The 576716-nt window shown below is 38.7% G+C and overlaps 1 protein-coding gene, 1 long non-coding RNA gene and 3 pseudogenes across 2 annotated transcripts; 4 read left to right on the top strand and 1 right to left on the bottom strand.

Moving 5' to 3' along the window:
• Nucleotides 1–39969: 39969 nt before the first annotated feature.
• Nucleotides 39970–40295, top strand: LOC150011549 (large ribosomal subunit protein eL36 pseudogene; annotated as a pseudogene).
• A 74723-nt stretch (nt 40296–115018) lies between these two features.
• LOC150011548 (putative inactive 1-aminocyclopropane-1-carboxylate synthase-like protein 2 pseudogene) lies at nt 115019–119831 on the top strand (annotated as a pseudogene).
• Nucleotides 119832–213784: 93953 nt separating this feature from the next.
• LOC150011547 (keratin, type I cytoskeletal 18 pseudogene) lies at nt 213785–215102 on the top strand (annotated as a pseudogene).
• Nucleotides 215103–288924: 73822 nt separating this feature from the next.
• Nucleotides 288925–340233, bottom strand: LOC150011546 (uncharacterized). The gene is made up of 5 exons (XR_016510445.1): nt 339741–340233; nt 337866–337956; nt 336865–337016; nt 292963–293098; nt 288925–289260 (listed from the first exon to the last, which is right to left on the bottom strand). It is a non-coding gene; the product is annotated as an uncharacterized LOC150011546 (long non-coding RNA).
• TMTC1 (transmembrane O-mannosyltransferase targeting cadherins 1) lies at nt 339284–576110 on the top strand. Its single transcript, XM_090272969.1, has 20 exons — nt 339284–339746; nt 365762–365939; nt 375516–375589; nt 378005–378181; nt 382341–382547; nt 462919–463000; nt 464585–464688; nt 469232–469421; nt 492600–492721; nt 508182–508349; nt 514071–514184; nt 531368–531511; nt 549091–549199; nt 563849–563951; nt 566114–566249; nt 566976–567120; nt 567986–568123; nt 569492–569614; nt 572066–572143; nt 575700–576110. Exons 1-20 carry the CDS (start codon nt 339445–339447, stop codon nt 575838–575840), a joined length of 2835 nt encoding a protein of 944 aa, XP_090129095.1. The 5' UTR covers nt 339284–339444; the 3' UTR covers nt 575841–576110.
• Nucleotides 576111–576716: the final 606 nt, after the last annotated feature.

The raw sequence follows: 576716 nt of genomic DNA, 5'->3' as shown, positions 1-576716 counted from the left end.
TTGTTGACTTTTGCATTTCTTTTCTTTTTAAAATAATATTTTATTTTTCAGTTACCGTTGACATACAATTTTATGCTTGTTTCAGGAGTACATCCCAGTGATTAGACATTATATAACTTACAAAATGGTCATCTTAATAACTCTTGTACCCACCTGACACCATACCTAGTTTTTAGAATATTATTGACTATATTCCCTGTGCTGTACTTTACCTCCCCATGACTATTCTCTAGCTATCAATTTGTACTTCTTAATCCTTTCACCTTTTTCACTTATTCCCCCAATCCCCCTCCCATGTGGCAACCGTCAAAATTGTTCTCTGTATCTGTGATTCTGTTTATGTTCTGCTTGTTCACTTGTTTTTTTCTTTTAGATTCAGTGTATTGATAGATATGTATTTACTGCCATGTTATTGCTCATATTTTTTTTTTATCTTTTTCTTCTTTTTAAAGAAGATCCTTTAACATTTCATATAATACTGGTTTTGTGGTGATGAACTCCTTTAACTTTTTCTTGTCTGGAAAACTCTTTATCTGTCCTTTGATTCTAAATGATAGCTTTGCTGGGTAGAGTGATCTTGGTTATAGGTCCTTGCTTTTCATCACTGAATATTTCTTGCCAAGTTTCTGTTGAGAAATCAGTTGACAGTCTTATGGGAGCTTCTTTGTAGGTAACATGTCCTTTTTTATGCTGTTAAAGTTCTCACTAAGTTCATCTATTCTTCCCTTAAGTTCATTGAGCATCCTTTTAACCAGTGCTTTAGAATCTGCATCTAGACTTCCAGCCAAGATGGAGGCCTACACTGACACACTCCATCTCCCTCCACAACTAAGAAGGAATACAACTACTGCAAAATCAGAAATAAACAGAAGTTCAAGAAAATAAATGGAAGTCCAATGTATGAAGTTATAAAGAAATGGTGCTCGTCTGGACAGGTAGGAGGGGGCAGAGCTGGTGAGGACAGTTCAAGCTGTTCTGTCTGCAGCAGCAACAGCGATGGAGGTAGGACAGTGGTAAGCACAGACACCTGCATTTAGAGGGAGGCAAGAAGCTCTTGGGGAACACACTGGCTACAGACCAGACCCATCAGCTTGCGACTTCAAAGCCAGGGAAGGCAGACCCCCATTGCCTTGAACTGTGAGGCCCGAAGGGGGTGGGGATGGAGGAGGAGGCTCCCAGTCTCTCAGCGGAGAGTGAACAGCAAGAATCGATCTTGGACCCCCACCCCCGCAGAAAACACCACAGTGTGGTGAGATGGGTCGCCCATTTGTGACAAGTGCATGGAGCTCCGCCCCCTATAGCACAGGAGGCGTGACAGCCCTGCCCAGGAAGCAAAGGTAAACACAAAATGGTCAGGATGGCAGAGATCATGATAGAGATCCCAGTGACGCAGCTGACCAGACAGCAAATATCTAATCTAACGAAGCAGCAGATAGGAAATATTTCTTAGGCTCAGTTCAGAGCTTTGGTTATAAAAGTGCTTACAGACCTAACAGCAGATCTTAAACAAGACAGGGAAGGAATGAAGCTTAGTCCTGCTGAAACGAACAAAAACACATATGAAACAAATGGTGAGGGAGAGAAAACCAGGGATAAAATCAATAAATTGGAACATGGGGAAGGAACAAACAGTCAACCACTGCAGAAAGAGGAAACAAGAAGTGAGGAAAATGAGGAGAGGCTCAGAAACTTATAAGATAGCTATAAGCGGGCCAACATCCGAATCACAGGGCTGCCAGAAGGTGAAGAAAAAGAACTAGAAATTGAAAAATTAGGTGAAAAATAATGAAGCAGAACTTCCCTAACTTGGAGAAGGAAATAGACTTACAGATCCAGAAGGCACAGAGAGTTCCAAAACAACTGGACCCAGGGAGAAACACACCAAGACACATTATAATCAAAATGTCAAAAATTAAGAATAAAGAGAGAATCTTAAAAGCAGCAGAGAGAAGAAGAGAATTATGTACAAAGGGGTCCCAATAAGACTGTCAGCCTATTTCTCAAAAGAAACTATGCAGGCAAGAAGGGATTGGCAAGAAATATTCAAAGGAATGCAAAGCAAAAATGTACAACCATGATTACTCTATCAAGTAAAGCTGTCATTCAGAATAGAAGGTCAGAGAAAGTGCTTCCAGGACAAAGTAAAACTGAAGGAGTTCATCAGCTCCAAACCCTTTATATGAAATATTAAAGGGACTTGTTTAGAAGGAGGATCTAAACTATGAACATTAAAATGAAGACTGCATCACAACAACCAACAACAGAAGCTAGGACATTGAAACAAATGCAGACTAAGTAGGCAACGAGAGTATGAAAAGAATTATAGGTATGGGGAACATTTTGAGGGGAGGTCAGTGGGGGAGGGGAAGGGAGGAAGATGGTACAGGAATTAAGAAGCATAGTAAGAGGGAGTGGAGTAGACAGGAAGATGTTGAGAAGAACTATATGCATGACCAATGGGCATGGACTAAGGGGGTGGGACAACTGGAGGGAGGGGGGCCTCTGGGTGGAGGGGAACAAAGGGAAAAGAAGTTGGGACAACTGTAAGAGCATAAACAATAAAGCATATTAAAAAAAAAAAGAATCTGCATCAAGTAGATTGCTTGTCTCCATTTTGTTTAGTTCTTTTTCTGGAGTTTTGTTCTGTTCTTTCACTTGGGACCTGTTTCTTTATCTCCTCATTTTGGCAGTTCCCTGCATTTGTTTCTATATATATTAGGTAGAGCTGCTATGTCTCCCAGGCTTTGTAGAGTGGCCTAATGTAGTAGGTGTCATATAGGGTCCAGTAGCACAACCTCTCTGATTATCCAAGCTTGGCACTCAAGGTGTGCCCCCTTGTGTGGGCTGTGTATACTCTCTTGTAGTTGAGCCTTAATTGCTGTTACATAGATGGGATGTATTTACCCTAAGGCTGATCAGCTGCAAGGACTGGTTGGTACCACCATTGAAAATCAGCTGTTCAGGAGCCCAGCCCACAGAGCAGAACTTACTTCAGCAGGGCTCTGGTGTCCACTGAGTCTGTCCCTTAAGTGTGTCACTTGTGGATGTGGTTGGGTTGTGCTTCGACATTGTCTGAAATTGTCAAAAGTCAGCCTCTGCTTGTGCTCTGCCTAGTGCTATCTGGCATGAGCTACAAAGCAATCTGCAGATGGCTGCTATTTGTGTTGGGCTTCGAGTTGTGCAGGAGAGGCCAAGTTGTGAACCAAGGCCAGATACCACTAGTGCCAGACCTGGGTCCACTTAGTGAGTGGTACAGGGCATGCCAAGTCCAGATGCTGCTTGAGAGATTTTAGGAATGTCTAAAGCATGAGCCAAGATATGTCATTTGTATGGAAGGGTTATTGAAAACAGCTTGGGTGGGCCCACAAGTAGGGCAATCTAGGGTCTCAGGGAATCACCAAGGCAAGGTAGACAGTAACAGCCAGGTTAATGGAGACTCAGCTATGCCATCTCTGTGTGGGGGGAAGGCTCAGAAAAGAAACAATGACCTCTGCCAACACTTTTTCTGTTAGAAAGCTGCCCCTTCAGCCTTTGCCCTGATACAAAACAATTCAGTTTCTCCCTGTATGTCCCTGGTACCTTTGAGCTGCTGTTCCAGTGCTGGAACTCAGAAGGAGTGAGCCCAAGTAAATCTGTGTGTGGGCCATTTACGAGGAAGGCCTGGGACTCCAGAGCCCTCTGTCTCTTTCAGCCACATTCCCACTGACTTTTATAGCCAGAAATCATGGGGAATTATCTTCCTGGCACTTTAACCCTGAACTGGAGGTCTGGTGTGTGGATGGGACACCCTCACTCCTCAGAGGGGAACCTCCACAACCAAGATATCCACATATGGGTATGTTCTGTCTCTCTGCCCATCCTACCAGTCTAAATGTCTTCTTTATATCCTTAGTTGTAGGCCTTCCCTTCACCTAGATTTCAGATGGTTCTGAATAATGGTTGTCCTGTATTTTAGTTGTAATTTTGATGTGGTTGTGGGAGGGTGTGCATGTCTCATTTACCTACATTGCCATCTTGACCAGTAGAGGGCTTAAACAAAATAATAATTCTGCTATAATTTCAGAAGCTCAATAATCTGTTGAAAATATGCTTTTCCTTTCCTCTGCCTGTCTCTCTCTTTAAAACAATAGCAAAACCAAAATGAATTATTTACCAATTTTCTTCTATGAATTCTACTAATGGGAAGAAATATCTTGCTAACAAGATAAAATAGATAGCACTTAAAATCAGAAATCAATCTTAAATGGTATACTTCTATATTTTCATTGTATAGCTGAGTAAGAGTGAAGAGACTTCTTAATAGAAAAAGAAGAGGGAAAATAAGATCATAGGAGAATTGGCATCCACCAACTGGCACTTAATGAAATTGTGTGTCTTTATAAATTGAGGTGCTTATTTTTATTATGAGAATTAAAAATAATTCAGAATTTTTGATCTTCAAAATGATACCCATGCTCTCTTTTCACCTAAAAATACCAGAAAGTTAAAATATTTCCTTGTTTTAGAAATATGCCTCTGATAGTCCATATGAAAACTAATGTTTTGCAAACAGCAACATTAGCAGCACTTGCTTATTTTATATGACAATGTTATTGCTCAGAGCTAATGGATCTTCATGTTTCTTTCATTTACAAAACCCTTTCCTTGTATATAGATATGGCAGGTTGGGTCTGTTATATAACTTGCACCCTTGTTGGGGAGAAGCATGTATATCGCACAGAGGTTTGCACCATTTGACATAATTACACTGTCAATAATAGGGTACTAAAGGATAAGAGGTTATATTCAGAATATATAAAAACTCATGCAACTCAACAGTAAGAAATTCTGATTAAAAAGTGGGCATAGGAACTGAATAAACACTTTTTTTCCAAAGAAGACATACAAATGGCCAATTGATACATAGAAGAGTGCTCAACATCACTAATCATCAGGGAAATGCAAATTGAAACCACACTGAGGTATCACTTGTTAGAATAACTATTATCAAAAAGACAAGAAATAACAAGTGTTAGTGAGAAAAGAGAACCCTTTTAAAATGCTGGTGGGAATGTAAATTGGTATAGCCACCATGAAAAATGGTATGGAGGTTCTCAAAAAATTAAGAATAGAACTACCAATATGATCCAGCAACTCTGCTTCTGGGTATATATTTCAAGGAAATGAAGTCCCTATCTTGAAAAGATAGCAGCTCCCCTATGTTCATTGTAGCATTATTCACAATAACCAAGACATGTTAACAGTCTACATTTCCATAGATGAATGCATGAAGAAAACATATGTACCCTAGAATATTATTCAGCCATAAAAAGAAAGAAATCCTGCAACTTGCAACAATATAGATGGACTGTGAGGGCATTACTAAGTAAAATAAGTCAGATGAGAAAGGCAAATACTGTATGATTTCACTTATATGTGAAAATTAAAAAACAAACCTGAACTCCTACAAAGAGAGAACAGATTGGTCGTTACCAGGGATGGGAGGTGGGTGAATTGGATGAAGGTGGTCAAAGGGCACAAATTTCCTGTTTTAAAATAAATAATTTCTGGGGACTTAATGCATAATGTGATAACTATAGCCAATAATACTGTCTTGTATATTTGAAAGTTGCTAAAAGAACAAATTTTAAAAGTTCACAACAAATGAAAACACATTGTAATTATGTGAGGTGATGGATATTAATTAAATTGATTACAGTAATCATTTTGCAATATATAAGTATATCACATTATGTTGTAAACCATAAACTAATATATATCAATTTTATTTCAGTAAAATTGGGGGCAAAATCCCAAGTGCGAGGAGGCCCTTTTGTAGGCAGATACCTATCAACCTGGCCCTGTTCTCACAACTGTTGCTCTTTTTATGTAGGTGTTAGGTGATTAGTTAGGAATATCCTGGGTTCCATGTTGATTTTAGAATTATTCTTTAGGAACTCTTGTCTGGTGCATCTTGCTTAGCCCTGCTTCTGCACCAGATCGTCCTCATTTTGGTTCTTCTAAAGTCTCAGAAGCATGGATACAGTGACCGACAGATGCTCTGTGTCCCATCTAGTAGAAGGTTTGCTTAGCAATTAGTTTGCAATTCCTTTTAGCATTCTGCCCTTGGCCCCACACAAGTCTGCTTCTCCTGTGCTCTTCAACCCCTGTACATCTTGTGCTTGAAGGCTATGTTTCAGAGGGCTGTTATGGATCTCAGAGCTGCTTTTTCCCTTTTTCAAAACCCTCTATTCATCATATATCTTGGCTGTGTGGATCTGTCTTGTTCTAGAGCCAAGATACATTCAATGTCCCTCTGGTACTGGCCCCAGAGCTGGACTTTCTTCCCCTCAGCCCCTGACATTAGGCAAAGCAGTTGTTTTTGCTTCTCTAGGAGACTGACAGGGGAGACAGGGCTGCAGCTGTGAAAATTCCACAGACTTTTATGTTATCCTTGGATTGATCTCTGCATCATGTGCTCGCTCTTCTTTGTCTTTCTTGCTGATTCTATTCTTTAGCTGACCTTGACATGTTCTTTTCCCATTTCCTTCTCCCCACAAGTTTTTCCCCAAGTCCAGTGTCCACTGAGAACCTTCCTTTCCTGCTGCCCACTCTTTCTTCCCTTTCTCTTTATCTCTCAAAATACTTAATTGAGTGGTTACAAGAATGATTTTCCCTCTTCCTATACTGAGGATGGAGATCATGATGTATTTCTCTTTCTATCCTGCCTGCACCTAGAAATAAACTGAGACCTCAAATCTATGGTGTTTATATGTTCAAAACTACAGAGTGTGATGCTGTTACAGTGGGAAAGTACAGGACGCTATAGCGATGTATTATTGTACATAAAGTGACCTGGCTTAGTATGAGAGGATGTGGTCTTGCTTTGTTTGGTATAGTACCCAGCAAAGTGGGAATTTTTAAAAAATTGATAAAAATGAAGACTTAAACTACAAGAAAGAATGCACTTTTAAACTAAATACATGCATATTAAATGGACAGAAAAAATTAGTAAGGAATGAAGAAAGTTAAAGAAGCATATAATTTTGTTAGAAATGACTTTAGAGATCCTCCCAGTAATAGCTCATAATCTTGTAGGAACCCTTCTACAATTCTAATACACAAATGTTGTAGACAACTGAAGTGGGACCCGCTAAAGACCATGGACCCCAAAATCAATGGTCTCTAATCCCCTAATGCTTGCTTAGAATTAGAACTGCAATGGAATTTTCCAAACAGAGCTCCAGCTTCCCAAGTATGTCAGTCTTTGAGATACTTAGTTGTGTCCAATAAATTCCAAAGACAAGATACATCCAATGTGAAAAAAATTCAAAAGTCAAACAAAATCAGAATATACTCTCTTGAGCCTTAGACTAGTATGTTTTCCAGGAGATGCATAATAGGCGAAATTGTCTCTAAAGCCAGACAGATCCAAGATGTTTGGATATTTTCAAATCACATTGGCATGGTAAATCAGCAGTAACAATCCAACAAAAGTTTATCTCGATTTTCCCCTGAGTAATGAGCTAAGATTCTTCTTATTGTAAACAGAAACATGAGAATAAGCCCCAAATGGCTGTTTCTGCCAAAAGCATGTTTTTCAGTCTAGTTCTGCAACTGAGATAGAAACTAATTAGAAAGCATACAGAATAAGTGTTGAAACACAGAAGGAAAAGATTTTAAAATTAGCATTTATTTCTTTTTTTTACTATGTAACAGAATAAAATTTTCTACACCATCTATAACAAGTACAAATTGCGGGAATAAAGGAGGAAAGTAAGTTTTAACATTTGCAGAAAAGTTTCAGAATTAGTAGGTCAATTTAAGATTATGGATTTTGGGGTGATTTACTTCACCCTCTGTGACTGTGTGCATTTGGCACTGGAGTTCTTAAAACCTCAGTTTTGTCTTCTGTAAAACTGATATAATAATACTTATTTGATAGGGGTATGTATAGATTAAATAAAAGAATCATTGTAAAGTGCTTAGTACTATATGTGGCACATTAAGAACGAATTGAGCAAGAGAATGCAAAGAAAAAAGAAAAATGTTTTCTCATTAGAAGCAGATAAGAAAGAATAGGACAATACATTTCCATGTACAAGTAAAATGAAGTACATAGGGACAAAAAGTTTTGAGGGAAAATTTCACATATTTCCAAAAGAAAGAGAAAAATGAAACCTAGTAAAGAGAGCAGAGAAGTTCACCACTTGCCTGAGTCTGTTTATTTTTTCTCTTTCCTTTTTTTAGAGAATTTCAAATGTCAGATGATAATGGAGCCAGTCACAAGTAGATGACACTTTTGTAGCTATTTGTCTGCTTTCCAAAATGTGCTGAAATTTAAAAACCCTTTAACATCTTTTTAGAACAGCAATTAAAATGTTACTATTAAACACTTTTAATAATTGAACTTTAACTCTTTACTGTATACCCTTCTGTAAGATAGGTTAATTATGGTTGCTATGATATCCTAATGTAAAATGCTTGACCATCATTATGAATATAAATAAATGATATTAAGAAAGCTAGATAATCCACAGCATGAGGGCAAGTCCCCTTTTGTAGATGTGAGATTAAGCTGCTACAAGAAGGGTCAATAGTAGGATATAAGAGCCAAAGGGAGGTAATTTTGATACTTTTGCACCAAATGGGAAAGACCTCCTACTGGTACAGTGGTCAATGATATTCTTTTCCCCTCTTCAGAGAAGCGAGTAGAATTTAATTGATTTTTGTTTTCCTCATTTGTTTACTTCCTTTCTACTGAACAATGTTTGTTCTTTAATCAAGCAGCTGCCACACTGCTAAGTGGCTTCCAGACGGAGCTACTCCAAACACAGCTGCATCACCTTGCCGGGAGTCCCCGGAAAATCATCAGACTTGTGAGGACCCAGCGGATCCCTTGTAAGTCATTTGGCTGCTCTGCTCCCCGCCGCGTGCCAACGACCCTGAGGGCGGCTCTTTCTCTGCAGCCTCTGGAACCCACGCTCATTTCAGGGATGTCTCAGAACACGTGACTGAGAAACCAAGTGACACGGATGTCCAGTGTGTGCCACCAGCCTGGACTTCCAATGTGCTTAAACCTAAAAGTTTACATTTTTACAAGGTAGGAAGGGAAAGTATTTACACAGCAACGAGGTTTTCCTGATGATGTGGAAAGGGAGGACGTCAGGATCTTAAACATAAAATGGGTTTCCGTGCGCTCAGAACGTGCAGGAGCCCTGTGTTTTCCTGCCCCTCAGATATGTGGGTACGGTCTACATGATCCTCCGTCTAACACAAAAAGTTAGGGACATTGGCTAGGATCCAGAGTCGCTGGTTTAGCGCAGGCTGTAACGGCGAGGGGCACCGCATTTCTGACGTTGCCGGAATGCAGTGGGGAGGACCCAAGGGCCGCAGCGGCCGCGGGGCATCAGCGACGTGGGTCTGAAAGCGCTGCTGGAGCTCTGCCTGCGCTCGGCCGGACGCTGTCGGTCACTTTCCAGAGCAGCCCTGCTGCAGCCGGCTTGTGTCCGGAAGACCACCACTCTCCAACAGGACAGGGACTTCCCCTCGGACCGATCCTGCGTGGAAGGGAATCCCCCAATGGCCCAGCCTGCTCACTTCAACCATCCGTCTTACATCAGGTGGGGCCACCGCAACACCGTTGCGGGGTGTGCACTCCACTCTTATGTAGAGATACTCAGAGTGAACACCCAGTTACTCAAACAGATGACCATCTCAAGGAGAAGTATAACCCCCAGCATGGGCTCAGCTTTAATGAGACTTACTCTCTTTCTCACTGCATTTGCTCCGTTAATTAATGGATCCCCGCCAAGCCCCCATGGCTCAGTGAGGACCAGAACCATAACTCATGCTGGCAGATGCTGAGCAGGATGTTTTCTTGATCCAGCCAGAGAAAAACGAGGACCCCTGGACATGTTCCTCCCCCTGAGTAGCATGCGCAGTGCTGCCATCCAGGTGTCATTCTGGCTCTTCCCACCCCTCCCCCCACTTGCCCACATCTCCCACTTTATAAAGAAAGGCACACTTCTCCCATACCCTGAATTGAACAAGGACCTGCTACCCTGGAGGGTAAAATCCTCCCAGAGTGTCATGCGAACATACAAAATATTGGTGCTGACTGGTCCAAGTGGAGTTACAGGGACCATATTTGTCTTACACCTGAAAACACTACCTCCCCCAGTCCCCCCAAGACAAAATGCATGAAACAACAGTTTTCAAGACCCTGGACCTCAGGTAATGAAGGTCAGTGATCTCTGAGGGGTGGGAAACAAACAAAAATTGCTAGGTTGTGGCGGAGGGAGGGGAAACTGAGGAAGAGTCCCTGAGCTGGGGGGCAGGAGCTGAGAGGCCAGGGACACTAAGGCTTCTGGAGTTTAGAGGACAGGGTACCAGAGAGCGGAGAGCTGCACACAGAGAGATCCTCGGAAATCTATAGCGCACCCTGCTCAGGTGTCCAGCATATGAGTGAGGAAACTACTGAAGATTCAGTAGACTTGGGACAGAACCATCAAAAGAATTAGAAGGCATAGTGACTGGTCCACATGTAGGACTGGGAACAATGCCTGTTTTCACCAGCCAGCCTGGAAAAACTCATAATTCACGGGGCCTTGGTTAAAGTACTGAGGAAGGTCTTGCCTTGGTACAGAGAAATAATTAGCTCAGACCTGCTTAACAAATCATAAAATTAAAACTTAGAGGGAGAAAACCATTTCGAGTAAATTAACTGCTTAGCAGAATAAAATTCAAGAAAAGCAATAGGAATACGAAAATTTCCATCACCCAACAAGGTAATACTCATCATGTCTGGCCTGCCACCAAGATTACCATGTATACAAAGAGGCAGGAAAACACAACCCACAATGGGAAGACTATTCAGTCAATGGAAACCAACCCAGGACATACCCACATGTTGGAATCAGCAGAGGAGGATATTAAAACACTTGTTATTTATCAAACGCTTGTACAAGAATGTTCCTAGCAACTTTATTCATAATAGCTAAAGCTGGAATCAGGGCAGATGTCTATTAATAGGACTATGAATAAACTGACTACTTAGTAATAAAAAAAGAATGATTCTCTAAGAGATGCAACAACATTAATAAATCTCAAAAACATTTTGTTGAGTGAAAAAGCCAAACATAAAAAAAGTATGTATCATATAATGATTCCACTTATTCAAAATTCTCAAATAGATAAAACCAATCTATGATGATAAAAATCAGATTAGGGGTTGCTTCTGAGATGGGGAGATCACTGAGAAAGAAGACAGGAAAATTCTATGGTGATAAAATATTTTTTATATTAATACTGGTATAGTTATAGTGGAGTATGCATTGTAAAAATGAATCAAACTGTACAAATAGTGCATTTCATGAAATAAAAATTCTTGTTAAATGTTTAACAATTCAAGAGAAAAGTATGCAGTTCATGTTTAAAAAGAATCAAATAGCCATTGACAAACATATGGAAGTATGCTTATTGTTATTAGCATTCAAGAAAAAAACAAAACAACAAACAAACCTCAGTGATGTACTTACCACTTTGTACCAACCAAACTGGTATATTTTAAAGTTTGACAGTATTTGTTGCCATTAGATCACAGCTATGCTGATTCAATATAGATTGGTATAACTACTTTGGGAAACATTTTGGCCTCCTAGTAATGTTGAAGAAATGTACTTTTTGTACTCTGAAATGCCACTCCTGGAATAGTAATATTTCTGAAAAAATTCTTGTGCATCAGAGACCTGTAAATCTTACTTGTGATAGCATTGCCTGTGATCACAAAAAACATGGAGACCTGAATGTTTAGTTATATGATTATAAATAAATACAGGTATAGTCATACATTTGTTGAATACCTTTGTATTAAAGTAGAATTTAATGAATTTCAGTTACATGAATAACACAAATGAATCACAGGAGTATAATGTTGAGTAAGATAAGCAAGTCTCCAAGAATACCTACAGTATGATTCAATTTATATATTTTTCAAAAACATACAAAACTAAACTACATGTTGTTTAGAGTCACAAACACATGGTAATACAATAAAAACAAGAAAGAATAATTAACTCAATTCCAAATCATGGAGCTTGAGAACAGAATAGAATTGGGGAAGAACACACAGTTAAAGGTGTTCATTGTATTGTCATTCTTTATACTTCATATACATTCCACTAAAATTCTTTCTTGTCCACTTTAACACACAACTTAGTAAGACAGTGAATAAAAAAGAATAGAGAAGAGTAAACCAAAGAAATGAGGTAAATTTTTAAATGTTATTTTTTATTATCAAATGACAACCTAAAGATCTTTATAGAGCTTAATTGTAAATCTGCCAAGTTCTTCATGTGGAAATTTCTCATTTAGAATTATAAGATCACCATGTAATAAAGGCAGAACTGAAAGACTGTGAGTGAATAATGTTGTTTTTAAAACAATGACCCAGAAAAATGTCAAGCTATTATAAAAAAGTATTATTTATTCCCAGCTCATAATTAATTGAATGTCCTGTGGAGGCAAGGTGCATTAGTATAAAGGCTTTTTGTTATTTCTATAAAGATATTCATTTGGTCTGCTATTTCACAATAGCCAATTACATACCAGCAGAATTCATCTTTGCATAATGTTTCAAAGTCATCAGTGGTATCTAGGAAATGACTTTCAGAATTGGGGGTGGTGGTGTGAAAATAGCATATAAGGTCCCCCATTATTATAGACAATTTTAGAGCAGTTTTAAGTCTACAGCAAAATTGAGTAGAAGGTACAAACATTTCTCATATACCCCCTGTCCCCACACATGCACAGCCTCCCCAGTTATGAACATCTCCCACTAGAGTAGTACACTTGTTACAATTGATGAACCTACATTGACACATCAGTATGACTCAGAGTCCATATTTTACAAAGTCCCACTTAAAAAAAAAACTAATATGTGAGCTCAAAATGTTATCCTGTTCCCTCTTAATACTAATGATCCTCAGTGCAAGCATGTGTAAAAGTGATGTTGGAAGAAAGTGCATCTGAATCAGAGTAACAGGTTGCCCTTGGAGGGAAAGGAAGTCTATTCTAACCTCTAACTTTTTACAAGGTCAAAGAAGTCTCCATAGGCAGACCTACCTAGACCCATGGTGTCAGGATTTCATGGCCTGACTGAGTTACCAAGTACAGTATGCACACGCCCCTGCAAAAAAAAAAAGAAAAGAAAAATTACAGGTCTAATGGACCACACATGAGAAAGGAAAGCACTTAACATCCACTGACAGAAATTCACATGGAGGAATGAAGCTCCCTAAACACCAGTTCCCAATCAACAGTAAGCAAAATGGTCCAGGGACATCAGCACCTAAGGATTACTAACTGCTCTCCATAAATTAAAATGAAAATCTTGCTTCCTTTCCATGCAGTTTATTTGGAAGAAGCTTTTAGTGCTAAGTTCTGAAAGATGCCAAGAAGCACTTGAGAGTAATGATCCATTTTAGCATTGAGCCCAGTCCAAGCACCAAAGCGGTTTTCAGTAAGCTTTGAGATGAACTCACCAGGGTAATTCCTCTTCTACCACATACTCTGGGGTCTGGCTCAGAAAGAATAACAACATTCTCCACTAATGGTTAGGAAATACTAATAATGATTTTAAAAAACAAAAACTTCTAAGGGGATAATTTTCTGGTAGTCTCTATATTTCTATGAGGCCACTATAAAGGAAATTGAGACTCCATCTCAGAAAAATAAATTAATTTAAAGAATATTAAAGTCGGGAGAGCCCTGTAGGACAAAACTCTGTTCTGCCATGGCACTCCTCCAAGGAACATAGACCATAATTAAGGAAACTAACAACACCAGACTAATACAAACAGTTTTAAAAAAAGTTTTACAACAGTCTCCACTATTTTTGTCTCTCCTATTACACATAAGGCCATCTGGCTACTCTTCCCAGAAAAATATTTTCTTTACTCACCTCTGTCTGCAGTGCCTAATTTCACTAAGTGTGCCTGCACTCCAGTAACACCCAAGAGTACTAAGTGTTAGCAGAAGCTATTTTTATTTCACTATATTTTAGAAATGTATATTTTGTAAATCATCTAAGAGCTTTACATGCATGTGGACTTAAAAATCAGAAAAAGGTATGAAGAAATTGGAAGTGTTTCCAGTATATGATCATTAGTGTAAACAAAAATAAAATTGTTTTAATAATAAAGTGGTTTTACAATAATTATGATTGTTGGTTTAGTATCAGATATTGCTTGGAAGTTTCTGTTCCTCATGTTCCAGCATCATCACTTTCCTGAGTTCATTGAGTCAAGTTGCAATGGTTTTATTGTAGCCATCATCAATAGAAGACCACAGTGTTTCTACCACCCAAGAAGAGGAAAAATTCCATAACAATATAAGACCTAGCACATCGCTAAACAAAGAAAATTCATGTGAGAAAGAAGTGAAAGAAGTGTAGGGAAAAGAAGAGGAACTCATAAAAATTGGAAATAATCGTTAAAATCAAATGTTAAGTTACATTCATTTTCATAAAGTGCGTATGAGTTAAGAAAACTCATCTATTAATATTTAAATAATTTACATCTATTCATTCATTAGGTTTTTGTTTTTTTAAAGTAATTTTATTGATTATGTCGTTACACTTGTCCCATTTTTTTCCTTTTGTCCCCCTCTGCCCATACCCCCTTTCCTCCAGCAGTCCCTCCCCCCTTTGTTCATGCCCATGGGTCATGCATATAAGCTCTTTGGCTTCACCCTTTTCAATACTACTCTTAACATTCCCCTGTTTATTTTGTTCCTACCAATTATGCTTCTTGATCCCCGCAACATTTCCCCCTTTCCCCACCTTCACTCTCCTAGCTGATAACCCTTCAAATGATCCCCATACTTATGATTCTGTCCTATTCTGGTTGATTGCTTAGTTTGTTTTTGTTTTTATTTTTATTTTTTAGATTCAGTTGTTGATAGTTATGAGTTTGTTGTCATTTTAATGTTCATAGTCTTGATCTTCTTTTTCTTTCTTAACTAAGTCCCTTTAACATTTCATATAGTAATGGCTTGGTGATGAACTCCTTTAGCTTTACCTTGTCTGGGAAGCACTTTATCTGCCCTTCCATTCTAAATGATAGTTTTGCTGGATAGAATAATCTTGGTTGTAGATCCTTGCTTTTCATCACTTTGAATACTTCTTGCCAGTCCCTTCTTGCCTGCAAAATTTCTTTTGAGAAATCAGCTTATAGTCTTATGGGAATTCCTTTGTAGGTAACTCTCTACCTTTCTCCTGCTGCTTTTAAGACTTTTCTCTTTAACCTTTAGCATTTTAATTATGATGTGTCTTGGTGTGATCCTCTTTGGGTTCTACTTGTTTGGGACTCTGTGTGTTTCCTGGACTTCTATGTCTACTTCCTTCACCAAATTAGGGAGTTTTCTTTCATTAGTTTTTCAAATAAGTTTTCAATTTCTTGTTCTTCCTCTTCTTCTTCTGGCACTCCTATGATTCAGATGTTGGTATGTTTCAAGTTGTCCCAGAGGTTCTTAATCCTTTTCTCTTATTCTTCAGTTCTTGTTTCTTCTTTCTGTTCTGGGTGAATGTTTATTTCTTCCTTTTGTTCCAAATCACTTAGTTGAATCCTGGCTTCCTTCCCATCACTGTTGGTTCCCTGTATATTTTTCCTTATTTCACTTTGTATGACCTTCACTTCTTTCTTTCTTTTGCGGCCGTAGTCAGTCATTTCTCTGAACATCCTGATCACCAGTGTTTTGAACTCTGCATCTTATAGATTGGTTATTTCCATTTCACTTAGCTTTTTTTTTTTTCCTCATTTGGGCCAGATTTCTTTGCCTCCTCAATTTGGCAGACTCCTTCTGTTTGTTTCTGTGTATTAAGTAGAGCTGCTTTGACTCTGTGTCTTGAGAGTATCTCCTAATACAGTAGGCATCCTGTAGGGTCCATTGGCACAGCTTCCCCTATAACCCAAGATGGGTACTCAAGGTGTGCCCTTCATGTAGGCTTAGCACACATTCCTCTTGTAGTTGGGGCTTGGTTGTTGTCAGCAGATCAATGGGAGGGATTTACACAGTCCAGTCAGCTACAAGGACTGGCTGTGACCTCTGACCACTAACCTCTGCTCTCAGTGGAGGGTCAGTTGTGCAGGGCCTGGGTGGTGGTGCTCTGACGTGGTCTATAGCTGTCCTCTGGGTGCACTGGCCCTGGGGTTTCCCAGCTGGTGCAGACCAAGGTTAGCCCCCATTTCTGTTTTGCCTGTGGCCACCCTGCCTGAGCTATGAAACATTGTGAGATGACTGCTACTTGTGCTGGGCTTGAAGATCTCGGGCAAAGCCAAGCTGTGAATCTAAGCTGTCTGCTGGTAGTGCCGGGCCTAGAGCTCACTGAGGCCAGCTGTTGCTTGTTTGATAAGATTTAGGAAGTTGTGAAGCATGAGGCAAGACCAGCCATTCATATGGAAAATTAGCTTGGGTGGGCCTGTTAATTGGGTTGGGTGGAGTCTCTGGAGATCTCCAAGGAGGGCCAAACAGTGTTAGCCAGGTTGATGGAGCCTCAGATGTGGCACCAGCATACTGGCTCTGTGTGTATTGGGGAAGGTTTAGAAGAGAGACAATGGCTTCTACTGGCTTTGATGCCAGACACTTCAGTTTCTCCCTGTATGCCACTTGTGTCTTTCAAGCTGCTACCCCGTTGCTGGAGCTCAGAGGAAATGAATCTGAGTAGGTGAGTCTATGTGTGGGTTCTTTCAGATAAACTTCTTGGGGCTCCAGAAGTTTCTTCCACTGACTCAATCCCCACTGGTTTTTGCAGCCAGAAGTTGTGGGGACTTATCTTCCTGGCACTGGAACACTGGGCTGGGGGGCCTGATGTGGGCCCCCTTGCTCCTGAGATATCCCTCCCAAACTTTTGTCCAGCACACATGGGTGAGAGACTAGCCAGTCCCTTGTCTGCACCCCTCCTACCTGTCTCAATAGATATGGTTTCTATAATTCCGTACTTGTCAGAATTCCATTCAACTTGATTTCTGATGGTTCTGGCTGATGGTTGTTCTATATTTTAGTTGTAATTTTGATGTGGTTTTGTGAAGAGGTGAGCTGTGTGCCTATGCCACCATCTTGACCAGATCCCTCTGTTCATTAGTTTTTAAATTTTCCTCAGGACATTTAAAATGATGGGGTGTGGAGGTTTTAAAACATGGCTGTAAATTTTTCAATGCATCTTCCATTGAGAGGTGAGGTGTATGTCTCCTTTCTTGAACCTCAGTGAATTGCTGGCTGCTTCAGCCAATGTAGTGGCGTTGAGGTGATGCTATGGGGCTTCTGAGGTTGCAGCTTCCACTTTGTTCACTGGGAACATTTGCTCTTGGTGTCTTGAGCCTCCATGAGAGAAGTACAGCTATCCTAAAATGCAATGTTGGAGAGACCACATGTCAGCTCCCCAAGCCAGTTGAGCCTGTTCTTCAGGATTATAGACCCATTGCTGACCATGAGAATGTCAAAGTCCACTTGGAAGTGGATCCTCCAGCCCCAGTCTCCCAGGTCATCTCTAGCCATACAAGTCACAGCAGCTGAGGCTCCAACAGACAATGGAGTAGAGAGGAGCCTTCCCTATGGTGCCCTTTCTGAATTCCTAATCCATAGAACCCATGAGCATGATCAAATGATTGTTGCTTTACACCATTAAGTTCAGGGATAGCTTGTTATATAGCGCTAGATAACTGAAATGGGGGTATGGGTATCTATTACACAAATATGAACCCACAAACTTCGCTTGTAACTGATGGCTCCACTTTCCCCACATCTGATTCATCTGGTTACTTCATCAAAGGCAGCAGCCTACTGAAGTTGAGAATTGCTAGAGATCAATCAGTGAGAACGGTGTAAAAACTCAAAACTGATTTGCTGTTGGTTAGGATGATATGGCCTATATGTGTGCAATGCGAAACTCTGAAGTCCATCTTTGGATGTAGCAAGACTGGCGAATGTTTGCAGTGATTGTTACTTTGTGAGATGAGAGTGCAATGCAAGGTCTGTGAAAATGAAACGTTACAATGACACTTAAAAGACTGGTTAACCATTCCGATAGTGAAGTTCATAATATTATATGCTCTCTCATGTCCCCTGAGTTTTAAATACCTCGTGGTTTTAATTTAGTGCCTAACATGAACCTTTTCTCTACTTCTAAATCTATCTTACTTATTTGATTTATTTGCCTATGTAAAGGTGAGTACGAGAAAGACTTTTAAGATCCACTGAAAACCTAAGCCGTGTCTTATCCACAAAAGGTAGATTATTTTGAGCAAAAATATCATAGTCACAGCTAAGTTCCATGAGAACAGGGTTTTGTTTTGTGGTCTGCTGTACCCCTCAGCACCTAGAATAGTGCTTAGCATATGGTAGGTGTTCAATAAATATTACTGAATAAATGATTAAACATGACAAACCCTGTGGACTGGACTGCTGCAGAAAAGAATAAGAGAAAAAAAAATGCCCATGAATTTTCTGTGTCAAAAACTGTTCTCAATGCATATTTTGGTCACTATTAAATAAAAGTGAAATCAATCAAGGGACTATCTATTTAGATATATATACTAAACATAACATATAATGTTCATGTTATGTTATATATCTACTATATCAAATATAAATTTATAATGTAATATAAATCATGTTATAATTATATATTATACATGAATGCACTGTATTTATTATATATATTTATATATTATACTTATATAAAATATGCATATTTATACATATTAAATATACTTATATATAAAATGAAGATAAGATTTCTTATAGAATTTACTGAGCTTTCTAATGTGAAAGGAAAAACTGCGGGCATGAATTTGTGTTTGGGGTAGGACGTTTGGGGTAGGAAGGAGTGTATAACGTGAAGTAATACAGTGAAAATGAAAAAGCAACTTCAATTTTACCTGATTGCAGGATGGATCTGTATATCCTTAGTCCAGTGTTTCCATAACATATTAAGAGTCTTCTCATTTAACACAGTCACTAAGTGGCAGATAAATCCAGGCAACTAAAGAAGTGGTTATTTAGTAGGAAAAAATTTTTTTGTTTTCCTTATGTTTGGTGATTTGTATCAGATTTGTTGGCAATTTGTTTCAGCCTTGTAACAATTTCTCCACTACAAATTCATGTGAAGTTAATTGTCAGGACAGTTCTCAAAGTTAAACGACAACAAAATTTCCACCTAGCCTCCTTCCTAGCTTATAAAATGTGGTTCCACCATTATTTACAATGCCCAATATCAAATATGTGGCAGAGCCAAACTAAGGTTCAAATTCCGGTCCCTCTGACTGTAATCAGAGTTCTTAAGTCATAGACTATGTCATTATATCTTAAAAGTTTTATTAAGCTTATGTAATTCATGTTCTACTCCCAAAGTACAAGCTAGTCCCCCAAAGAATTTCAATATTAAGTACATTTTTACATTAAAAAATCAATAGCTTCCTTTTCAGAAGAAGGAAAGCATCCCTCAATACTCATTTGGTAAAGGTCTAGTCCACTTTAGCAGGGCTGTGGCGTGCCGTCCAGTCAGGCTCACTCTCCAGATTAGTCCAGTGCATGAAGATTAAAAAGAAAAAGTAACCTACTGATGTTTGCCATTCATTTCAATGTATTAGCAAAGATGTCTCACCTAAAAGTCTAAAGAATCATTTAGCAAATGGAATTTTCAGTGGACACAAACATGATCCTAAGATGCTTCCTGGGCTTAAGAGTTTAACAGGAAATCAATCACATATGCAGGTTGGAAAAGGGCTGGTGCCCTGAGCTGCATCCTTGCTGTCCCCTGACTCAGGTCCTCAAGGCATACGGTGGAGCCTCAGAGTCTTGAGAGTCTGCATTTCTAACCAGCTGCTAAATGGCTGTAACAATGCAGGCAGGCTGAGTTTCTCTCTTTCTCAACACAGCTTTTCCTCCCTTGGGGGGAAGCGGTGCACATGGGTTAGTGACATTGTCTTTAAAGTCACACAGCGTTGGGTCCAAACCCTGGCTACATGTCTGATTAGTTGTTTTGCTTTGGGCTGGTTATTCTTTAAGTTTCAGTTTCCTCCTCTGTAAAATGAAAATAGTAATAGCTCTTATTTTGTAGGGTTGTGTGAAGCTTGAGTGATAGGTGGTTAACACTCAAGAAACGGTCGCTGTTATTGGCCAATTTTCCTGTTATACACATTCGTGGCACTTTGAACTTTCTGTTTGTAGCACTTACCACAATCCCAATCAGTTTTACTGTAGCTAGCCTTCCCCATCAGACCATAGCTCTTTGAGGGCAAAAAACATACCTGTCTTGTGTTTGGCTTTACTCCTAGTGTCCAGCTGAGTGCCAGACACATTGAATGAATGAATGCTTTCATGTATGCAGAGTTGCTGGATGAGTTAAATGTGTTGGAAAGCATAGAATTTGAAATTATGAGTCATGAGCCTTCTAAGCTACATATCAGTGGTATTATTCCTTTCATAGAACTTCTGCTAGTTTATTATGCAGAAGATCAAGTAGGATTTTAGTGGAACAAAAGAGGCCATTATTCCCTTTGACAAAGACCTGGCTCAACAGTGACAGGATGAAAGAAGAGAAAGGAATGTAGGTAACAGTGGGCTGGAGAGTCCTGAGACCAGAGGAGACAAGACTTCAATGGGGACATTCAAAGAGCTCTGGACTGGACCAAATGAGAGAACATATCTGTAGGCAGTTGTCATATGCTGTTGTGGTCATTGAGGCAAACCTGAAAGAAGTTAGGAGGCAGAGGCAAGTGGAGGCAGGAAAAAAGTGGGAAGCAAGAGGGTTTATAAGGTTACTCCCTAAAAAGTAAGGCGGCAGTGAAATGACTTCCATCAGCAGAGAGGAAAAGCATTCTTCATGTAAGCCAAGGGGAGGTGCTCTGAATCCCGGCTTTCAGGGTACATTCGGTCTTTGTAGTAAAATGCACACTTGACATGAGCTTTGGTCACAGTGATAACAGGGCTCCTTGACTCTCTTTCACATGCTGGGACTATAGTATGCCAGGTTATTAAACAGTCTCCAAAGATCATATGCCCAGAATGGAAGGTGATCAGAATGTAATGACTCATCCCAGCTTTTAGCCACCCACTAGCCCCTCTGTCAACTTCCTGTCAAGGAGAATTAAAGACATAGGACATTTTAAAAAATCAGATAATTCAGATAAAATTCTTCATCTGGAAAGGCAGGAGACTAAATCAACTGCAAAAAAAATTTCAAAGAGATAACTCCTTATAATTACTGCTATTAAAGAAAAGTCTGTGTGTCAAATGGCTGCTATTTATGGATTTAATAGAGGGAGAAAGTCACTGTGTGTGCTTAAATGTCTAATATGCCTTAGCCATTCTTATCATCAGTAACCTACAGGTAGAAAAGAATATGCTTAATTTTTAAAAATGAAAATAGACTACTAAATAAAGCTCTCATTTGAATATAATACATGACTAAGAAGCATCAACTGATCTTCCTGTGTGGTTTGTAGGATTCAAATAAGCTTAATTACTGGTGTTATGAGTTCTAACAGGCTTAATGACTGGTGTCTTTGATATTAGCAACAATGTGCCTCATTGCCTTCTAGTCACACCACAAGCACTTGCCCAGGGCTCCATACTGGGAAGGAGCTGGAGGGGCTAAGGAGCTGTGAGATGGGGCACAGGTCTGGGAATGAGGAAAACGTGCTTAGGGCCAAGGATGTGTGGCTTCTTCTCATTGGTATATCTTCAGTTATAAAATGTATCCATGCACTTATGGCAGATGACAAACATAAGAGCTTTCCTTCAGTGACCACTTGCCTGAAGCCAAATAAGGATACAAGATGGATCTTTGAAAGACATGGCTACAACTATTCCACATGCTGAATTACCACAAAAACAGGTCTTGGGCAAGAAACCACCTGCTGGGAGCCAGTCTCATGAGTCTGGGTAGACCTGGGCATCATGCTTGCCCTCCCAAATGACCCCAGATCACTGTTCCCATCAATAGGACTGGCTCAGGATTCTTTTCCTGCTGCCTCTTTCTTTTCTCCTCTCTACTTATGCCTTGTGCAACCCAGCTGTTAGCATCTCTGGGCCCAGGCAAGCTCACTGCAGCTAGCAGTGTTTAGGGTGCTCAGACAGGGGGCCCCAGAGGCCCTGAATAGGCCACCATGAATGATCAACTAACAAGTGGCAGGATTAACTTGTAGGAGCCATAAGAGGTATAATGAATCCAGAGCTCAAAGCGTAATGACAGAAATCCATTCCTACTTGGCCACTGTCTAATTCAAGGCCCTTAAATGCAATGAACCTCTGTATCTTTATGTAAACTGCAAATGAAACCATGTAGAGCTCTGGCTCTATGTTTTTGTAACTCAGGCCTGTCCATGTCAGTGCATGAAAATTTGTGCAGGCATGTATACTCCACAACATACTCCTCAGCCTTCCTGGTACCCTTAGACTATAATAACTACCCACAGGGAAAGCATGAAGGACCAAGATTAAACCAAAGAGTGGGGATTGACCCTCTTTTGTAATCAGGGACTCTAAGCGTACTTTAAGATTTCCACAGCACCATTCATATAATTAGGACCATAATGGGTTATCACAAGGTCTAAACTGGTTTCAAACAGTGTTTCTCAAACAGAGACATGGCATCATTTGTGAGAACATCTTGTACAGATGCTGGTCAATAAACCAAGCCAAAGATCAAAGTCCGCCAACTGGAATCAGGCCTCTCCCATAAGCATATCAGCATCCTTTGTTCGCATGTCCCTACCCTGGTCCTCAGGAAGCTCCCTGGGCTTTTCCCTGCAGAGGAGCAGTAATTCTATCTTGCATAGATGCTCATGGTCACAGAGATTTAATAATGACTTTACATAAGGAGGAGTTGGGGAAGGACAGTGCAGTATTTTAATATTTAATTTAATTCTTAACTTCCTTCTATGGAGAGTCAACATGCATTTTCAAAATTTATTCACTTATTTTTTGAGAAGTCATTTTTGAGTAAAGGCTGAATGCAGCCTCTATTCTGGACGCTGGGGTATCAGGGTGATTAAAATGATTAAAAAGAGAAACGTGAATGAATAACCATAATAAACTGCTAAAATTAAGGCACATTTACAGAGACGTTACATAATAGGTGAAAAAAATAATACTGTCAAAAGCAGAGGTGGGGCATGGGTCAGGCAGTGCGACAAAGATGAAGTCATATTTTGAGCTAACTCTTAAACGGTGAACCAGAATTCACTAAGAGAGGGAGCAGGGGTCACACTTAAAGCAGAGGAAAGAGCAGAGTGGGGAATCGAGTACCAATTAGTAGCAGATAATAATTTTCTAGAAATTATATTGGTAATAATCCTCATAATAAACCCACTTTGCATCTATATATGAGAGGAAGTTTAATGAGCACGGGTACTAGAGCTGGATCACCCAAGATCTGAATGCACACTTCTTCACCTGCTAGTTGCCTACCCATGGACAAGTTGCTTCTTAAACTTTCTCAGCCTTAGCATATCATCTTGAAATGAGCAGAACACTTCCGGTCTCCCGCTTCATGTGGCTGCTGTATTTAACGAGAGTAGATGCTCCATAAATCTTGGTTTTCTCCTTTCTACTCCATAGAAAGAGGTGGGACCACAAAACATTGGACCTGCTTCACTGTTTGGGGAATTATTTTATTAATTAAAAACTCACATGAATGTTGCTATGAATTAACTTTATTACATAGCATAATAAAGCTATTATAAATAAAAATAAAAAGGAATTTAATTATATGCATGCACATAGATTGAAACCAACTCACAGTAAAAAAAAAAAAAAGAAATTCTCTACTGACTTTACATCAAAAGTACCATGAATACAGACAAATATTTTCATTTGGAACAGAGAGCTGAAAGCTAGTACCATAGCTCTACCACTGGAACATACTGTCCATTGATCCATGAATCTGAGAGGAAGTAGGAAATCAGGAGGGCTGGCAGGACTTAAAGGAGGCGGGCAAGGGGAGTGCGGTGTCACCATGGTGTCATGACTCTGACACACAGCCTGGAAGGCCATGATTATGAGTGGAGCAGCTGAGAGGCCCAGATCTGCTCCGTGTACACACAGGCTCCTCGAGCACTTAGCTCTGCATCACCTGCAAGGCCTCCTGGAGCTGAAATAGAGAACCAGGCCCACCAGTGAAGAGGTCCTGGAGCAAAGCCTAGAGTGACACCATCACTGTACAAATGAACACATACACAACACATATAACGTGGTGATCTGCAAGTGCTGCAGGGGGTGGCAATGTGGAATGAGATAATCATGAATCAGGAAAGCTTTAACGACGCCCTGAAGACTTGCTTCTCACTCCACAGCCCAGTTAGGAGCTACTGGGAAGCCTCAGCAGCTGCAGAAGAAAGTGCTGGTCAAACGTTTTCCTCTATGAAAACTGTGATATCTCATGTAGCAGAGGCTGAGAGAGGAAAATTGTGTTAGCGCTGCTAGCACTGATGCCAGATTTAAAACCAATTACCTGTCAGTGAACACACTGTGAAGGAGCTGTTCATCTGGCCATACCTGACATTCAGATACAAACACCAAACCTTTAATGAGCATTGACCCTTTGTCCCAGCTGGTGCTGGGAATTATAGGGAAATTAGAGTTCTGACAAATAAGGTGCTTGTAATCAATGAATGTAAGTCTACACCAGGCCTACATTAGTGAGCATCACCATGTTCAGTAATTGTATGTTTTATTTCAGTGAACAAACTTTATCCAAGTTCCTCCTCTTTGTCTGGTATTGAGCCAAATGGGAAGGATACAACCCATCTCAAGGAATTTGTGCTGTGGAGAGGATTCAAAAGAGGGTATTAAATATGATACCAGGAAGCTACGCATGCCATTAAGGGAAGAAATGGTTGTCACAGGAAGAAGAGGTAATGGGAGTGATTTGGACTAGAGGATCTGGGAAGGCTTCATGGAAGAGCTGGCCTGTGAACTGAGAGTTAAGGACAGACAAGGAGGAATTCAGGAAACATTTATTCTAGACCAGAAAGAAAAAGATACATTCCAGGCAAGGGAAAGAAGAGGAGCTAAGGAACAGGAATCTAAAGCAATATGGGACATTTATAGAAGGGGAGGCACAAAGTGACAAGGACATTGAGTAAATGAAAGTGTAAGTGTAGAAGGAAGGTGATAGGAAGCAAAGCTGTAAGAGAAATTGGGGATAGAATTTGGAAAGCCTTGAATGTCACACTAAGGCAGGTGGACTTCATTCTTTTATATTGAAATGCTAAATTGTTGGATACCAAGGAGACAAAAAATCGATCAACTCATGGTCAAAGAGAATTGCATGCAAATAAACAACATATATTTCGCCTTCAGACCTCAGGCTGCCCTGACCTGGGAGGTGGGTTGAGCTGGGCAAACTTCTCATGCCATCAGCACTTTCAGGAGACACCTCCATGCATCACCAGGTCTGATGTGGGGGTGGGGACAGGGTTGCTGATGCACCCAGCAGTCTATGCTGGCACAAAACATGTCCATGAATATGTAAGGAAAGAATGAGTACATGAACGCATTCTCCCTTGTCTACCCAGGTTGGAATCAATTTCTCTCCCTTCTGAGGTTCTTATTTGTATCACAACAATCAGCTAGTTCTTGTAGTTATTTGAGATTCTAAGCAACTCGTGGGTGGGGATCAATCTGTGCCTGTTCACATACTCTCCTGATGCCCAGAGAGTGCCTTGGATCCAGTAGGCACTCACTGGGTCATTGCTGAGGGTTTAATTAATACAGCAGTTGAAATTCTCTAATGAAGTCATATGAATACCAAAAAAGGTGTTTTTAAAAAAAATGTTCCCATCCTTCCTTTTATCAGTTATGGCCTATATTTTATTTCTAATTTAACAAAGGGAAATTATTTCTCTCATTACCCCTTTATTCCTGCATGATTTAAAAATTTTTACTCATGGATATGGACAACGGGTAGGGATATGATTGCGGGAGAGGGGGTGGGCTGGGTGGGGGAGAGAAATGGGGGGAAAATGGGACAGCTGTAATTGAAAAACCAAAAATAAAAAATAATAATAAAAAAACTTTTAAAAAATATAATTTGTCTTTTTGTTTTATACAAAGTGCATCTTTTTCCTTTTTTTCCCTTTCTCCTTAGAAATCTGAACTGAGATCTACTTTTTAAACACGAGTCTCTTGTTTTTCATTTCCCAGTGTAATTTGTCTCCAAACAATTTTCTTGACTTCTTCCTATGCCTCTCCCATCTTGTGAATGCAAATGGCCTTCTCCAACATTCTTTCCTAAATGAATACCTGCTCCCAGGCTTCTTGGCCGCTTTTATCTCATCCCCACAGATTCTTTTCATTTAGTGCCAAAGCCTGCTGAAACTTCAAGAAAGGTCACTTTGCTAATAGGATTTTCCTTTCTCCTTAGAACCCAACCTACACCCCATGAACTTGAGATAACTCTGCCCAAGGTTATCTGCAGTTTCATGAACTCCCTCTCTACAGGTATTATATTAAGATTGTAACCCGTCCTGCTCATTTGTTCCTTCTCCTAATAATTGTCTCAAGGTACTCTAAGCATGATTTTCCACTGGACTAGAAAAAGCACTTGTCCAGAGTATAATGCTGGCACTTAAGCGACATAACATACTGCTAAGGAACCTCTATAGAGTTTATAGCAGAAGCATTTTGCCTCCTGAAATAATTTTTAAAAACTATATATTCTTTCTTGTCTTGTAGATTAATATTTAACTGTGCCCCATAATTTTAAATAGAAAGGATTTTCGGTTCATTGTATATCTGACATTTTAAAAATAAAACCTCAATATCACTGTATTAAATGTACCCAGTGTAATCTACATGCCATAGTGATGTGAAACTCCTTCATCTGTCATATACACAAACATGAAGAAGCTGTTCCTTAACAACTGGGATATTTAACTTCTTTCTTTTTCTCTTGAAAGAAATACTTCTGTTCCATGATTCCCATTTTTTCTTGCTTTAATATGTATTTATGTTGGAAAATCTGTTATTAATTGTTTCATCTCTCATCACAGATACATATATATAAAATTTTAATTTTCTGTAGCTGTAATGCTTTAAATGTTAAAAAGTGTTTAATTTGAATTAAGTTGTGATTACATTTGTTAGTACAGATTTGATCAAACCACACACACACGCATCAAATTTTGATAATGAACTATTAAATATAGAAATGCATTTTTGAGGCTGTTGCTCTTATATATGTAGGTAAATATTACATATTGGTAGAACAAAATGGTGGACAGTACCAATAATTTTCCCCCCATTAAAAATATTTTTTTACAGATTGTCCATGTTTGAGGTCTGTCCACATGGTATCTGGTCATGTAATATGAAACATTGCACACAGGACAATGACATCTCAGTTTCCTTCAAAGTAGGCACCTTGGGACCTCACACAGTTCTCCTAATTTCTATCAGCTGCCCTGTCATATTTTCCTAAATTTCATCGATGGTCTGAAATCTCTTCCTTTTCAAAAGTGATTAGAAAAGCCAGAAGTTGCAGGGTGCCAAATCTGGGTTGTAGCAGAGCTGAGTCACCTGGGTAATTTGATATTTTGCCAAAAAATTGCAGGAGACGTGATGCAGGAGACATGATACATAAGCGGGTGTGTTGTTGTGATAAAGATGCCGATTACCAGTTGCCCATAGCTGTGGCCTTCTGAATCATCCTTCTGCAGAGAAATGTTCAAACTTAATGCAAAATTCAACGCCGATTCGTTGCTCTACTCACCCAGTAATTTTTAATGTGATGGCCACACAGTACACATGCTCACTCAATGGTATCTACTGCCCCCACTGACTAGTACAGTGAAGTCATCATTGTTCACACATGTGCAATCCAGTCCACTCTCCTTGGCTGCCAGGCTACATCGATGTTGTGCTAACCATTCTCATTATACTAACAATGGCAGGACTTTCTCCAGACAGACCTTATATATGAGAATGGGAGGAATTGTATTCATGCAATGACTCAGTTCTTTGAACTTCTTTCAGAGTGCCAAAATTCACATAGTGATTTACATCAAAAATTGTTTTTAATGTTGTAAAAGTTGACAACTCAATTCCTTTGCTGAAAGCAATAAGGGGAACCCACCTGATGCAAAATGATTTGAAAGCATTATTAGAATCATTTATTTGCCGAGTTCCTTGGAAATTGTCAGTAAAGCTTTGCCTTTATCAAAGGAATTTTTACTTATATATAATATCTGTTACTTAGAGACACTTGTATTAATCTAACAAACTAGAATGAGCTATAAAATAATACAAATATTTTAAAATGAATTATTATAATTTGCATACAATACAAATATGCTTTAAATACTGTCATCAAAACATGCAGATTTAACTGATTCAATTTGTGAAAGACATCTACCAGCTTAATTGACAAAGCCAGCTTTGATTATGAAACCAACTGAAAATCAAATGTGCTTTTTAATCACTAAGTCTGGTTTCGTCTTTTTAATTTTAATAAACCTATGATACCCATTTTCATGAGAACTGTTTCCCTTCTGAATTCAGAACATTCCCAACACAGACCCCAAAGCCCTATTTCTAATGTCATGTGCTACCCTTTTGAGAAAGTGACTGGGAGAAAGAGATGAGGTGTGCCTTGGTTTTGTGAGGCCTTAATTCAAGGAGTTTTGTTGACCTGAGCACTTCAAATTGTCCTTTCACTTGTACTTCAGGTTTTTACAGAAGTTGTAAGTGAGGAATTTGTATGATATTGGGTGGGAGCATGATGACTTACGTTTGTAAAGAAGAAAGCTTTCTGTGAATAGGGAAGAGGGCAAAGAGAACCATCATGGTGCCATGACCACGGTCCATTCCCAGGCAGGTCAATGCTAGAAAGCATAGAGGTGGAGGTTAAAGCTCTAGGAACTGATTACCTAAAATGCATCATGCTCATGTGCCCCTGGGGAAGCTTTGTCCCACCTGAGAGGTACAGGTATCTTATCCAGCTGACTTAGAGTAGACTGCCTATGGTTTCTGTGATGGGCACATGGGAGCCAGAGAAGTCCAACCCATTGCATCATCAACAGAGGGTTAGAGACAGAATCTCTGTGCTTTGGAAATCAATAACTTTATTTTTGTTCCCAAGAATAACTGGAGTTCTTATGAAATGACTTGGAATACAATTTCTAGGTCACATAATCTGCCTTACTAACTTTGTTATGGTCCTCTCAGAGCGTTCATAAGTCTGCATCACAAACACTGTGAACAAAAAGGCAGGATGAAGAAAAGGTCAAGTATAAATTTAGACCAAGAATAATAAGTCAGTCTGTTAAGAGGCACCTCAGTGATGTTTGCTGCTTAAAACACCTGGCGGTACCAATTTCCTGCAATATAAGGCTGTGGGCCTTTATTCATATTTCTAGTGGTAATGATGTTTAATAATTTTACATGTTCTGTAGAGGCAATTGTGATCACAAAGGTAAGTTGCAGGCAGATATATGGTATATTATTTATAAAGAAAAAGAAAATGTTTTACTGGCTTTTTTATTCCTGTTCACCAGTTATTATCTGAATTCAAGTAGAGAGAAAAAATCAATTTAGCTTTGTGTTTCATTGGATTCCTCAGTGTAATAGAGTGCAGAGTGAAAAGTAATACATAACAAAAGCAAGTTTACGATTCTTGAAGACAGCTTTGTCACAATTATATATCAGCTTAAGAACCACAAGGCAGTGCAGAATTGTATTTACTGACTATAAATAAGATGAGTTCCTGTTTGTCAAAAATATGTTTAGCTGGGTAAAATACTTCACAATAATGCATCTCTGTTAGCTATAAAGAGATTAAAAATACCATGAGAAAAGTAAACTCAATCACTTATAAACATAAGCTATTTGATTGATTAGTTGAAAATTGTTCCCAGCATCCAGTTATTCTATAAATTTCAGTATGCATTATTTTCTGAATTCCATAATCATGGGAAGATTACTGCAAACAGTAGAATCATAGTTCAAAAAATTTGAGTGTCATGGAAGGAACAGGAAGACAGGTGCTGAGCCAGTTTTTCCCTCTTTGCTCCACTTGTAATGCAACCCAAACCCAAAATACTTCTACTTTCTCACTGCTGGGCTCTTCTTGAGCAAATGACAGTTCAAAAGTGAGTCTTGCAAAGCTGGAAGTGAGAGTCTCAGCCACTAGAGATGATTTCCTTTGCGATCATATCCAGAGTTGGGAAAAACAGGCATAAATATTTTTGTTACCAGGATGCCACCAGGACACAACCTCCCAAACTATGCATCTGGAAGCACTATTACCACCTCACAAGGGATGCTTCAGGGCATCGGAGAGTTTACTGATAGCTGTAGATGAAATAAATAGAATGGGAAAAAATGTAACTTTCAGAATTTTCACTAAAGGTCCTTTTACAGAATTTTAAGATTGCAATAGTCAAACTAGCCCTACACCTTCCCCTTCCCCCACAAAGAAAGAAAGAAGCCTAGTGTTTCAATGTCTTTAAACATTTATTGAGGTAGGGATCCAGAAAAAATAGATTCTGAGGTTTGCCTTAAAATTACTAAGTCATAATGTTCCCAACTGAATCAATGTTGTTATAGGGAAAAAATACACATATAGAGAACATGGTCAGGGAGGGCCATATACTCTAGCAGATACTGTCTGTTAATGTCTACACACCAAAGCATTTCACCAAAACAGTAGTCTAGTAGTCTAGTCTTTATCCTTGTGCCTTCACTTACTTCTGTTATGCAAATACTTCTTTTGGTAAATCACCTCTGAAAGTGGAAGTATAGACTAGCACTGTCCAACAGAAATATGCTGTATGTCATCACATATGTAATTTTTAATGTTTTAGTAGCCATGGTAAAAATAGAAAAAAGTAAAATTAGTTTTAAAATATATTTTAATTAGGCCAATGTGTCTAAAATATACTTACAACTTGTAATCAATATCAAAAAATCATTGAAATATTTTATATTTTTATTTTTGTTCAAAGTATTCAAAATTCAGTATAAGTTTCACACTTACAGCACGTCTCAGTTTGGACTAGCCAGATTTCAAGTGCTTAATAGTCACATGTGATTAGTGGCTGCCATTTTGGTCTAGATGTTACAGAATTCCCAATACCTGATTACTCACATAACTTACAATATCCCCAGCTATATTCTGACAAATCAGTCTGAGTGGAACAGAAAAGAGATCTTGTTGACCATTCCATTTTCATTCCCATTGAAATATTCAGAAATACAGTAGATTTGTAATTTAGTGATTTAAGCTGCTAATTCTAAACACCTAATACATGTATAACTTATAATAAAGATTTTAAATATCCCAGAGTATAATATGACAAATCAATTTAATTGGAATAGAAAAAAGAGTTCATGTTTATTCCTACTACAATAAACAAGGGATCATGTTTCCACCAATAGAAAGATAAAAGTTTGGGTAGGATCTGCTCTGAGGTGAGACTGGACCCAGAGTTGGCCATGGTAGTAACCGAACTTGGTCTATGGCCCAGCCAGTGGAAATAAGGAATGGACAGTGGACTAACTACTGGGAGGAGCAACTAAAATCTCTACATCACCTGTCAGGAGGGTCTATGCATAGTAGGATGACTTCAAAAATCAGGAAGACCCTTGAGAGGACATGACTAAGGTGCCTGTTCTTTGAGAAGAAAATTTAGGCTCAGTTCCCTTAGGGTGGCTAAACTGACATTGTTTTACACTTCTTCAGGCTAAATTTTTCAGACTGCTTTGTACTAAACCATTCAGTTGAAGTCAGGTAATGATGTGAGGAAACAGGGACTCTTAAAGGCTCACGTTAAAAAAGTCAGCATTAAAAAGATGAAAAATGAAAAATAAGAACAAACTCCTAGAGGGCAGGATCTTTCTCATAATTTCTTCTATATTCCCGGTGCCTAACACAGAGTGTGACTCATAGCATACACTCAATAAATATTGGCATGAGTACGTGGGTGGAAGAATGAATGAATGAAATACTGAAGGAATATATTTGTTCTGAGTAACTCCCAAAGGGGACGTTTCCTCATTTTTTAAGACCATTGTCTATTCAGATGTGGCAAATAGGCTGCCTTAGAGCCAGGTCCAGTCTGTGAACTTATTTTGATTAGTTGTTACATGTTTAATATGACAACATGAAAAGTCAAATTTTACATGAAAAAAACAAGATCTTATTTCTGACTTCTCTTGAAATATTACAAGAGTTGGTAACACTGGGCCAGCCTGTGCAGGTTATTTGGGCACTCATTTAATTAGGCAAATGTTTATGAGTTGCAATAGTCCCTTTAAATCCTTATGTGTTCCCAACTGGATGTGGTCATTTATCATTATACCTGCATTATTGTTCTTACAGCAAAGAGAAGAGTGAAATATTTTGGGAGTCTATATTATTATTTAACATGGTAAATCAAAAGAAAGGCTAAAATGGCTGCTTGTCTCAAGAAGAAAAATTGAAGAAAGAATATTTCCCCTGAGAGAGGAAAGTATTTTCATATGTTCAATACGTAAAGCACCCATGAATCAAAAGCATAGAACCCAACACTCAGCTCACTTCCTTCAATTAGTACACCAGCCTGACTTGTTTATACCCCGTAGATTGGTAACCAAGTAGCAATTTCAAATAAGTCCCAGAGAGAATTGATACTTAAAAACCGAAACAGGTGCCTGGATAACCAAAATGTCCAGAGAAAAGCTGATGACAGCCCACCTGAAATACCATTCATGAAGGAAAGCACCTCAAGTTCCACATCACCCTGACCATACTGCCATTGTAGTACCTAACCAATTTTTTGAAACTCCTTAACTGTCTTCTAAAATAGAGCAGGAGTAGTTTATTCATACTCTGTCCTGTTCATCATTGTATCTTCTATATTGAGCACAGAGTAGGTTCTCAATGAAAGTTGAGTGAATGAATGAATAATTATTGTATTAAGTTGGAAACTTGTTTTATCACTTCTGTGAGTCTCTAACTATTTGGTTTAGTCCTCATTTCTCATTTAAGAATAGGCCAGGTTGTTGGACAAAAACAAAAAACCACAAAACACACAAAATACACACACAATTTTTTTTCTTCGAAATCATCTTGACAGCAACCTTTTTTCGGCTGAGAGCCTTCCAGACCGTGGCAAATAGAAAAGAGGACAAGCTTTGCTCCACGTAAACTTTCCTCTGCTTCCTAAGAAAGCAGCTCAGGAAGGGAGGTGCATGGGTAATGAGGTCACTGGAGCCAGAGGGCCCATGCCTGGGAGAGAGGCCACTCCTGGGAAAGGTCTCAGGGGCACCCACCTGGCAAGCAAGGCAAGGGAGGGAACGGAGTGAGACGAGAAAGGGGAGAAGAGACACGTATTCTCAGAAGTGAGCTGCTTTAGATGAAGTACATCTCTCTCTTTTAATGCTCTTTGGAAAATAGCCCAGGTTATAAAACAAAAAAAGACTGTAGCCCTGGAAGAGAGACCAATATCAGAAACATAAAAATAGCCACTTCCGAGGGAATGAGGGAAGAGCAAGATGGTTTCTTACAGACCCCTTTGTGTAATGAAAGCTAAGGACATCCCTAGAAAACTGCACATGTGTCCACACGAACAGCAGTTTGCTTATGTTTTCAAAGAATTCAAAGACTACCTCCCTCCGAGGCCAAACCCTAAAGCCCAAGTTAAGAAGCCCTGCTTGAAGTGCTCTGAATGTCTGCATTTCCACATTGTCTGCATTTCCACATTGTCTGAGGCTCCTAAGGGTAACAGTCTCTGCATCTTAATTACAGTCCTTGAAGGTTTTATAAAAGTCCTACCTCTATGCTTTAGGCAAAATAACAAACCACCAGTGGCCAAAGAGGCTCTCCTCTGTCCCTGCCTTCTCACTTCCCCTGCCCTTACCAAGACTCCCCAGAAACCTTTCTCCTTGTGGGGTTGGAGTTCAACACAGCATCAGTTGAGCCTTCCCCAGGGAGCCTACCCACAATAAATAACATACTTCAGCCACATTGCATCTGACTCACTTCTGTTTATTTAAAATTGTATGGAGACCGTTTCCGAAGGGTCCGTATACTGTAAACACTGCAGGTAGTTACCCTCTGGAACAGGAACTGTGCATATAAACACATGTTCCCCAGGGGCTTCTGGTAAATCCATACTAACACACAGGAATCTCATAACGTGTCCACGTCTCCCTGAGGAATTTCTACTGCTCCTAATCAACAGGGAAGTCTCCTTTCCATCTCCAGGAAGAAGATATAAATAAAACAGAGTTGTGTGGATGATTAGTGAATCTCTGTCCAGGTTGAGGGAGAGAAAAGAGCTCAAGAGGGAAATCAAGAAGGTCCAAACCAGATGCAGGGAAGGCATGTTCCTGGGGACTGAGATACAAGATACCGGGAAAGAAGCGCTGGGGTGGACATTCCAAGTGAGGGTCGAATTGCTCAGTGTTGTGCAGATGCCAGTGCTTCTCAAACTTTTCCAAAAAACAGAAGAGGAGAGAATACTTCCAAACTCATTTTACAAGGTCAGCATTAGTCTGGTGCCAAAACTACAAATGAAGATGTTATCTATAATCACTTCCATTTATTTTTGAAAGAGGATGTTTGCCAACATCTTTAGTAAAATTTATATCTTAATGGGAATAACATTTTCTTTTTAAAAAATTCTTGATTTATTTATTGTTTTTCTATTACAGTTGTCCCATTTTTTACCTCATCGCTTCCTCCCTCCCAGCCCACCCTTCTCCCACAGTCAATCCCCACCTCACTGTCCATGTCCATGGGTTATTTATACTAGTTCCTTGACTAGACCCTTCCCCTTCTTATCCCCCTCCTCTCCCTCATACCCTCCCCGCTTGTCATTGTTAGTCTGCTCCTAGTTTACGTACCTCTGGTTCAATTTTGCTCATTTGTTTGTGTTGTTCATTAGTTTCCTGTATTAGGTGATTTCATATGGTATTTTTCTTTCATTGCCTGGCTTATTTTGCTAAGCATAATTCTAGTTCCATCCATGTTATCGCAAATGGCAGGAGTTCCTTTTTTCTTTCTGCTGCATAGTATTCCATTGTGTAAATATACCACAGGTTTTTGATCTACTCATCTATGGGAATAACATTTTCAAACTACAGATATATTCATTCCCCTACAGTATCCCACTCCCTTAAAAAATTAATGTTGGTAATTGAAATTGGAAAAAATCTTTGAATACCATTTCTATTGTAGCTTTTAGATTTTATCACTTGGTGGTTCTTTATTCCTACCACGTATGTCCCACATATTCTGAAAAATATCTTGGAAATAACTCAAAACCTGAATTTAATAATAATTTATGAATAAAAATAAGTTTTTCTCTCCTTCTGAGTGGAAATAAAAAGTACAAATTTCTTTAGGCCTACAGACAATCTTTTGCAAACTTCCTAAGAAGAGCATGAATGTGTACTTCAAAATCAAACTGAAGGTTTCCTTCTTAGCAATGTATGAAACAATAATTCACTTATTTAATGTAGACAACTTATTTAGGGAAAAAACTACTGTTTAGTCACAATTACAACAGCTGGAGTCAATTCCAAATGTTTGTATGAAATTCTTGTTTCAGATATTTTTCTCACTGTGTACTCAATGGGGCTGCATTCAAGTTTATTGTGCTTGCTGTGGACAGTGAGTCTTATAGGAATAAAACATTTAGGCATATCGTTACAGAATTAGAATAAAAGCAGCAAAAGAAACTATGCCAAGCTGGAAGAACACTGACAAAATAGTTACCACTCAGTCTTTCCCAATTATTTCCTGCCACATTCCTCAATGAAATCCAAAGTATTGACTTACTTGTCAATCATTAGTTTAATTTTTAAATGGCAAGCCAGGGTATTTTAGGACTACTGATGTACCACTTACATCAGACACGGTTCAGGTAAAGTTGGTTGGACTCACCACCTTTGGGATGGTTGATATTAATCAGGGAAATAATTGTAAATTGTAAATATTTGTAAACATGCTGGGCATATTCTAAAATTAGAAGAGAGTTTATCTTTCAGCTAAAATTTAAATATTTTTTCTGGACAACTCATGTTATTCAGGTATATGGAGAAAGAACAGTTATTAAATAATAAGACTCATTTACATAAGTGGAAATATCTGACAACCCATTACTGCAGTTGAAGATTGTAATAATTCTGGGTGGTATATTGCCCACTTTCCAGAGGAAAACAATGGTTCTCTCAGAAAGGTTCATTTCCTATAGAAACCCCCCTTGGCTGTGGCTTGGGTCTCCCCTTCGAGCACAGGATTACATGCACAGGCACATACCCGCTCACACATACTTTTAAAAAAGTTTCCTTCATAACAGTGTTCCATATCATTTTTAGCTGGGGGAAGGTACAGGAAGGAAATGTCCAAGACGTGGTGTTGCTTGGACCCTGTCATTACAATTTTCAACTTGTTGAGTAATTTCCACGTTTCCCACAGGTCTTCATCCTGTGAAAGCTGATGGATGGGCTGACAGAGCCTTCTAGACTTATGTTGGTATAATATGAGCCAAGTGCCTGGAAACAATAAAACAACAATTTTCTAAGAGATTTACCTGCAAGGAAAGCCAGAAACGTAAAAGCCTTTTTCAGTTTCCCACCCCAAGCCTCTTCTCTTCTCTCAGTCCCAGGAGGGGCTGGAGGACTGTATCCTGTCAGATTAACTGAGGGTGACAGGCAGTGTAACCTCCGCAGCAGCGGCTGCCCTGGCTCCGAGGGAAAGACCACTGGGGCAGGAATCAGGAGAGCTGGGCTCTGGTCCTGCCGCAGTGGAGGCTTCCTGTCAGGAACAACAGAAGCCAAGGCTGCAGGGGTTAGGAAACGTCAGGTCTTGTCACATGAAAGCTTGGACAGAGCATGTAGTCATGATTTGACAAGTAATGGCTCTGGTTCCTCCCAGTTAAGTCCAGCAGAGCTGGTCCAGACAGTCTGAAATTCATCTTGGGCTTCGTCCACACACTGTCTTCTCACGGGGCTGTGCTTTGACGCTGGGTCGTTTTATGTTACAAGAAAAGAATGAATGTGCATCCTGGACTCAGTGCCCCAAAGAGAGATTCAGCATAAGCAGGTCTGGACGAAAGTGACATGGGAGCTTCCATGGGGTCCTTGTCCCCCAAGTCAGTTTTGTAACAGTAATCAATTAACCTTCACCTTAACCCTGAAGGAGCCCCTTCAAGTCCATAGCTTGTTGGATACTTTCTGATTGAAAATGTGTAGAACTATATTAATTCTGCTTACCATTGCCCTTTCTTTTTTGGAAAACTAAACTTTTACATGTAGTATTTTACATCCATGTTCATGCAGTTAATCCTTATCTGTTACAAATGTTAAATAACCATAAACTTCAAATAAGCTATCTGAGTGACTTAAGAAAATATGGACAATTTCTTTCAATGGGATTTTGGTATAACAATGGACCAGGTCTTACTCTGAAAGAACACACACACACACACACACACACACACACACACAACACACAAACACACAAACATATATATTTAGGGTTCAAAAATTATAAGCCTTAAACTCAGTGCCAACATATAGGGCCATGTGGCAGGATAACATAAGAAATTCCCTCTGGCAGGATAACATGATGAAGACATTCATGCAACAATGAGAGAGGAGGAACTTTTCCCCCCTTTTCAACTCAAGAGGCTGAGGAGGCTGTTGGTCTAGTGACATGATGAAGTCCCCTTATCTCAGGGCAGTTAGGAACCTTTTCTAAAATGCAAGCTCAAGAAAGCAAATCAGTTATTTTTTCTTTTTTTTCTAATCCTAGGTTTTGACTTATAGACACTTATCTGCCCCAATTCCAGGAAATGCAAATCTTTGATGCTCTGGGCATGAATCCACAGTGCTTCAGCCTTAAAGGTCTCAGGAGGACCAGTGGCCATGCCACATGGTCACAGAAGCAGTGGATGCTATGTATAGCAGGACTGTGAACAGCAATGACACCTACCTTTGAAGCAGGACATGAGCTTGAACATCAAGTGATCCTCTGGGTGGCAATCATGATGAACTCAAGACCAGAGGTGCCCCTTTAATTTTCTTGCATTGAGTATATCCCTCAAACTTCTTGGCAATTAAGATATTAGACATCCTTCCCAATGCACATAGATTTGACTTGATTTGGAAAAATTAAGTGCAATGACTCATGCACCCATGCATTGAGGAGACCATTTATACCTATTAATGAGGAGTGTGTGGTTTCATTTCCAACTTTCCTACCCCATGGCTAAAATGACCATTTCTTAACTAATGAGTAGCAATCACTGCAGGAGCTGAGCAGGAGCGACCACTAATAAAGGAACTAAGGGGAAGAAGGTCAGCAGAAAGCTATAAGGCAAGTGTAAGTCCAAATATAAATTTTATTCAGAATAATTAGGGTTTGCCTAGATGTTGACGGATATAATACCCAGTAGCAAAAAGCAGGTAGTCCATTATCTTTCTACAAATGATGGAATGAAAAGTGGTTTAAGTCTTAGTTGGTTTCAATTTTACCTTAAAAACAACTTGTAATGAGCTAGAAGCCGGAGATGAAGATACAATCCCTAGTTCTACACAGGAATATTCCTAACTTTCAACCCTGGGTCTGGATCTATATCTCTAGATACTGGTCCCAAAGCAACCAAGTGTTGGACACGGTCAGCTTCTCATTATGCAGAGCAATGACAGAGAAGCCCATCTGGAGTCACTGTTTGCAGCCAGAGCTAGAGGTCAGAGGACAGGCTGGCCTCCAGGCAGGAGCAGAGTGGATGTCAGAGACTCTGGGTTGGGGTCAGGAGCTGTGAGAAGCATATGAACCCTGGCTCCCTGTCGTGAGGTGTTTCCACAGAGATGCTCAGATTGTCCTGGCTCGGCTGCTCGTCTCCTGTCTAACCTTCTTCCCAGCTTCACCTCCAGGCCTCTGCTCTCAGCTGTGCTTTCCCAACTGATTGGCCCATTAAATAAGTTTCAAATAGTGATTTCTGTCTAAACAGATGAGTGAGCATTTTCCTTAGTTGCATCTCATTTTACTAACATCACTAATTTCTCTGCTTTCTTGCATCCAATCAATCATTCCACTTCAACTGCGCATTTTATTAATGAACCATGCACTCCCCTTTCCAGATTGTTAGTGAAGATGTCAAATTCTGACTGGACCTAACACCAATTCTCATGACTCAACAACGCTGGCCTCCCCAAGAACACCCAGGAGAAGCATTCATCACTCTCGTACTCATGCCTTCATCGTCCCAAGCTGGCTTTAACAATTTTTGCTAATTCATTTTTAAACACTTTTGGGGACATAGATATTAATGTTTACCAAGAAGCTCTTATTTGGGGGATGAAGGGACAGAAGGCCACATGATGCATAGCACAACATACATACACATGAAAGTGTAGCCTCAACCAAGTGCACAGTGCAGGCTCATTTATTCCTTCACTTTTGTCTGAAGAACAGAAGGATTACACCCTTCAGCAATAAATCCTGTTTTTTAGGCTGTTCAAGCCCTCCCACTTGTCTGTTGTTGTGCCTTTTCTACAGACAGAAGCTTCTGATTTCAGGATATATTCTTGGCTAGTTCTCAGGATATCTTGTGAATATTAGCAGGTTGTTACATGGCTGTGAATTTCACAAAGATGGCTAACATGCAACATTGGGCAAGCCACAGGTTTCATGGTCAGAAGAACAAGAATTATTTCCTGGGCTTTACTTGCTTGTTTTCATTCACTCTTTTGTGTAAATATGGTTCAAAATTTATGGCTTAAATCCAAGGAAATGAACCATTAGGTGAGGTTGATTTTATTTTCTTTGCATTTTGAGGTTGCTAGATACTGAAAGTATTCAAGTTCCAGCCATACCTCATCACCAGCCTTTTCATCTTTGATATGACCCTTGAAGCAACTTTCTTCTTTCTGTTAAAATACTTTAAAATGTCAGCCCTTGCACGTGGCAGCCACTGAGGAGCAGCAGCTGTGGCTCTGTACTACCCCATGGCCATGGGCCTCAACAAGGGCCACAAGGTGACTAAGAATGACAGCAAGCCGAGGCATAGTTGCTACCGCGGGCGCCTCACCAAGTTCGCCAAGTTCATGCAGGACGTGATCTGAGAGGTGTGTGTGGTTCTGCCCTTTACGACAACCCTAAAATTCATCAGGAAAAGGGTGGGGACACATCTATGTCAGAGAAGAGAGAGGAGCTGAGCAATATTTTTGCAGCCATGAGGAAGGCAGCAGCCAAGAAGGATAGAGCCCCATCCCTTCTGTTTAATAAAACTTGTTCAGAAAAAAAAAAAACCAACCTGTAAAAAAATAAAGCTTGGTGTAATAAAAGCTGAATATAAAATTATATCTGTGTCATCATTTTAACATATAAAATATTAATTTGAGCACAAGCTGTAAGAAAAAAAAGAAAAGCTTTATTTTTCAAGGTTGTATAATTCTGGGTAAATTATTTTTTATTTTAGAATAATTTTATTTAACATTATAAAAAGAGTTATTTATGCAGTATGCTCTATGTATTCCAAGTTAGGATAAGTTCTTTCAAAACTATGAAAATTAATGGTGTTTACAACTTTTTCAGAGAAAGATTTTCCTTCCAAATCTTTCAGTTTGGAGCCCAAAGTGAAAATGGATCTCCCATTAGCTAAGTGCTGTGGCATTTCCTGAGCAAAATCATTGAACATTTCACCAGGTAATAGCATCTCTGAAGCAGCTTTACTATTTTATTTTAGGTATCATTTGGACTAGTCCATGTGATCAGTAAACTATTTCGAAATGTTAGTTATCTCTTCCATGTATGCATGTTCCAGCTTCAATGATGCTTATTTAAACTAAATTGTTAAATTACCTTCTGCTAAATAGTATAGCATAGTATAATGTATTATAGTATTCATATAATTTATATGAATATATACCCACGTATTACCTGTATGGATAATATACTGTGGTATATTATATTATATTTTAGAGTGGCATATTACGCTATAGTATAACATAGTGTGATATGATATAGTATAGTTTGGCATAGTTTAGCCTAGCATAGAGTCATATAATATGTATAGAGTGGTATGGTATAGAGTAGAACAATACAGAGTGGTTGGTATATTCTAGAGTAGTCCAGTATAGTACAGAGCTGCATAGTAGTTAGAACAATACAGTAGTCCCTCTCTATATTGCTCGCAGTTTACTTATCATGGCCTCACTGTATTGCGGGATTTAAAAAATATTATATTTAATTACTTCTTGTGGATTTTTCGCTATATCGCAGCATTTTGTGGTACTGTATATGTATGTTGTTAAAGTTACGTAGGTTTAAGAGTGTAGAATATGTTTAAGAACATACGTAGTGTTTATAAAAGTGTGGAAAAGGTTAATAAGGGAGTGGGAAAGGTTAATAAGGGACTGGGAATGGTTTATAAGTGTGTGGGAAGGGTTTATAAAGCCTTAGAATATATATAAATACTAAAATAAATGTAAGGCTCCTACATTGCAGGTTTTCACCTATCGTGGGGTGGTCTAGAATGTAATACCTGCGATAAGTGAGGAAATACTGTAACTTTGAAATCACAGGTTTAATTTCCAAATTGTTGTGCTGTCATATGTTAGGTGTATGATCTTGAGCCTATTACTTAATGTTTCCAAGCCCCAGTTTCATCATCTGAAAAATGAAGATGAAAATACTTAGCATGCATTGTGAGGATTAGGTTGTGAGGATCACGAAGGCGATGTACAGAGGTGTGAGCATGGCCAGTTCATAAGCCCTCAATAAACACTCTCATTTCATGTATCTCACTGGCAGTGGGGTGAGTGATGACAGACCTGGCTTTAAGAAAAGTGCCTTGTTAAAAGCATCTAATAAGGCTTGGCAAGCACATGATTGAAGGGTGGTTCGGTATTTCATATTTACTTCTTAATACTAGCGTGCTAAGTGAACCTCCCAATCACTTACAATATTTCACGGAGATAGGAAATGACTGTGGAAGGATATGGAGCTGTTGGATCTTGGCATTACTGATGGGCATAGGAGAGAAGGGATTTTAGAATGATTCATAAATGATAAGCAGCTGTGGTCCTTTGTAGCTTGGGAAATGCAAAGCTAACGTCATAAACAAGTGGTGTATTTTATTTTGTGCTTTTCTCTTCCAAACATGGAGAAAGAAAAGACTCAGATGTGCTAAAAGATTTACTCTCCAGAATAGTGAAAGTAAGGAATGGGAAGAACCAGAATCAAAATGAAAACCCAGTGAAAAATACTGCAGGAATCAAGTGTTTAAGACATTAAAGTATACACAAATAAATTTGCCACAAACTTCTTTCCAGTGTGACTACTCACAATGACCTTACCCCTGGCTGGCTCTGACATATTTTGATTTAGAAGTGCTTGGCAAAGATCTTTGTACCCTTATACACAAGAACCTCTGTGCTTCCACTCAAAAGAAAATCATTGCCAAAGAAATACACAGGGGTCAAGAATTCGTAGTCAATGGGAGTAAATGAGAAATGTAGGTGTTATATATATATAGGATCAATTTTACTTTTAAAAATGAGATGTAATGAAAAGTACATTGACATGAGATTAGGAGACTGAATTCAATGCCTACTTTGACATTTCTTAGTGTTGTGACTTTGGGAAATTTTGCTAAGCCACTGTTCCACACCTGAGAAGAGATCATTGCCCTTCCCTATTATCTAGAGGAGCTGTGATTATCAAATGAGACCATGTATATGAGACTACTTTGAAAAGTGAAAATACTGTAGGTTGGCCTCATTATCCTTATTAAAAGAGGAGGAGAGAGGCAAGGGGAGAAAGTGGAAAGAGTGAAGGCTTTGGAAACAGATAGTCTTGGGTTTCAGAGCAACTTTGACCTTCCTCTTAGTACCTTTGTGGCCATAGGAGAAAGTCACTTAACTTTTTTTAGCCTTAGTTTCCTTATATTTAAACTGGATTTAATAATCACTATCTCATAGTTGTTTCAGGCACTAAGAGATAGAATGTATATAAAATCATGGATATTTTTGTTTGCTGTTTTTAAGTCATGTCTCATGCCCCTGAATATCTGAATATGTCAGGCCTATTTCTTAACCATAAAAGCATTTAAATTTGGAGAGGCCAAGTGGCTGGCTCAGGTTTACTGAGCCATACACCAGCAGATGCAGAATGCCTACTAAATTTCTTTTGATCAGGTTATTTAAAAAATTGTTTTGGAAATTGGAAGAATCCAAGACCTTGAAAAATACCTGTTTTGACTCAAAGTATGATTATAACTTTCATGAAAACAACAAAATACATCTTACAATTTAACACAAAAAATCAATATGAAAGCTTAGAGTATTTTAGAGGCTTTTTCTCTTACGTTGAATAATTTTCCTGCAGCTACGTTTCAACTAAGCTTCAAATGCCCTCTTTCTTCTCTTTTTGATCCAGTTTTCTAGCGTTAAAAAAGTGGGGGAGGAGGGGAAAGAGGTTAGTGAGATTCAGATAGTTTTAGATTTCCTAAGCAAACCAGATATATAAGTAAGAGCACCCTGAAGGTTTGTGTCTCTTCGAGAGCCTGGAACTAAGTCACCAAAGTAACCCATCTGCTTTCTTCTGAGACTATTATTACAGTTATTATTGGGTTCTCCAGTTTGCGCCAGGAACCACGGGAGTAGGCTTTGAATGAGGCACTGGAGGGGTCACATCCCTCTGGACATATCTCAGTTACAGCAAAGCCAGACTATGTATAACTGTTACCTGTTATAACCTCTTAGTCATTAATTCCAGTGGAAACTATATAAATAGGAAAACATTACACCTGATTTTTTTTTCATATGGAGCTAAAGAGAATTTCTGTCTTGAAATGGTTCTCTCAATTGAACCTGGACTTTCTTACTCCTTTTTAATCATCTGTTTCAACTACCCTTGAGGAGAAGTGATGAGGAAGACTGATGTCACTGAGAATCCAGCATACATTGTGCCACAATCCACTTCACTCTTGTTGAGCAGACAGGTTGGGACAGCTACAGGGTGTGGTCTCAGAGAAGGGTTTGGGTCTTATAAGCTTGGAAACAGTTCCCAACTTTTTTGGAGGTATTACTATATTTTCTATGTACCGTATACTAGATGTATTTTTTATGTGTTATACAGGGAAGACAATATGGAGAGTCGCCTATGCCTACAGGATTCGAGCTCCTGTAAGTTTCTATGATCTACATACAAGACAGGACCTGGGCTTCATAAGGAGAGCAACTTCCACTCACACATTGTGTAACTGGGCATTCAGACATCAAAAGTTAAGGGAGTACAGAACAGTGGCTAACACTGTGACCTCACAGCCACATTGCCCTAGCTGAGTTAATATATTTTTAATTACTAATAAGAGGCAGGGTGTTTTGCAGTTCAGGAATAACAGCAAACTGAAACATATACATGCACACATACATACACTTACACACACACAGGAAACTTTCTACAGTAATTAGTTGAAACATTTAAAAGAAACAAGTTAGTACTACCTCTATGTTTCTAAAAACACAAGTGGTAGTATCTTTCTAATTCTTTCAGCACCATTTTCTTTTGTAAATACAATTAAAAATTTTCTGTTTTGTGATTTACATATGATCAAACGTATCTCTTTAAATATACAATTCAGTAAGTCTTGACAAAGCATAATCTCATATAAACTCCACTCCAATGAAGGTGTAGAACGTATGCATAACCCCAAAATGTTCTCTCGTGCTTGTTTACATTCTGCCCCACTCTCCTCGTCGCATTAACCACCAGTCAGCTTTCTGTCACCATCGATTAGCTCTGTCTTATCTGGAAATTCATACAAACAGAATTATGTATCATGTACTCCATATGTTTTTTCACTTTGCATAATGCTTTTGAGCTTCATCCATACCATTATGTTTGTTAGCAGTTGGTTCCACTTTATTGCTGTTAATAATCTGTGTTTCCCCATGCTGAAAATCCTCTTTCCTATCTACATTGATGTAGTTAACTTACAAGGCAGGGCAAATGTAGGCTTGCAGTTGTTTGTATGAAAAATAATTCAATAGTTAATAAATAATAAAAGAATAAACTGTGTTTCACATATTCACAACTATAAACCTACTTTGCTCCATTCAGTATCTGTTTTATCCTGTGAAACACCAGTTATTTCAGAATTATCTTTAATTCAGTAACCTTATTTTGATCATATTTCTTACTATTTTTAACTTAAAGGTGGATATGTATATTAAGTTATGCTCTTTAAAATGTTCTTAAAGGGCAACTGGGGCTGCAAAAGTTGGATCAAATGAATACCATGGCAACTGGGCTTGACTTTGATGATTTTCTAGGGATGTGGCCACTCCATTCTCCCTAAGCTGGGGTACTTTAAAGTGACCTTTGGTTCCAATGGCTTTATAGATTTGCCATTAAATTAACATTTTGGCACCAAACATGTAAACTGCTATGATAAAAATAGGTTTTAGTTAATAAACCCTTATGATATGTGATTATGCAAATTAGACCTTATCTCATTTAATCCTTAAAATAGTCCTGCAAATCAAGTCTTATTGAATGTCTAATGACTATCAGCTCTTAAGGAGCTTACAGTCTAACATAGAAAACAAACATTTATGAAAGTATGATCCTTGTGATGCTAAGACTAGGAGCTATGAGAACACATAGCAGGGGAGCCAAATCTAGTCTAAGGGGCAACTAAGACCTAGCTGAAGAAGTGACCTTTAGGCAGGGACTTGAGAGACTCGTAGCATTAGCCCAGCCAGAAAAGAGACTAAGAGTGTTCCAATGTGAACAACATGTTTGCAGACCCAGGAGTGAGAAAGGCCCTGGAAAGTAGGAGGAATTGGTAGTTTCTGTGTATTTGGAATGCAGAGTTGGAGGCAGAAGGGCCCCAAGCTGTGGCTGAGCTGGGACCAGACCCCTGGGGAAGCCTGCAGTTGGGAATGGGCTTTGAATATTGCTCGTTTCCGAATAGCAGTGATGTTTCACAGGCAACTATATATGAAGATTCAGATAAATGAATTCCAGTGGATTTTTGGTAAGAGAATTCAAAGAGGGGAAAAGTTCAGTGGTTTCTCACATCGGTCATTGGAATAACATGATGCCAATTTCTTTATGACATTCACTTTATAACTTACTTTGTTATTGGAATCCTAATAATATTCCCACCTCCAGGGAAAATAATTCTTGGTGTTTCTGAGATAGAATTCAGAAGACATATGAAGTGGGGGGACAGGTTTCTATCATGATGCTGTCTTAAGCTAAAAAGAGTTTAACTTGCAAATGCTGTTAATCTGATACTCATCACACATAAAATTTTATTTTTAGAAGTTAATGGTTACCACACAAAACACTTCTGTGTGAAAAATTTAAGAAATTAATTAAAAACAGTCAATGATAAATATCTGTATTTTAAGGGTAACATTTACATTAAAAATTGCATCTTGGGTTTACATTTATAGTAAGTGAATAAATCTAGTACTGCAGATTCTCAAAGCAATTGTCAGGAGACCAAGACAAGTTTGGTTATTAAATACATTGTGAAATTAGACACAGCAGAAAAAGAATTGAAGTGAAATTCACTGAACGAAAATAACACATATTGAAAAGTACAGATTGCCTGGTTCAGTATGAGATTCAAGTAATGAGATCAATAATTACAAACACATTATAACTTTCTTCTTGGAATGAACAGGTTAGGAATTAGGGAATATGTTTTATATGTTGATACTATTTTAAAACATAAGATAAAGTTATCATTTGCATTGGTATTACTATAATATTATGGAAGTTAAAATATAGGTGGAGACTGAGAATTGGATGTTTGAGTTAATTCCAACAATTGTTTACTCTAAGAATATGTATAATATGAAAATAAAATGTTGGGTGTGATCTTATATTGAAATAATAAAACATTAGAAATGGATTGAGTTAAGATGTTCATCACCAATGTGCCATCAGTTTGATAAAAACATTTTCTTTAAAGATTTTTTGTTGCTAGAAAGGATTTCTAGTTACGAATTTGGGTTTTAGAAACACTATAAATGTAGAAGAACTTGAAAAATTTGGGGCTATGTTGTCACGACTACTGTCCCACAGCATCTTGTCTAGTCTTCCCTTCTTTTTTTTCAATGTGCTCTACACCCATTGGTAGAACTATTTTCCTCAAATGGCTTTTATCATGTCATTTCCTGGGTTGGGAATCTACAGAGGCTCCCTTTGTTCTTATTATGTCCACCTACGTTCTTCTACCTGCCTTTGGACCATCACTCATTTCTTTTCACCAATAATCAGTTATTTTTTAAAAACATGAATGATCTATACGTTTCATAGATTTATTCAGCAAGTGTTTATTGAAGAAAGGCCACATCAGATTAGTGTTTTGGAAAGATCACTCCGGATTGGAGGCTGGGTGTGCTGAGAGAGCTGTGGAGTGGTCTGTCCCAGCCTGTGCAGGATTCCTGGGGGCAGATGACGACAGCTTGAAGTGGGGTCTTGGCTGTGGAGATGGAATAAAATATATGGTTTTGCAATCTATTTAGGGGGTGTGTATCCCTCACACTTGCCAGAAACACATTGTCCCTAAATTTTCTACCAGTTCTTTTACCTTTAAATCCCACTTGAATGACCACTTCTAGCTATGTGACCCATCACTCTAGCTGTGAATGTCAAAAAGATTTTTATTGATTTATTTTTTCCCATTCCTAAAAAAAATGTGAACAAAAAGGGGGCCACATTCTAAACCTGACAAGGTCAGGGAATGCCTGTATGGAGGGCTTTATAAAGCTAGAGTCCAAAGTAACCACACAGGAGTATACACAGGGTGGTGCAAACATAAGAAGTCCAAACTAAAAGCAGGTCATGGTGAGGAGCCACATCCTAGGCCTGGAGTTTCCTTGACAAAGGTCAGTCTTTACCTTTGAAACTGTCTGTTGTCTTTGAACATCTAAGATAAAAACCTTTGAAATGTCGGAGTAGTTTTTTTCCCAGACCCCTTGAAGGCACATTGGGCACCAGAGCAGGAGACTCCAGAGCCCTGCGTTGTTGTCTTCTTGCCCACATACCATCTCTATGTGCTGGAAGTGATGACTGCTTTGTACCACAAATGTAGAAGAAATATGTATCTCTATGTTTTGCTTTTTATCCATTCTTAGAGATTTTCCTGTTTTGCTTGCTCCCACCTCTTTAATCTACCACCGATGGATTTCATGTACCCCTCCCTTACATCTCCTCCTTTGATTCTAATGTGTAAAGTAAGCTGCAAAACTGCCATTTTCCAAAGCACTTTTTTTCTTGGCAATTGTTATCATTTTGGTTCAAACAAACTCTTATAAAACTTTTTCTTAGGCTGGACATTCTTTCATTGACAACAATATATAATAATGGTACCTGATCTAAGTAGCTGTTTTAAGGCTTACATGGCTCAAAGCTTGTAAAGATTTTTAGTTCAATGCCTGGCTCATAAAAACTCAACAAAAATAGTTGCTGTATTGCTATTACGTCTTTCCTGATTCAGATAGAGTGTTTGATTTACATACAGAACAGAACCATTTAATCTTTGAGCTGAAAGAGATCTTAGAAGCTGTCCCATCATTTTCTCTCATTTACACATTTAGAAATGTAGTCACAGGGGTGGGGGAGGTGAGACTTTCTCAGTGCTTGTTCCAGAAACAGAGCTCGGGTCTCCCATCTCCAAGGCCAATGCAGTTTGCCCTGGACTACAGACCATTTTTTTAAAAAAATTAATTAATTATTTATTTTTTTGGGGGAGGGGACCCCCACTCTGTAACAATTACCCCCTATGTGTGAAGGTCTTGTGCTCCTCTAGCTGCTTCAAGCTGGATATGGTTGTCTGGACCATGGTTGTCTGGACCAGAGACCTTTTTTGTACACCAGTGTGCTTTTTATTTTAGGTAAAATTTAAGCAACTTTAGGGTGTGGCCCTTCTCTGTTGATGGGCCTAGTGTTCAGCCCAAAGCTTTGCACTGAAATGCTTACTGTAAAGTGGAAGAAAATTGGATGCTTTATGTTACAAATTAGGTTAAATATATTTCTGGGGTGAACCATTTTCAGTTCCTGGTCGCCATATAATGGGAGAGATTAAAGCAGTCTAGTGTATTTTCTGAATTATTAGATCTAATATTCCCTAATGATTTAATGCTTGAACTGCTCTGGGAGGAGGTGAGGCACTTCTTGGACTATGACAATTTGGTTGGGATACCTCTGAGTCTACTTATGTGAGCACTTGCAAATATGCTCTTCTAGTTTACTGGGCCCTGAGGGAGAATCCAGGGCAGCACTTAGAAAACACAGACCCCAGGTTTCCATTGCATAGGTGGAGATGCCTATCTAAGCTCTTGCATAGGTTCCTTTATTGAGCCAGCATGTAACAACAAGAGATAGAGAGATATATAGGCAGGTAGGGAGATATTTATTCCTCTGGATTCCTGAATTAAGAAAAAAATCTTACATAATTTGTTATTTGCTTTTTGTAATCATATAAAACTGAGCATTTCTTTTAAGTGGCCTAATTGGCATCAGTAGAGTGTTTACTGTCCCATGGCATAACACAGGCAGATTCAATTTGCCCAACAACTTAGTATTCACTGAGGTGATGATTTTAAGACTTTCCACAGGGAAATAAACTTATTCACAGTTACCACCTTAAGGAACTTTAGTCCTCAGTTTATCATATAAACGATTTTTCATATTACCTGTGTCTCCTTTTTCTTACTCCCCTGATTACATATTATCTTTCTCATTTTCAATGTCTGCATTTTTATTTCCATCTTCTCTTATTTCTTTTCCTCACCTCAGATTTTAAAAATAAACTTTGTTGTTAAAACTTTCCAAGTTATCCCCAAACAATAATAATGATGATAGCAAAGACTATCATATTGTTCCTATAATAGCTACCTCAAAGAATACCAATTTTTATAGAACGGTAAGATTTTAGAATTGGAAATTATGTGAGGGAGTTTGACAGCTCTCTGGATATTCTTGTCAAGACCCTGCTCACAGAGTTTGCCCCTGGAAGTAGGTCAAATTTTGACCCCCAAAGATATCCCTGGAAACTGTTAATGTTATGATTTGGACAAAGGGGTTTTGCAGTATGATTAAGTTAAAGATCTAGGGATGGGGAAATAATTCTAGATTATCTGGGTGAGCTCTCAATGCAATTACATGTGTTCTTGTAAGAGAGAAGCAGTGGAAGGTGCGTAGGACAAACAGTGTTCATTTTTTGCAGTTATTTTTAATGCTGCAGTTGGTACCCACTGTCTTAACTCCTCCATTATCTATTCCAAATTCATCTCACCTTCACCTTTCACTTCTACAGGTCTTGATGGTTTAACCCGTATGATATTGTGACTTATTTTAAGAGCTTCTAAAACCCTTGGAATTCCCTCAGTGTTGAGCTATAAAGGTGAAAAAAGTATCCTTTATTATTCAAAACAAGCCCCTTTCTTTTAAAAAATTTTTACTTTTCAATTACAGTTTACATTCAATATTATTTTGCATTAGTTTCAGTTGTATAGCACAGGGGTCCATCACATACTTTACAAAGCCATCACCCTGATATTTCAAGTACCCACCTGGCACCATACCTAGTTATTACAATATTACTGACTTATTTCCTATGCTGTACTTTACATCCCTGTGACTATTCTGTAACTGCCAATTTGTACTTCCTAATCCCTTCACCTTTTTTACCCAGCCACCAATGTCCCTCCACCTTGCAACCATCAGTCTGTTTTTCTGTAACTATGATTCTTTTTCTATTTTGTTTGTTAGTTTATTTTGTTCTTTAGATTCCATATATAAGTAACCTTCAACCACACTTCATGTTGATAAGGTGAGTTTTGGAAGGCCCCAAAGGATGAGTGGCTGGTTGCCAGGGAAACCAATCATGTGATTAGTGGGCCTGAATTTTCAGCTCCACTCTCTTGACCTTCAGGGAGGCGAGAGGGATTAGAAGGTTGAGTTAATCACTGACTGCCGATAATTTAATCAGTCATATCTGTGCAATGAAACTTCCGTAAAAATCCCTAACTGGGTTCAGAGAGCCTTAGATTGGTGAACACATGGAGGTGCTGGGAACCTGGTGTGCCTGGAGGAGGCATAGAAACCCAACGCTCCTTCCACCATACCTTGCTCTTCTGAGTTGTATCCTTTTATATTAACTCAGTAATCTAGTAAGTAAACTGTTTTCCTGAGTTCTGTGAGCCATGCTAGCAAATTATTGAACCCAATGAAGGGCTTGTGGGAACCTCCCATTTATAGCCAGTCAGTCAGAAGCACAGGTAACAATCTGGACTTGCACTGGCTTCTGAAGTGGGGGCAGTCTTGTGGGACTGAGCCCTTAATTTGTGGGATTTGATGCTGTCTCTAGGTAGATAGTGTCAGGATTGAGTTATATTATAGGATACCCAGCTGGTGTTGAAGAATTGCTTGATGTGGGAAAAACCCACATGCATTTGGTGGTTAAGGTGGTGAGTAGAGTGTGGAAAAAGAAAAGATTTTCATTTACAAAGGGGATATGACTCAAACCCTCTTTTCTGAGATGTGTAAGCCCTTGAAAATAATCTCCTTCTTAGGCCACCATTATTATGAATGTCATTTACAGTTACATTTGGGTGAGGAAATACCAAGAGGTACCTGGTGCATCCCCTGACTTATCCACACATTCCACTCTGCCTCATTATATAAGAACAGCCTTACCTCATCCTCCTGATCTGGGTCAGTTATTCCTGCCAAGATACTGGCTCATTTCTCACCTAACAATCCTTGGTCACAAGAAGTTCAAGGTGCTCTCAACTGTGGTAGGTCAATGTGCTAACGGGAGAAACCTGGTTCTTCTTGCAGATGCAGTAAAGAATTACAGATCAGCAAGTCTATTAGTGTGCAAGCAGGGTTTATTAGTGATATGTTCTGGTGGAAGAGAATGGGGCTTGCCAAGGTGGGGGAGAACGGCAAGAGCAGGGGTGGCAAGAGCCCCAGGTCCTTTGTTCTGAGAACTTAAATAGTTGGGGGGGAAGAAGTCACATATTGATTGATGGGTAAAAGTGGTGCCAGCTTTCCCAGGGGGATGTGACTACCCAAACATAGGTATGTGTGTGGGTCTGTTAGCCCAAATCCTTATCTTGCTCCAGACTCCGTTTGTTCATTTTGTTGTTAAACAGATACATGACAGGAGGCAGGCAATTAAGCGAAGTTGTTTTATGGGCCTTTTCTTTGGGCACTGTGGATCCCCTCCTTATCCCGCTTCCAGGCCTTGGGATGAATACACAGTTTCAAGACTTTCTTTCTCAGATAGTGGAAATGATACATAGAATTTCAAGGACTTCTCTCCTCTCAGGCTAACATAGTGTTTCTTATGACATTGGAACCCTTGGCAATATTATCAGACCAGGCTCAGGACTGCTCAGTTAGTGGGTGAGACATGTTTCCTTCCTCCTCCTGGCTTGGGTTACTATCTATCCCACCTAAGTGCTAAAAGGTGTTGCCTGGCAACCAGGACGCTGAACGCTGGCCAGGAACAGCAGTGCATTCTCAGAGCTGAGTTCTTTCTGTACTATCTTCTGCCTCAGATGGGCACCTTCCTTTAAGCATATAGAGCCCAGGGTTTGGGGGAACAGAAAGAACAGTATTCCCAAGGGGATGGGGAGTCATTGTAAGTAGGTAGGCCAATTCCTGCTTCCAATCTTTGTTTCCTGAATGCAGATATTCTTTCTGTTGGGACACTCTTTGGAGGATAACACTTTGTACTTAAAAGGAATTGTTCCTCATCTGGTGCTTCCATTGTACTTTTCATGGGATAATAGAATCAGATTGGCTACTTCTGGAGACTGTGGCATGTGATACAACCAGTGCACCCCATGACATGGGCCCACTCCCACACCCCTTCACTGTGAAGTGGGACCCCTGACTGGATGCTTTGTTGTATGCAATCAGCATCCTGAAGTTCCTAGATAGTGATACTGGCTAAAGTTTAGTGGGCAGCAAAGGCAAACACACACCTGAAAGAGTTGTCTGTTTCTATGAAAATGAACCAACAGCCCTTCCAGGATAGAAGAGGCCTGATGTAGTAGACTTGCCACCAGTAGCTAGATCAGCTCCCATTAGTTGGAGGGCAAGCCTTTGGGCTCATTTGAAGCCATTCTTGAGTGGCAACGTTATGCTTATACTTGTCTACAAAGCATCTTCAGAATGAACCAAGCTCTGGCTTTCTGCTCTTCTGTCAGATCCTCGGAAGGACTCTCCTGTGTGTCCACAGGTAGAGATGGAGGTGCAGTGCCAGTGCACAGTTGGTGGCTGATGCAGAGTTCTGTGCTTCCTCTAGCCAGTTTAACCACTGGCTCTGAGGAAGAGTATGTGTATACATGTGCCTTAGTCAATTCAAGTAGCTATAATAGAATACCATAGACTGGGTGGTTTATGAACAACAGAGATTTATTTTCACAGTCCCAGAGACTGGGAAGCTCAAGCTCAATGTACCAGTAAATTAGGTGTCTGATTAGGGTCCACTTCCTGGTTCATAGATGGCCATCTTATCACTGTGTCCTTACATGGTAGAGGGGGTGAGAGAGCTCTCTGAGGTGTCTTTTATAAAGGTATTAATCCTATTATGAGGGCTCCACCCTTATTACCTAATCATCTCTTAAAGGTCCCACCTCCAAACACCATCATATTGGAGATTGGGTTTCAACAATATTAAGTTTATAGCAATATACATAAATAAGTTATTATAAATTTTACTGATATGAAGAATGGATAGCACCCAATTTTCAAAAATAATAAAATAAACAATATTTTTTAAATTCCATATGGCCAAATGATTCTTATAGAATGCTTTTGCTGATTTTTGTCAAATTCTTGCATCTATAGCCAACCTATATTAGCAACTGACAAATATGCCTCTGACATGAATGTTGATTAAAATTTTTATTTACTTTAGAATTTGACTCCTTTGTCACTGACTTATTGGTTGAATGGGACAACAGTTTTCTTTTTCTTTCTCTCTCTCTCTCTCTCTTTTTTTTAAGGGAAGTGGAAGGGAGGGAGAAAGAGAGGGAGAGAAACATCAATGTGTGGGTGCCTCTTGCCTCTTTGCTCATTCCCAGCTGGGGACCTGGCCCACAACCCAGGCATGTGCCTTGCCTGGGAACTGAACCAGGGTCCCTTTGGTTCACAGGCTGGTGCTCAATGAATGGGACAACAGTTTTCTAATATAAAAATATTGTTTCCTCATTTTTTGTGTGCTATTCACAATGTAATGATTATAGAAATGAAACACTTTTATACTTAATCGAAATTAAGATTTTTTCCTCTCACATTCTGTGTAAACAATAAAACAATAGATCAAGATCTCATTTGCATGGTGTAAGTTCTTCCAAAGTGGCTGATTTAAAATGATTGACATGGTGTCACTGAATGTGGAGTTGTGAAAAGATGTGCTGTAGCTCACTATTAGAAAGTATTTCCACCATCTAGAGATAAAGGGCACAAATAATGGTATAATATAGTAAATAATTAGGAATTAATAAGGTTTGAGTATTTCTTCCCTTTTTAAAAATATAATTTATTTAATTGTTTTATATAATTTAATTTTTAATAATGGTTTTATTTAATAACTAGCTAGCAAAATTCCTGGAAATTTAAATGTGAGGTAGCACAAGCCAGCTCTGCCACCCCTTGCCTTACTTGTACAAGATGAATTTGTACTTCTATCGTATTCAGAATGTCTTTAGGTTTGCCCAGCTTTATGACTTGTTGGGTCTGGCAGAATCCAGATCACCGTGGCCCATGTCACTTAGTACCCCATGGGTTCATCAATCTATCTCTACCGAACCCAGTAACACACCAGGAGTTGTTTTTCAGTGTACCTCACCACTGCAGATGGCATGGCCTTGTCCCAGGACCCTATGGGTCTGCACTGATTCTCTCCCAGGGACTTGCCAGACACTTCACATAACATCCTTTGTCACCACTATCTCTAACCTAGGGTCTGTCGAGTTGCATGGCCCAAGGCAGAGGCATCTTGAACTACAGTTTGGACTTGCTCTACAGTTCTTTTCTGCTTTAGGGCTCTCTAAGCTGGCAGCCTTTTGGGTTTCAGTGTTTGGGCTGGACTAGTATTCACCTAACTTATCCACATGCTCCACTGTGAGGTATATGCTGCCTCCAGAACCAGCAAAGGCCTACCAAGCATTGTACTTCCTTTTTGAGGGGTGGAAGGTGCATGATGCAGTGATTTGTCTTTTACTTTGGAGGGACTGTCCTGCTACTTGAAACCTAAATGCTTCACTAATAAGACAGATCTAATCTTTGTAGGATTTTCCTCCCACCTTCAGGAGGGCATGTGTCCTACCAAGGGCAAGTCCTTAGAGGTACACAAATGGGCTTGGGAGTGCTCTTGGGATAGAAGTTGGATTGGGCAAAGGGAGAAGTTGGGCCATGATGTGGCATCACTGAAGGCACCTTGGGGAGACCTGAAGCTGAAGTGGCCCCTTGGAGTTGTCCCTAGCTAAGGCAAGAGGGTCAAGCTGGCCTTCAGAACACTAAATCCATCAGTTATTGGATACATGCTACTCCTGGAAGTGGGGGATTAACTTGGTTAAGATGATTATTTTCAGCCAAGGCTATCTGAAGAGAACTAACACCCTTGGGGGGTCTTGCCTGCAGCACTCTCAGGAACTGGGGGGCTAAGTCCTGAAGTTCTGAAGGAGCAAGGAGGGCTCTCCAGAGCCCCACCACTATTCACAGGCAGCAGTGGTCATCTGCAAGGGACCTGAAAGAGTTAACTGACTTTGAAACACAGAGACATATCTAGTGAGCGGCACTCTCCGAGATCTAATTATTGACAGATTATGACTGTGTTTTAAAAAGAAAAACGAACTTTGAAGGAGACAGGGATGATTGGGAGCCAAAGCCAGATGACTTACACATTCTCTGGGTATGGTTAGCAGGAACAGTTCAAACACCTGCAAAGCCCCCCAAAAAATAATCAATCCCAAGTGATCCATTTGGAGAAGGAAGAGGAAGTTACCCGGCATCTCCTAGACTGACTCAAGAGTTTTAAGTAAAAAGTAAGACGGGGACTTAGGTTTCAGAAGCCAATTCGGCGTCCATACCCAAACAAAAAATTGAACCTGGAGCCTCTGGACAAAGGGGGCAGGACAGGCAGGAAGCCCACGACCAGGCATACGCTTTCTCTCGTGGTTTTCAGAAAGGGGATTGGGAAACTCCATTTCCCCACGGTCTCCAGCGTTGGGTGGGGGACAGAAAGGCTCGGGCAGGGGATGCAAAGAGGGCGACTGGAAGTGAGCGGGGGTGCAGGGCGGGGGAGCGTGCCCCAGGCGCTGCCGCCACTGCTGTAATCTGGGGTGCTGCGGCCACTTCCCTTTCTGAGGGAGGGGTTTGGTGTTTCAGGCCTCTCCCCAGCTGAGCCGGCCAGAGGTGCCTGCCAGATGAGGTCCTCTCCAGCTCCGTTAGGGGAATGGAAGAAAAAAAGGGTGTGGTGTGACCATAGCTGGGCAGGGCAGGCCTGCCCATGATGCTCAATAAATGTTAGTGAATTAATGATTACTTTTGGGAATATCTAGGAACCTTTCCAGATAGTAAGGTTCCCTCTTTCTTTTTCTTCCCCCTTTCCCTCCCTCCTAATTAGGGTGTCTCTGGACACATCAGAGGTCCTGGTTACTGGGGAGTGAAGGGGCAGCTCTGATGTCCAGGAGGGTGCATGTGGCTCCCAGCTGGAACCTGCTCTGTCTGGGACTCTCGTGGAGGGCGAGAGCTTTCAGCACTTTCTCTTGGACAGCACATCGAAGCAGGCCTGTTGGTGGGTCCTGCTTTAAAGTTTGTAAATACTACCCTGGGAAATCCAGAACTACAGGGAGTTTTCTTCCTACCCCACTAAGTCAGAACTAAATTCCTGCCGTGTTGGCAACCTGTTTCCCTGGGAAGGGTCATTTTCCTCCTTCTTTCTCTCAATTAACAGGCAGGAATCCATGGAATTTTTTTTTTTTTCCTTTTTGGATTAAATTGAATACAAGGACCTGAAAATAGCTTCTCTTCAACATAATTAACGCGAATCCCTGCTCTGTCAGCATTCTACCAATCACAGACCTTTAAGAGAGGGAAAAACCTTTGCTAAAACCCACCAACCCTGCAACCACTTTTAAAGAGAATTCTTAATATTTTTCTGATGTAATTTGTATTATTTGATGACTTCCTTTTCTGAGGGCTTATTCCCTGCTTTTTTTCTGGGACTTGCCACCTTCTACATGGAGTTAATGATCTTTCTTGTATTTGGTTTCCATACCCCTTCTTTGGTTCAGTTGTTACTGTAAATACTAAAGTGACAATAGTGACAGTAACTGCCCCTGAACTTGGCCGTGAGCATGGGCTCTTCTTGACCAGCTCCCCTTCCCCTTTCCCCATGCTCCCCCATCCCTTTTATTTGAAGCTATGTGAGGAGGTTATGTATTAAACTTGGATCACAACCATAAATTTTGTTTTCACTTCCAAGTGCACTGTATGCTTGCATTGGTGCCTGGGAGTCATATCCGTTGGTAATTCAGGTACATGAAGTGATGATGATTTGTTCATTTGTTCCTGGTACAGATTCCTGGGAGGAATGCAGAAGAGCAATCAAAATGATTAAGGGCCAGAGAGACTCTCCTCAGGGGAGGAACAAGAAGAACCAGATGTTATGTATTGGTTGAATGATCTAAGGAGACTACGGAAATCACTTAAAGCACCTGAGAGCAGGGATGATGGCAAGAGATGGGGAAGAAGAAAGGCCAGCGGCTTTAGAGGCAGACAGGAGAATGTGCTGTGTGTTTAGTATTGGACTGTGGAAACTCACTCCGTAAGTGTTGTAGAAGCCATCATTTCCAACACTGGAAACAGATGATACAGGAGTATATTTATATATTTTTTCTTGCTGGAATTTTAGTTTAAATCATAGTGAATGTGTGCTGACTTACCAGGGAAGCTGGATTTGGCTGGAAAGTGTACTAGTTAACCCTCTCTCTGTACCTTGCTCTTAAGTTTCTAGACCTGTATTTCTTAATGTCTTGGAACTGCCTACTTGGATTTAGATGCTTAGTAAATAGGCAGAGCTCTGGGCCCCCCTCCAGGTATAGTGAATTAGAGTTTGTGGAGTTGGGTTTAGGGAATTTGCAGTTGCAAACTTAAGACCATGGAGTATATGTAGTACTTAGAGTTTGAAGTATTTTACTTGTATTGTATTAGTTTAATGCTCACAGCTACCCTCTGAATTATATTCTACCATTATTTATAGTAAACACATGAGGAGACTGAGGCACAGATGGGTTAAGTGACTTGCCCAACTGACGCAGCTAAGAAGGATCAGAGTCAGGAATGTGCGTCACCTGATAGTCTGGCTCCTAAGTCCATACTCTTAACCACCACACAAAGTGGTCTCCTTGAGGATAGTTAACTTTGAAATCTGGTTGGCCTTATAGGATGGAACAGTAGGGGGAATGGTTTACACTCCCTTTTATCAAAGGTAAATTTATCTTTTTCTGTTTTGTTTTAAAACAGGTGAATGAATAATTCAAGGCCCTCTATGTCTGTGAAATGTGTGTGAGCATGTAGTGAAATCAGCTGTGAATGGAAAACCCTGGATTTGTCATTTACTTTGACAGTGAAAGGTTGAGAGAGCTTTAATTTTGGTGAGTGGCACCTGCAATTGAAACAGGGGGGAGCTTTCGTGAGGGTTTTAATTGCTTTTCTATAAATTAGGTTGAGGTTGCCTTTTTGAAGAAGTATTAATAGTTTAACTCTAAGGCTAACATCCTGGACCTCAAGGAAGCATTTTGTATGTGTCTCTCCAGGTTAGTATCCTTTAAACTATGAATCTTATACTATATCGACTTTGTATTATCTGTCATTCTTTTAATTCTATACATCTTTTAACTTTCATGCTGTATCATAGTATAATAATAATTAATGAGGCAAGATTTTGAAATATATTTTAGATGATGAAAGAGATGAAATTATGTTCTTTACATTTTAATGTTAAAAACTTCATCAGGAATTCAGTAATTTATTAAGTCACAGACATTTAATGAATACTGATTTTGGTGTTGGATATAAACTATTGAGCAAGACAGATGAAGTTCCTGGCCACAGGAACTCAATAGTTGAACTATATAAAATTGCTAATATAAGAATTTTTTAAAATTTCAGATATGGCATTTTCATATAACTAAACTTAATAGCAGGAAGGGGCTAACAGACAAATGTATAAATAAATAAGAAAAATAAAAATGATAAGTGTTTGTGCCAGTTATCAAGCTATTTTCTTTGGCCTAAAAACCTTTCTCTGCTCATGTTTGCATTGCTGAGGATGGGTCTGTGTGAACCACACTTTTGCTTTGCCAGCTGGATCCCTATTTAGATCTGCCAATGCAGAGAGGAGAGAGAGAGAGCTTGCAAAGCTGGGGAGGGGTGAGGAGAAGGGACTTGTTCTTTCTTGTCTGCTTCCTTGCCTTCCTGTCTGCTGATGGTTTCTATGAATATCAATCACCTCAAGTGGGCTTCTTCTTGCTGGAGCAACTGTGCATCTCTGTAGTAGTAGCTGAATCACAGCTGCTTCTCCTGCGATCTTAATCTCAGCTCTGCCAGGTCCCTGTTCTGAGCTTCTTTTCAATAATTCCAACCCCTTTTATTTGTTTCTCCAGCTCTAGGGTTGGAATCTGCTTCCAGTAGTTGATACCTTAGTGTTTTTTCTTTTTCCTTTTATAATAGACTCAGAGGGGAGGATTGTTTGAAAGAGGGTCAATGGACTAGTCAAAGAACATATATGAAGGATCCGTGGACATGGACAACAGTACGGGAATTGACTATGGAAGTGGGGGGAGGGGCGAGCTGGGTGGAGGGGGAGAAGGGGGAAAATTGGGACAACTGGAACAGCATAAACAATAAAAAATAATATTTTATTTCTTAAGTTGGTTATGGGGGCATATAAAGGTTTATAATACCCTTATGATATATTTCCACATAACTTAAAAATAAAACATAAAAAAGGTGGTTTTTATACTTTTGGAATATAGTTAGCTAGTCTCTTTGAACTCCTTTCTTTTCAACTCAGTTTCCCCTACTTAAAAAACTTTTTTTTTCAATAAGAGTTTACATGCAATATTATTTTGTATTAGTTTCAGGTGTATCTCATTTTTTCTTTCCAATTACCTAGTTAACAACTTCATACCTAGTTAACATAATATTAAATTCTCTCTTAAAATACTTAGTTTGGCTTTTGTCTCCTCACTGGGTCTCATCTAATAGAGGCCCATACAGAGAATTAAAAGAGGGTGATGTGAGGATGACTACTTAAAACTGAGTGGTCAGAGAAGGCCTCTGCCAAGGTGATGTTTAAACAGAAAAACAAAAAGTGTGCATTTGTATGGGGGCCATTCAGGGAAAGAGTGCAGCTAGTTCAAAGGCAGTAAGATAGGAGCCGGACAGGGAGATCTGTCACTCCTGATAGGGAGTTTTCATTTGGTTATAGTAAGTTGGAAGATTTTAGGCAGAAAAATGGAGTGATTTAATTTATATTTTAAAAGCTTATTCTGGCTTTTTGTGTATAATGGATTGTAGGGAGTGAGAATCAAAATGTCTACTTTGATTATTGTCTATTTTGTCTAGGAGATGTTTGCTGGCTCTAGGTGAGAGATGGTGGTGGTGTCAACCAGGTGGCAATAGTAGAGATGGTGAGGAGTTGACAAATTAGGGACATACTTTGGAGAAGTTAAAAGAACCCAATGAAGCATTAAAGTATGGGGTAAGGAAAAGAGAAGAAGTGAGGAAAATTTGCAATGTGTGTGTGTGTGTGTGTGTTAGCTCTCCATTAAGCCCATTCACCATCCCCTCATATCCACATACTCACATCCATATACTCACATGCATATATGCACATAACCCATCTAGGAGAAGGAAGAAACTTTCCTCGGCTGTTCTGGCTTCTTCCAGCTGGTCTAATAATTAAATCTATGTGAGGCAACTTAATAAAAGAGAATAACCAAATTTAACTACATATGTATATATGGGAACTCTACATATGTGAGAGAGAGTCAAGGGCCACACATACAGGAGAGATTCAGAGACAGAAAGTGAAAATGAGGTATATATGACATTCTGAGCTCAAGATGAGGTGAGTAAAGTACCTTGGGGCTTCAGAGGGGAGGGAGGTCATTTGCAGGATGATAAGAAGAACAGATGTTCATTAACTGAAAGTTTGCCCTGCCCTATACCTAGGTTATAAAATGTTATTTCTGATGATAACGTATGGGCAAGGCCCCAAGTTAAATTCTTAAAGGGAGAGGTGAATTTTTCTTTTGAGCCTACAAGGTCTCGATTGCCTTTGGCTCAAAATAATGCACATGCCAAAGTGTACATCTTGGGAGGTCTGTTCTGAATCTCTTCACCCATACACTGGATACTTCCATTTAAGATGATGTGGGCCATCAGTTGCTTCTCTTTGCAGATCCTGCCAGTCTACCTTAGTGGCTTTCATCTAGTTCACCTTTTGCCCTCTTATATGCAGGGTCTTAAGAAAGTTGAGTTACACAGAAGCTGCGCTAACATATAATTGGGTCAGTCTCATTGTAGAACACTTGCATTAGATCCTACCCAACATTTAATTTTTCTGGCCCTTGGCGGACACATGATTACTTTATTCAATGGGAATGGAAACAAAGTGGACAACTAAGATTCTCTTTTATTCTCATTAGATTGATTTGCTAAACTGTAATCTGGGATGTTAAAAATTTTCTAAAATAAAAATGAGTTCAACAAAATAGCAGGATGCAAAATTAATATCTAGAAATCATTTGCATTTTATATGTCAATAATGAACTAACAGAAAGAGAAATTAAGAAAATCCCATTCACAATTGCTACAACAAGAATAAAATACCTAGGAATAAACCTAAGCAAGGGTGTAAAAGACCTGTACCCAGAAAATTATAAGACATTGAAGAAAGAAACGGAAGAAGATACAAATAAGTGGAACCACATACCATGTTCATGGATAGGAATAATTAACATCATTAAAATGTATGTACTACCCAAAGCAATCTATGGATTCAATGCAATTTCTATCAAGATACCAGTGACATACTTCACAGAACTAGAACAAATATTTTAAAAATTTATATGGAACCACAAAAGGTCCTGTATAGCAATAGCAATCATGAGAAAGAAAAACAAAGTTGAAGGAATCACACTACCTACCTAATATCAAACTGTACTATAAGGCCTTAGTAATAAAAATAGCCTGGTACTGGCATAAAAACAGACACATAGATCAATGGAACAGAATAGAGAGCCCAGAAATAAATCCATGCCTTTATAAGTAAATTAATATTTGACAGAGGAGAAAAGCACATACAATAGATTAAAGATAGTTTATTCAATAATTAGTGTTGGAAATATTGGACAGATATAAACATAAAAATAAAACTATACCACCTTCTTACACCACAAATGAGAATAAATTCAAAATTGATCAAAGACTTAAATGTTAGACCTGAAACCATAAAAATCATAGAAGAAAACTTAGGCAGTAAAATCTCAGACATTACTCACAGCAATATTTTATTGGTTATATCTCCCAGAAAAAGGAAACAAAAGAAAAAATAAGCAAATGAGACTACATCAAACTAAAAAGGTTTTGCACAACAAAGAAAATCATCAACAAAATTAAAAGACAATTCACAGAATGGGAGAACATATATACCAATATATCTTATAAGGGGTTAGTATCCAAAATTTATAAAGAACTCACAAAACAACACTGAAAAAACAGCCCAATTAAAAAATGGGCAAAGGACTGAATAGACACTTCTCCAAAGAGGACATACAGATGGCCAATAGACATATGAAAAGATGTTCAATGTCATTAGTCATCAGAGACGTGCAAATTAAAACCACAATGAGATATCATCTCACACCTGTCATAATGCTATCATCAATAAATTAACAAACAACAAGTGCTGGTAAGAATGTGGAGAAGGGGAACTCTTTTGCACTTTTGGTGGGAATGCAGATTGGCGCAGTCACTTTGGAAAGCAGTATGGAGATACCTCAAAAAACAAAAATGGATTTGCTTTTTGACTCAGCTATACCACTTCTGGGAATATATCCAAAGGACTCAAAATACTCATTTGAAAGACCATAAGCTCCCCTATATCATTGCAGCCAAGAATCCATCAGTAGATGAATGGCTAGAACAACTATGGGACATTTACACAATGCAATACTACTCAGCCATAAAAAAGAAGAAAATCTCACCCTTTGTAACAGCATGGATGGACCTGCAGACAATTATGCTAAGTGAAATAAACCAGTCAGAGGAAGACAAATATCATATGATTTCACTCATATGTGGAATCTAATGAGCAAACTGAACTAACAAGGGAAGTGGGAACAGACTCATAGATGGAGATCAGGATGAAAGCTAGGGACTGTAGGTAGTTTAGGGGGTGGAAGGATTGAGCAAAAAGGAAAAAAGACTCATGGACATGGACAACAGTGTGGTGACTGCTAGGGGGAGTGGGTATAAGGTGACTAAATGGTAAAGGAAAAAATACAAAAAGATTTTTAAAAATGTATGCCCAAATATAGTAAAAAAAAAATCTGTAGGCTGCAAGTTATCCACAGATTAGGTGTTTAGCATAAGCATATGCCATATGTAAATTCTAGACTTCTCCATTCTCAAATCATTCAGCACAGAGGAATTGTTTGCATAAGAGAGGCATGTCAGGGGTATGAGAATAAAGGCATGTAACTATTGTTTTCGTAAAATGGTTTGGAGTGTGGACAGTACAGACGATTTTAATGAGAGTGTTTATGCTCTCTTCCCTGCCTCCTATCCATTATCCCTCATGATCTGCATGTACATTTCTTAGTTGGGGATTTATAGTCTGTCAAAAAAGTCTAGAACAACCTTTTGAAATTTCTCTGTTCAAAATTTCTATCTCAGGGTTTTGTTTTTTTTAAGAGTGGGAGCAATAGGTTTCTCTTGTTATGTTTTCCTTTATATATTTGTAATCTTAAAATTCAGCTACTCAGGTCAGTAGGTATTTATTTAGTAGCCTTTTAATTAAAATTTCAAGTAGTTAGGGTTTTTCCTGATCTTCTAAATCTCAGCAGCAGCTCCTGACAAGTCTCTTGATGGCCAGAGGATTCCCATGTGGGGTGGTAATTGGATAGTGTATACAGATGTATAATCTGGAAAGTTGATGCCTTGTGGCACCCTATGTGATACATTCATCCCTGGTTTGTCCCTAGTGTAGGTATTTCACAGAAGAACAAGATCAGGGATTTTTGCCTCATCTCTGGTCACTAAGACTCTGGCCCAGAAACACTGCAGGACTTGTCTTTGAAAATTCAGCAGTTTAGGAAGAGCCTGACAGTGTGAGCTCAGGAGTAGGAGGGCTGGGGGTGCATTGTGTGTGGGGTGAGGGAAGGAACTGGGTCAGCATCTGTCGCTTACTGTTTATCTGAAATCAAAGTTTCTTGAAATAGTATTATACTGCACTTGCAAGTATTTCGTACAATTTGGTTTAGGACAAAAAAGTGATATTTATTCAAATATATAGAATAACATGTTGGGAATCATTTTAACTTATTAATTGAATAGCAGTATCTTTATAAATAACAGATTCCCTCTGCTTTCCCTATGGTATTGTTTGGAATTCTTTGAATGCAAGAATCACATATTTTGTTTTTAGCTAACATATTTTTGTGCAACAAATATCACTTTACACTGCCTAGTAACTCTTGTGCTGGTATGCACCTATGATAAAATTGGCTGCAAGAATCGTGGAGTTCTGTTACGGTGTTGCTTGTTGCTATTTACTCTGCTCATTCTGAAGTGATAAGTATAATTGGAATATGGAATAACAGGCCTAAAATACAGTAAAAGCTAAGTTGGTCTTTGTTTTCCCTCTCAAAATCAAATGTTCCATTTGAGTTGAAATAATATGTGATGAGCAGGGAACAAAAACTCCACTAAACTAGCTTTTTTATTAAAAAAAATCATTAGCTGGATCTACTTGACAGCTTCCCTTTATTACCGTTCCAGATTGCCTTTATTGCACTCCCAGGACCAACTGCTTTTCTAATTAACCATCATTATCATTATAAGTAAGAACAAGGGCCATGGTTTTTATTGCAGAGACTTCAAGATCCTTGGAATTTTAAGCAGTAAGCATCCTTTGGGTTGTCTATCATAATGAGTTATTCTGGTTCTTAAATTTATGTATTTTCCTCACTCTTCCTTTATATTTACAGTATTTTTAATGCAGAACTATCAATGCTTTGTCATCACTAAAGAAAATAAACATGACATTCTTCAAAATGAAAGACAGAATTATGTAACCTACTTGTCTAGACAGTACAGCTATTCTAGCTCAGTGACCTTCCTTTGGTCATGCACCAAGATGGTGTTATGAGACTACTTTCTGTCACAGTAATCACAGCTGATCTATACTAACCCAGCTGGGGTACACATATTGTTGAAAGAACATAAAGACTTTACAAGGGACACATGGGATACAGTTGTAAAAGAACATATTTCCAGTGCCTCAAGGTCCATTTTCCTACAATTGCCTGAACATGGACCTGCAATAGTGACATTGGACTAGTTCTTTCTTTTCTCTCTTCCATAGATGCTTTGCTCTCAATTTAAAATATAAGACATGCCCCTACCTAGAGTGGTATTCTGCTGCAAGTGTAGAAACTGTGGTGGCCCCAGAAAAGCACACAATTTGAAATATTGGTGTAAGCACACCTTTCATTAAGCACCAACAACCCAATAAGACCTTTGTGTTTCCTCTGCTGTATTCTTGTTTCTCTAAAGGGTAAAGTATGGCATTAGAAATAGGATCCAGGCATACCTCAAAGACATGGCAGGTTTGCTTCCAGACCACCACAGTGAAGTGAGTCATAATGGTTTTGCTGGTGGAGGATCTTGTCTTTGATTTGTAAAAAATACAGCACCTGTGAATTACGATAAAATGACCCACGTCACTGTTGACGTGAATGAAATTCAGAAGGGAGTTGGTTGTTATAGGGGTTTCTGAAAATACATTTATTTGAATTTAGAAAATAAAGTTGGCTTTCCCTTCTCACAGGAAGAAGTCTTATTTGGCCAATTGATTTAACAATGAAGAATGACTTTGCCTGTTAAACTGTATGGTGAGTATTTTTCATTAATTGCTTAAACTGATCGACAGCTCCAAGGCTTTGATGAAAATATATTCAAAGCTCATTTTTGGGAGACACATATTCCAGCACAATCTGAACCTTCTGAGCAAAGAAAATGTTTGAATAGCAAACAGCCTTGGAAACTAGAGATAGAGTATTCCTCAGGAGAAATTTAGAGAATTCCTCCTGTCTCTGAATATGTTGGTTAAATAAGGTACTTTTATGTAAAAGAATAATAGATGTAAGCAAAAATATTTGTTAAGTATTGGCAAAGCTTTTTAATGTTCTTTCTAGAATCTGAAAAGTGAATGACTCTAAGAACAGGGTAGCAAGTTATTTTGCAATAATTGTGGATTCCAATCATTTGCTTTCAACAAAATGGAATGGGGCTCTATTGAGTTGTTACCTCGTAATTTAACAAATAAATGTTTGGACATAGACCATTATGTAATTTTTGCCATAGAACATGGAAGAATTAAAAGAATTAAGTCATTGCTGTAACACAACTCCTCCTTCCACTTTCACTAATACATGTGAACAGACTATAGAGACAAAAACTAGAAGTAAAGTTGATGCTGTGCACTCTTTCCTTCTAGCAAAAGTAATAGTGATGTCAGAGACAAGAAGTAGCAAACAAAACCAAACCCCAAAACACTCAAACTAGCCACTTGTCATATTAAAAGCTACGTGTTCTATATTTAATACTTATCTATAAAGATTATAATATATTTATGTTATGTTGATTGCGTATCAATAATAACTATAATGATAACTTCATCCAAAATAATAACACTTATAAAGGCTTATGGTCAAAAGGAAAAATTTAAATTTATGTGCATATTTTGTAGACGAGGAGTAGGACAATCAAGAAAAGAATTTCAAGCATGAAAATATGTTACTATAAGAAAAAATGCTGAGAGGGAAATGGAATGAAAATATAAGTTTCAGGAGAAAAAAGAATATAAAATGAGATTATTCACATTTGTGTTAATAGAGGATCACGGGTATCAGTTGTTATGGCATTCAGATACCATGAGGTATGTATAAATTGGTGATATCACTTCTATTATATAATGTCAACACTTAGGATACACTGGAAATAAATCCTTTTAACTAATTAAAATTATGATGAAAAAATTTAGGTGAAAGTGATTTTTCAAGGTGAAATTGAATATATAGTTTAAAATAATTATTTTTAAATTTTACAAGGTGAAATTGAGCATATAGTTTAAAAAATTATTTTAGGAAATATGTGAGAAAAAAGACCAAACACCTGTACTTTAGAAGTTCTATAGAATGTTTTATGACAGCCTATTGGCAGTATCTTCCTTTTTCAAAAGTAGAGCCAAGCCCTGGCAGGTGTGACTCAGTGGATTGAGTGCTGGTCTCTGAACTGAAAGGTTGCTGGTTCGATTCCCTGTCAGGGCATATGCCTGGGTTGTGGGTCAGGTCCCCCATTGGGGCATGTGAGAGGCAATTGTTCAGTTTCTCTTGCATATCAATGGTTTTCTCCCCGTCTTTCTCCCTCTTTTCCCCTCTCTCAATTAAATAAATAAATAAATAAAAAATTTAAATACATAAATAATAAAACTAGAGCCCATAGACAGCACTATTATACCTTTAGGAAGTAATTTGTTTTTAGTCTAGTTAAAAATCTATGCTAATAATAGTGTGAGGATAATTATTGGAAGAAAGAACCAGTGAGTGTGGTGGGCAACTCTCCCAGTTCAAAGCTTGCAGAGAGAGAGTACATTAAACTGTAGGAGACTTGGCAATGTGATTATGAGCTGATAGAATTTAGATTGGAGACTAAGAAAGGCAAATATCTTATTAGTAAAATGACCTTTTAAAAAGGTTTTAACTCTGGCACTAATTGAAAAGAATCCATGGAAACAAGATAGAAAAGCAAAGCAGTTGGAGAGTTGGACATTTATTTAGGGAAAGATGTTGGAGAAGGCCATTTCCATTCACAGAAGATGGGAGGGATGTAGAAAGGAGGTGAAAAAATTTGTTTGAGGAATCAAGTCAAACTAGAAAATGAGAAACAGGAGACTTATTTAAATAGACTCCAGTTCAGGTTTCTAAGGAGGAGAACATTAAATAGGAAAAAAGATGCAATTTGTGGATGACAAAGGGATGGAAAAGTATACACACACACACACACACACACACACACAAAGATCAGAGGAGAAAAGGGAATAATGGGAAGTACTCTTCACTGTTAAGTGTCAAACAAAAAACTAAGATCAGAAATAATACCAGAAATGATGGCAAATTTATTATCTATCTATCTATCTATCTATCTATCTATCTATCTATCTATCTATCTATTATCTATCAATCTATCATTTTTCAAGCTTGATTGATATATTGGCAACATAATGATGTGATATATGTATATATTGTGAAATGATTGTCACAATTTAGTTAATATCTGTCACCTCAGGTAGTTACACATTTTTTTTATGATGAGAACTTTTAAGATCTACTTTTCTAAAGAGTTCTGGCCAAGATAGAGGCCTAGACTGACACACTCCATCTCCCTCCACAACTAGAAAGGAATACAACTACCTCAAAACCAGAAATAACCAGAAGATCCAGAAAATAAAGCTACATGGAAGTCCAACGTATGAAGTTATAAAGAAGTGTTGCTCATCCAGACAGGTAGAAGGGGTGAAGCCAGGGTGGAGAGGTTAAGCTGTGCTGGCAGCAGCAGCTGGGGTGACAGTGGTGGGATGGCAGTAAGCACAGACACCCGTATTTACAAAGAGGCGAGAAACACCTGGGGAGCACCTCCGGATGCAGACAGACTTGTCAGCTTATGATTCCAATGCCGGGAAAGGCAGACCTCCATTGCCTCGGACTATGAGGGTCAGAGTGGGTGGGGATGGAGGAAGAAGCCCCCAGTCTCTCAGCGGAGAGTAAACAGTAAGAATCCATCTTGGACCCCCGCCCCACACAAAACCCACAGTGTGGTGAGAAGGGTTGCCCGATAGTGATGAGTGCATGGGGCTCTACCCCCTATAGCATAGGGGGTGTGACAACCCTTCCCAGGAAGCAAAGGTAAACACAAAACTGTCAGGATGACACAGATCATGACAGAGATCCCGGTGATGCAGCTAACCAGACAGCAAATATCTGATCTAATGAATCAGCAGATAGGAAATCTTTCTGAGGCATAGTAGAGAGCTTTGGTTATAAGAATGCTTACAGACCTGACAGCAGATCTTAAATAAGATGGAGAAGGAATGAAGGCTAGTCCTGCTGAAATGAACAAAAATACACACAAAACAGGTGGTGAGGGAAAGAAAACTAGGGATAAAATCAACAAATTGGAACATAGGGAAGGAACAAACAGTCAATCAGTGCAGAAAGAGGAAATGAGAAGTGAGGAAAATGAGGAGAGGCTCAGAAACTTATCAGACAGCTATAAGCGGGCCAACATCTGAATCACAGGGCTGCCAGAAGGTGAAGAAGAAGAACTAGAAATTGAAAAATTATGTGATAAAATAATGAAGCAGAACTTCCCTAACTTGGGGAAGGAAATAGGCTTACAAGTCCAGGAAGCACAGAGAGTTCCAAAAAAACTGGACCTGGGGAGAACCACACCAAGACACATTATAATCAAAATGTCAAAAATTAAGGATAAAGAGAGAATCTTAAAAGCATCAAGAGAGAAGAAGAGAATTACATACAAAGGAGTCCCAATAAGACTGCCAGCTGATTTCTCAAAAGAAACTCTGCAGGCAAGAAGGGACTGGCAAGAAATATTCAAAGGAATGAAAAGCAAAAACCTATAGCCACAATTACTCTATCCAGAGAAGCTGTCATTCAGAATAGAAAGGCGGAGGAAGTGCTTCCTGGACAAAGTAAAACTGAAGGAGTTCATTAGATCCAAACCACTGTTATATGAAATGTTAAAGGGACTTGTTTAGGAAAAAGAGGATCAAAACTATGAACATTAAAAGGAAAACTGTATCACGACAACCAACAACAGAAGCTAGGGAACTGAAACATAGGCAAACTAAGTAGACAACGAGAGTGGAAAAGAATTATAGGTATGGGGAACATATGGGGGGAGGTCAGTGGGGAGGGGGAAAGAGAGGGAGATGGATGGTACAGGAATTAAGAAGCATAGTAAGAGGAAGTGGAGTAAATAGGAAGATGTTGAGAAGAACTATATGCACGATCAATGGGCATGGACTAAGTGGGGCGACAGCTGGAGGGAGAGGGGGTCACTTGGTGGAGGGGAACAAAGGGAAAAGAAATTAGGACAACTATAACAGCACAATCAATAAAGCATATTAAAAATAAATAAAAAAATTATAAAGCTTAATTTTTAAAGTGAATGATTTTAAGGTAATAAAACTTTCAAAAATTAAAAAAAAATCTACTTTTCTAACAGCTTTCCAATATACATTCCACTATTGATACCTATATTCACCATTCTGTATGTTACATACACAGGAATTAGTTCTCTTATAACGAGAAGTTTGTACCTTTTGACCACCTTCACCAATTTTGCCCATTTTTCATACCCATCTCTGGCAAGCATGAATGTGTTCTTTGTAGCTAAGTTCAGTTTTTTTCAATTCCATATATAAGTGAGATCATACAATATTTGTCTTTCTCTGTCTGACTTATTTCACTTAGCATAATATCCTCAGAGTCCATCCATGTTGTCACAAATGGTTTCATTTTTAAAATAATTTATTTATTTATTTGTTTGTTTATTTTATTTTTAGAGAGAGGGGAAAGGAGGAAGAGAGGGAGAGAAACATCACTGTGTGGTTGCCTCTCACTTGCACCCCCAACTGGGGACCTGATGTGCAACCTAGTCATGTGCCCTGACTTGGAATGAAACCAGCGGCACTTGGCTCGCAGGCCGATGTTCAATCCACTAAGCCACAGCAGCCAGGGCTAGAAATGGTTTCATTTTTTTATGGCTTAACATTTTTCCATTTGTATTTATATCATCGTCATCATCGGCAGCCGTCCGTCTCGAGAGACGATGGCGTAGCTTCCTGAGAGTCTATCTGCACCGCCGAGAATGGCTGTGCAGTCCGACTCGGGAGTGACAATCCCTGCTACACTTGTTACAGGTGAAGGCAGATGGCTGTTGTTGCTGCTGTTGACGCTGCTTCCACCTCGATCTTTTCTGGACCGCCTCCTCGTTGTGCGCAGCCTCTGCGCGTGACGTACCTTGTCTGACCGTGAGCCTCCAGGCTAGGCGGTCGTCTGCTTGAACTTCCCATGTGTTGAGATTGATGGAGCATTGTGTCATATCCTTTTTGCAGATGTGTTTGAACCGTAGTTTTGGGCGCCCTGTCATCCTCTGGCCTTCTGCTAGCTCGCCGTAGAGGAGGTCTTTGGGAATACGGCCTGCATCCATTCTTTTGACATGGCCGAGCCACCTGAGGCGTCTCTCACTAAGAACTGCATGCAAACTGCTCATGTTGGCTCGCTTCAGCACCTCGGTGTTGGGGACCTTATCCTGCCAGGCGACATGCAGGACACGTCGCAGGCACCTCATGTGGAAGCTGTTGAGTTTCCTTTCGTGCCTTGCGTAGGTGGTCCACGTCTCGCTGCCATAGAGGAGAGTGCTGAGTACGCAGGCTTGGTAGATGCACAGTCTGGTTTTCTCAGTGAGGCTGGAATTGTTCCACACTCGCCGGTTCAGTTTGGCCATAACTGTGGCTGCCCTGGCGATTCTCCGGTTGACCTCCAAGTCAACTGACAGAGAGCTCGAGATGGTGGACCCGAGGTAAGTGAAGTCGTTGACAACCTCCAGGGTGTATCCGTCGATGGTGATGCATGGGGGAGTCCCCATGCCTTGAGCCATAACGTTCGTCTTCGTCAGGCTGATGGCTAGTCCGAACTCCTTGCATGCATGGGAAAGGCAAGTGACTAGCTGCTGGAGTCCCTCTTCGGAGTGTGATGTCAAGGCTGCGTCGTCGGCGAAGAGCATCTCACGGATGAGCACCTCTTTGACTTTGGTCTTGGCTCGTAGACGGGCCAGGTTGTAGAGCTTGCCATCGGATCTGGTGTGAATGAAGACACCCTCGCTGCAGTCCTTAAAGGCGTATTGGAGGAGCATGGAGAAGAAGATTCAGAACAGCGTAGGCGCGAGGACGCAGCCCTGCTTTACTCCGCTGCTGACTGGGAAGGCCTCAGAGGTTGCACCGTTGTAGGACACCATGCTGTGCATGTTGTCGTGAAAGGACATGACCACAGCAAGCAGATGTGGTGGACAGCCAATCTTCCGTAGCAAGCTGAAGAGTCCGCTTCGACTGACCAGATCAAACGCCTTCGTGAGGTCGATAAAGGCGAGGTAGAGTGGTTTATGCTGCTCATGACACTTCTCCTGCAGCTGGCGTAGGGAGAAGATCATGTCCACTGTTGAACGGCCAGCTCTGAAGCCACACTGGGACTCTGGGTAGACGCGGGAAGCAAGGGTCTGCAGGCGGGCAAGAGCGACCCGGGTGAATACTTTGCCGATGACGCTGAGGAGAGAGATGCCCCGGTCGTTGTTGCAGTCGCTGCAGTCTCCTTTGTTCTTGTACATGGTGATAATGTTGGCGTCTCTCATATCCTGGGGGATGTAACCCTCCTTCCAGCAGAGACAGAGTAGATGGTGGAGCGGCTGTAGCAGGACTGGTTTCCCACTCTTTAGGATTTCTGGAGGGATTCCGTCGCTTCCTGGTGCTTTCCCGCAAGCGAGGCGGTCGATGGCTTTGCCAAGCTCTGCCGCAGTAGGTGGGGTGTCTAGCTCCTCCATGACTGGTAGGTCTGGTATGGCGTTAAGAGCAGTGTCTGTTACGGTGTTCCTCGTCGCGTACAGCTTGAGGTAGTGCTCGGTCCACCGCCGCATTTGCTGTTCCTGGTCAGTGATGACCTCACCTGTCTTGGACTTAAGGGGGGCGATCTTGGAGGGGATTGGGCCTGTTGCCTTCTTGATACCCTCATACATTCCTCGTGCGTTGCCTATATCGGCGGCTTCCTGGATGGTTCTGCACAGGTTTAGCCAATAGGTGTTGGCACAGTGGCGGGCGGTCTTCTGGACTTTGTTCCTGGCAGCCCGTAGAGCTTGAAGTGTACTGGGAGTGGGCGTGGCCTTGTAAGCCAGTAGGGCCTTCCTCTTAGCCTCGATCACGGGTTCCATTTCTTCCCAGTGAGCCTCGTACCAGTCAGCGTTCTTCCGCTCTTTCTTCCCGTAAGCAATAATGGCGGAGTTGTATATGGTGTCGCGGAGACGTGGCCAATTGGATTCGATAATGTCATCTGCCGCCGTTCCCTCGCCGAGTGCATCTTCCATCCTGTTGATGAATTGCTGGGTCTTAACTGGGTTGCTGGCACAACTGGTGTTGATGCGTGGGCGACCCTTCATCTTGGAGTGGTGCAACCTCTTCAGCATTATGCGCACCTTGCTTACCACGAGGGCATGGTCCGTGTCGCAGTCTGCACTGTGGTAGCTGCGGGTGAGGAGGGTGCTGCCAATATCCGTTCTTCTGGTGATGACGAGGTCAAGCTGGTGCCAGTGGTGGGAGTGGGGGTGCCTCCATGACACCTGGTGGATCTCTTTGCACTTGAAGAATGTGTTTGTCACGCACAGGCCGTGGTGACACGAAAGCTCAAGCAGTCGCTGACCATTCTCATTGATCTTTCCTCTCCCAAAGTTTCCGAGGCAGGTGGGCCAGGCCATGTGGTCGGCTCCTACTCTTGCGTTGAAGTCTCCAAGGAGATAAAGAGCGTTACTTCTGGGGATCTTGGATAACGCTTCGTCCAGTGCATGGTAGAACTGTTCTTTCTCTTCGATGGTGGCGCAGAGGGTTGGGGCGTACGCGCTAAGAATGCTGACTGGGCCGAAAGTTGTTGACAATCGGAGGGTAAGTAATCTCTCTGTGCCTCCTGTGGGTGGCTCTATGGAGTTAACAAGCGTGTTCTTCACAGCGAACCCAACACCGTGCTGTCTTGGTTGGTCCGGAGACTTCCCTTGCCAGTAGAAGGTGTAGTTGGTTTCTCTGATAGTTCCGTTGTCGGCAAACCGGGTCTCCTGTAGAGCCGCAATGTCGATGTTTAGTCGTGCCAGTTCCCTGTCGATGACGGCGGTTTTCCTGGCACCATTGATCCATGGAAGGTCTGCAGTAAGTCCGGGACACATGGTCCTGATGTTCCAGCTAGCGAGGCGAAGAGCTGGAGGCTTCTTGTTGTTTGCTTGGAATTGCCTGGTGCGAGTGTTTTGTGGCCCACTTTTCAAGAGACGCCTCTCTGATCCCCACGCACCCAGTGGGGCAGGTGAGCCATGGCAAGATGGCACCTAATTGGCTGGGGGCTGCCCAGCTTGAGGCGGGCGGTAGCTGTCCAGTGAGGTGCGATGACCTCTCCCACCGTCAGAGGAGACCCCTGGCGCTCGTTTCCTTCGCCAATCGGATGAGCTTATAACCGGTAACTGTCTCCTCCCGTGTTAAGTCGACATCTTGCGATGACACTGGAGTGTCCTCTCCAGTGAAGCTACAAAGCCTGGGCAGGGTGATATGGAGGGCCAGCTGTTGCCCATGCAGCAGACCCCCCCTCTCTTCGCAGCTGAAGGATCCAAGGGGAAAGACAGAGTCAATACAGCTTGGCTTCAGGTGCGCCGCAGGAGTTGCCGGTGTTGACTACAGCGTCAAACCGCCTTAGGGACTCCGGCTCCGGATTTTCTGTCGGGGTTTACTCCCTTAGCCTTTCCCCTGAGGAGGTATGCCACAAGGCAGCGGAGGTTTGGAGTCAGAGTTTCCCTTCTCCTTAGCCTTTCCCCTGAAGAGGTATGCATTTATATCACATATTCTTTATCCATTCATTCATTGATGGACAGTTAGAATGTCCCCATATCTTTGCTATTGTAAATAATGTTGCAGTGAACACTGGGGTGTAGCTATGTCTTCAATGTAGTGATTTCATTTCCTGTGGATATACCCCTAGAACTGAAGAGCATATTTAAATAGTTTTCTTGTTGGCCTAGATTAACATGTTGATATGATATAATTAGACTATTTTATCTTCCATGTTATTATATACTCAACAAATAATGAGTAACTTCTATTTGCAAGGTACTCTGCTGGGTGTCACAGGGTATGTGAATAGCCACAGCTGGCCCCTGCCCATAAATTGTTCACAATCTCAGAGAAAAACACAGAAGCATGTAATGGCTGCAGGAAGAAGCAATGTGTTGTGGTACAAACAAAATAAACCATTTTAAAATTGGGAGAACAGGGGAAAATTCACTTACTCCTTGTCTTTGCAAGTCTTCCAGACCATACTACATGTCAGCACTGAGAGGAGCTGGGATGCAACAGTGATCATGACGGACCCAGTCCCCACCCTTCCGGTGGTACTGGTGCTGAGAGGGGCATGTGGTGGTAGTAGCTTGCAGATGGAAGTGGAAGTACTTTTTCCCATTTGCATGCATTTTTCTATTATCTTGAGTTGGTCTTTTTGTAATGCTAGCTCCTCACAATTTAGCACTTCCTTTTAATACAATTAATTCCACATGTCTGAGAATGCATTCAAAACTTTTCATAGTGTGGGCCCCCAGCTTCCCTCCCAGCTTTGCCTCTTGTAAGTCTCCCTCACTCCTTTCGTTCAGTTGATTCTGTTGTCACCTTATGCTTCCTCTTTTAGAAACACCTCATGTTGTTGCAGACCCCTGTTCCTTTGTTCCTCTTGCTTACTTTGCTTGGAACTCATCTTTCTCTTTCTGACCTTGTATGCGTATTTCCTTGACTTCTGCTTTTTGAAATTCTCCTCATCTATCCTTACGTCCCAGTTCTCAGGGCAGTTCTTCCATGAAGCCTTCCCAGACCTTCAGTCTAAATTACTCCCTTTCTTCGGTGTCCTCTCATGGCATTTAGTTCTCTTTGTGTGTGTTTGGTTTCCAGGTGTTTTGACTGTCCCTCAGATCTAAACTTCCTTGAACAGTACCTGACAAATAGGTGGTACTGAAAACAATTTTGTTCATTGAATGAAACACCTAGTTGTTGAATTGATGAAGTTGGTTAACTGAGCCACAGTGTGGGCCTCATGTAGATATATGGTGGTTGATTGCTGGCCCCTTGTTTTTCAGAAATTTGACTCCATCCTCCAAGTGGACCCAGAAAAAATGGGCACAAGGTAGGTGTCTGATGTTTAGTGTTTGTATCTGAATGGACAGGTGAACAGCTCTTCTCAGTGTGTCACTCCTGTGATAATTGGTTTCAATCTGCCATCAGCGTTAGCACCTCTGATACTATTTCCTCTCTCAGTCTCTGCTCCAGGAGTGCTACAGTCTTCACAGTGGGGTTCATTGGGCTGTTACATTCTGCTGATGCTGTGGCTTCCTAGTAGTGCCTAACTGGACTACGAGATGACAACATGTGCTTCAGGGTCTCATTAAAGCTCGAGTCACACATGCCCAGTTTGTGATTGCCTCATTCCAATTTGCTACACCCAGGAGCACTTGCAGGTCATGATGTTATCTGTATTTGTATCGCCACATGTGCAGTGATGAGTGTTCATCCGGACCCAGGCACCTGGCTTCGTTCCAGGATTTCATTACTGGTGAGCCTGGCTCTCTGTTTCAGCTTCAGGAGTCCTTGTGGGTGATGCAGAGCTAAGTGCTTGAGGAGCCTGTGTGCATGTGGAGCAGATCTGGGCCTCATAGCTGCTTTGCCTATAATCATGGCCTTCCAGGCTGTGCCTCAGAGTCTTGACACCATGGTGACACCACATTCCCCTTGCCCGCCTCCTTTAAGTCATGCCAGCCCTCCTGATTTCCTACTTCCTTTCAGATTCACGGATCAGTGGACAGTGTGTTCCAGTGGTAGCACTATGGTAATAGCTTTCAGCTCTCTGCTTCCAATGAAAATGTTAAGCTATGTACAGAGTTTTCCTGGTTGTTTCAATGATCTATTGCTGTATTGCAAACAACTTACAACTTAGTGGCTTAAAAATATTTTATTCTGTATCTGTGATTCTATGGGTCAGAAATTCAGAGCTTAGGAAGGATGATTTATCTCTGCTTCATTTTCTTGGGACCTCATCTTCCTTGCTTCAAATAGCTGAGGGCTGGAATAAGTACAGGCAGTAGGGGTGTAGTTGGGCTTCTTAAATGAAGATTCAGAGCTCTAAGAATTAATTTCCAAGATATAGGAAATGAAAGCTCTCAGTTTCTTATATTCTAGGCCTGGAAACTGGCAATAATGCTTTCATCATATTTAATTACTCATAAGCGAATCACAGGGCCAGCTCAGGTTCAGGATTGAATACTGGGCAGAGTTAGCTCACTGAGCTCTCTTTGGAGATAAGCTTTCACGATAGTAATAGTTGGTATAGAATTTCTCTCTAAGTGTGACTTGGTAGCAACATATATGTGTATATACAATGAAGCTAATTTCATATAGAGTTGTAATTAATACATTTATTTATTTAATAAAGACAACCAAGGTTAGCATCCAATTGAATCTTAAATTAATAAGATGATAAATACAAGCTACACAAGAAAACTTATCACAGTGCTTTGTGGCTTCACTTTCTCAATCTGAAAGGGGACAAAGAAGAGAAAGACACTGATATTTATGGAGCACTTCCAATGTAGCCTGTGATTTTTATATGTTATCTCATTTAATGTAACAATTGTATGAGGTCTTTTGTATGTACAGATGAGAACACCAAGTAGGTGGTTGCAAAAATGACCACAAACTCTTCCCTTACTCTAAAGAGGGAGATTATATTTCTACAGCCTTTGAATTTGTGCTGGTGTCATGTCCTGCTTTGTCCCATAGAATGAATGCAGTGGAAGTGACAATGGGGAAGTTCTGAGCTTGGGCCACAAGAGGTGCTATGTACACCTTGTTCTTGCTCTTTGAACTCTGTCACCACCATGCAAAGAAGCCCTGGTCACCTACTGGAGGATAAGAGGAGGAGAGTCCACAGACAGCAAAGATGAACTGTCTTAGCTGTGGCCCCATATGGGAGAGAGGTCAGCCAAAATCAGTAGTGCCAATGCAGCAGTGGACTGCAGATGCACAAGTGAGCTCACAGAGACAGACGAACCACCCAGCTGAACCATCCAAACTGCTGACCAACACAATCCTGGGCTAAATGAAAAATGTTGGAGTGCTTTAATACCCAGTAAAACTCACTGATCCATGAACTCTGGGAGTTTAATGTAAAATTGTATCCATGGGCTTTCAGCTAAAAAGCACCGAAAACTTATAATAATGACAATAACTTATAACCATGGAGAGAGAGTGCCACTAAGCCTGTGTCATATGTATGTGAGCTGAACACTTATGTATAGTTTGCACTTGCTTGTATAGTTTGCTTGTTCCTCAAGCTAATATGGGCAGGGCTGAATTGTGAAGGATTTAGGTAAAATATAGCCTCTAAGAATGATGTATTTCCACAGGGGAAGCATGGGGAATTTTACTGCCTGGCAGCACATGAATTTATAAGTGTCAGTGGTCTCCGTTGGTATATGATACATTTGAGTACCTTTAATGTTTTCTTATTTTTAAATTGAAAATATATTGTTAAACATAAATGGAATATCTGAAGCATATATGAAGACTCTGACGTTTCTATGGAACACAGTTTAAAAACTTGTTACCTAAAATTTTAATATTACTAACCCAAAAGTTATATGTACCTGATTCTAATTTTTCAAGACCAGTCAGTGAGGTAAATTTCAGTGTGCTCTCAGTGTTTAATGCAATTACTGGTCCGATTTCATTAAGTTTCCAGGATTTGAGAAAGGGTCTGGGGTGGGGGTGGCGTGGTCAAAAAATGGAGGCTGGATTCTTTATGTTCAGTAGAAAATTCTTATGTGCCCCTCACTGATTCAGGCACTGTGCTGGGTCCTGTTGAACTAAGTAACATCTTCCCACTGGCTGCTGTTCTCCACTGTAAGGTGCAGATGAGAGTGATGACTGGAGTTTCATCACAGACACCTTTGGCCTGTCTGTCATACAGGGATGGGCAAGTATTGATGAAGAGAGTTGTCTGGGGAGTTTCAATATCAAGTGACCCAGCTGATGGGTAAATTGTATTTGAGTCTCTATTCTGAGCTTATTTTAAACTGCTTCAATTTAGGGAATGTCTATAGCCTCAGGATCTGGCATGAAACAAATACAGTTAAGTCAAATGGGGAGGGTGGGGTGTTGCTGTCTTCATAGATGATCAGTTGGGCCACTGGATCTTTTGAGAGTAGCTAGTTCATCCAGAAAGTTCTCGTCTCATCGACTATCCAGAGTAACTGCCACAGACTATACAGTATCTGCACCCATTTGCAAACCAGTAGGCTATCTTTTTAGACCACTAGTCCACAGTGGGAAAGTGCTAGGCTACTTTACACCCACTTCCTGCCCATGAGTTAATTAATAGAATTGAGCTGGACCGTTTGCTCATCCTAGGGATAAAACAGGTGGTGACCACTCCTGCTTCACTGAGTTCGCACTGATGGCCAAGGACAGTATGACTGAGGCCAATGGTTTTGGGTAATATTTTGTTTTGTTTATTTAAAAAAAACTTGTTAAGATTTTTTCTTTCTGTTGCCATGGCAATGCATAGGCAACATGATAGAAGTCCATAACTTAAAAAAAGAAAATAAAATGCTGGTATTGTTTAGCTTTAAAATTTTATTTTTTTAGATAGCTTTTTAATTTGTGAAGGAAAAATAAGATTTTTTTTTAAATATCCAAAAACTCTTCTCCTTTTCCGGGTAGTAAATCCACCCTTCAGCTAAAACCAGCTGATAATTTTTAAGTTTTAGCATTATCAAAAACTGGATTATATTAGAAAAAAATAGGGAATGGAAGAATTGGGGTTATGATTATTTAGATAATAACAATAGTAATTGCAGCATTGCATTTGTGTAAGGCTTTATGGTTTAAGATATATAGATTATGCCATTTGGTTTTTTTTTCTTATGGAATGAACAGGGCAGGGTTTGCCCCCATTTTAGGGATGAAGACACTGAGGCTAGATGACCATTGCTGGCTGGTTTCTGCAACACTGAGACAGAATTTAGTGTCCAGGATGTTTTTTAAGGCTTGTCCTTAGGATTAACACCTGTGGAAGGGGGTAGGAGGAAGCAAGATCAGGCAAAGGGAATCGCTGATGTGTGATGCAGGTCCAGGGACAGCCTAGGCCACCTCATGGAGAGCTTTCTAGCTGGTTTGTCCTGAGTTTGGTTGAGATGGCCAGGCCATCACTCCATCATTGGATGAGGGTCACTCTCGGAAAGGACCTGACTTTGTGCGAGGAAGCACTCTGTCTTGAAGGCAGTTCCTGCATGGTTTGCTGACCGCACTCTCAGCACCAGGTGTTATTTCCTGGAGGGAGATTTGGGTGGTTTGTGCCTCTTGATGCTTGAATCCAGTTTTGCCTATCCATTCTGGGATTGGCTGTTCCAGGATTCCATGGACCTCTTCTTGGCGGAAACTTGGTAGAGGAAGATGAGTTGGATGAAGCCATAGTGACACTGCTGGAGCTGGTCTCAGGACCACAATTGCTACTCCTGTCCCTTTCTCAGTACCCATTCTAGATTCCACTTACATTCAACTAGCACCTCTGCTCATTTTAATGGTTCACCTGGTGGGAGGACCCAGACCCTTAGCACCATGGTCTTTTAAGGTTCAGTTGCTACACTTGTCTAATTATAATAAAAATTGAGCAGGGAAGTTCCAAAAGGCACCCTGGGGGATTACCTGGGCACCAAAACATATTCCTCCGTCTTTCTATTGTGTAATAGCAACCCTACCTCTTCCCGATGATCAGGGACAATTACTCCTGCTTAGATCGGTGACTCTTGCCTGTTGGTCTTTTGGCACAAGGAACCTGAAGTGCCCATGTGGCAGTTATAGCTAATCAGTGGGATTCTTTGTGCGTCCTTTGGCAGAAGCGGAAAGGAAGAAATTGAGGGTGGGAAAGAAAAAACAAGAGGTACCCTTTTGACTGGAGCAGCAGTCTGGGGCCAACCATCTGGGGTGGGTGAGGATGCTTACCCAAGGACTACCCAGACCGGCTGGTGGTGGCTCGCAGTAGGTAGATGCTGCCCTGAGATCTGTCTCTGTGGTAAGTAGTCATACAGATTAAGTATAATTAGGACTTTCAAGGATCTATCTTGTAGCCTGCATGGTTTAAGCGCACAGGAAAAGCTATGGTTTTTGTCACATGTCATAATCACGCTGATGTAATTTATATCTTAAGATCACCAGTGAACAGTCACATCCTTTGGTTCTGGCTCTTTATGCATGTGTGCATGTCCCTGTTCTTCTCCAGAGTCTGATGTGCATTATCTTTAGGGCTTTCTTAGTGTTGCCTGTACCTTCTTAATGTAGAGACGCAGGCCTCACAGCTTCAGTGTGACTCATGCATCAAGATAGTGATGGCCAACAAAAAATGTGGCTGACCTGGGAGCCTGTTTGCTTTCTCCAGTGATGCTGCTGGAGAAAACTGCCCCACACAGTTGGGGTGTTGCCTAGTATAGTTTTTGCAGATGTTCAGTTTGAACCATAGGGACACACTGTTACTTCATCGTGATGCATCTTATTCACACTACAGCAAAACTTTATTTAGTAGCCCATTGAACTAAAAAAAGTGTAAAATATAGGCATTTGAATATGCGGAGAACTGATAAGAATGTCCTGACTAAGCATATGAGAAGTTGAAGCCTATACTGATCATTTTCCCCCCTATTAAATCCCAAAATAGCAGCCATTTGACATGCAGACTCCAAATCAGTAATTATAAGGCAAAATCACTTTTGATCTTTTTCTTTTCATGGCTGATTTATCCTCCTACCTTGTCAGATGAAGAATTTTACCTTAAAAATGTCACCCCCCCCAACATTTCTCACTTATTTTCCCTGAAAGGAAGATGATAGCAGCTCTATTGAATGTCAACAAGCTGGGATATATCATTAAATTTTAATCACCTTCCTGACTGTGAAGTTGATAATTGGAGATCATTTAGTGGAGCCTGCTGCTCTGTTGGCTCTCTGTAAATCCCAGCCGCTTGAAAAAGGCAAAGAGCCCAGTTCTCATTATAACCCAAGCTTAGCTCGAGTGTGGATTTTGTGCCAAATGCTCCAGTACCCAAATGCCATGAGCCTGAGGACCTCTCTTGGGCTCACATGAGATTTCCTTTCTTTCTTTTTTTCTTTCCCCTTAACTGATGGAACAATTATAATGTAATGTCATGTGGAAATTGGCAAACCAGCTTTACTTAACAGAGACTGAGCTACTGATCTCCTTTGCTTTTCTCTTTTTTCTCAAATACACTCAAAAGATTTCTCCTGTCTTTGTTCTGCTTTGCTCCAGGCAGCAAACGGATGTGACAACTAACTGTACTCTTGCGTCTGGTCCAGTCCAGAGCTGTTTTAATTTTAACTGTGAAATGGTATCCCCTGTGGTCTTGCGACTCTCCAGACAACAGTCACCTAGGCTTCTTACTCTTTTTCATCCCATCTCTATAGAGCCAGGCTTCTTTATTCAAAGGGGACAATTCTCCCTTCTATGAACTATGCTTGACCTTCATCAAAACAAACTATCAAGTCTGTGGAAGGAATTTTACCACTAATGTGTAGTGTAGGATTCTCATAGCTCAGTTTCTAATTCTGTACTTTAAAAGGAACTTTTAGCCCTCACACCCTACATCTCTGCATTAGTGGAGGTACTCACTAATTCTTCCTTCATCTGTCTATTCAACATATACTTATTTTGTGCATGGCACTCTGCTAGCATTAACAGTACAGCTGAGGAAAAACCAAGTACGGTTCTTGTGCTTGAAGAGCTTTTAATTTGGTGGGGAGAGTGACATAACATAAGTATGACATGAACACTTGATTATACTTGTTATAATTGCTATAAAGGGGGTATGAAGAATGTAATAGGTCAACAGACCTGGCAAACAATGGTATTTAACATTTCTCTAGTCCTAGCCATGTACCAGGCACTGTGCTGCACTATTACAAGCATGAAGTCATTAAATTCCTACAATTAGCCTACTATCCTCGTTGTACACAGGGGGAAACAGAGGCACAGAAGGTCACATAGTCAGAATGTAGCTGTCCATACTCAAAGCAACTTTGTGTGAGAATTCCCTTTGTTCTTCCTTCTCACGAATACTTTGTGATATTAGATATTTACTTTTTGACAATCTGATAGGCACAAAGTTATATTCCAGTGAAGTTCAGGAAAGAAAATGTAACTTTAGTACACTGTGAACCGGTGACAAACAATATTTACATGGTCATAATAAGGAAATGTGAGAATTAATTTAACTGAGTACTGTGAGAGAGTAGTCTTTGAAGGATGCAGGGGAAGGGAAGTTTGTGTTTATGTGTGTATACACATGTGCACACGTGTAGGGTGGTGGTTGGTAAAGATAATGTAAGGTGGCCAAACTCTAGTCTCCATAGAAAGTAGTCAATGTGATAATGTCAAAAATTGAAAAATCAGGTACGAGTAATACACTTGTGTTATTTAAAAACATGGAGATAAATACTTAAAAAAAAAAAAAAACAGAAGGAAGGAATGAAAAGATGTGAAAATGTTGGCTTCTAGGGAGCAGGATTTAAGAAAGAAATAGGTGGGCCAGGGGACTGCTGTTTCTTCTTGCAAGCCTTGTCTTTCTGTTGACTTTGTTTTCCCCCAATTCCATGAATCGTCAAGGGTCCTGGGGTCATCCATCGGCACAGCCCACAGCCACTCAGAGCCCCCAGTTCCTCCTCACTGCCCACGCACCCTCTCCAGAAAACCCGAAGCATTGGTTCCCTCACAGAGGGGCTTTGGGTGGCTGCCGCTCCCATTGCCACCAGAACCCAAGAGCTGTGAATTCCCGGTGTATGCTTGAGCTGTGGGGTCTGCGATGAGGTACCGGGCTGGGATCCTCATCTGTGTGAGTTTTAATGTTCCGTGTCACCTATGGAGCATGTGATGACTGGAGAAGTAAAGTGCTAGGTCAGTTCTTTGTGACCTCCCAGTGCTTCCCTCCCTCCGTCCCTTCTCTGTTGCTCACTCTTTCTTCCTTCTTTTCCTACGTTAGATTATAAAACAATTAGTGGAAGGGGAGGAAGAGAAGAAAGCAGAAGCCCAGCCGTCTGCTCTCATTTAGAAACAGGGGAGGTGAGGTGTGGACCTGTGAAACTTCAATTAAGAAGAGCAAACATTTTGCTGCTTCCCTGGTGGAAGAGCTCTGGGCATCAGAGAAGAGGCAACCTTAGTTTTCTGGGGGAAGATAGCGCTCCATCTCCCTCTGCTCTGCCTCTCCCTGGTCTTTGTGTTAGAAAAGAATTTATTACAGTTTAAGTATGGGAGGAAGCCCAGGAGGCTCTGCTTCTAAGAAATGTTTGTAAAGAGGTTAAAAAAGTGCTTTTGGGCACCAGATTTTCTTTGATCTGGCTACGAAGATTGACATATTTATTAGCACAGGTGGTGGCTCAATTAGGCTGCTTCTGAGGACAAGTAAGAATTTTAATAAATACAAAAATTTTCTTTATAGTGTTAGTAATTTACCACTTTAAGTTATGTTTTCTATGCAGTCCCAGAAAATCCCCTCTTTTTAGGGTCTTTGTTCCTAGTTATTCCCTCCTTTGCCTGTTTTCATTCCTTCATTCTTTTATCCTACCAGCCATTCATTCAACAAACATTTTTAAGACATCTACCCTGTGCCTGGGATATTCCAGGTACCAGGGATATCTTGAGGATTAAGGAAAATGAGGCCTGGGCCCATGTGCAGTGTTCCTTCCAGGAGAGGAAGGCAGGCACTAATCATCAATGTTGAACCAACATCGAGGAACGCTGTGAGAACAGGTACCTTGTCTATTTTTGTTCACAGGGTATCCCTAGCTCCTGGCACAGTGCCTGGCAAACACTAGCAGCTCGAACATTTGTGAAGTGGATAAATGAGTGAGTGGGTGGTAAGGCAGTGCTGGGATTGAGTGTACAACACTTTTGGTATGTTTGCTAATGAAGATATGGGGGTGGGTGAAAGTGGGGGAAAGGATTCTAGCTGGAACAATGGCAGGTTTTATATTCATTTTAAATGTAATGGACAAGGGATTCCTGAGGATGGTTCTGGTTATTGGGGTGGGGGGGACCCCTAGGGAGGACTGGCGAAAGGCTGGACCAGGAGGGAAACTGAGAATGAGGTCCTCGAGGAGGGGGTGGGGAGGATGAGCTGAGTGTGGGAGAGTAGGGAACACAGGGACAGGAGGAGAAGCATGTGGTACAGTGTCCCCAGTGCCAGGGTGTATGCTATATGCTCTTAGTTGTATTTCCTCATGTAACCATCACAATAGCCATTTGGGAGAGATATTATAATTCTCAACTTGCATGTGAGGTGACTGAGAGTCTGAGAGGTGAAATCACCAACTGATGTTCCAAAGTGAGTAAGTGGTAGCGATGGTTCTTGTCTGGAACCTGTACTTTTACTGCTAGGCTATGCTGTTGCAGGTTGGAGTTTGGAGTCCTGGCAATAAGTCAGCACAGGTGAGGAGTCAGGTCGTGCGCTTCTGTGGTTATTTTTGTGTTTAAACCCAAACACCAGCAGTTTTAGAGAGTGAGATACCTGTACTGCTATACACAACACCATTGAAACTGGGACAGAGGTTTACAGTTGGTCATGTTTGTGAGTGATGAGGGGAACGTCCTTCTTTTGAAAAGAAATCTGTCATAGTTTTGTGTATATTGTTAACGTATGAAGGTAATTTTTGGAATCTTTATTCTTTCGCACTTGGAGGTAGATTGATTGACTTTAATTAAAAAGTCTGAAGAGGTGATACATCTAGGACTTAAACTCTGACCCTGCAGGCAGGGGGCATTGGTTTCGATCCTGATTCTAGTGCTTCTTGGGCCATTTACTGAATCTGTCTGAGCCTCAGTTTCTTCATGTGTAAAATGACAATGACAATAACACCTTCCTCAGGAGAAGCCAAGGACTAACTGTGACAGTGTATATATCTCAACTACTAATACAGAGGTAACTATTCCCTAATAGAAGTGCAACATTATCTTTGTTTTATTATCACTACTATTATTTTCCTGTAAACATGTCTTAGTCACCTGGGGCAGAATTCCATAGACTAGGTCGTTTAAAAACAGAAATTTATTTCTTACAGTTCGGGAGGCTGGGAAGTGCAAGGTCAAGGTGCTGGTTCATTCATTTCTCCAATGAGGGCTGTAGTCCTGGCTTGTGAATGGCTGCCTTCTCACTGTGTCCTCACATGGCAAAAAGAGGGAGGACAAAGGAAAGGGAGAGGGAGAGGGAGGGGAAGACGGAGAGGGAGAGAAGGCAAGCTTCTTGGTATTTCTTTTTATAAGGGCATTAATTTCATCATGAGCGTCCCATATCCATGATCTCATCTAAGTCTAATTACCTCCCAATGGTCCTACCACCAAATGCCATCACATTAGGTGTTAGGGTGTCAACATATGAATTTTGGGGGAACACAATACAGTGCACAGAAAAGCATGAATGCATTGTAATAAATGGTGGATCGGAGATTCTAAGATATACAGTTTGGGAATGAAGAATGAAGCTGTGCGGGGATTTATTGGTGGTTGTCGCTGCTCTTTAGCTCATTTGTGAATGTTATTTCTGAGTAAAACCCTAAGGTGAAATTATATTGAGCTTATTACTCTGAAACTGACACAAATCTGATTAAATACTTTATCTGGTGAATAAAATATGGGTTACAGATGTCACCAAGCATGGGGGAAATCCTTTCCTTCTCATTTCACTTACTTAGTTGCCTAATTTTATTTTCTTTGTGGTGATTGGCTTAAGAGTGGAATTTATGGTATTGGAGATCCTGGACTGTGGGTATACACAGCTGTGGATCAAAAGAAGTTCATTTATTATTATCTTTTCCCTGAATTGTTACTTGTGAAATGAGAAAATGCTTTGTATTTAAGTACTCTTTCCCCACCTGAACAATATGTTAAATTAATGCACACAATTTTTTCTTTTGACATTAGAAAGCTCAAGGATTTGCATATACAGTCTTATATTTATTTTTCTTGTTCCTGATCATGTGTGTGTGTGTGCTCCAGATTTTGATGACAGTCACCACTATTTACATTGAGACAGTTCTTGGTTTGGTGAACTCATGGGTATTTATTTTCTTCTCTGCAGAAGCCTATGCTGCAGGGTCTCTTGTAACAATACTTACTGAATGTCTGTTACATGTCAGGCAGCTGTTTGGGCGATGTGGCAGTCAGTGAAACAAAATCCTGCCCTCATGGGACTTAACTGGTTGATGACCATGATGATTTGCTTAAAATGGGCTTATTTTCTAACTTTTGTGGATGAAACATTGGTTAGATTTCTATTCAGTGAATTTTAAAACTCTATTTTAATAACCTTGCAAAAAAGCATGTAAATCACCTTACTGAGACAGGATTTGATTTTTCACATTTGGCACCAAAGTAAAATTGAAAGGTATGTAAAATTAGGGGATATAAGGAGGCATATAAATTTTTCAGCTAGTGCTGCTGGAATGAGTAACTGTCTTGGTCTGTTCAGGCTGCTGTAACCAAACACCATAGACTGGGTGGCTTATAAACAACAGGAGTTTATTCCTCACAGTTCTGGAGGCAGGAGGTCCAGGATCAATGTGTTAGCAGATTTGGTGTCTGGTGTGGGCTCACTTCCTTCTTCACAGGGGACCATCTTCTGGCTGTGTGGGAGAGGAAGAAATTCTGGTCTCTTCAACCCCTTGTAAGGAACTAACCCATTCATGAGGGATCCGCTCTCATGACCTAACCACTTCCCGGAGGCCCCGCCTGCAGACATCATCACATTGGGGACTTAGGCTTCAGCATATGAATTTGGGGTGGGAGCACAAAGATTTAGTTCATTGCAGTAACCAAACTCTCATGTGTCACTTTAATATTTAATTTTTATAGACCTTGTGCTTTGTTCTCTTTTCCTCATATTATTTAATATCTCCTTAGGTGGAGTGTTAGTTTTATTCCATACATATGATGCTATGAGAAGCTCAATGCATTTCAGATCATTATTAACAGCATTATACTGTTTGATAGGAACTAAGGGAGGTAGAGCAGTGAGATTTGTAAGTGATAGGAAAAAAATTGTGACTAAATCATGTATTGGTAATAAATAATATTTTATTCTGCAAGAATGTTGTTCATGTTATTTCTTTCTGCATTTTAAACACCTTTCCTTGTTGCCTGAATTCAGATGTGTAGTTCCTGACTTTATTCAGCTGCTCCCTGTCAAAAATGCAATAATGGAATGAACAAGGTGTGAAGTTAGATAATGAGTTTACACAGAGTCCATAGTCACCTGTTAAAGTGATGTTAATGGAATCTTGTTTGCTTCATGGATTCATCTCTCCAATTTAAAGCGTCTTGATGAAAGTTTAAGCCTAATTAATAAGTGAATGTTCTTAATTCAGAGCACAAGTAATGACATAAAGTATAATACAATTTCAAATTTTCTGGAAAAATATATTTTCCCTTCTGAATTTCAGCATGTCACTACTAGTTTATTCCTGCTTGCTTCCATTTATTTTCACATGAGCTACGTTGCTAAAAGATGTCTTAGGACATACATTACTATGAAAGTTTTAATTTTCTTGAGAGAAAAGTATTCCAGTCTTCAATCTTAGACCTTATGATGGCCATTCTCAAGACCACTATCAGTTAACTTGGCAAAGCAGGAAGGTGGTGGGGGCCACTAAGGGAGCAGTAGCTTTGCTGCAGCATTTGTCACTGGTACAAACCAAAGCAACTAACAGAACTGTTGTAATATCATTTACTTCCATATTTAGACTCTGTCATTAATTGTACATGCAGTTAGGATTATTATGGTAATGAATAAACCCCTTCATCATTATGGAATGCCCCTTTTTATCAATATTTGCTCATAAGTTCAAGTAGTCAGACATGAATATAGCTATAGTAGCTTTCTTTGAATGAGTATTTACATGGTATATTTTCCCTATCCTTTAAATCTGTGTTTTTATATTTAAAGTCAATTTTTTAAAGTATATAATCAGGTGTTGCTTTTCTTCATCTGATTGAATGATCTCTGCCTTTAATTGAAGTCTTTATACCATTAATGTAATTGTAGATGTGTTTGTATTTAAACCTGCATCTTTTCTATCTAATTCTAGTTCTTTTCTATGTGTCCTATTTGTTCCTGGTCCCCTTGTTTCTCTTTTATCATCCTCTTTTTGAGTATTTTATCATTCTTTTTATGCCTCCTATCAAGTTATTAGTTATACATCTTCTTAATTGTTTGGGTTGTTTTATAGTTTTTCAATACATATCCTGAACTTTGACAGTTCACTTTCAAATAATATTATAATATTTATTGTATGTGCAAAACTCTTACCATAGTATATTTTATTTTCTCTTTCTTTTCCTTCATGCTACTGTTCTCACACAATTAAGAAAAATGTCTATCATATTTATCCACATCTTCTCTTTTCTCATGTATTTTATTTTTATCTGGTATAAGATTTCTTCTGCTTGAAGAACTTTCTTTAACATTTCTTGATGCACAGGTCTGCTGATGATAAATTCTCTCAGTCTTTGTCTGGAAGGAATCTTCATTTTGCCCTCATTTTTGAAAAGTATTTTTACTGCTTACAGAATTCTGACTTGACCCATTTTTTTCTTTTGGTCCTTTGAAGATGTGACTCCATCATCTTCTGCTTCCCTAATTTCTGACAAGAAATCTGTTTTACTTCCTATCTTTGTGCGTCTGTAGAAATGTTTCTTTTTCTCTGGCTACTGTCAAGATTTTCCCTTTATCTCTTGGTTTCAGCAGTTTGACTATGATGTGCCCAGTGGGATTTTCTTGGTATTTATACTGTTTGGACTCTTTGAACTTCTTGGATCTGTGGTTTGTTGTCCTTTGCTAATTTTGAAAATGTTCTCTTCAAATACTCTTCCTGTCCAATTCTCTTTTATCTTTCTGGTCCTCCAAATACATATATGCTAAATTACGTATTTGATATTGTCCCACATCTCTTGGATGATCTGTTCTTTATTTTTCTCACTCATTTTTCCTTTGTGACTAAGTTTGAATAATTTCTATTGACCTATTTTCAAATTCATGATACTGTTTTGCTCTATTGTGTCCATTAAGCTGATAAACCTGTGCAAGGAATTCTTGTCACGTGTGTGGGGACATTTATATATTCTAGAATATCTATTTGATTCATTTTTATAGTTTCCATCTCTCTGATGAAATTTCCCAGTTGTAAATGCATGTTGTCCACTTTTTCACAAAATCCTTTAAAACACTGATAGAAATTATTTTAACATCCCTGTGTCTGATAGTTCTAACATCTGAACTATTTCTGGGTCTGGTTCTGTTGACTGCCTTATTACTTGATCATGTGTCTTTTATTATTATTATTTTTTGTGTATGTGTCATAAGTTGTCATTGAATACTGAATTTATTTCTAAAGGGCCAAAAAGATGGAGGTAAATATTGTACTACGTACACCTGACATTGGTGCACTGCCTCTTCTGTCAGGCCCTGAGTACCTATGAGTGGTGAACTGGGTTCATTGTTGCTATAGTTACATTCAGTGCACCTGTCTTCAAATTCATCTGAATGGAGGGCTGCTGACACTTGGTGCTTACATGAGGCCTGCATTACCATAGAGCTTTATTCAGGGTTCCTGTTCGGTTCTCAGCTATCAGCAGGTCCTGCATACCTGAGCTACAAATGGCATTTTCCTGTGTTCTTGTTACTCCCAAGCTGCAGAGCTATCATTGCATATTTGGTAAAGGGTCATGGTGAGTACTGGAAGGCTTTCTTGATTCTCTTGGTGTAGCCTCAGTCTTAGGGAGAGCCTTGTTCACCTACATTTTAAGGGTGGAGCTTTCTTATTGTTTCAGATCTCTGTTCTTACTACAACTCGCCCTTCCCCTCCCTTCTGCCCTTCTCCTATCTTCTACCCTGTTACATAGTCATAGTATGACCTGTATCTGTGAGGAGGTTTTGAAGGGTGACTTGTAGCACATGTCCTGTAAGCCTCTGTTTTGTATCGGTTTAGTGACCTGAGCTCAAACAGATGTCCCACTCCTCCCTCAGCTGCAGATCACCTTTGCTGCTAATCCTCCTTCCCCTGAAGTGTACCTTTGTCCGAGAGCAGGGGCAAGGAGGTTTCTTACCTCATGCTTCATATGAGATGGGGTTTAGTACCTGTTCCACTGAGGGGGCTTATCTAGGCACTATCTCTGTCCCATCTTGTGAGTGTCCAATAGAAGGCCCTGAATAAAAGCTGATTAATGAGCACATACTCACCTTAAGTCTGGGGCTCCCAGACAGCTAAACTGATAGGCTAATTTCTACTCACCATTTAAGAATTTTATTAAAATTTCATCTAGGGCCCTGGCTGATGTGGCTTTGTTGGCTGGAACATTGTCCCATACATTGAAAGGTGGTAGGTTCGATTCCTGGTCAGGGCACATACCTAGGTTGTGGGTCGATACCTGGTTAGAGCACGTGTGAGACTCAGTTGATAGATATTTCTCTCTCACGTTGATGTTTCTCTCTCTCTAAAAGCAATGGAAGAAATGTCCTCTGATGAGGATAAGAGTATTCTGCCTATGTTTTTTTTTTAAATTTACTTTGGTTGTTGGTTATCTCTTCCTCCCATACTATGCCAAAAGTGAAACAGTTTGTGTGTCATTTCTTCCTGGAGAAGCTTGTCACCCTTCTGAATCAGTGTATCATGGTTGCTTTAAAATAATTTAGAACTGAACCCTTCACAACATATCTTATTATTTAAATTTAATAATTTTGATTACTCTATGACATTTTCCAATCTAATCTAGTTGCATAAAAAGATTTTATATTGTTTACAAAATATTTTTATTTTAAAATTTAATTAACTGTCCATAGATTTTGTTAATACTGAGGACCCTGAGGTAGAGACATTGTTAGCACATGGTAAGGCATTGGAGAGGTAGCTGGGTGATAATGATGTAGGGAAGGAAATAGTTAACTGGGAACATGTCCAGGTAATCTCGTTTTATCTCAGAAAAAACAAATGATGGCATGATAGGAGCCTTTGGGAAATTTATAAAAGAAACGTCACTAGACTAGTATTGTTAGTTTTCTAAATTATGAGCCATCTTCCTTTGGGGATTATCATTAGGGAAGAGGGTTTTGTTCTAGAGTCCTGCTTCCATTGTTTGTTAGGTTGGTTGACTTACCTAGCTGTATTCTCAAATTCCTTTCTAGTGAAAAGCAGAGAACACATTATATATTATATTACATTATGTTATTCATATTATATGTATGTTCTAATCAAGTCCCCAGAATATGTAGTAAAATACTAATTACATTGATTTTTTTTTTCATTTAGAAGCTTATTGTAAACTCCTGGTACTTAAACCGACTCAACACTAAAATGGTTCATTTCATTATAATGCTCTTGGCTTCATTCAGAAATTAGCACTAAAAGCTTCTTCTACATAAATCGCATGCTAAAGAGACAAAATTTCTTTATCAGTAGCATTTGGTAGAGGTTCTAGCTACTGCTGTTTTTGGTTCATTTTGCTTAATGTTAATTGGGTATTGGTGCATGGCAGTTTTGATCACCCATGTGAATTTTAGTCAGATAAATTCTTTCCTTTCTCAGTTGAAACTAATCAAATCTATGCATTTGCTTCCTAATAAATGCCAAGGATCATATACTGAAAGAGATGCTCGCAGACTATAGGCATTTCCTGGATTACAGGCAGTTCAGTCACTGTCATAACAGTTTCTTGGTAGAGTATCCAGATCTCGCTTTTCCATCAATCACCATCTGGAGTTCTCTATCTTTGGTTTAGAGGCATGATTTCAAGACCATCAAACATCTCTTGATTCTTTTGCAAAATACAAACTAACACGTTTCTTTCTCTTTTTCTCTTTCCCAGTTTTTCTTCATTCTTTCCTTGTTTTTTTAAATAAAGATTTTATTTAGTTTTTTAGGGAGGGGTAGGAAGAGAGAAAGAGAGGGAGAGAAACATCATTGTATGGTTGCTTCTTGCACTCCCCCAACTGGGGACCTGGCCTGCAACCCAAGTGTGTGCCCTGACTGGGAATTGAACTGGAGACCATTTGGTTTGCCGGCCAGAGCTCAATCCACTGAGTCACACCAGCCAGGGTTCCTTCTTCCTTTAATGCAGCTTGCTGAAAGGTTATGATTATAATAAAAACAATCTTAGTTTATATTGCTTTCTTTCTTTTTTTCTTTCTTTCTTTCTCTTTCTTTCTTTCTTTTCTCTCTCTCTCTCTCTCTCTCCCTCTCTCTCTCTCCCCCTCTCTCTCCCTCTCTCCCCCTCTCTCCTTCTCTCTCTCTCTCTTTTTCTTTCTTTCCTTTGAACATAATTGTAGACCAGGCAGCAAATCTTTGCAATCCCAATTTGGTTAAAAACTCTTAATGTTTTTTTCTCTCCCCTGAAAATCATGTCACATAATTTTAAAAATTTAAAAACTTTAAAAAAGATTAAATTTATTGAGGTGATGTTGGTTAATAAGATTATATAGGTTTCAAGTGTAGATTTCTATGATACATGATCTTTATATTGCGTTGTGAGCCCACCACCTTTGGTAGTTCCTCAGAAAATTAAGAATAGAGTTACCATATATGACTCAGCAATCCTTCTTCTGGTTATCTACCTAAAAAACTTGAAAACAGTTATTTGCAAAGATATATGCACCCCTATGTTCACTGCAGCGGTATTCATGGAAGCCAAGACATGGAAACAACCAGGTCATCCTTCCATAGATGATTGGGTAAAGAAGATGGGTACGTACATACTATGACATAAATTTTAAATACTAAGTGATACTATGGATACTATGTTTTGTAGAATGCTTGTGACTGAATGCTAGATGTGTACATTTGAAACAGTAAAAAAAAAAAAAAAAAACAGTTAGAGGCCCAATTTTTTTCAGCAGAAAAAACTGGGATTTTAGATAAAAAATACCTGAGACTATAAAATTTATTTTATAATTCAGTAACACGAATCATGATTCATGATCATGATTATCAACCCAATAGCCTTTATAGTGACTCATAGTTACTCTCAACTGAGTACTTACTAAAGGGTGGGAACTATGCTAATTGTTTTAAATTATGCTAATACATTTAACATTTTCACTATTACAAAAGCATATAAAGTCTGCAGTATACTGAGTGGTTAATAGCATAAATTCAAGAGTGCTTGGGTCTTATTCAGCTCCGCTATTTGTCAGGTATATGACCTTGGGCAAATTTGTTAAACTCTTTGTGCTTCAGGCTTCTAATATGTACGATGGCAAACAATACTGGTATCCATAGGGTTGTTACAAGGAATTATGAGAGAATGCATGAAAAGGCTTAAGACAACCTGCTGTATAGAGGCAGCTAATTAGTAGTGCTAGGATTTCCCTGTGTGTATTTTATGCTAACTCAACATTGAGAAATTATTGTTGAGAACCATATTTTTTTCTACAATGTTCCCTCATTATCTACCAGGTTAACTAGGGAAAATGCCTGGATTTGTCATATTAATGATATAATTTATTTTCTCTTTTAATGAGCTTATAACATTTGAAAGGAAGCAAAACAGAGTGTAAATAAACAGAAAATAAAAAGTACTTCAGGATAATACTGTAAAGTCATCAGTATTTAGGATGCTTACAGAATGCCTGGGTTAACACTTATTCCTAACACAAGAGTGTAGTTATTTAACGAATGAGTGCCATTCTCATTATAAATTGATTGAGAAGAGCTACTTGTGCTTATTATTTATTTTTCTGTGACTAACAGTTAAGAAAAAATACCCTTTTGACATTTTTAGAGTCTCTGTTGAATAAAGTAGCATTAGTTAAATAAATCATTAGGTTGAAATAAAAAACTAAAGACATAATTTACCAATTTTTAGATAAACTTTATTTTCATATAGAAAGCTATGTTTTTTTGTATATAGACTTAAAAAATCTTAATACTGTTTGTATTATGCCAACCATGGTCTTCATTATTAATATATAATCCAGAAAATGCATATTGATTTTGGAATCATTCTAAGCAGTTTCTATGAGACTGATGTTATTTTCCCTTGAGGATTTAACTTCCAATGTATTGGTGAACTATTTAAAGAGAACATAAATCTTTTTTTTTTTTAAAGATTTTATTTATTTTTAGAGAAGGGAAGGGAGGGAGAAAGAGAGGTAGAGAAATGTAATGTGGGAAAGAAACATTGATTGGTTGCCTCTTGCATGCCCCTAACTTGTGACCTGGCCTGCAACCTAGGCATGTGCCCTGACTGAGAATTGAACTGGTGACCTTTTAGTTCACAGGCTGGTGTTCAAGCCACTGAGCCGTACCAGTCAGGGCAAGAACATCTTGGTTTTTAGGAGATGGAGACAATAATTTATCATAATCTGAAAAAGACAGAAAACAAACTTAAATAACCATCTAGATTTGGGTGGGTGAAAGGATAATGCTTGTGTTGAAATTAAGGGCTGGCATCCTTCTACATGAGTGAATAATCAATGAATTTTATTGATTGATTGATAGAGCTGATAGTTGTTTTATCATAGATTTTTCTTTTATACTTTTTATTTAGCTTTAAGTAATTTTTACTTGTGACCAACTGTGAAAGGAATTATAATATATTTCAAATATGAGGGACATATATTCATGGTTAAAATGGTTCCTTATTTAATTTGATAACTGTAGGCTTGATTTTTATGCAAAGAAAATGAGAGCTTGTCTTTTATATCTCCATTAAAATCAGCTCATTTACAGCTGAGATGGAGAGCCCCTCTGGTGCTTCTTGAGTACACCTTTAAGGTGCTTTCATTATGAAGATGAAGAGAACAGAATATCTTAAATACCTGAGCTCTTATTTTTAACTCTCATTGCTACTTGTGAAGACTCCGTAGGATATGAAACCGCTGGTTTTGCTCTTCTAAAAGCTCATGTCACAGTACAGATTTTTCCCTGGTTGGGCTTGAGTCAAGGTAGAAGAAAGCATGTTGGGTAGGAGAGGAAAATGGCCTGTCTGGTAGGAAAACTGGGCTCTTCTGTGAGTCCCACTTTATATGACTTTGGGATAGTTTTGTCACCCGTTTGTGTCTCCTTGTTCTCATCTTTAAAATGGTGGAAATTGGAGGAGGTTAAAGGTTTTGAATACCTTCTAAGGTCCTTCTGTATCAAAAGCCTTGTAAAACTGTACTGCCATTTCTCTTCTTTTTAAAGTCGCTATTCTTTCAATGGTGTGTACAAAATTGGAGGTTCTGATAGGTATTGGCGGCTGAAAGGGGATCCTTTTTCTGACCTAATATAGTAAAAGGCAGTCATGGGTCCATTTAGGTAACAGACAAATATTCAAGACTTACTTTATATAAGTGTCTTAGGGATCATTTGCTTGTTAAAGACAGAAACACTTTCAAAATTGCTTAAGCAAATTTGTTGGAAGGACATGTGAGAATCTCACAGAACCCAGGAAATGGTAAGTCAAACTGATTTGTTTTTTGCCTCTTCGGGGATGTGTGGCTTCCCTCTTGCTTTTTGTCCTTGTTGCCTTCCCTTTCTCCTCTCTTCGAAGACTGGCTTTCCCTAATGTGGAAATTCAGAGTTGCCTCCATCCCAGCTTTGCATAGTCTCTGTCTTGAAAAGAGATGAACTAGATTTACTGTGCTCTGATTTCAGAATAGACTGGTCTAGCATGAGTTAGAGGTCTGCTTACACTCTAGCGGGCAAGTCATATAAATCAAAAGTGTGATGATAGATGCATGCATAAGGTGCTAGGAACCCTAGAATGGAGCATCTTACCCAACTTAGGATACTCAGCTGGCGCTGAGCCCTAATGGCCAGTGAGCTGAGGAAAGGTGGGAAAGTCTCCAGACAGGAAGTGAGGAATGGGCGGCATGAGAGAGGCAGGCAACTGCAAAATGTGTGTGCATGCCAGCAGACAGCTCAGGCCCTGAGGAGGTGAGCAGGAACCTGTCATGGAGGAAGTTGAGGGAGGCACCAAGGGGACTCCTGTTCCTGACAAAAAATCTGGTAGCATGACCGTCTTTTATTTAGGTTTCTGTGTGGAAAAGTGTGATGAAAAGTGAGAAGAAACATAATATTTAAATGTGAAGGTGAAAAATATTCAAGCTGGTTGATATTGTTATTTTTAAACAATTAACTGGCAATGACAGTTAATTGCTGAGAATACAACGCAATAGTTCTAATTTTTACCATAATTAAATCTTGCATATCTATGAAAGCTCACTATTGATTATTTCTTAAATAGGATTTTCTTTGTATCTATTTATAGCTTGAAAGAATTTTAATATTTAAAAAAAACAGTATTAGGAGCCTTTGGGGTATGATTTTATCCCACAGGATGGAGAAACTATGCCATTATTCATGTCTATTAATTGATTTTCCTTCAAATAAAATAAAAACAAATGGGAACTTCTAAATTATTTATTCAATATGCCAAGTTTACAATTTGATTTCTAGATTCTAATTGATTTAATCATTTTTGAACACTTTCAGTTGGGTATAGTTGGGTAAAATGACAGCTGCCTACTGGCCAGTGAGATGTGAGACCTTGATTGGAAGAGGAGAAATATGTACCCACAAAATTGATAATTGGGAATAAAATGAATACATTGGCAGTAATGTCTTGTTATCTGGTTGTTAATTAAGCAGCCATGGCCTAATTTTTAAAGTTTGTTTTATTTTATTTTGATAATTTTATCCTAATAATATGACAGCTAGTTTTATGTTGAATAAGGTACATTTGCATGAATTCCCTGCAAGAGCCAGGGGAAAGAACAGCAAATGTATTTCATTAGTGGTCTGTCAGTGAAAATTAAAATAAAGGCCATTTATTAAACACACTCCCATCTGGGCTATTCTTGTGTACTTGGTGGATATGTAAAGCTCAACTAATTATGTGGTTTGGCTTAAAATTTAACTCATGCTTGTTGCATCCAAGGCAGCTGGTAAACTTCGTGCTAGAGCAGATCATTGCTTATTTATTTGGCAAAGAAAATAAACAGATGTAAGAGAAATATATTTTTCTGGCTTGATCATTAGGAAGCTCTGTAGCTAATGTCGACTGTGTTTTCTTAAGTGATGTAGTAAGTGTAGCTCAGACTTACTACATCGGACTTCAGCTATTAATTGTCAAGAATTCGCTTTGATCAAGATTATATGACAATGTCTGTAGTATCAAAACTCTTAGAATTAGGGCTTGAATAGTAAGAAACAGAGTTTAGTTTAGTTTTTTTTGTTTTTTTTTTTTAAATTTATTGAGAAGGATGGGGGAGAGAGATCAATGTGAAAAACACTGATCAGTTGTTTCACATATGTGTCCCAACCAGGAATGGAACTCCCAACCTTTTGGTGCACTGTACGATGCTCCAACTAATTGAGCCACCCGACCAGGGCCATTAGTAGATTCTTGAATGTTCTCTGACTGAGTATTGAACCTACAACCTTGGTGTATTGGGATGACGCTCTAACCAACTTAGCTACCCAGCCAGAGCCTGAGTTTAGTTTTATATAAGGAGAATTGCATAATGGCTTAAATAGTTGTATGGATGTACTTTTCTGGAATGTCCTGTCTTGTTTATCTTTAACAATGATGGAGTGGCATGGCCTAGTGATTAGGTACATAGCTTGCCCCTGGAGTCAGAAGTAGTGGGTTCAGGTCTCAGTTTTATCAATTAGTAGTAGTATGAATTTAGGTTACTTCTCACTCCCCAAATTGGAATAATGAGAATACAGCTTCAAGAGGTAGGCATGAGATTTAAACAGGAATAAGTACAGGAATTGTTTAGCACGAGACCCAGCACAACTTAAAGCACTCAATAGATATTCATAACTGTTGTGATATTACTGTATTATAATCCTCATGGAATTGACTAGTTTTTATGAAGTTGGGAAAGGGAGGATAGAGTATTATATCAGTTTCCTGTTAAATGCATCTCTGATGCTATTTTTCCATTTCTAGAGGGTTTTGGATTCGTTGTGCATTACCTCTCTGCAATTAGGAAGGAAAAGGGAAGTACCATGGAGTGCCTACTACAAGCCAAGATATGAATACATTAGCTATCACCATGTTCCTGTGAAATAGTTCTTTTTACCACACCTACACATGTGAAAGGCAAAGATCAAGAAATTTTTATCAGTTGCACAGTGTTGCAAAGCTAGAAAGTGGGAGATCCAAGATTTGAGCCCAGATCTGTCTGACTCTACCCTGTCGGCTGCCCCAAATTCTAGACATTGAAGCCCCACAGAGTCTTCTTAGACAGCTGGAAACATTCAAGGACATAGAGGGCACAGTTCTAACCAAGTTTTCTCTTTGTCTCATGAATCCTGAGTGGCTTTCGCCTACATTTACACGTGTTGGGCCTTGATTATTTTTTCTACTGTTACCCATGTCCTCACCACGCTAGAGGTAAGTGGGATTTCACTGTCCAGGGCCCTGAGTTCGGACCTTAGGTACCTTGAAATAAAATATAAAATGAGTCACAATTCCATCTCTAAGCAGCCTTTTAGTACATTTTTGAAGGGCTGTAAAGTGACAGCCAGATTGCTGATAGAATGAAAACCTAGGCTCTCATCATTATATCTGATGGATTTTTTTGTTGGATTGTTCTTTTCCTCAGTGAAATAGCTTTATGTGTAACATTTCTAGGGGATGAACACACACACACACACACACACACACACACACACACGCACACATGATGTTTTTTTGGCAAAGTCATAATTACTTTTATGGGCTTTTGGCCAAAACTTTTCAAAATGAATGCATGTCTGTGCAGGCGTTCACTGAAGACATGCTAAAGCAATGTTTCACTGTAATCGGTCATGGTCGTGCACTAACGAGTCATTAGTTGCTTGAAAAAAAAAAGTGAGGCAGTTAAGTAAGAGGCAAAAGCAAATGTGGTCTAGTATGCCTCCTATTTTACATGAAATGTTCTGTAATTTTTATTTTTATGTTTATGCTTTTCTTTTCAATTCCTTATCTAGATTATACTATTCCTTATTCAAACATATTTTTTAGTAATTCTCTCATAGGTTGCCTTTTTTGGCCTTTTTTTCTGAAAAGTTAAAAACTTAGAAAAAGTATAAGAAAAATAAAACAAGCACCCATATTCCTACTGCCCCAGCAAGAAAACCTTGAACATTTGGAATTCTTCCAGATCCTCCAGGAAATGAAACATTGTAGATACAACTAATATTACCCTTAACTACACTTCAAAAAGTCTCATTCCTTTTCGCCTTCTTAGGGACAACAACTATGGTAAGCTTGGCGTGCAGAGTTCCACTCACAGGCTGCTGTTCTAAGATCTTGCCTATCTTTTCTAAATAATCCAGGAGACTACGTCAACCTTTCGTTAATCAGACCACAAAATCAGTTCCCTATAAACAATGGATTGGAAGTGAAACAAAATACACTTTAGCACTCCCCACGTTTTACATTTTTTTGGTCTCTTAAGTTCTTAAATCTTTAAGGTATTATATGATAAAGGTTTTTTATTTTTTATTTCAAATTACCCAGAAAAATCTATGCTGATATAGCCCTGAGTTCTTAATAATTGGCTTAGAGTAGGAAGCTGTTTTCCAGGTGACACTGAGATTATGAGTCCCAAGTCTCAAACTTGTCCCTAAACTTTTAGCTCCTCTCAGAATCTTACTGCAAGGATAACATGGAAGATATTCCTAACATCTGATCACTAGATGGCCTTCACTCATTCCTGAGCCCTGCCCGGTGCCACGGGGAACTACCAGTGAGAAGAGTTGCTCAGGGGCCCTAGGGCCTCTAGTTAAAAGAGAACGATGGGAATCATTCATGTCATGCATCTCATTTCCTTTTCCCTCCGTTGCTACCAGAAGCCCAGACCTCCCAGGGTGTGTGTCAACACTCATATTCTCACGCTATTTTAGAAATCCCCTAATCTGATCTCTTCATTCCTTCCCAAACACTTGCACTGTGCACCCAAGAACTGTCTTTAACTAGCTCCTTTTTATTTGCCTTCTCTTCACCTATTTTGACTAACGGAAACCTAAATTTCCCCAACAACACTGCAGCCCTCTTGGATAGAGGCTGTATTTTTCCTCTCCCATAACACATTTCAGCGAGTGAATATGGACGAGGCATCACATCTCATCACCCCTCCTCTGTCTTCCTTCAGAAAGAGAAGACCCTGCAATACTTTCTGTTGCTGTTGTTAGCTCACCACCCATCCACTAGTGTCAGAGGGTTAAGAACACGTGCTCCGCAGTTGGACTGCTTGGGTTTGAATTCAGTGCTACTACTTGTTAGCTGCGTGCCTTTGAATGTGCTGTTTAATTTCTGTGCTTTGGTTTCCTTGTCTGTAAATAAAGGTCATTGGGAGGAGAAATTGTAATAAATGAAAGGCTCTTAATAATGTCTGACACATAGTATATGCTTAATAAATGTGAGATACCCTCTTTAAAAATAATTATCCTCATTGCCTTACACTTTTCTCAATCAATGACTGTGGTATTTCCAAAATCTCAGTTTCAAACAACCTAATGTCTAACCACTATCTCATTCCTTTCCAGCTCACTTCCTCTGACACTTCCTCTCTAGCATTTCTTCCACTTTATCAAGGTCTCCGATCCCCAGTCCCACTGCCTGTCAGTCTTAGTCACTTTCTGTGTCATCATTATCTTCCTTACCCATGTCATGCAACATTAATTCTCCTCTCCCTCTCTCTCCTCTTCATGCTCACCTGGAAAAACCACAACTCTACTTAACCCCAGTTTTCTACCTCTTCTGTCAGGATCCAAGCATGGAGAAAAAAGCATAACCTGCAGATTTTTTAAATATAACTTTCAAATGGGGACTCAGTACTGCTCGTCAATGCTACTGAGCTTTCTAGTCTGTCCACTTTTCCATACTCCAGAATGACTGTGTAATGTCTCCCCTCTCTCCAGACTTAGAACTCTTCATCTACTGCCTCGGTTTTCCTGGCTGTCTTCTTAATACACTGCCTTTTCCCCCTTGGTCTCCTTTGCTTATTCCCTTATTCATACCTTTAATAGTTCTGTTTAACAAATCACCTAAGAACTTTCTGGCTTAAAAAAAAAAAAAAAAACCACTGTATTTTCAGAGTGAGCAGGCCTAAACCCTAGTCCCCTGACACATGGCCTGAGAACTGCTCCCCTGAGGGCCAGGGAGCAAAGGGACCTAAGCCGCAGTGGCTCAGGGCCCACTTAAGAGGCAAGGCCCAGCGAGGACCCGGGTACTTGATGTTGTTTTTCCGCACCTGCTGATGAACGAGGAGCCTGCCTCCTCACTTCTTCCCAAACTGAGGCTGTGTTGAGATCCTGACAAAGGGGCTGACAATTCTTAACTGCTGCCTGTTGTTTTTTGTTGTTTTGTTGTTGTTACTATTACAAGAAAATAGAGGACTATGTAGGGAGTGGCTTGTGTATGTGTCCTGGCCAGAGAAATGTCTTGGGCTGGGTCAGTATTAACTTAGGAACTCAGACAGGACACAAGTTCCCCTGGGCAAAGTGCTGGCACTGGCCGAAGGCTCTGCTCACTCACCCTCTCCTGAGAAGCGGGGCTGCTGTCAAGATAATTTGTCTACACCCTACCCACTGCGGCACTCAGCTCCTGCCTTGAAGGCTTTGAAGTCCTGTTGTAAAGCCAAAATAATTGTTGGGAAGTATTTTGCCTAGGAAAAGTCTTGATGAGTTAAAGGATAAATCCATCTGCTGCCCTTACAACTAATGAATCCTGATGACAGATCTGCGTTTTCTTAGAGAATAGGTTAAAGCTGAGATACTGACCTTTAAAAAATATTCTGGTCATCACATGGAGACTTTGAGATTCATAACAACAAAGCCCCAGAGTGAATCCTTAGCCATGTTGACTTAGGACCTTGTGTGGTCACTGTAGAGGAGGTGGCATAAACTACTGGAAGAACCATTGTTCAGTCCTAAAGGTGTGATTATCCAGTAAGTGTTTCTGTCATCTGGCCATGTTGAGAGAGCAAAGCGGTGTGGCTGTTGGCTTGAGTCCAGCGGGCATCTTGGATGTGCATGCAGCTTCTGAAGGGTATGCTACATAGTCACAATTTGGACATTGGTAGAGAATCCTGTGTTTTATGGGAAAGCACTCCGAGGGAAAAAATACCATGGCTTTTAAGATCTAAAGGTGTTCCTATAAGGACTATCAATTAATATAACTTCTTCATACCTTTTAAACTTTCTTTGGATTATGGTTAGTAAAGGACATTGAAAATAACAAGCTCAATATAGAGGTGCTCATTTTAATATCTTTTGTAACTGAGTGTGCACTGGTACTAGCGAAGAACAGAATAATTAAACAGGAATTTAAATCTTAAGTTAGAAAAGGCTTTAAAATCTGAATATACAAGATAAGGAAACCACAACAATCTCTTTCTATCTGAGGTTACGTTACTTGATTTGGATTTGTCTTTTAGGTCTACTGGGCACACTGCTCACCATCTTTGGACAATGTTTCATATACTATAGGCATTTAGTAAATACTTATTCTAAGGCTAAAAATGTGGATAATTTGCTAGATAAGTTGCTCTTTGTCAAGAAAGTAAGAAGATAGTTTGGGTGCTATGACTATAAAATCATATTATAAAATATCATATTGTATTGAGGGAAAATGTTTACAAAATACTTTATTGCAAAACAATTTCTAGAAGTTTTAACTCTGTATCTTCATAGTTGTAGAGCAGGCACTCATTTGTATTCTCGCTGTTAGGCTACCTTTGGCTGTCACCAGTAGCACTGCAGCAAGTGTTTCATGATCAGGTATCTGACTTTAGAGAGCTTATCTCTAATTGTCAAAAAAAAAAGTGATTACTACATAAAAAAAGCAAGTAGTTGCCTATTTTTAAATTTCAATTTTGGCATTGTGACGGGCAAGGTTGGAGGATTTAAAATGCCAGGAAGGAGAACACAGTCAGCAGTGGAGGACATTTTGCTGGTACCTAATACAGAACACTTGGGGCGATAGAGATGTGATAAATTGCCAGCAAATGCTGTTATTTTTCATCTTAGACAGGTACCCAATATGCGAGAGCCGACTACAGAAATCAGGCATAAATGAGATATGACTATTCTCCAAGCTACCTAGGTTTAAAAGAAATAAAGAGTCTTGAATTATTCCTTATTAATTTATCTTCATAGAGAACATACACTCCTAGGGAGCAAAGTATGTTTTTGTATGATTTATGCAACATATGCAACCTTAATGTTCAATAAAAATACAACTGGTTATCGTCTTCTGAACACAAAGCTACTGATACCCATGTGGTAGCTGTCCCCAGTTTATAATTGTGTCAAATTTAAAAGTCATGGGAATGACTTACTTTCTGAAGCTCATAGATAGGATAATATAGTAGTCCTTCTCTATATTGCTGTTCACTTATTGTGGCCTCACTGTATTGCGGGATTTTTAAAAATATTATATTTAATTATTTATCACGGATTTTTCACTATATTGCGGGATTTTGAGGTATGTATATGTATTTTGTTAAAGTTACGTAGGTTTAAGAGTGTAGGATATGTTTAAGAACATAAGTAGTGTTTATAAAAGTGTGGAAAAGGTTAATAAGGGAGTGGGAAAGGTTAATAAGGGACTGGGAACAGTTTCTAAGTGTGTGGGAAGGGTTTATAAAGCCTTAAAATATATATAAATACTAAAATAAATGTAAGGTTCCTACTTCGCGGATTTTCACCTATCGTGGGGGGGGGGGGGAGTCTAGAACGTAATATCCGCCATAAGTGAGGGAAGACTGTATTCTTTTCTTCTTATCTTTCCCCCTCCCTTCTCTGTCCTCAATTATTATTATGTTGTTTTATATGGTAAGATATAAATGAATGCTCTTATTTAAATTACCATGGTTGTCCAAATTTGTAAACTGGGTTTTCTTTTTCATTAGGTAACAGTGGGAAATTCTGTTGTATGTCAAAAATAGAGACACATTTTCGCCACTTACATTTTTTAGAAGGGAAAATAATTCCCACAAGTTAAAATGTAAGCCCCTTGAAGGCAGGGACTTTGTCTTAGTTTCTGTTGTTTCCTGGCACTTGTACCTGGTACATTGATGCTTAATAAATCTTTGCTGAACGGGGAAAAAAACTATATTTTTCTCAGTTCCCCTGGGTCAGGAATTTGGGATTGTTTTGGGGTCTTGTAAGTGTGCTGTCAAATGTGAGCTGAGTCTGGCGTCATCTGAAGGCTTCACTTGGATTGACTCACTCAAATGACTTCTTGGTGGTGAAGTCATTGAGTGTCTTTACAACATGATGACTGGCTTTCCTTTGAGTGAGCAGACAAAGAGAGCTGGGCAGATGCTGCAATTCCTTTTATGACCAAACTTTGAAGTTCATACACCATTATTTCTACTGCATTCTAGTGGTCCCACATGCTAGCCCTGATGCACTATGGGGTGGGGGTAGGGGGTACTACCCAAGGGCATGGATACCAGGATATGAGGATCGTTAGGGGCTTGTTACCGCAGCAGATCAGCCTAACTGCTGAATCCTGGCGTTCCCTGGGTCTCAGAAGAGACGTTTCTTTTCTTCTGTACCCATATTCTGCCCCTTAGTGCCCTCGTCCAGTCGAATGGATTTATACATCCTATGTAAGCTGCTGACACTCAGTTTTACCTCCACCCCTAAATGTTAGGTCCAGACATTCAGGTGCCCATTTGATATTTTCAGTTAGATGTCTAATAGGCGGTTTAAACTTTCTTCTCAAATCTTTTACAATCTTTGTCATTTCAGTAAGTTGTGTCAGCATCTGTCTAGTCACTCAAACAGAAAGCTGAGAGCAATCTTCAATTTTCCCATTTCCTGATGAAATTCTTAACCATGCCTTCAAACCATATCCCAAATGTATCTACTTTACTTCACCTTTGTTGCCACTCTCCTAATTCAAGCTATCATTCTTTCTCATCTCATCTAAATCAAAAGCCCCTAATTGGCCTTTCCATTTTTGTAATTCATTATTCACCCATCAATCACAATGATTTTTAAAGAATATCAGTATTATGTCTTAACCATGCTTAAGTACCTCTATCAGCTTCCCAATCCACTTAGAATGACAGCCCTCTTTCTCAACCCCCTTAAAGGCCTTCCATAAATGCCGTGTGCACACCCACTACTTCTTGCCTTGCTTACAGCATTCCACCCATACTTGCTTGCCTTCTGATCTTGGAACATGGCAAATGCATCCTGATGCAGGACCTTTTGTGCTGGCTTTTGCTCTGAAATGCCCTTCCCTTGGATCTTGGTGTGGTTGGTTCTTTCTTGTCATTCACGTGTCAGCTATATGTCCAGCCTCCTCAGAGAGGCCAGCGCTGATCCTCCAGTCTAAAGCAGCTCCAGGTCTCTCTCAAGCTCATCACCCTGTTTTATTTTCTGCATCACACTTACCACCCCCTGCTGCTCTTTCTGGTTTCTTTATTTGTTTGGTGTTCATACCCCTTAGTAGAATTTAAGTTCCATAAATGCAGAGGCCCCAAATTTCCTGTTCGCTACTGTATTTCCAGCTTTTGAAATAGTGCCTGCCTCATATTAAAGGCTCAAACATGTTTGCTGAGTGAAAAAACAGAGTTGTTAACTGGTCACTCACTACGGTACCCTTCTTAGTATCATTTATATTGAATTACCCTTGAGTATTTTTAAGTTATCAGAACAGAAAAAATTATCTGGGAACTATTTAGTTTGAGGACAATTTTTTGGTGTGTTCTACTCCAGAGAAAATCCAAAAGACATCTTTTTTTCTGTAAGACAGATATTGACTTCTTCACATCAAACATCTGTCCTTCCTTTTATGTGTTCTGTTGTAAGAATTCTCTTTACTGCTGTTGGTATTTAGGCTAATTTGCCTACATTTGAAGAATGTTGCAATTTCCGTTCTAGATAATTATGCCTTTGGGCTGCTACCCGTTTAAGGCATCTTGTGTAACAAAAATGCATGTACCTTTATGCTGTTTGCTAACGCTTTTTTGTTTGCAGAGTTATTCTCTACAGCTCTGCCTCTCAATTTTTTATTGCCAAATTTATTGTTAAATCTGGATCTATATTTTAGAGAAACCATTTAAATGTTTCTTTTTCTGGCAAGCCACCAGAGCTTGTTTTTGTTGTTATCTTCAGAATGATCATCTCCTTTGTTGCAAGTGACCATGTTTTCCCTTTAGAATAATCCTGAGAGTCAGACCTCTTTGAGACCCCTCTCTTAATTCCCCTTAGCTCACACTCTCTTTCCCTTCTCAAGCATGATACATTTCCCTCTCTTTTGTCATTTAAACCCATGCGTATTATTTTTCAATTGTCATGTTAATTAGCGACATTCTGTGATTCTGTTTCTGGTTTGTTTTTCTCTTCTCCTATTGTATTGCCTGAGACATCCGTGCGGCACAGCTGGCACTCAGTCTGGGGGCTGGTGCACACCGATCTCCTGTTCCTGCTGGCCTGGAGACCTGCCCGAGCCAACCGTGGCTCTTAGGGACATACCGCACCTTGTGAGATGGCTACCCAAGCTACATGTGGGTTATCCTTCCTTTATTCTCATCACCTTTGGGGCCAGAACAGTTTATCGAATAGAGTCTTTTCTGTCAGTTTACTTGTACAAACATTTATGCATATTGGTTTAACACCTACAAATCAGTTGCAATTCTGAATTCAATAAAAAAGTACCTCAGGGATTTTAGACACATCCAGAATAATTAATATACTGGCTGTAACAGTCAGAGTTCTACCTAAAAAACAAAACTGGTTGGATGTCTGTATTTGTATCTGTATCTACATATCTATAGCTTTATAATCTAACTTATAGATATACATACAGTTGATCCTCATTTTTGGATTTTATATTTGTGAATTCATCTGCTTGTTAATTTTTTGTTACTCCCAAATTAATATTTGTGGTGATTAATAGTCATTCATGAACATGCACCGAGTAGTGAAAAACTGGCCTTGCCTGATGCACATGTTCCCAGCTGAGCTGAGCATGGCAACACCCTGCCTTCTGGTTTCAGCATTTATACTATAAATAGGAGTCTTTTTCACAGTCTATGTAGTGTCACATTTTTCATATTTTTGTTCTTTCTGTTGGTGATTCACTGTTTAGAGTTGACAAGCCAAGTTGGCACATCAAACTAACCCTCACACCAATATTTATTGAGTCTTTACTATATGTAGGCGCTGTTCACAATGCCTTCATACTTTTTAACCCTCACAGTCCCAGGCAGCTATTATAATTATCATATGAATTGTACGGATGAAAAAAAAACCAAGGCCTAAGCAAGGAGGAGTAACTTGCTCATGACTATGCAGCAAGGGGGCAGTGAGGCTGGGAATCAAAGCTCTGCAGCCTGGCTCCTTAGTCCTGTGCTCAGCCCACTCACTCACTCAGAGTGTGTAAGAAGAAAGTCTGCGATGGCAGGAAATCTCATAACATCACAAGCAGACAGGATTTTTATGTTAAAGGCACTACTGCCTTGCCAACATTGAGGGCATTTTAGGGGCGGGGGTTCCAGCCTTCTGAGTGGGGGTTGCTCCCTCTTCCGTCTTGAGCTTTCAGCTCTGTCCCCCTGACCAGGCTCAGCCTGATTCTGCATTCGATGAGACCACAGTTATGATATAATTGGTTATTTCGGCCATGAAACATTTTTAACCAGCCTAAACAGAAACTAAATATTGTTTAGAAACAAAGTTCACACAAAGACATCACTGATTTATGTTCTGACAATCTTTATACAGAATTGCAATAACCCTGGAGGTCTCAGGTAATCGCTGTAGTCACAGTATGGCTTAAGGTGGTTGTTAACCACTAACTGCCTTGAGGCAGGAGGATCTGTGATTGCTGAAAATATAACTGTTTCAATTGTAAAAAGCAAAACAAGTCAGGATAGAAACACATAATTAACTTCTGAAATTGAAGTAAAATAAAGTTAAATAAAATTGAGCTCCACAAACAATTGATAATGGTGGTCCACCGTGAAAAGCATAGGGAATGTGGCCCATTGAAAAAGATGAATTCCTCAGCTATTTCCATAATTTGATTAAAAATAATTTTGTTTTTATTTTGTTTGGTTTGTAGAACTCTCAAAATAATTTGTGGTCTTGCAGCTTATGGATGCTTACTGATGCAGCCTCAAGAAAAGACTTGGAAACTGTGAGGGGAACCTAAGAAGTACTGATATCCTAGAGCAGCGGTTCTCAACCTGTGGGTCACGACCCCTTTGGGGGTCGAATGACCTTTTCACAGGGGTTGCCTAAGACCATCGGAAAACACATATATAATTACATATTGTTTTTGTGATTAATCACTTTGCTTTAGTCATGTTTAATTTGTAACAATGAAAATACATCCTGCATATCAGATATTTACATTACGATTCATAACAGTAGCAAAATTACAGTTATGAAGTAGCAACGAAAATAATTTTATGGTTCGGGGTCACCACAACATGAGGAACTGTATTAAAGGGTCGCGGCATTAGGAAGGTTGAGAACCACCATCCTAGATAGAGGTTAGTGGTTCATTCATATGAAAATTATGCTGTGTCTCCTGCAGCCCCTTGCAAAATCAGATTAGGCCAGCAAAGGCCTGGGGCCTCACTAGATAGAGGCTTACTCAGATGGGTGTTTGAGAAGAATTATACCATCCCTATGTGCATCACACTTCTCTGTCCCGAAGTAGAAGAGGCATGTGGAATAAAGAACGAAAAGACAGAATGTCAACATATATAAGAAAGGAGTGGATCACAGTTTAAGGAGATAGCCTTCAGCTGGTTGGGAGGCAACAGATGTTTCAACACATTTTAAAATGTGTCATAATTAAGAAAGTAATAGGGAGTGGATACAAAGACTTGAGCCCTATTCTTAGAAGTAAGTTATATTTATTTTTTGCAGTAAAGTGTTGGGTGTAGGTCTTCAAAGAAATGTAAGTGAACAGTTTCAGGTTTATTAAGGTTCTGTGGGAAATGACATTATAAATAATAGGCATTGTGTTGTCAAAGCAAAGAAATGGGAAGCTTCTAAAGATAAACAATAGAGGGAGCAGGGCAATACAGAAGCCAGTGAAGAAAAGCAGGTGGTGTTGAGTAGAGAAAAATTACCATTGGTGAAGAAACTGAGGAGAAGGCTATAAAGAGTGAGGGCTTGAACAAAGAAGCAGCTCAAGAGCTGCAGAGGCCCCCTCCAGGTAGAAAGCCAACCTGATCGTTAATTTTGTCAGGTTGTAGCCAGGAGAGGGAGAAGGTTGACTGTGTTCAGAAGGGAATAACTGTGACCAAAATATGCCACTCTGGAAGGAAAAGAGACATGATGGGTGAACATGTGAGACCTTAGCTGACTCCTGTGGCTTCTCTACCCTTTGATTATGTTTGGCTTTTCTGTTAACCAAAGGCATTGTCATGGGTAAGTCAGTGAGTCTTGGGGAGAAGACATTGGCCCGTGTAATTGCTTTCTTCAGGGTGAGAGGTGAGAAGGAGAGGGTGATTTTGCATTTCTGGGTCAGACTACCTGGTTTCAATGCAACTCTGCACCCACACTGTCTGTGACTTGGCAAGTTACTTAATCTTTCTGAACCTCAGTTTCCCCATATGTAAAATGGGACTAATAAAAACATCACTCTCACAGGATTGTTAGAATGATTAAACCAGATAATGCCCAGTGCTGGGCATGGGGTGGGACTCTGAAAATGTTTACTGGTATTGCCACCTTTATACGGTGTCTGCTGTATGCCGCGTTATCTGTTTGTAAGATGCTTTTTCTTTATTTATCTCACTGAAGACACATAATAATATATGCAAGTTGCTTTTATTATTTCCAATTTTTTACCTGTGAGAAAATCGAGTTCAGAGAAAATAACTTGTCTAAACTAACACTGTAGTCACTATCTGACTCTAGGTTGTTCTTGACCCAAGTCTGTTGACAGTACTCCGATGCTTCGCATATGTAAGAGCAGACATGGAGCATTATTGGGAACCGACAGCCGCATATGGAGGCAAGAGGCATGGTTCTGGAGACCCTTGGTTATAACTGAATGCTTTCTATATCACTCTATACTAACACCCTTCTAATGATGACACAACAAGACTCAGACCCCTCAGTGTGGCTGGTAATAGGAACGCATAGTTTTATGATCCCTTAATATGTGCTACACACTGTGAAGGGAATTTTCCCTCTTAGTACTCACAGGATTTCTCTGGGGTAGGCACCATTATCATCTCCATATCACAGATGAATTAATAAGGGCGGGTAGGTGGCAGACCCAGAATTGGAGAGGACACCTGCCTGCTCTCAGAAACTCTGACATCACACCCTCTGTGCTTTGTCTGCACCTGTAGCTCATTTGGCCTCAGGTCTGCGTTGCTGCCTCATCTCCCACTTTTCTTTTGAAGTACTTTGTCCTCATCAAATCCTTCTCTTCATTGCTGTGAAATTACCTTGTGCTTTCTGATTGCCATGGCTTTCCAGTATTGTCACCCAGATCCATATGTTCTCCCTCGTAATTTATTTAGGGCATAAAGCAATCTATTTGTCACTTTTTTCTTGAAAGCCCTGCTCAGTTCAGTTGTGACTTATCTGAAAACCTGTTAATCTCATGTAGATTTACTTATTCAGAAATTATCATTTGTTAGTTTGTATTCTTAGCTGGACTTTCATTTACCTGTGCTTTTTCGTTTCAAATAGATTACCAGGCCCATGTGGTACCTGTCTTCTTTTTTTAAACACCTAGAAATCCTTACTTTGCATATTGTCAAACTTCATAAATATCAATTAATTCACTAATTTTAGTACAATAATATACTCAAGAGATATTAAAACATGAACAAAAATAAATCTATTATAAAATTATAGCATAACTCATAGCTTATGGATATTAGAATAAAGAGCCTTCACCATCTTGATTATTTTGATGAAAAAAGTAAATAAATTTAGAAAGTCATAGCCAAGGAAGAAAAATAATAAAAAGGCAAAAAAATTTAGATGGAACATACATTGAGTCATGTTGGATGGATCATTTGGAATTTACCTACATGTTGGAGTTTATTTAGAAGACTAATCAGCCACATATCCAAATCCTTGAATGTGTAACAAGATGCAGCAGCTATCAGAAAAAAAATCTACACCATATATAGCTATTAAAGCAGCATTTTATTTCTCTTATGTGTTTTTTATAGCCTTCATATTAAACAAAATTTTTATATTTATGATATTATTTTATTATCTGATTTCATTCATGTAAATGAGAGAAAAATGATTTAGAAATAAAACTATTTGATTTATAACCTTTTAATTTGTCTTCTAGTATTTTATTACACAAGGAACAAGCATTTTTTTGTCATCATGTAGGTGTAAATAGTTCTCTGTTTTAAAATTTTTTCTTTTAAGAACTTAATTTTATTCTTTGTCATTGTGTGGCTTTGTGTTGTGTATACCTGAGTGTGTTTTAAATATATATTTATTTTGCTAGACATTTAGGCTGCTATTCAACCCATTTCTGAGCATGCAGAATTAAATTTTTAGGTAGGAATTATATTTCACTGATTGAATATTATAGAAATTGTATTTCTATGATTAGTTTACTTTAATTCTCACTCCTTTCTCCAAACCTTCTTTAGGAATATGTAGAACCTGTTCCTATTCCATATAGTAACAGATGATATTTGTAAGAGAAGCTGAGAGCTAATATCCCATGACTTTTCTTTTTTTTTTGAATATATTCCCATCTTGCTTTTACATATTTTTAGGAGACAGAATGTAGCTACAGTAGTCCCTCTCTATATGGTGGTTCACTTATTGTGGCCTCACTGTATCACGGGATTTTTAAAAATATTATATTTAATTATTCATCATGGATTTTTCACTATATGGTGGGATTTTGCGGTACTCTATATGCAGGTTGTTAAAGTTACGTAGGTTTAAGAGTGTAGAATATATTTAAGAACATAAGTAGTGTTTATAAAAGCATGGAAAAGGTTAATAACAGAGTGGGAAAGGTTAATAAGGGACTGGGAACAGTTTATAAGTATGTGGGAAGGGTTTATAAACCCTTAAAATATATATGAATACTAAAATAAATGTAAGGTTTCTACTTCATGGCTTTTCCCCTATTGCAGGGGGATCTAGAATGTAATACCCACGATAAGTGAGGGAATACTGTATTTTGTACCATTATTATAATACCTTCCATAAAACAGGGAATTAAAAATACCATTTTCAAAAAGACTTTTGCCCCTCTTTGGACCACTATTAAGTAGAATTTTTCAGTTTGGTTCCTGCCTTATTTATACCCCAAATAATTCTCAGAAAGTTGACTATTAAGATGCAAGAGCATACAAGTCATTATTACACTGTTTACGGGCTCTTGTTAATGTGTGCAATTAATTTTAATGTGGAACAGCTGGAGAACAATCAGGTAAAACCTCTGTTGACATCAAGGAATAATTAAATCATCCTTGTGCTAATACCCACCATCTTCTGTTGCAGTTGGCAATGCTGTCACCCTCCAAAGATCTTTCTCAGAGATGGCTCTGAATGTAGACTGCCTGCTTGTTTGCAGCAAATCTGAGTTTGTCTTAAAGGCTAAGTGAAAGATAGGACATGATAGCATCTCCTCATCTCTAGGTATGGATATTATTATTTTGTTGTAATTGTAGACAGATGTGGAAGATAGTTTTGCAAGGCCCTCAAGCCCAGAACTGTAAGTGGTATATATTACTAATAATATTTTTAGTGTAATCTATCTGCCTCTTATATGAAGAAATGTGGCTGTTTTCTACAAAACACATTTGGAAAAGCTACCTTAGAACTTTGTGTAAGGGATAATTCTTGGGAAGATGGTGGGTTGAATTGCGTGTGATCATTGGATGTGATAGGCAAGCTCCTAAAACTTCCTTTCTGTATTTATATTTAAAAATATTACTCGAGTTTAATATTTTAAGTGCCTTTGGATTTATTAGGTAAGAATAAATGGATTTAAATGAAAATAATTATACTTTTTTTTCACAACTTAATTGCACCTTTCATGGCCCCTGCTTTGACTTCTCTCCTTTCTCTTTGGCCATTGATTCCAGGAATATTACCCTGTAGTATTTTCCATCTTTCCCTGAGTTTTTTTCAAGAGATTCTCCCAAACATAATCAACAGTTTCTTTCCCACCCACCTGGAAAGCACTCTTAATACAGAAAAAAGGGAAAAGTTTAATACAATACAAAGTATAAATATATTCATCCATCCAAATGAGTACCAGGCACTGGGCTAGGTCCAGAATATAAACCCATGAGGTTGGGGTCATATTCTCAGGAATAGATCATATGTGGTATAGAAGTAGATGTGTAACCAGGTAGAAACACATTGTTCAGAGACACAGTAGGAAAGAAGACACACTCAAGCTGGATAATTGGAGGAGAATATGCTTCCAAAGGCTGATACAGGGCCCCACAGGGAATAGTGTGGTGCACCAGACTATTGAGGACAGTTACTTTTATCACTTCAAGACCTGGGGGGATGAAGAAAGAGAACAGTTACTCCAATTCACAAGAGGCACTCCTATAGAAATGTTCCCTTGAGACTTGGAAAAAGTCTTGCATTGAGACAATCTTGCAGGGAGAGGGCACAGGAATATATAATGACCTTCCTTTCTTCCCTTCGTCCCATCTCCTGTTAGGGCTCCTCATTGAAATCCAACTGGAAGACAGAGAACATGGGAACAAATTGTTGACCATGCAGGGCAGGCACCTGGATAGAACAGAGTGAAACAGGATGGAGAAAGGATCTTGTGGGAAACAGGAGATGGGCAGCAAATGCAGATACAATGTCCTGCCAGTAGGTGCTACTGATTTAGGAGGGAGAATGAGGAGTAAACAGACATGTACAGCCTGGCCTGACTCGTGCTCTGAAAGTGGTATGCACAGCAAGCAACTGGAGCCCTGGGGATGGGTACTAACTCAGAGGGAGAGGGGTTGGAAGGATCTGCAGGAGGCATTCCTAGACTTTGAAGGATATAATGCTTCCCTGGCATTTGCAGGTAGACCCAGGTATCCTGTTGCACATAAACAATTTCACAGAACCTCAACATCAGAAAATGTTGATAGATCTGTGCTCAGATGGATCAAGTCAAAAACAAAAGCATTCTGAAATCATGTCTGAACATAGGCAAAAACTTGAATGTTGTCTAAAGCACGAAAATGGCCAGATATTCCACCGTCCTGGAGAATATGAGTGCCTGCTCCTTCTTTACAAATAATAGATTTAGCTTTGTTTTAGTTCTTCCCCCTCACTAATAAGATTTATTGAGAAACTTAATCAGAGACAGCAGCCAATCCTGAGCAAAGCTCTTCCTTCCTACTCATATTCACCTAATGCTAGCCTTAATCCTATAATAGGGTCTTTATAAACTCTTATTGGCATTCCATAGTTCCTCACAGTGTGAGATATTGCTTTCTTCAAAACTCTGACTCCAAAAAACCTCCGCTGCCTTGCGGCATACCTCTTCAGGGGAAAGGCTAAGGGAGTAAACCCCGACAGAAAATCCGGAGCCGGAGTCCCTAAGGCGGTTTGACGTTGTAGTCAACACCGGCAACTCCTGCGGCGCACCTGAAGCCAAGCTGTATTGACTCCGTCTTTCCCTTGGATCCTTCAGCTGCGAAGAGAGGGGAGGTCTGCTGCGTGGGCAACAGCAGACCCTCCATATCACCCTGCCCAGGCTCTGTAGCTTCAGCTTCACTGGAGAGGACACTCCAGCGTCATCGCAAGATGACGATTCAACACGGGAGGAGACAGATGCCGTGTCACTCCCGAGTCGGACTGCACAGCCATTCTCGGCGGTGCAGATAGACTCTTAAGAAGCTACACCATCGTCTCTCGAGACGGACGGCTGCCGACGACGACGACTAAACTCAACTTGTTCCCGGAGGCTTTTAGTGAGAAGGTATTAACACTGGTTAAAACTGAGAGATGACATTTAGGTTAATGGTGCAGCATGTGAAAGTGCATACAGTGGAGGCAATCTGATATACTGGAAAAGTTACAAGTAACTCACAGTGGTTGGAGCTATCTATGTTCATTAAAGCCTATGTCCGTGATCAAAAATAAATCTTTCTCTTTCCTAGCTTGTGTAGTTAGGTGAGGAAAAAAAATAACATGCATAAAAATTGGAGGAAAATTTTATATTTTGGAATAACTCAAAACTTAAACCTGTAGGCAAAACTTAAGAGAGCTTCTTTCTAGATTTTTTTTTTGATTGCAAAATTACAATGGATTCCTATAGCTGCTCTTTTCTAATTTTTTTTTTTTTTGTGGGGAAGGGTAGAAATGTGGCTCACTTTGCGAGTATCCTAAACGTGCTTGGTTGACTTACTACTGGGTTATACAGAACTCAGGGCATGTGGCAAATGGTGATGCTGGCATAGCAACCCTTTTATATTGAGCCTAGAAGTTTCTTTGTTCTTTGGAGACACCAGGGAGTCATGATACTAAGGCTTAAAAGCCTTGCAAATCCACTATTTTAAAGCAGAGGCATCCGTATGCAGAAGGTGATAGTTGATAACTTTTCTGATATTTTTCCTTGTAAAATCATAATAAAAATCATATTAAAATACTAATTGCTAAAACTCATGTATAATTTACTGTATGCTAGGCATCATGCTAAGTACTTTCCATATAGTCATTTGTTTACTCCACACAAGAACCCTATTAGGTAAGTATTGTGATGATTTTGTGGAAGGAATCAAGAGCCAGAGAATTTAAGGAATTTGCTTAGCTTGTAAGTGAAGCAGTTGAGATTGGAGGCCAGATCTGCTTGCTGGGTTGGCAGAGTTAAACAGTGTGGTGCAGAGCTGTGCTTTCACCTTGATGTGCCGGGTATCTTCTGGGGATTTGTTTCAAAATAGCTCCTGGCTCAGCTGGCCTGAGATGGGGCCTGAGCATCTGCATCTCTACCAAATGCTGTTGCTCTGCTTTGTGTAGCGAGGGACTGAGGACCAGGAGTTAGAAAAGTGGAGGCCAAGTCCTCGGGTAGGAGTCTGGGAGCTCAGTCAATTAGTCTCTGCTGTTCCTTTTCCTGATGTGTGAAATGAGCAGGCTGCGTGATTTCTGAGGCCCAGTCAAGCTTGTAAAACCCTGTGCCCCTGGTTTCAGGCGTCAGAGGCTCCTTTGCGCTGTCATTGGCGCAGTTCTCCTGGTCGGGAGTCTAGGAGGCGCTAGAGAGGGAGCTGGTGTGGGCAGCTACCTCCTCCCCAGGGGCCGAGTTCAGATGACAAAGTGGAGCTTCTGGACGGACAGGGGCTGCTCTGTCGTCAGCTGTTTCCTCCCAAATCTGAGAAGTTCCCTGGCATCTGGTGCCACTCCCTTCTGCCTCATGGATTCTCATCCCTGTCACAGCTGGTTAGGGAGCTGGACCTAAAATGGAGCCTAATAGTCAAGGTACCACACTGGGTATTTTTACTGTGCCCTGTAATTTCTCCTCCAAACTAATATTCCTGTGAAGAAACCTCTAGCATCTTAATAAGGCTCCTTCTCCTTTTAAAGGTTTCCCACTATTAGACATGCAGAAGATACTTAACTCTCAGTGTGGCCAGCCAGTGCTGTGCTTAAAACTCAATTTTCAAACTGCTTTTGCTTTTGTAATAGTGTGAGGACCTATGAATAGAATGCGATAAATCCTCTTATAACGTAAGCTTCAAAGAAAGTTTCATTGTTATGGTTCCCTAAGCCTCCAAGCACGGTACCTGTGATTTAGGGCCCCGTTTCACTGTAATCCCAGTTCTGTATTCACTATGCAAATTGCAGATTTGTGTTTCAGATGATCGGTCTGGGTCCAAGACAGCGGGCCTTCCTTCCTTTCTTTCCTTTTACTTTGATCGTGCAGTGCTATAGCACACACTCCATAAATTATGCAAAGAACTTCTCCAGATGCAGAACTTCAGTGACATTATGTGTTATGGTTTCCATGCTGCATTTTGACATTTTGTGAAATTTAATTACATCTGATGATTCTCCCAGCCCAGCCAGGCCAGAGCAGCAGTATTCTCCCCCTGCTGTGCTCCGCCAGGAGTGCCTCCTGGAAGTTAAGAGGGGCACTTGCCGTCCTGTCACTGTGTCTATGAAATTCATTATCTTTTAGCTATACCTGGGTCGGGCTAATTATAAGTCATGAAGGTGTTTAGAGAGAGTAATCTTGTAAAAATACTCTTAATTTCCAAGTAGAAACAAGTCTTTCCATCATTAGAATGATTTCTATATTGGAAGTCTTGAATGCCTTGGCTTCTTAACTTTTCCTGATCTGTGGTTAGGGATTTTTTTTATGTATGTCAATAGTGACGATCCCAGTACTTGACCATGGATGGGATTTTTAGGATTGTTAAAGGGTAAAAGGTATAGAGTACTGCAAATTGGTATAAAGTTGTGATGAGTGTGGTATGAGAGGAATGGTAGTCTGAAAAGACCTTAAAGAAAAACACAAGCTCAGTGAGAGGAGAAGGGTCATGGAGCGATGTCTGAGCTCTAATGGTCAAGGAGGATTTCATCAGGCATAAGGGTTTTAGACCAAAGAAGAGATGAGTGAAAACAGAGACACAGATTCAGGCCAGCTTGCTGAGGCCAAAACAAATAGGACACCCTCCACAAACCCTATGGCCAGATGAAGGGCCTGGGCCGCAGAACCCAGAGGCCCCACACCCAGCTGATGCAGCTGATGCTGCGCTTGCTGCAGACCATAGAGGACTACATCACGTGGCAGGAACTGGTGCCGGAGGAGGAGAGGCACAGTTGGGCCACCAGGGAGCAGGAAGTGTGGAGCTCCAAATGTCTTGCCTTTCCCTGGACTCTAGGGGTGATATCGGAGGCAAGCAGCAGGCCCAATCATCCAGGCAGGCTGCCCAGCTAAGTTACCAACCAGGTAATCTGGAAGCTGCATTTGGCAGCTGTCACCTGTCCAACGGTGGCATTGCAATCTCTGTCTTATATCACTCTAGTTTCCACGACCACATGACCTACCAAAAAGACAAATTCCATGAGGAAAAGAGCACATTGGGCTTCATTAACCTCGGTCTCAGTGAGAACAAGCTCTGCATTGATCTGATGGCTGAAACGTTGGGTCAGAGTGACATGAACATGCAGATGATGCCCTTCTGCAATATTCTGACTGGAGAGGACAAGCACTCCTGCGGGAAGAAGTGGCCCAGTTCCTGACCTACTACTGCAAGGCACTTGTCCAGCTTGACCCCGAAAATGTGGTTGTTCTAAATAGCTGCCTCTCTATGTTCTCTGTGCTGACCATGATTCTGTGTGATCCAGGTGAGGCCTTTCTGACCCTCACCCCCTTATATGCTGGCTTCATTTTACTTCCTGCCTCTGTGCGAAAGTTGAGCTGATTCATGTCCACCTGGTCAGTGAGATCACAGAGGTGAACTTTCATCCATTCCAGCTCACTGTGGACAAGTTGAAGAAAGCCCTGCTTGAGGCTCATCTTAAGGGAAGAAAGGTCCGGGGCCTTGTGCTCATCAACCCTCATAACCCTCTGGTTTGTGCCTCTGTTCAAATGTCTGTCTTGGTTAAATACTGTGTTCTCCCTTGAGTGGGAATAGATGGAAGAGAGCCATACAAATCTAGGAAGCTCTTCTTTAGAATTTTATTAAGCTTGGAAAGATAGTAGAACTCTTGTTATTAATAGAGTAAATACTGTATTTAAGTATCACCATGTCTCGGAAAGCAGCTTTTATGTTAATTGCTTTTGAATTAGAGTGAAAATACTGAAAACATCTATTGAACAGGCAGAAGTTAAGGCAGAAATCTGGGGGTGATTTCACAAGGCAGACTGCTTCTCCCTCCCAGGCCTCACCTCCTATATTCTGTGTTCTGTATTCAATGTTCTATATTCTATATTCTTAGCCTAGCAGCCCCAGAGTGTAGGCAGCAGCTCTCCCAAGCTTGTGGGGTTGGGTGGTGTCCTTGGTACTTTTCTGTGTTTTCTGGAGAAGTGTTAGGTGAATCAGAACACAATTTGTGCTTTTTCTATTCCTTTAGGGCCCATACTTGCAAATCAGTTGGGCCATGAAATCCTGGGTCTAGCTAGTGGCTTTGTATATGAAGCCTTGGGCCATAGTGGAATTTGTCCCACTTAGCCAGATAGCCTGTTTTTTGGATTCAGATTCCCTTCCTTGAAATTGCACTTGCATTTTATACACCTGCTTGAATTTTAAATTTGAATATTTGGATTAAAAAATTGGGTCCCATGTACATTGTTCCCTCCCTTGCCCCAGATCAATGTAGTTTGATGACTTTGGCATCATATATATGAGATATGGAATATGTATTCCCATAATAGGCTATTGTGAAATAGATCAAATGAACATCTCTTTATAAATGACAGAAATTTAATACTGTAACATCTTGTCTTCATAGAACATTCAATTAAGATTTGTGGAGAAATGATAACTTTATTGGCATTTATCTGGATAGAGTGTTTTACAAATAAGGTCATTCACCAATATTCTTTCAATTCTGCTTTTATTGCATGGTAATCTTATGATTTAAATGAGAAATGACAATGCTTAGAACTTTTTAGAAATACAGTTGTAATATATGGATTACACATAGTTTAGGTTTTTCATTTATAATAAAAAGCCAACTATAGTATTTTAATTTCACATCTTTTATGCACTTTTGTGCTCTAATTTTTTTTACTTTAAAATATTTTGAAGCATTAAATATGATCACAAAAATTGTAAAAAAAACTCACAGCAGTCAAAAGATTTAGAATTTTAAATGAATTCTGTAAATGCTTCTATGTTATGTACCCCTTTCCCAACCCATTCTCCTCCAACTGCCAGAAAAATACCATTATCTAGAATTTTATTTTTTTCTGTCTTTTTTTATGGTTTTACCACATGTGTTTGTATCCCTAAAACTATAATATTTAGTTTTTTATGGATTTGAAATTATATAAATCAAATAATTGTTCTGCAGGAATCGTTTTTGAAATTGTTTTTTCTCTCACCTTTATGTTCCTGAGATTTACTTACATTTTCGTTCTTAGCTGTAATTGATTCCTTTCAATGGCGATAAAATATTTATAATATTGTACCATTATGTATCCATAATTTTATTGATAAGTATTTGGTTTTCTACTATGTTGCTACCACAAACAGTCCTGATATGAACAATTTTTGCATGCTTATTGATGTAAATATACAAGACTTTCTCTAGTTAACATTAGTAGGATTGACATCTCTGAATCTTAGGGCATGGACACCATTAAAATTACTGGATGAACCAAATTTTTTTTCCTAAGGTCATTAGACAAATGTACAGTCTTATAAGCCAAGTATATGCAATCCAGTTGACTCATATCTTTGCTAATACTTGATGATATGAGACTTTAAAATTATGGCCAATCTGGTGGGTGAGAAATGCTATGTCATGGTCATTTTTAACTTGTTTTTCTAAGAATGCTAATGAGATTCAGCATATTTTCATACTGTACTATTGGCCATTAGGGTTTCCTTTTCTGTGCAGTGCCCATTTTAATTAAGCCTTTGTCCATTTTTCTATTGGGTTGTTGTTATGGGCTGAACGGTGTCACCCCAAAATTCATATGCTCAAGTCCTAATCACTGGTACTTTAGTGTATGACTGTATTTGGAAATAAGATTTCAGAAGAGGTAGTTAAGTCAACATGGTGTCGTATCCTGACAATAAGAAGAAATTTGGACACAGAGAGATACAGAGGGAGGATGATATGAAGACACAGGGAGGTGGTGGCCATCTGCAATCCAATGGGAGATGCTAACACTCTGATTTGGACTTTTAGTGTCCAGAACTGTGAGAAACTAATTTTTTATTGTTCAAATAACTGAGTCTGTGTACTTTCTTATGGTATTCCAAGCAGATTAATACAGTTACTGATTTTATCAACTTCCTCTGTGGTTTGCCCTTACGGTGTCTTATTCCACATCCATGAAAATATACTCCTATGTTGTGTTTCTAACAGTTTTCAGTTTTGCTTTTTTATATTTGTGTGTTTTTAAAGAACCTGTAATCAACTTTTTTTAGTATGTATAGTGTAGCCTGGGAGTACAGTTCTTTCACTCTATGAAAAACCAATGATTGGATTATGATTAAAAAAAAAAAGTCCTGCTTTTTCCCAATGAAGTTTCTATATGTCTGTGAGTCTGTTTTAACTTTCCCTGTGGTAATACCACATGGTTTTAAATATTATAGCTTCATAATAATTCTTGATGTTTGGTACAATAGTTACTCTCAACTAGTTTTTAAATTTTTTCCACTATGGATTCTTAGCTATTCTTGGATGTTAACTTTTTCAAATTGATAAGATTTTGATTAACATCATTTTGAATTTATAGATCAATTTCAGGAGCCTTGATTTCATTAAGATATTCAGTCTTTCTACAACTCCTGAGACTTGTACTGTTTTAAGTGACAGGAAGTCAATGGCTCTTGTATCAAGCTTGCATATCTTAAGCAAGTCTCATTTTAGTGACTCAATAAGCTGATTGCCTGGAAATAAATTCTAATTATGTACTCTGGCCATTCATAAGGTATTTCAGAATCCCCTTTGTGGTGCTTCTTTTTAAAGCATTCTGTATTTTTGATCTCATTATTCAACACGTAGTTAAAAAGTCATTGTGATGTCAGGATGGCTATGAAATAAAGAGTTAAGTGTCTTTATCACAGTGAAACTTTTAATTTCTGGAATAAGTTAACTTTCCCATTGAGTTTTCATTCATTTTGAACTCCTAAATGTTTTTTTCCTAAAACACCGTGCATCTTTGTTTTCTTAGTCTTTTTTTCCTGGGGGGCAAGGGACTTCTGAAAAACATAGTCCCCATGGAAACATGGTTGCCTTGCCCCCGCACCCCCAGCAGCAGCATCTCATAAACATTCTAAAATCCACCAACTTCTATCAATTAACTCATATTTGTCAAATATAGTCAAATATGTAAAAGCAATAATAGAGCAACATATGGTCTTTAGCATGATGACAAATTATATTACTTGCTATTAAGCCATGGGATTTATATCAACACTGTTATCAGCACTTAACAATGGTGGCTGACATTCATTGACTGCTTATTGCGTGCCAGGGCTGTTCTGCATCTGATGGGTGCTACCTCGTTGATTCTTGCAACCAGCATGTTAGGTACTTCTGGTCATTACCCTATTTTCCTGATGCAGAAATGGAGGTGTGGAGAATTGAGTACTGTACTCAAGGTCACTTAATAATAAAAGGCAGAGACTTTATTTGAACTTTCAAGTCAGTGTTCTTAGCCATTATACTCACTTCTTTTGCAAGATCATCATTTGGGGGAAACTGGTATTATAGAGAATTAAATTAGAATTTTTAGCTATGAAATCACCAAATTTTTCCAGTCAGCTTAGCATACACTCTCAAAAAAGCAACTGATGTAAATAGCTAATAGAATCCAAGATTTCCCCCTGAATCCCACATTCTTTATTCTTTAGTTCACACTGTACTTACTATCTCTATCTTAAAGATTTTTTTCTCTCTCACCGTCTTTAGTTTGTCTTTGGCTTTGTTGACTCAAATTACTTATCTCTTGTTTTCCTTTAATTTGTTTTACTACTCGAAGAACATTGGGTATTTCATTACAGATGTAATAGCTGCGTTAATAAGAAACATGTCTTACATAATATTTAGGTAGAAGATATTTTCCACTGTTCATACTTTTCTTTTTTTTAAATATATTTTATTGATTATACTGTTACAGTTGTCCCAATTTCTCTTCCCTCTGCTCCCCTCCACCCAGTGACCCCCCTCCCTCCAGTTGTCCCCCTCTTTTAGTTCATGTCTATTGGTTGTGCATATAGTTCTTCTCAACCTCTTCCTGTCTACTCCATTCTCTCCTACTATACCTCTTAATTCCTGTACCATCTCTCTCCCTCCTTTTCCCCCTTCCCCCTCCCTGCTGACCTCCCCCCTAATATGTTCCCCGTACCTATAATTTTTTTCCACTCTCGTTGCCTGCTTAGTTTGCCTTTGTTTCGATTCCCTAGCTTCTGTTGTTGGTTGTTGTGATACAGTTTTTATTTTAATGTTCCTAATTTTGATTCTCCTTCTTCTAAACCAGTCCCTTTAACATCTCATATAATAGTGGTTTGGATCTAATAAACTCTTTCAGTTTTATTTTGTCCTGGAAGCAGTTTCTCTGCCTTTCTATTCTGAATGACAGTTTCGCTGGATAGAGTATTTGTGGCTGTAGGGTTTTGATTTTGATTACTTTGAATATTTCTTGCCAGTTTCTTCTTGCCTGCAGGGTCTCTTTTGAGAAATTAGATGATAGTCTAATTGGGACCCATTTGTACATAATTCTTTTCTTCTCTTTTGCTGCTTTTAAGATTCTTTATTTTCAATTTTTGACAATTTGATTATAATGTGTCTTGGAGTGGTTCTCCCTAGGTCCAGTTTTTCTGGAACTCTCTGTGCTTCCTGGAACTGTAAGTCTATTTCCTTTCCTGAGTTCGAGAAGTTCTGCTTCATTATTTTTTCACATAACTTTTCAATTTCTAGTTCTTTTCTTTGCCCTCTGGCAATCCTATAACTTGAATGTTCGTTCGCTTATAGCTGTCCCAGAGGTTTCTGATCCTCTTCTCGTTTTCCTCCCTTTTTGTTTCCTCTTTCTGCATTGGTTGACTGTTTGTTCCTTCCCTATGTTCCGATTTGTTGATTTGATCTCTGGTTTTCATCTCCTCACCGCTTGTCTCATATGTGTTTTCGTTCATCTAGCTTTTATTCCTTCCCCATCTTGTTCCAGATCTTTTGTTAATTCTGTAAGCCACCTTGTGACTATAGCTCTGAACTGAGCCTCAGAAAGGTTTCTTGTTTGCTCATTGGTTAGGTCCCTGATCTGCTGCCTGGTGAGCTGCGTCACCAGGATTTCAATCATGGTCTGCTTCATCCTGACAGTTTTCTGTTTACCTTTGCTTCATGGGCGGGCTGTCGGGGGCGGCGCCCCGTGCACTCGTCACTACCCAGCGACCGGCGACCTTTTTCACCATTCTGTGGCGCTTTGTGTGGGAGCGGAGGTCCAAGATGGATTCCTGCGTTACTCTCTGCTGAGAGACTGGGAGGCTCCTTCCCCACGGCCTCACCGTCCAAGGCAATGGGGGGCTGCCTTCCCCAGCGTTGGAATCGCAAGCTGCCGGGTCTCAACTGCAGCTGGGATTGCTCCCCTGGAGTTTCTCACAGTCCCGCCACTATCCCCACTGCTGCCGCGGACAGCACAGCCCGACCTTTCCCTCCTGATTCCGATTTCGCCCCTCCTCCCCATCCAGACGAGCACCGCTGGTTTATAACTTCGTACGTTGGGCTTCCATGTAGTTTTATTTTCTGGAATTTCTGGTTATCTTTTGTTTTGAGGTAGTTGTAGTCCTACTCAGTTGTGGAGGGTGACAGAGTGTATCAGTCTAAGCCTCCATCTTGGCTAGAAACCCCTGTTCATACTTTTCAATTATTAATTTTTTTGGAGTAGGTAATACATGCACATGGCATTAGAAGTCAAATTCTACATACCAAAAAAGTACTAAGTAATAAATGGGTCCTCTAGCCCCCTGTCCTTCAACTACTATTTTCCTCCATAGAGGGAACCACTGAGACCACGTTATGGACTATATTGCGATGTAAAAAGGAGAAATTCACTACTTTATAAAATACATTTGTCTCTCTTACTTGTTTTTTTCTTTTTTCTTTTTTGCTTGTTTTTAAATTACTACCCTCAACTTGTTTTGATAGTTTTACATATCTCATGCACAAGTAACTACTAGTACAATAATGCTTATTTTGAGAGGCTTAATTCATTGACAGTGTTCTGCAATGTTTTGTAGAGTATTTATTTTTGGTAAGTGCCTGTCATTGCTTTAGCATAAATCTCTTGAAAGCTGAGGAGGCAACTTAACAACTGAAGTACAATTATTGGTCTGTTAGATTACAATTAAATGCATATTTGTAGGAAAGAATTATAAACAGCTAATATGCAATTTTGAGAATTCCAGAGTAATTGCTAAATAATTATTATTCGTCACTTTCTAATTATAAGTGGGTGTTGCATGATATCTATAAGCATAGTTGTACACCTAATATGAAGCATCAAAACTAAAGAGGGCAATCGATAGCCTAATTTTAACCCTTAATATTATTAAATATATTTAGTAATTATTTTGTATGGGGTGAAGCTTCTGTAATAGGACACAGAACAGAGTCATATTTACTAAAACTGAGTCATGATAGGCAAGGTCAGCAGGCTTGATTCAATTCAGACTTGGTATATTTCAAAGTATGTGTTAAGAGTCCTAGGAATTGGATCTTGAAAATTTTCTCTTTTTTAGGACAGGGAGTTTAAACTTTTAATGTTTAGGTTTATGCACCTACTAAATCTTTACAAACTACACATGCCCTCACATATTTTAAGTTGGTATCTTAAAATTTTAATTATATTACAAGTTTACAGTGTCATTTCTCATATACTGTAAATGTTGATGATTTAAAACAAAACTGATTCATCTTGCTTTTAAATATACCCAATAGAATCTAAATACCAAATTGGTTTATTCTCCATCAACATCATTTAAAATATATATGAATAAAAATGATTTCCAGTTATGGTAGAGTAAAGAATTTGGAGAAACCTCTCCACAATAACCAAATGTAAAATCACACAAAATTGTGAAAAACAACCACTTTGGGGTGGTGCAAACTGAAGAGAGACGGGACAAAATATTGAAAAGCATTTATTACTGAAATGCTTCCTGAACTTCAGATAATAACCTCAGGACATCTGCAGCCTTTTTGCCTGGGGCTGTTTCCAGGCACCTTTACAGCTATAGTGTTGCCCTCTTACCAGAGTAGAGATGGATGTGAAACACACAAGCAAGCAACTTTCCTGTTAGGGGGCAACCAATTGGGGGTGGGAAGCAAAATCAGTGGCTTGACAACTAAAACTTACAAACTTGTAGTCAACACCGGCAACTCCTGCGGCACACCTGAAGCCAAGCTGTATTGACTCCGTCTTTCCCTTGGACCCTTCAGCTGCGAAGAGAGGGGGGGTCTGCTGCATGGGCAACAGCAGACCCTCCATATCACCCTGCCCAGGCTCTGTAGCTTCAGCTTCACTGGAGAGGACACTCCAGCGTCATCACAAGATGTCGACTCAACACGGGAGGAGACAGATACCGTGTCACTCCTGAGTTGGACTGCACAGCCATTCTCGGCGGTGCAGATAGACTCTTAAGAAGCTACACCATCGTCTCTCGAGACGGACGGCTGCCGACGACGATGCTCCTATTTGAGGTAAGTGCAGGATCAGCAAGGAAGTCACCAGGGAGATTCTGCAAATGAGTGTCATAGGAGGGTTGAGATCAGCTCTGCACTCATGTCAGGTTAGGCTGGAAAACTCCACACAAGCAAACAGTAAAAGCCAAGGCAGACCTTAGTACTGCCTGTCACTGGGAGTAATTCTGCATGTGGTCCCCAAACCACACTCAGATTAAATCACCACAGATGAAAGGTGTATAGTGCAAGGTGCTTGGGTGATGTCTGCTCAAATGATTAGCTAACTTCTAAGGTATGCAGACCCAGGAGTAACCCCTGATAAATCAAGCTAAAAAATAAAGATAAGAATAAAAACTGAGCAGAGGCATCAGAGGCTACATACCTCAGGGAGACATTCCATAGTTTAAGCCCAGGCAAGTTAAAACAATAACAACACCCTCAGAAAAATAAAATAGAGCCCATAATTTCTACAATATATCATCGGAAATGCCCAATTTTCAACCAAGATATTTAGGAGACATGCAGAAAATACCCCAATAAAGTATGATTCATATTCAGGAAGAAAAAAGAAATAACACTGAGAAGGCGCAAGAGTTGGATTTATTAGACAAAATCTTCAAAGGAGCACTTACATGTATGTTCTAAAAATTAAAGGGAGCCATGTTTCAAGAATTAAGATAAAATATCATGACAATAATTCAATGAATAGGGAATACTATTATAGAAAAAGAAGATACAGAAGGAACCAAAAGGAAATGCTTGAGTTTAAAAATAATAACTAAAACAATATAGTCCCTAGATGGCCTCAATAGCCTATCTGAGATGGGAGAGGAAAGACGCATTCAGTGAACTTGAAGATAAATCAGTAGAGATTGTTCAATCAAAAAATCATGAGGAAAAAAAGATGGAGAAAATACATGTTTTGTGGGAATTACAGAAGGAGAGGAAAGAAAAGGGCACTTACTTTTTTTTTTTTTTTTACAAATAAATGATTGAACGCATCTCAAATTTCACAAAAAGCATTAACCTACAGATCAAATGAATCCCAAAGGGGGAAAAACAAACAAACAAAAGGAGATCCATACCTAGATGCAAATGGTAAAACTGTCCAAAGCCTACCTGATTTGAAAACTTACTAACACTACAGTCATTAACAATATATTAATGGTATAATGACAGTTATATAGATCAAGGAACAAAATGGAGAGTCCAGGAAATAACCCAAATATGCATTTATGATGAATTGATTTGTTCATAGGTGCCAAGTAATTTCAATTGAGAAAGGTGAGATTTTTCAACAAATATTGTGAGATAATTGATAGCCATATCTTTACCCATCCTTTTAAAAGAATTTAGATACTTCTTTATCTTACCCCATGTATAAAATGAACTCACAAATGGATCATTGTGATTTAGAGAAAATCTTTGTGACCGAGTAGACAAAGATTTCTTATATATGATATCAAAAGCATGATACATGGAAGAGAAATTTGATAAATGGACTTCATTAAAATTAAAAACTTTACTTTTTAAATTTAAGAAAATGAAACCATTAACCATTGAGAAATTTAAACACAAGCCAAAAAGTGGGAGAAAATATTTGCACATTATTTATCTGGTAAAGGATATCAGAATATGTAAAGAACTCTTAAAATTCTCTAGAAGAGGTCAGAAAAGTATATTAAAATGGGCCAAAGATTTTATAAACCAAGGAAGCAATATGATTAGTTAATAAGCACTTGAGAAGAGTCCCCCTGGCTGGTTTGGCTCAGTGGATTGAGCGTCGACCTGCGAGCTAAGTGTCGCTGGTTCGATCTTCCAGTCAGGGCACATCAGAGAAGGAAAACTCTGACTCCAAAAAACCTCCGCTGCCTTGCGGCATACCTCTTCAGGGGAAAGGCTAAGGGAGTAAACCCCGACAGAAAATCTGGAGCCGGAGTCCCTAAGGCGGTTTGACGTTGTAGTCAACACCGGCAACTCCTGCGGCGCACCTGAAGCCAAGCTGTATTGACTCCGTCTTTCCCTTGGACCCTTCAGCTGCGAAGAGAGGGGGGGGTCTGCTGCATGGGCAACAGCAGACCCTCCATATCACCCTGCCCAGGCTCTGTAGCTTCAGCTTCACTGGAGAGGACACTCCAGCGTCATCGCAAGATGTCGATTCAACACGGGAGGAGACAGATACCGTGTCACTCCCGAGTCGGACTGCACAACCATTCTCGGCGGTGCAGATAGACTCTTAAGAAGCTACACCATTGTCTCTCGAGACAGACGGCTGCCGATGACGACATGAGAAGAGGCTTAGCATCATTAGTCATTAGGGAAATGCAAAATAAAACCATAATGAGACTACTATGTATTAATAGAATGGCTAAAATTAAAAAGTCTGTCAATACCAAATATTGGAAAGAGAGGATGTTGAGAATCTCTCTAAGGTTGCTGGTAGGAATGTAAATTGCTACAGTAACTTTGTTAAATAGACACACATTTTTTTAAAAAACTAAATACACATTTCTCTTTGTGCCCAGCAATTCTACTCCTATGTATCTACTTAAGAGAAGTGAAACCATATGTCTACATTAGACTGGCATACAAGTGTTCATAGCAGTATTATTCATTGTTCCCAGTCAAAAACTGGAAATAAACCAAATATCCATCAGCTGTTGAAAGGATACAGCAGGGAGTACTACTCAGGAACAAAAAGGAATGAACCACTGAGCATGCAACAACATGGTGAGACTCAAAATCATATGCAAACTGAAAGAAACCAGCCATGAAAGGCATATGATAGATAATTCAAATAGTTATGAAATTTCTAAAAAAGAAAAACTATAAAGATACCAGGTCAGTGGTTGCCAGGGGCTGGGGATGGAATTGGAGATAGATTGTAGACTATGCATGGGAACTTCAAGAGGTAATGAAGTATTTTAAAAGTGGCTTGTCAGAATGGTTGTAGAATTGTTTTACATTTAATAAAACTTCTCATTGTCTATTTAAAATGGGCAAATTTTATGGTATATTAATTATAACTCAATAAAGCTTAAAAACAAGTTGGGAAGATAATATGGATGAATAGCTGGATGGACTTGCGATAAAACAAATATAATAAAATGTGAATGGAGTGCTTATGTGGTGGGTTTATGGATATCCACTATAAAATTCTTTAAAAAATATACACAAACTCATTTCCTTCAAGGATTTAAATTGTATCTTTCTTTTTTTCTCCTTGAAGTTGTATTTTGATTCCACTTTCATTACAATATTTTATCTAACATAATACTTTTAAAAATTATATGGCTTTCATTGACTATTATATTTCACTGCAATAAAAATTTGTCTATTTTCTAATTTTATATTGACTATGCATCTAAGCCTCTAAATATTTAAAACATTTCTGTATTTGGTTATGAATGCCAGCAACCTAAATATATTTATTATAAATGTATTGAGACAACTAGGTTATAGTTAAGAACACAAATTCTGGAGTCAGGCTGCCTAGATTCTAAACCCAGATCTGCCCAGCTGTGCAGCTTTAGGAAAATTTTGTAACTTCTCTGTTCAATCATTGCCTCAACTTTAAAACAGGTAAGAAAAATATCTAGCTCTAAAGGATCTTAAAGGAGTAAATGAGTAAAAAAAAAAATCTGTAGCACTTAGTGTCCATAGTAAGCACCATATATCTGTTTGTTATTTTTATTTGATTCTTGTACAGAGAAGGCAAAATTTTATTGGAAATGTATAATGCATATCAGTTATTGCTCAGCATCAGTGTTATTTTTGTTTTCCATTATATCATCACAGAGAAATATTTTTATATTATTCAGTCGATAGGAATTGAAGAGGGTTTTTTTCTTAATATTTAACAAAATTACTCACCTCAAGTTTCATGCCAAAAACATCACTCACCCTTTCTTTTATCAAATATCTTTAAGTGATCCTTCACTGGATGACCTGGTTCAACTTTACTGAAAGCAAGGATTTGGGGACTATGCGACTTGTGAAAGTTTTTTTCCTGTTTATTTATTTATTTATTTTCTAGTCATTTTCCTTTGTAACCAAACACCTCTGTTTGGTGTCTCAGCAGGATTTTTATCCTCCAGGACAGTGGGCGTTTGTGGTTTTCTGGCAGAGGGAAAGTTTGCCTTTCCTCTATGAAGTGGTGCAAAGTGCTATTGGGAAGGAGCAACAGTGTGATCCTGGCGCTGTTGGTTTTCTCAGGCGAACTAAGGAAACAATGTCTGTGGAAAGACTGTGTGTGGCCTGGGGACAAGGGCTTCAGTTTAAAGAGCTGAAATGAGGGGTCCTCCTCTCTGTCAAGTATTTGAACCAGGAACATATCAAGCCCAGAATCTGCCAACCTGACTTCTCTGTTCTTGTCCTCATTGGGTGTCGGTACTCAGAGTGGTCTGTTAGTAAACAGGAAGAAAGGAAGCTGGGAAGGAATAAAATTGTTACTATGGCTGAGCACATATTGTGGGTTAAATTTTGTCTTCAATGGTGAACCAGTTTGGATATTTTTACATAAAAAGTGGTTTCTTACACAAGATGGTACTATTTTTGTGTGTGTGCATATTCTTTGAACTTTTTAATTTACTGATAGGAACAATATCATATTACAGAAAAAATTAAAACATAGTAAAAAAATGTTAGCGCAACCCCCTTATTGCTTTAAAGGAAAGATTCTGATTTTTCTGTGAAAGTTATAGTCATATAGCAGTTTTCTTTTTTATGGTCTTAATTTTTAAAATTGTAGAATAATTTAGATTTACAGAAGAGTTGCAATGATAGCACAGAATGTGCCCATGAACCTTTCATTCACCTTTCCCTTATGTACTTTCCCCTCCAGCTTTATTCAGGTATAACTGATAAATAAAAATCATATATATTTCAGGTATATACAACCTGATGATTTGACATATGTGTCCATTGTGAAATGATTACGACAATCAAGCTATTAACCCACCCATCACCTCACATAATTACCATTTTCCTTTTCATGGTGAGATCACTTAAGGTCTACTTTCTTAGCAAATTTCAAGTATGCAACACAGTATTCCTGACTGTAGTCATCATGCCACACGCTGGATTCTAAAACTTATTCATCTTACACCTGGAAGCTGGTACCCTTTGACCAACATCTCCACCCCCACCCCACCTCCCATGGCCCCATTCTAATCTCTGTGTGTTTTCTGTCTCTTGTAAAATGAATGGTCTGAAAATGGCATCCATTTTTAGGATTCTTTTACATGTAGTGTTTTTTTTTTTTTTTTTTTTTTTTTTTTAGGGAAGGCTTTAAAACATTTGAGAGTTGGGGAGGCTCATCAAGAGTATCTGAGATTAACCAGTGGATACAGAGAAGCTTTGTAAAGTGGCTTTGGGAGCATTTTTCCAAGTGCTTGCAAGTTGGGAAAACTCAGTTTTTCTTTCCTGCCCTGACTCTGGACCTCATACTCTGAATATGTCCCAAGCATGTTCCAACTACTCCATTAACCCTCTTCACTATAGCTAGGTTAGAAATATACTGTCATTTGCCATTTAAAGCTCAGGTTAAAAACAAAAGGCAACAATCTTTGGTCAATGCATTTAATTTGTTGGTGTTAGAATTTATGGGACAATACGAAACATTGCCATAGGTTTGAGGGCATGGAACAGCAACCTTTTGAACTATAATAAAAAACATAAATCTGTTTACCTTGAATGCTTCTTGTTCTTTGCCCCCCAAACTAGTTTCTACGTGAATACTTGCCCTTCCCACCTTCTAAAATATTTAATTTTCGTATTTCCTACTCTGAAAATGATCTTCTAAGGATTCAGGTAGGTTTTGCCAAGGACATTTGAAGTCCAGGTTGATAACAAATACTGGACATAGCACCGTTTGGTTTCTCAACACATGGTTCCCAAATAGGAGTGGGTTCCAGGGGCTGCAGAGAAAGAGCCGCCCACAGACTCCTTGGCAGGCAGCGGGGAGCAGAGCAGCCAAATGACTTACAAGGGATTGGCTGTGTCCTAACAGGCCTAACGATTTTCTGCAGATCCCTGGCAAGGTGTTCCGGCTGTGTTTGGTGTAGCTCAGTCTGGAAGCCACTTAGCAGTGTGGCAGCTGCTTGATTAAAGAACATTGTTTAGTAGAATCAATGGCAACAGAAGTCAACTAGAAACTCTGCTTGCTTCTAAAAGGAGGGACAGAGGGTGTTCTTGCGCGGCAGACCAGAGAGGGGCCTGTCTTGTTTAGTGATGAGCTGTCAGAAAAACATCCTTTTGGCAGATTCTGTCCTAATGTTGGACCTTCTCTTAACAAATTAACCATTTCATGCTTGTTCAAGTTAACTTGCCTCATGCTGTATGTGCCTATCTTGGTGGGCATAATTTTATTCATATATATATTCAAATGATGCTGAGACATTGGATTAATGTTTTATGTGTGGTTATGTATGATATACACCTTATAGGTCAGCATTGATAGGCATTGGGTTACACTATTAAAATCTCTCTCTTTTTTTAATGGCTATGAAGGCATATTCTTGTTATAAAGCAAAGTTGTTAAAACAGGAGTATTGCTGGAAGAATGTTATCCAGTCATGATTGGCTCCATTACCACCCAGGATTGGATTCTGAAAGAATGGCAGAGAACAGATAAACAGGTTTGACCTTGGGAGTAGGGCTTGTGATAGGGGGTAGGGGAGTGAGGGGTGCTTTTTGATTTCTTTTCTCTGTTTTGCTTTTTTCTTTTGGACATTTGTGAAATTTCCCTCCTTCAAAACTTGTTCCTGACATTATATTTTAAAGATGGTAGTTGTACCTGGAAAAACATTCTGTTTTTACTCAGCTCTAAATGGAAGAATATTCTTTCTTTATTTTTTTTTCCTTTTCCACTTTCTTTCCTGAATTTTTCAATGTGCTAAGTATTGGTCTAAACACTTTACCTGGATTATTTTATTTAATGTTTACACAGCTCTGTGAGGCCATCATCATTACTGCAGTTATTATTATTATCTTCCCACTCCATAACAAAGAAAAACAGTCTCTCAAAAATTAAATGCATAGACTAAGGTCCCTCAGTTCAAAAAGGATTCAGATTCACTTGTACCCAGCAGTCTGGCTCCATAGTCTTTGTTTTTAAAATCACTCTATAAAATGGCATCCCTAAACCCTGTAACTTTTCTCTGAATTTAAAACTTATGATTTTGTTCTATGGTGTAAAAAGAAACAAAAATGATTTCTTCTTTTCCTCATTTTGCTATTACACACTTCTTCCCTATCCTTTCTTGCTCATTTTTCTCTCACTAGAGAGAACTAATCTGGAAGCAGGTCTACTTGGCAGAAACAGCATTTTTTAATTCCCATGTTTATAAGAGAAATAAAATAGCTCACTTTATTTGAAGAAAATTAAGATAACATTTTGTTTTGCCTTTGCTCTTACTTAAGGTATGGGTTTCATTTGCAAAGGTTCCAAACAACTTGGATCTTTTTTATAGAACATTTATCTTTTTTTTTGCATCTCCTGAAAGAAAGATTTAAGAGAATATATTCTAGATTTGTGTTTATACTCTTTTTTTGGGTGGGTTTTTTTTTTTTTTTTTAAGGGAAAGCATCTTTTCTTTGGGATTTATTGAACAAATTAAGTTTTTCAGAAGACTTGCTATTCTGGGTATGCTGTAGCTCTGACTGAAAAGTTATAACATACCCTGAACTGTACATTATGCCATGTATTTGAAAGCATTGCGAGAAGACAGGGGACTGTTAGAATTTTGGTGACTGGGGAGAGGGGTTTCAAAAAGGAAAAGGGCAGCGCTGGGAGGAATAGTGAGGCTCTGAATGACTGCCTCAGAGCACAGGATGCCCCAGGGTGGAGAGCAGAAGAGAGTGAGACTTGGGTTGGAGCACAAGATTAAGATGCTAGAAGAAATGCATAAGAGCAGCTCAACAAGCCCTGTTCTGAAAGGAGACAGGATAGGCCAAGCATTGTCTAAGTGTCTCATGAACCACTTGAGGATGACAATGAGCCTGGCTGGGACAGAAGCCAAGCTGAGGAAGGAGCAGGCGTTGGGGGCTGGGGGACCTGCATATCCAATCTATCCTTGAGTGTGGCTCTGAAACCAACATCTCCCAGGGTAACCCCAAGCATCTGCTTGCGTGGATTTGGGGTCACTCAGCCTCCTGCCCACTAATTGTTTCCCCCTAAGTTCCCCCAAATGTCTGCCTCATAAAACCCAAGACGACCCCCAGGTATTACTGTTTTATCCTCTGAAATACAGGAATTCTGACACCTTTGTCCACCATAACCCCCAGTCACATGCTTTCCACAGATAACAAAGTCCATTTTTCTGTTAGCAGTTTATTTTCTCTCTTCATTGCTCCTTCCCCCAGATCACACATCATAAATAAAGCCCGATCTATAGACTTTATTTTTCTTACTCTGTTTTTGAAGACAATTAAAAAACAAAACAAAACAAAACAATGAGAATAACAAAGAAACCTCCATTTACTTAAAAATAAAGGAGGGGGAGTGTAAAGTGAGAAACCACAGCACAGAAACTAAGTTTACCAAATATACCCTTTGAAAGTGTCATCAATAGTGTCAACAATAAAATCCCAGGAACTAGGAATTGATTCTAGTCATTCATTTTGAACAGAAATAATTATTTTTATGGATGACCATTCCCAAGTGGTTGATGATTCCTGGAGTCAGTGTTCCAGATGAAAGCATCTGTTCTAAACCCTGTTAAAGTACTTCCAGAATCGCTTTTTCGCAACCCCACATTTCAGCAAAGATGCCAAATGTAGCCAGAAGTAATTACTTCAGACTAAGCCAGTGATGCTAATGGTGCTTCCTCATTAGCTTTGTGGCTCAGTGAGGAGCCTGAGTATATTTTTAATGAGTTTACAATGGTGATAAAGTTAAAGTGAATTGGTTGGGCAGAAGGAATATGTAATCCTATTATGCTAATGTTTCAGCATAAAGGGAATAGTGATGGGGATTGTATTACTTTTGCTCTTGTCTTTGCCTTTTATGTTCCCAGCTTGAGCTCTTGCCCTTTGGGAAATGCACATTCCTCTTTCCTTCTGAATCTTCTGCTTCCTGCAAGTGTCAGAGCAGATTCCAGCTTCTCTGTGAAGCTCTGTCTGACCACCAGATGCATCTCTCCCTGAAAGCTGGTGGTGGTGGTGTTTGGGCCACAGTTCTATCTCTGTGGCAGTGCCCCATGCAAAGCAGCCTCAGTGGGTTGATTTTATTTCTAGAAAGCATAGGAAGAACATATATGGGGCCCATGGGCAACATTCAATTTTGTTCAACATTTTTTGAGGACTTATTGTATATAGAGCACTGTGAGAAATGAAACAATTAACCAGGAGCCATTGCTTTTATTAAAAATGTTACTTAAATACACAAATATATCAGACTTCCCAGGAACTCATCCAGAAGTATGTAATCATCATCATAAACATTATATGAATTCTTTCCTATGAGAGCACCTTAAATGCATGAAAGCCTGAAAGACATAAAATCATTCATTCTTGTATCTATTTATTTGTCCATCCACCTATTTAGAAGCATCAGTGTGTTAGGTGTTGGGGCACATAAATAAAAAATGTCATCAGTGGAGTTTCGGCCCTCATGGAGACCCTGTCTTCATAAAGTAAGAGATATAATAGAACTCAGATTATAGAACCAAATCATAAGGGAGTGTGTATGCCATGACAAGGCATTTGAATTTTATTCTGAATTCTTTGGGGAAATGTTGAGAAAGTTAGGCAACGAATTAATGAGAATGATTTATGTCCTAGCTCTTTCTGGCAGCATTATGAGAGATAGGAGGAGACTAGAAATATGGCAGAACAACTTTGGATATAGGGAGATCAGAAAAAGACCATCAGATATACAAGATAATCTCTCCAAACAGAACTCTTTAATAGGTATCTTGATCACCAGTTGAGGAGCTGAAAATATTTCTGGCTGAGTACTTCCATCAGTCTAAAAGCTTTCTGGTCATACACACCAAAGATGATTAAAACAACTAGGAAGTTCTTGGCTTTTTAAAAGAAATAAATTTTGAAAACAAAAATTTGGCCATAGTTATATGCATTTTTGTTAAAGTTACGTGTGATGAGAAGCTATAATGTTTGCATCAGTTGAATTAAGCATGGGACCATTCAAAATAAAGCGGCACTCAAAGGGGGTTGAAAATATTTTGTGGTTTAATAGAAACTTTTTTGTTCTCTCACATAATATTTTATTTTGTTAATAAGACACTAAAATTCAGTTCATTTCCTTTATCTTTCCTATGTTCTCTTCCAAAAGCTGAAGTACTCATTTTCATATAAAAATATATTAAAAAACAATTTCTAAAATTCACTGAAAGTAATAAAATTTTGTCTGGACATATTGAGAGAGGAATTTCATATGAGCAAAAATTATTTGATTGACACACTACAGGAATTCACAGATCTTGCTCTGCACAGCTGTTACCTGCTCTACTGTAATATTTGATTAAAAGAAAATAGTTCCTCCATCTCCTTCCACCCCTACCTTGAAACAAATAGGACATTCCTAAGTTGAGCATCTTGTGGGGTCCATAGTTAAAGATTCTACTTGTGTACATAAACTTAGTTGTCCTCTCCAGTTTCAATGGTAGATTTATAACCCCACCTATCAAAAAGTCAAGATTCTGTTGCCTATTAGTCCTAATAAAGCAGCAGGAGTTTCCTGAAGATAATACTGGCAAGGCTAATTGTTCACAGCTGGAGGCTGTAGGGTTGGTTTCATCCATGAGATTTTTAACCCTCTCTTTCCCCATTTTCCTCTTGACTTTGCAGACAGGAGTGGGCCTGTAAGGATCTGTAATAGAGATATACATATTTTCATTCTAGTGATGATTTGTTTAAACTCTGGAAAGACTGTGATTTTGAGTTGATGATTTAATTAGTTCTATCTACATGTTGGCTGCTTCCCTGAAATGTAGCAATGTGAGGAAGCGATTCTGGAAGCAATTAACCATAAGAAGAACACAATTCGCCCACTGAAAGGGTCAAAATTAGACTCACAATACCAAGTGTGAGGATGTAAGGCAACAGGAACTCTCATACGTTTCTGGTAAAGTGTAAAATAGTACAATTATGTGAAAAATAATTGGTAGTTTTCAATAAAGTTAAACGCACATAGCATAAAACCCAGAAATGCCACTCCTTGGGTATTTACCCAAGAGAAATGAAAACACATGTCCACTAAAAGACTTGTACGTGAATATTTATGGAAGATTTATTCATAATACCCAAAGTGGAGACAACCCAAATGTCCATCAGCAATCGAATGTATAAATAAACTGTGTCATATCCAGACAATAGAAGCTATGAATTACTGATACATACCACAACATGGATTCATCTTAAAAACATAATGCTGAGTGAAAGAAGCCAGACCCAAAAGAGCACATGCTATATGAATTTCTAGAATAGTCAAACCTAACCTGTAGTGACAAAAAGCAGATCCATGATTGCCTCATGTCGGGGGTGGTGGGGAAGGACTGCACAAGGGCACAAGGGAACTTTAGAAGGAGATAAAAATGTGTATATCTGTCAAAATATATCTAAGTGTATGCGTTAAATGTGTGCACTTCCTTCATGTAAATTATACCCAATAAAGTTAATTCAAAAAGTTAAAAAATACCATAAAATATAAACAAATGTTATTATTTTGTTTCGTTTGTTAAAACAGGATTAATGTTAAAGGTTGCACAGTGTCCAGTATAGGAATATATGATATAATTAAAAATTAATGGTAGAACCCTTTTAACCCAAGATTTATGTTACATTTGAGTTCAACTCTTAAAATATGAACCTTCATTATAAGTAACAAAGCTTTTGGATTTACTTAATAAAATTTTTAGAATTCATTAGATTGTACGTACTAGTTTATTCTGAATAATCTTAGAAGTCATTAAACTTGTTCCTCTGATCTCTTCCTTTTCTTCTCGCTATTTTAATAAAATGAAAGTGTAAAATATATGCTGATATATTGGCTGATTTCAATCTGATGAAAGAATTGGTCTGACAGCCAAAAAGTGTGGACAAAAAATTCTTGTTCTTTTATTTTTTAGAGTGAATGAGCTGAAACCAGTTAGTATTTATTTTCCACTGGAGAAACACTTGCTTTTGGTACACTTTTTATAGACCAGGGATGAGTTATGGATTCCAGAGGCATGTGCAGGGCAAGATGAAGTATTGCTTTTTTATTTGCGTTGTTCATTAGGCTTTATTACATTATTCCTTTGCGTTGTGTTCATTTGTTGGAGGATAGCAACTTAGACTCATGAGAAAACCTCTAGAATCTACAACTTGATGGTGGAAGAAATTTAGGGGAGTTTGATTTAGGCATAAGTTCACATTCATGCCAAAAAGTATATTTTTTAAAATGACAATTTTAAATCTGATCATGATACTAGTCAGGTTTTCAACAGATAGGGCATGAATGGAATATTTCTTTCATAAATTCAGTCAAGCAAATTAAATGCTTGCCGTGCAAAGCCCGTGTTGGGATGGCAGGGAAACACGGAGAGTAAGGTGCTCACTCTTCCTACATACCTAGAAAAATTAAATGACCTTCTTGATTTGAACATTAATTTGCACATGGCTTGGTGATTGAACATACAGCAACAGTGTATAGTACATCACTGAGAAAATAAAATTGGCTGCAAATAAAATGGGAACATTAGCTTAAGCAAGTTTATGTGAAGGTTATTAGTAGGATGAAGCTAATACGTATGTGTTAAATAATAGTAGAGTCGTGGCTCATGGCACCGGTGTATGCACTGGGGCATGCACTTTTGGTAAATTAATAAGAAGGCTTTTCTTCCCCAAGACAGATGCAGCCTCTCGCCTGAGTGCATGTATTAGGTTTCTGTCCCTATTTGCCACCTCAGCAGGGCACCCTTGCCCTGTTACACTGTAGTGGTCTGACCTCAGTATCCAAACTGAATGAAAGGGAATGTTTAAAGTCAAATTAAAGTTTTATTTTTTAAGACAATATGGTGGGGCCATCAATATCCAGTAACTAGTATTATTCGCTGCCCAAGTAATATAGTAACCCAAAGACAATGTCTGAATAACAAAAGAAAGGAACACACAGAAACCTATTTTTGGTAAAAACAAAGGAGTTGGGGGATAAGTTTGCTTTGGGGGATAAGCTTCATTTTTGTTTTGGTTATTTTTGTCTATGTGTTTGTATTTTACTGTCCCCCTTCTGGCTGCGTTCCCACACCCAGAACACCTAAGGATCGGGTAGTCGGCTGGGGCCTTGCAGACAAATTTTCTCATTCTTAGGATGCATCGCAGCTATGGATCATTACAAATGGAGTGTTTTTTATTGAGTTCTAATTTTTATATTGGAAATATTAAAAATATTGCATTAAAAGCAAATATGCAAACATATTGCTTAATAGGACAAACCAGAATTGGTAATTTCTTTAGCAACTTTCCAACTTAAACTTTCTTTCCATGTCTTAAATAATAGATTCCCAGGTCGATAGAGAATATCTGAGGTTTAGAAAATTATATAACCAAAATATGTGTGTATTTCATTTTTATATAAATCATGATTATGATGTGTATATTACTTCTACAATAGTGATAGACAAACAAATCAAATTTTAAAATTCTGTCATGAATAATGTCCATATATATGCCTTGAATACTCTGTGCTTGGGTCAATGTGGTTCTTATTTCTACTCCAAAACCTTATTTATGGCTTTCCCCCAAGGAGTTAGCTTTCCATGTGAGAGAAAATTCAAAATAAAAAAATCAAATCAAATACACATCAAATATTCTAGAAGTGAAGCCTTTATAAAAAACCTACAGGCTGTTTTTAACATAACTCAGACCTCTGTCTTCAGGGTAAAAGCAATCTCAGTTCTAACTGAATATCTATGGGGCTCTTTGTCCAGGCAGCTCTCTCTGCTCCATGCCTTTTGATCTCTGGCCACTATGTCCTGGTGGGACTCCCAGCTCAGGTCCAGTCCAGGAGACCTTCACCTACTTTCCTGCCCTGCACTGTGGCCTGGAAACTTTCTTCAGGCTGGGAAGCAGGATAAATTGTTTCTGTCTCTCAGGGGTCACTGGCCTTCATTGCCTGAATTTTTGGTGGATTTTTTTGTTGTTGTTGTAGGAAAAATAAATCTTAAAGATGTTTGGCAAGATTGTGCAGAGAATGACTTATTCTCCACCTTCTAGCCCCATCTACAATGATAGTCAAATCTTCATACCTTAAATATCAATTCACATTGAGAGTGAGAATGGAGGACGTGACTTGTTCTTTGGGTGAATTTTGTCTGAGCTCAGTAAAGATTTCTTTCTCTTGTATCAACATTATTTACATCCTTTAATTGTACTGTGTTTTATGAGGGCCACCTACTCTGCTATAGGTCTTAGACCACAATTGGGAGGTGATCTATTTGAGGACGAGCTGTGGTGTGCGGGAAGCTGAGGCTGCAAAATGTCTTCCTTGGCCTCTAGGTGAACTCAGCTAGTTTAATTTTCTTAAAACCCTTCATTTTGAAATTATTTTAGACTTAGGGACAAACTGAAAAAATCATACTAACTTGGAAATTAACATTGATACATATTATTAACTAGTCTATAAATCTTACTCAGAACTTGTCACTGTTTCTACTAATGTCATTTTTCTGGCCCAAGATCTTATCCAGAATCCTACATAAAAATACACCCATCTTAAGTATACATTACAATGAGCTTTGACAAGTATATGCACCATGTAACCATTGCCAAAATTAATATATAGAATACTTTAACCAATTCCAAAAGAATCACCTGGTTGTGCCCTTTTCTAGTCAATCCCCACCCATTTGCAATCACTGACCTGCTTTCTGTTACTATAGATAAGATCTGTCTTTTCAAGTATTTCAAATAAGATGAATCTCATGACATATACTTTTCTGTGTCTGGCTTTTTGTGTTCATCATAAGTACTTGGAAATTTATCCAGGTTGTTTTATTAGTAGTTCTTTTCTTTTATTACTGAGTTTGGAAATACATTACAATTTGTTCACCTCCTGATGAACATTGTATTGTTTTTGGGTTTGAGGTATTCGGAGAGGAATCATAGGAAGATGTTTGCCCTTCTGATAAAATTCTTGGCTACCAACGGTAAACACAAAGAACAATAGCAGGCTGGACATCAGAACACCTAAATGTCCCTGGGTCAGAACCCTCTGTTCAAAGCTGCATTGGAGAAGTTGGTTTGGGCTTAAGGCTTAAGTGAGGCTTCTTCTCTCTGCCTTAAATCTGAGATGCCTGGCCCAGACTAAATTATCCACCCAATTGAAACAAAAATTGAGATGAAGAGAAGGAGAGCTGGTGTTGAGAGTGTGGGCTCAGGAACCAGTTTGCACAGGTTTAAGTCTCAGTTCTGCTAATTACTGAACAGATAACCCTTGGCAAATTAATTCACCTGTCTCAGTTTTCTCTTCTATAAAATGCAACAACAATAATAATAACAACAATTCCTAAGACATTTGTGGTGATTTAAAAAGTTACTACACATATTTAGAACAGTGCCTGGCTCCCCTATGCAATCAGTAAATATTGGCTATTGTTTTTTAAATATTCAATGTATGCATTTCTTTCAGGCTTGCCTGGAGGTTCCTTGTGGTCAGAGATGCATGGATATGTTTTCTGTCTTTTACATTTCCTCTAATTTTACCACAGGGTTGGGCAGATAGTAGCTGCCCACTATTTGCTTTTTTACATAGAATATCTGTGTCTTATTGTTTATCATTTTCATAGTAATGAAGTTATAACTATTTTTTTGTTGGTTTCACAAATAGAGCAAAGATAGCCTGTTATCCTAAGTTACCATTCTTTCTTACATGTACTATGATGCATCTGTATTTCTGAGAATAGTATTTGAAGTTCAAGCACCCTCCTGGGAGTGCGGAAACAGAGATTTTGCTGATGATAATGTGAGAGTTAGCAGAACATCAGTGATTAAGAACACAGGTTCTGGTTCAGCATGACCTAGGTTTAAATCTGACTCTATTACTAGCTATGGGTTCTTGGGCAAGTTACTGATCCCTCAGAACCTCAGTTTCCCCTCTGTAAATATAGATAATGATACTACCAACATCACTGAGTTATACTGAGGATTGACATATTAATGCAAGTAAAGCATTTGTAAAAGTCCTTTGTGCAATGTAAGCATTCAATACATGCTATTCATTATAACTCTTGTTATTGTAAGATGGTCTAATCCCAATTTTCCAAGACAGTCCCAATGTCAAATATTCTGTTTTGCTAGCTTAATTGTACTCAACTTTATTGGCCCTTGTCTCCAAATTAAAGATTCAGAAAGTATGATTATAGCAGCATTGGATGTTTATCATCATCTTAGTGCCAGGCTTACTTTTATGCACCTGCATGAGCATGTGTGGTAAGTAGCAGTGATTAAATTTCCATGGATTCCTTGGAATCTGTGCTGTGCAGCAAGTGTGGACAGATGGAGACTGAAGAAAAATGCTAAATTACTTACACTTATGATCATGTAGCTAAGAGAACAATGAACGTCAGAAGACTCTAATTCTGGTTTATTGTTCACTGATTCTGGCCACTTTACCTCTGTGAGCCTCATCTGTGATATGGGGATAGTGCCTGCTGCCCTGCCAACTTCATAAGGATATTTAAAGGATTGAATAAGAAAATAGATGAAAAGCCCTATGTAACCTAAGAAATGATCTATAAATACATAATGTGTATGTTTATATGAGTGGTTCAGTTTTGGCCAATTAATTGTTCAGCTAATAGAGTAGTCTCATACATAACAAATTTAGTGACCAATTAGCAGAAAATTAAAATGCATTCAGAAAATATGTAGTACCTAACTCATATTGCTATAACATGCTTTTCTCACTCATTCTTTTCCATGACAAAGGGAGTCTTCACTTTCTACCATTAGTGCTCCTTACTATTTCTAAAAGTTCCTCTGATTCTATCTCAAATAGAATCTCCTAAAGTTCTGTTTCCATCTCTTATTCTGACTCCCATCACTGATGTTGCCTTCTGGTCTTTGGCCTTGCCTTATCCCTCCTTTACCCAACCATTGTGATTCTTTTTGCTATGGACCCCAGAGTGATAATGTACAAACGTTATGTGCTGCAGATATTACTGTGCTCAAAATATGATTGTTTCATTTCTCTGCTTAAAGCCTTTCCCTGACTCTCCACTACCACAGAAAAAAGGTCAAACCCTTAACAGACCTCAAAAGACTGGTTTCTTCTGACCCCTCCCTTTCTCTCCAGCCTCACCTCTCATCACTATGCCAATAGTTGACACTCCAGCCATATTGAATTTCCTTGAGTTCCTCCTTACATGCCTTGCTTTCATTCAGTCCTAAGCGTTTGCATATGCTCTTCCCTCTAAGTTATCTTCAGTTATCTTATGAGTTCTTCATCATCCTTTATAGACACAAATTTGTAATCATGGGGTTCTCAGAAACAACAGTGCAGCCAGCTGGTCTACCACCCACTCTCTTAGCTCTGTGCACACTCTGTCTGTGGCCAGCTGTTTTTCTATAAGGATTTCTGAATCATACTGTCCTGTGCAGGGTCTGCTTTACCTTGAAGTATCCAATGTGTACATTTACCTTTTGAAATATTTTATATATATATATATATATATATTAATATATTTTATATATTTATTTCATTCATTTTTGACAAACATTTATTTTGTATTGTGGGTCAGAGACTGTTCTAACTTAAGGAGACATCAAAGATAGATGAATGAGTTTGTTGTTTTTTTTTTTTACGTAAAAATGAATAGTCATTGTATTATAGGCACGGATATATAACAGTGAATAAAAGATATTATGGTGAAACATGCTGGATAAATGGACTTTCATTTTACCTTTATGAAATATGTATGAGTTGATGGCTTTGGACTTGGGCTCAGGTCCTACCTCTACCATTTACTGACTCTGGGATCTTGGATAAGAACCTCTCTCAGCCTCATCTGCAATATAGGGAAGAGCTCAGACTCAGATGGCAATTATGGGGATTAGATAAAATAAAGCATGTGATGTGCTTTACACAGAGACCAGTACCTATTAAATACATGAAATAGCAAATTTTTAAAATTAAATTCAAATGTCTCTGAGACTGTTAATGACAGAAGTGGCCAATATCACCAAAAATGATTGAAGCTATTAATGACAGAGGAAATAGAAATTATTACTCTAGGATCTTTGACTAAAGTAATGGGAAGTTTTATTGAGAAAAACACTGAAATAAGCATAAAGAGTCTGAACTCCATTTGAACTTTGACACTTTGACATTAAATGACTGTATGACTTCCTGAAAGTCATTTGATATCTCTGACTTTATTATTTTTAAATCTGTAAAAGTACAGGAGCTCATATGGTCCCTTCTAAGTATACTAGAACTTTATGTACTAGAAGTTTGTCATCTCTTTAATGATTTTCAGATTGGTTTAAAGAACTGAAATTATATGCCCACATGTCTCTTTTATTCCCAATTTCTACATTTCCTGGTATAATACTTCTTTTGTAAGTAATATTCTGGGATAAGAGTTTAATGGTTTAGGAGGAAAAATTTATTGTAGTTGCTGAACAGGATATTGAACGTTAATTTGAGCTTTGGTGCAGTGGAAACATTTATGAGTGGCTTCCCAGACTTGTTGGACAGCTTCTTTCCTTCAGAATCTGCCATTGAATATCAAAGGAGACATCAAAGGTTGTTCTGTGCCTCTGTAGAATGCCTTTGGTTATTAAGGTTTAGATGAAGCACTTCATTTGTTCAAGGGAGTGCATTCCAGAGAGAGCCTATAGACACTTAAATTCTCTTTGTTGTTTTTGTTAAACTGAAACCTTTCCTAATGTGAGCCATGCCATTGCTACTTTGGTCAGTTGAGAAATATTTTTCCTACTCTTCAAAAGGAAATAGGATTTTTCAATTTTTATTCTAAAAACTTTTAATTCTAATTCTTATTTGAAGGTATGAGTCTTTCTTCTCTTTTATTGCCTAAAGGAACAAGGAAAATTATATGAGTATGATTAATATTTTATAAAAATTTCATATAAATTCTTTGCAATTTATGTGTTTAATATAAAATAATAACAACTTTTTGCAATGAGATGCTGATCCCCAGAATCAGTATTTAGGCAAAAATTATCAAGATTTTATATATTCTGTGAAGGGCTCGAGACTCTAATATAATATTTTCATTTAAAAGACCAGAAATTAAGATGGAGAACAATACTTTCTACATGGTCCTTCTCCATCCTGCAGTCCCCAATCCAAACTGTGAGCATTCTTACATTTCACCATGGTTTAGCCCTGGATGGTTAGAAAAGAAAAAGGAAGAGCATGAGAATGAGAAAGAGTAAGAGATGTAGCAGGGGTGGGGGAGAAAGTTCTAATTGGAGGAACAATAGAGTTTTTGTAAGTCCATCTCAGCTCAGTAAATATTTGTTGATCATTTTGCTATATGTAAAGTATATGGTAGTCGTTTGGTGGTGCAAATGAGTAAGAGAGCTTATTTATTATCCAGGAGTTCACAGACTTGTGAGAGAGATGGAGAAATGCATTTTTGGCTCTTACCAGGTTGATTCTGGTAAGGACTGTTATATAGACTACAAGAATGAGTGTGCACAGAGTTAAAGAAGTTCCTGAAGAAGACAGACTCTGCTCTTTACATTTTATTAACTTCTGCCAAGGTATTGACTGTTCTAAAGACCTAGTTTATTCATCTGTAAATGGAGATAATAATTTCTACCTATATAGGGCATTGTGAAGATATTGGCAGAGGGGATTATATGCATAGATATTTATGTGTATTGACACAATATCAGACATATAGGAAGAGTTCACAAAATGGTAATTAAGTTATATGGGAATTCAGGAAAGGGGGGAGATTAAGTCCTACTGAGGGACTGCACACCCTCTCAGAGAAGGTGAGATTTAATTTTGGTCTTAAAGAAGGAATAGGTTTCTGATAGGGGTCATGGAAAGGAAAGGTGTTCTGGGCAGAAGGAGCTGTCTATTCAGAGATTGCAAAATGCAGAGAAGGAGGACCCAGAGAGCATTGCGGGGGGCGGGTGTGTGTGTCTATAGTGGGAGAGCATCTAGATTTGCAGCTTGTGGTCAGATTTTGGAGGATGAGAGTTGGGAAAACCAGTGAGAGGGTTCTTTGAGGTAATTAAGGGGAGAGATAATAGGGACTTGAGCTAAGGAACTTCCAGGGCAGGTAAGAAAGGGAGCACAGACTGAAAGGATGAGAGGACTGATTAACTATGAAGGGTGAACTTTAATAAAAAGCTATTTGTGGCTCTGAGGTTTTGAACCTGATCAACTGAGAAGGTGGATGTTAATGTTCAGAGAATTTGAGGTGTTTTTATTGTTGGCTGTTTTTGTAGCAGCAAACCTTGGAGAAGTTGACTGAAATTGCAAAGTAATGACTTTTGAATAGTGCCTTATGTTTACATAGCACATTCCAGATATTTATCTTGTGATTGAATTAAGTAGCCGAGGATATTTGATATAATGCTTAAGTATTACTTCTAGTTCTTTTCATCTATAAAATGGAGATTTTCCCCTGAATTTATATCACAGGAGTTAATATATTTAAATCACTCACAACAGTGTCTGACACATACAAATGGTTTCCCATTATTATTTTTTATTTTGTTGTTTTTAAGTTGTAGGTCTGTAGACCACACATAATGGACTGAAAAGGGAAATCCCCCAGCTCAATTTTCTAATGGTGAGGGGCAGAAAGAAGAGATTTAGAGAACTCAAACACTGGAGTGTTCACTGTTTGAATTTATGAGTTTCAACCTCTGATCTAGAGTGGAGGAAAGGCCTGATCATTTTTGGCTTATCTTCTCTTTTATTATGGGTTGACAGAGAGAAATAGAAACCTTGAAATAAAGGTATGTTTTTAACCACTGCTCATCCCAGTCCTTCATTGCTATGGGAAGCTGACTTCTAATTAACAGTAAATTACTTGGCCCCTTTAGATTCACTTCTTGAGGACATGAAATTTTTCGTGGAGGAAGAAGTGCCAAACAAGGGAGAGCCCCATAAATAAAATTCCTCAAAATAACAACCTCAGCACATTTTCAGGGAATCAGAATATGAACAATTTATTTCAATATGACATTTTAAAAGAAATCCCCAAACCTGAAGTTTGTTGTTACAGAAAAGGCAGTCAGCTCCAGAGGCCATGCTCGTAGCTTTTGGTCACCCACTCTGTTCAAACAAATAAGCAGAAGAAGATGTCGGGGAAGTGAGCCTTCGGGAGCTCAGTTCCATTCATCTCCAACCCTCCTGAGCACCCTGGCCCACATTGTCATTCTCTTTCCCTGTCCCACCACCAATTATTTTGATCCTGGAAAGAAGTCACAGGAGTATCCAGAATTTGTTGTCTTTGTGGTGTTGAGCTGAAAGCAATACCTTAGGGTGCTAGGGCTGAGAGGAGGACTCTTAGCAGGGCTTTTGCAACTTGGGATCACAGATCATGTTGAGATTGAAATCAAAGACAAAATTCTACCTCAGAAAAATGTACTAATGCAAATACGTGAAAAACATTACATAGAAAAGTTCAAGGGTTGCAAACTTTCTAAGCCCATCTTGGGACTGGAAGTGAACCTGTTTTGGGAAAACTGACAGTAGCTCTGGGTTTTCTCCTTGCCAAGCCCATTGTTTGGAGCTGACAAAGGGAGGGAGATAAATAATAAATAAGGTGCTTGGGAGTGAATTCAGTCCAGGGCTTGGTACAAGTGACTCAGTCCAGTATTTTCCAGATTCTTTTTATTTTCCCATTCCTTAAAAACGTGCACAGTCAGTTTTCTATGCATGTGCCACTGCTGCCAGGATTGTAGCTATGGTTACAGGGGACCTGATATTAGGGGAGAGAGGGAGGAAGAATGGGAAAAGAAGACACATTATTTGAGTGAGTTGGTCATTTCCTCTTTCTGCTCTATTTGCATACATTTAACTGTTATAACATATATGAGACCACGTATATTTTCAGAGCATCAAAATAGAAATTTCTTTGGGAATTCCTAATTTACTCTGGTAGGCAGGCCTTACAGTAGGACTTCCCCAGAGAAATCTCATTTCAGTGCAAATTTTTGAGGGAGTTGGGGAGATATTCTCTGAGAAAAATATTGGATTAAAAAAGAGTAAATGGGGAGGCAAAAAGTAAACCTGTGTGGACACTAAAGGTAAGGGAAATGGTTGCAAGACTTCACGATTAGATGCAATTCATTTTGTCTCATCTCTGCCCTTGAATGTGTACTTAATTTGCATGTAGTTTGCCCAAAGTAATAACCTCTGGATATAAGCAAAGAATATATGCAAAATTTGATATTGAATAGAAAGTAAAAAATCACATAATTTAAATTTGGTAATCTCATAGCCTCCCTTTACTTGTCCTTATTCAGTCAGCCAGCCCATGCCTTGAACATGAACCGAGGTCCCCCTCTTTTTGAGCGGGTGCACTATGACTGACTCAGGGCTCATACATGTTTTCTGCCCCTCTATAATGTCATATTTTGGTAGCCAGATAGTAGTAATTACCTCCGAGTATAGCCAAATAATTTATAAATAATTTGACCTTGAAAAGAAAGTAAGTGATGACATAATTTAAAATTGTAGTCCTGGAGATCAGAGAGAAACTAATGACACATGCTAGAAAGCAAATGGCCACTGAGCTTTTTCACTTTGAGACTTTGGGAGATCACATAACCTCATCAAACCATGGTATTCCCCTCTTTTTAGTATAAGAAACAGGTCTGTTTGGGAGATAGTCAATAACATAAAATAGCTTATTTATTCTTCAGAATAGAACCATGAAGTAGGTATCATTATTGTCTCCATTTTATAATTTTGAAGAATACAGAGATGTAGATAGGTTAAAGAACTTGCTCAGGATTACCTAGACAGTAAGCAGCAGTGCTGGGGGTTAAAGTGAAGGTCGTCGGCTTTAGAGGCCATGCTCTTAGTAAACTGGACTCCATACATGAATAACAATGAGAGACCAAAGAAAAAAGGCACACCACTCCAGCTGGGTAGGTAGTAGGTTTAATAAGCAAGGGGATGTACTGATGAGGTTTATCTCAGACCACCACAAGACAAGTAAATCTCCACGCTTGCCTGCAGGAATCTTAAGAGATTATATAAAGGCTTTAACTGGGTTTGGTCACATGCTCAGTGCAGATGGTCTCAACAATACCTCACTCTCCCAAGGCTATATCTTTGGAACAGCTCCCACTGTGGGAATGGTGGGCAGAGTATACATGTCATGAATGAAGGAGGGGCTGAGGAGCCTCTGATGGCTGGGGTCCAGCTCGAGAGCCAACCGGCAGTTGATGACCTCCTCCAACAGTCCTTAACATCTATCTGCAATTAATACAGGTTGAATAGAACATTTTAAAAGACTACTTTAGAAAGAAGAACATTATATATATGCTATATTCCCAGCATGTTGTGGGGGAAATTTTTCCTTCCTGTTTCTGGTATATGGCTAAAAGCAGTGATCGACATTTCTGTTATCATGAGGCCACTAAATTTTTTAAATTTATTGATTGATCTGAGAGAGAGAAGAAGGGAGAGAGAAAGGAAAAGAGGGATGGGGAGAGAGAGAGAAAGAGAGAAAGAGATATGTTGTTTTACTTATTTATGCATCCATCAATTTTTTCTTATATGTGCCCTAACAACCAGAAATTGAACCTGTAACCTTGGCATATTGGGACAACACTCTAACCAACCGAACTATTCGGCCAGAGTCCCATAAGACCATTTTTAAACAGTACTATTTTGATGATGTTATGTAACTACATACATGCTTTTGGAATGTCTGAAAAAGAATGCTTTAACTTGATTCAGAGGTGTGACCTAGGTATTTAATAAACTCTGGAGTCTAACACCATGGTCTAATAATATGTTCTAGTAACAACTGATATTGCCCATGTTGCTGAAATTGAATTCAGCAATTCATGTTGCTGAATCAGTATCTAGTGCCACAAACCTAGTCATTGTCTTGTGTTAATGGAGTCTCCTAATCAGCCAGTTTAGGAGGTCAGCTTGTGTGTTGTTGCTCTTTTTTATAAATTTTCTATCAACAGGTATACATAAAATGCCTGTCTCTTTATAATGTCAACCTCTAATATACTGTGATTGTTTACCCAACATTAAAACATATTTTGGGAAGAAGAGGATTATTCTAAAAATGAAATAAAATGGAGATTTTTAAAAAAGAGGCAGAGACATGTATCTAGGGAATATACTACAACATCTTGCATAGAATTAAGTTGCCACTGCCTGACTTAAAGGTCTTTATTTGTGCTTTTATGTGCATGTTACTATGATGAAAATTCTTCAATTTTAGTCCATCTGTACTTTGAATAATTTGCTTCTTGATTTTTTTCATTCATTATTTTTGTTTCCATTATCAGATTTCTTTTTATACTGTTTTTTGATGAAATCATATTCTTTGAAGATACATTTTCTACCAGTTTAGTAGTTGGCATTGCCACTAAAATGTTTTTGTGAATTTAAATTTAGTCTGAAAATTTGCCAGTTACTTTGATCCACTCTAATGGAAGACATTTTGTAAGTGTGAAATTGAGAAAGTGTTAAATTATTGCATACTTACTACCACAGAGATGAGATACATTATACTGATGCTATCTGCTATTCCAATTTTTAGATTTGAGCCATTTATACAAACAAGTCCATACTATTCACTTTAAAAATCTATCCATGACTACTTCAAAACATAATTCCTTATCTCTTGTTCAAGCAAAGGATGTTCAATGATTTCAACAGGGGCAATGCAATTGGTCCTGACTGAAATAAGAAGAACGCCCAGATTAGGGACAAAGTTCATCACAGCACCATGGCAGCATTGTCACCTTGGCCTCTGAAGTTTTCTTGCCCAAGGTAGTAGCTTCAGTTGCCTCAAAGTGAGATGCAAAAAAGAAAAATCTTTCTTTGCGGTCTGTTGAAATAAACCTTTGCTGGTGTTTTGTCTCAGGACATTCAAGAATTGGCATTGTTCCAACTGTTTTCATGCAAGAAACAACAATATTATGAATCACATTAAAAATAACTCTCAGATGACCTCATGAGCAGAAATGTTAAGAGCTTGGGCTTTGTATTTTTAAAGCCTGGCTCTTGTCATTTACTAGCTGTATGTCCTGAACAGATTACTTAACTTCTCTAAGCCTCAACCTGCCTGTTAAGGGGGAGGTGGGGAGGCAATGATATCTCCATCCTAGAGCGTGATGAAGATAGAACAAACTGTAAAGCATTTCTCCCAGTGACAGAAAGGGCGCAGAAACCCAGCTTTGCCCTTGCCTCATCACCTTCATTAGTTACGCTTCTTTAACTCAGCTACTCCTGCTTTTCTACTCAATTCATCATTAGGATGAAAGGTTCACCACAAGAAGTGTTTGTGGTGTCTTGAGAGTCAAGAAAGGTGTATCACTCTACCCAGTTATTATTTACCCACCTTTTTTGATTGTTCTCTAGAGTGATTGTGTAGGTGCTGTTGCATTTCTGCCTGTAAATAACAGAAGGGTTCATGCTATTCTTTAAGATTGAGAGAATCCAGTTTCATTCTTGAATTACATTTTTGCAAGGGCAGTAGAAATGACATTCTTGAAACCTCATCTATGTATATGTTGGATAAGTTTTAATAATCCTACAATGTTCTATTTTGGTTCTGTACTTTGAGAAAAGAGCAGTCACATTCTATTCAACGTGTGGAAAGGTTAGAGTGACAAATAGAAATGAATAGCTATTTTTTGCAAAGTGATTTTTTTTCTTGTTCTTATCTATTTATTTTTATTTTTGCCAATTTATTTAGGAAAAATTAATGAGATAACCCAGTGTTATAACAGAATATAGAAATGTCTAAAAATGTCTAATTCCAGTATGTCACCACTTGTCCACAATAGTTCTAGAAGTATTAGGACAATGGAGATGTTGATCAATGAGTCTTATTCAATGATAGGCTTTCACAGAAACTGATGGCATTGTTGGTTTGGTTAAGGGGCTATTTAAACGTTCTATTATATAGTATACAGTGTATATACCATACGGTATTTATATGGGAAGTTTTATAAATAATAATATTGCCAATAAGTTAGTTTATAATGGGATGCCTTTTGTCCCTTTACATTTAACCTCACTTTGAGATCTGCCTTTTAAAACTAGGAACTTGAGAATTTTATTTGCAAGGAAGGTTTTTGAAGGATATTTATTGATTGTCACCATGTATCAGCGATGGTTGTAATAATAATTTTGAAAAATGTAGAGTCATTCAATAAACTCTTTTTTATGTTCTTTCAAAACCTCTAAAATCAATTCTGAACAGCATTTGGAGAGCTAGAGGCAGCTATTTGCAAGAGAGACTAAAGCAGAGTTGATTTCATTTGAGAAAGTAAAATATTAATAAATATCAATATCTTAATTTCTATGCCCTTTAAACTGTTTATAGAAATAGTTTCTAATATAAATAATAAAATGTCATGTTTAATAAAATGCTCACACTTCAAATTCTTTCTCTTTTATCTTAAAACCAGGCAGTGGTAATAGCTTCTTTTGATTTTTGTTTTAGCTGCTTTAGGATGATTTAAATGTTTTCTACTCTGTCATCCAAATGTATTTACAAATTAGATCTTTAACAAAAGTCTTCAGCAGTGTTATGCCAACCCTTACTCTATTTGATAGATCAACTTCTATTCCATGTGACTTGGTAGAAACTGAAAGTAATGAGCAGTATAGATGAGGGAGAGTTGGAGGTTCATGAGATAAAAAATGAAAAGTGCTGAGCACTGGAACTGGTCCAGAGTAAGTGTTCTATTTGTAAGAGATTTTTATTGTTGCTTGTTATTATATTGATAATATTTCTTTTCTCCACGGTCTTGATCAATCTCCTCCTTATGACATGCACGCATGCACACACACACACACTCGCAGCAAAGAAATTTGCATTATTTGGATCTTGATTTTCAGGGCTATCCTCTCTGTAATTTTTAAAAAACTTAAGCAGTTCCATTAAAATAATAAGATTTAATGAGCATTAGATTCTATTTCTCCTCAGCATGTATGATCCTTTGATAATACTATATTTCATAGTATTAATGTTAATATGTTTAGTATCAATACTATGAAATATAGATAATTAACAAAATAAAATTTATATATATTCTTTAAATAATACATTATTGTAATCTGGATTTTATACACAACATAGTTATTTAGGGGATAATTTAAAAGTTATTCTGTCTTGTCATTAGATCTTATTATTCCAGAGTTATTTTTATGCCATTTATTATTTGATACAGTTTTTAAAATTGTATTTTTAAGGCTTCCGGCCAAGATGGAGGCCTAGACTGACACACTCTGTCTCCCTCCACAACTAAGAAGGAATACAACTCCCACAAAACCAGAAATAACCAGAAGTTCCAGAAAATAAAGCTACATCGAAGTCCAATGTATGAAGTTATAAAAAAATGGTGCTTGTCTGGACGGGTAGGAGGGACGAAGCTGAGGTGGAGAGGTCAAGCTGTCCTGGCAGCAGCAGCTGCGGTGATGGTGACAGGACAACTGTAAACGCAGACACCCATATTTAAGGGGAGGTGAGAAGTTCCTAGGGAGCACCCCCAGCTGCGACCAAATCTGTCAGCTCACGATTCCAATGCCAGGGAAGGCAGACCCCATTGCCTTAGACTGTGGGGGATGTAGGAGGCGGCTCCTGGTCTCCCAGCGGAGAGTGAACGGCAGCAATCCATCTTGGACTCCCGCCCCCACACAAAGCGCCACAGTGTGGGGAGAAGAGGCACCTGGTAGAGATGAGTGCATGGGGCTCCACCCCCTATAACATAGGAGGTGTGACAGCCCCACCCAGGAAGCAAAGGTAAACACAACACTGTCAGGATGGCACAGATCATGATAGAGATCCCAGCGATGCAGCTGACCAGACAGCAAATATCTAATCTAATGGCTCAGCAGAGAGAAAATCTTCCTAAGGCACAGTTCAGAGCTTTGGTTATATGATTGCTTACAGATCTAACAGCAGATCTTAAATAAGATGGGGAAGGAATGAAGGCTAGTCCTGCTGAAATGAACAAAACCACATATGAAACTAGTGGTGAGGGAAAGAAAACCAGGGATCAAATCAACAAATTGGAACATAGGGAAGGAACAAACAGTCAACCAGTGCAGAAAGAGGAAACAAAAAGTGAGGAAAATGAGGAGAGGCTCAGAAACCTATGGGACATCTACAAGTGGGCCAACATCTGAATCATAGGGTTGCCAGAGGTGAAGAAGAAGAACTAGAAATTGAAAAATTATGTGAAAAAATAATGAAGCAGAACTTCCCTAACTTGGGGAAGGAAATAGACTTACAGATCCAGGAAACACAGAGAGTTCCAAATAAATTGGACTCAGGGAGAACCACACCAAGACACATTATAATCAAAATGTCAAAAATTAAGGATAAAGAGAGAATCTTAAAAGCAGCAAGAGAAAAGAAGAGAATTACATACAAAGGGGTCCCGATAAGACTATCAGCTGATTTCTCAAAAGAAACTCTGAAGGCAAGAAGGGACTGGCAAGAAATACTCAAAATAATGAAAAGCAAAAACCTACAACCATGATTACTCTATCCAGCGAAGCTGTCATTCAGAGTAGAAGGGCAGAGAAAGTGCTTCCAGGACAAAGTAAAACTGAAGGAGTTCATTAGATCCAAACCACTGTTATATGAAATGTTAAAGGGACTTGTTTAGGAGAAAGAGGATCAAAACTATAAACATTAAAATGAAAACTATCACAACAACCAACAACAGAAGCTAGGGAACTGAAACAAAGGCAAACTAAGTAGTTAATGAGAGTGTGAAAAGAATTATAGGTATGGGGAACATTTTGGGGGGAGGTCAGCAGGGAGAGAAAAGGAGGGAAAGGGAGGGAGATGATACAGGGATTAAGAAGCATAGTAGGAGGGTGTGGAGTAGACAGGAAGATGTTCAGAAGAACTGTATGCACAACCAATGGGCATGAACTAAGGTGCGGGAACAACTGGAGTGAGGGGGATCACTGGGTGGAGGGGAACAAAGGGAAAAGAATTTGGGACAACTGTAACAGCATAATCAATAAAAAATATTAAAAATTATATTTTTATTCTTAATTTTCTAATATCTACTAAACTTGGCATTGTAAACAGGTACAATTATATTTTCCATTTTTAATCTATTTTTTTCCAGAATATATTGTTACTACATTGTTTGGGACATATACCTGCAATATTATTAGACATTCCCTTGTTTAATATAACTTTATCTGTAAATGTATTCATTTAATATAATAATAACCTTGTTAATCTATCTTAATTTTTTGTCATAGTAGAAACCTCCATTTTTTTTTGTATTTGCACAGACATGACAAACTTCAAATTATTCCCCAGCTTTTGCCCACTTATATTTTAATTTTAAGTCTGTCTCTGATGGGCCTCAGATTGTTCTATGTTTTTTTTATACCAGTCAGTGACCTATGCTTTATATTGGAGTTTAGTTTATTTGCCTTGTATGTACATTTTAATTGATAACTTCCTATCATTTCCTTTGCCCTGTAAGCTTTTCTCCATTATTACCTCCTTTTATTTCATGTAATTATGATATTTCTATAACTGATTTTAAACTTTTTATTTCTCACTGAAAAGACTATCTACTAATCTGATGATATATATGTATATTTTAACAACATATTTTGATACAGTTGTTATCATTAATTTTAACATACATTTAGTTAAACAAGTTAATCTTGAATACCCTTTCAGGGGTGATATGCTCTTATAGTCTGGTACACTTTATAAAATACTGTTTCTGTTTTATGCTTATCAAAATGTGGTCTAATTAGCTCTTTGATATGGTGTTGCTAACCACTCCTCTTATTAATCTTGCATTCTACCAGTTATCTTTTATTGTTTTTAAAGTTTTGTTTCTCCTTTATGAGATATTTCTAGCTGTGCAAATTCACTGATAATTTTTTCAGGTTTTTGAGATTTTCTATCACTTTAAAAAGCTATCTTTTTATTGTCAAAAATAAAAATTACCTTTGCTAGATTCTGTTCTTTCAGAATGCCTTATTTTTTTCTTAAATGTGGGTATATATGTACCTCTAATCTGAACAGCAGGGCATTCTTACCTTTATAGTAAGATGGGGCCTGTTCCTCAAGGCTGCCAGTCCACAGACGACTAAGGTGCACAGCCAGAAGGGATGGATGGATGAAAACAAGTGTAAGCTGCCTCACCAGCTGTTCTCAACTCATCAAGCGATGATTTCTATCATACGCTCTGTCATTAGAAAGGAAGAGCCTGCCCTATGCGCCTTTGATCCCTGACTTAGGGCTCCCTAATCTGTGCCTTTTTATTATAGCTATCAAAAGGGATGTGTTGTGGTTTATTCACATATGGTGGCCTGGAAAAAAAATTTTCCCTTTCTTTGGTGGATTTCATGACAAAATTCATATACTGGGTATTGCCTTCAACTCCAATAATCCAGATGTATATACATTATAAAAATAATACTATTCCTTAGCAGAGGTCTCTGGTGGAAATTTGACCCACAACTTCTCTGTATGAGTTTGTCTAAGTGTCTTTAATCAGGAGGAGCTGTTGGAGGCGACATAACTTGCCCCTGGGTAAAGGATCAGCAGTTGGAAAGTACTATGCCAGTGTAACATTTGGTGTTTCATTTCTTGGAGGAAACTACATGATCCTACATTTTATATTTAATATTTCCATTAAAATCTTCCATTGTCGAGAAACAGATAAAAGTGGAGGAAATAATCGTTTTTTAAAAATTGGGATATAATGCAAAAAGTAGTTTTCATTATGACAAAAATTTCAGGGTCTAGTGAAGACTGTGTAAAGCTTGTAATTTACAATTCCATTCTGGCTGTGCTGTAACCAAATCTTTTAGCAGTGTAATCATCTATTGGCAGTGCTGTCAGAAGGGATTTTACACTCATGGTAATCAGCCCTGATTTAGTCACATGGAAGTTCCAGTTCACCTGGGCTGCACTGCTGAACAGCTTGAGTCTCAGGCAGGTGTCAAGCAATGTTTGAAAGCAGTATTTGACACAACATATTCTCTTGTACATTCTCCACGTGAATAAAAAAGTGAGAAAGAGAGGCCACGTGATGCAGTAGAGAACTGGATTTGGAACCAGACAAACTATGTCACGTGGCACTCTGTTGTATGCTTGGAGTGACCTTGAGGGAGTTACAATGCCCTTGTTAGGCTGTTTCCTTGACTCTAAGACTGAAGGGGTTTCATTGGTATCAAATGATTCTTACACAAATGTTCTTTGGAAACTAGAAAGCACTGTGCTCACTTATGGCATTGTTAATGTGATTGTTAACTTGCTCATTCATTGATAAACAAGATGCCTGTCTGGACACATGGAAACATGTGCATAGTGCAGAGGATGCAAACTGTACATGTTTGTTGAAGGAAATTGAGAGAAAAAATGAGAGAAAGAAAATACATTGTTTTCAAATAAATATATCCATGCTTTATTTATAGGTAAGAGATGAACCAAGTATATATTTTGCAGAAGGGCTCATTTGCTTTTCTGCAGGTATATGGTTTAGAATTTGTTACTGGCAGTCTTAGGTGCATAAACTTACTTTTAAAAGCCCCCCTATAAATCTGTCTGTGTTAATAAGGTAACTGTATTAATACCATGTAAGACAATATAGAGAATCTTAATGGCATTTCAAGTCCACTTTAAATTTACCCAGGGGAAGAAAAGTCCTCACTTATACTGCGTTATTGTTCAATGCAAAATAAAAAAAAATCTGGTATAAGTTTACTTATTGACATTTCTGTAGCCTGTAAAGGGCACTGCATTTTCATTCATTTCTCACTGGCTGGTTTTACTGGGTCCCCAGGGGTTATACCAGCAATTTTCAACCACCTTCATTTCATGGCACACAGAAACTAATTACAAAAATTCTGTGGCACCCCAAAAATGTATTATATTTTTTGCTGATCTGACAAAAAAGGTTTAATTTTGATTCAATCACACCAGATGGCTATTGTCATTTTTTAAAATTTGACAATCTAAGGGCAAAGAGGTCAGTGCCCCTGACTAAATAGTCAGGTATTGCATGTTTTAAACATTCTTGTGGCACACCAGTGAGCCATGGCACACGGTTGAAAATTGTTGGGTTTTACAAAAGAAACAGATTATCACCTGGATGCCTGAAAAACTGGAAGAATAGCAGGTGCTTTTACAGAGATGCAACAGTATACAAGGTGGTCTCAGCAAGAGCAAAAAGTACAGGCTTGAAGTATTGCCTTATTTGTAAGCATTATTTTAATATGGGGTTGATTTATTAAAACACATGGAATGCATGTGCAGTTATTTAAAGTGCTGTGAGCTAGGGAAATAACTATACACAAGAAATTGTCCCCGTCCCCGAGGAATTTCTGTTTTATTGGGAAGACAGATATTCGAGGACAGTTATGTGGCACTAAGCCTGAGGCTGTGGGAGCTCAGTGGAGGGGCACTGACTGGCCTGGTGAAGGGGCTGTAACAAGGATAGTTTGTCAGAGGAAGTGACACCCACACTGGGACTTGAAGGACCAGGGGGAGTTAAGAGTTCAGCAGCCCGTGTGAATTGATCCCAGAAGGTGAGGTGCATCAATTAGGTGCTGTTTTTGGGACTTTGAAACCCAAGAGAAAGCTGTGAAGGTTGTAGTGACAGTGTGTGAAGACAAGAGAAAAGGAGAGCTAAGGGAAGCCCAGATGGCCATGTTTCAGTCTTGGTACAAATGAGAGTGAGAATCCCATAAACAGAGAGAGTGGGTGGATCAAGCGCACAGAACAAAGCAGAGTGGTGATGGCCCAGAGAGTGCTGCTTTGCTTCTGGGTGGCTGGCTGCCCAGTGCAATTTCCAAGATGCCTAAAGATCTATTATTTCCTGTCCTTGGCTTCTGTGAGATTCCTTTATTCTCAAAGGAACCTCATCTTTACTTGAATTGGTTTGAATGGGTTTTTATGCTTTATGAACCAGATGATCTTGAACTCAATGGGAGGCCCACCAGAAAGTCTACTGGTGTCTCTTAGGAAACAGTCTTGCATTCTCTATTCCCAGGTGCTGCGGCAATGTGCTTTAGGGCTTTGGAGAGTGCAAACCCTGCAGTAGCCTCATGGGAGAGCCACACCTCTTGTCTGGACCTTCTACTTTGCTCCTATGGGTTGTAGAGACTCTTCTGTGCCTCCTGAAGGAATGAGTTACTAAGATGGACCACCCTCTATCTTATTAACTGGGAATTGCTTGTGCTTTCCTATTGTCAGGCCAGGGACCCAGGGCTTCAGCCTTGTTCCAAACCAGTCCAACCTTGGTTTTATATTTTTACTTAAATGAGCTTCCTTTGTTGCACACTCTCGTCATGTGCTTCCAGTGCTTTTTAAGCACTGTGATCAGTGCCCTTGGTCTTGATGCCTTCTTAGTAGTTACTGGAATCTGCCGTGACTCCACTTAAACTTGAGCTGTGATTGTCAGCCCTTCTCAAGGTGACACTGTTGCAGCTGTATTGCCGTTTGACCCTTACAAAGTCACCAGGAAATAAAATCTGAGAATCAAGTTTAACTTTTGAATGTCAGTTATTGAAGTTATTAAAACAATAATCCCCAAATATATAAAGTGCTACTTTTTTTTCCTTCTAAAAGTGTAATTGAGCAAAAAGTTAATGGTTGTTGGTCGCTGCATGATGTATCATAATGACAGTGAGTGAGGAATAGATGGATGGGTAGAGGTAATAGCAGCCGGTATGAAAACAACCATAGTGGAGCTAATGGAAAACTCCCAGAGAGAACAAGATTAAAATAAAATCCCTTTGCTTGCAAGAAGGGAAAACCCCTACCCAACTGAAACTGTGATTTGATTATCCACATTAGGCAGATTTTAGAGCCTGAAGGTGATAAAGAATTAGTCAGTACTAGAACCAATGTCTTCTGGTTCTTGAAGTGACTCCAATTCCTGAGATCATCAGGAAAACAACTTCTCTAACTCCACACATACCATCTACTTGGCTAGAAATCCAAGAGTTAGGCAGGACTGAAGAGTTAGAGTCACCTCAAGAATTAGAGTTGCCTAGTCCACCATACTGTCTGAAGCAACTATTCTCACTCTAACTTCTCTGAGTAGCAAGCTGCTTTTCATAATTCCAAACTCAGGTTGCCAATAAATGAATTGATTCTCTTCCTCTACAGCTTGAATCTCCTTGCTATGCAGTCTATTCTGGCGTCACTGCCAATGTCCAGTCACCTGAGCCAGAAACAGGACCCACTTTTGACCATTGCCTTTCTTTCCTTGTATGTTCGTATCAGACTCCTGGTTTTGTTTTGTTCTGTTTCCCTGAAGCATCTTTTCTCCTCTTCCTTTTTTTCTGTTGCTACTATCTACCCCTGTCAAGATCCTCATTATTTTGTGCTCCACCAATAAGTCTCACTCCAGATCGATCTTTCTATATCATTGATTTTGTCAGAGCTCTCCTCTTCAAAATCTTCTCCAGAGAAAACTGTAAAAACAAGCTTTATTGTACTACCTGGAACGTAAGACTTCCTACAGCTTGCCACAAATGGTGACCTCTTTAACTTAATTTCATAATTATTACTACTATATAGTATACAGTCTGAACTCTATTTTTACTATTCTCAGAAAAAGTCACATTTGTTCATATTAAGCCTTTTTATTTATTTTTTAATTAAAAAATTTCAGTTACAGTTGACATTCAATATTATATTAGTTTCAGGTGTACAGCATAGTGGTTAGACATATAAATAACTTTCAAAGTGATCCCCTGATATGTCTTGCAGTTACCGGACACCATAAATAGTTATTACAATATTATTGGCTATATTACCTATACTTTTCATCACCATGACTATTTTGTAACTGCCAATTTGTATGAAGCCTTTTTTATTCAGTGTCTTCTGCAGGATCTGACCTTGTCTCACCATTTCAGCTCTCTAAATTCTGCCTATAAAATTGATAGATCTTCTCATATTCCTCCCTTCTTCATTTATCTCATTTCTTGAACTCTATTGACACTTGGTATCGGTAAACACAAATCATTCACTGTGTAATGTGAGTATGTAAGTGTGTGTGATTATTACTACTGGAGTATAAACATAAGCAGATGAAGGGCGGGTTCTGAACATCACTTAAAATAAATGAGAGCTCTGGTTCTATTTGAGAAGAGAAGTGCTGATAGTAACGTTTTTTGGTTGATTCTAGAGAAGGTAATTGACACAGAAGTGAGATGCTAGGAATGTTCAAGAACAGAGAGTAGGTGAGAGCTGGTTCTAAGTGAGACCTAAAGGCACTTTGAAGGATCTGCGCTAACTTGGATATGTTGAGGGCAGATATAGGGGGAAGCCTTGGGAGTCAGGTTTGATCACTAAGCCTTGGTAAATAGAACAGGAGTTGGGGCAGGGTGAGGTGCCACACACTAATCTTAAAGGTGTTTGATATTGAGACTGCTATCCTTGACAATGTCCTCTCTGCAAGGAGGAGGCAATTGTATGAGACAGACCAACCTACTGTGTCTTCATAGTCAAAAAGGGGTTTTAAGTGAAAAAAATCAGAGAGATCCTTTGGCTTTGAGCAGTAACATTCTGATATAAGACAAGCAGTTGCTGTTTGTGTGTTTTTAAATTTTTGTGTTTACCTATCATAGGCATGTTCCATGCTGAGGAGATATTTTGGACTCTCGTTATTTCTTTCCTGAAAATGGTTCTCAAAGTCAAAAGAACAGAGCTCTGATTATACCTTTGAACTTAATGCATTCTAAAAAAAATTATTTAAAAATTTTCTTGATCAAAATTATAATTTGAATTTGAAAGGCCACATCGTTTAATTAAATGCCAGTTCGTGGATGTCAGTTGTTCCACAGCCTCATCTTCCCTTTCCTGTTCATGTATTCTTGCTACGAATTCCTTTACTTTTTCCTGATTAACCCACTAAAATGCATGACTAAATTGTTTAAGCTTCATTCCTGGCTTATTTTTGCTGTACATTCTTTTTTCTTGGCAAGTTATTTTAGTAGCTCTTCTCCCATTAGCAGAATTTATGGTAGAAAATTGCCTTTTCTGAAAAAAAAAAAAAAAAAAAAAAGAGACCCAGCAGGGCAGAAAATTTAAGCTAATCACTTAGTTTCTGAAATTTCAGCAGAAATAAACAAGATGGTTAGTTTGAAATAAAATCATAATCAATGAGTTAAAAAGAAAAACCAACCACTTGAGTTCCTGATTATAGCCAGTTCAAATAGAACCCCTAAAATGTAATTTGCTTTTGGAGTGATTCCAAATGTATTCTTTCTGCTTAAATTTGCAAAATTTCCCCATGCTGTGTCAATATTACAAAGAATATTGAAAATGTTTATTACCATTGATCTGACTTCAAATGCACCAAATGTAGGTGGTATCCTGGCTTTTCTGAGCACAATACACATGGATTGAAGGGAAACACCAGTTTAGATAAATGCATAATCCTGATTCTTTCCAGCATACCTGCAACTCCCTTGTCCTTTTTCCCCTAATGTTTTTCTTTTTAATTTTTAAAATTTATGTCCATCTATGGATAATTTCAAACATATGCAAAGGAAGGGAGAATAACATAGTAAACCTCAGAGTACCCAATACTCATCTTCAAGAATGATCAGCTCATGGTCAATCTTACTTCATCTTTACTCCTCCCTACTTTCTCCTTTCCCCTACACTGAATTATTGTGAAGCAAATTCCAGACATTCAAGTCATTCTACATGTAAATACTTTAGCATGAGCTCTAAATTATGATTGCTTTTAAAATAACTTTAATATCATTACCATATTAAAAAAATAGAGACTATGGATTTCCTTCATCAAATATTCAACTCAAATTTCCTATTTTGTGGCATATGGCTTTTATAGTATATTTATTAAAATTAGGATTTAAACAAGGCCCACATGCTGTAGTTGGTCAGTATGTCACTTAAATCTCTTTTAATTGTAGGTCCTCCCTCAACCCCAGGCTCTTTTTTCTTTTTTTTTTTTTCTTGCAGTACATTTATTGGAGAAATTGGGCATTTATTCCCGTAGGTTTTCTCTCAGAATAGATTTTACTCACTGTATTCCCATGTTTTTGTTTACCATCTTCCTCTATTATATTTCTTGAATAATCTGCCCTTACCTGACTCTTTAAGATTATCTCACACAGGGCTTTCTATGCTTCATCCACCCTAGAATTTGCTTATCTCTGCTTAGAATAGTCTTTGACTGCTCAGCTCAAATGTGTCTTTCCTAGGAAATTCTTATCTGACCAAAGTAGAAACCCATCATATGCTCTTATAGCACTTTTTTCTTCATAGCAATTATTTTTATAACATATATTTTGTATTATTTTATTTATTAATATTATTTAATGTTTTTAAAAAAATCTGTCTTTTTTTGCATACCGCTGAATAGCCAGCACCTAACTTAACAACTAGTCTGTACAAATGTACCAAAAAACAATCAGTAATATGCCCAAAATGATGAATTTAATGATTCATTTAATGAATTTAATGAATTCTATACTCTTACCTTACTAACTATTATTTAATAAAAAAAAGGTGACAAGCTGTGCTTTAGTTATTCTTTATCTTACTCCTACCTCCTGGTCTTCCACTCTGGCTGCTTTTCATGCCCACTATCCTGTAATACTAGAGACAGGGATTGAATATTCCTCTGGGAGAGACCAAAAAGGACACGTGAAATTTAGTCACCTTCTTTCTGGTGGTCTTGATGGCCTTGGGAGTCGAATTGTTTAGCAGCCTTTAGGAAGATTTTCCTCAAAATGCAAAATTTTGAGAAAAATTATGTTTATACTCATGTATTAGTCTGTGTGGTCTGCCATGACATAATATCACAGACTAGGTGACTTAAACAACAGAAATTTATTTTCTCACAGTTCTGGAAGATCAAAATCCAAGATCAATGTGCTGGGAAGGTTGGTGTCTGGTAAGGCTCTCTTTCTGGCTTGTAGACATTCACCTTCACACTGTATCTTCAAATGACCTTCCCTGTCTACCTGAAGATAACTCTCTGGTGTCTTTTCTTCTTATAAGGACACCAGTCCTATTGGATTAGAGCCCCACCTTTACAACTTCACTTAATTTGAATTCAAAAACAGTTACATTGGAGGTCAGGGCTTCAACATATGAGGAGGGACAAGTCCATCCATAACAACTCAGTAATATGTTCATCAGCGACCTGGGGCCTAAACTGAACATATTCTCTTAACTATTAAATTTTCTTCATTTTAAATTCTTATTGATAGGCGACCCATATTTTAAAAGGCTTTATCAGGGATTAGAAGATCAAGACCACCTTAACTATAACATTATTTTATTTGTGTCTACCAGCTCCAGGGGTCATTGGATCAAAAGTCTGGAATTAACATATATAATTTTTTTCTGTGATTAGCTAATATTTAAATTAAACATTTGACTTAATATAATGGTTAAATGAAAATTTTAAATATTAAAAACAGTTAAAACATACAAACAGAGTAAAAACAAGGATAAAGTTAGAACTAAGATTTCAGCCTGACTCGTGTGGCTCAGTGGGTTGGGCATCATCCCACAAACTGAAAGCTTGAAGGTTCAATTTCCAGTCAAGACACATGCCTTGTTTTGGGCCAGATCCCCAGTTTAGGGCATACAAGAGACAACTGTTTGATGTTTCCTTGCACATTGGTATTTTTCTCCCTTTCTTTCTCCCCCTTACTCTAAAAATAAATAAATAAAATATTTAAAGAAAAGGAACCAAGATTGAATATGAAACCTAATGTGTATTTCTGAAAATTTTTGTGAAGTACTTAAAGTATACTTACTTAAAAGGAACCCTGACATAAATATCTCTGTAGGTCATTTTTAATGGGCCTTTAAAATGATATAAAAATATCCTCTAACATACTCAGACATATCAATTAGTTATATGACCCAAAATTTAAACCTTACCTCTTTAGTAATCCAGACTGTGACCACGTAATCTAAAATGTATTCATGCCCCTTCTCCTCAACTCTTCCTTTCATTGCTTTGTTTCTTCCACAATACTTATCATTTCCAGAAATATCATATAATTTGTTTATTTTGTTTGTTTACCTCCTTCAACTTGGATTGTAAGCTCCATGAGTTCATGGTTTGTATCTGTTCTGTTCACTGATGAATCTCTAGCCTCCAGAGTAGTGCTTATGGCATGTCAATTAGATTTTGATAGACAGATATTTTTAAATGTAAACTAAATATAACTTATAAAGCAATGCATAAGAATTATCTGAAGGGCTTGTTACAGCACACATTGTTGAACTCCACCCCCCAAATTTTGGATTCTATAGATCTGGACTGTGGCCTGAGAACTTGTGTTTTCTAATGAGTTCCCAGACCATGCTGGGGCTGGTGGTAGAGAAAAAACACACTTCAAAAAACAGTGATTTAACAACTAAAGGAGACAGACAAAGGCAGTAGGTCTCTGGTAGTCTCCAACAGGCTGTATAGGCCCAGACTGGTACACAATCTGATGCCACCAGGGGCAGATCCAGGAAGTGCAGATCAATCTAAGAAGCAGCAACAAACAAGAAAGTCACAAAAATGGGGAGAAGAGAAACAACCTCCCATCAAAAAAAAAAAAAAAAAAAAAGGAGGAGTCCCCAGAAAGAGTACTGAATGAAATAGAAGAAAGCATACTACCAGAGATGGAATTCAAAACATGGATTATAGGGAAGCTCAATGTATTCAGCGAGCTCAAAGAAAACTACAAAGAACTCCAAGGAAACTACAAGGAACTTACTGAGAATTACACCAGCATGAAAAAGGACATGGAAGCTATCAATAAGAGCCAGGAGGAAATGTAGAATACAATTTCTGAATTGAAGAACACAGTAGAAGGAATTAAAAACAGGCTAGAGGAAGCAGAAAATCAGATCAGTGAGCTGGAGGACAATGTAGAAAAAAATTCCCAGACAGTGCAACAAAATGAAAAAAGACAGAAAAAGAATGAAGAAGTTTTAAGAGAGCTGCAGGACAACATGAAATGTAATAATATCCATATCATAGGAATACCAGAAGGAAAAGAAGAGGAGCAAGGGATAGAAAACCTGTGTGAAAAACTAATGACAGAAAACTTCCCTAACTTGATAAGAGAAGAAGTCATGCAAGTCCAGGAAGCACAGATGGTCCCAATGAAGATGAACCCAAAAAGGCCCACTCCTTGACACATCATAATTAAGATGGCAACCTTGAAAGACAAAAAGAAAATTATAAAAGCAGCAAGAGAGAAACAGCTAATAACATACAAGTGAGCTCCAATAAGGCTATCATCAGGTTTTTCAACAGAAACACTACAAGCCAGAAGGGAATTGCAAAAAATAGTCCAAGCAATGAAAAACAAAGGCCTACAACCAAGAATACTCTACCCAGCAAAGCTGTCATTCAAAATGGAAGGTGAAATAAGGAGTTTCCCAGACAAGAAAACAAAAACAAAAACAAAAAAACACTAAAAGAATACATCTCCACCAAACCAGCATTGCAAGAGATGCTAAAGGGTCTGCTTTAAGAAGATGAAGAAACAGAGAGAGACAGAGAGGAACACACGTACAAAGGGGGGAAGTGACAATGATTAAGTACCTATTGATAATAACTTTAAAAGTAATGGATTAAATGCACCAGTCAAAAGACATAGGATAGCCGAATGAATTAAAAAGCATGATCCACATATCTGCTGTCTACAAGAGACCCACCTTAGAGAAAAAGATCTACACAGACTGAAAGTGAAGGGATGAAAAAAAATATTTCAAGCAGATGGACATTTAAAAAAAGCTGGGGTAGCAATACTTATATCAGACAAAATAGATTTTACAGCAAAGGCCATAAAAAGAAACAAAGAAGGAAATTTCATAATACTTAAGGGAAAAATCCATCAAGAAGATATAACCTTTGTGAACATATATGCACCCAACATAGGAACACCCAAATATGTAAGGAAAATTTTGAAAGACTTCAGGTCAGATATAGACAGCAACACACTCATAGTAGGGGACTTTAACACCCCATTGTGAACAATGGACAGATCTTCGAAGCAAAGAAACGCCAAGGATAACTGAGGCATTGAACAACACTCTAGAGCAAATGGACTTAGTTGATATATATAGAACTTTTCACCCCAAAGAAGCAAAATATACATTCCTTTCAAGTGCACATGGAATATTTGCAAAGATAGACCACATGGTAGGACACAAAACAAGCCTCAACAAATTCAAGAAAATTGAAATTATATCAAGCATCTTTTCAGATCACAATGCCTTGAAACTGGAAATCAATCTCAAGGAAAAAACTCAAAAACATTCAAACTCATGGAGAATAAATAACATGCTATTAAATAATGAATGGATTAACAATGACATCAAGGAAGAAATTAAGAGGTTTCTGGAGACAAATGATAATGAACACACAACAACCCAAAACCTATGGGACATAGCAAAAGCAGTCCTGAGAGGAAAGTTCATAGCAATTCAGGCCTACCTAAAAAAGATAGAAGAATCTCTAATAAAAAGTCTAACCCTACAGCTACAAGAACTAGAGGGACAACAACAAACAAAGCCCAAAGTGAACAGAAGGAAGGAAATCATCAAGATCAGAGCAGAATTAAATGACATAGAGACTAAACAAACAATTTAAAAAAATCAATAAAACCAGGAGCTGGTTCTTTGAAAAAATGAACAAAATTGACAAGCCTTTAACTAGGCTCATAAAGAAAAAAAGAGAGAGAACCCAAATAAATAAAATCAGAAATGAAAGAGGAGAAATCACAACCAATACCACAGAAATACAAAGGATTGTAAGAAATTACTACAAACAACTATATCACAAGGAATTTGACAACCTATATAAAATGGAGAAATTTCTGGAAACATATAATCTTCCAAAACTGAATCAAGAAGAAGCAGAAAGCCTGAACACACCAAAAACAACTAGTGAAATTAAAGCAGTAATCAAAAACTCCTGGCACACAAAAGACCTGGACCGGATGGCTTCACAGGTAAATTTTACGAAAAACTTAGGAAAGAACTAACTTCTCAAACTATTCCAAAAAATCCAAGAAGAGGGAAGACTCCCAAGCTCTTTCTATGAAGCCAGTATTACTTTAATTCCAAAACCAGGTCAAGACACAAGAAAGAAAGAAAACTACAGGCCAATATCGCTGATGAATATAAATGCTAAAATCCTCGACAAAATATTGGCAAACTGAATCCAGCAACACATTAGAGAGATCATAAATCATGATCAAGTGGGATTTATCCCAGGGATGCAAGGATGGTTTAATATTCGCAAATCAATAAACGTAATACACCACATAAACAGAATGAAAGACAAAAGCCACATGATCATATCAATAGATACTGAAAAGGCATTTGATAAAGTACAACATCCATTTATGATGAAAACACTCAGCAAAATGGGAATAGAGGGAGCATACCTCAACATAATAAAGGCCACAGATGAGAAACCTGAAGCCAACATCATACTCAATGGGCACAACTTGAAAGCGTTCCCCCTGAGGTTGGGAACAAGACAAGGATGTCCACTCTCTCCACTCCTATTCAACATAGTCTTGGAAGTTCTAGCCACAGCAATCCGACAAGAAGGAGAAATAAAAGGCATCCAAATTGGAAAAGAGGAAGTAAAACTGTTATTATTTGAAGATGACATGGTAGTGTACATAGAAAATCCTATAGACTCCACGAAAAAAATACTTGACCTAATAAGTGAATTTGGCAAAATAGCAGGGTACAAAGTCAATATTCAGAAATCAAAGGCATTTCTGTACACTAAAAATAAAATATCAGAGATAGAAACTAGAAAAAAAATCCCATTTACTATAGTAACAAGAAAAATAAAGTACCTAGGAATAAACTTAACCAAAGAGATAAAATACCTGCACTCAGTAAACTACATAACACTGAAGAAAGAAATTAAGGAAGATACAAATAAATGGAAGCATATACCATGTTCATGGATGGGAAGAATCAACATCATTAAAATGTCCATACTACCAAAGCAATTTACAGATTCAATGCAATTCCTATTAAAATACCAACGACATTTTTCACAGACCTAGAACAAATACTTCAAAAATTTGTATGGAACCAAAAAAGAGCCCGAATAGCCACAGCAATCTTGAGGAAGAAGAACACAGTAGGAGGAATCACAATACCTGATATCAAAGTATACTACAAGGCCACAATAATCAAAACAGTATGGTACTGGCATAAGAAAAGACATATAGATCAATGGAACAGAATAGAGAGCCTAGAAATAAACCCAGGTCTATATGGTCAACTAATATTTGACAAAGGGGGAAAGAACATAAAATGGAGTGAAAAGAGCCTCTTCAACAAATGGTGTTGGGAGAACTAAAGAGTTTTTGCTCAGCAAAAGAAAACATCAGCAAGATGAAAAGGAAACCAACCATATGGGAAAATATATTTGCCAACGATACTTCAGACAAGAGATTGATTTTCTAATTATATAAAGAACTTATACAACTCAACACCAAGAAGACTGACAACCCAATTAAAAAATGGACAAAGGACCTGAACAAACACTTCTCCAAAGAGCACATACAGAGGGTACATAGACATATGAAAGAATGCTCAACATCACCAGCCATCAGAGAGATGCAAATAAAAACCTCAATGAGATACCACCTCACACCAATCAGAGTGGCCATCATCAACAAATCAACAAACAACATGTGCTGGCGAGGATTCGGAGAAAAAGGATACCTAGTATACTACTGGTGGGAATGCAGACTGGTGCAGCCACTGTGGAAAACAGTATGGAATTTCCTCAAAAAACTAAAAATGGAACTGCCTTTTGTACCAGCAATTCCATTGCTAGGATTATACCCCAAAAATCCTGAAACACCAATTCAAAAGAACCTGTGCACTCCTATGTTCATAGCAGCACCATTTACAATAGCCAAGTGCTGGAAACAACCTAAGTGCCCATCTGTAGATGAGTGGATCAAAAAACTGTGGTACATTTACACAATGGAGTACTACGTAGCAGAAAGAAAGAAGGTACTCCTACCATTTGCAACAACATGGATGGAACTAGAGAGAATTATGCTTAGCAAAATAAGCCAGGCAATGAAAGAAAAATACCATATGATATCACCTAATACAGGAGACTAATGGACAACACAAACAAATGAGCAAAATTGAACCAGAGGCATGTAAACAAGGAGCAGACTAACATTGACAAGGGTTGAGGAGGGTGGGAGAGAAGAGGGTAAGAAGGGGAAGGGTCTAGTCAAAGAACATGTATAAATGAGCCATGGACCTGGACAACAGGGTGGGGGTTGACTGTGGGAGAGGGGTGGGCACGGTGCGGGGAAGCAATGGGGAAAAAAGTGAGACAACTGTAAAAAAAAACAAAAACAAAAACACAAAACAAAACTAATTTACAGAAACCAAAATTCAATATCATCATGAAATTGTTGGGGATGCATATGAATTATTAGCATCTGACCTTAACTCATGGCTTAGTACATCTGCTATATTGTAATTAACCTGCTGTAACAAATGTAGTAGAGCACAGGATTTGTAAGTCAGTAAGTGGTTTTCTTGATTCTCTCTCAACAAATTAAGGAACGTGCTGAGTCCCCACAGGCTGTCATTATTCAGGTGTGTTAAATATGGACTTTCATGGTCGGCAGTAGATTTACATAAGGCAAGTTCTGGTTCCCCCCAGAGCATTGTTGTTAAGGTAATTAATGAATGGAAATTTCCCCTTTTGGAAGGCTGTTAAAGCTTTCCTTTCTGTAAAGTCTTTTTAAAAAATTTCTAATGCAACATGAAAAAAATGGCATTCTAGTTATTGCAATAGTAAGATTTAGTCTTTCTAAGGTGGCTTTCATCTTGAAAATGCTTTGCAAACATTAACTAATGCCTTAGGCAGTCCTTGCAGGCAACTAACACTCTCTACTTTTTGTTCTTTCAGAGGTTGAAGACATGTTTGGCTTCTACTGCATGTTTTTGTGGTCTGATCTCTCTCCTTTTTGGCCTGTTTGTGCACTGGAAGGGAGATGGAAATTAGGTCTTAAAAGTCAGATTCTCTGCAATTTAGTTACCTCCTGAGGCAGGTTATTTACTGCCTTAATTGATATTTATTTTTTATTTGAAATCATTAGTTATTAAGGCAATGATCTTAAGAATTCTGACTCTGTTTATCATCTATTCAGAGGTGAATTTAATAGGGAAACAGAGGTCTTGCTTTTATGGACATTCTTCTGTGTTAGAACAATAAATGAGATATATGCAAAAGTTTTAGCAAAATAAGCACATCTATGTTGCCCTAGAAGCCCTGGCTGGTTTGGCTCAGTGGATTGAGCGTCGGCCTGCGAGCTAAGTGTCACTGGTTCGATCTTCCAGTCAGGGCACATCAGAGAAGGAAAACTCTGACTCCAAAAAACCTCCGCTGCCTTGCGGCATACCTCTTCAGGGGAAAGGCTAAGGGAGTAAACCCCGACAGAAAATCCGGAGCCGGAGTCCCTAAGGCGGTTTGACATTGTAGTCAACACCGGCAACTCCTGCGGCGCACCTGAAGCCAAGCTGTATTGACTCCGTCTTTCCCTTGGACCCTTCAGCTGCGAAGAGAGGGGGGGTCTGCTGCATGGGCAACAGCAGACCCTCCATATCACCCTGCCCAGGCTCTGTAGCTTCAGCTTCACTGGAGAGGACACTCCAGCGTCATCGCAAGATGTCGATTCAACACGGGAGGAGACAGATACCGTGTCACTCCCGAGTCGGACTGCACAGCCATTCTCGGCGGTGCAGATAGACTCTTAAGAAGCTACACCATCGTCTCTCGAGACGGACGGCTGCCGACGACGATGTTGCCCTAGAAATATTTTCAGTAGCATGCTCACTGTGTTCAGTAATATTGGGTTAAGTTTATCTCATAACTCCTATGTTATTAAATTTTGAGAGGGTGGAAACTCTACTACCAGAAAGAATGTCTTTTATTGGAGAAGAAAGGACACAAGAATTCAGAGGAACAGGCAAAATATTTCTTTCACTCATAAGTATGCCAAATCCACCTGCAGTAAACGGAGGGCAGCTGCTCTTACTAATCTTTCTTTTTTCTTCATTCGCTTAGTATTTTTTGAGTGCCCAGTACAGGCTAGCTACTTGTCTAGTTTCTGGATTTAGAGTAATGAACAAAACAAAGGTTCTGGCCTTAAATAATTGCAGAAAGGAACAATTCATAAGCAAAACTATGTAAGTATTAGAATTAAGTGTTGATAAATTCTGTGTAGATATCAAGATAGAGCTCTCAAGTAAGATGACATGTGGCAGAAATCCAGAAGGAAGAATGAAAGTGAGCCACTTAAATGTTTGAGGGAAGAGCATTCCAGGCAGAGGGAAATTAGGAGCCAGTGCCTGAAGGTAGGAGCATGGCCGGCATACTCAGGAGCAACAGGGAGTGCAGTAGAGTGAGTCAGAGTGGAGTGGTACTAAAGGAAGTCATATGAAAGGATGCTCAACATCACTAGCCATCAGAGAGATGCAAATAAAAACCACAATGAGATGCCACCTCACACCAGTCAGAATGGCCATCATCAACAAATCAATAAACAACAAGTGCTGGCGAGGATGTGAAGAAAAGGGGCACCCTAGTGCACTGTTTGTGGGAATGCAGACTGGTGCAACCACTATGAAAAACAGTTTGGAATTTCCTCAAAAAACAACAAATGGAAATTCCTTTTGATCTAGCGATTCCACCACTGGGATTATACCTGAAGAATACTGAATCCCCAATTCAGAAGAACCTATGCACGCCTATGTTCATAGCAGAGCTATTTATAATAGCCAAGTGCTGGAAGCAGCCTAAGTGCCCATCAATGGATGAGTGGGTCAAAAAACCCCAAATGAGTGGAACATTTACACAATGGAATACTATGCAACAGAAAGAAAGAAGGAACTCCTACTTTTTGCGACAACATGGATGGAACTGGAGAATATTATGCTTAGTGAAATAAGCCAGATGGTGAAAGACAAATACCATATGATCTCACCTAATACAGGCACCTAATGAACAAAGCAAATGAGCAAAATAAGACCAGAGGATGGAAACAAGGGACATACTGACAGTAATCAGAGGGGAGGGGTGAGGGGGAGAAAGGGGGAAAGAAACCAGTCAAGGAACTAGTCAAGGAACTAGTATAAATAACCCATGGACGTGGACAACAGAGTGGGGATTGCCTGTGGGAGAGGGGGGCGGGGGGAAGAGTGGGAGGAGCAACAGGGGAAAAATGGGACAACTGTAATAGAACAACAGTAAAAATAAATAAATAAAGGAAGTCAGAGGGACATGAGAATATGCAGGGAGATACAAGTTAAGTCCCTTCATTTTTTTTAACTTCCCATAAACTATTTGGAAGATTTGCATAAGTAGAAGACCCAAAGAGTAGATAATTAAATTTTATAAGACATTGTCTGGAATTAAGTAAAAGAACTAAGATATGTTAGCTTTTCACTAGAACAATGATTTTCAACCAGCGTGTCACAAGAATTTTTAAAGCATGCAATGCCTGACTATTTTAGTCAGGGGCACTGACCTCTTTGCCCTCAGATTGTCAAATAAACAACAACAACCGCCAACACAATAGCTGTCCACTGTGAATGAATCAAAATTATACCTATTTTTGTCAGATTGGCAAAAATATATATTTTTCCTGGAATACTTAAAAGTATACTCACTTAAGTGCCATAGAATTTTAGTTATTAGTTTATGTGTGCCCTGAGATGAAAAATGTTGAAAATTTCTGCTCTGTAATAATTGCAGATTAGATATAAGGGTGTTTCAGATTTATGTTATTTTTTTCATAGCACTAGAAATTTAAGAGCTCAACATTAACTTCTTACTTAGAGCTCAGGTTGCATCTTAAAAGGAATCACAATGAAAATTTGTCTTTAGAATTTGGCTCATTCTGTTCCTTTGCATATCTGTCTCTTACTTCCATTCTACAAGCACGGTGACTGAAATTGAATATATAGGACATCATGCAAACAATGATTAAAGAATTTAGCATTCGATTGAATATTCTGTTAGCAATAAACTTTAAAATAAATTAATTTGTTGTTGGCCATTTTGATTAGAATAATCACCTCAATGAAATGTATGTATAGTAGAGATAAAGAGAATTAAAATTATGAAGGCTGATTATTCCACTTTCTTCTATGAATAGTTAATGTTATACCTCAGGAGGACCATAGACTGAAAATGCAATCATTTTTCCTTTATGACCCTTGCAGATTTAAGCTGAACTAAGCATGATGGTTTGCAATAAACAGTGACATAAATCAGGAAAATAGCCAGTCTAATCTTGATTGGCAGAATTAATGTCATTGGATCTATTTTTTGTAGTTCTTTATTTCCTAGGTCTTATAACATGGATTCCCTGTATAACACAAAAGAAACATAATTAAATTTTAATTGTGAGTAATTTATTTGGTATTGGTTTTTTCATTACATTCTCACAGGGTGTCTTGAGGTGTGGGGTTATTTTTATTATGTATTTTACAATCATATGGCCTACTTGTAAGTGGAGAAACTTGGATGGGCTTGAGGGCATGAGAAAAGATGTGGCTTGCCTAATAATAATGAAAACAATGACATATCATTTGCTCATGGTATGGGACAGTGGAAGCTCCTTTTTGCAAGGTGATTTGAAGTCCTTTTTTTCCTAGTAGAGGTGACCAGCTGTCCTAATCCATCCACCCACCCATCGATCCATATTCTCATCTATCATTCCCCTTGTAACCATACAAATCATAGGTTATAGTTCTGGGACCAAGAAACAGGCCAACTTTTTAGGTCCATATTGGGATGAATCTGTAGCCTGACTAATGGAGGTTATCATCAGTGACAACCTAATGGAAATAGATGGGAGTGGGGCTAATACATATTCTCTAGGGAGGTGGCTGTATTTATCTCAGGGATCTCCCTTCATAGCTGTTTTCAGCCTTAATCTCCATGCTCATTCATATTACATCCTTCCAACAGTTTCCTCACCAAAAGAGCAGACAACTGACAGACACATAGACATTGTCAGACAAACATGTCTCCCACCACACATGTGCATGAACGCATACACATGCCTGAGGCAGTTTTCTAAAATGGATGACCCCTTTTACATTTCCAAATCAAATTATGAGAGGTCCAGTTTCCTAACCAGTTTTCATTTTAGCCAATTTAACAGGTATAAAGCAATATCTCATCGTGTTTTTAATTTTAATTGCCATTATAATTTATGACGGTAAGCAGGTTGACCACCATGTTTATTTGTAACTCGTCCTTGCCCATGCCACACTACAGAAAATCTTTATTTGTTCAATCTTTATCTTTATAGTATATTGAAATAGTTATCACCTTCTAACATGGTGCATAATTTAATTATGATATCTATTGCTCATTACTTGTTTTCCTGGCCATCTCCTTTACAATCTAGACAGTTGGCATGGAATTTTTTCTTGTTTTTCTTATGGGTATAGCCCAGAGAATCTAGAATAGAGCCTGGCATTTATTTGGTTTTGGATGCATATTGGTTGGAAGAATGAATGATCATTAGTCCATTATTATTAGGAGCACCATTGTTGGGAGTAGGAAAGCTTTCAAGAAGACTCACACAAAAGAAGTGAATTGGAAGGGTTTTTTCTATTATTTCCCTCCAACATCCATCTGCCCCTTGTGCTTTCTTTGTCTCTCACAGGCAGATGCCAGCTGTCTGCGTAGCATGACTAGTTGCAATCAGCAGCTACATACATAGTTGTATGAATCGAACCATATGGGAAGCCGCACTTGGAAAACTTGATGGAAATGAAAAATCACTATAAATATGGCAATGTAACCAAGTAAAGCAGAATAGCTTTTATGGAAGATATATAAATATATGGAGGGCAATGCCTTTGCAAGAAAAAAGTGGTGAAGTATAAGACAAAATAATAGATATTATGCTGAGTGTGGCAAATAAAGAGAGAGAATAAGACCTAACAGCTGCCTTGAGAAGACTGCCTTGCCCTACTTTCATCCATTCACTCTGCTATCAATATGATCTATGCATGGCACAACCCTGCCAAGAAACTGTCATGGTTCCTTTGTCTTCCATTAAGTTTATATTCTTTAGCAGAGCATTCAGATTCCTTCACAAGCTAGAGCAATTATATTTATGGTCTTTCTAACTTAAAAAGGTAATAGGAAAAGTGGATAATTTCAAGTAGAGCCATCAAGATAGTTAACATTTATGGAAGATGAACATTTAAAAAACATTTATCCATTGTACTTATTCCTGTTGTGGCAGAGAAAGTAGATAGATGTCCTAATACAGGTCTCTAAATAAATAATGATTTCTTACCTGGAAAATGGTGAGCAGTTTGTCTTTTCCACTGAGAACACAACAGCAGGGCATGTTTAAAATGTGGCTATAAGGATTTATCTCAGATACAGAAAGATTTTCTGTTTGCCAGACACTGAGATGACTTCTTGAGAGAAGTTATAAAATCTACTAATGTGGAAACTTTTCTCTTTAACCTCATTCTGTCTGGAATAGTTTATGTCAACATTTTTCAAAATGTGCCTAGCATTTTATGGACTGTTAAGGGAAGTTGCTCGAAATAAAGATTCTGTTATCAAATGCATTTCAGAAACGCTAGATTTAACAAAATACTTTATGAGTTTCTAGTGGAGCTGGGGGCATGTATAGTAAAACACACTTCTAAAAGTTATTTGATCATATAACCCATTTTAAGAGTCTTTTGTTAGTACTCTGTGTTACTTTGAAGGTGGCTGATGAATTAAGTGGAATTTTGTACAATGTTGAACATTTTTCTCACTTGTGAAATTCCTACTTTTAAAAACAACAAGTATCTCCACCTAATATTGTTATCCTTTGCAAGAAACCACCTAGTATTGTTTTTAGCAAATATTATTTATTTGAATGCCTTACTAGGAATTAACTAGCCTCTGTAGGGTGTTGGAAAAATATTTTCTTTGTATCCTTTTATTTTTTTGTGGGGTGGAAGTAGGGGAGGGCATTGAAGTTCTACAGTTTTGGAATAGGTGTGGTACATCATTCATTTGGTTTTGGTTACATATTGGACTTTTAACAAGTGAAGAATCCATGAGTGTCATTTAAAGAAAAGTTAGAGAACAAACAACTGGTTTTAGATATTTAATATGGAAAAATACTCCCGTTCCCATGTTTTAATGTAGTTGAATAAGTGGGAGCAAAGTTATATTCTACTTTTCAACTGTAAAAAAAACTCACTTAAATACAGATTCCTTGGGAATAATTTTACAGTTTTAGACATTTTCCAGCGAACCACAGTGGAGTGACAACAATGAGTGTTAAGAACCAGAAACAGATTTGTGGGATCTTAATTCTCATTCTGGTTTCCAAACACATTAGGTTTGATATTAACAGTAGAGTCAGTGTCTATAATTATAAATGTGCACATTAATTTTGTTATTGTGATCAGTGAAACTCTGAAGGCTTCTAATTAAGAGGTAAGTACAAGACCATTTATGAGTTGGTATAATTTGGGGGTGATAATTTCACCTAGAATAGCTTACTTACTCACCACTACATTACATGACAGTTTATCTGTGGAAAGTGAAAGCATCACTTTATGTAATTTTTCACATGCTTATTTTTACGGTGGTAAGTTCTCCTTGAGTGAATCTTTCAGGAGTTACATAAACATAAATGGAAAAATAGACAAGAGAAAGTTACCTCTGCATCTGCTTAACTGTTAATTTGACATGAGGCAAAAAACAAACAAACAAAAAAACACACAAACAGCAAAAAAAAAAAGAAAGAAATAGAAGAGACAGTGAGAGAAGGGATCCATAGAGTGAGGTGATATGTTGTCCAGTTGGTAATTTACTTTAACATTGTGTGGAATGTTTGTGAGATTAAGTGAGTTTTAATGTACACTCTAGAGGTGGTTAGTTACTTAGCATATGAAGTACCCAAATCAGTGGTGTGTGTTCTTAGGAATCTACATTAGTCAGGGTTCTCTCATACACACAGGGTGGGGTAAAAGTAAGTTTACAGTTGTGAGTATGTGAAACACAGGGTTTATTCTTGTATATTAGCTATTAATTATTGTATTATTTTATATACAAACAACTATAAACCTACTTTTGCCCCACCCTGTACATATATATGGGAGAGCAAGGTTTATTTTTAGGAATTGGCTTAGATGATCATGGGAGCTGGCAAATAGAGCAGACCAGAAACTCAAACAGGCAGGGTTTGTTCTTAAGGCCTTTGACTGATTTGATGAGGCCCACACACATTATGAAGGATAATTTCCTTTACTTAAAGTCTACTGATTATAAATGTTAACCACATCTAAAAATATAACTTTATAGCATTATCCAGACTGGTATTTGACCAGACCACTGGACACCATAGCCTAGCCAAGTTGACATACAAAACCAACCAACACAGGTATATATACAAGCACTTCTAATTTTGTCATCAAAATCCGTATGAGAGGTCTGTTATTCAGCATGAGAGTTGTTAGAAAATAATCTTATATTGTTGAAATAAGTAGTGGTCAATCTAAGTAGTTGGCCAGAAAGATTGTACAGGCATTGCTGTTTTTAAGAGAAAAAGGTCAAACTCTGACAAGCCCAGCAGCCTGTGGAGTGAGACTGAGCTAGGTTTGGTCATGTGTCCCTGCAGAAAAGATTCCGTTTGCTTTCCTGGTTAGAAGATGAGCTGGTCCTGCTTCAGAGTGAATCTATCATTCAAAGTTCTCAATGGAGAGCTGGAAGACAGAGGAGGAATTCTTAAGCTTCCATGAGCAGATGGTGCAGACTCTTCATACCCACTTGTTCATAAATCTTTGCATTCTAGCAAAATTTTGTCTAAGGCTTGCTTTCATTTTTATATTCCATATGGTTCTTATTGCTGCAAGCTTTTACCAAGGCTTTGGTCATTTTCAGATGGCCAAGCTTAGTTCACAACAGAAGAACTGTGGAATTCTAGATCAACAAGCAATCCATTGGGAGGAACACTGTGTTTCCTCCCCATTCCAGTTGACTACAGTCATTTTTTTATATGGGTAACTTTGGTTGGTGAAGTCTATCTAGCTTCCTGCCTCCTTCAGGTTTAGATCCTTACTATGGTATTGTCTTCATAGGAATAATTGAATACCAAGAGTTGTTGGAAAAATTATTTTACTTTTTTTTCTGTTTGAAACTTAAAATTCATGAAGGGATTTTGTGGGGAAGAAATACACTCAATTAGTTATTAATGTGTTGGCTTTTCACTTATATTTAATGTAAGTTTAAGCCTCATATGAGTCATGCAAAGCTACCTCTTTTTTACATGCACTTCAGAATGTGAGTTGATATCATTTGATGGCAAGCAGTCATTTTAAAAATGCATTTCACATACCAGGAAACAGGGAAAATAGGTGAATGGGTGTCTAAAGTCAGAAAAATACAGATATTGGAACAGTTATAAAAAATAGGACCTAAACTACACTTTTTTAGTCCATTAACATTTTCCTTTTAAGTTAAGGAATGTAGGCATTTGAATACACACTTCGAAGTGGAGAAAGGGAACTATCCAATCAAGTGAAGTTTCTCTAAAAATAGCATTTTAACCACCTCTTAAGAAGCTAAACAATCCATCAGGCTTTATTGCCATGAACTTGGAAGTAGGAGAGTGGATGTTGTCCAAAGAGATGCATTATATTTTGATATGGAAGATATTTTGATTTTGAATGAATACATTATTGATAAAAAGAGTCAACTACACTATTAATAGTGGCCCCCCAAAGCTCTGTTACATAAATAAATCTCACACATCGTTTTTAAGTTTTTAGTTGCTAAGATAGATGTTTACTAGATGTATCATGTCTTTCAAATAATGTGGCCTTGAAGTGAGCCAAGAATTTCTCTGTAAGTTTGTTTGATAAAACATGGTGAATTCATCTCTACCTTTAGGAAATATTGCTCTAAAGTATTTGGATCTTTGCTTAGTGAGTGAACCTATGAAAATTTTGGCTCTTTCTTTCTGCTTATTTTATTGTAGAATGAAGGCAACTTTTTCTCTGTGTCAAAATTTAGTGACAGATGAATGAAAAATATTCCTTGAGTAAAAATGACTCAGAAGATTTCAAAGGACATATGTTTTCTCAAAGCAGTACTGAGCAGTAGTAGAAGCTCCTTGTCCATAGGAACAAAACTACTAATGTGTGCCTCTAATTTACATGGATGTATGTTAACTACCTTCTCATTTTCTCTACCCCTGATTTCTCCACTTCACCAAAGCTAACTTTACTGATGATTCCACTTGCAAGTTTAAGAATTCTAAACCGAGGATTCTATGGCCCAGATCTTATTTGAGCCACACTCATCTCCAACCAGAACTGAAGTGTGGTGAATGAGGTGCCAGGCTTGTACCTCTGAGCAACTCTTGAATTATTGCATGCTCTTCTCTTCCCTCTCAGATCTCAGTTCTTGTGAGTTTCCCTGTCTCGTATTCATCTCCAAGCCGTAGCCTTCCCTGAAGCCATGTGGGTCTGATGGGGGTCCTGGTACTTCACCAATCTTTTGCTTGATCCTTAGTTTACTCAGCTGGCTTTGGATCTGCCATATGAACATATTTCTCTTACAGAAATATCACTGCTTAGATTTTCCAGCTTCACCCACCTGAGTGAATACACAGCATTGAATATCTTAATAGTGGAACTGAAAATCCAGCAATTTTCACGTAAGTGTTTGTTGCTGAACGAATACCCCTTTCCCCTGAAACTGCCTTGTTTTAGATCACCCTGCCCTCCTATAACCACTTCCTGTTGCCTTGGGAGCCACACTGTCTATGATGGTTAATTTTATGTGTCAGTTTGGAGGGTTTGGGGGGATGAGATTAATACTTAAACTGGTGAACTTTGAGTCAAGCAGATTGTCCTCCATAATGTGGGTGGGCCTCATCTAATCAGTTGAAAGCCTGAATAGAACAAAGACTGACCTCCCCAAGCAAGAAGGAATTTTTCAACAGACTACCTTCAAATTTCACCTGCACCATTAGGTCTCCTGGGTTTTTACCTGCTGGTCTTCAGCCTGGGACTGAACCTTTGGCCATCATGGGTCTCAAGCCTGGCAGCCAATACTGAAGATTTGTATTTGCCAGACTCCATAACTACATGACCCAATTCCTTACAATAAGTCTATTTCCACATATATACACATCCTATTGTTTTTGTTTATCTGGAAGACCCTGGCTAATACGTGGCCTCTGCTGTAGTCCCTCAAACTACAACAATATTATAAATGTATGTGTTTGTATTTGCCTATGTATATTTGCATGTATACTGTAGGAAAAATGAGGCTTCATGTTGAATTTGGATCACAGCTCTAATAGTCAATTTTATTTTCTACAATTATGGGAGAGAGTTGGCCAAAAAGCCATCCAACAGAAGTCCTCAGGCCTTTGCAGTTGCTATTCCCTCTACCTGGAATCCTCTTTCATCAGAGAGTTTTATGGATTGTTCTCACATTTTAATGTAAGTATATACTCAAACACTCTTCTCAAAGAAGACTTTCCCAACCACCATCTAAAATAACACATTGCATCACTCTGCATAGCCTTACTTTAAATGATATTTCTTCATAGCACTTATAACTACCTAAAATTTTATTATGTGGACACTAATTTGCTTGTTCAGAGAAGGAAAACTCTGATTCCAAAATACCTCCGCTGCCTTGCGGCATACCTCTTCAGGGGAAAGGCTAAGGGAGTAAACCCCGACAGAAAATCCGGAGCCGGAGTCCCCAAGGCGGTTTGACGTTGTAGTCAACACCGGCAACTCCTGCGGCGCACCTGAAGCCAAGCTGTATTGACTCCGTCTTTCCCTTGGATCCTTCAGCTGCGAAGAGAGGGGGGGTCTGCTGCATGGGCAACAGCAGACCCTCCATATCACCCTGCCCAGGCTCTGTAGCTTCAGCCCCACTGGAGAGGACACTCCAGCGTCATCGCAAGATGTCGATTCAACACGGGAGGAGACAGATACCGTGTCACTCCCGAGTCGGACTGCACAGCCATTCTCGGCGGTGCAGATAGACTCTTAAGAAGCTACATCATCGTCTCTCGAGACGGACGGCTGCCGACGACGACGAATTTGCTTGTTATCTAGCTCTCCACTAGTATTTAAAGTTCATGGGCATTGCTTTATTTACTGCTCTATCCCGGGTGCCAAGACAGGGACTTGTACAGGTTAGATGTTTGAACAATATTTGTTGAGTAAATGAATCAGTGAATGAATGTTCTATATAACAGAATAATTAACATAAGATTTGTACATTTGTGTACCATTTAACTTGAGCAAAAGCAGAATCCTATAGCGAATGTTATATTACTTTAGTGAAAAATATAATTTCCTGTAGCTAATATGTTGTAAGTTTGAGAGGCCATGATAAGATTACATTACTGGAAAGTTAATAGAAAATTTTATGAAGTAAAGAATTGTGTATTAAAGAGAAAGATTGTGAAGACAAGGAATAGAGGATTTGGGAGTTAAGAGTTTAAGAAGACTTTGTTCCAACTGTGTCGTTTGTTCATTGGCCCTCTGTGGTCCCTGAAATGTGCATGTTTGCCAGCCTTCTCTGGATTTTCTTACTGAGAAGGCTGATTTCCACAGGACATTTGAATACTTATGTGAGAATAAACAGGAAAAGAAGGGTATTAGTATGTAATATTTTATTGCTAAGGTAAAATATTGTGGCTAGTGCACAGCATGTGTCTATTCTTTCAGATGCTGCATGCTAGCATATACAGATGATCTATACAAAATAATGAAATGGACTACTTGGTAAGGATCTTATATTCTGGAGTTGCATCTCTTTAGGTTATAAAATAGCTGTCTCTGTATTCACCTGGCAAAATGAAGTAAGGATGTCCTTTGTGGGAGGCCTACAGTATGGAGATTTTCCTCAAACAGCATGGTACATGGCAGTCTCAGCTGGCAGCTCGAGATCACTACATCTCATCTGCTGTCAGAGTTCATTTCAGCTGAATAAGAGCCAAGCAGTGGATAGGTGAGAACTGCTTCCCATATTTGAGAATGGCTTTGGGGTCTAAAGCCAATTGAGCTGTGGGAAGAGAACAGGCTTAGGAGTCAGCCAAGTGTCAGATTGAAACCTGGCCTTGCCTCTGGCTGTTTGGATGAACTTGGTTAAGTTATTAAATCTCTTTGAGCTATAATTTTGTTTCTTTAACAGGGAAATAATTGTACTTACCTGGTAGAGTTACTATGAGGTCTCATCTGGCACATAGTAAAAACACTGGAGAAATGATAATGTTTCTCCTACACTCTACCATTTGCAGCTTATTAGTTGTTTTGTTTCTATTCATTTATTTTTCCTTTGACATGTCTACCTCTTGTAGCACACACAGGATTTATGATTTGGAAAGAATCTTATAGGTCATCTAAGCCAACCACACACACATATACACACTGATTTTTCTACTTCCTTTCCCATTTCTGGTCATAACCATAGATTATAAAGCAAGTTTATGCTATTGGACACTCCCCAGGTCTCCATAAAACCCTATAATGGTTTCTTTCCAATTGTAAAAATATTTATTAATGCTGTAATGCACTAAAGCCCACCTCCTTTCTAGCAATTGTTTAACTCAAGCTATAAATGGATTTCCCATGCTACACCCTGTCCTCCCATCTTGCCCCTTCTACAGAAGTGATTTTTAAAAGGGCTTTGGCATATTTCCTATTGAAAATTTGGAAGCATATAAGCAGAATGTATCTCATATTTTCAGATTGAGCCATGAATTTGTTCATTTATATTTACTGTAAAAAAAAAAAAATCTTAGAGCTGGATCATCCTTCTCCACTTAGCCCAGAAAAGTACATTTTTGTTTTTGTTTATGTGAGAAAAGGAATTATTTTTTTAGTTGAAATATAGTTCACACACAATAAAATGCACTGATTATAATTTTATGAGGAAATAAAAAGTTTTAAACTCATGAGCTTATTTGCAAGGAGTTTAAGACTACTGATTAAAAACCAAACCAAACCAACACTGTGACACAGAAGATTGCATTCAGAACTCAAAAACCAGAAATGTAAAATCTCAGGGTACTGAATTTTCTTCTTTTTAAATGCATAGCAACTTTATTTTATTCATTATTGTTGTTTTACTTTATTTTTATTGTTGATACTATTACAAATGCACCCCTGTCCCCATTTGCCCACCTCCACCCAGCCCCTCCCCACTCCCTCTAGCCATCACCACGCTGTGGTCTGTGTCTCTGGTTCATGTATATTTGTTCTTTGACTAATCCCTTCCCCTTCTTTCATCCAATCCCTCCCTCACTCCTCCCTTCTGACGACTGTCAGTCTTGAACATTGAATTCTCCTCTGCTTTCAGCTCCCTCATCATTATTGTGTGTGACAGTGCCTCTTAAAGAAGAAATTTGGCCTTTCAAAAAGCCAAATTGTAAAATTTCTAAATTGTAAAATCTGTAAAATTATAAAGGCTAATTATAATCCTAATTAGCTTCACGACTGGTCATGTTAACAAGTGCAAGTATTTTCTTGGAAACAAATGTCTGTGATATTTTAAATAAACCACTGATTTACTCCATCAGAAACTCCCAGTTTCATATTCTGTGGTCAACAGTTGAGCTACTGAAAATTCTTAAAGCAAACAACAGCTCCTGAATTTTGTCACTGTCTTCACTTGTTCTGGCTTAACATTTGTGATTCAAACTATTTGTGAGAAACCCAAAGGTCTAAGATATAGACCCATTTGAACGGAGCTAATACCTCCACCACAGTGCTATGAGGATGAAAGGAGCATTTGTTTACACTTGGTACAAGTTTAGATTACCATGCTGCAAGATTCATACCCAGGAGGCATTTAACTAGTGAATACTTTATCTGATGCCCAGCCCCCCACCCCACCCCCTTCAGGTAACTGGGATCCTGATCATACTTCTCAGGGAAGTCTAACAAAAATTGTGCGACTAGATGCTATATGGTGAGTTTTTGTTGATTAAAAGGACTTAGCTTTCTCTATTTAAAAATTCTTTAATAATGAAAACAATAAATGTCTCTGAAACACATTGATTCTCCCAAACAAGAAAACACTTATGGTCGTGAGAGAAAAAACAGTACCAAGAACAATGAATACAATTTAAAAAGTTCAGATGGCAAACGTTGTATCCTAATGAAAAATATCTCCTTCCGTGTCAGTTCTGTTGACCATTATGAGAAACTTGTGCACTCAAGACCTGAGAACTGCCACCTCACCTTCATGGTGTGTGTACTGTTTGTCAGTGGTTTTCAGAGACAGATGACCTCGGTGGGAGGTCCCATAAAGCCACAAGAATGCCTGAATATCCCAGTGATAAAAGTGCAGCCATAATCACACGTTTTTCCTAACACGTCACATTTTTTAAAGTATATTTTATTGATTATATTGTTACATCAGAGAAGAAAAACTCTGATTCCAAAAAACCTCCGCTGCCTTGCGGCATACCTCTTCAGGGGAAAGGCTAAGGGAGTAAACCCCGACAGAAAATCCGGAGCCGGAGTCCCTAAGGCGGTTTGACATTGTAGTCAACACCGGCAACTCCTGCGGCACACCTGAAGCCAAGCTGTATTGACTCCGTCTTTCCCTTGGACCCTTCAGCTGCGAAGAGAGGGGGGGTCTGCTGCATGGGCAACAGCAGACCCTCCATATCACCCTGCCCAGGCTCTGTAGCTTCAGCTTCACTGGAGAGGACACTCCAGCGTCATCGCAAGATGTCGATTCAACACAGGAGGAGACAGATACCGTGTCACTCCCGAGTCGGACTGCACAGCCATTCTCGGCGGTGCAGATAGACTCTTAAGAAGCTACACCATCGTCTCTCGAGACGGACGGCTGCCGACGACGATGACGATATTGTTACAATAGTTCCAATTTTTCCCCTTTGCTCCCCTCCACCCAGCACCCCCACTCCCCCAGCAATCCTCCCCAAGTCCATGTCCATGGGTTGTACATACAAGCTCTCCTGATTCACCCTTTCATATATTCTTCTTCTTTTTAAAAATAATTAATTAATTAATTATTTTAACAATAAAAAATAACAATCCCTCCCTCTCAGACTTAAGACCCTTTATAATCTTATAAAGGACAATGGGCGAAGGTCTTGAGCTCCTCTAGCTGCTTCAAGCTGGACATGGTCATCGTCCTACCTACCCTTGAGTCCAGAAATCCCTAATAAGAGTGGGGGTGTGGAGGGGAGGGTGGCCTTCCCATGTGGGGAAGGATCGTGCAGACTACAAGTCAGTTGGCTGTCCCCTGACAACGGTGTGCTTGGTTTAACAGGCTGGCATCCTTGTTGTATTTTGGGGGCAACAGATTTGGCAACAGGGTTAAAAGACATCATTCAATCTATAACCACTAGATAACAAAAGGCAGGTATTAAGTTTTCAATGTCCCACATTAGGGAAAAAAGGACATCTTTGGAGGAAGGGGTGCCAGGCATATCTCACCTGTCCAAAACCCTTTTGCCCACTATACTTAGCTTGGGCTGAGGGAAATATTTTAGGTTTTCCCCCTCTCAGACCTCTGGGCTCTTTCTGTCCAAGCCATTAGGATAGAAAAGAGAAACCAGTTTTAAAGTGAAGCCCACAGACCACCCCATAGTTCACCAACCCAGCCACTTAGTTCAGCCAAACCATTGAGTCTCAGGAGGCAGCGATGCAGACAGGATTAAGTGAGGCCTATACGTACAGACAATCACTCAGGTAATGAGATCATAGGCTTATGCTCTATGAAAACAGACAACACATGTTAATTTATGTAACATAACCCACAAACAAGTCTCTCAATCTGTAGGACTGTCTTATTGGAAAGACATCTAGTTGCAAGGCATTTGACATTCTTCTTGCCTATAAATTAAACATCTTTGATGATACCACAGACATAGTTTAACTTTCAAATAAAACAAATTTTAAATGAAAAGAAACTTTAAAGACAGTGAGCTTCACTACTTTATAGTCTACCACTGAGCATTGTGATTTTCCTTGAATCACAATTTTTCTCCCTAAGATTACCCTCCTTGTCATTAAAGGGACTGCATTAAGTCCATTTTTAATTTATCCTGTTCATTTGCATAAACTCAACAAGAGCAGCAAATGATCACTTATGATCTTTAGTTCTGCTTTGCTGGAACTTACGCAAGGAACATTTAGGGTGACCTTCAGTCTGTCCTTCAGGGCACAGAAGCTGGGCCACATACCTGGCATTCAGCCTTGACTGTACACACCTGTCTTTCCCAAATCCTTCTGGTTTTCCATTGTGCCTTAAGGTCCCATCTAGCCATCTTTCGGGAAAACAACCTTCATTCCTTCCCTGGAAAGATTGCTGCTAACACGTCACATTTTTATTGAGTACCTGTTTTGTATGTGCCTGGTCCCAAGATGACAAACTGGAACATATTGTATGTACCCATGAGGAATCCGCAGTGTCATGAAGAAATGGCTACATAAACAGATTCAAAACAATGAGTTAAGGGCAATTATAGACGTCTGTTCCAGCTGTTGGAAGTACCAGAGAAGGGCAGCAAACCAGGTGATAGGGAAGGAGGTGTGTGGAGTCGTCAAGAAATGTTTCTCAGAGAAGAGACATCGAGTCTTAAAGAATGACCAGAAGATCTGAAATCTGTTTACTCAAAGTCACCGACTGTCTTGCTGTGGCATAAACACACAAGCACGCTGATCGAAATGACTGTGCACTTAGATCTGCATCTCTTATTTCACTCTGGATTGTAACTGAAAGCACAGAGGAAAGAGGCAGTATTTCTACTCTGGGAAAAGAGGCAGAACGGCGAGGAAACCCCAAAGGAAAAGGCTGGGACTGCTAATTGCAGACTTGGTTGTTTACTGGGGTTTGCTCATGCCTGTGGAGTGGCCCTTTTCTGGGTCAGCTGTGTCTAATTCTTGCCGGTGGGAGAGATTATGAATTTTCAGAATGTGTGGACTTTGATGTGAATGCAGCAGGGAGTCTAAGTAAACAGAGATGCAGCTGTGTCGGTTGTCAGATTGGCAAGTGTCTTAATCCTGGGCTGAAAGGGGAAGCTGGACTGTCATCAGCTTCCCTGAAGATTGATAAATTGGATGCAGACAGCTAGGGCTCGGGGCTGCCAGACAGATTTTTAGGATTGAAATATAACTTATATGTAGAACTCTGAGGAACACGCATACACTCCAAATGCATCATGATCTTGTTTAGAGTTATAACTTGTTACATTAGAAATGATAATAATTAATATCATGAGGCCTATTTTCTGCCTCTATGGGAAGGCAACAGCCTGCAGTGGATGAAGTCTGTATTTAATGGGCAGGGGGGCACTTCTTCTGCTCATGTATACTCACCCCACACTGTTGGCCACAATGTGTGTATGCAGAGAGTGTGTGCATTTGTACATGACTGCCTCCTTCTGTAACTGAATGTGGGTATGTATATCTGCGTGCATTTGTCTGTGTGTATATATATTTGTATGTGTTTGCACTACTGTCCATGTCTGTCTTGTCTATGTATGTGGTGTGTGTGTGTGTATCTTGGTGTACATGTATGGGCATGTGCATGTATCTGTCTTCATATACATGTGTGGGTGGGTGTATCTCTGTGTGTGTCTATTTCTGTTTTGTATGTGTATACATGTGGAGGATTGTGTGAATATATCTCTGTGTATGTCTTTGTGTACAAGTACATGTATGGACATATGTATGTATCTGTGTGTCTGCCTGACTATGTATGTGTGTGTTTCCCCTGTTGTGCTTCTAGGATACACTTAAGCCCTGGGCTGGATTTCCTCTGTGGTAATTGATTGCACTGAGAAAGGCCACTGCTGTTTCTTTGGTGCTTAGCCAGAAGTGTTGCTGTGCCAATGTCATCTAAGCAGCAATCTGGGTTTATACATGGTCACCTCGGAGACTCTAACAGAAGTGTTGAGAAGATATTTACCTTCTTGCAGCTCAGAAAGACCTTCCCAAGCCAGAAAACAAAGTTCAAGCTCAGTAATATCTGCTGCAGGAAACCTATTAATATTCCACAAACATTTTTTCCATAGGTTTGCCATGAGGTAGGATAGGTCTGGTATTATCACATTTTTTTTACATATATGTGACAGATTAAAGTATAGAAAAGTCTAAGATCACATAGTTAACAGAGGCAGAAATACTGTGTCATCAGTGGCTGTATCATTATCTATTTTAATTCTTATGTCTCTTCTATTTCTTGTGTAGTTAGGAATGTGAACCTTTTCATTTGCCTATTTTCCCAGAAAAAAATGTACTATTTCTTTTGGAAAATGTCACAAATGACTTCTTTCTAGTTCCTTATATTGTGTTTGAGTTTCAGCTGAATTTATTTTTCTTAAATAAGCTATAATTTCTTTAGGCAATTTTGTCAAATAAACTATAAAAATGTTTTGCCAATTTTTGATCCCCAGTTCCAAATCTGGGCCCCTCTCCCAGTCTTTTCTGTCCTTGGAAACTCATATATCTCAGTGACACATTTGCCCAATTTTCCAATTTTATGCTTGGCAGATGGATACATATACAGTTTAAAGAAATATCATCTTAAATATTGGGGGGAATGTTATGGACAGTAGAATTTGAAGTTAAAGAAGCATTGGTGAATACTGTTGTTGTTGTTTTTTGAACCTGTGGATATTTTGTCAAAATAAAAACACAGATGCATTCCTTGCCTTTTAGGCCAGTGCCCTGGAAAAAGTAGAGAGGCTGCCGTCCTACCTCACAGCTTATGTTGTAGGAACTCCACCTTCTTCACCGCATGGTGACCTCATGTCTTGGGGTCACATAACTCAGAGCGTTGACTTTCAGAGCTGGACAGTCTTTGCAATCACAACCACATCGAGCCCTGAGCCTCCTCAGACACCTAAAGACAGGAAGAGCCAGCACTTACTTCCGGGCCTGCTGACTCCTGAGCTAGGCATTTTCCTCCTGTGCACAAAGGACTCTTCAGTAGCTTCCCACTGGCTACAGGCGAGGGTCAACTTCACAACAGAACATGTGAGACCCACACTGTCTGCCTCCTGCCCACATGTCTAGGCTGATTTCCTGATATTCCTCCCCGTCACTTTACAGTCAATAAATATGGAACGGCCCATGCATACGCTGTGGCCTTTTACAATGGCCTATTCCTGTACTTCCTGCACCTTCTGCCTAGAATGCGCCTAGCAACTGGGATAATTTGAGAGGTGCCAAGAAAACTCTCCAGCTCAACCGATCTCTTCCATGGGCATCTAAAACCCTACCATTAAATCCCTTTATACTCAGCATTGCTTTTCTTGGTGTTTTTTCCTCCCGTAATTCATTTTGTTTCTGAGAAGATCACAATTTAAAATTTCATTGGTGCCTCATGTGACTGAGTTTTTCAGCTGCATTGCTGCTGGGAGGACCAGATGCCCAGGTGACAGGATTTCCAGAAGAGGCTAGAAGGGATAGGAAGAAGCCCAGGGGCTTCTAAAGGCAGTCTCCTCTGATTAGGGTTTTGCTTAGGCCCAGCCCAGTGACTACTCCATGCAAATATCAGATGTTTCTGCTTGGCAATGGCCTGTCAGAGGTACAATGTGAATGCTCTGATGTGCTAGATTCTCACCTGTGGGTTTTCTCTGTTAAATTCAGCACCTTGATCAAAATGTTTACACTGGTCTAGTCTATCCATTCCTTTTTATAAGAATTTGAAAATGAGAGAAATGGTTAAAAGCCAAAAGAATAGAAAGTAAGTGAAAATGCATTTGTCCTTTATGATTGTCCCTTTCCAAAACTGGATGTCTGGCTATCCTCATCTATTTCTGAGTAGCAGACCACAAAAGTAGTGGCTTCCAAGGACATTTATTTTGCTCAGGAATCCACAATTTGGGCTGAGCTCAATGGGGCTAGCTCATCTCTGCTCCACTTGGCGTCAGCTGGAGCAGCTCAAAGGCAGGGATTAAATCATCCAAAGGCTCCCTTCCTCACAGGCCAGGCAGATGATGGCAGCTGTCATTGAGATCCCAGCTGGAGCTGTCAGCTAATTACCCATGGGTGGCTTCTTCCTGTGGCCAGTGTCCTCACAGCCTGTGGCTGGGTTCCAAGATGAGGGTCTGGAGAAAGGGAGTCAAAAAGCCCCATTTCCTTTATGACCTAGCCTGAGAAATCAGGCAGACTCACTTCTGTCACATTCCATTCATCCCCGCAGTCACACAGCCCTGCTCAAATTCAAGAAGGAGCATGTGGGTTCAGAAGTATTGCTATGGCCATTTTTAGAAAATTCAATCTGCTACACTGGAGCATAAAGAAATTTTAATTCCTTGTTATTCCTGGTTTTCCCGTTCATTCCAGCCAGCATACTTCTTCAGGGTGGGTTTTGTGGTGGCCAAGTAAGTCTTTTACATGCCTAAGTAATTATTGTATTTGGTTTCTTTTTAAACAAGGCCTGCCCTTCATCAGCAACATCTATTTGTCCAGCGAGAAAAACTTTTGTGCATAAAACAATTAGATCCATGTGGACCTAAGGTTTTTATTACAGTCACTTTAAAAACAACCTCACAACCTGGTGTACAAGATTAAATTCAGGCCTGTCCACATTAGTTTTTATGCTTTAACGTACACAACTGAAAGATTTATAGGAAGTTTGAAATATTGATTTGAAGAGCAGCAGTGGGTTAGTACAAAGTTTTGACCAAACATCTCTGTTTTCGGGAATGTAATTAAAGTACAGTTGATCCTTGAACAGTGTGCATGCTAACCCATGTATAATCCATTTATAACTTTTGACTTTCCCCCAAACTGTAACTACTACTAATAGTCCACTGTTGACCAGAAGCCTCTTACCGATAACACGAACAATTGAGTAACATGTGCTTTGTATGTTATATGTATTGTATACTGAATTCTTACAATAAATTAAGCTATAGAAAATAAAATGTTAAGAAAATCATAAGGAAGAGAAAATACATTTATAGTATTGTATGTGTTGATATAATCCACGTATAAGTGGACCCTCACAGTTCAAACCCATGTTGTTCAAAGGTCAACTGTGGTTGTCTAGAAATGCATTGATTTGTGTAAAACCATTAATTAATTGTGTTGGAGTAATTAGCTAAGTTTTAATTAACCTATTTCTTTAAAAAATTAAGTAAAAGGAAAATCTCATAAGAATTTGCACTGAGAAAAAAGATATAAATTCTAAAAATTTTAAACGTATTGAGATATTTGCCACTTATTACATATGCCACTTAGCTTTTGGATGTTTCAACTGTTCTGAAGTTGGTTTTTATCTTATCAACCTAAATCTTTCTGAGGCCATGTTTTTTTTCAGATGCTTGAAAAATCCCCAAATCAGGAGATGGAGTCTTTGTTCTGCCACTAATCAGTTTGATGACCCGGTTTGTAGAATGGAGGCATTCAACTAAACAATCTGTAAAATTATTTACTTTTTTGAATGATGTATTAAGAAATGGCATTTACTGAGAGTATAATAAAAGAAAATAATGTGAAGAAATAGTGATTTTTATTATGATGTCGAACTAGTAATTAGAGATGATCAAAAACATATATTTTACTTGGATATGCACTTATAAACCTTTTATTTTCCAACAACCAATTATTCAATCTCTCCTGAGACATTTCAGGGTCTTGTTTGGACTTGATTAAGTGAGCAGTCAACCCTTAGCTTACTTTATATGACTTTATTAGAATTTGAGAAGCAAATGGTTGCTTAATAAATACTGTTTGATAAGGGCAAAAATAGGACAAAGTTTCTTGCATCTGGAATAGGTCTTAAACTTCATTCTTATGAAATCTTGCTGCTTATGAGAGCCATACCCATATTTCAGACAAGCAAAAGGAACCGGGACTTTTATTCTAGGCCATTTGCTAATGCCAAGGTCTTTATTCTTTGGGTGTTTTGATTATTGTGATAGATTAAATATTCATGACCATTCTGAACATCTTTTAATTCAAGTGGTATTTATAGACCACTGACTCCAAAGTAGATGCTTAGTATTAGAATCTCGGTGACAAAAGTACATTTGCTGGCCTTCAAAAATTGTGTGGCTGTCAGAGTGTCAGTGCTCACCCAGAACACTCAATAAGGTATAGAATCTCTTAAAAGGTTATTATATTACTTCTTTGTTGTATTAATTAAAGCATCCTTTTGCTATTAACAAAAATAATAGTAAACTTTTATTGAGCCCTTATAACATGTCAGATACAATGCTATGTATTTCATATTCGTTGCCCCATATGATACCCTTTCTGAGAGGTCTTTTGAGCATGGTGCCTATAGTGAGAGGTTCTGGATTCAAATTCCAGATCACCCAATAGTTGTGGTGGCCTCAAGCCTGATTGCATTGACCTTTGAGGATTAAATGAGATAATCATGTAAAATACTGAATGCAGTGCCTGGAATAATAAATGTTCAATACATGTTAACTATATAATTATTACTGTCCTTATCAGCTCTATTGGGTAGGTAATAGAAAAAATATGGCTTTAAATAGGTAAGTAACTTGCCCATCACAAAGCCCTTAAACAGCAGAAATGGAATGCAAATTGTTGTTTAGTGCCAAATTTCTAAACTTCTGCACTATCATTCTGCCTAATAGTTAAAATGATAAAACTTAGTAAAATATTTCAGTGCCTTCAGTTCTGTTAAATGATTAAAACTTGATACTTTAAGAATTATGTGATCAAAACTTCAAGTTTCTGGTTTTGTGTGGCAAATATTTGCGAGTGAACACACTCAGTTTTCTCATTTAGAGTTTCCATAACTGGGAAGATAGTCTGTGAAGATAAAAAAAAAATGCAGAGGAAAAGTCAGGAATCATGGGTGCACTTTCAAACAGGCAGGAGTCTTTGTGGTTTGGATGATCCTTTCTAAAACATTTGATTGCTTATTCTAAGAGAAACCTATGCCTTTGCACTTTTTTGTCCTTTATATACCCACATTAGAATGGGGCAAATGTCTAAAATTTCCTAAGAAAAATGAAGCAGAAATAGTTGATGAGAGCTTTCAAAGTGAAGTTGCAGAATGCAATTAGAGATCAGATATTCATCCACATGCCAGATTAAGGGTGATTTATTCACTTTAGTGCCAAAGAGCAATTTCCTAAACTACTCTAGGCAAACATGAATGAGAGGAGTGTAAAAATATAGACTGGAATGAGAAAAACTGAATTAATATCTTGGGATAGAAGTGATAAAAAGTAACACAGTATATGGAAATAGAAACTGTCTAATGTTGATAGGGAAAGAGGAACATTAAAAATAGTTCTAAGCTTGCAAAGAGGTGCTTTTTGACTCCTCAGTCCCTGAGCTTATGCACATATGAGACATGGAAACATCTGAAGAGAGTGCCCTATGTTATTTTTACTTTTGAGCAAAATCTTCAAACCACAGCAATTAATTAAAAAAGCCAAAGTTTGCCAAATAAGACTCTCTACTAAACAATGCTGCAGCATTTATTTCTTGGAATACATAATCAAGGGTGTCCCCACTGAGGTCACATGCCTTTTCTTCATTGGTGTATGAGAACCATTCAGTTGAGACATCCATGAAGATAAGCTTCTGGTTTTTTAGTCACTGGAGGGAAGAGATGGTTAATTGATGTTAAATCTAGTTGTTGCCAATGTTAGCACTCACAGAGAAGTCATTGAACATGATCATAATCTTCATTTACCAAATGTAGTAAAGAGAACATTGAATTGGAAATCAGCATGCAGCAGTCTGCCATTGCTATTAGTTAGTAACTAACTGAGTAAATGAGTCATTTTCTCATCTGTCAATCCAGAGGTTTGTTCCATCTCAGTGATTGGGCCACTACTGAACAACACAATAACTAAATACTGTTAAGAGTGACATTGTTGGCTTATGAAAGAGTTTAGATGAGTATGAGGCCAAGTAAACTAGAATAAAAGATAATATGCATTTTTATAAAGCTAATCTATGTCATTTTTTAAATGCTGTGATTGTTCATCCTATATTATTGTTGTTAAAATTCCCTTTTTCTTATTAAATATTGGTGAAAGCAGTTGTCCCTTTTAGGACAAACCAAATTCTCACTCCTTGTCTGCTTTTTCTTCTGTGTGATAGCCACTTGGAAAATCAGAAAATCTGGGAATCACTATTCTGCATAAATTCTATGGTCTCTATCTGCAAAGTTCGATTTGTATGTGTTTGTGATCCAATGTAATGCTGTAGAATATGTGTGTGTGGGGTTTCCCCCTTAAACTTTTATACAATGCCCTCCTGCCCCCCATATATTGGGACATGTTTACCTATGTTTGGTAAGATTCAGCAGAATAGCCCCTGAAGGGAAAAGCATGGATCTAGAATCTGATGCATCTCCTAGGGGGAGGCAGACAAGGAAGTGCATCTGCCATGAGGACAGACTCTCGGAAGGGCCTGGCAGTGGCTCTAGGAAGCGTTCAGGAAGCATTGGTGTGGGGCCTCCACTGTGAGGAAATGGGGTGTCGGTCCTCATGAGCAGCAGGAATTGGCGGTGCTTAGCAGTTCCTGTGGGCAAGCAGCAACAAGAAATGTGTGTCAGGAGGAAACAGCACCCTGGCCACTGTGGTGGGGTGACAAGAGTAATGCCAGACACTGCTCTTCAGGGGATGACAGTACAGGTGACTTATCAAGAGAGGTTGCAGTCCATGAGAACAGATCAGATGTTTACCTGGCCATATGAACTCTTGAGGGGGGACTCAGGAACTGAGATGAAGCCAAATGTCTAAGCAGAAATGCAAGGTCAGAGCAAGACAGCCCACAGAATGGCTGGTGCCATTCAGAATGTGAGGAGTTAGATAGTGTAAGTCCCTCTTTGTAAAGCATACTTGGTGGGGATTGGAGAAGACTGAGCCTGCCAATTTGACTCAAGTAGTTCCAGATTTAAAAGGAGGCCAAAGGCTCTAGAATAGCAGAGAGCCCATGAATCAGGCAGCTGTCTTTAGCTTGATGCTTTGTTTGACATCTCACAGTGCCGTTTATTAAAGGGACAGGAAAAGGAACTTCTTGAGCTTGTCAAAAGCCATTCTGTTGAGAACATCAGTAAATAACTGTACAAGCATTTTTCATGGTTCTGAGGTGCCCTATCTCACCCTCTGTGTCTGTGTATGCCTGTATATGTGTGTGGCTAAATTATGAAAGTCCTTTAGTCATTGTATCCTGGTCCTGAACCCATTTGCTGTGCATTCCTTTTAGTTAGTCTTCATGTCTGAAATTAGTTTTAAATTTTATTTTTTTTCAAGTATGTCAGACAACTCTACTTTCCTTTGCATAGATATTTATAAGCCATAGGTCTGAAGGCTGCTTGTATTTAGAACTAGGTCAGACCATGTTTTAATTTTTGCTTCAACTGTCAAACAATTTATAAAACTGAAAAGGAAAAAGGAAAATCTATTTATTTACCTGTATGTTTACTCATCAGGTTCTTTTTTTATTCTTAATGTTTCTTCTATTATTTCCTTTTTGTTTAGGGAATTTTCTTTAGTCATTCTTCAAGGGTAGGTCTGTTAGTGAGAAATTCTCTTTTTTTCTTCACCTGAGAATGTCTTGACTTCCCTTTGTTTATAAAAGATATTTTCACTGGATATATATTTCTGGGTTGGCAGTCCTTTATTTCAGCATTTTTCATTCGCAAAATATTTTGCCACTTCTTTCTGGCCTCTGTGAATTCTGATAAGAAATCCACTGTCACTTGAATTGTTTTCTGCCTACAGGTAATGCATCATTTCTCTCTGGCTGCTTTCAAGGTTTTTTCTTTGTCTAGTTTTCTGAAGTTTATTATGTATCTTGACATAACAAAGGATTATCCTGCTTAGCATTTGCTCAGCTTTTGAATCTGTAGCTTTATGTTTTTTGCCAAACTTGAAATGTTCTCAACCATAATTTCTTCTAATATTTTTTCAGCTATCTTCTCTGTCTCCTCTCCCTCTGGCCTCTGATGCATGACTCTTAGATGTTCTATTATACTTCACATTGCTGAGGTTCTATTCATCTTCTTTTAGTCTATTTTCTCTCTGTTGTTCAAATTTGATAACTTCGATTATTCCAGCTTCTAGTTCACTGACTCTTTCTTCTGTTCCTTCCGTTCTGCTTTTGAGCCTGTCCATTGAGTTTTTTTGTTTTGCCTATGGCATTCCTCAGTTCTAAAATTTCTATTTTCTTTGTATCTTTTGATTTCCTTTCTGAAACTTTCTATTTTTTTGCTGATACTTTCTATTTTTTCATTTGTTTTGTATATATTTATAAAGGCTCATTGAAACATTTTAATGATGGCTGCTTTAAAATCTTTGTAAGATATTTCTAACATAACTGTTATCCCAGTGTTTGTATCTATAGATGGCCATTTTTCATTCATTTTGAGATCTTCCCAGTTTTTGGTATGATGTGTGAGTTTCAATTGAAATCTAGATATTTGGGGTATTATGTTGTGAAATTCTGGATCTTATTTAAACCTTCCAATTTAGATGTCTTCCTTTGACACCTCTCTGGCAAGGGAAGTGGGTTCCATCTTGTTACTGCCAGGAGGGATTAGAATTTTACATTCAGCAATTGGCTTCTGTTGACACCAAGGTGTTGGTGGTGGAGGAGGTGTCTCATTACTGCTGGGCAGAGGTGGAACTTTTAGCTCCCCACTAGGCGTCTGCTATGCTTCTCTGGGAAGGATAGGAGGGCCTGGTTACTGCTTCCCTTAGTCCTCCTCTGACACCAAGTAGGCAGAGCATGCCTCCACCCATTGGGCAGTGGCAAAAGCCCTGACCCTCCACTAAGCCTCTCTGACACCACCCCAAGGGGAGAGGGAGGGATGCCTCATTACTGGGTGGGGGTGGAAGTCCAGGCTCCCCATGTGGTCTCCACTGACTGAGAATGGAGGAGGTGCAGGGTTTATTACCACCCAGTGGAAATAAAGGTCCCAGCTCCCTACTTGGCCCCATCTGACGCTGTCCCTTATGGGGAGGAGAGAACTGAGGCACTTGTTACAGCTAAGTAAGGGTGGAAGTTTGGCTCTCTACTTGGCATTGCCAGTGTGGGTAAAAATGCAGCCACAATTTTTGTCTGTGATTTCTGGCTGGAGTAGAGGAATTGTTGCCTCAGAGTTTACTGTCTTGCTAGGCTTCCCCTTTGCTGGGTCTTTAGCTAGAGAGAAAGGTCATTTGTCTTTTAGTCTGTACCTGTTGTTATTTCTGAGTTGCTGGCTTCCAAATTCTGGATACATACAGCCAAGAGAAGAGCCAGGGAACCCACCATCATGTCATTCCTTGGGTCCTGAAGTCCCTAGTCAGTCTGCCTCCTTCTCAGCACCTTTTAGGAGCTTTGTGTGTTTGTTTTATTTACAGTTGTATTTGCAGTTTATTTGTAGTTGTATTATACTTAGTGGGCAGAGTAGGGAAAAGTATGTATATTCATCCCGTTTTTCCCAGAAGTAGAAGTCAATTGCCTACATTTTACATGAAATTATTTAAAAGATCCATCATTCTCCTTGTGGTTATGCATGTGCTTACTCCCTCAGCCATGTAGCAGCGCTGCTGAGTGCCAGGTGCTCAGTACCTGTCAGTGCTGGAAGGCTCAGGACTCCCAAGGTTTCTTGCTGGGATAAGAGGAGGCCATAGCCTAACCTATTTCCCCCCAAGCACAGCTTCTCATTGATGCCTCTAGATCTGCTGTCTGCTGCCACACTGACTCTTAGCCAGGCCTCCACAGGCGCAGCTGGAATCAATAGGATTTAATAAGACAAAGAAAGTAAATATTTAATATTTGTTTACAGTTCCATAGATAAGCTTATAAATAAAGCATGAAATAATTTTCCAGAAGAAAATGTTCTAAGGGAACTTTATATTAATTTTTTTGCAACATGCCATTAAAATTTTTTAATAGGTAATAATCTTCCAATTTACTAAAAAGTTGCAAAAATCAGAATAGTAAAAAGAAAACTCATATATTCCTTAACCAGATTTGCGTCTTACTAACATGTAACACTTTCTTTATCATTAGTGTGCTTTCTATGTTCCCTTTTCTCTGTCTACACACACACACATACACACACACACACAAAATTACCATGTTATCTGTATTCCAACTTTGTCAGGTGACCAGGACATAATGTCCCTTATAGCATTTGCACCGTCTAGTACAGGATCCAGTATAGCATCAAATATTGCATGTGTTTTTAAAGTTTATTTAGTTTCCTTTAATCTGGAATAGTTTATAATGTAATTTTTAAAAACAATATAAGAGCAGAACTGTGTCTTATATCATTAACATTACTTATGGTTACTCTCAACAAATTGTAAACTTATTAACATGCAAAAAAAAAAAAGTAGAACTTCAGTACTCTGCAATAGGAAAGAGGATATTTTAGCAGCATGTAATTAAATAAAAAAGTGAAACCACAGCAAAATCATAAAAACCATAAAATGCCTGACCCCCAAATCAGAAAGTTGTTTATATAAGTTAGAATGGAAAGCATTGTTCTTCCATTGTTCTGGGGGTAATTAATGAAAGTGCATTTGTATAACTTACACAGGAATAAAATGCCTACAACATTCTAAAATGACAGGTTTTGAAGCTTAGCTAGAAAATTTGTTTAACTTGAACACTCAAGTGCTGTGAATTTGCCTGACTCAATAAGTGCCCTTTAGACATGCACCATAAAGGTGGAAGTGAGACAAGCAGAGGATCTTTATTTAAGTGCTGAATTCTAAAAAGCCTGTTAATAAAATCATGTTCAAAATTGGCAGTATCATTAATTTGCAAATGTAGGATCCCCTTTATGAGCCAGGGCTCCAGTCTCTGAGGCTGCAGTGGCCTTTCTCAAACATGCTTTTAAAGTGGAGCAAAACCAAACATTTGCCAACCAGTAATTATGTTTTGGTCTTCACGTGTCAGTGGCTAAAAGTGGCTCCTCTGTGTTCCATGTGGAGATCTCTGGTCCAAGCCCAGAGTTTTCCTGACAGCTAGGACTTGCTGAACTCTGATTTCATCTCCCTGGAGGTCAGAAAAGCATATTGTTTCTTACTCACTTCAATTTTCATTTTCATTTTCAAAAAGAGGCCTTGCTCTGCCCCTAGAGATGGAGAGAGATGGCTTCTGTCAATGCCTTGGACTGATGAGGTCTGGATTAAACGAGACACTGAAAGATCTTTTGTATTGAAGAGGCATCTTAATTTCTGTAATATTGGTGTTAGGATTTTAAGCAATATGATACTTGTCAAGATTATTTTCCAAACTGAGTAGAGATTATTTTAGATGAAGTATGACTTATTTAAGCCATATTTCAGATCAGTGGTTTGGAAAAACTTTTTCTGCTTTGTTTTTTATAGATATCTTTGGGTTATTGCATTGTTTTGGGGGCAGCCTCTGGGGCAGGACTGCCCTGAGGCTATTCCATCATGAGTAGGCACATGACTGAACCCTCCATGTCTCAGTTGCCCCATCAGTAAAAGAGGAGGGTCATAATAGTGACTTCATGGGATTTTAGGAGCAGTTAACGTGTTGCCTTAGACATTGTATTATATTTAAAGCCGGTAAACCTCATACTGAGACATGAGATTCCCATCCTGGGCCATGGACTTCGGAGGCCTCAATCCCTGCCTTCCTATAGCAGAGTTCTTTCCTACCTAGAAAGGAAGCGAATCGGAAGAGCGGAGGGGTGGCAAGGAACTGTTCCCTCTCCATCCCCACTCCCACCCTGGGTCTCCCTTCTAGAACTAGTTCTGGGCATTAAGAACTCTAGATTGCTGCGCAAATGTCCCCAAGTGCCCTGGCAGGGCCTTTGTAGACTTTCCCCCCCACACCCATCCACCTGAAGCTGAGACCCACCCCATCACTGGTGTGAACTCTAATTTCTATTAACCATCGTGTGGTCTCCTGGAAACAGTGATGGCTGCCATCTCCAGTCAGGGGCAGTTAGAGTTTATATTACCTTACCCCTGTTCGGAGTAAAATCACACTGTAATGATGCAATTTGATACCCCTTTTCTCCAATTTGCAAAATACTAGATAAACAAGGAATGAAACAGCTTCAGTTCTTTCCTCTATTTTATCACTTTTTTCTTCTCTCCTGGCTATCCTCTCTACCTTACCTCCTCCCCACTGACCCTCCCCCCAAATCTAATCAACAGAGGTTCCAAACTGTTTCCTCCCAAGTAACTCTCAAATCACCTATTACCTCAGTCTAGGCCAGAGAACAGACTGTAGAAACAAACTCCTTGGGTTGGAATTCCAGTTCTGCTGCCTAACAGCTGGGTGACCTCAGTTGAATAACTGAACCTCCCTGTGCTCAGTTCTCATCCTGTCATTTGGGGAGGATAGGATGTAATCCACAGGTTTATAGAGATTAAAGAAGGTAAGTAATACATTAAAAGTACTTAGAATAAGGCATTGCACTTATAAAGTGCTATTGTCCTTAGCTTATTATAACAGGTCTAAGATCTATAGTCTTATAAGCTACCCATAGTCATTTTCATTTTAAACTCATTTTCTCAGGAAAATTATCCAAGGCTCAGATGTGGGCAAAAAAGTTCGTTGGCTATCTTTTCAATGGAGTGTCCATATCTTCTCCTGTGGATTTGCCAAGATTATCTGATTCTATGACTCTGGTTACCTTTGATAACTTTTTTTTTGCATCAGTTAGACTGCTTAACAACTTTGCATGCATACGATTAGTAGAAAACTGAGAGTAATGCAAGTGATCTTTGACAGCAAAAAATGCAAAAGGATTTGGTCTTATGCAGATACAATTGATTTCCACTCTGTAGAAAAGATAATCTGAAAACATTGTATTTTCCTATACTATAGGGTATCAACCACACCTGGCTGGTTTGGCTCAGTGGATTGAGCGTCGGCCTGCGAGCTAAGTGTCGCTGGTTCTATCTTACAGTCAGGGCACATCAGAGAAGGAAAACTCTGACTCCAAAAAACCTCCGCTGCCTTGCGGCATACCTCTTCAGGGGAAAGGCTAAGGGAGTAAACCCCGACAGAAAATACGGAGCCGGAGTCCCTAAGGCGGTTTGACGTTGTAGTCAACACCGGCAACTCCTGCGGCGCACCTGAAGCCAAGCTGTATTGACTCCGTCTTTCCCTTGGACCCTTCAGCTGCGAAGAGAGGGGGGGTCTGCTGCATGGGCAACAGCAGACCCTCCATATCACCCTGCCCAGGCTCTGTAGCTTCAGCGTCATCGCAAGATGTCGATTCAACACGGGAGGAGACAGATACCATGTCACTCCCGAGTCGGACTGCACAGCCATTCTCGGCGGTGCAGATGGACTCTTAAGAAGCTACACCATCGTCTCTCGAGACGGACGGCTGCCGCCGCCGTCGACGATAGGGTATCAACCACTTTTGCATCTATTAGCAAATATATTTCATCAATTCTGATTTTGTGTGTGTGTTCATTGAATTCTCCTTCAAAACAGTGCTAACATTTTACTGGTACCTTCATTAATTGCGGAATTAAATTAAATCCTTGAAATGTGCAAACTTCCCAAACTATAACTAGGCCAAATGAGAATCCCTGATTAAAAAAACATAAAAAACTTTCCTTTACTCATCTTTTTCTTAAATCTAAAGATTTAAGAAAATTAGCCTAAGGTAACACTGAGAGCATACCAACTTTGTTTCTAATATTTTCTTCTCCCTTCTGTTACTCTACTCCTTTCCCTGTTGCCTTCTCCCCATCACAGCAGGGGCCTTTTGTTCAATGACAACGATGATGATGATGATAGAGAATATCACATTTCCTGCTCCAACCAGGCCCCACCTCTAGTCCAGTCCTAGCTAATGCCCCTCCTTGGTCCTCATCTTAATACCAATTTCACCCTGCCCATAAAATTAGACCTACTGGTTGTAATCCTTAGTTCCTCAGATCCATAATAGCTGATAACAACTAATATAAAAGAATCATTTCTTTATTGAGCAAAGATTATTTGTTGAGTTCCTATTAAAATTAAAATGCTAGTCACTTTGCTGGTGCTAGAAGTAGAAGCAGGAAGAAGACAGACTTCCCAATCTATTGAGGGAGACAAACCACAGATTTGGGTGCAGTGTATAGGAACTCTAACTGGGGTAAGGACAGGAGGCCATGGAAGTGAAGGGAAAAGCTTCATGGAGGTGACACTGGAGACCTGAAGACAACAAGCAAGATGTGGGGGAGGGCAGCCTGGGAAGTACAAATTCAAAGCTCACTCTCCAGGAAAAGGCCAAAAGGGTCCTCCAATTAAAGCAGCTGTAAATGACTAACAGAGCCCCCTGTTTTGCCTTCAAAAGATTACAGTCTCAAGGCAGATGGCTTCAGCATGGAGACTCAGAGAGGAAGTCATTTAGCCAACTATTTTTGTTCCCACTTCTTGGTGTCTTTCCTGGTGAAAAGTTCTACAGGAAACAGGACAAAAATGGAACACTTGGTTCTACATGACTTGAGAAAGGCCTGGGAAGAATGGTCCCTTCACTTGAGAAGAGCTTCATATACCTGTTCAGCTAGCAGCAACCTCTGGTGACACTTGGGTGACTCCCTGTGCTTGATTAGAGAGCATTATGCTCTTCCTAGTAGGTAAATGCATGAGCTTCTGAAGTCCATCAGATTGAGAGTTCAAAACCTCATCTCTCACTTGCTAGATGATGACCTTGAGTAAGTCATTAAACCTCTCTCAAAGAAGTCTCCTTTTCCTTACCTACATCTTAAGGGATAATCATGCCTGTTGTTATACAAGTGCTCAGCACAGTGCCTGGCACATGGGAAGGGATAATAAACAAAAGCAATATTCAACCTTCCAAGTAAAACTTAACAATAGTCTATAGACAATACAACCTGTGCTGTGGCTTGCAAAGTTTTGTCCAAACAAGCACGCAGAACCATTTTTACATTTGCTAGTCTAGAAATATTAAGGTGCTAAGTTCAAAGCCATCTATTTCTATATGGATGACAGACAGTAAAGTGGTAAGGAATTTAGTGATACTGAAATATTCATGTATTACGCCATTCAGGTGTTTTATTTCCCTTTGAAAAGTAATCTTCTCTATGTCCTTTTCATGTGTGTATCTCAGCTCCTGGCCCACAGCAGAGATGAGCCAATTTACAACTCTGTCTGGCACTCTTCTCCAAGGTCATTTCAGGACTTACTTGAATGGATCACAGTAAGACTGTTGCAGGACTTGGGCAGTTTCTTTAGGCAGGAGTGTGAGACACCCCTGCCTTTCCCCATTAACAACTTTACCATTCCCCCTAAAATGCCTTGCATTTTAGAATTATGCAACACAAAAATTCCCAGAGCTTATACATGCTGTGTTCCCTGGGAATTAAGCCTTAGTAGCAATATATCTGTACAGTCTGTCCTCACTAGTGTTGTTGATCAGTTCTGTGACCTTTAGCAATACAACCTATAATAAAACAAATTTTATCTCAGGCTAATTGATATAAACAGTAGTTAAATTCCTACAGCATCTCATCAACATATAAAGAAACAACATTCAATGAAATTCAAAGACCTGCTGTATAAGTAATTTTGTATTCAGGAAGTTCACCTTAACCAAATAGTGTCAACAACAGTATAAAGATGAAGAAGATATCATGTCTTTGTTTTCCTCCCCTCTCCCAATAGAGCACAATGTTGAATAAGGGTCATCTACCAATGCATGACCACTTATGCAAAGATATATAGGGAGTGTGAACACTGGGCCAGAGACCATGATGAGCAATCACCTCTAATAGGACAAGCAGAAAAGAAAGGTCATTGAGTATTCAGAGGAAAATGTCTGGATCGGGCTTTGAAAGATAAGCAGCATTTCACCCATGGAGATGGGGGCAGATACTGCTGCCTACTACAGTGCTGTGGATACTATCATCTCCAGCAGTAGTTAGAGGAGGAGGAGCAGTTGCTGGGTGATGATTCTGGGGAAGATAAGCAGTAGGTAAGGCTTAGATAGAGGGAGGAATGTAAAGAAGATCCCCAAGTTAAGGGACTGTAAAAAATGTATGAGGCCTGCTTTCTTGTTGTTTCTTGACATTTATCAGTAAAAAGCTATTCCCAACCTGTAATTAGTTACTCATCTCAACACAGCTAGAGAGGTTTCCTGTATTGTGCTCTGGAGTGTTTCTATTCATGTACAAGATTATAGATCTCTAGGTCCACACAAAATAGTTTCTCACAGTATGAGATGTCAGTGAGGAGCTGACTGGGCACTGTCAGTGTCCTTGTCCACCTTCCCAATGCAGTTGGAGATATCAGAATAATTTCTGTAACTGTGAGGTTTGCAAGACATAAAATTCTGGTGTCAATGCTTTTCCTTCCATACCTATCCACTGCCAACTCTATTTTTCTTCATTTTATAATTACCACAATAATATGGAATACAGGGAGAACAGCAAGCTTTTGATGAGGGAGACAGGGTACTAATCTTTTTTTTTTTCACCCTTGTTATATGCACAGTCTTAGCAGAAAGTCTGGAGCTTAGGCTAACAGACAACCATAGGAATGACTCTTGAGCTGGAGGGCTTGGTGCAGCTGAATCCAGCAATAACCCATGATGAAGTAAGAAAGGAGGACAGGTAGAGTAATTGAGGAGATTCACCGGTAATGTCCCTAATCTCAAGGACAGAATAAGCATGGTCTTCATCTGAGATCAGGACACTAAGATGTCTTAAAGCCCAAGAAGAAAGCAGGATATATTTGGAGTTACTACCTTGGAGAACTCAAAAGATAGCTGATGAGTAGCAAGAAGGAGTATCTATGTCTGAGCAGCACTGATGTCTGAAATGAAGTGGGGATCCATGGGGGTTTGGAGTGTTATATTATTCAATTATGCTGTTTTCACCAATAGTGTTTGACAACCCAGGAGAAGGCAGGAAGGTGGGCTGATTCAGAGCTGGCAACTAGTTAGGGTGGTGCTGCAGAACATCAAGCAGTTTTCTGCTCATGATTTCAGTATCTGATGGCTTTAGGTGGTGCTATGTACCTCTTCATACCCACCTCAGATAAAGCTATCTACTGTTATTTGTGTGAATGTATATGATTATAGGTGACAAAGGCATTTGTTGGTTATGTAACATGTTTCAAGATTAGTAATCTGCCTTACAGGATAATCATAGGGGTTAAATAAATTAATCATATTATGTGCATAAAATATCTTCTATCCCATAACAGATGCTCCACAAAGAATTTGGTACATCAACATTGTCATCCATCAACATTGTCATCCAGAATCGATATCTGCATGTCTCTATTTTGCTTATCCTCTTTTTAGCTACTTTCTTGTTCATATACAGTGGGAAAATACCTGCCTTCTAAATTCTCTCCCAAAAGGATGAGGAACCATCTTTCTCAAATATCCTGCAGTTCTTTGGTCTGACTTCAGTCTAGACCAATGTTCTGGCAAAGAGAATATCATTTGCTTATGAACATTGTCTTTCTTAGTAAGGTAGTCACTGTGGTTGGCTAAATGGGTTTTTAATCTGGCTAGATAAAGCAGAGCTCACCCTAGAGAAGTGCCTGGGGTCTATTTTCCTGCCCAGATTACATGCCTATTACATTGTGGGGCGCAGTAAGATATTTGCTAGAGAATCAAAAATTTCATTGTAGTCACTGAAATATTCAAGAAAAAAGTAGTTTGCTTAATTAAGGTTGACTTGAAAATCATTCTCCTAGGCTCCCATAGAATTGTTTTACTGTCAGCAGAAAGACATAGGATTGTCCTGAACAAATCACTGGTCCTACTGCATAATTACTGTCAGAAAAACTTGTATTAGTTTCCTGTGGCTGCTGTAACAAATTAGCCCAAACTTGTATTTCCTCACACAGTTCTGTAAACTAGAAGTTTGAAATCAGTATCAATGGGCTGAATCAAGGTGTTAGCAGGACTACCCTCCTTCTCCAGGATTAAGGGAAGGATCTGTTTTTTGCCTCTATCAACTTCTGATGGCTGCTGGCATTCCTTGGCTAGTGGCTGTATCACTCTAACCTTCATTGTTAGCACCTTCAAATCTGTCTCTTCTCTATCTTTACATCTCCTTCTCCTCTGTGTATGTCAAATCTCCCTCTTATAAAGATCCATGGGATTACATTTAGGGACCACCCTGATAATCCAGGATAATCTTCCTATCTCAGGACCTTTAATTTAGTCACACCTACAAAGATTTTTGCCACATAAATAATCACAGGTTCTAGGGATGGGATCTGATATCTCTGTGGGCCATTGTTCAGCCTATTGTAACTGTCTTTAGAGCAATTAAAATAGTTCTCATTTTTCAGTGGTTTTGCTTTCCAGGGTTTCAGTTACCCACAGTCAACCATGATCTGAAAATCGTAAATAGAAAATCCCAGAGATAAATAATTCATGTTTTAAATTGTGCACCATTCTGAGTAGTGTGATAAAATCTTTTGCTGTCCCACGTGGTTCTGCCCAGGTCACGAATCATCCCTTTGTCCAGTATATCGTCGTCGGCAGCCGTCCGTCTCGAGAGACGATGGTGTAGCTTCTTAAGAGTCTATCTGCACCGCCGAGAATGGCTGTGCGGTCCGACTCGGGAGTGACACGGTATCTGTCTCCTCCCGTGTTGAATCGACATCTTGCGATGACGCTGGAGTGTCCTCTCCAGTGAAGCTGAAGCTACAGAGCCTGGGCAGGGTGATATGGAGGGTCTGCTGTTGCCCATGCAGCAGACCCCCCCTCTCTTCGCAGCTGAAGGATCCAAGGGAAAGACGGAGTCAATACAGCTTGGCTTCAGGTGCGCCGCAGGAGTTGCCGGTGTTGACTACAACGTCAAACCGCCTTAGGGACTCCGGCTCCGGATTTTCTGTCGGGGTTTACTTCCTTAGCCTTTCCCCTGAAGAGGTATGCCGCAAGGCAGCGGAGGTTTTTTTTTGGAATCAGAGTTTTCCTTCTCTGATGTGCCCTGACTGGAAGATCGAACCAGCGACACTTAGCTCGCAGGCCGACGCTCAATCCACTGAGCCAAACCAGCCAGGGTGTCCAGTATATACACATTGTATATCCTACCTGTCACTTAGTAGCCACCTGGGTTATCAGATCGACTGTTGTGGTATCACAGTGCTTGTGTTCAAGTGACCCTTATTTTACTTAATAATGGCCCCAAAACCCTTCACGTAACTGTTATCATAATATATTGTTCTAACTGTTTTGTTTTATTATTAGTTACTGTTGTTAATTTCTTAGTGTTCCTAATTTATAAATTAAACTTTATCATAGGTATGTATTTATAAGGAAAAAAACAAAACACACATAAGATTCAGCACTCTCTGTGTTTCAGGCATCCTCTGGGGGTCTTGGAATGTATCCCCCGCAGGTGAGAGGAGCTATTGTATTCTAAAGTAATTATACTTAGTGTTGGTAGAAACCCTTATGTAATCAATAACCCAGTAGAACAGAACAACTTGTTAGTTGTTACATAGTTACATCAAAGGATGTTACACAATTACCATATACCCTTAATTGTAAGACTTCATTAGCTGTAAACAGCTTTTGAGGGGAGAAAACAAACAAACAAACAGTAAACACTACAGTACTACAGTATGTGTCCACGCCCATCCTGATTTCAGAAACGTAATGTGGGAAAATGTGCTCATTTAAAATTGAGGAAATCTGCTAATTTATCTTGATGCCATCACCAGGAAGTCTCATTGTTTAAAACTCAGAGTTTTCTAACAAGCTATCCAAGGTGAGTGGTAAGGCTTCCCTGAAGAATTTTCAGAGTAGAGGCATCATGGCTGTGAGTGAAAAATAAAGCCCACTCCTCCGTTGGTGTGTTGGAGATCTCGGAACTATTTCTATAGGTCATTCTTGGCCACTTACTCAGGTAGTTCCCTTCAGCCACTTCTGCTCTGACTGTTTTAAAATATTTCTCTGATGTTAATAATTTGTTTTTGTCATCCCCTAGATATTGCCCCCCCCCCCCCACCCTGGCCAATAATGCTAGGCTATCAGTGAAAGAAGGAAAGAAGAGAGGAACAACTGAATGGACTGAGAATGCAGTCCTGGGGTCATATATCCCCAGCTGTGGTTACTTCTGCTTCTAGAATCCCTCCTGAATCCTTCCACTTGTCTCAGTACCCACTGTGGGAGGTGGGAAAATGACCGGCAAAGATGTTAACACTCCAACTCCCAGTCTGTGAATATGTTATGTTACACGGCAAGCGGCGATTAAGGCTCAGGTGAAATTAAGGTTGCTAATCAGCCGGCCTCAAAATAGAGATTCATCTGGATTATCCAGATAGCTCTCAAGGGCCCTTAAATGGGGAAGAGGTAGATGTAAGATTCCACCAGAGATATAATATTATGAGAAAGCATTGACCAGCCATTACTGGCTTTGAAGATGGGGAAGAGGACCTTGAGACAGGGAATGTACCAGGCTGTAGAAGCTAGAAAAGGCACACAGTCCGGCTGACTCCTGATGGTAGCCCCATGAGACCCATTTTGAACTTGACCCCCAGAATTGTAAGATAATAGGTGTGTGTTGGTGTAAGCCACTGAGGTTGCAGTGATTCTTTATAGCAGCCCTGTTGTGGTTCCTGTTGTTGTGTTTCCTAGGTTACTCAACCCAGTCCTGATGTGACTTTCAGTTGTGTCTCTTTCCAGTCCACTTCCACTCTGCAGTTGGTGCTGTCTTTCTAAAATGATATGCAGTTGGTCTCACTCATCTATTTAACATCCTGCACTTACTTTCTACTGCTCATGAAATAAAGTCCCAAGTCTCTAATAAATGAATAACTTACTACTTAAGCTGTTAGAAAATGTCATCTTAAACTGAAAGTACACAGATCAGGTGATGTTGACTTTAATAATTAATGAACATTTAGTAATTTCAAGTGGTATTCTAGAGGGAAAAAAAAGAGCACTAAGTTTATCTGAAAACTGTAGAATGAAAAGAAATGTTTTAATAAGTTATTTTTATTTTAAGTCTATTTTTCTGTTAGTCCTTAAAGCAAAGCTCAGCGCAAGGATGTAAAATGAGCAAAAATCACTGGCAGTTAATTTTACAGAATTATGAAAGCTGGTTGGGTGCTTTTAGCTTCTCTCTGGTGAAATTATAGAAATAAATCATGTTTTATCAACTGTGCTGTGGAAGAAACATGTCTCTTGAGAAATGAAACAAACAAAAAAAAGCTACAAATATACTGCATAGTGATTTCTGAAATATTTTATCTTCTCATACCAGACAGAAAACACTTTCTGCTTTAAAAATATCAGCGTGTTTGTGTGGAGCCCCCTGTTACAAATATTCAAATGAGGTTAGTCATTTTTGAAATAAATCATCACTTTTCAATGTGCACTGGAGAGAATGGAGAAAAAGCAAGGGTGATTCAACATTTTAATGATATTTACACAGATGATTGGAAGATTGTTTTTACTTTGATTTTGTAGAAGTTCCTGAGGGTGGGGTTTCTCCTCTCCCTTTTGTCCCTTCCTACTCTAAGTGCTGGTTCCAGTGGTCTCCATCTTTGCACACGGTAGGGACAAAAATAATTGGGGAAATACATGGATAAGGTAAAAGTATCAGAAATCAATTCTAACAATGGTTTGCTGCTGCTGTTGCAATGAACACATTGGTCCAAAGACGATAGCTACATTTGTCACCAAGGTAATATTTTTATGTAACAACCAACCTGCTTTGTTGGCTCATTTTGTCAATTAGCCCAATATTAAATTATTAAATTGCTAATCATAGACCATATGTCTGTTCTGGTACTTCAAATTTTTATTTGATTTTTAAAATATTGTGGCAATAGGCCCTGACCAGATAGCTCAGTTGTTTAGAGCATCATCTTGATATGTCATGGTTGTGGGTTGGATCCCTGGTCAGGGCGCATACAAGAACCAACCAATGAATGCATACATAAGTGGAACAACAAATTCATCTCTCTCTCTCTCTAAAAATCAATAAATATCAATTTAAAAATATTGTGGCATTAACACTGTTCTTTTACTTTTTAGCATCACATATTTTATTTCTGTAGTATGAACAAAATTGCTCCTGAAAAATGTTGCTTTTAAGTTTATAAATTGAACTTAAAACCTGAATAAAAAAAAAAAGGAATCAACTCTTTTCTTAAAACTTCAACAAACATGACTATTAATTTTACTTTTCTCATGAGAGGCAGCTTTTTAATTTTTTCAGTTGCTGTTACATTCAAACTTGTGATTATATATGTATTTTCAGGCATCAGAGAACCACTGGAGTATCTGCCATAGGCTTCCAAAGGTTTGTGATCATTCAGTTTTATAACAGGTACTTATTACTGTGTAACAAACTTCCCCTCAAAATTAGTAGCCTAAAATAACAATTATTTTCTTAAAATTCTGCAAATAGGCTGGCTCAGCTAGACCTTGTGGTATCATCTAGGTAAATTCATGTGTTTGCAGTCAGCTGGTATCATGACTGGGTCTGGAGATTCTAAGATGGACTTATTCATATATTTCGCATCTCCTCTATGATGACTGGAACAAAAGAGAGGCTGTGGTTTGGCCTCTCTTCAAAGTGGTCTTCTGTCTTCCAGGGTCTCTTTCCATGGCTTGTATTCTATTAGGAGGCTAGCTTGGGCTTTCTTGCGTGGCACCTCATCGCAGCAAGAGAACAAAGCAAAAGGTCTGTGGTTTCTTAGGGCCAAGGCTCAAAAATTGTGTGGCATCATTTTTGCCATACTCTGTCAGTCCAAAAAAATTAATATTGGAGGGTATATAATGGTATGAAGTCAAGGAATGATTAATGGGGAACCATTTCATGGCAATAAACCCCAGTTATCCTAAGGAATATTTCTATAATTCCATTGCATTAGATGCAAAAGTTAAGTTATTCCCCTCTTCAATGACCATCCAAAATCAGCTCACTATTCCTACACAAAAACTTCAAAGTAGTTGTCCAATGAAGCAACAGAAGTACAGTGAACGTACCTGAATAAAATACAGAATTCCTTTAACTCATTGGGTACTTAGTTGGTTGATTAGTTTTAAAAGTTAAAAATGGGACTGCAGCTTCAACCTGAGTCTCGGCTTCTTGCCTTTCTCCCTGGGCAACATGAGCTTCAGCACACGCTCCAGCTTCTCCACAAACTACCGGAGCCTGGGCTCTGTGCAGTCTCCCAGCCACCGGGTCTGGCCGGTCAGCAGCGCGGCCAGCGTCTATGCAGGCGCCGGGGGCTCGGGCTCCCGGATCTCGGTGTCCCACTCCACCAGCGTGCGGGGCAACTGGGGATCCGGGGGCCTGGCTGCAGGGATGGCCGGGGGTCTGGCAGGCATAGGGGGCATCCAGAGCGAGAAGGAGACTATGCAATGCCTGAATGACCGCCTGGCCTCCTATCTGGAGAGGGTGAGAAGCCTGGAGGCTGAGAATCAGAGACTGGAGAGCAAAATCCGGGAACACCTAGAGAGGATGTGACCCCAGGTCAGAGACTGGGCGCATTATTTCAAGACCATCAAGGACCTGAGGGCTCAGATCTTTGCAAACTCTGTGGACAATGCCCGCATCATTCTGCAGATTGACAACGCCCGTCTTGCTGCTGATGACTTCAGAGTCAAGTATGAGATGGAGCTGGCCATGTGCCAGTCTGTGGAGAATGACATCAATGGGCTCTGAAAGATCATTTATGACACCAACATCACTCGGCTACAGCTGGACATGGAGATCGAGACTCTCGAGGAGCTGATCTTCATGAAGAACTGCGAGGAGGAAGTAAATGGTCTAAAAAACCAGATTGCCAGCTCTGGGCTGACTGTGGAGTTGGATGCCCCCAAATCTCAAAACCTCGGCAAAATCACGGAGGACATCTGGGCCCAGTATGACGATCTGGCTCGTTAGAACCGAGAGGAGCTAGACAAGTACTGGTCCCATCAGATTGAGGAGAGCACCACAGTGGTCACCTCACAGATCGCTGAGACAGGAGCTGCTGAGATGACACTCACGGAGCTGAGACGTACAGTCCAGTCCTTGCAGATTGACCTGGACTCAATGAGAAATCTGAAGGCCAGTTTGAAGCACAGCCTGAGGGAGGTGGAGACGTGCTATGCCATGCAGATGGAGCAGCTCAATGGGATCCTGCTGCATCTGGAGTCAGAGCTGGCCCAGACCCGGGCAGAGGGGCAGCACCAGGCCCAGGAGTATGAGGCTGTGTTGAACATCAAGGTCAAGCTGGAGGCTGAGATTGCCACCTACTGCCGCCTACTGGAAGAAGGGGAGGACGTCGATCTTGTTGACGCCCTGGACAACAGCCACTCCTTACAAACCATCCAAAAGACCACCACCCACAGGACTGTGGATGGCAAAGTGGTGTCTGAAGTCAACGATACCAAAGTTTTGAGCCGTTAAAGGCAGCAGAAGTGGGGGATCTTTTTGCAGGGCAGGAGGCCAATAAAAAGTTAAGAGTTCATTGAAAAAAAAAAGTTAAAAATGGGGAATCATAACACAAATTATATGAAATCTTACACATTTCATTTTAACAAAAAATGAACAGATATGCATTTATTCACTGATATTTTTTTTTAAAGTATATTTTATTGATTATGTTGTTACAGTAGTTCCAATTTTTTCCCCTTTACTCCCCTCCACCCAGTATCTCCCTCCCCCAGCATCCCCCCCCAAGTCCATACCCATGGTTCGTAAAAAATAACTATCCCTCCCTCTCAGATATTAAGACCCTTTGTAATCTTGTAAAGGACAATGGGCGAAGGTCTCAAGCTCCTCTAGCTGCTTCAAGCTGGACATGGTCGTCGTCCTACCTACCCTTGGGTCCAGAAATCCCTAATAACAGTGGGGGTGTGGAGGGGAGGGTGGCCTTCCCACATAGGGAAGGATTGTGCAGACTCCAGGTCAGTTGGCTGTCTCCGGACAACGGCGTGCTTGGTTTAGCAGGCTGGCATCCTTGTTGTGTTCTGGGGGCAACAGATTTGGCAAAAAGGGTTAAAAAGCATCATTCAATCCATAACTACTAGGTGGCAAAAGGCAGGGATTAATTTTTCAATGTTCCACATTAGGAGATAAAAAAAAAAAAAAAAGGGCTTCTTTGGAGGAAGGTGTGCTAGGCACATCTCTCCTGTCCAAAACCCTTTTGCCCATTTTATTTAGTTTGGGCTGAGGGAAATAGTTTATGTTTCCCCCCTCTCAGACCTCTGGGCCCTTTCTGTCCAAGCCATTAGGATAGAAAAGAGAATTCAGTTTTAAAGTGAAGCCCACAGACCACCCCATTCTTCACCAACTCAGCCATTTAGTTCAGCCAAACTGTTGAGTCTCCGGAGGCAGCGCTGCAGAGAGGATTAAGTGAGGCTTATGCGTACAGACAATCACTCAGGTAATGCGGTCATAGGCTTATGCCCTTTGAAAACAGAAAACACATGTTAATTTATGTAACATAACCAACAAAAAAGTCTCTAAATCTGTAAGACTGTCTTATTGGGAAGACATACAGTTGCAAGGCACTTGACATTCTACTTGCCTGCAACTTGAATCTCTTTGGTGATATCACAGATATGGTTTAATTTTCAAGTGAAACCATTTTTTAAATGAGAAGAAACTTTTAAGACGGTTAGCTGCCCTACTTTACAGTCTGCCACTGATCATTGTGCTTTTCCTTGAATACTGATTTTTCTCCCTAAGATTACTCTCCTTGTCTTTAAAGGGACTACATTAAGTCCATTTTTAATTTATCCTGTTCATTTGCATAAGCATAACAAGAGCAGCAAATGATCACTTATGATCTTTAGTTCTGTTTTGCTGGAACTTACCCAAGGAACATTTAGGGTGGCCCTCAGTCTGCTCTTCAGTGCACAGAAGCTGGGCCACATACCTGGCATTCATCCTTGCCTGTACACACCTGTCCTTTCCAAGTCTTTCTGGTTTTCCATTGTGCCTTAAGGTCCCTTCTAGCCATCTTTCAGGAAAACAACCTTCGTTCCTTCCCTGGAGAGATTGCTGTGGACCGCACAACCAACCATGGCAGCAGGCCTTTTATTTCGCGGGCTTTTATTACCTTTGAAAGTCATTCCCAGTTCCTTAGGGCTTTTTGGTAACAACATGAGCCCAAGCATGTCTCCTTTAGGCTTGACATTCCAGTCAAAGGCTTGTTCAGAAAAAGGAACCTCTATTAACAACTGGTCTTATTAGGTCTATGCAAAGAAACTTAAGTCATTACTTACTTGTTTAGAATGCCAAACTCTGGAGAGATCAAATAGGGAGAAAAATATACAACGTGAAGGAAAATCTTTGTCCTAATATTCACTGAACTGGCATTTCCATTCTTCATATTTTCATTTTCCCCCACTAAAAAAAATTTTTTTGTTTGTTTTTCCATTACAGTTGTCTCACTTTTATTTTTTTCCCCTCTTGCTTCCCTGTATCCTGCCCCTCCCTTCCCCCACATTCAGTCCCCACTCAGTTGCCCATGTCTGTGGGTCATTTATACATGTTCTTTGATTTTACACTTCCCCTTCTTACCCCCTTTTCTCCCTCCCCCCTCCCCCCTTGTTACTGTTAGTCTACTCCTTGTTTACATACCTCTGGTTCAATTTTGCTCATTTGTTTGTGTTGTTCATTAGTTTCCTGTAATAGGTGACAGCATAACGTATTTTTCTTTCGTTGCCTGGCTTATTTCGCTAAGCATAATTCTCTCTAGTTCCATCCATGTTGTTGCAAATGGTAGAAGTTCCTTCTTTCTTTCTGCTACATAGAACTCCATTGTGTAAATGTACCACAGTTTTTTGATCCACTCATCTACAGATGGGCATTTAGGTTGTTTCCAGCACTTGGCTATTGTAAATAGTGCTGCTATGAACATTGGAGTGCATAGGTTCTTTTGAATTGGTGTTTCAGGATTTTTCGGATATCGACTAAGTCCATTTGATCTAGAGTGTTGTTCAGTGCCTCCATATCCTTGGTGTTTCTTTGCTTCGAAGATCTGTCCATTGTTGACAATGGGGTGTTAAAGTCCCCTACTATGAGTGTGTTGTTGTCTATATCTTTCTTGGAGTCTTTCAAAAGTTTCCTTACATATTTGGGTGCTCCTAAGTTTGGTGCATATATATTTATAAGGGTTATATCTTCTTGATGGATTTTTCCCTTAAGTATTATGAAATGCCCTTCTTTGTCTCTTTTTATGGACTTTGCTGTGAAATCTGTTTTGTCTGATATAAGTATTGCTACCCCAGCTTTTTTTTCATGTCCATTTGCTTGGAATACATTTTTCCATCCCTTTACTTTCAGTCTGTGTAGATCTTTTATTCTAAGGTGGGTCTCTTGTAGACAGCATATATGTGGGTCATTCTTTCTAATCCATTCAGCTACCCTATGTCTTTTAATTGGAGCGTTTAATCCATTTACATTTAAGGTTATTACCGATAAGTACTTATTCATTGTCATTTTTCCCCTTTGTACTCGTGTTCTTCTCTGTCTCTCTCTGTTTCTTTATCTTCTTAGAGCAGACCTTTTAGCATCTCTTGCATTGCTGGTTTGGTGGAGATGTATTCTTTTAGCCTTCTTTTGTCTTGGAAGCTCCTTATTTCACCCTCCATTTTGAATGAGAGCTTTGCTGGGTATAGTATTCTAGGTTGTAGGCCTTTGTTTTTCATTGCTTGGAATACTTTTTGCCATTCCCTTCTGGCTTGTAGTGTTTCTGCTGAGAAATCTGATGATAGCCTTATTGGAGTACCCTTGTATGTTATTAGTTGTTTTTCTCTTGCTGCTTTTAGGATCCTCTCTTTGTCTTTGAATGTTGCCATTTTAATTATGATGTGTCTTGAGGTGGGCCTGTTGGGGTTCATCTTCATTGGGACCCTCTGTGCTTCCTGGACTTGCGTGACTCTTTCTCTCGTCATGTTAGGAAAGTTTTCTGTCATTAGTTTTTCAAAGAGGTTTTCTATCCCTTGCTCTTCTTCTTCTCCTTCTGGAATTCCTATGATACGGATATTATTACGTTTCATGTTGTCCTGCAGCTGTCTTAGAACCTCTTCAGTCTTGTTCAGTCTTTTTTCATTTTGTTGCATTGTCTGGGAGTTTTTGTGTAGGTTGTCCTCCAGCTCGCTGATCCGATCTTCTGCTTCCTCTAGCCTGCTTTTAATTCCTTCTACTGTGTTCTTCAATTCAGAGATCGTATTTTTCATTTCCTCCTGGCTCTTATTGATAGCTTCTATGTCCTTTTTCATGCTCACGTAATTTTCTGTGAGTTCCTTGTAGTTTTTCTGGAGTTCTTTGAAGTTTCCGCTGAGCTCATTCAGCTTCTCCATAATCCATGTTTTGAATTCCATATCTGATAGTTCGCTCCCCTCTATTTCATTTAGCACTCTTTCTGGGGATTCTACCTTTCCTTTTGATGGGAGGTTGTTTCTCTGTCTCCCCATTTTTTTGACTCCTATTGTTTGTTGGTGCTTCTTGGAATGATCTGCACTTCCTGGATCTGCCTCTGGTGGCGTCAGATCATGTACCAGTCTGGCCCTAGGCAGCCTGTTGGAGACTTCCAGGGATCTACTGCTGTTGTCTGTCTTCTTTGATTGTTAATCTATTCAATCTGTGATTAGCTGTCAGGCTTAAGGACTGTGGGTGTGGCAGCTTAATTCCTGTAGGCAGGGCTTTTGCTTCCCCTCAGGCTGACGCCACTTGGAGGGGAATGGTCTACCCGCAGTACTGGGGATGAGTCAGCACTGGGACCCAGTCAGCTGCTCCTCCAGTTCTCCCCTCAAAGCCACCGTGCCAAATTCTCCCCAAGTGTCTCCAGTCCTCTCTGCCTTCCCTCTGCTTGAGCCCAGGGTAAGTGGTGGCCAAAATATTTTCGTATGTGATCCACTTAAGAGCTCTTTTTCTCCTGCTGTTTCTCTCCGGCTAGCAAGAAAGCCTGTGGCTTTTCGCTTTTCACAGCTGATACTATTTTACTTTCCACTCTGTCGCTGTAGGCTGGGAAGCCCAGCTGGGGGTTTAGACCCTGCCCTTCTCAGGGGGAATCCCCGGCTGCTGAGCTGTTTCTCAGTCCCTTCAGCAGCCACCCGTGTGAGCCCAGCCAGCCCTTCCGCGTCTCCGCACTCCCTACCGGTCACGTTGTGATGTAGCGGCCTTTTCTGTCTCTCTGTGGTTATAAGACTTCTTTCCAGCTAGTGTTCCGTTGGTTATTCCAGATGATTTCTCCAAAATTAAGTTGTAAATCCAGACTGGTCCTGGGAGGAGGTTAGTGTAGCTTCCACTTACTCCTCCGCCATCTTGGATCTCTATTCACTGATATTTTAATGCAGACCAAGGACTTTTGTTTGAGTAAGAGTTCATGGACTAGATTTGTGTTTCACCTTCCTTGTGTGAACTCATCAACAGTGAAAACCAATGATTATCAATCTTGATAGCTTTGAAGTGGGATAAAAACTCAATCTGTTTAGAGAATCTGAGATTTTTATATTTCCTTCCAGTTGTCTCACCCATACTTATTGACTAGCAATTATTTGAGAAACTCCCTCATCATATTATCTTTCCCATCATTTCCCTAGTTTTCATAAAGGTAGCAACTATTCCTTTTTACACCCATACTTGATCAATTTATAGATACTTTAATTTATTCAATTTTGATTAACACGTAAAACTGGGATAAATATGGGAATCAAGTCAGCTGACTCTTAGCAGTTGTGCAATTCAGTGCATGCAGAAGTGCATGGGCCGACTGACTCTAGAAATTTTATTTGGTCATGGGTTTCCACCGCTATGCTTTTCAGAGGAAATGAGGAATGTTTATTAATCTGGTGGCACGATAAAGCAGAGCTTGTTTAAAAGAGTTGCTACTATCATAGGTAAATTAATACCAACTCTGAATTTCACTATTATTCAAACTCCCTGCATGACTCAAATATTGGTCGATTTATGTGGGTTGGTCATTAAAAAACCCTGCATCTAAGAATATAAAATGAAATTCTTTGTTGCCTGATGATTTGGAAGGTCTCAATGCTGTCTCCAGAAAATTACCCATGTTCCACTGAACATTTGTTCACTGAGATGCCCCTTCTCAAACTTCACTCCCATAAGACCCTGCTGCACACAGTGGTCTAAGATTTGCTGATGTGCCCCAGTGTTGGGTTGCCAGCTGTGTGCCGGATTCCAGCCTGACCAAATGCTGTGATCCTCAATTAAACTTGAAGGCCACTTTTTTGGGACATTTCCACAACTTTCTAGGAGATTCTTAAGCATCCTTCTTTGAGAACTATTGACCCAGACCATGTTGTCTGTGAGTGTATCTCAAGAGAGATTCTGATATTTGGCTTGTTTTTTGTTGAAATGACAAAGATTTATATGGTTAATTTGGGCATATTAACTTTGGGAAGGGTGATTTTGACATTTTAAATTCACACAAAGCATTGAAGAAAATGAGTGAATGTGAGCCTACCAAAAAATTTCATTAGTTTTCCAAAGAATTTATTTATTTTTAACAGATTATAACTGCTGATAGAACTAGTCTACTTTGGTATAGTTTTTGCCAATTTCTGTCTCCAGTGAATCATGTTCTCCATGATGTACGAAAAATAAGGAGAGGCTGCATGTTCTTACGTGTTCTAGCACTGTGGTGTCCCATACAAATTAATATTTGGTGGTTGAAAATGTCATAATCCCAGAATACTCAAAGATGATCTAATGTTCATGCGTGTTCCTAATAGAAGTATATGATGCGCAAAGATTTTTTTTTTCCTGGCTGATACATCTTTTTTTTTTTTCTATGGAAGAAATTTCCAGAACTCAGAGCTTCAGAGAGGACAATAAGAGGCTACTCTAACCTGTCTATTTGGAGTTTTTCACAGGAGGCCTAATGTGGCCCCTACAAATGAAATTGGTGTCCTTTCCAAATTTCTGGAGAGGATACATGACCCTCCCAAGGTCTTCTCAAAGAATAGTTGGTTACTTGGTACACACTTTTCCCGACATCCCTGTCTCTTCCCTGAGGCTGCTCAGCAACCAGAGTGCTGTTTGTGCTATGAAGTATTCTAAAGACAGGGATTCTATGAACATGTTTATTTGTCACAAGACACCTCACAGAACTTTGAATCTTATTATTACCTTCGATATAGACTTACATTGAGCATGCCTGGAATTCCACTTGATGTTGGCATTTCAGAGAGGCTTCAAGAAAAACCAGTCAGGCGTCTGTAAGATTGTCTGATCTGGATAATGAAGGCCTGACAAATTTTGGAGAGAGCTCTTGACATACATTTTCTCATGGTCATGAAATAGAGACATTCACCCTTCCTTCACACCTAAAAGCACTCTGTGTAAGAGAAAGTCGTCTCAGGTGTCATCAGGTTAGTGATGGAGAAGTAATGGATGATATCTTGACTGATGCGAGCAAGTAGAAGATTGTTGACAGCAGTGAAGAAAATGGTTTGGGGGAAGATGAAAAAGGACAGGACAGAAGCAGAGCTCGGTGCTTCCGCCTGGCATGGGTTCACTCAGCGTGGCACCAACTGAGCATTGCTGCCCAGAGGTTCACTCACTACATGTCCAGGTGACAAAGCCAAGGGTCCTCCCCCATGGGGTAAGTTCAGAATGGAGACAACCACATTTATATATTTAAATACAGCCACATATTATACATGTGCAATAGTGGCTAGTTATACACAAATCATTTCATTTGTCCACATAGCAACTCAAGAAGAAGGTATTGGCCTTATTTTTCAGGGAAAGAGATTAAAACACAGACAAAAATCCAAAACCACAAAGCTATAAAGTGCCACAGTCAGAAAAGTCACCTAGGGTTTCTGAATCCAAATTCAGTTTTCCTTCTATTTAACCAAAGCAATTTTCCATTATCCTTCCACAAATACCAAGGCTTATTTTCTCCACTGCAAGCCACCAAGAAAATGTTAAATTATGGTCACTGTTGTCTTTTTAATCTTTAAAAAATTTTTTTTCAATTACAGTTTACATTCAATATTATTTTGTATTAGTTTCAGGTGTACAGAATGTGGTTAGATAATCATATACTTTATAAAGTTGTCCCCCTGATTATTTTCAGTACCCAACTAGCACAATACATAGTTATTACGATATTATTGACTTTATTTCCCACGCTGTTCTTCATATTCCCATGACTATTTTGTAACTACCAATCTATATTTCTCAATCCCACCACCTTTTCCACCCAGTTTCTCAACCGCCCTCCCCTCTGGGAACCATCAGTCTGTTCTCTGTCTCTATAAGTCTGTTTGTTTTGTTTATTCATTTATATTGCTCTTTAGATTTTTATTTCTCTGACTGGTTTATTTCACTTAGCATAATGTTCTCTAGATCCAACTATGTTGTTGCAAATGGTAAGATTTCATTCTTTTTATGGCCAAGTAATACCCCATTGCATATATGTACCACCACTTTTTAATCCACTCATCTATTAATGGGCACTTGGGTTGCTTCTCTAGCATGGCTTTTATAAATACTATTGCAGTGAATATAAGAGTGTATCTATCCTTCCAAATTAGTGTTTTGGGTTTCTTTGGATATACACTCAGAAGTAGAATCACTGGGTCTAAGGTAGTTCAATTTTTAATTTTTTGAGTAACGTGCATACTATTTTCCACAGTGGCTGCACCAGTTGGCATGAGTGCAGGAGGGTTCCCCTTTTCTACCATCCAGCACTAGTTTGTTGATTTACTGATGGTAGTTATTCTGATAGGTGTGAGGTGATATATCATTGTGGTTTTAATTTACATTTCTCTGATGATTAGTGGTCACCATCATCTTTTTGAAAGAGCAGTATTACAGTGCAATTTAGAAAGAATTTCATTCAACAAAATCCCATTTCATTGGTACTTTTAACCCCTCAGCTATTAGCCAGTTTAGTTATTTAGCAAAACTAATTTCCTGAGGAAATAAATAGCAATGGTCTTACCTTAAATTGTCTTGGGAAATAAACAGGGCAGAGTCCTTCTAGGTCATTCCTAGAAGTTATCTGTCCTCATTGTGTGAGGTCAGGTTATTTAATAGAGCACTCATTTAAAAAAAAATGCCACATTTTTTCTAAATCGCCTTAAAGATTTTTCAGGTCTATCCATTAGGGGCCAGAAGCAGTACAATTAGAGCAGGAAGTGGCTATCTGAATTGTTTATAACAATTCTAAATAGTGAAGGAAGCAAGCCAGTAGGATTAGCTACTTTTATCAGTAGCAGTTTATTGACATGGTAATGCAAAAGTTACATCAGGAATTAAGTTTGCTTTAAGATCACAGACCAAATGCTTCCCTGGGACAAGGAAAGATCTAGGCACCTAACGAGTGGCAAAGACTAATGGGTGAGATAGAGTTTTTTGGGGTATTTTTTTAAGTTCTGTGAAAGTCAGGTTTATGAATTTCCAGTCATGTTTTCCTTTTGATTATTTTAAAACATGAAATAAAAAATAAATATCTTAACAATAATTTCAATAAACTAATGTGTGAAAATGGAGTGAGAGAAGTAATAACATACATTCAGAAAGGAAATTGCAGAGAAGTGTACATGCTACATACAGTAAGAAAATGAAACAATTAAAAAAAATCATTGAATTTTGAACAGAGTATTAAAAACTAATGAAAATGGCTGAAATTTAATATAAAATTAAAATTTAATCATATAAATTCCATCAATATGTAATCTTCATTTATTATCTGGATTAGAGTCCCATTATATTGCTTGTAGACTATTATTTGAAGAATAATAAAGCTGAATGCATGTTATATTTTAATTTGTGTTTTCCTATAACCCTTAGAAAGCTAAATTTTACACACTTTCTGAATGTCATGTACCTCACATTGGCTTTCCATAATATCATACTTTTCAGGAATGTAATGTTCATTTTGTAGAATCAAAAACAAACTTTTTATTTTAAAAAAGAAATTTCAGTAGCCCAGTTTCCTGAAATTTGAGTTTATTGTCTTCTATCTTTGAAAACTGGTCTCTAAAAGCTTACTAGATTGGTCAGTGAAACAAAATGAAGTAATTATCTCAAAGGAAACCCCTTAGTGGGCTATACTCTCTGAAAATTTAACTGAATTGTCCTTTTTGAAAACTCATAGATTTATAGAAGAAATTGGCCTCCTTGCATTTTTTAAGAACATCAGTTTTTAATAATGCAACTAGAGTAATAACTACTTATATATAATTTAATAGTCCATTATTTACTTAATTTTTTCCCACTGTAGCTTCCTCAGTTGTAGAGTAGGAACAATCAATAATAATTTTACTGTAGAGATTGTGAAGATTATATACTCCAATGAATGGAAAACATTTTATAAACTATAAAATATAATATAAATAATAAGTATCGCTTTACTAACATAGTTATTTAGATCTTTGTTGTTGTTCCTGCCTTCCATTTTTCCCTTAGGCACACTCTCCTTCCCAAATTGTCCTAGTCACATGTTACAGATACACTGGCTTAGCTGAAGAGAAGTAACATGTTTTTGCCTACCAATTTTAAGAGTTGTGTTCAAGAAAACACTGTTAGATAGAAATTAAGACCCCCTTAAATAATCAAATAGTTGTTCAGTTTTTTCACTGCCTCGCAGCACCAAAAGGAGACAGAAACTGGAAATTGCTCATGGTGCAACAATTATTAAGCATTTAAGTTTTCTAATGTTTTAATTAAAATTTTCAGTGGATTAGAGATTATTTCCATGACAACTAATTTCTTTTCCCTTCAGCACATTAAACTGTATTTCTGCATTTATTTTGTCTTTTAAAAGAAACACCTTTTTCCACCTCACTACTTAAAACCTCAAACTTCGTATCATATAATGAATTTTAAAAATTCAATTTACAGAAAAAAAATGAAAAAGCAATACTAAGAGAGTCCCCCAAAACAATACAAATGTTGAATAAGACGGTGAGAAAGAAAATCCAGGGGCTCTTTATACTGGTTTTCAAAAGAAGTGAAAATCACCATTCTGATCCAGTTCAGTGAAGTGCTGTTGAGTAATAGCGATGGGACTCTGCTTTCTGAGTTGGGCAGGGAATAATACCCAACAGGATTTTTGTTTGACACACCTGTAGAACTCAAAATCAAGATGTGCTTAAATTTATTCAGACAGACACCTCCTGAATTATTTATCTTTTCAAAGAAAACGCCCCTTCTTGACCTAATGGGGACCTCAAACCCCAATCTAGTTCAAATGCATGTTTAAAACAGACATACCCAAAGTGTGTTTTGTTTCTGCATGAGTCTGTGCTAAATAAAAAAATACATGTGTATGTTTTAAGAAAGCATTTGATTTACAAAATCAAAATAAAACATGATAGTTCTCCTGACCTGGTTGATGAGAAATTCTTTTAATGAAATCAAGCTTTGTTTCCTTAGTGCAATGCTTGTACATGATTAGGGAACCCCAAAGGAATTTTCACCTAGTCAGATACCTGGTAAGAGAAGCTATTTCTTCCAGACATTTACCATTATCAGAAAGAACAACAACAAAAATCTCTGCACATTGTTCATATGGAGGGCCATGCTTGGTGACAGAATCAGTAAGTTGCTATAAATACTAGCAATCCTATACTCTGACGATTTGAAGCTGTTGTTAAAAGCAAAGTCTCTGCTTTGACTGTGGCCATCCAGAAGTCCTTTCCCTGTAAACCTCATGATTCTGCAGCTGCAGACGGACTTTGTGCACAGAATACATGAAAGGTCTTCTCAGCTTACAGACTTTGTTTGTTTCTCACTTCTAGGGAAAGGATGGGGCTTTAAAAAGTACTTCTGTGCTGAAAGGAGGAAAAGGTCCCAGGTAGGCTTTCTATTACATACTGCTTGTCATCAAGGAAAGAAGCAGCAGGGGAGTTGCCCCATTATGTCCCCTGGGCGTTCCTAAACTCTGTCAGTGGTCTGGGAACTTAGTGTAGATAGATACATACATACATAAAAGAAACTACTTTCCTAGCTGTGATGTGCTTTTGTAACCACTTTGCAGATGCAGCAAAGCAATTCTTAGGCACAGCTGTCTGGAAGAGTTTCTAGGGCAAAGCCTGAGTGAGTTAGCATAAGGATATTTTGTGCAGCAGCCTTAGCTGTGAAATCCACTAGCTACCTCTCAGACAGCACCTGGGACTTGCTATCCCCTAGTTACTGCCTACAGTGTAGTTGGTGGGGATAAGAAAGCCCTTGAACTGTCTTTGCCAATTAAAGACAGAAGAGAGAAGCAATGGGGCATTCTGAGGCTCAGTGTGTTTTCTTTGTCCAGCTGTCTCTCGCGCGTCTCTCATAATAGCTTCCTAGTTCTTGTACGGGACTTTGAAGTTAATGCAAGTTGTCTCCCCAGCCTTTCAATAGAAATTGCTTCTGCCCCATTTAAATTGATCTTCTTACATGGGGCAGTACAGGGGAGCAAACTTGGCACTTAATTGTCTAGAGACTTGAACAAGCATTGATCCTGGTTTTATTATTTGGGTATATCTTGGCTTTTCTACATTAAAAGCCAGTCCCATAGGCTTATTTCTAGTACCTTGGGTGACAGAGCTAAAGAGAACATATTATGCCACATATATCTACTATAAATGTGGCAAAAATAGCTAAGTCATGTAGGGGTGCTGACTTGGCCTTTTTATAGTTTTGAGTTAAGGAGATAAGTAAGCTAACTCTCCTGTTTCCTAAACTGATGCATATAATCAGCCCTCTCTGGCCTCTGCTTCTGAACATTGGGAATGTTGGCCTGGTTTCTGTTTTGTTTTATTTCCTGATAATTGTGTATCACTTAAATATTTTTAACAGTATCTTGCCAGTATTTCAATGTTAAAGAAATATATTATGCCAGGCAGAAGAAGAAATGAAACAAAACAGACAAGGAAATCAAAAGAAAGAACCATTTGGGCAGGATTTTGCACACTTTCCTTTCTCTGTAATGTTGATCCTTCAGCCAATGAATTTTCACCATCCAGCACAAGCAGAGAGCCCTGTAAGTGCAGGTGGGCAGCAGCCCCACCGGGCCAGAGACTCAGCACCTAAGGCAAAGGGGATTTTTTGATGCAAGAACTTGAAAGTAAGTGTAGCTCCAAATGAGCTAAAATTTATTTTATGCTGGTAGTTTTTGCCTAGTAATTCCAAATTATACATTCCTAGGTGACTATTTATTTTAATACTTGTCATCAGTGGTTTTATTATGGAGGGAAAGTTGACCAGTGTTTGATTTTTTGGTAGTGGACTATCTGGGGATGAAAGAACAAGCCAACTATATCTAATTTAGAGCTTGTTGCACAGTCAAATGGCTTGACATTTTCACCTTTTCAGGTTATGTCTCCCCGAACAGCCATGGGCCTAGCAGAGACAAAGCTGTATGATCAGCGTGCCCTCCACTTAGATTCACAGTATAACTGGGCCTTTTCATTATATATATATATACTCACACACACACACACACACACGCACATGCACACACACACACACACACACACATATATTTTTTACACTGGTCTTGGTGATGATTATTTATTTATTTTTATTTTTTATTTATTGTATTTTTTTCCACTACCATTTATCCCCCTTATGCCCTCTTCCTCCTCCAACCACACCCTCCTCCCCATTATCACCACACTGTTGTCCATGTCCATGACTAGGCCATTTAAAATCTTGGACATATTTTTAAGGAGTGGAAGGTCAAGGGCATTGTAATTTAAACACTATTTTAGTTACCATGCCCCAGTCTCTACCTAGGGCAGAATAATTAGGGTTTTCAACCTTTCGGGGGATGTAATATCCATCTGAGTTAATTATTTCCCTTGTCAGTCAACAGTAATATTTCTCCAAGTGTCTTCCTGAAAACACTAGTTCTGAAGGAGGCCCATTGCTGTTTTTAAATGAGTGAGAAGGGAGCAGGGTTCCCTGCTCAAATAAACTTAGGAAATGCTGAGTTAAGCAAAGATAAGTAAATAGATTCCTTTATTGCTGGAGCCGTTAATATGCTAATGCATCCTGTGAAACTTTAAGAAGGAAGTATGAATACAGCATTGTCCCAGTACTGGTGTTCAGGGAAAAGCATCTTTTAAGACTAACATTCCACAGAATGTAATTTGGGGAAAAAGTTGCAGGATAATAACTCAGCTTTAATGACCACTTTATGCTATATAAGAAACAAAGTGAGCTGGGATCCAACTTGTGCTTTTATGAATACTTTTTGGTTTTTGCTTACTGCCATGTTGTGAGTTGATAATGCAGTTGGGTCATTGAAGACTGGATTAGAGTTGGGCAAAACTTGTGTGTTTATTAATATGGGTGATAGACATATGGGTGAAGTTGTATTGATGGTGTTTTACTTCCAAACTAGTATGAAAACAAACAAACCAAACCAATAGAAATATTTTTTAAATGCTTGACATCAAAGAAAAATAATGAAATATTGAGAGGCTGAGTAGTCACACAAATGATGCAATAGCCTTTGTATTTAAATTTCTGTGGGTGCAAAGACTATGTTTGTACATCCTATGGTAGTTGCCTTGGTCCCTTGTGTTTGCTAGATAATTGGTGATCTTTTTAACTGGATTAAAATAACCCAACAGAAATTCAGCCACCACAAATCATGCAATTGGAATGTCCCGTTTTATCTACAAAGAAGAAGAACTAAAATCAACCATAAACTTTTCTCTAAAAATATTTTGAGTTAAAGGTTCAGAACTAAAAATATTTTCAAGGGTTTTCTTTTTAAATTTGAGATTTACTAAACTAGTTTTAGCGAGGCAATATGACAAGTTTTTATTTTTGTTTATAAATGTTTTTATACCATCTGAATGAAAAATTATTAAAAAATCTAGTTATTCTAAGCAGACTTAATCTTTACTTCTTCTTGTAAAGTCATGGTTGCACAGCTGAACATGCAATGATTGACATGGTTACCTTCAGTTCTGTCTTTTATTAATGCTTTGTCAAGGCCTCTCTCCAGATGGCTTTTAAAGTAAATGAGTTGCTTGTGTTCTTCTAGCCTCTCCATAACAGAACTGAAGTAATTACCTTGGTAACTGCAGTATAATGTGCCTGCCTGTTTACCTCCTGAATCTTGGGATCATATTCACAGAGATATTTGTGCTTTTATACATGTGTGTGTGGGAGAGAGAGAGAGAGAGAGAGAGAATTTGTGTTTTTCTTTAGTTCCATGAAGTGGAAGAATTAGTGTTGGTTAATTCTGGAATAACTTTAACAGTGTATAGTGCTAACATTCATCATGCGTGTGAAGTAAGAGTCCGAAAATTCTCTATAATCAGCTCCAGCCCCTCCCAGCTGCAGTCTGCAAAAGTCCTGTTTGTACCTCTGCAGATCCTGAAAAGGTAACTCGGTTGGACCCCCTCCCAGCCACAGTCTGTGAGCAGTCTTACCAGCACAGGAGATACTTCCATTTGTGCCTCAGGAGATCCTGTAATGACCTTGTACTTAGCTCTTGTCCCTCTAGTCACTGTAAGGGAGCAGTCCAGCCTACCCAGGGACTAGGTGAGAGACACATCCATTCATGTCTCCAAAACAAGGTCTGCAGATATCAGTCTGGGCTGTAGACCCTGGAATAGCCCTGGGACTCACTTGCACAACATCTCAGCCATGGTCCAGGGCAGTCTTACCCAGTGACTCAGATGAGCTATCCCAGGGACCTGCTGGGAGAAACACCTATTGTACACCTGGTAAGAGGCCTACTAGGAACCCTCAAGTGGACCCTTATCCCAGTGCAATCCTACTGAACAAAGTATTGGAAGCAGTTCCATCCATCCTGGATCATAGCCACCTGAGCCCCTGGTAACAATCTGAATCCCTGTCAACAGCCTGCAGACCCAGCTACAACCTCTTGATCCAGCTCTAGCCCAGCATGACTGCAACTCCAGAGGTAATTTCATGAAACATTTAATAAAGAAATAGAAATCATATAAAGAACAAACTGATAACCTCAGACATATGAAAACTCAAAAGAGACTACTCTGAACCATTATATGCCAACAAACTAGGTAACCTAGAAGAAATGGAAAATTGCTAAAAATATACAACCTAAATAATGAAGAGATAGAAAATCTGAACATAGCAGTAACAACTGAGAAGCTTGAAGCAATAATCAAAAACCTGCCAACAAAGAAAAGCCCTGGACGAGATGGCTCCTCACGTGAATTGTACTAAACACTTAAAGAAAAATTAGCACCAATTCTCAAGCTCTTCCCAAAATGTGAAGGGAAGAAACACTCCCAAACTTACTTTATGAGCTTTAGTCTGATACCCAAGCCAGACAAGGACACTACAAGAAAAGAAAACTATAGGCCAATATCCCCGAGAAGCAGAGATGCAAAAATTTCTACTATAGAAAAGAGTATGGAGATTTCTAAAAAAAAGCCTTAGGGCATTATGCTAAGTGAAATAGGTCAGATGGAGAAAGACAAATACTGTATGATCTCACTTATATGTGTAATTGGAAAAGTTGAACTCAGAAGCAGAGTATATTTGTGGTTGCTGGGGCTGGGCATGGGAGAAATGGGGAGATGTCAGTCAAAGGGTATAGACTTTCAGTCATAAGATGAATAAGTTTGGGCAAAACTAATGTACAGCATGGTGACTATAGTTAAAAATACAGGATTGTATACTTGAAATTTGCTAAGAGAGTAAATCTTAAATCTTCTCACCACACACACACACACACACACACACACAATGGTGAAAAGAAAGAGAGAAAAAGAAAAAACGGGAGTCATTTGAAGCTGCCATTTTAGGGAGACAAACAGACTTCCTAGATGATTACTTTTTTGAGTTACTTAAGTGTAAAAATGAGAAAGGATACTAAAAATAGAAAATTGCTGATAGTTATTATGCATTTTATTAACAATATGAATGACTTATTTACTCTGACAATACAGATCACCCCTGAGATGGCATTAACAATATTAAATCTTTCTAATGCACTTATTTTGACTGTGTAATATATAATTTAGGGAAACCGGAAGCTAAATACTGATTTAGGCCTCATCTATAAAGGAGTATCATTTTAACCACTTGACAGGTGTATTCAGAATGGAAAAATAATTAGTAAATTAAAATTGCATCTGAATTGGCCACGTAAGTGTCATACGTAACAAACTCTGCAAGTTGTTTTTTCCATATTGACAAAGTCTAAAATCCCTAGGTCATATGTATTGAACAAATGGGTAAAATAAAAATGATTGAATCAACTCTAGCAGTAAATAACACTTTAGTACATATTTTGTTCAATTAGCCAAAGGTCCACCTGAGTGAAGTCAGAAAAAGAATACTTCAATCACTTTTGAAAATCATGTACTATCGAGGGCAACACATTAATAACTCTCTGAACTTCTCTTAAGGATGTGCAGTTGGTACTGGATGGACCAAGGAATTCTGGTTTCTATGGTCTGAACGTCCCCTCAAAATTTATGTTGAAATCCTACTGTCCAATTTGATGTTATGTGTAGGTGGGGCCTTTGGGAAGTGATTAGGTCAACTCATTAGGCAGAGTCCTCAGGAGTAAGGTTAATACCTTCATAAAAGAGGCCTAAGAGAGCTCCCCTGCCCCTTCCACTATGTGAGAAGTCTGCCACCCAGAAGAGGGCCTCACCAAACCACACTTGCACTTCCAGCTTGCAGAACTGTGACAAATAAATTTATGCTGTTGATAAGCCACCCAGACTGTAGTATTTTGTTATAGCAGCCTGAACAGACTAAGACACTACTAAATGAGATGAGCAACATAAAAATTGCTCTAGGATAAAGCAGTATTTCTTTCTAGAAATCTGAACTTTCTTACCAAAGAGTGTAAATAAGTGTGGCTCTGTAATCCTCAATGGCCTTTCCCTTGGATCTGCAGTTGACAAATTTTAATGCCATAGGTATTACTTAGAGCATTTGTTACAGTGCATAATGCTTGGCCCTTCAATGATATCGTGGGTCTGGGTTAGGAGCTCAGGAATTAACATTCATAATAGACGTTAGAGGTCATGATGATGGAAATGGTGTTCAGGCTACATTTTGAGAAATGCTAGTATGTGGGATTTTTCTTATTGCTTAATGCTTGATGTCAAAGTAAATGTATCAAGATGATGAGAACTATGAAAGAAAAATAGAAGACTTCCTTGGGACAATTTGAACTGGGTCACAGTGGCTGGTTCACATTCCATGATGGTAATAACTGTGCTTATTTGGTGATGTGAGGAGACTGGGGGTGGTTGGCACTGGGAAATGTTGCAATGACAAGAAAAATTCCTTTTTTTCCATAAAAATTCTGTTCTGGTTTTCCACTTTGAGTTACATGAGAAGCAATCAGGCCCTCGCCACCATGGCTCCAAATATCCATCAATAATGAATAAGAAATCCCAGCATTTTCTAAGCAACTCCACATTCCGTGCTCTACAAAGGTCACATCTCTGAACGAGAGCTACTGAGTCCTCAAAACAGCTAATTGATAGGTTTAAAAGAAGAACATTCACTAGAAATCAGATCATTTGTGGGTTCAGAGGGAATCTCCCTTTGGTTATCAGCAGTGACACTTCTTTCCTACGTGCTAAATAAAAGAATTGGTGTCGTCATCTTAGTTTACTGCCTCTACCAGAAAGACAAGAAGTTTAGAAAAAGCAGATAGATTAAGCTCCCTCACACTTTCTGTTGGTCATTAAGGACTTCTTAGATCAACTTTCAGCTCTCTGTCATAACTTTTTGGTACACTTATTTAAAGTGAAAGCAGGTGCTTGTTTTGTAAAAAGTATTGAATACTTGGGGAGAATATAAGACATGTCAGTAGCAGAAATAAGGAACTTTGGTGATCTACTTAGCAGTGATTCCAGAATGCTGGGAATTCCCTTAACTACTATACCTTGGTTGATTTTTTTTTTTTTTTTTTTTTTTGTTGGGTCTCAAGACAACATCTCTCTCAATTGAAAAAGATTTATGATTTTTTTATTGTCTAACAAAGTTATATATAAAAGTAGACATCACTACTTTTCTAAAATACAAATTTTGAGAATTACATTTTCAGCAGTCTGATAAAAATGTGTTTTAAAAGATCCATGTTCTCCCATTCAGAAAGAGGAAAACCGGATCAGATTCTTTGTAGCTTCCCTCAGAGTCAGGTTTACGGAGTGCTTCTCTGGGCAATGCAATGGAAATATAGCATCTAGTTTACTGGCGTTTACCCAGATTTTTCTTCTCGACTTTTTAGGAAAACAACATAGGAGAACTATCTGGAGGACAGATTTATATTATGTGTTGGTGAAGAATAATTTACTTTCAATTTAAAACCACACTCACCATAGTTAGCATCAAGAAATGATATGACCTGTACCTTCACCCACCCCCATAGTGGGTTTGCAATATAAGATTCAGGTCACTGTGGCAACAACGGGAGGCGGTTGGGGTGCTCACCCTGCGTGCTGTGAGTGGTCAAACTTTGGTTGTCTTGAACACCTGACTCCCCCGCTGAAAACTGAGGAAATGGAGCGATAGAAGGTTCTGATGCTGTCTGGTCACAGAGCTGCAGAGATAGAGACCCAGCTGACATAAAGACCTCACGCAGGGGCTGGCACAGAGCAGGTCCTGAGGAAATGTTCCTCCTGAGACCCCCCTCCTTTGCTCCTCTGAATGGCTATTTTATCATCAGCTCAGAGAGGTCACGGTCCTGAACCTCAGCAGCAGGACTCTTGTCCCACGATGGCCTCGCTCTGAGTGTACGGAACCAGCTCTGTGCCCTGGGAGCACGAGGTGGGCTGGGAGGGGGTGGAGGAATGGTGCCAAGTCCGCATCACTTCAAGGCAAGGTGTGGGCAAATATCTGAGCTAAACCTTTCAGTGATTTGAAGGAAAGCATAGAAACAATGCTTCCAGGGTGGGATCTGGAGGAGAAGGCAGCTGGGAGTACCCTGATATAGCCAGGACTTATTTACCACCACCACCACCCCCGCCATAAAGGGCCACTTTGAGGATGCAGTTGAATGCACGTCCCTGGTTTTAGGCTCAGGCTAAATTCTGTCTGAATCCCAACTCTGCCATCACCTGCTGTATGACTTGGGTTACATGCACCATCTCCATGAGACTCAGTGACTGAGTCTACGAAATGTGCACATTTATCTCTACCTCTCTCCATGTCCCTGTGAACGTGAAGTAATTGCACTTGGACAGCATGCTTAGCTGAGTGTCTGGCACATGGAATGATGCAGGAAATGTTAGCTCTACTGGCTCCTTTCCCACTCTCTACCCAGACTCCCACCTGGTATTTCTTCTGGATATTCCACTAGCTGATTTAAACCCTAAAGGAAGGGTGCTATTACAATGAAGACAGACACTGGCAAATGCAAATGCTACCCCTGAAGAGAAATGGGACAGATCTTTCAGTTCTTGTTCCTGTGCTAATATTTAAAAAAAAGCAAAAACTAATGCTTATTGCATCTCAACTATGTTTCTGATACTGAGCCAAACATTTAACATTTACTCTTTTTGAATACTTATGACAGTTTTGCAATGCAGGCATTTTATTATTTGCTTCTGTCTACTTTCTTTAGGCCTGCCTTCCTACACCTTTGTCATTTTTTCGAGATGAAAATTAAAATCACCTATTTTTGTCTTTCTTCTTTTCTAACATGTGGGTTTAAAGCTAAAAGTCCCCTACGAACTCCTTTAGCATAACCTTAATATTTTAAATGTGGCATTTCTTCATTTTTTGTTACTTCAAAATTTTGCTATTACCTAGTGTGATTATTCGAACCAGTAGTATAATTCAGATATGTGTGCTTCCTGCAATCAGTTATGAGTCTGTTCATGATATCTATCTGAAAAAAAAGATAAGCTAGGTCAGTTTTTAATAATTTGTTCACATTTGCATATGGTCTAGCATATGGATAGTTCTGATAAGTGTTCTATTGGGTATTTGAAAAGAATATTTTCCACTATCATTGGTCATAGTGTTCTATAACATCAGTTTTGGTAAATTTGTTTATGTATTGTTTTGATTATTTATATTTTTCCTGACTGTGTGTGTAAGTTTGTTCTATTAGCTATTGAGAGAAGTATGTTAAATTCTCACTTTGATATGAAGTATTTAATTCTCCTTTCATTTTTATCAGTTTATTCCTTATATAGTTTGAAGCTGTATTACTAGTTGTATCCAGAGTAAAACTGTGATATCATCAGGTAGATTGATACCTTTATCATACTCAACAGTCCCTCTTTATCTCTAGAAACACAACTTGCTTTAAAAAGTCTCCTTTGTCTGATTAATATAGCTGTCACCTTTCTTTTAGTTCATGCTTACAAGATATATATTTTTCTGTTTTTTTACTTTCAACTTTTTTATGTCTTTATATTTTTGGAGTTCTGATCTAACGGTTTTATTGAGATATAATTTATATACCACACAATTCACCCTTTTAAAGTGTGAAAGTTGATCATTTTAGTATATTTGCAGTGTTGTACAACTGTAACCACAGTCTATTGTAGAATATTTTCATTACCCCAGAATGAAACCCCATACCCTTTGGCTATCACCCTCCATCAACCCCCATCCTTCCTAGCCCTAGGCAACCACTCATCCACTTTCTATTTCTACTGACTTGCCTATTCTGGACATTGTATATGAAAGTAATTGTGCAATATTGGTACTTTGTGGCTGGCTTCTTTCACTCAGCCTTATGTTTTCAGTGTTCATCCTTATTGCAGTGTGTATACTGATACCTTATTTCTTTTTCTTGTTTGTTTGTTTAGTTTTTATTTCATAACCATAAACTTAACTTTGCGATCCAGCTAGACTTGGAAGGGGTAAGGGAAGCATGGAACCCAATGAACTGTGGCAAGAGCACAAAGATTACAGAACATTCCAAGCAGAGAGGGGTGAAGGGGTGCTCTCCTGAGCTACAGAAGGAATGGTCTGGTGGTTAAGATAAAACCCACATCAAATGTATTAGAGTTGTCCACAGCCGGTAATGGTGATCTTCTTGCTGGTCTTGTTATTCTTGGACCCACAGTGCCCCAGGGCTGTCACAACACCCATGCCGTCTTTCACCTAGCCGAGGACCACATGCTTGCCATCCAGCCACTCAGTAATGACCGTGCAGATGAAGAGCTGGGAACCGTTTGTGTTGGGTCCAGCATTCGCCATGGACAAGATGCCAGGACCTGTGTGCTTCAGGATGAAATTCTCATCATCGAATTTCTCCCCGTAGATGGACTTGCCGCCTGTGTCGTTGTGGCGTGTGAAGTCCCCACCCTGGCACATAAATCCCGGATTAACTCTGTGAAAGCAGGAACCTTTATAACCAAACCCTTTCTCCCTGGCGCTGAGAGCACAAGTTTTCTGCCGTCTTTGAAACTTTGTCTGCAAACAGCTTGAAGGAGATGGGGCCCAAGGGCTCATCGTCGGCAGCGACGTCAAAGAACACGGTTGGGTTGGCCATGGCTGGATGCGGGAATATCCGGGGTGGCAGCAGCGTCTGCAAGGCCTTATTATTTTTTATTGCCAAATTATATTCCACTATATGAGTCTACCAGATATGGTTGTTTCCACCTTTGTCTGTTATGAATAATGCTTCTATTAGCATTTTGACTCAGGTTTATAACTCTGTTAGTGGAGTTGCTTTACATTAGCGCAGTTCTGTGGTTCAGAGATGTATTTCATGCATGAGTGTGTGCTGTCATTCTTTCAAAAGTCTGTTCAGGGAAAAATTATACTGAAATCTCAACTTAAATTTCCCGTGGGGTATGAACTACTGTATTCTCCTTGATTTTATAAGTTAATTAAGAAAAAAAGAAATCTAGGTTTTAATTGACTATTTAAAAAATTAAGATAGTAAGAACAATAAAATTGCCTTACATGTGCCAGGCACTTTTCTAAACATTTTCAGTTTTTTAAGTCTCATGAATTATATAGGTTCTATTATTATTCCATTGCAAATATGAAGACACTGAAACATGTAGGAACAAAATAATTTCCATAAGAAACAGCTAATAAGAAGTAGAGGTAGGATTTGAACCTAAGATATCTGATTTTAGAAACTGCTTTTGACTGCTAAATGGACATAGGCAAATAAATTACTTAGCAGACCTGTTTAGTAGTAAATGTTTAATAATTAGAGGTTCTAATTGTAATTTTCTTATTATGCCAAGTTCAGCTTGGGATTATTCTGTTTTCTTTAGGAGCATGTCTATGATTTGCAGTGCTGTGCAAATCCAGACACTTTATAAGAGTAATTAAAATGCTTCTCGGTACCATTTGACAACAGGAAAACTCACATAGGAAAATTTATTGAAAGCTAGAAGTATACAAAATTATAACAGTGTTTTATATATTTAGCAAATTTTTATTGAATTGCCACTGTGCTGATCACTGGCGTAGTCTCTAGAGTCAAGGAGGTAGAAGATATTAATATGATATGATCATACCCTTATCAGAGCATATAACCTAGTAAGGGTCACAGACAAGTACATAACTATGTGAGAGATTAATTGAAGGAAGGAGGGGTGCTGCATGGGACCCGACTGTGGAACTAGCTAGATTTGATACTGCAATGAGAATTGTGCTGCAGAAGTATTTGGTGAGTCAGTACCCTTGGATGATTAAGGAATCAGAGTCAGGCATGCCAAGGTTCGAATACCAACATTTTCTCTGAGCTGGATGATTGAGCAAATGCTGCGACCTCAGAACCCTTCCTATATTATTTTAGAATAGGAATAATACAGGGTGGGTCAAAAGAAGATTTACAGTGGTGAGTACATAAAATGCAGAGTTTTATCTTATATTATTATTTATTAATGATTGTATCATTTTCCATACAAACCACTGTAAACCTCCTTTTGACACACTCTGTATGGCCTACTTCAAAACATTTAATGAGTATTCAGACATTTTATATATCACTAAACATGATACCTAGCAGAAAGAAAATGGTCAATAAATAGAGAATTTTCTGTAGTGATAGAAATGATTGGATGTATATATTTATCAAAACTCTTTGAACTGTACACTTAGTTGTACTTAATTTTATGTAAATCACCTCAAGAAATTTGATTTAAAAAATAAATACCTCTTACAAACTTCTCGGGCTTCATGATCTTCTCTTAAGAAAAGTTATTTTAGGGGATGAGGAGAAGTAGAAGAGAGTAAAGAGGGGTAGATAGTGAAGGAAGGAGACAACCTTCTATATACAGGATGCAGTATATAGATGGTGTGTTATAGAGTTGTACTCTTGAAATCTGTATGGTTTTATTAACCAATATCACCCAAATAAATTCAATAAAAATATTTTTTAAAAAGTTATTTTAAACATATTTCAGGGTGGCATTAACTTAATTTGTTAGCCTAAGTCTCCAGTATCTAATGACTCTCTAAAAGCTTCTAAGAAGAGGTAAAGTGCAGAGCTAAGAGGAAATATTTCCTGTGCCTCATGGCTGTGCATCTTGTAATACTCCCTGTTGTGATAATTTTATGTGTCAACTTGGAGGGAAATTTTGGATGAGATTAATGTTTTTATTGGCGAACTCAGGAAAGCAAATTGCCTTTGGTAATGTGGATGGGTCTCATATATTTGGTTCATGGCCCGAATAGAAAAGGCTGGGCTTTCCCTAGCAGGAGAGAATACCCTCAGCAGACTGCCTTCAGAGTTAAGCTAGAACATTGACTCTCCTGGGTCTTCAGCTGCTGCTTTTGGACTTGTCAGTCTCATAATCACATGAGCTGATTCCTTATAATAAATCTCTTTCTTTCTATATACAATCCTATTGGTTCAGTTACCTGGAAAACACTGACTAATACATATACTAAATTAAATTATATGATCAGATCCTTCTATTCAGAGTGACTCAACCCCTCACGGGATTTATAGAGGTACAGCTTCCCGTAGAGGAACAGAGTTTACAGAAAATGACTATGATGACATTTTTGGATTTGGCAAATGAATATGTAATGGGAACATGAAATATTAAAATTCATCATCTGTATTTAGTGCCAGGTACTCTAATAGAATTGTTATATAAAAAGTCAGTTCTGAGATAAAATTAAATAAGTTAAATGTTATTAAATCTTCACTATAAAATTGCTGCCTTTTTTTCTGTTGATTTTGAAAAGCATACAAGTTATATTATTATGGAGATAATAAAATCCAGGAATTTTTAGTATTTGTTTCCTAAGTCTATTCCTCTGTGGGACACATTTCCAAGGAAACAATTGGTAAAAAGTTTTAAAGTCTTTAAATCGGAAAAACTCTGTTAGCCATAAAATTCACGAAAAATATGCCAGTGCTTTAAAAACAACAACAAAAATTTATGTAAAAAACATGTGCTCATTGAAGAGTTGCTTCAGGGGATACTTTAGTGCAAAAGCTGAGTGTGTATAAACGTAGTGGACTTTTACAGTGCATTGCATGTGCTCTTTATATATTTGTTGACTAAATGATGAAGCAACAAGAAATCAGCATGAAGAGAGCTGCAGAAGCAATTTTATTATAAATATGCAACAGTAAAACCAGGAATTGTCTGAATCACGATAAACCGGAAGTAGCATGGACAGCTGCCTCCCATGGGAAATCACTGAGACCTGCACCTCCTCCCTCACTGCCTGGCAAATACCAGACAGTAGTAAATGTTTGCTAAACAGAGTGATTGAATATAAGGTCTGCTGGGAAATAAAATTGTTTTCAGTGTCTGTGATAGGAAACTGCCTTCTAAGTGAAATTGCCTTGTGATAAGCTGCTGTGGTGCTTACAGATCAAAATGTATGGAGTCAAATTAGTTTTCGCTCTGCAGAACTTGATCTCACAGGCTGGAGCCAGAGGGGTTCTGCAGCAGGAGCTGTTCTCAGTGGCCTTTGATGATTCATGGAGCGATTTGGCGGTGGGGGTGAGGGGCGAGACTCTGAATTTCTAACCAGCTCCCAGGTAATGCTGAGAAGGGGTCCACAGCCATAGTTGGGGCATCAAGATTATAGAGGAAGGGTGAATTTCTTACTGGCCATGCAGAATAAGCAGATATTAGGTGAAGGCACTGAAACTGGAATCTGAACCGCAGATGAATCACTTGTCTGAATCTGAATTGTCTCATGAGAAAAATGGCAATAATAATAATAATAATAATAATAGCAATAACCATCTCATGGGATCCTTGTGAAAATTAATGAAAAACTTACTATAAAAATGTGGGACTGTGCTCAGTAAATGCTTGCTGACTCCCAATGGCAAGCACAGGCCACATGCTCTCTGTAGTTCCGAGGGCTCCACTCCTCACATCCCTTTGTGCTGAGGACATTTCCCAGCTTTGAACAGATGCTCAGGTAGGGTTTGCTCAGTTCAGTCAGTAGTAGAGCGATCAATGACCAGGAAGACATTGGTACCTGGATAATGGCTCCTGTGGCACCAACATGAGAGAATCTTTACTGAGAAAGCGGTAACTGTTAGGCCTCGGGTATCTTCTAGGCTCCTCTGAGCCAGCAGTGGGAGACAGGACCGGCTCCTTCCAATAATAATACAAATTTAGAATAGATGATCTTTTTCGATCTCTCCCATCCTTCGTATGAATTGTGTATAAAATTACCCACCTTCGACACATGGCCAGGCCTGTCCCAGGCAGGTGGCTCAGCCTGCAGTGGTGTGATTAGTACCTTAGAGGCCCAAGTCATCCTCCAGATCACCGTGACTCTGGCTCCTGCCACCACTATCACCCTGACTGATGCTCTGCTGAAGGTCAAGCAAAGGTTGGTAAACAACTTGTAAAGTACTGAACAACTTGTAAGCACTGAAAACATCTTGGTCCTGTAAACAGTTTGTAAAGCAAAACTCCCAAACAGCGTAGCAGGAATGTAGACAGAAAACCCAGAGAATTACCTGCAACCCCACTTCAATCTTAACAGCTCTTTCTAGTAAGGATTCAGAGACATGCAATCTCTTGGCACCTCAGAAAGTTCTGATTTAATCAAGTTTCAGTAAAAATCTAGAGTAAATCACTTAATCTTTGCTAAAAGATATTAGATATTGAAATCTAATCAATGTATTTTGACCAATTGTTTTTAAAATGTGTTCTTCCTCCCCCTGACATAATCTGTAGACCCCAGAACAATGAAGCTGTTATCTTACTGAGGGGCTCCATTAGACATGTCCAGAGTTGGCAGATAGGTATTCAAACTTTGCTTTTTCACTGGCTGAGCAAGCAATTGTTTCTGCTTAATTTCACACAATATTTTAAAAATTCATTGTCAAATGTATAAATTAAGATTGCCCAAATTTTCATAGAATGGTTTGAACTTGTAAGTTTATAATTGGTGTCTACTCTTCATGGCTATTTTCTTTTGTTAAAAATTACACAGATTCACTACTTCAGAATAGGTAGATTTTAGACCAAAATAATCCATTTTATTGATATATTCTCTATCATTTTGGGGGGAAATATTTCATGAAAAGTATGATTATTTGCTACTTTTATTCTCTTCTGGCTTTGATTGGGAGTTGGTTATTTCACAACTGACATGAAGCAAATTACTAAATTACTGATAATCTTACAGACTCTTCATATTAAATCTTTTAGAAGCTCAAGGACGGTTGTGATGATGGCATAAAACAGAGATGGAATTTGCTCCTCCTGTTTCTTTTTAAATTTTATCTAAATGATTTGATACTCTTTTTCAGTGGCCTGGATACATACTCCCTGCTATTGAAATTAAAAATATAAATTGTATTTTATAATATTATTACATAGTTTTGTTAATATATAGAAGTGTCCAAAACAGATACATGTCCTCTATTATTTTATTTTACTTTTTTGCCAGAGAGGATATCTTTAGTCAAACTCAACATTTTTAACAGAAGCCTACACTATTCAATTGGCTTATATCCAGTAATCAGCTTTATCTTTCAGATTAGTTACCTAGGGCTGCAATTTGTGGTCAGTTAGTTCTGCAAGATTCACTGAAGCAAAACGGAGACAGTCTTTGAATATTTTAGGATTTCTCTTTATGCCTGTGTATATGATTTTTAAGCATGAGGGATTTTTGTTTTTAATATCCTTACTAAAATACTGTTGGCCTTGCTCTATGGTATATGTCATCAGGCATTACTCCATATCCTCATCCCCAATCCCTCCACCCCTGAGTTTGTTCATATATTGAAGCAGACACAGAACTTCTTTGTTAAGAAGACACTAGCTCTGTCCATCAGTGCTCTAAGCCAACCTAACCCTCACTCCTGCATTTTCATAAAAGCACCCTGTCTTGGCCCTCCACCTGCCTGATCATTAAGTATATGCAATATCGTTCAACCTGGAACTGAGCATATTTCCACTGCAAGTTCTCATCAGAGACTATATAACCTTGGGACTCCCTTCTACCAAATCCTCATCAAAGCCCGGTTCTAAGAAGTAATGTTTATAAAGAGGTCTTCCTGTTATTATATTAAGACTATCATTTTAAGACTTTGCACTATTTCTTATGCCCACTTTTCTCCCACATAGTCCTATAGTTTCCTTCTTCAGCTCAATCATGTCTCTGTCACAACAGAAAAACCTTTCACGTGGACCTGTTTTAGTGTAACAATGCCTACCCCTTCATATTCTTTGTCACCTCCCCAGTTTAGATTTTACCATAACATTCATGATATAGTATTTATCTTATTTGTTCATTTATTTATTGTTATCTGCATTTCCTCAATAGCTATTGTTCACTGCCATCTGCCTGGTGACTGTCACATAAGAAATGCTCAATAAAACTTGTGGAATGCTTGAATATAAACTAAAGAATTTGTAATCCATCCATTCCTGTATGTATTGGAAATTTTACCATTGTATCATGATGTTCAGATCATCAGAGATCTGGGGCAGGAAGGGCATACCACATGAGGCCCCTCATAAAATTGCTTCATGCCCCAGCGTACTGTTCTCATCCTACACTAAAGGGAATTATAAGAACATACATGTTTTATTACAACTATTGGTTTGAAGATGGAGTCTAAACCATCACCTGTACACCATTAGGTGACATTATTTTGTCCAACACAGGGCAAAATTCCTTTCTGGAATTACAGATTTGTTTTTAACTGATGGATACATTTCTTTGCTAGTTAAATCTGTGCCCCTGATAAACAGCCATTCAGTCTTGAATTCTTTGCTTCTCTGTTGGCTAGTCTTCCTCTTTCTTCTGGGTTAATTATTTATCCTTAATAGTGTATTTTATATGATATTTGTATAATGTTCACATGCTTCTTCAATTACTTTGTGAAAAGAAAGGACATAAGGGTGAAAAACAAATAAATAAAGAACTGAATTAATAGTTTGTTCCCTCTGAACTCAGCCAGGATAGATATTAAACATGTAATTGCTGTTCCTAACTGATAATCACTCTTAGGGACAGTATCTCTCACCTAAAACAAATGATAACACATTCACTATTTTGGGAGGATTACTTTATAGATATGATTTATAGTTACTCATACTGTTCCATCTTCCTACAGTATCATCTTTCTTGTTTTCTATTTTAAAGCCCATCAATTCTCCAAGATCCAATTCAACTCCCACTTCCTCCCAAGAGCATGCTTACAACTCCCCACCTTACTTTAGTGTTCCTATAACACACCAAGAAGCATACTAGCCATGTACTTTAATTTTCTCTACTACTTCCTGGAACCACAATTTAAGTTTTCAGATTTGTCTCCTGAACTAAAATTGTCTGTTTCTTTAAGAAAAGTGCTGAGCTTTTGGCATACTCACTTCTACCAAAGGGCTTAGTGCCGTTCCCTGTATAAACCTGGAGCTCATTACAGTATCTCTTCAGTTACTTTATTTTGGGTTTTATTTACTCTGCTGTGTGATATAAAGACCAATTGAAGTGACCTTGGAATTCTGGATTCTGAACCTTACCCCAGAGTAACCAGCTGCATGGGCTTTGGGGTAGTCTGGAACTCTCTGGGTCTCAGTTTCCAAATATAAAGGCTAAGAAATATTCCAAATGACCTTTTCTCTTCTATTACCTTCAATATCAACAAATTACTAAGCAGTACTATAATGAATAACATTAGTCTCTATTGTAATCAGCACATATTCCCAATGCAAATGTGTTAATATGTTGAAATAAACTTTATATTTTAATAACACTTTAGAGTTATAATTGAATACCCAGGCTTAGAATGATTACAGGTTCTAAATTGGTCAACTCCAAATTTATGAAAACTTCTTTTTTTTTTTTTTTTTCACTTTTTTCACTGTGTGGTTGCCTCTCACTCATGCCCCCAGACTGGGGACCTGACGTGCAACCTAGTAATGTGCCCTGACTGAAAACTTCTATTTTAACATTTTTGAGATCTTTAGAGACCTCAAAATTGATTTTAGTGTCTGTCTGCTGATCTTTGCATTTATCCTTACTTTCGGCAATTTTTATAGAAAATGAAGGTTTTAAAAAATAACAAATATGTATTTGTCTTTGTTTAAGAAATAACAGATGCCATATTTTAGAATTAATAATATGATAGATTTAATCTAAGCGAACCTCACAGGCAAATTGATGTGAAGTTACTGAATTTCCAATACTTGAGATCTGGAATAAGGTGTCATCAGACTGATAGCTTTGAACAAGGAAGGAGAAGTTAGATGGGTGAGTAGAGTACAAAGTGAACCCAGCAAAGTTTGCTTGGTCAAAGCAGAGGATTTGAACTTGGGAAATTTTAAAAATAAAATAAGAAGTTGAAGAAAGATTTTGTAAAGGGATTAGTAAGACACACACTGGAACCCAAATTTATATTAATAAAAAACGAAAAAGCAAAGGTATGTTTTGAGGAGGGAATTTTGAAACAACATGTGAAGACTCTTGCAGAGGTAATTAAAGTATGTGGGATTCTGTTAAATACATTCTGATGACAGTTGGGCAGAGAGTGTTAGAATGGATAGAATTCATCTTGGAGAAGTCTTGGTGGCACTAGGGACAATTTCAATGTGAGAAAAAAAAGGAGTAAGAGAAATAGAAAATTAAAGACCCTAGGACAAAGCCCCCAGAAGACCAAGAAGAAGCAAAGCCACTGATGTCACTGGGAAGAGGCAAAGTTTTAGGAAGGGAGGAAATAAAATCAGACCAGTTTTTTATTTACACAAGAAATATGAACATGTAATGAAATATTTGGAAAACAAGAAAGCAAAGGAGCAAATAACCCTCCCACCAACCATAATATATGTACATCAAATTTATTTTTTCAGTGTTTTGTTTCTTTTTCCCTCTTCAAAGTCTCCTGACAGTGCTCTAGACCTGTGACTGCTGGCTCTTATCACACATTTTATTTAGCTTTTATTTGGTAGTGTTTAGCATTTCCTCTTTAAAGTGCTATTTCTCTCTGTGTTTATTGTTAGACTTTGATACAGATCCTACCCTGTTAGCTGCTGGGAAAACCCCAGATTGGAAAAGAACTAACATTTGCTGAGTGTGGGGAGGATGCCAGATTAAATGATTCATGTCAGCTATATGTAGAGATGAAGTAGAACACAGATCTGGGAAGTGGGTGGCTCACGAAATGGCCATATTGATGACAGAGGAGTGTCAGCGCTATTTTGTGGAGGAAATAAGTACAAAAGTAGAGGATAAATGAGGATGCGTGTCTTTTGAATTAGTGAGTCTTGATGTTATGTGCCTTCAAAAAATAATTAAAATAAATCTTAATGCCCCGTGGGTCTTTGGCCTCGTTTCCTGTGGCTGCCACAGCAAATTACTACAAGCAGGTGGCTTAGAACAACTGAAATTCATGCTCACACAGTCTGGAGGCCGGAGGCTGAAATAAAGTGTCCGCAGGGCCATGCGCCCTCTGGAGACTCTGGAGGAGGTTTCCTCGATTCTTCTATCTCTTGATGGCTCCACTCCAAGAGTTTCTTGGCTTGTCTGGCTTGTGGCCGCATGGCTTCAATCTCTGCCTCCATCATCACATGTACTTCTCCCCATGCCTTCTTCTCTTCTGTCTCTTACAGGGATACTTATCATTGAATTTAGGGCTCACCAAGTAATCCCGTGGAATTATTTTATCCTAAATTCCTTAACCAATTACATCTGCAAAGACCCCTTTTTCTAAAAGGACACATTCAAAGATTCCAGGGACTTGGATGTGGACATACATTTGGGCCACAATTAACCCAATATTGTCCTTAATTTACTAAAGTTATCTTATTTTTGGTAAAAAAAGTTTATTGGAGATAATTTATGACTCATCATTAACTAGAGTGAAAAATACTTCTAGAAATAGGTTTAGAACTAGAACAACCTTCCAGTAGAGGCACCCCGAGTCCATCTCCCTCTCTATAACTCCTTCATGACTTTGAAATCCCACCCCATCCTTCTAGGTGGGAGCATATGTTATAAGAGATGATACATAAAACGTATTTACATGTTAGTATATCTGGGTGTAGCATTTGCTAATTTTCATAGTGTAAAGACTCCAAGCTGACAGTGTGATGTTACTGAACATAGAGTAGAAAGAGCTGTGCCCAGTGGGATATAGGACACCTATGTCAGGACTCTTCTGTATGTCGCATGCATTTTTAATTACAGGAGACTTCTAAATATTTTATCTTCTTTTCCTCCTGAACTTACAATGTCTATAGGGACCAAGAATGGCCAGGCTTAGTTCAGGAACTTCTAAGTTAGTAAATTAAATGGAAGAGGAACTGCCTGAAATTAAGCTTCAATACATAGATAACACTATTATTTAGGATAAATGCACTGTGTTTACACAGAACAAAACAATAAAAACAATGAATTGATTTGCAGATATGTTACATGTCACATGTTTTCCTTCTGTAATGATTTCCATTCGTATTTTTAAGAGTGGAATCTTAATTCCTCCTTGAAATTCAGAGTCATGAATGAAAGGAAAGATAAATATCAAGGACATTTGCCATTGAACCAGACTGGTAAGACTGCTTTTTGGAACTGAGGAAGTTAGAGGTGTCATTGTTTGATTTCAATGTGATTTGAATTCCCTTGACTCTAGTTTGAACTTCAAAATTTGTGTTTCTACTTGAAATTTAGCTGAGTAAGCCAGTATAGGGAAGAGTTTTAGATGACAAACTGTGCTCTTTGACTGTTTGAGAACAGAAAAGTCAGGGAAGTCAAATTCATGTGGGTAAGATAGCAATTGCATTACTGTTTGCTGTTCTATTCTGTTTTAGGAAGTCACCTTGTGAGGAAATTGATTTTAATCCTTTCAGAAAAAATACTTCCCCTGAGTTTGTTTGTAAGGGTGTTTTTGAGATGTAAAGTGTCCACAGATTTTTTTAAAGCTCGTATTTATTCTACACACAATGCTGCCTCAGGAGAAAAGGAAGATGCGTCTTGGAGGACAAATTTGGTGGCACCTCTGTTCCTGTCTCCTGGTTGGTAGGGGTTCATATGGGTAGTGCTGCTGTTCTAACTCAGGAGGCAGCATACAGAAGCTTTTTCAGGTTTCTGCCCCCCATCTTTCCTGTGAAATCCCAGTGAGGTCACCACCTTGTCTTGGTTATAAACCTGGAAGTTTTCAGTTACAGGAAAACCAGGACAGGACATTTGGTCACCCTAGAGCTTAGTGAGGTTGTTGGAGGGAAATGCATCAAGGACATAGGACACCTTCCCCCATGTCTGTGGACCCCAGGGGCTTCACATTCTCCCAGCTAGCTTGCACTTGACCATTAACAGTTTAACATTTCTGGTTTAATCTTCCCACTGGTTTACATGGCATTCAGTAGTGTCTGCTCCATATAGGCAAGTGCTCAGGTCCTGTTTTCATCCTGCAAGTACCTGTCTCTTAAGTTGGTTGTTTGCCCTTTGACCTCAGTTATCTGATAGGTTCAAAAGAAGTCATTAATTTGCAGTTTGTCCAGGTTTTTCCCATTGTAAGAATGGGAGTGATGTTCTTTCCATCTCTCTATATCTTCCAGCCACACAAGGCTTTTACTAACTAAATCTGAAGTAAATAAACATGGATATATATTACAGGTGTATTTACGTGCTTCATATTGACATCAATGCATCCAAATATTTAGAGTGCACCATAGAACACTGGCTGGTGTGGCTCAGTGGCTTGAGTGCGGCCCTTCGGCCTGCAAATTAAAAGGCCACTGATTTGATTCCCAGTCAGGGCACATGCCACGGTTGTGGGCCAGGTGCCCAGTTGGGGGTGTGTGAGAGGCAACTAATTGGTGTATCTCTCACATGTTTCTCTCTTTCTCTTTCTCACTCCCTTCCCCTCTCTCTAAAAGTAAATAAATAAAGTAATTAAAAAAACAACAATAAATACATCATTTTAAAAAAGGAGTGTACCGCGGTGCCTGGCATATAGCAGACACTTGGAAATGTTAGTTCTTTTCCTTCTCTACCTCTCCCTCAGTGGAGATTATAATGTTAATTTTAAAGTATCTAATGTATTTTTTGTTGTTATTCTCTTATAAAGAAGTAACTTAAGGACGATGAAGAAATGAATTAGACTGGAATAAAGAATTGTCTGGAGAACTCAGACTTACGCAGCAAGGGAGATTAAAAGAGCCTGTTCTGTTGAGATTAGATAATGTTGATCAGGTCTATCTATCAAACAAACGGCAGAAGCCCAAATAATGTACCACAAATAAAATTCACTGAGCTTGGCAGGAAGTTCAAAATGTTGACAGCCAGATTGTACCTCGGGAGCATGATTCCTCCAGCACTCCAAGTGCAGTGCAGTAAAATCTGCCCAGTTCTTATAATCATATCTCTAAGGAAAACTCCCTGGGCTGCAGGAAGCAATATATGATTAATTGAATAGTGGACTTCTTTTCACATCATTTATGCAAACTTTTATATATCCATGGTGAGGAAATATTCCTCTACAGCGATGCAGAAATTTTATCTAAATCCAGACATAGGCTTAGGGTGGACACTAGCTTTCTACAGATGACATCTACAGGTGTTTCTTTCCTTATTCAAAATGCATTGTTTAACCACATCTACCCTACCTTATAACTGATAGAATGCTCTAACAGGCACTCTATAAAATGCTCTTACTCCATTTTATTTAAAGTAATATTATTTGGGAAAGAACTCTATGTTTTATGATCTGGGCAGAACCACATATACTCTCACCATAGAATTAATACTTATAAATAATGGAAAAAAAACCTTCAGGTTTAATGCAACAACATAACCTCGTTCTCATTGCCCAGTAGACTGCACGCCCTGAAGTAAAATTCTGTTTTAATTATTTTTCCAACTTGAAATGCACATGAGGGTTTTTCCTTTTTGATAAATTTGGAGCTCTCTTATTTTCAAGAATATATAAATTCATATTTTCAAATTAATGTTGACCTGCCTAAGAAGTTAGTTTAATTTGCATTTTAAATTTTGTATATTTCTGTTTGTTGATCAACCAGTTTGCAACATAATATAATTTTGGAGTCAGACACATTAATAGACTAACAAAATTAACACGATTAACACATTTACAAAAACCAAAAGAAAATTCAAGAGAATGGCTGGTTCATTCCTCTTTTACTTTAGTAACAAACACACAAGCAAACCTCAAAGCAGCCTACTCACTGCTCTGTTTACCTTGACAACAATATTCTTTCTCTTTGTCTTTGTGTTTGTATCCTTGTCAAGTTCCCTTAATCCTTCCCTGCCACCTGCTGTATATCCATATATAGATTTGTTTCTTGTCATCTGCCAGTCAAACTTGCATTCTAAAATGACATGCTTGAAAAGATTACCATTGCCCATTAACTTCTTTTTCAGTTCAAGTTTACGTTCAATGTTCTTAAATTGAATTTATTGGGGTAACATTGCTTAACAAAACCATACAGGTTTCAAGTGTACAGCTTAACAAAACATCTGCATATTGTATTGTGTGTCTCTCACCCAAAGTAAAGTCTTTTTCTGTCCCCGTTTATGCCCCCTTCGCCCACTGTCACCTCTCCCACCCCCCTTTCCCTGTGGGAATCACCCAGCTGTTGTCCATGTCTACGTGTCATATATTTGTTTCCTTAATCCCTTCACCTTTTTTTCACTCAGTTCCCCCAACCCCTCTCCCCTCTAACAGCTGTCAGTCTGTTCTATGTATCTTTGCTTCTGTTTCTATTATTTTATTTGTTTAATGATTTTGTTCATTAGATTCTGCATATAAGTGAGATCATTTGGTATTTGTCTTTCTCTGACTGGCTTATTTCACTTAGCATTATAATAGGTCCATCCATGCTGTTGCAAAATAGATTTCCTTCTTTTTTTATAGCCACATAGTATTCCATTGTGTAAATGTACCACAGCTTTTTAATCCACTCATCTACTGATGGGCACTTAGGCTCTTTCTAGATCTTGGCCATTGTAAGTAACACTGCAGTGAACACAGGGGTGCATATATTCCTTCCAATTAGTGTTTTGGCTTTCTTTGGATATTTTCCCAGAATTGGGGTTGCTGGGTCAAAGGTAGTTTCATTTTTTATTTTTTTGTGGAAACTCCATACTGTTTTCCACAATCCCTTCATCAGTTGGTATTCCCACCAACAGTGCATGAGGGTTCCCTTTTCTCCACATCCTTGACAACAATTTTTTGCTGATTTATTAATGATAGCCATTCTGACAGGTGTGAGGTGATATCTTATTGTAGTTTTAATTTGCATCTCTAATGATTAGTGACATTGAACATTTTTTCATATGTCTATTGGCCATCAGTATGTCCTCTTTGGAGAAGTGTCTATTCAGGTCCTCTGCCTTTTTTTTTTTTTTTTGGATGAATCTCAAAATAATTATACTGAGCCTATTTTTAATTTGGTTATTTTTCTTCTTAGCATTAAATTTGTAGAAGTTCTTTATATATTTTGGAAATTAATCCCTTTTCAGATGTATCATTGATGAATATGTTCTCCCATTCCATGGGTTGCCTTTTCATTTTGTTGATAGTTTCTTTTGCTGTGCAAAAGCTTTTTAGTTTGATGTAGTCTCATTTATTTTTTCTTTTGTTTTCTTGTCTGAGGAGATATATTGGCAAAAATATTGCTACAACAGACATCTGAATTTTACTGCCTATGTTTTCTAGAATTTTTATAGTTTCACAACTCCCTTCTCATTAAATATGCATTCAGTGAATTTTTCTTTCCCCTACAAGTGTGCTCCTCTCTTTAAGGCATGTGAAATCATTCAGCACTGTGGCTCTGGGTCATGATTTGACACACTTAGCCAATTGTTTATTAAAAACCATTAGTTACAATAGTCTCCCCTTTCCTGTGGGGTATACTTCTAAGATCCTGGTGGATGCCTGAAACCTCACACAGTACTGAGTCCTATATACACTATGCTTTTTCCTGTACACTTGTATTTATGATAAAGTTTAATTTGCAAATTATGCATAGTAAGTCCTGACTGGTGTGGCTCAGAGGGATGGGCATCATACTGCAAAGGGTCACCAGTTTATTCCCAGTCAGGGCATGTGCCTGGGTAGAGGGACAGGTCACTGGTTGGAAGTGTATGAGAGGCAGCCAATTGATGTTTCTCTGCCACACTGATGTTTCTCTCCCTCTCTCTCTCCCTCCTTTCCCCTCTTTCTAAAAGAAATAAATAAAATCTTTAAAATATAAAAAATAAATTAGGTGCAGTAAGAGATTAACAATAATGACTAATAGTAAAATAGAACAATTATAAAGTATAAATAGTTATGTAATCTAATATATATGATCTAACTAGGACTGGCCTCTCTCTTTTTCTCTCTCTGTCTCTCTCTCTGTGTCTCTTTCTCTTTCCCTCATAAAATTAAGTACCGAGTTATTTAAAAAATGTTATTAAAAAGCAAGTACAAACACATTTGGAGAAATGGATCTAAACATGAACCCTCAACACAGAAAACCACAACAGAGTTAAAACAGAAACTGCCTGAATATTTCTTACCTGAAAAATATTTTTGACTCCTACCTTCTTATCTCCTATAACCGAGAGCATAATTTTCTTTGTAAATAAATAAATAAACACATACACATTGCTAACTGCATTTAAACAAAGATATTAATGATCATTATATAGAGTACAGATATACAAGAATTAGAATATTAGACTATTAATAATAAAGTGTATTGAGTATTTACTGTGTTATCAGGCACTGTTCTGAGACTTTTACATGTATAATTAATTTAATCTTCAAAACAATCTTATGAGATAGGTACTGCTGTCATCCACATCTTAGAGATGAATCAACTTAAAATGAATAACTTGTCCACAGTCACACAGTAAGTGGCATAATCTCCTGTGCTCTACTTCTACACATGCTCAATAATAGTTAATCAAAAAATACACAATGCATAATCTATTTTAATAGTTAGTTACTTTTTAAAAATATATATTTTATTGATTATGCTATCATGGTTGTCCCAATTTTTTCACCGCTGCCCCCCTCATCCTGGTACCCCTTTCCTTCCAGCAACCCCCCACTTAAGTCATGGCCATGGGTTGTCCACATCAATTATTTGGCTTCTCTATTTCTTATACTATTCTTAACACCCCCCTGTCTATTTTGTACCTACCAATTAAGCTTCTTAGTCCCTATACCATTTCCCCCCTTTCTCCCCCTTCCCCTTCCCATCTGATAACCCTCCAAATGATCTTCATATTGATGATTCTGTTTCTGTTCTGCTTGTTTATTTAGTCTGCTTTTTAGATTCAATCGTTGATAGTTACATACTTTTTTGCCATTCCAATATTCATAGTTTTGATCTTTTTCTTAAATACGTCCCTTTAACATGTCATACAATAAGTGCTTGGTGATGATGAACTCCTTTAGTTTTACCTTGTCTGAGAAGCACTTTATCTGCCCTTCCATTTTAAATGACAACTTTGCTGGATAGAGTAACATAGGTCGTAGGTCCTTGCTTTTCATTACTTGGAATACTTCTTGCCAGTCCCTTCTTCCTTGCAAAGTGTTTTGAGAAATCAGCTGACAGTCTTATGGGAACTTCTTTGTAGGTAACTCTTCTTTTCTCTTGCTGCTTTTAAGATTCTCTCTTTATCTTTGACCTTTGACATTTTAATTATGATGTGTCTTGGTGTGGTCCTCTTTGGATCCAGCTTGTTTGGGACTCTGTGCTTCCTGGACTTGTATGTCTATTTCCTTTGCCAAATTAGGGAAGTTTTCTTTTATCCTTTTTTCAGATAAGTTTTCAATTTTTTGCTCTTCCTCTTCTCCTTCTGGCATCCCTATCATTCAGATGTTGGTATATTTGGAGATGTCCCAGAGGGTCCTTATATTTTCCTCATTTTCTTGAATTTTTTTTTCTTGCTGTTCTAGTTGAATGGTTAATTCTTCCTTGTGTTCCAAATTCTTTATTTGAATCCCTGATTCCTTCCCTTCACTAATGGTTCCATATATATTTTTCATTTTCCTTAGTGTAACTTTCATTTCTTCCCTTATGTTTTTGCCATACTCAATGAGTTCTTTGAGCATCCTCATCACCAGTGTTTTGAATTTTTAATCTGATAGGTTGGTTATCTCCATTTTATTTAGTTCCTTTTCTGGGGTTTTGTTCTGTTCTTTCATTTGAGCCATATTTCTTTGCCTCTTCAGTTTGGCAGCCTCCCTGTGTTTGTTTCTATGTATAAGGTAGATCTGCTTTGACTCCCCATCTTAGTAGCATGGCCAATTACAGAAAAGGCACCTAAAAATTGTGTGGGGCAGAGCCTTAGGTAATCACCAGGATAGGACATCCAGCTTCACTGCTTTGTCGCTCTGTGTGGAGGAAGGGCTTAGAGAGGGAACAATCCCACTGCCTGGTTTCTGGAGGTTTTCCCAACATTCACCCCATTTCCAGTCACTTCACCCACTTTCTGTAGGTGACTGGTGCCCTTACAGTTGTTGCCCTGGTGGTGAATCCCAGAGTAGGTAAGTTTGTATATGTTCTAAGTCAATGTGAGTCCTTTAAGCCAAGTGTCCTGAAAATCCGCCAGTTTCTTCTGCCACCCCAACCCCCACCAGTTTTTACAGCCAGAAGTTATGGGGATTTATCTTCCTGGCCCTGGAACCTTGCTATGAGGTGTGGCCTGGGGCTGGGATTACTCACTCCCAAGGTGTCCCTCTCAATTTTTATCCACCATACATGAGTGCGGGACCATCTATTCCTCCACTGACATCTCTAGTGCCATACTGTGTCTCCAAACCTCTCTGTCCACCTCTGTTCTCTGCTCCTCTTACCTGTCTGGATGAATATGGCTTCTTTAAAATCTTGGTTGTTGGACTTCCATACAGCTTGATATTATGATGGTTCTGGGTTTTATTTGTTTTGAGATCTAGTTGTATATTCTTTCTATGGTTGCATGAGAAGGCAAAGCATATCTACCTATGCCTCCATCTTGACTGGAAGTTTGACAATTACTTTTAAGAGAATATTTTCTCATTTGCTAGTTTTATGTGAAAGTGGATAGACTTGATTTGTTTGCTTACTGTATCTGTTTTTGATAATTCAAATAATGAAGAATATTAAAGTGTATTACTAATTTGTAAACAGAACCCATATTTCAGTTGACAATAACCATTAGCTTTTGTCTGTAAACTGAGTTAACTCATTTATGGTAATCATGGTATTAAAATTGAAAATTACAAGGGAGAAATTCTTTACTGCAAAACAAATAAAAATACTTAAAGAAAATCATCATAGATATTACATTCAATATAATATTTCCTTTTTAGCTGAGTGGAAAAATTTAAGAGGAAGTGATAATGCATTTCAAACATTTGAAAACCTTTCACATGGCAAGGGAAATTTATTGTGCATTGCTCTAGAATAAACAGCAACTTTTGGCTGAAAGATAGTCTAGTAATTAAAACTCTGCTCATGAGATAGGCTTCCTAAGGAGCAATGAGCCCCTGGAGATGGAGATATTTTACATAGACTAGATAACCATGTCATTGATATTATAAAGGGCATGACTGCCTTGAGTGCTGAGATAGGTTAGGCAAGCGCTCTAAGATTCTCGGTAATAAGAAATTTTTATTACAAACTTCGTTCATAATAAAAATAGCTGAAGACCACAGTTTTCGCACAGGTCAAAGCCAGTGGGAAATGATGCACTATAATAGAAATCCCCTGGATTCCTTTCAGGCATCACCAACCTCTTTTCATCCACAAGGTTAACTCTTCAGGGAAATTACACATTTCAGTTTCTTCCACTTTGGAATCAGCAACTTAGGCTGTGCCTGGATTTTAGAAACTAATAGAAAAGAAAATGGATCATTTTGTGAGCTAGTAATGCCTGGGTCCATGATGATGAGTATTGTATTCATTATTTAAATTCTTGTGTGTGAAGAGAGTGCTTTCCACAAACCTGTAAGCATCTAGCTTTGTGACATGAAGATATTTCCATTTTAAAAAATGTATTTAGAGCCATAAAAAAGTCATGGAAATAAATCATTTTCAAGCAGAGACCTGAATGAACATGGTTGGACTCTATAACATCACAGTATAAGCAATACTTCTTATATGGAATGAGTTTTCCTGTTTTGTTTTTGTTTTGTTATTGTATCTTTCTTCTCTCAAATAATGAAAGCAATAGGTTATTTTATCTTTGAATTATTTTAAAATGAAAAGAGAGATTTCTAAAAATTAAAGTTAGTTCCATATGTGTTTCATGTTAACTAGATACTGATTATCATGACTCCTTTGTCTTGTTTAGTTTTTAAAGTGTCTGTAAACTGGGTATCATGATTTTACTGACCACAGAAAGAATTGTATGTACTTATGATAGCTATCATTTAACGTCAATTAAAGTCTGTTTTATTGAACTAAAGTCCTGTTGGAGCAGTGGTTCTCAATTAAAGGAACATTTGGTAATGTTTGGGGACATTTCTGGTTGTCACATTTGGGAGTGCTACTAGAGACTACTGTGTAGAAGTCAGGTATGCTGCTAAACATCCCAAGTCACCCAGGACAACAAAGACTTACCCAGCCTCTGAACAGCAATATGGCTGAAGCTGAGAAATCATGTGTCAGAGCTTAGTGTGGCTCCATTTCTTTACAGCTTAACATGTTTTCTAAAGTGTTACTTCAAATATTATTTTACTCTTTCTTATGTACAGAACACTTGTTCTTACTGGTAAACAAGCTTGTTTTGTTTACCAGTAAAAGCTACCCTTGATGAATTTCCCTGTCTAGAAAAATTGAAAATAAGGAAACTATATTGCTTATACCTAATGAAAGCCAAGATTCACCATAATTCATTCATCTATTTATCTAACTAATATTTACAAAAGGTACCCTATGTGTCAGGTACTTGTCAAGTACTTAGAATACAGCAATGAACAAAATCCTGCCTTCATGGGGCTTTTATTTACTAGAAGAGAACCCATTGATCAATACATATATACATGCAGACAGACTGACATAAAGAGGTACAAAAATGAACACTGCAGGGAAACATAAAGCAAGGAAGGGGATGGGGAGTGCTGGGGGCAGAGGTTGCAGTTATAAATTAGGGTGGTCAGGGAAGGTCTAAAGAAAAGTACATTTGAATAAAGACCCAAAGGCCATGAGGGAGCAAGCCACATGGCAATCCAGGAGAATAGCTTTGCAGACCAAGCAAAAAGCAAGTGCAAAGGCCCTGCCTTTCAGGAAAGTGCTACAAGGCTGAGGCAGAGCAAGTGAAGGGCAATGATACCAAGTGAGTCAGATCACAGGGCCCAGATTATGTAGGGCCCTGAAGGCGACTGCAGGGACTTTGTTCTTTACATTGATTAAGTGGAGACATGCAAAGGACTTGAAGCAGTTCCATTCTGGTTCAGCCTAGCTCCTCTCAGGTGTCATCCCTCTCAGCCTCTCTGCTCTTCAGTTCATGTCCAGAAAATGTAAACAGCTTAAGTGACAGGGCAGTGATTGGAATGTCAGCCTCCTCCTGTAGCTATGATCAACACAGGGCTAACAGAGCTTTTTACTGTGCAAAAATAAGATTATTGGGAAGAATGCAACACAATAAAATACCCAGATCAGAATGGTAATCTGTGGGCTTGGGGTAGGCAGGGGTGATGTGGATGTCATCCTGTGACTAGCAGGCCTTCATCTAATAGAGGGCATGTGGGCAGAAACTTCATCACCTGATGACTCAAACTCTGGTCTGAATTATAGGAAGCCTGCAGGCCAGGTGCACTGCATCTTATGTGGCCCAGTTGACGCCATTAGGGGATGGGACTTATTTCTACATTCACCGCTGGGTACATTGTACGTCGGGCTGTGTTGCTTCACCCCTCAGCCTCACCCCTTCCCTGAGACTGGATGAGGCTTAGGGTGGGCTGCATGCTCTGGGAAGAGGGTAAGGGTGCCAGATAGAATGCCTCTCTCGGAGGAGGTAAGGTCGAGAGGTGAGGTGAGGGTGCTGGGGACTGTACATGTCTCTGGTTCAAAATATTTAGTAATAAAAGAAAATAGTATTATGGTTTGGGATGAGGTTGTTAAATACTGGGTCCAAAAAGCAACACTAACATTCTCCATGAACAAAGAATAGCATCCATCTGGCCGTATCAGAAACTATATGTTCTTTACAAAAATGCCCTATGACAGTAATAATGTTGCCTAGAAACTACAATATTTAACACTTTAGGATACAGAGAATAGAGGTACTAAACCAAAGATTCTGAATCTATTTTTAATGATTTCTGTTAGGGAATTTTGAGGGAGAAAAAATAAACAGGAAATCTGGGAAACTAGGTATTGCCACATTCAGCCTGGATTTTGAGTGAAGGAGATTCTAAGGCCTCAGACTAGAGCCTTTAATTCAGGGAAGCTTCTTGGAAACCCAGTTTTAATGACCAGCTGCAGTAGAAGCAAATCTTGAAAACTTTCAGGTAACTCTACATATGTGTAAACCTTAATAATTATCAGAAGTACTTGTAATATAAATGTTTGGGTTGAAAAAATAATGAAATTTAGCAGTCCCAAGTTCTTGTTTATTCAGGATTTTATAATCCTCCTCCTCAGAGTCAATATTAATAATAAAAACATTTTAAATTTTGCTTGAACACACAGAGAGCCTAAGAATTCCACTCAACCACAGGGGCAGTTCTTTGTTCGTTAGTCCCCACTCTCTTTTTCACCTTCTGGACAAGAGATGCTCTAAGGGACAGACACATTACACAGTGCCTGGGTGGCAACAATAGTACCAATAATGACAGCAGAACACTGAGAGCTCACTGTGAGGCAGCCTCTGTTCTGTCCCTCCTCTGGGACGCAACACACATCAGCAAATGTTAGTCCTTAGTTTCACAAAGTGCTTTCACTCCAAGAGGTTGTTTTAGTCTATGATTCAAATACAGGGAGTAAACATTTCTCATTCATATGTGAGCTTTAAACAGAGATTACAGTGGAGAGAGCTGTTTGGGGACATGAAGAAAACTAACAGACCTTAGCTCTGAGACTGCAGGACATGGAACTGAAAAAAGGATGAACCAGATAATAGAGAAAATGGATTTAAAGCTGGAAAAAGCCTGGAAAAAATTAGTAGTTGAACTGATTGGCAATGACTGAGGACCAGGCAGACCTGGGGATGCTGGTTAGGGGGTATTAACCAAAACAGATTGGGCCAGCAGAAGGTGGGGAGAGTGTGTTTAGCAGGTCATGAGATGGACAGGAGGGGCTAGAGCACTGTACTTTCCCTCCTGCATTATGGGTCCAGTAGGTGTGTACTGCCACAATTCTTGGGGACGGGCAAATCTAATATTGTTATTGCTGTACGTTCTTTTCATTTTAAAAACACTGACATTTTTACTTAAATTATTTTATGTAAAACATATTCATATGTATATATTTTAAGTTGAAGATTATTATAATTCTGATCAGTAGATATGATAAACTCATAATCACTCTTGAAGTTTTAAAAACTACCCCCCCTTTTCACTTTTTTCTCTCTCCCTCTGTCCTTCCAATAATATGAGTCTCTAGCCAAGACTGTAGATAATGAGAACACTATAAAATGATAGCCCAGCTGTTACTTCCAGAAGGTTCAGCTGATGTCCTCAGACCTTTCCTAAGCAGAATTGAAAAATCTGTTCTTTTTCTGTTCAACCTTTTGGAATAGCTTGTTTCTTTCACATTCTCCAGCTGGTCAGGTACTTAACATTAACAGTGAGTTGTTCAAGGCACAAACTGGCAAGGATCACATACCTCATACAGGCAAGTGTTTTCTTAGTTTTCCCATTCCATTATGACAGTAATCTGATGACTCAGAATGTAACCATCTCTTCCTTTTATTTCACAAGGGGACTGGTGTCTGCAAAGGGTCATCATGAGGAAATCTTACCACCAGTTTCAGATAGCAAATTGTTTAAGGAAAATCTTGCCAAACTGGAATGCCTAGGAAATAAGCAATTGCGGGAAATTCAAGAAAAGGGACAGACATAGCAGCACCTGTATCCAGTCCCCTGAGACAAAACTGGTCCCTTTAGGAGAGAACAAAGGGATGGAAAGCTTAACTCTAACATTGGTAGGAGCAAGACCAATGAAGACCTCTTCTTATCTGAGTTCAGTGTGATGTATTTTGGAACATGTGCCCATAACCATGGGTTGGCCAAAAACCTCTTTTGTTTTTTCCATAAGATGGCTCTAGTAGTACTTAGTTGTCTTTAACTTCATTCAAAACAATTTTGTTAGATTGTATTGTGACAGCTGTTATATCAGTGTCCATTTTAAAAAACATCAAAGTAAGTGAATTTTTTGTGTAGCCATTTTAACATTGAATATGGAAGAAAATAAGTAACATTTTCTGATTATTATGCTTTATTATTTCAGGAAAAGTAAAAACACCAGTAAAGTGCAACAGAGATTTTGTGCAGTGTATGGAGAAGATGCTGTGACTGACTGAATGTGTCAAAGTGGGTTTGCAAAATTTTGTGCTGGAGATTTCTCACTGGACAATGCTCCATGGTCAGGTAGATCAGTTGAAGTTGATAGCGACCAAATTGAGACATTGATTGAGAGTGATCAACATTATACCATTCAAGACATAAGCCAACATACTCAAAACATCTAAATCAATAAAGTTATTGATGAAAATATGTCTTTTATTTTAGGCAAAAAATAAACTTTTTGGCCAACCTAATACATTGCCATGGAGAACATATGAAATGCAAGCAAAGATAAAGGAGGAAGGGGGTACTCTTTTAGCTTGACTTATGTTTGATTTAGCTCATGGTTTACCATCACACATTGCTCTGCATTTGCAAGTGGGAGATAGAACTCCATTTCTGAGTCATTTATGTACAAAAATAGAAAAGCTTAGAGGGCTATGGAGGCAGAGCCTCTGCCCTTTATGGAGTAAGATATTTCAAAATGACAGATCCTCCAGGACTAAGTCATTTGGGGAATTCTATCAAGAGGAGCTGCATGCGATTCTCCAGAATTAGAAGTAGAGGGCCTACAAGTCTTCATAGAACCTTCAGCATGATTTGAGAAAAAGAAATAATATTAATTGAGCTGGGCATATATTAATAAAGCTCTGTTAAGAAGTAAACTAAATTCCACTCTAATACAAGCTTTTCCATTAACCCAATATATCAAAAGGAATCTCTAAAGTTATAGGTGAATGTCTTTGCCCTTAGGAAATATCAAACAGTTTGGTACTACTAATTCTTTCTGGGGATGTTTAAACTTACTTTAGGTATATGAAAGTGTTGATAGAATATTATTTCTCCTCTTAGGTTTTAAAGTGTCTTTAAAATCATGTATGTTTTTCCTCAAATATATTGCTATTTTGGAAGGAAATAGTATAATTATACAAAAGTATTATACTATAAACTATACTTATAGTTATAGTTCTGATTTTATTCCCAATAATGTTTCTTTGGTATTTCTTTGCTTTTTAAAATTACTTGTGCAGAGGACATTAGTCTTTATTAATCTTGATTCAGAAAACTGGCTTTTAATTTGATTCTGTTGTGTAATATTCTATTTTAACAATTTCTGTTCTCATCTTCATTTTTCACTTTTTTGAGTTAATTCTATTGTACTTATAACTTCAGGAGTTGGAATTTTAGCTCATTAACTTTGTAGCCTTTCTTACAAACTCTACTATATTGATCTTTATTCTGGGAACTTTGGTTTAAGGTGATAATTGTCTTTCCAATTTTAGATATGAAACTGTTCATTGCAAATTGTTACAGCAGTGACAAGACCTAACAATAAGGAAACTATCTAGAATATTTGGTAATTGCATACTACAATATTATACAATCTAATATGATCAGAAAGTCCATATGGTAAAGTGGGTAAAAAATGTTAAGAAGTAGAGAATATTAAATATATTAACCTTTATGAAAAAAATACATACACATGGAGAGTGGGTTGAAAGAATCAGAAATATTAAATGATTGTCTTATTGTTTGAATAGGAGATTAATTTGGTTTTATATTATTTTTGTTACAATCTTTAGATGAATAATTTTCAAAAACATGTGGAGAACTTTTGACTTCAAGAGGAAATGTTAGTTATTTGGACAATTAGTTGACATAGCCTACTTCATTAGTTCAAAGACAGAGAAGTGAATTATTGTTGTTTATTAAAATGGGATTCGAATGGACAGAGAGAATAAATGGACTTTGTTTATTTTGGTCTTCCTTTGGGTTGGCAAGGTAAACTCGCAAAGCAAGCAAAGCTATAATTCCTTTAGCTAAGAATATGTGAGATAAATGCTCTACATAAAGTTGGTTAAATGGCATGTAATACCACTCACTGCCAGGCTAAATTATCGTAATACTGCAGATGTGGACTGGAGATTCAGGAAAGGATGCAGAATGAATGCATTAATAATAGGACACTTGGAAAAAATCATTTGTCAGGTAGATAAAAAATAAGTATAGATATAAAAGATCTAAAAAAGCCTTCTTCACTGCTGCGGGAGGGAGTTACAAATATGGGAATGAGGAAAACCAGAATGAACTCTGTTGGGACTGGGAGTAGTGACATCCAAAAAATAATCTACACTGCTTACAAAATACTGATCTAAGTTCTTCCAATTATGTCAGCATAGCTTAAATTCCTTCTCCAGAAGCTTTCTTGGAGAACTCATTCCTAATAAAAATTGCTCTTTGGTACTGATAGCTCTTATTGCCTTTACCAGTCACTTGGGAAAAATCAACCACTTATTTTCTATTCTTATAAAATTTAACTCTCACTCCAACCCTCTATTAGAACTGTTTTCCTGGGAGTTTTTTTTATCATCATGTTTTTCTCAGATCTTAATCTCTAATGCCATTTACTCCCAGGGCTCCTTGTAAATGTGGCTGACTTCAAACTCAAGAAGAATTAGTATAAGATAGACCTGGAGCATTTTGTTGCACCAGAAATTTTCAATAAAGAAATATCCAATAAATTGATGCAAAATATAATAAGTATAAAGAGTCCATTTTGAATGAGGTTTCAGTGACCAAATGTGGAACAATTTGAACACCGATGTCAAGGAGCTTTCCCCCTAAGTTTTCTTCTAAAAGTTTTACAACTTCAGGTCTTACATTTAAGTCATTAATTCATTTTTTTGTGAGTGGAATAAGGTATGGGTCCTGTTTTATAATTTTGTATGTCTATATCAAATTTTCCCACTACTATTGATTGAAGAAACTTTCATTTTCCCATTGAGTATTCTTAGCTTCCTTTTGAAATACCAGTTTATCACATACGAGTGGGTTCATGCATGGGGTCTTGATTCTGTTTTATTGGTTTGTGTGTTTGCTTTCAAAGCCACCACACTGCTGATTTGATTGCTATAGCTTTATAATATACTTTGAAATCAGAACATGTGATGCCTCTGGCTTTGTTCTTTCTCAAGATTGCTTTCGCCATTCAGGGTTTTTTATGGTTTCATATGTATTTTAAGATTATGTTTTCTCTTTGGGTGAAAAATGCCACTGGAATTTTGATAGGGATTGCACTGAATCTATAGATGGCTGTGGGTAATATCAACATTTTAGCAATATTAACTTTTCTAACCCATGAACATGGGCTGTCTTTTCATTTATTTGTGTTTCCTTCAATTTCTGTCATTACTGTGTTATACTTATCAGCATATAGATATTTCATCTTCTTGGTCGAATTTATTCCTATGTATTGTATTGTTTTTGATGCTATTATACATCAGATTGTTTTCCTTATTTCTTTTTCAGGTGGTTCATTGTTAGTGTATATAAATGAAACTGATTTTGTATGTTAATTTTGTATCCTACAACTTTACTGAATTTCTTTATTAATTCTAATAGTTTGGTAGAATCCTTAGGGTTTTCTACATACAAGGTCATGTCATCTGCAAACAGAGACACTTTTACCTCTTTATAATTTGAATGCATTTTGTTTATTTTTCTTTCATTTACACCTTTTTATATTATGTATCCATTAACAAATTGTTTTAGCCATAGTTATTTTCAATATTTCTGTCCTTTAACCTTTATACCAGCACTAAGTGATTGTCACACCACCATGTTACAGTGTTGAAGTATTCTGAGTTTGACCATATGCTTACCTTTACCACTATGTTTTATGTTTTAATATGCATATTCCATGTTTCTACCTTCATGTTGTTGTCATCATTTCTTGGATATTTTCTCAAATTATCCTTTCAGTTATTATATTGAATTTTTAATTTTTGCTAGTATATTTTTAAAACCCCAAATTTTCTTGGTTCTTTGATAATCTCTTTATATTTTCTCCTCTTGTTTCATGGGTACGATATCTATCCTTATTTTTCTGAGAACATGAATGATGTTTCTTAACTTTTTTCTTCCCTCAACTGTTTCTTCCAGGATCCTTCTGTTTGTTTAGCCTATGTCCTTCATGTTAGAGGCTTTTGTTTATACTGTCTCAAGTGTATTTCACAAAATGATCTTCCTAAGGAATATTTTCCACACATTTATTCAATACCCCCTCTAAGCAGTACACCATGGAAGATATGGGATACAAGAGAAAACTTCATCACTACCCTAAAGCAGTAGCTGAAAACCCAAGAAAAAATACCTGTAAAACAGAAACCATGTGGTCACATGAGAATCCTCACTGTATCATGTTTTGCTTATTGAAAAGGAGGAGGAGGTGGAGAAAGAAAAAGGAGGAGGTGGAAAAGAAGGAAAGAGCTTAAAAAAGAAAAGAAAGCTTAGTACAGTGTTGTATATAAATGCCAAATGAGTGATCGAATATGTACTGAAACCAAAAACTGAGACAGATTTTTATGGCCTGGATAATTAGGGGAAGATTAGGGGAAGATCAAGCTTACTTTAGTCTTTAAAGGACAGACATACATTAAAGGTAGAGAGCAAAAGGAAGAATATTCCAGAACATGGGGAAAAAACAAGCTTAAATATGGATATGGGATTAAGGAGTGAATGTTATAAAATAGATATTGAACATCAAAATAACCTAAGAAGCTTTTAGGTCTTAGGTATGTCCCCTCCCCCCAAAATATATATATATATATATATATATATATTAAAAAATATACCCCAGGTGCTTCTTGCGTAGTCATCTAAGGATAGGTTCTTGTAAAGGAATAAAATGGAATTGTTTTGGAAAAGTAATCTGGGCACAGATGGTAGTAGGCTTCAATTCTGAACCAAGGTAACCTTACCTTATAATTGAGAAAGTATTGTTGAATGTTCTTCCTTAAGGGCAGTGACCTCATGCATTGGAGAGTGTTACCAAAAATGTTATCAGGCAGTTATATGCAAGAAGAACTAGAGGTGGGGGTTGGACTCAGGAGTTGAGCTTTAGGCAGTAACTTTATTAATTTAGAAATGAGCTAATTAGGGCCTGCTCTGGTATTGGATTCACAGCTAATGCAAAGAAGCATAAAGGAGAAAGATATTAAAAAAAAATCAAGTTGAATGATTGTGGAGAGGACATTGCTGAAGATGCCAAAAGCTTAGACTGATTGAGTGGAAAATGATAGAACTTGTGATGGAAATGGGGAAAAGAGGATTTTTTTAAAAAATGTTAAACCTGGGTTTAGATCTGCTGAGTTTGAGGTAAATCATTCAAACAGAAAAGTTCAATAGACTTAGAAGGGTTGACTTAAAGGTACCAGTTTTGAAAGTTCTTGGTGTAGAAGTGAGCTGAAGCTGCAGGAAGTGTGAGACTTTCAGAGGAGAAGCAGGATAGGAGTATATGTGCTTCCCAACATCTGGATTTTAGGAAGCACCCATAGTTAATGAAACAGAGGAAAGAAACGAGAGAGTGAAGGACACAAAAGTCACATGACTATGCAAACCAGAGACTTGTAATTTGTTAAATTTCCTTTGCTATCCTCCAGAGTTAAGTATTAAGATGGTGCTGTTTGAATGAGTTTGTTTGTTGTTTGAATGAATGTCAATGCCTGGTGTTTGTAGTAAGGCTGTATTTTTCTATCTTACTGCCTAAGATATTTTTTACTGCAATTTGATCATATTACCAATACTCTCTGGTATGAGAATTGTCACTTGACTTTATTTTCCTTGTCTCTTTATGGCACCCCAGAACAGGACAATAGTGCAGAACTGGAATGCTCATTGCCATCAACTGCTAATGGCCCCGCTCAGTGAAGACCAGAGGAGGATGCTGCAGGTTTACATGTTGACTGGCACTGAAGCACAGTGGTAGGTCAGTCAGAGTAACTTGGAGACTGGAGTTCATGTATCAGACTTGTAAGTAGTGTGGCTGAGTTTGGGAACTGGTTGGTACCTAAATATGTTTTAAATTTAATAGGTATCAAACTATCAAACAATAAAGATTTGGCATTATTTTGGTTATTTATCATTTAAATTGTTTATGTTATATTAACTTTGTACCATCTGTACATCTTTCATATGCTTAGACAGAAGATTCTTATTTACATTACTGTTCTATTTTGGAAGCAAAGGTTTAAAAAAAATGTCAGGATGAGTCTTGCTGAGGGAGAGTAATCAGCTGGATCACTCACCTAAGCTTCTCAGCCTCACATGGCCCAAGGCAATTGACAAGTTCTTGCAAGGAGCTTGTATTCCTGGAGGTGGATGAGAAAATGCTCTCAATTTCTCTTTGTTTCATTTTATGTGGTAGTGATTCTTACTGTTGAGTGTTAGTCTTTGAACTGGAGAAGTTATTTTTCACAGGGAACATCAATGATCACAGTTAATAAATCAATGGAAAATACGTCATATTTACAAAAATATATTTTCAGGAAACACAATGGAATACGCATCTAATTTAATAGCAAGTTTCCTCTGTTATTCCCATAGATTTAGGTATTTCTGGAGTTTTTGTACTAACCTTCCAGGAATCACGTGAGAAAGTCAAGACTCTTTCTTCCATAGAGACCAGAAAGTTAGAGAAAATAAACCTAGGAAATTACTTTCCTTTTGCTCATTTTTAGTCATTTTTTTCCATATTTAATACTGATGTATGCTAGCAAGACGTGTTTATTTCTACTTGAGTGCATTGTCTAGCTCAGTAGGAGCAGGACAACTTTAATTTCAGTAGTTAAATAAGGAGTGGTGTTTGAAAACCAGAGTTAACTAGCATATTTTCAAAGTGAAGAATAAAACAGGTTTTAGACTGCTTATGGGCTGGGGCTCCAGGCCACTCCCCTGTTGGCCAGCCGATTAATGGGGCTGTGGTTGGCCTTAAAACCCATCATTCTTAAGAGACAGCACATCAGTTCTGAAAGCAGAAGCAGTTCAATGAACAGAGCATGCACACATTTCCAGGTGTGTTTATACCTGAAAAGGAAACCAGCCTCATTTTTCTACTCACACTTTCTACCCCGAATACTGGATACCCTCAACCAGCCATCACCAAAGGCAGCACCCTTTCCCTACAGCTCTTTACTGATCCAGCCATGTGTTCCTTCTCACCAGTGGGGAGCCTTTGTTTGGCTGCTGTATTACAGGCCGAAGTGGGATGGGATATCTTGCCTTTAAATAAAGTTTGAAGTACTGATTAATGTTTTGGACCAGTTCTAATTTCTGAGTCAAGATTCATGTGTTGCAACTTAAGGTTTAAAATGATTTACTACTCTGGAAGAGTAACCAGGATAGTCAATGAGCCTGCTAGAGATTTTATCCAATGAGACATTGGAAGATAATACTAAAATTCCATTTTGAATATCTACCATGAGTTGTACTTGTTTAATATACCTTTTACAATTGTATAAAGTCATGTGCTGCTTGACAACAGAGGTACATTCTGAGAAATGCATAGCTAGGTGATTTTGTCATTGTTCTAACATTACCTAGGGCACTTACACCAACCTAGGGGGCACAGCCTGCTATACACCTGGGCTATATGGTAAATAGCCCATTGCTTCTAGGCTGCAAGCGTGTACACTATGTTTCTGTGCAAAACAACACAAGATGAAATCAAGCACAAGAGAAAATGGTGCAATCAAGAGACTATAAACATGAGAAATATGAGGCTGCTGCCAACAGAAAGCGGCATACTGTTCGATGGCAAACTTTTTTATTAGTAGGAAACACATGCTCTAAAATAATGATTAAAAAGTATAACATGGTAAATACACAAAGCAGTATGACAGTCATTGTCATTATCAAGTATCATGTACTGTACATAATTGTATGTGCTATACTTTTATGCAATGGGCAGTGCAGTAGTTTTGTTTACACCAGCATCATCACAAACATGTGAGGAACAACGTTATGACAGCTACAACATCACTAGGGGAAAGGAATTTTTCAGCTCCATTACAATCTTAAGGCACCACCACCTTATATGCAGTCTGTCATTGACAGAAACATTGTTACATGGTGTGTGACTGTACAATAGTAGCTCATGCAAAAAGTCACATTGTTTTTCAAATTTGCTATATCATTCACCAAATACTTACTGAGTCTCTGTTCTTCACTAAGCACTATTTAGACGCTGAAGGTATGGTTTTGAATAAAACATACATTGTATCTACCCTGAAACATTTCATCTATTTAAAGATTTGACATTCAAGGGCTCTGCCACCTAACCAAATTCAAGTACTATACTCAGGTAAAATGGTGACACTTTGCAGGTCCAGCCTCTCTGAACTTGAGATCATGCATAGAAAGAGAAGTGGTCATTCTGATTGGAGAAATTTCATAAAGGAGACAGCAGGGACTACAATTTTCTTCTTATTCAACAACACCTCCTTTAAGGAGATATTTCAAAACTTGGCTGATTTGTGCTGTGAAAGCCACTGAGGGGATGGAGATGACATTTGCCATTTTGACAACCAAGAAATCTGAATCTCAAGGGAATGTGTCAAAAATTCAAGACTCATTCGAAAGTATTCCTGACAGCAGTGTCAGGGATCAAGCAGCAGAATATGGAGAAGGGCTTATCAAGTGCTGGGCAGCACCAAGTGCCTAGTGGCAGCCATGTTCAATGGAAGCAGGGGCAGAGGTGCCACTGGGGCATTATCAGTGCCATTGCAATGCTGCTGCCTGCTGCTTAGCTCTCTCACATCCTGACATTTCCTGTGAGTTTCCTACCTGCCTTTCAATTCCTTGCACAAATCTCAAGTCTTTCTAGTAAGTTTTTTTTTACTTAAGTTAGTCAGAGTTGGTTTCTTTTGCTTGTAATCAACAGTGCTAAACTGATATAGGAAACAAACTGGTACTTTGCTCCCAGATGGGTGGACTCAGATGAATTATTATTCTCTGTTCCCAGAACCAACTTGAGATGAGACAAGGTTGGAGCATTGTCACAGTTCAGAGGAGCAATTTTTTATGCATACCATGCTTAATGATTGATTGCAGAGACTGGTCTATCTGACAACTTAAGGGCACCTAGAATTTATTGAAGACCAACCATAAAACAAGCACTTTGTTAGATGTTGTCTCATAACTAGTTAATCTCTTACATTTATTTGTAAACTAAGCATTATTATTCCCGTTTTACAGAAGCTCAGAGAAGTTATGGTGTTTATACAAAACCATGCAACTAGTGTGTGGTGAAGAATGAATCCACAGCCCATTCTCCTTCAATACACAGCAGTGTATTTATTGGAAACCAGGTTCGCAGAGTTCAGAATGGATCTATTCTGGTGCATTGGAGCTGGTGCACCAAGGTTAGCATTCCAACTACCCTGAGCCATGAACTCAGGGAGGAAGTGAGGGTGGGGACTAAGGAGATGGTTCGAACAGTCTGCAAATATCACAATCTCCATGGTGAGACGCTGCTTCCTAGAACTGAATTTTAGGAAAACTACCTTGTTATTCTGAGCCCTCCATTTCCTGGGTTGTAAGTCTGTAGTAAGCAAAAGTCCAAATGCTTTCTGGTATGTTTCTGCCTCTATTATTGCTGTTTATTTTCTTTTAGAAATCACCTTCTTTAAGCTCTCCTATTCATTGTTAATGAGCTGTGGCATTCTTTAAGATAGCTTGTGAAATTCTGAAAGTTGCGACATTTTCCTCAGTAATTTGTGGAAATGTGAACATCTGTGAGAAATGCAGAGGTGTCGATATTAGAAATATCATAGGTCAGATTATTCTTTTTCGAAAGGAGGCTGTGTAACTTAGATCATTAGAAAAAAAAATTGGAGAATCCAAGATGTCAGTGGAGTAAGTGGAAGCTACACTAACCTCCTTCCAGAACCAATATGGACTTACAAATTAATTGTGGAGAAATCAACTGAACACTAGCTGGAGAGAAGTATTATAACCACAGAGAGACAGAAAAGGCCGCTTCATCACAACGTGACCGGTAGGAAGTGCAGAGACATGAAAGGGCTGGCTGGGCTCCCACGGGTGGCAGCTGAAGGGACTGAGAAACAGCTCAGCATCTGGAGGTTCCCCCTGAGAAGGGCAGGGTCTAAACCCCCAGCTGGGCTTCCCAGCCTACAGCAACAGAGCAGAAAGTAAAATAGCATCTAACTGTGAAAAGCAAAAAGCCACAGGGTTTCTTGCTGGCCTGAAAGAAACAGCTGGAGAAAAAGAGCTCTTAAGTGGATCACATATGAAAATATTATGGCACCCACTTACCCTGGACTCAAGCAGAGGGAGGGCAGAGAGGACTAGAGATGCTTGGGGAGAACTTGGGGCCATGGCTTTGAGGAGAGAATGAAGGGAGCAGCTGACCGGGTCCCAGTGCTGACTCATTCCCCATACTGCAGGCACCCCACTCCCCTCCAAGTGGCATCAGCCTGAAGGGAAGCAAAAGTCCTGCGTACAGGAATTAATATGCCCCACTTTCGGTCCCATATCACCCTGCCCAGGCTCTGTAGCTTCAGCTTCACTGGAGAGGACACTCCAGCGTCATCGCAAGATGTCGATTCAACACGGGAGGAGACAGATACCGTGTCACTCCCGAGTCGGACTGCACAACCATTCTCGGCGGTGCAGATAGACTCTTAAGAAGCTACACCATCGTCTCTCGAGACGGATGGCTGCCGACGAGGTCACAGATTGAATAGATTAACAACTAAAGAAGACAGACAAAGGCAGTAGATCTCTGGTAGTCTCCAACAAGCTGCCTCAGCCAAGACTGGTACACGATCTGATGCCACCAGGGGCAGATCCAGGAAGTGCAAATCAATCTAAGAAGCAGCAACAAACAAGAAGAGACACAAAAATGGGGAGACAGAGAAACAACCCCCCATTGAAAGGAAAGGAGAAATCCCCAGAAAGAGTGCTAAATGAAATAGAGGTAAACAAACTATCAGACATAGAATTCAAAAGATGGATTGTAGGGAAGCTCAATGAGATCAGTGAGCTCAAAGAAAACTACAAGGAACTCCAGGGAAACTACAAGGAACTTACTGAGGATTACATCAGCATGAAAAAGGACATAGAAACTATCAATAAGAGCCAGGAGGAAATGAAGGATACAATTTCTGAATTGAAGAACACTGTAGAAGGCTAGAGGAAGCAGAAGATTGGATCAGTGAGCTGGAGGACAACGTAGGAAAAATTCCCAGACAGTGCAACAAAATGAAAAAAGACAGAAAAAGAATGAAGAGGTTTTAAGAGAGCTGCAGGACAAAATGAAACATAATAATATCCGTACCATAGGAATACCAGAAGGAGAAGAGGAGCAAGGGATAGAAAACCTGTGTGAAAAACTAATGACAGAGAACTTCCCTAACTTGATGAGATAAAGAGACACACAAGTCCAGGAAGCACAGAGGATCCCAATGAAGATGAACCCAACAGGCCCACTTCAAGACACATCATAATTAAAATGGCAACTTTGAAAGATAAAGAGAGAGTCATAAAGGCAGCAAGAGAGAAACAGCTAATAACATACAAGTGAGCTTCAATAAGGCTATCATCAGGTTTCTCAGCAGAAACGCTACAAGTCAGAAGGGAATGACAAAAAATATTCCAAGCAATGAAAAACAAAGGCCTACAGCCAAGAATACTCTACCCAGCAAGGCTTTCATTCAAAATGGAAGGTGAAATAAGGAGTTTCCAAGACAAAAGAAGTCTGAAAGAAAACATCTCCACCAAACCAGCATTGCAAAAGATGCTAAAAGGTCTGCTTCAAGAAGATGAAGAAACAGAGAGAGAGACAGAGAGGAACACAAGTACAAAGGGGGAAAATGACAATGAGTAAGTACCTATTGGTAATAACCTTAAATGTAAATGGATTAAATGCACCAATCAAAAGACATAGGGTAGCTGGATGGATTAGAAAGCATGACCCACATATATGCTGTCTACAAGAGATCCACCTTAGAACAAAAGATCTAACCAGACTGAAAGTGAAGGGATGGAAAAAAAATATTTCAAGCAAATGGACATTTTAAAAAAGCTGGGGTAGCAATACTTATATCAGACAAAACATATTTCACAGCAAAGGCCACAAAATGAGACAAAGAAGAACATTTCATAATATTTAAGGGTAAAATCCATCAAGAAGATATAACCCTTGTAAACATATATGCACCCAGCATAGGAACACCCAAATATGTCAGGAAAATTTTGAAAGACTTCAGGTCAGATATAGACAGCAACACACTCATAGTAGGGGACTTTAACACCCCATTGTCAACAATGGACAGATCTTTGAAGCAAAGAAACACCAAAGTTATTGAGGCATTGAAAATACTCTAGATCAAATGGACTTAGTTGATATATATAGAACTTTTCACCCCAAAGAAGCAGAATATACATTCTTCTCAAGTGCATATGGAACATTTTTAAAGATAGACCACATGGTAGGACACAAAACAAGCCTCAACAAATTCAAGAAAATTGAAATTATATCAAGCATCTTCTCAGATCACAATGGCTTAAAACTGGAAATCAACCTCAAGGAAAAAACTCAAAGACATCCACACTCATGGAGAATGAATAAAATGCTATTAAATAATGAATGGATTAACAATGACATCAAGGAAGAAATCAAGAGGTTTCTGGAGACAAATGATAATGAACACAAAACAACCCAAAACCTATAGGACTCAGTGAAAGCAGTCCTGAGAGGAAAGTTCGTAACAATACAGGCCTACCTAAAAAAGATAGAAGAATCTCTAATAAAAAATCTAACCCTACAGCTACAAGAACTAGAAGAACAACAACAAACCAAACCCAGAGTGAGTAGAAGGAAGGAGATCATCAAGATCAGAGCAGAATTAAATGACATAGAGACTAAACAAACAATTCAAAAGATCAACAAAAATAGAAGCTAATTCTTTGAAAAGATAAACAAAATCGACAAGAAAAAGAAATTAAACAGAGAACAAATGATCAGTTATACGTTCTATGTATTATCAGCATGAGTTCCATTCTGAAAAGTGAGATAGAAATGTTATTTTTCAATGTATTTATTTAAGAACTACAGAATGATAGCTGATATTTCTTGAAGTTGTGTCCTTCTTCTTAATTAGGGTCATGTAACCACTTCTGTACTTTAAAACATAAATAAAGACATACAAACCTTGAGCTGTTAATAAAGAGATAGGTATTGTCCACACAGGAGCATGAGAGGTGAAAATTCAGTAGCAGATTTGAGAAACAAATAGATCTTCAAGGTTCTTCTTCCTCTTACTAAGATTCTGTGAAGGACTGACTATGAAGAGTAAGTGAAAACTGAATTTCTCTATAATGATGTAATTTGGATATTTTCAAATTATTATGCTTAAAAATGACTATGACATGAACTCAATCACTTTTATCTTAGGTTTATACCTATTAGGCATTTGATCTCAAGAACTATTCTTCTCCCCCACTTTAGCAGCTTTTTAAAATTATGTCTCCTCCATTTTCAACATACAAAACTTTCTACATGTGAGAAGGCATGATGGAATTTATAGGTTACATTTATATGGTCTTAAAGCCCTGTTTGGAACCATGGGTGATTAAAAAAAGAACATATATAAGAATTAGCTCGAGTTATTACTTGTTAATGTGCTCCTTTGTAGTAGTAGATGTGTTCAGTTTTTGCTAAGAAGGTCAGTTCTACCACAGGTAATGGATTTGATAACTGAAAATGTTTACAAATGCAGAGCAAAGACAGTGCCTCAATAGCTGAGTACAGTGTGCACAGAGAACTTACATTACTGCAAAACTGCTCCTCAAAATTATTCAAGAGTATTGATAAGTCTGCACATGCCTTTCTGCCCTTGGGTTCTATTTTCAACATCTCATGTTTATGTTCAACTTGAAATCCAATTTTCATAAATGCCTGGGTTTAAATAGGCTATCAGTTTAAATAGAAGAACAGGGCTGTTCGTGTAAAATAATAACCAGGCTTTTGACTTCCCAAGTCTCTTATTGAGCTGTCACTTTGTGATAGTTATTTAGTGGCACCATTAATTATATTCTGTCATGCAGAGAACCAATAAATTAGAATAATGGATTGTGCTTTCAATTAGACTCCATACAACTTTGTATACTTTAATAACTGAATAGATGAGAAAGTGGTGTAAAGGGCAATTCATTATAATGGTTCTATTTTCCCACTGCACTTCTCTATAGGATTGTAAATGTGGTCCCAAGGAAAAGGATGTAACTACATGACACTCTTCTAGCAAATTTTAAGTGTTAGATTTAAATTATTTTCTTACTGAACAACAACAACGAAAAGTAGAATCACAATGGAAAAAGTTGAAGTAAATGTATTTTTGCTTCACTTTCTCTTTTGAAGTGCATAAAAATGATAAAACATTACCAGACATAGAGATTCATTTATTAAAGATGAATGTACAAAAGTTATTAAATAAGAATATGATAGTGAGCTTGGTCATTGCCTTATTATACCCTGTGCCCATACACACTGTGGGTAAGTAGCAAAGGGACCATCTCCATGTCAACTTCAGGGGCTACCTTGAGATTCTGTTATCAGCCCAGGAAAGAGGAAGGCAGCTTTCTTGTACTCAGAATCTGAATAAAGTATTTCTACTGGCACATACAGGGTAAGGCAAAAATAGGTTTACAGTTGTTTGTGTGGAAAGTAATACAATAATAAATAATAATACAAGAATAAACTGTATTTTACATACTCATAACTGTAAAGCTACTTTTCTCCTACTCTGTATTTTTTGTTATTCTGTAAAACTTTACCTCTAATTCTTCTTATGTTTCCTGCTTGATGATACAAAGAAGTGTATCTCTGAGACACCATGCCATTATAAAAGCCATTAATACTATTTTTGATAAGATTCAGAGTTCATCATCTTCTCTTTCCCCTCTTATTTCTAATGTATCTTTGGTACCTCTTTTCTTCAACTGACTCCACAATTTGCAAACTTAGTTTGTATTAACAACTTACCAGCTATCTTTCTCAAATTTATTAAACACTTACTTAGACCTTTAGAGACGGAAAGTTTTGTAATCTGATACATTCTGAATATTTACACTTCAGATGTAAAATAAGGAAAAGATTAAGAAAGAACAGTGTGAAAACAAAGATGTTATGGTGAAAATTATAAACGCACCATCAGGAGACTAAGAACAATGTCAAACCATTTTTTAAAAAAGCTTCCAAAGTTCTGCATGTTTTGGCTCCAAAGTCAGGCATACTATTTAAGTGATCGTATATGCTATGCTATATAATCACTTATCACATTGGATATGTAGGGATTGGAAAATGGTACTTACGATGGAAACTAAATAGTAAAGTATTGAAGTATATACAAAAATGTATTTGTATATGTCTTCAAGATATAGATAGATAGACTGACTAGTTAGATAGATAGATAAATAAAATCTCTCTCCTCTACTTCACCCTCTACTCCAGCATTTAGCATTGGGATGGGCACACCCTCTAAGTATTTAGTCAGTACTGGCTGATTCCTGAGTCGTCAATTCTCTGTTTAGTTTTCTAAGTAATCTACAGAATACAGCCAAGAGAGCGGTAATTTCTGTTTCCCTGAAGAGTATAAACATGTAATTGAATTCATCATACATTCCTTATGCACCTCAGTCTTTTTGAAGATGGAAAGAAACTGGAGGGTAAAACTATGAAAGAGTTTTGTATACAATGAGCATGCTGAAGCTACCAGAGTTCTTTTTTTATTTCAGAGCATTACGGGTATCATCCTAGGGAAAGACAAGCTCACCACTTTTATACCTTTGGGAGCTCATTCTCCTTCTAACTCTGCTCATAGATATAACAGAAATCAACAGAATACGTATGGTTTAAATTTAAGGTGGACTCTAAAAAATCAACTTAAAAGCAATGATACAATTACAAAACAAAAAAAAAGAAGCTTTTTAAAGCTTAATTTAGTGAAAATAAAATTACCATAATTATTATGTAATTACACTAGAAAGTGAAAGTTTTTGCATTTTTAAGTTCAAAATTAAGCTGTTAAATGTATTAGATTAGGTGCCATGTATTCAATACCATTTGCAGAAGGAGCTGGTTTCAGTATCTGGACACTTAAATAATGCATTTGAGATTATCTTCCCTCTAGGCATGCTGGTTTTATATGTACTCTGTGCTCTATTTCCATTATCCCATAATTTCTTATTCACAATGCACCTGCGGGTTCTCAATAAATGCTGATTGAATGTATCAAGATGTTAAAGGCCACAAGTGAAAGAATAAGGTAGAAATTACCTCCCTATATTCTTTGTAGATTAGGTGCCATTTGAGCAGGTGCTAGTATGGCACTAAAATGAAATCAGGGGATATCACACCAGGTCAGTTTGGGTCAATTCATTCTGATACAAGAAAATTTCCAGTGATTCATCTGAGCAATATTCTCCTTTTTCCTAGACATGATAAGTGATGGTTTCTATTTATAAATATTTTTTATCCCCTCAATCAAGCAATAGTGTGTTCTCAGAATGTTACCAGGTGTACAATTTGAGAGTATAGTACATTAATTTATCCACTAACTTTATTACAATGTTTGCTATTCTTGTTAGAAATTTATGAAATGCATGAATGGAAAACATATCATTCAGAATTAGAACCCTCTAGAGGTCTAAAGAATGAGTCCTAACTTATTGACAGCTTTAAAAAAAAAAGTAAATCAAGGCACAGAGAATTAATCCATTCAGCATAATCTCACAGAGTCTAGAAATTATAATCCATTATTCTAATTTAATGGTTCTTAGAATAAACCAACAGCTATGTGCCAGGAATTGCAGTAGGCCCTGAGGCTACAATAGGAAATAAAACAGACAGTAATTCTGCCATTATCAAGCTCACCTTCTCATGCAAGGAGACAGGCAATAAACAAGTAACTAAAATACTATAATTAATTTATTTGAAGATACATATTTTACAAAATTTAACACCTCAGAGATTTGTTTGTGTCTTATAGTTGCTGTTGATCTGGTGTCAATCAAATGTGGCTGTTATTGCCTGTTCACGTGCACCAAAACTTGTGAAGTCAGCAGTTTGGGACAAAATCCTGGAGACAGCAGAGCACTCTTGAGAAATGCCGAATCCCCAAAGCTCCTGATGGCGCAAAATACAGTGAGTAGAGAGCATCATGTGGGTGATATCATGTCTTCTGAATCACAGGATCCAGAACAGTCGAACTCTGATTATGAGGACATTTGAAGAATATCAAATAACTTATTTTGCTCATGTTTTTCTCTTGGCTTTGCACAATAGTGATAAATAATAATAACCAATGTCCAGATGAGTCTAAAATTGCTTTTCCTTGAGTATAAAATGTTTTTGAAGTGGTAAGAAGGCAATGAATGGGTCAGTCTTGTTGGCAGCAATTTTTCATTTAATTAATGTCTTAATGGTACACAAAATTATATTGTTTCTTGTAATTGATGTCTTCTTAGATGTGAAGAAATGTGGTATTTGTATATTAGGTAGTAAGACAACACTAAAACATATAAAAGGGTGACCAAGATATGCCACTTAATCGGGCAGTTTGAAATTTTATTCAGGGTTGGCAGAAAAGCCCATCAAGAAAATGACATTTAAATAAAACTGGAAGTGAAACCAAGTTAATCAGACAGCTGAGAAAAGAATATTCCAGGCAGAGTGAACAACCAGTGTGAAGATTATTTGAGAAATAGCAGGGAGGCAGGGAGGCCATGTTGCTGGAGTGGAATGAACAAGGGGTAAAGTAGTAGATGGGTTTGAAAATTAATGAGGGACCAGCTCTTACAAGAACCTGAAAAAGATTATACAAGTGTACTTGAGATTATATAAATTCTCACATTTATTCTCAGTTAGGGATCCATCACAAAATTTTGTATAGAGTAATATGATCTGGCTTATATATTTCTAGGATCACTGAAATTGCTAAATGGAGAAAAAGACTGAAGGGAGACAAAGACAGAATCAGGCTATGATCCTAAATCAGGTGGAAAGTAATGGTGGCTTAGACCAGTGTGGTAGGGTTGTAGGGACCCTCAGGAGTGGTTGAATTTGTGACTCATTTTGAATGTAAATCCAAGAAGTTTTGCTGATAATTTGAACAAGAGATATGAGAAAAAAAGATAATTCAAGTCCAAAGTTTTTCTGTCTTAGCAATTATAAAGATGAAGTTGGCATTCACTAAGATGGGGAAGACAACCAGAGCAACAGATTTGGTGGGGCTAGTCATTCATTTTTGACCATAATAACTTTTAGATGTCTAATTAGACATCCCAAGGAAGATGTCATGTAGACAAAGAGAGATATAAAACTGGAGTTTTTACAATAGTCCTTTGCCAAAATTACCCCAGTCATCTATTCATTGGCTGAAGTGTGTTCTCCTTGAAAATAGTAATTTTTCCTTTGCGTCATATGTTCATATGAACAATGTTCCCATGTTTATACCTATACGATAATACCATTATCTTGAAAGGATATCTAACAATAAGATCTATGGATCTCAGGTTGCCATGTAAATTGATACAACTACTGTGAAAAATAGTTTGGTAACATATTTTAAAGTTGAACATTTACAAACTCTATTATAAGCCAGGATTCCCATGCCAACATTTATATCCAAGAGAATATCTTGACAAATATATCAGAGGACATGCACCAAAATATTCATAATAGTATTTGCAGTAGCAAAACCTGGAAATTATCCAAAAGCATTTCAACATAAGTATAGATTAATTGGTATACTTGTACAATTCAATATTGTATAGTCATCAAAATGAATGACCTACAGCTAAATCCAGCAATATGAACCAATCATCAATATACCATATTTCATCTGTTCCAGTGTGTACTTTTTCTATATAACATTTTAGAAATCTTAGCTTACTTAGCATAATTTTAAACTAATAGTTGTGCCAGTGATTCAGATATTGTCCCTTAGCTCAAAATTTACTTATCTATACTCTGCTTTGTGATATTGGCAACTCACACTTGCACTTTGCCAGCTGGCTGCATTAATAGAAGCACTAGAGGAGACTTTGGTGCTGGAGGAGGAATAAGGGATTTGCTCTTCCTGTTGGCTTCCCAATGAGATTATAAAAAGAAATCTGATTAATCCAATTCTCTAAAGATAACATCAAAGTAAAATAAAATTTTTCCCCTTCTATTTTAAGTAATGCTTGGCTGAATATGAAATCCTTAACTCACTTTCTCTCCTGTAGCATATTGTAGGTGTTCCTTCAGTCTTCTGGTGCAGAAAGTTTCTGTACCAAGTCTGATGCCATCCTGCTTTCACCTTCCTTAAAAGTGAGTTAATCCTATTACCTGGCTTCTGAAAAGGCAAGGATTCTTTCTACATCTTTAAAGGTTTCCAAAAAAATTTGTTCTCTATCTTTAAAGACAGCAACTTCATCGAAGTGCACTTGGTGTTGATGGTTCCGTGCCCTGGATTTTCTGCAACTATTTGTTAAAATATTTGAGTGTTGTTTTCTTTTAGATTTCTCCTTTGAAGTTCTATTTAAGCATGCATGGACTATGCTTTGCTCCAATTCTTCACTTCTATAGTGGGATCTCTTGTTAATTCTGTCTCTTTATTTCTCTTTTATTTTGTTTCTTTTCTACATTTTCTATTCTCTATAGCTTTTACTCTGGTCTCACTGTTGTCACCTCTCTCTTGTGCCCTTTCTATTTTGTTTTTTTAAATGTTTGTAACTTTTTGTCTTGCTTTTCCCCCTGAGTTCTGCCATTACTTTCTGTTGTCTGTTCTTTTCTTCACTGAGTTTCCCGATGTTGGCTTTCATATTTGGGATTCATTTAACTTTTTTCACATTAATGATAGATTGTTTAGTTGTAAATTTTGTCTGCTCTATAGCATCTTTCCCTGAAATTTTTCTTTGTCTCTAGTAATCTCTTGCTGTTCTTTCCCACATAGTTTCTTAGAGTATTTTTGGATGACCACTACACATTTCTTTTACAAAATGTATTGTTGTTATATTGTCCTAAACCACCTTTTGCAAGATGTTAGAGCCAAGGGGTAGATGAGGAGAAGTAAGGGCCAAGGTAGCATTGCTGGCTTAGAAACTCAAGAGCTCTACCGTCTTTTTTACTATATAAATATGACACTCTTGTGAAGCAATGTCTTCTGTATTTCACGGAACTTATCCTGGTTCAGGTGGCTTCTCTTACCGGCCCCATGATCCCCTAGTTTCTTCACCAGTTACTGCTATCAGGAGATAGAACCTGCTTTCTAAGGTGACCCCCGTACTTTTTGAGGGAGTGCTTTGTTGATACTTTCTGAGCTATACCAACTCTGGACAACTTGGGCAGCTTCTGCACCTTGTTACTCATCCTTTTCTAGAACTTCTAACCTCTTTGATCTAATACCCACCTCCAGCAGCTCCCTTATAGAGTGGAACGTTCTTCTTCTGAGGGGCTAAAACTCAGGAGATTGCTGAGATGAACCACATTAACCCCTCTGTACTTCCCACCTTCCCATTCTTGCCTGGGCTCTCCCCCTTTCTCCCCCTTCCTCCCCTTCCTGTACAGTTTTGCTGGCCTCATCTGTTCTGGGCAGTTTTTAAGTGTAAATACAGTTAGCAGGTTTTCTTTGTCTCCTGGCTTCACTGTCAACAAATATTGTGTTTAAAAAAAAAAATAGGTTTTTCTCTGTGTGGTTTCCAAGAGAGGTTGAGACAAGATTTAGAGTTAAGCTGGTACCATGTCCTTACAGACGTTCTACAACTGTGTTTAAAATTGAAAAAAAAAAAAACAAAAAAAAAAACAGGCTGCCATTGAATTCTCTTGAAAATCTGTTTTCGATCCTTAAAATAAAGATGTAAAAAATAAATGTGGTTTAAGGTTTGAGGCAGATATTGTGACTGACCTGTGCTCATCTAAGTCAACTGTCTACTAGAGGGCTTGGGAGCAGACTGGTGAGGCAGGAATTGCGTGGGCGTGGCTAAATGAAGCCTGGGAATGAATGGGCAAACACTTCCACAGGAGCAGATTGGGAGCTGATTACCGTGATTTCTTGGTGATTTTCTTGGATGAATCATGGCAAGAGAAGTCCAAGGAGCAGAGAAAGAGAAAACACACTGGAACTCTACCATGAAGCCTGTGAAAAGGAAGAGAAAGTGGCAAAGGAGACTGGGACTGAGTCTCGAGGCAGCCAGGAAAAATATCTCCCTTAGACAAAAAGCATTTACATAAAAGTTGGTTCAGAAATATAGTTTCAGAGCTGCGCAATTTTAAACAAATTTCACCTTAATTTTGGAAGCCGAGAATAAGTCAAATTGTAACTGACAAGACAGTTTAATGTTAAGAAGTATCATGTTATGCATTTAGATCCTGTTAAATGAAGTAGCTCTTACATTCAGGGGGTGAGTTTTTTCAGTGTTGTGAATGCGGGAAAGGTATGAGTACTGTATATATTGCCTAACGTCATCATACCTCACTGTTACCCACACTGAAATCACTGAATTGCTGTGTTTAGCTGAGTCACCATCTATTTAATGACAGACACCCGTCAGCGCTGCAAGTTTTATGCCTTGAAGAAAAAACTAAGTGGTCTCTTTATCAACAGAAATGTGACAAAGTCTGGAAAACCCTTAATACCCTAAAGACTGTAACTCCTGTGGCTGAATTTCAGACAGATTTTGACAGAGGGCAGAGGATATTATTTTAGTCAAGAGACTCTTCCCAGAATCCCTCAGATAATAGTTGGGTGGTTGTCCACTCGCTTTCTGCCTCTAGGTCTGGCCTCTAACAACTGTGACATCCCTGGCAAGATACATTATTAACACATTCCTTGGACTGCTGTGAGTGGGTGTCAATATGACAGCAGGCAGGTGCTTGGAAATGGATCTCCCAGCCCTGGGATCTTGTTCTGCTTTGCAAAGGCTGTAATGCTTGGCTTTGTTATAGGGATTAAGACCTATGATTTCAGTTATGCAACATCAACAATCCTCTGTTAATCCAATAATGATTCAACAACTGCTCTTTAGATCCTTTGATTTAGTGAAATGTAATGGAGTAGTTTTTAGATTCCTGAATTTCAACTACATTAATTGCTATACTTAGAGTGCAGCTGTGGAGGCTTTAATCCCTCTTTACTGCAATGATATTTAATTGAACTGAATTATAATAAATTACCTTGAATGTACTAATGACTGTTCATTTGTTTGTACTGTATTAATTAAAAAATTTTTTGAAAGCTATCAAACTTTGAGGTACAGACCAGATTGCTTCATGTTCTCTCACATAACCTGAAAATATAGTAAATAGAAAAATGCACTGGTGAGGCAAATGGGGGAAGTTTCTAAACATTTTTATTTTCAGTGACATTTTTCATTCCTTAATGATAAGTGATACATATATACATGCTGCTTTTCAATTGTAACTACAATCCCTTAAAATCAAACAACAAATTTCTCTCTTCCCTATTAGATGGAATCTGTATCAACACATTCAAGTCACAAAACAGAGGGACAGAGAAATGGAAACAAAGATTAAAAATAATGCTGCTTAGAAGGCAAAAATATAAGAGAACAGAGGTAGTGAGTGTTTATCACACTTAGGGAAGCACTAAGGATTATACATTCATTTTTTCATCAAGTACAGAACTGTGGCACAGCCCGTGGAGAAATGTGCATCACATGTCACACTCCGAGCTTTCTTCTGAAGGAAACAGCTTCAGAAGTTTTTTGAACACTAAGTTACTACAGCCTGAGCTCAGTTCAGAAAGTGAAATCCACCCTACTGCGCTTGTCACCACTGGTTGACCAAGGACTGTTGCCTAAATCAGAGTCGCCATGAGGAAGGCCAAGAATCTCTGCCAGGCTTTGGTCAAACTTGGCCGCACAGAGTACTCCAGATGGAATAGTGACAAATTGACCCAGTCAGATCTTCTTTCTTATAAAGAAGGAATCCCTAGAGTGCACAGGGAGGCTGAATGTGTCCCAGAGCTTGAGGTCTGCTCTCTTTAACCAAGGGCTAAGGTGTGTGAAGGCAGGAGTGACTGCACAGCCCAGAAGGAGGTGATCACTGTGCAGCTCACATGCCCCTACTTCACAACTCTTACCACAAAGGTAACCTGAGCACCTCCTTCTCTTTTTGGTAATCTTAAAAACCCATGTTATACATAAGAAATTAGATCTCTGCATCAGAGTGCCTGCCTAGTGTTCTATTTTCCCTCCAAACTAGAGAGAATATGAGAAAGCAGAAAGTGGGAAAGCTTTAGTGCTCCCCAACATGGGGTCTATTTCTAACTCTGCTACTTAGTAGATGACAACACTGTCAAGTCTTCTCTGAGCTTCAGCTTCCTTGTCTCTAAAATAGAGATAATCTACATATGACCAGAGCTACATAGCCCCCTGACCTCTACCCCAATCAATAGACACTTCTCCAAAGAAGACATACAGATAGCCAATAGACATATGAAAAAAAAAAAAAAGCTCAACATCACTAATCATCAGAAAAATGCAAATTAAAACCACAGTGAGCTATCACCTCACACCTATCAGAATGGCTATCATTAATAAATCAGTAAACAAGTGCTGGCAAAGATTTGGAGAAAGGGGAACTCTTCTGCACTGTTGGTGGGCATGCAGACTGGTGCAGCCATTGTTGCAGCCATTGTGGAAAGCAGTTAGGAGTTACCTCAAAAAAGTTAAAAGTGAAGCTGTCTTATGACCCAGTGATTTCACTTCTCAGAATTTATCTGAAGAAACCCGAAACACTAATTCAAAAGAATATATCCACCCCATGTTCACTGCAGTGTTATTTACAATAGCCAAGATTTGAAGGCAGCCCAAATGTCCATCAGTAGGTGAGTGGATAAAACAGCTTTGGTACATTTGCACAGTAAAATACTACTTGGCTATAACAAAGAAGAAAATTTACCACTTGAGATAGCATGGATGGATCTGGAGAACGTTATGCTAATTGAAGTAAACCAGTCAGAGGAAGCAAATACCATATGATTTCACTCATACATGGAAAATAATGAACAAACTGAACTAACAGGCAATAGAGATGGGCTCATAGGTAGAAAGCAGGCTGACAGCTTAGGGGAATATATTAGGGGGTGGAGGGATCAATGAAAAAAGAAAAAAGATAAAGGACTCATGAACTTGCACAACAGTGTGGTGATTGCAGAGGGGAAGGGGGTATAATGGGGATGAGTGATAATGGAAAGGAATACAATAAAATTTACTATTAAATTTAAAAAAATAAAATAATGAACAATTTTGTAAACTATAAATTAATGTATAAATATTATCATATCAATCCTTAGCTAAACTATGTGTCTCTACTACTGTCACTTACTTTAACCTCTGTCCTGCATAATAATGTTTGAGATAATCAGGCAAGTTTAATAAATGCTATTGCAAAAGTCACTGCATTATAACCACAATCCACACAGGTAATTCAGCAGGGACACCACATTCAAAGAAGAAAAGTGCAATAATCATTCAAACCTTCACTTGTGTTTCTTGTACAAGGTAAAGCTCAAAGGTAACCCTTGCTGAAATTTTCTTCCTCGCTTATGACTTAATATCTGACATTTTCCAGGAGCTGTCACGTGCCTTCTCTTCTTCATCCTCCATGACCCCTCCTATTTATCCCTCTCTGTGTCCTTTCCACCTCTGCCCTGAGCCCTTCATCACTATCATATCGCCTCACACTCTCCAAGTGTCAGCTCCCCAAACTCCAGGATCTCTGGGAAGAAATTTCCACATTCCCTTTCATTAATGTTTCAAAGGTATGGGGCATTTAGCCCTCAACACACACCCCAATTCTGGCTCACAACGAACATAGGGCCACTGTGAATCCTTCTCAAGGGGAGTTGGAGAGGAAAGAAGTGAGGAGCGCCTAAACAGAGCCTACTTTATTTGGCAGAGAGAAAAGCTGGGAACACTCACCTATCATTGTCATTTTGGTTCTATCCCATGTACAATGATTAGACGAAGAATAGTCAATTTAAAAGTATTAAGTTCCTACTGGGAATCAGGCTCTAGTAATGTGATAGACTTGAGCTTCCTTGTCTCTGTCCTTCAAAGCTTTGTAGCCTCATTGATATGCCTAGTGCCTTATCCATGCCCAGAAGGTGCTGTAGATAGATGCTCATGGGAGTGATGACAATGAGGTCCTGTCACAAGATTAATCTGGAAAAGGGGTGCAGGGAACAGAAACTGCTGAAATTGCAGGGATTTCAGGGTATCTTTAGGGAGTTGGCTGATGCTTGTAACAATAAGATTTTCACTGGGGTATAGAAAATATGCCGTGTTTGGCAAGTAGAGAGTAGAGAGCCTAATTTGAACTAAAAATCTATAAAAGTTTGACATCTCTCCCTCTATTATTTGATGGCGGAGAAATGTAAAACTTTTTTTGGTGTAGAAGTTGCTGAACCTTTTTGTTGTTGTTCTATTTGAATGAATTTTGCAGCTTTTTAATAGGTGGTACTCCAACAGAAGTATTTAGAATTAAGGAAGAAAGTGCTGTAGGAACAAAGGCCCCAGCCTGAGGACTTGTGCTGAGACTATCTTTTAATTTGACCAACTTGTTGCAAACATGTTCAAGTCAGGTAAATTCACTTAGAGTTTATGAAGGATTCGCTTCATAAGCAATGAGAGATGATGAAATATAATAGTTTTTAAAAACAAGTGAGAGGTAATGATACCTCTTATCAATGCTCTAATAAGTTGATTGAGGGGATTGAAAAGTATGAGTGTAAAATGATAAGTACAGTGCCTAATACAGAGCAGGAGCTCAATAAATATTTGAGGGTGAATGAATGAAACATAGGAATGAATTAGCCTTTCTGCTCTCTGAAGTGAAGCTGGGGCTGAGGAGTCAGAAGTCATGGGTTTTAGACAAAGATCATGTCCTGAGGCTGTGCAATATGGTAGTTAGTAGGCTCTGGACTCAGGTTGTTTGGCCTGAATCCAGGACCCACCACTTGTCAGCTCTATGACCTAGGCAAGTGACTTTACTCCTTCCTTCACTTTCCTATAAATTGGGATAACCACAGAGACTACCTTATAGGCTTATTGCTAAAAGCATTTGGAATGTCAACCATCATGAAAAATCCCCTGCCCATTTGGAGAAAATACCATCCCACCCACATGGTTCTAACCAATAGAATATGGCAAAGATGATAGGATGTCACCTCCATGATTAATTACTTAAGATTGCATCATTGGCTTTGTTGAGAGAGAGACTCAATTACTTGCTCAATTTGAGGAGAGAAACTGTTATGTTAGGAAGGCCCATGTAGTAAATAACTAAGGGGGGTTCTAATTGACAGCCAGCAAGGCACTGAGGACCTCTGTCCAACAGCCCACAAGAAACTCAATGCTGCCAACCGTCATGTAAGCTTGGAAGGAGACCCTCACTTATTCAAGTCTCAGATGAGATCTCAGCCCCAGTCAGTACTCTGATTTTAGTCTCTTGAGACTCTGGAACAGAGAGCATCCAGCCTGGACTCCTGACCTACTGCAAGTGAAATAATAAATGTGTGTTGTTTTAAGCCACTAGGTTTGTGGTCATTGTCATACAGTGATAAATAATTCAGAAAAGTACTTCCCCAGAGCAGGGACAGTTCGTGCTCACCAAATAGTTATATACTTCTCTATATTTCTCAGCCTCACTTGCAGTGAATTTGGAGATATGTGACAAATTCTGGCCCACAACCTGTGAGCAGAAGTGACTGTGAACAGTTAGGAACCAGACTATCTTCTGTATTTCTTTTCCTCTGCTCTGGTGGCCTGAGAGGCTGCAGGTCTCAGATGTCATGGCTACTAGATATAAGTAAGCTGCCTGGACTACACTAGACCGTATGTGACAGAAAATAGACTTCTGTTGTGCTAAGCCATTGAGAGTTCAGGGTCTGTATATTAACCTTGATTAACAAAACTATCCCACAAGGTTATTATAGGATTATCCAAGTTAATGTACAAAAATAAATAGCACATGTCATATAAATCAACACTTAATAAAACACACCAGTTTAGCTTTATCCTTGTCTTGTATTCTATAAACCTATACTCTTAAGTTATTTTTTAATTTTTACAAACACACCATATCATCTCAAGCCTTCATGCTGATCTCTCTGCCTGGAATGCCCTTTCCTGGCTCATACATCCTTCAAAATTTGGCCAAGGTAGCACCTTCCCTGAGTTAGATGTGGTCCCCTTTTCTTTCCATAGCAGAATGCCCAGTCTGCTCCCAGCACCAACTATACTGGACTCAACTCACCACCTCCTTGGATAAATGGTGAGTAACTTTAAGAAAGAGGTCAAAAGCTCTAGACACTATATAAATATTTAAACTATTTTCTTTCAGGATTCCCCCATGAAAACTCACAGACACTGTCTGTAGGATAAGAGCTCTTTATTCACATGAAGGGTATTAATTTCCCATTATCTTCTTTCACTCTCTACTTTAGACTGAATCCCAGTATTCCTTTTAATCTTCCTGTCATAATTTTAATTCTCAACACTATAATCATCTTTCCAAGCTATCTCCTTATTTGTGAAGTCAAGAATCACAAGAGTGTTCCAGAAAAGGCCCAGGGGGATTGAAAGGCTCTCTAGTCTATTCTGTGATATTTTTGTTCTTGAACTTGATGGTGCTCTCTTAGCTGCTTGCTCCTGGAGCCCCAGAACTCATACATCTTAAGTTTTTGTACTATTTCATAAAATCTTGTTCCTCCAGCTTCCCAGACTCAAAGTCACCTTGTTGAAATAGAGACAAATTTTATCCCTGCAGTTTCTCTAATTGACATATGTAATTTAAATTCTAGTTTATAACTTTAGTGTGCTCCTTCTATAACTTAATAATCTTTGTTAATAATACGCAGAATCTCTCTCCTGGACCATTGGTGAAGCAGACTTAGTGAGACTAAGCTCAGTCTTTCTGTGTCTCAATTTTGCACCTCAAAGTTTGCAGATTAGTAATTTTTAATCCCTGTGTACAACTCACAATGTTCTCAAGACCTTGAGAAAAAAGACTTGCAAACAAATCTTACAAGCTTATTAATGTGCTTACAAAACATTCACAAGTAGGAGTTAAGAGAGCTATTCTGATTTTTTGCTGCATTACATTTTGGCCTTGGATGTCACAGTATTTTCCTCCTTAAGTTACATTTATATTTTTAGGTACTATTCACATCAGCTGTACCTTTGACATATAGTTCCCTGTAGATGCCATGAATTGCTTTCTAGATATGATAAATGATACCCAAGAATCAATGAAAAGCTGAGGTATGTGTAAAACACCATGCCACAGGAGCTTAATGATGATAGGGTATCATTTTTAATACTATGAATGAAGATGATAACTTTAAATAGCATTTTCTACTTTCTGAAGCATTTTCACATGTATTATTGTATTAGGTCATTGCAGCAATCCTGTGCTTAAGCATATAGTGTAATTTCTATTTTAAGATGTGAACTCAGAGAGAGGACTTCCTCGTGTGCTCACAGCCAGAGCAAGTAGCAAAGTTGGAAAGATCACCCAGTATTTTTCACTCTTAAGCCACTTCTGTTTTCACACAATATACTGTTTCTTCATTATTTTATTTATAATCATTAATAATCTTCAGTTAAATGAATCTAAAACCAAAATCCTTTCCAAGTTATGTTTGATTTTATTGCCCTGGGTTTCAGCCACAAAAACATCTAAGCAGCAATCTCTCACTGGAGGTTTTACTGAGTTTTCCATCGGCCAGTTCACTTGTCCTCAGGGTGGCAGAGCTGGGGTACCTTCAGCTTCTGGATACTTCTCTCTGGGCTTTGCATGTGGTCCATACAGTTCAGAGCCAGCATACTGAATTTCCCTCATGCTTCCTATTTCTTTGACTTCCCTTTCTACACATCTTTTCTGACTTCTTTTTCTTCCAGCAGCAGATGCTTCTTGATTGCCTGAGGGAGTGAGGGGTGCTAGGTAAAGGGGGGCAGAGAGGGAAAATTTGGACAACTTTAGTAACGTAATCATAAAATATAATTTTTTAAAAAAAGAGCAGACATTTTCATTGGATGTGGTGTGAGCAGGGAGTATTAGCAAGTTCATTTAACTAGCAGATTCAAGCCATGTTCTCCAGTATCAACTTTACAAGTAATATGTTACAGCAATATTTCATCTCTTTATAGCTTCCATCCGCCTGACTCCTCTGTCTAACTTGCAATTGATTCTGAACTCCAGTGAGGAAAGGATTGTTATTTATTGGTTGCTCTCAAATCCCAACACAAATAAAACATTAATAAGACTGGTAGCTTCTTCAGTATTTTCTGCATGATGTTTTTTGCTTGTTTGTTTGCCGTTACCACCACTGTCTTACTTTCCTAATGCTGCCTTAACAAATAAATTCAACCTTAGCAGCTAAAATGACAAAAAATTTGTGGCCTACCTAAGAATTTTTTTTTTTTACCTCGAAGTTATAAATATTTTCCCATGTACTTCCATCTAGAAGTTTTATAGTTTTCATATTTATATTTAGATTCATGATCCATTTTAAGTTGATTTTTGTGTCTGGGAAGAGGTAATGATATGTTCTGGTAAACGAAAGGTCATTTTTATTTTCCAAATAGGTATCTAGTTGTTCTAGCTTGATTTGTTGAAAAGACTAGTCCTTTCCTATTGAATTACCCTGGTAATGTGCCAAAAATCAATTGACCAAAGTACAAATAGTAGTCTAGTATGCTATTCTTTATATAAGAAAAAATGGGGTGGACATAAGAAATTTATAAATGTAATTTTTCACTTATACAGCAGACATTCAGGAAAGATAAACTTAAGATTAATGAGATGACATACAGGGAACAAGAAATAATGCAATACAAAGATTGTGGGAATGGGAATAAGTCAGCAGGAATTGGGGGGAGACCTCACCTTTCTGATGATAACTTCCTATATAGCTCTGACTCTTAGAACCATGACAGTGTTTCACATACTCAAAGAATACATAAGTAATCAAAAATCAAGGATAAAAGGAACTCGGAATGGAATACAAACAGTAAAAAATTCAAACTTAACTATAGTACAAATGAATAACATCACTATACTTGAAGAGATGGGGAAAAATACTAACTTAAGCAACTTTGGAAAATGATATTTTGGATTAGCAATTCAGAAACTACTTATGTGTGCATGAGAACTGAAAGAATAAGTAAATACATTGTGGATAACAAGAGCCAAGTTTTTCACTGTCAGAAAAAGAAGTTACAAATTAATAAAAAGTAAGACCCTGTGGAGTGGGCTTAGAATTATAAATATCAGTACGAGCTCATCATTTTTAATGCACATACAAGGCCTGTCCAGAAAAAGTCCCATCACTGTTAACATAACGAGAATGGTTTGTGTGACATCATGTAACCTGGCAGCCAAGGAGAGTGGACTGGAATGTGCATGTGTGAACAGTGACAACTTCACTGTGCTAGTCAGTGGGTGCGGTAGGCGCCGTTGTGTGAGCACGTGTACTGTGTGGCTGTCGCATTCAAAATGAATAAGTGCATAGAGCAACAAATCTGCATCAGATTTTGCATTAAGCTTGAACATTCCCCTGAGGAAACCATTTGGATGATTCAGAAGGCTTTTGGGGATGATGCAATGAGTGCAGCACAAATACAAGTGTGGCACAAATGCTTCAAAGATGGTTCAGAATCTGTTGAAAGTGACCCACATTCTGAAGGCCTGCAACAAGCAGAACATCTGAGAATGTTGAATGTGTACGGGCTGCAATCAGCAAAGATCGGCTACTGACAGTGCAAGAACTAGAAGCTTAGCCGGGGATTCCAAATACTACCGTGTCTGAGATTTTGATGCAGGATCTTGGCATGAAACATGTTGGGGCAAAATTCATCCTGTGGCTTCTGCTACCAGAGCAGAAGGAACATCATGCTGCAGTTGCTAATGACTTGATTCAAATCTCTACCAATGAACCAGATTTCCTCAAGAAGGTTATAATGGGAGATAAATTGTGGGTCTATGGCTATGGTCTGGAAACAGAGGCTCATTTGTCCCCATGGAAGTCATCTGGTTCTCCACACCCAGAGAAGGTGCAGCAAAGTCACAGCAAGATCAAGACCATGTTAACTGTGTTTTTTGATTGGGAAGGTGTTGGCCAAATAATTAATAAGGAGTACTACCTCAGTGTTCTTCATTGGTTGAGAGATGCAATATGGTGAAAACGGCCACAGCTATGGGCAACTCATGACTGGAAGCTTCAAAAGGATAACACACCCACTTATGCATCATGTCTCACACAGAGTTTTTCCCCAAAACATGAAATCACCCTGGTGACTCAGCCCTCCTACAGCCCAGATTTGGCACCCTATGAATTCTGGCTTTTCCCAAAACTAAAATCACCTTTGAAAGGGGAGAGATTTCAGACCATCGATGAGATTCAGGAAGATATGACAGGGTAGCTGATGGCATGTAGGAGAACTGTGTGAGGTCCCAAAGTGCCTACTTTAAAGGGGACTGAGGCATCATTGTCCTATGTACAATGTTTCTTATATCTTCTTCAATAAATGTTTCTATTTTTATATTACATGGCTGGATACCTTCTGGACAGACATCATACATAGATAGATATAGGAAGAAGTAGATGTATGCAGGTGTTAGTGAGTGTATGTGGTATGTGTGTATACCTCTGGGAAGGGACATGATTGGTCTCAGATTTGCACTGATGTCTCTCTGACTACAGACCTGGCACTCCCTCCATTGCCCGGCACTACCCTCTCTGCCTGTGACTTCCTCTGCTTTGCGTTTCCTGCACATCCTTGGTGATGTGAATAGGTCTCCCAGACTCAAATGCTGAAGAAACAAGGGGTGGGGAAAATGTTCCTTTGCAATGACATGGAAATAAACTCTTTTTCCTTAGACTGATTAGCTGCAAGTTTAAAATTTCTAAACGTAATTGCCTTTAAAAATTGAATAAATCTGGAAAGGGGTGGGAGTCTTCAGCTGGCTGGCAGTTGTGTGCAGTTTGTTTGACTTTAATATATTTATAGAAGTTGTCTCTGTCACCAAGCCTCTGGGAACACTTGTACTATTTAAAATATAAATCAGAAAAATATGCTGATGTAATTGTCTGCCCTGAGGAATTTCCCCCTAATCACAGCCTTCATGCCAATGTAAAAATTCCCACTTGGGACAGATGAAACTTAAAAGTTTGCTTATGATTAGAAGTTAGCTTGAAATGCTTTGTCCCAACACAAGTTCATTTCAGACTAGAATTTCCCATACACAGCATCTCAATCATTTCTTCTCCTTCTGCCTTCCCCTGCAAGGAGCTTTGTCCACCTCCCCAATTGCCCATCCCCCACACCTTCAACTTTACAAATATCTGTGGCTTTGCAGAGCTGTCCTCTCTTGGACATCTTTAGTGGCTCCTTCTGCCTGCTCCTAGCCATAAGACCTCATTAGCATCTGCATCCAGGCAATTCCCCTGGCCTCCCACAGTCTCCCCCTCCTCCTCCTATGTCCCTGTGCCCCCACATTTGCCTCTACACTGTTTCCCTGAGGCCAGTTACTGTCTGCTGCTACCAGGACCCGCAGCTCAGCACTTCTGCTCAGTATTGCCCAGTGGAGTCCCTATCAGAAGTGATCTGTTCTCCTTCACAAAACCAATGGTACTTTACCTGTATTTTCAGGAGTCCTTTTATAGAGTCTTTGCTGTTATTGATGCACATTGTTGATATTCCCTCCTAGCCCAAAGCTGGAGGAGGGCACAGAGTTAACCCAGAGATAGCAGAGGTAAAGTGCCTGGGACCCCACCTGGTGGGCACACAAAAGGCCTTTGATAAATAGTGGTTTGCACTTCTTTGTCTTCTACATTAAAAAATAGTACATGAGCAATAACTATTTTTAAGTATATTTTATTGATTATGCTATTACAGTTGTCCCTATTTTCCCTCTTTGCCCCCCTCCACCAGGTATCCCCCTTGCCTCCAGCAATCCCCCCACCCCTTAGTTCATGTTCATGGATAGTGCATATAAGTTCTTTGGCTTCTCCATTTCTTATATTATTCTTAACATTACCCTGTCTGTTTTGTTCCTACCAATTATGTTTCATGATCCCTGCACCTTTTCCCACATTTTCCCCCTTCCCTCTCCCAGCTGATAACCCTCCAAATGGTCCCCATACCTATGATTCTGTTTCTGTTCTGGTCGTTCCCTTAATTTGTTTGTGTTTTTAGATTCAGTTGTTGATAGTTTTGAGCTTGTTGTCATTTTACTGTTCATAGTTTTGAATTTTTTTTCTTAATTAAGTCCCTTTAACATTTCATGTAATAATGGCTTGGTGATGATGAACTCCTTTAGCTTTACCTTGTCTGGGAAGCACTTTCTCTGCCCTTCAATTCTAAATGATAGCTTTGCTGGACAGAGTAATCTTGGTTGTAGGTCCTTGCTTTTCATTACTTTGAATACTTCTTGTAAGTCCCTTCTTGCCTGCATTTAAGCAAGACTTTCATGGGATTCTGATGCATAAAAGTTTGAAAAGTTTGGAAACAGGTGATCTCAAATATCTAAACTTCAATGTTTTTCTTACAATGGAGCAAAGAGGAAGAACTCCATTGAGGCAGCCTCCATGCCAGGATGGCAAAGAGAAAAATGGGGAAGACACTGCTAACTCAATCCTCACCTGACCTATCTCTGTGCCTCCTCTCAAGAAGCATTCTGTAAAGTGTTATTGTCTGACCATGATGCTGTACAGCTGGAACTAATACAAGATAATATTGAATATAAAAAAATAAGTATAGTTTTGATTTTAAAGAAAGAAAGCTGACAAAAGGAAGCATTCTGTAAATTATATATAGCTAGGTACTTCCACTGCTATCTTTTTAGAAAACCCCTCTTAAGTCCACAAATTACACAAAGATCCATAATTGTGTATAACCAGCTTAGGAGATGAAAAAAGAATGAAAAGGTCAGAGAACAAGGTATCTGTGGAATCAGTGGCCTCTTGAATAGTCCATAGCATATATCTTAACCTTTCATGTCCTAGAGTCTTTGTTGTGTTTGTTCATTTGAGTCCATGGTGGTTCAGGTACATGTTAAGCTCCTTAAAATTTTATGAAGGATGGTGTGTGTATGTCATTTTTCAGAGGAGAGGGTCAGTAGTTCTAGTAAAATTTTCAAAAGGGTCCATGACTCAAAAAAAAAAAAAAAAATATATATATATATATATATATATATCGTCGGCAGCCGTCCGTCTTGAGAGACGATGGTGTAGCTTCTTAAGAGTCTATCTGCACCGCCGAGAATGGCTGCACAGCCATATATATATAATCACTGTATAAAATGCATGGTTATTGAACACTGGCCAAATGTTAAATACAACTAACTTGAAAGCCAAAAAGATTGTCTTTCTTACACCAGAGTTTCTCAGCCTAAATTCAAACATGGAAAAGAATTAGCTCTGTGGGTGGTATTTTTCTTTGTTTATACAATATATGCTTTTAGGACTTATAACCTCATAAATAGCAATTTTATGCCTGTCAGTATTGTTTTGGCTTAAGAGGGTGGGATTACAAATTCTATTGGCCTCATTCCAGATCCATCATTTTACTTCCACAGCTTCACTGTATCACAGAGGCTTTAGATTCTGTCTTTTTAAAAGTCTACATGCGGACACACATGCCCACACAAAGTAGAAGTTACTTTGGTCTTAAATGCTCCTTTCCTTTTCTTCTTCATATACAAAACCCCTACCTTCTTTTATTTTATTGGCTTCCCCTCTCGTCTCATTCTGCTCACAGGGTGGTGGAGTTTTTACCCTAAAAAACGAAGTGTTATAGGCAGGTGTGGTGCTACCATATGGTCATATAAGAATTCTCTTTAGGTCACCAGAGTCAAGCCATTGGAGAGGAAGTCTCGGGGAAAGTATGAGTAAACTTTTAAGGGAAAAAGCTGTACTGTTTGTGGTCTGATGCAAGTGTCTCTCATTTAATGTCTTAACTGGGTAGATTTCATGCCTTACTCTCATGTCAGGTTCTTTCAGACAATCAGAAAGAGAGACATAGTTAGGCTATCAGTTATGGGGGCTTGTTGGGGGTATCAATGGAAAAAACAAGGCCAAAACTAAGCTGCTAAATATATAGAAACATAACTTGTAGTTGTAATTGTTTACTTATTTGTATATATTTATTTATTTGCAATAGTAGAGCTAATGGTCCAACAGCCACTTTAGGGCAGGGATTGGGGTGGAAAGGAGTAAACCCAAAGTGTAGAATCCACAGTATCTCTGATGAATTCTTGGGGCCCAGCCCTCCATCTCTTGCTTTGCCTTTCTTCTCAACTACCCATATGTGGCTCTCCAGTCTTCTCTGCAAGTCATGGCTTCTATTTCCTGCCTTCATTCCTTGTATCTCTATGTCTTCACCACTCTATTAATAGGCCATTGTCTTTGTGTGTCTGCATCCCAAAGGACAGGATCTGATTGGTTTGAATTTTCTCCCTCTTGGACACAATATTTCCTTTGGGGAGAACTCTAAAAGGAGTCCTTCGGATGAACAACCATTGTGTCAGAAGGCCCATTCCTGAGCGAGAGAGTGTGGCTGCATTTGTCATAATTAATAATACCTGTGAATACCTTTACAACCCCAACAAAAAGTTATAAATGTGGTAGCAGTTTTCAAAATTTGGCTTAGTGCATGGCAGGCTGTGGTGGTCAGAATAATGTCCCCCAAGGATGTACTTCTAATTCCAAAATCTATGAATATGATACCTTACATGTCAAAGAGGACCTTGTGGCTTTGATTAGGTTAAAATTTTGAGGTGGGGAGATTATACTGGATTATTTGAGTGAGCTCAATATGAGACACAGAGGGAGATATTTAAAAATGCTACCCTGTTGGCTTTGAAAATGGAGAAGGGACCATGAGCCAAGGAATGCAAGCAACTTCTAGAAGCTGGAAAAGATAAGGTAATGAGTTCTCTAGAGCCTCTAGAAGGAACACAACCTTTATGACACCTTGATTTTCACCCAGTAAGACTGTCAGACTTCTGATCTCCAGAACTGTAAGATGATACATTTGTGTTATTTTAAGCCATTAAGTTTTGATAATCTGTTGCTGAAGCAGAAAATTACAGGCCCTCAAAGCATTCTTTCTATAAAAATCTCCTGCTTCTAAAAAAATAGTTTCAGAAGGAATTATAGGTCAATTCCTCTTCATTCCAAACTAGGCATAATTTATGTGTCACTTTTTTGCGTATCCACACAGACCTTTCCATATTCTACTCTCACTATTGGCTTGGCTCTTAACTAGTCAGGAAACTTGGGTGTCACCTGAAGTTTGATTGGAACTAACATTACCCATCCCTACCCATTCTCCTACTTTTGTAGGCAGTGGACATGAATCCCAAACTTGGCCATAGTTGTTGACTCAGGGTTAAACACAGAACAATATATAAGATTCTCTGGTATGGCTATGGGAGAAGAGTTCCTCTTTAAGCTGGTGGCAGATGAGTGTAGGGTTTTATGTGAACATCATGTCTTCCATGTGTAATGAGCCATCTGAAAAATAAAGAGAATCAGAGCCCTGACTTTATTGTTTCAACTCCAAGACTGAGCTATGCCTGACATCTGCCTTATTCCTGATCTTCCTAAATAATAAGTTCCATTTTTAATCTATCAACACACCCTGTTAGCTTGCTTTTAAAATTTATCCAGAAGCTAATCATTTGTCATGACTTTGCTGTGATTGCAGACCAGTCCGCAGTCATCTCCCTGAGTTACAGCAGCAGCCAAATGACCTGGATATCCTACTTCTGCACTGCTTCTCTTCACTCCATTCTCAGTCCAGTAGCTAGGACTATATTCTAAAAATGCAACTCGGGTAACATCACTCCTCCACTGCCTCTCAGTTTACTCAGGGTAAAAATAAGTTCTTGCACTTATCCATAGGACTCTACATCATCAGCTCTCCCTAGCCTCTTACCTTTCTGAGTTCACATCCTTCGGGCCTTTACTCAGATACCATCCATGATGCCTTATGCTCTGGCTTTCTTCAAAGCATTATATTATATTCTTCTGTCTTAAAAAACACTTGGTGCCTTGCTACAAATTACAAAACAGTGACCTTTTCTCCAGGCTAACAATGCAGCCCATTGAGATCCAAGGCTTGGAATTCTGATTTGAAGTCTACTTGCCCTCTCATCTGGGTGCTATTGGGTATTGAATAAATTGTATGGTGTATATATATGGCAGTCTGTATCTTTAATGTCTGTTTCCTCTCTGGAATGTACACTTTATGAGATCTTTTATTTGTGTGTGTGTGTTGTTAACAATTGCATCCTCAATATTTAGAATAGTGCCTCATATATAATAGGAGTTGAAGAGATGCTTTCTTCAACAATTATGTTTGTAAGTTTCCTTTTTTTGCTTGAGCTAGCCTGAATTGGTTTTCTGTCACAACAAGAAGAGCCCTAATATACCCATGAAATGTTCAAATATTTATGTAGAACAGCACTGGTGACATAAATTGCTGTTCTCTTGAACAATTCATTTTATGTTTGGATATTTAGGCTCTGTTGAAAATTCTTCCTGATAGTATAGTGAAATCTATCTCCCTGAAAATTCCACACATTTCTTACTTATAGATTAGGCAGCACAAAAGAAATTTAATTCTTTTACTATAAAACTCCTGAAATATTTGAAGGCAGCTATTATTATCTTTGTATCTTCTCTTTTTTTTTTTAATTAAAAGCTCCCAATTTCTTCAACTGTTTCTCTTAAGATATTGTTTAAAGAAATCTTATTCTCCTTGTTAGCTCTCTTTGAATGTCTCAGGCTTTTTTATTTATTTTATTTTTTAATGTTTCTTTGAATCAGATTGAATGCAATACTCTCAGTGGGATTCAACCAATATAAAGTAGAGCAGAATTATCACCTTATCTTTAAGACATTCACTTAATCTTTATGACATTCTACTTTAATTAATGCAATTTATGGTTGAATTAACATTTTGGGAAAGTCAAAACATAACAATGATTTATGTTGAGCTTACCATGAATGGAAACTCCAGACTCTGTATCACGAAGGCTGTTGTTAAGAGATACTACATTACATAATGGGACAACTGACACTTTGGAACCAAAATTGCCTGCACACAGGTGCATGAGCCTTAGATCAGTCTGTGTCCTCTGTGGCTTTCTGTCAGCTTCAATATTATAGAATTCTTGTGTTATCTTCATCCAAATCTCTCTATTTCCCTTCTGATCACCTCTCTAATCTGATTGCTGTGAGGCAGAATGCACTTACACTGCTCCAACCTCACATTCTGAAGCTGGAGAACAAGTCCTGGGCTCCCACCTTATGTCCAAGACCCAGTGCCCTCACACACCAGAAGATACTTGCTTTCCTGCCTAGGTTCTATCTCCTGTTCCAAGAATTTGCCCAGGGTCTCAGCCTTCTCCTGTCTCCGTGCCTTGCTGTGATCCTGTGGGATATTAAAGCCTGTCTGTTGATCTTCCTTCTGGTGAAAGGAGACCTAATACCCAGTGCTAATCTGTAGGATGCCAACACTGCTTGGCAAGACCTCTCTGTACATTAGCCAATCCCTATCCCCCACAACAATATCTGCCTTCCTATTGAAATACTCACTCTTTCTACTGAGGACCATATTCAAGTCATAATTAAAATTATTTTTCTCTTTTATGTAGAACATACTAAAGTGCATGAATGAGTAGAAAAGCCCCAGTTAGAAAGACAGGAGACAGATAGAATAGGACCAAGAGAGGAAAGTTTCAAAGAGAAAATTGTCATCAATTACAAATGTTGCAGAGAGATCAGAGAATTTGAGCACCAAGAAAACATGACTGTGCTTGGTAGAGTTTCTCTGATTTCTGCAAAGAGAAACTTTTGATACCTGTCTTCAGCCCATTATGGCACAATGATTGCACACATTGGATCTGTCCTCAGTACATAGTTACATTGCTCCATCCTAAGCTATAACATACAGGTTTTCTATAGCAGGAGAGTGGAATATAAAATGAAAAACTTACTATTTGTCCTGACCACCTACAGCTCATAGGATGAGTATATTCTATTGTTTGCAGAAGACAGGAAAAAAAAAACTTTTACCCTTATTCCACAGAACTAGGGCAGTCATGGGGGTACGAGAAATATACAGGGTCCTCAGGACTTTTCATATCTATGCACAGAGGGAAAGGTAGAGAAGGAGCACCATGGTTCCTGGGACATGATTCTGGGAACTAAAGCTCCCAGCTGGGTCATTACATCTCCTTTGCAAAATTTGGGAATTTTTCCTCCTTTTTTTCAGTTCTTGCTTCCTCATTCTGCACTGCTTGACTGTTTTTTTCTTTTTCTTATTTATGTTCCAAATCATTTATTTGAACCCCAGTTTCCTTCCTTCACCATTGGTTTTGTGTGGATTTTCCTTCATTTCACTTAACATAGCCTTCACTTTCTTATATGTTTGCCGTACTCAAGCATATCTGTCAAACCTGTGAACATCTTTATCGCCAGTGTTTTGAATTCTGCATCTGTTAGGTTGTCTATCTCCTCATTTGTTAGATTTGCTATCTCCTCGTCGCTTAGTTCTCTCACTGGAACCTTGATCCATTTCCCCTTCTGGGCCATACTTCTCTGTCTCCTCATTCTGACAGGCTTCTGCGCTTGTTTGCCTCCATGTCCCAGGTAGAGCTGATGCTCTTGTTATGTTGTAAGGGGCAGAGCCTTAGGGATTTGTCAGTACAGGGCGACCGGTTTCACCACATTGTGGCGCTGTATGTGGGGGAGGGGTCCGAGAGGGAACAATGCGCCTGCCCAGCACTTGCCCCTTTTCCAGGCACCTTTCCCACTTCCGCACCAGACTGGCACCCCTCTAGCTGCTGCCCTGGCTGTCGTTCCCAGAGTTGGTGGGTCTGTGGATATTCTAGGACCATGGGGGCCCTTTAAACAAGTGGACTCTGCTGAGAGACTGGCGGTTTCTTCCTCTGCTCCAACCTCCGCTGGTTTTCACAGTCAGAAGCAATGAAGCTTTATTTTCCCAGGTGCTGGGACCATGAGCTGCGCGGTCTGGGCTGGTGCTGGGAACACTCCCCAGGTGTCCCTCCCAACTTTTTATAACATGTGACTGCACATTCCGCCAGCTTGCTGCTGCCGCTGCAGCTGCCGCTACCACACTGAGTCCTCTCTATCCTGGCTCCACTCCTCCTACCTGTCTCGATGAGTATTTCTTCTTTATATCTTTGTTTGCTGGATTTCCATGCAGCTCGATTTTCTGGAACTTCTGGTTGTCTCTAGTTTTGAGATAATTGTATTCCTTCTTAGTTATGGAGGGAGATGCAGCATGTCCGTTTAGGCCTCCATCTTGGCCGGAAGTCACAATTACATTTTTTGACAAAACCAAACATATATCCCCAAATCTGATCAAGTTATAATCTGCAATTTAGGTAGGTCCTGGAACGTGCTGAATTTGCATTCAAGTTACCCTAAACTTAAGTAAATATCTGGAGGGCAAACCCAATTCTCAATTAATGTATGCATGTTTTATCTTCCCAACAAATTTGTAAGCTTTGAGAGGACAGGAACCATGGTGCAGTGGAAAAAGCATAGACTTGGGAAATAGACAGACCTGATTGTTAGTCCATCCTCCATGCTCTGCCACTTACCACCTGTGTAAATTACTTAACCACCTGAGCTCTGTTTTTTTCATCAGAAATAGAGAAAACAGCCACTACATGATTATCAAATATGTTAGTTATTAATCTCCACCCCATTTCTTCTCTTTTCTTATCACATGCCTGATGTAGCATTCTGCATGCAAGTAAATATCAGGCACCATCCATTTAATATTCATTGAATACTATGTACTAAGAACTTCGATTCATTCTGGATATACAACCATGAAACCAGCAGTCTTCAATGTGCCTGAATTCTCCATCACTGGGAAACATGGCTGCTAATGACTTGTGGCACATGGCATTATGTCACATAACATCAGGGTCAGAATAGACTGAAACTTGTTCTCTTTGGTGAGATTCAAAACTTCTAAGGACTCCAGTTGATCAAATTTGAGTAAGGTTTCCACTTAGTTCTGGTTATCTGGGCTAGAGAGTTAAGCTTCTTGACTGTGACTATCCCAACTTGGATCTGTAACATATCCCACTGACAGTCAGCAGTGGCTATGAAAAAGGAGATTCCTTTAGAAAATAGGGCCTCCATTTGATTTATTCAATAGGTAATGGGGCATTTACCAGAAGAAAGAGGATGTTATTTGAGGCAGATAATATAACATCTATCTAACTTAGTGTTTCTTAAGGGTGGGATCTTTGTCTTCATTGGTCTTATTCATCTTCATTCATCTAGTGTCCAGACCAGTGGCACATGTATATGTGGACTTGTATAAGCAGGTGAGATGGAAGAATATAGAAAGTCCAGAGAATATTTAACTGCTAAATTATAAGGCGATGACTATAACTGAAATGTAAATTCAGAGAAAGAAAGAATTGTGTAGAATTTAGAGAGATTATGGAAGGGATAGGACTTTAATTGGGCCTCCAAGAATGATTTAAGATTTAATTATGTAAGGAGAGAAAAGGGCATGACAGAAATGAGCAGAGCTTACGTGCTTATGTGAGGGTTGGGGGAAAGCAATCAGGGTGCAAATGGACCTTACTGGGGTGGTGAGGAAATAGTGGATGCAAATGAGGAAATTATTGGAGCCAGACTATGGGTAGCCCAAGAAAGAGGCAAAGGATTCTGTTCTGAATGCATTAGTGAAGAATAGGTTCTTGATTAAAGGAAGGACACAAAAATGAATTCAGAAATAGTAAGAGTTGCATTGGTCAGGAAATTCATCATGGAAATGCTTATTTCGGAAGTTAGTAATTGAGCTTTGAGCTGAGGCACTGAAACAATACATAGAAGCTACTGGTTTTGTGACAGATTTTATATAGAAACTTTATCTTCAGTGTCTTATAATTTTCCATGTACAGATCTTGGTTAGGTTTATTCCTAGGTATTTTATTATTATTGAAGCAATTGTGAATGGGATTGTTCTCTTAATTTCCCTTTCTAGCAGTTTGTTATTGGCATATAAAAATGCAACTGATTTCTAGATATTAATTTTATATCCTGCTACTTTGCTAAATTCATTTGTCAGTTCTAGTAGTTTCTTGGTGGTATCTTTGGGGTTCTCTATGTACAGAATCATGTTGTCTGCAAATAAAGATAGTTTTACTTCTTCCTTTCCAATTTGGATGCTTTTTATTTCTTCATCTTATCTGATTACTGTGGCTAGGACTTCCAGTACTACGTTGAATAAGAGGTGAAAGCACATATCCACGTCTTGTTACCCTTTGCAACAGGAGAACATTACGCTAAGTGAAATAAGTAAGTCAGAGAAAGACAAATACCGTATGATACCATATTATTTCACTCATATGTGGAATCTAATGAACAAACTGAACTAACAGGCAAAACAGAGACAGACTCATAGATGGAGAGCAGATGACAGCTCAGGAGGGACGAGGTTAGAGGGTGGAGGGATTGAGCAAAAGGAAAAAGGAGTCATGGACGTGGACAACAGTGTGGTGATTGCTGGGGGGAGGGAGTATAAGGGGACTAAATGGTAATGGAAAAAATATAATAAAGATTAAATCAAAAATAAAATTAAAAAACAAACAAAAAAAGAAAAGAAAAATTGAGGAGAGTACTAACAAAAACAGAAAGAAAGAAAGAGAGAAAGAAAGAAAGAGAGAGAGAAAGAAAAAATGAAAGAAAGAAAGAAAAGAAGGAAGAAACTCCATTATTTCACCAAAGGGAAATTTAAACATAATTTCAAGTTTTCTATAAGAAAAGTGATACCATTGGAATATATTGGATGGCAGGGAACAGTGCCAACCTAGTTCGGGTTGATGAAAATAACAAACTTCATTTTGACATGATGAATTCTAGGAGATGACAGAGCATCTGCATCAGCAGACAGCTGGAAATACCATCCTGAAATTCGGGTAAAATATGAAAGTTTATTTCAGGAAGCCAAAACTGTTTTGATGATTTTATTTAACAAAGGTGTGTTGAGCCTTTACTGAAGCAAGGGTCTAGACTAGCATTCTGTCAATACAAGAAGAATATAATCTCTACATTTTAGCCACTTGCCTTTGGTTGGGGGATGTGACAAGAAAATGTATCACCATAATACTAATATGCATAGGACCTTAGGCTTAGATTTGTGTCTCTTCATATTTTTTAACTGAAAAGTTGGTTCTGTACTAAAGACAACAGTAGAAAGTGTTCCAAAAAATGATGGTGCAACAATATTTGTTTTTATTGGTTGCCATGACAACCGAGCTGGCATTTCCTGGAAAAAAGTGCGCTTAAGACTCTGAGCTAGGGAATTCTGAGATGGCCTCTGTCTCCAACAGCTTCTGAGGCTTGCTATTATCTTCCACACCATGGCACCAAGAGTGGAAACTACTCTGATAAAGACAGATCAGCTCCCATTTATTATGCTCATAATTTTTGGAGCTATGCACTCTATGTACATTATATCTTTTAATTCTTGGGATAACCCACACAAAGTCTCAAAGAGATGAGTAACTAGGTTTAGATTACACAACCTTTCATTCATCCATTTACACAAAAGATATTTATTAAGCATGCACTCTCACCCAGGCCCTACTGTTAGACAGTCCCTGCCCTTCAAGGGGAAGGAAAACATTAAAGAAATGAGTTACAGTACAGTACAATGTTTGGTATTATACTGGGAACATCTATGTTCCAGGGAGCTATGGGAATATATAGATCAGGGGGATATGGTCTTGTGGGAAGAGAAAGGCTTGGTGAAGAAATAGTGACCTTTAAGCTGCGACTCAAAGAACAAGTGGTATTAGCTCAGCTAAAAAGGAACAGAGAAAGTATTCCAGGCAAATACATTGAAAAACATGTCTGCGAGCCTGGAAGTGAGAGAGGAACTGGCTGAATGAAAGAAAAAAAAAAGTTGTGTATTTGATCATAGTATTGGAGGGAGAAAGTGGACCAGCTGCGCCAAAAGTTACTGAGCCAGGATTAGAATTTAGGTCTGTTGGACCACAACACCTGCTTTTGAATCCTCTCCCCAACGTCCATTGGAGCTGGATTAAAAATGCCATTTTCAGATGTCTCAAAAGTCAGAAAGGTATTTCTCATTTCAGGGTGAAAAGGTAGTCCCATTGCACAAGTCTGTAGTTCTGAGTAGCAAGAATGGGTGTTTGAATGAAGCTAACTGTTAAGTCAGGACTTTCCACAAGCAGCTATGCTTTAAGATTCAGAGGAAATTCCCATGGGTTGTAAGAGAATTTGGAGGACAAGTGTCTGGTGTTTTCTCAGGTTGGAAATTTGAAACAATTTGCTGTCAATATTCACTGTAAAAATTATTATTCTATGATTGAAATTCTAGTTAATATTTTTGCTCTGTAAAATTATTCTCATTTTTAGAGTGGCCCTTCTGAGAACTGAGACCACATGTCAGAAAGAGGATCATATTCTGCCATTCTAGTGTCTTTAATATATAGAGAGGGTTTAATTCATGATGTAAATCTGATACTCCTCACAAACAATATTTTTATCACAACAGTATAGGTAAAGAGTGTGTGTGCTATATAGAAGTGTTCTGTGTATTATCAGTAAAATGATTAAAACAGTTTATGAGAATATCTGTGCATTTTTAACATTTGCATTGAAGATTTCATCATTGTTTTGCCCTTACAATAAATTAATAAACCAATACTTTAAATTCTCAAGGCAACAGTGGGGAAGACAAGGAAAGTTCAGTCATTAATCATGTGAAAATAGACATAGCAGGAAAAAAAAATTGAAGCAAAACTCACTGGACCAAAAATAATCCATATTGGAAAATGTAGATTTGCCTAGTCAGATATGAGATCCAAGTGATATTTGTTTTTCTGAGCTGTCTCCTGCCCTAAAATAGATAGCTATAGTGAGCAAAACATTATACATTTCCTTTCTGGGCTCAGTAAATTGGGAATTAAACCAATATGCTCCAGCTGTGGTGGGGCAACTCAGTTGGCTAGAGCGTTGTCCCGATATGCCAAAGTTGCAGGTTCAATTCCCAGTCAGGGCACATATTAGAGTCAACCAATGAATGCATAAATAAATGGAACAACAAATGGATCTCTCTCTCTCTCTCTCTCTCTCTCTCTTCCTCCCCCTTCCTTTCTCTCTAAAATCAATAAATAAGTTAAAAAAAGAGAATATGCTGCATATATTAGAAGTACTTGTCTAAAAACTTATATAATTCACTAGTTTAAAGGTACAGTGATCATTCTTATAGGGATAAATATATAATATTATGAGGAGTAAATAAAAGCAAAGATTTATACCCTTAGGGTATGTATAACATGAATGTAAAATAATAGTTATAACTCAAGGTTACTGAAATAATTAAACATATGATAGATTCTTTAAAATTTTATATCTTTAATGAGCTTTAGAAATTTTATTCTTAAATTTTCTTCTGTTTGCTAGAAAGTATTTCTTAAGAAGAGCTTGATAAAATTGGGGCTTGCCACAAGTAGATTTCCTGATAGTTAAGGCGCTAAAGAAATAATACACCAAGACTATTTGTTCCCCCACTGATGATGGTCCCTCAGATTCAGAAAACCATGGTTAATCTTTCTATTTCCCTTTTCCTTTCATTCAACTCTTCCCCAAATCCCTGGATTGTTTCTCTGAGAATGTTTCCAGCTCGAGTCCCTTGTCAGGCTGCAGAGCCTAACCCTGGCTGCGCTCATCAGCCTCACCTTGGAAAGAGCTCCGCCCCTCTGCCCTCCCTCTACCGCTATGCTCTGCACGCAACTTCTGGAACTATTTTTTCCACAAGCAGTTTTGATCGTGCCATTTCCCGGCTCAGCCTCCACTGTTCAAGCCTATTCTCTCTCTCTCTTTCCCCCCTCCCCCACCCCAATCCCACTTCACAATCAGTTCTCAGACATGGATGGACTGACTCCGTTGTACTTTTCATGTATTAATTTAACGAATATTTATCAAAGGATTGACAACATCAGACTTATCTTTTGGAAAAATTACTCTGGCTACAGTGTGAAGTTGCCGTGGGGTGGTTATGACAAGAGGTCCCGTGGGGGTTGTCTGTTGGAAGTTAGTGCAGGAGCCCTGGCAGATGATGAGGCTTAAAGCAGTGTCTCAGCAGTGGAGATGGCGTGAAATCATTGGTTTTGTAGTCTGTTGAGGGGTTGGGTATTCCCTAGCCACACTAAACATGACTTTCCAGACTTTCAGTGATTGTTCCCCAAAATTTTTACCTAAGTTCACTTTAAAAAATCACTGCTACATATTATAACCCATCACTCTGTGTAATCTATGGAGGGGATTTTAACCCTCCACGCCTCCGTTTCTTTCTCTGTAAAGTGAACCTACCAACATAATCTGCTTCATAGAATTGTTTTAAGGCTTAAATGAGAGATGCTTTAAGATGCTAAATTCAGTGCCTGGCCCATAGTAAGACCATAATCACTGTTAGTTGCTGTATTCCTGCTACTACTAAGCCTACAATTGAAAATTTCTTGATTAATTCACAACATCCTGAACATAGTAATTCATATTCATATATCAGAATTAAATGATTTGGGAGCTGGAAAAGACTTCAGAGATTATATTACCTAATCCCCTTACTTACAGATTTGGAAATATGGGTACCACCTGAGGAGGTGACTTGTTCAGGTTCACAAAGTTCCTCAGTGCTAGATTCCCAACCAGAGTCCCGGTCCCCAACTCCCTGAGTAATAGACCTTTTGTTGTATCTGCTTAAGGAAAACCTAAGCAACTTGATAATGTGACCTCTCTTCTGCTCAGAAGCCTTCCACCTATCTATTGCTACATGGTAATGCAGAAATAAATTCTGATGCTTTTTGCTACAAATTAGGTTAAATAGATTTATGGGCTAAACCATTTTTCAGTTCCTGCTTACCAAATAATGAGCCATATGTCAGCACTCTAAATGATTAATACTTTATATAATGATCACCTTACCTAAAGTTCAAAGTCTTTTTAAAAGGATCATCTAATAGTCCCAGCATCAAACTATTCTTTAGACGATTCTAAGGCTGTGATAATATGGTTAGGGTACCACTGAGTGTTCTTGGGTAAACACTTCCAAATGGGCTCCTCCTACTCACTGGGGTCCAAGGTAGAATCAGGTTTCTGGTCTCCTTAGTTGGCACAGCCCCCTTGTGAAACCACCATCATCACAAAACAGACACATACATACACATGTCATGCCGGTGGAGAGGCCACTTCCTTCCAGCAGGGTTCTATCTGTTCATCCTTTCCCAATCTGGAAGGGATGTCATTTAGAAGGAACCTGTTGGAGGGATTCTTTCTTCTGGAACTTACTAAAAACAAAAACAAAAACAAAAACATAATGTGTTCTTTGCTTGTTTGTAATCACACAAAACTAAGCATTCCTCTTAAGTGGCCTGATTGGAGTCTTCAAATGTTTACTTTCCCACTGACCCTAGATGAGGAGGTGAACTTCATTGGCTTGGTTCCTTACGAATCAGCAACATTGCATTGATGGTTTTAAGACTCCCAGTGAGGAATAAATATAATCACAGGGTCTTCTTGGGACACAGTCCACTACATGTCTTTTAAAAATATTATCCATCTGTCTGCGTTTTACCCCCTGACCCATCTATCTTTCTTGTACTCAGTTTTTAACTTACTTCTTCTTTTATTTCCTTTTCTCACCTATTTTCAAATAATTCCCCTGATAAAACTTTGTTGTTAAAATATTCCTCATATCTCTGAAAATTCTAATATTAATGAAAATAGGAAAATAAAATTAGTCATCTTATTCTTATAATATTTAACTCAGGGAATATATGTTCTGTTAGAATCATAGGATTTTAGAATAGAAAGAGCCTTAAGAAATTTGACAAAGTTAAAATATAATTGGAGTAACTATAATGTTTTATGAATGGCTCATTTTAATTCAGTAAAGAAGTTTTATTTCCCTTGTCAGAAGACGTTACCCAAGGCTTGGAAATGGGCTAGAGAGATTACCAAGGTGTCCTTGAAGTGAATGTGGGAATGTCTAGCAGAACTTCAGGGTGTGGAAATTTGATTGGCTTTGACAAGGCTATTCACCTATCTGTACTCATGTAGAAAATGGATGATAATGCAAATATTAATTGTTCATAGCAAAAGATTCCTCTTTATAGTGATGGAAATGAATCTTGTCCAGTAGGGAATATAAGTATCCCTAAGATGGTTTCTCATTTGACTCAGTTTTGGTATTGTACTGGTTTCTTCATTAATCAATGAATTACTATAAATAAAATATTGAACAGGTGTTCATTTTCTATTTGTGTGAGAATTATAATTTGGTCATTTTGAAAATTATACTTTAATACAAATTGTTCTAGGTAAATAGTTTAAAATCTATTAACTATCTTATTTTATCTTTAGTAAATATGATGTACTTTATTAGATTTTTAAGGATTTTTCTATGTTTCAGGATTTTGATGAGAGGCACCAATTTGCAGCTATGTAGGGTCTAGGAGAAACAAGCAGAAAATATGTTTAAGCACATGTGACTTAGAACCAGTGTTCAAGTTGAAATCCTGACTCTGCCCTTTAACATCTGCTTTCTGGCCAGTTACTAAACCTCTTTGTGTCTTAATGTCTTCATTTCTAATATAAATTTGATGTGAGATTTAAATAAAGAAATATATGTAAAGCATTTGGGACAGTCACACACTATTTTATTATGATTTGCATTAAGTCATTCTCAAAAACAGTGGTGTCTTATCAAGCATCATAGATGTTTTTAGCTCTTGAAGGCTCAGTCTTGCTATGGGCAGAGAGAAAACCACTTAAGCTCTGTGGGCAAGTCCTCCCTACCCAAGGCAGGGTGAACAAGTGTGCTCGAATCAGGGCTTCAGTGAAAAGGCAGCAACTGGGTTCCCACTCTGAGCTGCATTCCGTCTTGGCCTATGTGATGATTTTGCCACGTGTCAACTTAGCTAGCCTCAACTACATCTCCAAGAATTGTTCTAATGTTTTGACAGAGAAGGTCACAAGTGAGATTCTTGCAAGATTGTTACAGGCAGAAGGGAGCAGCAGCCATTCAGAGCCATTCTTGTATTTGACACATGTTGCTACTGATTGGCTGGCTTGCCGCATTTGAGAGAGGCAGCTGATGGGCCTGTACAGGTTCCATCTTCTCCTGAATCCTCCTCTAGTTTTTCTGAAGGTGTGGATGTTCCATTTCATGACAAAAGGCCCCAGCTTCTGTGGGATATCCTATCACCAAGGACAGAGGCAGTAAGAATGGACACAGGTTTCAGTTCATCCTTGAGGAACTCCAGCCTGCCTATAAGCTTCTCTTTCTGTCTGTTTTGTAAACTGCAAGCTCCAGCAACAGACACAGGCGCACAGCCTCCCAGGGGCTGCTTCAGCAGTCTCTAGAACTGCATAAACCAACCACTTGTCATAAATCCTTTTATTTATAGATAGCAAGGTAGGTAGACAGACAGACAGAGAGATATCAGTATTGATGTAGATATATCCTGCTGATTCTGTTTCTCTTGCTGAACTGTGGTGCATGAAGAATTTTGTACCAGGAATGGGAAAGCCAAGAAGAGCACATTCAATTATTTTTCCATCTACTCAAAAATAGACTCACACTAGATGTATAATTGCATAATTTACTTTTATCACCTGAAATTGTATTACAAACATCTTGTTCTATGTACCTCATCCACTTTTAATGGTTAGGTAATCCCTTGTAACTATGTACCATAATTTATTTAATAAAAACCTCATCTGAGCATTCAGGTTGCTTCCAATGGCAATATCACAATAAATAATCCTCTAAATATATATTCACATGCTTTTCTCATTATACTTTTAGGATAAATTCCCAGAAGAGAAATTCTTTACTCAAACGATATGAATAATTAAGATTTTTATTTTATTAGATTGGTTGTTTCAATTTACTCTCATACCAACTATGTACGGAAGGACCTATTTCTTCAGAACTTCCTTGGTATTTTAAACCTGGGCATTCTCATTTAAATTAGTGGATTTCAGTGGTTTGTCTTGTGAACTGAACTGGATTTACTATTGCTTTTAGAAATATCTAATCACTAAACTCTCAATGAAGCCAATTGGCTGCTTTCCCATTCAGGTGAAAACATCTATAACCAATCTTGGAACTCTTCAGATCAGTGACTGAAGCCAGAATTGCTCTGTCCCAGTTTTCCTGCCCAACTGCAGGCACCTCGGTCAAGGCCACCTCTGACCCTTCAAGACTGTGCTCCTAGTGAGCTATTGAAATAGCTCAGGGCTGACTGAAGAAGTTTGCTGAAAGCAGCTTGCTTGTGGGTGGTGCTGATGAGCTTTCATTCACCAGTGTTTGCAAAGTACTAAAGGAACTGGAGATCTTTAGCAAGAATTTCTTGCTGACTGAGAGAGGGAGAACTGAAATCCTTTCAACTCCCACGACACTTACTCAGAACCATCTGAATGCATTTAAAGTATCTTTTAGAGGATGCTAAGAGGAGTTTGAAAGTTACCACCAAAGCCTATCCAGATGGCAATGCTCACATAACTGTTTATTTTCCATCAGGTTTGAAAGAATGTTCTCCCACTGCAGGTTTAGTGATGAGGGGTCTCAATGTGACATAATCCATTTTAACTATAAAACATAAATACCCATTACAATTTTATCCTTCTGATACTCTTTTTTTCCCAAATGTAAAAGAAAACAACCCTCCTCTTTGAAAAATAAATAATCACTGTGAAAGCTAATCCACTAAGTGCAGTAGCTGAAATGGCTTTGCACTATAATTCCTAGCCTTTTTTCCTCAGTCTTTGTTCCCTGATTCTTCAATCAGGTGAAGAAACTCCATATCTTTTCTACAGATATTCATAAAAGAAATTTACATGGGCAACTGCAGTGTTTCAATGAGTAAAATCTTAAGGAAGTACTAGTTAATTCATGTGTACATTTAAGTGAATACTCACCAGTATCAATGTTGATATTAGAGGAGTAGATTTAAGAGGTTTTATACCTGGTTTGGAGATCAGGAGGCCTACTAAACTGGTAGACTAGAAGACTGAAAACTAACAAAAATAATAGATCTATGAAAAAGGCATAGTAACATTCTTTATTTCAGAAATGTGAAATAGGAGTTTTTGCAAGTGGGATTTATTTGAAAGACTTGGGCTGTGTCCCACTTTTGAGTGGCTTCTTAGATGTAAGATTGCTGTCTAATTGGAAAGATAAACGTATGGATGTATTTGTGTTCTGGAAGCCATTGAGGTGAATGTGCCCATTCTTATCAACAAGAAAAGCTCCTCTATCATTTAGTGTCATCTGAAACATTATTTGGTTCACCTAAAAATTTCTGCGATCTATTGTCTAAATGATCCAGAAATGAAATGCCTTTTCCCCTAACAGCTTTCCTCCTGAGCAGTGCCCTTACAAGTTGCAGTCTGTCAACAATAGCAGTTATTTTTCAGAGAGAAAAGTCTTGTCTATAGGAACAAAGGGGCCCTTCATTTTCAGATATGCCATACCAGCCAGCTGGTCAGCTGCAGAGACAAAGCAGCTTCTCATTGTCTGGGAGTTTGGATTGTTAATAGGTAATGATCATCAGAATATTTCAGATTTTGGATCCAGTGACATTTTAAAAGGGAGACTTGGGCAAGAGGAAGGGAATGGATTGAGTGGAAGTGAGTTTAGATTTATTTTTTATTTTGGAGTTTAGCTAACCTTATCAATTTGAAGGCAACTTAAATGCCTAAGTTGAATATTGGATGGTGTAAGGCCTGGCTGGAGGAAGTATTCAAGTTAATGATTCTAAGATAGTGCTACATGGTCCCAAGAATACACAAAACCAAGCAATGGAAATAATTTGAAGTCTTGGTTTGATTGAGAAGGCAGAATATGTGGGTAACCCTTCAAGAGCTTTGTGAACATCAGTCATCACTATACTGGTAGAGCTCTGGAGTATCATTTGTAGATGTTTCTGCTAGATAGAATGTAGGGGTAAAAGTTAATGATCAGCACAATGGATCACTCTCTTCTAGGAGCGTACCAACTAAGTTGCTAACCTTGATAGATGCATTGATTCAGGATATGTAAGCACTTGCCTTTAGATCATATGCCAATGATGTGGACTCATTGGTGCTGTGGATAAGATGGTACTGAATGGATGAGTGAGCAGGGCCTATGACTTTGGAATAGAATGTCCCTATTTGCAGTACTAAGTAGCCGACACATAGGGAGCAAAACTACATTCCTGATTTCTAAACCAATGTGCTCTAACTTCATGATCTCCAAACTCTTTTAGATTGTGTATTCTTATCATGCTTTTATAGCATGCACCCCTAATGTGTGTGTAAATACATTTACTTATAAGTTATATGTGTATTGCTTTGCTAATACATAAAATATGTCAAAATAAAAATTTGAAAGGATAATGTAAATAGATATGTAATGGCTTCTTCCTGCACACATTGGGCAGGTAAAACCCATACTATAAATAATTTCTAGTCATCTTTGAAGTATGTTAATTATACTTCACTTTCAATCTTAATCCCATCTATATATCATTTCCTAAATATTAAATCATATACTTAGCCTTCAATAAAACATGTTAAATAACAAGCAAAAGAAAGAAAGAAGAATAAAATAGGTAACATATGCATACACACAGCAACAGACAGAGAAGAAACCATGTGAAGCTGCTGCAGTACGCACGTCTATAACTCATCACAAGGCTGTGGCTTGTATTTATAACCTCCTTCTTCCATTATGAATTTCATGTTTCCTTTTGCATCAGTCAGCTCCTCAACTGGTCAGGGTTCTTCCTAAAAGACTGAATCTTCAATGGCTCTTTCTTTTATTGGTTGACATAGCTTTCAGTTCACTTTTACAATACCATTGGAAATGATGGTAATAAGACACATCAAAGAGCATTCAGTATGTTCCAGAATATCCCTCCCTGTTCACATTTTCTGCATTAGTTCAATTTCCTCAAGGTAATTAGGATCAACCATCCAGCAGAGCAACTCCTTTCTTTGCCTGTTGATTTAGTGGCATGAGGAATTCAAAATGATTTAATTGTGATCTTAAACTCTCTTAGAAACCAAGACCTCCAAACAGCAGAACTTAAGGCTGTAGATATGGATGTAAAAATTCTGCAAGTAGGTTTCTTGGTATAATAATAAGAGGAGCCATCCCCACTTCAACTCAGTGATTCCTAAACAATCTATGTGTTCTAGCTATAGGAGAGATAGCATCATATATTGTTACCCGATCAGTAGTGTATGCTAAATCCTGAATGACAGAATCATACCTTCTCAGGGTGTTGTGGGTTTTGATACTATTATATATGGAAGTTTTAAAATTTAATTTTCATGTTGCTTGCTGTATACAACTGATTTTAGTACAGTAACCTTGAGCCTGTAACCCTGACAAATTCATTTATTAGCTCTAGTAGTTGTTTTATAGTTCTTAGAAATTTCTATAGAAATAATCATATTATCTACAGAGACAGAGAGAGAAGGAGAGAGAGAGAGAGAGAGGGAGAGAGAGACAGAGGTAGAGTTTTACTTCTCTCTTCCTTATTTATTTATTTGCCTTAATGCAACGGCCAAGATCTCTGGTATGATGCTGAAGAGCAATGGTGAGAGTGAGCATACTTTCAAGAGGGTGCACTCTATACGTTGAGTTGGGTCAAGTATCCCTAAGCTCAGAGAAGGGATCTGGCACCCAGACCTGTAAAAGGATGGGTGCTGACTGGCTGTTGGAGTTGTCTCCCAGAGGGTATTGTGAGCCTGGATCTGCAAGTGTTACAGAAATTATAAGAAGAAACTGCCACTGCAAAGGTGAAGAAGCATTTGGAGGGTAACACTCACAGGAACAGGAAAATAGACAGGAAGCCCACAGGTAGCAAAAGAATGCAGCAATCCTTTCTTTCTTCTCAACTTTCCAGTCTCCCTCTACTGTCCCCTATGGGCAAACAGAGCCTAACAGAATCAATTGGCAAAACAGATGCGGGTTGCAGAGTCCTAGACCTGACATCACAACGCTGATTATAGATGGGTGGGCTTGGAGCCAAGAGACAGTAGTTTACTAACAGGTGCCCGGGAAGCATGTCTTCTCTTCAATCCCAGAGTGAATCCCAAGTGTCATTAGAACTTTACTTCTATTTTACTTTCTTTTTCTAATTCTGGGAATTGTTTAAAAGAGACTATCACACTTCTGCCTAATGGGGTTGGTTTCATTCTACCCTGAGATCTTTCACCTACTGAGGTGCGGAGAGCTGCCTACCTGAAGCCTCTTTTCTACGCTAAACTCAGCTCATACCAGCTTTTCTCCTTTATTCTTTTCCCCCACTTTCTCTGAGTCAACTCCCTTCCACACAAGTATTTCAGTCTTAAATCTCTTGTGTTTTAGCATTTCCTGTGTTAAATACAGTAGTCCCTCTCTACATCGTGGTTCACTTATTGCGGCCTCACTGTATCGCGGAATTTAAAAAATATCATATTTTATTATTGCGGATTTTTCACTATGTTGCAGGATTTTGCGGTACTGTATACATATGTTGTTAAAGTTAGGAGGTTTAAAAGTGTAGAATATGTTTAAGAACATAAGTAGTGTTTATAAAAGTGTGGAAAAGGTTAATAAGGGACTGGGAATGGTTTATAAGTATGTGGGAAGGGTTTATAAAGCCTTAATATATATATATATATATATAAATACTAAAATAAATGTAAGGTTCCTACTTCACAGATTTTCACCTATTGCAGGGGGTGGGGGCATTGTGTGTGTCTAGAATGTAATACCTGCTATAAGTGAGGGAATACTGTAGTATGCTTCCATTCAATATAGAATTAGTGAAGCAATATCCCCACATTCTTCCTCATATACATTCATGCATACAGATTCACACACATACTCATAAGTACACCTGGAAACTTCAACATATAAAGCCTGACACAGTTTTCTCAAAGGGAAATTTTCATAGACACAGAAGTAGAGAGAAGCAGAATTGATATTCACCCTCCAGACAGGCTGATTCTAAAGCTCTTACCCCTTCCACTTCCTCACCCTGTCTCCCTTCTTTTTAATTCTAAAATAATAACTCCATTTATATAATTTTGTTTTTTAATGTGCTTCACATATCTTGCTCTCTGTGACAAGCACAACTCCTCTGGAAAGTAGCACATGTCATATTATTTTCTCTCTCAGCTTAAAATATTTGCCAACAGAGAGAGGAAAATGTTTCTAAAAGGAAATATCTAACCAGTTGTTGATTTTGTCTCCATTTCAATGTACGCTTGTTAGAGCTCAATTATAATAAAAAATTAATATGGTGTTTGTAACACCTGTAATCTCTGACTTCCATTGCCTGTGGACTATTGACCACTGTACTTATATGAAGGGTTTTACTTTCTGGTGGTGGTGCTGGGGTCGTGTAGGATGCAAATATCTTTGCTAAGCTCTTCTAGGTTGGAAACATAGCAGATCCAACCAAGTAGTCAAATCATAAATGAAATTTGTGTTGAATTTATTAATACAAAACTTTAAATCTTTTAAAACATTTCTGTTTATTTTTAGAAAGAGGAGAAGGGAGGAATAAAGAGAGGGAGAGAAACACCAATGTGTGAGAGAAATAATCAGTTGCCTCTTGCATGCCCTTGACTCGAGACCCGACCCGCAACCCAGGCATGTGCCTTGACTGGGAATTGAACCAGTGACCTTTCAGTTTGCAGACCAATGCTTAATCCACTGAGCCACACAATGGTATTAATCAGTGCATTTGCATTTTTACTCTAGTATCTCTATTCTATACTTGTACTATTTTGGGAGTACATCTTTTAGAATATCTGGCTCTTCACTCTGTATATGATTTAGAAGAAAGAAGTACAAAATGGAGAGTATGCACTTATATTTTACTACAGTGTTGGCCTTGCTTTATCCCAGAGCTAGGAGAGTGCAGCCATTTATCCCCATGAATCACCTGAAAGATCTTTTCTTTTGTTTTACATTAGTGATGTGAGAGTTTGTAGCTCCACATCCTTCCAGTGTCTTCTCCTTTTTGTGTTAAGTGCAGCGGCCAATATGCAGGGTCACAAACAACTCTGGTCTTAAACAGTGAGTTGGCAATCACTCTACTTCCCCTTAACCATAAATCAGCGGAGTCTTATCAGAGACTTTCAGCAAAGACCCTCTTTTAAAACCAACAACTTCATCCTTATCTTAGGTCACTGGGATATGTAGAATAATAAGTCTTTATTGAATGCTTATTACTATCCATTTTCCCTCTTCACAAAACTTACCTCACAGTGCAGGTTCATGTTAATATGTCAACTTGGTTGGGTCACAGTGCCTAGACATTTGTTCAAACAGTCTTCTGTATGTTTCTACAATGGCAAGGTCTGGATGAAACTAACATTTACATCTGTGGACTTTGAGTAAAGCAAATTACCCTCCATAATGTAGGTGGGCTCATCCAGTCTGTTGAAGGCTTTAACTGAATAAAAGTTGACCTCTCCCAGACTGCCTTTAGATTCAAACTGCATCTCTTCCCTGAGAATCCAGTCTGCAGGCCTGTCCTATTGGATTGGGACTCTCCAAGTCTCCATAATCATGTGAGTCAATCCTTTAAACTAAATTTCTCTGTCTCCCTCTTCCTCTCTCTCATATATATATGGTTTCTGTTTCTTTGGAGAATTCTAATATACACACTCAATCCTCATAATTAGTATGTATCATTTATCACATTTTCATATGATGAAACTAGGGCTCAAAGAGATTAAATAATATTCCCAAGATTATATAGCTAATATGTGGCAGGACCAGGATTTGAAGTTATGCTGTTTCCAGGGTCAATGCTCTGATATTACATTATTTATTTGTTCTATAATTCTATGTTATACTATATTACTGCACATAATCAAAGAATATGATTATGTACAGTAATATACATCCAAAGATCCCATGGCATTGCACCTTGCAGAGTAAGTTTTGAGTTACATGACACAACCTACATGCTACAATATTTGGCATAAAGCAATTAAAGAGTAATAGCAGAGATACTGTTTCCTGGAAAATGTTTAGTGGTGTTACTCAGGAAATGCCCCATCACATAGCTAATGAGAGCTTCATTTTCAGCAAAGACTCCAAGCAGGGAGAAACTATTTCCCCAAAGGTTTTAAACATTACTCCTCTTCACAGCTTTGAGAAAACACTTACTATCCGACTATATAAGAGTATATTACAAATATTATACTAATCATACTAAACAAAATTATAATAAAATAATAATGTGTCATCTTCAATTATGCCATCCAACAAACAAACATTTCATTTTATAGTTTCCAGTATACTTCCATAAGCATTTTTTGCAACTTACAGTAATAGTAGAGATAAAATTTTATGTTCTTTCATCGAAAAAAGTGTTTTAATAGAAAGAAGAAAAATACTATTTTCTTCTTGAATTTCAGAAGGAAATTTCAAGACAAAAAGTGAAATGTTGATGTTGAACCTTTAATACTCTGTGTAACCAGGCAACTAGGGATAAAAATAAAAGCAAAGTTAACCTCATCTTCTAGATATTATTTTTATAGTTCATTTACTAGAATCACTACAAGTGCATAAAGAAAGTTCAGAAAAATCCAGAAAGCAATATTTGCTTTCAAGCCATTGAGAACATCACTTTCTTTTTTTTTTTTTTTCAGATTTAATGTGTTTTATTGATTAAAATATTACATTTGTGCCAATTTCCCTTCCCTCTGCTCCCCTCCACCCGGTGGCCCCCTCCCTCCAGTTGTCCCCCCCTTTTAGATTATGTCCATTAGTTGTGCATACAGTTCCTCCCAACCTCTCTCCGTCTATTCCATTCCCTCCTACCTTGATCCCCAATTCCTATATCATCTCCCTCCCTCTCCCCACTCCCCCTCCCTGTTGACCTCCCCCCAATATGCTTCCCGTACCCACAGTTCTTTTCCACTCTCGTTGCCTATTTAGTTTGCCTTTGTTTCATCTCCCTAGCTTCTGTTTTTTAAACCAGTCCCTTTAACATCTCATATAACAGTGGTTTGGATCTGATGAACTCTTTCAGTTTTATTTTGTCCTGGAAACACTTTCTCTGTCCTTCTATTCTGAATGACAATTTCGCTGGATAGAGTATTCGTGGTTGTAGGTTTTGGATTTTCATTACTTTGAATATTTCTTGCCAGTCCCTTCTTGCCTGTAGGGTTTCCCTTGAGAAGTCAGCTGATAGTCTAATTGGGACCCCTTTGTACATAATTCTTTTCTTCTCTCTTGCTGCTTTTAAGATTCTCTCTTTATCTTTAATTTTTGACATTTTGATTATAATGTGTCTTGGAGTGGTTCTCCCTGGGTCCAGTCTCTTGGGAACTCTCCTTGCTTCCTGGACCTGCAAGTCTATTCCCTTCCCCAAGTCTGGGAAGTTCTCCTTTATTATATTTTCACTCAATTTTTCAAGTTCTAGTTCATCTTCCTCATTCTCTGGCAAACCAATGATTCTTATGTTGGGCCTTTTATAGCTGTCCCAGAGGTTTCTGATCCTCTCATTGTTGCTTCCCATTTCCTCTCGCTGCATTGGTTGACTGCTTGTTCCTTCTCCATATTCCAGTTTGTTGAAATGAACTCTGGATTTTTTTTCCTCACCATCTGTCTCGTATGTGGTTTTGTTCCTTTCGTTATGAAAGTTTTTCGCTTCTTTCTTATCTTTTTCCTGCTCTTTTGTGAATTCTGTAAGCCACCTGATAACAATGGCCCAGAACTGAGCCTCTGACAGGTTTCTTATCTGTTCATCTGTCAGGTTCTCCATCTGTTGCCTGGTGAGCTGTGCCACCGGGATTTCTATAGTTTTCTGCCTCATTTTGACAGATGCGTTTTGTTTTCTTGGGCCGGCTGTCGGGGGCAGTGCCTGTGTACGCGTCACAAGTCAGCGACCGGTGCCTGTCTGCGACCTATTTCACAGCCCTGTGGTGCTTTCTTTCTTTGGGGGCGGGGGTCCAAGATGGATTCACACAGTTATTCAGCTAGGAGACCGGGATCCGTCCTCCCGCCCCCCTGGGCCTCACTGTTCAAGGCGATGTGGTGGCCGCTCTCCCCAGCGCTGGGGTCGCGCACTGCCAGGGGCTTGACTGCCGCCGGGATTTTTCGCCGCCCCGCCCCGCCGCTCCGCAAACAGCTTTGCCCTCTTTAACTCTTACCTGCCCAAATGGCACCGCTGGTTTATAACTTCATATGTTGGGCTTCCGTGTAGTTTTATTTTCTGGAATTTCTAGTTATCCTTTGTTTTGAAGTAGTTTTATTCCTCTCTAGTTGTAGAGGGAGACCTAGCGTGTCCGTCTAAGCCTCCATCTTGGCCGGAAGTCCTGAGAACATCACTTTCTTTAAACTTAAATTTTAGCCACTTATGAAAGCTACAAGCCATCCAAAAACATGCTGATTTGCATAAAATACCTTAAAAGTAACCACAAAGATGGATTAAAATCAGAAACTTCTGTCAAATAGAAAAGCAAATCAATTAAAAAACAGTGCGATGCTGGAAAGGCATAAGAAGCATATAGCAGAAATATGTAATCCTTCTATTTTTCCAGAGACAAAGTAAATGAATAAATGTGCCTGTACTACGTAGTTAGTAGGGGACCAGGCTTTCATGGGTGTTGCATATGGCCATCTGTCTGATCCTATGAAAATTAAGAGTTCCTTGGGAAAGCATTAATTTTTATAACATCCTAAGTGTTTCTTGCAAAATAGATTAAAATTGGTTTAGGATAATGAAGGCACATGTACAAGAGTGATAAATGCCTCTCCTGGGAGCTCTCAGGGAAGCCAGTATTGAATCCTGGGAATTGGTATTAGGTCCAGTCAGAAGTTAACATCTTCACTAATGATCTGGAAGAGAGAGTCAATGGCTCATTAATGAAATCCACAGATGAAGTGGAATGATTGATTGGATGCAAGAAAGCAAAGAAATTAGTGATGTTAGTAAAACGAGATGCATCTCCTAGAAATGCCCACTCATCCTTTAAACAGAAAAGCACCATCTGACTCATTTAATGGGAGCAATCAGTCTGCAATGCACAGCTGACAGCATAGGCCTGGAGGTGAAGCTGGGAAGAAGGCTAGACAGGAGACAGGAGGCCGAGCCAGTACAATCTGAGCGTCTCTCTGGAAGCACCTCATGACAGCTGGCCAGTATTCACATGCTTCACATGGCTCCTGACCCCAAGCCAGAGGCTCTGCTCTGACGTCCACTCTGCTCCTGCCTGGTAGTTAGCCTGTCCTCTGACTTCTAGCTCTGGCTGGAAAGGATGGTGCCAGCAAGGTTTGCCATTCATTGTTGCCCTGAACAATGAGAAGCTGATGGTGTTCAACATTTTATTCTTTTGAGGGTGATAACTTAGCCAAGGCCAGAGGTGCAGGTCCGGCATTGGCATGCAATTGGATAGTGTTGCAATCTGGATCGCTGAACGCTGTCTTCATCTCTGGCCCATTCTAAGGTGGCTGTGTGTGGTAGTCACAGCCTGTGGCATCTGCTACTTCTGTCACTCATGCCTTGGCCACAGGACCTGCCAGGGCTTTCAAGGCTGCAGCACTTGGATCTCACTTTCCTGTCATCCATGAGTACCCTTCATTGTCCTGTGACCTCCTGAGACATTGTGCGGGATTGAAGAATGTAGGTGAAAATCTATAATTTTAAAAGGCCTAGTTTCAATCATCTGATTCCTTCAGTCTTGGAAGAAATGAACTCTTTCCTCAGAATCTGGCTGCACTCTTCCCTCTCATCCCCTCCACTTCTCCAGCTTAGCACAGACTTCTAACTTTGCCTTGAGATAAAGTGAGCTCAGTCCTCCCTAATTAGTAACCCTTTTCCATCTTTAATGATGATCCTATTCCCTGCCCAGCAGTAAGGCATAGCCAGCTTCCTATCGCAACATAATGTCATGTAAGTTAACCTCACATTAGGATTTTAAATCCTGAAAATGTAGGTTGTTTCCTAATGAGAGTCATAAAGTCCATTAAGAGACTTTTCCAACATTATTTTTTAGGCCATTGAGAGACCTTGTTTTAAGTTTATAGTTACTTGACATTTGGAATAGTTTTGGATTACTGGGTGAACCAGGAAGTAAACTATGTTAAATTACCAAATAAGAAACAGCAATAGTCATAATTTGATCCATTTTAGATCCTTAAGAATCCAATGGACTGTGGATTTGGATGGGGGACCTAGAATATGAGCTTGTTCAAGGTGAAGGTTAATTGGTTACTGTTACAAAACTGACTTGGGGACAAGGACCTCATGGTAACCCCCATATCACTTTCGTCCAGACCTGCTTATGCTGAATCTCTCTTTGGGGCACTGAGTCCAGGATGCACATTCATTCTTTTCTTGTAACATAAAATGACCCAGCGTCAAAGCACAGCCCCCTGAGAAGACAGTGTGTGGACGAAGCCCAAGATGAATTTCAGACTGTCTGGACCAGCTCTGCTGGACTTAACTGGGGAGGAGCCAGAACCACTGCTTGTCAAGTTGTGACTAGATGCTCCATCTAAGCTTTCAAGAGACAAGACCTGACGTTTCCTAACCCCTGCAGCCTTGGCTTCTGTTGTTCCTGACAGGAAGCCTCCACTGCGGCAGGACCAGAGCCCAGCTCTCCTGATTCCTGCCCCAGTGGTCTTTCCCTCGGAGCCAGGGCAGCCGCTGCTGCGGAGGTTACACTGCCTGTCACCCTCAGTTAATCTGACAGGATACAGTCCTCCAGCCCCTCCTGGGACTGAGAGAAGAGAAGAGGCTTGGGGTGGGAAACTGAAAAAGGCTTTTACGTTTCTGGCTTTTCTTGCAGGCAAATCTCTTAGAAAATTGCTGTTTTATTGTTTCCAGGCACTGAGCTCACATTATACCAACCAAAGCCTGGAAGGCTCTGGCAGCCCGTCCATCAGCTTTTATGGGGTGAAGACCTCTGAGAATCATGGAAACCACTCAACAAGTTGGAAATGTTAATGACATAGTGCAAGTAAGCACCAAGTAAACATGCCTGCATGTTACCTTCCAATTTCTTGCTTCACATAAAAGTAACATAGAAGCCTATTGCAACAGAAACAAAGTGTGTTTATGTATGTGTGCGCACATGCACGCACGAGCGGAAGATAGTGTCAGAGCCAAATGTATGGGGAATTTTCCAAAAAAAATTAAAATGTAATTCTTGTTAACCTTTCTCAGAGAAGTCATTCCTTTATCTCTGGAAATATATTTCCGACTATAGGCAATCCAGAATCATTACAGTCTTTACTGAAGCGATGGGGTATTGGATATTTCTCCACATGCAAATAAGTTTTCTATTACTCAATCACTTGCTTTTTATCCATACTACTCAGTGACATTTGTTATCAACGACTTAACTGAAAGATAAGAAAGGAACTGTACTAGCTTGTGTAATGCCCTTTCAAATTAGGTATTTATTGTGTATTTAACAAAGTCTCGAATAGGTTATTAATTGTTGTTTTACTAGGTTGTATTAATAATTACGAGAACAAGAAACAGGGTAAACAGATAAAACAAATAAAATACAGGATACCCAGTTAATGTTGATTTTCAGAAAGTAAATAATTTATAGTATAATCAACAAATATTGCATGGGACATATTTAGAGTTAAACATTTAATCTGAAATACAAATTTAAATGGCCATATTATACTGTATTTTATCTGAAAATTCTACCAACTGACAAATTTCACCCAAAATACTCTGGAGTATGTTTTACCTCAGTGTGTATCAAACACCCTGGCTTGCCCTTTAAAAACTAGCCATTCCTTGACAATTGTTCTAACCACTTGGATGTCAGCAAGGAAAATATTAAGATAGAACTAAAGTTAACTATGTTGTCATTGCTTTTCCAGGTTGTCTTAGTCAATTTGCTGCTCTTTATTCTCTTCTCTATTTTTTATAATGCACATTGTTAGAGTTTTTTCTCAGAAAGACTTCTTAACCTCAGTACATTTCTTAATCACTCTAAAGGGTAAACACGAACATATATAGGTCAAAAGAGTATGAGAAAAGAAGAATTCATGCTGATAACTGAAATTGTTATAATTGTGTCTGAAAATGTTTTTTTAAATAAGATTTCTAAATTAGGCAGGTGACATTGTTTCATTTAGTACCAATGATAGTATCTTGAATTTGATATTTAAATGCTTTTCATAACTCTCATTAAGAAGTTTTCTGATGATTGTCTTCATCCTGAGAAATTAGTATTTCTAGTTTTTTACCATGAAGAAGATAAAAATTGTTTTTGAAAAATATTAAAAATGTTTTAAAAATTATTATTGTCTTTGTAAAACTTCTTTCAACTTCTTGTTGTGGCAAAAATTAATGTAGGCAGGATGAGGTTCTGCATGAAGAATGAGGTGTTATGTGAGTTTCAGACATGCTGAGATTGCAATTGCATAACTCATAGGAATGGTATTACAATTCTGGAAGCCCCCTCTTTAGCCATCCTCTGACTAGTGGTGAGGTTTTTCACAAAAGCAATCTTACTGCAGATCTATATGGATGTCATAATCTCTAGATGATCCTGTCATCTCAAAATGAGACTTTGGAGATAAAACAGAATCTGGCTTTGTTTCTTCTTTAGTCAAATGACAGTGACTGTATGGTAGCGCTTAAAATCCTGGAGTCGGCACTACGTAATGGCAATATACATGAAGAATAAGGGCAGGAGAATTGTTAGCCTTGTAGAACACTCTGACGTTATAATCCTAAACTAGTGAACCTAATCCAAGAACAATTCTCTCAGCGTCCATTGGGTCTCACCTGGGAGATCCAGACATTGTGTCCTTTTGTTTAGAGATGGACTGGTCTACCTGAGCAGTGCATCCTGCTTTGCTAGCAATGACACAGACACTACCTAGGTTCACTATGAGGAAACTGAAAGGATTACATTGTCCAACACTATCTGTTTTGCAGTGGAAGTAGTAGCTTTTATAATTTTGACCAAGTTAAATTATATATTTCTGACAAATTTTCCAAGGGTATCATTTCTCTTTATAGGGTAGTATTCATAAAAAGGAGGTAAATCTCCAGAGTATAGTTCATTCTTCATTTTGTAAGTTATTGGATACACACTTCCTGAAGGAATCAGGAATAGTTATGTCCTTTACTGAACCATCCACTCAATATTTTAGAGCCAGACTTTAGCATCTAAAGAATCTACTGTGTTCATGGTGATTTAGTTCAGGGAGACTAGGATTCCTAGTTCCTAATAGTATTTTAAATTCTTTGTAAATTTTCATCTTTTTTTCTGGGGACTTAAGGAAATCCTTTTGCTTAAAATCTATCTGCTCCCCATCCTATTTTGGAGGATTTATCTTTAGGAGAACTTGTACTTGGTGATGGAAACAGAATAGAAGGATGTGTCAAGATAGGGGGCTTTGGGGGCAAGGGAAAAGAATTATGGAAAGAGTGAGAAATAGAAGGAATTGGCAGCTGGGGGCAGTAGTCAACGGAAAAGGAGTTAGGCTGGCATGTAGGAAATGACAAGATTTTAGTGGAACCAAAAGGTCATGTTTTTTCACATTTTTCATTACTTTTGGGGAAAAATTCTATAGTGAACCCTTTTAGAAGTCAGAATTTTGGTTAAATGCTTCTTTCCACTATGACAAGGCAGAGCATTGAATATTAGAAATTGCCTTGCACTTTTGTTCTGTTATCCCTAAGATGAATAATTTTAATCATATTAAAAGTTCATCAAAGTGGCCACTTACATTCCTAAGTATCTTTAGTGAAATCATACCATTTTGAAAGATATGCATAAGAATTTGGGTTATAATGAGAACACACATCAGATGAAGATATTTGGCCTGGCAGATGTTAATATGGCATGAGATGATCCCATTAGAGTTGACAGGATAAGTCACAGGTGTTTTTACACCTCTTTTCTCAGGCCTCCAATCGGAATTCAGCCATCTCTGACTTTAGACCTGACAATTGTTGGCTTCCAGTAGATGGAGATTTTGGAAAGTTCACCTCCCAAATCAACTCCCAGGAACACAAAGATGGGACAGAGGAAAAAATAGAACTTCTAAGATTTCCAGATAATGACCCCAAACAAAAAAGATTTTTTAGGGATGTTGGCCTGACAAGACTTAATAATTGTCAGTGGTCAGGGCCAGTATTAAAATACAGTGACCTATGTTTTTAGATCGGGACTAACTAAAGGAGCTTGTAAGAGTCCTCCCCTCACCTTTTTATTTTATTTTTTTAAAAGTCACTAATGTACTGATGCCCGTGTTCAGTAATATTGTCAGCATACCTATTAAAGGTTGCTTTTGGGCTGAACTAGAGTCAAGTCGGCAAACCTATGGCCCTTATTATTGCTGCTACCCTTTTCCGAGCCCATGCAATGCATTGATAATCAATCACAATTATTTTTTATGCCCCGTTTTTATCCTCTGTTCTAGATATCCACTATCAATAGATAATATTGGTTATTGAGCATTTACTTACACTTTTCTAAGTACTTTATAAAAAGTAACTCTGACAATCTATCAATGCTTTTTACAGATTATATTACTGCTCAAGGTCATGCAGCAGTCTGGCTACAAAGCCACGCATTGCACCACTGTGCTTTCAGATCTCTGGTCAGAGTTAGCACATGAGTGTAACCATAGCAAGTTATTAAAATATTGAAATACTTTGTAAGGTATGGTAAAGTTGGGTCTCTCTGCTGCCTTAGCCTGGCCTCTCCCTTGGGAGCTCCTCTCCTAACTCCCTACAGGAAAGAGTTAATGCCTAACAGAGAGGAGAGTTTCTGGAAGCCAGCTCAAGAACACAGCTGGGCTCTGTCATGGTTGGTCAGTGTTGGCCAATGCCCAGACTCCACAAATCATTAAATATGGAATTTAAAATATCGTCTCTGCATGTGACCCTTTTTGATCTTGGCTCTATGAATATACAATATCAATATTATTTACATATAATGTTATTTTAAATAACTTTAATTCATACTTTGTACTATAATAAATAAAACTGTATCAAAATATTTTTTAAAATATTTCTAAAAAGTAAACATCTGGCAACATTTGTTTGAACTTTTATTACATTTTCCTAAACTTCTTTTCTCACTACTAGGCAAAGCTGATTTTCCATTGATGATATTGTGCTAATGTTGCTTTCTTTTTTTTTTAAAGACTTTTAAATATTTTTATTATTTTATTTTATTTATTTGTTTTTAGAAAGAGGGGAAAGGAGAAAGCAAGGGAGAGAAACATCAATGTGTGGTTGCCTTTCATGTGCCCCCAACTGGGGACCTGGCATGCAACCTAGGCAGGTGCCCTGACTGGGAATCGAACCAGTGACACTTGGTTTGCAGGCTCATGCTCAATCCACTGAGCCACAGCAGCCAGGGCTGCTAATGTTGCTTCCTTAATCACTTCTAAAGAATACTAAAATTGAGAATATCTCCTTAATTTCTTTTAATACCAGTCATCGAATTCCAAATTCCTCAGTGGAATGAATTCTCATTTTTATAACTCTTGTTTCTGGTTCAGACTTTCCTGCTTAGAACAATTCCTCCATCCATCTCTGAGCAGTGTCTTGATGATTATTAGAAGCTGCTGGCATCTTTGATATGCCCCAGAACCAGAGTCCCTGCACTGAGCTGGCAGGTCAGGGAAGGCTGGTCCCACCACAGCCCAGGGAAGGTGAGGCTTGTCCTGGTGGTGGGTACTGGAGCCCCCTCTGCTCTTGCCTGTCTGCACAAACACCCAACTCCCCTTAAGCTCCAAAACTCTGTTTCATTCCAGTACTCAGATTTTCTGGTTCTTGTATTTGAATAGCCACTGGCATTTCCTCTGGCTGCTGATCCATTCTCTGTCTCAATTTCTCCATTCATCTTTCTGCTGCAGACCTCGCCTCATAACAGCTGCCATTGCTGACCCAGCCAGGCCTGAACTCCACTTTGCCAAGCCCCAAGGGACAGACCTGGTGATTTCTGAGCTAGTTTCTTCTGAGATGTAATCTAGATCCAGTAGTTTCCATGGAGTTCAAACTCCTCAAGCTGACGCTGGGGCGACAGTGTGGTGAATTAAATTTTTAAAAGATCCAGTTTATTATGACATTCAGGGAACATTGTTCTATAAAAACAGAACCATTTAAACCATTTAACAGTAATTAAATAAACAACAAAAATTTGTATTAAAAATGTCCCCTATTCACACCTAAGAGAGAAGAGAAATAATCTTAAATTGTAGCTATTGAAGAATCTTAGAAGAAAAGCTTAGGAACGAGAAACTTTAGAGTAAGAAATTGTGACCTTTCCTTCTCTGAAGGTTATAGAAGATTTGCAAGAGTTTTAGATGAAGCTGTGTGGAGAAAGAGCACTGACCTCAGGAGGGTGCCTTCCAAACCCTAAGCAGGTGGAAAATGGTTCTAAATCAGAAATCAGGATTCACATCACTCAGTAGAAGGAACAACGTACACAGCAAATCCTGTATCTAATGATAACTGTTGTATGACTCCAGAGTGTGACTTTATTCGATTTCAGGGGTTTATAAAATTTTATAAATGTGTTTCTATTTTGAAGATTTGAACATACTTATAATATACATTACGGTAGGAAAAGGAAAAAGTGAATTTGCCTCTTGCCCCCCAAAACTCCTAAATGTTCAACTCGTAGAAATCTTGTCTGCTTTCCATTTGTGAATGCATTCAAGAATTTATTAATTCCATCAATTAACTGATAACTGATTTGTTACTGTGTGTGGGCAAGCTGCTAAGCTCTGGGGGCAGGCAGAACAGCGCTGGGCCTGCTTTTGGTAATTTAATGCCCACTGAAAATGGTTTACAAGAGCACAGCATTTATAAAACAGAAAAATATTTATAAAGCTATAGCCTTTTTATTTTAAGTCAGTGGTGTTATTTTCATTGTCTGAGGTGATTTGTATTTATTGTGTCCACTAAGTTTATTCATATTCTTTACTCTAGTGCTGCCTTACACTTACCATTTGAGGAAGAAAACATAAGGGACAAGTTTTATATTTCTGTCCTCTGTCTACTTGGAAACTACATCACTGTTTTGTTACAAGGTCCTTAAGAAAGAACTGGCTGGGAAAATAGTGTTTATTAGTATTAACCCCTTTGGCTTAGTTGCCTTTCTTTTTCAAAAATGTGTGTGTGTATGTGTGTGTTTGTAACATGATATGACATACCTATAGAATATTCACAAAATATAGTTTTAAATCCTAGTGACTAATTCCTAATTTCTGCTCTTCCCAGACAATCTCTTGGCCCAGAACACTTCCAGTCCATGTGACCCTTCTTCGTTTACATGCTATTGCTGTCATACATTTTTCTTAAAAAAACAAAAACCCTGATTGAGAGATAATTTACATAACATAAGTCACCCTTTTAAAGTGTACCATTCAATGGATTTCAGTGTACTCTTAGAATTATACAACCATCATCACAATCTAATTTTAAAACATTTAAGTGACTCTTAAAAGAAATTCTGTACTCGTTAGCAGTCATTTGCCATTACCCCTCTCTCCAGCCCTTGGCAACCAATAGTCTACTTTCTGTCTCTCTAGATTTGAAAGCAGGTAGTTTTCAACTAGATTTAATCATACATTACCATATTTACCATTTAAATTGCATAATCTTTTCTTCCTCTATCTTCATGCTTCCATCTGAAATCATTGCATTCTGTTGGAAGACCATCCATTAGCATTTCTGTATACTGGTCTCCCGGTGATAAGCTCTTAGTTTCTGTTTCTAAGTTTTTCAGCTTTAATAAGATGATCAGAATCTCTCGAAACTGGGTTAGAGTCAGCAGTAGTGGCTGACTTCCAGCTCCTCTTTATTTCTAGGATGCCTTCTTCAGGGTCCCCTTGCTACACACCAGGTGGGTTCCCAGGGTACCCCAGATTCCAAGTGTTTTATCCTTCCCGTTTCATGAATGGTGTCAATGCTCTGCTCAGCCTCTCACTTATTCTGAGGGCAAAAAGAGCTCCAAATGCTTTATCTTTTCCTGTCCTGATACTTTTCTACTGTTAATCATCTGATGCTATGAGACAAATGTTGTTTAACCTGGTTTTCTATGTATCAGAGAGAGAGAGAGAGAGAGAGACAGAGACAGAGACAGAGACAGACAGAGACAGAGACAGAGACAGAGACAGAGAGAGGGAGAGAGTTGATTGGAATCATCTAATGCCCTCTTATAAGGTGGGAAAGTCCAACTTACTTTTTTTTATACCCATTACATTCCTATTCTCCCAGGGTGAGCCAGTACTACACAAATATCAGTTCACTATCTTCTACCTATAGAGCCTAGGAGCTTAATCTCCAGATATACAACTTTAAAGGAAAGACACCCAAGATTTCCTTGAAAATCCTGGGAAAAGAAATCTTTAGAAAAATGCTTTCTGACTTTCTATATTTTTCCTAGTTAATTTCACCATAAACTCTGTTTCACAAGGAAATATAATTTTTTTAAAAGTAGATTGAGGAAAGAGATTAACATTAGTGATAAAATAGCCAAATGGCTTTGCTAGTAATTTCTTTTGTAACCATGGGGAAATGTAAAAATTTTCCTATGAAGTGATTGTTAAAAATGTATGTCACGTAATGTTAAAGTTTGAAGTTTTGGAAAGAAAAATGATTAAACTTTCCATGAGAAGCAATGTGATACTGGCAGTCAAATTAGAAACAGGAGAGCAGCTGGTGACTCACTGGTGAGGGAGGCATTCTCTGGCACCAGGCACAGATAAGGTCTATAACTGCAGTGAGGCAACAGTGAGCAAAATGGACTATGGTTGCCCAGAGTAAATCCAGGTTAGGCTGATAGCCACAGTTCTCATTATAAATAAAGATATAAATAAATAATCAGGAATTGGGAAGCAGGTATCTAATAGTTGCTTAATAGCAGATTTTTAATTTTTCAATAATGGAGAAAAATAGAAGTAGCAAAAAAATTACTGAGAGCAAAGAAAGAAAAATCATCATCATCATCTTTTATCATAGCTAACTTTTACTGAGTACACTTCCTAAAAATACCCCAAATAAAAGACAACACTGGGGAACACAATTTTTGTTGAGTTAGATCTGACACTTGTTTATGACTAGCTTTTAGCATCTAAACCCAAAAATGGTCCCAGTTTTTCTCTATCATGTCAACTTTTTAAGGTACAGGATACCCTCCCTTTGTCCCCCAAATCATACAGAATGTATATACCAAGGAAAATAAAGAAAAAGTTACCTGAATATACTGTTTATTTAGAGTTATTTTATTCATATAAAGGCTATATATTGTTATTGTAAGTCATATTGTGTACAAATAGTAAAGTTCTGCTACCAAACATACACATTAAGATATTTTATCTTTTCAAATGACAGGCTAGGAAATGCCAAAATGAGATACTTGAAACAGTCTTCCTTCAGTTGGCAAACCTTTGACAAATTGCTTCATGAGACTCAGATTTATGTGCAGAGGTGGGAATATAATGTTCTTTCTGTCAATAAGTGGCCCATGTAGAATGTTTGGATCACTAGGTTTGAGGTCAGATCTTGGAGGCCAATTTGACTCCGCCCAATGCTTCTCATGAGCTCTGCTGTCCCACGTACACAGAAAACAGGGATACTTGGTGTATCTGCATTGCTAACCAAGAAGGAAGCAGATTGTTTTAGGGTCAACACTGATGATCCAATTGTACTTGTGATATTGCAACAGATCAATGACTCTCTTTATGTCTTCATATTCTTCACGAAAACAAATTGAATGGCCAATTGGAACTGCATCAAATAAATTGCCATTGTGGGGGAGGAAACACTTTAAGCTCCACTTTGAGCTATTGATGAACAGTCGCCATTCATTTGTGTTCTTGATTGGAATTCCCAATTCCTCCATTAAACCATGTATATTACAGCAATACACAAAGCCATCATCACTTCAAAAGTACTGCAGAAATGCACTTTCTCTTGATTGAAAGTAGGATACCTGCGCTCCTTTTTCAAGCAAGTTTTTCTCATGCAGTCTCAATGCTAGGAGTTCTGAAGCCTTCTTGGATAGTCCTAAATCTCAGGTCAAATCATTCAATTCATACTGATCAAATCCCTTACAAACTGAGTCATCTTCAATTTCAAAATCTTCATCGTTGCTGTCACTTAGTTCTTCGCCATACTTCTGTTTTTTGAAAGAGGATAGTTCAATGAAAACTGGCACTGGGTTTTCAGCTGAACGAGGCACTGGGCATATAGCTGATGGTAGACTAGGATACTCTATTTTACATTTATTTTTCTTGTTATATCCTGACTTTTCACTATACAAAAGTAACAGTCACTTGAATGATCTCTGGGCTCTCGCCAAATCATAGGTATACCAAATGGCAATTTATCACATGTTCCCTTCTTCCACGTCTGTAAACTTTCAACACACTGTTTGCACACCTTGTGAGGGGCCCAAGACTTATCTTGATCATCAAATTTTACTTTACAATGTGCAAAATAGGCTTGCCTGACAAATGCACTGATGTTTGTCCTTGGACTGGGAATGGTGCAACTGTCACGGATATAACAAAACAAATCAAGGTTGTTTAGGCACTTACAATGAGAAATAGCAGAAGCAGACATGATCTGAAGGAAAGGAAATAAATATGTATGTAAATAAAAAAATAAATTCTGCTAACTCCTTATATACAGACAAGAACTTGGACTATACTTCAGAATATAATTCACTATATTGAGGGGCATACAACCTCTCACCACACCGTCTCATGTGTAACTGAATAGCCTAGACTAGTATGAACCTGTCGCTGGTCTCCAAGGTCATCCCCCACCCCTCCCTACTCAAGGGAGGTTTGCTCTCAGCCAGTAGGAGAGCACTAGTGCTTCCCTCGATCCAGGCTCGATTCAGCCTAGAGTGGTCGCATTAACATAAGCTGTACAGAAAAAGCTTGACATGATAGAAGAAAACTAACTACAGTTTTGAAATCAGCATGCCTATTTAAGTCGAAAACAGCTGAAAAATCAAACTCAACAGGAATTATGTTAAAAATTGTTCCCCTGTGAGTCTTCTAAGACCTGCTTAAAATTTTATCAGAAATTCATTTATTCAAATAGAAGTGATACATCTAAAATTTTATATATAAATACATGTAATTATATATATTAACACACACATATATACATATCGTCGTCGGCAGCCGTCCGTCTCGAGAGACGATGGTGTAGCTTCTTAAGAGTCTATCTGCACCGCCGAGAATGGCTGTGCAGTCCGACTCGGGAGTGACACGGTATCTGTCTCCTCCCGTGTTGAATCGACATCTTACGATGACGCTGGAGTGTCCTCTCCAGTGAAGCTGAAGCTACAGAGCCTGGGCAGGGTGATATGGAGGGTCTGCTGTTGCCCATGCAGCAGACCCCCCCTCTCTTCGCAGCTGAAGGGTCCAAGGGAAAGACGGAGTCGATACAGCTTGGCTTCAGGTGCGCCGCAGGAGTTGCCGGTGTTGACTACAACGTCAAACCGCCTTAGGGACTCCGGCTCCGGATTTTCTGTCGGGGTTTACTCCCTTAGCCTTTCCCCTGAAGAGGTATGCCGCAAGGCAGCGGAGGTTTTTTGGAGTCAGAGTTTTCCTTCTCTGATATATATATATATATATATATATATATATATATATATATAGAGAGAGAGAGAGAGAGAGAGAGAGAGAGAGAGAGAGAGAGAGAGAGAGAGAGAGAGAGAGGAAACATTTTTGTAATGCTAAACATTTACTTTTATGGAGAACATTGCTGTTTTAGTTCCCATGCCTCCTGGCAGCCATATTTCACTGGCTCAGGGATATAAGAGGGGTTTCAACTCACAGGTCAGCCTATCAACAGAGAGTCCAGCCTGGAGGGCTGCATTGAGAAGGATTCTAAGATTGCATTTGGAATTTATGTGCAAGATTATCAGAGTGGTTAGTCAAGTTTTACATAGGCATAGAGGGGAGGAGGGTTTATATCATGTTTTGTGGGTTTGTTGTCACTATCACTCCTGATAACCCCTCTTCATAATTGTTATCTGAATTTTGGGCCAAGTATGAAGGAAAAAAGAAAATAACCTTCAGGCATGTCCATAAATGCAAATAGGCCAGCAGTAACAGTGTTAAGGTATAATGCTCATTCTCCTAAAAAGGTTGTCAGGTAGATTAAATGCTGTCCTAACCTCTCACACTATGTAAGAGGGAACGAAAGAAATCACTGAACAAGTGGGAAATGAAAGAGACAGAGTCTGTAAAAGAGGTTGTACAGCAAGAATCTGCTTCCACTTTGTCTTCTAACCATATTCAGCACTTCTCCAAGATGTGCAAAGAAGACTTAAAATTATTTATAAACAACACTACCACTGCAACAGAAAGCCCTGGCTGTCTCATTCAGAAACATGGCCAAAAATAAATCTAAAAGACAGTTTTCATTCCTTTGGTAAGCTACAGTAGGCTGAAAAGATTCACTTGTCTCCCTCACATATGGAAAAATAGGCTAAGAAATAAGACTCAGCAGCACAGGAAGAAAAGCTGGGAGATTGTTATTTCTGAAGATAATTATTTATTCCCAGATATAATCTTTACTTGGCAAAGAAAGACTGGCATGGTAGGTTCTCCAGTTTCTTTATAACATAGGATACAAGTGATGTCATTGGCTTATGGCAGGTATTTGATGAGGTCTCTTGTTCCCTGAGCCCACTAATTTTGGCTGTCTTCAGACCATTGTTTGCAAAAAGCACTCCAGGTAGGTTGGAAGAATTACATGAACGGGATTGTCTCTCAGAAGCGGGTCTTGTTTTATGGGTGTGAACTCTGTGTAGTCACCCAAGGCCCTGCTCTTAGATCTCAGTACTTGGAAGGATTCCGCTCCTACTTTCATTCTCTGCTCTCACTGTCTTGAAGTTCTTAATAATTATTTAACAAGGAGCCCCTTCATTCTATAATTTTCATTTGATATTGGGCTCCCCAAGTTGTGTAGCTAGAGTTTCTAAATAGAGGGGAGCTGACGAGTTCCTTAACAAAGTAATTTTTGTATCTCATTACACAAAAATAAATATTGACTCATTAAATTAAACACCTTAAAACAAAATGTTATTATATGGCATAGAACATCAAACACTTAATATTGATGACTGTAATAAATATTTTATAGAGACCAATCAGACGTTTTGGTTTTTCTCATTATTTGTTCTCTCTTTTCTAAAACAGTTGTTAGTTTTGAGCCTTATCATTTACAAACAAACAATCACACAGGAGTAACTTTCCAGCAGTTCCCAGGCAGTGGCTCTAGGTTTCTATGGTTCTCTCTCTCTCTCTCTCTCTCTCTCTCTCTCTCTCTCTCTCTCTCCCTCCTTCCCTCTCTCCCTCTCTTCCTTGTTTCCTTTGTTTTCTTTCTCATTTTGTTTTACTTTTGTATTCTTTCCCAAAGATTTTAAATATGGAATATCATTACCATTACAATGTTGGGTGTGTATTATTTCTTCCATTTTTCTTGGTGGGACTAGCTATCCTTTTTTTTTTTTTTTTTTTTTTAGTAGAAAAATAGTGTTAAGGAGAGTTTGAGCACAATCTCCACAACAGTGTCCCTACTTCTGACACCGATTACAAATTTGGGGGGGCTCCTGAAACCACCCTCAGTTTAGATAATTTGCTACAAGGATTTATAGAACTCACCGAAAGCTGTTATTACAGGTATGACTGTTACAGAGAAAGGACACAGATGAAAAGCAGCCAAGGAAAGAAGCACACAGGACAGAGTCCAGAAGAAGTACCAAACACAGAGCTCTCATTTTCTCCTCTGCATGAAGTGGGGCATGTCATTTTCTTGGTATTAATGTGTGAAAATATGCAGAGTATTGCCAATCAGGGAGTCTTTGGTGTTCAGAGGTTTTACTGGGGCTCATTGCATATAGCCTGCATGGCTGACCTTTAGTCATTAGCCCTTCCCATAAGTCAGGCAAATATCTTTAGTATCCAGTTCTCTCATAGGTCAGAACTGATACTGTGTGGCCAAGAGATTTCATCATAAACCACATTGTTAGACTGTCCAGTAGCCAAAGCCCCCAGCAAAAAGCACTCTGTCAGGAAGGATATTCCAGGGGCTTATATATTATCTCCCAGTCGCCAAGGGCAATGGCCAGACTTCTCTTAAGATTAATTCTTCACTACACAAGTACAGTGATGCCCCTCCCCTGCCCCTGCCCATAGTTGTCACTCAAATTCAAAATTATAATACTGGCCCTGGCCAGGTAGCTCTCTCTCTTGGTTAGAGCATCATCCAGATACTCGAAGATTGCAGCTTCAATCCCTGGTCAGGACACATCCAAGAATCAACTAATGAGTGCAAAAATAAGTGAAACAGCAGGTCAATGTTTTTTTCTCTCTCTCTAAAAATCAATAAATAAAAATTTAAAAAATTATAATAGCAATAATGGCCAATCTTATTTCATTTGATAGCGTGCTAGAGTCAACTCATAACTAGTTCACAAAAACCGATTGTTGAATTTTTAGGAATTTTGTAAGCTGGTTGTTAAACACAGCCATTATAAAAAATGTTACATAAACTTATATATGTTAGATTAAACAAAGATAATAAATTCTCAAACTCATCATTTTATAATTATTTATGGTATTTTACTATTAATATGCTCTTAATCTAATTTACAGCTACTATGTTTATATGATGGAAATACTGTAGAATGATAATGCTACTATGCCTCTCTTCTCATCTCTATGTTAAGTGACATAACAGTGGTAGCATGAAATTGACCACGGTAAGAATATTTACGCAATGAAAGTCAGGAAATGCTATGAATCACAACTTTTTTTTTTTTTGATACTCTTTAATTTTGAGAAGTCTTTCTGCTTAGCTGACACTGGAGCTGTTAAGAGTGGACCGTGACAACATTGAGATAAATTTCTGTTAATTATTTCCAAATATAAATCATAGTATTTCTAGAGCTGATGATACTGATGGAAAAAAATTTCTAAACGATTTAACTTAATACAAATCAGTTTGATATCGGTCTGAATTTAATTTTAGTTCTAAGTTTATATAATGGCATTTTAGTATTTCCGCTAACATTTTCTATAGTCTATACAAACACTAGTAGTGGCTTTTTGATTTGTATATAATTAGAATGTAAAATAACATGTATGTAATTAAAATTTCACATTTATAAAAATATTGTTTCTCTGTTATACAATATCCTTAACATTTAATTTCTGTTTCTAAGACTATGGACATTTGCTTTGCAATGTTGTATCAGTTTTCCAATCAGAGTTTCTAAACTCTTTGAAGAAATCTAGTAAGACTTGACATACTTTATTGCAATATATATGTGTACGCTTTTTATCTTGTAGTAATTTGCTGATCAACTTTAATGCCTGCAATACAGAAATAGCAAGATCACAATCAGTTTAATTCTGTGCAGATGCCACAGAGATTGGCTCTGGGGATGGAAAGGAAGCCAGTTTACAAACCTCCATTGAGGGGCCCCTCTTCTGTCCTGCAGTTGCTGCCATTGACTGGGTCCAGGTCTGGGCACAGCCTCCCTCTGACCACATGGCACCCCAGACTCCCACACTTGTCCTCCAGGTGCTGGACCAGCTTCTTAGAGTGCAGATTAATTCTCCTATGATAGGTCACATGGGGTGGCAGGGGTAAGTGTATTTTAATTTTTTTTGTTCTTCTTTCTGGTTTTCTATATTTTATTCAACAATAGGTAATAGTTATAAATACCTAGACAACACAAATTATTTTTAATGTAAATTATGTTATCAGTGCTTTTCCTGAATTTCTGCCTTTGTAATATTTCATTTGTTCCTTGATATAGGGTGTATCTGAGCAAGTGTATAAGGTTGAAAAAGAATAACTGAAATTTTTTTTATTGAAATATCTACTTTGATTTATTTTTAGTTGTGTCCTCCTTTCTTTCAGGAATCTGCTCCATTTTAATTTGCACAAGTGACTTAATCTGTCTGAGCCTCGGAGAGGCACTTCTGTAATAATTTATGTTTTAAATTGCTCTGAGTGGACAAAAGGTATCTTAGGAGGTAATATTGCTTTAAATATAAATTCTTTAAAAATGATCAGAAACTAAGTAACAAGAATTAAACCTAATTTCCTTTTAGGCCCCTTGATCAATCAAGATGAATGCTTTACCCCTTAAGGGAAAAGCAGAAGGGATTACGGGCTGACATAGAATGTAAACCCGACATTTACACTTTTACAGTATTTTCCTGTAACTCAAAGCAATATTTAATCAGAAAAGATGGAGCTGCAAAGAACGTGTTGAATTTCAAAAAATATTTACTTATTGGTTTGTCCTTAAAAGGACTTGAGGTATCTCATTATTTTCAAGTAAATTACTCCAAAATTCATCATCTGAACTAACTAGAATTGAGATGCCACTGAATTTAGAGTAAAGCTTAATAAACTCTGTGCTCAGAAATCTGGAATCCCACTCAGAGGTTTCCCTTACCTCTTGCCCTTTCTATTTCTTTTTGGAGTCCCAGCTGTGGTCCTTATTCTTTTCTCTCCATTGTCATAGAGAACTCTCATACTGTTTTCATCTAAAAGAGAAAACAATTCAGATAAGAGAAGGGTGGGCAGGACTGTGCCTCCTACAAGGCAAGGGTGATCAAAGGGAGAAAAGTTCTGCTGTCTATAAACATTTAAGTTTTCTGTCTGGATATGTCAAATTCCAGGTAACTTCAGTAACACAGCAATGGAAATTTACAAGGGGCTTCAGAGAGTTAAAAGATTTTTCAAATCTGGTGAACTTCTAGTAATCATCACCTAACTTACATATTATAATTAGTATTTTTTAAAAAGAAAACCTTTCAGAAAAACGGGACCAATAGGGGCCAAAGCCAGAGGCCTTAACGCAGTTTATTATTATTATTTTTAATCTGTTGATTTAGCAGGAACAGTACACACACGCCCATAGCCTAGTATACAATAATCAGATCCAAGCGATAAGCTTAGATAGGAAGAAAAAGTCATTCGCTTGGCATCTCCTGTATTATTTCAAGAGTTTCAGTAAAAAAAAAAAATAAAGTAAAATAAAACGAGCATGTTTCAGAAGCCAATTTATTGTCCAGACTCAAACCAAAAATCGAACCTGGGACTTTTTATAAGTGCAGACCAATGGAAGGTAAAGGAAAACAGCCAGTGGCGCCTCAAGACAAACGGGGCAGGGCGGGCAGAAAGCCCACGGCCAGGGAGACCCTTTCTCATGGTTTTTGGAACGGGGCTTGGGAAGTTCCATTTCCCCCGGTATCCTCCACCCGTGGCAGCAACCGTGGGACACAGCACCAGGTTTGGGGGCAGAAAGACCCAGGAAAGGGATGCGGAGAGGGCGAAAGGACGCGAGCGCCGCGCAGAGCGAGAAAGCGTGTCCCCGGGTGGCGCCACTGCTGTTGTCCGGGGTGCTGAAAAGCCTGGAACTTCCCGGGAGGCAGCGGCCACTTTTCTCCTTGAGGGAGGGGTGCGGGGTTTCAGGCCGCGCCCCAGCTAAGCCCGCCGTGGCCCCGGGACGGAGGTGCCTGCCAGATGAGGTCTGTCCCAGCCCCGTTAGGAGAGTGGGAGAAAAACGATGGGGGTAGTCACAGCCGGGCAGGGCAGGCGGGAACCCGCGCAGCTCTGCGCCAGGACCGCCGCTCCACCTGCGCGCGGACTCCGGCGCCGGCGGACGCAGCGCCTGGGGACAGACGGCGGCGGCGAGCCTGGCCCGGGCAGCCGGTGCCGGGGTGTGTGTGTGGGGGTGCGGCTCTAGTCCCGGGATGGGGGGGTGGCGGTGGAGACTGGAGCGAGCGGGGCATGCGCAGTGGGGCGGAGGAGGTGGCGATGGCCAGGGGAGGCGGGGGGACTGCTGTTTATTTGCAGCTGGGCCAACTCGGAGGCGCAGGCGGCGGCGGAGCGCAGGGCGCCAGCGGCAGGTTCAGTGGCCGCCGCATCATGCCCGAGCCCACCTCCAGGCAGCCGCCGCGCGCCACCAGGGCCCCGGCCGAGGAGGATGCCAGACGCCCGGGAGAGGCCAGGGCATTGGTGGCGGCGCAATGGTGGTGACAAGCTCTGCCCGAGGCGGCGGAGAGGACCGCGCGCCCTCCCGGTGGTGGGACTGCGGACTCGTGCCGGCCGGTGCCGCGGTGCTGCTGGCCGGGGCGAGCTGCTTGTGCTACGGCCGCTCCCTGCAGGGCGAGTTCGTGCACGACGACGTGTGGGCTATCGTGAACAACCCAGACTTGCGGCCCGGCACCCCGCTCCACTGGAGCATCTTCACCAACGACTTCTGGGGCAAGGGCATGGCCGAGAACACCAGCCACAAGTCCTACCGGCCTCTCTGCGTTCTCACCTTCAAGTGAGTCGTCACCTCGCGCTCGCAGCCTCTGCCGTTTCTCTCCACGTTCCCAAACCGGGCTGGGAGAAGTTGTGGGACTGGCTTGAGGCGGGGGTCGTTTCTTTACTTGCCTCCCTCCTCTCTAGACTGTCCGCGCCACTCTGCTCCGTGGACCTCGGCCCCGCTTCTCTGGGCTCCCTGGCGGTTGGGGAGGCGCGGGCTTGGGAGTTGGGATCTAGTTTCTGAAGAGTCTGCTCTCGGCGGGCTAGGGCTGGGAGGGAGGTTTTGGAGCCGTCTCGGCACCTCCCACCCCTACCAGAACCTGGTCAAGTGAGACCAGAATGTGCCCGAGGAGCTCGGAACGGGTGGCTGTGGTGGTGATGCTTCCAAGTTCGGAATTTCTCGGAGGCTGTTGTGCTGCTTTGCAGTTGGAGAGTGTATCAATCCCTCAGGGGTCGCGTTTCGAAGAGACGAGGGGGGAGCCCTGAGCTGCCAGGACTGCATGAGTTTTGGGGAGGAGCAGGAGAGCGAGCAGACGCTCTTTCTGGACCTGCACGCTCCCGGAACCTCTCCAGTCTGCGGAAAGGGCTTGACTTTAAAAGGTGCAAAGTAAAGGAATGCAGAAACGTGGAATCCTCTGGGGATCCTGGCGTCCCAGTCGAAATAGTTTTTCTTCTACAACCTCGGAGTCATGATTCAGCATTTCTGGTGTGAATAAAGTGTAAAGGGACCCAAGAGAACGCCAGAGTTTTGTGGGGTGGAGAATTTTCTTGAACTTAAAAGAGGGCTAGTAGCTTCAGATGGAAGGGGAGAAGGGCTGGTTTGAGGGGAGTGCTGTCATACATCATGAGCTTGACTCAACCGCTTATAATTTGGCTGAGCATTTAAGCTTATAATTGTTGGATAAAACTGTTGAAGTAATGTTCAGTATCATCAGCGTTTTAAGCCTTTTTTTAAAAAAGGGGTGTAATATGAACCCCTCTTTATGGTAATGATTATTTGAGGCAGTTTGAAAAGCCTGCCCTGCCTGGCCTGGAGGCCAAGGTCTTGTGACAGGTGGCTCTGATGACTTAGAAAAGGAAACTATAACAATTGGCAACAATTCACGGGCTTTTGACTTAATTCTTTCCATTGAAAGTTTAATGTTTTAAGGAGGGTAAGGAAATCGCACATTTGACTCTGAAGAGAATGTTTTATAAACATTTGTCCTCTTGGAAAGTGGTTCTGGTTTTCAGCTGAAAGTTAAAAGCCCTTGAATTGTTGCCAATTGCTATGGTTTCCTTTTCTAAGTCTTCAGAGTCACCTGTCAAGAGCCCTAGCCCTGGCCTTCAGCTACTGAGTTGCTCAGTACTTTCAGTTTTCCAAATGTTTCTGAAAAATCTCCTTAGATGGCACAAATATGAATGTTTAATTTTAGATTGACCCTCCTTTTTCATATATTACAGTGAGGGTTGTTGTTAATGTAAGGTGGGGAAGCTCCCAGCATGAAGTGTGCTGGACTTACAATAGCCATGGAGACCATCCAGGTCCCTGTCCTGTGCATTTTCCATTTAAAAAGGTCAGTGTCAAATGATTCTGCTCAATTGGTGGAGAGTGAGAAAGAGTGTTTCCATTCTTGACTTTCAAAAAAGTTTTATTGTGTTTTATTTTTAATTAATGCAGTAGATGTCAGGGGCAGAAGAAGGGAGGGCAGGAAGGGTGTAGACGGTGAGGCAAGGCCATTGAAAAGGAAAGTCAGCAGGGGTATGGCAGAAGAGACGCAAAGGAGGAGAACTGGGGAGCAGGGGGCAACTCTTGTAATCACTGGTTATAAAAAGCAGCTTGGTGTCTAAGATGCATTGCTCTTTGTATAGTGTACCTTCCAGGCTATGTAATGTACACTTTTTAAAAAAATTTATTTTGAGAAGATTGAGTTGCAAATCTAGGGTGCAACAGAACACTAATTGGAAAGAGATGGGTGCCTCTTCAGCAACAGAAAGTGAACTAATCTTTCTGTACTCACAGAGGTGATTTAAATAAGACCTGAAAGTTTCCTTTATACAGTCACCTGAGCGTAAAAATGGGCATGTATAAGGGATGACATAAACCATGCTAGACCCCACAACTCTAAAGACTGTTGCAAGGAAGGACAGAAAATCACACTTATTAACTCTTCAGTGTGAACCAAGCATTGGCCTAGGTGCTTTACATAAATTACATCTTTATGATTTTCTTTTTAGGTAATCAGTAAAACACCAAGTGGCCTTTTAAATATGTGCAAACTATTTTAACTATATCTTAAATCAGGCCTGTTTGAGCAGAAATCTTTGAGAATTTAAAACCATTTAAAAATTTTAATCATTTTTATTCTGGTAAGAACACTTCATATGAGATCTACCATCTTTAAGTATACAACACAACATTGTTAAATATAGGCACAATGTTGTACAGTAGGTCTCTTAACCCATTTCTCTTGAATAATTGAAACCATATAACTGTTGAACAGTGACTACTCTTCCAACATCACTCTTGGCAACTACCATTTTCTGACCTGTTTCTATACATTAGACTATTTTAGATACCTCATAACTGGACTTCTATAAATGACAGACTTTACTTAGCATAATGCCCTCCAGCTTCATCTATGCTGTCACATATGGCAGGATTTCCTTCTGTTTTTTAAAGGCCGAATAATCCATTGTATGCATGTACCACTTGTCTATCTGACATTGGACACTTCACTTGTTTCCATATCTTGGTTTTTGTGAATAATGCTGCAGTGAACGTGGAAGTGCATGTATCTCTTCAAGATTCTGATTTCAATTTATTTGGATATATGCTCAAAAGTAGGATTGTTGGATCATATCATAATTATATTTTTAATTTTTTGAGGAACCTCTAACCTGTTTTCCATAGTGATTGCACCATTTTGCATACCTACCAATAGTATACAAGGGTTCCAATTTGTCCACATCTTTGCCAAGCCAACACTTATCTTAAAAAAAAAAAATAAATAAAAGCCATCCTAACAGGTGTGTGGTGATATCTCATTGTGGTTTTGATTTGCATGATTAGGTTTTGATAATTAGTGATGTTTATTGTTTTTTCATATATGCATTTGTCATTATTATGTATTCTTTGGAGAAATGTCTATTTATGTCCTTCACCCATTTTCAAATCAGGTTATTTGTTTTTGCTTTGAGTTGTAAGAGTTTCTTATATATTTTACATATTAATAACATATCAGATATATGGCTTGCAAATATTTTCTCCTACTTCACAGGCTGCCTTTTTGCTTTCTTGATAGTTTCCTTTGCTATGCAGAAACTGTTTAATTTGATGTAGTCTCACTTGTCTAATTTTGCTTTTATTGCTTGTGATTTTGATGGCATATCTAAAAAACTGTTGCCAAGCCTAATATCATGAAGTTTACCCTCTATGTTTTTCTTCTAGGAGTTTTACAGTTCAAGGTCTTACATTTAAGTTTTTAAAACATTTTGAGTTGATTTTTATGTATGGTATAAGATATAGGTTCAATTTAATTCTTTTGTGTGTTGACATTTTCTCAATTCCATTTATTGAAGAGACTATTCTTTACCCATTGTGTATTCTAAACACCCTTGTTGAAGATCATTTGACCCTATATGCATGGGTTGATTTCTGGGCTCTTGGTTCTTTTCCTTTCTTTGGTCTATACATCTGTGTTTTATGCCAATATCATACTGTTTTAATTACTGTAGCTTTGGAATACATTTTTAAATCTGGAAGTGTGATGCCTCCAGCATTGTTCTTCTTTGCATATTCAGAGTTTTTTTGTGGTTCAGTATGAAATGCATGATTTTTTTTTTCAATTTTCCTAAAAAATGCTATTGGGATTTTGTTAGGGATTACATTAAATCTATAGATGGCTTTGGCCAGTATAGGCATTTTAACGTTATTAATTCTTCCCAGTCATGGATACGTGATGTCTTTCCATTTACTTATGCCTTCTTTAATTTCTTTCATCAATGATTTGTGGTTTTAAGTGTACAAATTGTTCACCTCTTTGGCTAAGTTTATTTTTGCTTTCTAATCCTCACCCAAAGATATGTTTAGTGATTTAGAGAGAGAGAAACATCAATGTGAGAAACATTGATGCATTGCCTCCTGTACACCCTGACTGCGTATCGAATAGATATGTGCCCTGACTGGGAATTGAACCTGCAACCTTTTGGTGTATGGGTTGACACTCCAACATACTGAGCCAGGGCTGGCTAAGTTTATTCTTAAGTATATTGTATTTTTTTTGATATTATAGTAAATGGAATTATTTTCTTAATTTTGGATAGTTTATTAGTGTATAGAAATGGAGCTGAATTTTTAATGTTTAATTTGTGTCCTGCAACTTTACTGAATTCATGTATTATTTCTAATTGTTTTTTGATGGAGTCTTTAGGGTTTTCTACATATAAGATCATGCCATCTGTGAATAGACATAATTTTACTTTTGCATTTAGATGTCTTTTATTTCTTTTTCTTGCCCATTGCTTTCGATGATGAATAGAAAAGTGACATATGTGGGCATTTTTGCCTTGTTCCTGATCTTATAGGAAAAGCTTTCATTTTTGACTGTTTAGTATGATGTAAGCTGTGAGCTTTTCATAAATGTCCTTTATTATGTTGAGGTAAATTCTCTCAAAGCTCAGAGTGTTGAAAGTCTTTTAAGATTAAAAAGTGTTGAATTTTGTCTTTTTTTCTGCATCTATTTATGCTGACCATATAAATTTATTCTTTGTTAATGCAATGTATTTCCTTAGTTGATTTGTGTATGTTGAACCATCTTTGCATCCTAGTGACAAGATTCACAAGTTCATGGTGTACTTCTTAATATAGTGTAGGTACACATCCTTTGGCAGATATGTAATTGGCAAATATTTTCTCCCACTCTGTAGCTTGCCTTTTCATCCTCTTCACAGGGTCTTTCCTAGTGTAAAACTCAAACCTATTTTTTATTAAAAGTACTATTTTATCTTTGATTCAGTGAATGAATGTTACACATATGGAGAGCTAGAAATTCCCTTGAGAATAAACAGTAAATAAGTAAAGATGCATAATGCTTGTTATTATAAAGGTACTTGCTTGTATAGAAGTACTATTCACAATTTTTCTCATATAAGAAATTGGCTGAATTTGAGATGAAGAAATGGGTTATCAAGGGTTTACCGGTTTTGGGGCAGGGCACATGGAAAATTAAGGCAGCTTATCAAGGATGTGGTGGCTTTGTTTTAGTTAAACCGGAACTGCGTTTCCTGGAAATTCCTTTCCTGTGTTATACTGGGTTAGGGTTAGACACAGAAGAGATTTCTTAGAGATTTAGAAAGTGAAAGTGAAGTGACCATGTTCTTGCTCAGAAGGTTGGTGTAGGTTTTGGTGCTATTGCAGCCTTAGACACTGTGGCTAACCTGCCCGCCGGTATGCTGTTAAAACTAGGTCCACAGCCCCTCCAGAACTCTCCAGATCTCCTTTAGCTACTTGGAATCATGGTGCAGGTGAGTGTGCAGCTCTGAGGGGAAGGGCGCCAGTCTGTATGCAAGCCACTTGCATCATTACAGTTGGAACCTTAGAGGTTTTGAGAAATAGAGGTATATTCTAATTCATCTTTATGGGTTCCAGCTCATCCTCCCTTTCCTTTACTTCAAGTGCATCCACCCTCCCTTCCCCAGCACCTGCTGGCTTTCCACTTCTATTACAGACACAGAAGCAGCCACTTTCCAGAGGCTATTTAACCAGGTCCCACAATTATGAAAGGTCAAATCTCTATACTAAATCCCTTCTGTTGTTTCATTCCCGGCTGTTCTGGTTCTCTGGTCAAACCTTGACAGACACAGATGGTCATAGTTTTGTGCTCCTTGAAGGGAGTTTAGAATTCTAATGAATGTCTGTTTCTGGTCCAATTTTATATTCAGTCTTTTCCTAAGAACACACAGGAATATTTTTGGACCACTGTAGAGCAAAATCAAAACATCTGTGAAAAGTTAATCTGCAGCAGTAACTTTTTATATTTTGCTTTTTTATCCTTCACTGGCCATGACCTGTTTTTAACTGTGGAATCAGGAGAAACACACCCTGTAGACACTGAATTTACACAGAACCAAACCCATGAGGCCTAGAATCCCCACCTTGAAAATAGCCTTGATTGATTTAAAAGGTGCTTAGCTTTTAAATTTTATTTCCTCCCTTGCTTTTTCATCTTGAGAAGAAGCTCCTGCTGGATTGTTACATATCAGGAAGCAATCAAAGCTTCCGTCAACAAGAAAGAACTAATGGGTTTTTCATTTTAAAGATGGGGAAATTAAGGCAAATTAAAGGAGATTAAACAGGTTCTGTGTTTAGGCTATTAGATCATAGTATTCTACTAGTTTGCTTTAACCCTTTGAGTGCCATGCATAATTCAAAATTTGGATCAACACGAGAAAAAATTATATCAATATATAACCTGAGGTACAAAAAAAGAGAACAAAACATAAAATATGAATTATTCCATTGTTATTTACATTGATAGCCATCGAAAAAAGAGCCTCTGGGAGCAATGCTGGCACTTTTGGGAAAATTGTCAGTGTCGCTCACAGTGACGTTGGCACTCAAAAGGATAAAGTTTTATTTTATTGAATGCTTCTGATGGGAATATAAATCATGAGTGAAAGTGAGTGGTTTAAAGTGTCAGAGTTAAAAAAAGTAGAATATCTTAATATGTGTAGCTGTAAGGATTTGGAGCATTTTAATGTTTGGATCTTGAGAGGTTTTTTTTTTTTTTTTTTTTTTTTTTTTTTTGCAACAGTTTGCACAAATAATATGCCAGCCATGAAAATCTGCTTTAGTCTCTATGCTCAAAACCTAAAAGAAATGGTGGTGTGTTTCTTTTGCCTCTGTTCTTTTTGACTTGGCCTATGTGGGAATTCATTTTAAGGTGGGTTACTGCTACAAGACTGACTTAAGTATGTGATAGGAGACAAAGTAAGATTATTCAGGATGTTTGACTAGATTGCCTATGATGTTCAGTGATGGATATAGCCAAGGAAAAATATGATTGGATGCAAAAAAAGATTTTCTAGAGAAAAATTTAATAAATATCTTCTGAAAATTTCATGCTGAACCAAGGTTATTGTAGAAACACCAGGAGAAGAAGGTTGATTGTTGCATGGTAGAATGTGTTTTAGATATAAGATAAGCTTTAGACTACAGTCTGGTAGTGTAGGAGGGATGGAAAATGAGAGGAAGGTATTTGTGACTCATGAAAGTTTTTGTAAATGAGTTTCTGAATGATGGCTTGGAGAACATCTTTTGAAACAGTCTCCCCCCCACCCCCCAATCTACAAGTACCTTTTCTATCTTCCTTTGGAGCTACATTCATATTTTTTGTAACTTTGAATATGTAGTCATTCTACTTGAAGTGGGAGGTGAGGAATGTCTGATCATGCCAAAATAATGGCAGTACTACTTCTCCAAATGATAAGAAATGGTTTCTGTTCTACAAGGCCCTGTTTCATCTGACGCCTGGCCACCTCTCGGGCCTCTAATCTATCAACTGCATTCTGTCTACATCAGCATTCTATGAGCAGCATTTCTGTTCCTTATACGGCCAAGCCTGTTGCTGCTAGGCCTTGGCACTTGTTTTTTCTTCCTGGAGTGTTCTCCCCTAGACCTGTGCGTTCTTGCTCTCTCAGCATCTTCAGTTTCTGCTCAAATGCCACTTCATCATAGAGCCCTTCCCTGGCTACCCCATCTAAAATAGCAGACATTCCTCCCTGTTTCATCCTCACTCTCTTACCCTCTTTGCCTTAGGAGCCCTCACTGCTCCCTGGCATTATATATTTATTGATTGTTTTTATCTTCTCTCACCACCGTGTGAGTGCCACGAGGTGTAGCTTTAGCACCTAGAATAGTTTCTGGCACGCAAAGAGGGAGCACAATAAATCACTGTTAAAAAATGAATTCATCCTTTTTGTGAGTATTCGACTTCTTCGGGTAAATATTTAGATAGGGCTACACCTTTATAATGTAAAGGAAAAAGTCTGCTTGACTTATTTCTTGACTTGTTTACCTTATTGGTCTTCCTCTGTCAAAGAGAAAAGTAGAGGCCAGGACACACACGGATGGTTCCAGTGGGTTTTGCTTACTGGGAGGTGAAAAGGCAGCTTTGATTCTGAAAGGGTCAATGTGGTCCCATGTTGTAACCTGCTGAGATTGTGACTGCAGAGAATGAGGACCCTTAGCACTTTTGGATCAAACTCCTCTTGCCTGGCCTTCTGAAGTGTGATCATTATTAGGTGCTTGCTCTAAAGTTTAGGGCTGGGCACAGCAGCTGTACCTTCTGAGGCAAACCTCAGAATTACACGGGGTTCTTTCCACACCCTGCTCTCAGGAGACTAAAGATCATCCATGCCAGTGTTCTGTTGTCCATAAGAAATGGTCATTTTTTCCACTCAGTGAGGAAGGCATGAATTATCATTTCCAGTTGTATCAAATGGAGTCTGAAGACCCAAAAATACTTTCTCAAAGGTGCTGTGATGATTGTGACTTCCTGTCCCTCAGTTTTGCTCAATAAAGAATTTGTCTGGAAGATCCAAGATAGCTGCAGAATTCTGCTGGAAGCTTCATCCACTTGTTCCCAGACCCGGACCAGTCTTGCAGCTAAACCACAGAGCAATCAACTTGAAAATCCAGCGGAGAGTGAGTGAGAGCATGTATGAGTGAGTGCATATGCAGACGAGAATGCAGGGGGTGTGCACGAATGAGCGGGAGCCTTCCTGCTTGCAGGGCACCGGGAAGCAGGTGGCCCAGGTTTTCCAAGCTGAGCAACTACCACCACAGCTGCCCAACCCAGTACTTCTGACTATAGATTCAGGGTGGCTGCTGATTGGCTCAGGAGTGGCAAGCCCCAGCGCAGAGAGAGATGGCTGGGGAGGTGCTTGCTCTAGAAACAGTGCGGCTGGGAGCAGGCCTGCCCAAGGCTGAAAATCTCTGGAGGGAGTGGGGTCTCTGCCACTGCCCGTGTTAGAGTATTGCTGTGGGATTCTTCCCAACACTATCCAGGAGAGATCCACAGAGAAACTTTATCTGAAACTGTTGGAGGCTCTTACACGCTACAGCCAGCCCTGACTGAGAGGAGACTGTGATTTTGGGGGATGGAGAACATGTGGAGAACAGACCCCCCCCTAGGGCTTGTGCTGCAGCATGGGGCCACACAGAAACCCTGTGAAAAGAGGAGCTGAGGTGAGAATCACGTGCACCTGTGCAAATGTGCAGCAGCTCTGCTAACAAAGAACTTAGAGGGGTAGAGTCACACTGAAACGACTGTGGGACCCATCCCAGCATGGCTGGTGAGCAGGGGACTGTTTAGAGTGGAGAATTCAGGCCTGAGTTTCTGTAAGAGAGCGGCAGGCTGGGGACTAGATATCCAGAAGCTGAATGCCTGAGATTTGCTGCAGCCTGGCAGACCCACTCACAGACAGGTGAACCCGACCCCCACCTGTGGGATTACAGGCCCTGCACATCAGTGAAGCCAGGCTCAGGAGTGCCAAGTCGTGTGCATTTCTGCAGAGGAAACAAGAGAAAGCTCTGAAAGGGCCCTTTAACAGATATACGAGCTACACTGTTCCTTGGGCTCTGATCTACTAAAGACAGCAGAGCAGAAAGATTAGAGACAGGCGCAACAAGAAGGGTTCAGGGCCCCAGCCAGCGTTAGTGTCTAGAGAGAGCTGCTGTCCGTGCCAAGAGGAAAAAGCTTCCCCTTTAACAAAGATTAGCCCCTCACAGAAAACAGACAGCTAATTCACCAGAAACCAGGCATTATTGGAAAGAATCTGGGACAGACCAAGACATAGGGCAAGGGGGCAGAGAAACACTTCCACCATCTTCCCTAGAAACTGAATACTGCTCCCCAGAGTTGACCCAGTGTTCCCACCCTCCTATCTGCAACAGAGGCCCCCTCTGGAAGCCGGTGGAGAAAGTACTGGCAGTCCTCTCGCATCAGTAAATGAACCGCTGCTGGGCTCAGGGCTGATGAAAAGCCAGGAGGGCAGAACAGTGGGGTCAGCCAAATCTGAAGGAGATAGCCACAGACTGTGGATCACTTGTGTTCTGGAACAGGCTGTCTAGTGCCAGACTGGGACACCATTTGACATTACCAGGGGCAGATTCAAAAGAAGAAAACAGTGGTAAGCACTGGATTCTACTGCAGTGAATTCCACTGCAATCTTCATGATTTGAGTTATTTTTTCTCCTGTATAGCTTTTTAATATTCATTTCTTTTTCTTCAAGTTTGTGCTTATTATGTCACTAGTTTTTATAAAGATAAAACTAGTTTATTTCAAGTCTCATATTCTGCTCCTCCCTTTTCTTACTCCATTTTGCCTTCCTTGTTCCTCTTCTGATTTTTGTAAAATTTTATTTTTTCTCTTGCTACAGCTTGTTTCTATTCTGCACTCTTACTATTTCTCCCTTCTCCAGCTTCTCAAAACCATTTTTCTTGTCATTAGTTATCTCACATTCTTGTTGCCGATCTCAAAATACCCTTATTCTCTCTTCACCTTTATCAGTCTTTGCTCATTGGTTGTGGTATGGTGGTTGTTGCATTTCTACAATTTTATTTCTAGATCTTCACTAGTTTTGTATTTCAAATCTGAAATTTTACCAGCCCCCTCTTCTACTCCATTTTACCTTCCTCCTGCCCCTCCCTTTTTTATTAAAAAATTTTCCCTATCTTAGTTTTCATTCCTCATTCTTAGCATACCTCCTCCCTCTATCCTTTTAAAATCACTTTTATTTCTCTAAACATTTCTTAAGCTTTTCTTTTTGTTTTCCTTCTTATTCTGATCTCACCTATATTACTAATCTTTGCTCGTTTGTTGTTGATATTGCTGTGGTGGTTCTTTTTCTCAAATTTGGTTCTTTTTTGTCACTATATGTTTTTAAAATTCTTGTTTAAACAATACTATACACTTCCCTTCTCTTACTCCATTCTGCTTTCTTCCCTCTCTTTTTTATTTATGATGTAAATTTTAATTTTATCTCTTCACCTTGTTTCTGTTCCCTTCTCTTATATTTCTCCTCCCTCTACCTTCTCAAAATCATTTTTATTTCAGTTAGTCATCTCATATTTATTTTTCCTTCTTATAATAGTCTCAGTCTATTCAGAGCTTTATTATTTGCTAATTTGCTATTCATAGTGTGGTTGTGGGTGGGAGTTATGTTTGCGGGTGTGGGTCTGTTTCCCAGGATGTTTGGTTTTGTTCTGGAAGCACCTTTACAACAGCATACAAGACATGGTAGGCAGGGTGACTCTCAGTCAGCCAGCCATAAGGAAGGACCCACCAAAAAATGACCCAACAACAACCAAAACTCAATTACAACCAGAGAGCCCACATAAACAGCATAAAGGGCATCCTAAGAGCATCAAGTTCAGGAGATCAAAGAGATTGCACCACTGAATCCCACAAGTCTTCTAAAACAGAAGGTCACACCACAAAGACAGGGAGTCAAGGCAGATCAATCTAAGAAGCAGAAACAAACAAGAAGAGTCCTAAAATGGGGAGACAAAGAAACAACTCCCAATTGAAACGAAAGGAGGAATTCCCAGAAAGAGTGCTGAATGAAATAGAAGCAAGCCAAACTATCTGACACTGAGGATGCTCAATGAGTTCAGTAAGAACTACAAAGACCTCCAGGGAAGCTACAAGAACTTACTGTGAACTACATCAGCATGAAAAAGGACATAGGATCTATCAATAAGAGCCAGAAGGAAATAAGGAATACAATTTCTGAAATGGAAAAACAGTAGAAAAAATTAAAGCAGGCTAGATGAAGCAGAGACTCAAATAAGTGAGCTGATGGACAAGGTAGAAAAACATTCCCAGATATATCAACAAAACAAAACAAAAAAGACTCAAAAAGAATGAAGAGAGTTTCAGGGAGCTGCTGGAGAGCATGAAATATAATAATATTTGTATCATAGGAATACCAGAAGGAGTGAAGTGGAGCAAAGGATAGAAAATGTGTTTGAAAAAATAATGACAGAAAACTTTCCTAACTTGATGAGAAAAAAAGTCACACAAGTCCAAGAAGCTCAGAGGGTCCTAATCAAGATGAACCCAAAAAGACCCATTCCAACACACATCATAATCAAAATGGCAAAATTTAAACACAAAGAAAGAATCTTAAAGGCAGCATGGGAGAAACAGCTAGTAACATACAAGGGAGCTCCAATAAGGCTGTTGGTTTATTTCTCAACAGAAACACTACAAGCCAAAAGGGATTGGCAAGAAGTATTCCAAGTAATGAAAAGCAAAGGCCTGCAACCAAGACCACTTTTCTCAGCTAGGCTCTCATTTTAAATGAAAGGCAAAATAAGGCATTTCCAGACACCCCCCCAAAAAAGGCTAAAAGAATACATCTCCATGAAACCAGCATTGCAAAAATGCTAAAGGGATTGCTTTAAGAAGATGAAGAAAATGAGAGAGAGAGAGAGAGAGAGAGAAACAGTTACAAAGGGAAAAAATCATGATGAATAAGTACCTATCAATAATAACCTTAAATATAAATGGATCAAATGCTCCAATCAAAAGAAATAGGGTAGCTGAATGGATAAGAAAACATGACCTGCATATATGCTGTCTATAAGAGACCTGTCGGCAGCCGTCCATCTCGAGAGACGATGGTGTAGCTTCTTAAGAGTCTATCTGCACCGCCGAGAATGGTTGTGCAGTCCGACTCGGGAGTGACACGGTATCTGTCTCCTCCCGTGTTGAATCGACATCTTGCGATGACCCTGGAGTGTCCTCTCCAGTGAAGCTGAAGCTACAGAGCCTGGGCAGGGTGATATGGAGGGTCTGCTGTTGCCCATGCAGCAGACACCCCCTCTCTTCGCAGCTGAAGGATCCAAGGGAAAGACGGAGTCAATACAGCTTGGCTTCAGGTGCGCCGCAGGAGTTGCCGGTGTTGACTACAACGTCAAACCGCCTTAGGGACTCCGGCTCCGGATTTTCTGTCGGGGTTTACTCCCTTAGCCTTTCCCCTGAAGAGGTATGCCGCAAGGCAGCGGAGGTTTTCTGGAATCAAAGTTTTCCTTCTCTGATGTGCCCTGACTGGAAGATCGAACCAGCGACACTTAGCTCGCAGGCCGACGTTCAATCCACTGAGCCAAACCAGCCAGGGTGTATAAGAGACCTACTGCAGAACAAAACATCTACACAGACTGAAAGTGAACAGATAGATAATCCTCCAAGCAGAAGGACATGAAAGAAAAAAGCTGAGGTAGCAATACTTATATCAGACTAAATAGATTTCAAAACAAAGGCCAAAAAAAAAAAAAAAAATAGACAAAGAAGGAACAATTCATCAAGAAGATACTACCCTTCTAAACATATGCACCCAATATAGGAGCACCCAAATATATAAGGAAAATTTTGGAGGACTTCAGGAAGGATAATGACAGCAATACATTTATAGTAGGGGATTTTAACACCCCACCATCAACAATGAATAGCTCTTCCAAGTAAAAAATCAACAAGGATATGGTTGCACTAATCAACACTCTGGATCAAATGGACTTAATTGATATATATAGAACCTTTCACCCCAAAGAAGCAAAATATATATATTTTTTCAAATGCATATGGAACATTTTCAAAGATAGACCACATAGTAGGACACAAAACAAGCCTCAACAAATTCAGGAAAATTGAAATCCTATCAAGAATCTTCTCAGATCACAATGGCTTGAAACTAGGAACCAACCTCAAGGAAAAAACTCAAAAACATTCATATGCATGAAGACTGAATAACATGCTCTTAAATAATGAATGGGTTAACAATGAGATCAAGGAAGAAATCAAAAAAGTTTCTGGAAACAAATGAAAATGAACACACAACAGCCCAACACCTCTGGGACACAACAAAGGCAGTCCTGAGAGTAACGTTCATAGCAATACAGGCCTACCTAAAAAGGATAGAAGAATCTCAAATAAGCAATCTCACCCTACAGCTACAGGAACGAGAGGAACAACAGCAAACAAAGCCCAGAGTGAGTAGAAGGAAGGAAATTATCAAGATCAGAGCAGAAATAAATGACACAGAGGCTTAAAAGAGCAACAACAACAATTCAAAGGATCAATAAATTTAGGAGTTGGTTCTTTGAAAAAAGAAAGAAAATTGACAAGCCTTTAACCAGACTCATCAAGAAAAAATTGAGAGGAACCAAATAAATAAAATCAGAAATGAAAGAGGGGAAGTTATAACTAATACCACAGAAATACAAAGGATTATAAGAAATTACTCTGAACAACTACATGCCAAGAAATTTGACAACCTGGGTGAAATGGACAATTTTCTAGAAACATAGTGTTCCAAAACTGAATCAAGAAGAAGCAGAAAGCCTGAATATACTGATAACAACTAGTGAAATTGAAGCAGTAATAAAAAAAACTCCTGGCACAGAAAAGCCCTGAACCAGGTGGCTTCATAGGCAAATTTCACCAAACATTTAAAGAAGAACTAACTCTTATCCTTCTTACACTATTCTAAAATATTCAAGAAGAAGGAAGAGGGAAGACTTCCAAATTCTTCTCATGAGGCCAGTATAATCCTAATTCCAAAACCAGGTAACGACACAAAAAAGAAAGAGAACTACAAGCCAATATTGGTGATGAACATAGTTGCTAGTATCCTCAACAAAATATTGACAAACCAGATCCAGCAATACATTAAAAAGATCATACACTACAATCAAGTGGGATTCATCCCAAGGATGCAAGGATGGTTTAATATTAGCAAATCAATAAAAATAATATACCACATAAAGAAAATGAAAGACAAAAATCACATGATCATATCAATAGATGCTGAAAAAGCATTTGATAAAAACACTCAGCAAAGTGAGAATAGAGGGAGCATACCTCAACATAATAAAGGCCACATATAAGAAACCTACAACCAACATTATAGTCAATGAGCAAAAACAAAAAGCTTTCCCCTAAAGATCAGAAACAAGACAAGGGTGTTCACTTTCACCACTTTTATTCAACATAGTGTTGGAAGTTCTAGCCACAGCGCTCAGACAAGAAATGAAGTAAAAGGCATCCAAATTGGAAAGAAGGAATTAACACTATCATTATTTGCAGATGACATGATAGTGTACATAGAAATTCCTATAGTCTCCACTAAAAAGCTACTCGACCTAGTAAGTGAATTTGGCAAAATAGCAGGATACAAAGTCAACATTAAGAAATCGAAGGCATTTCTGTATACCAACAATGAAATATCAGAGATAGAAACTAGAAAAAAATCCCATTTACTATAGCAGCATGAAAAAAAAGTACCTAGGAATAAACTTAACCAAGGAGGTAAAAGACCTGTACTCAGAAAACTACAGAATACCGAAGAAAGAAATTAAGGACGGTACAAATATATGGAAGCATATTCCATGTTTATGGATGGGAAAAATTAACATCATTAAAATGTCCATACTACCCAAAGCAATTTATAGGTTCAACACAATCCCTATTAAAATACCAATGACATATTTCACAGACCTAGAACAAATACTTCAAAAATGTATATGGGATCAAAAACAACCCTGAATAGCCTCAGCAATCTTGAGAAAGAAGAACAAAGAGGGATCACAATACCTCATATCAAACTATATTACAAGGCAACAGTAATCAAAACAGTCTGGCATAAGAAGAGACACATATATCAATGGACCAGAATAGAAAGCCCAGAAATAAACTTAAGTCTCTATGGCCAATTATATTTGACAAAGAGGTCAGGAGCATAAAATGGTGTGTGAAGATCTGGACAGGTACATGCAAAGAATTGAAACTAGACCACCAACTTACACCATACACCAGAATAAATTCAAGATGGTTAAAAGACTTAAATGTAAGCCATGACACCATAAAAGTCCTAGAAGAAAACATAGGCAGTAAAATTTCAGATATCCCACACAGGAATATTTTTTGTGGATATAGCTTCTAGGGCTAGGGAAATAAAGGAAAAAACAACAACAAATGGGACTACATCAAATTAGAAAGCTTCTGCATGGCTAAAGATGACATCATCAAAATGAAAAGGGAACCAATCCTATGGGAAAATATTTGCCAGTGATACCTCAGACAAGGGTTTGATCTCCAATATATATAAAGAACTCATATGATTCAATATCAGGAAGACAAAAATTCCAATTAAAAAATTGGCAAAGAACCTGAACAGACACTTCTCCAAAGAGGACATACAGAAGGCCCATAGGCATATGAAAGGATGCTCAACATCATTAGCCATCAGAGAGATGCAAATTAAAACCACAATTATATACCACCTCACGCTGGTCAGAATGGCCATCATTAACAAATGAACAAACAACAAGTGCTGGCGAGTATGTGGAGAAAAGGGAACCCTACTGCACTGTTGGTGGGAATGCAGACTGGTACAGCCACTGTGGTAAACAGTATGGAATTTCCTCAAAAAGCTAAAAATGGAACTGCCTTTTGCTCCAATGATTCCGCTGCTGGGATTATACCTGAAGAATCCTGAAACAGCAATTCAGAAAAACCTAGGCACCTCTATGTTCACAGCAGTGCTATTTCCAATAACGAGGTGCTGGAAATAGCCTAAGCGCCCATCAGGAGATGAGTGGGATCAAAAACTGTGGTATATTTACACAACAGAATACTACGCAGCATAAAGAAAGAAGGAACCTTTTCCAAAGGTGTGAATAGAACTGGAGAGTATTATGCTAAGTGAAATAAGCCAGGTGGCAAAAGCCAAATACCATATGTTCTCACCTATAAGAGGAACCTAATGAACAAACAAATGAATGAACAAACTTAAACAGAGGCATGGAAACAAGGAACAGATTAACAGCAATCAGAGGGGTTGGGGGAGGAGGATAAGGGTGGAAAGAAAGAGAAGGGTCTAGTCAAGGAACATGTATGAATGACCCATGAACATGGACAACATGGTGAGCATCGATTGTGGGAGTGGGGGTGGGGAGGCGGGGCAGTGGAGAGGAGCCGGGGGTAATTGGGACAACTGTAATAGAACAATAAAATATTCAACAAAAAGTTTTAAAAAAGAGAGAAGGAATTTGTCTGGTCTTTTGTCCCAGGTTCCTCAGAGGGAGATTCTAAACTTCGGAATTTCTGGAGTAAAATGAGCCTCTGTTGTTCCTGGTGGGCCCATGGGGCCACACCTGAGTATGCTAAAGAGAAGCAAACACATGGTAGGCCTCCAGATAGTTTCTGAATGGGGGCTTGCCATGCTAGAAAGACCAATCATATGATTAGAGAGTTGTGGCTTAAAGTCACATAGTTGTACCTTCTAACTTCCTAGAATGAAAGGGGTGCTGGAGACTAAGTCCATTCACATGGCCAATGGTTGGATCATCAGCATCCGTAATGCAACCTCAACTAAAACTCAACACTGAAACTTCGTTGAGCTTCCCTGGTTGGTAATCTTACATCAGTGTTCAGAGAGGGTGATATTTTTGAAGACATGGAAGGTTTCTTTTTAGGACTCTCTCAGACCTCACCCTGAGTCTTTTCTTTAGACTAATTTTGATTTTATTTTTAATAATAAAACTATAATCATAAGTATAGTGTTTTTTTTTTAATTCTCTAAGTTGTTATTGCAAGTTATTGAATCTGAAGGAGATAAAGAAACCCCTGAATTTGTGGCCAGTTTTCAGACATGCAGGTGGCTTCAAGACTATTGAAGTTGCAGCTGGTGTCTGAAGTGAGGGGAGTCCTGTACAGGACTTTGTCCTCAACTGTGAAATCTGCATAAACTCTGGGCAGTCAATGTCAAAATTGCATTGCATGCAGAACTCCACCTATCATGTACTTTCTAAAGAAAAAAATTGTTAAAAATTGACATGTTAGAGTTATAACTAACTAACTCGGTGTTGATCTATTAATTTGTATTATTTGCTGCCTCTGTTTCTGAAGATTTTCTTCTGGGACTTGTTATCTTCTAGCTGTGGTTTCTGATCTTCCTATCCTTAGTTTTCTCACTCTTTCTTTGATGTAGTTGTTAGACTGAGTACTTATGTGATGATAATGACCATAACTGCTCATTGCATGGGGCATGGTCTCCTCCTGACCAGCTCCCCTTCCTCTGTTTCCTCTGTATAACTTCCTCATAGCCTGGTGAAAATGTGATTTCTTGAGTCCAAACAAAAACCATGAATTTTGCTTTTGCCTCAGAACACCAGTCTCTCCTCCACTGTGTTGTTTGTAATGGTGCCTGTGAGTCATATCCTTTGGTTCTTTAGATACATTAAGGGATGATGATTTGCTGATTTGTTCCTGGTACTGAAGGGAATGCCGAAGAAGAGCAACCAAAATGATTAAGGGCCAAAGCGATTGCCTTAGAGGAAAAATGAGAAGAACCAGATGTTATTTATTTGTTGAATGATCTAAGAGGACTGGAAATCACTTGCTAGCATTTGAGAGAGTGATGATAGCCAGAGATGTGAAGAAAAACGAACAGTGATAGAGGTAGACAGGAGAATATTCTGTGTGTTTAGTATTGAGCTGTGGAAACTCACCAGGTTTGTGTTGGAGAAGCCATCATTTGAGATAGCAGAGACAGATAAGGGGTACCTTTAATTTTTCTCTTTTTCATGGTTTGTAGTACTTATTGGAAAAGAATGTATGTATTTTTACTGAGAAAATGCGATTTTTCTGGTAAACGTGGCAACCATATGTAGCCTTCCCTTAAGCTCTGAGACCTGTGTTTCTGTTCTGAGTATCACCTGTCTTGAGTCACTGGCTTGCTTGGGGCAGATCTCTGAGCCCCATTTTAGATCTACGACTAAGAATATCTTGAAATGGGATCAGGGAATCAGCAATTGTAGCTACCATTCCAGGTGATTCAGAATCCTAGGAACCACTGGGACTTAAAGGGAGCCTATATTTAATGAAGGTGAGATGCCATAATGTAGAGAAAGGAATTCCAGAGTTCACTGAGATAGGAATGTTAGGATGCATCATTTATCACATGCTGCCTGCAAACACCTGCTGCCCATCTCTACTTTATTCCCTGAGAGGGCCAGGTGATTTCCCTTCACTGAGACATTGAGAAATGCATTGGTGAGGGAGCACCAGCAACTTTGAGAAGATCTGTGTTACCTCTCTTCTGAAGGCAAAGTGGGATGTGGGAGATGCTGCCAATGAGGTGGGCTTTCTACCTTCAGTGGAGGTGATGGGATCCTGGAGTGCACAGCCGGATGCAGAGCTCTGCTATCAAAGACGAGGTTGAGTGCATTTACGTACCATGAAGGCCACAGGGATGCAGTAGTAATCAGAATGTTTTGACCCACAGGGATTGTTGGTGGTGGCTTATTAATTATGTTGTCCTGGGGAATGAAGTAGACGATCAGCCCTCTTAAATGTTGCTTGATCTGTATACCAGAAAAACTCCAGGTTCAGGGCTCCCCACCCTCCCCAAAAAACACCACAGTGGAAAGTCATGACCTCTTGTGCCTTTTCCAGAGCTCTGACAGTTTCTTGAAGGTAGAGCTGTCTGACTGAGGTGGAGTGGGGGTCCCCTTGAGAAAGGACCCTAGTGTAGTCCCTAGTAGAATTCTCTTCCTGAGATACAGCTTGTTTTTGTTTTTCCGAAGCAGAGCTATTTTTCAGAGAAAACTAGGAGAGGAATGGGCATTATCTAGAGCTCTGGGCTATGAGAGCATGAGGAGACAGATAGGCAGCCAAAGGGTCTCTTTTCTCCCCTCCCCATCGCTCCTCCTAAGACTTCTTGGAGCCAAGCTGTGTGACCCTGTGGCCTTTCCTGGGGAACAGTACACTCTGATTGCTGTGAGCTCATTATGGCTCCACCTTTCTGAAAAGTTTTATAAGGAGGCAGAGGAGTTCAGAAGTAGGAGGGGCTTTTTGCATTCATATATGCCAAAATCTGGAAGGCTTTCAACCAAACACGATTATTAAGATATTTCAGAAAAAAATATATTTTACTTCTTCTTGATTGGCCTAGCTTTAAAGGAGAAATGAAGTCTAAATAAAATAAAAATGAGAGATTGTAGTGTTGGAAGAGAAAGGTGATCTTTTCCAACTTTCGAGTTACTGTAATTTTATTTGTTCATTCAGTAAATTTTCATTTAGAATCAATTGTGTGCTAAGTGTGATGGGTACAGTGATGAAAATAAATTAATTTCTTACAATGCATGAAAAATGCTTATAATATTTGAAGAGTATAGTAAAAGAATTTCAACAAATTGAGGTACATTCAGGGTGATGTGGAACTTGAGAGACTGTTCTTTTTTGATGGTGGTTAAGGTAGGCTGTTATCATGCTTCTGCATGGACATTTATGGTTATCCAATACCTATTCTGGTTTCAAATATTCTTTCTTTGAGCAGAAGTCTGCTTCCTAGTAGTTTGACATAGTTGGCAAATTATGACTTCTTGTTCCATTTACATGGGCACCCAGATATTTCCATGCAATCATGTAGACCTAGAGTTGCCAGGTCTAATATTTGAAGAGAAGCTGGAAGTTTTTATATGAAATTGCCTGTTTAAAAATGTTGATATTTAAAAAGAAAGAAGAAGAAAATCTATACAAGTGAAACAAAACAATTTGCCAGCTAAGCTCTTGGGCAGTGTGTTTGTAACATTGTTATTGGATCATAGTTTCCCCTCTGGGAGCTACTTAGAATAAATGCATTGTTTCAGTATTTATTTCATTCATTCATTCATCCATTTATTTATAATATTTATTGTGTGACAACCATGAACTATGTATTGTTCTAGTCAATGGGGATATAACCATCAATAAGGCAAAGATCCTTTCCCCTGTAGAACTTGGTATCATTTTTGTCACCTTTTCTAGGCTGAGCATCCCCAGTTTCCTCAAATTTACTTTCCTGTGATATCACTTTGAGGCCTTTCCATCCTCCTAGCATCCTAGAGCTCTCCTGTAAAGTTGCTTCAGCACTTAAATAGCACCCTAAGGGGTTGCTATCTCACATCGGGTACCACCCACCTTCCCACTCCTGCCTGCAGGTAGAATACCTCTTCGCTATCTCTGCACCTGGTAGGTTTTCCCATTGCCAGAATTTTTAAACTAACCATTAATTATCTGTTGAAATGCCTCTTTCTCTTTTACTGTGCTGTTAACCCTTTGGTAGTAGGCATCACATCTTCTCTTTGTATCTCTGGGCCCCATATCTGTTGGAGTGAATTGAAGTGAAAAATAGCTTGACTTATGCACTTCCCTGTCCTACTGTTGGTGGTTTGGTCTGTTTTGATATCCAACACACAATAACTCCTTGAGTTTAACGGTAAACCAACAGCCCTTGCACCATACCATGTGTAGAGTTTTAATCTGATTGCAAGTATTTTGTTCTCTTTTAGGTCTAAATGTGGGTCTTTACTCTTACCCATACTCTGTATTAGAAATAATCAACAATTTCAGGCAATTCAACGCCTCGTGAATCTCCATCAGTCAGTCTCCCAGGACAGTAATTCTCCTTCCCAGTTACAGACCTCCTGCAAGCTTGGTTAGCATACAGTATAGATTCATTTAAGTCTTTGATGAAAATATTGGACAGACCAGAGATAATATCAGAATTCTGTTAAATACACTGGAGGTCTCAGTCCAAGGAGACAATGATTTATTATTCCACTATTCTTTGTGTTAGCTACATCTATCTTATTTCATCTTGTATGCAAGGAGATTCTGAGAGATTTTGTTAAGTGCCTTTGTTAAAATAAAGATGGCTGTGTGTCTCACATCCCTTGTCCTATTAAAATATGAGGTTGATCAGTTCAACAACCTTTTTGTGAACACATATTGGTTCCCAAAAATCAGATATTTTTTTCTAGTGCTCACAAAAAGGATCGGTTCTAAAATTTTGTTATTGTTTTGTTTCAAGCTCTCTTTTCTATAGTTTGGAGAGTTCACTCTCCATCTTTTGGGAAAGATTCTAGGTGATTTCTCAAAGCTTAGATTCACCAATGTTAGGTACCGTGTGAGAGGCTTTCATACCCTTAGCTTATTACCACCATGGTTCCCCATTCAGCATTTTATTTTTATATCTTGGGATCTAATTGAATTCACTTAAAATGCCAGGTACTCTGTCCTACCCCGTTTCCAGAAATAATACATACAGATGACACCTGCGCATTTTCAGACATGGTACATATGGACCACAAAGGTGACTCATGCCTACCATTTTATGTCATTTTAGAAGGGGAAAGGAATGTATTTGAAGTACTCCTGAAAGTGTGATAGTATAGTAATAATAACAATGTCTTTAATGATGCTATTTTACTTTTCAAGTGGTTGAATAATGAGTACTTTAGAAAAATAATAAGTCTTTTGTCCCCTTTTTAAAACTAGTGCTGTTATTTGTAACCTCATATAATGATCTACAGTATCATATCTGGGGGAATAGTCAAATACATCAGGGATTTGGCTTATTAGATGTCTTGCTTTCTCTTTACTGCCATTTTTATAACAGAGTGAGATGCATCTTTGTACATTGAAAAGAATACTCTTGTTTCTTCCTCTACTCACATAATACTTCTGACACCAGATAGTGGATTTACTCCAATAAACTGACCAATTCTCTGACATCAGCTGGGTGTCCAACATTTCAATTTAATGCTGACACTGTCTACCTATAATTAGCATCAGATCCTCCAGGTTAATGGCTCAGTCTCACCAAGACTGCCCCCACATAAGATGTCAACAATAAGTAGTGGGTCCCTAGGTTACCTACATTTTGTCTGACTTGACTACAAATTGGGAATTTCCATGACCACTCTTCAATTTCAATAAATAATTCTCTATAATGGCTCACAGAACTCAGGGTGACACTTACACTTAATATTAATTATATAATAAAAGGTATGATAAAGGATGAATAGCTAGATGAGAAGATACATTGGGCAAGGTCTGGAGAGTCCCAAACACAAGATCTTCTGTCTCTTTTGAGTTGGGGTGCTGGATCCTCTTGTCATTTGGATGTGTTCACCAATCTGGAAGCTCTGTGTACTCTGTAGTTCAGGGATTTTTTTTTATGGAGGCTTCATCATGTAGACATCATCAATTACTAACTCAATCTCCAACCCCTCTTCTTATCCTGGAGGATGAGGGGTAGGTGGGGCTGAAATTTCCAACTTTCTAATCATGGCTTGGTCTTTTCTGGTGATTAGCCCCGATATTGAAGCTACCCAGGAGTCCACCAAGAGTCACCTTATTAGAATAAAAGACACATCTATCACCCAGGGAATTCCAACAGATTTAGGAGCTCTGTATCAGGAACCAGGGCAAAGACCAACTATTACAACAAAAGATGCTCCTAGTGCTCATATCACTTAGAAAGTTACAAGGATTTTAGGAGCTCTGTGCCAGGAACTGGGGCAGAGACTAAATATTAGAACAAAAGATGCTCCTAGCACCTTCATTGCTTAGGAAATTATAAAGGTTTTCACATCTGTGACCAGGAGTCAGGATGAAGAACAACATATATATTTCTTATTATGTCACAATATTACATATATTTAAATACTTTTCTGGTTATTTCCTTAGGGAAAATTCCTAGAAGTAGAAATTTTGGTCAAAGGGTATGTATTTTTTAAAGACTTTGAACAGTGACAATCTCAATACTTTCCAGTTCGGACAGTTACTAACCTGATATGAGATTGCCCGATGTGAGATTGCCTGTCTTAATGCCTTTTAAATTAGTTGGTCTGGAAAAGCTCAGCCTGATGATGTGGAAAACAGTGTGTAATCAGCCTCAGGGGACAGGCTCTTAGGAAACTGCACCCAAGTTTTCTGAGGATGGGGCCTTGGTTTTGCCCTTCTCACAGCTCCTCCATCCCTGGCTTTCTGATTTCCGGTAGCTCTCTCACTATGCGTAGGTTCTCTTATTTTGTCATGGGACTTTGTTTGCCCTTTTCTAGTTGCACCCCAGTCCCCTAGTTCACTGCTGGTCCCTCTTTCCCTTTGGGTGAGTTATTTCACATCAGGTTCCTTCCTGTCTTAAGGATTCTGAGGTATACACATACTCATGCATCTGCCAACACAGATGGTAGCAGAGTCCTGTTGTTTGATCCTACATGGCAATTAATTTTTCTAAGCTTAGTTAGTACCATGATTATTTCAGTGGAATGAAAATGGAGTCAGGTAGTAACTATGACATTTAGGTTCATGTGTCCATATAAAGCTTGAGATGTTTAAAATTCTGTAGGTTAAAGCTGCACATGAATCAGGTATGATATTTAGAATATGCTTATGTCATCGCTAAAGTTGACTTTTACATTCTTGATTGTTTTGGCAAAGAAGAGGTGTTTCTATAAGAAGTGGCTCAAGGACAGAAAAATAAAGATGTGGGATTTGCTGTTTTGGAGAAAGTGGCTGGATGACCGTGGGCAGCACCACTTAGGGTGTGTATGCCCCTCCAAAGGGACCACAGCCTGTACGACTGTACTTTTTCTCCAACCCCACAGACTCAGTTGGGGACATTATGCCCTTTTATTAAATTTAAGGCAACCTTTTGAAGGCTCTCTGTTCTGCATTTCTATCTCAGGAAAGTATTTTTTAAGCTGTTGAACAGTAAATTTCCCTTCTGTTTGTGGGTCTCCTTTTTTTTCCTTCCATAATCTTAGAATTCAGATTCTGAGATCTGTGGGAATTTATGTTTGGAAACATTTAATACAAATTCTGAAATTCTATGCTTTTTCCTCTTTTATTTTTATTTATTTTTTAATATATTTTTTCCATTACTATTTATTCCCCTTACATCCCCACTCCCATAATCACCACACTGTTGTCCATGTCCATGAGCCATTTTTCCATTTTGCTTGATCCCTCCACCCCTCCAGGCTCCCAGAGCTGTCAGCCTGTTCCCTATCTACGAGCCTGCCTCTGTTTTCCTTGTTAGTTCAGTTTGTTCATTAGGTTCCACATATGAGTGAAATCATATGCTATTTGTCTTTCTCTGACTGGCTCGTTTCACTTAGCATAATGTTCTCCAATTGTGCAAATTAAAACCACAATGAGATATCATCTCACACTGGTCAGAAAGACTATATCATTAATAAATCAACAAACAACAAGTGCTGATGAGGATGTGGGGAAAGGGGGAAACTTTTGTGCTGTTGATGGGAATGCAGACTGGTGCAGCCACTGTGGAAAGCAGTATGAAGATACCTCAAAAAATTAAGAATGGATCTGCCTTTTGACCCAGTAATCCCACTTCTGGAAATATAATTGAAGAAACCCAAACACTAATTTTAAAAAACATAAGCATCCCTATGTTCATTGCAGCATAATTTACAATTTCCAAGATATGGAAGCTGCCCAAGTGTCCATCAGTAGATGAGTAGAAAAAACAACTATCATGCATATATACAATGGAATACTACTTGGCTGTGGAAAAAAAAGAAAGAAAATTTTACCCTTTGTGACAGCATGAAATGCTATGCTTTTGCTCATCCTTTTAAATTCAGCTGCCCCTGGGAATAGCATGTTGGTGCCCTGGAGCTTGCTTGTGGGGTCGCAATTAATGATGCTTTCTGGTGCATAATCTGGAAACTTGTTGTGGCACCATGGATGAGAGAAAACTGTATGCATGGTTTGTCCCAACTGTGACCACAGTCAACGTCTTGTGGTTTCTTTCTCATCTCCACTGACTGTGGCTCTGACTCACAGCACTGGGAACACTGAGCTGCTTAGGAAGCACTAGAGTATTATTGGGGCATTTGCATTCGCCATGAAGAGAGGGAAATAGGTTCAGCACTTATCTGCCTACCTTCTCAGTGAGACCACAGAGTTTTCTGAAATCATATTGTATTGCATTTGCAATGATTTCTGTAGGCAGGAAAATTCTGAGACAGGAACAATGTGATACTCAAATATATAGAATAGCCTGATATTGGGAGTCATTTAAAAATAACTGTTTGAATAGCTTACATTTTTTAAAATGACAGATTTCCTTGAGCTTATGTTCTGTTTGTAGCTAATTGTTTTTTTTTTTTTTTTTTTGTCTTTTTGTTACAGGCTAAACATATTTTTGACTGGCATGAACCCATTTTACTTTCATGCAGTAAATGTAATTTTGCACTGCCTAGTGACTCTTGTGCTGATGTACACGTGTGACAAAACTGTCTTCAAGAATCGCGGACTTGCTTTTGTTACGGCGTTGCTTTTTGCTGTGCATCCGATTCATACTGAGGCGGTGAGTGTCACTGGAACTCGATGAAATAAGAACTAAAGAGCTGCACTGATTTATTTTTTCCCTTTCAAAACCATGTTAATTGAAAGCTCCACTAAAATATTTATCTTTATATATAAATCATTCTGCTTGACAACTTTCTTTCTGAATGTTCAAATGGTCTTTATTGTACCTCCAGGATTTGATTGCTTTTTAAAATAACCACTGTTATTATTACAAGTATAATGAATGGCCACCTTTCTTATTTGCAGGAAAGTTAAACCCTAATGCATTTTAAACAAAAAGGGAATTTTGAGATACCTATCATGCTGGGTCTTTGTCTCTGCTCTACATTTATATCTTACCTTTTCTCACTCTGCTTTATATTTATAAAATTTATAATGCAGAACTATAAGTGCTGGGAGGAAGATTATAAAAAGTTAGACTGACATTGAAGTTAGAAAGACAATCTTAGGAGATTAACATAGTTTTTCAAATTATCTAATATGAAGTGTAGTTATTTTCTGGAAGATGAGAAATTTATTTATGAAGTTAGATAGTTTAGATCTCTGGTCTTTTTAAAAATAATGATTTCATTATGCCCCAAGATGGCATTATCAAGTTACCTTGTTTCACATCTCTGTAACTACAGTTGATTTATTTTATGTGTATTGCTAGAGGTTTTGACAAAAGTGTATTTAGAGTGATTAAGAAAAGTCACTTATTAAAGGTAATTTTTACAGCCCTTTGTGAATATCTTAGACTGAACAAGGTGCCTCTAAAGAGAGGACTATGAGGCATAAGTAATAGTCCTTTGAAAAGTCTTGGTAGAGCCTTTTTGCTGTACTTCTGAGAAACTATGAAAGTGAATGACTCTGATAACAGGTAACTCCAGTAATGGGTATGCTTAAATTACTTGCTTTCAGCCAAATTAAGGAGAACCCAATTGAGTTGTCGGCCGGTAGATCATTAAATGGTGCGTCACTATGATTTTGTGGATAACTTTGGTGTTCAAAGAATTATGTCACGTTATAACGTGGCTAGTTCTGTTTCCATTTCTGTGAACCATATTAAAAGATTAAAGCTAGGAATTGCATTGATGCTGCATGCTTTCTTATTCTAACAAAAGGTGATACTCAGCCATAGAGCCATAGAACACTGAATTTATTGAAAAGAACGCTATTGCATCTGTTACTTAGAGATGTATATTTATATCTAATAATAATTTTTCATTTTTATAATTTATGATGTACTGAATAATTACTTATTAATACTAATTAGAAAAATAATACAGAATTCAAAATAACACAGAAACTTATGGTCACAGAAAATTTTAAAAACAAACTTAATTATATGTATTTTATCACAGGGAGAGATGATAAAATATTTTTATTTTTAAGCATAACTATATAATACATGAAGAAAAATGCTCAGAGCGAAATAAAATGCAACTATGAGTTCAAAGGGAACTCATTTAAAAGAGCCTGTTGATGTTGTTTAAATGGAAAATGATGAGCTTCAAAACCCTATCATATATTTCAGATTCCTTTTGGTACATTTAATACAGGAACATTACAGCCTTATTTTAAAATGTCAATATTTACAATGCGTAGAAAATTAGATTTTCTAGTATCTAAAATTATAGTGAAAAATTTTGATATGAGTTTTTAAAGATGAGAGAGATACATAACTTTTTAATATTCTTTTTGGCTGTAATGTGAAAGAAATACTAATCAAGGGCTGCTACCTAGCCATGTAGAATACAGGGTGGGACAAAAGTAGGTTTACAGTTGTATGTATGGAAAGTAATACAAACTCTGTATTTCACATATTTACAACTGTAAACCTAGTTTTGCTCTACCCTGTCTATGATGCTGATCAAAGGCAATTTTTAAATCATAGATAATATTACATTAATATTACCTTTTACATTTACATTAATATTACATTTACAAAATGTAATATTAATATTACATTTTCACCTGAGAATATGTTAATTGATTTTAGAGAGAGAGAGAGAGATATCATTGTGAGAGAGAAACTTCTAATCAATTGCCTCCTGTATATGTCCCTGCTGGGAATTGAACCCTCAACTTTCTGGTGTATGGGACGATGCTCCAACCAACTGAGCCACCTGGACAGGGTGACAATATTACATTTCTGACAAATAAATTTTAAAATAAAGTTGAAAATCTGTGCTTTCAATGTCTTGGGGAAATTTTTGCAGGTAAGAACAAATGCATAGGACAGTAACAGTCCTAATTCTAAGCTTGCGGAGTAGGAGAATGTAAAAAGCAGGTAACCTTTGGCAGTGTGATCATGATCTGATAAGTTAGTTTGAATTGTAAACAAAAAAAGGTAAGTCTTGTTAGCAAAATAACCTCTAAGAAAGGATTTCAACAAGCTTCTGTACTAATTGAAAGAAAAAAAAGCATGGTAACACAACTATAAGGGCAAAAGAGTCTTAAGGGTTGGACATTTATTTAGGGAAAAGTATTAGAAAAGCTATTTGCATTCACTATGAGATGAGGGAGGTGTAAGAAGGAGGCAAAGAAATTAGACCTGTATAACAGTCTATACTAGGAAGTACTATCAAGAGACTATTATTTAATTCTAGATATTAGTTTAGGTTTCTAAGGAGAAGGGCAGAGAAGTAGAAAAAAAGAGGTTCTTTACAGAAGACATAGTGATAAATTATGGTGGGAGAAGGCATTAGTGGGAGATACCTTTCCTTTGTTAAACAAAAACAAAAATGGGACTATAAGTTATCTCAGAAAGGACTGAAGATTTAAATTTGGGGGCAAGAAGTTTAATTTAAACATGTTGATATTATTATATTTAAACATGTTGATATAATTAAGGGTTTGCTTTATTAATAATCAACAAATAGTTAATGAGCACTTGCTTTGTGCAGGCGCTCTGCTGTGTGCCGGGGGCATATGTGGGTGGATAGCAGGATGTCTACCCACAATTTGTTCACAGTCTCCTAGAAAAGCCAAAGCACATACATGTAAATACAGAGAAGGCCCAGAAATATGTTGCAATAAATCAAGAGTCCCAGCAGAGGAAAAAACTATTGGGTGGGCCAAAAAATCCATATGGTTTTTTTCATAAAATGAAAGACACATTTTTCATTTTCACCATTAACTTTATTGATTTGGGTATTTTGAGTAATTTGGATATTTTGACCATGTCAGCTCTCTCCTATGTGGTATGACACTGATTGTTCTCAATTAATGTCTTGATTTTATTTCTGTAAACTTCAACTGGTCTACCTGACCATGGAGCATCATCATCCAGAGGGAAATCTCCAGCATGAAATTTTGCAAACCACTTTTGATGCATGCGATCAGTCACAGCACCTTCTCCATACACTGCATGAATGTTTATTTTGTGTTTCAGTTGCGTTTTCACCTTTCTTGATATAACAAACCATAATATGCCTGAATGTTGCTTATTTTCTTCTATCTTCAGTAATAAAGTGGCTACTCAAAAGAACTCACCAATTTTGATAAATTTTTAAGAAATGCACACTGATATGACAGCTGTCACAATACAATCTAACAACATTGTTTCAAAGGAAGTTTAAGACAACTAAGTGCTACAAGAGCCATTTTATGAAAAAAAAAAAACAACAAAAAACAAAAAAATACAAACCCAAAACTTTCTGGCCAACCCAATATTTTCAATTTAAGTAGGCAGGAACAACTGCATATGCAAAGGGGACCACCAAAAAACCGGAATTATCTTCTGGAGGGCGAGCCCCTTGCAGTACAGGCTTCCCCCATCTGTAGTTGAAGAACCCATCTGTATCAGTGTACCAGTTGGTGGTGTTGTGAGAGGCTGCCTTTGGCTTTAGTGAAATTTTTTTTGAAGACCTTCAACACATTTGCCCATTTTGCGATGGATGATTTATGAGCACACCTGCCCACGTGGTATTGAGTGTTCAGCAGTTTTAGACCAAAAACAATATGACCCCTGTGCCCCACCCTCCCTATTCACACGATCTTGCTCCGAGTGACTTCTTTTTTTGTTTGTTTGTTTCCCTGGATGAAAAAAGTCCTCAAAGTGAGGAAACATTTTGCTGATGTGGAAAAAGGGAAACAAAAAACATCAGAAGCACTAAAAGGCATCAAAATTGATTTCAGAACTGTTTGGAGCAGTGGAAAAAAATCTCTATAGGTGTATTGAGTCACATGGAGAGTACTTTGAAGGTGACTGAAATTTAAACATGTAACAATACATAATTATTTTATAAGTAAATTTCATTTTTGGGGTCCCCCCTCATATTTACTCAGTTTTTCAACAAATATTTGAGAGACTGTAATGTCCTCAGGGCAGGGATATAATGATGAATAAGATGAACCCAGACCTTACTTCACTTAAGGCCCTGCAATTCTTGGAAGAGTTTCCTGACAATATATTTCTTAGGAAATTATGAGGAAAATCAGTAATTGGGAAAATGGGCAAAATTATTGTAATTCTTTTATGAGAATTAAAACTTCACCATCATAGAAACATTACTGGTTTGAAGAAATGCACTTTAGTTAAAAGCATGAGCAGGAAATGCTGATAGAGGGAGTTGAAAGTTAAGATCAATGTTTCTAGAACTGGGACAAGAGCACCTAGGAGGGAATTGTCATGATCTAATCAGTCAGGCCTTTAGCGGCTGCCATGTATTAAGTGTGTGTTCCTCTGTCTGACGCTAATGGAACTCATCCTTGCAGAGAAAATGATTAATAACGTTAGACAAATCCTGTGAGTGGTATTCCAAGAAATAGTAAGTTTTGGGAGCAAATTAAGTCCTTAATTGGCAATTCCCACATGTGATTCTGTTAAGCTTGCTCAGAGATCTGAATTTTACATTATTTTAATTCTACCCAATTCACCCATGTTTTTCCACTCTTTGAATATTTAAAGATACTGTTCTCAGGTTATAACTCTCCCCTTGAAGCATGAAGAAGAAATACATGCTGTCCACCTACACGTCTTTTTGAGCAAGTCCTTTTGTACTTCCCAGTATGCTAACGATGTCACAGAATCAAGCTCAGGGGGCTCCAACTGCAATTCTGTCTTTGCTTCCCATTGCCCACTCCTGCCTCCTTTTCATTTACTCCACACGCTCATTCCTTTATGCCTCCCCTTTCAGAAACACCGCGTATGTTTTCTGACCTCTCTTTCCACTGCCTAGAATGCTTCTGCATTTCATCTCTAGCCCAGGATACACATTCCCCTATCCTGAGCTTCATGAAGTCTTCCTTGGCCTGTCCTTTGTTCTAGTATATGAGACCAGCCTTTTTGTGAAGCCTTCCCAGATCCTACAGTCAAAATTAATTCCATTAGTCCTCCCATGGCAGCGATTTCTCCTCTTTATGAGACATGCAGTTTCCCTGTATCATATTAATACACTCCTTTGACTCCTTACCAGATGTTAAACTCCTTGAGTCAGGTTATATCCTTCCACCTTGCATTATACCTGGCAAATAGGAGGCACTTGGAAAATGTTTGTTGATTGGAATAAACCATGCAGTTGCTGAATATGATCCTATTGACTACTTGAATCACAGTGACTGGCTGGTCTAGACATATAGTAGTTGCTGACAGGACCCTAACTCAACACAGATATAGAATAGATGTTCAGTGAATGCTTGATGGTTTGAAATTGGCAGCAAAGTCTGTCAGTGTTAACACTAACATTTTAACACTCCCCTCCCCCAACCTTCTGCTCCTAGGGACATTGCATTCTTTATATCTGGACACATCCAGCTGCCATATTCTGCTGCTGCTGTTTCCCAGCAGCACTAACTGGCTGCAATTTGAGAAGCAGGGCTTCAGGTGCCTTTAATGCATTAGTTATGCTCGCCTAGCTTCTGATTGCCTCATTCCAGCTTGCTACACCCAATATCAGCTTTCAAGTCTTGCTGTTGTTTGAGTTGGCCACATCAGTTGTGCCATGATGGGTGTCCCTCTGGGCTTAGATACCTGGCCATACCCCAAGACTTTGTTGCTGGCAAGCTGGGCTCTCTGTTTAACTCTCAGATGGCTTTACAGTTGATGTTGGCCTCAATGCTCAGAGAGGCAGTGGTGTATACTGAGCAGATTTGGGCTTCACAGGTGAACAATGTGCAATTAATTGTTGCTTTACAGACAGTGAGTTTGAGCTGGGGCTTGACACCAAGGCGATACCACATTGTCACTGCCAACCTCCCTTGAGTCATGCAGTCTTCCTGATCTGGCATGCAAATTTGTCATAGATTAACAGGTCAACGATCAGTGTGTGATCCAAGCAGCCACATTAGGTAATAGCTTTCAGGTCTGTCGGCGGCGGCGGCAGCCGTCCGTCTCGAGAGACGATGGTGTAGCTTCTTAAGAGTCTATCTGCACCGCCGAGAATGGCTGTGCAGTCCGACTCGGGAGTGACACGGTATCCGTCTCCTCCCGTGTTGAATCGACATCTTGCGATGACGCTGGAGTGTCCTCTCCAGTGAAGCTGAAGCTACAGAGCCTGGGCAGGGTGATATGGAGGGTCTGCTGTTGCCCATGCAGCAGACCCCCCCTCTCTTCGCAGCTGAAGGGTCCAAGGGAAAGACGGAGTCGATACAGCTTGGCTTCAGGTGCGCCGCAGGAGTTGCCGGTGTTGACTACAACGTCAAACCGCCTTAGGGACTCCGGCTCCGGATTTTCTGTCGGGGTTTACTCCCTTAGCCTTTCCCCTGAAGAGGTATGCCGCAAGGCAGCGGAGGTTTTTTGGAATCAGAGTTTTCCTTCTCTGATGTGCCCTGACTGGAAGATCGAACCAGCGACACTTAGCTCGCAGGCCGACGCTCAATCCACTGAGCCAAACCAGCCAGGGCCCAATCCTTAAGGTAAAAAGATGATTTTCATAATCCACACAGACTCCTGTCTCAGTGCTAAGAGTTTGACCCCATTTCTCTGCAGGGAAAAGGAAGAAAGAAGGGCACCAATGTTGAGTGGGCATTTGATATGTGTCATGTCATTAATTATAACAGTAACATGAGATAGAGGGTGTTGTATCCATTTTAAAGGTAACAAAACTGAATCTCAGAAATTAAACATAACAAATTGAGTCTCACTCAGATGGCAAGAGGAGTCTGTATTCAAGCCTGGGATGGTCTAGCTCCCTGCAATTGTCATTGCCTCTGTCCTTTATGACTTCAATGTGTGCTCATTATATTTATAGGTATATTTCCCAGAAAACTATTTTCTGCTATTAATTGTTGATTGAGTCTCTAATACACTGTGACTTCAGATTCTGTATGATTTGGGTGATGCTATTTTCTGTGCCTGAAATGTTAACCCAGTTCATTTCCCTTGTGAACTCCTCATCATATGTAAGACCCAGCTCACACGGCACCTTTTCTTCGAAGCATTCTTTGAACCATACCCCATTTTCTTCTTTTACAGTTTTCTTTCTTGGATTAAAAAAAAAAAAATTAAGAGCAATTCACACACATGTCAAATAGTCCAATAATATGAAGATTTATAAATAGCCCTCTGTCCCCACCTCCATTCCATTTTGGCCCCTGTTTTGAATAACACTTTAAAAAAATATGTATTAAGCTTAAAATATATATAATGACCATATACTCTTTATCAAGATTCACCAATTTTTAAAAAGTTGCCACACTTGTTTTATCATTCTTCCTCCCTTTCTTTCCCAATATGTAAAAATACTGTTTTTTGAAGCATTTGAGAGCAGGTTGCATAATTCATGTCCCTTTATACCTTAATAAGTTAGTTGTGTGTTCTAAAACTAAGGCCATTAATTATCTTTTCTCTTTAGCCTCCTTAACTTTCAAACAGCTACTAGTCATTATGTCTTTCTGTAATATAGTATATAGCTTTAAATGTAATTTAAAATTTATGTTAGCATGTATATAACAAAATGTTATTAATATACTTTTTATAACTCTGAAATCCATATTATATATGCTATATCACACAATTAAAATATAAATATATAATGCATACTACATATTATATTTTATACTTAATGTATTATTTAAATGTATAGTATATTAGAAATTTATAAATACATATAATATTTAATATACAAATACATAAATATGTAAATACATAATATAGAAATGTGTAAAGTAAAATATAAATACATAATATATGCATATGTAATATGTTTAAGTACAACATACACCTGTAATATAATGTTGTATGCAATATTATTTTATGATATATTAGACTATAACAAGTTGTGATATAATTGGTAAATCAAGATATAATATGAGTTAGAAGATATTAAGATATGATAAAATTTAATGTTATAAGTTATAGTATAGAACTATTATATTTTGTACTTTATTGATAGAAAATTATATATTAATTCATGTATTTTAATAAAATGCTCTTGTCCTGGGTTGTCCTATGATTTCTCATGATTCTATTCAGGTTATGTGCTCCTGACTGCCATGCTATACAAGTGATACGTCCTTCAGGGTATCACATACAGAAGCATGCCATGTCCAGTTGCCCTTTATTGATGAGGTTCTTTTATTCCCCAGTCAAGATGTAATGCAATGTAACACATTTTCTCCATTGTATAATTATTTTTTAAAAAATTTCCAGCTAATAAGTAATCAGTGAGGAAATGGTTTGAAACCCTTCAAATATCCTGTGCCCCCATTAAACTTTCATACCTTAGATTTAGCATGCATTTATATTTTGTAATGTTTGTTGATCAAGCCAATCTTTACTCATATGAAGGAGCAAAATGGCTATTTTCCAACTACACTACTTCCTCTGCATTGATTAACTGGGTTTTTAATGTAAGGAAGAGCTGTCCATTCTTTTCCACTCACTTACTTACTGTGTATATATAGGTATTTATACATGTATTCATCCATCCGTCTGTTCATCCATCCATATGTTTATTATCAGATGTACTCTCAAACGTCTTTTTCTCAGTGGTTTGTAATTTCTACTTCTGTATTTATTTTGATCTTCAAATTGTCTCATGCTTGCTCAATGGCTTGTCATTGACTTCTGTGCCCTTTTGATATATACCTGTCATTTTTTGAGCACTTTCTTACTTTCTAACATGAGAAGATAATCAGGCTTCCCTTCGTCTCCCCAGCCTTTTAGGCACTATGAGTGGCAGAGCTAAGAAATACATGCATGCGCATATACTCATATAGCCATGATGAATTCATGCTCATTCCCATTCTTGTCAGAATTATTGATTCCTCAGCTTATTTTTTCTAGTGCTGTGTAAATATCCTCTGCTCCATTAGCACTCTGGGGCCCAAAAACCAGCACAATGTCTGGCACTCAGTCATTGCTCAACAAATATTTTTGAATAAACCAATGAATGAATAAACTTGGATGCTGTGAATTAACCTTCTATAGAAGAAAGATTAAAAATGAAGTTAAACATGAAAATCTTGCCCCTCCTTCCTTTTTTTCTCCTTCTATAAATGTATTGTTAAATATAACCAGAGGTGGTTAGTCATATATCAGAATTTGAAGAACAATGTGTTGCCCACTTTATTATACCCTACATTCATCTAAAAACAAATGTATTCCTGTAATAGTTTTCTGAGGTTTCTGTTTTTTTAAACATTCTAGGTGGCTGGAATTGTTGGCAGAGCTGATGTGTTGGCGTGCCTGCTGTTTCTGTTGGCCTTTCTCTCCTACAATAGGTATGTGTAGCTAAGACTGTTCTTCTCTGCGATTACAGTCATGCTGTTCCTTGGGGATTTCTCGCGCGCGCGCGCGTGTGTGTGTGTGTGTGTATGCGCGCGCGCGCGCACATGTGTGTAGATGTGGGCTTCTGCCTGAGAGAGGAGGGAGGCTTCTTGGCATTGAAACGCTCAGAGAGCTTCCCAGAGACCTGGTGTAGGAAATCATTCCTTACCAAGTGCTAGGATATACTCTTTTCCAGCTACATTCTGAACCTGTCATAGACTTTTATAGGAACTGCCCTCCCAGTACCAGGAAGATAAGATCTTTCACCTTGATTCCTTCTACATGTAGTTTCTTACTGAGAATGGAATTTGGAATCTTAGCTCTGAGCCAAAAATATATTGGATGTAGTCTTCTCTCTTATTTCCTTATGATTTGTTTAATTTTTCCTTTTCATTTTGGTCCTATTTTTTTCTTCTTATCTTTCTTAAAGTGGCGCAAAGCTTCAAACAAGGCTGAACTGAAAGCAGTGTTTCTCAACTGTGGTTTTAAAATATAAATATCCTTTCATCAATACACAGAAGTTTCTTGCTTTGGGAGATTGAAGAGCAATTCAACAATTCTTTATTATATTGCCTCTTTCCCTGCAGTATTATCAGGTTGTCACCTGAGTGGTGATATGCCTGCATGGGGAAAGGGACAGATTGAAAAGAACATGGAAATGGGGCAAATGACTCAGAGCATGGCCCAGAAAAAAGGGGCCAGTGAACCATGTTGTCCTCCTTCGTGAAGGACTGCCTGGGTAAGGATTTGTGAACCTTGATCTTTGGATTAGTTCATTATTTTATATTCTTACAAAGCCCAGTGACTCTGAGGAACACTGTTCTAAAGTAGTGGTTCCCAGTATGTGGCAAATTTGCCCCTATTTCTACCAGGCGACACTTGACAATGTCTGGAGACATTTTTTGTTGGTCACACTTGATAGACCAAAGATACTAAAATGTATATGGCAACCCTTAAAATAAAGAATCTTCTTCCCCACAATGCCAATAGTGCTGAAATTGTGAAACCCTGTTGTAAACCAGTTTAAACTTTAGATCAAGACTGAATGAAATCTTACGGAGTTGTAGTCAAAAGAAGACCTTTTCGTATAGCACCAGTCTTCTAGTCCTGACCTTGTGACCTCCAACTGCATAGATAGTCATGTATAAAGATGTAAAAAATCTTAAAAATATAAATCCAAATTTAACAATTGCTTTCTGTTTACTCTGGTGTTAGAGCCAGATTAAACTTATTCTTTCGAGCTCTCTCTGTGTGGTTGATATATTTGGGAACAAGATTAAACCTGTGTATCCATATCTGTCTACAAGCCGTAGTACTACAGGTTTCTGTTGTGCATGCCATTCTCACCTCTAGCATTTCAGGCTATAGACCAGCATTGGAGAAGAATTCACACCTGCTGCAAGTTTGGCATATGATTTTAGGCAACTGCTCCTAGACATAAGAGGAAGGGTGAGACATCACAGCTACAGGAATATTGGCCTTTACTTCAAAGGACTAGGAGCACATAGGTGTGGTTGGTGCCTGCTGAAGGAACAGTGATGTTTCTTCATGTGGGGCTGATTCCATTTCGTAAGATGAAAAAAAGACTATATAGTGCTGGAGGGTTCTTGAAAATCCCCGCTGGAAGTCATACTGAGAAAAAAACCTTTATCTAATAATGTCCTCATGGAAAGTAGGCAGAAGAAAAGAATAAAGCTAAAACATATGTATTTTCATCACAGAGAGAAATTATGATTATACTTTGAGATGTGTGTATATATATATATATATATATATATATATATATATATCTCCAGTGATTGTTTTGTGTACAAAAACATGTCATACACCTTCACTAAAATAATAATGATGATAATGATGATACACACTTAACATGTAATAAATTGCTTATTGAATCCTCCTTCCAACACTGTGATCCTGTTTCACAGATTAGGGAACTGAGGCAGAGAGGCAAAGTACTCTGCCCCATATTACCCTGTTAATTAAGTACAGAGCAATGATTTGAACCCAGGAAATCTGGCTCCAGAGTTCATGCATATGGTTTAGTAACCTGTGTTACTCACTTAAAATATATTCACTTAAACATCTTTCCATGTCACTAAATATATCTCTATGGTAGCAATTTGAATGGCTTTTTAGTGTGCATTTATTATATGCCAGGTTTTATCATGATTTCCCTATGCCTTAATTTAAGTATCAAAATCAATATTAGGCATTTACTTTTTTCTATCTTGATAATTTTAAATGATTCTATTCTTGAAGAATATTTTGTTCACTTACCTACTTAGAATACAGTGAAATTGATGTTAGATCTTATTATTAAAAGGTGGTATCTCTTAGATTAGAAGAATTTCAACCATGTTTTGCAGGAGTGTGGACCAGTGTTATGTGGGGGACTGTTTCCCGTCCACGGCTTCTCCCTTCTTCTTGCTCCTTGGTTTGTTTCTGGGGACCTGCGCAATGCTGGTGAAGGAGACGGGCATCACAGTGTTTGGAGTGTGCTTGGTTTATGATCTCTTTTCCTTATCCCACAAGCAAGAGAAACCGTAAGTCATTTGAGTATCTTGATATCAAGCAGTGCATGTGCGGAGAAGTACTTAAATGAATAATTTTAAAATTTTCATTAAAAAAAATGTAACTTTTTTGTTTATGTAACTTCATCGTAGACCGTAATATAATAAACAAGGCTTATTTCATTAAGATAAATGTATTACATATGTTCAAACTCTTCGTGCTTTTATAAAAATCAGTGGGGACTATAAAATTTTCATGAGCCCCATATTAGAAATTGAAAAGTACCTATGTTACTTGCAAGTTTATACTAGCAATATTTTCTGGTTGCAAACCACTGAGAAATCTTGATTTGCACAGGAAAGTGTTTGTGAGTGGGAACTGTTTGTTAACAGCTTGCCTTCAATGTGTGCAGTAAAATGAGTGTTATCTATCAAGGGGCACTGCTAAGTTGGAGTCTGCTCTGGAGTTGATGTTGTTATCTTAGAGTTTCAGGAGTTTCATTTTGAAATTTTGCAGTGGGCCAGCCTAAACCATCCAGGAATACTTACACATCCTACTTAAATCAAAGAACAAGTTTATTTAGTAGCCCAGTTTCATTTTTTTTAATTTAATGCACCTTCATATTATCCTGTGGACTGTAGCTGATAAGAATGACTAAGGCAACTTCAAACACATACTATAATTTTCTTCCTCTGTCAAATCTCCAATTATTTAAAATTTGACATACAGATCCCATTTTTCAGAAAATTTAGTGTTCTTACTTTTGAACTTTTAAAAATATGGTTGATTTATTTTTCTGCTTTGCCCAATGAAGAATTTTATCTTTAAAAAAAATCCGTCTTTTTATTCTATTCCCTATCTCTTTATACTTCGTGACATAAAGATAAGAGCAGGCTTATTGAGTGACAGCAAGCTGAGATTAACCATTAAATTCTGATCACCTTCCTGCCTAGGTGTACTTAGACATCATTTAAATAGAGTTGAATGCTTTGTTGGCTCCCAGTGAGTCTCAGAGGTGTGTAAAAGGAAAGAACCCAGTTATCATTTTGACCTAAGCTCATGGCAAGAAAGCTGTGAGCCCAAGGACCTCCCATTGCTTATATGAGAATGTCTTTCCTCTGTATTTTCTCAGCTGATGGATAGTAATTGCATCGCTCACCTCTTGCCTTTTATTTAGAGAACAACTATCAACCTCTCTTGCTTCCCACTTTGTTCACTTTCTCCTTGCATCCTTTTTGTTTCTAGCCTCCTAGGTTCTTTCTGCTTTGCCTCACTGACAGCAGAAAGACATGACCACTGACTGCAGACCCTCCCCTTTGGTCCAGTCCAGAACCATTTTGACCTCATTATTGAAGTCATGTCTCCTATGTTCTTGGAACTCTCCAGCCCAGTGTTGCTTATACTTTGTTTTTCCTCATTCAATTTCTTTCTTTTAAAAAATATCCTCACTGAAGGACATGCTTATTGATTTTAGGGAGAGGGGAAGTGAAGGAGAGAGAAAGGGAAACATTGATGTGAGAGGGAAACATTGATTGGTTACCTCTGGGGACCAAACCTGCAACCTAGGCACATACCCTGACCTGAGGCAATTATCAAAGAGGATAATTGTCTCTTTTATTCCTTTAATAATCTTTCTTGACCTCCATCATAAACTGCTATAAGTTCTGTGGAAGGAATAATATGCTGATATGTAGCTCAGAAGCTGTACAAATCATAATTTGTGATTTTTTAAGTTAGCTTTTAGCTCTCATAACCAGCTCTGCATAAGTGGAGATATTCATTTTTTCCTTCATCCTTCTATCCACCCATTCAACACATACTCATTCTGTACCCGAGAGATAAGATTCCTTCCCTTGAAGAACACATATAATATTGGGGGAGGCAGACATTACATAAGTAATTACATAGTAACTGATTATAGCTGTGCACATGGTGAGAGCATGTAACAGGGAGACCTGGCCCACAATGGTTAACATCTCTTGAGTTCTGGCCAGGCTATTTACAGGTATGAAGTCACATAATGCTCACAACTGTTGTCCTCATTTTACAGAGAATAAAACAGAGGCACAGAAAGTAACCTCTCCCGAATCACCCAACCCTGAGTAGAGCCAGGATTAGGACCCTTGTCTTTGTAACTCCAGTCACAGGGTCACCTCTGAGCACCCAGCCTCCTTGGAAGGAATACAACACAGGGACCTGGAGACCTCCCAGAACACCTACTGCTCAGGAAGTAGCCTCACGTTTGTACCATGAGACCAGTTCAGAGCTTCTGAGTGTATTTATTGGGGGTCATGACCCCTTTGAGAATCTCACCAAATTATGTCCCCTTTTCCCAGAATAATGTATACATACAGTTTTGCACAAACTCTTAGGGATCTACCCCCACTTTATTCGCTAATTTAGAATAAATATCTTGCCATTAGGTTGTTCTTGAGGTCTTCTTGCCTTGTATGATTTGGGCAGCAGGAAAGAAACAATAACAGAAACAAATGTTGGAAGCACTTTCCTACATGAAGAGCAAATTGTTTCTAAACTTTAAGTGGAGTGGGATTTCTTTTATTTGACATCACCTTTAGGAAGAAACATTTTGAGTGAAAGATGAGCTCCTGAAAGTTAAATTTCTTCTCTTTATTTTTAAAAAATTAGGATATAATTTCCAATGTGCAGAGAATAGTATTCCCTGACCCCAATCCCTAATCACTCTAGAAGTAACCACAATCCTGAATTTGGCACTTTTTATTTCTGTGAGTATTTTTATGCCATTACGTCATATGTATATACCAGTGACACCCTGGCTGGTTTGGCTCAGTGGATTGAGCGTCGGCCTGCGAGCTAAGTGTCGCTGGTTCGATCTTCCAGTCAGGGCACATCAGAGAAGGAAAACTCTGATTCCAAAAAACCTCCGCTGCCTTGCGGCATACCTCTTCAGGGGAAAGGCTAAGGGAGTAAACCCCGACAGAAAATCCAGAGCCGGAGTCCCTAAGGTGGTTTGACGTTGTAGTCAACAACGGCAACTCCTGCGGTGCACCTGAAGCCAAGCTGTATTGAATCCGTCTTTCCCTTGGACCCTTCAGCTGCGAAGAGAGGGGGGGTCTGCTGCATGGGCAACAGCAGACCCTCCATATCACCCTGCCCAGGCTCTGTAGCTTCAGCTCCACTGGAGAGGACACTCCAGCGTCATCGCAAGATGTCGATTCAACACGGGAGGAGACGGATACCGTGTCACTCCCGAGTCGGACTGCACAGCCATTCTCGGCGGTGCAGATAGACTCTTAAGAAGCTACACCATCGTCTCTCGAGACGGACGGCTGCCGACGATATACCAGTGAATACCAAATAGTATTATTTAACATATCTTTAAACTTTATATTAATGGTATCACTTGCTTTTCTTTTTAATTTAACATTAGGCTTTAAGATACATCATTATTGATACAAATAGCTATAGTTCATTCATTTTCACTGTTGTATGGCATTTAATCATCCCAATTTACTTATCCATTTTTATGGATTTGGAAAATAGATTATTTTCACCACTTCTGCTATCATAAACTATGTTGCAGTGGGGCTTCCTGCGTGAATACATGCGGACTCTGGGGCGTGCTGTAGGAGTCGGGTTGCTGGGGCCACAGATAGGTGCATGTTCACTGTGTTACGTGTTGAGACAGGTCTTGAAATGATTGTAGCAGTATCTCACGGTCCCTTTGATGCATATTCTCATCATCACTTGGTAGTATCAGACTTTTTAAGTTTTGCTCATTCAGTGGTTATGAATTTATATATAGCTCAGAGTGTTCATGGAAAGAAATGTAATCACAATACTTTGGATGGATCAGCTATGAACAGTATTAGAAAAGATCATAATTATGCAAATACTATCACTTCAATTAAATATTATGAGAGAAACATATTTGGAGAATGAGGGGTGAAGAAGGGAGTGTGTGTGTGTGTGTGTGTTGGTGACCATATAAGGGGGACTGAGTCCTAGTTTTCTATATTAGGAAGTCAGTATAATGTCCTAATATCAAAAATGTATTGTAATTATGTTATTTTTACATACTGTGGTTCATACCAGAAACAAAAGAGCTAAAGCACCTGAGAAACGGTTGTCTTCAGGAGCAGGACTGTGGGGTGGGCCTGGGGACTGCCATTTCTTGTCGTCAGCCTTGTCATTCCATTTGACTTTGTTTAGGAGCAATGGGGTCGTCCTTCAGCGCAGCCCACAGCAGCCCGGGAGCCCCCAGCCCTCCTCACTGCCCGCACACCCTCTCCGGGAGAATGGGAAGCAGCAGCGGTGTCCTCACAGAGGAGCTTGGAGTGGCTGCCACTCCCCATTGCCACCAGAACCCAAGAGCAGTGGATTCCCGGTGTCGCCTCGAGCTGTGTGGTCCATGATGAGGTACTGGGCTGGGCTCCTTGACTGTGTGCATTTTCACCATCCAGCATCACCCATGTGAGCTGATAGGAGAACTGAAGGCCTGAGTCGGTTCTTTATGACCTTCCTCTCTCTTTGTTTCTCTGCCTCCCTCTTTCCCTCCTTTCTGCCCTCCCTCCCTTCTTTCTCCTTCCTTGTATTAGACCAGATAAGAAAGTAGTAACTAGAAAAAGCCCTGCTATCTGCTGTTATTTAAAAGCAGGGGGCCAGGTGTGGATCTGTGAAGACTCAATTAAGAAGATCAAACATTTTCTTGTTTTTCTGGTGGAAGAACTTTGCATTGGTTTTCTGGGGAGGAGAGAGCTCCAGCTCTGCCCGCTGTCTCTCTTTGCTCTTTGTGTGTGATAGGAATTTATTACAGTGCAAGGATGGGAGAAAGCCCAGGGGACTGTGCCTCTCGGAAATGTTTTGAGGATGCAGGAAACTCTTTAAAGTGTGGGATTTTCTTTCTTTTAAAAAATATTTTGACCTAGCCATGGAAATTAACATAGATTTATCAGAACTGGTGCTCACTAAATTAGATTGCCCCTAAAATAGCTCAAGCCATGAGCAAAACAGAATTTAATAAAGATGGAAATTTAATTCATACTCTTAGCACTTTATTACTTCAGATTGTTATTTTTATTTTTCTGTGCAGTTGTAGAAAACTCCCTTTTTTGCAGGGTATTTGTTTCCCATTCTGCCCACCTTGTCCTATATATTTTTGTATCTTGCTCCATGTATTCATCTATTAAATATCTATTTTACATAAAATACCTATTGAGTGTCTGCCACGTGCCAGGCACTATTCTAGGTATAGGAATGTTCTGGTGAATAAGGAAGATGAGGTCTTTGCTCTTGCATAGCTTCCTTTCTAGTCAGAGAAGTTAGGACTGAATGACCAGCAGTGAATGAACAATCTGATGGAGAGTGATGGGGGGGCCTGGCCGGGTCGAATGTGCATTGGTTGGTCAGAGAAGGCCTCCTATATCCTCCTGAGTGAGAAGAAGAGTTGGCCCTGCAGAAATCAGGGCAGAGGGTTCCAGACTTGGGATAATGAGCAAGTGGGCATTGGGAAGGTGGTGTTAGCCATGGAAGCAAGTTTTAATTTTGTTCTGAATGGGATGGGGAGATTTTGGAGTATTTTTTAAATCTTAATATGGTAAGAAATTATTACATTAAATATTCTGGCTTGATCTTGGTAATGATGTTGGAGATAAGAATAAAGTAGGGGATAGAGGGTTCAGAGGTTTTATAAAAGACTGAGGGAGAAAGAAGAGTGTTGGCTGAGGGTGATGGAGACTGGGGTGAACAGAGTGGTGAATATGGGGTATCTTTTGGTTATAGGTCCACCATGACTCGCTGATGTTTGGGGTGAGGGAAAGGAAGGAAACAGGGATTTGGGGTTTCTTGGTTTAAACAGTTGGGTGGACTGTAGCATCAGTTACTGCGATGGAAAGTCAAGGGGAAAAATAAGTTTTCTGAGGGTTGAGGGTAAGATAAAATCACAGTAATGCACAAAATTCCTTAGAAAGAGAGATCATTCATTAGTCAAAACATTGAGGAAATCTTGACTTTTATGTGGAGTGCCATGGAGGAGAGGAAGGTAAAACATTTGGGGAAATTATAAATTATTTTTAAGGAGGCAAATGAGGATAAAAGAGAGGAATTAAGAGAGCCGTCAACCTTCCAGGTGGGACAAAGTCAGACTGTAGTGTGACTGTGAACTTCCTGCAGGCGGGGGCTGCATTTGGTTTTGCTCATATCCATATCTCCAGTTCCTTTCACAGTGTCTAGCTAATAGTTGCACTAATAGTTGCTAAATGACTAAATTAATGAGATGATGGTGAAAAGCATTGGCATTAAGCATAAGGAGAACATATTCACTAAATCTGACAATGAAGGAGTGGGGAGAAAGGATGGAAACTGGCGGGGGGTTAGGTTTTTTGTTTTCATTTTTCTTTTAAATTTGAGGGACATGCATCTATATAGACAACTTGTGGAGAGTAGAGATAAAAGATGCTGGAGCAGAAAGGGATGCAATGAAATATGAATCATCAGCGGTGTGCTGGTGAATGTTTAATAAACTGGCTTCCAGAGCAAGGAAATCCTGACTTGTGTTTGCTAACTTCCACGTAAACAACTCCTTCCATGGCTTATTTCAAGCTGCAAATGTGACCTGACTGAAGGGGGAGTTGGGGAAGAAAGGCTGTAGCCCACCATTGTGTGGTATTTCTACGGCCTGATAGACAACAGGCAGAAATAACCTTAAGAGCCCAGGTAACAGTAAAATGAAGTAAACTAATAGAAAGTGATGAGGTTTGAGTATTTATCACTTTGTTCTCAATAAGATTAATTTTAAGTTAATATAATTTAATTTTCAGTGATGGCTGTATTTAATAATCAGATTGTAAAATACTTAAAAATTTAATAGTAATTTCTTGCAAGCCAGTGTAAGTCAGCTGCCACACAGCAGTGAAAAAGATCCTTCAGGAGGAGGAAGAAAATTTTATAGCTGTTTTTTATCTACTATGTACCTGACATGGGCTAGCATTTCCCATATACATCCCATGCAACCATCATAGAAATGCATTTAAGGTAGATATTTTAGTTCCCAATACCAGCAGGAAATGGGAGATCTAGAGATTAAAGTACATTGTCCACATTTACATAGTAAGTGGGAAGGTCAGGTTTGGAACTCAAGCTGTGTGACCCCCAAACCTGTGCTTTGCCCATTTGCTGGGCTCTAAAATTCATAGTCCTAGAGGAGGGCTTAGCTCCAGGGCTGAAGCAAAACACTGGTCTCTTTCTCTGGAGAGCTGGCCTCTGCATTGAACTATCGGGTAGACAGATTCTTGCAGCCATCCTTGGGTTCACAAATGAGGCACCTCTTGACTTGCTTTGACGTATGGCATTGGTGCTAATACATTTAATTAGATAACATGCTTTTGTGGGTTATATTTTGTTCTTTTTTTCACCCCGAGCACCAAACTATTTTAGAAAGAATGAGTCCTGGAGAGCAATACACAGCCCAGCTGGAACTGGGTCAGAGTCTCACTAAGTTAATCTGTCTGTAGGCGGGAAGGAAAATTGTTATGTATTATCCCTTTTTGGAAAGAAACCATGTCATCTATTGGAGTTTAAGTTTAATTGGTATTAAACTTAATTTTGAAAACTATGCTTGTACTTTTATCAGAAGGAAGGTCAGGTAAAGCAAATAAAAATTCAAAGAGGCAATGTTCTCTTAATTCTTAAGATCTCCACAAGCAGTCTCATTCTCTTACTTGTTCCGGGACAAGTTATTTTATCTCTGTGGCCTCAATTTTCTCACCTCAAGAAGGGGTAATAATAGAACCTTACTCTCAGATTGGCCGTCTGGACTGAAGGCTATATAGCCCATGTGATGAGCCTGTAGGTAGGTGCCTGACACAGAGTGGCTCTACAGTGCATGGCAGCCAGCAGCATCATTATTGGTAGTTTAGTGTTATGACTGGTATTATTTCTGTGTGGGTTTTTGAACACCAGGATACATTGTGAAAATAGTACATCTGCAGTATGCAGGCAGGGAGTGAGTTTTTGTGGGGTGGATTTTTTTTTTTTTTTTTTTTTTTTTTTGGTTGAATGTCAAGACTGTTTGCTAGTATGTATTTGCATTGCATGCATGGCATTAGACTGACAAAACATTAGCTAAATGCCATCAGGTAAAATGTTTTCAGAAGTTACCTTACACAGGGACAAATCCCACCCCAGGGAAAAATCCAACTGCAAGTCATTTATTTAGTTGCCAGTTTCTCAGTGTGACTTAGTGATTGGCCTATTGGTGAAAAGTGCATCGAAAAACCTAGGGCTTGGGGTACAGTAATCCCTCTCTATATCGTGTTCACTTATCGCGGCCTCACTGTGTCACGGGATTTTAAAAGATATTATATTTAATTATTTTTTGCAGATTTTTCGCTATATCGCGGGATTTTGCGGTACTGTATATGTATGTTGTTAAAGTTACGTAGGTTTAAGAGTGTAGAATATGTTTAAGAACATAAGTAGTGTTTATAAAAGTGTGGAAAAGGTTAATAAGGGACTGGGAACGGTTTCTAAGTGTGTGGGAAGGGTTTATAAAGCCTTAAAATATATATAAATACTAAAATAAATGTAAGGTTCCTACTTCATGGTTTTTCACCTATTGTGGGGCTGGGGGGGAGAGGGTCTAGAATATAATACCCGCAGTAAGTGAGGGAATACTGTATATGTTCTGGAATTCGATGACATTTCAGTTGATACTACCTTTTACTCACTTGGTCCATGTGAAATGAAAAATGTTTTGTATGTAAACATTTCTTCTCCCTACCCTCTTCATTAAATCACATTCATTCACACAAGTACACACTTCCCCCTTTACATTAGAAAGCTCAGTGAGTTCTACATGAAATCTTACCTTCAGAACTCATATATATGGATATGCCTATATATCTAGAGTCAGTTTTTATATATACTTCATTGATTTAATATTTAAATAACAGAGATCATAATAGGCATAGAAGACAGTTCTTGCCTCAAATTCTTGCTCATTTCCTCTGTTTTCTGCTACCCTCTAGGGTCTGTCATGAATAATTTATTCAGCAATATTTACTGAGCACTTACTATGTTCCAGACACCATTTTTGGCAGTGATGTAAACAAAGCCCTGCCCTCATGGAACTCAGCTGCATGATGATCATGGTATTTTTACTTAAAATAGGCTCACTTGTGTGGGTGAGATAGTGGTTAGATTTTTCACTTCAGTGGGTATTAAAAGTTTTTCTTATAAATGCCTTGTACGTAGGCATGCAAATCAAGAAACTAAGACAGGTTTAGGACTAGAGAACAATTTGACATGAAAGTGCACTTGTGAGGTAATTAAAGTCAGGAGACTTAGGGAGGCATTTAAATATTTTGACTTTGCTGATGGAATGGGTAACTGATATTTTAAGTGCTTTATTTCTGTAGACCTTGCATTATAGTCCTTTGCCTCAAAGTAAGAAATGCGGTGCAGATTAAACTTCTGAAGTGGGATATTGAACTTTTATTTCACACATATGATCCTATGAGTAGGGCAAATGTGTTTCAGATCATTATTAATCACCTCCTATCAGCATTGAGAGAAATTAGTGAGTTAGTGAAGTAAGATTTGTAGCTGACAGAATAAATTCTGTGTTGAAAGCTTGTATTAATGATGAATAACTGGGTACTCTTGCCACCCCCCCCTTTCACACACCTTTTCTGCTGACTGATCTCATGTGTATCATTTTCAGTCTTACTTAGCTGCTGCTTTCAAGAGGTGTAGAGTTAATGTAAGTCTATCCAACAGTTAAAAGTAAAGTATGTGAGTTCATATTAATGAACCCCCTCCCCTACTTAAAATTTAATGCAAGTGTAAACCTCAATGATATATCTACGTTAAGGACACAGACCATCTTAATTAAATTAAAACATTATTTAAAAAAATAAACTGTGTCAGTAAGAATAACCAGGCTTCCTAATTATGAGCTGTATTTATTGGGATAGTGTCATTAATGTGCCTTTAATGTTCTTTGTTAGGTTGATTTACCCAAGCTGGTTTCCCAACTTCCTTTATAGTAGCTTTTCTCAAGTATAGAACTTACCAGAAAGGTATTCCCTTTTGTCGATGGAGAATTTGAAGAGTTTATTTCCTCTTACTATTTGCTAACGATTAACTGGGAGTGATGTTATTCTTCCTGAACCAATTTTGGCCCTAAGGTGAAATTGTGAGGTAATTAAAGTCAGGGGACTTAGAGAGGCATGTAAATATTTTGAGCTTCACTGACTAGAGTATGTGGTAAAGGAGGAGTTACCCTGATGAGTTTATCTGAAAGCTTATTGGAATCTGCTTTGGTTCTTGAACTCAGCACTAAAATGGATCATTTCAATAAAATGTTTCTTGGCTTCTTTCAGAATTTAGCCCTAAAAGCTTCCAAATAAATCACATGCTAAGTAGGCAACATTTCTTTTAATTTATGGATAGCATTTGGTAGAGTTCCTAATTACTGACAGCCCTTGGTTCATTCTGCTGAATCTTGATTGGGTATCAGGTCTCGGCACTCTTGGGTCCCCTGTGAATTTCAGTCGGCGGATGATAAGTTCTTTGCTTTCTCAGTGTAGAGCAATCAGGTTTAGGCATCTGCTTTCCAACCAGATGTACATATGTTGAAAGAGAAAACTCAGAATGGAGGCATTCCTGGTTGGCATGTAGTTTTGTCACTGCTACAGTAGCTCCTTAGAAGATCCAGACCCATCCTTTTTCATCAGCTCAGCAGTCACCATAAGGAATACTCTGCCTCTGTCCTGTGTGGTTAAGAGGCTGGGGGACTTCTGGGCCACCAAGCATTTCTCCCTACTTTTGCAGAACACAGCTAGGGTGCTTAGGGTGTTGTAGGGAGCTTGCTACAGATTTCTTTGCTCTTTTAGTTATGGTTATTGTCATCTAGATTAATAGTTTTTCTCTTTCTCTTTTTTTAATATAGCCTGCTGAGGGGTTGTAGAGTGATTGTCATAAAAGTATTAGCTCATCTTAACATTGTAAATACTCAGGGTATATATAAATAATTTTTCACAAAACATTATTCTATGCCAGGCAGTAGATCACGGTGGTTTCAGATATATTTGTGGGATTTTCAGTTTTTTGCTTTGAAAATGGTCTGACACATGTTTTGATGTGGTACTGTTTTGTAGACTTAATCTTAAAAATGTACATGCTTAAAAAGATTAGCTTAGTAGGACCTTTAGTCCAGCATAAGGAAAAAAGAATTGCAGAAATACAAATGACTTGACGATTCTCTTGTAATTCAGAAGCAAACATCATGGTCGTGTTTTCATCAACAGTCAACATTTTAGGTACTTCTGTAGCTCCCATGGAGGTGGGGACTTATCAGTGGCTGGAAGTCATGTCACAGGTTGTACGTACAGCTTACAATTTTAATTCTTGCAAAATCTATGAGATAGATGTTTCCATAGTGCATGGACTCATACAGACTACCTGGCTTCTTATTCTGCTGTACTGCTTCCCAGGTATATATGCTCCTTGGCAAGTTACTTCAGTTCTCTGTGTCTCAGATCCTGCCTGTGTAGATGGCAAGTAATACTAGCACCTACTCCATGAGGTATTTTGAGGGATAAATGAGTTAATACATGGAAAGAGCTTAATATAGCTTTTAATTGTAACTTTTTATAAAAGGTAGTGCTATGATTTAGCTTCCCTCACCACCATGCTTATTTTATGCCGAAGTCACTGTGGAAGAATTATTGTGTAGAAATCTTTTTATAGCATTCACCTTTTCTTTGCTGTGTTTATGAAAGGCAATGATATAGTCTTGATATGACTTGCTGTGATCATTAGTTATTTTCTCTCTTTTCACAAACTTACAATATTTTAGAGGAAAATGACTATAAAAGAAAAACATTCTTGTAGCAATGATGAAAAGTTCAGTGGGGTTTAGAAGATAATAAAATGCCTCTGTTAACACTTATCTTACATGATGAACGCCATCCTCATTGTAAGTTGTTGCAAAAGGTACACTTAGTTTCTGAGAATAACAATTGACTTTTTAATGAAAAATATTTAATATATTTAGAATTACTATTGATAAAACATCACTTTAATAAACAGATCATTAGGTTGAAAATCAAATAAAATCTTAACTTACTAGTTTTGTATGAAAATGACCTTATTCCCATATAGGAAGATGTGTTTGATGTAGATTTATAAATTTTTAATGCTATTCATATTATCCAAACCATGATCTTTATTACTTTACATATAATTTGGAAAATGCATATTGATTTTGAAATCACTGTTGGCAGTAGTCTCCATGAGCAGCCTGGCATTAAAGATTTGCTCTTAATGATTTAACCTCTAAATGTATTGGTAAAGTCTTTAAAAGGAACGTAAGTATGGATTTTTAGGGGATGAAGGCAATTAATACATCATAATTCAGAAAAGTACAAAACAACCAAACTCAAACAACCAGCCAGAGTTGGGTGGAGGAAATAATGTTTGTGTCTCATGTTGGGAGCTAGACATGCACTTGGTACCTAATGAGTAACCAAGACATTTCAGCTTTCGAGTGGTAAAGCTTTCAGATCCTGACAGTTAAATCTTTATCTCAGATTGCTTTTGTGCTCTGTATTTGGCTCCCTTAAGTAATTTTTCTTGTGATTGTGAAAGGAATGTGACTTTGTGAAAGGATTTATGATCCATACTGCATTTAGGATGACAAAAGTCTTGATTAAAAAAGGTTGTCTATTTAATTATAAAACTGCACTTCTGGTTTTCATGTAGTCAGCGAGAGACTACATATATCCTCAATAAAATTTGTTCACCTCTTCTTTACAGCACATAATTTATAGCTTCAATGGAACAGCACAGGTAAATCTTTCATATTAAGTTGAGATTGGGTGTCAATCTCCAGATATTTTTAGGCAGAAAATAGAAGTATGATAATAGTGAATGACCAAGAACATGATGTCTTGAAAATTACAACTCTCATCATTGTCCCTCATTACTGTTTGTAAAGAAAATGAGCAATGGAGTGTTGCCAGTTGTTTTGGAAGTGAAGAGCTTGTTTCCTGTGTCAGGCTGCATGTAAAGAAATGAGAGACAGCAGGGAGTAATGTAAGGAGCTAAGGCCTGGTTGGTGGGGAAACTGAATTCTACTTTGATATGATTTGCTCTGGTCCTTGATCCAGTTATTTTACTTTGCTGGATTTCTGTTTTTCTTAACGGAGACATGATAGGCTGGTGTCCTGCCACCTGGTATTCTTTCTAAGGTCTATTTTGGTCAGATTCTTATGAAACTGTGCCGTCATTTTTCCTCTTGTCTTTTGATTACTGTATTCCTCTGGCATGTATGTTGTTGGAAGTTGTGTGGGAGTTGGAAGTTGACTCTAAAATGAGATACCAAAATGAGAGGCTCTTATAGTGACTAAAGAGACCACAGGAAATTTTGCCATTGTGCATTTTGTTATTTTCTCTTTTCCTTTTCCAGCCTGGATTCTTGAGTACCTAAGTCTTTGGTATGTAAGTCAAATGTATTGATGGAAAATGGAAATAAATTTTGACTTATGGATGTTTTGCCTTCAGTTGTCATAGATGTAATCAACACTACATTTGCAAACTGATTCCTGTTGTCTCTTCAGAGAGTTTGTTGATTCATTTAATTAATAAACATTTATTAAACTTACTACATACAAATATTTTAGGGATCAGTTCTTGCATAGAACAAAACTTTTTAAAACTTGTTTAAGCAAATTGTGGTACTTATCAAAAGGATCCCCTAGGCTCTTACAGCACGCCATCGTGAGTACTGAGGCTGGTTTTACGACATAGATACTGGTGAAATGAAAACATTTATTATTTTACCTCTGGGGCTTCATGGATTCTTTTTTTAAAAAAAATCTATGTTGTTTTCCTTTTTTTTCTTGTTAAATAGTGACTTTTATTAATTTGATGAGTAAAGGGCTACCTGTGCTTTTCATTTCAAATCTCTCTAAGAGATGGACTGTGTCCTGACTCCAGATTCTCAAGAAAAGAGACTCTTATTGGCACAGCATGGATTAGCTTACATCCCGGTGGGGAAGTCATACAATGATAGGTGTATGTGGACTGAATTATTGAATGCACAGGATAGGATATTTTAACCAGCCTGGGAAGTTTGGCTTGAGCAGAGTCTTAATGGAAGAGACAATGAGCTGAAGAAAGTTAGGGCTATCTTCCCAGGCAGAAAGCACAGCATGAGGGAGGACACAGAGGAATGCACCTGCAAAGTGTGCATGTGTGCTTGTGTAACTACATCCAACTCAGAATATTCATAGTGGGAGACAGGGCTGGGCAGGAAGGCAGGAGCCCTGTCATGGAGGAACTTGGGAGAGAGTCTACCGGGCTTTGATTCCTATAGTTCGGTGTCATGTTCATCTTGGTTTTAAAAGAATCTGATCATAAACCCAGATGTAACATATTATTTAAGTGTGATGATATAAAAAATCAATCCATTTGACACTAATGATTATATTTTTCAAACTGAAAATATTGTAGTTCCATGATTGTTACCATAATCCTGCATATGTGTGACTGCTCGGGATTTTCTTTGTTTTTTAAGATCATGTCTTATATAAAATTTTCTTTACACATTTTTAGGACATTTTATTGATTATGTTATTACAGTTGTCCCAGCTTTTCCCCCTTTGGCCCCCTCTGCCTCATACCTCCCTTCCCACCAGCACCTCCCACCCCCTTAGTTCATGTCCATGGGTTGTGCATGTAAGTTCATTGGCTTTACCTTTTCCTATATTATACTTAATATCCCTCTGTCTATTTTGTTCCTACCAATTACACTTCTCGATCCCTGTACCATTTTTTCCTTTCTCCTCTTTCCCCCTTCGTGCTAATAACCCTCCAAATAATCCCTATACATATGATTCTCTTCCTGTTCTGGTTGTTTGCTTTTGTTTTTGTTTTTATTTTAAAATTCAGTTGTTGATAGTTGTGAGTTTGTTGTCATTTCAGTGTTCATAGTTTTGATCTTCTTCTTTTTCTTAAATAAGTCCCTTTGACATTTCATATAATAATAGCTTGGTAAGGATAAACCCCTTTAGCTTTACCTTATCTGGGAAGCACTTTATCTGCCCTTCCACTCTAAATGATAGCTTTGCTGGATAGAGTAATCTAGGTTGTAGGTCCTTGCTTTTCATCACTTTGAATACTTCTTGCCAGTCCCTTCTTGCCTTCAAAGTTTCTTTTGAGAAATCAGCTGATAGCCTTATGGGAACTCTTTTGTAGGTAACTCTCTTCTTTTCTCTTGCTGCTTTTAAGATTCTCTATTTTTAACCTTTTTTATTTTAATTATGATGTTTCTTGGTGTGGTCCTCTTTGGATCCATCTTGCTTGAGACTCTTTGCTTCCTGGACTTGTATGTCTATTTCCTTCACCAAATTAGGGAAGTGTTCTTTCATGATTTTTTCAAATACGTTTTCAATTCCTTGCTCTGTCTCTTCTCTTTCTAGCACCCCAATGATTCAGATGTTCCAGGGTCCTCTTAAACTCTCCTTGTTTTTTTTTGAATTCTTGTTTCTTCATTTTGTTCTGGTTCAATGTTTATTTCTTCTTTATGTTCTAAGTCATTGATTTGAATCCTAGCTTCCTTCCCATCACTATTGATCTGCTGTATATTTTTCTTTATTTCACTTTGTATCACCTTCACTTCTTCCTTTATTTTGTCCCCATACTCAATCATTTCTCTGAGCATCCTCATTACCAGTGTTTTGAACTCTGCATCTGACAGGTTGGTGATCTCCTTTTCGTAGTTCTTTTTCTAGAACTTTGATCTGTTCTTTTATTTAGGCCATATTTCCTGTCTCAGCCTGGCAACATTCCTGTGTTTGCCTTTGGGTATTAGGTAGAACTGCTGCACCAGTTATGTTGTAAGGGGTGGGGCCTTAAGTATTCATCAGTGCTGGGCAATCCGGCTCAACACCTTGTGGCTTTATATGTGGGGAACGGGTCAGAGAAAGAACAGTATCACTTGCGTAGCACTTGCCACTTTTCCAGTCACTTCAGCCACTTCCCGTATCCTACTGACACCCCTCTAGCTGCTGTCCTGGTGGTGGCTCCCAGAATGGGTGGATTTGAGTACATTCTAGGACCGGGGAGCCTCTAAACGAACTCTCCTGAGAGACTGGCAGTTTATTCTGCAGCCCCAACCCTCTGGTTTTCACAGCCTGAAGCAATGAGGCTCTATTTTCCCAGGACTGGAACCTTGAGCTGGGCACTCTAGCTCTTATAATGTGGGACCTCTGGTTCTGCTGCCACAGCCACTGTCTTGCTGCCTCAGCCACTGCACTGTGCCCTCTCTACCCCACTCCCTGGCTCCACCCGTCCTACCTGTCTGGATGAACACTTCCCCTTTAAATCTTCAGTTGTCGAGCTTCCATACAGTTTGATTTTCTGGCAGTTCTGGTTGTTTTCTTAGTTCTGAGGTAGTTGTAATCATTAATGATTGTGCGAGGAGAAGCAGCATGTCCACCTATGCCTCCTTCTTGGCCGGAAGCCTTGTTGTGTGTGTCTTTACAAATTTTTTTGTCATTTTAGAAGAATCCTCATATTTTAAAAATATTAACAGGAACCTTTAGAATGCATTTCCCTATGATAAGAAAAAAGCTATGCTATTTATCCATACCTGTTAATGGATTTAAGCCTTTTCAATTTATGAATTTCTTTCAAAGAACAGAAATTTATGGAAACTTCATGGGAGTGATAATCCCTTCCTATTAGGCATTCAGTATGTTAATACATAATTGTGTATTCTTATGTGTATTGTGTCCAAGTAGCTGTTATATTTTGTATTGGTGCAGATAATTGCTTTTCTACTTGGCAAAGAAAATGAACAGATGTAAAATAAATATCTTTTCTGGCATGATTGATTGGAAGCTCTGCAAGCTAATGTTGACTGAGTTTTTATAAGTGATGCAGCAAGTGATGTCCAATGTTAGACTGCAGCTATTAACTGCTAAGCATTCACTTGGGCCAAGATAAACTCTGACCAAGCCCGTTTATCAGACTCATAGTGTTAGAGCTTGAACATAAGAAACAGAGTTTAGTTTTCACAGAAGAAAATAGTACATTGACTTGAAGGCCTCTGTTGATGCAATTTTCCCCAAAAGTGATTTGAGAATTGTTTTCCTTATTAAACTTTAGTAATGATGGAGCAGTGACATACCTAGTGGTTGGTACATGGATCCTGGAGTCACACAATGTGGATTTAAGTCCCAGATTTCTCAATTAGTAGCAATGTAAACTTGGATTAAGCAATTACCACATCTATGCAATAGAAATAATTAGTAGTAATTATTACAAATGGCATGAAGTATTAGAGTTTAGCTTAGGGCCAGTACAACACAGGCACCCAATTGCACTTATTATTATGCACTAACTAATCTGAGTATGTCCAGTTTTTGTACAATAGGCCACGGGGGAGCTAAGCTTTCTGTCTAATACATCCGTAGTTGTACTTTTCAATGTCTTGAGAGTTTGGCTTAATTATTACCTCTTTCTCATTGGGTGGTAAAAGTGAGCCATTATGAAATGCCTATTACAAGCCAAGTGATAAACAGGGATCAGCTCATTTAACTGTCACCATGTCCTTGGGAAGTAAGTCTTCCCTCCATATTTACATATGTGAAAGGCAAGGCTCCGAGAGGTAGTATAATTTGCACAGCATTACATAACTGGAGTGCAAGGTCCAGGATTTGAACCCACATCCACTTGACTTTACTATACAGGCTTCACCAGGCTGTAGAGGGTCAAGCCCGTTACAGTGTTGTGCCAAAAGTGGAAGTATCCTGACAGCATTAATCTGTTCCTCTTTTCTCTGTGTCTCCTGGAGCAGAGTGACTTTACCCCATTTATAGTGCTGATGCTCTGCTTGGCTGTCGACCCTGTCACCATCACGCTAAAGGGGATTTCTCTGAGAGAGCCTGGCTCAGCACTTTTGAGGACAGTCTTTACCTTTAGGATGTGTCACATTTCATCTTTGAGCAGTCATTAAATACCATTTTTCAAAAGCTTTCTGAAGTAACAGTGAGCTAGCTGTTCAGTGATAGATGCATTCCTAGATTATTGTGTCTGCTGAATTTTATGTTGGATGGTTGTGTTGCTCTGCAGTGAAACTTCTTTATGTGGTATTTCTGAAAGATGGCGTGTGTGTGTGCATGTGTGTGTGTAGGTAGTATTGCCTTGTGGACTTTTTTAAAGTTAATTTATATCTGGGAGAGCATTCACTGGGGGCACAACAAAGCAATGTTTTATTGTGGTTGTGGTGGTACACTTAGAAGTCATTAGTTTTTTTAACTTATTTTTTAGAGAAATTTTATGTTCAGAGCAAAGTTGAGAAGAAGGCACAGAGATTTCCCATATACCTGTTACCCCAGCACATTGTCAACATCACTCACCAGAATGGTACATATGATAGCAAGGATGAGCCAACATTGACACATCATATCTCCCACAGTTCATAGATTACATCAGGTTCATTCTTAGTGTTGTACATTCTGAGGGTTTGGACCAGTGTATAATGACATATATCCATCATTATGATATCATACAGGTATTTTCACTCCCCTGAAAATTCTCTGTTCTCTTGCCTATTAATCACCCCTCTCCTCAACCCCTGAAAATTAATCATCTTTTTTTTCATAGTTTTGCCTTTGTGCATAGAATCTCATATAGTTGGGATCTTACAGTATGTAGCCTTTCCAGATTGGCTTCTTTCACTTAGTAATAAGCACTTAAGTTTACTCTCTGCTGTTTCATGGCTTGATAGCTCATTTCTTTTAGTGCTGAGTAATATTTCATTGTCTGGCTGTTCTACAGTTTATTTATCCATTCACTTCCTGAAGGGCATCTTGATTGCTATGAAGTTTTGCAATTATGAATCAAGCTGCTAGAAATATCTGTGTGCAGATTTTTTGTGAACATAAGTTTTAACCCCTTTGGATAAATACCAAGGAGTGCAGTTACTGTATCATATGTTGAGTAGGTTTAGTTTCATAAGAAATAACCAACCTGTCTTCTAAAGTAGATGTAACATTTTGCATTTCTACCAGCAATGAATGAGATTTCCTGTTGCTCCCATCATCCCAGTATTTGGTGTTGTCAGTGTTTTTATTTTGGCCATTCTAATAGGTATGCAGTGGTATCTCCTTGTGTTAATTTTCATTTCCTTGATAACATATGATGTGGAGGATCTTTGCAGATGCTCATTTGCCATCTGTATATTCTCTTTGGTAAGGTATCTGTTAAGGTCTTTGGCCCATTTTTATTTAGATTGTTTGTTTTTTTATTGTTGATTCATAATTAAAATGCCAAAGGTTAAAAATAAGGAGAGAATCTTAAAAGCAGCAAGAGAAAATAAGATAGTTACCTACAAAGGAGTTCCCATAAGGTTGTCAGCTGATTTTTCAAAAACTTTGAAGGCAAGAGGGGACTAGCAAGAAGTATTCAAAGTGATGAAAAGCAAGGACCTACAACCTAGATTACTCTATCCAGCAAAGCTATCGTTTAGAATGGAAGGGCAGATAAAGTGCTTCCCGGACAAGGTAAAGAGAAAGGAGTTCATCATCACCAAGCCACTATTATATGAAATGTCAAAGGGATTTACTTAAGAAAAAGATTAAAACTATGAACATTGAAATGGCAAAAAATAAAAATATGTAACTATCAATAGTTGAATCTAAAAAGCAACCTAAACAAACAAGCAGAACAGAAACAGAATCATCACTATGGAGATCATTGGAGGGTTATAAGATGGGAAGGGGAATGGGGAGAAGTGGGGAAAAGGTGTCAGGATTAAGAAGTATAAAGTGGTAGGTACAGAATAGGCAGGAGAATGTTAAGAACAGTATAGGAATTGGAGTAGCCAAAGAACTTTATACACATGACCATGAACTAAGGGGGCTGTTTGCTGGAGGGAATGGGGTGGTGTTGGGTGGGGGTGTGTAAAAGGGAAAAATTGGGACAACTGTAATAGCATACTCAATAAAATATATTGAAATAAAACACCTGCCAAATGATAAGCTAATCTTTCTCTTTTTTGACATAATACTGAAAACCAATAACTGATCCTCCAGAGTATATTGAGTATAATTAATAATAATAGCTAATATTTATTGAGTAAAACACAGTTTTAAGAGCTTTACATATATTAGCTCACTTAATCATCATAAGAACCCTACACTAAGTGCCATTATTATCCACGTTTTACTCATTCAGTAATGGAGACCCAGGGAGAATATATAACTTGCTCCATAAAAGGCAACAGTAAGTAGAGAACCTGGAAATCACATCCCTGCAACCTGGCTTCTGAGTCTTTGCTCTTAAAACCAGTTCACAATATATTTCTTCCACAGAGAGAAGGCTGGTTTTTGTGAGAAATCTCACAACTTCGAAACCTAATCAAGTTGTCAGTTTCAGGATGGTTCCCCCTTGCAGAACAGTGGGGCTGATATTTTTCATGGGGGGGCTGGTCTCTCAGTGGGTGTTGGTGTTTCTCCTGTCCTGCCCTTCCCCTCTCCTCACCTAATGCAGTCTCAGCTTCCTTCTGGGTTTAATAAGAACACGATGGAGAGAGGATCAGTTGTTTAACTAGTAGGTATTTTTAAGTTGTCTGGAATAGGCTAATTCTTATGACAAAGGTGAAATATTGTTGAGAAACAGAGCTTATAAAAACATATCTACCAAATTATGGTCTCACTATGTTCACACAGAGCTGGAATAGCCCTGGGGGTCCTTGGTCATTCCCTTCATTATTGCACTTTAAAGGGGCAACAGCTCTCTTGAGGCAGAAGGGATTCGTCCCGCCTACAAATAATCTACTGTAATGGTGTAAAAAGCAAAAGAAGAAAATAAAAACTCCAAATAACTAATTACTGAAATTAAAGTAAAATTAAGTTAATTATTGAAAAAATGAGCTAATGGAAGTTTGATACCAAAAGCATGAGAAACATTGTATATGCTTAAAAATATTTTGCTCATATATTTCCATAATGTGATTGTATATTTCCTGTTTGGTTTGTAGAACTGTCAAGATAACATACAACCTTCTGGCTTATTAGCACAGGCACCTCTCTGTTACTGAGGCAGCCAAAAGGAAAGACATTCCAAAAAAAAGGGGGGGGGCAAGGAAAAAGTACTGATAGCCTGGGAAGAGGTCAGAGGTTCATCCATATGAAAAAGTCCTGTGTCTCCTAGAACCCACTTGAAAAATCAGAGCATGTCAGTTATTCTTTAAGTTAGACAGGGCATGTGGTCTTATTATATTCAGGCAAACTCAACAGGGTGCTCAGAAAAAATAAATCATCCCTGTGGATATCACACTTGTACTTTCCTGAAGTTTGAGAGACATGTGAAAGTGTAAGAAGACAAAAGGCGGTGTTGGATTAGGAAAGAATGAATCATAGTTTAAAAAGATACCTTTGGTCTGCTCAGCAAGAAAGCAGATGTACCAACATATATTTTAGGGCACATTAAGTTTCTAGGTTGAGTGAAAGAGAACAAGGGATTGTTGCATTATGAAAAGGTATGAAGACTCCAGCAATTGATATCAGAAGCAAGTTATTTTTCCCACTAAATTGTTGGATACATGTTTTCCAAGAAAACTAAGTAAACAGCTTCATATACATTAGTGTTCTGTGAAAACTGCAGTGAAAAAATATGGCCTTGGGTTGTCAAAACAAAGAAATGGGAAGCCTCCCAAGAACAACAGTAGAGTGAGCAGAGCAATATTGAAACAGGTGAAGAAAAGAACATGATGTGTTTGTTGAGTAATGAAAAATTGTTGAAGGCACAGACACTGAGGGAAAAGGCTGATAAGGAGTGCAGAAGGAAGCAGCTCATAAGAAATTCAAGCCCACACAAAGGCATAAAGCCAACCTGATTGCAAATTTGGTCAAGTTGCAGCTAGGAGAGGGAGAAGGAAGTATGTGTTCAGAAGATGGAAGAGAATTGTTTATCAAAGTGTACTAATTCTGGGAGAAAAAGAGACATGAGAGTAGTAACAGCTGGGACCTCAGCTTAACTCCTGAGTCCTCTTTATGCCATCAAATGGCTCTTAGTTTTGGGCATTAGGAGTAAAAAAATATGATAAGAAGTAAACAGATTCTTAAAGGATATCAAGGATTTACCTTTGATTATGACTTTAATGTCATCCAAAGACATTCTCACAAATGACTCGATGAGGTCAGGTTGGCCCTGGGCCTTGGGAAGCTGACACTAGTCAATGTCGTTACCCTCTCAGGTAACTTCATGGGGTTCTGAGAAGGTGGAGGGAGAATGAGGTAGTGCTGGGAGAGGGAGGCGGTGTTGGGGTCAGACTGCCTGGTTCTGATGCACCTCGGCCCTCTACATCATCCGTGACTTGGAAGCCTCCATTTCATGTGTAATGTGAATAATAAGCATGTGCCTCACAGAGTTGTTTTCAGGTTTAATAAGATAATAATCAGTGCTTAGCATTCTGTTTTACATGATGTGCTCCTTGTTTTTTCTTTATGTATCTCATTTAAACCTCATAAAACATAACAGATTAGTTTTATTATATCCATAATTTACATGTGAGAAGATTGAACTCAGATCAAATATCTTGTCAAGAATGAGACATGTAATCAGGGGCTGAGTTTAGGTTTTTCTTGACCCACATCCATGTTTGCTGTACTATGAAGCTTAGCATCTATAAGAGCACATACCAGAGCATTACTGGGAAACTCTGGTTAAGTGCAGAGGTAGGAGCTTGGTTCTGAAGGCCTTTGGATGTAATGAAATGATGTGTGTGGCTGGGTAAGAAGTCTGTTCAAATTCGTGTTATTGGATTGACTTTAAGTTGCATTGAGAAAGTTGCATAAATGGTATGTGAGAAGACTGGCCTCCCCCTCTGGTCAGGATGTTGGGGGTCATTTGTCAGCTGAATGATTCATCACACCTGTCACTCTACACCAAAACCCCTTTGGTGGTGACAGACTAAAACCCAGATGCCTCAGTGTGACTAATACTAGGAGCAAACCTAAATTTTTTTTTAATCCTTTGATATGTGCTAAGCACTGTGATAGTTTATTATTTATTGCTTATGGAATCGCTAAGATAAGTGCTGTCATTACCAACATTTTATGGATGTGGAAACCCACGGTGGTAGGTAGCAGAACAGAGTTTAGATTTGTCTGATCTCGTAGGCAATCCCTGACCCTCCCATAGTGCCTTGACGTTCATAGCTTCCTTGTTTATCTTCATCTGCAAGTGCTTTCCTACTGTACGGGCTTACTCCAGTGATAGGGCTCTCCTCACTTTCATTAACACACACCTGTATTACTGGTTCCCATCATTTTTCTTTCTTGTCATTTACCTTTATAACCTTCTCTTTTCACTCACTTAATAAGTTCTTTCTGCCTAGATACACTTTTCCTGAGCATGCAGCCCCGTCTGCTTGTCTTTTATCCCAAGGCCCATTGCCCTTGATACTGCTTTACTGATTTTACAATTAGCACTTGCTACCATGTATTTGTAACTTTATTGTATGTGCCCTTTTCAAAAAGATTTCAAGTCTTGTGGTGTGAGTTTTTTTTTTTTTTAATCTCTTCAGTATTTAATATCATATCATACACAGTCTTCAAATGACTACTTCCAGGAAAAGAATATTCTGGAAAAATGAATGACCAAAAGAAAATAGTAGCCAAGAAAAACTATATAGTAATGGAAGTAATATATTGGAACTGCATGCAAACTGATGTTCAGTTTAGAAGGATTAGGTAAATGTGTGCCAAACATCTTTAAATGTATATGAAAAAGCAGGAACTAAAATGATTGGAAAAATGTGTATATTTGTATGGCCATATAGGAGCATTCCGTTTACTTTCTCTTTTGTATTTTAATGGATTCAAAGCATGAATATTTTTATATTGATAATATTTGGTTATCTTTTTTCAAGTAAATGAGAGGAGAAAATAAAATTGCTATTAGATTCAGAGATTTTTCTCTATTTTCTTATAGTACTTGCTTTTTAAAAGGAGCGGATGGTTTCTAAATAGTTTTTTCTGTTTTTTCTTTTTTTTATTATTTTTGTTCCAGAACATAAATTTTACTCTCCACTGTGTTGCTATTATGTTGTTTAAAAATCTGCTTTGCTGGGCTTTTAGGCTATTATTCAGCCCATTTCTTTGATAAGTCAAATTATCTTTTAAGAACTCAAGTTCCTTGGCAGAAAGTGACAGAAAATGGATTTTCATTAATTTAACTCTACTACTCACTAGTGACTTCTTCCTCCAAGTTCTCATTTATGGCCTTCCTCAGGAATACGTGGGATCCATTACTGTTCCATTGAGTGTTGACGAGAGATGGTCCTTGCAGGACAACCTGCTCTTACTGCAAAAATCTCCTTCATAAAGCAGGATTTAAAACTCATGCTTAATACTAGCAGATTCTAACAAAAGATACCAACAAATTAAGAGCATTTCCCCTTTTTTGAACGAGTACTAAGTGGAATTTCTCATTGTGATCCTTCTTGCTGTAGGCCAAATGAATCAGTACTAGATTGACCTTTAAGGATTTTGAATCTGAAGAACCATTATCACAGATTTCTTTGTCTTGATTCAAACTGGGGGCAGCTGAAGGAAGAGCAGGTGAAAACCTTTGTTAGCATCAGGAAGTAATTGTATCATTTTAGTGCTCATCTCACCACCTGCCAGTGCAGGTGGCAATGCTGTCATCCTCTGAGAGAGTCTGCTTGCTTGGAGTATGTCTGACATTTTGGGGAAGGAAGAGCGGGAGAAAAGAATCCAGAGCATCTCCCAGTCTCTAAGGCATGGGTATTAATTTGATGAAACTTTCAAGCAGATGTGGAACGATTTTGCAAAGCCTCAAGCTCAGAATTTTAAATGACACGTGTTACTAATAATACATTTAGCTTAATCCAGTGAAACATGTGGCTGTTTTCCATAAAATCCTTTAAAAAAGAAAGAAAGAAAGAAAGAAACCCACCAGCCACAGATATTTGTGTGGGACCATTCTCTTAAAGATGATGGGAATTCTGAATGCTCTACGCCATGGTTTGATCTGATGGATAAGAAGCAAAACTCACCTTCCTGTGCTCATTAAAAATATCACTTTCTCAGGTAAAATATTTTCAAAGTCTTTGATTTTATTAAATGAAAACAAGTAGATTTGGATTCATCCATATAGTGCTGGTTTCAGCTGTGCCCTTCCACAGGCTCCAGTTCACTTCTGTGGCTTGTTCCCACCCTCTTGGAGTCCTGTTGGTACATCTGCTCTATGTAACTAGTGGGTTCTTGGTGTGCACTTTTGATACAGGATTGAGGAAAAGTCTTACTGAAAAGAGGAAATCACATTTATCCATTTAGAAGAGTGTCAGGTCCAGAATGTCAGTTGCTCAAGGGCAGGCATTTTGTCCTTTTTCTTTTACTTCTTTGTCTTCAACAAACTGGCTTTGTGTTTGGCATTGTTGACATGCGGGGATATTTATTGGGTGAATGGAGGGAGACGTGGTGTAGTGGTGAAAGTCACACCAGCAAAGCCATGGCACGTTCAATTTAGGATTATAGGGTGAGGATTACTTGCAAAGAGACTTTTTACACAAGTGATGGCAGTAATGGCAGAGGAGCTATTATCACCCAGGACCTTGGAAGAAGGAATAACTGCAGGAAAAGTTGCCCTTGAAGGGAGCCTTTGGGACCGGCACTGGCCTGCCTGTCCTCTTAGTCCAGGGTTCCCTATTGTGAACTAGAGGGCAGGATAATCCACTGAAGGAGTCCATATGGACCGACCTACTGTTAAAGGAGGCTAGAGGACCAACAGGAGAGATCTGGGATACGCAGCTGGAACTCCCTGCCACCGAGGTGCTCCCAGTCCATCAGGGACACAGAAGAATAGGAAGACATTTTAACATAGAATAATAATGGTACCCTCATAGGAATCCTATGAGATAGGTATTGTGATAGTTTTTACAGATGAAAACAGACAGAGTTTAAGGAATTTACTGACGGTCACACAACTAGGAAGTGAAGGAGGCGAGATGGAAACCCAGGATGTTTGTGTGCAGCTCTGCTTTGCTGGGTTGGCAGAGCTGTGCTTTCACCTTGATGTGCATGGAGATCTTCTGGGGATTCGTTTCAAAATAGCTCCTGGCTCAGTTGGCCTGAGATGGGGCCTGAGCATCTGCATCTCTATCAGATGCTGTTGCTCTGCTTTGTGTAGCGAGGGACTGAGGACCAGGAGTTAGAAAAGTGGAGGCCAAGTCCTCGGGTAGGAGTCTGGGAGCTCAGTCAATTAGTCTCTGCTGTTCCTTTTCCTGATGTGTGAAATGAGCAGGCTGCGTGATTTCTGAGGCCCAGTCAAGCTTGTAAAACCCTGTGCCCCTGGTTTCAGGCGTCAGAGGCTCCTTTGTGCTGTCATTGGCGCAGTTCTCCTGGTCGGGAGTCTAGGAGGCGCTAGAGAGGGAGCTGGTGTGGGCAGCTACCTCCTCCCCAGGGGCCAAGTTCAGATGACAAAGTGGAGCTTCTGGACAGACAGGGGCTGCTCTGTCGTCAGCTGTTTCCTCCCAAATCTGAGAAGTCCCCTGGCATCTGGTGCCACTCCCTTCTGCCTCACGGATTCTCATCCCTGTCACAGCTGGTTAGGGAGCTGGACCTAAAATGGAGCCTAATAGTCAAGGTACCACACTGGGTATTTTTACTGTGCCCTGTAATTTCTCCTCCAAACTAATATTCCTGTGAAGAAACCTCTAGCATCTTAAAGCTCCTTTTAAAAAGGTTTCCTACTCTTAGACATGCAGAAGATACTTAATACTGTGTGACCTAAGTGTTAAGCAGAGTTAGTGCTCTGCTTAAACCTAGTAATTTTCAAATTCACTCTCCTTTTGCAATAACTGGAGAATGACTGCTTCCAGGAGCACCTGAAAATGGAAAGTGATAAATCTTCTTACTACTAAACATTTCAAACAAATGAAAGTGTTTGGTCCCCTAGGTTTCCGAGCTTTCGACCTTGATTTTGGGGGAGAGGCTCCTGTTTTATTATAATCCACAACTGTACATACAGTGTGTGAACTCTCAGACTTCTTGTTTTAGAACATCAGTCTGGGACCACCATAGTGAGCCTCTCTTTTTCTTTTAGTTCCTTTTTCTTTGACCATGCAGTGCTATAGCACCCGCTTCATAAGTTGCACCTCAAATTTTCCCAGATGCAGAGCTCACACAATATATTATGTGAATGGTGATCTTGCCATATTTTGACATTTGGGGTGATTTAATTGTATTTGCTGATGCTCTCGGCCCAGGCAGGCCAGGGCAGCAGTGTTATCGCCCTGCTGTGCTCAGCAGTACCTTCTGGAAGGTTTGTAGGGAATCAGATGTTTGCTGTCCTGTTACCCTGTTTACATGATTCATGATCTCCTAACTACATCTAGTGCTACCTGTATGTCATGTAGGTATTTGGAAGGGATAATCTTTTATGTGTCCATTTTATTTCTCAATATAAACAAATCTTTATAACTTTAGAATCATTGCTCTGTTGACAGTACTGCCTCACCTGGCTTTCTGATTTTTTCTGGTGTGTTCTCAGGAATGTTTTTATTATGTGCTGCTGATACCCAGTGATTGTTCCTATTGTGGTTTGATAGCATCGTGTTGGTATGGCCTGCGCTTAATCAGGGATGGAATTTCTGGCTTGTTAAAGCATAAAAGGTACTATAGTGTCAGACATTGTTACAAAGCATGTGATGAGTGTGGAGAGAAAAGGTAGGCTTCCAAAAACAATTGAAGAGAGGCTAGGGCAGGCTACCCTTCTGGGAGAATGTACTCTGTGCCTCTGTTTATATGCTTGTTGGCCACATGACTTATTTCCACTTGAACTCACAGAATCAGATGTAGGTGAAAGAGGGCTTTATTTAAAATCTAGGGAGAGCTTCTCTGGTTATATTAAGATAGGGAGGTGGCATGGATTCTCTGTAACTTAGAGGGTAAATATGGTATTTAAATGTCCCTGGTGTCTATAAAGAACAGTTTTCATGTTAATTGCTTTTATTTTGCAGGAAAGATATGAAATACAGCTATTGAGCTGGTTTGAGATGTTGAGCAGGCAGAGATGAGGGCACAAATCAAGGATGTTTTCATGAGACAAGCTGCTTTCTGCCCCAGTTCCTTATCTCTACATTTAGTACAGGCTAGAGTTCTCCCAGGCTTGTGGGGTTGGGTGGTACCCTCTGGACAGCCCTGTTGTCACCCAGAGCAGTGTTACATGGACTAGAACATGGTGTATGTTTTTTAAGTCTGCTCAGGCCAAATACTTGGCAACCACTCAGCTGGGTTGAGGAATCCTGGCTTTAGGTGGGTCTGTTTATAAATTCTTAGGTCTTAAAAAAGCTCAGAGGCCAGAATGGAATTCTTTCAGCAGGCAGCCTGTTGTTTGGATTCAGTGCACTTCTTGGAAATATCATTGGCAGAAGGAAAAACAAAAGCTTTGAATTTGAAGATTGGATTGTGACAATTGGGGGTCTTAAATGTTGTTTTCCCCCTGGAAGTCAGCTCTGGTGATGACTTTGAAATGCTATTTATGGAAGATTGAACGTTGTAGCAAATGATCGACTATCGTGAAATAGCAGATCAAATAAATATGTCTCCTGAAATGACAAAAACTTTATTACTGGAATATCTTTTTTTTAGGGCATATAATTAATTATGAACCAGGCATAAATAATACATTTTATAGTACTTTTGTCATTTATCTGGATTCTGTGTTTTAAAAACACAATTATTCACTAGTAGTCTTTCATTTCTGCCTTCATTACATGATGATCTAATCATTCAAAGTGAGAAATTACTACATTAAGAACTTGGCAGAGGAACAGCCAAGTTTTATAATGAATTTTAGGTTGTCATTTGTGATAAAAAATGTGAACTATATATGGCATATTTGCATCTGTTAGTTTACTTTTATATAGTATTTTTGTTTGTTTTACTTTAAAAATTAACTGCTAATTATATAAAGAATTTATTAAATTTACATGAAGTTTAGAGAATTAATAATACAGTAATTTCTGTGAATTGGGTATCCTTTCCTCAACCGATTTTCTCCCAGCCTTCTCAGAGTTAACATTATCCTGAATTTTGTGTTTATTTTTCCCTTTATTTTCTTTATGGTTTTACTACAAAATATGTTGCTATCTGTAAACAATAAATCTGTGTAAATTAAATCATAAAATGTATATTATTTGGCAACCTGCTTTTTTTACTCAACATTATGTTCCTGAGGTTTATCTTTCTTGTTGCTAGTAGATATATTACATTCATTTTTACAGCTGTATAATATTCTGTAAATATCATCTAAACTGTGTAATGATGGCTCTATCACTGTTTATCTAGAATACAATGAAATTTGGGTTTCCATTTTTTCTCTATTAAACAGTGTTTTTGTGATCATTCTTTACATATCTGATGCATTTCCTAATCTTTAAGAAATTTCTTATTGATTATCAACTTAATTGTATTGTGATCAGAGAATATGGTCTTTAACATACAAATCCTTAAAAGTTTATTTAGACCTATTTTATGGCCCAATATGTACTTAACATTTATAAAAGCATTATGTATTTTCTTAATTTGTGGGTATAAATTACTACATATTATATTCTACCAATTGTCAAAGTATCATCTAGGGGATCTGGGGGGGTTCCCAACACCCCTCCCAGAGGTTCATGGGGTCAAAACTATTCTTGCCTTCCATCTTTCATGATCTCAGGAGTGTGCAGTGGAGTTTTCCAGAGGCTGTAGTAATATTGCAACATAATGAATGTTGAAGCAGATAGGACAGCAGTCAACAATTTTTCAGGATGGAAAGGAGGCCTTGAGGAGCACTGGTTTATGGGATCAAGCTGAAGTTCTGTCCTGTTTTTTAATATTATTTTATCTGATTTTAGTTATTCCCCTCCTTTGTATTCATTTTCATTTCTTCTAGATTTATGAGTTTATATTTAAATAATTTTAGGCTATATCATTAGAAATGAAGTAGCAAATTAATAAGTAAAAGTTTTATAAGAGAAGATATAATTTCTCACTATTAGACTTTAAAATATTTAGGGTTTTTATTTTTTATTTTATTTTTTAATTTTTAAAAATTAATTAATTAATTTCTTTATTTATTTTTAGAGAGAGGGGAGAGGAGAAAGAGAGGGAGAAAAACATCATTGTGTGGTTGCCTCTCACTTGCGCCCCCAGCTGGGGACCTGACGTGCAACCTAGTCACGTGTCCTGACTGGGAATCGAACCAGCGACACTTGGCTGGCAGGCCGATGCTCAATCCACTGAGCCACAGCAGCCAGGGCAATATTAAGGGTTTTTAAATAACTGAATGGTATTCACAAAGTACAACAGGGCATTCAGTGAAAAATGAGTCTTCCTGTTTCTCCTCTTCTACCCATCTTTCTCGATAGAAGTGACCACTGTTATCATGTTACTGGGTTTTGCGAGAAAGATTTATACCTTCATGAAAACATTTTGTCATCCTCACTTTCTTAGATTTAGTTGCTTTTAAGTGCCTGCCCTCTACTTGTTTTGTTTCAACATTTTAATGTTGGTCCTCTGTATTTAATATGTTTTCTCCCAGGTGTGGTTTTATTTGCATTTATACTGCAATGGGTTTGCTAAATTTTAGAATATTTTGGTTATTATTAACTGAAGTATATATATTTTTTCAGTTTAATTCTCTTCCTTTGGAAGGCAGCCATGCTTACCACTATACCACCAATGCCAACTCTCTCTCTTCCTTTGGGATTTCAATTATCATTTCTTTTCACCTATCTTCAAGTTTACCACTTCTCTCCAGTATGCTGTTAAGCCCATTCAGTGAATTTTTATTTTAGGTATATTTTATAGTTGTAGAATTTTCATTTAGTACTATTTCACATGATTTCTGTTTTATGCTGAGATTTCTTATTTGTTTATTTATTATGAGCATGTTTTTCTAGCATAATTATAATAATTGCTTTAAAATTCTGTATTCTAATAACACTTACGTGTTCATATTGCCTTTTGTCTTGAGTGTGAATCACATTTTTCTGTTCATATGTCTAGTGATTTTGGATTGTATCTTGGGCATTGTAAATGATATGTTATAAAGGGTCTGGATTCTTTTATATTTTTCTGAAGAGTGCTGATTTTTTAAATTTTAGTTAACTTGGCTGCATTCAAACTTCCTTGGTGTCTGTTTTGTAATAAGATGGCAACTAAAATTCCTGTTCAGATATTAATAGCCTTAGCAGGACTGTTTGGGGTGCTGTTTTGCACATGGATGCTGTATGTCAGCCAGAGATTTGGGAAGAGTTTAAATGCGCAATTTGAGACCGCCTTCTGTGGGCCTCACCTTTATGGGATCCTCTCTCACTCTACAGCTACCATGGTCACCCTAGACTCTTATCATTCAGGTCCTCAGCTGAGTAGGACTAGGAGTGTCTATGAGTTTTAGCTGCCCTCTGAAGTGGAGCTGACCTTGCCCTCCCCTCAGATAAAGAGACAAATGAAAGGAGGGAAAAACATAAAACAGTGCTGTAACCTTCTTCATGGTATTGATTCCTCCTCTGGTTTCTGCCTGCTTTTGATTTCTCTTTAGTTCCTTCAGTAGTTATTTTCAGTATTGTTATACAAGTGTTTTTTTTGTGGGAGGGTTGGTCCTATACAACATATTCCGTCATTATTAGAAACAGAACCTTCCTGTACTTTATTTGACATTTTAACTTATAGCATACATAATAACTAGGAAAAGTGTTTGTTTTGAGTGGTTTGATTTATTGCAAGGGGTCTGCATTGTATTATAGAGTATTTCTTTTTGGTAAGTGCCTGTCATTGCTTAATCATAAATCACTTGCAAGTTCAAAATACAAGTTGCCTAACTGAAGGGTAATTATTGGGCCATTAGTATGTAATGAAGTGTACTCCTTTCTGTTTGTGGAAAGAATTATCCCAATATGACAAAACTTTAAGACTCCCATAAAAATTACTGACTGATTATGCTGCTATCAAGTTGGAAGTAACTATTGAAGGATATAACCATTTCATATCTAATATGAAGCATTTAAAGTAAAGAATATAATTACTAACTCTTCAAACTTTTAGAAATTATAAATTTACTTAATTTTTATTCAGGAACACAGGAGTGTTAATTTAAACATAAATAAAGCTGTTCCTCTTAGTAAGTATGGAGAAAAGACACATTGTTGATGGAATGGCTGTTGGTAAATAGATCATAATAGAAATGGCAACTAATTCCCATTCTAGGGGAGTTCCACAGGCCCCATTGGTTTCAGACCTGGTGCATTTCAAGCCATTCTCTGAAAATTCTTTAGGTCAAGGGCATGGTTCTTGAAACTTTTCCTTCCTCTTGGACAGTACTCTTAAAACATTGTGATCAACATACTCTAAATTACTTTTAAAAAACCATGGACCCTTCTACATTTAAGTTGGCAGTTAAAATTTTCATCACAGGTTTTCAGTAGCTACAAAGACTGTAATCTCCCATATACAGAGTGGGTCAAAAGTAGGTGTACTGTTGTGAGTATGCAAAACACGTAGTTTATTCTTGTATTATTAATTATTGTATTATTTTCCATATGAACAACTGTAAACTTACTTTTGCCCCACCCTGTATTATATATGTTGACAATTTAAAACAAAATTATTATATCCCTGTTTTACATATGTCCAGTGAAATATAAATACTAAAAGTGATCTGTTATCTATTATCATACATTTTTAAAATATATCTTTAAGCTTCTCTCTTAGCCCTTGGAATTATACATGATTCTTTTCCACTTTGAACTCCTATCTTTCTTCCATTTGGCTTATAGAATCATAATTGTAATACAGTTTTATGTTTCTATTAATCACTATCATTTCTTTGCAATAAAACTACAAATAATATGATTTAAAAATTTTCCACTTTCTTAGGTTCTAAGTATTAACATTTTTTTCTGGATTAGTTACAAATATAATTATTATTGTGCAATTTATCAAAATAGTATTAATATTATAATAATGTATTGAAGCAGCACATACTCTGGAGCCTTAATAACAGGTTCAAATCCTAGTTCTAACTCTTTTGCTCTGTGGCTTCATTTGCCCTATAGGTAAAATTGCAGTTAAGAATAATATTAGTCTAATATGAATATTATGAGGGTTAAATGAGACAAACTAGTTAAGTGTTTAGAATAGTTTCCAGCCTATAATAAATACTATATACTAAATGCTTTATTATTCCATTCATAATTATTAAAAATGAAAATTTTATTGGTCATGCATCTCTTAACGTGATGGAGGTATCTTTTAAATTTTTTTTGCAATTGGTATGTATTAAATAATGAATATCATTTATTACTGAAATGAATCTGGTTTCAGCACCACAGCAACCCCAGTTTTTCACTTACATGCTAAGAATGGGAAAACTCTTTATAGAGATGAACAGATGGAAATACAGGTAGTCTTGTTATAACAAAGTTCCTCAATTTTTAGAACTCCTTTTGGGGTATGTGCCAAAAAAATCACTTACTGACCTTTCATCAAATATTATGACATTTTAAGTGATCTTTTTTGAATAACTCCATTAGACCCCGCTTCAATTTTATTGAAAGCATTCTATTGGAAACCCCTCGCTTGTAAAACACTTTTTCTACAGTCTTTATAGTTTTTTTTTTTCCAACACCAATACCAACATTTTTAATTACATTTTTGTTGGGTGCCCTGTGAGGATTTAACATTCAAACAGCCCACTATTGTAAAAGGGATGGGTAGAAATATCATTTCTTTTACACAGAGTCAGGTCAAATGTGAAAGGGAAGGTAGGAACAGAACTAGAAGCAGCATCTGGGTGCACTCCTGAAGCAAATGAATTTTGGGAAGTCTGTGTACCCTGGTGCATGTACCCCTTTTCCCTTTTTGGTCATCCTCTTCCCCTTGGTGTGTGAGCTGGAGAGAAAGCAGATTGGTTCTGTGGCTCTTAAGCTGTGCTCCACAGATCCATGGGAGACACCAGCATCTGTGGGGTCTATGAGGTCAAAACTATTGTCATAATAATCCAAAGACATAATTTGCCTTTTTACTGTGTCTGTATTTGCACTGACAATGCAGAGGCTGTGGTGCACAGGTCAAATGGCCCATTATCACGAACCACGGCAGTGGCACCACAGGGTACTAGTAGTCACTGTATATACTGCCACACACATGCAATTTTAAAGTTTCCATTTGAGAATGTTCTTCATGAATTAGTAAGAATTATTTTTTGTATTAAAGCTCAACAGCTGGGTATATCCTGTATGATGAAATTGTCAGTGTGTACAAAGCGCTTCTACTGTACAACAAAGAATAATGTCTTGAAAAGTGTATGATTGGCAAGTTGTACTAGCCACTTTAAAAAAATGAAACAGTTTTTAGTAGAAATGTTTACTGAAAATGTTTATTCAGGCTTGGGTTTTTAATAGCTGTTTTCTCCAGAATGATCAATGAACTAGGTACTTCAAAGGAACCACCTGACAGTATTTATTACTTGTGCTAAAATTCAAAAATTTCAGCAATAATTAGAGTGTTAGAAAACTTCTCATTGCCATTGTGAGCTTGACAACTTCCCAACACCAAGACTTTCGATGAGGTTGGTAATGATGTAAGGAAATATAATTTTTAAAATATTGTGTAATGAAATGTGTGGACTTTTGATTTGTATAATTTAGTGACTGAAGTCCTTCAGCTGATTGGATGAGACCCACACACCTTATGGGGAACAATCTGTTTTACTTAACATCTACTGATTTAAGTATTAATCATACCTAAAAACACTTTCACAGAAACTGACATAGTTTCACATAACTGGAAACTATGGTCTAGCCAAGTTGACTTAAAAAAAATAACCATCTAAATGGGTAAAAGATGTATTCAAAGTTTAAGATAGATCTGTGGATTCTACACTGCAACCAAGCTTTAAGAAACTACCACTTGTTGAGTGAGGTATTATCAGAGACGGATATCCACAGTTCTCTGAAAAACTATTAAGATACACCCCCACCTTTTTCCTGCTACATCTGAGCAAGGGCAGATTTTCTTGCTATACTTCCATCAACGCAACACATAGCAGCAGATTAAATGTAGAAGCAAATGTGGGAGTATAGTTCTATTCTCTCTTATTGAAGCAGATATTTAATGAAATATGCAAAAATATTTTTTAAAATTCTCTTCTCACAAATATTTTTAGTTTTACAAAACAGAATTGAAAATAAATTATCTAAATAGGCAATGGGTTTGTTGTTATTACTAGTGAATTAATAAATAAAATTTTCTTTTTAACACTCGTAAAACTTGTTTCTTCAGTAATTTATGAATGAAAGGCTTCCTTACATAAGAAAATTGTTTCATGATTGATACTTTTAATGAAAACAGGAGGTGATAGGTTGGGGGAAAATAATTGTTATTAAGACAGTACACACAGTTATGTGTCTTTACATAAGAGTGGAGTGCACACCCCGCAACGGTGTTGCGGTGGCCCCACCTGATGTAAGATGGATGGTTGAAGTGAGCAGGCTGGGTCATTGGGAGATTCCCTTCCACGCAGGATCAGTCCGAGGGGAAGTCCCTGTCCTGTTGCAGAGTGGTGGCCTTCCGGACACAAGCCGGCTGCAGCAGGGCTGCTCTGGAAAGTGACCGACAGCGTCCGGCCGAGCGCAGGCAGAGCTCCAGCAGCGCTTTCAGACCCACGTCGCTGATGCCCCGCGGCCGCTGCGGCCCTTGGGTCCTCCCCACTGCGTTCCGGCAACGTCAGAAATGCGGTGCCCCTCGCCGTTACAGCCTGCGCTAAACCAGCGACTCTGGATCCTAGCCAATGTCCCTAACTTTTTGTGTTAGACGGAGGATCATGTAGACCGTACCCACATATCTGAGGGGCAGGAAAACACAGGGCTCCTGCACGTTCTGAGTGCACGGAAACCCATTTTATGTTTATGATCCTGACGTCCTCCCTTTCCACATCATCAGGAAAACCTCGTTGCTGTGTAAATACTTTCCCTTCCTACCTTGTAAAAATGTAAACTTTTAGGTTTAAGCACATTGGAAGTCCAGGCTGGTGGCACACACTGGACATCCGTGTCACTTGGTTTCTCAGTCACGTGTTCTGAGACATCCCTGAAATGAGCGTGGGTTCCAGAGGCTGCAGAGAAAGAGCCGCCCTCAGGGTCGTTGGCACGCGGCGGGGAGCAGAGCAGCCAAATGACTTACAAGGGATCCGCTGGTTCCTCACAAGTCTGATGATTTTCCGGGGACCCCCGGCAAGGTGATGCGGCTGCGTTTGGAGTAGCTCCGTCTGGAAGCCACTTAGCAATGTGGCAGCTGCTTGATTAAAGAACATCGTTCAGTAGAACATGAGGGAAACAAATGAGAAAGCAGAAACTGACCCTGCCTGTTGTTTGAGCAGAGCTAGAGGGACACATTACACCAGGGAGTATAATGAGGTGTCACAATATCCGAGCAGCCTGTCTTTGGCTGATCACAGCCCTTTGTCAACTCTTTTCTTAGCAGCGGTTCAAGGTGTTGTGCCCTCCTGCTCTAGGTCGTCTCTTCTTCCCTGCAATGACAGGGGGACTCCTATTCTGCAGTCGGAGAGCACTTCAGGCTTTCAGTGAGCTTCATCTCTGCTCTCGTTAGTTTACTGCAGCAGCCTCTGCAAACCTGTCTCACAGATTAGCGTCCAGTGAAGAATTAGACTTAAGTTAGTAAAAGCATTTTTAAAACATGTGACTATAAAGGCATTCTAAAGATATTGAACACATTTGGAAGGCAAATGCAACTGCATGCAACATTGGCTTATGTTCAGGGTTTTAGAGGGACTCAGTGTTAGGAACCACTCTGAAGTGACGTACTTTCAAATTGTTCCTGTGATATTTCAGTGCCTATTACAACTAGATTTTCTGTGTGCCTTTCATATTCATCTATTTAGTAAATAAATTACTAAAGTTTTTGGTAGCTTTCTTCAATTTCTCACTCCTTAGCTCTATTTAATAATTCACTCATTTATTTATGAACTCCTTAATGTGTATGCACTGTACAAAAGCCAAGGCCATGTCCACTCAGAATAAACCAGGTTGCTTCATGACACAGTTGTGCAATCCTATGCATTTCCATTTTAGCTGCTATCACATTTTGCAGTTATTTACTTGTGGAGTGTCTTCCTCAGGAGACTAGGGCCTACGTCTGTTTTCCTCTCTGATGTAACCACAGTGCTGGACACACTGCCTGGCAGATAACAGGATCTGGGGCAATATTTGTTGAATGTACATATCTTTGTGTCTTTTCAGAGTGCCCATATATTAACAGGGGTTCACTTCACATGTGTTTTGAATAACTAATCACCAGGAATTTAAGTGTTTGACTCAGTGCTGTGTGCTGTGGACTCAGAAACAGAAAATAGGGCGTGATCCCCATCCTCCAACAAGTGTATAGTGCAGTAGAGGAGGAGAGAGGAACATATCTGAAACCTTTCAGTTTTTAAGTGCTGTGGGTGGTGAAAATAGGGGAAGGGAGTAGGCAGCAGACAAGTTTGTCAGTGGGTGAGACTGAGGAGAGGACTTAGGAGACAGGAGAATTGCAGAGAGAACACTTCTGGGCCGGTGGAAGAGCAGAGTCAGCATGAAGTTGGAATGGCCACATGGTGCAGAGCAACCCAGGGATAAAATAAGAGTCTGCAGAGTTTTCCTACTTGCAATGTTGACTTCTTTCCATCTCCTGTCTCTTAAAATCAGGGCTTAAGTGAAAAAGGACTAGCATCTCTTGATGGCTTGTGTTGGAGAAGGGGTTTTCAAAATGGAGAAATGGCAATGCTGGGAGTAATAGTGGCCCTCTGAACCCTGCCTGGTCTTGTAGCACAGGGGGCTTAGGACTGGAGAACAGAGGGGAAAGGGATGCTGTGTGTGGGGGAGGTGCAGAGGGTGGGGGATGGGCTGAGGCTTGGGCTGGGGCTGTGGAGATGGGGAGTGAAGATAGCACAAGGGAAGACTATGAAAGAAATTGGACATAGTAGCTGAGAAAGCCCTTTTCTAGGTGGGTATGTTGGCCAAGCTTTATCCATGACTCAGTCACTTCATGAGGACCAAAATGATGACTGCTGGGTCAGAAGCATCTCTAAGGAAAAGCCGTTACCACACACAGGAGTTTGGGTGGGCTTCAGATGTAGTGGGTTCTGCAGTGTAGGTTTAAAACCAGGCCAACCTTCAGCATATTCCCAGGCTACCTCTCAATATCCACAAAGTAAAGAACAGTGATTCTGTGAGAAGTTGATCTTTTGAGTAGTAATTATTTATTTGCCACCAGGTCTCTTTGTCTCCATAGTAACCAAAAGTTACTAGGCTGAACCACTTTTTTCTTTAGGGTTTCAGTACTCTTGTCTTCTGGTATCACTCAAGGGAGTATCCACAAAATGCTACCCTAGAAAGAAATCTAAGCACAGAAACTGAATTTTATTAAAAATACCTACATGGAATGTCATCAACAGAATTAATAGTAATCTCTGAAGAACTGATGCTAGCCATGCATTGTGAAAAGCATTATTTTTATGGATGTCTGTTCCCAAGTATTTTAAGATTCTTAGAGTTGGTGTTCCAGGTAAAAGCATCTACTCCAAACTCTGTTCACGTAGTTGTTCCAGAATCATCTCTTCACATCCCCACATTTCAAAGAGGAAGCCAAAATGTAGATAAGTAATTACCTCAGACTAAATCCTGATGCTAATGGTGCTACCTCATTAGCATTGTGGCTCATTCAGGAACCAAGATATACTTTAGAGCAGAGATAAACTGAGTGTGCAGTGATTGGACAGAAAGAAAATGCAATTAATTTATGTCACAATACACAGAGACTAGTGAAGATAATTATATTACCTTTGCTCTTGTCTCTGCCTTTAACATCCCTGTCTGTTTGAGCTCTTGCCCTTTGGGAAATGCATATCACTCCCTCTCCAACTAAACCTTTCTCTTCCTGCAGAGATTCCGCCATCTCTGTGAAGATTTTCTATGGACTCTATTTCACCTTTCTCTGAATGCTAGTGGCATTGTTGTTTGGGCACCATATATGTAGTGTGATAAAATTCTGTACCCCTTTTTCAACCAACATCCATAGTAGATTGGTTTAATTTCTGGGAAGCACAGGGAGAATTGTGGGAAGCATATCCTGGGCTTCAGTGGAACCAATGAAGATGAGATAACAGATAACTTAAGAGATAACCTGTAATGAGAACTACAGCTTTTCTTTATAGCATTTTATAGTTTATGTGGTGCTTTTATTTCTGGCCCAAAGCAGACAAATCTTGGGGATTAGAAGCTTCAGTAATGTAAGAAGTTGAACAAATGATTCTTTGAGATCATCCTGAGGTTTCTTTAGAGCATGCTAGACCTAGCAACCAATGACTGGAGAAGAGTTCCCCAGTCTTGACCAGGGGACCAGGTGTAAACTCTCAGGATTTGAAGACACTTTGGTATTAGTAGTCTACCCATCCCACAGCACTCTCTCCAGCATAGCACCGTCATCTGTGTTGGGCCTCTACTCTGAACTCTGAGCAACCGTGTGCTCACTACTTCCTGAGGCTGCCCATTCCTCTGGGGTGGGAAGGACTTGTCTAACCCGTTCTACTGATAGTCCTGCAGATATTTGCAGCAGCCAGCATTTTCTCCTCTTAACTCATTTCTCTTCTGGGATAAAGACCTTCACATTCTTTACCTTTTCTTCATATACCACAGTTTTAGGTTTTCTTATTTTTCTGGTTGCTCTTTTTTATGGTCTATAATCAATGTCTCTAAGAAAGTGAGCTGCCCAGATTGGATTCTACTCCAAAAGGAGTACAACTTGTACTTTTCTCCTTTTGGACTAGACATCTGTTTGTTCATGGAGCTGTAGGGGAGGAAAAATAATGTTCCCTCTGCAACTGTGAGTTTTTGGCCAAGACCCTTATAATTAAAGACAGATTAACAGAGAAAACCATATAATACAAGACAGATTAACAAGAGAAAAAGAGATGTGTACCTCATGCATTTGTGGGAGCTAAACAGGGAAAAATTAGTAACTCAAAGAAGTTGCTTAGAACTCTGGCTTACATAGCATCTTTAACAAAGAGCAGTAAATTTATAGAGAAATGATAGGAGAAAGGAAAATAGTTTTAGGCTTTCAGGGTGGCAAACTATGAAAAGGTAAATACACGGGAGGAAGCTAATGGCAGATAAAGACTGATTAGTAAAGTTTGTTATGTAGATCCTTCCGGTGCTTTCTTCAGGTTGATAGAGGCTAAAGTTTCCTCCAGTGATTAACTTTTATTCATCCTGGTGGAGAGGAGAGGAAGGACACCTTGGAAACTTATGTCCTGTGTTTAGATAAGTGGGGGAAGATCAAGGAACTTTTCTTGCATTTGCTTCTTCTCAGCTGTCTTCAGCTCAAAATAATCATACACCTAAGTGGCATATTTTGAGGTGTCATATTCTGCTACTATTCAGGCAGGTATGAAGTCTTGTGGTGGATATCACTCTCAGATCATGGTAAATGCACTGTCAGCGTCAGCCACCTCCCCAAGATCTTCTATTCCTGTTAAGCTTTATCTTTCTCCATTTCTGCTTTCTATCTGTGAAGTTATAGAGTCTTAAATTCAGATACTAAAAAATAACCACCCAATTAAATTTCAGTGTATTAGATTTGGCCTCTTATTCTTATTTGTTTAAGATATAGCTAGGTTTTGATTCTGTCACTCATCGTAGTAATTATTACTGCACTTCTCCCCCCTAGTAATTATTATTGCATAGCTCCCTCTAAGAGCTGGGGTTGAAGAAGTTACCAGGTAGGCTGTTTCCTCATGAAATGACTTCATCTGCCCATGCCCCTGAGATTCATTCCTTTTCATTCTGACTTTCTATCATCAATTAATTTATTCATTTATTTATTAGTCCTTCTAGGTGCACTGTTTGAAATTGAGCTACTTTAGTTTCTGATGCTACAAAGTTGAACTTGGTATAACTTTCTGTTATATTTTAATAAAGCATACCAATATTATCTTATCAAAATGTCATGGTGCTATATTATGAAAACCAAGAATGGATTTATAAATATGAAATGGGTTTTAACTGAGATAATTAAAATCCATAAAATTATCATTTTTAACTGACATCAGATACCAATTGTATTAATAACTCAACCTAGGTAATGTCATAAGTCTTGGAAAAAGTAATTTCAGTTTCAAATTTAATGTTTCCAAAGAGGTGTTAGTGGCAGGAAATGTAAAAGGATTTCAAAGGTTTGTACAATTTATGAATAACTGAGCTATGAAAGTTTAAAGAGAAGCTCTGCTAAAGGAAACCTTTTAGATTGACAGCCAGGAGCATAAAACAACAAGGGGGCTGGACCAGATGATGTTTAAGTTTTCTTAGCAGAATAAGTTCCTATAATTTCACATCTCTCATTGCCTCTGTGGTTTTGTTGGGGGGGGTAGGGGGAGAAGCTTGTGATTGACCAAAATCTCATGCATGTTTGTGACACCTTTAAAAACCAACCAGGTTTTCCATAAAAATACTTTTAAGTCCACAAGGAGAAAAATTTACTATGTTTTGCAGGCTAAAGTAGATGCTGTTAACAATGAAATTCTATAAGCATCTTTAAACCAATCACGAAAATTGGCAGTGAAATAAGTTGCTTAAAAAAAAATACTTTTCTGACCAGGCTTTTGCAAAGGCTGTTTGCAAAGGCTCTGGCCAATGTCAATATCTGGAGCCTCATCTGCAATGTCGGGGCTGGTGGCCCTGCGCCAGCAGCTAGTGCTGCACCAGCAGGAGGCCCTGCCCCCTTCACCACTGAGGAGAAGAAAGTGGAAGCAAAGAAAGAAGAGTCTGAGGATTCTGAGGATGACATGAGCTTTGGTCTTTTTGACTAAACCTCTTTTGTAACACATTTAATAAAAGACTAAACTCTGAAAAAAAAAATTGCTTTTTCTGGGCTTCGTTAAGAGAAAATTCTTTCCATTTGGAAGCGGACTTTCTCAGTTGATGCCTTAGTCTAAAGCACAGTTTTTCTGAGCACCGTACATGACACTTTCATCCTTTCAGAAGGCAGTTTTCTTCATTATGTTTTTTTCTCTCTCTGACATATTTATCCTTGTGCATTCCAGAGGACTAGACATTTGTTCAGTTTGTTTACTTATTTATTTATTTTGTAATCAAAAAAGAGCCACAATTCTTAGCTACTTAGAATGGTTTTGTTTTTGTTGACTTCAGTGGACGAATCTTTAAACATTTAAGGAAAATAACTCTTAAAAGAGTGTTCACAGTAAGAGTGTGGGAGGCACACTCAAAGATTGCCCCAATGGTTCTTTTTTCTTAGTATTCATGCCCTTGTATAATCCCTTCTCCTTGACCGTGGGCTGGATATCGTTAGTGACTCACTTTTGTGGAACACAGGTGATGGGATATCACTTCTGAGATTGGGTTACAAAAGTTACATCTTCCATCTTGCGGATTCCTTCTCACTCTCTTTCTCCCTTGCTCTGAGGGATGCCAACTGCCTTACAGAGAGGCCCAGGTGGCAGGGGATAAGGGGGACCTCCAGTGAACAGCCAGGGAGGATGTGAGGCTCAAGTCTAATAGCCTGCGAGGAACGAAATTTGACCAACAACAACTTGAGTGAGCTTAGAAGCAATTCTTCCCCATCGGAGCATTCAGATAGACCGCAGCCCAGGCCAACACCCTCACTGCAACCTCAGGAGAGGGCTTGAGCAACAGGTACCAGCTGTGCCTTACCCAGATTTCTACCCACAGAAGCCATGAGATGATAAATATTTATTGTATCCTGCTAAGTTTTGAAGAAATGTCCTACACACAAAGAAACAATAAATACAAATTTTTCTGTGGAAAGTGCATTCCTGTGCTGTCATCAGATAACCAAGTCTTAGAAGCCAAGAAAATGGTGCACAGGCAACTCTCAAATTAGAAAAAATTTACTTCATCTTAGAAAAATAGAAAGATGCTGTCCCATGGAGGTAGAGATTGGAAAAGTTTATTAATTAATCTATGATTGTATTTGGGTTATTGACATGTCTTTCTTTTTTGAAAAACTCAGATTAACTTGCTTTTCAGCTTTTCTGTTTTCTTAGCTCTGGATTACCCATTTTTATGTCAAAGATTATTTAAAATGAGATATTAAATTCAGAGAAAGTCATAAAGTTATGACTAACCATGAAAAAGTGAATTATGTATGAGCAAATACTTCCAAGTTGACACCCTGTGGATATTCAGAGACCTTGTTCTGTATAGTTGTTACCTGCCCTTCTGTATAATTCCATTAAAAGAAAGAGTTTCCGTAGTCACAGCCTAGTTTCTTCATTTCCTCTTACTTCTGTTTTAAACACAACAGGACATTCCTAATTTGAACATCTTGCAGGGTCCATAATTAAAGATTCAACTTGTGTGCATAAATCCAGCTGACCCATTCCCAGTCTTGATAGCAGATTTATAATCTCACCTATCAAAAAGTCAAAATTCTGTTTCCCATTCATCCTAAGAAAGCAGCAGGCATTTCTTCAGGGACTGCTGACAAGCCTAATTGTTCTCAGCTGGAGAGTGTGGGGTTGGTTGCAGTGATGAGGTTTTTAACCTTCTCCCTCCCCATTTCCCTCTTAACTTTACAGATAGGAGCTGGACTCTAAGGATTGGTAACAGATATTCAGATTTTCAGGAGAGCAAAGATCTGTTCATACTCTGGGAAGACTATGAGGTACTGATTTGGATTTAAGATCTGAAGGTTAATCCCAGAGGTCTATGTGTCAGGCATGATCGTAGGTGCAGAAGTATGACTGTTTTTGTTGGGGTGGTTAAACTAGTGAGACTCAGGAGCAGCTGAAGAACGGGGTCTCCTCCTGGTGTTCTGTGAAGGTCTGTAACTTAGAAACATGAGGACCAAGAGGACACAAGGAGGAGATATGGGACATATATGCTGGATTTTTTATAAAAGTGGTTACTTTAGACACTATATTCCTTAAATATCAGTGTGCCCATCTCATCATTATCTTCAGACCCTTTCTGAGTTGTGAGAGAGTGCTTTCTTGAGCAATGGGAATGCAAAGGGAGAATGGAAGTAAAAGAATGGATTCTGTTTTTGCAACAGAAGCCAGGGAAACAGGATGCATATGATCGTATGAAGGGAAAAGACATATCCAGGCAGATGCTGTGCTAAGTGACTGGGGGAGGATGTGGAACTCACCTAGTATATAGCCGGCACTGTAACCTATACTCAGACTTTGGGCTACATGACTGTGTTCTTGGTTCTTTTCATTTCTTCCATCATTTATTTGACAAATACATAGTGGAAACCTACCACAAGCCAGGCATTGCTCAAGGTTGGAGAATAAATTGTTTAACAAAGCTAGTAAAGTCTCCTACTCTAGTGAAACTTATAGTTCTAGTTTTTACAGTAAATGAGGATGGTTTCTAAGAAAAATTAAAGTATACTTTTGTAGACATTTATTGTTCTCAAAATTGTCAAAACCCTATTCTGTCCTACTTCATTTTTCTTTAAATAAGAATAACATTTCTTCTATGTCAGTTTATTAATATCAAGTTATTCAAGTCTATTGTAATGCAAATTAGAAATTAGAAAATAAAAACATTAAATATTTAAAAATAAATTATGTTTATTTGTACAAAATACCTTTTTTAATATATATTTTTCTTTTCATTATCCTACTCTACCCCAGCAAAACTTAAGTATGTAACCAAGCATATTAATGATCCTGAGAAAATATTAGCATATGTATTTCTTAAGCTTTAAAAGTTCAAGTTATAGGTTGATAAAATACTAATAAACCTTAAGTATCTACCCTTTTTAATAAGAAAAGAAAACAAAAATTGTAGGCTTTAACACTGATGATTATTAATTCTTGGGTGTAATTAAGTCTTTCATCTTAATGTATATTACAGTGTTTGAATCATGCAAATACTTTGTAAAGATGAAGCAGAAGCTCTAAAAGAAATTTAATATATACTACCTTTTCTTTTAATATTCTTGGAAAAGGTGTATTGTAAGAAGATTCAAGGTCATCTGCAAGTAGTGACATAGTAAGGAATAACTGGGGGAGAAAGGAATAGAATTGGTGTTGATGAGGTTGCCTCAAATTCTCACAGACCAAAAGGTTTCTTGAATTTTGTTTTGAGTTTCTCAGTTTATCTTTAAAAGTTTAGGTGGAAAAGTACAGCGATGTATTACAATATTGGTAAGATTTTCTAGTGCAAAGGTGGAGTAGTTTAGTTCTAGTCACATTCAGAAGTGAAACTGAAAAAGCTGTTGGCAATTTCCATTTATCCTCATGTTTTGAACATTTAATAATGCATTATTCTATTGTTCTCTCCCTTCTTCACCATCAAAGCAGTAGAACTCTGTACTCCTAAACTGCAGCGACTCAGAACAATTGTGGATGTGTGTGACTGGTCACATCCTTTCCACAGACATAAACTGATATGTATGTAAAAGACTGAGATAGCAGTGCTTCTGGTACTGAAGGCTGTGATAAAATGTCTAGATAAAGAGTAAAATTTATTTGTCTGTTGTTTCATAGTTAATTAAAATATTTTGTTCCAGTTCAAAATGTATTTAAGTTTATCTCCTTTGGAAAAACACCATTGAAGAGTGACAGGAACCATGGAATATAACTGCTATCAATCAAAAGGAAAATTTGGAAAGTTTTAAAAGTTTGGGAGCATAATATGCAGCTGGCTCATGCTTTAGTGACTTATATTTATTCAGTCATGGAAAGGTTGCTCCCTATTTTCCCATTAGGCCATCATCAATTTCATCACAAAATCTAGTGCCAGAATTTAGTTTGAAGACCTAGGTAAATAAAAGAGAAAAATTTTCTTTGACAAAAGTAAATTAGGAAGGTGGCAAAGCTGCTTAATGTGCGTATTGTCAAAATTAATCTTTAGATTATGTAGTGTAGTGAGTTTTATGGTGCCCCTCCCCTCAAAAGATATGTCCTTGTTCAAATCCCTAGAACCTGTGAATGTGATTTATTTGGGAAAAGGGTCTTTGCAGATATAACTAAGTTAAAGGTCTTGAGATGATATCTTCCTGGATTACCCAAGTGGGCCCCAAATCCTGTGATGAGTGTTCTTATAAGAGACAGAAAAGGAAAAGGTGATGTGAGAGTAGAGTGACAGAGCTTGGAGTGATGTGGTCACAAGCCAAGGAAGACGAGGAATGCTTATAGCTTCCGAAAGCCAGAAGGTGCAAGGAAGGATTACTCCCGAGAGCCTCCAGAAGGAGTGTGGCCTTGCCAAAGTCTTGATTTGAGGTTTATGGCCTGCAGAAATGTGAGAGAATAAATGTGTGATTTAAAGCAGCAAATTTGTGGTAATTTGTTATGGCAGCTGCGGTCAACTAATATATGTAAGGTTCAACCAAAATCCATTGAGTAAGAATGATATGTTAGATACGATGCAGATCATTGAGGATATCGCTTCTGTGCAGAAGAAGCTCACATCAGTACAGTGAGTCAAACACAGATGGGGTGGACCATTACAGTGCTATGTGAAAAGATTTATTACAAAGATATAGAGGTGTACGAGGTTTGTCCAGCAGAAGTCCAGCCATTGTTAGTTTAATGAGAATGGTTTGTGCAACTTTGATGTAACCTGGCTGCCAAAGAGAATGGACTGGAATGTGCATGTGTGAACAATGATGACTTCACCGTACTAGTCTGAGGCTGTCCTGCCTCCAACGCCCCGGCTCGGTTGTAAACTCCCTGTCCCTCAGAGGTTTCATGACCATGGCAGAGAAACAAATTTATCCAAGACACTGTATTTTGTCTGGAGGGATGGGAGGTGGCTAATATCTCTAGAAGAGAAGAGCACAGAACTTCCGTCTCCCATGCCTTTTATTGAGGAGGGGATTCAGGAGATACAAGGTCAAGACTTATGAATCATCAATAAGGTTTCAGATGCTTGGGTTACAGTTGACAGTAACTGGTTACAGATATTAATATATAGAACATAGTGACCGATCTGTGTCAGGGTCTATTAAGCATCTAGATGCCATGCTGACATCAGGTGCAAGGCTTCATACTTTTTAGCTACAGATTGTTTATAGTTAACTCAGAGGTAAGAAAAGCGGAGCAAGCTCTAAAGCATAATATGCATTCTTTAAATCCAATTCCCATGGGAACCCTCTGAGGGGCCTTCGGTCCTGCCTGTCTCACAGCCTTTTGGTTTTCCGTTCAGACTTAAAGGCCTCCCCGGTGGGGAGGGGCGGTGGCGCACCACTGGCTCATGGCTTGGGCTACAATTCCGAAAACCACAAGGTGCAGTCCCCCACACTAGTCAGTGGGGGCAGTAGACACTGTTGAGAGAGCATGTGTACTGTCTGGCCATCACATTCAAAATGACTGAGTGAGTAGAGCTATGAATCTGCATCACATTTTGCGTTAAGCTTGAGCATTCCTCCAGGGAAACTATTGGGATGATTCAGAAGGCTGCAGCTATGGGCAACTGGCGATGGGCAGATTCATTATGACAATGTGCCCGCTCATGCATCACGTCTCGTGCAGTTTTTTAGTGAAACATCAAGTCACCCAGGTGACAGCTGTGCTACAGCCCAGATTTGGTGCCCTATGACTTCTGGCTTTTCCCAAAACTAAAATCACCTTTGAAAGGGAAGAGATTTCAGACTGTCAGTGAGATTCAGGAAAATACAGCAGGGCAGCTGATGATGATTCCAACAAAGGATTTTGAAGAATGTGTTGAACAGTGGAAGAGATGCTAGGAGAACTGTGTGAGGTCCCAAGGTGCCTACTTTGAAGGGGACTAAGGCATCATTGTCCCATACACAATGTTTCTTGTATCTTGTATCTTCAATAAATGTCTTTATTTTTTATATTATATGGCTGGATACCTTCTGGACAGACCTCACATATAAACAATGGGAATGTGGAAAAAACATATTTTTCTGAAAAATGCCAATGTTAAGTCAGCTGTAAGCAATACTTGGTTTCTAAATGAAAGAGTTTTTGTAAAGTAAACTATTTTTAATGTATCTATTTTAACACACCTGTTTAAACACATCTATTAATACAATCATATGGCACTTAACAATGGGGATACATTCTGAGTAATGTGTCGTTAGGTGATCATAGAGTCTGCTTATACAAACCTAGATAAACTAGCCTAATACATACAGAGGCTATACACTGTAAGCTTTTTCTCCTTAGGCTCTAAGCCTCTACAGCCTGTTACTGTATAAAACAACACTAGGTTAAATCAAGAACAGGAGAAAAGGATGCAATCAAGAGACTCAGCAAACAGGAGATATGTTGGCTGTTGCTGGCATAACACAGCATAATGTTCTATAGCAAACTTAAAAAAATAAGGAGAAAGAGTATACTCTTAAAATAATAAAAATATAGTAAGTACAGGACTTCCGGCCAAGATGGAGGCTTAGACGGACACGCTAGGTCTCCCTCTACAACTATACAGGAATACAACTACTTCAAAACAAAGGATAACTAGAAATTCCAGAAAATAAAACTACACGGAAGTCCAACATATGAAGTTATAAACCAGCGGTGCCATTTGGGCAGGTAAGAGTTAAAGTGGGCAGTGCTGTTTGCGGTCGCACCCGGAGCAGCGGGCGGCGAGGAGTCCCGGTGGCCAAGCCCCTGGCGGTGCGCGACCCCGGCGAGGAGTCCCGGTGGCCAAGTCCCTGGCGGTGCGCGACCCCGGCGAGGAGTCCCGGTGGCCAAGTCCCTGGCGGTGCGCGACCCCGGCGAGGAGTCCCGGTGGCCAAGTCCCTGGCGGTGCGCGACCCCGGCGAGGAGTCCCGGTGGCCAAGTCCCTGGCGGTGCGCGACCCCGGCGAGGAGTCCCGGTGGCCAAGTCCCTGGCGGTGCGCGACTCCGGAGCTGGAGAGAGCGGCCGCCGCATCGCCTTGAACAGTGAGGCCCAGGGGGGCGGGAGGACGGATCCCAGTCTCCTAGCTGAATAACTGTGTGAATCCATCTTGGACCCCCGCCCCCACAGAAAGCACCACAGGGCTGCAAAATAGGTCGCGGACAGGCAGGCGCCGGTCGCTAATTTGTGACGCATACGCAAGCACTGCCCCCACAGCCAGCCCAAGAAAACAAAAAGCATCTGTCAAAATGAGGCAGGCAACTTTAGAAATACCGGTAACACAACTCACCAGGCAGCAGATAGAGAACCTGACAGATGAACAGATAAGAAACCTGTCAGAGGCTCAGTTCTGGGCTATTGTTATCAGGTGGCTTACAGAATTCACAAAAGAGCAGGAAAAAGATATGAAAGAAGCGAAAAACTTTCATAACGAAAGGAACAAAACCGCATACGAGATAGAAGGAAAGGAAATAAAATCCAGAGTTCATTTCAACAAACTGGAATTTGGAGAAGGAAAAAGCAGTCAACCAATGCAGCGAGAGGAAATGGGAAGCAACAATGAGAGGATCAGAAACCTCTGGGACAGCTATAAAAGGCCCAACATAAGAATCATTGGTTTGCCAGAGAATGAGGAAGATGAACTAGAACTTGAAAAATTGAGTGAAAATATAATAAAGGAGAACTTCCCAGACTTGGGAAAGGGAATAGACCTGCAGGTCCAGGAAGCAAGGAGAGTTCCCAAGAGACTGGACCCAGGGAGAACCACTCCAAGACACATTATAATCAAAATGTCAAAAATTAAAGATAAAGAGAGAATCTTAAAAGCAGCAAGAGAGAAGAAAAGAATTATGTACAAAGGGGTCCCAATTAGACTATCAGCTGACTTCTCAAGGGAAACCCTACAAGCAAGAAGAGACTGGCAAGAAATATTCAAAGTAATGAAAATCCAAAACCTACAACCACGAATACTCTATCCAGCGAAATTGTCATTCAGAATAGAAGGACAGAGAAAGTGTTTCCAGGACAAAATAAAACTGAAAGAGTTCATTAGATCCAAACCACTGTTATATGAGATGTTAAAGGGACTGGTTTAAAAAAAAAAAAAAAACAGAAGCTAGGGAGATGAAACAAAGGCAAACTAAATAGGCAACGAGAGGGAAAGAGGAACTGTGGGTACGGGAAGCATATTGGGGGGAGGTCAACAGGGAGGGGGAATGGGGAAAGGGAGGGAGATGATATAGGAATTGGGGATCAAGGTAGGAGGGAATGGAATAGACGGAGAGAGGTTGGGAGGAACTGTATGCACAACTAATGGACATAATCTAAAAGGGGGGGACAACTGGAGGGAGGGGGGCCACCGGGTGGAGGGGAGCAGAGGGAAGGGAAATTGGCACAAATGTAATAATTTAATCAATAAAACACATTAAAACATTAAAAAAAAATATATATATATAGTAAGTACATAGACCAGTTACACAGACATTCATTATCATTATCAAGTATTATGTATCTTATATAATTCTATGTTCTGTACTTTTATATGACTGGCAGTGCAGTAGGTTTGTTCATACCACCACAACACAAATACGTGAGTAATGCTTTTTGTTTTCACATTATAAGAATGACCACCATCATGTATGCAGTCTATAGTTGATTGAAATGTCATTATGTGGTGCATGACTATAATATAAAAAATGATGCAATCAATAACCTGAAGGCTTGAATTTGATGAATTGTTAAGCTGGAGTGTATATATGAAGGTGATATTTCAGTCTGTTCTGTAAATACTAAGAAAACTAAAGTATAACACACAGAATGGGGCAAATGTGAGTTTACAGTTATGAGCATGCAAAACACAGAGTTTATTCTTTTATTATTAATTATTGTATTGTTACAGAACCCCTGGGCTGCTCCAGTTGAAAACAAACCCGCGGGCTCTTTAGTTAGGGGCCCGATTGCCCGCCGCCAAAATTATAACTCTCAATACCAGAGTTTAGTGAAAAGAAAAAGAATAGTTTATTTAACAGTTATATAGATTTAGTTATTTGCGGATTTCTGTTGTTAAGTCTTATGTTCTTTAAAACACCCATAAACACATATCCTTGCCTCCCCCCTACCAAACCAGGCTAGTTTTAGAAAAGTCAAGAGAAACCCTTTCCCCACTTTCCAAACACAGTTCAGCTTTACCAGTAGCTGCCAATCATTCAATCCTGATTGGGGAGGCCTCGTCTGTGTTATGGGGTCCACCAGCTTTTAATCCAGAACCTCATGGATTCTCAGCCTCCCTGTAAACTGTATAGTTAGTCCTTTTGAAATCCGCACAGTCCGCCTTAACCTTAGTTAAATCTGCACAGTCAGTCCGCCTTAGTTAAATCCGCACAGTCAGCCTTAACCTTAGTTAAATCCGCACAGTCAGTCCGCCTAAAATGTCTGCCGCTTATTTTTAAATCCCTGACTACATCCTCTGATGTAGTGGGTGCGGTAACCAGTTCTGACCATTCACAGAACCTTACGCAGGTTCTGTGTGCTTTCTCCATACCATCCCCTGGTTCAAGACTCCTCCCATCTACCTGAGGCTTTGGATGCATTAAAGCCATTTTGCATAAAAAAAGACACTAGCCACCGGCCTCAGGCATGTGGAAGCATTCTGAAAGCTGCTTCCTTCTCCCCATCCCCCAGCTGCAAACTCTGGGGTTTTTTGGAACACCCCTGTTTCTGTAACAGTATTATTTTCCATATGAACAATTGTAGACCTACTTTTGCCCCACACTGAATAACATGCTGTGAATCTGCCTGGGCATTTTAGCACCTTTTCAACACAGGCTGTCAGATTTGTCTTTCATGAAAAACTATATAGTTTTACAATGAAATCCACTAAGTTCTTGTCGTACTAATATTTATCACTACTATATAAAAAATAATACTCTCATAGTTTTTAAAGCTTTGTTGAGGTACAATTTACATACTATAAAATTTACCCATTTTACATACAGTGCAATGCTTTTAAATAACTTTATAAAGTTGTGCAAACATTACTGCAATCTAATTTTAGAACATTTGACCCATACCCCAAAGAACCCTCATGCTTATTCACAAATAATTCTTCCCTTCAATCCCAGTCCCAGGCAACCGCTCATCTACTTTCTATCTTTTTAGATTTACTCTTTCTAGACATTTCTTCTAAATGTAATAATAAAATAAGTATTTTGTATTGGACTTCTTTAACTTAGCATGTTTTTGAGGTTTATCCATGTATTAGCATGTATCATTATTTCATTTATTTTTATTGCCAAATATTGTTCAGTTGTATTTTGTTTATCTATTTACCAGTTAGTGGACATTTGGAAGGTTTTATTTTGAGCCATTATGAATAACCCTGCTATATATATTTGCATATAAATGTTTATATGGACATATGTTTTTATTTTTTTAGAGGAGTCAATAACACCTAGGAGGGAAATTGCTGGGTTATATAATAAGTTAATGTTTTTATTTTTTGCAAAACTGATTTCCACACTGACTTTGCCAGTTCACATTTCCCACCAGTAATGCATGCAGGGTCCAGTTAGTCCACATCTTCGTCGTTATTTCTTACTATGTCTTTTGATTGTGACCACCCTATGGCGTGTGAAGTGGTATCTTATTTTGACTAATGATTACTGATATTGATTGTGTCTTTTGTGCTGAGTCAGATGAACTTTGTCTCTTCACTGCTGTCATTGGTCTTCAAGACCCAATTGTGTGCTTTTTTTCTAACCAATAATGGCATAGAACAAATAGTAGAAAGAAGAAAAGATTATAAGAAGGATTAATAAGAAAAAATGAAATAAAGAGGATGGTGAGGGAAAGATGAGAATGAAGTGGATGGATGATTATGGAAAAAAGAGAAAAAGAGCTTATTAAAAAGAAAGAAAATGTGTTTTTTGGAAAGCCAAATCCTATTACAATGAAATCACTGAAGATACAAAAGACATGAGGACATTTAGACCATTGGTAACAGATAGAATATTCTCTGTCGAAAGTAATGAGAGTGTGTAATGAAATCATTTAGATCAAAATGTGCTCATGAGCTGCGAGTACTTTTGAGTTTTATCCATTACACTTGTCTAGTCTCTGCAAATGGAGTGCCTTCTCATGTATACATAGCTTCTTTCTTTGATTTATTAAGGTCTTGAGTTACACCCTTTCCTTTAGTGATCTGTCACCTTCCAGACACCGTTTCAGCCTTCTATGATGGTGTCCATCATTCTTAAGAACATAGCTGTTACCATGTAGTAGAGATGTGAAGATCCAAGCAGGGTGTTCTCTCTCTCTGACCACCGAGCAAGCCCTCGGAGAGTGAGTGGCTTTTGGAGGAAAGGGACCCTGCACAGAGGACAAGACAAGCCAAATTATAGGAACACAGAAGGGGGCACTCTCACTCATTCATATAACAATCCCGGAAGGTAATTATTATTAACTTTAAAACATCCAGACTTGCGTTATAAATTTAAGTTCTTGATGTTCAGAGAAGTATTAAAAATCTCTGTGCCTTAGTCTCTTCGTCTATGTACCTTGTAAAAGTTATAAAAGTTAGAGAATGGAGATAAGGTTCAGAGTCCAGAACCAGCCACATTGTATATATTTTATTAGAAAAAAAGGTATATTTGGTAGAAGTTCAGCTACTACTTAAAAAAAAAAAAAAGTGGATTAAGCAAGGTGGTAGCTTTTCTCCATTTAAATGAGTCCTAGAGGTAGATGGCTTAAAGTTGGTGTTATGGCTCCACAAACTTGTCTGATTCTCTTTGTTTTGCCAGATGTTTTCAAGTTCTCTGTTCTTCCACCCCTAGGATATGACCCTCACCTTTATAATCTAAATTAGTTGCTGGCGCTCTGGCCATTATATCCAAGTTCCAAAAGACAGGGTTGAGGTAGGATGCAAATATGGTTCTTATCTGCTCTTTAAGAAGAATTCTTAGTAGGTCCACCTGACATTTTTGCTTATATCTTATTGGCCACATGTCACACATGGTCATAAGAGGGGATGAGAAATGTTAATCTTTTAGTCATCTTTGGATATAATGTCTACAGTCAAATGAGATAAACTACATATATTTCTTCTGACATGAGAAACTCTGTCTGAAATTATTTATGATAAGCTTGAGCTATTAGGAGTTTACAAACATTTGGGGTTCCAGTGTCTTTTTAGCCTTCTTTCTCTCGAACTAGTAATTATCAATAAAACTTCTAGAAATCCCTTGTTTTGCTCACAAAAGAGTAAACACGGAAAACTAGTGTTTATTTTAGTGAATCTTTTAGCAGTGAGTCCAGCTAAAAATTGTGTGTTTGTTACTAAGGAAATGGGGAGAATGAATACTGGAGGGAAGGGCAGACTATCATAAAATATAGCTGTTATTTTCTTGTGTTTTCACTTAGCAGTTTAGTCAAGTTATTGAGCCTTTGTTTTCTCATCTATGAAATGGGGACAATCCTAATGTCAAAAACTTTTAATGTGTAAATAATAAGAGATGATACATATAAGATACCCACCCATAGCTATATTTCATAACTAGAGCAATAGATTTTGAACAGGCCCAGATGTGGAGCTTCCTGACTCTAAGGGACCACACTGCCTGGGCAGGGGCATGAATACCTGAGACGTGACTGGCCTGATAGAGGACTTGCACCTCACCTGGCTGCCCCGCAGTGGCAGACATAGCACTAGATACTGGCATATTGGGACTCTTCCCTTGCTTGGAGCAGATGTCTGACAATCTCCATTTTTGGTTACCTAAGATCCAACTTTCTTGGTAGAATCAAAAAGACAGAGGGAGTTTCAAGAGTATGATATGGAACTTCATACTAGTTATTGCAATTTAATTTGAGAAGCAAGATATAGGTCATAACTTAGTCTTTGAGATGTTTAGGCAGGGACAAGTGAAGGAATTTGAGAGTGTTATGAATTGTTGGTGAACCCTGGTTGCTGAGAAAAACTATTAACTATCCTTACATAATCTAGTCCCTGCTGCTATGTACTCTGGAGCACAGCACATGGAATTGTCCAAGTGATAAGCAGCACCATCCCAAATAAGCATTTGCAGTCTGGGATAATCCCCTTCCTGGTAATGTTTGACTAGAGGCTGGTATTTGACATTTTTTTATTTTCTGTTTTCCTGACATATTTTCTTATTTTTTACATTAACTTATTGGGGTGACAATGGTTAATGGGATCATAGAGGCTTTGAGTGTACATTTCTATGATAAAAGATCCGTATGTTGCACTGTGTACCTACCACCCAAAGTCAACCATCTTCCATCACCATAGATTAGCCCCAATCCCACTCTCTTCCCTCTGGTAAACACCACACTGCTGTCCGTGTCCAAGAGTTTCAGTTTTCTATCCCACACATGAGTGAAATCATATGGTTCTTAGCTTTTGCTGACTGACTTATTTCACTTCACATGATATTCTCAAGATCCATCCATGTTGTCACAAATGGCAGTAGTTCATATTTTCTTATGGCTGAGTACTCCATTGTATATATGTACCACATTTTCTTTATCCAAACCTTTATCAAAGGACACTTTGGTTGTCTCTGTGTCTTGGCCACCACGAACAGTGCTCCAATGAACATAGGGGTGCATGTATCTTTGTGAATACATGTTTTCAAGTTTTTTGGGTAGACACCCAGGAGAGGGATTATTGGGTCATGTGGCAACTCTGTTCTTAATTTTTTTGAGGAACTGTCAAACTGTTTCCCATAGTGGCTGCACCAATCTACACTCCCACCAGCAGCGAATGAGGGTTTCATTTTCTCCACAGCTTCTCCAGCACTTGTTATTATTTGCCTTGTTGATAACGGCCACTCCAACAAGTGTGAGGTGGTATCTCATTGCTGTTTTGATTTGCATTTCCCTAATAGCTAGTGAAGTTGAACATCTTTTTATATATCTGTTGGCTATTTGTATGTCTTCTTGGGAGAGGTGTTGAGTTTTATGAGTTCTTTATATATTTTGGATATTAATCTTTTATTGGATTGGTTGTTTGCAAATATCACCTCCCATTTGTTCAGTTGCCTTTTTGTTTTATTGTCAGTTTCTTTTGCTGTGTAGAAGCTTTTTAGTTTGATATAGTCCCGTTCATTTATTTTTGCCTTTACTTCCCTTGCCTTTGGGATCAAATTCATAAAATGTTCTCTACATCTGAGGTCCATATGTTTAGTACCTAAGTTTTCTTCTATGTAATTTATTGTTTCAGATCTTATATTTATGTCTTTGATCCATTTTGAATTAGTTTTTGTACATGGGGACAAACCGTACTCTAGTTTCATATGTATGTGGCTTTCCAATTTTTCCAGCACCATTTGTTGAAGAGGCTTTATTTTCTCCACTGTGTGTTTTGGGCCCCTTTGTCAAAGAATTATTTGCCCATATACATGTGTCTTTATTTCTGGGCTCTCGATTCTGTTCCATTGATCCGTGTGTCTGATTTTCTGCCAATACCATGCTGTTTTGATTATCATAGCTCTGTAGTATAATTTGAAGTCAAGACTGTGATACCTCTGGCTTCCTTCTTTTTTTTCTCAGGATTGCTTTGGCTATTTGGGATCTTTTGTGGTTCCATAACAAACCAGATGATTTAAATTTTTGTTCCATTTTTTTTAAAGTGACGATAGGACTTTGATGGTGATTGCATTAAATCTGTATATTGCTTTGGGTAATATAGCCATTTTAACTATGTTGATTCAAATTATCTACTTATACTCTAGTCTATTAAAAAAAAACCCTCAGGACTACCAAAATACATTGTGTGTATGCTTTTTATAACTCAGATTTTTAAATGTTTTATTTTGATAGACTTTAAATATTCAAGAATAGTATACTCCATGTACACCTCATCCACATTCCTCAAACAAATGTTAACACTTTATCACATTACCTTTATCATTTTATATCAATCTATTTTACTTTCTGAGTCATTGGAGAGTAAATTGAATACATGATGCTATTTCCCCCTAGATGTTTTCCTCTTGCTTTCCGGAAAAGGTATTGTGGACTGAATTGTGCCCTCCATTCATATGTTGAATCCCTAACCCCAAGGTGATAATATTTGGAGATAAAGCCTGAAGGAAATAATTAAGGCTAAATGAGGTTAAAGGATGGGACCTTAGTCTGATGGCACTGGTATCCTGATAAGAAGAGGAAGACACCACAGAGCTCACTCACTCTGAGTACACAGAGGGCACAGTGAGAAGGCAGCCAGCTACAAGCCAGGAAAAGTGGCCTCACCAGTCACCAACCCTGTTGGCACTTTGTCCTTGGATTTCTGACCTCCCGAACTGTGAGAAAGTCAATTTCTATTGTTTATGGGACCCCATCAGTGGTATTTTGTTATAGCAGCCATAACTGATTAATACACAAGACCACTCTTTTTCATAACCACATTATCAAAATCAGTAAGTTACTGTGAAAGCAATATTATTCTCTGTCTACAGACCTAATTAGAGTGTTATCAGTTATCTTAATAGTGCATTAACTTGCCATGCCTCTTAGTTCCCCTTTAATCTATGAGATTTCATCATTCTTTCTTTCTCTTATGACATTGAGACCTATTGTAAGTACAAGACCAGTTATTCTATAAAATGTTCCTTAGGTTGGATTTGTCTAATATTTTGTCAAGATTGGATTTAGGCTATGTATTTCTGGTAGGAATACAACAGAATTGATGTTGTGTCCTTTTTATTGCATTATAGCAAGAGACACATGGTGTCAGTTTGTCCCTTACTGATGTTGTTAACTTTGATCATTTACTAAAGGCGGTATCTACTAGGTATCCCTACTGTGGGCTCTTTTACCCCTTTTGTAATTAATAAACATATTTTGGGAGTCAGTTTTGAGATTGTAAATTTGCTTCCTGCCATCCAACAGTTTTATTTTATTTTATTTTTTTTTTGAGATTTAATGTGTTTTATTGATTAAAATATTACATTTGTGCCAATTTCCCTTCCCTCTGCTCCCCTCCACCCGGTGGCCCCCCTCCCTCCAGTTGTCCCCCCCTTTTAGATTATGTCCATTAGTTGTGCATACAGTTTCTCCCAACCTCTCTCCGTCTATTCCATTCCCTCCTACCATGATCCCCAATTCCTATATCATCTCCCTCCCTCTCCCCACTCCCCCTCCCTGTTGACCTCCCCCCAATATGCTTCCCATACCCACAGTTCCTTTTCCACTCTCGTTGCCTGTTTAGTTTGCCTTTGTTTCATCTCCCTAGCTTCTGTTTTTTAAACCAGTCCCTTTAACATCTCATATAACAGTGGTTTGGATCTAATGAACTCTTTCAGTTTTATTTTATCCTGGAAACACTTTCTCTGTCCTTCTATTCTGAATGACAATTTCGCTGGATAGAGTATTCGTGGTTGTAGGTTTTGGATTTTCATTACTTTGAATATTTCTTGGCAGTCCCTTCTTGCCTGTAGGGTCTCCCTTGAGAAGTCAGCTGATAGTCTAATTGGGACCCCTTTGTACATAATTCTTTTCTTCTCTCTTGCTGCTTTTAAGATTCTCTCTTTATCTTTAATTTTTGACATTTTGATTATAATGTGTCTTGGAGTGGTTCTCCCTGGGTCCAGTCTCTTGGGAACTCTCCTTGCTTCCTGGACCTGCAAGTCTATTCCCTTCCCCAAGTCTGGGAAGTTCTCCTTTATTATATTTTCACTCAATTTTTCAAGTTCTAGTTCATCTTCCTCACTCTCTGGCAAACCAATGATTCTTATGTTGGGCCTTTTATAGCTGTCCCAGAGGTTTCTGATCCTCTCATTGTTGCTTCCCATTTCCTCTCTCTGCATTGGTTGACTGCTTGTTCCTTCTTCATATTCCAGTTTGTTGAAATGAACTCTGGATTTTTTTTCCTCACCATCTGTCTCGTATGTGGTTTTGTTCCTTTCGTTATGAATGTTTTTCGCTTCTTTCTTATCTTTTTCCTGCTCTTTTGTGAATTCTGTAAGCCACCTGATAACAATGGCCCAGAACTGAGCCTCTGACAGGTTTCTTATCTGTTCATCTGTCAGGTTCTCTATCTGTTGCCTGGTGAGCTGTGCCACCGGGATTTCTATAGTTGTCTGCCACATTTTGACAGGTGCGTTTTGTTTTCTTGGGCCGGCTGTCGGGGGCAGTGCCTGTGTACTCGTAATGACCCAGCGACCGGCGCCGTTTGGCGTCACAAGTCAGCGACCGGCGCCTGTCTGCGACCTATTTCGCAGCCCTGTGGTGCTTTCTTTGGGGGCGGGGGTCCAAGATGGATTCACACAGTTATTCAGCTAGGAGACCGGGATCCGTCCTCCCGCCCCCCTGGGCCTCACTGTTCAAGGCGATGCGGTGGCTGCTCTCCCCAGCGCTGGGGTCGCGCACTGCCAGGGGCTTGACTGCAGCCGGGATTTTTCGCCGCCCCGCCGCTCCAGGTGCGACCGCAAACAGCACTGCCCTCTTTAACTCTTACCTGCCCAAATGGCACCGCTGGTTTATAACTTCATATGTTGGGCTTCCGTGTAGTTTTATTTTCTGGAATTTCTAGTTATCCTTTGTTTTGAAGTAGTTGTATTCCTCTCTAGTTGTAGAGGGAGACCTAGCGTGTCCGTCTAAGCCTCCATCTTGGCCGGAAGTCCCCAACAGTTTTAAAGTCCACTAATGTTTCTTGCTTGATTCACTTACTACTCTGATGGTTGCTAAGTGATGATTTTCTTATTCTATCATTCCTTGTACATTTATTGGTTCACTTTCAACAGTTAGGAAGAGCTTTCCCTTCTTCCCCATTTATTCCTTTATTTATTCATAACAAAATAGACTAATATATATTAAAATATGCCACAATCCATATTTAAATTCTTGTCATGCCACATAAACTTCAAATTTTGTGAAAATGTATCAATTTGTTTAATGAGATATGGCAATAAGATAAAAAAAACCTCTTCAATTAATTTATATAAATTTTTTGAGTACAGGTAATAAACCCAGGTGTCTGTGGTCAATTAACCATTGACAAAGGCGGAAGGAGCAAAAAATGGAATGAAAAGAGCCTCTTCAGCAAATGATGCTGGGAGAACTTGACAGGGACATGCAAAAAAATGAAACTAGACCACCAACTTACACGATACACCAGAATAAACTCAAGATGGATCAAATATTTAAATGTAAGCCGTGACACCATAAAAGTCATAGAGGAAAACATAGGCAGGAAAATTTCAGATATCCCACATAGCAGTATTTTTGCTGATATATCTCCTAGGGCAAGGGAAATAAAGGAAAGGATAAACAAATGGGACTACATCAAACTAAAGAGTTTCTGTTCAGCGAAAGAAAACATCAGCAAGATGAAAAGGAAACCAACCATATGGGAAAACATATTTGCCAATGACCCCTCAGACAAGAGTTTGACTCCAAAATATATAAAGGACTTGTACAACTCAACACCAAGAAGACAGGTAATCGAATTTAAAAAATGGGTGAAGGACCTGAACAGACACTTCTCCAAGGAGGACATACAGAGGGCCCATAGGCATATGAAAGAATGCTCAACATCACTAGCAATCAGAGAGTTGCCAATTAAAACCACAATAAGATCCACCTCACGCTGGTCAGAATGGCCATCATTAACAAATGTACAAACAACAAGTGCTGGCAAGGATGTAGAGAAAATGGAACCCTACTGCACTGTTGGTGGGAATGCAGACTGGTGCAGCCACTGTGGAAAACAGTATGGAATTTCCTCAAAAAGCTAAAAATGGGACTGCCTTTTGATCCATCAATTCCATTGCTAGGATTATATCCGAAGAATCCTGAAACACCAATTCGAAAGAACCTATGCACTTCTATGTTCATAGCAGCATTATTTACAATAGCAAAGTGCTGGAAACAGCCTAAGTGCCCATCTGTAGATGAGTGGATCAAAAAACTGTGGTACATTTACACAATGGAATACTATGCAGCAGAAAGAAAGAAGAAACTCTTACGTTTGCAACAACATGGATGGAACTGGAGAGTGTTATGCTAAGTGAAATAAGCCATACGGCAAAAGACAAATACCATATGATATTACCTAATACAGGAGAATAATGAACAAAACAAACAAATGAGGAAAATATAACCAGAGGCATGTAAACAGAACATACTGACAGTGACCAGGGAGGAGAGAGGAGGGGAGAAAGAGGGGAAAGAAAGGGAAAGGACTAGTCAAGGAACTAGTATAAATGACCCATGGACATGGACAATAGGGTAGGGATTGACTGGGGGGTGGGCAGGGTAGGAGAGAACAATGAGGTCAAAATGGGACAACTGTAATAGAAAAACAATTAAAAAATAATAATTTATATAGATAAGAGATTACTATAGCTGGAATGGATTTTCTGGTTGATGAACAAGTAAGAATCAGATATGATTGTCTGGCTCCTAGGTTGGATGTAATAGAAAATTTAAGAGGAAGGAATTTAGAGATGAAAGTGTTGAGATGAAACTGCAAAAAGCTAATTTTAAGGAGGGATGGTTTGATGTGTGAGACTGAAGCTGAGGGACAATATCTGGCAGGAGATGCGGGTTGGAGCACAGCTGTGTGCTGGGACAGGGTCAGAGAGCCAATTTTTTGTTTATCTCTTCTCAACTTTGTCTTCAGTGCCATCACATGGGTGACTTGAAATCATCCACGAAGGGACAATTTACACCAAAAAGATCAGCAGATTATACAAATCAAATCATGCCCTCCTGAAAGTGAATGAAATCACTTAGTGATATTGTTTAATATGAAACTAAAATATGTTAATGAAGAAAATGGCATATTAAGGGTGGCTAGAAGAAAAGCCACAGAAGGGCTTCTGAAAGGATGAGTTAAACATTTTCAAAGAATCTAAGAGATAAGAGATTTCCAAGATAAAAGGTTTGATAAACAATGTCACGGATAGCCAAGATGTCCAGTAAGATAAAGACTAAACGTGGGTTAGGGTATGAGATTGTTTAGTGACTTTAGTAGAAGTTTTAGTTTAGTGACTTGAGTAGTTGCTGGATTGAGTTGAGGAAAATTCAATAGCTATTGAATGGCGAAAGAATAATGATGCAGCTTTTAGAGCCAAGAGGGTGACTGTCCCAGGCACACCTTTTTTTTAAAACATTCCTACTATATAATAGTCTACTGTTTTAGACTATAGTAAACATGAGGTAAATGAGTATTTATTCACCTTCTGTAGGTGCCCTAGTCTACTTTACTTATAAAGGAGGGAACCCGTTTAGAGTTTAAATTTGCTTGATTTAATCTTGGCATTGTGTGTCTCCCTCTCAATTTTGTCAGAATATATAGCATAACACTGAAAACAAGTTTCAAAAAATAATCGTATTCCTTTATTAAGCTTCTCAGTTATGTTACTTGCTGTGTTGCATACCAGGCTTCTTTGTCTTTTCTAGTTGACAGTTATATTTTCATTAGGAAATAATGCTTCTTAAAATAGCAATTTACTCTTTCAAAATCAGTGGTCAGATTTGTGAAAATTTTTGTAGAATTGTAAGGGATTTTATTTCTTTACATTTTTGTTCTTTTTAAACAACTAATTTTAGTTTAGGGAGCAAAGCAAAACATAAATCTTTAAGCACAAAAATCTTCATGTATTGCAGTTAATATTAGTTTATTCATAATTTTATGACTTCCTCGAAAATTTTTTTCTTTTTGAAATAAATTTGGAAATAAGGAATACTATATACCATTGCATTTGAACAAAGAAATACATGCAAAAATACATAAAAATAAATAGGGCAGTTTTAAATTCTAGAATGTAGACTATTTTGTGCCATGCATGGGAATTTGGTATTAATGGATTTATTATGCTGCTGCTGAATGAAATACTTGTTACTTAAGAAAATCTCTTTTTTACAGTTGAACTTAGTTGAATTTACAATGTCTATGAATGCATTTTAGTTGAAAAAATGAAAATGTGTATTGGAAAGATATGATCTTATCATCCTATGCACAATTACTCTTTAAAAAGTAGTTTCTTAGCTTGGCTGTAGAAAGTACTGTTTATAATAGGGGGAGGGGAGTCCTTGGAGTTTTATTAAAAACAGCATGGCATATCTGAACAAGGGACTTGTTACCACATTCTCTGTGTAGCTAGTGAATTAGAAAAATTCTGTGCATTCACTCTAACCAGTCATTGGCAATAACAACGTTAGACAATAATAAAGGTAGTCAACTGTGTGTATTGTGTATGTGTATCCCAGACCTTGCGCTAAGTACTCTCACTCACTGTATTTTCTTCTTTATCCCCACTCCTCGTTACAGCCTCATAGCCGTGCATAGCAGTCAGTCTTTGAATCCAGGTCTGTCTGTCCCTAGAACCAGAGATCCTATATACCATTCACACCAATATCTGATCAGTGTATCTTCGGGAGTGAGAAAGTGGGTGAAAACAATAAATAAACAAAACATTCAATGACCTTAGTTTTGGTATTCCTTAACATTAGGAAATGAATCATATGTAAATTTGGTCAAAGCAATTTAGGATTGAAATGAAAGAGAAAGCCATGTTTTCATTGTTGTTATAATTGTCATCTTTGGATATAATGTCTACAGTCAAATGAGATAAACTACATATATTTCTTCTGACATGAGAAACTGTCTGAAATTATTTATGATAAGCTCAAGCTATTAGGAGTTTACAAACATTTGGGGTTCCAGTGTTCTTTTTAGCCTTCTTTTTCTCTAACTAGTAATTATCAATAAAACTTGTAGAAATCCCTTGTTTTGCTCGCAAAAGAGTAAACATGGAAAACTGGTGTTTATTTTTTAACCACTCTGTCCTGCCAATGTAGTTTTTTTCGCATACGAAAGTGATAGGAAATAAATTAATTATTCAGTTTATGAGTAAATTACCCTATTAGTGAAAACATCTCAGCTCTTTAATAATTATGAGAGACTGTTTGCCAGGTTTGCTTCCTTTAGGTATGTTACATTTTTTTAATTTCCTTTCTTTTGTTAGACTTTCTACTTTCTATAAACTTTTGAATTGTCTAAAACAAAAAATTGTAGTTATATCTACCGTCGTCAGCAGCCGTCCGTCTCGAGAGACGATGGTGTAGCTTCTTAATTGTCTATCTGCACCGCCGAGAATGGCTGTGCAGTCCGACTCGGGAGTGACACGGTATCTGTCTCCTCCCGTGTTGAATCGACATCTTGCGATGACGCTGGAGTGTCCTCTCCAGTGAAGCTGAAGCTACAGAGCCTGGGCAGGGTGATATGGAGGGTCTGCTGTTGCCCATGCAGCAGACCCCCCCTCTCTTCGCAGCTGAAGGGTCCAAGGGAAAGACGGAGTCAATACAGCTTGGCTTCAGGTGCACCGCAGGAGTTGCCGGTGTTGACTACAACGTCAAACCGCCTTAGGGACTCCGATATCTACCAGCACTTTTCATAAACAACCTGGCAAGAGAGATCATAATTTAGTGTTTATTTATGTTGCACACAATTGACTACAGGTTTTATATATACAGACATTTTTAGCTGCTGAGGTTTATGTGGAGTTTTGATGAGTATTATTAAGGTTCAGATGATAAGAGGTTTTTCTTTAAATACTTTTCTCTGATTTAGAAAAAAAAATGTTTACCTCAATTGCACAGTTTCTGTTCTACTTTTTGGGAATCTCATATTAAGTTCCTGGATGCTTTTTTAGCAAGAGTAATGCAAGTAACTTTGACTTTACTTCTTAAAAGTCAAAGTTTCCACTGATTTCAGTTGTAAACCCTCTGCAGTTTAAAACCCTCTGGACAATTGAATCCCATACTTGGGATATTAAAGGAAGGAAGCCAGGACTTCTGATACTCAACTGCTGCCAACAGTAACTCAGTTCAGTCTACTCTAATCTCCTTTTCAAAATAAGGTAACTGCAGGTGCTAAATATATGAGTTTTTAATAAACCTGTTCGCACTTAGAGCTTAATGTTTTTCAGCGATGAGGCAGCATGGCCTTTAAAGCTTACATTGTACATATAGCTGTGGTACAGTATCAAATCCAGGAAATTGTCATGGGTACAATGTATATGTATAGTTCTAAGTTGTTTTATCATAGCTGGAGATTCATTTACGCACATCACAATCAAGATACAGGATTATTCTGTCAATATAAACATGTCCCTTATGCTATCTCTCTTTACTCTGCCACAAACCCTAAGCCCTGACAATCACTATTTATATCTATTATTTTGCTACTTTGGGAACATTATATTAATGAAGTCATACAATATTTGGCCTTTTGAGATTGGCTTTTTATAGCATAATTTCTTTCAGCTCCATTCAGGTTAGTGTGTGTATCATGTTATTCCTTTTTATTGCAGTGTGATTTTTGGGGGAGGGGAGCAGGGGCTATTATAAATAAGCTGCTGTGAACATTCCTGTGCAGGTTTTGTGTGGACATACATTTTCATTTCTCTGGGCTAAATGCCCAAGAGTGGGATTGCTAAGTCACAAGGTAAGTGTATATTTAGATTTTTAAGAAATTGCCAAACAGTTTTCCAGGCTGACTGTACCATTTTATATTCCCTCCAGCAATGCAGAAGAGACCCAGTTTTTCTGGATCCTCCTCAGCATTTGGTATTGTCTCTATTTTGTTTTTTTATTTTAGATGTTCTAAAAGATATGTAGTGATATCACTGTTATCTCATTTCAGTCTTATGTTCATTTCCCTAATGGCTAGTGACATCAAGCAACTTTTCATGTGTTTATTGACCATCCATATATATTTTATAGTGTGATATCATTTCATTATTCTTTGCTTATTTTCTAATTGAATTGTTTGTTTTATTTAATTTTTTTCCTTTTGAGTTTGAAAAATTTGAAAATATAGTATAGATAATACTTCTTTGTCAAATAACTATCCTAATTTCTTAAAAAACTATACATATTATGAAAAATTCTGAACATGTACAAAGTTAGATAAAAGAGTATAATGGACCCTCATTATCTGTCTTTCACCTTCACCAATTATCAACCCCCCTTTTCACCCTCAAATTATTTGGAAGCAAATCCTAGACATCATATCATTTCATATATATATGTTTACATATATATATGATGTTAAAATAAAAGGACTCTTCTAAATACAACTATGATAGCACTGTCATATCTAAAGGAACATATTAATATGATCAAATAGCTAATTAGTCATCAAATTTTCACTTTTTTCATGTTTTTACTTGTTTGTTATAGACAGAATATAAATAATGTCTGTACATTGCAATTGGTTGATATGCTTTTAAAGTCCTGTTATTTCATAGGTTCTACCTTTTTATACTACACTTTTTTTCTTTTGTCAAAGATAAACAGAGCCAGGCATTAAAACAGTGAAAACAGATTTTATTCAGCAACTGCTGGTGGTAGGGGACTCCATTCCAGTGTGTGCAGAAGTGACTTGGCATTTGAAAGGCAGAGTAAGGTAGGGAGGGGGAAGAGTAAAGACTCGAAGAAGACAAAGGGTTGGTCAGTGTGAATGTGATTAGGCGAGTGTGTCTACAAGGTGACAATTACTGAAGTCAGACTGGTTCTCCCACAGCCTGGGTGAGGAGGCCCTATCCTTTCTGATAATTACATTTCAAAAGGATGCTTTCAGATCCTTGAGAAAGACACCCCTGGGTTATAGGAGACACATATACATTTCCAAAGGACTGAAGAAAGACTTACAATTATAAATCCTTTTTAGTAAATGCTCTGAGAAAGGGAATTCAGGGGTCTGTCTTCAGGTATTAACTGAACAAAACAGTAAATCCTTTTGACAACCCTCCCTGTGCTTTTCTAGAGGACTCCCAAGGGGGCGGGGCCATCCCAAGAGCTAGTCTGTAGGCTTAGAAGCCATGTTGAAGTTTGGTTAAGTGTCTTAGTTGGGATGCAGTGCTCATGCTGAGTTTTTGCAGTTCTCACTTTTGCCATAGGCTTTGCTTTTTTTATTTTCTTCCCCCTTTGATGCCTTCCACAGTCTGTGTTGTGGTGATTTCATCTCCATGATGTCAACTGATGTGTTCTATCTGCTGTATTTCCTGCAAACTGATAGCTAGATCTAGAGATTCTATTGCATTCAGGCTTTTGATTTTGGACAAGAGTACCTCATAGATGGTGTTGTGTACTTCCAGGAGAAAGTAAATATTTCTGGCTGTTTTTCTTTTCATGAAGTGAGTTGCCATATGCCTAGATTCATTATTTTAGTAGGTATTGAAAAATTGTGCTAGTCTAACTCTATCATCCTTTCTTCATTTATTAGATAGAATATATATCAAAAGAAACATTTCATTTGGTTACCTTGGGGATACAGTTTATATAGGGGACACAAGACAAATGCTTTTTTGTTTGTTTGTTTATTTGCTGATTTTATTCTTGTTGACACTTATGTGTTCGTCTTTGGCCAGTAGAAGTGTTGCTGGTGGAAATAGGATTCTTTTGCAGAGTCATGAGAAATGCATTTTGAGAACCCACACATAGGAGGATTTGAGGTGTAGTGGCAAGATTTATTGGAGCAAGAACCAAGGAATGCTCCCAGGAGCCTGATACCTCATCCACAACCAGGTGGCTCAGATCTGTCTCACTGCACAAGAAGTCCTGGGCCTGGTGACCACAAGTGCCCACCAGGAGAGTCAGAGTCTAGAACTGAAATGCCTTCACCCTGGGCTTCAGTAGTCAAGCATAGTTTCTGCTTCCACTGTGCCCCAGTCTGAGTGGTGAAGGCTCGTGGCTGCTACAGAGAGAGAGCATGAACAAACCAGTGAGCCCTAGACCTTTGTTAAGCTTTGACTGTATCTCCTTGGGTTTAGGAAGGAGTAAGCTGTCTTTCAAATTGAATAAGCTTCTTCCTAATTCTTTGTGGACTTGTGCTGGGCCCTCCCCCGATCCTATCCCCTTCCTGGATCTTCCAGGGATTTATGGCCTTATTCAATCCAGTCTTTTTCTCAAATTTTTTCAGGCTAGACTCTTTCCCTTTATGTTGCCGTTTTGACTTCTATTGCACATGCCTCAAAGCTCTGCTTCATCATCTGGTTTTACTGCACATGTGCTTACCTCCTCTGCACCATGTTGGCTTCTACTGCGCATACATCCAGCAAAGGAATTTCCTCTACTGTTTTATCCCTCCACCTTCCTCCCATACAGGGTAGTTCCAGGGAGATTGGAAATCTGGTCCTTCCTGCCCACTTGAGGATTAGCATCTGTTTGGCAGAGGATGCAGCTGTCCCCTGGGGAGTTTGTGAGTGGTAGGGCATCTTAGTTAATCAGACTTAATGTCTGATTCCATTTTCCCCTTTCCTTTATCAATAACTAACTAGTTACCTATGCTAACAGAAGCACATACAAAGGACTCTGTTCAGTATTAATGGTCATTAAATCCTCATTTCTCCCTGTACTCCTTTCCTTTTTGTTACTTTAATAAAATGATGCAACGAAGAATACCTTATATTGGCTTATTCAAGCTGAAAAAAATTTGGTGGACAGCTTGAAAGTGTGGGCGAGAAAATTCTAGTTCTCATGCTTTCAGAATTAACAAGCTCAACTAATTAGTAGATATCTTCCACCAAACAAACACTTGTTTTTGATTAAATTCTTGTGTATAAAGAATAGCAAGTCACAGGTCATGAGGGGTGTATGTTCTTGTGGTTGTCCAGAACAAGAAAAATAAATTATTTTTTTCTTTGAATTTTATAGAATTTATGTTTTGGTTGACAGCAGTTTATTCTACTGTGCCATGCTAACCTGCTGGAGGGTGGCTTGCACGGTGAGCACCTTCTTCTGGTTTTCCCAGCACCTTCCCAGTTTAAGCACTGAAAGGCCCATGTCCCAGCAACTACCTCAGTACTAGGCACCTTGGACTGGCTGGTCACCCTTGATGAAGATCCAGTCTTATATATGAAAATCTCTAGAATCTGGAAACTTTAGAGTGGAAAATTTCCGTTTAGTTGGGCTTGAGTTCAGTTTAGGACAGGAAAATGCGTTTCTTAACATAACAATTTCAAATTGGGGCTTGATACCAGTGGGGTCTGTAAAGGTAGCGTTAAGACTTACAGGGTTAGGATTTTTGAAATTTAATTCGATGAACTAAATGCCATCTGTGCAAAACATTGTGCTGAGTCTGCAAGGAAAACTCAGCTGAGGTAAGAAAGAAACAAATGCTCTTCTTCGGCTGAACATTAAGTTACTTTGCACACGGTTTACTGACTGGAAATACAGTAACACTGCATTAGTATGCCAGTGAGAAAGTTAAATTGGCTACAAAGAAAATGGAAATGTTAAACAAGTTGCTGTGAAAGTCATTAGGACAATGAAGCTGTCTCGTGGGTATTAAATACAATCACGTGCTGCTTAACGACAGGGATACGTTCCAAGAAACATTGTTAGGCGATTACTTCTTCGCACAAACATCATAGAGTGCACTTCCACAAACCTAGATGGTCTACCTTACTACACTCCTAGGCCATATGGTAGAGTCTAGTGCTCCAGGGCTACAAGCCTGTACAGCACATTTTCTGTACAAAAAACACATGAGATTAAATCAAGTACAAGAGAAAACGATGCCATCAAGAATCTGGGTAAACATGAGCTGTCCAAGGCCACTGCCAGTATAACATGGCATACTGTTTTACAGAAAACATTTTTTTGATATAAGGAGAGAATGCATTCTAATGATAAAAAATATAGTATTGTAAACACATAAGCCAATAACATAGTTGTTTGTTATCATTATCAAGTATTATATGCTGTGCATAATTGTATGCTGTCCTTTCACATGACTGGCAGCAAATTAGGTTTGTTTACACCAGCGTCTCCAGAAACAGGTAAGAAATCCATTGCACGGCAATATTGATGACTACAGCACACTAAGCTATAGAAATTGCTTTTGGCTCCATTATAATCTTATGGGACCACTGTTATGTATGCAGGCCCATCATTGACAGAAATGTTATGTGCTACATGATGGGTAATAATGGGTCAGGGCTGCTGCTGAACAATAGTGGACATTTATAGGAAGTAGAAATAAGTGTGCGCATGGGGCATGGGGGTGCCTGATGATTGAATCAGGGCATCGTTGGATACTTTGGATGAATTAGAATAGTGGCCCTTTCCTTTGGGCAGATGCAACCAGCTCTGGGGCTCAGAAGTTGTTGAACAGAGCATGGGCTGGATTTCATTCCTTACAGGTCACATCAGTTCCGCCTCCTCAGTCAGCTTCTATGTGCAGGCACAACCTGCACGACATATTTGAGTATCTGACTTAGGCATTTGAGCTGAATTACAGGAATCCAGTGAGCAAGAAGAATGTTGAAAGCCAAATCTAAGCTTTGCCTTCTGGGAAAATACCACGTTCTCTTTCCCTTTTCCTTCTAGGAAGGAGGGAGCTGATAGAACCTGAGAGAGATCAAGTCCTTTTTCTAACCTTATCCTAATTGAATTCCTTTGCTTATTTGTTTGTGTATATGTGTGTACGTGTGCGCCATAAAGGCTATAAGCTATAGGGTTTTCATATTTTCAGAGAAGTTGTGGTCACTATTCTAACAATGGCTATTTCTGATGCCTTTATGGTCTGAGCACTGTGTTGGTCCACTTACATACCTTATCTCATTGAAATTCTTTCAACAACCTTGTAAGGTAGAAATTATGATGACCAACTTACACTTGAGGCATCCCAGACCCAGGGAAATTAAAGGGCTTCCCTAGTCTCCCAGTTTGTACCTGACTGAGCCGGGATTCTATGAGATGCCATGGCCTGTGTTGTTTCCCCCCACCCAGCTGCCCCTATAACATAAAGGGCACCATCTTTTAAGAGTTTAGCATGAAACATCCTTAGAGACCTATCTAGCAACTAAGGCATCATATACAGAGGTAATTAAAATATAGCAAACTATGATATTGTAACATTATTTTATGAGTGTTACTTTGAAAACTATAAGTAAAATATAAATAAATCCATGTGAATATATATGAATCATGACTTGGACTGGACTTTCAACTTCCTTTGGCAGCTTCCCTACTTAGGCTGTTTTTTTAAATTTTTATTATTATTATTATTATTTTAATCCTCCCCTGGGGTTATTTTTAAAATTGATTTTAGAGAGAGAGGAAGGGGAGGAGATAGAGAAAGAAACATCAAGGAGTTGCCTCCCTTATGTGCCCTCCCTGGGGATCAAACCCACAACCTTTTGGTGTAGGGGACAACACTAACCAACTGAAACCCCCGGCCAGGGCCCTACTTAGGATTTTTATATTATATTTCAAAATGAGACTTTCAGATCTAGAAGGAAATTAGGAGAACATTTTTTAAAAATGATATAACCAAAGAAGCATTTGAATAAAATTATCTAGACTTGGTTATTATGGATTTCTGACTTCTGCAGTACTGATTAACATTTTGCACAAACATGAAATCTGTCAATTATATGAATAATGTTTATATGTCATACATACTCTATACTAAGACCCAACTATTTTCTTAGGCCACCTACTGTGCTGCAGGCCTTTGACCATAGCACAGCCGATGCTTCAGGGAGGTGATCTATTTTTTGGGAGAAGCCTCGTGTGTGTGAAGTGTAGGCTGCCAGATGTCCTCCTTGGCCTCTGCATGAACTCAGTGCACGAAACCGTGTGTGTTTGAGAGCTTCTGGACTTACTGTTTAATGTTATGAGTTGCTGCAGAGCATGTGCACGAGGACTTGGGAAGAGGGCTGTGCAGGGCTCCGCATTGGAGTAGGTGGCTTTGTAAAGATTTAGGTGACACTTCCTCCTCTCTGTGCCCTAAATCTAAGCTGCCCAGATCTGCAGCACAGACCCCAGCATAAGTGACTCACCCAGTAACAAGCATAAAAATGGGATAGAGAGACTCAGCTGGGCCAGCCTGGCCTGTGTTCTGCATGCATGCAGCAAGTGGAGGGAAAAGGTGCTGACCTGTAGCACAAAGCGACCTCTCCCACTAGCAGTGGTGGCCTGATCTGCATCCTGGGTAATGACCATTAGGTTTCAGAATCCTAAGGAGCAGGTCAGAGGTGGGACCTTGGGGGAGGCTGGACTGCTTTAGTTACTTTTGGGGCCCAGAGCAAGCAACTCCAAAATACCCAACAACGACATATTGATAATTTAGAATTAAAGTTGTTTGAAAAGCAAACAGTGTAAAATGATGGAAGGAAACTTGATTCAGGATGATGGCACACAATACAATATACAGATGACTTGTTATAAAATTATACACCTGAAACATATAATTTTATTAACCAATGTCACCCCAGTTAATTCAATAAAAAAAGAGTGGTGGGGAGAAGGGTGCATTGATCCTCCTTTCTCTCCTTGAATTCAGGAAATAAATTCTGTGAAAGGTGCCCTCCTTGCTTTGGGGGGTGGGGCAGAGACAGACATCCTGTAAAAGTCTACATAAACAAACCTGTTACCTCTTTAATAACTTACTGCCCAAACCAAAACTTTGCTTAGATTTCTTACTAATGAGTACTTAAACCTAATTTTCTTTGTCATGTCGAATCCTCATAAATTTATTGTTTCTTGGTCTTAAGTGGTATAAAAAGCTGCCTGCTTTGGTCATTTCTCTGAAGCATTGTTTATGGTTTCCTGTGTGTACATATTAAATTGGATTTTTCTCCTTTTAATTTGGTCTTGTGTCAATTTTTTTATTAGTCCAATCATAAGAAGTCAAGAGGGGCCGAGGGGGGAATTTCCATCTCCTCCACAGTATCTAAAGGGCCCTAGTGACAAGGGTGACACCAGGGGAGGACTGGGACAGGTTTAGGGGAAAGGGATGTATCTAAGGGAGATTATGTTGCCTATGTGACTGAGTAAACAGGAGACAGAATCTACATTAATTACATTTAGGGATATTCTATGGCTGTTTAACTTTTCAGGGTTTTGAAGCTGTAGTTTAACATTCCTTATTTAGATTTCAGGTTCTTCTTATAAATATTTCTGAACGTTTTATTTTTTATTTTTTAATTTATTATTCTTATTATTTTTTTTTTGTTATTCTATTTTGGATGGAGGAGGGCAAATGGGGAAAAATGGGGTCAACTTTATTTAGATTGCAGACACGACTGAAACGCTGAGGAAGGGACCAAGTAAGGGAACGGGGCTGCCTATGGTGTTTGCAGGGAGCCTCATTGTCCGGGGTGGGCTGTGCTCACTCCAGTCCCTGTGCTGCTGCTTGGACACCTCTTCTCTTGGCCCCTCTTGACTCCCCCTGCTCTCTTGCTCTCTTGCCTTCTCTGTCCTTCAGGCCCCGGTGAGGTCTCACCTCTTCCCTGTAACTTCCCTTCAGTTTCCAGCCCATGGGGATTTCTTCTTTTACTGAGCTGCTTTAGTCCTTTATCATGCGCGCCCTTGGGGCAGTGCAAAAAGGACAGAGAGGCCATGTGGTATAGTGTTGAGAGTGTTGGCTTGAGAACCAGATGCCGCATAGGCTTAAGTTCCAGTTCCGCTAATTACTGGCTTTATGATCCCAGGCAAGTTTGTTCACTTCTTTATGCCTTAGTTTATCTATCTATAAAATAAAGATAGAAATAACACCTGCTTCATAGTTGTCCTTTGTTGTTGTGTGTGTGTTTAAAGAATCAGTGCATGTGCTTAGAACAGTGTCTAGCTCACGATTTCACTCCTTGAGGAGGAACAAATTTTCCTCTACCCTTTTAGGTTCTTCCAGCTGGTCTAATAATCAGACCGCAAGAGCTAAGAGGTAAAGTGCCTTGAGGTTTCAGGGGGAGGAAGGTCATTCACAGGATGATAAAAAGAGCAGATGTTCAATAATTAGAAGTTTGCCTTGCCCTATAGATAGGCCATAAAATGTTACTTATGGTGATCACTTTTAATTTAGGCAAGGCCCCAAATTTAAATTTTTTTAAGGGAAAGATAAAAGTTGTTCTTGAGCCCATAGGGTCTTGATTGCCTTCAGCTGAAAATAATCCACATGCCAAAGTAAGACATTTTGGGGAGTGGGTTCTGAACCCTTTCACAATAAATAAATGTAGCTGATATTTAAATGTTAAATGTTTTCATTTATCCCTTTCATATATTCTCAGACCTAACTCAGTGCCCAATATTTTGCTTGCTAAGTTGAATATTGCTTTTCAAATAGCTTGTCATTTTCCAAAGTGATGAAGTCGGAGTGGCCTTTTTGTTAATTTCCTAAATTGGTCAGGTATATACCGGTATTCTGAAGTATCCTTTTAAACATATGTTATTGATGTATTTCTACTTAGTATAGTATGTGAATGCAGACACTATCTTGAGAATGTGATGACAGAGATTAGTTGGCAATTATGTGAGAGACAGCAGAGCAATGGTGCTTAAGAGCATAGTCAACATATATATTCTTACTTCCCTCACTTACTACCTTGACCATTAATGTCTTGGTTTCCCCATTTGTAAAATGAAGATGTTAGTAGTGTGCATCTTAAAGAAATGTACTAAGGATTATGCACATAACTCTGCCTGGGGCACACAATAGGCACCACTAAACAGTAGCTGTTGTTATGGCTTTTGTTAACAGAAAATGTGTTTCCCTAGTTTACCAGGACAGTCTCAATATTAGTCTTTTTCAATAGCTTAATTTTAATTGAATTTATTAGCCAATTTGTCACTGGAAAGGGACTGGGACTGAGGCAGTTATGCCCTGACATGTTCTAGAATGTGTGGGTTTTTTACTTTTTGCAGGAAAGATTGTATGATACAAGTCCAGGTGATTTTGAAAATGCATTTATTAAAGCTAGGGACAGTGAAACTAAGGAAGAGCTTGAGATGAAGGACACAAGATCAGAGCCACAAGAGTGACCCTAGACTGGGCTGCATTGGCCATTTGAAAACATGAGGCAGAGTTGAGCTGACGCAAGGCTACCTTGGCCCTTTAGAAAGAAAGTCACAGAGGCAGAAGAAGTGAACCAGCTGGGCTACATGTACTCAGAAAACAAGGTACAGAGGCAAAAGAAGGGCCCTTGGAGACAGAGTCAGAGGGTTATCCCAGGACGAGCTGCCACTGCCTGATGCTCCCCTGGTTGTAAGTCTGCTGGGAACCTTTAGAGCTTAGGAGAAAGAAAGCAAAGAAACATACCTGAGGAAAGAAGGGGAGGCATGGGGCATCATCCAGGGAGAGCAGGTACTGGATCCTTTGTCTTAAGGGTTTTTATTTGTTTTCTAAAGGTGGGAATTTTAGGGGAACTCTCAAAGGAGGGTCTCAAGGGAATATTTAACAGCTTTCCAGGTGTGTCTTTTGATATGCTGATGCATCAAAATCAATGAATGGTAGGGTCAGGGTCATTCTCTAGTCAGTTTCACCTTCAAAGAATGTCACCAAAGAGGGGCCTGGACTGAGATGGATCTCTGTCCCCACATGGTCTGGAATATGTGAACCGTTTGTTCCTGTGCCCTTGGTTAAGGGAAATAAGAAAGTGAGATTTATTATCTGGCTGTAAATTATTTGGCTGTCTGTTTAACTATGTGTCTCGGTTTTCCCACCCACTTGCCAAGGAATTTTCCTAGCTTCTTACTCGCCTGCCTCACATATATTCCAATAAGAGATACAGAAAATATGATTATATCATCATTGGCTGTTTTTAATCTTCTTGCTAGTGTAAAATTTTACTTGTGTTCCTGCACAAAGGTGTATTAAAAGTAGTAGTGATTTCATTTGCATGGATTCCTTAGAGTCCCTGGTATGCAACAAGTTTGGGCTGGCTTTTTAAAAAAGGGAAAATACAAAGCAAATGCTGTCTTACAGCATGATGGAAAAGGAAGCCATGTGATGCAGCTAAAAGGCTTGGAACCAGCCATCAGAAGACTCAATTCTGGTTTGGGATTCACTGCTAGGCGTGGGTCAGTAATATGGAGCCAGAGTTCTCCGTTATGCCTACCTTATATGGATCTTTCAAGGATTAAATTTTAGCCTGGATTAAAAAGCCCATTGACACATAAAATGTCATACAAATACGTAATATGCATCTTCTTGTAATGGGTTCTCATTTTGGCAAACTAAATATTCTGGTTAGTAGAAAGTTTCTGTGAGTACACGAAGTTAATGACCAACGAACACAAATTATAGTAAGAAGAAAAACACCTAAATTATCCTGCAAAGTAAATATAGCGACACATATTTTTTTCTTTCTTCTTTCATGTGTAAGGTTCAATTCTTTTTTCATGCAATTTTATTATTTTTTATTTATTTCTTTTTATTTTTTTGTTCCTTTTTATTGAATTTAGTGGGGTGACACTGGTTAACAAAATTTTACAGGTTTCAGGTGCACAGTTTCACAACACATCATCTGTACACTGTATTGTGTGTTCACCACCCCCAAGTCAGGTCTCCTTCCATCATCCTTTACCTCCCCTTTACCCTACTATACCTTCCTCCACCCACCCAACCCCCAGCAATCACCACACTGTTGTCCCTGTCCATGAGTTCTTTCTCTTCCTTTCTTCCTTTTCAATCAATCTCTCCACTCCCCATTCCCCACCAACTCCCCAACACATGCTTTTCTTATTCATCCTTATGGTAAGGTCTCTCCACCAACTTGTACTAGAACCTCGCTTCTGTTTCTGAATCTGATATTTCAGAAACTTTCAGCATCACTGTTCACTATTTCCCTGTTGGACTGCTTGTCCCTTTACTTTTTCTTTTGGACCTCAGAGTGGGCTCTGTACCAATGTCATGCTGTGCTGGAAATTGGATTAAGTCATCTCTGTGTGAAGCCCTTCACTAGATGCTCGTTGCCATCAGAATAATGTCCAAACTCCACAATGAGATGTGAAGGAGTATAGTGGAGTGGCTGTTGTCTGTTTCTCCAGCTTCCCTGCTTGCCACTCTGCCAGTATTAGATCCTATAGCTAGAATTAGCTTGTACTTCCTTCATACTGGTTTGCCCTTGCTCAATCCTAGGCCTCCATACATGTGTCATTCCTTCTCTGCTCACTTCACTCATCTTTCATCTTCCTCAGGTGTCAGCTTCATTGTCACTCCCTTGGGGCATCCTTATCTGTCCCACTTTATGTTTATGTTTGCTGCTTCTCTGTGGGGTGGGCTGGCTGGCCATCCGACATTGCAGTGACTCTCAGCTCTGTTCACACTCTCCTTGTGGTCATCTTTTCTTGCGGAGAATTTCTAATCAACCCACTGCACATAGAGCTTGCATTTTAACCTGCATACATTAATCTGTACAAGGATACTTCTTCAAAGTCTCTAAGAACTGTGCATTGGCTCAGTTCATTCACTTGTATAAAGAACTTTTGTTATAGGTATGATTGTAGAGTGTATGAACTGATGAAAATATTTTTAATTGCATAGAAGTCATTGTGTTGCTAACATGCAGAAATGCCATTTAATAAATAATCTGTTGAAACTGTGCTAAATTAACCAGCTCCATTTTTCTTGTATGCTGTATAAAGGTTTTTCTTTGGTTTCGGATTTGGGTCTCACCTCTGCCACTTGCCAGATCCTAAGTATCTCCTTCAGCCTCATTCACAAGATGGGGACAAATATGGACTCACAGAGCTGGTATGAGGATTAAGTGAAATTAAAGAGGTAATGTGCTTAACACAGTGACTGGCATTTATTAAATATACAAAGTATTCCATATAATTAATGAATTGAAATTTACCTATGGCTTTTAATGACAGAAGGATGATATCACCAAAACTAAACTTGCTATTACATGTAGAAAGAGTATAAATTAAACCATCTGACTAAATTAATGAAGCTTAAGCTAATTGACCTTTGACACTGAAGTACTGTGGCCTTTTGCAAGTCAGTTAACATGTCTATACTGTATTTTCTTCCCACCTGTAAAACTACATGAGCTGTTTAGAGCAGTTCTAAATTTGATTTTCAAAATGTTTAGGAGAACTGAAATTATATTCCCCCATGTCTTCTCTAACTTTATTTCCACCATTTTATATGTGATAACCTAAGTAAACATGTCTTTGTACATTTTATAACATACTGAGTTAAGAGTTTAAAATCTCTGGATGAAAATTAATTGACAGCCACAGAATGGGGTATTGAGAGTCAATTTCGGTGTCTGAGTAGGTAAAACTGACAAATGCATCCTTGTCCTTTAATAGTTCTTTCTCTTCAGAGTTTGCATTTAAATATCAAAGGAAACATCAAAAGTTCTGCTTTTCTGTAGAATGCCTTTGGTTATTAAGATTTAGATGAAGCACTTTACAGTTTCAAGGAGAGTGCATTAAAGAGAGAACCCAACCCACTTAAATTTCCTTTATTGCTTTTATTAAGCTTATAATCTTTTCCTAATGTAAGCTTTATCTTTGTTACTCTGGTCAACTGAAAAACATCTTTTTCTGGTGTTTCAAAGAAAGCAGATTTATGAATTCCAATTCTAAAAAGCTTTGAATTCAATTATTTTTTCTGGTCATGGTGTAACTGAGCAAACTGGGGCGCAGCCATGGGTGCCCTACATGACCCAACAATGAGTGTTAAAGGAAACAGGTGTCTATTTACAAGGTTTCAGTCCCGGTTTGGGGGGCTGGGAGCACTCCTGCTCAGAGCCCTCCTCTCCCATGAGACACAGCCCTTCCCTTGCTCCCTGAAAGGCTCTAAGCCAAAACCATGCCCGGAAGTTCCCCATGTCCTTATCTGTTCTTAAGCCGGCTGTGCAAACAGGTCTCCATTCCCTCTGGAAATGTGCACCTGTGGGTTTCAGGGTCACCATCCTCTCACAGCAGCTCTCTCCTTCAGGATCTGGGGTGCACTGTCCTCAGCCTCCACGTAGTGGTTCAGGAAAACATGTTCCATGTTACTACTGGGTCATGGTGGAGTCCAGGGAGGCAGATGTCCTAAGAGAGTGGCCTTCACAGAAGCAGAAGTCTGCACTTCAACATTCCCTCTCACAGTTCAGCTCCAAGCATCTCCCATGAATCCCTGCTTGGGTAGGCAGGTACCTGCACAGCTCCATCAGCTCTGCCGCCATCTTCTCCTTACTCCAGACCTCATAGTGTGCTCTTACTCTGTAGCTTTTCCCTTACACACCAGACCTCGTAGTGGAGAAGACCCCCATCTCTTTCAGCCTACCCTTATTTTAAATGCTTGGCCCAGAACTTTCTATGTGACCTCACATCCGGCCCCTCTGAAATCGGAAAAGCCAATGTTCATGCCTATCATCTACCAGACCCAATAAGCAGAGACAGGAATTGAATCTTTATGGGTGCTTTATTCAGATGGTCGGCGATCTGAGAAGATGACAGGTTTGTACCCTAACAGACTATCTTCAATTCCATTATTAACAGACCCTTTTTATAAGGAGAAGAAAAGTGTAGGTAAAGGGTTTGGAATTCAGGGAAAAAGTTAATCAGATAAAAGCTTCAGCATCCTTTTATCTGTGTCCTGGATGGTGGTTGTCCCACCCTGGAGTACCATGGCTCAGATACCATCTAGATTGCTTACAGTCCTCCTGAAGCACAAAGGCAAAACTGCTTACGGTTTCCTGGAGTCAATGTGGGTCATACCTCCAGTTCCTGAAACAAGAGCTTTTTACATACATTGATTACTAAGCTTATTCGCTGTTACTTGAAAATAAAACTTTCCCACATTCACATCCCCCATCACCTCCTATGATGTGCTTCTTTTGCCAATTGCCCCGTGTCTTACCTTCTCTTGGCTGCCACGTGTAGTCAGGGCAAGAGTTCCCCGAGATGCAGGGGCATCCGCCTCCGCTGGCATGAGCCACTAGACAGTGTCAGAACCTTGTACGCCTTCCACCCTGGGCGGCAGTCCTCTCTGTTCAAGAAATGCAAGTTATTAACTTGCCATTGTTGTGCAAAGTATCTTTACACACAGTATTATCCACTTTCCCCTCCCCCCAACCAAGGAATGTGGGGAACATTTTGGGGGACTTCCTGCTGTGCACCCCATTACAATTATATGTGACTACTGGTCTTTATTATTTTGACAAAGCAAGAGAAATTATATTAGTGTGACTGATGTTCTAGAAGGAATTTGGTATATAGGTTTTTATAATTTATTGGTACAATGTTAAATAGTAACTCTTTGTATCTGAGATGCAAATCTTGGTGGTGTAAAGGAAGCTATTATATTATACTTTCTAGCTCTTCTCAGAATCTCCTAAAACCTGATAATTTTTGCCCGAATACCAGCTCCAGTGGCAATGGCATCACCCCTCCTGGCCTTGCTGCTTTTCTGGGCCTGGAGCTGAAACACAATGGAGGCCAGGATGTTATCGCTGGGCTTAATGCTCAAGGAAGTGATCATGCAAAGGCCTGTGTGGGAGTCATATAAGGCTATTCTCCCCTCATTCCTCCTCTATGGGGGGACCACATGACTAGCCACATGCCAGGGGAGCAAAGGTCAGGAGAGGACCCGAACCATATGACCAATGATATGAAAAGTCAGGGAGTCTAAACTGCATGACCAGTGATATGGTAGGGGAGAAAAGGTCACGTTGCGGCTAAGGTCACACCTACAATAGTCTATTGCTAGGCATATGGGGCTTTCCACACTGGTGACCTTTTGTACCTAGCTTGTTGTTCCTACTGTGTTCATGTCTATCTAACAGCCTACTGTAATCAGATTGGAAGAAAGTGAATATTTTAAAAATTCTGTTTGGGCCCTTAAGCATTTACTGATCATCCTACTATATGCATCAATTATTTATTGACACAATAATTCTGTATTAACATAGTTTAGTGACTTAAAATAATAAGCATTCATTTAACACTCAGGATTTTGGGTGAGTGATTCAAGGTGGCTCATTGTCCTGGTCCTGGGTGAGACTCTTCAATTGGATTTGAGGCCTGAGTAGCTCTGGAGTGTGCACTTAAGGAAGAATTCACATTAAGCTCTGATTATTTAAAGATGATCAACCGAAAAAGTAGATGTTAATAGTCAGACAATTTGGGGTCAGAAAAATAGAAAATTTGGGTGTAGAGGAGCACAGTTTAGGGCATTTACTTTGGATAATCTTGATTTTTTGCTTTTATTTGTCCAAACTCACAAATTGTTAAAACTGCAGAATTTGATAATGACAATATCCTTGTTTTTTAAAAAAATTTCAATTGCGTATATTTCAAGATTGTATTGCCTTTATTCAATGATTTATGAAATCAGGCAGCGTTCCATCTAGTAAATACATACAAAGGAGCTTCTAAGAGATGTACAAAAATGAAAGACTTTCATAGGCAGAAGGATATAGAACTTTGAAGTTCCTAGCAAAGGATGTATTTTTTGAGGTCACTTTCCTTTAGAGAACAGCAGGGGTCTATCAGACATTAGTTCACTAGTGCTGACCAGATGGGCTGATTTAAGATTCCACTCCTGGGGGAAGTTGAAACTCTAACTGAGTTAGGTAGTATTAAGTCTTGGGTTGGTGATGTGGGCTTAATACAAGTGACTCCAATTTGGGCCTGCTGTCTCTTTTTTAACTCCACAAACTTATGTTAAAATACTTTTTTATTGCAACAATGTGGATGAGCCTTGAGGTTGTTACTATGCTAAGTGAAGCAAGTTAGATGGAAAAAGACATTTCACTCATATGTAGAATATAATAATAAAAACAAAACAACAAATGAACAAACCAAACAAGCTTATGGAGGCAGACAACAGATTGATGGTTAGCAGAGGAGAACGGGTGGAAGGAAGGCAAAACAGGTAAAGGGGCACAATTGTATGGTGATGGATAGAAACTAGTGTTTCGGTGGGGAGCATAATGTAGTATTATACATACAGATGTCGATTTATAACATTGCACATCTGACACTAATATAATGCTGTAAGCCAATATCACCTTGATAAAAAATAAATTACAAAATAAAAAATATTTTTTCTTATGCAACTGCAAATTATGAAGGGTCTACTCGAGTGGTGATCAACTAATATTCGCTTCCTTCTAATTCCTTAAGCATTTAAAAAATACTTTAAAGTAGGTTTCCCTCTCTTTCTCTTCAGTTTTCATTTATGATGTCATCAGTTGGTGAAATGTCCAAATATAACAATAGTTTAGACCTGAAGGGGACCATGAAACCATTTAGTCCAACTTTCATTGATAATGGGACAACAACAACAAAAGAAACAGGGGCTCCTATAGACTTGCTCTAAGTTATTTAACAAATGAGTTGGAAGCACAAAAATAGAACACTAGACCTTGGTTTCCGTTCTAGTGGTTTCCTCCGTGGTTTGGTTTTGTTGTTGGGATTTTCTCTAGTTTCCTGGGAAAATAAATCAGTGATGGTATTTGCATAATGCCTTATAAGGCACCTTCAGACACTTTAGCTTGTGGTTGAGATGAATAGCTGAGAGAATTCGATACAATCGTTAAGTATTCTAATTTTTTTATCTTCTCCATAAACAAAAAAGGAATTATAATATTCTGCTTCATGAACTTGTTGTAAGTGGTAAATAAATTGCTACAATGTAATCATTTAAGCACATATTCTTTGTTTTTATTATTGTTAATAATAATATTGTTACTAATTGTTGTTGTTGTTTGTGTGTACCTCACAGACAACACGTAAATGGCAGATGAATGGGGCTAATTTCCCTGCCCCAGTTTTGTTGTGAGTGGGGAAGAGGAAGGCATGCATAGCATTCAGTCCTTGGGGTGTTCCCTGTATGAGCTTAGGAAGCTCAGTCTCTGACCTTGTGTTTATCAAAAAATACGCCATGTTATTTTGGCTTATTTCCTTATTAATATTGGTAAAATAAAAATAGAAGGCTTGAAAGAAGGTAAACTTCTCAACCACTGCTCTCTGTATCATTCTAGACTTTCATTGCTTTGGGATGCTAGATTTTACAAGTAGACTATTTGGTGCCTAAAAGGAAAATGGAATTTCTCATGGAGGAAGAATTTCTAAACAAAGGGATACCTTATAAATACAACTCACTGAAATAACCATCACAGTGAGCTTGCAGTGAAACAGAATATGAATTTATCAAAGTTTAGCACTGAAAAAAATTTTAAACCCTATGGTTCATTGTTTTATAGAAAGGAAACCTCTCCTATATTTTACACTGTGTTAAAATAAACCAGCAACTGAGGGGACCTGAGAAATGACACTTCTAAAGGCAGACCAACCCAAGAATCCCTTTTTTCATTCAGATGTGTTGCAACGCCAGCCTTCCCTGGCACAGTTTCCTTCCCATACTGCCATTCCCCTCCCTGCAGCCCGTTACCTTACGTAACAGAGTAGCAGAAATATCCAGGGTTGGCCTTTGTTGAGTTATTCTGAAAATGATGAAGTAAAGGCAGAGCCGAGAGAACATGCTTAGCAGTGATTTAATCTTTTGGGGATCACAGGCCAAGTTAACACTGAAGATCACAGCTAAGGAATTTGGCTCAGGAGAATACATGCATGCACACATACACAAAATCTTGTATACAGCTTCAGGATGTGGTGGACTCCTGGAAGCCTGTGTTGGGACTTTAGTGATTCACCTGTGTTGTGAGAGTTGGCAGTGTCCCTGACTTTTCTTCTTGCCAAGCTCTCTTGAGAGATAGGGGAGAAGAAAAGATTTAAATGTAGTGTTTGGGGTTGGATCCAGTCCAGAGATTGCTAAAAGCTGACTCTGTGTAGTTTTGGGAGGGCTCACCTTTTCTCCACTCATTGAATACATGAAAGGTCAGAGTCTCAGCTGTTTATGAACTAGGAGAGGAAAGGGGAAGCAAAAAAGGAGAGACCTGCCTCTGAGTGACACTCTCACGTCCTTACAGTGCCATTTGGACATATTTTTTATCTGTCCAATCAAAACAGAAGAACTATGTGTATTTTGTAAGCAATTGTAAAGGTGGACATTTCTTTCTAATACAAAAGGATCTCTGTTCTATAGAATAGTACCATTGTGTAAGAAGACCTTATTCAAATGCAAATTTTAAGATATTCTGGGGAGAAATTCATTGAGGAGAAACTGGATTAGAAAGTAATAGAAAATAATTGAAAAGGGTAAGGGTTATAAGGATAAGTTGGAAAATGCTTGTTGAATGATGCTATTTAACTTTTTCCCCCTCCATTCTGCACTTTAAAATATAGAAACTTGGATGTAGGTGAAAATGCCTTTGTTTAGGTTTTTGCTTGGGGTTTGTTAATAGTCCCCTCTTGCTTCCCTTCCATTTTCTTTATTAAACCTAGCCAATTACATGCCATTTATGTGGATATATGGAGCTCCCACTTCATTCAAGTGAGTGCTCTGTGGCAGATGCAGAGTCTATACAAGTTCCTGTCCCACTAGAAGTTGATATTCTTATAACCTAGTTTGGTTCCAAAGCCATAGGCAGGTGAGAAACTTAATTGCATGTGGGTGAGCTCTGTTGTCACCACCAGTGCTGACTGACTTGGCTACCTTGGATAAATGACTGGACTTCACACAGCCTTGGCGTCTTCTATTTTCAGGGTTAAGACAATTGTGAAATGTTTTGTGGGCAGAAAGCCCACAAAAAGTAGGTAAATAAACTCCTAATTTGTTAAAGGTCATCCAGTATAGTTGCCAGAATGGCTGGATTATTGGAATTAGGTAGGATAGTCCTATTTAGAGCTAATTGTGCGAGTAGATCCTGTTCCATATATTATTTCATTTATTAGCTATAACTTTTCTGTGAAGTAGATACTAGTATTATACCCTCTATTATAAGTGAGAAAAATAGATGTGCAAGGAAGTCAAGAAACTTGCCCAAAGTCTTCCAGAAGGAAGCAGCAGAGCTGGGGGATGGAAGCCCAGGTGGCTTGACTCCAGAAGCCACACTCCTGGCCCCGGTCCTTTCCAGCCTTTTTCAGAGCTGCAGCGTATTCACATGGATAGGTGAACGTTGATGTGTGATTGACTCTGACATTTATTTAAGATTTGATTTTTTTTTCTCTCCTGTTTCAGGTATCTGACAGCAAACAGAAATAGAAATTTCCTGCTTACCATGAGGCCATTCCTAAAAAGGGCCATTTTGGTCATAAGTTATGTAAGTACATATGTGCTTTTGAAATATCTGATAAGGGATTTTCATTTTAATTTAGCTTAGAGGCATGATCCAGATTATTTAATGGAATCAGCAACAGAGTCTAACCTCTTGACCTTAAGATCAAAGAGTTAACGTGCCATAAATGTTACAAAGCATTAGAAGGTACATGTGAAAGAACTCTAGGGATATGGGAACTCTATGACAGAGACAGGGTGAACTACAGTGTTTTACAAGTTCCTTTCACAGTGCTGATGCCGAGTTGTCTTGGCTCAGTTGTCATACCTGACTGGATCAACTATCTATTGCAAACAACCACTACCATATATCTGCCCTCGGTGCTATAGTTTGGGCAGCATCCAGCTGGATGGTTCTGCTCGTTATGATTTTTACTGGGATTGCTTAAATCCATGCTGCTATCAGCTGGGCTAGGTGGTCTCTCTGTGATATGTCATCTTTTAGGACCCCTCCCTGTGGCTGGTCTCAGTAGCAGGATAGTCAGGACTTCATTACAGCATGGCATCTGGGTCCTCAAAGAACAAACCCAAAGGTGCAGGACCTCTGTAGGGTAAGGCCCAGCACTGACACATTGTACCTTCTATCGTGTTCTGTTAGTTGATGCAAGACACTAGACCAGCCCAGATTTACGGGGGCAGGACCGTTGACTCCTTTCTTGATAGGAAAAGCAGAATGCTTATACAAAGATGGTAGGAATTCTTGGTGACCTTCTTTGGTGACTGTCACATTAATCACCCTTTTATATTGTTGGATGTTTCTATTCAAGGAGATTAGGGGACCAATCTCTTATGCTGTTGCTGTTTCTCATAAAGTTCCTGTCAAAATTTATAATAAGTTTTGACAGGAAACTTATGAAAATGTCTTTGAATTCACTGTTAGCAATGTGAATTTTTTCTCAGCCCAAAAGTATGTTTATGGAAGAAGATAAGTATGAAAAAAACTGAATGAGGTAGAGAGCTTTGACTGGACAATTTCAGCAGAAGGGGCAAAACATGTCTGTAAAGAATTCCTTAATATCTTTGCAGCAGAATAGTACCAGTTAGTGATAAAATTCCACTGGGTGATACAAAAAACATTCCCTGGAGTCATTGAAATAACCCTTCAAGAGTGTTCCGCTTCATGGCATACAACGGTTGTAATATTTTCAAATGTATTCTTTCAGGACTCAGCAGTATTATCTATGATATTTAAATTAACTTTTTTTGAGGTTATGTGAATAGTCTGGTTATGCAATTGGGCAGCGCAGACCAATGGCACAGGCACAGTTCCTGGATCTTATAGTTTACTAGTAAGTTACCTAGTAAGTTTACTAGTAAGTGCCTGAAACTGACAGCTGTCAGTAAGAATCTGCTTGCTGCTCCCTCATCACTTTCATTATTCTCTTTTCTCCCTCCCCTGCTATTTCCATTTTTCCAACTCATTTTAAATGTGAGAATTTTATAGGAATGCTCACTAGAAAAAGTGTTTGCAAAACAAAATATTTGTAAAGCATCTGGAAGTATCCTCCAGAAAGGTGGGTCTTACCCCAGGGAGTGATGGTTTTCTAACCAAATCTTCTTTTCCCTGAAGGTGGTGGTGGTTTTGTACTTCCGTCTGCGGATAATGGGAGGGTCCATGCCCCTCTTTTCAGAGCAAGATAATCCAGCTTCATTCTCGCCTTACATTCTTACAAGGTTAGTAGAAATAGACTTTTAAACTTTACCAAGTAAATGATAAGTCGTACTTTAAGGAAAGGAGGGCTGTGTTTTCTATTCAGGTTGTGCGATGGAAAAGAAACTACTATTCTTCATTTGGAATTCTTTTCAAAAAATGTTGCCATTTTGTTATATTATTGCTATTGTTCTCATAATGGTATATATGAGAGTATATATATATTTTTTTCAGCAAGCATTTTATTGAGCACTTATCACCAATAATTAATATTTAGTAAGTGGCTGGTGTGGCAAATGTTACAGAACAATGCACAGAGTTGAATAGAGAAGAGATTGATCAGACATCATAACTATTTGTAAGATTAAAATGAGTGGAGAGCTTTAAAGTGGTAGACAGAAATGAACAATTTTTGCTAAGATACAGCTAATTATATCTTACCATTTGTCCTTAAAATATTTAGAAGTATTGAATCAAGAAAGGGACGTTGATCAGTGGATCTGGTTCATTGAGAAGATTATTAATTCCTTATCTATTCAGTCTGCTGGGATGCTCTGCTTGTGGCTTTCAGATATAATTATATTTGACAATATTAACATACTTTCTTCAGGATATATTATGGCTATAATATTTAAACATTAATATGCCCTGTTCTTAAATTTTTATTGTTTTATATATTTAACATCTAATATCATTTTCATAATTTTCAATTTTGAGGGCTTTGCAATGACATATAAACCTTAAACTAAAACCTGGCTTATCTAGCCATTTATATTTTGGTTTACATGTATCTCTTAGGAAAACACATTGCTGGATTTTGTTTTTATGTCAGGCAATGACCTTTGCTTTATTTCATTCATTTACCTTACATGTATTAATTGGTAAAATTTTAATTTTCTTTGCCTTGTATATATTTTTTATTGTTCCTAGTCTTTCCTACCTTTCTTTAAAATCTATTTTCCACTCAAAAAGGATACCTTCACAATTGATTAAACCATTTTTATAGTTGATATTATCACAATCATTTTCATTACTTATATATGTGCATTTTAAAAATCTTGCAAATATCTTCAGAAATAATATGGTATTCAACCTCAAATGTTGGCTTATTCTTTTGAGGGATGACTATTAATTTACCACAAAACTGTCAACTTACTCTTTTAAGCATATATATTGTTATAGGAGGGAAAGTTTCTTTTAGTCTATGGTTTATTTTTTTTAACTTATTTGGGTTACAATCTGTGTCAACAGTCACAATGAGCATTAAAAAAATTTAATGATGTTGAAATTCTAACATTTAAAAATAATATTCCTTATATTTGCTTTTTTTGTCAGTATGGTATTATAAGACTAGAAAATATAAGAAACTGAAAACAACTTACAGTACAAGGGCAAATATGAAGTTAACATTCCAATTAAAATTTCTGCATAGTGTCTGCAGCTATTTCACAGTCAGGCTCCAGCTAGACATAACATAATGAAGTATTCCTGTTTCAATTCTCTTGTTGCCTTTTCTACCAGTTTAAAAATATAGGTTTTTTTTTAATGGAAAATATCAAATCTGTGTGAAAGTGGAGAAAATGGCATAAAGAACCTCCACATATCCAGTTTCAACAATCATAACTCAAGGCCGATTGTTTCATTTATACACCCACCCACTATTTTCTCCTTGCTTCCAGTCCATCTGTTTGAAGCAAATACCAGATATCATCTTCTTTTATATGCATGTATTTTAGTATATATTTCTAAAAGATAAGGACCCTTAAAAAAGAGAACTGCATACCATTATCATACTTTAAAAATTAACAGTAATTCTCTAGTATCATATACAGTGTTTCCATTTTTTTCTGTCTCATAATTGGTTATTTTTAGTAGTTTGTCTGAATTAACACCCAAACAAAATCTGTACTTTGATATATCTTTTCGGGCTCTTATAATTTATAGGTGTCCCTCTTCTTTCTGCCACCCATCCTACCCTCATCCGTCCCCCGTTATTTGTTGAAGAAACTGCTGTCCTTTGTTCTCGGGAATTTGCAAAACCCTGGATTTTGCATACGGCATGCTGTGGTATAATTTAGTATGTTCCAGTGTTTTCTGTATTTGATGTAACCTGGTAATAAAGGGCTTGATCAGATTCAAGTTTGTTTATTTGTTTGTTTTTTACAAGACCACTTCATAGGTGGTGGTATATGAATCCATCGGGAGGACATTGGGCTGTTAGTCTTACTTTCTCTGGTGTTAAAATTAACTAGTGAATTCTAGGCATCTGATTTAGCCTGATCCATTCATTAGCTTTTCACCTAGTAATTTTTACAGCCATTTATAATCATTGCTTATAACTGTTATATCAAGAAAAAGAGGTACTAGTTTTCAAAGTAATTTTTAAGACCTGGAGTATAACTGAGCAACAAAACTGAGTGATTTTTCTGCTAAATTTGATGGCTCAGTGTTCTTCCTTAAAGCTGTCACAGAATCCTACTGAGCTAGGAATTAGGTAGTTTAGAAGCTCTGTGAAACATGGAAGCACAAAGTGACCCAATCATCTTTCAATGGCATTGGTCTTCTCATAAGACAATTTCTCAGGCCCAAGCCTAAAAGGGATAAAGGGATTTTTTGTTTTCATTTTCATTAAACAACAAAGCTTGTAGTATATACCATATTATTGGTACATTAACATTTTATTAAAAATAACAGAGAGAGAGTGTTGGGAAACACCATTGCAGTATCTTTCACCCCATTTCTTTGATAGGACCTGAAAGCTGGGCCAATGAATAATCTCCATCCTTGATCCTCATCTGATCATTGTTAATCATTTTCTACTGCCAACCTTGGAGGAATAACAAGAAAGGGAAGGAGATCAGTTGGGAAGGTCTGGGAAGGATGTAATAAATTAGTAGCTACATGTTAAGAGGAATTCAAGGATATTTGACTTATCACACTGGAAAATAACTTAGAAATTCTTTCATGTAACCACTCTGCAATCCAAGAATCCTTCCAAAAGAACTTGAGAAATGGGTGAGGAATTTTTTTCTCATTCTGCACTCTTACGGTGCATATCTCCTTCTGCTTCTTTAATTCTGTGCATCTTATTTTCACTATTGGATTGTGCACTCCTTGAAAACAAGGAATTTATCTAATGAATTTGTTTAATCCCATCTCGGATGTAGAAGATAAACACAGCTGGGCATTAGTTAAAGCAGTGAAAACAGATTTTGTTCAGTAACTACTGACAGTGGGGGACAAGAGCTGAGTGCCACTCTTGATTTGTGCACAGATGATTGGACACTTTAAAGGGAGAATGAGAGAGGGGGACAAGCTGGGGCTCAGCAGAGTCAGAGAGGTGACAAATGACAAGAGATTGGTCAGTGTGGCTGTGATTTGGCTGGCTCAGTCTGCTGGCAGTATTCCAAAGGAGGATTTGTTCTCCTACAGAGACTGGGAGACAGGCCTTGTCCTTCCTGATGATGACTTTTTAAAGCAGTGGCTGTCAGGTCCTTGAGAAAGACACTTCTGAGTTGTAAGAGATACATATTCACAAATGTAAGCCATTTGTGGTAAACACTCTAAAAGAGGGGAGGGCGGGGGCCTCTCCTCAGGTGTTAGCTAGAATAAACAGTAAATTCTGGCAGTGATGAGTTTTCTCAGGGAAGCGTTTTAATGAGAGGCTGGCACTATCCTAGCAATATGGCCTTAAGCTGCTAGGAGCAATGCTAGGGTTTGGTCATCTCCTAGTACAGAGGTTTGAATGCAGTTTGTTATGTGCTGAGAGTTCTGCAGTTGTCAAGGGTCAAGAACACTACTTAATGAATTTGTGTGGACTGAATAAATTTAAATAAATTCAATTTTCTTTACCCCGAAAGGAAGCATTTTATTTAGAATGTTTTCCACTTTGTCATAGTTCCTAGACGCAGCCAGGAAACAGAGTAACACCCGCATTCATTATTTTCCTTCCCTGGGTCCACCTGGCTGTTCTTGTTGGCAAGGGCGTTTGTACTTGCCTCCTCCTGAAGGCTAGTCCCTCCATTTGTGAATAAGAGACTTTATCTTCCTACCACAGATACTTTGACTTCTTGCAAAAAATTTAATATAGATCAACCTGCTATAAAATGATAATCAATGTTATTAAATCATTAAATATTTTCATATCTACTGCAGGATTCTGGGCATTATTAAAAACAGACATTTCAAATGTCTCTTACCCAGGGTATCATACCCAATGGAGCAACATTTCTGTCATATGCTTTTCTTAAACTTTTCCTTTGTAGCATTTATCTCATGTCATAATGTATTTATTCACATAATAATTTAAAAGTATATGTCATGGAAACTTAGGTCTATACTCATTCACCTTTGAAAAGCCAGCATCTACCAGAATGACTAGAAACTATTAGATATTTTCCAAAATAATAAATTTAATGACTAAAGGGATTCCTTCTTACCTTGTTTTCTCCTATGAAATAATATTGACAGTGTCGAAATGCTGTTTAGCAGAAATAGGGTGAATGAGTGTTTACAAAGTGTCATGGATCCTGAGTCATGTTTCAGTGATTCTTCTTCTCTTTGTAGATTCCTTACCTATTCCTACCTCTTGGCCTTCAACATGTGGCTTCTGCTTGCACCTGTTACCCTGTGCTATGACTGGCAGGTCGGCAGTATTCCTCTGGTAGAGACCATATGGGACATGCGGAATTTAGCCACCGTCCTTCTGGCAATTGTGATGGCCTTATTGAGCCTGCACTGTTTAGCCGCCTTCAAGGTAATTTTCTTAAATGTCAATGAACTCTGCAGTTGAAGAGTTAGACTCTATACTCAGTAATGCTTTTTTTCTCAATTGGAGGTCTGGGTCTAAATTGAATCTACTCTTTTGCCTAAAAAACTTCATGTGTTTAAATTTTTCCTGGTAGTTAATGTATATTTTAAAGACCTTAATGGGTTTAACAGACTATGGTCACCTTAATTACATTTATTCTGCTGTTTCTACCAACCCGGTAGAATTAGATCTGAAATTTAAAGTTTGCAAACAAGAAATGTTTTTCCTGCTGTGGTTGGCTAATTTTTTAAGTAATTTGTTTGATTTTATGTAATGTTAAATGAGATAATGATAATATGTTCAAAATGCTTGAATTATGTTTAAGACTCTACTACCACTGATGACCACCTGGCTCAGTTGGGTGAAACTCACTTCATAAAAAATGGTATAAAACTAGAAAAATTATTGACTGCAACCATTTCAAAAATGATCAAAGACAGCAAAGAACTTGAAAATGTTTACTTATGAAAAATTGCTACTGAATTGGGTAAGATGCCTGAGGGTATTCCCATCCTCCCAATCCCTTCAACCTGTGTTACGAATGGGCGACTGACTAGAGGTGGCTGATTTGGTTTGGGAGAGTATCAGAGCAACTAGAAATTTAAGGGGGAGATTTTGGAAGCAAAATGCTAGATAAGGGCTGAGATAATATGCTCTACACATTTATGGCTGACTGCCTAACAGCATGTGCACATGGTATTCCCTAGGGAGCACAAGCAAAATGAAAGCCTAGGGAAACTTACTCATTTTCTGCAAATTTCAGTAAATTCCTCAACCCATATATAAGTTGGGTAGCAGAGAGTAGACAGTTCACTGGTTTAAGTTGTTTATGTATAGCCTCCCTTGAACTCATTGACTGATCACAAATTATGCAGGCACGAGAGAAATACCCCAGAGATCCAGGCAAAAGAAAAAAATATGAGCAAAAATTTTAGCTCTCTGCAGAAAAACAAGTTTCTCAGTTTGAGTTCAGGCAAGTTCATCATATAATAAAACAGGAAAACCAACATATTTCAAAAGAACAAAATAGAATATAGAGTCGCTACAACGCAGGGCATACAATGCCTATTTTTTAATATTACTGAACATATAAAGAAATAGGAGAGTGTGACCCAAACTTAGGAAAAATAATAGTCAATAGAAAAAGAATTGAGATTGCATATCTAAACTCGCATTTACATGATCAATTGACTTTTGACAATATTACTGAGAAAGGATTGTCTTTTAAATAAAAGATATTGAAATAATAGAATATCTGTCATCCTTCCTTGTTATCAACCAGGGCTCTGGAGGAGGGGGACATAATATAATCTACCCTGTTACAATTGTATTTATATTTCCTTGACTTTTTAATTAATATTTTAATAATTGACTTTACAAAGCTACAAATTAACATGTAATTAACACATGTAATAAATAAAACAGCAGGTTTGTTATTTCCCAATCACCCCCTCAAATCCCACCCTCTGTAGGCTTCCTTTGAACATTTGTTCTTATACATTTTTACACTCACTAAAAAGAAAACCAAATTCTTTCTTTATACAAGTAAGTTAAGTTAGATACCATTACAGATTGCAGGCTCTTCCAGATCACTGCCACACTCAGTTGAATTACCCCTGTAAATCAGCAGCTCAGGAGCAGATAGATGCTTGACTTTTGACAGACTCTCATCTGGGATCGAGTAGAAGAACTAGGCTATGGAATCCAAGAGATTTCTTTCTCTAGAACTAACTGCAGGATTAACTTAAATAATGTTTCTCACCCTGATGGGTGTGTCACCCCACAAAGTGAAAGGTCAGTACTGTTGGATTTCTGGTCAGGGCACATGCCTGGTTTGCAGGTTTGGTCCCTGGTCAGGCTACATATGAGAGTCAAACAACTGATGTTTCTCTCTCACATTGATGTTTCTCTCTCTCTTTCTCCCTCCCTCCTCTTGTATCTAAATGTAAATAAATAAAATCTCTAAAAACTAAATACATAAAAAGAGATTGCTTCTCATTTTTCCTATTTTCGTAGCATAAGAAATTTAAGACCTCAAGGAGCAGTTTATTATTTATCATAGAAGAGCTCACTTGACATCTTTAAGAATTTAAATGTAGAATTTGCCTTCCTTCGTGCCTCTTCTTCATCCTTGGATTCACTAGGAATACATTTGAGTTTATATAATACAATGAAGAGAGAACAATCTAGAAGTTCATTACTGGATTGAATTCTTTTTAACAGTGAATTTCAAAGTGAATTAATTTACTCTTATTCTTTGTGATGAGGGTAATCACTGTTGGAATGTATGTACAGTAGAAAAAGAGGATATTTAAATCATGAAGTCTGATTATTCCATTTTCTTCTGTGAATAGTGAATATTTATGCACCAGGACATCCATAGGCTGAAAGTGCACTTGGGTTTTTCTTTACAACTCTTACAGACTGCATGTCAGACTGTTAACTTGCAGTAAATAGTGATACATATCTGGAAAACAGCCAGTCTGATCTGATTGTTAGAGGAGTTAGTGGTACCATCAGTCCTACTCTTTATAGTTGCCCTTTTCCTGTGACCTCTAATGTGATTTTCCTGCATTACAGAGGAAATGCCATTAAATTATATTTAAGAGTAATTTCTTTGTTATTGATTTTTTTATTACATTCTCACAGGGTGTCCAGATATTTGGGGGCATATTTATAGCTTTTATAATCTTGTGGCATACTTGTAAAAGTAAAACCCAAGGAAAAAAGAAGGGGGTTAGTGATACCCAACTTTCCTAATAATGACCTCAACAATGAGATGTGTTTTGAGTCCCCTTTTCCAAGTATGGGGCTTTTGGACTTGTTTTGCTTTGTTTTGTTTTTAATTTTAGTTGGGGGGGGCACAGCTTTGTCTCAGTCCATTCATAGTATTCCACATCATTTCTTTGAACCCAACACTAATCCTAGGCCACATCTCTGGGCCCCAGAGAACAAGTGAAATTTTCATGTTTACACACATGGGGATGAATCTGCAGGCTGACCAATGGAGGTGACCACTAGTGACAACTTGAAGAGATAGGATGGGGTGGATCTAATGTATTTGTTCACTTAGGGGACATGCATTCATCTCAGGATCTCCCTTTGGGCTTGTTTTCGATTAGCCCCCATGTTAATCCAAATAGCAACCCCCATCAACATACTGGATAAAAGAACAGATAGCTATTGGATGGTCAAGCAGCAACTGTCAGTCTTAGATTTCTCTCTCATTAAACCCCCCAAGGAGATACTAGATTATTTGCTCATTGACATTCTTACCTCATTTCAAAAAGTACTTGAAGCAGCTAAAGGAAAAAAATACAGTACAATGGGATAGACAAGGGGACGGAAAAACTTTTCTTTTTTTTGCAAAGAAGCAGATTATAAATATTTGAGGCTTTGCTGGTCATATAGTCTGTCAGAATTATTCAATTCTGCCATTGTATCATAAATTAGATGACCCCTGGTATAGAACATTGTATTGCCACAGACACATACAATTGAATTGAACATGGTTTCAGATTTCTAAAGATTATTTTTGCATTTTATTCAGCCAAATAATAGGTTAAGTTATTATTGTGGCACATAGATTACTGTGGAATAACTTTTAAATTCCAGAATAGCCATTATGAAACCTGGTAAAATACACCAAGTGGTGAAGTAAAATTGAACTTAAGGAATGTAGGTTGTCTTTAATGGCGAATGGCTCTGTACCAATATTGATTTTTTTTTTCTTTTAAATTTGTAGACTACCTTCTTTTTTCAGTTCCTGTTCTCTGCACATTCCATATTCACCACTCTTATTCTGTCCTCAATTCATAAAAATCCTCCTCAGACTATTGATAGTCCAATTTTTCTAGCCTATTTACAACCCATCTAATTTGTCCTGCTTTCAAACCATTGCAATCACTGGTGGAAGAGGTCTTGATTAATATCTTGGCATGGTTCTTGTGTCCATGACCACCAGTACCATGGAAGTAGCCATTGTCTGGGATGCCTCTCTGTTTCAACTCTAGCCCAGTTAATCCAGCTTCTTATCACTGTGCTCAGCTGGTTTCTCTTCCTGACACTTTTTTACCTATGGGATAATGCCCTGCTACATGGGTCATGGTTTTCAAGGTCAGTAGACATAATCAGCTTTAGCCCTTAGGTCATGCTCCGAAGCTGAGAATTTTATTTATATCACCTTTATGATGAGAGTTTGAAAATAACCTTACTGCTCCATCAGATGCAATGTTGGAAAATGGAGAAGTTGAATTCACCTACATTGTAAAATAGAACATATTAAAAGATGTATTGGGACAGCCTTTTCCGACATACTTCTGTGTCATTGCTTTGCTATTTGTGATACTTGATAATCTACTTTAAATTCATGAGCATAAACTTCAGATAGGAGCCAGTCCTACCTCTGTGTTGCAGGCAGCCCACATGTGCATGAGGAGGGGCACTGCCCGACATTCCACACCGAGAGTCCTAAGGCTGTGTGATGAAGTGATCAGTGCTGAGCCGAGTCTGAGGCCAGGGTCTGCCGCTGACCTGTTATGAGTCACCCCATTCAGCCTTGTTCTTGCAGGGTCACAGGAGGTTACACCAACATGAGCCACGTAAGACACTTGGCACAGTGACTGGCATGTGTGAAGCATTGAGAACCTGTCAGGTGTCTTTATAGTCTTTGTTATCATCATCATTGTCACCATCATCATGAAATTGTCACGGTTTAATGTCAGGAGTACAATAAAGCTTCCTGTTTCAATTTTGTAGGAAAAAAACAGACATGAAAAACAATCCAGCTGACTTTTTTCATTGTATATATTTCAATATACAATCATGCTTTACATGATCAAAAATATTTATAATGTTACTGAAGATTGATTCTGCCTGCCCCCCAACCTCCTTTTATTTCCTTCCAAGTAACTGAGGTTAAACTCTTGACCTAAGCTAATGGTAATAACATTTTCAAGTTTTTAATTCTTTAGCTTATTTTGGAATTTGGATGTAGATGTATTCAAATGTAACAGAAAGGTGAATCTAACATAAATCTACGCTGTTAAAAGGTGGATTTTTATCAAGGGAAAGGGAATAGTGAAAAATATCACTGACTTATTTATAAATGAACATTGGGAGTTGCCACCTAAAACACCAAACAATAGAAATATTATAGATGTCTTTAAAGGTATTTGAAAGTTCAGCAAAAAATAGGAAGGATATAAGAAGTAATCATTTTCTTTTCTTTTTGTTTGCCTTAAAACTTACTGTCATTGCTGGATTTCTTCATCCCCCTCAGAGATGAGCACCGGAACAAAATAGACACTAGAAATGCAACTTTTAATTCAGTGGCTACCTGAAAATCAGAGACTCTTGGGGAAAGCCTTCCCAAGACATTCCTTTTCATCCACTGTGTCACCTGTGAAGTCATTCTCCTTGTTCTAGATCTGAACCTTATTCAAATCTTTCTTCCTTAGGTTCTGTGAGTACACACTTCGGTTGTACCTGAGGTGCTGTGCTTGGCTTTTGAGCTAGGCCTGGCTGGAGTGTTCTACATCATTAAGTAGCTTGTTTTCTTCTTTGCCTTCAAAGGGCAATTACATTTTACAAGTCACATTCTTTAATAAGAAAATGATTTACCTACCTCTCCGATGTTTTATACCTTAGTTGGAAGACTTGCTGAATTTATTAGTGGAAGAATTAGTTGCATAATGGAAAAAAGGACCTTTCAGACATCAGTAAGAGTTTATTTCTTTTTCTTGATTGTATGCTTTATGATTCTCTGCAAGGTTTTATACTCTATTATTATTTGCTTTTACTCAAATTAATTGCCACCTTTTGAGTGATAATCTTAATTTTTAACTTTTTATTTCTTTTAACTTAATAATTCACACTCTCATAAAAGCAGTTTATTACCACTTACACTTAAAATGCTTCTGATTGTTTTTAAACTCTCTTAAAATATCAAAAAAACATTTTAGTTACTCCTGGAGCCATTCTATCCTAAGTATTTCTATTCAGGACATAAAGTTTTTGTGTAAAACAACACAACTTTTCTGTCTTGTTCTAAGAAAACCATGGAATATGTAATTAGGGCTCCCAGAGATAAACACAGTTAAAACAAGTCCCTCTAAACAGAAAGCCCATTGGAAATTACTTATGTATTGGAAAATACAAAGTAGACCAAAGTGATTGATTGCCCAACAACCCCGTAAAGGGATGTCAATTGTGATCAGCATAACTGGAGATAATCAACCCCCAAACCCCATAAAAACCCTAAAATTCCTTATTTTTACACGTGTCTTGCCTTAAGAGGCAGTATGGAGTATTAGAAAGAAAGCACGTTTGTAATATGAGCTTTTATGATTTTCTCTCTTCTGGACATTGTTACATATCAACAAGGTCTTCAAACTTGTTTCTAACATGAAATATAATAATAATAAATGAAATCATATATGAGGTCTGTTTGGAAAAAGTTCAGCCATTGTTAATTTAATGAGAATGTCTTACATGACATCAGTGTAACCTGGAAACCAAAGAGAGTAGACTGGAATGCGCATGTGTGAATAATGATGACTTCACTGTGTTAGTCAGTGGGGGTGGTACACACCATTGAGTGAGCATGTGTACTGTGTGGCTGTCACATGCAAAATGATTAAGTGAGTAGAGCAATGAATCTGAAGGAAATTTTGCATTAAGCTTGAACATTCCCCTGCAGAAACTGTTTGGATGATTCAGAAGGCTGCAGCGAAGGGCAGGTGGTGATTGGCGGCTTCATTATGACAACGCGCCTGCTCACGTATCATGTCTCCTGCAGAGGTGTTTACTCAAACATCAGATCAGCCAGGTGACTCAGCCCAGATTTGGCACCCTGTGACTTCTGGCTTTTCCCAAAACTAAAATCACCTCTGGAAGGGAAGAGATTTCAGACCATCGATGAGGTTCAGGAAAATATGACGGGGCAGATGATAATGATTGGGAGAACTGTGTGAGGTCCCAAGGTGCCTGCTCTGAAGGGGACTGAGGCGTCATTGTCCTGTGTGCAGCATTTCTTGTACCTTGTATCTTCTTCAATAAATGTTTCTATTTTTCATATTACACAACTGTATACCTTCTGGACAGACCTCATATATTATACCTGGGGCTGTTCAGAATGGAAAGTATGAATTTTCCCATAGATGTCTCCTATTCAACATTCCAAACTTTAACTCCATTCATTGTTTACCCCATAACGATTGTTGTTTTTGTTTTCTATCTCAGTGCATTCTACTAGTTGTTCAAAACAAAATTATTTGAGTTTTCTTGTTTCCTCTCTGTCTTTACCTCTAATATCACATCCAATCCATCAATAAGTCCTGTCAGCTATACTTTCAAATATATCTAGAGTCTGACAACTGCTCTCCGATCTCATTGCTGTCGCCCTGGTCCAAGCCACCACCACCTCTCAGCTGGATTATTGCCATAGCTGCCTACTGATCTTCCTCCTTCTACCTTCATGCCATTGGTCCAGTCTATTCTCAACATAGCGGCTGGAAGGGGTCTTTGAAAATGAAAGTCAAAGCCTGTCCCTCTTGTACCTAAAATCTTCCCATGACTCTTAATTTCTCTCAAAATAAAAATCATTCATCGTATTTATAATGGCCTAAAAGGTTTTATATGATCTGGCCCCACCCCACTCCCACTCCATTATCTCTCTTGTTCCTTCCTGAACTCATGGCCTACTATGAAATGAGTTCTGTGGCTGACTGCCTCATTTCCTTTGCTTAATCACCACCTTCTCGGCGAGGCCTGCCCTGACCACCATGTTTACGATTGCAATCCACTTCTTGCTCACCTTACATTGCAGATACCCCTTACTAGGCCGTCAGTCACTCTCTCCCTCTCTCTCTCTCTCTCTCTCTCTCTGTCTCTCTCTCTCTCTCTCTCTCTCTCTCTCTCTGTCTCTCTCAAAGGGTAGAGATTATTTTGTGTCTTTCTTTTCAGCTAATTGGTGTATTCCAAAGAATGTAGAATAATGCCTGGAAAATACAAAGGAGACAGAAGTGATTGATGGCAAATTCCTTAAATGATTGTCTAAAAGCACAATGCCTGAAGAAAATATAAAGAGACTGCAACAATATGTAATTTGTTGAATAAATTAACAATCTATGATCATGTTTTACCAAGACAACCATTACTTAGGATGGTAAAATCTTCAAGAGTCCTTTGACAAGGCAAGTGAATTGGGGGGAGTGTCCCATAGTACCCTCGATGCCCCTGTATTTTCTGTGTCTCTCACAGGCAAGAGGGGACTGAGTAGCATGATTAGTCACAGTTAGCAGCCTCCTCTATAGCTGTGCGATAGAAATGGAAACTGGTCTTAAAAACTGGCAGAGTATTTAGAGATAAGCAACATAACCTTGTAGGGAATATGTAGGTGCAGGATGGTGTACTTGGAGAGGAAAACAGATAAAGTGTTACATATTTAATTCATTGACCACTCATTGGTTCAATGAATTAAATATTCAAGCAGTACACTGACTATGGAGAATAAAAATAAATAAAACCTAGTAGCTGCCTAGAAGAGCTTGGTCTTCTCTACTCCCATTCCATGGACCCTCTACCCACCCCCCAGCCCCCTCCCAACCTCTGGGAGAATTATCCTTCTGAACACAGATATGATCTAAACATGCCTCTGACCTACCAGGAAACCTTCCTGCTCTCAGGACTTAGCCTGGCTGGAGCCAAGACTATGCCAATGGGTGACTTAAGTTCTCTAAGTGTATAGTGATTTTTTAAAACCTGGAAAATGGCAGCCAGCTCTTTGACATTTACCAAGGATGAACAACAGAAAATGTGTTTCAACTGTAGCATGAAGGCTTTTCAGGGAACATTTTCTGTTTCCAGAGAGTGAGATGGGGGGGGCGGGTAATGGAAATTCCTCAGGTGGAAACTTTAACTTCTTTCTGCTTGAGTGGTTTATACCATGTACCAGCACTTTTCAAAACATGCCCTAGCATACAGGTCATTAGTGAGGTTACCCTAAAGAAAGAGCCTGCATTTCAGAAACGCAAAACTTTTTTTTTTTCTAACTGGAGGACTTCACAAAGCCTTTACTGTGCTCTGAGCAGCCTTGTGAGTTTTCAACTGGAGTGTATAGTAAATGGCATTTCTCAAATTTATTTGCATTTGGAACACTTTTTATAGGCTTCTTGCAGGTTCTGTGTTTTTGAAATATGACTTGGAAAGTATTGCATAGAATTAGGAGAGCGGATGAATAAGAACTTTGACATCCACTCTTGGGCAGCATTGAAACACTTTTTTGCTGCCTTATTTGTACCTTCAAAAATGATAGGCACCACTGTAGCCTAAACAAATCATATTAGTTTTGCTTTAGCAGTACCCCATGTAAAAGGGTTTTTTTTAAACCATTTATTTTAGAGTTAGAGTTTCCAACCAATCAATAAGAAGTGAAAGATAAAACCTTGAAACAAGATTCATGGAATCTTATTTTCCATTATATTGAGGCTGTAATTAGAAACGTTTCTGTGGGTATTCGATACAGTGGCGGAGACTGCAAAGACTCATGATGGGATGAGTGCAGGGTGTGGCCATTGATAAAATGTTACAGTGTGAGGACGTGAGTGTCACCTAGAATAGGTATATGAAGTGACAGTTTCCAGAGTAAAATCAAAGTGAAACTGCATGTATCTCTTTGCATGCAGTATTTCTTTCAACTGGAGAAAGTTAAAAATTGTATCTTCACCTGCTTAGCTGATGATTTAAAAATGAAGGCACTTGAGAGAGTAGTACTCTGTGCGTTACCTGAGTAGATAGTGAGCTGTTTGTGCCTCAGAATACAGTTCCATTCACGGAAGTTTCCTGTAGGCAGGCTGAGGGACAGAGAAAGGACTTCTTCCAGCTTCATGATTAGCCAATGGACTGCTTGCTAGTAAGTGGTTACACTTTTGGCAGAATTTCATTAAAGTTTGCTTTTATTTTTTATATCCCATCTGGCTCTAATTGCCAGAGGTTACCGATATTTACAGGGGGGCTGGCAACTTTAAATGGCCAAATTGGCTTAGTCAGTTTGTGACCCACGACTCTGGCATTTGGTATTAAAAAGTGATTAATTGAGATGGACATTTATTAATGTCAGCCTGCTGGGCATTGCCTTGAAAATCCTCTCTATTCTAGAGGGCACAGTTCCTTTTGATTTGGGGGACTTTAACCAGTGAACCCTACTTTTCTGCTCACTACAATAGTGCCTTCATTTGGGAATAATTCAGTGTCAAGGCTTGTTGGAGAAATAGTTTTAACCTTTGTTTTTCTGTGTAAATCTTTTTTTCCTGTGACCTTGTAAGAATTTTCAAAGGGAAAATGACTACCAATTTGGCTTTACTTGCATCTTTATGTCAGACCTCACACAGATCATTTCGCCCTCTTTTATGTACATTTTAGAGATTTATATTGCTATTTGGTGCAAATCATTTCTAATGAAACAATAAGTATTTGAATGGCTGAACTCAGAAAACTAAGTATTTGATAGTATTTTAAAATCCAGAGCCTTCGTTTTCATCCTTTGCTACATTTATTAGTCCATTAAATTTGCTCCTTTAGTCTGTCGTAAGTAGGCTGTTTGCATGCACATTTAAAGGTAAGGGATGAGCATTATTTAATCAAGTCAGTTATTTTGGACAAAAGAAAGCTTTTTAATGACTTCTGATGAAACATAATGATCCATCCAACTTTTAACACCATATGTTTTGGAAGCAAGAAAGTGGATCTTACTCAAGGAGATGCAGCATATCCTGATTATGGAAGATACTTTGATTTAGATGGGTACATTAACAGATAACAGGAATCGAATCCACTATTAATAGGAGTTTCTCTAGAAGCTCAAGTGTACAAATAAATCTCACTTTTTTTTTTAGCTGTTAGAAGAGCTTACTAAATTTCTTATTAGTTTCAAATATCACAAACTGGAAGAAAGCCAGACATTTCTGTTTGTAATTTATTTGATAAAGTATGGTGAAGTGTAGTCTTTTTAAAATGTTGCTATAAAATATTTGGATATTCACTGTGTAGAACTGTAGAATTTTTGTGCTTCCTTCTCTTTATTCATTTTAGATTACGGGGACAAGGGCTATCTTCTGTGTGACAGACAACTCCAAGTGGGTAGATGAATCATACTTTTTAGTTTTTAGTGAGTGTGACTCACTGTATGAAAAAAGTAAAACATCTTTTCTCTTTGCAAAAAATAAGTATATAGTGTCCTGCTCTAGAAGGTTTTAGCAGAGGGATATCTCCTTGACAAAAACGTTTGAGCAATAGTCATAAGTAGAAGACTTCTTCTGCCAGGCACACATATGTCATTGGAACAAAGCTATTTACAAAAATGCATTTAGTTTTCCTCGGCCTTCTTTTCCTCTTTGTCAATGGTAAATTCACCTGTGACTTCACTTGCGTTGTTAAATCCATCCTGGTTTCTAGTTGAATTTCACAGAGGGGAAATATCGATTAATTAATCATTCCTGCCTCCCTCCCATACTAGGTCACCTTATTAAGTTATAGCTCTTGACCTAGAACTCAATGGCGTTCATGTGTCATCACCATTTCTCCAGCCAGAGCTGGATGGGTGAGCGTGGTACAAGACTCGGGTCTCTAAGCAGTGGGCTCTCTCCCTCTCTTTCCCCCTCTGCTCTGGAAAGGATCCAGGCAAAGGTTGACCTTCTGCTGACATTTTCTCTCCTTGATTCTCACAGGCATCCTGTCTAATGCACTACTGACCTTCCCCTGAATCTGCGGTGTCTCATGGGAGTGCTGATACCTCCCCAAGCCCCTTCTTTCTCCTGAATCCACTCAGCTACCTTTGGTATCAACACATATGACACATATCTCTTAGAGCAGCACCACTATTTTAATTGTCAAATCCATCCTCTTGAGTGAATTCCTCATACATATGTGTATGTATATATATAATATAATGTATATTATATATGACTGTAACAGATATAAGATTAAATGGCATAACATAGTGTTACATTTCTAAGATTTATATATAAACCGTTCACACCAGGAACAAATGATGAGGAACTGAATTGTCCAGCATTAGGGGAAAAGCTAGAGGGGCAGCTTTCTCCCAGACAGGTGTTGGCAGAAGACTCTGTTCCTTTGCTGAGCCCTCCGCCCACCGAACCAGCGGGCAGCACCATATCTGAGCCTCCATCAATCTTGTTATCATTGTTTGTCCCACCCTAGTGATTTCCTGACTCCCTGTCCCACCCAACTTGTGGGCCCACCCAAACTGTTTCCAGTAGCTTTTCTGTACAAATGGCCTGATTTGGTTCATGCTCCTAACATCTCAAACCAGCCGCATCCAGCTCAGTGTGCCCTATAACTCTCAATAAGTAGCCTCAAGTCCAGCACTAGTGGCAGCTGTCTTTGGTTCACAGCTTGACCTTTCCTTGGCAATTCCATGCCCCGTACAAGTAGGAGCTATCTGCAGACTGCTTTGTAGCTCATGCCAGCAGGCCCCTGGCATAACACAGGTGGCAGCTGACGTTGACTTTGCACCTCCCAGGAAGCCCTAGATCCATCACAATGAGTGGACAACTTCAGGCCACATTAAAGCACCACCCAACCACCTCCATAAGCAACACACTCAAAGGGCAGATTCAGGAGGCACCAGAGCCCTGCTGAAGTAAATGCTGCTCTGTGAGATAGGTGCCCACACAGCTGATTCTTCTGTGCAGCCAGTCCTTGAAGTCCGTCGGCCTTGTAGCAAATCCCTCTGCTAGACATTCCAACAGCAATCAAGGCTCAATTACAATACGAAGATGTACACAGCCCACCCGGTGGCAGGGATACCTGTGTGCCCAGTTCAGGTGAATAGGGAGGCTGTGCCACTGGACCCTATAGGACACTTACTACATTAGGCCACTCTACAAGCTCAGGAGATGTAGTAACTATACCTAATACATAGAAACAAACACAGGGTAGAAGCTAAAATGGGGAGACAAAGAAATGTTCAAGTGAAAGAATGGAACAAAACTCTAGTAAAAGAACTCAACATAATGGAGACAAGCAGTCTACTAGATGCAGGGTTCAAACACTGGTAATAGGGATGCTCAATGAACTTAGAACTTCAGCAGCATAGAAAAGGACACGAAACCACAAAAAAGAACCAGTCAGAAATGAAGGATACACTAACTGATATGTAGAGTAATTTACAGGGAATCAATAGCAGAGAAGATGAAGATGAAAATCAAATCGGTGATTTTGAAAATAAGCAAGAAACACCCCGTCTTAATAGCAAAAGGAAAAAGAATCCAAAAATATTAAAATAGTGTAAGGAGGCTCTGGAACAACTTTAAGCATATGAACATCAAGATTTGCATTATGGAGGTGCTGGAAGGAGAAGTGAGAGGGCTAGAAATTGAAAACCTATTTGAAGAAATAATGACAGAAAACCTCCTTAAACTGGTGAACGATACATACAAGTCCAGGAAGCTCAGGGAGCCCCAAACAGAATGAATCCAAGGAGGCCCACATGAACACACATCATATTAAAACGCAAAAAATTAAAAATAAAGGGAGAATCTTAAAAGCAAGAGAAAAGCAATTAGTTACCTACAAGGGAGCTCCCATAAGACTGTCAGCTGGTTTTCAACAGAAACTTTGCAAGCCAGAAGGAATTGGCAAATATTCAAAGTCATGAAAAGTGGGAACTTACCACCAAGATTGCTCTATCCAGCAAAACTATCATTTAGAACTGAAGGGTAAGTAAGAGCTTGCCAGAGAAGAAAACACTAAAGGAGTTCATCACCACTAAACCACTATGAAATAAAATGTTAAAAAATCTTCTTTAAGACGAAGAAAGAAAAAGATAAAACTATGAACAATAAAATGACAATAAATATGTATCTATCAACAATTGAATCTAAAAAACAAAATAAAGAACAAGCAGATCAGACATAGACTCACAGATACAGAGAACATTTTGATGGTTACTAGATGAGAAGAGAGATTGGGGTGGGTGCAAAGGTGAAGGGATTAGGAAGTACAAATTGATTGTTACAGAATAGTCATGAGGATGTAAAGTACAGCATAAGGAATATAGTCAATAGCATTCTAATAACTATACATGGTGTCAGATGGGTATGTGATTTTGGGGAATGATAACATAGTAAGTTATGTCTAATCACTGGGTTGCACACCTGAATTTAATATAATATTGTATGTCAACTGCAATTGAAAAATAAAAAATGATTTTAAAAATAAAAAATAATTTAAAAAATAGTTCATAAACAATTGAATATTAGATATGGAAACTTAGAGCAATGCCAGGTTACAGAGCACATATAGATTAAACTTTAGAAAGCCTGTGCTCCATTCAGCTGACCACTTATTTACTTATTGTGCCTCTGCAGTCTCTAGAATGTGAATATTTTCTTATTTTCCTTACTAAGAAGGACATTTTCATTGCAGTACTTAATTTATTGTATCAGGAATAAACATTACCTTCCTCTCAAGGCTTCCCAAATATAATTTTGATTAACAATTCAATAACTAAAATTAGTCAAATAAATTATTGCATCTTACCTTCCTCTGACTGGTGGACATTGATATGTCCATTCTTCCAGAGGCTGGTTATCAGAATGACTAGGTGGGCCATCTTAAACTACTCATGCAAAGAGAATACTTGCAAGGAATACATATTCTGTGCCGCATACCCTGCTGATCCCTGTAGACTGTAGAATACTTGTGTCTGCATTTACCTGGCAGAGTGAATAAGTGGTACCCCTGTCACACGGCTCGGGGATGAGATTTTCTAGACTATGACAGCAATGCCTTGCTTGGCAACCTCCAAATTGCTGGATCTTATCTGTTTTCAGTGTTTTTCTGTGACAAAACCAGAAGACAGTGAAGGGTTGAAATACCCACCCCCTGCCCCACGCCTCCCTGCCCCTCACACTTGACATTAGGTTTGGATTCCAAAGCCACATGGACTGTGGGAAAAGGACAAGCTTTGGAATGAACCATACCTCAGTAAAACACTTGTCTCTTACTAATTGAATAAACTTAGCTAAGTATCTTAAGCCTCCTGTGATTCAATTTCCTCATGTATAAAATTGGGGATCATTATCTATGTTGTAATGTTACCAGGAAATTCCAGTGGGACAATTTAAGTCAAATGTGTGGCATATGGTGTAAGCAGAGGAAGTATTTGTTTTTCTTTCATCCTATACCATTGCCACTTACCGGTGGCTCTTACTGCCCCCTAGGCATGTCTCCCTCCCATAGCCTGCATAAAATAATTTATAAGTTGAACCCGACTTTAGAAGAAATCGTGTCTTGCCCATGCCCTCCATCTCTCTAGTTGATCTCACTTTTTCTTCATTATATAACTTTTGGTACCTTTTCCATTTTTTGTTCAGAACCACAGATAGAGATGAAGAAAGTCCATTTCTCTGACTTCTCTCATTTATTCACAAATTCCTGTGATAGTTTCATTTCTAATCAGAACAACCTTTCTTAAACAACATTTTTATAATTCATTTTCGTAACTTCTTACTAGTTCTTGATTAACTAAGTGAATAGCATTGTTGGTCTAGATTGATATTTTCCAATTATGTCCCTTCTAAAGAGCCTTTAAAAAGAGTTCTGCTTTTGTTTTTTTTTAAACATTTAAAACACACCTATACAGAACGTAACAGATGTCTCCAGATGAAGTTAGGAAGTTAGTTCATTCTCAGTTAAAGTAACCTGAGAGCTTCACTCTTCCACCCAAGTTAACCCTGAAACATAATTGTGTACTCTTGTGAGATAGGAAGTTTCAATCTCAGGAAATAGTGTTGGCAAGAAGATTCAGACTGTTGATTAAAAGCAAATCAAACAAAAAACTCTATGCAAAAAGAGAAAGGAAAAAAAAAAAAAAAGAGTCCAGAACCAAAGCCCAGAAATCGACACTGTTAGTTTAGGAATGCTCTGATTTTAATCTGCCTTTGGCTCTGTTGGTTAGTGCGCCTGGCAGTGCTTCTTGGTGAAGAAAGTTTGGCATGGGAAAGGGCTGTGTTTAGATTGGCTCAGAGAAGTCACAAAGTGTACAAATCTACTTTTGTCTCTGAGGAGGTATAATTTCTTCATTCATTTCCCCCTTTAAATTTTTTCTCCCCATGCATTTATGAGTATATTTTAAAGCACATGAAAGTGAGGAAATGATATCACCAGACTGAGCCAAGTAGAGTGTGGGTTGGCAGCTGTGCTGTTGAGATCTTGAACCTAAGCCATTTTTTGTCCCAACTCAGCCTGTCTCATGGCTTTCAGACTAGAGAGAAAAAAATTGCAAGTGGTACCTTTTCATGCTTTCATTTGAGGTGTGAATTGTGTGCATGTCATGGTAAGATTATCCTTAAACCTCTTGCAGTGTCCAGTGGGACTAACTCAGCCCCAGTGGAATATATATTCACCAAACGTTTGGTAGCAGTGACTGAGGCTCTGAGAATCAGCTTTCAGTTTTTCTTATTCTCTCTAACTGTAGGACTGCCCCCAGATCCCTCCTGCCTCCTGCATTGTTGTTAGGAGGTTCAGATTCTAGATCTTGTTTATCATAAGTAGTCTGTTGCATTTGAAATCACAAGAGCAGCAGGAGTTCAAGACTTTCTCTTCTCCAGTTATTGAGACATTTGTCTCAATTTCATTTGCTTGATAAAAAGCTCTCTCAGATGGATATTTGTCTTTACTGTTTTTACACAACATTTAAAATCTTCTGTAACCACAATGTGGCCTTTAAAAAGGATGGTTCACCCAAGGACTGAAATAGAATGGAAATACAATATAAGGAGGGGTACAAGTCAGGAGTGGGCTGGCGTTGGCTCATACTAGCTCAGAAGAGCCAGAATTCTGTTCCTTCTTTGGAGTTCACATCTGTACTTCCATCCACATACTCTTTCACTTTGAGCTGACCTATGAGGCAGAGTCCTGGCAGGAAACACATGGTATAGCCAATAGGTTGACTGAAGAGTTTTTGAAGGGACCAAGTGCAGTGATGTGGACAGGGTTAGTAAAGCCAATGTGCAAAGTGACACCAATCATATGGCCTGATGAGGCAAAGGAGGGAACTGTCACCAGCACCAGGTGAGAATTGTCACCATGGAGAGGAGCCCCAAGCAGGAGCTATGCCTGTTGATAGGCAAACAGAACCAGTGCCAGACTGAGGTGGAGGAGGGAGGGGCTGTAAAAGTCAAAGGAAAACTCATTCAACAGTGAAAATTAGGTAGATAAGGGAGTATCCCAGAAGAAATAAGTTTAAGGTATATTTGTGCACAGCTCAGGCAGAAGCCTATTGCCCCAAACAGTCAAGTTCTTTTCTGTGCTTCTTCCTCTAGCTTGGGCACTTCCCATGCTGGTCATGAAAGCATCCTCCTTGGCTTTTGAGTTAGTGTGTTGAGACCTGTTCTCCATCCATTTGTTGCAATCTGTATTAGCATCATCTGTGAGAGCATCTCATGGGTTTTGCAGATTCAGAGTTCATGCTGTTTTAAATAAACCAGAGCCTCTGATTTGTTCAAGTGGAGACTCACTGTTGCATTTTCTATGAGCAGCAATAGGGGTGTTGGGCCACAAAAAAATTCTTAAAATGTACAAAGCAGCACAGTGAGAGCCTAGGACCCCAAGTTTTGCAAGAAGACCTCAAGGCCAATGCAGTCTTAAGGAATATTTTCATGGAAATAATATAATAACCCTTTGGCATTTTTGCTGATTTCAATTACAGCTATTTGTGAAGGACCCAATGGTCTAAGACATATTAGAGTTTACAACAGGCATAACATCTCCACAGTGTTGTAGAGGAGATTAATTTAGAACTCATTTAAACTTGCACAAATTGCAGGGTTGCAATTTGGGAATCAGTTAGCCAGAGGGTGAGCCTAGCTTACTGCCTAGCCTGATAACTGGAATCCAGATCAAACCCCTCATAGGAAATGAGCCAGTACTCTGCCGTAAAATAAAGCAACAGGAATTCCAATTGATTAAATAAATAACTTTTCTTTCTCAATTAAAAAGAACTCCCATAAAATAGTAGTAGTAATAAATAATGAAATAGTTTAATAAGTTGCAATACTCAAAAAATTAAAATTGAATTTCAATAAAATGAAAGATGTTAGTTTTCCTGAGCACAAAAGTCCAATGATCATGGAAGACCTAAAGTACAATAGTAAGTAGCAGTGAGTGGAATTAGAGAAGAGCAGAAGGTATGCATAAGTTCCGATTAAAAATACCTCAGTACTGGTGGCGACCTGTGCCAGACCCTTATAAGATACTCTTAGATACTCAGAACTGAAGCTTTCTACCCCAAATTAATGTTGCAAATACTGTTTCCAAGGGTTACCAAAAGCAAAAGATTTCCTTAGTGGCTAGTCCCTGCAATGGCTGTTGGGGTGCTTGAGAACCCCAGTGAAATATATGCAACTTTCATCACTGATCTTTGCTACCACAATACATACTTGTTGAATGATTATTATGTATTTGCCAGATATCTAGATAAAGAATTCCCATGAGATGGTGACTCCCGGAGGAATCTAGAGTCTAATGGAGGAAGTAGACCCATCGACACACAAAAGGAGGGCCTATGTGTCCAGTCAAGACAGTTGTCACCTTGGTAAATGTCTCACCCCCAGGGCTAAAGAGCTTGAGTGTCAGCTGCCCTGAAGATTGAGAAATGGGATGCAAACAACTAGGGCCTAGAGTTGCCAAATAAATCCTTAGGATTGAAATATAACTGTGTGTATGTAGAACTGTGAGAACATGCTCACACCCTAAATGCACTGCACCATTGATCTGAAACCTGTTTAGAGGTGAGAGAAAATATGGTAATAGTGGTGATAATAATGACTGTAATGGGGCCTTTCTCTGGCTCCATGGAAAGGAACAGCCTGCAGTGGATGTTGTCTTTGTTGAATGAGACAGGAAGGAGTCCTCTTCTCATGAGCACACACCCACATGCTGCTGGCCACAGTGTCCCCACATGTGCGTGCATGCGTGTGTGTGTGTGTGTCTTTCTTTGTGTTCTCATCTGTGACCAGTGAAAGGTGAACTGAGAGTACAAAGGGGATGGGAGGAGCCACAAGCTATCAGCTTAGACTTGAATTTTGGAGCTGGATTTCCTTGGATGTTATTGCTGGTTCTGAGAAAATAAGAAGCTTGCTTGTTCAGATACGTGGCTGTGATGATAGGCGCTGAGTGATTCTCAGGACACCTTACAGGGTTATTAAGAGATTTTTACCTCTTTACAGCTCAAGAGGCTGCTGCTTCGTATCTTTCTAAGCCAGATGAAAAAATCATAAGTGAATCTCTCACACATTTTTCCTACTAATGCAATAGGTATCAGTACCTTTGTTTTTGTTTAACTGATCATCAAATTATAGGTCAGAGAGGTAAATTAATTTGCCTGAAGTTGCACAGTTAATCAGCAAATAACATGTATTATTAATGGACCATAATTAGCTCTTCAAATTCTCATTCCTTTTTACCCCCTACTGTAATTTGGAATAAGTAAATTTCCATTTGCCTCTTTTCCTAGAAATAAATGCACTTTTGTGTGCTTTGGAAAATGTCACAGATTTTCTCCTTTTCCCCCACTCATATTATGTTTGCATTTCATTGGACTCTATTAGGCCGAAATAAGCTATAAATTACTTAGGCAATTTTGTCACATCTGTGATCCACAGGATACAGACTTGGATTCCCTCCCAGTCTTTCTCATTCTAGGAAATTCAGCCATATCCATGACTTATTTTTTCCTAACTTTATGCTTGGCTGATTGGCTCACAACTTAAAGAAATGTTTTTTTAAATATTTTCTATTCCTCTAGACCTAAAGGGGAGGTGGGGAGACAAAGAATATAATAATTAATTTAATTTGAGAATAATTTTTCATGAATATTATTGTTTTCTAAATAAAATAACAAAACTTATTGAGTTTGAGTATAGTGATATTGTTAAGACCAGCCCCTCTGGGAACACAGAGTGGTGACCTGGAAGCCCACAACTCACAAGTCCAATAATGTAGACTTCTGCTGATGAATAAATTTTTGTGATGATCTAGCCCTACTGAGCCCTAGACCTCACCTGTCTCATTTTACAGGTGAGGCATGGGAGAGGTAATGAGGTGCCCACTCAAGGCGACTAATGGTGTGTTGATGGCAGGACCACAGCTTGAATCTTGATATCATCTCCTGGACACTGACTTGCTCTTCTTTCTTTCTACATGTTGAACCCTTTTGTAGCTCCCCATTGGCTCTACATAAAGGTCAGCTTCACACAGGGCATACAAGATCCTCATGATTTGGCAACCACCAACATGCAGAGTTTATTCCCTGCTTTGTACATTCTGTATATGCTCCCTGGAATTAGATCAGCTGTGATGCCCCCCTCACAAGGACCACCAAATTTGCCTTGTAGGCATTCATTCATTTTTCAAACACAGATTGTCACCTTCAACAGGAGATCCTCTGTACCCTCTCCTCTTCTCTTGCCTAGTACATGTATTCACTTATTGGTTTATTCAACAAGTATTTCTGAGGACCTATTATGTGCCAGGCACTAAGCTAAAAACAGATCATGTACCATTGAACACAACTGGCCAGCTCATGGCCGTCATAAAGTTTAATTTAGTGGAAATATTAAAAGCAATAAACACAGAGATAAATATGTAATTACAACAGGAAGGAAATAAAGACTGTGCTTGGAGCCTGAAGAACCCATCTCCATGATCCCAGCAGAAATGAGCATTTGAGGATCCTGCCCACTACAGGGCCTCGGTGAATGAGGAGGGAGGCAGCATGCAGTTGGACTTCTGCTTGCACCTGACACCCACCTCTTCCCAACCTAGTAGCTGCTGAAGCATTCAGTGTCATGTTGAGTAAAGGATATAACCATATGCCCATCAGAGTTAGAAAGGTGGCCTTTGGTCAGGCAAGAAAGTATGATATTGGGGGTGTGAAAGTGGTGCCTCTTTCATATCCCCAGTGAAGGCTGTTCTCTAATAACCTTGATGAGGGCCAGGGAGGCACTTCTTTGGATCAAACACTGGCTAGAGACATGGAGAATAGCCCAGCGGGAGTTCCGTTTATACCTTTATTCTTCTTAATTCTGTAGGGATTAACAAATAGGAAGTATTAAATTGTCTTTAGAAATTTCTATAGGAAGACAGATGAACACTTTTGTAAAAAGTATTTCAGATTTTAAGAAGTACTCCACTATCTTTTTAAAAAATGCACCTATAAAAAGAATAAATCAACCCGTACTTAATAATAGGCACAGAGTTCATGAAGAATACTCAACGAGACATTCATCCTCTAGGATTTATTGTATTTATTTTTAATGTATATATATTTTTATGTTTCAGTTACAGTTTACATGCAATATTACTTTGTATTAGTTTTAAGTGTACAACATAGTGGTTAGACAATCATGTACTTTACAAAGTGTTCCCCTCCATATTTTTAGTGCCCACCTGACACCATACCTAGTTATTACATATTTTTGACAATATTCCTTATGCTTTACTTTACATCCCTGTGACTATTTTGTAACTACCAATTTGCACTTCTTTATCTGGGATTTATTTTTAATTTTAGCAAGAAATACTTGCTCTTAATGTCACAGGAATTTTGAAGGTTTTTATTCTTTTTAAAATTATGTAAACTTTTAAGTTCTTGAACTGAAATGTACTTTGTAAACTCAAAGTATAATCTGAATGTCAAAAAAAGCATGCAGCGTTTAAGTATAATGAACTTGCTACTCTTTCTCACCCATTTTTAAAATCAATTTGAGTGGGTCATAGAAAATACAACATCATTGCATTTATTTGAGTGGAAGGCTTGTTATGGAAGCTTTTTCCCTTCTTTCATCTTTTAATTCTAAAGAGTGTGGTTCCTTTAGGTTAAAAAATGAGATCATTATTTATAGATTGTTAACTATTAAGGGAAATTGTCCAAATCGCATTTGTTCATATGGACTTGCCATCAGAAATTTTATTACTCTTTATGTTGTAGTAAAAGAAAACCAAACACTTTAATAAAATCCAGATGACAAATATCTCAAGATGTTTAAAAACCTTTAGTTTGTATACTTAGAGTATTAGTAGTTTGTATTAAGGAGTCTTTAATATTTATAGTTTGAAATTTTTTATTTAGTCTTCTACAATTATTAAAAGTAATATACGATTTTAAATGTCCATAAGAAACATTTAAAACTGTAATATAAACAGTTCTATTTGGTTTTGTTAAACGTTTTTTAAAAGGAAAAAATAAATACCATCCAGTACATTAAGATTTGTTTTAAATAGCCTCTCTTCAAATGTGTTCATGCCATATACACTCATGAAATACAAGCTACTTTTTACAGTGTCCATTACAATATATTATTAGTAATGAACAGAATTTTTTTCTGTGAACTATAAGTGACAGAAAAATCTTTACAAAGTAATATGTGTAATATTACAGAAAGGTGCTTTGTCAATTAATGAGTTCTTATTGTAATGAATTTTGATTCCAAAATATTTCATGGAATAAATACTTGCTTACTGGCTTAATTTGAGAGGTGTTAAAACTCTTCAGCTCAAATGATCTTACTCATTGGTACCAAATTTTACCATTTGCATTGAGTTTCCTTTATGGTAATATCTGCTTCTCCTGGTTCATGTGGAGGTTGTTTGTTTGTTTCTTTCTTTCTTTCTTTTTCTTTTTTTTAACTCATTTTGTTTCTTAGAGAACAATAATTCTCTATGATGCCTTAGTGAGCTTGGGTATATCAGTTATTTTGTTCCCTGGGAATGAGTTGCCTGGGAGAACAGAACCAAGAAACAGGGTTGCTGTAGAGCTAGCCCAGAACAAACAGTAATGCTCACTGACCATGTTATGCAAATATCAGATGTTTCTGGGTGGCAAATGTGTGTCTGGGTACGTGTGACTATTTAGACATGCAGAGGTGTTAGCCTGAGGGCTTTCTCTAATGAATTCAGCACACTGATCAAAAGGTTTTCATTGGTCTAATTTATTCATTCCTTCAACGAGAACTTGAAAATGAAAGAGATGGTTAAATGCTGACAGAGATGGAATTAACCCAAAATTAATTTGTCCTTCACTATTATGTGTTTCAGAGACTGGAGCACAAGGAAGTTTTAGTGGGCTTATTGTTCCTGGTTTTCCCGTTCATTCCAGCCAGCAATCTCTTCTTCAGGGTGGGCTTTGTGGTGGCTGAGAGAGTCCTTTACATGCCCAGGTAATTACTGCTCATGGTTTCTTTCTGAGGCCTGTCCTGTGTCACCAATGCCTTTAGTTCCAGAGAGACAGTCCTTCAGTGTATAACAATTAGATCCTTGTGGAGCTAAGGTGCTTATTACCTCAGGTTTAAAAACAGCCACAGAGGTTGAAAGAGCTCATGTTAGCACTCATTCACTCTAGTTTACAATGGCTTACCTCCAGTTGGAAGCTTGACAGTTAAATGTGACATAGTGACTGGAGTATATTCAGGACTTCAGCAGCAATCATTTACCAATACATTCTTTTCCAAATATCTATGTTTTATTAAGTATGCAATTTGTTACATAATTATAGTAATTCTCTAGAAATACTTTTGATGTACTTAAAATTATTAAGTAGCATGATAGTAACTAAAGTCTATCTTATTTCTTCTATCTCTCTTTTTCTTTGGTTTCTAATTTAAACATAGGAACAATCTCAAGAAAATTTGTCCTTGAGAAAAAAATGGTTAAAAATATAAAGGGCATTCAGATGTGTATGATTACATAATGCTACTTAGTTCTGAATATTTGAACTGTGCTGAAGTTTGTCTGTTTTCTTGTCTTATTCAGATGTCATCATTTCAAGGTCATATTTCTTTTCAAATGCCTGGATATGTCCCTGAAATGGTTCTGCCATTTGTCTGTTGTGTGATTTTTGAATGAGACATGAAGCATTTTTGCACCCAGGTTTTCTAATTTTTAAAATAAGGGCTCTAGTAAACTTCCTAAAATTAAGTAATTTTATGAGTGTTATATAAGAATGAACTTTTCTAAAAGTTAGTATCATAAACAGAAATATTATTAGGACATTATTTTATTTTTTATTATTGATATTGGGTTAAAATTTTAAATTAATTTAAATATCAATTAATATTTAATTTATTTATTGATATTGAGTTGGAAATTTAAAAATACATATAATTAGAAATGAATTTCATAACCTTTGATTTCCTTCCAAGCCAAGTACCTGACAGCTTTCTTAATTAAGGCTTTACAGCATCTGGTTTTGACTTGGTCAAAGAGAGAACAGCCCAGAAGTTTCTCAATGTGTCTTCAGCACAATTTGAGGAGGAGAACATTTCTTGGTGAATACTATTCGATAAGGACAAAAATACAACACAAATTCTTTCTGTTCTATATTGTTTTAAGATAACAGGCCTATGAGGCCTTGCCAATAATAAGAAATATGAAGGGCTAAGGGGGACATCAATATCTGTTCTTGATATGTTTTTGCTTAGACCAGTTGAAAGTAGCTTCAGTCAGGTTTTCTCTGTACTACTGATGATCTCAAGTGGAGTCGATATTCATTCTTTATTTAACAGCTATTCACAGAGCACCTTTGCCAGGTGTATACTTTTGTGACATTGAAGGCTACAAAAATAAGTGAATCTCAGTTCCTTCCCTCAAAGACTTTACTAACTGCTTATTAGTAAAAAGGCATAAGTCTCTCTAAACATTTAACAGGTCATAATATTCTTTAAAATAGTATTCTCATTAATACTAGTTTTTCATCACATCAGAATTTTTGTTGAATCTTTATATCAGCCACTAATATGCTGAACATATTGTATTTATTATATCAATTGATTCACACTGTAGGCAGTGGCTGACATCGTGCCCGTGAAGTCAGAGTGCCAGTGATGTCACTAAGCCTTAGTTTCCTTATCTGTATAAAATGAAAGTGATAGCACCCAACTCAATGAGATTTGTGAGCATTAAGTGAAATGATCATATATAAAACTTAGAACGTGTTTTGTATTGTACGCGGTCAATGAATATCAAGTATTATTGTTGAATCAATTACGGTAGCTGATAACATTATTCATATTTTTCAAAAATAAGGCCTGGGGTCTGAGAAGTGAAGTGGCTTGTCCCAGATGACATAAATAGTAAGTGGCAGAGCTGGAATGCAGATCATTGCCTGCTGACAGATCACCACCTTCTAGACTATATTGCTTCTCTGATAGTAACATCTTAGTGTTCTTCTCAATTGAAAAGAAGGAGAAGATGTGGACTTAGTAAAGTACTTCCAGCTCAACTCCATTTGGTAAACAGGACTCAATACTTCCAAGAGTTGTGTGACCGAAATCCTTAGGAAACTGGGGTTCTGGGTGACAAAGAATTGCATGTGTCTAATCCAGATATAAGAGAACAATTTGTGATAAACAAGAAGTTAAAATTTTATTTTTCTGAAAGAGACCCTTAGGTAAAAATTATGGAAGTTCATAACATTGTGGAATATCTTATTTAAAACAAAGCTTTCCTCTCACCCACGTAGGTATGTCCTCCAAGCATCCGAAAAATCATGTCAGCGCTGGCTCTTCCCATGCTGCCCTATTTTAAAGAGACCTTTCTCTGACTTTATTTCATTTTTTCTGAGAAAGACGAAGTACTGTCCCTGTCCTATTTCTGCTAGGAATACACTGATTTGGGTTAAAATAAAAGTTCTGAATATAACAAAAACATCAATTTTACCAGGAGCAAGTACCTGCATCTCAGAAGCAATTTGGAGTTTGCTGCATTGTGCAAACTTGGTGCAGAGTCATCCAAAATCAATTTCAGTGAACTGGCCTTTAATAGAATGATGGTTGTCCTTTTCCCTTCAAGCCCCTGCAGCTACACATTGCAGTGTTGGAGCTAAGTCATCATTTTCTGAGGGTTTTTCTTTACTGTCTGGCATCTCCATATCATCCATGTCCATAATATCTGTATCCTCATGGTGCCCAGCCAGGCCACTCTCCCGCCTCCAGAGTCAAAGTCTCTGCAGGTGCCAAAGCCTTGTGACAGGGAGGGGAGGTGCTCTCCTGCCCCTTAAAGGTGATCCTGAGCTCTGTGGAAGCAGTCAGATTGCTGGGTCAGGTCCACAGCTCTGATCACAAACCTGAGCATTTAATGTAGATTTTGGGGAGGCTGGAATTGGAGGAAACCTAAGTTTTTTGAGTGAGGCATCGTACCTCCAATGAATGCCAGTATTTGTTCACAGCCATTATCGTAACTAAGACAGGGGAACTGTGTTACATATGACAAGGGATTCCATCATTATCTAAAGGTGTGTCACTGTGATGGTCCAGGCTGAGTCTGAAATTTAAGCCTATGTGGGCAAACTTCTATGCTATGGGCTTAGAAAGTTCTAATGGCTTCATGAGAGCCAGTTTATAAATATTGGCAGTTTTCTATGAAAATAAGGGCTTTTTCTGGAAAAGATTTTACCCAGCAGTGACCATCCTCCCCATTTCAGTAGAGAATGGTAGACAGTTGGACAAAGAGCTGCCAAAATTTTCCTTGAGGCCACAGAGAATTTTGCAGATGCTGCTGGCATCCCTCAGAAGGTGTCAGAGCATTGAATTATGCTTGTTTTATTTAATAAACCTACACATAGGCTCTGGTGATGGTGAAGAATGTGCCCCCAGCCTTTTTTATACACAAGAATCTTCTCTGCATGACCCTCTTTCCATTACTGACCTTGACAAGAAACAGCAAGTTTCCACCACAGCATCACTACCCAGTACTTTAAGGAAAACATACACCCAGTGAGCTTAATGGTGTTCCTGAAAATACAGGTCATTATATTTATGCAGAAAATCTGTATTGTCTCAAAAACTTTACCAAACAATAGGAAAATGAAGTAAAGAGCTCTATTGATAATCCTGCTGAGTAAGGTGGATTGCCTACTTATTAAATGTTCCAGGTTATTATGGAATCAACTCCTGGCCTTAGAATCTCATTCATAAACCCCACAGAAGTTACACCCACCCTCACTGGAGATGGGTGAGTCCCAAGCCCAGAATGAGTCAGACCAACAATGCTCTTTCACCTTCCACCTTTCCGCCTAATAATGAACAAGCCACTTAAATCTTCTCACTTCCCTCCATCCTAAGCTGGAAAGAACTGACAATGTCACCTTCCTCTCACTTGCTCTTCCTTTCACTTGAGGTCTGTGGATGAAAGCAACAGGAATAGGCTATTTAGCGCTGCATGGCCTTAGGGTCAGAACTTGACCACCAAAAAAGAAATTGGAATCATCTTTTCTTCTGATGATAAATGACAATTTTATTGATGTCTTGTTTGAAGAGGCAGGAGAGTTTGGGATGTAAATCATTCTTTCACAGAAATTTGGATCTCTTATTCTTATTGAAACAGAACCCACGGGGCTGTCCTGATTGAAACAGAACCTACAGACTGCTCAGTTATGGGGCCTCGATTGCCCGCCACCAAAAGCATAACTCTCAATACTAGAGTTTGGTGAAAAGAAAAGGAATTGTTTATTTACAGGTTATACAGATTTAGATTAATGGCGGATGTCTGCTGTTAAATCTTACTTTCTTTAAGACACCCACAAACACTTAGTTCTGCCTCCCCCCACCAAACCAGGCTAGTTTTAGAATTACCGTTTCCCTACTTCCCAGACACAGTTCATCTTTACCGGCAGCTCCCAGTCATTTGTGCCTGATTGGGGAGGTTTTGCCTGAGTCGCGGTTGTTCTCCAGCTCTAATGCAGAACCATGTGATTCTCCCCTTGTACCTCCGTACAAACTGTGTGGCCTTTCCCTTTTCCCTTTCAGAACCACATAGTTCTCCTCTTTTACCTCTTTGAAAACCATGTGGCCCTCTCCCTTGTTAATGACTATTGCCTCATTTTTAAATGCCTGACGGCGGCCTGTGACACAAGCCGCACAAACTTTTCATCAGCATTGTACAGTCAAAGCCCCTCTCATCTCCTTGGTGACCCTACTCTGTAACATTATTTCAAAAGAAGCATATAATCTTATGATTATCTTTTTTTTGTAATTTATAAAAACCACATTAGAATTCTCAAAAGGACTAAAATTTTTAGAACCAATGAAGCAGAAATAGTTGTTGAGAGCATTCAAATAAGGTCATGGAATGTGTTCAAATATCCATTCATATGCCAGATTAAGGGAGAGTTATTCCCTTTGGTGCCAGAGAACAAATTCCTAAGCTGCTTTAGGAAAACACGAATGAGTGGAGATAGGAAAAGAATAGGCAGGAGTAAGCGAAGGCTGCAACAATATTGTGAATAGAACCAATCAAGAATAATTGAAACCACAGAGGACAATATGTATTTGAAGGAGAAAAGAAAAATTAAAAATTGCCTTTCTCTTAGAAAGAGATGTCATTTGAATTGTATAGTCCCTGAACTTATGGGCAGACTAGACATGGAAAATTGGGCAAAAGATGATTCTCATTCCTTTTCAATTTTGGAAAATCTCTTCAAACCATATCTATCAGTTTGAAATGGAATTTTAAAATCTTAACCAGGTTGCAATTGAAACAAGATCGCAATGTTTATTTTCAGCTTGCCAAAGGAGAAATGTTACCTCTGAAGTAACAGTACCTCTGTCACCTTATATTGGGGACCCCCTCTGAGGAGCTATCTATGCACATACTTCTTCAGACTTAGTAGAGGAGAGCGGTGATCAATTAAGAGAGAATCAAAGTTTTACCAAATACTAAAATCAGCAGAGACATTTTTTGATAGCACCAAAAACTTACCTGAGCAAATCCAGCATGACGAAGACTGAACTGGGCCTCAGCACGGCCCATCTGTCCCCCCACTGCTTGGCCGTCGCCGAAGCCATTTCCCTATCTGTAAAACCAGAGGTTTGAGTTTGGTCAGTAGTTGCCAAGAGCTACTGAGAGCCGCAGGGTCACAGCCCTTGTCAGTTTCTCCTCCGCCCCCTCGGCTCCCCTTTTTTGGAAATTTTTCTGGTTTGGGAAATCTAAAACTCCGGTCAACACTGGTACATGATCTCTAAGGTTTTTTTTCTGCTCCAAAGTTCAACTGGTTTTTTTTTTTTGTGATTTCAAATAACCTTATAGAAAGCATGATTTTCTTCCCTTAAGATCTTAACCAAAAATGTTGTCATGCATTGGAATGGGACCATCTCTGTCTTCTCTGTTTCAGCAGAAAGGGTCCCGTAGGGGAAGAGAGATGTACCATGAGGACAGGCTCCCTGGTGGGGCCTGAGAGTGGAGAGGAGGCATTGGTGTGAGGCCTCTACTATGACGTACCAGGGTGTCCTCCTAAGCAGCAGGAATGGTGATTTTTTTTAGAAGCTGATGTAGGCAAGCAGCAGCAAGGAGTGCATGTCAGGAAATGGGGCCCTGACGACAGGAACAATGCCAGACTTTTCTCTTCAAGGAGCACCAGTATGGGCAGCTTGCTGAGAGAGGCTGCAGCCCATGAGAACAGTTTAGAGATTTGTCTATCCATATCAAGGGATGAACCTCCGTGGGGAGATACTCAGGAACTGGGCTGAAGCCAAATATCTAAATAGGAGCTCAAAGCAAGGGTAAGATAGCCCATAAGACTGATTGGCACTGAGTTCAGCATGTTGAGTCTCTCTCATGCCAGGACTAGTAGGGATGGGACAAGGTTGAGCCACCTAGATGACCCAAGTAACCAGATTTTGAGTGGACCAAGTCACTGGAATAGTAAAAAGCCCAGGAACTAGGTAGAACCAGATATTCAGTTGCTTTGCCTCCTAGTTTGATTCTTTATTTGAAATTCTCATTGTATAACACATGACAGGGATGGAAGAAGCAACTTGGGCTTTTCACAGAGTCTCTCAACTGATAACCTAGGCGATAGATTGATAGGCAGTTTTCATAGTTACAAGGTCAAGTGCACTGACCCTCTGAGAATAAGTGTATAACTGTATGTATGTGTTGGCTAAATTACTCAAATCCACTCATTTTTTATTTATTTTTAGCTTTCCATTCATTTATATGCATTTCTGTCATGGCCATCTTAAAACAATGAGGTGTTCCTTTGTCATCATGAGAATGACAAAAGGAAAACAGAAGTGCTATACACTGTTACCAGAGGGAACAATAAAGTGAGGCTGAAAGAGAAAGAGCGAAGTAAAGATTAATGATATAGTTGGAGAAGCAATTCAAGATTTGGGTAATGAAAAAAAGTCCTTTTACTCAGAAAGATATTCTGATGTTTTAAATATGGTGTCTTCCATGTACTCATTATATTTTAATAGAAAGCGGAGTCTGGCAAGCTTTCCCATTTCTCCCCATGCCTCCAATCCTTTGTGGGACAAACCTCCAGTGTCATGCACTCAGAGGCGTCCTGCTGGTTATTAACCTACGCTGGGGTTCCAGAAGCTGATTAACATTATACTTCAGAATACCGTCGGCTAAAGATGGGAATGTGTGATTTTAGCGTGTTTCTCTTTGCTCTTTGCTGCACCAGCATGCACTGTTCCATTAGCCCTTTGAGACCTGAACTCAGGTGAGGGTGTGAGATCTAGGAGCTAGACCCCATCCAGTGAGGGCTACTCTGCAGGGCAGTGCCAGGTAGGGATGGTACTAGGGCAGCACCAGACAGGTGGTCAGTCACCAAGACTGCAGGAAGGGAAGCAGGAGGACTAGCTGATCTATTGTGCTGAACTGGTTGTGTTCAGCCCAGGGTGCAAGGTATAGATAAATTTGAACAGTTATTTACTGGACCACAGTCATGGCCTTAATAGTACAGAGTCCTATTAATATAACAGATGAATGCTTATGTCTGTTAAGGACTAAATGGTGAATAGCAAATTTCTTAGGAACCAGGATTTGAAAGTAGAATTTGGAGAGTGTAATTTGGATTCAGATGAGACTAAATGGAACGATATATGTGGAAAACATTGTAAGTTATGCTAGGCAATTGCAAGTTATTATTTCAGTCTACCTTGTGCAAATGAGAAGATCAGGTGGGTCACGGTCAAAGGAAATCAAAGTAGCATAGGTGTAGGCTTCTTCTTCCCCAGGTGCTCAGATGGGAATAGTGTCAGCCTAGCCTGTTAGCATTTCAAAACCCAATACCAAAGGTTCTGAAATCTGCCTGTGTGAGTGGAGGAGACCAAAGAGTACATGTCACACACCCTGTGTCCTGCACAGTTGGCCGTGGCTTTGCCTGGAGGGTGTGGGTGGACTTAAGTGTGGCCATTTCAGCCTCCTTCCTGTCAAGACCCCTTGTTATTAGTGAATCTTTTTCATTTTCCCTTGAATTCTGCACAGGGAAATATATCTCAAATCTGTGACTTCTTATACAGATTTCAGTAGTCTGAAAATATCCTTTACACTCTTTTAGAAATCTGGATTGTCTTGCTCCAGTGTGGACTGGGACCACCACTTTGTATGTCTGTGTTTCGTCGTAGTACAGGCATAGTAGATGCTTCTTCAGAGCACTGCCGAGGATTAAAGAACAGTGGGCTCGTGGCACAGCCTCTGCCTGTGTGACCAGGTCTGGGTTAACACAGGGAATAGTGGAGGGGCCAGCAGCAACTAGTGGGCTGTTCAAAAGCGAAGACGCTGTGCTCTAGAATATGGTGGTTTATAGAATAAGAAAAGGTGAAATCCATGTCCTAGAGATGAGTGGGCTGTAGGATGATGGAGAAGGTGGCCTCTCTGACTTTTTAGAAGTAGCTGTGGAATTACTTGGGAAGTGTTCAGCTTTGGCCAAAAGGCCTCTCAGTCCCAGATGGGAAATGTGCTGCTCTCACCAGGCATTGGGGGAAAGAAGCCAGGTCTGGGGTCAAGGCACCAACAAGAGGAAATTCCCCTGTCCCGAGTACAGACAGTCCTCTGGGTGATAGGTCATTGTGGGCCTTATCATCTCTACGTTCAACCTGGATTGACTGTCAACTTCCTCTTTGTTTTCATGTTAGTTTCTGATACCTTCAAGCGCATTGTTCAGTCACATGCATGAAGCAGCTCTTGTAATAGGCAGTGTTCAGGATGCAAAATGAGTAAAACGCCATCTATCCTTAAACAACCAGCTTGAAGTTTCAAACGATTAATATTTCTTTTTTATCAAAATGAATACAAAAGCCTTCTCATTGTGCATTAATTCACCAGAAAGATTATATGTTGCATTTTCTTCCGTTTCAAAACTGCAGAGTAGAGAAAGATTTGAAATGGGTAGAATGGAAGATTTACTTTTTGTGTTCAAGATCTATGAATTCACATTAACAAAAATACATGTCTATATATATTTCACATTCTACATGTGAATCTTACTTTCTGCAATATTTTGTTTTATACCAGAATCAAACCCTTCTGAAACAAAGAATATTGCACAAGGACGTTTGTAGTTTGAAGGGCATTTTTGGTGGATGTTCTTTAAAGGCTTACAATTGCCCTATAAATTATACAGTTTGGGTCTGTCTGGACTTTGATATAGTGGATTTCTTAAGGTGTTTTTACAGATCTAACCCCATATTTTAATGATGTATAGAGTACATATTATTGATGTAATAAAGTATAACATACTAAATACTTGAAGACACTGATACCTGTATTTAGTCCACATACATTATTTTATTTACTCCGAACAATAACCCTTTAAGATAGCTGTGTGCTAAGCTGCCTTTAAGGCAGGCAATATTAAGTCCTAGTAATATAAACAAATAAGGCTTCATGAGGCTGAGCAAGTCTGTGGCCACAGAATTCATGAGTGGCACAGAAGATCCAGTTCCAGACTCTCTATTCTGCAGTGAATTCCTTTTCCTCCCTGTGAACCCCCAAACTTAAAGCCTGTAGCAGAACACTTTTGTTCCACTGCAGCTAGCAGTGTCCTGAGGCCTTAGGACATTACTACGTTATGGAGACATCTGTTTCTACCTAGAATACAAACTTTACACATTTCCTGCCTTACACTCTATGTAGCAGAAAATAATTCCCTAATAAGATTATTATAGCCTAATATTAATGTTATCCTTTATTCTTTAGTGTGTATCAACCAGTGTCCACAGTGTAAAATCATTTCTGTTTACAAAATAAGAAAACAAAGAACTAGAGAGCTTATTTATCTGAGATCAAGCAATTGTAAATGTAAGAACTGAGATGCAAACTTTGTTTTTTACTTTATTTTTTTAATTGTAGTTTTTTTCCATTGCCATTTAGTCTTCTTATATATAGACCCATCCATCAGCGATAACCACACTGTTATCCATGTCCATGAGTCCTTTTTCCTTTTTGCTTAATCCCTCCACCCCCTAACCTCATCCCCCCCCCTTAGCTGTCATCTGCTCTCCATCTAATGAGTCTGTTTTCCTTGTTCAGTTTGTTCATTAGGTTCCACATATGAGTGAAATCATATGCTATTTGTCTTTCTCTGACTGGCTTATTTCACTTAACATTCTGACTCCAGAGCCCTACCTTCTTTACCACGAGATGTCTCATCAATTTTAGAGCTGGTAGGTGAACTAGGAGGTTGAGGAAGCATCTCATCTTCAAAGAGGCAAAGAGAATTAGGTAGTTCTTAGAAGGTGAAAGCCATGGCGTTTTCTCCCAGTTGTTCTGTAGATATGCTGAGAAAAGAACAGAAGAGATCTATTTCATGAAGAAATAAATATAAAAAAACTTTCATACCTAAGCCATATCTTTAGTATGGGGTGCTAGGTAATGCACAAGAGGTGCCTTGGAGGGTCATTTTTAGAAAGTTAGTACACTCCTCCATTATGTTCAATCTTCTGAGAAATTTCCCCATCCATGAAATATTTAATCTAGAAGAACAAGGCAGGAATGGGGACACTAATGAGTCTTGGCTTACAGAAGCTGGTCCATTGACCGCCTGTTGCTTCCCAGCTGCAGAACCAAGCACCTATTCTGAGCTCAGCCTTCCAGGGCTTTACTGTTTAACTGCTTTGGGTCAATATCCGTGAGACTGGAATAAGATCTTACCATTGAACAATTTGCTGTTCGAGGATTCAGCAGATCAGAATGAAGTTAACTAGGGATATAAAGTTAAACAATATAAAGTTAGGAATATTACTTTTTTTAATTTATTGATTTTAAAGAGAAAGAGAGTGAGGGGGAGAGAGAGGGAAAAGGAGAGGGTAAGGGAGGGGAGAGAGAGAGAGATGCATTCATTGGTTGGTTCTTCTATGTGTCCTGACATAGCATCAAACTTGCAACCTTGGAGTATCGGGACACTCTAACCAATTGAACTGCCAGGGCTCAAGTTAGGAATTTTTTAAAGTAATAAAATGGGAAGATTGTACCTGTCTTGTATCATTAATATGATAGATAATTTTATGGACACTCTCAGTGGGTTGTTTGAGCTTGTTAAGTTAAAAGGTAGAATTTCTGTTCTGCTTGATAACAAAAAGACTATCTTTGCTGCATGTAATTAAACAAAAAGTGAAACCGTAGCTGATATCATTAAAATACTTGGCCCAGTTTATATAATGTTGATGGCTGCTTTCCTGCTACAAAAATAGAGTTGAGTGGAAAAGACAAAGGCCTTATGGCCTGAAAGGTAGAAAATTGTCATCCTTTGGGGTTTATGTAAATTGGAGTGGGAAGTGTTGTTCTGTTACCACTTACAAGCTTCTGGGCAGGGTTTGAGAAAGAACATTTGTATTATTTACACAATGCTTAACTGCTCACAAAGTTCTCAAAGAAGTTAAAAATATTTTTTTGTTCTAATGTGAAAGGAAAAATATTGTTTATTTGCATTTCCTGTTTGGTCCCCTTTGGGTGTGTAGCATAGAAGTATGTAGAAGAGATGTGAGTCTTTATATTGTATGCACTGCATGTTCAGTAGCTTGTCAATAAATCACATTCAAAATTGCGGTTAGCGTCAGCCTGTGATTGGCTCCATTCTCTGAGACAGCGGTGGTGCTTCTCGAGCGTGCTTTCAGAATACATCTTGCTGCTGGGCTGCACCAAACATTCATCAGCCAGAGTTTGGCTCTGGGTTCTCCAGGGTATGATTTTGTTGAGTAGCGGTGGTTTGTTTGCCTTGACTGTTTTGTGCTCTGTATAGAGGTCTCTGGTCAGAGCTCAGATTTTCCTTAACCAGATAAACCAGAGCAAACTGATGTCTGGTTTCGCCTCTCAAGTGGCCAGAAAAGCATGTAGTCTCTCATTTGCTTGATATTCTTCCCCTTTGAGAGTAAGGCCTTGCCCCGCCCCCAGCAACGCACAGTGATTCTCACCCGTGCTGCTGAGATGTTTAAAGATGAAATGCCATAATAGAGAAGCATTAAATCTCTGTGATATTGTACTCAACTTTATTAGAATGTGATACTCTCCAAGAAATTTGAAAACCCAAGTGAAGATTATTATATACACATGATTTAATATTTCTTTAAACCACATGTCAGTACAACGATGTTTGAAAAAAATTATCCTTTTACTTGATCCCTATGTCTGTGCTGAGTGGACATGAATGGTGTTCCCCTTTGTTTTGGTTATAGCAGGAGTTAAAAAAAAAACAAACCGTGGCCAGTGCGTGGAATCTGGCCTACCACCTGTTTTTATAAATAAATCTTATGGGAACACAGCCACGCCCTTCGTTTACATAGTGTCGATGGCTGCTTTCCTGCTACAAAAACAGAGTTGAGTAGGAAAGACAGAGGCCTTAAGGCCCCAAATGCCTGATATATTTATTCCCTGGCCTCTCACAGAAAAAGTATCTTGACTCCTGGCTTATAATAGTATTAGGGCCATGGGTCATCTGTTCTCTTACTAGCTTTTGGGGCTGTGGGCAAGTTATTTAACTCTGACAAGCTTTAGTTTCCTCATTTATGAAATGAAACATACTGAGGATTAAGTTTTTAACTTAGATAATATATTTAAAGCCAGTACTGCCCTTGTCCCATTATGTTGTGAACAGTCCTGTATAAAGTACAATACTTAGTGCCTGGAACATAGGAAGCACTTAAGGAACATATAAGCATCTAAGATAGCTAACTATTTTCGCTGTCTTGGTTACTCCTTCTTGTCTTCTGTGCCTTCGCAGCCATTGATCTGGAGCTGTTGGAATCTTAGTGTTTTCCTTCCCTACTGCTCTGCCAGATGGCAGCTCTGTTTCCCTTACAGAGACAGAAAACAACAATTGAGATTTCATGAATGGAGCGATTGGGAAGGAAGTAGGTGAAGCTGTGTGATAAGGTGTGAGGAACATGGGAAGCAGCTGTCAGGTCAAAACTCCAGCAACAGGACAGCATGCAGAACGTGGGCTCTGGAACTCAAAATTCTCGGCTTTCTATCTCTGCTCTACTATGTATGAGCTGTGCGACCTAATTCAACAAATTCACCTTTCTCTTCTCTTTCTGAAGGTAGGCACAAGAAGACAGCTGTCCTTGCAGATGTGGGCATCTGCGTGGCACATCTCCTTTATTTCAGAGCTTTTGTTCCCCGGTCACCTTTTCTCCAAGGCCTTGCCTGACCATCACCTGCATTAAGTCTCAACTTCCTCCCGACCTTGCACTCCCTCTGTCTCTTTCCCACTGGATTTCTTTTCTCCAACCAACATATCATACTATTCTATGCGACATACTCTTTGATTTATTTGCTTGTCAGCTGTTTCTCCCCACCAATGTGAGTTTCACAAGAATAGGAATTACTCTCTGTTTTATTCACTGATCTGTTCTTGGTGCCAGTAATGGTGTCAGGTACTTCATAATTTTTTATTAAATGTCTGGTGAGTGGAAGAAGGGAGTCCAAAAGGCCTTCCTGTGGTCAGAGAAGCACGCTGCTCAGTTTGGGTTTGGGATCTGGCCAGGGCTAGAGGAGTAAATGATGAGCAGCCTTGTGAACTTAAGCCACCACAGTGCCAGTAATGACATCAGCATGTTCAGTTGTACAACAATGGGAGATATTTAGAAAATCTTAATCCCTTTAAGACCAAACATGAAGAGTTGTGGAAGTGGAAAAAGGGTTTCTTGTTTTTTATTTTATTTTTTGCACTAGTGACTGTGCTCTGGTATTTGCAAGGCTCTGAAGGTGCTTTTGAAAATCAAGTTCAGTGATTGGGATGGGAGGTCACGGCCATAGGCTTCCTTGACTCAAACTGTCATCCCCTAGTGATGAGTGGGGCAGTGATTTCCTTTGACCAAAAAGTGAACCCTAAAAGTATAGGGAGCTGGACCAGTCAACTTCTGGACTTGAACTATGGAATTGGAGCTCTAACTTGAATTGGTTCCCAGGGTCTCCAAATCAGGAACCTTAAATTCTTCCCTGTTGTTCTTTTACCCTTGACACCAAAATATAGGTATTTAGAAAGGCAAACAGAAGGAAAGTGGAGCCCTAGCTGGTATGGCTCAGTGGATTGAGCACCAACCTGTGAACCAAAGGGTTACCAGTTCAATTCCCACTCAGGGCACCTGCCTTGGATGTGGGCCAGGTCCCCAGTTGAAGGCACGTAAGAGGTCACCACACATTGATGTTTCTCTTCCTCTCTTTCCCCTCCTTTCCCCTCTACCTAAAAAGGAATAAAGTCTTTTTTTTTTTTTAAAGGAAAGTGGAGAGGTGTTTCTTTTAAAGGAGGTGTGTTAGAAATCAGAATATTCAGGTGTTTCCTTTTATAAAACCAACCTCCTTCACTAGACTGGAGTTCTTTGACAGCAACACCTCTGTTTTGTCACTAAATGTATTTTTAGTGCTCAGCTTATTGCCAGTCACATAATAGAGAGCAAATGAATAAATAATGAACCAGTAAGTGGGCCATATAAATTTTGGGCTTCGTATAGGATTAGTAGTCTGGCTAATATAGGATTTATTTACACAAGCTTGTTTTATTCTTAAAATATTCTATAATAATTTGTAGTTATCATCTTTGGAATGAGGTGGATTTTGACTAACATGCACATAGCCATAACAGAGACAACTAAAAGTTTGAGTTTTTCTGAGGCCAATCGTCAGGCAAGAAGCATCCATGTGGGTGTATAAGTGGTGTTAAGAACCACATTCTGTCCACCAAGCCAAAGGCTTTAGAGACGTTATTTCAACATGTCAAAATTCCACTCTGATAACATAAGGGGTTCTCCATGTCTGTTTGGAAAGCTGAGCCAGCATCAGCAAGAGAATCATATCAATACAGCTTGTCTGTGATAGGCTTTAAGCTATGAGGCTCAGGAGTTGGTCTTTTGGGTAGATTTTCTTCCACTTAAGGACTTGATTGGCCAAAGTGTCACATACTGAGTAGCACATTCCTGGAGACAGAAACCAATGGCCCTTGTGACTGGCATCCTTCCACCTGATATGGAGCTCTTGGGCACTGTCTCCCACAAAGCTGTGATGTGACTTACTGTAGCACAGAGTCCACGTTCGGACACACGGTGCCAGTAGTGTGATATAATACCAGTAACATGAAAGATCAAGGGTGAGAGAGCCCATCCAGGGCACAAGAACATGCATGAGGGACTTTTCATGGAGACTGAGCTTCTGAGATCCAGGGCAGTTTGAGCCTACCAGATGAACCTATTCTCCACACTGATGCCAAAGAATAGCCAATGTGCCAGTGTAGCTGTGAAAGAACTAACACATAGATGCTGTGTGAGACAGGGAAGTTTATATCTGCTGTTTCTCTGTCACAGGACAAGCTTCATTTGAAAGTTAGCTGCATGGGATAGAATGCTCTGGGGACTTTATTGCACCCCCAAAGTAATCCTGCTTCCCCACCCTGTTTTCCAGCATGGGCTACTGCATCCTTTTTGTGCATGGACTGAACAAGCTCTGCTCTTGGCTAAATCGATGTGGGGCCACTGCCCTGACAGTATCCACTGTGCTGCTGCTGCTGCTTTTTTCTTGGAAAACTGTGAAACAGAATGAAATCTGGCTGTCAAGAGAGTCCCTATTCAGGTATGATTAGATGGATCAAAGTGAACTCTTCCCATTTATATTTTTTGCTTACATATTTGTTTCCAAACAAATGAGCTAATGTGGGTCTAACAATATTTATTAATCTGGAACAAAATTTTAGTAAAGTTTTAAATGGAAGATATAACTTTGTTTTGTTTTAACTTTGATTGTTTTAAAAATGAAATTGTATAGCATCTTACAGGAGCTTGTGCTAAGTGAATTTATGAAAATAAGGTTTCATGGGAAGGTTTTTGGGTTTTCATGATCAGCAGGGCTATAAAATCAGCTCTAAACACAAGGAAATGTAGCTGAGATTCACTGTTCAGACAAGTGAATGGGAAAGGTGAGCACACAGTAAGAAGCAAAAGAAATGCAATACATTTTCTTTAAATATTCCAGAATACTAAGTTGTGATCTGTGATCTAGTTGCTTTATTTTAAACATTAGTTGTGAATGAGGAAATGAAAGATCTTTATCACCCCCCCCCCCGGTAGATTTTTATGTGGTGTGGAAGCTATTTCTAAATATAACAATGTCAAATTATAGCCCTAAACCTGCCATAAAGTATAGTATAAATACCCTTTGGGACTATAGCTCATCATACTATATTCCTGGAGCTTAGTCTGTCTCCTTAATGCCCTAGTGTTGGTGACCTTCACCTTTGCTTCCCTCTCACTGCCACACTTGGCACCCCAACAGTATCTGCCCCAGGCCTCCCCAGCCTGTGCTCCCTTTTAGCTTCTATCCCGACTTAGGATACAATTGGCCAATTCAGTCAACATGGTTCTTGCTTGCTTCCCTGCTCAGCTGGTGCCCACCACTTATTCTTTTGAGGCAAACAGCTGAAACAGAATTGGGGAAAAGGGTAAATATTGGAAGAGTATAAGCAAGTGCACTGAATTGAAGGGCATGTGGTAAACCTGGGTTGTAATAGACAGGAAACGGGCATCTGGATAGTCTGTCTTGAGCACTGTTCACTCTCATGGGAACACATGGTAAACATATACCAGTCTTTTTTTCTATTTTCACATCTAAGTCCTGGGGAAAAATAAAGTCCTGTGGCTGAGCTTGAGCTTAGGTCACGTGCCTGTCCCTTGTTCCCACATAGCACTGAGATAACTGATCTGGCCAAAGAAGCTCCTCTCACTTCCACTGGGCAAGTTAGGGCAGGCAGAGCACCTTGGGGTTCCACTGAGATTTCACAAAGGGCGACAAGAGACAATTTCCCAGAGGAAATCCAAGTACTAGAGGAGGGGCACAGACTGGGCTGCTAAAAATGTGTGAATGGATAAATAAGTAAATGAGTGACTGAACAAACAAACGAATAAGACAGATTTTCACTGCACGCGTCTACTATTTTCAGATCATATATCTGATTCTACTACGGGGCAACTTAACTTTTTAACAGAAAAAAAATTAGTCTGGCATGCAGATCTTATTAGTTTATTTGTTATTACAACATCATTGTCATCATCATTGTTTCAGCGGGTACCATAGGGACCTGCTGCCATATAAGATGTTTTGTGTGGATTTGATTTTTTTTTTTTTTGTAAAGAATTGTTTCATTATTAGGCTTCAGATTCTTTTCATTCTCTGTCATACACCTCCATCCTCAGTGCTGTTCTCACACCCCACAGCAGACTTATTTCCTCATACTCCCCAGGGCTGAGGTCATTCTGTAAACACAAGGGCATTGAAGTTCAGGAATATAACTTCCTTCTTGTCTCTGTTGGCTTTTCTTTTTCTTTTTCTTTTTACTTCCAGTAGTGAATGCTCTAAGGAGAAACTTTTAAATGGTTCCGCCCTGTGTTGAATCCTTGCGGTGAATAAAAGTACTAATAGTGGTTGTGTCCTCTAATGATTTTTATAGCTTACTCAGAGCAACTTTGGGAATGGATTTTGGCACACAGCAGTTTATTTCAAGGATAACAAGTTAGTGTTCAAACCCCCTAAGGTTGATGCCAACAATTAGAAAACAAAGGCCATTGACCCTACACCCACAGGCTTCTCTTCTTTTACATGAAAGTATGTAGTAAGTGAACAGTTGATTACGAAAACATAGCCATTCCACATATACGCTTAGAGAGACTTTGTGCCCTGAGAGGCCTTTAGTTATCAGATGGAATTTTGTGTAATGTGCAAATCAAAGCTCTAGATTGTTTTTAAAATCTTTCCTGATTATAATTTATCTATGTCCTAAGAAAACTTTTGAGAATCTGAGACTTTAAGGATTTTTTTTTCCATCAAAACCAGATGTTTGTATGTGCCCATCTGTGCTAAGTAATATTCAAATAAATTAAACAGACATTTACCAACAATCTATGAGGCAAGATAGGCTTAGTGGTTGAGTGTGAGGTCTGGATATAGGCTTTCTGGCTCTGCTCCAAATTCCCCCAGTTAATAAGTGTGATCTTGGGCAGGTTACTTAATCACACCTGCCACTCTCCAATCTTCAAAATACCTGGAAAGACAGAGACAACATATTTTCTTCTGCATCCATCTCAGGGTCTCTCTGGACCCCATTCATTAACTGTTTAAATGACCCATAGAATTTATGGCCTAGATCATCCTCCCGCTCTGTAGGAAACACATTTCTCTTTCCTTCCCTCAGAATTGCTGAGCCAGAGAGCTCAGCAGACTTTCCAGGATGGAGACTATAAAGCAGGGATTGACAAATTCTTTTGTAAAGGTTCAAATAAATATGTTAGACTTTGTGGGCCATGTATTTTCTTTTGCAACTACTCCACTCTGCTCTTGTCGCAAGAAAGAGACTAAAAAGATAATAAGTAAACATACGGATGTGTCTGTGGATGACAAGGCCACAGTTTGCTTAACAATGATATAAATGTTGTGAAAGTGAAATTCTCAAGTTACTCGTATCTTGTGGTACCATTTTGGTTGGGCATCAAATATTGATCAACTCCAGGGATGATTCTGACCATATATATTGGCTTTGGTTGAAATCTCTGCTCAACTATAACCTTAAGGTCTATAACCTTAGAAAAAGGTCTTAATCTCTCTGAGCTTCAATTTCCTCATCTATAATATGGGCTATACATTAATACTTCTTATCTGATAGATTATTGAAGGGATAAAATGAGATAATCTATGGAAGTGGGTGCTTAGCCTAGTGCTTGATTCCAAATGAGCCTTCCCTCAGTGCTAGTCATCCTAAGTATGACATTGTGAGGCCTCGGGTTAAAGCAGGGTCAGACTTGAGGAGAACCACAAATTCTTCTTATGTTTCCTGTTAACCTTTGGCTGACTACCACTCATTTTTCAAAAATGTTTGTTATCTAATCAGGAATTTGGGGATGGTTCTCCAGACTTGTCCAATGATGCCACCAAAACAAATGATGTTCTACAAACTTGGATGTATACCCTATAGCAGTGGCTTTTTTGTTCTCTCTGTTATTTTCCAAGTCTTTTGCAAATGAGAGGTGTGAAGGAGAAATACAAAGTGCATGAATTGAGATCCTGAGTTGAAAGGGAGATTTTTTCATAATTATTATTGTAATTATTAATGAGGTTTGAGATCCAACTGTATAATTTATGAATGCTGCATTTCCTTATGGAGTAAATATATGCAAAGCTGCACGTTTCCATTAAAACAGTTGTGAGTACTAAATCAGAGCACCAAGAAGGCAGACAGAGGAGTCTGGCCCTGGTGGGAAGAGCAACCTGGCCAGTTATAGCGGCATGGAAAGTTTTGCCTCTGGCCAGTTGTTTATTTGCCTTAAAAAAAAAAAAATGTTCATTATAAAATGAGAGGCTGGAAAAATACAGCAGGCAAAAATTTAAAAACCACAGAGAGAACATAAAGGTCAAAAACAACAATGGGAAAAGCAGCATGTTCTAGGATTTTGGTTACTCCACCCACATCTGCTTGTCTGTTACGAATATCATTACTTCCTTTTGCCATTGCTGAACAATGCCCTGACCTCGGAAAGGAACATGTTTCCAAAGGCCTAATTGTCCATTCCTTGGTGACATATAAATTAGAACAACTATGCTAATCACACAGGCAGAAGAATCAATCCCAGTCAACATGCCAGTTATATTCATGCTGAAATCAAAGTTATGTTTAAAACTGACCTGTTACCATGAACTATTTAGTTCTGGATAGAAAAATCAGAAATTTTCCTGGAAGGAAAAATCACAATATTCTTGGAAAGAAATTGGATTTTTAAAAAGCCATTGTTATAGTACTGACCCACATCCTGCCCCTGTGACTAAATTCACTTTGGATAATGTCCATTTTAAATGTTATATTAAAACCTTAACTCTGTGTGTCAGCTGGCAGATCTCCCCATAGGAGGATTAAAGGAAACCAGTGGTTTTACTGGGCCACCCAAATGTCAGCCTTTGTAAATCTTTCCACTGAGAGGAGAGGATTCCCCCACTCTCCTCCCTGGGGGTCCAATCCTGGCTGCCAACATGCAGAATTTTACATAGAGAAGGAATTGGGGGAACCCCCATATTCAGAATGCAGATTTTCATTTAATTTACCTTTGAGGTACAGCTCTTCCCCTGATGTCAACTGTACCCGTTGTTCCTGGGTACAGGATCTCTCCAAGTCGGCTTTGCTGGAGAGTAAACCTCCTGCCTTCTGCTGGGATAGGGAAAGAATAGTTAAAGGAAGTCACCTGGATATCCAGGGTAGGGAAGGGGATCAGGAGTCTAACTGTTTCTGAAACAAATTTATAGGCAATCTGCTTTCAGCCTCACCCTACCACAAAAAAATAAAAATAATCCTTGCTACCCGCAGTACCTTTGAAATCACCAAAGCAGACACATAAAAGCTTGGACTCTGCTGCTTTTTGATGACCTGTTGCTCTTGGGTTGTTCTCTGGCTTCCTGCACTCGCTATAAACTCTCTCCCTGGAGAGTTCCTCAAGCATCCAGCCAGTGGACTTTTAGGGGGGCCATCTTTGCTGGTCCTAGAGGCTATTGCAATGAAAGTTCAGTAAAGGCACAATGCCCTAACATATTCCCCCAACAGGTTTTACCATGTTGTATGAAATTTCCCTATTACTCTTACCTTAAAATGAAAAAATAAACAAAAATATGTCTTCTGGAAGAGATTGTACATCGAAGCATAATTGCCCAGAAACGAGGCTGTCACTCTTTCTCCTTCCTCTCTGTCATTAACTGTCTTCCTCCTGCATTTGATCCATGTAAGTTCAGGCGTCATTGCTCCACATGGCCCATCTATTTTCATCATCCCCCTGCCACTGCCTCCATGCAGGTGACAGAACAGGGACTCTAGAACCAAACTCCTTGGGTCAGAATCCCATATGTGACACTTACCGGCTGTCTGATCCTGTGCAGGTTAATTTTGTGAGTCAGTACAAGTGACAAACTGATCCTCTTCTGCTCCCACCCACGCCTGTACCATCTTCAAAGCTTTGCTATTACCCTGTGGGGGTTCCCCAGGCATTTTGTTAGGGAACCCCAAGCAGAATAAGTGACTGTAAAAGCCAGGTTCTTAATCTTTCTGAACAAAACCTCATTTCCTTATCTGCCTCATTGTTTTCCATCAATGTGTGTTTAATAACTCATATAATTCACAGATTTTGTAGGACTTGGTTTAAAGGGTGCAACTGACATTTCAAATACAGGGTCATGAAACTGGGAGTAAAATATGAAGGAAACTGGCAACATTCCTAAGCAGTGCTCTTTGTTTTTCCTTTTTTTTTTTTTTTTAATTTAAAATTTTAGATCTGGAGTTCAAACTCTGCCCCACAATGCCAAAGTTCACTACAACTACGCCAATTTCCTGAAGGACCAAGGTCGAAACAGGGAAGCGATCTACCACTATAGAACAGCTCTAAAGTAAGTGCCATACACCATGTGGGTGTCTCTATTGTGCTTGTCAGGTCCTGGTCTATTTCACTCACCCCTCCCAGTGTGTGGAGGGGTTCGTTTCCCTCCTCAGGGAATGAACATCTTCTTGGATGTGATATGGGCCTAGAAGGCAAACAGGAGTTGGTTGTCAAAAATGTACTTGTAAGTTTTCAGGATCTGTCCCCAATGAATTGTTCCCACTCTAGGCTTCTGACTGTCTGAAAGGATTTATATGAAGACATTTGAGTAAACCATAAATATGACTTTAAAAGGAAACTAAAAATTTCAGTTCTGTGTTACCAGCGACAGTCTTTATTGCTCTTAGGTACTCTGAAAAACTGCAACTCTGACTTTCAACATGGTCCCAGATAATAAACACATTTGACCTGGAACATGTGGAGACATAATAACGTAGCCTGAGAATCTCTAAATGTGGACAAAATAAAGCAAGGTGACTCCTCTCTTTTATTGAGTACGAGGAGGTTCACAGAAGCTTTTTGAAGAGTTGTCCATGTCCCCAAAGACTGGCCTACACTTGGTTGAAATTTTCTGATACGGTTCTACCTTAGGACCTACTTAAAATACATAAACCAAACAAATAGTATATTTCACTGAAGCGCCAACTAGGATCGGCTCAAAGCTCAGTTTAAAATCATCACTTTTAAAGGAACTGACCTGATTTTTTAAAGTATCCTTTTGAGCAGCATTCTGCTGGAGTGTGTTGTTCATCAGTCAACATCTGTTAGACTTTAGGACTTGTTACTTAATATTCAGCATGGCAAAAATTCTCAACTGTCAACTCAAGTTCGCTATCAAATGCTTTTCCAAAGATTTCAAGAAACGTTAAGTCCTGGAAGAATACTTGTAACAAAGCTTTTTACTGAGGAATATAAGCTTTTATTAAGGAATAGAAGATAGTTTTTAAGATTTTAAGGAATTCTTTCACTGGAAGGCAGTTTACCCAATGTTTATAATGCTTATCTCTGGTTGGTGAAATTATGGTTTGATTTCTTTCTTTATACTTTCTTTTGTGCTCCAGATATTCCACAGTAAAAATGTATTCCTTTGTCAATGCGGAAATGTCATTTTTAAAAAGGCATATTCATTTGAGGATACATCTAAAGTGTGTTTTGGCTTTAACAATTAATGTTTCATGATTTTAGGTGACATTCTCAAAGGAAAGAAAAGAGCAGTAAGTTTGTGTGAAAAATAACAATTGGAAGAAAGTGTATCAGTGTCTTTTTAAATTTGTTTTATTCTAACAGACTATTTTCTCTCAAGTTCACACAGGAAAATATGGCAGACCCTAAGGCGCAGCTTGGGGCAAAGGTGTAAGTTAAGTAAAATTCTCTGGCAGGTGATTTTACTGGATTATAATAATTATAGTTGGTTGGGTACTTCAGCTTCTTTCCCATAAAACAATAAAAATAAATGTTTGCTTCAGCAATTGTGCTTCTTGGAGAAACATGTCCCTTGAGAAATGGGGAAAAACAATTAAAGCTATAAATCTGCATAGTAATTAGTGAAATATTTCACTCCATCACGCTTGGCTCAAAATACTTCTGATTTAAAATAAGGTGTCATTATTTTTGTGTGGATACCTCTGTGGTGAATTTTCAATAGATGTGGGACTTTTTTAAATGTAAGTACATTGTCTCACTGAGTTAGAAAGAAAAAGAAAATACCAGGACTATTCACCATTGATGAACTTATCCTGGTTGGCTGGAAGGTTGCCCTTAGTTTGATATTGCTATTTCTTTGTGGAAGTTGCTGAGATAGGGATTCCTCCCTTGCCCAACTGCTCCGTTCCTATTTCAACTTCGGTGTATCTGATATTTTTCATATTTGCACATAGAAAGAAAGAGAATGATTAAGGAAATTTAGGGTTGAAGGTGATATTGTCTGAAATCAGTCCCAACAATTACTCATTCCTATTGTAATGACTACACGGATCCCCCCACAAAATGGTGAAATTAGTCACTAGGGTTGTACTAATAACAATATCTTTGTGGCTGGTTTACAGTTCTAAAAAATCACTATATTAGATTGATAGTTATATATGACATGGATATTCTGCTTCTTTTAAACTTTTATTTTTTTATTCTATTTTTTAAACTTCTTCCTTTTGGTGTACCTGGTTTATTATATTTTTGTAATACAAGGGAAATCTCTCATGGAAAATGCTACAGCCAATGTTCTAGATTAAGGTTAACACCCACATCATCAAAGAAGGATATTAGAACCCCTTCCTTAAATCCCCAGCAAACACAAGCATTAGCTTCACTTTGCTGTGCAGGGCAGCTCTCCTGTCTCTACCTGTTACGGGTTTTATGGGGCTTGGGATTCTGTGTGCTGGAGAATCAGAAGACCCCTGGTGGATCTGCCATGGACCTCCAAAGCTTTCTGACCACCCAGTTACCCTGGGAAGATTTCTGCCATTCCACCTCAGGTGATGGGAGTAGGGAGTCCAGAGACCACCCAGTATCTCAGCTCTTCCTGCACAAGCTCTCCCACGAAATGCCTCATCCCATAGATCCGAAAGGAGACACAGTAGCCCTGACTTGATGAAACACAGAAGACACCGAAAGGGTATTCGGCCAGTGGTTTGTTGATTAGCTTAAAAAGTCAATTTAAGGTAAAGAGTTATAAAACAAATTATGTGAGCTCTTGAATGTTTTATTATACCCTAAAATTTCACATGTGCATCCACTCACCAGTCTTCTAATGTTAAACCAAGTCCTTTCCTTTGAATAAGAGTCTACTGATTAGAATCTGCAAAACCACATCCATGATTTATTTCTATGATGATCAATTTTGATATGTTAAAGTGGAATAAAATTTAGAGACTTTGAGATTTTCCTGGTTAATCTCCTCTAGTCTGTTACAATGATCTCATTCACATCTAATTCAACAGCAATTTTTTTGAGCAACTTCTCTTTTTGAAGTGCTTCTAGAATATTTGCTTAGTTTTCATAGAAATAACAACTCTCTTTTTATACTTATATTTTATCAGTTTTGAAAATATTTTATTATATTGTGTAATTATAATAAAAGCTGCAATTGGAATACGTTTGTTAATAAACACAACAGATCCTTAGCAGCCATACAACTCAACTCATGGGAGCAAAAGTGCCCAAGCCCACAGAAAGTTCAAGTTGTGGGTATCCACCAATATGTTTAACAGAGAATGGAGAACATCTGGAAATCTGATGATATAATTAGAGACTGTAGGTGAGAGTCATGGAATCTATTTTTTTATCTTATATTTAAATTCCCAACATGACTCGATTACTGGTTGGCTAAAATAGGCTGGTCATTAGGAATCCTGCAACAACAGGGAATGAGAACAGAGTCTGCCTTTGTCCAGGTGGGTCAGGAAGATCTATCCACTGTCAGCTACAAATCGCCCCATGTTCCGCTGAACATTTGTTCACCTAGATGTCCTCTTCTTCCCGCCCTACTATATAATAATCCCCTGCCATACCCAGAGCTGTTGATGTGGTCCAGGTGCCTGGATATCAGCCATATGTAGGAGTTCATCTTGATAAAAGGGCTATGATCCTCAGCCACCCAGACAACTATTTTTTTCTCATAAATATGGTTTTAACATGAAATACACAATCACCTAAGATTTTCCCCTTCCATAATCCTATTATGCAGGAGATGCAGTACCTTGCCCTGCAGGTACTCAAGTGTGTGTGGGCAGCTGTGGGACCCTTAGAGCTGCTTTGTCCATTCCTAATGTATCTGTTATTGATGCTTTAAACAGAAAATCTGAACTGAGAGAAAACTGTATTCAAAGGCGGTTGAAGTTCCTGTCCAGGTTCCTTTCTCTGGGCATTACTAAAAGGGAAAGAATGATTTTTCATGCCCCTGCACAAAAGAAATCTACAGTTGCTATTTAATTGGCTAACATGTGGGAAAGAATAGAAATAAACTATTTCTGATTGGAATTTTTTAATGCATAAAATAGGCACTTGTCATGCTAATAGTGCCCATTGGTATCATTCTTTGTATTCACTCCTAAGTGGATAACTGAGATCCTGCAAGGAGAGTCCATTAGATTGTGGTAAGTGTATGTGGGAAAAGGGAAGTGATTCAAGAATGACTATTGAAGAAATGCCATGTCATTATGGCCTAAAGAAATCTAACCATGTCTAATTAACCCACTGTTCACTGATGTCCTGAGTATTTCAATAAGATTCTTTATTATAATTCCTTTGGAAAATGCTATCTATAAAACTGGTGGAATTTGAACATTTTTTAAAAGTCAGGATTTATGTCAAGAGTCCTTCTTTACACAGCCTATTTTTTGAATGAACACTTAAAATAACTCTCATGACTACAGGTGGACTTGGATACCAGCTGCCATGTTCTTCTGGAAAGAATTAAAATTCCAATACCATTTGTTAGCTGGGTTTAAGAAACAGAGATGGGTTCTTCTGTTGGTGTGGTGTTTTCACTTATAAAGTCTAAGTGTGCTTTCCAGTTATGACAGGTAGACACTCGAAATTATTTTTGTTTCTTCTTATGATGAAATCATATTCTCACTATAAATATACATATATATACACAGTTGAATGTTGTGTTAATACAGTTTTATTTTTTAACTTAAGAAATTAAACATTATTTCATTTAGAAAGAAGATAGAATTTTAGTCACATTATGGACATACTTATGGACTAAATTTCCACATGTAAATTCGTTCCATAATTTATATTGCCCTCTCTGTCCTTCTTCTACCTTATCCAACTCTTTCACTTCAAGAACTTGCTGTGGTTCCCCAGGAGACAGAATGGAAAGCAGAGATTTGCATGCAGGAAGTTTTAAGGAGGGCTCTCTAAATCACCCAGGAAGGAGGCCTGGGAAGCAGGGTGAGCAGAGGGGGAAGCTGAGGTGCAGTGCAGTTACAAGGAAGTTTCAGATGGTCCCACAAGAGCTCTGGGGAGCCCCTCAGAGTGGTCCTGCATGGACGAGAGATGGAACTTTTATACCCCCTATCAACTAATCACTGTACCCAGGCAGGAAGAAGAGGTACCTTCAGTGAGGCGACTCTGAAGCTGAGAGCAAAGCACAGGGAAGGACTCGCTGTGAGCTGTCAGCAGTTGGGGCAGCAGGTGTCTCCAACTTGAATAGGGAGTCTGGGTGGTGCAAGACAGCATCTACTACACTGGCTCAGTTTATGGTTTTTATGTAAGTCAATATGGGTTTTCACACAGTTTCTTTTTGATTTTCCATTAAAATGAGAATAGTGGTGTTACCTACTTCTGGGTTGGAATATTACAAATAATTCACACAAAAGGCTTAAAGCAGTGTCTAAACACCTGGCAATAATACACTCAGTAACTGCTATTAATAAATCCAAAATCTACTGCTTCTGTCCATATGCAGCACCCACCATCTCTCGCTTAGATTACTGCAGCATTTTCTGGTCTCCATTTTCACCTACCCCCCACACCCCTTCAGTCTGTTCTCAACACAGCAGCCATAGGGATGTTCCACTCATAGCGGTCCCGTGCTCAGAGCACTGCTAGCTCCCATCTCATTTGTGGGGAATCTCAAAGCCCCTGTAGCAATCTTAACTTCCTGCAGTGCCTGGCCCCCTTATTTCTCAGGCCTTACCTTCTACCAGTACTCTTCTTGCTCACTCAACTCTAGCTATGTAGGGCTCCAGGCATGTGCCAGTTAGGTACACACCGGTCACATTGCATTCCTATTTCGGGGACTCTGTCGTTGCTTCTTCCCTGAACACTTCTTCTTTAAATGGTTGCTTCCCTCTCTTCCTTCAGGACTCCTCACATAATGCCATCTTGTCCAGGAGACTTTCCTAGTCTCCCTTCTTAAAAGTACAGCCACCCCCAACATGCCCTGTTCCCTTTCTGTGCTTCATTTTTCTCTCTGGCATCGATCGCCCTCTCATGCGGCCATTAGAAGGACTGGTACATTGTAGGTACTCAAGAAATGGTTGTTGAAAGAATGACTGAATTAATACAATGCACAAAATCTCTGTCACAGGCCCTCTGAGAGTCAGAGGACAACTCCATAATGACAAGCACTGTTTCTCACTGGGAGAGCAGTTGACAGTTGAGGTGAAACGACTCTTCATTTATATGGGACTGTCCTATGCATTGCAGGGTGTTTAACACCCCTAGCTTCCGCCTGTTGTACCTAAGTGGTGACCGCAATTCCTAATGTGACTATCAGGGAAATGCACCCCCTCTCCTCCCCATGCCTCATCATCTCCTTGGTTGGCAGTTATTGATTAGGAATATGGACACTTTACCCCACTCTCGTTTCTCTAAGTTCATGCAAAATCAGTGCTATTCATGCTACAAACTGTTCCTAGAATAAGGATTCTACAAGTGCATTCATCTGTCACAGAGGACTTTGAATATCCTTATAATGTTGGATGTAGTTTTTAAAATTGCACATGTCTGGAACTCCATTTGGTTTGAGCATATCAGAAAGGCTTGGAGGAAATTGCTCTGATGCTTGTGGGGATCATTTGCTTTAGATGATGAAGGATTGACAGGCTTCAGAGTGAGTGCTTGACAAAGAACATTCCTACATTCTTAAAATGGAGAGGGTCACACGCCCTCCCCATCTGAGAACCCACGGTGTGAGAGGAACAGATGGGTACAAGATGACGCGAGTGTTCACTGTGTTCGTAATGAAGAAATAGTGGATGTTATTTTGACTGATGGGAGCAAGTCAAAGGCCATGAACAGCAGTGAAGAGAGTGATATTTTGCAGGGTAAGTAAACTATATGAGAGAAAGAGAGGTGGCAGCTGCAGCCTGACCTGGGTTCATTAGGGCTATGGAGGGAGCCAAGTAAAACCACCCAGAGGTTCTGCAGCTAATTCAAAAACATGAAATGTATACAGTATAATAGGTAAGATAATGGCTGTTTTCATACCCACTATCTCATTGTTCACATAATACCTGATTTCTTCTCACAGAGGGTCAGTTTGTTATTAACCTTGTTGTTACAGCGAACACAAACTAAAGCACAGACCTCATCCAAAATCACACAGCTGGAAAATCACCCATGACTTCTGCCTCCACATATAGTTATTTTCCCACCCCACCAAAGGAATTTCCCATCCATCTGCCACAAAAACCAAAGTTCACCATGATCACCCCTAGCCTCTGAGAAAGGTTAAATTATGTTCATCATTTTCTACTTAAAAGAGCAGAGAAGTAGTTAATTCAATACATTCCCCAATCTCTGGAGGTAAATTCTCAAGAATCAGGAAATTTTCAGCCATTTAAAATGACTCATTTCCTGAGGGTATCAGAGAGCATAGTTTTACTCTAAATTATCTTAGAAAATCAATTGGGCGGAGTCCTGAATCACCGCTGGAAGTCATCCATGGTGAGAGGTCGGATAATTTAAATGGCCCTCCTTGGAGAGTATGTCACATTTCCCTGAATTGCATTTGAGCGTTTTTTCCAAGGCTGTCTGTAATGAACAGAACGGAGTACATTGCAAAAAAAACCTGGAAGACATTTCTGGGTGTTAGTGGTGATGCCAAACAATTAAAGAAGCATACCAATAAATAATGTCACCCAGGTGCAATTAGTGACATGGTGATTGAAATTTCATAACATGAAAGAACCAGGCACTTAAGAAAGTTGGAGACTAATTAGGTCTGAAAATACGCTGCCCACTCCTGAAATGAAGTTTACTTTGGCTGTTTTTTAGTCCAGTGATATATGAGTTTTATGGTTGAACTTTTTTCCCAGGCATGTTTTTCTTTTGTATTCTTTTTTTCTTGAAAGGAAATAGAAAATTAACATCTGACTTTAGCATAGTTCGTCGGCAGCCGTCCGTCTCGAGAGACGATGGTGTAGCTTCTTAAGAGTCTATCTGCACCACCGAGAATGGTTGTGCAGTCTGACTCGGGAGTGACACGGTATTTGTCTCCTCCCGTGTTGAATCGACATCTTGCGATGACGCTGGAGTGTCCTCTCCAGTGAAGCTGAAGCTACAGAGCCTGGGCAGGGTGATATGGAGGGTCTGCTGTTGCCCATGCAGCAGATCCCCCCTCTCTTCGCAGCTGAAGGATCCAAGGGAAAGACGGAGTCAATACAGCTTGGCTTCAGGTGCGCCGCAGGAGTTGCCGGTGTTGACTACAACGTCAAACCGCCTTAGGGACTCCGGCTCCGGATTTTCTGTTGGGGTTTACTCCCTTAGCCTTTCCCCTGAAGAGGTATGCCGCAAGGCAGCGGAGGTTTTTTGGAATCAGAGTTAACCTCAAATAAATTAATTTGTGAATGAGAATCAGACAAATCAGGGTGTGTATATTCTGAAAAGAAATTGCAAACTGGAGTTCATGATACAATATTATTTAAAACAATGAAATGCTATAAGGTACTCAAATGATGAAAAAATGATGAAAAAATTAACAGTATCCTTAACTTCTGAACAGACTGTACAAAAGTTAAAGTAAATGACTGAAAGGAAATTTAAAACCAAAATTCAGTCATATACATCTTATATCTACAGATTTTTAGTTGTGGATAAAGCTTAAGAATAGTAGATCAGATATCACATATGTACATCTTGTGCACTGAGTGTTCTTGATTGTAGACTGCTTTCCATAATACTGTGTTTCTCGGAAACACCATGATTTTGTATGGTAGGAGACAATTTTTTTTTCATTGAATAAGAATCTCAGGAACCATGTTTCCTGATTTCATTTCATTTCTGTCACAAACAGTAGTTCCAAAAAGATCATAGTTGAATGGATTGGTCAAAGGGGCAAAAAAGAGAATATATTCAAAATGGAAGCTCTAATATGTATTAATTTGCTCATGGTGGAATGACTCATGTACTGTTTGGGAAAATAGATTTATAGGAACCGTCTGCTTTCTGAACACTTAAGAATACAAGGACTTAAGAGATACTTCTTTGTTCTCTAATAATCTATTACTTAATTTCTCCCAGCATCCCTTTCCTCAATTGTAAAATAATGCAATAATTTTAATTAAAGAACTAGGAAGGTTAAATGAGATAATGTATGAAAAAGCTCTCTAAAATGTAAAAAGTGTCATGAATACATCCTAGGTCTTTTGGAATCCATTTTCTTTTGTTCCTGCCTTTGTTTTTCACTTTGGCTTCTGTTCTTGTTAACATGTTGTTGATGTTCATTCTTCCCAGATAAGATGACTGGGAATGGAGGGGAATAATAATGTTCTTAACTATCTACTTTATTAATTCTGCCAAGAGAGAAAAATTAAGAATTCTTTAAATGCTCAAATGGATGTGTGTTTATCACAAATGTAAATTATCCAATAATTGAAAAAAATCTCTTTAGCTCATGGAACTGTACCTCTGTATCTAGAATTCTTTTTTAAAGAGAAAAAATAAACTTCTTAATATTCCAGAGCTAACGATATGACACATTTCCTGTATAATAAATTTTGAAAAATTTAATTCACTGGAATAAAAATAGTAAAGAAATAGCAAGAGCCCCCATAAACAATGCAAGTGGTGAGTAAAACTGTGAGAAAGAAAATCCACTTACATTGGTCTTTAAAAGTAGGCCTGACAATCAATCATCACTGTGCTGCAGTGCAGTGAAGCTTTTGTTGTGGTTTTTCTTTTTTAAATGGGGAAGGGAATAATCACTAACAGAACTTTTGTAAAACATACCTGTAGAAGTTCAAGTCAGGATGGGCTTAATTTATTCAAGATGGGCTTAATTTATCTGACAATTGATATAGTTACATAGACATCTCCTAAATTATTCATCTTTTAAATAGAAAATCCCCACCCCCACCCCTAGAGACCTCAGGGTTGACTTAGACCCAAGTTAATAAATTTATGTTTATTTAAAAAGTAAACACGAAATAAGATTTGTTCTTGCATAGGTCTACAGTACACAAGAGAAGAGTATCTGTTTTCAGAAAATATCTACATCTTCTTAAAAATCAAAATAAAAAATGATACTTTTTTCTGACCTGGTTGAAGAATTCTTTTAATGGAATTCATCTTTGTTTAATAAATAATCCAATGCTTGTTTGCGATCAAGTGAACCTAATCAGATAACCAGTGAGATAAGATATTACTAGAAGACCTTTACTATTACCAGGAATAAACACCTATTCATTTCCCAGGTGGAGGGCTTTGCATGGTAATAGATTCAGTAAATCACCTTAAATGTCAGCAATCTTCTTCTTGGGAGTGTTGGGACTGTTAATTAATGTAGAGCCTCTTTTCTGACTGCAGCTGGCCAGGAAGCCCTCTCGGAAGCTTCATGGTTCCGCAGCCTTGGAGCGCAGGCATACTAAAGGATTTTACTTTCCTTCTCACTACTTATTTCCGTTTTGAAGAGTTCTTTGTGGACTTACACTTGGTTTCCGATTTGTCAAAAAGAGAGGGCAGGGGGAGAGAAATATTTTTGTAGTCAGAAAGTGCATGCTGATCATTTAAATGGCAGTGGTAAGGTGAGCGAATAAAAAGTCCCAAAAGGAGGGCTGAGAAACAGCTGGAGGGACCCGCTGCTTGGCAGTGCAGACAAGAACTTGGGCACAGAGGTGAACCCATTGTGGAAGCTCTTACTGAATTTACTGTCCTTTTCCATAGTTTGTGCTTTCACCTCAGACATTTATTTTGAGCACTTCAAAGCTTAAAGAAATAAAGGAAAGATCAAGCTTTATGAAATGACCTCTTCTGAGAAGGCAGATGTCCTGAAATGCTTTTTATCGTGGTCAGTCATCAGGGAAACAATGGGAATTACTCTCACCATGTCCACTGGACGTCTGTTCAATCATTTGGAAGTCACAGAGTTTTGCCCAAGATGAAAACAAAAAGTTCCTTTGGAAGAATTTTAGCCCTGGCCCTGAATGCAATGTGCTCTCTGTAACCACGTCCAAAATCATTCTTAGACACAAGCTTCCCAGGAGACGTCTGGGCATGGAGTGAATGCGCAAGAGCGTTTTATTTTTATCTCTCTTCATAGTGCTGATGTCCCGTAGTGGCATCTCAGAGAGAGCACCAAAACCCTGCCATGCCTCAGGAACTGTGAGATTGAGTGTTAAGGGCTAGTACCAGGAACCTTAAAGTTGTCTTTGCTAATTAAAGGTCACCAAAGAGAAGCAAATGTGTTTTCTTTTCCCCAACTTCCTCTCATAATATGTCTTTCCCTACAGCCCTCAAAGCCATTGTGAATAATTAGGGATTTTAAGCTTTGAGAGGATGTAACATTTACTTGAATTGATTCTTGTCTGTCAAGAGAAGCGTTACCTAGAATGCCTTTAAAAACACTAGTTCTGAGGGATGTCTTTGCTGTTCAGCCAGGGAGTAGGGAAGGGAGGATTACACAGGCGAAAATAAACTTCAGAAACTGGTTAAGCAAAGATTTGAAAAGAAAGTTATGCAATTTGTCTTTTTGGCCTTTTAATAACAACCCCTTCTGTCCAAGAATTAAATTGATCTTCTTAGACCGTACAGAGTGGGAGGGCATTTGATTGTCAAGAGACTTGACAAGTACAGATCCTATTTTTATTACTTGGGCATTACCTGGGCTTTTCTACATTAAAAGCCAGCCCCACGGGCTTATTCAAAGTACTCTGGCTGACAGAGATGGAATGAACCTCTTGGACTGCTAAATATGTCCACTCTAAATGTAGCACAAACAGCTAAACCGTGTAGCTGTGCTGATTTGCCTTCTTTATAGTTTGAGTTAAGGAAAAAATAATTTATTCCCTTTCTTCCTTATTCAGCACAAATTTGGTTTATTGATGTATACCCGATTCTTTATATTTACTTCTGAACATTAGAAATGTTATTTTCACTTTATTGTACATTATTCAATTTTTTATTTTTGTGTGTGTGTGTGTTTGTCAGGATTTTTATTCCGATCACTATATCAAGCCAGGTGATACCAAATTACAGAAGGAGGAGATCAGATAAAATGGAAAAAGAGTCAAAATGAATGGTTACCTGGGGATTAAGTTTATTTTCATGGGGAAACATTATGTATCACCTTTTCTAAATGGTGATGATCTAACTGATGCTCCAGTCCAAATGTATTGATGAAGGTTTCTCATCCAGGGATCTCCCAGCCTCTTGTGGAAATAGTGGGCACTGTGGGGGGCAGCTGGTTGGCAGTCCTACCAGGACAGAAACTCAGCACCTGAAGCAAAGAGAATTTTCTATTAAGGAAAGTGGAAAGTAATTTTAGTCTCCAAAGGACTAAAATTTATTTAACTATGATAGATTCACATACTATTTATCTTTGCACTGTTTAGGAGCTATTTACTTATACCACTAAATGTCAAACATGTGCTTCCCTGCCTTAATTATATGCTTGCAACTACAAAAATAGTTGGCCATTAAGATTTGGCATAAGAAAGGAAAACAAAGCTGAAGCCATCATGCGCCCTCATTTCAAACTATATTAAAAAGCTATAGTAATCAAAACAGCATGGTACTGTTATATTTAAAAAAAGATGCGGTGATCAATTGAAGGGAACAGAGAGCTCAGAAATAAACCCACACATCTATGGTCAATTAACTTACTACAAAGGAACCAAGAATACACAATGTGAAAAGGACAGTCTTTAATAAATGGTGTTGGAAAAATTGGACAACATATGCAAAAGAATGAAACTGAACCATTGTTTTACACCATACACAAAAATTAACAAAATAAATTAAAAACAAATATAAGACCAGAAACTATAAAACTCCTAGAAGAAAACATAGGCTGTAAGCTCTTTGAAATCAGTCTTGGCAGTGATTTTTTTGAATTTGATTGCAAAAGCAAAGGCAACAAAAATAAAAATAAATGAGTGGGACTATACAAAACTAAAAAGCTTCTACACAGCAAAGGAAACCATTGATAAAATAAAAAAGGCAACCTTCAGAATGTGGGAAAATATTTGCAACTTATATATCTCATAAAGATTTAATATATAAAATCTGCGAAGAGCCCATACAACTCAGGAACAAAAAAATCCAATTAAAAAAATGGGCAAAGAATCTGAATAGACACTTTTCCAGAGAAGACATACAGATGGCCAACAGGTACACAAAAAGATGCTCAACATTATTTATCATCAAGGAAAATCAAAACTACGATGATATATCACCTCACATCTGTTAGAATGGCTAATATTTTTAAATCATTTTTTTATTTTTCAGTTATAGGTGACATACAATATTAGTTTCAGGTATACAACCCAGTGATTAGACATATTATAATTTAGTAAGTGATCATTTCAATGAATCTTGTACCCATCTGACACCATGCATAGTTATTAGAATATTATTGACTCTATTTACTATGCTGTACTTCACATCCCTATGACTGTTCTGTAATTTGCACTTCTCTTTTTCTTTTTTCAATGCTCACCTGAGGACACACACATTGATTTTAGAGAAAGGTGAAGGGTGGGAGAAAAAGAGAGAGAAACATCAATCTTGTACATGCCCCAACTGGGAACTGAATTTTCAACCTAAGTGTGTGCTCTGACCAGGAATTCAGCTGTGACCTTTCAGTTTACTGAACAATGCTCCAACCAACTGAACCACACTAGATAGGACCCACTTTGTACTTCTTAATCCCTTCATGTTTTTCACCCACCCCTTTAACCCCCCTCCCATCTAGCAACCATCAAAATTTTCTCTGTATCTAGGAGTCTGTTTCTGTTCTACTTGTTTATTTATTTTGTTTTTAGATTCAGTTGTTGATATATATATGTTTATTGCCATTTTATTGTTCATGGTTTTGATTTTTTTCTTCTTCTTAAAGAAGCTCCTTTAACATTTCATATAATACTTTTTGGTGGTGACGAACTCCTTTAGCTTTTTTTGATCTGGGAAGCTCTTTATCTGTCCTTCAGTTGTAAATGGTAGCTTTGTGGGGTGGAGTAATCTTGATTGTAGGTCCTTGCTTTTCATGACTTTTAATATTTCTTGCCAACCCTTCTGGACTACAAGGTTTCTGTTGAAAAATTGGCTGACAGTCTTATGGGAACTCGCCTGTAGGTAACTGACTGCTTTTCTCTAGCTACTTTTAAGATTCTCTCTTTTTATTTAACCTTTTGCATTTTAATTATCAGGCATTTTGGTATGGGCCTCTTTGGGTTAATCTTTATTAGGACTCTGTACTTCCTGGACGTATATGACCACTTCCTTCACCAGGTTAGGGAAGTTTTCTGTCATTATTTTTTCAAATAGGGTTTCCATTTCTTGCTCTCTCTGTTCTCCTTCCAGCAGCCCTATGATGCAGATGTTGAATGCTGTTGTGCTTAAAGTTGTTTCAGAGGCTTTGTACACTATCCTCATTTTTTGGGGGGGGGGGGATTCTTTTTTATTTTTGCTATTCTGATTGTGTGTTTATTGCCTCCTTATTTCCCAGATTTCTCTGTTTCATCTACCCCTCTATTACTTCCCTGTAAGGTATGCTTTATTTCAGTTAGTGTAGTCTTCATTTCTGACTGGTTCTTTTTTATGGTTTCCATGTCCTTTTTTATGCTGTTGAAGATCTCACTAAGTTCATTGAGCATCCTTATAATCAGTGTTTTGAACTCTGCATCTAGTAGATTGCTTATGTCAGTTTTGTTTAGTTCTTTTTCTGGAGTTTTGTCCTGTTCTTTCATTTGTCTCCTCATTTTGGCAGCCTGCCTGTGTTTGTTTCTTTGTGTTGGGTATAGCTGCTACGTCTCCCAGGCTTGGTAGAGTGACCTTTTATGTAGTAGGTGTCCTACAGAGTCCAGTGGCACATCCTCCATGTTCACCCAAGCTCAACACTCCAGATGCACCCCCCAACCCTGTAGACTATGTACACCCTCCCATTGTAGTTGAGCCTTCATTGCTGTTGGCACATCAATGGGAAGGATTTACTCCCAAGCTAATGGGCTTCAGGGACTGGCTGCAACCACTGCGGGGATCAGCTGTGAAGGGACCTACCCCATGGAGCAGGACTTATTTTAGCAGGGCTCTGGTGCCTGCTGAGCTCACTCTTTGAGTCTGTCTCTTGTAGAGTTGCTTGGGTGGTTCTTCAAGGTGGTCTGAAGCTGTCCACCACATGTGCTGGCTCTGGGGTCTCCCAGGAGGTATAGGCCAAGGTCAGCCACTGCCTGTGTTCTGCCTGTGGCCAACTGGCGTGAGCTACAGTGCAACCTGAAGACAGATAGCTGCTATTTGTGCTGGGCTAGGAGGTGCTGAGGAGAGGCCAAGTTGTAAACAAAGGCTGGCTGTTACTAGTGCCAGGCCTGAGCTACTTAGTGTGTGGTATGGGACACACCGAGGCCAGATGCTGCTTGTTTGAGAGGTTTTAGGAAAGTCTAAAGCATGAGCCAAGACAAACCATTGGTATAGAAAAGCCACTGGAAACAGGTGGGGTGGGTTTTCAGGGAATCACCAGGGTGGGCTGAAAAGTGTTACCCAGGTTGATGAAGACTCAGAGATGGTGCCCACCTCCTGGTGCTGTGTGTGTTTAGGGCTCAGCAAAGGAGCAATGGTCTCCACTAGAACTTCTGTCTGGGAAAAAAACTGCCCCTCCAGCTCTCACCCTGATGTCAGACACTTCTGTTCCTCCCCACATGTATCTGGTGCCTTTGGAGCTGCTCCCCCAGCACTGGAGCTCAGAGTAAGTGAGTCCAGGTAAATCCATGTGTGCACCTCTTAAGAGGAATGCCTAGGACTCCAGAAGCCCTCCGTCTTACTCATTCACAATTCCTGCTGACTTTTATAGCAAAAAATTATGGGGACTTATCTTCCTGACAGTGGATTGCTTGTCTGGGGGAACTGGTGTTGGGCTGGGACCCCTTGTCCCTTAAGAGGGACCACTTAAGCCTAGATATCACTCCCAATTTTTATCTGCCACACTTGGGTGTGGGGCCAGCTTGTCCCATGTCTCTGCCCCTCCTACCTGTCTGGATGTGGCTGCTTCTTTACATACTTAGTTGTAGGACTTCTGTTCAAATAGATTTTAGGTGGTTCTGAATGATGATTGTTTTATAGTTTAGTTGCAATTTTGATGTGGTTGTGGGAGGAGGAGTACCGCCTTACCTATGCTGCTGTCTTGAACTGAAACCTAGAATGGCTAATATTAAAACCCATAAAGAAATAACAACTGTTGGTAAGAATGTGGAGAGAAGGGAATATAAATTAGCACAGCCAGTCTGGAAAATAGTATGGAGGTTTCTAAAAAAATTAAAAAGAAAACTACCACGTGATGCAGCAATTCCAACTGTTGGAATATAGCCAAAGGAAATGAAAACACCGTGTCAAAGAGGCATCTGCAACCCCATATTTATAGCAGCACTATTTACAAAGCCAAGACATGGAAACAACACAAGTAAAAAGAAATTACAGTGTGTATATATACACAATGGAATATTACTCATCCATTAAAAACAAAAGGAAATCCTGCAAATTGTGACAATGTGGCATTATGCTAAGTGAAATAAGTCTGACAGAAGAAGACAGATACAGCAGGTCCTTGCATAACCTCATTTCATCCAATGAGGTTTGGGTATGATGTTAATGAGATACCTTAGGAGCTTAACTCTTGTTTATAGCAATTATACGGTAGTAAAATTGGTTTCATTGTAATCGATTCACTTAAATTTGCAGAATCTATTGACAATGTTAATTGAGGGCTTACTGTACTGTGTGATCTCACCTACATGTAAAATGTTAAAAAAAAAAAAAACTATAGAAAATGATATCAGATTTATGGTTACCAGAGCTGGGGAATTGGATGAAGATGGTCAAAAGTTATAAGCTTCCAGTTCTGAGATAAATGACTGCTTGGGATGACTATAGCTAACACTGCTGTACATTAGATATGAAAGTTGTTAAGTGAGTAGATCCTAAGAGTTCTCTTCACAAGGAAAAAAAGAGCATTCTTTTTCTTTTGTATCTGTATGAGATGATGGATGTTAACCAAATTTATTATGGCAGTCATTTCATAATACATGTAAGTCAGATTCTTATGCTGTATATCTTACCTTTACACAGTGCTTATGTCAATTATATCTCAATAAAATTGGATTTTAAAAGACTTGGAATAGACACCCTGTTAAAATAAAGAATTCAGTGTTTCCTTTTGGCTGTGGCATCCCTAGGGGAGAGGGAGACTAGGACACGCAAACTGTGCCCAACTTAGAAGTTTTGAACAATCATGGTTTAACATTTCAAACTTTTCAGGTTATACCCACGCCATGCAAGTGCCCTGAACAACCTTGGAACACTGACGAGAAATACGGCAGAGGCAAAGGTGTACTACCAGAGGGCTCTCCAGCTGAATCCACAGCACAACCGGGCTCTGTTCAATCTTGGGAATCTCCTTAAGTAAGTAGAATGTGTACCTTTGATCAGGTGGCCTTGTGATTCCCAGAAATCCTTTTCTTCTCAACACTTGCTTGATTATGCTCTTGTCTCTTTTTCCAAGAGTGGAATAATTAGGGATTTCAAGCTTTGGGAAGATTCCATATTAATCTGATTGATTATATTCCTTATCAGTCAAGAAGAGTATTTTCCAGAATGTCTTTCTAGAAGTATTAACTCTGGGAGATGTTCATCTATACAGAGAGGTGGGATTAGGAAAGGATTACATGGTCAAATAAACTTAGGAAATGCTGAGTTAAATTAAAGATAGCTCCTTTATTCCAATAATTCCTAGTATACTAAATGCGCTATGAATCCTCAACCAGGGAATATGGAATACAGCCTTTTCCAAGTTCATCTTTTTTTGGTAGGACATTTCCCAAGTATTTCATGAATATACTTTGGGGAAAGTGCTGGTGTAGGAAAAGCAGCATGCTCTGCAGGTGTAGCCAAATGTCATAGCCATAACTCATTCCCAGTTTGTGCTATAGGTGAGAAACTAAGGGAAGCATGCCTGGAATCAGTAATGGTTAGAGTCACTCTCGCTCTTTTAGAAAGGCCTCCTGGGCATAATTGCTGGTGATGGCTTTTCATTCACTGCCCTGTAAAAGGTTAGTAGTGCAATTAGTGTCACGGAAGACTAGCACAAAGGGGTACTTCTGCATCTTATATTATTAATAGGAAGCCTGGGCATTTTATGTTGATGATGGTGCTGGCAATGATAATTTGACTTCTAAACTTAAATATAGGTTGAAACCATTAGAAGGACATTTAAAAGATAGAAATCTGGTTGGAATCAGATTATAGTGGTTTTATTTATCTGTACTTGTTAGGATCTGATAATCTACATACATACTGAACTGGCTTCCATGCCTCTAAACCTCTAGAAAGCACATTTGGTACCTTTGAGGCTAATGCTATGCTTTGTTCTTTTCAAAAAATCTTCTCAGTAAAGGATTGTCTTAACTGCCTCAGTAACTTGTGTGATGCACCTGCTTCACCTTCCTGTTTACTCCTTGAATATTACATATACATATAGATATTGGTGCTAATAAGCTCCCTTTAAAAATAAGAGCAAATCACATATTTAGGGAAAATGACTTCTAATTATTGTAAATAACTAGTTACAGCTTAATAGGGTGTTTTTACTTTACTATTTTTATAAATTCTTATTTCTTTATGTGAACTTCTAAAGACTCATTTTTTTAAGTCATTGTTACAATACATCTGTATGTGTCCTAACTTAGGGCCCAAATAGCTTCATGTCTGGATAAAAGCCTGCTGGTATTTTTGAAGGGTACATGGATAATATAGTACTGGTTTCAAAAATCTTGAGATTAGTATTTTTCCCCCAAAAATATCAGCTTCAATGGCCTGTATATGAAATGATGGTTCTTGTTAGGAATGATACCCTGCAGTTATGATTATCATAATGTGCTGAATGTGCCTCTATTCAAAAAGAATGGCAAAACTTTTTAAAAATTTCATCTTGTCGAGATCTGAACAAGAGAGGTACAGTCTAACCTTCCTTTTTCAATTCTCATATGATTGCCACTGACTATTATCTTGAATTAGTATATGTAAGTCAAAAGTACAAGGAAATGTTTTTTGGAGCATGACAATGACTATTTTTCATAGTCAGAGGGACTCCTGGATACCTAACAGAGGACTGTTTCTCTTTCAGTAAAATCCACACTTGATTATCATCCAAACCAACAACAATGCTTTACATCTGTATAGGACTGTAGTGTTCTGGGTGCTTTTTTAATGAGGGCCTCCTGATGATTAAAGTAGGTGGGGAAGAAGAGGGAACCAAGGCCCTAGCTGGTTAAGTGTCTGTGCAGAGCCGCCCTTGTTCACCACCTACTCTTTCACATTAGACCAGAGAGCAAAGTGGCTCTATCTCTGTAGATGGTTCTTAGAATCCAGTAGAACAAAATTATCACGACAGCTAACATTTATGTGATACTTTCCAGTTTACAGATGTGTTTTTATATGCATTATTTAACATAATCTTTAAAACAATCTATTGTGAGAGGTATTATTATACACATCCCCGTTTTACGGATGAGAAAACCAAGATTTGGAGACTTCTTCTGGCCTTGGCCTAGGCTGCGGCAGATCCAAGATTGAATTCCTGCCCTTGGACTTTTAGCCTATTCATTTCCATTTCCCATGCTGCTCAAATAGCTCTTCTATCCAAAAGTTACTTAATATTTAGCTATTTAATTGTGTACAATTGCCTTTTGAAAGAAAGGTCCTCCTGTTTTTCTTAAGCAACAGTAAAGGCTGTTTACACTATATCCCTCAGTAGCAGAAAGAAGTGACTCACAAAACAGCAGAGCTAATCCACATTTAGGTGATTGCAAGTTTTACTTTTGCTATCTGTAGTCTTTTTCTGCCAAGTAGCAATGAGTCAAAGGTAAAGAGAAGATAAGAATATTATAAATTTGGTTAGATATGATCCAATGCACTATTTAAGATTCAAACTACATTTATTTCTCATTAGGCAGTTTTTTTTTTTTTTTACTCCACATCTGGACATGCTTATTGATTTTATAGAGAGGAGAAGAGAGGGAGAGAAACATCGATGTGAGAGAGAACCATTGGTCGGTTGCCTCCCATACATACACATCCCGGTTGGGGACTGAACCCACAACCTAAGTATGTGACCAGACCAGGAATCAACCCCTCAATATTTTGCTTTACGGAACAATACTCCAACCAACTGAGCCACACAGGCCAAGGTGGGGCAGCTAACTTTTAAGAATTGTTCCTGTTTTTGTAATAGAGAAATTAATGCTCATTCTAAGAACTCAAGATATCTCTATAGAGATGAGCAGATTAGATTGGAATAGTAATGTGCTTAGGGAAGAAATAGAAGACCTGGGAATTGAACCTAGATCTGTCTGACCCAATACCCTCACCTGTTATCACCACACCCCACTGCCCCCTATGGCTCACCTCAACTTGGATATGCCCTAAAGCAGTACTGCCAAATGGAAGTATGAGTCAGAAATCATAATTTAAAATTTTCAGGTGGCCATATTTCAAAAACATAAAACAGGTAAAATTAATTTTAATAATACATTTTATTTAACCCTAATTTATCCAAAATATCATTTTAACATGTAATTTATCTTAAAAATTAATTTTAATTGAACATGAAAAATATGAATGAGATAGTATGCTTTTCTTTTTTTATCATTAATCTTTGAAATCCAGTGTATATGTCACACTTATAGGACATCTCATACTATAATTATTTCAAGGGATCAATAGCAACATGTGGTTAGTGGCTACTATCTTGGACAACGCACACCTTAATTAATGACTTTGACTTGGAGAGAAATGTGAGCCAGAAGTTCTAAATAAGATGTGTTTCTTCTAGAAAATCTCAGAAATCTTACAGTGCCGAGGACAAATTTTATTTGAATGTTTGGAATTTTATGACACACAGCTTTGACCCTGTTCATAGCAGCAGACTTCACTGAGTGTTATCCAAATATATTTGACCTTTTTCAAGACCATTTCACTGGACTTTAAAGTTAATCTATTACGAGTCTGTGTAGCACATTTACAGTGTGACAGATTGATAAGGAACAAGTTTCCATGCTAGTATTCTTAATTTATATTAGTTATTGTTGGTCTTTCTTAGAACCTAACATGTAAAAGAAAATAGACAAGATTAGCATAAACTTTTTATCAGTGAAAGGAGCAAAAGTCCCTGATGGCTCAAAAGAATGTGATAGAATATTTAAATTCAGGGCATGAGAAAATATTTCTGTGACTGCTTGAGTGAAATAGTTGCTGGTATTTGAAACAGAATATGAAAAGAACCTCGTAAAGAATCCTATTATATCTCCCTCATTGCCAAAGTACCTTCCATTCATATGATTGGCTATTGGTGTTACATGGCTGTTATAATAAGTCTTATAATCAAAACTCAGAAGAAAAGGAAATAGAATGTCCAATAATTAAACTATATAGAAGATGAATTTGATAACAGTATACATTTCACTTTCTTTAGTCCTGTCCTTTAGAAAATTGAATATCTAAAGAATAGAAGAATACAGAAAGTATAAATAACCATTATCTTGAAATAAACTTAAAAGTTAGTGATAAATTTTCTTATAGCCACATCACCTTTTATTTCATAAAAATGAATTTTATACCCTCAAAATAGTAGTTTTCTCCTTCTCTACTTATTAACTGAAGCCCCAGAGAATGCAAAATGCCATCCCACTGTATAAAGACAAACATATTCAGGTTCTTCCCAACACATTAGGACATCAACTTTGAGTGCACAAGTTCTGCATCCTCCCCTGGGAGTGAAATCCTACTCTCCACCCCCATGGTGACCTGTTAGTATCTAAGTTTCCTCCAATTTTATTTACCTGTAGCTTCAACTCACATCCTTCTCTCTCTGGGTCTCCTTCCCCCAGCTCTTTAGAAGCCAGGTCCGGAATCTCATTCACCATATTCATCCTCATCGTGGCCTTTATACATTATCCCGTCATCCTCAGGGACCTGAGCACCAGAACAATGACTTTCTCTTGCTCCCAACCTGTGCTGCCTTTTTTAGCAGATTCAAAAATTACATTAATCACCTGGTTCCTCTGCTGCCTTCACTCTAGGGCTCTCCAGTCTGCTCTGCCATGGGCCTTCACCAACATGGCCCTAACAGGAGCTTATTAATTGTGCAGACCTTTTAATTCTTTAATAACTTGAATTCTGAAATGTTCCCCTTTGACCTTAACATCTTACCTCTGCTGACCTTTCTATCCCACTCTCCATCACTCCTTCTGCCCTACTGACAGAGTCATGATTATGACCTGTCACCTTCTAGCTCAGCTGTCCTCTTTTAAGACCTTGATATTGACATACCTTCCATAACAAGTTTATTCTCCTCGTTCCCTCTGGCACTGTACTTCACCATCATTAGAATCCCTGTTCTCTGTGACTGTTATGTTTATAATTTACAATCCTATCTCTAAGTTATCTGATCTATTTTGTAATGCATGTGACATCAACTTAGACTCCTTCACACCTTAACTGTCATTTACTTGCCTGACCAGAGCCTCAACCTAAGGTACTCCCGTTGCTTGAATTTTGCTTTCCCTAAATCAGTATTTCTCAACTTTTTTCATTATCACCTCACCTTTTATGAGCACTTTTATTTTCTAATCACCTCCAGCCCCAGTTTAAAACTCAATAAGATTTGTTAGGTGGGGTTGAGCATTGGGAGGCCACAAATCATCAAAGAAGATTTTAACCGTATCACCCGTTCGTCCAAGAAGCAGTTTCACCTCTGTTGAAAATGTATGTCTTAGACCCTCATCTAATATCTCATGTGCTGGAGGTGAAAAACACAAAGCTGAGTTAAATGAGACCCTTACGCAAAACTCTGAAGACAGCTTTGTGGGGGGAAATGGAAGACAGGATGAGGGGGAAGATAGAGCTGTTAGAGATTCATCCTTTCTGGCCTTGTAATATGTCTCGAATATTTCCTGTCTTCCTAATACATGTTCCCTGCCTCAGTGTCTGTACACATACCCAGAAGATGGCATCATCCCTTACTTTTACTAATAATAATCAAGTCATTCAGGGTGAATTTTTTGCATCTTCCTTTGTGCCTGCTTCAAAATTTCCTGCATATTCAGACTCCCACTTCTTTGGTTCATCTGTGGGAGAAAGAATTGACTTGTGTCTTTCATAAAGCTGGTGCTCACACCTGTGTTTATGTGCTTTTTAAAAATTGAGGCATAATTAACATGTAAAAAATGCACAGATCTTAAGTAATGAGTTTTGAAATTTTTATATACTCTTGTAGTGACACCCAAAGTAACACATAGAGGATTTCTGTCATCCCAGAAACAGCCCTCATGCTTCTGTTGAGTAATAATGCCCTCCTGTGTGGCAGTCATTGTTCTGGTTTTTCCCTGTAAACTAATTTATCTTGTTTTAGAGCTTCATTTACAGGTAATCACTTACTATGTACTGTTTTGCTCTCTGGGTATTTTTGCTTAGCATAATTTTTGAGTCTTATCCATGCTATTACATTTTTTTATTGTTGAGTGGTATCCCATTGTACAAATATGAGGTAATTTGTAATTTTCCATGGGTGGATACTTGGTTTGTTGACAGGTTTGAGTTATTATGAATATTCATATTGTGAATATTCACATTCCAGTCTTTGATCATTTTTGGGCGGTAAATATCTAGGAGTAGAATTGTGGATAATTGTATCTTTAATGTTTTAAGAAACTGCAAACAGTTCTTCATAGTAATTGTACCACAGTCCACTCCGACAATGGTGAGCGATCCCTTTGCTTCACACCCCAACATTTGGTGTTGTCAGTCTTTTTTCTTTCAACCATCAGTAGTCATTAGTGTAAAACCCACATGTGTTCTTGATTCTATTTCTTTCCCGTTCTCCCATCCATTATCATGGGTTCTCTCTTGGGTCTTCAGATTCCTCCCATTCCACAGACTTCTGACCCCTACAGACTCTTGCTCAGTGTAGTTACTCCCTCTAGTTGTTCTCCTATCTCCTTCCTTTCTCTGATCAAATTGACAAGACGAATAGTTAACACATGTTGCTTGTCGTTCCTCCCACCTGTTCATTTGCCATTCCAGTGGAGCTCCTGTCCTGAACATCAGCTAAGAATTTTGAAGGTTCTCTCAGCTCTCATTCCCCTTGCTTTCTCTGAAGTGAAGAATATGACATTGTTGGCCACCGTCCACTGCTTTTGAAGCTCTTTATCTCATTGCTATATCACAACACATTATTTTTCTCTTCTGTTTCCAATATCTCCTTTTCTTCCACCCTTTGAATTTGGGAGCACCTGAGGAATTCATTGATCATCTATCAGACACACATATAATCCAAGTGCCATAGCATTCAAGACTTTTCATCATCCTGCCACTTTCTTCTTCCTTTTCTACTATTTTCCCACATTGTGTGAACACAGGTGCTAAGCCAAACTGAGCACTTGTCAGTGTATGAGAAATACAAACTTGCAAATTACATTTGAGAAAAATATGACAAAGGTTTTAAAGTGAGAATGCTTCTAGTTCATCTGATCTATGTTTGACTTGCATATTTATAGTCAGTGTCTTACAAAACTAAATTATCTGGGAAATGATGAGAGTGTTTACCTACTTCCTCAAGATTTGGAAAGTATTTGTATCTAAACAGATTGCTAATCGTGAAAACATTTTTGTCAGTATCGCTCCTTCATCAAAACCCTACTCATTTATGCTTGTGATTACTAATGAATTGAGCATGAGTGAGTTGAAATCCATAGCATGGTTTGTGAGGGAAGGTCCCTTTGCTGTATTCTCTCTTTTGCCCTGATGGCTGCAATAAACACTGCTGAGGCTAGAAGTTGGCCCTGCACAGGAACCACTGTGGGAGAGAGCAAGCTCTCAGGAACCCCTGGCTTTGTTTACCTTTTCTTGAAGAACTTTGCATGTCATTATTTTTTTTTCCTTGCATAAATATTTCTGACAGAGTGTAACTGAACAGGCTGGCCCACTTTGTGAAGTACGGGAATTTTAGGCAGTCTCTTCTGCCTTGAGAACGTTCCCAGCTCCTGAATCCTCAGCATCTCTCCTGGATTTATTTGCCATTTAGTTCCCCGAAGCTCCTATGCTGGGAATGACTTGGAACAACTCTTGACTTGGAATATAGCTTAAAGAAGGAACAATTCAATTTAAAAGGAAATGAGGATAATCACTGGAAATTTCTTCTTGCACATATTGTCTTACTTCAGGGGACCAGGCACCTCAAGTTTTTATCTTAACTTCTGTAGAATATCAGCTTTTCCCTGACACAGAGGCTGCATTTAGATTATTTATGAGAGATCATTAAAAGTCTTCCAAATCTAAAAATGCTCTGGAAGTCCAGGAAGAGAAATTTGAAGGGCAGAAGAGGAAGTGCGTGCTCCCTGTGTTTCCTGTGGCCCACAGCGCCCATCTGTCTGTCTGTCTGTGTGGGGAGGTGAAGCTTCCCTTAGAGGCTCCCTCCCTACTGTGACTCCTCACCAATTCTGCCAGCCAGCCTCCCATGTTCTGCTCTCTCCAGCAGGCCCATGTGCTGCTGTCTTGCTTCATGGGTCCTGCGGTGCCACCTGTCTGCTGGCAGCCTTGCAGGGCCCTCTGCCCTCAACCTTTCTGCTGCCTCTTCTTCTGCAAGTGAAAAGAACAGTCATAACTGACTCTTGAATGACCAATAGAGAGGGCTTCCTCATGTCTCAAGGACCTGCCCATGCAGGGTTTGTGGAGGGCTGGCACCATCAGCCCCCTATTACAGACGGGCACACAGGGAGGGGCGTCACAGGCAGTAATCTGTGATGTGGGGCTTCTAGAGTTGCTGCATTCCCTCCATCCGTCCGGGCGCCATACTAACCTCAGGCCCAGGAATGGCAGAGCTTAGAGAGTTTGGATCGCAACTCTATCATGTAGTCGTCTGCAACCTAGGAAAACAATTGTATTTTGTAGTACCTCCAATTACTCATTTATAAACTGGAAATAATACTAGTAACTACATCCCTTCATGAGTACTAACCATGAGAATGCATGAAAGTACTTAATAGGACCTAGCCCCCAATAAAGATGAAATAAGTTTTAGTGATTATTAATTATTACTAGCCCAGGGACATAATTTCTCACTTCTAATTTGAAGCTCAAGTCCTTATTATGAAATTAATTATGAATGAGAAGTAGGTAATACATTTTCTACCCCGGCAGTTGAACAGCTCTTGAGGCAATATTCAATCTCCTTGAGACTCCATTTACTCCTATTCTAAATAAGAGATGGGAGAATTTGTAGTTTTAACCAGGCCTCCAAGTTTTTCGTCTCTTAAAGTCAGAAGACCGGAAGGAAACTTGAAAGTCCCTTTTCTTTTCAGAGGCAACATTTGCATTTGAACAGCATCCTGCCTTTGCTGAGAAATCCCCACATGAAACTTCCCAGGTGGGAGTCTGGGTGGAGAGTAGGGAGGGAGCCAGTGGAGCTAACATTTCCTGCATCATCCCATGTGCTGGACACGGCTAAGCACACTGCCCGTGCCCATAAACATGTGCATTTCACAGACTTGGCCACTGAGGCTCATGGAGATGGAGCCTCTAACCCAAGACATACAAAACGGGTGAGGGTAGAGTCGGGATTGAGACAGCACTCAGCCCGAGCCTAGAACCAGGGACGTGCATCCAACTGCATCCTCAAAATGGCCCTTTATGGCGGGGGTGGTGGTGGTGGTAAATAAGTCCTGGCTATATCAGGGTACTCCCAGCTGCCTTCTCCTCCAGATCCCACCCTGGAAGCATTGTTTCTATGCTTTCCTTCAAATCACTGAAAGGTTTAGCTCAGATATTTGCCCACACCTTGCCTTGAAGTGATGCGGACTTGGCACCATTCCTCCACCCACTCCCAGCCCACCTCATGCTCCCAGGGCACAGAGCTGGCTCCGTATACTCAGAGCGAGGCCATCGTGGGACAAGGGTCCTGCTGCCGGGATTCAGGACTGTGACCTCTCTGAGCTGACGATAAAATAACCATTCAGAGGAGCAAAGGAGGGGGGGACTCAAGGAGGAACGTTTCCTCAGGACCTGCTCTGTGCCAGCCCCTGCGTGAGGTCTTTATGTCAGCTGGGTCTCTGTCTCTGCAGCTCTGTGACCAGACAGGGTCAGAACCTTCTATCGCTCCATATCCTCAGTTTTCAGTGGGGGAGTCAGGTGTTCAAGACAACCAAAGTTTGACCACTCACACCATGCAGGATGAGCACCCCAACCGCCTCCCATTGTCTCTGTAGTGACCCGAATCTGATCCTGCATACCCATTATGGGGGGAGGGCAGGTGGTGTGCTTAATGCTAACTCTATTGAGTATGGGTTTGGAGTTCAAGAAAAAAAATTCATTCTTTACCACCATATAATACGAATCAGTCCTGCAAGCAGTTGGTTCTGTGTGGCTTCTGTAAAAAGTCAAGCAGAAAAACTAGGATGAACACCTCTAAACTAGATGCAACATTGCCATTGCATTGCCCGGGAATGAGCTCAGTAAACTCGATCATAAAAGAGGCCGCACAAAGGATGATCCAATCTTATGAAACTGTATAGGAAAGATAGTGAAGCCACAGAAAAATGTATGCTCTGAAATGATCTTCTTAATCAGACATTTACAATTTGACTTTCCTGATTCAACTTTTCAGAAGAGCTAGTAAAGTCTATCAGCCACCCCCTTCTCCTCACCACCACCACATAAAAAAAAAAAAAAAAAAAAAAAAAAAAAATCCAAAGAACTTTTTCTTCGTGAAAGACATCTTTTTTTTTTTTTGGCTCCAACAACAACAAATACCCTGACAAAGAAAAAGAAATTAAAAGAGCTTCCCAGCACTCCAAGTTCACACTGTGGTTAATGGGAAATTTTATTACTGCCAAGTGGATTGCCAAATCCATTTATTTCTGTTACTGGCATTTCCTAAATTCTCCCAAAATGTCAATACTTTTTCAAAGCAAGCATCTGCTTTCAGTTTAAATGAATGTGTCTTGAGATTTTAGACAGGAGTCCAAAAAGTTTTCTAAATTGATACTTAACAGGTCTTTAATTACTGAAAGAAAATGTGGTGAAGTTTTATTTGCTTTTGCTAAATATCTGTCATTGAGCTAGAGCCAGGAAAGTGAGATGATGCAAATGTTTTTACTTAACACACAAGAAAAACTGTCTAGTGCTGTATAACCAAAGGGGAAATTCCCTGTGAAACTACAAATGTTCAATGGCAAGATTTGCACATTATGAACAAGATCTAATTTCTACTTGATGTTTCTCTTATGAAATCAATGATGAAGATGTGATTGGTTCCAGGAACCCCTTCTCAGGAATTTTAGCCTTTTGGAAGTTCCTGGGGGAAATGTAAGAGAGTGGTATTTAGCTTACAGTGTATGAGGAGCTTTTTATTTATATGTGATGACTATATGGATAACACAGGAGCTAAGACTTGGGTGCAAAATAGAGGAATTTCACAAAGAGCTTCTATGAAAGAGAAAACTGCCTCTCCCAATTGCAGTATTGCCCACTGTATCCCTCTACCTTCCAGCCTCCCCACATCATGGGGCATCCGGAGGTATCAATCATCTGGGCAAATCAGCTGGCCATTGTGACCTTTCTCTTTGTCTCAGGAAGTCATCTTTTTTTTTTTTTTAAGTTTCCTTAATCCTGTTTTAGTTACCCTTATATCAAGGAACAGTTAATCAGGCAATCCCATGTAGTAATCAGGGCAGAGTTTCTTAAAGCATAGGCTGAAGGCCACCCTCAACAGAATCACCTGAGGGGCTTATTAAGAATACTGATTCGTTGGCCTTGCCCCAGGTATATTGAATTTTATGGGGGATCCTGCATTTTACCAGACACTTAATGATTTTTAAGCACTAAAATTTGAGAACTCTCCACTTCAGGGAAAAGTGAAGACAATAGGTTAGTTCGTGGACGAGTGTCAGTCATCAGCTGGTGACTTAGAAATTCAGATAAGGAAATTCAGAATGCTCGGAGGCAAGAAATGTTACTTAACCCTGGAGCAGTTTTACTCTCACCTATCCAGGTGTCCCTAATAGTTCCTTCAAAGTGAGTTGAAGCCCCTAACACAAGCCCTGACTGTCCTCAGTGTCCTTAGTGTGACCCGAGTTTCCAACGTGATTCCATGTTTCTTTCTGTGATTCTAACTGCAAGTGTGCCTGTGGCTAATTGGAGGGTTATGTACTGAGATTGACCTTACCAATTTCTTCACCAATTCAGGGTTATTTAATTCAAGCTTTTTCTACTTAATTTAGAGAAACAACCTGTGGACTTGGTTATCTAAATTCCATGCTTGGTCAATTCAGAGGCAAATGTTATTTTCATATTTCCCCCTTTTGAATTGACGTGTTGATTCATTGTAAATGGATAACAAAGTAACTCTGCATAGATGGGGTTTACATCGACAACAGACTTCTGGTTTCTATAAAATAGCTTATTAAAGAGCCAAAAATGAATGCATTAGGAAGTTTTAATACTGTTAATGCTGGCCCAGGGGTGATCTGTACTATCAGAATACGTTGGGCATTCCCATGATTAAGGAATTTCATGGTATCTATTTGAAATTTCCTGCTTCTCTTTTTACTTGGAAATAGCTGCTTAAAATCTTCTTTTCTAAGAGGCTTTCCTGGCTTGGCTGAAGAAGAGGTTCAAAATTGCTTCTGATTCTTTCATGCCTAAATATTCACCCGTAGCAACCACCCTTAGAAATGAAGACCCACTCCTTGGGGTGGCTTACCATCACTGAGTGAATATGGAACTATCAGTCTATCATTTATGCTTTCTCAAGTCAGTGTTTGCCTTAGAATGAGGTTTCCAGGGGTAATGCTTCTGTTTGTTACTGTTGTTATTTTACATTTAGAGTGACACTATTTACTTGTATCGTCGGCAGCCGTCCATCTCGAGAGACGATGGTATAGCTTCTTAAGAGTCTATCTGCACCGCCGAGAATGGTTGTGCAGTCCGACTCGGGAGTGACACGGTATCTGTCTCCTCCCGTGTTGAATCGACATCTTGCGATGACGCTGGAGTGTCCTCTCCAGTGAAGCTGAAGCTACAGAGCCTGGGCAGGGTGATATGGAGGGTCTGCTGTTGCCCATGCAGCAGACCCCCCCTCTCTTCGCAGCTGAAGGGCCCAAGGGAAAGACGGAGTCAATGCAGCTTGGCTTCAGGTGCGCCGCAGGAGTTGCCGGTGTTGACTACAACGTCAAACCGCCTTAGGGACTCCGGCTCCGGATTTTCTGTCGGGGTTTACTCCCTTAGCCTTTCCCCTGAAGAGGTATGCCGCAAGGCAGCGGAGGTTTTTTGGAGTCAGAGTTTTCCTTCTCTGTTACTTGTATATTTAATGATTATTATTACATTAAAAATCTATTGTGATATCAGACACAGGAAAAAAATCACTCTAGAGTTTAACCTGAATTTTTGGGGAGTAGTTTAAAATATGGAAGTATATTACTTTTGAGGGAATTTCAGAAACACCACATTCTACTTTATTTTTAAAAATAATTTAAAAGTAAAAGATTGATTTTAATGGGTGATTTTAGAAACATTAAATAGGCTAATAAAAGACAAAACATACATAACGCCTACTGTGAGCCCAAGACACAAGGAGGTCAGATAATTTGCCGAAGGAAAACACAGCCAAGTAAACTATAGAAGTAAAATCCAAACCCAGGGCTGGTTTTTGAGTCTGTGCTTTTAATTCCTATGCAGACTTAAGGTAGAGAAGCTGCTTAGCAGTCCCTGGTAAGTTAGAAGGTCAGGTAAAATGAAAACTAAATTCATAATTTTTTTTTTATGACTCCAAGCATTGGGTGCTTCTTTCTTCCTTAGGATCACTTCTATAATATAGAAGGAGGCATAGAAACAGATATAAAATGGATTATATTATCCAATTAAAATAAATAATGCAAAGGAATCACTGTCCTTCACAGGGAGTAAATGTTCAGCCAACAACTGTTGGGAAATGAAGTTTGAAAACCTTGCCTGCTTGACACATTCACTCATAGACGACACTGCACCCTCCTGGGGAGGCCGTGTTGGGAGCCCTTCACATGCTGAGCCCGGCCTTGGGGGAGAAAAGTAATGTGGGGCCCAGTTACTCCTTAAAGTGTTGAGCTGGAGGGCAAAGAGCAGCTGCCCCTTTGGAGGCCAGAACGGGGCTTCTAACAGTGAATCCCCTACCACCTTTTTTGTTATGGAGACACAAAAAGAAAACCAAATCCTAAGAGAGGTAGCATATATGCGGTTGCTGACTTTGTTACATGTTTAAGAGCTCTGATGAGGCGATCATGCTGTGAGCTGGTTAAGTCCCAGGAAGCAGAAGTTGCATGGGGAGCAGGGGAAAGCCACCTGTGAGGTGACAGGCAAGAATGCCAGGCTGAGAGGCACAAGACCTGGGGGTGAGGGGGCGTCTTCCTTTTTGCTTGGGACAAGTTACTGAGGCCCCTGCATCTCCGTTTCCTCTACTGTAAACCAAGGGAGTTAGACTATACCCATAATTCTCAAATCTGGATGGCTGTCATATCCCTATGGAGAGCTTCTGGTGAAGAGGCCAACCTCAGAACACTAAGGTCTTTTGAAAAGCATCCCGAGTGGTTTTAAGGTACAGTAAGGGTAGAGAAGGAGTAGGTAATCTTTTAGGTTCTGGAGAATAGATGTGAAAGGCCACCCAGTCTAGCTGGATCGGTGGACACCCGGGTATGTTTAAATATTGGTCAGAACCGTGACATAGAGGGTTTTAAACTGAGAGTCTGTAGGCAATAGGGCATTCATGAAGATTTTATATAAGGAACTATGCTGAAAGCAGTGCTGTAGGAAAAATGTATCTTTCCATTGTCTGTATGTAGTAAGAGGAGCAGAGAGAGGGAACTGGGAACAGGTTGCAAACTAAGGGTATTGATTCAAGCACGTTAGCAAGCAAACCCAAGTAAGGTGCACTACAGGCTGCAGTAATCTAGTAGAATTGTAGGAATATCGTCCCTTTTTTAAAAATATGGGATAATTATCAGAGAGACATGGGCCATAATGTAGATATGAAATGGATGCTATTCAGAAACAGGTTGAAATGAAGTTAAGTTCTCATGAGTAATCATGTGACTATGTGGCCAAGGAAGGTTCCATTTAGATGAATTATCTGCTATAAGTTACTGTATCAAAGCCACACCTATTTCATAAAACCCCACCGAAGGGTGAGCAAAAGAGTGACTGCAGAAGAAATATATCTTCTATTTCTCTCTATATTACTATACGTACTATTTCTCTCCCTTTCAGAAACTAGAACAACAAAATGACCACATATTAATTTTGGAGGCTTTCATAAAAAGCATTTTAAAATACCAATTAATATGGCACATGCCAGACCCTTTTGGTATCTAAAGACTGGCTCTCAAAGGCTCTCATGGAAAATAGAGTCACCCAAGGGTGCAGAGCCAAGAGGAAATGGCCTGTCTGCCTAAGTATTTGCATCTTGCAATACTCATACTAAACAAAATTGTGAGATACAGTGGTTCTCTGAAATTGTGTCAAGTCTCTCAAGAGATTCATAGAAATGCAGTTTTCGTAAAAAAATTCAAGTTCCCTCTAAATAACTTTGATGCTGAGCTTTCCATGTGTCACACCAATGTTCATGGACTATGGGTTGTGTTAGTGGTAATTAATCTCAGTGAGTTCATACATAAAAGATTTAAGCTGCCGCTCTAACTGAAGATTTTACTGTCAAATTTTTCGGTATTTTTTTCCTGCTGATTTTGAAGAATACCCAAGCTAAATTATGTCATGAGGGACTTGATTTTTCAGCCTTAATTTCCTAAATCCACATCTTCCTTTGGATTTGGAGAGAATTTCTAAGTTAATATTAATAAAGATATACAGAATTCTTGGAGGAAGAGTTCTGCTAACCATGAAATCAATGGTAAAATTTACCAGGATTAAAAAATAAGTTCTTATTTAAAAAGACATCAAGGAATACTTCAAGATATATTTTAGAATAGAAACTCAAGAGGATGTAAACACAGTGGACTTCTACAGGCTCCTACAGACAACAAACAACACATGTTTGTTGGCTAAAATGAATGAATAAGAAAGCAGCACCCATAGAACTGTAATGCAAATGTTGTATAACCATGCAACTGCAAAGTCACATCCCAAAGACTCTCTACTCAAGGACACAGGTGTTACGTTTTGATGCTAGGGCAGGACTGCACATGGAGAGACCAGCAGGAGTTAGCTAGACCCCAAAAAGGAGAGGATAGCATGGACAGTCACCTTCTTGGGGAAAGAGCTGACATATAAAAAACAATGATATATGTTTGCTAAATTGAGTAGTTAAATGCAACGTATATGCTGGAAACATGACTTCTTTTTCCAAGGTCTATGATAGAAGGTTATCTTCCAGGTAAAATCACCTTGTAATATGCTGCTTCTAACACTTGGAACTCAGGCGTGGGAGTCAATGTTAGTTTTCCCACTATAGAACTTTCTCCTACAGTGACTGAGGCCGTTGGGGTTTTGTAGCAGAAATGACTCTCAGTTGCTTTTGATAATTCATGGAGCAATTATGCTGAAATCTCAGCGTGGATACAGACTACCTGAGAATCTTTTTAAAATGCAGGCTCTGATTCAGTGGGTCTGGTTAGGGCCCGAGACTCTGCATCTTCACAAGCTCCTAGGCAATGTTGCTAAGACCAGTCCGTGAATCGCACTTGGAACAACAAAGTCCCAAGAGGTGAATTTATAAGTAGTTAGACTAAGTAGATGTGGTGTGATAGAAGAGCCCTGGCTCTTGACTCAGAAGACAGATTATGTGAATGTGATAAGTCACTTGGCTTTTCCAAATCCAAATTTTCTCATTAGAAAAAAATGAGTTTAATAAGGCAATAATACCTGCTGCGTGAGATTGTTATAATTAATTATAATTATTAATCAAATAATATATAATTAATTAATTAATATTAATTAAATTAATAATGTTACATGAAAATTGACCAGAGCATATGGTAGCTATTCATTGCTGACTAAATGATTGTTGATCCTAATTAGTAAGAACGTAAGCACTGGTAGCTGGTAAAGATGGGGCTCCCCTTGGCTGTGTGCTCTCTAGTTCCAGGAGTTCTGTTCTTTATTCCACTATTCCACTTCTTTTCCCAGTTGCAATACCTAGCACTTAGCAGATGATCAGTGTTTGTGGAATTGTATTAGTAGCAAAGTTGATCATTGCCAGTGGATATTTTCAGCTTCAAAGATACTGATATTGGGACAATGACGCAGTGTTGCCTCATGGCACTAACAGGAGAGAAAACTGTAACCCAATATAATGGTAATTACTCTGGGGCAATAGGTACTGTTCGAACAAGAAGGATAATTACTGGGAGAAGATTAACATGAAAAACACAGACCCAGCCTCAATTGTTAGTAAAAATATGGTGATAAAATAGCTGATTGTTATTTGCAAGCCAGTAGTTGCAATATTTTCTAATGTTTTAAATCATGTGTAAAGTGTCATCTCTCTTAGTTATAAAAACAAAGACTAACATGGGCAGTTTGGCTGGCTTGTCCCTGATGGGTGGCTCAGCCACTGTAAGGAGCCCAGCCCCCAGGCACTCAGATCATCTTCCACAGCCTGGGAACTGGCTCCCGTGCCACCCAGGGAATGTCCTCAAATTGCTCCTCTGAGAGTCTAACTTTCTGGCTAACAAACTTGAAAGATATTAAATAAAACTCCCAAAAAGTGCATAAGAGGAAATCAGTGAATAACCTGCAATATCATTTATGTCTTAACATCTCTTCCCACTGAGAATTCAGAGACACAAACTGTTGACACCTTGAGACAGTGTAGTTCAATGCATTTGCAATAAAACCCAGAGTGAATCAGTTACTCTTTGCTAAAATAAATTAGATCTTAAAGTCTAATCAGAGGATTAAAACAAAGTTGTATTAAAAGATGTTTTTTCCCCTGTTGTAATCTCTAGGTCCCAGGAGAATAAAGAAGAGGCTATCACTTTACTGAAGGATTCCATTAAATATGGTCCAGAGTTTGCAGATGCTTATTCAAGCTTAGCTTCATTACTGGCTGAGCAGGTAATGGTTTCCATTTAATTTCACGTAATGTTTTTTAAATTTTACTGTTGAATGGATAAGTTAATATTACACAGATTTTTGGTACTCGTTGTTTAGTTTATAAGCTCATACTGGATAATTAATCCCTTTGTCAGTTTTCCTCTTGACAGAAATTACAAGCATAGTATTCTCACTCTGATATTTTCTGTGTAGTGTAAGTGATCTTTAGACAAAAATGGTTCATTATAGGCCTTGGATATGTTCTCTATCACTTTGGGACAAAATCTGTCAAGAACAATACACAGTACTTGGTGGTTTTACCACTATTTACTTATCACATCTTTCTGGGGGAATTGTTTAGATACTAAGATCTCTAAACTTATTATGGAACAAAGTATCAATCAGCTTATAGGTCCAGTGTCTCAATACCCGTTAGAAGATCACAGAGCCTGATAGGACAGGCTCCTGGGACAGCATTTCTCTTGGCATAAAATAGAGGGGTGTTTTAATTCCCTCCTTCTTTTCACTTGTGTCTGAATGATTTGGTACCACTTTACAGTGTGCTGGGTGCCTGCCCCCTGCTATGGGGAAACAAATGTAAGTCGTCTTCTCTAAGTTGATGGTACAGTTTTGTTGATGCACGTAAGTGCCCTCGATGGACAGTAGCTTCTGCTCTCATGCAATTGCCAGATTGTCTTTAAAATCAAACTCAAGCACCACTCAGTTGGCTTAAATATAATGAATGATTTGGTATTGCATGTCAGGTATCTAGGGATGCAGTTTGCACTTGAAAGACTTTGGAGGTTTCACCAGGAAACAGAATTAAGACATTCTATGGATATTTACATGTCAGAAATGATAAATGTAGTTGTCTCGCTCTAATATCCTACATATACATATATTGTAGGTGGGCTTTAGAGAAAAGCCCATGTCTATACTGGGTGATTTTAGCACAGTATTTAAGCTAAAATGATGATGGCTGGGTTCTATGGTATATACTGGCAGACCTCAGCTGCTTTTGGCTTGCACTGAAACAGACACAGTAGGGATTTTCTGAAGAAATTATTGGCTCCATCATTATTCCCTTTTCTCACTTCATCCAGGTCCTTTATTTTCATAAGAAGACCCTCACCCTGCTAATGCTTGACAGGCTGTCTTGCAGCTACTCAGGCGTGCGAAGCATACTTCTCACTCAGGGCCTTTGCACTAACTGTTCCCTTTGCATGCAACCCTTTTCTCTCAGACATCTTAGAGTTTCCTTCCTTGTATTATGCTGGTTTTAGCCGAAATATTACCATATGGGAGAGGTTGTCTGTGACTACCCTTTCTAACTGTTAACCTCACACTGCCCACCATGTTCTCCATCACCTTACCCTGCCTTACTTTTCCCCATAACATTTATCACTATCTCTCATCTGTTTATTTTCTTGTGATCTTTCTCCCACCACTATAATAACTGAATGAGAATGGCCGCCTGTCTTTATTCATGGCTATTTCCCCATGCCTGTCACATTACATGCAACCAATACATTTTGCATAAATAAATGAATCAATGTGAACTGAAGAACATGGAGGCCCTCCAATCCAGCATGTATTCTAAATTTACTCTTGTGTTACAAGGAAGGCTGGGCATGTGGACCATACTATTTTGTAAGTGAATTGTGGCTCAGTGTGATGATGTTCTTGTCCTGCACTGAGGAATAGCCATGTGAAATTAGTCATTTTACCCATGGGGACAGGGATGGGGTTGAGGCCAGCACCTCCTACATCAATCAGTGGCTTCTTTATGACATCTTAACAGAGAAATTTCTCTCATGTTTCAGTATTAGGAAAGCCTTAGACTTTTGAATTACAATATATATATATTTTTTAATCTAATGCATGAAGAACCTTGCAAATCCTAGAAAGGTCAAATCTATTTTTATCCTTGAACCCCACCTCCAGCAAAAAACTAATCTGGACCATGCAATCTGCTTTTCTGTGAGTGCTGCTTTTAATCCTGGTTTATGCTGACTTTCCTTAATAAATTATTTTATTCAGTTTATGTTCTATAGTTTTGAAAGCTGCCTCAGTTTCTTTGGGAAATAATGAGGTATAAGTAAGTAAGTAAGTAAATAAGGCACTGTATTAATAGTTCCCACTTATCTTTTTTTCACAACTCACCAGGACAGATTATAAACATGAAATTGCTCTTCTTAATGAAAATGACCCTTAAGATAAGTGACAATATCAGTGACCTAATAGTCCTAGTAATAACACGGCATGTTGTTTTGGGGGAGCTCTTTACAGATATTCACACAGTTCCATCTTTCTGTAATGCCATCTTTTCTTTCTCTCCCTCCAAAACCTCCCTATTTTTCAAGATCCAAGTCAACTCCACTTCCTCCCTCAACAGTCTTCCACCTTCCCATCTCATGGTGAGTTATATTGTCTTGAAGCTCCTATAACTTTTTAGGAAACACATATCAACTAATCATATACTTTTATTTCTTAAATTAATATCTTGAACTATAACTTAAATAGTTTTCCAGGTTTATTTTCCTTGCAAGGCTACAAGTTTGTTTGTTTGTTTGTTTGTTTGTTTTAATAAAAGCAATTTCTTCTTTGTATACATATTCCTTCACTAGGGCTTAAGATAGTTTACCGTGTAAGGCAGGCATTCAGACAGCATGTCTTAACTTTAGTTACTGTGGGATTCAGTTACTCTATGCTGTGCTATTATAAGCATTTGACAGTAAACTGGGACACCCGGTTCTAGACCTCACTTCATCATAACCAACTGCTCAGACTTGGGTGACAAGTACTTTGTTTCTCTGGGTCTCAGTTTACAAATCTGAAAATTGATAAATACTCTTTAAGTTATCCTCACTGTCACTTAAGCCTCTAACACTCTAGGGTGTCTAAAACTATCTTGTTTAACATCAAGTAAATGCTAATAAATATTTCATGAATAGCTTAAGGCTCCAATGTAATTAATGCTATTGTTTCTATACAAATAAAATATTAATATGTTAATATTGAGAAAAGTGACTTGCCTTAGTATCTGAAAGTTTCAGTTACATTCTTTTTCCAAATTGATGAACTCTAAGTTCATAAAAAATTAGTATTTCAAAAATGATAGAGATGGTTAGTGACTTTGAAATTTTTTTTAGTCCATTCTGTAGTATCTTACTATTAACACATTTTATAGATGGTGAAAACAAAAAAGGACGGCATATTTACTTTTCTCATCATCTATATTTAAGAAGTATCAAATTGCCTTATTTAAAATAAATTATGTTACAAATTTATTTTTTTGTGAATCACAATGGCAAGGTGATATAAAGTTATTGCATGTCTCATAGTTGAAGTTATGAACAATTTTTACAAAAACCAACTTGTGACTATGGCCATGATCTTTTCTTACATACAAACATCACATCTTTTGCCAGTGTTTCTTATTCTAGATTCAAATGTAAAATGCTGTGAGATCTAAGAGTGTGATTGAAAGATTGAAAGGTTTTCTATTCTGCCCCTTTGGGCAGTTGACTTTAACATCAAAGAAACAGAGAGGCCAATCAGTGTAACTCAGGATTGCCTTCACTCTCTTTTAACATCTTGTCCTCATGATTTGAATTCTTTAGTGATAAAAAGAATGCTTCAGATGCACAAGAAAACTATTACAGGAAAAGCCACCTAGCTTCATATTCTTTGGAAGCAAAATGATGTCTTTTTTAAGGGGGGAGGGACACAACCTTATTTAACAGCATTCCACAATTTTAAACACCCAGGGTATATGAAAACAATGTTTATAAACCTTAGTCAATCAAAGACACACTTGTGAAACTCCCCTCACAGGTCATCTACTAGGGCCATCTCTGCACATGGATAGCCCATTCTTACTGTGGTTGGGAGCCAATCTAATGTTAAAAAGCTCTTCCCTACACTGTACTGAAATCACCTGCTCTGTAATTTGTTCCTTTTGGGCCTAGTGTCACAGAGAGCTTATTGAGCACAGCTTGTGAGCACAGTTATCTTGTCACATCTCTAATAATCTCTTTTCTAGGCTAACTCCACTTCTTTCAACTTGTTTCTCATTTACCCTGGTTTCCAAATACTTTCCTTCCAGTCATGTTGCTTTGCCTAATCTCTGAGTTATCTATTTTCTCTATGAGTATGTGGCTCCCAAATTGAACTGGCTTCTCAAACTAATTCATAAGCTCGGGGTAGGATAGAAATACTTCCCTGGCTGGAGATCCTCTGTATCTATTATGTCACGCCCTAAAATGGATAATATTCGTTGTTTAGTACCCACGTGATAATCTGGCCCAGCCTGGAGATACAGTCCACTGAAAACGCTAAGAAAGTAAAGATTTGTTAATCCAGGTCTCATCATTTTGCAGGCAAGTTGGTACAGCCTGGATGAAAGAATTCATCTTTATATCAGCCTAAAATTTCAGGACTTTTTAGTCCTTTTCTTATGCCATTTATTGTATTAACTACCCTTCCCAGCTATTTTAGCTGGCAAATTGAGTAAGAATAGCTTCTAGTTATTTATTTACATTGTTAATAAATAACATTGCCTGGATCAGTAGCAGAGCACCACATTGTGGAATTTTCTCTCCAGGTTGACCTCTATTTTACCCAAGACTCTTTAGGTACAGCTATTCAACTTCTGGATAATTGGTTGAATTAAATGAGGAGGGGCCAAAAAACCCAGAATTTATTTATAAAAAATTATGTATTTATTCTTACATGTTTAAACTTCAGTCACATTCCAAATATTTTCCATTTGATGTAATACACCTACCCAAACTTTTTTCCACTGCTCAAAACAGTTTTTGAACTAATCGATTTTGATACCTTTTAGTGCTTCTGCCATTGTTGTTTGTTTGTTTCACCTCTTCCACATCAGCAAAATGTTTCCCTTTGAGGACTTTTTCATCCAGAGAAACAAACAAAAAAAAAGTTGCTCAGGGTGAGATTGGATGAGTAGGGGAGGGGCATGGGTGTCTTGCCGTTTTTGGTAAAAAAAAAAAAAAAAAAATGCTGTACACTCAGCACAGTGTGTGCAGGTGTGCTTGTAAATCATCCATTGTGAAGTGGGCAAACACGTTGAAAGAGTCTTCCAAAAAATTCACTGACGCCGAACACAGCCTCTCACAACAACACCAGCTGATACACGATACAGATGGGTTCCTAGAACACTCACCTAGTAGGGGGGAAGCGTGTACTACCAGTGGCCTGCCCTGTAGAAGACTGGCTACAAAGATGTGAGAGATTTTGTCAGACTCTTTCTGAAGTCTTTCCCCTAATCTAAGGTTGTGATTCTAGAGAGAGAGGAAGGTAGAGTTGGGGGTGGGGGTGGGGAGAAGGAAGGAAAAGAAATAAAGAAAAAGAGGAAACAAGGCCCATTTGGTAGTGCCCTACCCTTACTGGGAGCATGCTGCTGTCTGTTGACACTGTTTCCTATCCTCACTGCTAATAAAACAATGAATGTAATAATACCTTCTAGTGTTTTTCTGTGACTAATATAGCGTTTCTTACTCTTTTGGAACCTGAAGGTAGTAAGTAAATCTGTGCAGAGTAGAGCATCAGAGAAGGGGACATTTGAAAAAGTAGGTTAATAAGCTTGAAAAGACATTATGTGATGGAACATATTGAAGCCCAACTTTGAAATCGATTTATAATAGAAAGCAAAGGTTAACTGTCTGAGGGATAGGTTTTAAAACATGTGAAGAGGAAAATCCTGTGGAAATCTGTGGGGTATTTTGGAGAGGGCATTAAATGCATTCTGATGTGAGTAGTTGAGAGCCTCATTTCAGGAGTACTGTAGAAATGGATAAACTCTACTGTGGAAAAAGATTTCCTTTGTACTGAGAGACTATCTGCAAATGAAAGATGAAAGGAAAAGAACAATAGAAAATTAAGAACTCCAGGGCAGAGTGCCTGAAGGACTGAGAAGACTTACCTAGCCACTGATAGCCACGGGGAAGCCAGGGAGAAGCAAGATTTTAGGAAGGGAGGAAGTGAGAACAGCTTCAACATTGTTTCCAGTTACACAAGTTATATAAAAATATAATGGAAAGTGTGGAAAAATCAGAGAAAATAGTACATACCTTGCGCCTACAATATAATACCTGGAAACAATAACTACTTTCATTTTTTAATATCCCGCAGGTCATTTTAATGTAGTTCTTTGTTTTTGTACTTATATTCACATATAGTTTGTATCCTGTTATTTTCACTTGCCATTGAATTATACATAATGTGATATGTATTTTCATGGTGCTAAATGACCTTCATAAATACCATTTTAATGGATGTATACTAGTTTATCAAAATGATCCATTGTAATTAACATAATAATATCCTAGCTGTTGGTAATTTGGTGTGTATATGTGTGTGAAGTTTATCTTTCTGTGGCTTTTTAAAAACAATATTCTGAATCATTTCTGAATGACTGATTCCTAGAAGTAGAATTCCCATATCTGAAAGGATTAGCATGTTTCATTGAGATACCTTACTAGATTGTTTTTGAGATTCATTACTAAATTGCTTTCCAAATGCGTGGTACCAATATGTTCTGCCACCAGCAGAGTAAAACCTTTACGTCTTGAATGTTCGTGGAATATTTAAATGAAAGTACCATATGGACAGATGGCAGTGAGAGAAATCAGGGATGGAAAGATAGATTTAGGGCTTCAAAAAAATGAAACAATATTATGAGTAGGTAATTTCTCTGAGGGGAAAATGAAGAATAGTATAGGGGGAAAACTTTAAATTATCTTTTAATTTTCTCATTTTTCAGATAAAAAGTGAGGTGCACAGAATTTAGTGCTGGTCAAGGTCATACAGATCATTAATGTCAGGATCTGGACTAAAGCCTGGTCTCTCAACCCCTCCCCCACTGCCTTTCACTGTATGCTGAGGTGCTGGGACTAGATTTGGGAATGGGCTGTAGTTAATGAGTTGGGTGTACCAGGGGCCAGAAAGGAGAAGAGAAGTGATAGAGGAAACCCAGGTAGATGGGTTGTTATAGAAATTAGATACATAAAAGGATCCAGAAGAAAGTTGGTGCCCCTATGTGTCTGCTGCAGCAAAGAAGAAAACAAAGAACAAAAATAAACTCTTAGATTCAAAGCCAGGGTGGTCTCTGGCTTGCTGCTCTCTTCTGATTCTCCATTAGCATTCAGAACTGGCTGTACTCCAGCTTCACAGATAGGATTATAAACACTTACAGACCCACCATCCTTTTTAAGTGGCTTACGCTTGCCATGAATTATATAGCTTACAATACGCTAGCAGTAAAGGAAATAAAGTTAACATTGTTTATGACTCTGAACCACTGCAAATTATGGCAAGCCCGATTGAAAAACTCATTTAATTAATTTGATAACACTTAAAATATTTTCCTTCTATGTATTTTGGGATAGGACTTCACCTAACACAAGAATGAAAATTGGAACAGTAAAATATAAGTTAGAAGTATAGGTCAAGAGAATAAGAGGTTTAAGGGCAATTTCTGTCTTCTAAAAATGCCCCCTTTGGGGTAGATTTAGCCGTGTGTAGCATTGCTTGTGTGGCCAAGTGAACTTGTACTGAACCCTACTTTAAGTATTCATTGATTTAATTATTCAGCGCACATTTATTGAGCATCTAGCTACCACCAAGCATTAGAGATTGTTGCAGTAGCGAGGTATGTGCCTTTTCCTCCTGTAACTCAGAGTCTAGAAAGTAAGTCCACCCCCTAAACAAAGAATTGCGTTACTGGCCTCCTCCCAAATGTCTAACACAATTGTAACAAATGGGCAAAGGGAAAGTACCGGTGCAAATGCTAAAAGGAGCTAACCTAATGTGGGAAGTGGTACATAGGGAGTGAGGACAGTGACCAAATAGTGACATTTAATATGATACCTGAAGAATTTATAGATTATAACTAGGTAAAAATGAATAGGACAAGCTTCCTGGTCAGAGGGAATAGACCATGTGGGGGCAGAGGACAATAGAATGTCTTCCTCTAATAGAAAGAGAGCCATGTGCCTAGAACTGCAAAGAATGAAGATTAAATGGCATAAGAAGAAAGCTGCTCATTAAATGTGCGTATTCTCTCTTTTTCGGGTCTCCTGACAGTGTTACACCCTGTGGTTGTTTACACTTGTTATACTTTCTTTCTAGCTTTTTTTTTTAATAATTCTTGGCATTTCCTCTTTAAAGTGTTTCTCTCACTGAAATTGTCGCAGGGTAGTGTTGATCACAGTCTGCTAGGTGATGAGAAAATTCAGATTCAGAAATATCTAAGATTTCCGTGGTATGGAGAGTTGCCAACGTAACTGATTCATTTCAGTTTTATGTGAAAGAGAATTAGACATGAAATAGTGACAGCATGTTTCTCATAAATGTCCATGTTGGTGACTGATGAGTGGGAAAACTATAAAGACAAGAAAGCAAAGCAGAGGGTGAGAAAGCAGACATCTGCCGTATGTTTTGAACTGCTGTCTTAAGTTTCTCTGAGAAGTCATTGACACCAGTTTAAACATCTCCATTGGTCCTAAATGTCCCAGGTTTAAAATAGTAAATAAAGTAACTTATTAGTCGTAATAAAGTAATGGGTTTTCTGAAAGAGGAAGTATCTCTTGTGTAATCTTTACCATGATTAATTTTGTAGGCCTATTTCAGTCTTCTTTTGAAGAAGTCAGATGTCTGTCTAAGATTTCAGCAATGTGTGATAAGGGTATAGCAATATTGCAACAAGTACTTCCCATTTGTCCCTGGCTGGTTTGGCTCAGTGGATTGAGCGTCGGCCTGCGAGCTAAGTGTCGCTGGTTCGATCTTCCAGTCAGGGTACATCAGAGAAGGAATACTCTGACTCCAAAAAACCTCCGCTGCCTTGCGGCATACCTCTTCAGGGGAAAGGCTAAGGGAGTAAACCCCGACAGAAAATCCGGAGCCGGAGTCCCTAAGGCGGTTTGACGTTGTAGTCAACACCAGCAACTCCTGCGGCGCACCTGAACCCAAGCTGTATCGACTCCGTCTTTCCCTTGGACCCTTCAGCTGCGAAGAGAGGGGGGGTCTGCTGCATGGGCAACAGCAGACCCTCCATATCACCCTGCCCAGGCTCTGTAGCTTCAGCGTCATCGCAAGATGTCGATTCAACACGGGAGGAGACAGATACCGTGTCACTCCCGAGTCGGACTGCACAGCCATTCTCGGTGGTGCAGATAGACTCTTAAGAAGCTACACCATCGTCTCTCGAGACGGACGGCTGCCGCCGACGACTAATAAGTAATTTGCCTTCTTCATTCTCGTTCTCTCATGAGTGCAAAGTAGTTTTTTTAGAGGATACATGATGTACCCACAATTATGAAAAGACTATTAAAATATTCTTCCCATTTCCAAGTAAATGTCTGTGTGAGGCCAGGTTATCTTCGTATTTTCAACTAAAAAAATATAAAAGCAGGTTGAGCATAAAAGTAGATATGAGAATTCAACTGTCTTCTGTTAACCCAAGCATTAAAAAGATTTTCAAAAAGTATAAAATAATGTCCCTATTCTGACTAATTTTTCTTTGCTTTGGAGACTATAACTATTTTTCACATAAATATGTTATATTTGAGTTTATAATATTTAAATAAATAATAAATACTTTAAAACATTTCTCAACTTTAGTTCTATTGTGGTAAATACTTATAGCTGACATAAACAAAGCTCCTTTGGGGTCCTCAGTAATTTTTAGAGTGCAAAAGGGTCCTGAAACCAAGAAGTTTGAGGATTGCTACATTACACCCATGTCTGTTTGTCCTCCTGGTTGTTGTGACCTGAACTATGAAAAATGTTTCCTAAACATATCAGTCTGTCCAAGAGAATGATTACAGTCAGGGTTCCTTTTTCAGAAGATCTACTGTTCACTTCCCCTCCCTTAAGGTAAAAAGCATAACATGTTGGGTAATTCCAGCATGTAAAAAAGTGGAGCTGCTGAGTGTGTTTTCTCTCTCCCCAAAGGCCCATTTTATTTCCACCCTGCTGAAAATGCTTTTGAGCCTTGGAGAGGAGCCCACAGCTGCATGCTGCCCATGTTAACCACTGGCCTTGCGGGCCGATCTCATGCTGAGGCAGCAGTTGGTTGGGGACTCTGATGTATACAGCAGACCGTATTTTTGTCAGAACCATTCTCTGGGTCCCCAACATTTTTAATTAAAGTTGTTCTACAAATAGCTTATGTTCATTTCCCCTGGATCTTACAAATCAGTAGAGACTAAGAATAGTCAAGCTTAGGTCAGGATAGCTAAACAGAAAAAGTAAGTGAAAGTGAGGGCATGAAATTGAACTTCAGGGATTTACTACTACTACTTTTTAAGATAAATGCATTGTCCTTCTAGAGGAGGTAGAATTTATTTTAAATAAGCACCTAGGAGGTATTTTTCCTCTGCAGTATTTTTCTTCTTTCCTTTTTTTAATAAATGGAATTCATCATTCCTTGAAAATATACAGTCATTGAAAGGAAAAGAAAGACAGATATTGAAGGCATTTTTCATAGATCCAGAGTCTTGAGTCTGCCCTTGGGGTTTGCCAAGAATACAGAGATGTGATTATTTGCTTCTGACATGCGTGGTCTTTTAAATCCCGTTATTTCTTTGGACTTTGAAAATTTAATTTCTAATGGAAATCCAGCACATAAAGCCAACATAAGAGAAGTTTCACATGAAAAAGGTGATCTTCTTGCCTATTTTAGAGAAGCAAGAAAGTGGGGGGAGGGTAAAATTACATCAGAAAAAATAGTAATTGCACTTGACTTCAGCAAGTTAGAATCCGAAGACATGAATTTTATTTCTCTTGGGCAAAACAGCTTTCCACTCTCCCACAGGTTAGTTAGAAGGCTGTTTTTAAGATCTCCAGTAGCCACAGATTTTTTTCGAACACATCTTGATGTCACACTGCTGCTAGAGTAGATAGCAGCCAGCATCCCTGGGCATTTGGATCATGACAGGTCTGCAGCATCTCTCCAACCCCGAGTCTGCGTGTCACTTCTTGTTGCCTCCCAAGTACCTTGTGCTTCTTCACAACATACATTTGCAATATCTTCTTGTCTGAATCCCATTTAATTGTCTGTCTCAAGATGGTGAGACTATATACTTGACACACAGATGGTGCTCATGAATAACTTGTTGAGGGGATGGATGGCGAGATAGCCAAAAATGTATTTGTTTCTTTTGGTGCTAGAGACACCCTTATTTATTTCCAGAAACTGCTTATATTCAGAGATTACCAATTCCCTGGATGTCTACGGATAATCTACTTTCTTCTCTGTCCCCTTGCAGCTCTGAGATCCTGGGCAAGTCTGTTAAGCACTTTGTAGCCAAGTTTCTCTATTTGTTAAAAATGGTAGTTAATTAGTATCCACTAATGTTCTTTCCAACTCTAATAGTCCTTTATTTCCTGTGCTACAAATCTCATCTGTTGCATTTTTAATAACAAAATTTTTTTATATTACTATGACTATGTTAATGTATTTAAAACTGCCTTGTGAAATAGAAAATTTGATCTCATAAAGATAAAGATTTGGCATCAGTGTCAAACACGTTGTTCAGGTGGTAACTGGAAACTCAAGATTTTCAGGAACTGATTCTCAAGGTTGAAATTAGCCAAGATAATCTTTCTCTGGTTGCCTCTAAGATGTTATTTATTCATCTTTGGGTCAAAAAGTGATTAAGAATAATTAAAAGTAAAAACATTCAAAAGTTAGTTGATGATTTCTCATATAGAGTTACCTGAAGAGTTTTGATGGGAGAGGAATTCAAAACTGTTGGCTGAAATGCCCTTGGACCAGGGTCATGATGCCTTTTGTGGTCGCAGTAGCAATCTAGGCCGCCTTAGTTCAGAGCATCTGCACTTACCTCTTTAATACACTGCTCACATTGGGCTGTGTTTGTAAATTCATTTGTCTTTGAGCTTAAATACAGGTATTTTGTTTCATTCATCTCTGTGTCATTGACATCTGTCTCTCAGTGGTTTAAGCAGTAATATTAACACTAGTAGTATTCCTGGTAGTAATAGTAAGGAAAATGGGGAACATGGCAAAGTGCTGACTATATACCAAGCATTATTCTAAGTGCTTCACACGTTTTAATCTGCTTAATCCTTACAACAACCCTATGAGAGGTGCTTGTTATCCCGATTTTACAACGGGGCACATGGAGGGCAAGTAAGGTCACACAGACAGCAAATGGTGAGGCTGGGATTCCAATCTGTAAGAGAACCCCTGGGCTGCTCCAACTGAAGCAGAACCCACAAGCTGTTTTGCTAGGGGTCCGATTGCCCGCCGCCAGAATTATAACTCTCAATACCAGAGTTTAGTGAAAAGAAAAAGAATTGTTTATTTAATAGTTATATAGATTTAGGTTATTTGCGGATTTCTGCCGTTAAGTCTTATTTTCTTTAAAACACCCCCAAACACACAGTTCTGCCTCCTCTTACCAAACCAGGCTAGTTTTAGAAAAGTTAGAGATACCGTTTCCCTACTTCCTAGACACAGTTCAGCTTTACCGGTAGCTGCCAATCATTCAATTTTGATTGGGGAGGCCTTGTCTGTCTTATGATGCCCGCCAGCTTTTAATCCAGAACCGTGTGGATTCCCAGCCTCCTTGTAAACTGCATGGAGTTCTCCCTTCTCAAAGCCGCATGGTGTCCCCCTCTCAAAACTACATGGTGTACCTTCCTTTTCAAAGCTGCATGGTGTCCCCTTCTCAAAACCACATGGCGTACTCAGCTAAAATGTCTGCCGCTTATTTTTAAATCCCTGACTGCGTCCTGTGACGCAGTGGGCATGGTACCCAGTTCTGACCATTCACAGAACCTCACTCAGGCTCTGTGAGCTCTTTCAGTACCATCCTCTGGTCCAAGACCCCTCCCATCTTCTTGAGGTCTTGGAAGCATCAAATCTATTTGCATAACAAAGACAGTAGCCACTAGCTCCAGGCATGCAAAGGCATCCTGAAAGCTGCTTCCTTTTCCCCATCCCCCGGCCTGCAGGCTCTGGGGACCCCCGGACACCCCCCGTTCTGTAACAAATCCATATCACTGAACACTGGCAGCCCAGTTCTTACTGTGTCATACTTTCTACAGCCATTGCAATGAACATTTGCTGAATGAATGGATGAGTCAATAAATATCAAATGCTACTCTCTAATTATTAATTTGATTGGAGTCTTACATAATTTGTGTTTTACCTCTATCCATTTAACATACACTTGCTAGTCCTTTAGTAGATGATACCTTTGCCAAGTTTTTTTCTCTTCAGTAGATTTAAAGGAGAGAGATTTTCATTCATTTTTAACTTTTTGAGTTTGACAATTTATTGAGTTTGGCAATTAGAAAAAAAAACATATTTTTAGAAAGATAGATCTCCATTTTTGCTGGATCATGGATGTATAATTCAAATAAGTGAAATTTACCAGATTGAACCACACTTTGTTCCCAAAACGGTGCTTGAATATGTGGATTAAAAGAGATTGCCTCAGTCATTCTGCAGAGGGTAAAGTGTCTTTACCTTTTCAGGTCCAATCTGTGTTAGGCTTCTTGGCTTATTGTTGAGCACACTCAATACAATTTATTCACTCGCTTAAGGTATCGTGTCTGAGAAGACTGATGTTGTACCTTCCCTTGTCATTTATCTGGTTGAACACTTAGTACTAGTAACTCGTGATAAAATTATGGAAAATGTTCATGCTTCGAGTGTAGTAAAGGAAAAGTTGCGATGTGCTTGATGCCAAATCATTTCTTTTCACTTAACCATCACAGCATTACTAGGAAATGATAAACTTGTTCACTTGTGAGTAATTGTTAGAGCCTGGGTAACTTATTCATTAATTAGCTGTTACCTTCTATATCATAAAGTATGTGACATAACAGTCTGAGATAGCAGTAAAGAAAAATGTACTTAAGAGCTAATTAAAGCATGTTAAAGTGAATCTCTAAAAGAGTAGACCAGGGCAATTAGAAAATTATCCATTGGAGATGTGGTGATTGATTTGGACCTTGCCACAGAGGCAGGAGTTGGAGGTGTGCCTCTGAGAGGATGTATCTTCCTGTTGGATGGGACAGGTCAGAGATGGAAAGCACAGGGTCAATAAAGGAAGTGGCAAATAGTATGGTGGGCTATAGAAGCATTTCAATAAAGAAAGGATTTGGCAGGGCCTCCTAGAATCTGCATCAGCCTCTCTTCCGCCTCTCCCCAAAACCTCCCCAAATAAACTATATACTGTAGGTAAAAGAGTGCTCGCTATGCAAACGCACCCAGGCCTCCCTGTTTTCTGGTCAGATTGCCACCTAGGAAGTACTCCTATATGTATTGATAAATCATCCATTTTCATCCAGAGAGTTACTGAGTGAAGGGTATCCCATTTAAATAACCATTTTGAGGTTCTTTCCAACTACAGAGCAAATCCTTCCAGATATTACTTCTTGGTAAACACCAGCTATTTGCCCTAAATGAACTAAGCACAGATATGAATTGTAGGTATGTGTGCAGTTAGCATTGACTTTGATTCAGACAGAGTACTTAGTGTGTGGTCTCGGTGCCTTCTGCAGCGTAGATGCTCAGGAAATTATTTTCTGCTGTTCTCACATCCATTATTCAGTTTCTTAAGATGTTGTTGAACTTTCTCATTTATTTTTGTTTATTCTCTTCTAAAGGAGAGATTTAAGGAAGCTGAGGAAATATACCAGGTTGGAATAAAGAACTGTCCAGATAACTCAGACCTACACAACAACTATGGTGTTTTCTTAGTTGATACTGGTAAGTAAAATTAGTGAGAACCTGTTCTGTTGAGATTAGATAATATTCTCTCTCGAGCAAAATGGCAACCACCCAAATAATGACTCAGAAGTAAAATTTCCTGGGCTTGGCAAGACACACCATTGACGGTCACATGGTACCATTGGGCTGTTACTTCTCTAAATCTTAAGGCTCAGTTCAGTAAAATACGCCCAGTGCTTGTCATTGTAACTCTAGGGGAAACTCCTCAAGCGACAGGAAGTAGTCTTGGTGATTTAATGAATCTTCTTTGAGTATCATTTATACAAACTTATAAATCTATGATAATGAAATGTTCCTCTATGATGATGCAAAACTTGCTCTGAATGTAGTTACTGGCAGATGGTAAATACTTTTATGTAACTAATTTTAAAAAAGCCTTTAGAATTGTTTTTATTGTTACATATATGATATATGTTTTAGAAACTATTATTGTAACTGATAGAGTAGTCATGTATGACAATGCTTTATAAAATACTCCACCCTGTTTGATGAAAAACTTTACAGGAGCCCTGGCTACTGTGGCTCAGTTGATTGAGCGTCAGCCTGCAAGCCAAGTGTCACAGGTTCAATTCCCAGTCAGGGCACATGACTAGGTTGCACGTCAGGTCCCCAGTTGGGGGCGCGAGTGAGGGGCAACCACACAGTGATGTTTCTCTCCATCTCTTTCTCCTTTCCCCTCTCTCTAAAAATAAAATAAACAAACAAATAAATAAATTATTTTAAAAAAGAAAAGAAAAACTTTACACAGCAGGGATTCTGTTTTCTTTTTTTATTGTTATTGTTAATATATTACGGTTGTCCCAATTTTTCCCCCTTTGCCCTCCTCCTTTATGGTTTGTGCCCCATGTGCTGTTAGTATGATATGAACACTTATACAGAACAAAAAGATATTTGAATTTAATGCAAAATGCACTACTTTGTTTTCACTGACTATTACATTCTCTGCCCTACAGTAAAATTTAATTTTAATTAATTTGTTGTTTTGAGGATATCGGAAGTATCACAATTTACATTGCGATAACACATTTCTCTTATTTTTTCATGTAAAATTGTTTTGTAGTGCCACCTCCTGGTTCATTTGCAGCATAATAATAAATCCCATCACACAGATGTAAACACTGGAAGAGACCTCCTGTTGGCATGGTCTAGCCCTCTTCCTTCTACTCCAACAACAAAAAAATTCCATCCCAATAAATATCACTGTTAACACTATATATCCCTACCACTCCCTTTGTATTTGTGTTTTTATACTGGGGAAATTCTCCCCATTATCAGTAGTCTGGCACCTCTTCTTAGACTTGCATTCAAAAAAGGTGCACTTCAGAAGATGTCTGTGCAGGTAATAAACATCCCATTCCATTTAAAACATTAAACTCTTCTATAGCCCAGTCACTTAGTTATAATTTCACTAGGAAGATTCTTTGTAGAACCTTACAGACTTGAGAGATTTGATTCTAGTTCTAGCCTTTACCCTCACTTGCCCTGGGATCTTTGTCAAGTCTCTAATGTCTTTGCATTTTAGTGTCTGTATCTGTAAGTAATAATTTTATTTATTCTAAAGTATCTCTTCACTCTCAAAAGGCAGCTAAATAGTATCAAAAAATACTTGCAAAGATGATCTGAGATCACTTTAAGTGTTGTAAAATATACAATGTATTGGACAAATGTAGGGTGGCATTATTTTTTTAAATAAATACCTTTTAAACAAAAATATATAATTAAATAAAATTTATTTAAAGCAGTGTCTCAGTTACGATGTTGCAGTATAATAATTGAGACAGACCCTTAAAAATTGCTTGAGGGCAGTTTTCTTTCTATAATAGCCCCTTTTTTATTTATTTTTTGTATAATTAGTAGCAATATATCTTTATAAATAACAACCACCGATAATCTCAAAACATCATATTAGCTAGGGCAATGGCCAGAATACACCTTGACTAAAATTATATATAATAAAAAGAATAGTGAGATGGTTCAAAGTTAGGCAGTGACAAGGAGAAGAAGCCAAAATGCAAGCTGATTTACAAACTGAATGATTGATGGTATGACTAAGAAAAATGATGTACCTCAGAAAATTAAAGAGCTCATGTATTTTATAATTAAGGCATGTTCTGCTTTTACCAACACACCTCTGGTTATAGGCTCTTCAGAGAAGGCTGTGGCCCATTACCAGCAGGCCATCAAACTTAGCCCAAGTCATCACGTGGCCATGGTGAACCTGGGCAGACTCTACAGGTCTCTGGGAGAGAACGGCGCGGCTGAGGAGTGGTACAAACGGTAAAGTTCCTTTCCTTCCTTTCTAAGATGCCCAGAGACCTCTGCAATTACCAATCAATTTTTTAAATTTTTTAAAATTTACTTTTTTAAGTATAGTTGACATGTTATAGTAGTTTCAGGTGTGCAACATAGTGACTCTATATTTATTTACCTGACAATGTGATCACCGTGATCCATCACTGTACTAAGTCATTACGATGTTACTCTATCATCAGATTTGTAATTGGAACAGACTTACTCTCAGCATACTAGCTAGTTTTGCCAATGCAGGCAATATGGATTCTCGTTGCCAAAGAGAACAATACAGCACTGTAAATGGTACCCAGTTAATGACTTTCTGGCCTGCTGGTTAAAACATGGAGCTAAACCAAGGTTGGAATTTAATCCCCACTGTTTTCTGAAGCTATGGACCAAACCCAAAGCACAAATAGCAGTTTCAAAAGTGGATATAAATGAAGTGCTGTGCATACAACAAAACGAGTCCGTCACCATTCCTGGAAAAGATCCTGGAGGCTGTTTCCATACCAGTCTGTCACTAGAGATACTTTTATAGTCAAGAGTATGGCACCATGATCTTGTTTTTTTAAACATAATTTTTGATATAAAAACAAAGGCCATATTGGAGCTAAGTCTCAAACCTAAACAGTTATTCCTAAATCTAAGTTTTGCCCTTTGGAAATGCACCTATTAAAAGAAAAGTGTTAATTCACCTTTCTTAAAACTCAGGGCCCTGAAGGTGGCACGCAACACCGAGATATTATCTCCTTTGGGAGCGCTGTATTACAACACTGGCCGCTACCAAGAGGCTTTGCAGATTTACCGGGAAGCTGCAGCCCTTCAGCCTTCTCACAAGGAGCTCCGCCTGGCCCTGGTGAGTAGACGGACTAAAGAAAATGAAGCCGGAGCGTGCGCAGAGCATGCAGCTGAAGGGGCTGTGGGCAGAGGGCCTCAGAACTGGGACCGGAAGTGCTATAACGCATCCATTCTATGAATGTTTGTGTACCCAATGTTAGCGCCATCTACAAAAGACATGGACACTAAAAATACTTTTAAGATTTTGTTTGGAAAATTTTCAAACTTACAAAAATCTACAAGAATATTGAATAACTCCCATATACTCTTTCATACAGATTGATCAGTTTTCAGCATTTTGGTGTATTTATCACCCTCTCATGTGTGTTTCTGTGTATGGATATATATACACAGAAACATTTAGGCATATATTGTGTGCATATACATATTATTAATAAATGTTATTTTTCTTGAGCCATGTGAAAATTATAGGTCTCATTCCTTTTATTTCTAAATACTTCAGCATATATAGTTCTTAAGAATAAGGACATTCTCTAACATAATCACAGTGTGGATTTCAAATTCAGGAAAATTAATAACAACAATATTTTTTATTTCAATTTTGGGTCAATACTTCTTTTCCTTAGATTTGCAGTACATAACATTTGTCTTGTTACGAACACAGGAATTCCTTCCTCTTGTGACATATTCAATATTTAGCGAATTTTTCTTAAAAAAAGGCACAAGTCATTTCATTCGATATCTTTAATGTCTCCACCATTCACACAGAAATGCATGCACACACTAAATAAAGAAATGGGCAGCAACAATTAAAGCCTGCGTGCTGTGGGGATTCATCCCTCTCTATGAGAAACAAATAGATGCTGAGCAGTTTTGTCTGGGGTGTTTCCTAAATGCTTCTTTATAAGGATGTGGTTTTGCAGGCTCAGGTGTTGGCCGTGATGGGGCAGACAAAAGAAGCTGAGAAGATGACCAATCGAATTGTGTCAGAAGAGACCGGATGCCTTGAGTGCTATCGCCTGTTGTCAGCAATCTACAGCAAGCAGGAGCACCACGACAAGGTAGAGAGGACACTGGCATTTTTTTGATTCATGGGTAGGAAATAGGTAGCCCTGTAAAATGGCTCCAGGCTGCACAGTAACAAGCTGAGCAGTCTTGCATATCATCAGTTGGTATATGCTGTCTACGGGTGCTTTTCACAGATACTCCTTTAACTTCTAAGTTACCCCCTAAATACAATATGTGCTTGGCTCATTCTTGATCTAAAGATTTCATGTGGCATTATCTCAGTTTGTTTTCAACTAACTCTAGAGAGAAAAAGACTAACATCTGTATGCTTGCTTTATCCTTTTACATGTTCTTCAAATATATTTTTATAGAATCCTTACAACAACCCTGTAAGGCAGGCCATTAACCCTGTGTTGCAACTGTTATTGTTTCCCTCCATTTTCAAAGTTACATAACCAGTAAATTTATGAACTAATTCAACAAAATATTTATTGAATGCCTACTATATGCCAGACACTGTAGTAGGCACCAGGAATAAAGTGGTATGACAAAAAAAAATATTTTTGCTCTTGTCCTCACAGAGTTTACAGTAGACAGGACTTTACAGAGATAGAGATTAAACAAGTAATCATAAAACCAATGTGGAATTACCACTGTGCTCAGTGATGTCATGAAGAGTGACATGGTGCCTAACAAGGATATCATCAGGAGACCTGAGTGGTCTAGGAGGTCAGGTTCCCCACAAAGTGATGTGAAGATGAGGGCTGAGTGATGAGTAGAAATTGTTAGGCTAAAGCGGGACAGCAAAGAGTCAGAAAAGCATATGCTGAGGTCCTCTGGTGACAACGAGTAGCCTCTCTGAGGGATCAGCATGAAGGAGCAGGGTTCATGTCACATTGCAACCTGCAAAGGTTTGGGGGACTAGACCCCAAGGCTTAGTACTAAGACAAAAGTTCTGTTCCCTGTTTGGGGAGAAGTCTTGGGGTTTTAAGCAGAAGAGCGGCACCATCAGATGTGTGCTTTGAAGGGATCGCTGGCTGTAGGGGCTGGAGCCGTGCGTGCTGGGGGCAGAGTGAGCATCGGGCACCCATGCAAAGGCTGTGGGAGTGGTCCAGAGGTCATGCAGTCAGGGCGAAACGTCCAATGCCAGATTTTGTTTTCTTTCAACTGGATCACAAAACCTCCCTGGAAAGCGATTGAGGGACATTTCATTGTCACTAATATAAATGGGAAAGCTGGAGTCTAAGAAAATTATTTTGTCAGAGCTACATTATTTCTCAATGAGAACATCAGAGAGAACGAAGGTTGTCACTCACCACACTAGCTAGTTCATAAAAACAAAAACTATACATTTTTTAATTTAAGTTAGTTTTTCTTTATCTAATCTACATTTATTCTGTCTTAATTTCCAATTTATGCAGGCTCTTGATGCTATAGACAAGGCTCTCCAGCTAAAACCAAAGGACCCGAAAGTCGTTTCTGAACTATTTTTCACAAAAGGAAACCAACTAAGAGAGCAGAACCTTCTGAATAAAGCTTTTGAGGTACAGACACCTAATAAAATTGTTATTAAATTAATGAATTAAAATTAATGTTCCCTCAATATTTAATTGAGCATATACAGTAAATTCTAATATCATTGGCATATTTGTAAATTTTATGATCAATCAGCATGGCATTATAAGTTTAGTTTTTATAATTGAGCTCCTGGCTTTTGACTACTCAGAGTTCTCCCATATCTCTTCATTATCTCCTTTAACTTCATATTTGAAGCATTCTATATTTTGCCTCCAAACCGACTTTTCTCCCTCTGCCCTCCGCCACCTCATTCTTTTCCTCTCTATATTTGTCTTCGATAACCATCTCTTCCAGCTGGACTAGCACTTGAAGAACTTCAGGCATTTCCACACGTCCTTGTAACACCCTCCCCTCCCCTCACAGATGCCCTCTCGTGCACCAACACACAGCCCGTGTCCTTCTCCCTCAGGAAGCCTTCTGGACTGTCCTTTCTCCCCATTACCTTCATTCCTCTGAACTCTTAAAACACTGTCTTTACCAGTCATTTGAAAGTGTCATATATTACCTTGTACAATCAGGTCCTTTCTTGCCCCCCTCCCCTGCCCCTGTGCGTACGATGTACATGCATTTTGGCTCCCTGATTAGACTGGACTTTTCCTTGTACAAAGGGCCTGCTTCCTGTCTAAAGTATAATATGTCATATCTTATAGGTATTCTATATGTGCAGCTTTGGAATCCAGTTGATACACAATCTGAAATCAAAAAGATGTTACAAGTATAAGTAGAAATGTTACAAACACCGTATGTTTTCCTTGTACCTGGTAAAGCCACAAGCTGGAATTAATGCAGTAAGAAAATAAAATACACTACATATATCATGGGAAAGTAAACTTTCAAATGATATAACTTTTTAAAAATAGATAGTGAGTGGCTTTTAAAATGTAATTGGAAAATGCATGTGAAGTTAATTGGAAAAACTAATTTGAATGTGAACCCTTCAAACAGAAATGGTGGCATAGTTGAGGCAGAAATTGTGCATTTTTCTCTTCCTTGTGAACATTTTAAATTCTTAAGTTATTTATAACTAACATGGCAATTTAATGATTATTTAATTAATAATAATTATGACTATTTATATGGAGTCACTATCTGTATCTTACATATTGTACTAGAAACATAAGTATTTTCTAGATACTTGACCAGTGGATCAAATCATATCATAAAAAAGTTGAATTTCTGAAGAGTAGGAATAGGGCCATTAGCTAGTAATAACAACTAAATGTGTTAGTGCTTTTATGTGTGATTCGCACATATTAAGTGATTTAATCTTCACCACAATCATATAAGAAAGGCATGGTCATTGCTGCTGTTTACAGTTGAAAAAACTGAGAATCAGAGGCCATATAACTTGCTCAGGGTCACACAGAGGATAAGAAATGGAGCCAAGAATTGGATCTACATCCCATCTACACTACAAGGCTGACAAAAATTAAGACATACTCTTTCAGTTTATTTTAACAGCTTTTTAAGAGCATACAGTTTCTTAATATCTGCTCTTTCTTCTAAAACTAAAACAGAGGAGGGATGGACAGATTGTCATTACTTACAGATCTGATTCATTGACATCTAATGAAAATAGCAAGGAGCATTAAACTGTACACACATATACTTTGCTTTGTAATTGAACACTTTGTAAAGGCAACACTCACAGCCTTTAGTTTTATTTAGGATGACTACTTTTAAAATCAAGATTCAGTGGTGAGCATGCAAAATATTATGTTTTGTTGCAAAACAACATGAGAAATATTAAAAATATACCTCACAAATATTACATCTGATTGGACACATGTTATTCAAGAAAAAAAAAAAGTAGTCAAGGGTTAAGTAATTCTCTTCAAACATTGAAGACCTTTCATATGGAAGAAAAAGAAAAGAAAGGCTTTCCAATCATTGAAACTATCCAGTAGTAGAATAGATGTCCTTAGAGAATTAATGAGTGTCCTGTGCCTCCAAGAATTTAAGCATAAGCCAAAGAACCAGGTCAGAAATGTTGTGAAAGGGGATATTACAGTAAGGTTAATCTATTTAGGAAACTAAGATCCTATGTTTGTAAAAAAGAAATTTCTTACAAACTCCATTGATAGTGAAAAAGGCCAAACAGCACCATTTTCTTGCAGGTCAAGGCCAGTGGGAAATGATTCACTATAACAGAAAACCCCTGGATTTCCTACAGGCATCTTCAGTCCCAAGTCTAAACATTAGCTCTGCAAGGAAATGATACATTTCACTTTCCTCTACTTTAGAATTGTCAATGTTAAAAATTAATAGAAATAAATGGAACACTTGTGAACTAGAAGTGGCTGTTCATTTTCTTAATCATTTAAATTTTCCGATATGAAAAAAGTGGTTTCTACAATTATGTAGTGTTAAAGGTGGGTTCTCATTTCTCAATCTGAAGATATTTCTTATGTATTTAGAGCTATAGGGCTGCTGTAGAACTAAATCCAGATCAAGCCCAAGCCTGGATGAACATGGGTGGGATCCAGCACATCAAGGTAGGAAAATAATTCATTCTCATGTGAACTAGGTTTTACATTTGTGTTCTTTCTGTCTGTCTGTCTTAAAAATTTGAGAAACTATTACCAATTTACTCTTTGAATTATTTGAGTACCCAAAATATAATTGTTTAAGGTAAAATTAGCACAGTTTATGTTCACCTTTGTATTATCTAGATATTCAGTATCATGAAGCCATTTTAAAAAGAAATCTATATAAATTAGATTCTATAATTTTATTTATCATAAAAATATCATATTATTTTAAATTTAGAGGTACTGTCCTAGAACAGTGCTTTCTGAAAGCTTAACCAGTTGCCAGAATTAGAGTTGAATCAAACCAGGAAATGCATGCGCTGCGGTACAGGGGAAGACTTTTCCCTTCTCCTTCCCAGTTTCTGGATCTGCTCCCCTTGAAACGGTATCTGGAAGTTAAAGTATTTGTTGAGCACTATTTTAAAATGTAGCAAACACCCTGATAAAAATTAATATATCTTGTTTTTCATCTTCGATAATATTATGTATTCAATTGAACAATATAAAGTAGCCATGTTTGTAGTTTAAAAACAGTCTTATATCAGTGAATCATATAATGCAACCCAATATAAATATATGGACCAGGCACATGACATAGATGTGGTTAATTTTACATTTTTTAATTTAGGTAGAGTTAACATACAATATTATATTAGTTTCAGGTGTATGATATAGTGATTTGACATTTATACATGTACCTTACTATGTGATCACTACACTGAGTCTAGTAACCATCTCTCATGATGCAAAATTATCACAATATTATTGACCATATTTCCCTAGCATGTGGTCATTTGGATGCCACCGTTAGCATGCAGGATTATCACTATGAGCCCTTCAAGAACAATCATTAACTTTGTGTCTTTCCCATTGCCGGTTAGCACGTGCCTGTGGCAGTGTTACCCTGTACCCGAGCCTCACTCCTCGCCTGAGCCCAGGTGAAGCTTAGGATGGGCTGAGGGCTGTGCTACGATGAGGGTTGGAATGGGGCTTCGCAAGAAGGTGACACAGAGAGAGAGGGAGAAGGGAGTTGTCTTTTGCTCATACTACTTGGTAATAAAAGATGGTATTTTTATGACGTATTGTGGATGACTGGGTAGACCAAAAAAGGTACAATATGCTCCATTTTAAAATATTTATTTTATTGTATTTTTTCTATTATCGTTTATCACCCTTCTGTTCTCTTCCACCTCCACCCCCGCTCCCCACAGTCACCACACTGTTGTCCATGTCCATGAGTTCTTTCTCTTTTTTGCTCAATCCCTCCACCCCTAACCCCTCCCCCTAGAGCTGTCAGCCTGCTCTCTATCTATGTTAGTTCAGTTTGTTATTTGGTTCCACAATTGAGTGAAATCATATGATATTTGTCTTTCTCTGGTTTATTTCACTTAAGATAATGTTCTCCAGGTCCATGCATGCTGTCTCCAAAGGATAAAATTTTCTTCCTTTTTATAGCTGAGTAGTATTACGTTGTGTAAATGTATATACCTCTTTTATCCACTCACCTACTGATGGACACTTGGGAATAAACAGTAGGTTAGATAATTCAATGTGTTCTTTATAATCAGAGTTGCATCATCTGGGCCATATCATAAAATACTATTTTCCATAATGCCTGATGACATTAATGTATTTCCTAAAATGACACTGTTCAATAGAACTTTGTGCAGTGATGGAAATGTTATATAGCCAAGGCAGTAGCCACTGTCCAGCTACATGTGGCTGTCAAGTATGTGAAATGTGGTTGGTGCAGATGAGCAACTAAAATCTTACTTAATCATAATTGCATAGCCTCATGTGACTAATGGCTATCAGAGTAGAAAGCACATTTCTAAAAGTTGGATAATTCACATTCCCTACCTAACACGTAGGAATTGGGTACAATGAACTAAGGGTTATAACTTGTTTCTCAAAATAAGACTTCCATTTTAATCAGAAAAGAGCGATTAGAGGGAGAGAAAATAACTCTATCTCTAGATTTTGTCTGAAAGGACAGAGAAATTTGGTGGTCAGAGAAGGAGATGCCAAGGCATCAGGCTGAGGCTTGAATTCAGAGAAGCCTCTTGAAAGACAACTTCAAAGTCAACTGCAGTAAAAGCATATTTTGAGGCCACTTTTAGAGCCACAAACATTCAGGTGTTTGTATGTATGTACTAAGCTTAATAAACATCAGAAGACACTTGGAAGATAAAGGCTTGAGTTAAAAAAAAAAAATTGATGTTGCAAATCCAGGTTATCATTTGTTCAGAATTCTGTTGAACCTCTTATCAGAATCAGTGTTACTTATCAGAAATATCTTCATTTGTGCACATGCCAGATCCTGGATTATCAGTGTACAATATCCTGTTCAGTCATTTACATTCTCCTTGGCACCAATATAGCAAGTGAATGCTAAAAGAAATATACAGTGCTTGCACAGAGCCTGGATAGTTATTTAATAATAACAATAATGATAGTATCAGATTGAGTGCTCACTATGTGTTAGGTAGTATCTAAGCTCAGGACACATATTAAATCATGTGGAAGATAGTTAAGCATTCAATAAATATTAGTTACGTTGCAACAGCACTTTCACTCTAAGGGAATACAATGTTAAATTGTGATGGAAATTTAGAGTAACTGTTTTTCATTTACATGAAACTATAACTAAATTAAGTAGAGCAAATTTATATATTTTTTAGAATGGAGAGATCTCTAACAGTCAGCCTGAGACTTGCCAATACACATTTAGGAGCAGAAAAGGGGCTGGAGAAAGTTAATAATTGTGACTAATTTGCCAGAGACCATCTGGAACCATACACGCGGTTGCTGGTTAGAGAGGCATTGAATAAATACATGCGGCCAACAGAGGGTAGAGACAGGTGTTTTTAGCAGGTCAGGAGCAACATACCTTGCTCTCCTGCTTTAAAAGTGTCCAGCGGGTCCATATTGTTACACACATTGAGTATTGGATACATGAGACTTCTTTTTTTTTTTTCATTGTATAAAAACTTACATTTGTATTAAAGGCTGTACTAGGTAAAAGTTGTGGGTTTTGTTTTAGTCTGGAAATTAAAATAACTCCTACCACTAAGGAGTTATTGTGGATTCCTATACCTTTATATTATTACTCTTAAAGTTTCAAAACAAGTTTCCCCCACACACGCTTCTCTCTGTCCCTCTCCCCCTTTCTCCCCTTCAGTTTATCCTCACGTGCATGACTCCATTTGATGACAAAGTAATGGTGCTAACCCTACAAAATGATACCCTCATACCCTGCATTAGGTAGAATTGAAAATCTGTTTTCTGCCATTTAACCTTATGTTATAGCTTCTGTTCTTCACATTACCCAGCTGGACTGGTACTTAAAACAAATGGATTCTCCAAAAGCACCAATGGATGAGGATAAAATTGCCCACGCAGACTGGGTTTCCTTATTGGGGACATTCATGTTAAAGAGGGCAAGAAGGTCTGTTTCCTAGTCTCCTCATTCCCCGACAGCGTTCTGATGGATCAGATTACCCTGTCTTTTCCTCCACAGGGAAACTATGTGTCCGCAAGAGCTTATTATGAGAGAGCCTTACAGCTGGTTCCAGACAGCAAACTGCTGCAGGAGAATCTCGCCAAACTGGATCGCCTAGAAAAACGATTACAAGAAGTTCGAGAAAAGGATCAAACATAGCAGCTTTTGACAGACTCTCCACGGATAGTTGCTGGTGCCTCTGAAGGAGGAAGAAGTGACGGTGGCCCTGCTGCTGCATCAGCAAGGGGACACTTTCCTCTCGCTCCCAGTTCAGGGTGGCACATCTGGAGATACTTGCTGGTATCTCTGCAATGAGGGACTTGCATTTCCATGAAAAAAAAAGACAAAAAGAGCAAGCAAGGAGGTCTGAGAGGGAAGGAATACAACAAGTATACATTTTACAGATTTTTTTTAAATTTTTTTTTATTTTTCCTTTAACTCCAGATTTCCCTCCAGATATTTCTCTGCTGTTGCAACCTGGACATCTGGTTCTTTTCCTAGTTTAAACTTTTATGTTCCAGAAATACAGAAATTGGAAATGCTATAAAGAAAGAGTATTGCTTCTTAATGGAATATTTCAAAGAGGATAAATCCTCTGAGATAAGCCATTTGGGAAATTATATCAAGAGGTGGCTCATTTAATTCTCCAGAACCAGAAAGGAGTATTGAATAGCTTCTGTAGAACCTTTTGGAATATGTGGGAAAATGGGCTCTTGTTAAGTGAGCTGGATCCAATATTCCCCTAAGCATATTGCTAGAGCCCTTTTGAGTAGTAAATTAAGTTCCACTCTGATGCAAAATTTTCCCATTGCCTAAGATATCAAAAAAGAAGCTTCTGGAATTGCGTATGGATATTCCTATCTCTAGGGCAAAGTCAAGGATCTTGGTACCCCTAATTCTTTGTGGAAAATTTAAAATTATTTAAATTTTATTACAAGTATTACTAAAGTAGTGGTTCTGCTCTATAATTTCAAAAATGCTTTTAAAATCATAAATGTTTCCATTTCCAAATATATTGTTATTTTGGTGAAGAAA

This window comes from Furipterus horrens, unplaced genomic scaffold (assembly GCF_987537825.1).
Source record: "Furipterus horrens unplaced genomic scaffold, mFurHor1.1.pri manual_scaffold_4, whole genome shotgun sequence".
Classification (NCBI taxonomy): Eukaryota; Metazoa; Chordata; class Mammalia; order Chiroptera; family Furipteridae; genus Furipterus; species Furipterus horrens.
The sequence above is the reverse complement of the archived record's forward strand: the minus strand, read 5'-3'. Positions and strand labels throughout refer to the sequence as shown.

What these genes read in the sequence shown, in the direction of transcription:
- TMTC1 (XM_090272969.1), top strand. Translation starts at nt 339,445, where the DNA reads ATGGTGGTGACAAGCTCTGCCCGAGGCGGCGGAGAGGACCGCGCGCCC. An exon ending in TCGCCTTACATTCTTACAAG is followed by an intron (nt 464,689 to 469,231) that starts GTTAGTAGAAAT and finishes TTCTCTTTGTAG; the next exon opens with ATTCCTTACCTATTCCTACC. An exon ending in CACTATAGAACAGCTCTAAA is followed by an intron (nt 514,185 to 531,367) that starts GTAAGTGCCATA and finishes CAAACTTTTCAG; the next exon opens with GTTATACCCACGCCATGCAA.